We start from the raw sequence: 576,716 nt of genomic DNA on the forward strand, positions 1-576,716 counted from the left end.
AAGACTTAAGAGTCATGGGTTCAGTCCCTAGGTTGAGAAGATCCCATGCAGGAGAACATGGCAACCCACTCCAGTATTCTTTCCTGGAGAATCTCATGGACAAAGGAGGCTGGTGGGCTCCTTTAGAGGGTTGCAAAGAGTCAGACATGACTGACCTAGCACAGCACACATGCAAGGGATATGCAAGATATTTCAATATATGAAAATCAACGGATATATTCTATTGCACATAAATAGATGCAGAAAAAGCATTAGTCAAAATCTCACATTCATTACAAAAACTCTCGGCAACCTAGAAATAGAGAGTAACTCCTGAAACTTGATGAAGAAAATCTAATAAAAAAAAATTCTACAATTAAAATACTTTTCAAAGGATCCCATCTAGTAATATCATGAATATATAGAACAGGACTGAACATTCAATGAAATAAATTAGCTAGAGGGTATCCAATTAGAGCCTTCAGTTCAGTTCAGTTCAGTCACTCGGTCGTGTCCAACTCTTTGCGACCCCATGAATCACAGTGCACCAGGCCTCCCTGTCCTTCACCAACTCCTGGAGTTCACTCAAACTCATCTCCATCGAGTCAGTGATGCCATCCAGCCATCGCATGATCTGTCTTCCCCTTCTCCTCCCGCCCCCAATCCCTCCCAGCATCAGAGTATTTTCCAGGGAGTCAACTCTTTGCATGAGGTGGCCAAAGTATTGGAGTTTCAGCTTTAGCATCAGTCCTTCCAATGAACACCCAGGGTTGATCTCCTTTAGAATGGACTGGTTGGATCTCCTTCCAGTCAAAGGGACTCTCAAGAGCCTTCTCCAGCATCACAGTTCAAAAGGCGATCAGCTTTCTTCACAGTCCAACTCTCACATCCATACATGACCACGGGAAAAACCATAGCCTTGACTAGATGGACCTTGGTTGGCAAAGTAATGTCTCTGCTTTTTAATATACTATCTAGGTTGGTCATAACTTTCCTTCCAAGGAGTAAGCGTTTTTTAATTTCATGGCTGCAATCAACATCCACAGTGATTTTGGAGCCTGAAAAAATAAAGTCTGACACTGTTTACACTGTTTCCCTGTCTATTTCCCATGAAGTGATGGGACCAGATGCCATGATCTTTGTTTTCTGAATGTTGAGCTTCAAGCCAACCTTTTCACTCTCCTCTTTCACTTTCATCAAGAGGCTTTTGAGTTCCTCTTCACTTTCTGCCATAAGGGTGGTGTCATCTGCATACCTGAGGTTATTGATATTTCTCCCGGCAATCTTGATTCCAGCCTGTGCTTCTTCCAGCCCAGTGTTCCTCATGATGTACTCTGCATATAAGTTAAATAAGCAAGGTGACAATATACAACCTTGATGTACTCCTTTTCCTATTTGGAATCAGTCTGTTGTTCCATGTCCAGTTCTGACTTTTGCTTCCTGACCTGCATACAGGTTTCTCAAGAGGCAGGTCAGGTGGTCTGGTATTCCCATCTCTTTCAGAATGTTCCACAGTTTATTGTGATCCACACAGTCAAAGGCTTTGGCATAGTCAATGAAGCAGAAATAGATGTTTTTCTGGAACTCTCTTGCTTTTTCCATGATCCAGTGGATGTTGGCAATTTGATCTCTGGTGCCTCTGCCTTTTCTAAAACCTGCTTGAACATCTTGGAGTTCACAGTTCACATATTGCTGAAGCCTGGCTTGGAGAATTTTGAGCATGACTTTACTAGCGTGTGAGATGAGTGCAATCGTGCGATAGTTTGAGCATTCTTTGGCATTGCCTTTCTTTGGGATTGGAATGAAGACTGACCTTTTCCAGTCCTGTGGCCACTGCTGAGTTTTCCAAATTTGCTGGGATATTGAGTGCAGCACTTTCACAGCATCATCTTTCAGGATTTTAAATAGCTCAACTGGAATTCCATCACCTCCACTAGCTTTGTTCATAGTGGTGCTCTCTAACACCCACTTGACTTCACATTCCAAGATGTCTGGCTCCAGGTGAGTGATCACACCATCATGATTATCTTGTCATGAAGATCTTTTTTGTACAGTTCTTCTGTGTATTCTTGCCACCTCTTCTTAATATCTTCTGCTTCTGTTAGGATCATACCATTTCTGTCCTTTATTGAGCCCATCTTTGCATGAAATATTCCCTTGATATCTCTAATTTTCTTGAAGAGATCTCTTGTTTTTCCTATTCTTCATAGGAACCTGGAATGTTAGGTCCATGAATCAAGGCAAACTGGAAGTGGTCAAACAGGAGATGACAAGAATGAACATAGACATTCTAGGAATCAGTGAAGTAAAATGGACTGGAATGGGTGAATTTAACTCAGATGAGTTATAGTATATCTACTACTGTGGGCAGGAATATATTATATCTAACCATTATATCTGCTACTATGGGCAGGAATCCCTTAGAAGAAATGGAGTAGCCATCATGGTCAACAAAAGAGTCGTAAATGCAGTACTTGGATGCAATCTTTAAAATGACAGAATGATTTCTGTTCGTTTCCAAGGCAAACCATATTACAGTAATCCAAGTCTATGCTCCAACCAGTAATGCTGAAGAAGCTGCAGTTGAACAGTTCTATGAAGACCTACAAGACCTTTTAGAACTAACACCCAAAAAAGATGTCCTTTTCATTATAGGGGACTGTAATGCAAAAGTAGGAAGTCAAGAAACACCTGGAGTAACAGGCAAATTTGGCCTTGGAGCACGGAATGAAGCAGGGCAAAGGTTAATAGAGTTTTGCCAAGAGAACGCACTGGTCATAGCAAACACCCTCTTCCAACAACACAAGAGAAGACTCTACACATGGACATCACCAGATGGTCAACACCAAAATCAGATTGATTATATCCTTTGCAGTCAAAGATGGAGAAGCTCTATACAGTTAGCAAAAACAAGACCGGGAGCTGACTGTGGCTCAGATCATAAACTCCTCATTGCCAAATTCAGACTTAAATTGAAGAAAGTAGGGAAAACCACTAGACCATTCAGATATGACCTAAATCAAATCCCTTATGATTATACAGTGGAAGTAAGAAATAGATTTAAGGGACTAGATCTGATAGATAGAGTGCCTGATGAACTATGGACGGAGGTTTGTGACATTGTACAGGAGACAGGGACCAAGACCATCCCCATGGAAAAGAAATGCAAAAAAGCAAAATGGCTGTCTGAGGAGACATTACAAATAGCTGTGAAAAGAAGAGAGGTGAAAAGCAAAAGAGAAAAGGAAAGATATAAGCATCTGAATGCAGAGTTCCAAAGAATAGCAAGGAGAGATAAGAAAGCCTTCCTCAGCGATCAATTAGAGCCCTAGAGAGCAGAAATTCCCCAAGGTAACCCAGAAGTACTAGACACAGGTAATTGGCCACAAGCAAACATTATAAATAATCATACAAGTCAGATCAGCATCTTGGGCAAGCTGTCTACTTCTGACATCGTCTTCTTCTCATCCAAGTGTAGTACAGTTTCCTCTGTTTGAGCATTGTTTTAAGGTGAGATTGAAGTCAGCAGGCCTCTCTAGAAACCAGTCCAGCTTAGGGGCCTTTGGAAGTGGGAGTTAACCCAAGAGTCAATTTCCCTTCAATTTCACTGGGTATGAGCTAGTTAAGAGTACCTGATATAAAGGATCTTCCCATGGAATTTTCCAGGTAAGAATAATGGAGTGAGTTATCAATCCCTCTTCCAGGCAATTTTCCTGATCCAGGGATCGAACCCACGTCTCCTGCATCTCCTGAATTTCCAGGAGGATTCTTTACCACTGTGACACCTGGGAAGCCCCATGAATGGGATCAGTGCCCTTACAAAAGAGATTCTGGAGAGCTCCTTCACTCTTTCCGTTCATGTAGGATACAAAGAGTAGTTGGGGGTCTTCCCAACCGAGGGATCACACCAGGTCTCCTGCATTGCAGGTTGATTCTTTACCGTCTGAGTCACCAGGGAAATCCACAAAGAGAAGCTGGCGATCTGTAACCCAGAAGAGAATTTTCACCAGAACCCAATCATGCAGGTACCCTGATCTCAGACTTCAAGCCTTCTGGACTATGACAGAGAAATTTCTGTTGATTATAAACCATTCAGTTTATGGTATTTTGTTGTAGCAGTACTAACGTGGGAAAATAGGATATCAAAGAAGTTTCCTCATTATTGATTAATATTGCAATGATAAACTAGAATGTACTTATAAAACTTAAGAATTTCTTTTTAAAATAAACAAGAAGGAGAATAAGAATAAAGAACATGATGTAATATAAAAAAATAAAAAATAAAGGTGATGGTTAGTTGCAACTTCCCAAGAAATAATTTATATCTCTGTGGTACTTTATATAAATAAATTAAATCACTCCTAAAAAAGAAGAAAAAAAAAAGATCTTCTATCCAGGTTGGAGACAGTTCCTTAAATTACGTCTTCTTCCAGTCTTGGTTGGAGGTCTTGGGTGAAGCATCTGATCTTCATCCAAAGAGAGATTACTGGGATAAGCTTCAGAAACAACCCTAGAGTGTCCTTAAATAATTCAATTAAATTTTACATTAATATACCCTAACAGCAAAGAGAGCTTCCCTGGTAGCTCAGATGGTAAAGCATCTGCCTGCGATGTGGGAGACCTGGATTTGATCCCTGGGTTGGGAAGATCCCCTGGAGAAGGAAATGGCAACTGACTCCAGTATTCTTGCCTGGAAAATTCCATGGATGGAGGAGCCTGGTAGGCTACAGTCCATGGGATCACAAAGAGTTGGATACAACTGAGCAACTTCACTGGTTAACAGCAAAGAACTATCCAGGAAATGAGTCTTAGTAGGTACAGACCTGCATTAATAAACTGGGATTTAACAAACATTGAAACATCTTTTTTTCTCTAAAATCATATTTTTACCAAATATAAACAAATTAAGACTTATTTGTATTATAAGTCTGGTCCCAATAGACTTGGCCTGATGACTAATATAATGAAAATTGATCACAGTTCTTTTTGCTTTGCTGAAACTTTCATAAAGTCTCAGACTGAACCTTTAAAATAAAACCTTTAGGGCTAGAAAAGTCATGCCAAAGGCTTATCACAGATTTTGCCTAGCAGATCTAAGTGAATTCCTCCCTTCTCAAGGTTTCCAAAATTCCTTGAGATTTCTGTACCTGTTAGTGAGATAATCTCCCAACTTATATAATTATAAAATATAATTTCACCAAATTACTATCATAATTAGCTTTAGGGGAAGGTTTTTCTTACACCCAGAAAACACAGATTCAAATCAGTAATTTTTCAGGTAGAAACCTTAAAAGTTACAAACATATTCACCAGTTCATTCAGTCCTTTTGTTAACCTTGGTGAAGTCATCAGGTTTTTCTTTAGAATCTTTATTCAGTACAGAAACTTGTATTTATTCAAAAGTCCTTTCTATAAATTTTTTTGAAGAGGAAGCATTTTTGCGAAACTTGATAAATGCTATGACAATATTTTAAGATAGTAACTAGAATTATAACTGATAACATTTTACCCAAAAAGATCAGAATTTTAGGAACTCCATATAGTTTCTACAATATCTATATTAGTAACATTTACCATACAATATTTTGGAGCCCAAAAATCACTGCAGATGGTGATTACAGCCATGAAATTAAAAGACGCTTACTCCTTGGAAGGAAAGTTATGACCAACCTAGACAGCATATTAAAAAGCAGAGATATTACTTTGCCAACAAAAGTCCGTCTAATCAAGGCTGTGGTTTTTCCAGTAGTCATGTTATGGATGTGAGAGTTGGACTATAAGGAAAGCTGAGCACAGAAGAACTGATGCTTTTGAACTGTGGTGTTGGAGAAGACTCTTGAGAGTCCCTTGGACTTCAAGGAGATCCAACCAGTCAGTTCTAAAGGAAATCAGTCCTGAATATTCATTGGAAGGACTAATTCTGAAGCTGAAACTCCAATAGTTTGGCTACCTGATGTGGAGAGCTGACTCATTTGAAAAGACCCTGATGCTGGGAAAGATTGAGGGCAGGAGGAGAAGGGGACAACAGAGGATGAGATAGTTGTATGGCTTCACTGACTCAATGGACATGAGTTTGGGTATCTTCGGGAGTTGGTGTTGGACAAGGAGGCCTGGCGTGCTGCAGCACATGGGGTCGCAAAGAGTCAGACATGACTGAGCAACTAAGCTGAACTGAACTGACCATACAATATAACCCGGGACTTATTACTCACTTGACAATACTGTCCATGCAATTCTGTATACAAAATGAACCTAATTAGTGTAATCTCTCTCTTTGGGATGTTTCAGGGGCCCTCTGATGCTTCCCAAAGTTAGCTAGAAATCTTCTTCATTAAAATGATTTAGGAAGTTTTGTCAAAAAATATCAAAAAAGTTTAGAACACTCAGTCAGATAGGATTATAGGTCATTGTGAAACAATAGCTATTCACTTAGCCAAAGTAACAAAAGGATTTCAGAACAGATCACTTAAGAGATAAAGAAACTTAAATCTATTATCAAGGTAGTTCAATATCTGAAGAAAAGATGTCCTCTTAACAGAGAGAAAATCTGAATTCAAGTTTTTATACCAGCTTACTTTATTTAAAAGGTAAACTTAATTAACGTTATTTTAAACTTAGTCTTCAGTTCAGTTCAGTTCAGTCGCTCAGTCGTGTCCAACTCTTTGCGACCCCATGAATCACAGCATGCCAGGCCTCCCTGTCCATCACCAACTCCCGGAGTACACTCAAACTCATGTCCATCGAGTCGGTGATGCCATCCAGCCATCTCATTCTCTGTCGTCCCCTTCACCTCCTGCCCTCAATCTTTCCCAGCATCAGAATCTTTTCCCGTGAGTCAACTCTTTGCATGAGGTGGCCAAAGTATTGAAGTTTCAGCTTTAGCATCAGTCCTTCCAATGAACACCCAGGACTGATCTCCTTCAGAATGGACTGGTTGGATCTCCTTACAGTCCAAGGGACTCTCAAGAGTCTTCTCTAGCACCACAGTTCAGAAGCATCAATTCTTCAGCGATCAGCTTTCTTCACAGTCCAACTCTCACATCCATACATAACCACTGGAAAAACCATAGCCTTGACTAGACGGACCTTTGCTGGCAAAGTAATGTCTCTGCTTTTTAATATACTATCTAGGTTGGTCATTACTTTCCTTCCAAGGAGTAACCGTCTTTTAATTTCATGGCTGCAATCAGCATCCGCAGTGATTTTGGCAAGCCAACCTTTTCACTCTACTCTTTCACTATCATCAAGAGGCTTTTGAGTTCCTCTTCACTTTCTGCTATGAGGGTGGTGTCATCTGCATATCTGAGGTTATTGATATTTCTCCCAGCAATTTTAATCATGTACAAAACTCTTCCCTCGTGTTTCACTTTTCACAAACCTTATCACTTTCTGTACCCATTACTGTGTTCTTCCATCCTTGAAAGCCACCTGTTAGTCAGGCTGACTACCTTTTCCCTCCACAAATACGCAATTACATTCCTCATACCAAAAACACTTCCTACTTCCCTTAAGCAACCAAGAAATGACTTTTGTAATAGCATTTTATAGGTTGGTGAGTATTAATACCAGTGATAATTTCTAAAACATTTGCTTTCTTAGAGAGAACACCAAATATCATTCATTTTTAATCCCAAATCTCTAGTTTTTCTGTAAGAGGAAATTAGTGCTCAGTAGTAAATGGTTCAAAATCTTATTTTATTTGGAAATAACCTAGCTATTCAATAGACTTCCAACACTTAGAAACAACCCTTAGAAATTCAAGTTACCCTAATCTGGAGAGACTATTTTAGACAGACATTCCTAAAGCATAATTATTCTTAACAGAGTGTATCTAAAGGTTCATATTTCATTTACAGTTTTTAGAAGTTTCTTCACTAGAGGTAATTTCCTTGCTGATAAACATATTACAGATATAATAATATTTATCTTATATTAAACCTATGTAAAATGAAAATCTTTAGTGTTAATTATTCTTAGACATGTCTACACTAGTTAGATCAACAAACAAACATTAATATCAGGTATTTAATATTGAATATTTCCCAGTTCACATGAACCTGAAATTCAATTAGGTTAATTTCTCTGGTATTTAGAATTATTTGATTTGTAAGCACTTACTTTTTTTTTTTAAGCCAATTAGATTAGAGCTAATTTACAAACTGAACTCAGCAATCAACAATATTATCCAAAAAACAAAGACACACAGTGAGATATATAAATATCCAAACAGACACAACAAGAGATCCTATAGCTTTGTTTTGCAAACTTAGTTATGAGTCAGATATCACAATATGAAGCTCACTAGTTGTAAACAAGATTTTAAAAGGCTTTGTTCCCCACCTTTTTCCTTTTTTTTTTCAGGAATTAGAGATGGTCTAGATAAGGGGAAAAGGTCAGTCTTCATCCCAATCCCAAAGAAAGGCAATGCCAAAGAATGCTCAAACTACCGCACAATTACACTCATCTCACATGCTAGTAAAGTCATGCTCAAAATTCTCCAAGCCAGGCTTCAGCAATATGTGAACCGTGAACTTCCAGATGTTCAAGCAGGTTTTAGAAAAGGCAGAGGCAAGGTAAGTATGGCCAGCCTTCTCTAATTGTGCGTGCAAAAATATCAATTTTGGAATATCAAAAGAACCCCCATTTGGCCATTTTAGGTTGAGGTCTCTTTTAGGATAATTTCTTCAATTAACTGTGTACTTGCAAGTATGAGCTCCGAATGAATTATATGTGAATCTGGCTGGAGTGTTAGTCAGAGTCTGGCTTTCTGACACCCCTTCGTTTCTGTTTTTGAGAGATTCTGTTTCCCATTTTAAGCTGAATTTGTCAGGGATAAAAATCACTAGTGAACTTGGGTAGTGGGCCCATCTGCTGCTTGTCAGCTTAACTCCTTCAGAAGTTGCCCAGAATCGTTTCAGCTTGTCTTATGTGTCTCTCGGATTCTGCCTCTGGCAATCTAAGACCACTGTGGCTGCTCAGGTCACCGAATGGCCAGTTCTTATGTGCGACCTCTGGAAGATAAAGTATTTTAATTAATGAGTGTGTTTCCCTATGGGACCATTGCACAGTATAGGACTAGGCCTCCACCACTCCCGTAAATTTCTCAGTCACCTGAGAAAACCGAAACCGGCCAGAAGGAGTCTTGTCACTTTTTTCAGAGCAAAGCTCTCATGTATTTTCCTCACTTTTATCCTGACAAATTCTATAATGGCAGTCAAATCGAGGAAAAGTGTGAGATCAGCCTCTTATCCACTCAGCCAAGACCATCAAGTCCCATACAACGGATCAACCTTGTCATCCTTCAGCTGAGCCCTGGGTATTCCTTGATATTTTTCATAATTGAGCCCCACTACCCAGTACCTTTCCACTGGGTGGGCAATTCTCCTGGCATCTTTCAGCCAGCCTCCCACCCAGTATCTTTTGACTGAGTGGGAATTTCTCAGTATCTTTCAACTTAGCCCTACTAAGTGTTTAGACCATGAGTGAGTATGCCCCGGATTTTTCAACCGCCCCCCCCCCCCAGTATCTTTCCTACTTAGAGGGAGCAGGTAACCTGCTCCACCACCAAATAAAACTCATAATCTCAACCAATATGGGAGATTCAAGAACCAGGAGAGACTTACCCAAATTTGTCTGAACTCCCTGAGGAGGCGGATGGGCACAAGGGGCCACTGCTAGTACCAAAGCTCCGGTTCCTTGTGGAGTCCAGCTGAAGAAAGGTAGTACACTCTGAGTTGCTTTGGCGGTCACAATAACTGTCGACTAAAAAAAGATGTACAACTTGAGAGTTGTGAGTTAAGTTTTATTTGGGGCAAAATGAGGACTGCAGAGCGGGAGGCAGCATCTCAGATAGCTAAAGCAGTATGGGGTTAAATCTCTGTAGAGGCAGATGGGAAATGCTTTTGTTATTCAGTTGCTGGCAAGACTCTTGGTAAGTGCCAATTTCTAGTTGACATATCTCAAGAGGTCAGAAAAAAAAAAGTTTGATAAAACCCTATGCTAATACAAAGAAATAGAGGAAAAGAATAGAATGGGAAAGACTAGAGATTTCTTCAAGAAAATTAGAGATACCAAGGGAATATTTCATGTAAAGATGGGCACGATAAAGGACAGAAATGGTATGGACCTAACAGAAGCAGAAGATATTAAGAAGAGGTGGCAAGAATACACAGGAGAACTGTACAAAAAAGAGCTTCATGACCCAAATAATCACGATGGTGTGATCACTCACCTAGAACCAGACATCCAGGAATGTGAAGTCAAGTGGGCCTTAGAAAGCATCACTACGAACAAACCTAGTGGAGGCGATGGAATTCCAGTTGAGCTACTTCAAGTCCTGAAAGATGATGCTGTGAAAGTGCTGCACTCAATATTCCAGCAAATTTGGAAAACTCAGCAGTGGCCACAGGACTGGACAAGGTCAGTCTTCATTCCAATCCCAAAGAAAGGCAATGCCAAAGAATGCTCAAACTACCACACAAATGTACTCATCTCACATGCTAGTAAAGTCATGCTCAAAATTCTCCAAGCCAGGCTTTAGCAATACGTGAACCGTGAATTTCCAGATGTTCAAGCAGGTTTTAGAAAAGGCAGAGGCACCAGAGATCAAATTGCCAACATCTGCTGGACCATGGAAAAAGCAAGAGTTCCAGAAACTATGCCAAAGCCTTTGACTGTGAGGATCACAATAAACTGTGGAAAATTCTGAAAGAGATGGGAATACCAGACCACCTGACCTGCTTCTTGAGAAACCTATATAAAGGTTGGGAAGCAACAGTTAGAACTGGAATGGAACAACAGACTGGTTCCAAATAGGAAAAGGAGTATGTCAAGGTTGTATATTGTCACCCTGCTTATTTAACTTATACACAGAGTACATCATGAGAAATGCTGGGCTGGAAGAAGCACTGGCTGGAATCAAGATTGCCGGGAGAAATATCAATAACCTCAGATGTGCAGATGACACCACCCTTATGGCAGAAAGTGAAGAGGAACTAAAAAGTCTTTTGATGAAAGTGAAAGAGGAGAGTGAAAAAGTTAGCTTGAAGTTCAACATTCAGAAAACAAAGATCATGGCATCTGGTCCCATCACTTCATGGGAAATAGATGGGGAAACAGTGGAAACAGTGTCAGACTTTATTTTTTAGGCTCCAAAATCACTGCAGATGCTGATTGCAGCCATGAAATTAAAAGACGCTTACTCCTTGGAAGGAAAGTTATGACCAACCTAGATAGCATATTAAAAAGCAGAGACATTACTTTGCCTACCAGGGTCCATCTAGTCAAGGCTATGGTTTTTCCCATGGTCATGTATGGATGTGAGATTTGGACTGTGAAGAAAGCTGATCGCTGAAGAATTGATGCTTTTGAACTGTGGTGCTGGAGAAGACTCTTGAGAGTCCCTTGGACTGCAAGGAGATCCAACCAGTCCATTCTAGAAGAGATCAATCCTGGGTGTTCATTGGAAGGACTGATGCTAAAGCTGAAACTCCAATACTTTGGCCACCTCATGCAAAGAGTTGACTCATTGGAAAAGACCCTGATGCTGGGAGGGATTGGGGGAAGAAGGTGAAGGGGACGATAGAGGATGAGATGGCTGGATGGCATCACCAACTCGATGGACATGAGTTTGTGTGAACTCCGGGAGCTGGTGATGGACAGGGAGGCCTGGCATGCTGCAATTCATGGGGTCGCAAAGGTTCAGACACCTGTGAGCGACTGAACTGAACTGAATGTCTAAGCAAACTAGATATAGTGACAAATATCCTGAAACAAATAGAGTATCTACAAAAAGTGTACACTTAACATTATGCTGTTATTGTTGTTTAGTTGCTAAGTCATGTCTGACTGTTTGTTACCCCATAGACTGTCACCCGCCAGGCTTCTTTGCCCACGGGATTTCCCACACAGGAATACTGGAGTGGGTTGCCATTTCCTTCTCCGGCGAATCTTCCCAACCCAGGGATTGAGCCCAGGAACATTCGTCTCCTGCACTACATGTGGATTCTTAACTGCTGAGCAAGCAGAGAAGCCCTCTTAACAATATATTTCACGTTAAAAACCTGAATGTATTTACACTTACATTGAGAACAAGTCACTCTCTCCACTTCTTGTTCTAGTCAGTGCAAGTAGGAAAATAAATTTAAAATATCCAATTTGAAAAAGAAAAGTTGAAATTCTATTTGTAGATGACACGGTCATTTATGTATTAATAGAAAAATTCTATAGAATCACAAAAAGGCATATAAACAAATAAATGTCTTTATCATGATTGCAAGATACAAGATGAGTATATGAAATTTTTAATTATATTTTTTTATATACTAGTAATAACCATTTGGGTCTCAACATAAAAAATACTACCCAAAAGAGTGCTAAAAATATGACAGTCTTGGAATAAATTTCCTGAAGACATAAACCCTGTGAGCTTAAAATCTAGAAACCTTGCTGAAAGATAATAAATATGACCTCAGTAAATGAGACTATATTCACAGATCAGAAAATTTAATATATTAATGTATCAATTTTCTCTAAATTGATCTAAAGTTTCAATACAATGATACTCATTATCTCAGGACAGTTTTGTAGACTGACAAAATCCACATGGTAATGAAAGTAGCATACAATGGCCAATACGAATGTAACAATAACAAAGTTGGAGGAAATATATTACCTGACTTTAAGACTTACTATAAAACTACATTAGTCAAGAGAGTGTGGGACTGGTAAAGAGTAATACATAGACCAGTGGAAAAGAGTGGAGACTCTAGAAACAGCTCTACAAGGAAACATTCATTTTTTTAAAAGATGTTAATTCAGTTCAGTGGAGAAAGGATAGTATTTTCAATAACAACGAAAAGGATAAATTGGACTTTATCAAAATTAGAATGTTTGTGTTTTGAATGACATTCTTAAAGAAATAGATAAATCATAGACTGGGAGAAAATACTTGCAAATCATAAGTGATTAAGATCTTGCAGGAACAATATATTAAAATCTCTCAAACCTCAATAATAAGACCACCAACCATTCAATTAAGAAATGTGGGAAAGTCCTGTATAGTATAGACACTGTATCACAGAAGATGCTCAAAATATAGGTCTTTGAGGAAATGCAAAGTAAGACCACAATGAGAGAACACTGCACAAGTATTAGATTAAAATTAAAACAGAGATTATACCAAATGTTAGTGAGGGTTTGCAGGAACTGGAACTCTTATATATTACTGGTGGGAATATAAAATGATACAACTATTTTGGAAAATAGCTTGGCAGTGCCTTAAAATACAAAGCATATACCTATGATTACATCATTCTAGAATTTACCCATGAGAAATGAAAGCATATTCCACAAAAAAGACTTTCATAAGAATGTGCTGCTTTATTTAAAATAGGCTAACACTAGAAATAATACAAGTACTCATCAACAAGTCAACGGTAAAACAAAGTGGTACATTGACAAATGTCATAAATGCCTACTTAGCAGTAGACATTAACTATTAATATGCACATGAAACAACATGGGTAACATGCAAAATAGTTACGGTGAGTGAAAGAACCCCCTTTCTCTAGAAGTACATGCTATTTTATTTAATTATATAAAATTTAAAAAATGAAATTTAAAAAATGAAAAAATGAAAATTATATAAAATTTAAAAATTTAAAAAATCTGGTTACAAAATCAGATCAATGGTTGGGTAAGAATTGGGAGAGGTGAAAGAAAGGGGCATGAGGAAACTTGAAGAGTGTTGGATATGTTAATTAAATTCACTGTTTTTGTGGTTTCAGAGATGTTTACATATGTATGATGTTGTAATTTATCGTAAGACATATATATTTGGTCTTGGTCCCTGTTTCAGGCACAAAGCTCCTAACACACTCGGAATTTCCTTAGTGTTGAGAGTGATAAAGTTGTCTTTTGTTATGTTAACAAAGTGACATTTGTATAGCACCTAGTTGATGGAGGATGTGATTAGAGAGTTGGAACCTTCAGTTCTATTCTTTGAACTCCATGTGGGCTTCCCATGTGGCACTAGTGGTAAAGAACCTGCCTGCCAATGCCACAGACTTAAGAGAAGCGGGTCCAATTGCTGGGTTGGAAAGATCCCCGGAGAAGAGCATGACAACTGTAGGTTGCCAGTATTCTTGCCTGGGGAATCCCACGGATAGAGGAGCCTGGTAGGCTACAGTCCATAGGGTTGCTGCTGCTGCTGCTAAGCCGCTTCAGTCGTGTCCGACTCTGTGCGACCCCATAGACGGCAGCTCACCAGGCTCTCCCGTCCCTGGGATTCTCCAGGCAAGAACACTGGAGTGGGGTGCCATTGCATCTCCATAGGGGTGCTGAGTCAGACAAAACTGAAGAGACTTAGCACACAAATAGCAAGCCTGCACATGATTAGAGGGTTGGAACTTTCTGGTCCATTCCCTGACCTCCAGGGATAGAGATGTCATTGCCAGTGGCCAATGATTCAACCACTCATGCCTTTGTCATGAAATCTCCATAAAAACCCCAAAGGATGTGGTTTGGAAAGCTTCTGGGTTGATGAACATGTGTTTGTTTGGGAAGACTGGCATCTGGAAAGGACAGGGAAGCTCCAGACTCCTTCACTATGCCTTACCTGTACACCTCTTCCCTCGTGCTATGTCTGAGTTACATAATTTTATTACAAACTAGTGATCTAGTGAGTAAAATGCTTCTCTGAGTTCTGTGTTCCACTCTAGCAATTTTTTTTTTTTCACTCTAGCAAATTAATAAAAACCTAAGGGGAAGACTGTGGGAACCTCTGATTTATAGCCAGTTGGTCAGAAGCACGGGTATAACAACTGGGGTCTCAAGAGTGTGTTTAGGGGTCAGGGATGCAATCTTGTAGGACTGAGCCCCTAACTCGTAGAATCTAATACCAAATCTGGGGAGATGGAATTGAGTTGAAATCCCAAATATCCTGATGGTGTCTGAGTGTTGCAGAAACCAGCAATTGAGAAGTCAAGCAGCACTCAGAGAGTTGGAAAACTCAGGTTTATTGTGCTGGCAGGCCCAGAGGAGTTAACACTCCAAGCTCTGAGCTCTGTACAGAGGGGTTACAAAGTTTTTATAGAGAGTGTATGACATCAGACTATAGTGGATGATGCTGATCGTTAATAGGTTGGTTTAAACTAGGGGTTTCACATGCAGGTGGTTAGGACAGGGCAGGTGAATGCCTGACCTTTATACAGACAAGCATGTTTAAGCAGGATTACAGGGGCTGGGCAATTGAAAAAGCAGGGCAAGGGCAAGGGAGATAAGCTTCAGTTCTTAGCATTGTTGTAAGTCTCCATTTTCCGGAGGTTACATGACTTACGTGACTTTGCAAGGAGCAAGCTGAGTTACAGAAGCAGAACGAGCATGAAGTTATTGTAAGTTTTAACTTTTTCTCTTCATGAAAACTGCTTGGAGGTGTGTGAGAAGCCCTGGCTCCTCATCCCCAACAAACACATTGGAATTGGGCCCAGGAAACTAATATGTTGAATCTTATCATACTGTTCATTTAAAATGCATGCAGTTTGTTGTATGAAGCTGCCAAGAGATCACTATAATGCCTCAGAAATATAAATAAAATATAAACCTTGAAATTATCTACTTCTGCATCATTCATTGATTTGATAATATTGACTCACATAAAAGTACATAAGATCACTTTGATAGCACTAGAAGTTAATCATGAGTTATGTTTTGTATAGTCGTACCGAGAGTCAATTAAAATGGAAAGAGCACGAAGCTGGTGCAAGCTGGTAAGCACCAGAAAGTTGACTGGGTATATAACCATGAATTTAGTATTTCTAAACACTTTGGTAGTTTGTCATAGAAAGTTAAAAAGCAATGCAGAGCCAAATTCATGTCTTCAAGGAACCAATCAATCTGGGCAGATAGAAATAAAGTGTTCAAAGCACTTAGAGAAAATTAGGGGACAGCTGTGTGACAAGAATGACTTGTATACCAGGATTTCCAAAAGGGTAGACAAAGGGTAGACAAACTAGATCACAGAAAAGACAAAACAGATAAAAGAAGAGATGATGTATTAGTTGAAATATAAATTGAGGGACTTCCCTGGTAGTCCAGGGGTTAAGAATCCGCTTTGTGAAGCAGGGTGCACAAGTTTGATTCCCAGTTGGCAAGCTAAGATCCCACATGCCACAGAACAGTGAAGCCCCTGCACCCCACTACTGAGCTTGTGGCCACAACTAAGACCAGACACAGCAAAATAAATACATTTGTTGTTCGGTTGCTCAGTCATGTCCGCTCTTTGTGACCCCGTGGACGGCAACACACCAGGATTCCCTGTCTTTCAACATCTCCTGGAGCTTGCTCTAACTCATGTCCTTGGAGTCAGCGATGCCATCCAACCATCTCATCCTCTGTCATCCCCTTCTCCTCCCACCCCCAACCTTTCCCAGCATCAGAGTCTTTTCCAGTGAGTCAACTCGTCGCATGAGGTGGCCAAAGTATTGCAGTTTCAGCTTTAGCATCAGTCCTTCCAATGAACACCCAGGATTGATCTCCTTTAGAATGGACTGGTTGGATCTCCTTGCAGTACAAGGGACTCTCAAGAGTCTTCTCCAGCAACACAGTTCAAAAGCATCAGTTCTTTGGCGATCAGCTTTCTTCACAGTCCAACTCTCACAACCATACACAACCACGGGAAAAACCATAGCCTTGACTAGACGGACCTTGGTTGGCAAAGTAATGTCTCTGCTTTTTAATATACTATCAAGGTTGGTCATAACTTTCCTTCCAAGGAGTAAGCGTCTTTTAATTTCATGGCTGCAATCAGCATCTGCAGTGATTTTGGAGCCCAGAAAAATAGTCTGACACTGTTTCCACTGTTTTTCCATCTATTTCCCATGAAGTGATGGGACCAGATGCCATGATCTTTGTTTTCTGAATGTTGAGTTTCAAGCCAACCTTTTCACTCTCCTCTTTCACTTTCATCAAGAGGCTTTTGAGTTCCTCTTCACTTTCTGCCATAAGTGTGGTGTCATCTGCACATCTGAGGTTATTGATATTTCTCCTGGCAATCTTGATTCCAGCTTGTGCTTCTTCCAGCCCAGTGTTCCTCATGATGTACTCTGCATATAAGTTAAATAAGCAGGGTGACAATATACAGCCTTGACGTACTCCTTTTCCTATTTGGAACCAGTCTGTTGTTCCATGTATAGTTCTGACTGTTGCTTCCTGACCTGCTTACAGGTTCCTCAAGAGGCAGGTCAGGTGGTTTGGTATTCCCATCTCTTTCAGAATTTTCCACAGTTTATTGTGATCCACACTGTCAAAGACTTTGGCATAGTCAATGAAGCAGAAATAGATGTGATCACATTATCGTGACTATCTTGGTCGTGAAGATCTTTTTTGTACAGTTCTTCTGTGTATTCTTGCCACCTCTTCTTAATATCTTCTGCTTCTGTTAGGTCCATACCATTTCTGCCCTTTATTGAGCCCATCTTTGCATGAAATGTTCCCTTGGAATCTCTAATTTTCTTGAAGAGATCTCTTGTTTTTCCTATTCTGTTGTTTTCCTCTATTTCTTTGCATTGATCACTGAGGAAGGCTTTCTTATCTCTCCTTGCTATTCTTTGGAACACTGCATTCATTAAACAGGTAGATCTTATTCAATACTATGACAATAAAGGATGGAGTTTAAATGCAAGTCCACTAAAATAAAAGGCAGGAGGATTTTTAAGCACTGGCAAATGTGGCGAACATATACTGGAGACTTTTGGGGGAAAGTTGGTCCATGTATTAGGAATCTGTGTTTGCTAATTGTAACTTTTCAATATTGGGCTCTTACCCTCTCAAAGAGATGGAAAATAGGAGTGTGGTCCCCTTTGATGATGCCATTTCCAAAAGATGGTTCTCAAGTCCTTGAGAAAGGCATTTCTCAGCTATAAAATAAATAGGGTGGGAGAAGATTCACATCTCAAAAGGACAGAGAAAGAATTTATAAGTTTTCTAAATGAAATGCTCTAAAAAAAAGGTCAGGGGCCTATAGACAGGAAAGAATTTGTCTCAAGTTTAGTCAAGCTGGGGGAACATTAAAGCCTTCTTGATCATGAGCTGAAACATTTGCATCCACTTATTTCTCTTTACAAAGATAAATGTCTTGTACATATTTAGTGCACAGTAAATATTTAATAAAACCACAAACTGTTAAAGATGGAAAAGATTTTGTGACACATCCAATCCAATCCTCCACATTAATACATTTTTATTATATGTATTATATATAGCATAATATATAATACATAAAACACACACATGAATTATAAATTACCAGAGATAATTATATATATACTACAAAAGCTAGATGTGATAATTTCTAAGCTATGCTATTGTGTTAAGAAAAGTCTGTTTCAGATATTTAAGAGTAGTTTAAAAAGTCAGAACACAGGCTTTGATCCTACTGGTTTTTCCTTAGATCTTGAAAGACACAGTAGTTACTAAAAGTTTAAATCAGCTTGAAAGATAAACATCTTGAAGGGTATGGCTCATCAAGTGCTATCCCCAAGCTTATTGCACTTTATAACACAAAAATTCTTTCTTCTTTCTTAAATTCTGTTTTCATTCAGAAATGATATTTTCAGGAAGTTACATCTAAAACAAATCAGTCTATCCCTTTTAAGAGTAGGGAAACTGCAACAAGCTGTTTGAACAAAGGACTATATAATATTGTCAAATGAAAATATCTCCTGCCATATTAATAAACAAGAAATGTGACAGCCATCAGTGATTTCTGGCCTTCAAATGTGAATGTGTGAATGTAGGCTCCCAAAATTGTGAGCCAGCTGATGCTGCCAACCCCCAGGGTAACTGCAGAGGAGCTGGGAGAATGCAGGAAACAAGGTGAACAAGGAAACAAGATTGGCCCCAGATAGCTGCGGTGCATATGAAAGAAATGAATTCAGAGAGCCCAGAGGCTTGATCTTCCCATATATAGAATGCTAAATTCCTTAACTTGATACTGACCTTTGATGTTCAGACTGGCTGCTCCCTTAGTTGCAAAGTTAATAGTTGCCTGACTTCCCCTCCTGTCTCCTTGGAGCAGTTTCCTCAGCACTCCTGACATTCTGTCTCCCAGGCTCAGAGTCCTAAACATTGCCACCAAATAAAATAACTCTCTACTTTCAGGTTGTGACTATGTTTTTTAGTTGATAATATCCCTATTTCTGTTTTCCAAATGGCACAACTTCCTTCAATCTGGGAATTCTAACCATTAAAATGTCTTGCCCTATGAATGTAAACCAATCCTAAAGGAAATCAACCCTGAATATTTAATGAAAGGACTGATGCTGAAGCTGAAGCTCCATTACTTTGGCCACTTGATGCAAAGAGCCTGACGCTGGGAAGGACTGAGGGCAGGAGGAGAAGGGGGCAAGAGAGGATGAGATGGTTCAGTTCAGTTCGGTTCAGTTCGGTTGCTCAGTCCTGTCTGACTCTTCGTGACCCCACGGACTGCAGCACGCCAGGCTTCCCTGTCTATTACCAACTGCCAGAACTTGCTCAAACTTATGTCTATTGAGCCGGTGATGCCATCCAACCATCTTATTCTCTGTTGTCCCCTTCTCCTCCTGCCTTCAATCTTTTCCAGCATCAGGGTCTTTTCAAATGAGTCAGTTCTTCACATCAGGTGGCCAAAGTATTGGAGTTTCAGCTTCACCATCAGTCCTTCCAATGAATATTCAGGACTGATTTCCTTTTGGATGGACTGGTTGGATCTCCCTGAAGTCCAAGGGACTCTCAAGAGTCTTCTCCAACACCACAATTCAAATGCATCAATTCTTCAGCGCTCAGCTTTCTTTATAGTACAACTCTCACATCCATACATGACTACTGGAAAAACCAAAGCTTTGACTAGACAGACCTTTGTTGGCAAAGTAATATGCAGTCTAGGTTGGTCATAACTTTTCTTCCAAGGAGCAAGTGTCTTTTAATTTCATGGCTGCTTTCACCATCTGCAGTGATTTTGGAGCCCCACAAAATAAATTCTGCCACTGTTTCCACTGTTTCCCCATCTATTTGCCATGAAGTGATGGGACCAGATGCCATGATCTTAGTTTTCTGAATGCTGGGTTTTAAACCAACTTTTTCACTCCTTCTTTCACTTTCATCAAGAGGCTCTTTAGTTCTTCTTTGAAGAAGTGTGGTGTCATCTGCATAAATGAGGTTATTGATATTTCTTCCGGCAATCTTGATTCCAGCTTGTGCTTCATCCAGTCCAGCATTTCTCATGATGTACTCTGCATATAAGTTAAATAAGCAGGGTGACAATATGAAATCTTGACATACTCCTTTCCCAATCTGGAACCAATCTGTCGTTCCACATCTAGTTCTAACTATTGCTTCTTGACCTGCATACAGATTTCTCAGGAGACAGCTCAGGTGGACTGGTATTCCCATCTCTTTAAGAATTTTCCACAGTTTGTTGTATGAGATGGTTAGATGACATCACTGGCACAATGGTCATGAGTTTGAGCAAACTCTAGGAAATAGTGAAGGACAGGGAAGTCTGGCATGCTGCAGTCCATGGGGTCGCAGAGTCAGACACAGCTTAGCGACTGAACAACAACAAAAAATCTAAAAATTGAGTGTTAAAAATTATTTCCAAATCTATACAACTCCTTCTGAGCTATTCTGTTTATTTTTTAATGTGTATTCTATGTATTTTTTCATGTGAAAAATAAGCCAATATTATTTAAAAGACCAAATTTATGGAAGCCTTAAAAAAATTCCCCACCCTTATGATTTACATAAAAAATGAATCATGCAAACTAACTCAAGTTTTCAATATTTGTAACACAAAGATTTCTGTCAAAAAAACAGTTGGAAATAACATGCTGTTTGCAATGTAATTGTTACTATTCACTAAAGCAGAAAAGGGAAATGTGGAGAGCTAAAAGGCTGACAGCCTAGTCATTTAAAACTACAGGTTGTCTCAGGAATGACAATGGTTTTGAAATTCAGCTCAACCCATGCCGAGAAGTTGCTAGCTCTAGATATTGGAGAATATTTAACACTTTACTTGAATAAGTTTTTCCTCTTTTTCTCCTCAGAAAATTTCAACTAACCAAGGAAATCTTAGCCTTTGTATTTTAAACTATATTAAATATTCAAATGGGCACTGGTCTTCTCTTCAGAAAGCTTTGGGAGTCTGAATTTTTAATGAGGACATTTGTTTAAACGTGAGTGATCAACAGAGCTGCAAAGACCACCAATGGTTTGTTTTTTTCTCCTAGGAAAAAAAAGAAAAAACAGAAAGCACAGGCTAGGTTTGTTGTGTGTAACTCTTTTTTTTTTAATTTATTTTTTATTTTTACTTATTCATTTATTTACTTTATTATTTTTGTTGCCATGTAGTGTGGCATGCAGGATCTTAGTTCTCCAACCCTGTATTGGGAATGTGAAATCTAGCTACTAGACAATAGAGAAGTCCCATGTGTAACTTATTATAGACCCACATATTTGCTTACATTTTTTGTTTGCTTATTTTTAATTCTTAAAGCTATTTCGATCTGAAGTTGCACTTTCCCTCACCGGGGTGTCTGACCTGAGCGATTCTCAGGCTCCTTGGGTCCTGTGTGTGCATTGCTTGTCCCTGAAAAGGACTCTCTCCTGGACCAAGTGTTAGTCAATTTCCACTGAACCTTTTCACCAGGAGGCCTTGACCTTAGCTCCCATCCTTGCGAAGCCTGCAAATCTCAGTTACAGCAAGAATCCTCTTAAGTTACTCTAGGGGAAATTCCCTACCCTTAACATCTGCTCACCTCTGTTATGCCATCTACACAGCAGCACTTGCCATCTACTTTTACAAGGATTAAATTATGAGCCTCAGCAGCTGCTGACAGTCAACACCCCCTGAAAAGAGTTCAGCATGGAGAGCAGAATAAGGCACTCTGTGTTCTGGGGGTGGGGGGGGAGGTTAGAAAACAAAACTGGCAGAACAGATCTTCAGATATTTATTTTCAGGAGAAGTCTTTATGAGCCCAATTCTTGCATCTCCTCAAATCTAGAAAATTGCTAAAATCCTTTATGGTGATGTCTGCTTCTTGTGACTAGCAGTAACCTTCACAACACTAACAGAAACCTTTTGAAAAAATATGTGCTTATTACATGTACTCCCTCTTCACGAAAATCACATTTATACTGATCTTCTCCCCATCTCTTTGGAGCAGTTTGACAGAACTACCTGAAGTGCTATCTGCTGGACTAGAGTTCTCACTCTGCCCCTCGTGTTGGTTTGTTTTTTCCAGTCAACAGTTTGGTGATCAAACGTACCCCAGATGATATCTGATCACCCCAGTGTGCCTTCAGCAGAAAACCTGTTAGGTCAGTTCAGCAAGAGTTCCCCTACCTTTGAGGTCCCCTCTTAGGAATTCCCCATTCACTGATCCCCTCACTCTGTTTCTTTGCTATATATCCTCACTTGTACCTGCATTTGGAGTCAAGCCCAGTTCTACACTGGAGTGTCCTCCCCCCTACTCAATACTTCCTGGATGAAACCTGATTTTGCCACACTAATTACTATCTGTTTGGCTTTCTCTAACACCCCGACTTGTCCCATTATCTTGAGTGAGTCTGGCTTCTCTGATGCCCTGATTCATTTTGCAGCTCCCACATGATTCCTCCTCACAAGAGAAAAAGTTTGAGTGGTTGGCCGCCAGCCCTGTGCTCCTTGATTTTTGACTTTGTGGTCTTCTGATTGCACACAAGGAAAAGACCAAGGCAGGATAGTGCCATCTTTGTTTAACCCCTTTTGGTGGCTCTTTTTTCCTTTCTAAATTTTAGTTCACAGCTACTAAATAAGCAGAGAGATAATACCTACCAAATACTACCTTCCCCAATAAAATTATACTAGCCTGAATTGAAAGGTATTTTAGACATCCTCCAATCCACCACCATTTTACAATCAAGGAAACGGAGGCTCAAGACTCTGTATTTCTACTTAACAGCAAACTTAGGATTGGAGATCAGCTCCTTCTCACTTAAATTCATGGTCCTTTTTAATAGAACACATTGCCTTATACAATCGACATTTTTTTGTCAATGTACTCTTTTTTGTTCTGTTGACATTTTATCTATTGCCAATATACTGAATTGTCTTCAACAACATTACATTTCTCATGCGTGGTATTCCTTTTTCAGAGAGGCTAAAATAGGAGTTATATTATTAGGCGCTTGTGACTTCAAAACCTGCCCTCCTTCTCACATGGGATCTCTCACCCACTACATTTGAAATATGTAAAAGACATGTTGAAGATACTAATGGAACAGCATTTATTTACCATCACAAGCTATAAATGTGGTATTGTAATATTCTTGCATGAGTTACAGAAATCTTCCAATAAATTGATTTGTATTTTTAACTACAGACCTTATCAAAATACCTATAACACAAATTAAAAAGAAAAAAACAAATCTATATACTTTGGAGATGACAGAGACCCTGAACAGCCCAACCTGCTCCTTTGCTGATTGCTCCTAGGAGAATCAACTTCCTGTGATTAGATTTGTGAGTGTTGGAATTCAAAGCTAACAGAACAAGTCACTGGCAATTTCTGTAACACAGAAAAGTCTCAGCATGTCACTTACCAGATCAAAGACAATGCAAGTGGACTTTATCCTTGTTTTTTTTTTATACATACAATAGTTTTATAGAGAACTGAATTTTGATCCATATCTAAGATAGGGTATTTTTGGATTTTGTAGTGACAGATTGTATTATATGATGAATTTTGTTACCTTTTTTTCCAGGAAAACCTATCTTCAACATTCAAAACGATTCATGGTATTTTACAGATAGTAAATGAGTAACTACTACCCTATGGAATTTATTTGAAATGGAGAGTTTCTCTCTTATTGCAAGCGCTGTTATTTATTCCTTTTTTTTGTTGTTTTGTATACATCTTGTTGCCTTCAGCTAGGATTCCTCCTTTGAAATACCATGGAAACAAGCAAATATGCCTCATTAAACTTTCCTTGCAAGAAAAAAATTGAAAGAATTTTAAAATTGTAGAGTAGATAAAAATAAAACACATTTCCTGTAGGAGTGATTAGACTGTCCTTTAAAATTCTTTGAGGAAAGGTATCAGAGTTGGCAGGAAAAAAAAATCGGTGTCTTTGTATTTGTGTAATTGTAACAATTTAAGAAAAGCGATAGCGTATTGTTTTTCTTTAATAAATACTGAAAATAAACCTTCTCAATTATTTTTCATATTTAGTACTAAATAACATTTCAGATATATTATAAAAGTAACAATTTCTAATAATGCATAAACATAATTAAGGGTGGCATTAGTTCAGTAGAGAACTTCTCAATTAACAAACATAGCTTCTCTTGTGGGTCAGATGGTAAAGAATCTGCTTGAAATGCAGGAGACCCAGGTTTGATCCCTGGGTTGGAAAGATCCCCTGGAGTAGGAAGTGGCAACCCACTCCAGTGTTCTTGCCTGGAGAATTCCACGGACAGAGGAGCTCAATGGGCTACAGTACATAGGATCACAAAGAATCGGACATGACTGAGAGATTAATACTTTCTTTCTTCTTTCTATTTGCATTAACGCTTTTGGTTAAGGAGAAGGACTTTAGAGAGAAAACAAAAAACACCGTTTTAAATTTAGCTCTATAGTAACTTATGAGTTACTGTACTATGATGGACATGTTTCTTCAACAGATGAGACCAACCAGGTAGAGTCTTAAGCTGTTTCATAATATAAGTAAAGCTTCTAGTGAGATAGGAGCTTTTAAATGATCTGGTCTTTTAATGGCCAAGTAATAAAGAAAATCCTTTGTTTAAATATATTCTAGCTTCCCCTACAAAATTGAAACTAAAATTGACACATTTATATCATATGAAGTGTTAATACTATCATCACATAGCTTGGACCTTGGGACTTGATGAAAATGTTGTTTTTAGTAATGTTAGCTTTATCCTTCCCTATTAGAATAAGTCTAATAAATAGATCTCAGAATGCACAAACATCACCATTAGTCAGAATCTCCCCCTCTTTATTCTGCCATCTTGTATCGTATTGTGTATTCTAAACTAAGGCAGCAACTATTAGGAACGTGTCCTGAATTAAACATCCCCCTTTTGAATAAAACTGAATGATGTTTTTAAAAGCACACTGGGAAGTGAAAGGAGTTATTGATTTTCGTTGAGTTAGCATTTTGTACATTGAAATCCACTTTAACAACAGAAATCAATATATAACTCTTTAAAATCACTGTTTTGGAATTGTTACTGTTGTGTTTTTGTTTTGTTTTTCCCCCCTCTCTCCTAAACCATGGATGTAATTCATTCAGTAACATGTTAATTTCCTATCCATCTGGATTGAAAGGTTTCTAAGTTAGTGATGTGTTAATTGAGCTACCTAGAGGGTAGCATGGAGTCTCTAACACATTAAGCAAACAGTGCTTTGAGTTATAACATGGCAGGCCCAAAATATGATTTGTGCACAGCAATTAATCATCTCAATCTAGACAACATTGTCTTGCTTCAGCAACTGGTGGTTATTTCCTGACTGTAAGGGATCTGAGTTTTATTCTATTTCTTCTAAAAAGAACATGAGGAGGAGGGAGTCATTATTAGACTTCACAGATTTCAGGTATCAGATGACAATCGTCCCAGTCCACATAGATTGCATAATTTAGTCAAAATCAGTCCCTGATGTTGGGTAAGACTGAAGACAGGAGGAGAAGGGGATGACAGAGGATGAGATGGTTGGATGGCATTACCGACTTGATGGACATGCATTTGAGCAAGCTCTGGGAATTGGTGATGGACAGGGAAGCCTGGTGTGCTGCAGACCATGGGATCGCAGAGTCAGACATGACTGAGCAACTGAACTGAACTGAGTCTCAACTGAGTCTCAATGACTGGTATAAATAAGTCATTCCAGTAATATCCAGATTTTTTTTTCCCTCTTATCTAGTTTTCTTGATTGCCTTGTTTACTCATAGACTGTTCACTTGAGCTCTAAAATCCGTTTGCTTGGTTAGAGTTTTGCTTACTACGTGGCCATATAATGTTATCATTATTAGAAAGATTATGTATATCATTCAGTTCAGTTCAGTCGCTCAGTCGTGTCCGACTCTCCGCGACCCCATGAATCACAGCATGCCAGGCCTCCCTGTCCATCACCAACTCCTGGAATTCACTCAAACTCATGTCCACAGAGTTGGTGATGCCATCCAGCCATCTCATTCTCGGTCGTCCCCTTCTCCTCCCAGCATCAGAGTCTTTTCCAGTGAGTCAACTCGTCGCATGAGGTGACCAAAGTATTGCAGTTTCAGCTTTAGCATCAGTCCTTCCAATGAATGATGAATATATTTTCATCGCTTATAATAAATCCATATTGCTTTTCTTTATTTTTTGTTTAAAATTTAGGAACAGAGTTAAGTTCACTTAAGTCACTCAGTCGTGTCCGACTCTTTGTGACCCCATGAACTGCAGCATGCCAGGCCTCCCTGTCCAACACCAACTTCTGGAGTCCACCCAAACCTATGTCCATTGAGTCAGTGATGCCATCCAACTACCTCGTCCTCTGTTGTTCCCTTCTCCTCCTGCCCTCAATCTTTCCCAGCATTGGGGTCTTTTCAAATAAGTCAGCTCTTCACATGAAGTGGCCAAAGTATTGGAGTTTCAGCTTCAACATCAGTCCTACCAATGAACACTCAGGACTGATCTCCTATAGGATGGACTGGTTGGATCTTCTTGCAGTCCAAGCGACTCTTGAGAGTCTTCTCCAACACTACAATTCAAAAGCATCAGTTCTTTGGTGCTCAGCTTTCTTTATAGTCCAACTCTCACATCCATCCATGACCACTGGAAAAACCAAAGCCTTGACTATACGGACCTTGGTTGGCAAAGTAATGTCTCTGCTTTTTAATATGCTATCTAGGTTGGTCATAACTTTCCTTCCAAAGCGTAAGCGTCTTTTAATTTCATGGCTGCAATCACCATCTGCAGTGATTTTGTAGCCCAGAAAATAAAGTCAGGCACTGTTGCCACTGTTTCCCCATCTATTTCCCATGAAGTGATGGGACCAGATGCCATGATCTTAGTTTTCTGAAAGGTGAGCTTTAAGCCAACCTTTTCACTCTCCTCTTTCACTTTCATCAAGAGGCTCTTTAGTTCCTCTTCACTTTCTGCCATAAGAGCAGTGTCATCTGCATATCTGAGGTTATTGATATTTCTCCCGGCAATTTTGATTCCAGCTTGTGCTTCTTCCAGCCAAGCTTTTCTCCTGATGTACTCTGCATATAAGTTGCATTAGCAGGGTGACAACATACAGCCTTGACGTACTCCTTTTCCTATTTGGAACCAGTCTGTTGTTCCATGTCCAGTTCTAACTGTTGCTTCCTGACCTGCATATAGGTTTCTCAAGAGGCAGGTCAGGTGGTCTGGTATTCCCACCTCTTTTAGAATATTCCACAGTTTATTGTGATAAAGGATTTGGCACAGTCAATAAAGCAGAAATAGATTTTTTCTGGAACTCTCTTGCTTTTTGATGATTCAGTGGATGTTGGCAATTTGATCTCTGGTTCCTCTGCCTTTTCTTCAACATCTGGAACATCTTGAACATCTGCCTCTGATTGAACATCTGGAAGTTCACAGTTCACGTATTTCTGAAGCCTGGCTTGGAGAATTTTGAGCATTACTTTACTAGCATGTGAGATGAGTGCAATTGTGCAGTAGTTTGAGCATTCTTTGGCATTGCCTTTCTTTGGGATTAGAATGAAGACTAACCTTTTCCAGTCCTGTGGCCACTGCTGAGTTTTCCAAATTTGCTGGCATATTGAGAGTGCAGCACTTTCACAGCATCATCTTTCAGGATTTTAAATAGCTCAACTGGAATTCCATTGCCTCCACTAGTTTTGTTCATAGTGAGCTTCCTAAGGCCCACTTGATTTCACATTCCAGGATGTCTGGCTCTAGGTGAGTGATCACACCATCGTGATAATCTGGGTCATGAAGATCTTTTTTGTACAGTTATTCCGTGTAAGTATTCTTGCCACCTCTTCTTAAAATCTTCTGTTTCTGTTAGGTCCATACCATTTCTGTCCTTTATCGAGCCCATCTTTGCCTGAAATGTTCCCTTGGTATCTCTAATTTTCTTGAAGAGATCTCTAGTCTTTCCCATTCTATTGTTTTCTTCTATTTCTTTGCATTAATTGCTGAGGAAGGCTTTCTTATCTCTCCTTGCTGTTCTTTGGAACTCTGCATTCAGATGCTTGTATCTTTCCTTTTCTCCTTTGCTTTTGGCATCTCTTCTTTTCACAGCTATTTGTAAGGCCTCCTCAGACAGCCATTTTGCTTTTTTGCATTTTTTTTCTTTTGGGGATGGTCTTGATTCCTGTCCCCTGTACAATGTCACGAACCTCCGTCCAGAGTTCATCAGGCACTCTGTCTATCAGATGTAGTCTCTTAAATCTATTTCTCACTTCCACTGTATAATCATAAGGGATTTGACTTAGGTCATACCTGAACGGTCTAGTTGTTTTCTCCACTTTCTTCGATTTCAGTCTGAATTTGGCAATAAGGAGTTCATGATTTGAGCCACAATCAGCTCTCGGTCTTGTTCACTTCTTTCGAATTCTTGATTATGTGAACAACAGAGTTCACTTCTGAATTCTTGATAATGTCAGAAAAAAAATTTGCTGACTCTGCTTGTTACTTATTTTAAACTTGTTAGACATTTTCATCCTCAATTCTGCACTCTAGCATCTGTGAGAGAACAGTATTTTTGAAATTATTGTGCTTGATATTGCAAATCTATAAGTTTTACCTCATCCATTTACTTTCTTTTTCTTTTTGACATTTGTATATATAACATGCAGAGAAGGCAATGGCAAGCCACTCCAGTGCTCTTGCCTAGAAAACCCCATGGATGGAGGAGCCTGGTAGGCTGCAGTCCGTGGGGTCGCTAAGGGTCGGACACGACTGAGCGACTTCACTTTCACTTTTCACTTTCACACATTGGAGAAGGAAACGGCAACCCACTCCAGGTTTCTTGCCTAGAGAATCCCAGGGATGGGGGAGCCTGGTGGGCTTCTGTCTATGGGGTCACACAGAGTCGGACACGACTGAAATGACTTAGCAGCAGCAGCATATATAACATGAGGAAGAGACATTAGCAGTCTGCCAGGATTCCTAAAGAGGAATCTTCCCATCTATGTGAAATAATCACAGTCTATGTGAAACAATCTTCACATCTATGTGTGTATATCAAGGAAATGAAACTTTACATGGGGTAGGAAATGTCAGCGCACTCCAGTGTTCTTGCCTGGAAAATTTCATGGACAGAGGAACCTTGAGGGCTACAGTCCATACGGTCGCAAAGAGTCAGACTCAAGTAACCGAAAAAACACACACACTTGATCTACAAGCAGGAGGATGGGCAATTAGGTGGTGAATAACATAGTTTCTGTACTAATTTTGACATGACCTTATTTGCATAATTAGCACCCGTTTTACAGAATTATTTAGGTTTTTTCATTCATCTTTCACTTTCCATATTTATTCATTGAAACTCACATGCACAAACTGCATGGGAAGTTTGTTGTTGTTGCTGTTCAGTTGCTAAGGCATGTCTGACTCTTTGCGACAGCATAGACTGCAATCTCCCTTTCCTGTCTTTCACTATCTCCCAGAGTTTGCTCAAACTCACGTCCATTGAGTCGATGATGCCATTCAGCTATCTCATCCTTTCTTGGCCACTTCTTCTCTTGCTCTCAATCTTTCCCAGCATCAGGGTCTTTTCCAGTGAGTCAGCTATTCACATCAGGCGACCAAAGTATTGGAGCTTCACTTTCAGCATCAGTCCTTCCAACGGATATTCAGGGTTGATTTTCTTTAGGATTGACTGGTTTAAATGCAAAGTATAGTTCATTTCTATTATCAATGTTTTACTGACTTTATAAGAGTCAATGTCTTTAACCCATTTTGAATCTGGATCTCAAACAGCAGAATAACCTCTATGGGAAAAGAAGAATGAGGAGTTAAAAGGGCTCAGAGAGAGTTAATGGGGAGCAGGAAAGATTTACAAAGTAGTTGGTCCCCTAGCTAAGGGTAACAGGAAGAATTAGCCAAGCAAATAGGAAGAAAGAAGGACTGAGGGGAGGATGGAGGAATATATTAAGTGCAGAGAAACCAATTGGTTCAAAGATGACAACCTGCCAGAGGGTAAAGGTTGGGGATTGATTATAGATGCAATAGCAGGATTGACAGGTGAGATTGGAAAAGCAATTATAAGGAGTTTAGATTCAGAGCACAGCCTCATCTTAGAAGTTCCAACACCACTTTTCTATCTAATATTCACTCATATTTTAGCAACTGACAGCATGGTCATATCTTTTGCAGTCCTTTGGACTTAAAATCCATCCTCTGAGTTTCTGTATTTTGGGGTTCATACTTCCAGTGTAACGTAACAGAAAAAAATTTTCACCCAGAATATGTTGAATCTGACCTATTATTGATTAAATGACTTGCCCTTAAGATCTTTTCATGTCTCTAAGTCTAGAAATACTTCACTCCTTAAAGTTCCTGCATAGTTTTTCATAATGTATGTTCATTTCCACAAAACTTCACTTACTTTGCATTTTTGCAAATATTTGTTTACAACTCAATATTTTTAAAATTTTTTCTTGCATTTCCTTACTAAGTAGTTAGGTTGAAAATTATTTGGGGACATTTTATTACCTCATCTGTTTTTTTTTGCCTTTATATATATTTACCATATTTTGTACTGTCAATGTTTATTAACTGGTATACCTTTTACATTTAATTAAACAATATACATTTATTAATTTATTTATCTACAATATTTTACCTCTGTTTTATATGTTGTAATATTTTCTCCCATCCTGTTCTTTGCATTTTATTGTACTATGGCATATTTTGTGTCAAAGCTGTTCATATCTGATACCATCAAAACTATCAAATTGATTAGAGATGACTAAAAATGAAAAAACTTTATTTTTCCTTATGAATTTCAAGTTGTAGATGCCCCATATTTTATTCATAATGATTTCATAGTTCTCTTTTTCTTCTTTAGTTTTACATTTAGGTGTAACTGAAATTTATCTTAAAAGAAGCATACAATTATAACTTTATCACCCACTGAATGGAAGAGGGAATGCATATGGATCATTCTGTTGCTTGAAGAAATTCAGCTCTGCAGAAACTCTTTGGTTCTTGTGATGATAGGAAGAGAGACCGAAAAGACTAATACTAAAAGAGGGACAAAACTAACAATCCCAAAGGAAGGGTTTATGTAAGAAAAAGAAACAAAGCTACTTCCACAATTTCATTTAATGGCCTAACTTGCTAGAGAACAAAATATCCAATTTTTGTGACCCATGGCACAGTGAAAACCCAGACTTTACAGGAGTTGAGCAAACATTTTACCCCATGGGCACAAGAAATTGGAGTAAAAAGTGACCACCACTGGGGCCAGCACTCTGTCAAGAGAACATGCTCTGAGTCAAATTCCTTAAGAAGTTATTTTTCCAAAACAACTGGAAAGTTAATAATACTTTATATGAAATTTGACTTTAGAATCCTCCCAGGAAAATGAACTGCTTAACTGGAGACAAAAGATAAGTACCTAGTTTCTTAACACTAAAAAACTTATAAATATTGTGTTTTCTATTCCAAGTGTAAGTCTGACTACTAAGCAGATAATTCAAAAAAGGAATTTTTTTTTTTTTGGTTTCTGGCCCAACTGAAAATTAACAGGACAAAGTACTCTGGCAGAAAGGGCATGGAATTTTGATCTAATTTTACACAGGTTTGGCATAATTACTTGGATATTTTGTAACTCCCTTCACTTCTGTGTCCTTTTTCTTAGCTACAACATCCATTAGGATGGCTACTATAAGGAAAAAAAACAAAAAACCCACTTACATCAGTGAACAGATAATACAGACAGAAAATCAACAAACCAATAGTGGTCTTAAATGACACAACAGACCAGTTAGATATCTCCTGGGTCAGGAAGATGCCCTGGAGAAGGAAATGGCAACACACTCCAGTATTCTTGCCTGGGAAATCCCATGTGAAGGAAAGTTGCTGCTGCTGCTGCTGCTGAGTCACTTCAGTCGTGTCAGACTAAAGGGCTCAAAATAGCCTGCAGTTATAACTCCCCTCTGGGTCCTCCCTACCATTCTATGCAAAACAAAGAACTCTCTCACCTGAAGAAAAAAAATGGACATTAAGGTTGATATTGCCCAGCTCCCAGCTGGTCCCAGCCTCTGGACGATCTCCAGAAATCCTTGCCCCAGCCATTTAAGAGATAATTAATCTGAACAACCTTCGAGAAGAACAGGCCCCGTTAAGAGAGTAGATTTCCACATACGTGCTTATATATACTTACTCTTTTCTTGGGTTAGTGCAGCAGCTCACTAATTTGACTGCTTCCCCTTCTCGACTCATTAAAGGTGATCGGTTACTGTAAAGTGCGGGTTTCATTCTTTTTCCAAGCCTTACCTTCTCTAACTCCCTCACCCTACACCATGGACACAGCAGCCAGGTGGGCGATGGTGGGCAATGGAATCACAGAACAGTCAGACTAAACAACGACAATGAACTTTCCATCCAAAAAGAGCAGAACACACACTCTTTTCAAGTTCACATGGAACTTTCCTCAGCATGAATCATGTGCTGGGCCACAAAACAAGTCCTAACAAAATTAAGAAAATAGAAATTATCTGAAGCATTTTTTTCCCAACCACCACGGTATGAAACTAGAAAATCAATTACAGAAAGAAAAATGGGAAGAACAATAACACATGGAGACCAAACAACATGCTGCTGCTGCTGCGTCACTTCAGTCGTGTCCGACTCTGCGTGACCCCATAGACGGAAGCCCACCAGGCTCCCCCATCCCTGGGATTCTCCAGGCAAGAACACTGGAGTGGGTTGCCATTTCCTTCTCCAATGTGTGAAAGTGAAAAGTGAAAGTGAAGTCACTCAGTCGTGTCCGACCCTTAGCGACCCCATGGACTGCAGCCCACCAGGCTCCTCCATCCATGGGATTTTCTAGGCAATAGTACTGGAGTGGCTTGCCATTGCCTTCTCCGAACAACATGCTACTAAAACAAAATGGGTCAATGAAGAAATCAAAGAGGAAATCAGAAAATACATCAAGACAAATGAAACTAGTGAGATAACATTCCAAATCTGTGGAACGCAGCAAAAGCAGTTCTGAGTGGGAAGTGTGCAGGGATACAGGTTACAGGAAAAACCTCAAACACCCTAACCTAACCATCTAAAGAAATTAGGAAAAAAGAAAAAAGAACAAGCTAAGCCAAAAGCCAGCAGAAAGAAGAACATAATAAATATCGGAATTTTAAAAAGAGGCAACAAATTAGAATAGATCAATAAAACTAAGAGCTGATTTTTTAAAAAGATAAGCAAAATGGATAAACTTTTAGTTAGGCTCATCAAGCAAAAAAGCAAGGGGACCTCAAGAAAACAATGGAGAGTTTCCTCAGAAAACTAAGTATAGAACTGCCATATGATGTAGCAGTTTCACTCCTGGATAGTTCAGTGAAATAAGTCAGACAGAGAAGGACAAATATTGTTTTTTATTACTTATATGTGAAATCAAAAGCATAAAACAAATAAATATACATTCCAAAATAGACTTAAAGATGTAGAAAATTAGGTTCCATTGGCAAGGGAAGGAGAAGGGAGGGGTGCGGCAAGTTAGAGGCACAGGTTAAAAAGATACAAACTACCATATATAAAATTGGATAAGGACCAAGGACATATTGTACAGTACAGGGAAATATAGCCATTATTTGTAATAACTGTAAATGGAGTATAATCTGTTAAAAATACTGAATCACTATGCTGTACAGCTGAAACTAATACTGAAAATCTACTCTCATTTAAAAAATAAACAGAAAATAACAAGTGTTGATGAGGATTTGAAAAAGTATAATGTTGGCACACTGTTCATAGGATGGTTGTAAAATAGTACTGCTGATGTATAAAACAGAATGGCAGTTCCTCAAAAAATTAAACATAAAATTACCATGCGATCCAGCAATCCCATTTCTGACTATATATTCAAAATAATTAAAAACAAGGTGTCAAAGAGATATTTACACTCCCATGGTAAAAACGGCATGATTCACAATAGCTAAATTGTGGAAACAACACAAGTATCTGTCACTGGATGACTGGATAAAGAAAATGTGCTATAAACATACAGTGGAATATTCAGTTCAGTTCAGTTGCTTAGTCATGCCCGATTCTTTGCGACTCCATGGACTGCAGCATGCCAGACTTCCCTGTTTATCACCAATTCCTGGAGCTTGCTCAAACTCATGTCCATTGAGCTGGTGATGCCATCCAACCATCTCATCCTCTGTCGTCCCTTTCTCCTCCTGTGTTCAATCTTTCCCAGCATCAGGGTTTTTACAAATGAGTCAGTTCTTCACATCAGGTGGTCAAAGTATTGGAGTTTCAGCTTCACCATCAGTCCTTCCAATGAATATTCAGGACTGATTTCCTTTTTTTTTTAATTTATAAAATTTAATAAATGGTACAAAGCACAATGCCATAAACATTAACAGTTAAAATATCACCAAATGAAAAAAATACGATAGAATACACAGTTGCAAAAAGCTACATTAAGTTATTTTACAACTGCCTCAAGCTGCAAAAAGAAAAAAAAAACAAAACCCAATGCCTTACCCAAGTTATCCCTCTCTCAAAATAATGCCATTTATATTATAAACCACGAACTCCCCATCAAAACACGGGAACTGCTTTTGTTAATTCATATATATATATATATATATGACTGTATCACTTTGCTATACACCTGAAACAAACACAACACTATAAATAAAATATAGTACAATATAAAATTAAAATAAGTAACAGATCTTTGGGGCTTTACACTGAGTTAGAGTTCCTATCAGAGGGATAACAGCACCACAGCCGCACTGAATCCTCATAAAGGAGGATTTCCTTTTGGATGGACTGGTTGGATCTCCTTGAAGTCCAAGGGACTCTCAAGAGTCTTCTCCAACACCACAGTTCAAAAGCATCAATTCTTCTGTGCTCAGCTTTCTTTATAGTCCAACTCTCACATCCATACATGACTACTGGAAAAACCATAGCTTTAACTAGATGGATGTTCAATGTCTCTGCTTTTTAATATGCTGTGTAGGTTGGTCATAGCTTTTCTTCCAAGGAGCGAATGTCTTTAATTTCATGGCTGCAGTCACCAGTTACAGAGATTTTGGAGCCCAAAAAAATAAAGTCTCTCACTGTTTCCATTGTTTCCCATCTATTTGCAATGAAGTCATGGGACCAGATGCCATGATCTTCATTTTTTGAATATTGGATTTTAAGCCAACTTTTTCACGCTCCTCTTTCACTTTCATGAGGAGGTTCTTTAGTTTCTCTTTGCTTTCTGTCATAAGGATGCTGTCATCTGTGTATCTGAGGTTACTCATATTTCTCACAGAATAATTTTCCCAGAACAGTGGAATATTACTCACTCTTGAAAGGAAATTCTGTAGTATGCTACATGGATGAATGTTGAGGTCATAATGACAGCTGAAAGAAGCCAGTCACAAAAAGACAAATACTGTATTCTTTCATTTATATGAGGTACTTGCAGTAGTCAAATTCATAGAGACAGAAAATAGAATGGTGGCTCTTATGGAGTAAGAGAAGGGGAAATGGGAAATTATTGGTAAATAAGTATAGAGTTTCAGTTTTACAAGATGAAAATAGTTATGGAGATGGAAGGTGATGGTTACACAAAATTATGAATGTATTAATACCACTGAACTGTGCACATAAAAATAGTAAAGATGGTAAACTTTGTTATGGTTTAGTATACCACAATAAAAACAACTGTTACAAAAATTGTTACACTGTAGTGTGACTAATAAGAAGATCAAGTGATAGGTGTTTGAAGAGTATTTAGCAGGGCATTTTAATCAAAATGGAGAAGTAGGATGGAGTTGATCATTGGCCTTGAAGAATTCCAGAGAGAGGAGCTGATGTCCTAGACCCCTCTGTAGGCTAAGTCTGAGAAGGCTTACCTTTGGTGTGTTTTATGAAATACTACATCACGATTATTATTGTGGACTTTAGGAGGATTGTCAGAGAATATGTTTATAATCTTTACTTCATTAAGCAAAGATGTCTGCAACTGCAGAGAATTATGAGGTCATATCACATGTGCCTTGCTCCACAGCCTTCATTGGGGGAAGGAACTCTTCAAGGAAAGGAAGAGTTGGAAGAAATCTCAGTGATCATTTGGCCTTACTCCCTCACTTCACAGAGGAAGTAATGAGCCCAGGAAAATTAATTGACTTAGCCAAGGTCACATGTGCTACCTGACAGCTGGATGTGTAAGGCGGATCCTGTAGCCCCAGCCCTGTTCAGATTATACATATATGGCCCTCACAGCAGACATATATTTACAGCACATTGACAGGCAGCAAGATACTGCTTTTCATCACAAGCTCTTCTTCTAGATTATACTTGAGAGCAAATTTTGATGATATATGTGACTCTGCCATCGATATTTCTGGTAAGTATAAAATTAATGGGTCAAATCAAAAGTAAAATGTTGATCTTGAAGCAGTAATATTAAATAAGTGTAAGGGTTAAGTTAGTGTGGTGAAAAATAAGGGTTTTCTGAATGTGACTTAGGCCATTGACAGTGCACGTGAAAACCAATTTCTCTACTCACTAGGCCATAGGTAGCCTCTCAGTCTATCACTGAATGATACGCTCCACTTTCTGATTTCATCTACTTCTCAAAATGTCCCTGACATTTTATAAGTACAAAGTAAGCGCCTACATTTCACCAGGGACCTCTACAAAAACTATTCAGTCTTATTCACATGTGAGCAAATATTCTATTCTTCTGGAGGAGTCAAGTCATTTAAAAATCTTAAGTAGATTCTGCTATAAAAATCAGAATTGCTGCTTTGGGATATATGAGTCTGTGATATTATTACTCATGTAGGAAATGTATTTTTCATAAAATATCATAGAATAGAGCTGGTTTTCATCTATCCCTGGAATAACATAGAGCATATGAGTTACGGCTGACTTAACAGTGACATGTATTAATATGTGAGTATACGGTGCACTGTAATATGCTTGATCAAACTTTAACCACCAATTCTTTAAAAGCCTGATCCAAGCAATTTGGAAGTAGGAATAAGGTAGAGAACAGAATAAGAGAGGAAATAAATCTACGAAAAACATTGCTTCTGGATGATTCTAACAGTTATTAAATATAGGAAAAACAATACTTTTCCCTTTATTTCTGTTTCATCTCTTCCTTAATTCTCTATGTGATTTCTATAACTTATACATCCTGCTACCGCTGTATTCAGGGATAGCATATATTTGAATAATGTAGGCTTGAGGACTAAAGGAAGACATTGGTAAAAGCCCAAGGGCAGATTTGGGCAGAGCATACAAGTAGGATGAATGGAATGGATTTGGTAGGAGAAGTGAAGAGAACAAGAGAATGATGAAAAGGAGGGGCAGAAAAAGAGAGAGTAGAGAATATTGTTGTTAATATTTATCTTCTGCAACCTAATCCCCAAAATAAGTCTTAGAAGTGGGATAATCTTAATTACCAGAAACCAAGATGTATGAAGGAGAAGGACATGGCACCCTACTCCAGTACTCTTGCCTGGAAAGTCCCATGGACGGAGGAGCCTGGTAGGCTGCGGTCCATGGGGTTGCTAGGAGTCAGACACGACTGAGCGACTTTACTTTCACTTTTCTGCATTGGAGAAGGAAGTGGCAACCTACTCCAGTGTTCTTGCCTGGAGAATCCAAGGGACAGGGGAGCCTGGTGGGCTGCTGTCTATGGGGTCGCACAAAGTCAGACACGACTGATGCACTTAGCAGCAGCAGCAGCAGCAGCAAGATGTATGAAAGATGTTGAAAATGCATGCCTCTGGGACACTGACACCATCTTAAGTTATTTACTTTGTAACCCCTTTTAATTTAAATAATAACTGAATTTACAAGCTGAACAAAGATTCCAATTCCATGAGAGAGGCTAATGTATAGCAATCAGTTTACAGTCACTTTGTACCTGAAAAAAAAAAAAAATAGCATTCATCATTTCTGTGATTTCAGGAGCAAAAGAACTGCTATAAGTTTTGAGAAATGCCAGAAATACACTAAACTGTATTTGTGTTTTATGTTTATGCAATACTTTTTACAGTGTAGTAAAACATGTTGTAATACAAAATTTGAACATTTAAAATCTTCAGTGTCAATCTAAAACTCATTAAAACAGAGATGCATTTCCTAGTCATTTTAGCTTCAAGTCTACCATTTTTAATAGTCATTAATTCATTTATTCAATACATATATATTTACCTATAATTTTTCTACTATCTACCACATATTTTTCTGTATCGGCACAGAGTAGATTTCAAGGCACACACTGTTCTTACCCCCACAGAGTTTATAGTATAGGAAGATGAAGGCCATCTAGGTGCCTACTATATACAATATATCCTGTTTGGTACACTAATTAAAAAAAATAGAAACATAAAATCATATAATATAGATTTTAATAGTCCTATCTTTAAACTTTCCAATGGAAAGGAAAGGAGGATTGAAAATTATCCTTTGCAAATGACTATCCTGTTTCTGCTTAAATATATTAATTAATACGTACTTCACTAGTTTGTAGCTGACCTATTGTTTCTTATTCAGTTCTATTTATGAATTTGGGAAGAATCATCATCTTTATGCTATAGAGTCTTTCCATCCTTGAACATATGTTTTGGGTTTTTTCCACAGACATCTGGAACATTTAGATTAGATTTATGCTTTAGGGTTTTTTGTTGTGATTGGTAAGAAGTTTTCTTAAATTCCTTGTTTAAATTGGTGGTTCCGCTATATTAGACATAAATCTTGTTTGCATTCTCAGAATTGCTTGACCTTTCATTTCTTCCTGTCTCAACTGCCCACTGGGAAACTTTTCCCCATCAGTTTTCTTTTTTTTAAAACGGGGATAATACACTCTCCCACGGAGTATGAAATATAGCTTCCTGAAAAGTGGCTGAGGGGTTGGAGATGTAACCCAGATACACAGGAGACTTAACATCCTATGCTGTGAGCATTGACCAATGAACCAGTGGGACAAGGGAAGCAGAAGGCGGATATATTTTCTCACTGTCTTCTCTCCTCTGGGGGTTCACTGGTGGCTCAGATGGTAAAGAATCTGCCTGCAAAGCAGGTTTGATCCCTGGATTGGGAAGATCCCGTGGAGAAGGGAATAGCAACCCACTCAATATTCTTGCCTGGAGAATTCCATGGACAGAGAAGCCTTGTGGGCTATAGTCCACGGGGTCACAAAGAATCAGACACAACTGAGTGACTAACACTTCACTTTCTCTCCTCTGGATAGCGCTAAGGTAATACAAGTTCAACCTTGCCAAGGGAGCCTGGAGGGAGCTGTGCCTTGGAAGTTCATTTGGAAGCAGCATTATAATACTGCTGGAATGGTAATGCATTATATAGCCTTGCTTAACATCTTTTCTTACCTCACTTTCATTTTTTCCTTACCCTACTCATCGAGGCGTGCATTTTTGCAAATAAAGTGTCAGTCCCTCATTTTGAGTGTGCTTTCTAGACAGCATTGACTAAAACGTTATTAAAATTGTTACAATATAGCATTTTAAGAATATACAATTCAATAAATGAAAGTGGATCCTTACTTGACAGCAAACAGAAAGAATGTTTTTAATGGTTTAGAGACATAATTGTGAAAAGCAAGCATTTAAACTCTGCAGAATAAAATACAGGAAAATATATTTTATTAAATCAGATATTAAGGAATATATATTGAATAAGCCACAAAAGGCAAGGCTTAAAGGTAAATAGAGACACATTTGAATTCATTACGATTGTATATGTAAATGCAGATTGAGAGCTAAAAATCTTTGATTAACTGTATCAAGCAAAGAATTGTTATTACATGAGATATATAGAGATATTCTCTAAATTAAGAAAAAATAAGTGCCTGTCTAGCACATCAGCATTGGAAATAGTGAGAAGAGGCCAAATTCTGATGTGTCTTAAAACAAGGTTTGTGTTGTAAAATAAAGAGAAAATCAAACCTAAGAGCGAGATTTTTGGCTTGAGTCACTAAAAAAATGTAGTTAATGGCAATTGATTCAGAAGGCTCTTCATGGAGCAAATGTGTGGGAGATCAAGATGGCAAGTTTGGACGTGTCAAAGCATAGATGCTCATAAAACATCTAAGGGGAGATGTCACATATCTTTTTGGATATATGAGTAGGAACAATGTGAAAAGTGTGAGCTGTACTATCCATCTGACTGTTGTTAAATGATTTGTATTTAGAAGCATGCGAGGGATGAGTTCATCAAACATTTGAGTGTTTACAGAGAGGAAAAGAGGGACAATGAAAAGTATTGACTGTTATGATGCTCCAATGCCAAGGGGCTGGGACTAAAAGGAAAAAAGAGGAAAGGAGATTGAAGAAAAATGGGACAGTTTGGTAGGAGAAACATAGAGAAAGGTGTCCTAGAAGCTAAATTGCAAAGCTATATCAAGGAGGAAGTGATCTGCTATGTCAAATGCTGCTGATTTATCAAGGAAAAAGAATGAGAAATGATTCTTGGATACAGCAGTGTGGAAATCATTGATGGTCTTGACAAAAGCATTTTCAGATAAGCGATTGGCATGAAAGTTTGACCAGAGTGGATTGAAGAGTCAGAGAACGGAAACTGAGATAGTAAGAATAGACAACCCTTTCAGGAATTCTGCATCAAATGAGAGGCAAGAAATTGGAGGAGGTAGATGCAGATGAAAGAGGAGAGTGAAAAATCTGGCTTAAAGCTCAACATTCAAAAAATGAAGATCACATAGTATCCAGTTCCATCACTTCATGTCAAATAGATGGGGAAACAACGGAAACAGTGACAGACTTTATTTTCTTGGGCTCCAAAATCACTACAGATGGTTACTGCAGCCATGAAATTAAAAGACCCTTGCTCCTTGGAAGAAAAGCTATGACAAAACTAGACAGCGTATTAAGAAGCAGAGACATTACTTTGCCAACAAAGATTCATCTAGTCAAAGCTATGATTTTTCCTGTAGTCATGTGAGAGTTGGACAATAAAGAAGGCTGAGTGCCAAAAAATTGAGGCTTTTGAATTGTGGTGTTGGAGAAGGCTCTTGAGAGTCCCTTGGATGGCAAGGAGATCAAACCAGTTAATCCTTCAGGAAATCAATTCTGAATATTCATTGAAAGGACTGAAGTTCTAATACTTTGGACACCTGATATGCAGAGCTGACCCATTAGAAAAGACTGACGATGGGAAAGATTAACAGCAGGAGGAGAAGGGGATGACAGAGGACAAGATGGTTAGATCGTATCACCGACTCAATGGAGATGAGTTTGAGCAAGCTCCAGGATATACTGAAGGACAGGGAAGCCTGGCTTGCTGCAGTCCGTGTGGTCACAAACAGTCATACACGACTGAGTGACTGAACAACAAAGATGAAGACAAACATGGACAAAAAATTTAACATGAGGAGATAATAGCATGGTTACAAGTATTAGGGTTCTCCAGAGAAAGGAGGATTTATTAATGTGGCTTATTTTTTATGTGAAGAGACAAATGAATAATTTTTTAAAAATATTCATATCCAGTTTTTGTAGGATGATTTGTTGACAAGACTCCCCTTGCTGCACTGAATTGCTGTATCCTTTGTCAAAAAATGAATTTAATCCATCTGTAGGCATATTTCTGGACTCAATTCTGTTTCATGGATCTACTTGTCAATCTTTATGCCTAGAATACAGAATATTAGACTGCATCTTCTTTTTCAAAGTGTTTCAGCTATTTTAGGTTTCTGGCACTTTTCATTTTAATATTAGAATAAGATTATCAATTTGCATTTTTACTGGAATTGTATTGAATTTGTAGACAAACTTTGGCGTAATTGACATCTACATAATATTGAATATTTGAATCAATTAACATCATATATTGGTTAATTATGTCTTCCTTAATTTCCTTAAACGATGCTTTATAATGCTTTACAATTTTCTATGTATTGATATTGCTATGTTTTTGCCAATTTTTTCTCAAAATATGTCAAATTTTTGAGGCTAATGTAAGTGATTTTTGATGCAATGTGAATTTTACTTTCAAAATGAATCCCTATCACTTGAAAAAGTATATAGATCTATTTTTTTAATACAAAAGGAAGACTACATCCATTTAAAATAGCTTTCAAGAAGTACATTAGTCATTTTAAAAAAAAATATAAGAATACTTGAGATCTACTCTTACACAACTGTTGTTTAGTCGCTAAGTTGTGTCTGACTCTTTGCGACCCCGTGAGCTTCAGCATGCCAGACTTCCCTGTCCTTCACTCTTTCCTGGAGTTTGCTCAGACTTACATATGATAATGTTTTCAATTCAATTTCTAGTTGTTCATTAATAGTATATAGTAATACAATTAGATTTTGTATATTGGTCTTAAATCTTGCATATGTTCTAAGCTCACTAATTAGTTCTATTTTTCACTAATTCAGTTCAGTTCAGTCGCTCAGTCGTGTCCGACTCTCCGCGACCCCATGAATCACAGCACGCCAGGCCTCCCTGTCCATCACCAACTCCTGGAGTTCACTCAAACTCATGTCCACAGAGTCAGTGATGTCATCCAGCCATCTCATTCTTGGTGGTCCACTTCTCCTCCCACCCCCAACCTTTCCCAGCATCAGAGTCTTTTCCAGTGAGTCAGCTCGTCGCATGAGGTGGCCAAAGTATTGGAGCTTCAGCTTTAGCATCAGTCCTTCCAATGAACACCCAGGATTGATCTCCTTTAGAATGGACTGGTTGGATCTCCTTGCAGTACAAGGGACTCTCAAGAGTCTACTCCAACACCACAGTTCAAAAGCATCAATTCTTCGGCGCTCAGCTTTCTTCACAGTTCAACTCTCACATCCATACATGACCACGGGAAAAACCATAGCCTTGACTAGACAGACCTTTGTTGGCAAAGTAATGTCTCTGCTTTTTAATATACTATCAAGGTTGGTCATAACTTTCCTTCCAAGGAGTAAGCGTCTTTTAATTTCATGGCTGCAATCAGCATCTGCAGTGATTTTGGAGCCCCAAAAAATAAAGTCTGACACTGTTTCCACTGTTTTTCCATCTATTCCCCATGAAGTGATGGGACCAGATGCCATGATCTTTGTTTTCTGAATGTTGAGCTTCAAGCCAACCTTTTCACTCTCCTCTTTCACTTTCATCAAGAGGCTTTTGAGTTCCTCTTCACTTTCTGCCATAAGGGTGGTGTCATCTGCATATCTGAGGTTATTGATATTTCTCCCAGCAATCTTGATTCCAGCTTGTGCTTCTTCCAGCCCAGCGTTCCTCATGATGTACTCTGCATATAAGTTAAATAAGCAAGGTGACAATATACAGCCTTGACGTACTCCTTTTCCTATTTGGAACCAGTCTGTTGTTCCATGTACAGTTCTGACTGTTGCTAATTAGGAACTATTTTTCTAAGAGATTACATAGGATATTCTACACAGTCATATGTCTCTAGAAAAAACTTTCCAACCTGAATACCTTTAATTTCTTCTTCTTGCTTTACTGCACATGCTAGAAGCGTACTACAATGTAGAAAGAAGTGGTGAATACAGGTGTCCATACCTTTACCTTGATACTCATTCTAGGAGGAAGGCACTCTGTCTTGACCATTAAGCATATTCTTAGTTACAGGTTTCTTCAAAGTATCTTTTATTGAATTAAGAAAGTTCCCATCTATTTCCAGTTTGCCGATATTTTATCATAAATTAAGGTTGAATTTTATCAAAGGTTGTAAACTGCCTCCTTTGAGGGCTCATATATATTTTTTTTCTTAATCTTTTTTCAGTTTGGTCACTCAGATGTATACTTGATTACATTGATTTTTAAATGTTAAATAAAACTTGTACTTCTAGGATAAAATACAGTTACTCTCAGTGTATTATTTTTAAATGTATTCTTGGATTCTATTTGCTAAGATTTTAAGAATTTTTCTATTTTCCCAAGGGATAGTAACCTGAAGTTTTCTAATAATGTCTTTGTCTCATTTTAGTTCCAGAATAACATGGAATTCATAAAGTGATTGCGGAAAGATTTTCTCCTAAATTTTCTGCAATAATTTGTGTAGAACAGACATAATTTCTTCCTTATAAGTTTATTAGAATTTACCACTGATGCCCTCTGGCCTAGAGATTTTGCTGTGAGATTTTTAAAAACAAATTCAATTTCTTATATAATAAAAGAAGGGTTAATCAGGTTAGCTACTTTTTCCTTTAGCAAAGAGTTCACATCTTTCAAGGAATTTGCTCATTTTATCTAATTTGTGAGTTTATTGGAAAATGCTATTCATAATATTGTTCATTATCCTTTTAATATCTGTAAAAGCTTTTGTCATGTTACCTAATTCTTACTATTAATAATCTGTATTTTCACCTTGATTTTCTTGATTAGTCTGTCAAGAGGTTCATCAATTTTTACTTTTTCAGAGAATCAACTTTTTGTTTCATTTTCCATTCATTTATTTCTCTCTGATCTTCATGATTTCTCTTCTTCTGATCGTCATGGGGCTCATTTGCTACACTGTTTTTTCTTCTAATTTTAAGTTGGAAACGGAAGTCATTTGAGACCTTTCATTTTTTTTATAAAATAGGTTGTTAAAGTGATGCATTTCCCTCTAAGTACTTCGATAGCTGCATCCTACAAATTTTATACTTTGCTTTAATTTTATTTCAGTTTACAATAATTCCTAATTTCCTTTTGAGTTTTTTGATTTAGGAGTTATTTAGAAATGTGTTATTTAGTTTTTGTGTTATTTGGGGATTTTATAAATATTTTCGTAAGTTATTTATAATTTATTTGTACTGTAGTCATAGAACATACATTTTATGACCTGACTCCTCTTAAGCTTGAGATTTGTGTAATGGTCTAGAAAATGGTTGGTCATTATAAATTTTCCTTGTGCCCTTAAAAAATGTGTGTACTGTGATGTAAGTTGAAGTCTTCTATGCGTGTCAATTAGGTTGAGTTGATTGATAGTGTTGTTCAAGTCTTCTATATCCTTGCTGACTTATTGTTGGCTCATTCTATAAAATACTGAAAGAAGAGTGCAAATTTATCTGTTTACCCTTGATGCTCTATCTTTTCTTTTTTTTTCATGGAATTTTAAGCTTTAATATCAAGTTCATGCAAGTTTAGGATTATTATTTCTCCTTGGTGAATTAAACTTCTATCACTATCAAATGATCCTTCTTTGTTCTGAAATCGGATACTATAGTCATTTCCACTTTTTTTTGGAACAGAGTGAGCTTAGTATATTTTTTATTATCCTGTCTTTTTAATCTATTTGTGTCTTTAATTTTAAGTGAATTTCTTATAGGCAAAATCTAGTTGGGTCTGGCTTAAAAAAATCCAGTCTCCCAATGTCTGGCTTTAATTGGGGTATTTAAAATTTATTTGGGATTTTTAATTGGGATATTTAACTACTTACATTTAATATGATTGTTGATCTAATTGGGTTAAATGTTCCATCTTACTCTACCATTTCTATTTTCCCATCAGTTCTTTGTTCTTTTTTTTTCCTTTTTTATTCTTTTATATCATATAATTTGGGTATTGTTCTTGCCTGGAGAATCCCAGGGACAGGGGAGCCTGGTGGGCTGCCATCTATGGAGTCGCACAGGGCTGGACACGACTGAAGCAACTTAGCAGCAGCAGCAGCAGCAGCAGCAGCAGCAGTACTTTTTAAAATCTCCTTTGCTATCTTATCAACAACTCTTCATTTTGTGTTATATTAGTAGCTTCTATAAGGTACATAATGAGCATCTTTAACTTATGAATGTCCACTGCAGTGATATTATACAACTTCACATCTAGTAAAGAACCCTTCAGACACATGTTTTTCTCTGTACTTATCCTTTGTGTTATAGTTGTCCTATATTTTACTTGTATGCATTTTTAAACCCCACAGCATATTGTTATTATTTCTGTTTTAAGCAGTCAACTTTTCCTTTAAAGCATTTACTTAATAACAAAAAGCATTATTCATATTTACCTTTGAATTTACCATTCTGATTCTTTACATTACTTTATGTGGATTATGTTTCCTTCTGGTATCTGGCCTAAAGAAATTTCTTTACTATTTCTTATAATGCAGGTGCTGGTAATTAATTCTTTCAACTCTTCTATATCTGAGAAATTTTATATTTTATCACCATTTCAAAAAAATTTTTTTGCTGGATATAGAATTCTAGACTTTTAAAAATTATTTTCAAAGATGTTGTTCTACTTTTTCCTATTTGCATTATCTCCCAGGAGAAGTCTGCTTTCATCTTTTTCTTTGCCTTTTGTACATATTGTGTACGCTTTTTCTTGCTACTTCTAGGGCTTTCTTTTTACCACTGGCTGTAAGTTATTTGATTATGATGTATCTTGCTGTGGTTTTCTTCAAGCATTAAGTGCTTGAGGTTTATTGAGCTTTTGACCAGTTATCTTCTAATTTTCTTTCTTTTCTTTTTTCCGTTCTACTTTAATTTTAAGTAAACTTATTTCATATACAGCATCAGAATTAAAATACAATAAAACTACTTCAATATTTCTTTCCTTTAGGTACTCAATCCCTCTAACTATCTACTGTATATTTGGCTGCTTTTACACAAAATGATTCCCTTGAATAATAATTAATCCTCAGTCCCACCCTTTTTTCCTCTCCTCATATCAAAATTTACAATATTCTGAACTTATACGTCCCAGGACAGATACAGTGATGCTCTTGCTAGTAATATCATTTCATGCAAACTTCTGTTGTTTAGGTGAAGATAGTTTTATCCATTATGCCTGTTAGCAACATTTATAAATTATCATGGGACTCCTAGTTACACAATGAAAACCTAACATTCATAGGAGAATCCTAAGAATAGGATCATCTGGCAGAAAACACAGCTGATAGATGATATGGACAATGACAGAAAAACTTTTGTAACACATGTGAATACCGAGGTCCACATATAAGACTGACCTTATATAACATAACTGAATTATTCAAAAGTTTTCATTTATCAGGACATATTTCTGAAAGCAAGAAGTGGAAAACTCTTTAGATATTACCTGTTTAAGTCTTTGTGATTTCTTTTTTTTTTTTTTTTTTTGGTGAATGGATGTTGGAATGGAATAGGGTATAAGAATGCCTAGCAATGGTCTGTAGAAAAGGGTTCAATGAACCTATCTTTATGTTTAATGAAATTGCCTTGAGGGCTCAGTAATAGTCTTTTAAGTTCTCACTCCCTGAAAGAAGTGCCCATTTCATTCTCTTTATTCTTTTTTCTTCTTCTCCTTTATGACCTCATTAGCAATGAGACTTAATTGAACACACCTTCTCTTAAAATGATAAGCATTCCCAAGTCTATTACATTATCTTTAAGACTGACAGCCCAAAAGGATTCAGTGGAATGTACTGCTCACTTTAGTGAACAAAAACTAAAGTTCAGTGATATTTTCTCCTACTGAAAAGGAATATGCTGTCATTGCTCACTCATATTTTAAAAATACCTATGCAAATCTCAGATGATAATTCTATGCTTTTTTTCCCTCAGGCTTGTAATAACGGGTCTATAAAATGTAGCCTTTTGGCTCACATATGTACTTAGAGGTTAAATTATATCATCATCACACTGTAATAAAGCCTTATAAGCAGTCCTTGTGGGATGCTAGACTGAACTCTTAGGTCAGAGCTTTAAAGATGCTGAATAATTATCTCATGTATTTAGATAGTAGAATCAGTATTTAAGCATCAAATTCATAGGAAATAACATTATTAACTGTGCCTTTTCCATGTCTTGTATCATGGAATTCTTTGTTAAATTTCTTTTAATTTAGTTCTTTTGCCCTTCAAATGATCAGTGATTTTTGCTATATGATAGCCCTGAATATAATTCAAGGTGACAGAGAGTTTTGATATGTTTTCTGTCTTATTCTCTCAGTTCTTCTAATTGCTCACTTTTGGCTTCATTTAAATATATGATTAACCTCAAAATAGTGGATTCTACCAGATTCAGCAAAATGTGCCTGCAATATAGTAATGTTCTGACTGGAATATCTGAGAATGATTCTGATTCTAGTTATTATTTTAATTATTATTATTACCATTTACTCAGCAATAACTGTGTATCTGATAAGGTGATATGCACTTCATAGTACTACCTCATTTAATTCTCAATAGAACATCAGTCAGATACTATTAACCCACATAAGAAATTCAAGAAAACTGAAGGGTTTAACACTTTAGTAATTTCTCTAGGCCTTAGATTTAAATCATGGCCCTCAAAAATATACTGTATTGTTTCTCGTCAAATTTGTTTCCATAAAATCTACTTTAGAATGATATGTAAAATATAATCTAGGAGGAAGAAATTTCTATATATTTGGTAGTTTCTATCAACATGTGGAGCCATACATTCAGAGGGATATGCTGTCTTCTGAATCTGGGTTAACTTTTCAGGCCACTTATGAAGTAAACCTGTTTAAATTTTTTCTCTTCTAAGACTCATAAGCAGTGTTGAGCCTACACATAAGCACAATTATATAAGGAGGGGAAAAACTTTAGAGGATCTTTTCTTAATCTTAATTGATTAAGACATGATTCATTTTGGGCTTACTTGGTTTCCAAACATGGGCAAACTTTCTGGAAGCTAGCAAAAGAATTTAATATCAAAGGATGAACTAAACAGGTATGGGGGAGATAAAGAGAAAAGGATTATTAATAATAAAATGCTGAAATGAGTAAAATAGATATATAAGCTACTATCTTCCTTATAGGGGTGGAAGACAAGTGAAAATGAATTAGGATAGGCTTTACAATAGTGACTTTATGCAGAATTCATAATAGAGAGCAAAGTCTTTGACACTATATCCACCTGCTTGTCTCATAAGATTGATCTCTCCCTTCCCACCTCCCTATCCCTGTCCCCACCCCTACCACACATAACACAGAACCATTCCCAAGGAAAATAAATCTCAACTTATAGTTATAAAAATGATAGAAATTTCTTTTGCATATGTGCAATCAAAATTAACACTTTTGAGAAAAGGTGGTGGAAAAACAAAAAGAGAAAATGTTAGCTGATGGGGAAGAGAGTGGAAAAACATTTAAATTTGAGTATAATCATTGACAAAAACAAGTAGCTGCCATCCAGAACACTATGCATAAATCTTCCAACTAGTTGCAGAGAATGAAGAATAGTTGCTTCTGGATCAATGCACAGTCATTTAGTGGGCCTATCAAGCTGACAGTGAGAATACCAGACCTGACACACATGAATGCCCAGAAAGAGTGTCTCTGGATGTCAGCCCTGTGTATGTCAATGAAACAAGAGTACAGGAGTATCAAAGCACACTAACAAACCACTGGTAAGCTTGTTTTTGCTACAAATACAAAACCAAAGGCTAACTGTGATCTAATCTTTGAAACTTGCTGTAGTATTCGTGGCCTTTAAAGCACTGGGTATACCCACACATACTGCGTATAATAGGGAAAAATAACAGGCTGAGAGTTGAACAGGAGTCTACATTGCATCTGAAAAAGCAAGCTCATTTGAATGGTCACAGTTATCTAATTTTTGGCTTATTTTTGGGGGTGTTTCTGTTCCTTATAAGCACTAATGTATTTGTTATGATGGCCATTCTGGACTTAAATAACCAAAGTTTCAGAGCATTTTGTGACATTTAATCATCTTTACAGTGATGTCCCTCAAAAGATTGCCATCTTATATAGTGCTGATTTTTATAGGCATGAGCTTTAGGTTCACTACTTTACCCTGGAATTAAACTTGGAATACTTATTTTATGAAATCTTTTAGTTCAGAGAAAACAATTCTTTTGTATCTTAGTTTAAAAAGAAATATTAACTGATAAAACCAGTTCTGCTAGGAAAGTAGTTTATATGTTGTGACTATAGAACCAAAAGGGTTTCATTTCCATATTTGTTAGATAATCTGTATCTAAAATATTACTGTTTACATTATAGATCAAATGTAGTATTATATTATCCTATAAAATTTAAATATATATACTTATTCTAAAGATTAAATATATTTATTCATTCTAAAGATTAAAAATATATATCTATTCACTCTAAATATATCTATTCATTCTAAAGATTAAATATATTTATTCATTCAAAGATCAATTGCTGATATAAAATAGTCTGCTGTAACATGGTCCACCTGCAAGATGACATTGTCCCTATCTCTAATGCTGGTATTGAGTATAATTACCAATACTAACATATTGTTTGTATATCTGAACTTTCAATCAACAAATATTTAAACAATTTGCCAATAGTCTCATTAGTATTAGGAAGATACTGTTAGTGTCCACTGCCCCACTCACTCAAAAAAAAAAACAAACTTATGTAAATTTAACCTAGGCTGTGGTGAATCTTAGAAATTTATATGGATTTTCCTGTTAAAGTCACATTTGTTACTGAATAGTGGCTGAACTATTTGAACTGAATTACACTGAATACGACCTTCCCTGTGACTCAGATGGTAAAGCATCTGCCCGCAATGTGGGAGATCCAGGTTCGATCCCTTGGTTGGGAAGATCTCTTCGAGATGGAAACGGCAACCCACTCCAGTATTCTTGCCTGGAGAATCCCACGGATGGAGGAGCCTGGTAGGCTATAGTCCATGGGGTTGCAAAGAGTCGGACACGACTGAGCAACTTCACTTTCACTCACTAGCTGCATACACCAGTGATTTGAGTGGAAATACCTCCCTCATTAGTAAATACATAATCTTTACTTTCCCCCCACTATATACAGCACTTGATTGTTCTTTGCCTCTTTAGTTGACAAATATATGAAAGAACAGACTTTTGGACACAGTGGGGGAAGGAGAGGGTGGGATGATTTGAGAGAGTCGCACTGAAACACATACACTACCATATATAAAAGATAGCCAGTGGAATTTGCTGTATGATGCAGGAAACCCAAATTTGGTGCTGTGTGACAGCCTAGAGGGGTGGGATGGGGAGGGAGGTGGGAAGGAATTCCAAGAGAGAGGGGACATATGTATACCTATGGCTGATTCATATTGGGGTTTGACAGAAAACAGCAAATTCTGTAAAGCAATTATCTTTCAATAAAATTTAAATTAAAAAAAAAAAAAGAATGTTGCCTGCAATGCCAGAGATGTAGGTTTGATCCCTGCATCGAGAAGATCCTGGAGAAGGGAATGGATACCCACTCCAGTATTTTTGCCTGGAGAACCCCATGAATGGAGAAGCCTGAAGAGCCACAGTCTAGGGGGTTGCAAAGAGTTGGACACAACTTAGTGACTGAATAGCAACAATATATACTCCCTTTAGGAGAAGGCAATGGCAACCCACTCCAGTACTCTTGCCTGGAAAATCCCATGGGTGGAGGAGCCTGGTAGGCTGTAGTCCATGGGGTCGTGAAGAGTCGGATACGACTGAGCGACTTCACTTTCACTTTTCACTTTCATGCATTGGAGAAGGAAATGGCAGCCCACTCCAGTGTTCTTGCCTGGAGAATCCCAGGGACAGCGGAGCCTGGTGGGCTACTGTCTATGGGGTTGCACAGAGTCGGACACGACTGAAGTGCCTTAGCAGCAGCATACTCCCTTTAATTGTAACATGCTGGCATCCAACAATAGAATTTATGTAGAAAGCACTATTGGTATTAACTCAAATAGAATAGCGGCAAGGTAATAAGCTAGCCATTTTCTGCCCTGACTTTTGTTCAGTATCCACTGTAAACACACAAGTGACATCTCTCACTTTGAAGAAGCACATGGTTTCAAAGGTTAGTTATGCAGGAAAAACAATGTCTAAGCTTGAGATGCTTCCAAGAGATGCCAATAAATTTCCACACTGCCCTTTTATCTCAATTGTACCTAGAAACATTGTCCTAATTAATTAAGAACAAATCAAATTAGCTTAGAATGCAATTTAAGAACAAGCCTATAAATTTTAATTAAAACTGCAGGCTCTTGGTAAAAATTTTTCAAAATATTTAAGTAGGGTGAATTTCAAAATGATGTATGTTTTTACAGAAGACTGATAGAAGAAAATTTATTCAAATGATGGATTTTAAAATAGTATTTAATTAGCCCTTTAGTCACAGTGATTTAGAATTATAGATAAGAAAATGATATTTACTCACTGTATATGATTAATAGGAGATTTTATATTGTATATCTCCATGGCCAATTATTATTATTTTTCCAATAAACTGATTCATTAACAAAAATGAAATACAAATTAATGAAGAATTAAAGACTTTTAAAACTTGCTAATGACACTATTTCACAAACTCCTATGAGGCTACTGTTGATACTGTTAATGTTACTCTAAAATTTTTCTCAGTCCCAATATTTTGTATTCACAAATAGCACTTTGATGTTAAAATTTCTCCAGCTTGAATTTCTATGTATGTATAGCACAGAAGCTTATTTAAATGTATTTATTAATTATAAATCAAATTAATGACTTTATTCTCTCTAGTCAGTTGTCATTATTAAGTAAATGCCTTGTTAATCAAATGAAACCTGGAAAAATATCCTATTTTTTTTTCTTAAAAACAAGCAATATGATTCCAAAAGGTGAGAGTATTTTTTAAAAACATCTGGAGTGTAAAACTGATAGTTTGAGTTGCATGAACCAAATTGGATTCTTTCAACAATATGGTACTCTAAATGGATCAGATTTTTTGACTGATCTCTTCATTCTTTAGAACTATTAATAGAATGAACATTCAAGACATTTAGGCTACTAGTAGAACTGAACACTTAAAAAATATTTCTCTTATAAAAACTGTTCTTTCTTCTGTCTTTACTGAATCTCTATTTTTTTTGCCACACAAATCTACTTTTTTTCTTTTTTGTCCTATATCAACATCCTTAAGAAGAGATGAAGATCAGCATACTCAACTTACACTTGAAGGAATTTATTAAGTCATCCCTCAGATTTTCTTTCCTCAGTTAAGATTTCTTAACTTTTAAAAGATAAGTGAGAAGATTTCTAAGATGCTGAATGTGGTAAAATTCAGTTGAAATCACTGAAACTAATTTTGTTCATTTGCTTTGTCATTACAAGGAATATAGTTCTCTTTAATTTGGTAGTTTCCATTAGAATTATTAATATTAGTTTGTTTGTAGATAATATTGTTTTTATTATTATTGTATATAGTACAAATTACATGTTCCATTCAAAGAACCTGAAAGAATTAATGGAAAGAGAGTTTTTAAAAAGTAAATAAAAGAAAAAAAGCAAACTGGTAAACATTTGGACATGATATGATAAGGTAAGAAAGTAAAGTTATGCTTGGGATCAATTAGATTCTTACTATTTAAATATAAAAATGTTAAATACTATATGTTGAATAAAAGAATTCTGGGGAAGAAATCAAAATGAAGCAAAGAAAATATGACTGTATTATAGAAAAAAAACAAGAATTATTAAAGAACAACTATTTCTTTTAAAAGATAGTTCCCATATGGTAAAGGAGGATGTGCATGCGTGCTAAGTTGCTTCAGTTGTGTCCAACTCTTTGCAACCCTGTGGACTGTAGCCACCAGGCTCCTCTGTCCATGGGATTCTACAGGCAAGAATACTGGAGTGGGTTCATTTCCTACTCCAGGGGATATCCTCTACCCAGATATCAAACCTGTGTCTCATTATGTCTCCTGCACTGGCAGGCGGGTTCTTTACTACTAGGTCCACCTGGGAAGACCAAGGCAAAGAAGTAGTCCACTGTAATTCATAGCCTCAAGAAGCTAGAGTAAAGAGCGTGCAGTATAAGTCAGCAAGAAGAAATGTTATTGAATCCTCATAGCCTATTTTTCGGGGCTGTTTTAGTTTCACAGAAAAATTGAAAGGCAAGTGTAGAGTTTTCATATAATGCCTTCCCCAACACATGCATACCTTCCTCCATTATCAACACCCCCTACCAGATGGTACATTTGTTAGAACTGATGAAACTACACTGACACACCATCATCATCACATGGAGTCACAGTTGATATCAGGGCTCACTCCTGGTGTACATTCTATGGGTTTGGGTGAAAGTATCATGCCATACATTCACCATTATAATATCACACAGAATAGATTTCACTGCCCTAAAATTTCTCTGTGTTCTATCTATCCATCCCTGTAACCTCCTTAATCATGTGCTGTGCTGTGCTTAGTCACTCAGTCGTGTCTGACTCTTTGCGACCCTATGGATTGTAGCCTGCCAGGCTCCTCTGTCCGTGGCAATTCTTCAGGCAAGAATACTGGAGTGGGTTGCCATGTCCTCCTCCAGGGGATCTTCCTAACCCAGGGATCAAATCCAGATCTCCCGCATTGCAGGCAGATTCTTTACCGTCGGAGACACCAGGGAAGCCTATAGTCTTTTTCTAATTCCTGATTAATTGAGCTGAATTAGCTGTGTCCTCTGATGGCTCAGTCAGTATAGAATCTGCCTGCAATGCAGGAGACACAGGTTCAATCCCTGGCTCAGGAAGAAAGCTTGGAATGGGAAATGGCTGCCCACACCAGTACTCTTGCCTGGAGAACGCCATGAACAGAGGAGCCTGGCGGGCTTACATTTAGTTCATGGGGTTGCAAAGAATCAGACACAACTGAAGCAACTGAGCACGCCTGCATGCATGCTTGTCGAGACATCATATCGGACACCAGAGACTCCTTTACATAGTTACAGAGAATCTCCCTTTAATAAGTACCCTTTAAACTTCTCCTATAATTGCTGAATCTCTCCCCACCTCTGTTACTCTAACTAAAACTCCAATGGTTATTTTCTACTGTAGGAATATTTCTGTTTGGAATTATTTTGAAGGTTTTCCTAACTCATAATATTCAAGGTTATTTTGTATCTGCTGTGATAGACACATGCCTAGTTAGTTTATGGCTTAACATTTCTTTTTAAGAACATGCTAGAATGGGAGCTGTAGCTACTTTCTGCCAGATGTACATACTGAATTTAATGAGAAGATATTCCTTTTCAGAAAAAAACAAGTTGAAACAAATACACGACAAATATATGTAAACAAACAAGATATATCTAAAAAATATAAACTGAGAACACAGCTATTATACTTTATATAAAGGATGGAACATTCTGTTGAATAAAATCATGGTATGGTATAAAAATTTTATGCATCTCAGTATGACCAAAGGGTGAGTTATGAAGTGCGGAGGTGGGCAAATGATAGAAAGGCTACCCATGGCCAAATGGCCCTCTAAAAGATTATGTCACTTAAATAAGCTGCATATCAGGTAAGCCAATTTCCTGTTCATTCTTTGTTCATACTATCTCCCCTACTTATTTATATACTTAATAGGTGCTTCATGTCTTCGAGAAAATCATACCTTGATACCTTATCCCAAATCACCCCTAGTGTTCCTTGTACTATTTATTTTTAAATTTATCAATATTGCTTAGTTTTGTTTGGATTTGTTATTTATTCTCATATATGAGCCTATTATACACATATATTAATACATTTTTTAAAAAACATTACATGCAGCACTTGACTACACTAATTTTGCCTGTCTGGAGTAGATGTTCCCTCTTCTGATAATAGCATATATTTATTTGGGAAATTATCCAAAAATCTGCATTATTTTAGAAAAAAAATAGTTCTTTATGAAAGGATAATATGCATACTTCCACTGTATAATCATAAGGGATTTGATTTAGGTCATATCTGAATGGTCTAGTGGTTTTTCCCTACTTTCTTCAATTTAAGTCTGAATTTGGCAATAAGGAGCTCATGATCTGAGCCACAGTCAGCTCCTGGTCTTGTTTTTGCTAACTGTATACAGCTTCAGAAATGGTATGGACCTAACAGAAGCAGAAGATATTAAGAAGAGGTGGCAAGAATACACAGAAGAACTGTACAAAAAAGATCTTCATGACCAAGATAATCACAATAACGTGATCACTGACCTAGAGTCAGACATCTTGGAATGTGAAGTCAAGTGGGCCTTAGAAAGCATCACTACAAACAAAGCTAGTGGAGGTGATGGAATTCCAGTTGAGCTATTTCAAATCTTGAAAGATGATGCTGTGAAAGTGCTGCACTCTCACTATGCCAGCAGATTTGGAAAACTCAGCAGTGGCCACAGGACTGGAAAAGGTCAGTATTCATTCCAATCCCAAAGGAAGGCAATGCCAAAGAATGCTCAAACTACCTCACAATTGTACTCATCTCACATGCTAGTAAAGTCATGCTCAAAATTCTCCAAGCCAGGCTTCAGCAATATGTGAACCGTGAACTCCCAGATGTTCAAGCTGGTTTTAGAAAAGGCAGAGGCATCAGAGATGAAATTGCCAACACCGCTGGATCATGGAGAAAGCAAGAGAGTTCCAGAAAAACATCTATTTCTGCTTCATTGACTATGCCAAAGCCTTTGACTGTGTGGACCACAATAAACTGTGGAACATTCTGAAAGAGATGGGAATACCAGACCACCTGACCTGCCTCTTGAGAAACCTGTATGCAGGTAAGGAAGCAAAAGTCAGAACTGGACATGGAACAACAGAATGGTTCTAATTAGGAAAAGGTGTACGTCAAGGTTGTATATTGTCACCCTGCTTATTTAACTTATATGCAGAGTACATCATGGGGAACGCTGGGCTGGAAGAAGCACAGGCTAGAATCAAGATTGCCAGGAGAAATATCAGTAACCTCAGATATGCAGATGACACCACCCTTATGGCAGAAAGTGAAGAGGAACTCAAAAGCCTCTTTTTTTTTTTTATTTTTATTTTTGGAGGCAAATTATTTTACAATATTATATTGGTTGGTTTTGCCATACATTGACATGAATTCGCCCCGGGTTTACATAAGTTCCCCCTCCTGAACCCCCCTCCCACCTCCCTCCTCCCTTTATCCTCCCTCTGGGTCATCCCCGCATGCCAGCCCCGAGCATCCTATAACATGCATTGACCCTGAACTAGTGATTCATTTCACATATGACAACATACGTGTTTCAATGACATTCTCCCAAATCATCCCACCCTCACCCTCTCCCACAGAGTCCCAAAGACTGATCTATACATCTGTGTCTCTTTTGCTGTCTCATATACAGGGTTATCATTTGCATCTTTCTAAATTCCATATATATGCGTTAGTATGCTGTATTGGTGTTTTTCTTTCTGGCTTACTTCACTATGTATAGTAGGCTCCAGTTTCATCCACCTCATTAGAACTGATTCAAATGTATTCTTTTTAATGGCTGAATAATACTCCATTGTGTATATGTACCAAAGCTTTCTTATCCATTCGTCTGCAGATGGACATCTAGGTTGCTTCCATGTCCTGGCTATTATAAACAGTGCTGCAATGAACATTGGAGTACATGTGTCTTTTTCAATTCTGGTTTCCTCGGTGTGTATGCTCAGGAGGGCGATTGCTAGATCATATGGAAGTTCTATTTCCAGTTTTTTGAGGAATCTCCACACTGTTCTCCATAGTGGCTGTACTAATTTGCATTCCCACCAACAGTGTAAGAGGGTTCCTTTCTCTCCACATCCTCTCCAGCATTTATTGCATGTAGACTTTTGGATAGCAGCCATTCTGACAGGTGTGAAATGGTATAAAACTCCTGGAGGAGAATGTAGGCAAAACAGTCTCCGACAAAAGCCTCTTGATGAAAGTGAAAGAGGAGAGTGAAAAGGTTGGCTTGAAGCTCAACATTCAGAAAACAAAGATCATGGCATCTGGTCCCATCACTTCATGGGAAATAGATGGAGAAACAGTGGAAACAGTATCAGACTTTATTTTTTGGGCTCCAAAATCACTGAGGATGCTGACTGCAGCCATGAAATTAAAAGACACTTACTCCTTGGAAGGAAAGTTATGATCAACCTAGACAGCATATTAAAAAGCAGAGACATTACTTTGCCAACAAAGGTCCGTCTAGTCAAGGCTATGGTTTTTCCCATGGTCATATATGGATGTGAGAGTTGGACTGTGAAGAAAGTTGAGTGCTGAAGAATTGATGCTTTTGAATTGTGGTGCTGGAGAAGACTCTTGAAGGTCCCTTGGACTGTAAGGAGATCCAACCAGTCCATTCTAAAGGAGATCAGTCCTGGGTGTTCATTGGAAGGACTGATGCTAAAGCTGAAACTCCAATACTTTGGCCACCTCATGAGATGAGTTGACTCACTGGAAAAGACTCTGATGCTGGGAGGGATTGGGGGCAGGAGGAGCAGGGGACGACAGAGAATGAGATGGCTGGATGGCATCACCGACTCGATGGACATGAATTTGAGTGAACTCCAGGAGTTGGTGAAGGACAGGGAGGCCTGGCGTGCTGTGATTCATGGGGTCTCAGAGAGTCGGACACGACTGAGCGACTGAACTGAACTGAATATGCATATAAAACGTTCACAAGTGGTGAGTATATAGTTGAATGAATTAAACCCAAATATGAAACCAGAATCCAAAGTAGGAAATAAAACATTGCCAGCACTTTACATGACCTGCCTTTCTCTCAACTATAAACACTATTCTGATTTCTGGACCACGTGCAGTTTTCCCTATTTTTTTGAACTTTATATGAACAGAGTCAACCACACAGTATGTACATTTTTGTGTATGGGGCCTCTTTCATTCTACCTTATACTTACGAACTTCATTCATACTATTGCTCCTAGCAATATTAATACGGTGTTCTAACTAATGAACACAGTCAATCCTAGAGGGAATCAACCCTGAATATTCATTGGAAGGACTGATGCTGAAGCTGAAGGTCCAATACATTGGCTACCTGATGCGAAGAACTGACATATTGGAAAAGACCCTGATGCTGGGGAAGACTGATGGTAAAAGAAGGGGGAGGCAGAAGAGATGGTTAGATCACTGACTCAATGGACACGAGTTTGAGCACACTCTAAGAGACAGTGAAGGACAGTGAAGCCTCACATGCTGTAGTCCAGGAGGTCACAAAAAGTTGGACATGACTTAGGGACTAAACAAAAACAAAGACATTTTCTGTCTTAATCCTTGGAGGCTGTGAATAGGTTAAGTTGCACAAAAAAAGGGATCTTCCCCACCCAGAAATTGAACATGAATCTCTTGATTCTCCTGCATTGGCAGGCAGATTCTTTACTACTAGTACCATATGGGAAGCCCCTTTAGAGGGTAGTGTCAAATAGATTTCCAAACTTCTCTGACAAATTTACATCTGTCCAAATAACTTAACTGGAGAAGGAAATGGTATCCCACTCCAGTATTCTTCCTGGAGAATCCCATGGATAGAGGAGCCTGGTGGGCTACTGTTCATGGGGTCACAAAGAATTGGACATGACTGAATGACGAAGCACAGATAATTTAGGAAAGATCAAACTTTCCAAACACTTCTTATTTGAGTTGAAAGTGAAAATAAAAGTCACTGAGTCGTGTCCATCTCTTTGCGACTCAATTGATTATACAGTCCATGGAATTCTCCAGGCCAAAATCCTGGAGTGGGTAACCTTTCCCTCCCAGGCGATCTTCCCAACTCAGGGATTGAACCCAGGTCTTCCTCATTTCAGATGGATTCTTTCCCAACTGAGCTATCAGAGAAGCCCTGTTATTTTAGTTAATTTGAATTATTCTCTCATCTGTAATGATTCCTCACTGTGATTTTAACTTGTATTTCCACGATGTCTAGTAAAACAACATCTTTTCATATTAGATAATTCATTTGATCTGGATAACTTCATTTTTGTGAAGTAACTGCTCACGTCTTTTGCTCATTTAAGAAATTATTTTCATGTTCTGATTGATTTTTATGAGGTTTTTGCATCAGTTCAGTTCAGTCACTCAAACGTGTCCGACTCTTTGCAACCCTATGAATCGCAGCACGCCATGCCTCCCTGTCCATCACCAACTCCTGGAGTTCACTCAAACTCATGTCTATCGAGTTGGTGATGCCATCCAGCCATCTCATCCTCTGTTATCCCCTTCTCTTCCTGCCCCCAATCCCTCCCAGGATCAGGGTCTTTTCCAATGAGTCAACTCGTCGCATGAGGTGGCCAAAGTATTGGAGTTTCAGTTTTAGCATCAGTCCTTCCAATGAACACCCAGGACTGATCTCCTTTAGGATGGACTAGTTGGACCTCCTTGCAGTCCAAGGGACTCTCAAGAGTCTTCTCCAGCACCACAGTTCAAAAGCATCAATTCTTTGGCAATCAGCTTTCTTCACAGTCTAACTCTCACATCCATACATGACCACTGGAAAAACCATAGCCTTGACTAGACAGACCTTTGTTGGCAAAGTAATGTCTCTGCTTTTTAAAATGCTGTCTAGGTTGGTCATGACTTTCCTTCCAAGGAGTAAGCGTCTTTTAATTTCATGGCTGCAATCAGCATCTGCAGTGATTTTGGAGCCCCAAAAAATAAAGTCTAACACTGTTTCCACTATTTCCCCATCTATTTCCCATGAAGTGATGGGCCCAGATGCCATGATCTTAGTTTTCTGAATGCTGAGCTCTACGCCAACTTTTTCACTCTCCTCTTAGATCTCTTCAAGGAAATTAGAGATACCAAGGGAACATTTCATGAAAAGATGGGCTCAATAAAGAACAGAAATGGTATGGACCTAATAGAAGCAGAAGATATTAAGAAGAGGTGGCAAGAATACACAGGAGAACTGTACAAAAAATGAGCTTCAGTATCCAGATAATCACGATGGTGTGATCACTCACCTAGAGCCAGACATCCTGGAATGTGAAGCCAAGTGGGCCTTAGAAAGCATCACTACGAACAAAGCTAGTGGAGGTGATGGAATTCCAGTTGAGCTACTTCAAATCCTGAAAGATGATGCTGTGAAAGTGCATCACTCAATATGCCAGCAAATTTGGAAAACTCAGCAGTGGCCACAGGACTGGAAAAGGTCAGGTTTCATACCAATCGTAAAGAAAGGCAACAGCAAAGAATGCTCAAACTACTGCACGATTGCACTCATCTCACACGCTAGCAAAGTAATGCTCAAAATTATCCACACCAGGTTTCAATGGTACGTGAACTGTGAAATTCCAGATGTTCAAGCTGGATTTAGGAAAGGCAGAGGAACCAGAGATCAAATTGCCCACATCTGTTGGATCATTAAAAAAGTGAGAGAATTCCAGAATAACATCTACTTCTGCTTTATTGACTATGCCAAAGCCTTTGACTGTGTGGATCATAACAAACTCTGGAAAACTCTTAAAGTTATGGGAATACCAGACCACCTGACCTGCTTCTTGAGAAACCTGTATGCAGGTCAGGAAGAAATAGTTAGATCTGGACATGGAACAGCAGACTGGTTCCAAATCGGGAAAGGAGTACCTCACGGCCGTATATTGTCACCATGCTTATTTAACTTATATGCAGAGTACATCATGAGAAATGCTGGGCTGGATGAAGCACAATCTGGAATCAAGATTGCTGGGAGAAATATCAATAACCTCAGATATGCAGATGACACCACCCTTATGGCAGAAAGCGAAGAGGAACTAAAGAGCCTCTTTATGAAAGTGAAAGAAGAGAGTGAAAAAGTGGCTTTATAACTGAACATTCAGAAAAGTAAGATCATGGTATCTGGTCCCATCACTTCATGGCAAATAGATGGGGAAACAGCGGAAACAGTGGCAGAATTTATTTTGTGGGGCTCCAAAATCACTGCAGATGGTGACTGCAGCCATGAAATTAAAAGATGCTTGCTTCTTGGAAGAAAAGTTATGACCAACCTGGACAGCATGTTAAAAAGCAGAGACATTACTTTGCCAATAAAAGTCCATCTATTCAAAGCTGTGATTTTTCCAGTAGTCATCTATGATGTGAGAGTTGGACTATAAAGAAAGCTGAGCACCAACGAATTGATGCTTTTAAACTGCGGTGTTGGAGAAGACACTTGAGAGTTAGACTGCAAGGAGATCCAACCAGTCCATCCTAAAGGAAATCAGTCTTGAATATTCATTGGATGGACTGATGCTGAAGCTGAAACTCCAATACTTTGGCTACCTGATGTGAAGAACTGTCTCATTTCCAAAGACCCTGATGCTGGGAAAGACTGAAGATTGCAGGAGAAGGGGATGACAGAATGAGATGGTTGGATGGCATTCCCGACTCAGTGGACATTGAGTTTGAGTAAACTCTGGGAGTTGGTGATGGACAGGGAGGCCTGGAGTGCTGCAGTCCTTGGGGTGGCAGAGTCGGACACAACTGAGTGACTGAACCAAACTGTTCTGAACTGACCTGGGTAATTATCCCAGTGGGGCTGGGATGCTGTGATAGAGGCATTTGAAATATATGAAGCAAAGTGTACAAATAAAGTGGTTAAGTAGTTCCTGCCAAATTGTGGTCACTCCCTATAGAAGGATGATGAGAGACCCGGGGCTGTTAACAAACAGCCGTTAATGGCTAAGTGTGAGAGTCAAAGAGCCTCCGTGGTACATATAAAGGGTCCTTATCACCTGTGCTGGAAGGGCAGACACAGATGAATAGCAGTTTGAAGACTTAATTGTGAAAGCATAACTCCAGAGATGCTTGAATTCTCAGCTAAGGCAGGTCTGGTATGTGAAGGTCAGGAACTGGTAGAGGAAACTTTGGACCCTGAAAACTTAGATGAGGTCCCTGGGACAACTATCCCTGAGAGTATTGACTCTACCATCCTCCTGGACATTTGGGGTATGCAGAGGCACCTTACCCTCCTCCAGCATTTGTTAGCATTTACAGCATTGTGGAAGTCCCTTTTCACGAAAGCAACATATGTCCCCTCAGGAGCTGCCCTAACTTCTGTCCCACAGGTCAGACTGATACCAAATTTCAAATTCTGGCATAAACAGCCCCTAAGGCCCTATGACCAATGCTTGGCCTGTAAAGAGAAGATATTAAGAAATATAAGAATTAGGTGACATGTACTACAGAAGCTATGGAGGTATTCCCAGGGTTGTATTTGAGGGTGCATCATTAAGAAGGCTGCAATTTAAGGATGAATGAGCAAGAATTTATTGACTTAGAAGTTCTTCCTCAGGACGCACAATTCAATACCCTACAAACCATGAGGGAATGTGGCAAATTTGCTGCTGGGCTGGCTCTTAGATGTCTGGAAGAAATGATGGCCAACTCTCAGCAAAGCAAAAATGCCTGAATTACCCTGGAAGATGCAAAGGAAAGAATAAAGAACTTAAGGGAAGTGAATGTGATGGTTAATTTTTTGTATCAAACTTGACAATTTTATGTATCCACTTGACTGTCAACTTGACTGCATGCCCAGATATTTGGTTGAATGTTGTTTCTTGGTATATGTGAGGGTGTCTCTTGCTCACACTAATATTTAAGTCAACAGGCTAAATTAAGCAGATGGTCCTTCCTAATACGGGTGGCCTTAGTCAAACCTTTGAAGGCCTGAATAGAGGAAAAGGCTGAGTAAGAATTCTCCCTCTCTGGGTACATGCATATGTCTGGTTGAGTCCCTTTGCTGTCCACCTGAAACTATCACAACATTGTTAATCAGTTATACTCCAATACAAAATAAAAGGTTTAATTAAAAAAAATTCTCTCTCTCTCTCTGACTCTGAGAGTTAGACATCAGTCTATGAAGGCTTGGACTCAGACTGGGACTATAACATCAACTCTCTTTTCAGATAAAAGAAAAACCAACCAAACAAAAAGCATTATTTAATTTTTTCCCTCTAGGAGCAATTTTCGCTGAGATGTTTTTTAGGGCCACACTACCACTGCAAGACTTAGTGTTGAAGTTGTCCACTTTTGAAAAGACCGGAATATTGTTCAGAACTGTCTATAAGACTGCATTTGTCTTCTGCAGTCAGTTGCCATGGGAATTAGAACCACTTGTTCATGCTACCTACTTGCGCTTTTAGGATGTGCTCAAACAAAAACTTCTAAATAGGAGTTTCATTTGATGATGAAGGGCTACTGCCCACGCCCCAAATTATGGTTCAGACAACTCAGTTCATAGTAGTCAACTTGTGTTGCATGGCTCATTGAAAGCTCATGGGAAGACATTCAGTCTTCACTAAGGCCCAGGAGCAAGCTGGCAGTTGGTTTTCAAATAGGTATCTGAAAAAGACAGAATAGCTTTTCCCCTGAAATCTCAGGGTTTTTAGTGATTCATCTTCAGAACCCTATAGGTTCCATAACATATCACTCTCTTCCACAGACACTTCAAGTAACATTTGATATGCTTAGTCTTATGGCCTATTTGACAAAGTAGCTTTTGTGGCACAACTCTTTTGGAGCTGCCTTTTTATTTTCAGAGGTCCACTAAAAACTGGCAACTGTGTATGACTTAGAATACCTCACAGAAGTATATAATCTATCAAAAATTCAGAGCCCTACTAGACACTGTGCTTCCTCTATAGTGATGATATGCTAAATAAACTTATTTGTCCTTTATCTTGGAGAAGACATTTGACATATCGTGGGCCACTGAACCTCTAGAAATTTTACCAAAGTGACAGGATCCTGAATTTTTGTTGTTTTACTTTATCCCTCAGAACCAACATTTCTTCACAAATTATCTAGCATATTCCCTAGTTTTTGACCAACACATATCATTATGATATCAACAATCATCACTGTGATATCATCAATGTCATGGACCAGGCTAATTTCCTATAGAATAGTTGGAAATCTAGTATTATGCAGACTAATCTGTGATAAAGTGTTGTGATACTGGTGAGTAAGACTGTGAAGGTATATCATTGTCCTTTCCAGGTGAAACCAAGAGGCTTTTAACATATATATAGGGTGGAAAAAAACAGATAAATGCCTGCATACCAGGTAGCTATATGATGTTTTGCATCCACAAACAAACTGCAATTGCAATAGTAGTTGCATCTCTGCAACCCTTCCAAGAATGTTGTATTGCTTTTGATTTTCTATTTTGGTAGACAGAGGCATTTCTAGGTGCCTAAACTTGATATTTCCTACCACAATTATCCATATTTCATATGGGAGGGAACCAATATGGAGAATTTACCAGTTGCAGAGTATGTCTATTTCAACTGTATTTCAGAAATGGGTAAATGATCATCGGGTTTGTTCTGGTATCTATCAGGCCTGCTGTGAGATAGACCAAAATAAAAACTCAATTAATTACCTAAACCTGAAAGCTCCCACTCTTACTGATAGATCACAATCACTTTTTGTTTGGTGAGGATTTAGCAACAGTTCAGAGTTAGTGTTCAATAATGCCCTCAAAGCCTTCGTATTTTCCTTTCTCTAATACTATAGCTATTAGTCCCTTTGAGGCAAGTCTAAAGGGAAGGTTTACAGTATAAAGTTTAGGCATTGGTGTAGGGTGCTTCCTCAAGGGGATCTCAGTTTTCATTATAGATTCTTTTCATTCAAGAGATTCTGGGACTGTGAATTTACTAAAGTTAGGGAAACAGGGCGAGAACCATTATTCTAAATAATGATCATTTGTGTCAGACAATCATGGAATCTAACAAATTCACTATAAATGTATACTTACATGTACAAGATCATGAGAATACAAAGACAGAAAATGTGATTTCTTTTTCTATAACACATTTCTGATGCTCAAATATTATTTTTACTAGATGTGTATCGAATCAAATTCAATTTTATATTTCAGAGCCCCAGATTAAAGTAGCTAATATTAATAAAGTATTGTATCATCAAAAGTAAGTCTAAGCTGAAATTCACATAATCTTATAAACCATGAAAGTGAAACAACAAAGCAAAAGCATTGACTGAATGTGCTCACTTGTGGACATGGTTATGAGTCATTCTAAAACACTGCCTTTCTGATACTAGTAGTTAGATTCAATCATAATATGAAGAATACACTAGTCAGCGTGTATTCAAAATTTCATTTTTATGAAAAAGCATGAATAAAACAGGGAAAACAGAATGACCACTTTTACTTTAAGAATTAGTAGGAACTTGGAATTTAAAGTTTGTTTCTAATGCTGTGTTTATTTCATGCACAAAGAACTAGAATAGACCTCTGAAATAAAAGTAGAGATTTCTATAAACATAATGGGCTGTATTAAACCAGCCATTATGTTGGATACGATTTTCATTAATGTCAGAAATTGGCTTTTGAAAATGGCACTCTAAAAATCAAAGTGTTCAATTTTTGCAGCTTCTAAATTGATTAAAGTTGAAAAGAAGTAAGTGTTAAAGAAACATTCTGAGAATATAGTCATTCAAATCTTATTTCTTTTTGGGGGGGGCGGGCAGGTAGTGCTTTGTTTTTATTACATCAAAAAAGGAAAAGGCGACTGAGACCAGCAATAAAAGATAAGTATGTCAAGGAGAGTAAAGTCTTCACATCAGAACTCTCTAGCCCTTCACTATTAGAATATAAATGCTACACCTTGAAATAAACCAGAAAATGAAGGAATATATCTTTCTCTTTAAAGTGCCAGATCAGAAGAGGTGAGCTTTTCTCTGAGAATCAGGAAAGCTGCCTTCTAAGATTTCTGTGATCAAAAATGGGGAAAGCACTGATGTAGAAAGACTGAATCTCACACAACTGGTTCTTAGCACCAGTTGTGTTAATAGAAAAAATACCAGAGACTCCAATACTGTCTCATCCATTCACAGGATGAATGGGCAGTTGGGGAAATCTAATTCCAAACTTACATAGAAAAATCATTCAGTAATATTTCAGTACATGAATATGCTTTATTCGTATAATTTCTTGTTTTATTAAAGCAATAAGAAAGCACTGTTACTTATAGCAAAATAGAGGTAGAAAAGAAAGAACACTTTGTATCTCTAAATTAGCTCAGTTTATTTGTGGGGAGATTTTCCTCCACTGGCATTAGCATTACATTATCTCTTTGTTTTTGTTTTTACTTTTGTTATTTTTTAAAAATAGCATACACCCTTATCTCTTAAAGAGAACATCTCAGTGGTATGAACTCAGCTTTATTCCAGTAAGTCACTGAAAATAAAGAAAAAGAAAAGAGGGATTAGGAACACAGATCTTGGGCAAAAAAATTAGCAAAGCCTTTCCCATTAAGTTCCAGCCCAGGTTTGACATATCTGTGGTACTTTTTCATAAGTGATTTCATCTGAACTGTGTCTGTTCAGATAACTTACAGAATTTTATTCAAACTCCTTTAGTCTCTGATTCATACTTTTCATTTAAGAAATCCTTAGTGACTAGTGCTTAGCATAAATTTCATGCTCAATAAATATTTATTAAATAACCATTCTAGTCCAAATCTGTTGGAATTCCAATACAGTGGCATAAATTAGGACTAGTTCCACAGTTTTACCGATCAATTAGAAACATCATTTACTGGTTATATGACCTTTACATTGAGCAATTCACTTAAGTTCTCTTAATTTCAGTTTTATCTTCTATAAAACTGTATGAGATTATTCGGCAAATTATGTCACATCTATGAAGAGCCTTCCACAGACTCTAACGCATCAGTTAGGTTGTTATTATTTTTAATGTCATTATCAACATTTGAAAATGGCAGATGATTTTTCATCTCTGAGATCTGTGACACTACTTTTTCTTTTCATTCAATATCTTAAAATCGATCATATATAGGAAGGCACATTTTCAAAGTCCCAGATCATCATGGGTCAATTACAAATGGCACTTTCTTTCTTATTTGTTTCTTTCAGGACACACACACAGCAGTTTTATAGAGTTTCCCATAATTCCTGTTAAAGATGCTACTCTTTCTCCTGTCACCTGTTTGTCATAAAATTCTGAGGATAGAGACCTGATTTTCAAACTGTTTTTTTATTCACTAGAGCTCCTATTCACCCTCCTTGTATGGGGAACTCAAGTGCTCAAGAGAAGACTCTGAATGTCATACTGGTGGTAGCTGTTGTTTTACTTCTTCCAGGAACTGTCAAGAGGGGTTATTCAAGAGCACATTTATTTATTTTTATTTATACCATTTTTGATGCAGCCACGAAATAGAACAGGCAGTTTGAGACTCAAGAAACAGAAAAGGCAAGGCATCCCTGTTGAATATGCGCATAAGGGCAGCACTGCACTCAGTTTTGGATGATAAACTATTTGTTCAACAGAAAATACTGTGGCTGCAAGATGCTCCTGCTGCAGTGAGAAGAGCACTGCACATATTCAGCCCATAAATGCAACAGTGGTTGCTTTCATCCATGAGGCAGAGTGAACAGGTAGTTGCTCTAAACCACATTGTACGCAGGAGTGGAAATGACTTACCAGGTCACAAAGTGAGGCCAGCACTGCTCCTGAATGAACAAAAGTCAGAACTTCAAATTTGATCTTCAAATAATAGCTGTCACTAGTCTCTCCAACCTTTATCATTATGATCACTTATTAAATTAAGTTACATTTATAGAAGATTTATGTTAAATTGGGAACACCATGAAGTCTCACTTCTCTCTTACTCCCCAGTTTTAGACATCTGCCCCATGCTGTGCAGGCTTTCCTGGTGGCAGAAAAGACTCCTGCAATGCAGGAGTCCTGGGTTCGATCCCTGGGTTGGGATGATCTCCTGGAGAAGGGACTAGCTCCCCACTCTAGTATTCTTGTGTGGAGAATTCCATGGACAGAGGAGCCTGGTGGCCTCAGTCGTGGGGCTAACACTTCACTTTCACTTCCCATCCGGTGATCTCTACCTACAAGACCCCTCGTGTCTGTTTACTACATCAGGACTGGCCTCCTACCTGCCCTTGCTTCTGATTCTGTTTCACGCCACTCCACTCTTTGAAATCCTGAGTGAACATTCTAAACTAAAGGGCTTTTTTTTTTTTTTTCTTTTTCACTTTCCTGTTAAAATCCTTCAACTTTCTCCTATTTCTTTTGGGAAGATACTCAGATTTATTTTCCCAGACTCTCACAAGTCCCCACTGTAATATTTGTTTCTCTTTCAGAGAATAAATGACATCAATAAATCACAACTTTCACTTTGAAAGCAAGATAAGCCATAGAGTTTGCACATCAGTACCGAGGAGAAGGAATTTTCAGGGTCTGAAGGCCTGAACATCCTCCACTAAAAGTTTTTTAACCATTAACACTAATGTGTTGAAAGGTTCTTTGCCAATATCTCTCTTCACTTTGAAGTTATGCCTGTTTTGTTTTCTAATGAGATACACATACACACACACATTAAATACACATATTTCATTCACATTTCAGGTTTCACTCACACTAGACTTAGGCATCCTTTTGTTGAACATAAACAATTTCAGAGCGACATCAGACTGGGCTACTACGTTACCAAAATCAAGACGCCTTCACATTTGTGTTTAATCACAGATATTAGCAAACTTCCTGTACATACAGCAAAACACTGACCATTCCCCAACTGCTGGTTAATATGAGTGATTGTTGCTTCTTTAACAACTACGCATTCAGCCTCTTTCAGGTCTGCCTCTTTTTCTAGGTAAGATTTATCAACATATCCAGTCACAGAATTATGCCATTTCCTGATATCACCCAATGCAGAGAAAATGCCTACTTCCTTGAATCGTCATCAGATCACCAAACTAAAGCCCAGATTCTTTAAGAAGCCCTTTCTCACATCCTCGTACTGAGATGCCCCACAACTTCTCTCTTTGTATGGTCTCCCCAGTTGCAGCAAAGAATGAAACCCAATTTATTCACCGCTGTGAGTGTGTTCCTACTAGTCTTTGATTAGTGGCCCATGCATACCCTCTGATTGGGAAAGTATCCATCTTCAGGCTGAGGAATCATAAACTCCTTTGCTCTTATGTTTCTTTGTTTACTTGTTCAAGCACAAATGCAACCTGTAAGTATTTTCTTCGTTTGTTTATTTTTGTGCTTTTTCCCACTTCCACCACAAAAGACTGATACTCCATTAGGAGAAGTGACTATAAAGCCTTTTCTATTTTTGATGCCCATTGCCTGACATATGGCAGGTGTTCAATAAACTTCTGCTGAATGACTGAACTAAAAACTATATCAGCAATAATTATTTAGGAAAAAAATCTATTGGATCCTTTGAAATTTATTTTACTGTGCACTAAGTTATTGATCAAACTTCTCAAGATTCTAAACACTAATACAGTTTGAAGGAGAATTTACATATTTATAATTTTGTCTTCTGGTTCTAGAAATGTTTTAACTTTTCATTATTTTGATTTAATTTTGTTTTTATGTTCTTCAGTTTATTTTGATCAATTTCTCCTTTTAAACTTTGGATTTTATCTTGCTGGTTTACTCCTGAATATATCATAGAATCTGTAATTTATGAAATAATATTCTGAATGCAATTTCTCAATATGGTGAAAAGATTACCACCATTTTAATATGCTATGGCAACAATCAAAGGACACAGAAGCTTCCTTTTACTTATAAAGATGTTATTTGTATGTTGAAAGTGAAATGGCACTTTGAGTGTCTGAAGAATCTCCCTCGAAAATCCTAAGGACTCCATGGAAACTTTCACTGTTATGATGTAAGAAAAATAGTTTGCAATTGAAAAATAGCTTTTATCTATTTAGAGTCCAGTGGGACATTCATTATTTGTATTTCTTCTTTGATTATGTGATTATGAGGTTTGACCTTCCACTTAGAGATGAAAAAATCTAATCATGAGTTTATAACCCTTCATATTTCTACTAGTCAGAGTACTGCCTGAAGAGGGACATGTAAGTATGTTCAAAATGATGAAAAATGACCTTTTTAAATTTGCAGTGGTTGAAAGTTGAGGCTGTACCTGCCTACTCAATATTCAAAGTGCTGCTTTGGGGATAAATAGATCTGGCTCTTCTGTGTCCATCTCCATTAATTGGGATTGGTTGAGTTTTCTTGCAATAATAAAGGACTCTAAAATCTCTAGACCTGAAAACAATGGTTGTTAATTACCGATATAGTCACAGGGTGCTATGGGCTGAGGCCACCCTCTAGGACACATGTTCTCCAGATGCCTAACCTTGAATCTGCATGTCACCATCGGTGTTCACAATAGACATGGCAAGAGGAAATGAGAAGGGGAGAGCTGTGTAACAGCAACGAAATGCCTTTGCTCAAAATAACACACTTCATTGCCATGCACACTTTTTGAACAAAGATCATCCCATAGCTACACCTCACGTGAAGTGCAGGATACAAGAGGGAATGCAAAAGTAGAAACCTGCATATAATAGACCAGGAAGAAGTAAAGCAGGGGTGAATGGCTGTAATGTTTGCTCTGCTACACAGTTGTGATGGCCAAAACCCAGAAATATGCATCACTGGTAATTAAAAATAGGACACCTGAATTCAATGTTTGTATTCTATAGAAGAGGGGCATCTAAATCACACAGGTGCACTTTCATGTGTTAACGTATCTAACTGAGATGGAGACAAATAGAAACACACAACATACAAGCATGCTACATGATCTTCTACATGAAAATATTACTGAGACTTTTTCCCCCATGAAAAACACAGAAAAGACTGGAAAAGATGACTATTCCCTTCAATCGCTTAGTAAAAATAAAAGCACTGATTTTGGAGAGAGACAAACCTGAGCTTTAGTTCTAGCCTTTTGGAGTGACAGGTAGTTTTCCTACAGAATATATTGAAAATGTTCCCATTTAATTGATGGAGAAATTGAAGGACCAAAATAAGGACTTACAATGAGAGGGACAAAGGTAGAAATTAGAGCATATACTGTTTATCACCTTTAATTGAGGCTCATCATTGTTTTTGAAACAGTGATTTAAATTAATATCTCATCCTGTGATAAATAATCCATGTAAAAATATATGTTAATAATAACATTCTATAAAACACACTGTAAAAGTAGGAAACATGGACAATTCCATATTTTTTAGAAAATAAAATATTTTATGCGATAAAAGTGTATATCATAAATTTATCACAGCATACAAGTTATACTCCAATATTATGAGGTATATGGACACAACTGAATATGAGTTTCCATTACCTAATAAATAATTAAATTACTTGATTTCACAGACAAAGCACCATCCACCTTTGTGATTCTGAACAAAACAATTTTTCCACTGCCAACTTTTCTTCATAAGTGGTTAAATATTTTATGTTTTGCGAAGTGGTGACATAGTCAAAAGCTGTTCTCCTACCCAAAGATTCACAGATTAGAAAAAAAGATTTCACTTGTGTTAAGGGTTTTAGACATGGACTTTTTCTGAGCCTATTCTGCGCTGTATACACAAGTTACATGTATTAGCCTGTCTGTTATTTCCCATGAAATTGTTTTACCTATTAAGTTTTTAAACTCTGAGTCATGACATACTCTGCAGCGGTACAGATTTGTTCTCATGTCTTATTCCCTGAGGCTAAAATTATTTTGGTGAATGAAATACCAATAGATTTAAAAGTCTGCCTTGGTGAAAGTGTTAGTTGCTCAGTCATGGCCAACACTTTGCGACCCCATGGACTGTTGCCCCCCAGGTTCCTCTGTCCATGGAATTCTCCAGGCAAGAATACTAGATTGGGTAGCCATCCCCTTCTCCAGGGGATCTTCCTGACCCAGGGATTGAATCCAGGTCTCTTGCATTGCAGGCAGATTCCTTACCGTCTGAGTTACCAGGGAAGCTCCAAAAAGTCAAATTGTTTACAATACAGATGAAAATCTTCACATTTTATTTCTATGCTAGAGTTATCAATAATTTTTTAAAATAATAATTTAGAAAATGTTTATAAGTCCTAAGGATCATTCACCTTTGAAGAAGAGTGAAAAAAATGTGAAAGTTGCTCAGTCCTGTCCAATTCTGTGCGACCCCATGGAAATACAGTCCATGGAATTCTTCAGGCCAGAATACTGGAGTGGGTAGCTGTTCCCTTCTCCAGGGGATCTTCTCAGTCCAGGGATTGAACCCAAGTTTCCCACATTGCAGGTGGATTCTTCACCAACTAAGCCACCAGGAAAGCCCATTCACCTTTGGAGGTACTTAAGCTAGGATGAAAAGAGACAAAGAAAAAGTAGTTCATATTTATTGAGCTTCTAGTTTGTATTCAGTTTCAAATATTTCTTGGTGTTTTGTAAGCATTTCCCAGCATGTTTCCAGCAAATGTTTAAACATACATACAGGAAAAATTAATATTTAGGCTCATTCCTCTTCAAAATCTATGTTCTTTCCAGTGCCTTCAGCAGTGAAAGGGAATAACATACTTGTAATACCAGAATTAATACAACCATGGCTACCACCATTTCAACCACAATGATATAAACATTAGAATTAAGTTTATTTCTTCTTACAATATTTCAGGCAATAATTATAAACATGGATTATTTCATTTAATCCTCATGAATATATGAGCTGGGTACCACCATCACTTTAACCATTTACAGATGAGAAAATAGTGATTTTTGAGAGTTTAGAGTGACTTGCCCAAAGTTACATGGCAAGTAACTAAGTTAACGGTGGATCAGGAATCAAATCCTAAGTTTGTTGGACATCAAAGCTAAAATTCTAAACCACTTCTTACCAAAACTCAGAATTATAACTGACAAGAGGTCTTCATTTCTTCACTTTGAAGAGAAAAGAATTGTGATTGAACAAAAATATTGTCTAATTGAACTGGCAATTATTATGCAGGCATCTGTGATCAGAAAGAAGGTGCAGCCCTACATGTTGACAATCCGAACTAGAAGTAGAAATTTCCAATCATTGAAAATGATCAATATTTAAAGGGAAAAAGAATGTCAGGCTCATTTGCAAGCAGTTTCAGGATATATTTTATGGCTCATTAGCTTTTCTTGTCCTTTTGTTATCTGTTCGACTTCTGTGTGAACATTTGTTCACAACTGATCAAGCTGTCTATCCACTGGCAAGGTCAGGGAGCATGCCTGGGTCAACACACACCACCAGCTCTACCATTAAAAATGATCAAATGCTCTTGTCTTACAGCAGAGAGGGTCTGGAGAATTTCTGCTATACAGAAAGGTTGGTGCCTTGCATTTCAGCCAGAGGACAGTTGGCCCAATTCCATCTTATCAAATCCACACTCTCCTGCACCTTTTTTTTTTTTAAAATTGAAATATGATCATTCATTGGAAGGACTGATGATGAAGCTGAAACTCCAACACTTTGGCCACCTGATGCGAGGAGCCGACTCCTTGGAAAAGATCCCAATGCTGGGAAAGACTGAAGGCATAAGGAGATGTGGGTGGCAGAGGATGAGATGGTTAGGTAGCATCACGGACTCAATGAACATGAATTTGAGCAAACGCTGGGAGATAGTGGAGGACAGAGGAGCCTGGTGTTCACAGTCCATGGGCTCCCGAAGAGTCCAACATGACTTAGCAACTGAACAACAACAACAGTTGATTTACAATGTTTCAGTTGTACAGAAAAGTAATTCAGTTATTCATATATATGTATATATTTCAGATTATTTTCCATTATAGGTTATTACAAAATATTGAGCATAGCTCTCTGTGCTATACAGCAGGTCCTTGATGTCTATGTATTTTATATATAGAAGTGAGTATCTGTCAATCACATCTGGCTGCTCACTGTGCTAATGACATCCACCATCTACTGCACACTCCCGCAGATGTTGGCTGTGACCCCTTTCCCATACTGCGAGCTCCTACCAAGTCAGTGTCTTCTGGCTGATGACAGACTATAGCACCTGGAAACTTTTGCCTGAGTAACTTATTTCCATTAGTACAGATCCTTTTGCCCTCATATGCACTGTATTCCTGGAGAAGGCACTGGCAAGCCACTCCAGTACTCTTGCCTAGAAAATCCCATGGATGGAGGAGCCTGGTAGGCTGCAGTCTGTGGGGTCGCTAAGGGTCGGACACGACTGAGTGACTTCACTTTCACTTTTCACTTTCACACATTGGAGAAGGGAATGGCAACCCACTCCAGTGTTCTTGCCTGGAGAATCCCAGGGACAGGGGAGCCTGGTGGGCTTCCGTCTATGGGGTCACACAGAGTCGGACACGACTGAAGTGACTTAGCAGCAGCAGCAGCAGCACTGTATTCCTTTTCCACTCCTGCAGGGTCTGCACCAGGGGCTTCCCAAAGGGAAATAAAAAAAGTAGCAGCAGTACTGACATGGTGTCAGCACCATCAGAGTCACTGAGCATGTAACCATGATTAAGATCAGTTCAGTTCAGTTCAGTCGCTCAGTCGTGTCCGACTCTCCGCGACCCCATGAATCACAGCACGCCAGGCCTCCCTGTCCATCACCAACTCCCGGAGTACACTCAAACTCATGTCCACAGAATCGGTGATGCCATCCAGCCATCTCATTCTCCATCGTCCCCTTCTCCTCCCGCCCCCAACCTTTCCCAGCATTAGAGTCTTTTCCAGTGAGTCAACTCGTCGCATGAGGTGGCCAAAGTATTGCAGTTTCAGCTTTAGCATCAGTCCCTCCAATGAACATTCAGGATTGATCTCCTTTAGAATGGACTGGTTGGATCTCCTTGCAGTATAAGGGACTCTCAAGAGTCTTCTCCAACACCACAGTTCAAAAGCATCGATTCTTCGGCAATCAGCCTTCTTCACAGTCCAACTCTCACATCCATACATGACCATGGGAAAAACCATTGCCTTGACTAGACGGACCTTGGTTGGCAAAGTAATGTCTCTGCTTTTTAATATACTATCAAGGTTGGTCATAACTTTCCTTCCAAGGAGCAAGCGTCTTTTAATTTCATGGCTGCAATCAGCATCTGCAGTGATTTATACACTCCCCTAATTCAGAGGACTTCCCAGAAAGGAGGAAAGGTTGCTCAGTTGCTAAGTTGTGTCCGACCCTTTGCGACCCCATAGACTGCAGCACAGCAGGCTTCCTTGTCATTCTCTGTCTCCAGAGTTTGCTCAAATTCATGTCCATTGACTTGGTGATGCTATCTATCCATCCCATCCTCTGTCACCGCTTCTCCTCCTGCCCTCAATCTTTCCCACCATTAGGGTCAGTTCCAATGACTCGACTCTTAGCATCAGGTGGCCAAAGTATTGGAGCTTCAGCTTCAGCATCAGTCCTTCCAATGACTATTCAGGGTCAATGTTTAGGATTGACTGGTTTGATTTCCTTGCTGTCCAAGAAACTCTCAAGAGTCTTCTCCAGCCCCACAGTTTGAAAGCATCAATTCTTCAGTGTTCAGCTTTCTTTATGGTCCAACTCTCACATCCCTACATGGCTACTGGAAAAATACTAGTTTTGATTGCATGGATCTTTATCAGCAAAGTGATACCTCTGCTTTTTAATATGCTGTCTAGGTTTGTCATAGCTTTTCTTCCAAGGAGCACGCATCTTTTAATTTTGTGGCTGCAGTCACTGTCTGTGGAGATTTTGGACCCCAAGAGTCAGATGCAAAAATATGGTGGGAAAACATGGAGCATTTGATGGAAGAGGCACTCCAGGCAAGGGGAAAGCATGGACAAAGGCATGGTGATTTAATAGAGCAGGCTTCATGAAAGGACTGGTTTCTGACTCTCAGCTTTCAACTCCAACGTATTCCTCATTCTGCTGAAGAATTAATTTTCTTAAGTAACACACTGGTCAAAGAAGGAGAAATTGAGACAAAAGAGGCTTGAAGGATAAAAGTGAGATGTGACAAATTATTAAAGCATTTCTTGGACATTCACCAGAGATTTAACTCAAGAGCTTCTTTGATCTTGAAATTCACACAATTAACTATAGCATATATCATTCTCAGCTACTAAATAGAAACAATAACACTTATCTTCCTGAGTTTTGACAAAAATCAACTGAGCCCTTGGAAGCTCTTTTGAGGTGAAAATGCTGAGAGATCCATTTCGCTACCAAAGCCTACTTAATTGTGATGAAAATAAATACCTTATAAAAAAATCCCAATTTACTATGGGCCATGGACCTTGGGGGTTGCTCCTGAAAATTGTAAACATAGAATAGTACATACTAACATTTTAATGTCATCTTTCTTTTATTGTGGGCAACCTTGAGATATTCATTCATCTCTCATTCTCAGTTTCTCCAAATGTGATAATATAGAAAAGATATCAGTCAAGTCTCTGTTTACTACAGATTTTTGGATCTTTCTGAACTCTGGTAAAAAGTTTCTGATACAAAATAAAAATGCAACCTACTAAAAAGGAGAAAATATCTGAGAAAGGCTTGATATCCACAATGTGTAAAGAACTCACACAACTTAATAGTAATCCTCCAAAAAAATCTGATTAAAAAATGGGCTTAGGATCTGCCTAGACATTTTTCCAAAGAAGACATATAGGTATATCATTAAAACCTCTTAATGATATGAAAATATGTTTTTTAAGATAAAAGTCACACATCATAAAATAGACAACCTTCAATCAATAAACAGATACTGTTTTTTATTGCATCATATGATTTGACGTCTATCTATATTTAAAATATTGGATAATAACCAATATTAAAATGGGTTCTAGTTTCTCTAACTAACAGAAGGAAGGCCAGATAACAATTAAAAGATTGCAATACAAGTCTGTCCAAATTTAAGTTAGTATAACACTAACTTTAAAATTTAAAATCTTTAAAATTATTTAAAATATTTAAAGTTTTCTAGAAAGTTTATGAAAATTAATAAATTCTCCGTGTTTACAATTTTATGTATCTCTTAGAGAATGTGTGATTTTAGTCTGATTATATACTCTTAAGTGACACATCATGGTTTTAATGTTATGTATTTTAGTACATTGGAGGAGAGTATGGTAACCCACTCCAGTAGTCTTGCCTAGAGAATCCCATGGACAGAGGAGCCTGGTGGGCTACAGCCTATAGGGTTGTAAATAGTAGGACACAACTGAAGCAACTTAGCTCATAGCTCATGTTAGTACAAGTCACTGAATAAAATTGTTAGGAACGCACAATTTATACATTCACTGTTAAAAATGAGTTATTGGCTTTAGTTGTTTCAACAGTTCTATTAGGGTAATTTTATATTTAAGGAGTGGAATTATTTAAAATCATCAAAAATGTTTTCCAAGAACAAGTATGTTTTTGTACAACTTAAATGGGATTGGACAATGGAATGATTCAAAGCAAATTTCTAAAATAAATGCTTTCATTTAAAATTTTAATTTCTGTGTGTGGTAGATTCTCAGCTTCTTGAAGTATGTACTTTCAGATGACCCTGCTTATATGTATATACTTAATATGTATATCAGTTATAATTTTATATGTGTACATTAAAACAGTATGATTTTTAAAATGTATTTAAATATTCAGTAAAGAGGAAAGTCTGTGTGACCCCAAAGACTGCAGCCCACCAGGATATCCTCTGTCCATGGAATTCTCCAGGCAAGAATAGTAGAGTGATTAGCCATTCTCTTCTCTAGGAGATCTTCCTAACCCAGGTATTGAACTCGGGTCTCCTGCACTGTAGGCAGATTCTTACCATCTGAGCCACCAGGGAAGCCCAAAACGTGTCAAATATTTAGTAAAGAGAAAAATCTGTGCAGTTTTTACTAATGTATGATTTTTTCCATTATTCAAATAATGATAAAAATAATTCATATCTGTGGGTTTAAAAAACTGAAAAGTGTGCCAGCAAAGAGATATGACTTTTCGAGTAATATTTAAATGGTTACTACCTGAGAAATCGCATGATATTTACATGGTCTAATACTGAAAATAAAGAATCCATTTCATTTCTTATCCAGGAAAAATTTAAGTTTTACTATTGACCAGAAGGGCAGAATTTTTTCAAGATAACTTGACACATGAAAATATCCTCTTTACTGATAACATGTTAGTGACTGAAAAGGTAAAGCTGTTTACTTAATTAGTGGGAGAAACAGAGGTTCAGACATAAGTCTAAAAAAGTTAAGCCTGAGAAATCATATCATTTTGAGGGAAAAATCAAAGAATGAGAAATCTAGTTTGCAAATGAGTAAACAACGAAAAGAATAAAATACTTAGGAATATATCTACTTAAAGAAACAAAAGACCTGTACATAGAGAACTATAAAACACTGGTGAAAGAAATCAGAGAGGACACTAATAGATGGAGAAACATACCGTGTTCGTGGATTGGAAGAATAAATATTGTGAAAATGAGTATACTACCCAAAGTAATTTATACATTCAATGCAATCCCTATCAAGCTACCAACGATATTTTTCACAGAGCTAGAACAAATAATCTCACAATTTGTATGGAATTACGAAAAACCTCGAATAGCCAAAGCAATCTTGAGGAAGAAGAATGGAACTGGGGGAATCAACCTGCCAGACTTCAGGCTCTACTACAAAGCCACAGTCATCAAGACAGTATGGTACTGGCATAAAGACAGAAATATAGATCAATGGAACAAAATAGAAAGCCCAGAGATAACTCCACGCACCTATGGACACCTTATCTTTGACAAAGGAGGCAAGAATATAAAATGGGGAAAAGACAGTCTCTTTAACAAGTGGTGCTAGGAAAACTGGTCAGTCACTTGTAAAAGAATGAAACTAGAACACTTCCTAACACCATACACAAAAACAAACTCAAAATGGATTAAAGATCTAAATGTAAGACCAGAAACTATAAAACTCCTAGAGGAGAACATAGGCAAAACACTCTCTGACATAAATCACAGTAGGATCCTCCATGACCCACCTCCCAGAATATTGGAAATAAAAGCAAAATTAAACAAATGGGACCTAAATAAAATTAAAAGCTTCTGCACACCAAAGGAAACTATAAGCAAGGTGAAAAGACAGCCTTCAGAATGGGAGAAAATAATAGCAAATGAAACAACTGACAAAGAATTAATCTCCAAAACATACAAGCAGCTCCTGCAGCTCAATTCCAGAAAAATAAACAACAGAATCAAAAAATGGGCCAAAGAACTAAACAGACATTTCTCCAAAGAAGACATACAGATGGCTAACAAACACATGAAAAAATGCTCAACATCCCTCATAATCAGAGAAATGCAAATCAAAACCACAATGAGATACCATTACACACCAGTCAGAATGGCTGCTATCCAAAAGTCTACATGCAAGAAATGCTGGAGAGGGTGTGGGGAGAAAGGAACCCTCTTACACTGTTGGTGGGAATGCAAACTAGTACAGCCACTATGGAGAACAGTGTGGAGATTCCTCAAAAAACTGGAAATAGAACTTCCATACAACCCAGCAATTCCACTGCTGGGTATACACACCGAGGAAACCAGAATTGAAAGAGACACATGTACTCCAATGTTCATCGCAGCACTGTTTATAATAGCAAGGACATGGAAGCAACCTAGATGTCCATCTGCAGACGAATGGATAAGAAAGCTTTGGTACATATACACAATGGAGTATTACTCAGCCATTAAAAAGAATGCATTTGAATCAGTTCTAATGAGGTGGATGAAACTGGAGCCTACTATACATAGTGAAGTAAGCCAGAAAGAAAAACACCAATACAGTATACTAATGCATATATATGGAATTTAGAAAGATGGAAATGATAACCCTGTATACAAGACAGCAAAAGAGACACAGATGTATAGAACAGTCTTTGGGACTCTGTGGGAGAGGGTGAGGGTGGGATGATTTGGGAGAAAGGCATTGAAACATGTATATTATCACATGTGAAACGAATCACCAGTTCAGGGTCAATGCATGATACAGGATGCTCGGTGCTGATGTGCGGGGATGACCCAGAGGGAGGATAAGGAGAGGACGGAGGTGGGAGGGGGTTTCAGAAAGAGGAACTTACATACACCAGGGGCAGATTCATGTCAATGTATGGCAAAACCAACCAATATAATATTGTAAAATAATTAGCCTTCAATAAAATAAAAAAGTGGGAAAATGGTAGAACTTGATGAAAATAGTAAAGAAATCCAAAAAAAGAAAAAGAAAGGCTAAGATGCTACAAAGAACCTGACCCCAATTTCCTGTCAAATTACTGAATTGTATCATTTCTGCAGCTCTGGATGACATACTCACTAGGTTGTTAAGGAATTACCTAATGAAGTTACAGGAACATTGGCAATTATTTTTGAAAAGTCTTCTAGAATTGGGAAAGTGATAAATTGAAGGACTCCAAAAAAAAAAAGAAGAAGCAATATTGTTTCTGGTGTTCAGGAAGCACAAGAGCAATAATCCATAAATTCATTGGCCAGTTAGTCCAACTTCAATTTTATATAAAAGTGAAAAAAAGAAAAACCTTCCACTATGTATATTATTCTGCAATTTAGAAAAGAAAAAATTTTCTGACAGTAACCTGGGTTCATGCAGGGACTTTTTGTTTACAAGTGAAAAGTTAAAAGATAATAACTTAATGATGTCATGGTAGAGTTATGGGGAGGGATACGGAGTAGATAATATTTTATTATTATAGTTTAAGGAGGGTCTGGTATCTTGATATTACTGAAGTAAAGTTCACATTTATTTAGGTATGAGCATTGCTTTATGTGTCTAAAGTTGGCAAAGCACTTAGGATAAAGAAACATTATAAATGACATGACATCAAGTCGGGGGGGGGGACTAGAGGGACTATAAATATTGGTGTAAGGTTTATTTGAATATGATGTCTTCTCAAATGATCCAAGCCAAATATTAAAAACAGTTAGAGATAATACATAAGAGGGAGGTGTTATAAACCCCAGTCAGGACTAAGGTAAATTAATAATCCTTTTAAGGACTACAGAGAATTGGAAAATAGGCAGGACATAACAAATGAGATCCAACTTGAAAAATGTGAGCTGATATATCAGGGGGAAAACATTCTGAAAAAGATACCAGCAGGAAGAAGTCAGTGTTGAGCTATAGAAAGGTATTTCCTCTAAAGAACATTTAAAAAGGGTCATACCTTCAAAGATGGCTTCTAGTTAGGCCAGCAGAAAAATCCCACTTTGGGTAGAGCCCATCTTACTCAAAACTTAATATTTTCAGTTATCTCCAGAAGAGTTGGAAAGAGGTCAATCTTCATATTACGGGTGAAGGCACTGTGCACAAATAATTGAACTGGTTGTGTTGGCATTTGACCCCTTTCTCTATTACCCTGAAAGATGTTCTATGCTGTTAAAATCAATACATAATTAAAGAATGAATGAAGCAACCCACTCAACACATAGTTAATTGAGTACATGTTATATGATACCTACCATTCTTGTTGCTGAAAACAGTAGATTACAACATGCTCCCTAACTTTAACAGCTAAACCATCTACCAGTATGTAGCCGGAGCAGGGATGGAGGGTAGAGGGCAGATATCAGAGACAACCTGTAGCATCTCTTTGCCAACTCATGGCTGAATCTTCAATTTAGATCATGAATATGAAAGATCCTTACTGTATAGATGCATGGGTTAATTTTTTCAATCTGTGAGCATGAAATTAACCAAATATAAAATCCATATTTAAACCATAGTGGACAGTTCTATGTAATGATAAAGTAAGTTAGGGTGAGTATCTGTAGATCATTCAAGGTAAAAAAAAAAAAGTTCTTTAAACCCCAACTCCAAGTGCCTTTGCGGAGAAGGCAATGGCAAGCCACTCCAGTACTATTGCCTAGAAAATCCCATGGATGGAGGAGCCTGGTAGGCTGTAGTCCATGGGGTCGCTAAGGGTCGGACACGACTGAGCGACTTCACTCTCAATTTTTACTTTCACACATTGGAGAAGGAAATGGCAACCCACTCCAGTGTTCTTTCCTGGAGAATCCCAGGGACGGGGGAGCCTGGTGGGCTTCCGTCTATGGGGTCACACAGAGTCGGACATGACTGAAGTGACTTAGCAGCAACCAAGTGCCCTAGCAGCAACCAAGTGCCCTTGATGTTTCTACTTATGATCAAGAATACCTTGGAAAGAAATATTGTATACAATTTTCTCAACATAGATTAAATGAAGAGTAAGCATTCAAAGCTTCTTCCTACTTCTAGATAAGTTGTTGAGTGGTAAAAAGACACACAGACTCCATCAGAACCTTGTATTTGATGTTAAGAGGTTCTCTCTGCAAAAGGAAGTCACTTGTGTTCATTTTTCCAGGCTCATGATCTTTCCGCTGCAAATATGGGAATTTCCTGGAGGCAAAATCACAGAGTCTGGAAATCTGGCATTATCTAAACTAGAGCAGTTAAAAGGGGCATCCTTTATTTTGCCAGAAAACTCCCCTTCTTCCTCAGTTCTGTTGAAGCATATATTTAGTTGGTGAATTTTTGCTTTTATTACATTAACTTCTGACGATTTGGAAGTCAAGTTCAGATGATTCAATGGAGCAATCAGGCATTTCCCAGCGGTCAACTGGCAACATTTCATTTTATGGCCTCAGTCAAGCATGGAATGGATTTTGTATGTGTAAATGTCCCTTGATTTCTGTATTATTAAGAGAAGACATTGTGGGGAAACAGGTGTGAAGTGAATTAACCCTTGGAGTTGCGTAGAGTCATTATAATATGCTGTGTATGAAGTCAGAATGGTTAAGACTGAAGTTATGTGCCAATACTAGCCAAGGTATATACAGTTTTCATGGCTGTCAACAATTTGACCATTTTGACATATGGTTAATTAACAATTTGGGTACTACACAAAATGACCATGACTTTTTCATTTAATATGGAACAATTCTGAAACAAGGAGAGGGAACTAAGGATAGTTAAGCCTTCACTACAAGTTTAAACTGGAAGTGTCCTAAAAAAATTGGGACATAAGGTAATTAAAAAAAAAAGTTTATATATTATGTCCCTGAAATGTCCCAAGGTGGAGGAACATTACTGGGACTGTGAACTCCGACACTCATTCTCTCACGATTCATTGGCCCACTTGAAAAATGGTCACATTATCCTCTTACAACAAATCAACCATAATACTGTTTTATTTAAAAATCTTTCAATAGTTTCTAATTATCCTAGTAGTTTACATGGTTACGAGGTCCCTCTAGAAATCCTAGGATTCATCATCATCATTGTTTAGTTTTCATTGCCCATAACCTAACATACTCTACTCGTCACACTAAATAGCCTTAATTTCTACAACCTTTATTCTCCTCTTTAACTCTTAGTGTTTTTCATGTTTTTTTCCATCTACTTGGGACTCATAATTTCATCTTATTTACTTGGTCAATTTATTATCCATCAAATCTCATGTTAAACATCCTTTCTGACAGACACTGTTTCTAGATCCTCATGCAAACTATTCATTACCTTGTCAATAATCCCTCCCTCTGAGCACTGCATGTCTTCTCTCAGACAACCCAGCACTCTTTATTGATATTGCATATTCAATATTTTGTCTTTTTCTTCACCACAAAGAAAACTTGATTAAGTAAAGTTTGTTTCTCCAACATCAGATATAAGAAGGAGGCTAGTGACAGACTAATTATGTAGATGAAACATACATTATCTGAATATTACTGTGTCAGGCAGTTAATCCTCCAATTGGCTCAATAAAAGATGTACTCTTATTATACCTATTTTAGAAGTGATAAATTTAAAGGCAGAAGTAATTAAAAAAATTTAAGTCCATCCAAAGGGAAATCAGTCCTGAATATTCACTGGAAGGAGTGATGTTGAAGCTGAAACTCCAATACTTTGGCCACCTGATGTGAAGAGCTGACTCTTTTGAAAAGACCCTGATGCTGGGAAAGATTGAAGGCGGGAGGAGAAGGGGACAACAGAGGATGAGATGGTTGGATTGCATCATTGAGTCAATGGTAACTCAATGAGTAAACTGCAGGAGTTGGTGATGAATGAATAGGGAGGCCTGGCGTGGTGCAGTCCATGGGGTTGCAAAGAGTTGGATACGACTGAGAAACTGAACTGAACTTAAAAAAACTAACCATCTTCACACAGGTAGTACTCAGAGAAGCCAAAATCAAACCCCAGAATGTCTTCAAACATTTGAGGGTTTCTGTGTGCTAATGTATGTATTGACTTTAATTGTGCTTGAAGAGTTTTAATTAGAACTCTAACACATAACCAGTTTGGTGTGAGGCATAAGTAAAACTAGTTCATTATAAAGTAAAATCTTCAAAATGCTGATTGAAAAAGATTACATGCCTTGCAAAGTAGTGAACTCCCCATCATTTGGAAGAGTTTAAACAAAGACCTGTTAGCCTTTGTCAGAGGTATTTAGAAGACTTCTCTTATGGCTCAGCAGTAAAGAATCTGCCTGCAATGCAGGAGACACAGGTTCGATTCCCTGGGTCAGTAAGATCCCCTGGAGAAGGAAATGGCAACCCACTCCACTAATTTTGCCTGGGAAATCCTGTGGACAGAGGAACCTGACAGGCTACAGTTCGTGGGGTCACAAGAGTCGGACATGACATAGTCACTAAACCACCACCATCTGGAATTTGCTAGAAAAACAGCAGGTTGACCTGGTAGGACTCTAAGAGTCCATGAAAATAATTGTGTGACACTTAAAGGGCAATTGAATGGCTTCTCAACTCAGAGATGAAGCCATCTCAGAGATAACCTGCAATTTTAGCACTTATCAAGAAATCTTCAGTCTCTGTAAATCCTACCCAATTGGCTGGCATCATGGACCTTCTTTCCAGTTAGTTTTGCCGACATCCCAACATAATTGGACCCTAAATGTTTTCCCTGTAGAGCTCTTATCTTGTGAACCAACTGCTTAATCTATTTTGGCAGATCCAGGATTCATAGCTCTTCTGGGAGCTGTAAAATATCTTTTTTAAAAAAGTCAGCCTAGTCCAGTGGGATAGCCAAGTGACAGACTTCATTTTCTATTCTGAAGTTTTCCTCTTGCATGTTTATTATATTATTGTGCAATACTTTTCTAATATCTCTCAGTTTTAATGCCATTTTATGGTGTTTGAACACTCAGGATATTTTTGTAATAGACATTTAATTAGTCTGATCAAAAAGGAGAGTATTAATGCTTCTTAATTATACAATATAATACAACAGTAGCATTTTTTTGGAATGTATTAATGCTTCTTATTATACAATATAATACAACAGTAGTATTTTTTTTTTTTTGAATGAGATAAAAAATGTTGAGTCTTCAGCCATGTGGGCTAATGGTAGAATTTCAAAGTGAGAAAAAGACTTTCCTTAAATCTCACTTCCTGTCACAGATTGATTGGCTGGAAAGAAATTCTTGGCAGCCCAAAGACTCTCGACTCTTCAGTGTGCCAGGACTGATTTTTACTAGAAATAACTTATTGCTCATCTGATAATATTTCTGCTTAGATTTAGTACTTTTTGTAAAGGGAAAGAGTTATTTTTATTATTCTTTGAGTCATGACTTTGGGATAGAAAACATATTCTTCTCTCCAGGAACCCATATCTATAGGGAGATTACCATTCAGAGTTGAGTGGCTTTCTCTTTCAGAAAGAAGCCACAAGAAGTTAAAAAAAGTTCAAACCACAAGAAGTTAAAAAATGTTAAGAAGTATGAAAAGAAATGAGAATTTGACACAAAGCAAACTAAACAGGATGAATTTTTTAAAGGTCAGAAATTGTACATATTTGTCTTGTTTTATTTATAAAAGCACTCATAAATTAGGAGTGTGGCATTAACAGATACAAACTATTATATCCAAATAAATAAGCAACAAGGATTTACCACATAGCACAGGAAAATATGGGCTTCCCAGGTGGTATTAGTGGTAAAGAAACTGCCTGCTAATACAGGAGATATAATAGAAGTGGGTTCAATCCCCAGGTTGGGACGATCCCCTGAATGGCAACTGACTCCAGTATTCTTGGCTGAAGAACGCCATGGACAGAGGAGTCTGGCGGTACAATCCATTACAAAGAGTTGGACACTACTGTATTGACTTAGCACACACACAGGGAATTATATCCAACATTTTAACCTATAATCAAAAAGAATCTGAAAAAATGTATATATAACTGAATTACTTTGCTATACACTTGAAACTAACACAGTATTATAAATCAAATATACTTCAATAAATAAATAAATATTTTTTATAAAATATCTTCATGATATGACTAAATGTGTGGTATGGATAGATAGTATAAACTATATCTGAAATGTTACAGCCAAATTATGACATAATCTACATTAAATAGTTTTAATTAATCCTAAATTGGATCATACTTTATTATTTACTAGTAGTTTGGAGATAACTGGTGAATCAAAATGATTGTTCTCTGTACTAAACATCAGCCCCTTTGCTTTCATCAGCATCTCAGATTTTAAAGACAGTCGTGCTTAAGCATAACATAAATGTATCCCATAAAACAAAATATATGCAATGTTTATAAAATTTAATGGTCAGGTACATTTTCCAAAATAATTCCTTTGTTCTTTCTATTAGCATTGCTTATAAGAATAAATTATAATGAACAATATCTAAATATGAGGGAAAAGCAGAATAAAAGTCAAACCAAGCATATTCTTACTATAATTATTAGTTAAAAAGAAAAACAGAGAAAAGTAATTAATCTGGACTCAGTGGTTTGTTCCTCCTAGCATCCCCCCAAAAATGTGCTATTTGAATTCTGGGAGAAAAGTTCTTACATTTATTTATTTTCTCTCATTCTCCAAAACCTCATGTCTGCTAAAGAATCACTCTGTTGGAGAGAACCACAGATGTGGGATTTAGGGAGGGTTCATAAAATCCCATCCTTAAGGGAAAACAAGATAATCAGAGTGTTCAAAATTTCAGTCAGGATAAAATATTTTGAAATCTAGAGACCACTGAGAGGGAATAATAAAAAAGTAACTAGGATTTATAGTATCCCACAGCTCATGTCTGATTCTTTCCCGTAAATGCTATGGACTGACTATCTTTTCTTACCCAAACTGGAGTTTTATACATGCGCATTGGAAATAATTCCCTCACTGCAGAGCCATTTTTAAATGTAATAAATCCTTTTGTTTGTGCAATCAGCCAATAGCAGGTTGACAATTTTTAGTGCTCTGTGAAGAAAGCTGATTGCCGAAGAATTGATGCTTTTGAACTGTGGTGCTGGAGAAGACTCTTGAGAGTCCTTTGTACCGCAAGGAGATCCAACCAGTCCATTCTAAGGGAGATCAATCCTGGGTGTTCATTGGAAGGACTGATGCTAAAGCTGAAACTGCAATACTTTGGCCACCTCATGCGAAGGGTTGACTCACTGGAAAAGACTCTGATGCTGGGAAGGATTGGGGGCGGGAGGAGAAGGGGACGACAGAGAATGAGATGGCTGGATGGCATCACCGCCTCCATGGACATGAGTTTGAGTGAACTCCGGGAGTTGGTGATAGACAGGGAGGCCTGGCGTGCTGTGATTCATGGGGTTGCGGAGAGTCGGACACGACTGAGTGACTGAACTGAACTGAACTGAACCTCTACATATCTCTGTTAGGCAATTTATTGCTGTGTAATGAAAATAAATAGTGATTCGGCTAAAATTAAAAGGAAAAAACTTCTTTAATTAGTATAAAAGAAACAGACTCTTTTACATACTTCATTTTGGGTTTTAATGTAATGAACACATGTTGCAAATACCTCCAGATCTTAAAATGGTTCAATTTTAAAATAATTGGTTGTAGTTATTCTTCAATCATCATGCAATGCATGCTTTTATTTTCTGTGAACTTTGTGTTGCCTTAGAGCAAAGTCATAGAAATTAAGAGAACTATTTGCTTAATTATTGGAAGAGTTTAAAAGATGGAAGTTCTTGCTTTCAATGTCATTTATTATTTTTGTGTATTTGTTGGGCTCAATATGGATGCCAATGATTACAGGAGCAGGCAACCTCCTTAAAAACACTTATGGGTAGAATGATTACTTTACAGCTCATAAAATGAATTGCACAATTCTTAAAGTGAATACTATAATTATCACAGCAATGACTCTAAAGGCCTACATACTTATTATGATGTACTTTTACTTTTTCCCAGTAGATCTTCACTATAATACATATATATATATGATGTATAATATTTATATCTATATAGTAGCAAAATTACAGGGATGAAAAGAATGAAAGGAAGAGAGGGCAGGAACAAATGAGTTCATGTAATTAATATAGACCTATTTCTAAAGGAAATCAACCCTGAATATTCATTGGAAGGATGGTTGCTAAAGCTGAAGTTCCCATAGTTTGGCCACTGGATACAAAGAGCCGACTCATTGGAAAAGACCCTGATGCTGGGAAAGACTGAAGGCAAAAGGAGAAGGGGGTGGCAGAGGATGAGATGATTAGGTAGCATCACTGACTCAATGAACGTGAATTTGAGCAAACTCCGGGAGATAGTGGAGGACAGAGAAGCCTAATGTGCTGCAGTCCATGAGGTCACAAAGAGTCAGACACGACTGAAATGACTGAACAAGAACATTTTTAATGGATTCATTATCTGAGATGTTTAAAAAGTTTGAATATATTGTAGCTTGTCTCCTGTGACGTGGTCCTCAGCTTGGGTGATTCAGATACTCCTTAAATTTGTGGAGTAGATGAAATAAGCCTGGTTTGCCTACTGTCTCCGGTGCCCAGGTCCTCTCCACTTATGCCCTTCCCAGATATGAGAACAATTCTGAACACACAAAAGCCCACCTCCCTCTTTTCCTACAGTTATATGTGTGAAATATGTAAGCCATGGTTTTTCTGTATTTTTATGAGATGCAACTTCTAGGGGATTCTTTTTCTCCCAGTTTGACAAGAAACAGCATAGGTTGGAGGAGGGAAATGGCACAAGAGAGGGGCCCTAATTTTGGTCCTTCCCCAACTCATCTGTGGAAGAATTCATGCAGGATCAGTTTTTTCCCCATTATTATCAGAAATAGATAATACCAGGAAAGAACCAAGAGGCCTACAGTCTGATTTCTGGCATATTTTAATGACCTCCAGATCTGACGGTTCCAGATTTCACCACTCCGGGCCACACTACTGTTGGTGGGATGCTCTCAGGGGTGGACCATAAACAGAGGATTTGGGAATTCCCTGGTAGTCCAGTGGTTAGGACTCCATGCTTCCACTACAGGGGATACGGGTTCGATCCCTGGTTGGGGAAATAAGATCCCATATGCTGTGTAGCATGGCCAAAGAAACCCAAAATCCCTACTATTGTTGGGAATAAAACAGTGTGTCCGATGTGCAGTCCATTGCATTTCAAAAAAGAACTAAAGTTGCCTTAAAGGCTGATGGAGGTGGAGGAGGTGGGAGGAACTGAAACACTTTTTTTTTTTTTTTTTAGAAAGCAACTAGGGACCAGGAACCTGTGACATAGAATAGGTGAATTTCATGCAAATTCTATGTAAATCCATGTAAATATCTTCACAGAAGCCCTGAATCATCTACTCATGGTACCAAATAGCAAAAACAAAATAGCAAAAACATAATACTGCTTCCCATGTTGCTTGCCTAACCTAATTAGTCATAGTGCTCAAAGATCTGCCATCAATGAATCATCGACTGGATTTTTAAAATTTTTAATTGGAGGAAAATTGATTTACAATGTTGTGTTGGTTTCTGCTGTACCACAATGCAAATAAGCCATAATTATGCAGACATCACATCCCTCTTGAGTTTCCCTCCTATCCCTCTATCCCACCCATCTAGGTCGTCACAGAACATGAAACTGAGCTCCCTTTGCTATACAGCAGTTTCCCACTAGCTATCTATTTTACATATGGTAGTATATACGTTTCTTCTCAATTCCACAGCTCTTAGAACCAAATCCAGGTTTCCACTGAGCAGACTCCCTGCCCTCTGAAGCCACCCATGGCCTTGAAACATGGATGGACAAAGCCCAGCACTGGCTTGAAACCCAGACAAGCCAGTCCACCACCCACTGTCAATGCTACTTTCTCTTGAAAGACAAAAAAGGAACCATGACAGTGTATATAAATTGTAGTCATTTACATCCCAACCTGTTTTGCAGACTGTGATTAGTAAACTAAGGTTTAATGAGACAGAATGATACATTTATCTTCGAAGGAACAGGAAGACACTTATAGGGTAGAATTGATAGAAATGGCTGTTGAACGTGTGGGATGATAAAGAGAGAGATGTCAAATATCTTTCCTAAGTCAGGCATTTGGGTGAATGGTGACTGTACATGGGAGATAACAGTGATATGCTAACTTCAAAAATATAGTAAGAGCTTCAAGCCTTCCTGAGGCTAGTCAGTTTTTACCTGGTTCTCCTGTCACAAAAGTTAGCCATAGTTGAGACACTTTATCACCTACCAGAAAGAAACTTTCCAAAATGTTAAGGAACACCCTGAGCATCTCTTTCAGCGACTAGAAATCACTCCTTAGTAATGACCTTTCACTGTATGCTGAGTGACCTTTTTCCTTACGGCCAATGTTATGGGCACGCTTTGGTACAAAATGCCAGCCAGTCCTACTGCTTACTACCTGAGCTGTCACAGTTCTCACTGTGCCCAGCAAAAGAATATCACTCATTAAGACTAAGCAGGTAAAGAATCTGCCTTCAGTGAGGAGATGCAGGAGATGCGGGTTTAATCCCTGGGTTGGGAAGATTCCCTGAAAGAGGGCATGACAACCCACTCCAATATTCTTGCCTGGAAAATCCCATGGACAGAGAAGTCTGGTAGGCTAAAGTTCATGAAGTCACAAAGAGTCAGAAACAACTGAAGTGACTGAGCATGCAAGACTAAATCCCAAAGAACAGGAACAATGAGATGCTATCGTCTAAGTTAACCAAGAATTTCCAGTAGTGTCTTTGTAGTTATGCTTCTATTATATACACTGATAATACTTCAGTTGGGGGACTAAAATCTGTGAGGTATAACTTGGGATTATGGTACCGTATATTCAGCCTGGAAATCTTGTTTGCTGCTGCTGCTGCTAAGTCACTTCAGTTGTGTCCGACTCTGTGCGACCCCATAGATGGCAGCCCACCAGGCTCCCCTGTCCCTGGGATTCTCCAGGCAAGAACACTGGAGTGGGTTACCATTTCCTTCTCCAAAGGAAATCTTGTTTAGTTGCTCACAATTGTCCAAATACTTCTTGAGAACGTTAATCAAGGCAATGTACTCAGTGTCTGCAATGTTAGCCACTAGTTCACATTTGCTGAAGGAATTTAACTGCTGTCTTTCCATTTATTGTATGCAATTTTATAAACCTCCAAAACCTCTTTGTGGGGTTAAAAAAAGTATATAAGTAAATGTATATAAATTAGCACTTACTTTTGTCTTTGAGATCAAATCCCAGAGCTAGAAACATAGTGAATATCTTTATTTTCACAATAAAATTTTTGTTTTCATTTTAATTTGAGTCCTCATGCAAAAATTTTATGCCAAAAAAAAAAAAAGATGCCAAAACATCTGGAGTCACTAGTTCTACTGGAAGATTTGATATTTGAAAGCCTCCCTATCCTAACCTACTACAGTAGGTGATTCCATCTCAATGTTGGAATTGTTATGAAGACTAGACCCAGGTGGCTCAGTCGTAAAGAATGTGCCTGCCAAGTAGGAGCCGTGGGTTTGATACCTGGGTTGGGAAGATCCCCTGGAGAAGGAAATGGCAACCCACTCCATTATTCTTGCCTGAAAAATCCCATGGAGTTGCAAGGAGTTGGACTTGCCTTAGTGACTAAATAGAAACAAAGACTAGGATTACAAAGGAAATGCAGAATATGTTTCCAGTCAAGATTTGTTTGATATAAATTCCTGTACATTCTGTCAATGTGTCATTTGTTCATGAAGAATACAGTTTTAGGAGAAATTATATTGTCATTATAGAAGACAAAAATTATATCCATTTGCCATACTATACAGAACATATCTGGAAATGTCTACATGAAAACATTAACTTGATGCTTTCACATGTGAATATTTGGAATATATTAGGTAAATAAGTGCATACAGAGGAATATTAAATTAACCCATCTATTTAGCATAAACTTCTAAAGTTCACTAATTTTCAACAGGAAGACTTGAAAAACAACATATTTCAGAATAACTCCAAAAGGTTATTTTAGTTGTTTTCTTCTAAAATTCCTAAATGATTCATTAAATGATCCTTGATACATTAATCCATTCAAAAATTACACTCCTGTGTCAGTTGTGAAAAATTAAATGGCAGTTATTTTTATGAGAATGTATCTGTATTTACTTAAGTTTTAAAAATTTGTATGAAAAAACACCTTATCTAAGCTTACACATAGTCACAAATAGCCAATTTGAAATGGCAATAGAGCTTATCAAAGATAAATATCAGTCACCTCTGTAGAAAATTAGACTATCTATATTTCTTATTACAATCCATAATTCTCACCTAAACACAGGAATCAGGGCCTCTGTATTATGCAATGCCCATAAATATCATTTATTCTTCAGTCTTAATGAATGGCATTCCCAGAAGTTGTGCAGTTCACACCCTGAACAACCATACAGGGCAGTTCTGAAAGGAATCACTGCTGATAATGAGATCTCAGGTCTTTTCTCAAACATGCCTCTTCAATGTGTCTATATATTTTGCTATAATAATTGTAAAAATACAAAATCTATTTATTATATACTTTTGGTCAATTGTACCTTAAGTTCAGTTCAGTTCAGTTGCTCAGTCATGTCCGACTCTTTGCGACCCCATGAATCACAGCATGCCTGTCCATCACCAACTCCCGGAGTTCACTCAAACTCACCTCCATTGAGTCGGTGATGCCATCCAGCCATCTCATTCTCTGTCGTCCCCATCTCCTCCTGCCCTCAATCCCTCCCAGCATCAGAGCCTTTTCCAGTGAGTCAGCTCTTCGCATGAGGTGGCCAAAGTATTGGAGTTTCAGCTTTAGCATCAGACCTTCCAATGAACACCCAGGACTGATCTCCTTTAGAATGGACCGGTTGGATCTCCTTGCAGTCCAAGGGACTCTCAAGAGTCTTCTCCAACACCACAGTTCAAAAGCATCAATTCTTTGGCGATCAGCTTTCAATTGGACCTTAGAAGTCTGCTAAAATGACAAAATTAAACTATTATGGATTCTTGGGTTTTGGGGATCTGCATACAGAAGGACCAGTCAGGTATGATCCAACTGACTAGGTGTCTCCTGCTTATGGGGCTTCCCAGGTTGTACTAGTTGTAAAAAATAACAATTAAAAAAAACCCCTCTTGCCAATGCAGGAGATGTAAGAGACATGGGTTTGATCCCTGGGTTGGGAAGATTCCCTTGAGAGGGCACGGCAACCCACTCCAGTATTATTGCCTGGGGAATCCCATGGACAGAGGAATCTGGTGGGCTACAGTCCATGGGGTTGCAAAGAGTTGAACATGACAGAGGTGACTAAGTATGAATGCTCACTGTAACAGGGAGCAAAATCAACAAAAATATGAAAAAAAATCCACTTCCTTATAGTTATTTAGCATATACTCCTTTGACGGTACTGTCTGAAGTCATAACAGAGATATAAAGTGAAGAAAGCAGTAATTCTGCGCTGGTCATTCTTCGAGAGGAGTCACCTGGCAGGGCTAATATAATGGTTTTCAAATTGTATGTTTCAAAGAAATTTCCTGATAACACCGATGTTGTCAGTCTGCAGACCACACTTTGAGAATGACTGCTCGAGGATATTATAGAAATCACCTAACCAATGAGAATCCTTATGGACTGAAACTTCTAGAACAACATCCAGGTTAAATGAAGACAACACAGGATAAAAGTTTTATGCATGTTATATTCCTCAATTCGTAATAAAGCGAACATTGCTGATGGAATAAAGATTTTTTTGAATGCATAACCTTGTTAACTTTATGATGGTCAACATAGGGTTCCAAAAAACATGTCCCCAACACAAATAGCCTTCAGCACAAGACACACCTCAGAACCACCTGATAAAATGCCCAAATGACAGTGCTCACAAACGGTCCTCAAAGTCAGACACACGTCAGAACCAACGGACAAAAAAGCCCAAACAGTACTTTGTGCTCAAAAGAGATGTTTGCCCTGCCACACACTGGTGCCCTTACTCAGTCTTGGAGCTGCTCAGCTCATCCAGATGCATGTTTCTGTTCCATGGAGCAGTACACATCAGTTGGCAGTCAGTGCCAGGCAGGGGAGAAACAGGAAGAATCCCCAAAACAAACGATTTCATCTGCTGCCGGGAACTTTCCCTGCAAAGCCCCTCTGAGGGCGAGATAGTCAGGAGCAGTGGCCTCCTCACAGCCCTCCCAGTGCGCCTTCCATCATGGCCGCTGCTCTGCAGGTGGTGGGAGGGTGATGGTAGAAGCCCCGGACAGCCAGATGTCGCGAGACTACAGCAGCCTCACAGTTCAGTTCAGGTCAGGTCAGTTCAGTTCAGTCGCTCAGTCATGTCCGACTCTCTGCGACCCCATGATTCACAGCACGCCAGGCCTCCCTGTCTATCACCAACTCCCTGAGTTCACTCAAACTCATGTCCATCGAGGCGGTGATGCCATCCAGCCGTCTCAAACTCGGTTGTCCCCTTCTCCTCCCACCCCAATTCCTCCCATCATCAGAGTCTTTTCCAGTGAGTCAACCCTTCGCATGAGGTGGCCAAAGTATTGCAGTTTCAGCTTTAGCATCAGTCCTTCCAAAGAACACCCAGGATTGATCTCCTTTAGAATGGACTGGTTGGATCTCCTTGCAGTCCAAGGGACTCTCAAGAGTCTTCTCCAGCACCACAGTTCAAAAGCATCAATTCTTCGGCGATCAGCTTTCTTCACAGTCCAAATCTCACATCCATACATGACCACGGGAAAAACCATTGCCTTGACTAGACGGACCTTGGTTGGCAAAGTAATGTCTCTGCTTTTTAACATACTATCTAGGTTGGTCATAACTTTCCTTCCAAGGAGTAAGCGTCTTTTAATTTCATGGCTGCAATCAGCATCTGCAGTGATTTTGGAGCCCAGAAAAATAAAGTCTGACACTGTTTCCACTGTTTTTCCATCTATTTCCCATGAAGTGATGGGACCATATGCCATGATCTTAGTTCTCTGAATGTTGAGCTTCAACCCAACACTTTCACTTTCCTCTTTCACTTTCATCAAGAGGCCTTTGAGTTCCTCTTCACTTTCTGCCATAAGGGTAGTGTCATCTGCATATCTGAGGTTATTGATATTTCTCCCAGCAATCTTGATTCCAGCTTGTGCTTCTTCCAGCCCAGCGTTCCTCATGATATACTCTGCATATAAGTTAAATAAGCAAGGTGACAATATATACCATTGACGTACACCTTTTCCTATTTGGAACCAGTCTGTGGTTCCATATACAGTTCTGACTGTTGCTTCCTGACCTGCATACAGGTTTCTCAAGAGGCAGGTCAGGTGGTCTGGGATTCCCATCTCTTTCAGAATGTTCCACAGTTTATTGTGATCCACACAGTCAAAGGCTTTGGCATAGTCAATGAAGCAGAAATAGATGTTTTTCTGGAACTCTCTTGCTTTCTCCATGATCCAGCGGATGTTGTCAATTTGATCTCTGGTGCCTCTGCCTTTTCTAAAACCTGCTTGAACATCTGGGAGTTCACGGTTCACATGTTGCTGAAGCCTGGCTTGGAGAATTTTGAGCATGACTTTACTAGCATGTGAGATGAGTGCAATTGTGCGGTAGTTTGAGCATTCTTTGGCATTGCCTTTTTTGGGATTGGAATGAAGACTGACCTTTTCCAGTCCTGTGGCTACTGTTGAGTTTTCCAAATTTGCTGGCATATTGAGTGCAGCACTTTCACAGCATCATCTTTCAAGATTTGAAATAGCTCAACTGGAATTCCATCACCTCCACTAGCTTTGTTCGTAGTGATGCTTTCTAAGGCCCACTTGACTTCACATTCCAAGATGTCTGGCTCTAGGTCAGTGATCATGTTATCGTGACTATCTTGGTCATGAAGATCTTTTTTGTACAGTTTTTCTGTGTATTCTTGCCACCTCTTCTTAATATCTTCTGCTTCTGTTAGGTCCCTACCATTTCTGTCCTTTATCGAGTCCATCTTTGCATGAAATGTTCCCTTGGAATCTCTAAACTTCTTGAAGAGATCTCTTGTTTTTCCTATTCTGTTGTTTTCGTCTATTTCTTTGCATTGATCGCTGAGGAAGGCTTTCTTATCTCTCCTTGCTATTCTTTGGAACTCTGCATTCAGATGTTTATGTCTTTCCTTTTCTCCTTTGCTTTTCGCTTTTCTTCTTTTCACAGCTATTTGTAAGGCCTCCTCCGACAGCCATTTTGCTTTTTTGCATTTCTTTTCCATGGGGATGGTTTTGGTCCCTGTCTCCTGTACAATGTCATGAACCTCCGTCCATAGTTCATCAGGCACTCTATATATCAGATCTAGTCCCTTAAATCTATTTCTCACTTCCACTGTATAATCATAAGGGATTTGATTTAGGTCATATCTGAATGGTCTAGTGGTTTTCCCTACTGTCTTCAATTTAAGTCTGAATTTGGCAATAAGGAGTTCATGATCTGAACCACAGTCAGCACCTGGTCTTGTTTTTGCTAACTGTATAGAGCTTCTCCATCTTTGGCTGCAAAGAATATAATCAATCTGCTTTCGGTGTTGACCATTGGTGCTATCCATGTGTAGAGTCTTCTCTTGAGTTGTTGGAAGAGGGTGTTTGCTATGATCAGTGTGTTCTCTTGACAAAACTCTATTAGTCTTTGCCCTGCTTCATTCCGGGCTCCAAGGCCAAATTTGCCTGTTACTCCAGGTGTTTCTTGACTTCCTACTTTTGCATTCCAGTCCCCTAGAATGAAAAGGACATCTTTTTTGGGTGTTAGTTCTAAAAGGTCTTGTAGGTCTTCATAGAACTGTTCAACTTCGGCTTCTTCAGCGTTACTGGTTGGGGCATAGGCCTGGATTACTCTAATATTGAATGGTTTGCCTTGGAAACGAACAGAAATCATTCTGTCTTTTTTAAGATTGCATCCAAGTACTGCATTTCAGACTCTTTTGTTGACCATGATGGCTACTCCATTTCTTCTGAGGGATTCCTGCCCACAGTAGTAGATATAATGGTCATCTGAGTTAAATTCACCCATTTCAGTCCATTTTAATTTACTGATTTCTAGAATGTCTATGTTCACTCTTGCCATCTCCTGTTTGACCACTTCCAATTTGCCTTGATTCATGGACCTAACATTCCAGGTTCCTATGCAATATTTCTCTTTACAGCACCGGACTGGATGCCAAAAAACCTGACCAAAAGTAGGGGTCTGCCTGCCTGCCGCTCTAAGTCCAATAAAGAGGCAAGTTTGGTGAAAGGAAAGTTTGCTTTGTTTTGGGAGCTGGAAACCTGGAGTGTGTGGGGGTGGCGGGGAATGGGAAGGCTCCTGTTCAAAGGCTGAATCTTGCCCCACCCAGCCCCCAGCAATCAGTAGGCAGGAGCTTTCAGAGGTGAAGAGGGGCGGGGAGACTACATGCAGAAACAGCACAGTCAGCTCTTCCTGGCCTCTTGAAATTGACTGTGGGTCGTCTAATCAACATCTTCTTGACTGTTACAAGTACAGTTAGTCTTCAGTTCCAGGATCGCTTTGTTCCCATTTCTTTGAGGCTGGTTCTTGGAATTGCCACAATTTATGTCATGGCTACATCTGATCATCACCTAATTAACTTTTTCCACCTCATGGGCATTTCAGTATCTATTAGACAGCTCACAGGTTGTGGCTCAGCGTATCATCTACAACCCTTAAGGAGTAACTAGAGGTCCTTGGCTTTGGTTGATCACTAAGCTATTATTGTTTTGTCCAATTTTTTTCTTTGTTTCTGTTTTGTCTCACCTGTCTGATTAAACTTATTCTTTGGCTAAAGTTTCTCCACAGACAAAAGACAAGGCAGGAGACTAGGGGGGAAAGACCTGAGAGTTTTGCTCTGTTTTAATACTTTTCAGTCAGCTGCAGCTGCAAGCTAGTTCTGTCCTGTCTCTAGAGTTTCATCCTTGTGCACAGCCTTGTTGACTCATTATTCCCTACAGGCATTTTGAGGTATTCTAACTCATGGCTCTGGTCCTTATCACATCCTGCCATGACACAATCTCCTTTTTGTCATCCCCATCCACAAATATTATCCAGCTTCAATACATACTGAAAAATAAAGCCATTTATAACAACCTAGCCAGAAGCACTTGAAAGATTTCTTCCTCCAAATTTCACATGAAACCTGTTATGTGAAATATTTTTCAAATGGTTTACCCCTTTGAGGAACCAAAATATTCATTACAGTTTAATTTTTTTTAAGGTATTTTGCACCATTCAGAATTGCTTGTTCCTTATACTTACTTTGGTCACAAAACAATCATTGTCATTTCATACATTTGCTTGTCCCTTAAGTCATTCTCCCCTTTGGGGTGGCTCCCAGAAAGAGGAGTTGATAGTTTCCTGTCTAGTTTGGGAGACATTATGCAGAATGATTTGAGACAAGAGGCCCCTTTAATCTTTCCATTATTTTCTAAGGCTGTCCCTAATTGTGCATGTTTACAGAACTGGGAACAGCATGTATATTATTACAATAAATTAAAAAAAAAATCACATTTATTATACATCATAGGAGTCAGCTAAAACCATACAACCTAACTATAATGGGTCTTTAGGTCTGAGGATAAGAGCACAGATGCACCAGAAGAGGTACTTACAAGGGTCTTCTTTACAGAGAAAAATATGAAATAACAAAAATAGGAAAAATGTCTTCACCACAATTCTATCACACTATGTACTGGCGTCTTCATAGTCCTTCCTCTCAGTGTATAATCTCCTAGAGATCTAACTCATGTCAGGGTCTTCAAAAAATTGCGAGTGGAACCCTTTGCTCAAATACCCAAAATGGAGAGATGTTGAAAATCAAAATGTTCAAAGAGTCTTCATGGATTGACTAGGACAGCCCAAAGAAGAAAACTGACAATATTCTATTCTGCTAAAATTTGAGTCCATTCAGAGCACCCTGGATTGAGAATGGGTTCTGTCTACTTTGTTGGGTCTTCATATAGTGTAAAGGTAGAGAATGTGCATCACTGCTTTCCTGTAATGTCAACAAGTTTTTATGTTGGGTAATAGAAAGGAAAAATACAACAACATCTCTGTTCTCACATTTATAATTAATATGATCACATGGGGCTAAAAACAAGAACACTTTTCTGCTATTGCCCTGATGCTGCTACTCCCTACTTAAATGACTTAAGCTCTCCATTTCTTGTGTTCCTAAAATTAATGAGTTTCAAAGACTGGTGGCTTCCAAATCTGGCTAATGACTGGAGACACTTAACAAACTTTTGGAAAATACACTTTCCTGCCTTCATCCATGGATATTTTTATTCAATATGTTAAGGTATCTGTATAAGACATTTATAAGAGACATATGAAAATTAGATTTGAGAGAGTCACTGGTTCATATAATTTCTCGAGCCCTTTCAAAAATCTAAAAAATCTATTTTTGTGTCTCTATCCCTTCCATTTCCCATCCGTAATGAAACCTACATTGTATGCACAAAGATGCTTATAGTACCTTCATGCATAATTGCCAAAACTTGGAAGTAACCAAGGTATTTTCCAGTAAGTGAGAGGATAAACTGGTACATCCAGGCAATGGAATGTTATTCAGCACCAAATATAAATGTTATCAAGCCATCAAAAGTCATGGGTGAAACTTAAATGCATATTCCTAAGTGAAAGAAGCCAATCTCAAAGGGCTGTGTATTCTATGATTCCAAGAATATGACATGCTGGGAAAGGTAAGGATGGCAACAGTACAGACCAGTGGTTGTCAGAGGCTCGGAGGGAGGAAGAGACAAATAGCTGGAGCACAGACCACTTGTGTGTATAATAACATATCATGTGTAAATGTCCAAACCCACAGAATGTATAATACCAAGAGTGAACCCTACTGTAAACTGTGGACCATGGGTGATAATAATGTGGCAGTGTTGGTTCATCATTTTTAACAAGTATACCACTGTTGTGGGGCTTGCTGATAATAGGAGTGGTGTGCATATGTAGGAGATGGGGGCTAGGGAGAAATCTCTTCACCTTCTGGTAAATTTTGTTGTAAACCTGAAACTGCTCCAAAAACTAAGGTCTATTAAAAATGCATTGTAGGATACAATAGTAGTCAATGAATAGCCATTAATATTTCATTTTTAAGGAAGAGATAAAAATGATATTACTTTTAGTTTATTGTTTTACTTTGGTTTTTATTTTTTTCTATCATTGGTGTCAAAGTTAGGTCCTTTCCTTGTGTTAGAGAGAATAAAGGCAGGGTTAAGGCAATTGACTATTTCCATCCTCTTCAGTATAATGAAATCATTCCTTAATATTGTAAAATAATCAGCACACACTTTAAGGAGAGCTTTCAGTAGCTCAGACAATATACCTGTAAGAAAGAGGAAGAATAGAGCTCCTTTTTCTTGAGTCAGTTTGTTTGCAACTGTAAAATTTAGGTGAAAGATGCTCCCTGAGTCTTCCCCTATTCTCAATCGAAAGCACACACATTATTCTTAATCAATATGTGCAGAGAAAACACATCCCCCAAACTATGATATTTAAATTGTTCTTTTCTTAAAATAATGCTTTTTCAGTCACCTTGGAAAGATGTGTAAATGCAAATCTAAATCCCACAGGCAGTAATGATTTGGTTGAAACAAATACTACTCCCTCAAGCTATGTTGGTTTGGGGGAAAAAATTACTCTTCTAATGGGAAGATTGCAATGGCTCTGTTCCTAAGGCAAAGAGAGAGAATAAAAAAAAGCCATACAGATAAGATGCTCTTATTTATAACTTATAACAAGATATGTAGCAAGACACAAGCATCTTTCTGATGACTTATCCTGCTGATCAGAGTACAAGAGAGTTTATTTTTATAATTACAACAGATGGAAAACAATAAAATTATACTTTAGGCTAATGCACTCTCACCCTTATTATCCTTTTTTTTGCATGTGTGTCTCCCCTGAAGCTATTTTATAACAATATAAAAATTTCAGAAATATGGCACCGCAGAAGCCTGACCAGATTTCCTAATTATCTGTCATGACTCAAGACTGCAGTGAGAAATTAGCTCTCCTGGGAAAGACAGAAATTTGATGGAACTTAAAATAATAGAAAGAAGCTTATGATGTCTTGCCTCAACAAGTTGAAAAAGAAATCTATCCATTTTTAGTAGGATTGCCCTAACTAACTTTCTCATTTCTTTCATACATATTTCTTAAAACATAATGTGTTGTCATGGAAAGATTCACTCTTGTTTCATTAATCAAATTTTATTCACCCCCATTTATGATCCATCCTTATCTTAATTAATATACATAATACAAATTAATGTAAAAAGGATAAGAAATATGCACTTGGAGGATATATCTATATATATATCTATGTATACTTAGTCCTTAGTCTTGTTCAATTCTTTGCAACCCCATAGACTGTAGCCTGACAGGATTCTTTGTTCATGGAATTCTCCAGGCAAGAATACTGGAGCACGTTGCCATTTTCTTCTTCAGGAGATTTTCCTGACCCAGGGATCAAGCCTGCATCTCCTGCTTTGCAGGCAGTTTCCTGCATTGAAGGCAGATTCTCTACTGCTGAGCCACCAGGGAAGCCCATATCTGTATAGTTATCTATGTGTGTGTGTGTGCTAGTTGCTCAGTCATGTCCGACTCTTTGCCACCCCATGGATTATAGCCCACCATCTTTTCTGTCATTGGAATTCTTTGGGCAAGAATACTGGAGTGGGTTGCCATTTCCTTCTCCAGGGGATCTTTCTGTCCCAGGGATCAAACCTGGCTCTCCTGCATTGGCAGGCAGATTCTTTACCATCTGAGCCACCATGGAATCCCTATAGTTATCTATGCTACTGCTGCTACTGCTAAGTCACTTCAGTTGTGTCCGACTCTGTGTGACCCCATAGATGGAAGCCCACCAGGCTCCCCCATCCCTGGGATTCTCCAGGCAAGAACACTGGAGTGAGTTGCCATTTCCTTCTCCAATAGTTATCTATAACAACATCTATATCTAGATATATAATAGTGTCTATCTATCTATCTATATTATCTATAACTGTGGTTCAGACAGTAAAGGATCTGCCTGTATGTGGGAGATCTGGGTTCGATCCCCGAGTTGCATGGACAGAGGAACCTGACAAGCTACAGTCCATGAGGTCTGTAAACAGTCAGATGCGACTGAGTGACTAACACTTGACTTTATAACTGTGTCTACATTTATATTTATCAACATACTCTCTTCCTTTACCTCAGGATTTCCCAGTCTCCCTTATACTTAGATGTACCCAGTGAGTGAATTCTGGCCAATAGAATGCAGGCAGAAGTAATAAGCAGTCCCCAAACAGCTTCCATGTATTATTTTTCTCTCTCTTTTGTCCTTTGGATGAATAACAACACATGTGTGATTAAAGAAGCCACACTTTGACTGTGACAAAACCTTCATCAGATTTGGTCCTTCAGTGACTATATGGATCTTAAAACTCATCCCCCAATATATATATCAATGGTTATAGCCTTACCGTTCAGTTCAGTTCAGTTGCTCAGTCATGTCCGACTCTTTGCGACCCCATGGACTACAGCATGCCAGGCTTCCCTGTCAATCACCAACTCCCTGACCTTGCTCAAACTCATGTCCATCGAGTTGGTAATGCCATCTGACCATCTCATCCTCTGTGGTTCCCTTCTTCTCCTGCCCTCAATCTTTCCCAGCATCAGGGTCTTTTGCAATGAGTCAGTTCTTCACATCAGGTGGCCAACATATTGGAGCTTCAGCTTCAGCATCAGTCCTTCCAATGAATATTCAGGACTGATTTCCTTTAGGCTTGACTGGTTGAATCTCCTTGTAATCCAAGGAACTCTCAAGAGTCTTCTCCAACACCATAGTTCAAAAGCATCAATTCTTCGATGCTCAGCTTTCTTTACAGTCCAACTCTCACACCAATGCATGACTACTGGAAAAACCATAGCTTTGACTAGATGGACATTGTTGGCAAAGTAATGTCTCTGCTTTTTAATATGCCATCTAGGTTGGCTATAGCTTTTCTTCCAACGAACAAGCATCTTTTAATTTTTTAAAAATTTCATGGCTATAGTCAGCATCTGCAGTGATTCTGGAACCCAAGAAAATACAGTCTTTCACTGTTTCCATTGTTTCCCCACCTATTTGCCATGAAGTAATGGGACCAGATTCCATGATCTTAGTTTTTTGAATGTTGAGTTTTAAGCCAACTTTTTCACTCTCCTCTTTCAATTTCAAGAGGCTCTTTAGTTCTTCACTTTTTGCCATAAGGGTGATGTCATCTGCATATCTGAAGTTATTGATATTTCTCCCAGCAATCTTGATTCCAGCTTTTGCTTCATCTAGCCCAGCATTTCGCACTATATACCCTTATGGGAGTTAGGAAAACACTTCTAGTTTAAGTCCCTGGAATTGTAAAGTTTATCTGTATTCCACTGATGTCGTAATTTATTTCACTATAAGAAACCATCTTCAGAGATTCATTTCTTTCCCATGTGGCCCATTCTTAAAGTCTTTATTGAATTTGTTACAGTATCGCTTCTGTTTTATGATTTGGGATTTTGGCCACAAGGAATGTGGGATCTTAACTCCCTGACCAGGAATTAAACCTGTTCCCCTGCGTTGAAAGGTAATGTCTTAACCACTAGACTGCCAGGGAAGTCCCTTCCTGTGATCTTTAGGCTGTCGAATCTTTCCATCAGTACTTGTCTTTTGTAATTCAAAGTGTGTAGAAAGCCAGTCTACAGAGAAGACAGTAATGTGCCAAGTGATTTTTTCCTCTAACCCTGGCTAACAGTGACAGGGTTTAATGCTGGACTTCTAGGGCAGCTAGAAATATGTTTACCATTTGAACATCAACTCCACTGTCAGAGCATGGAACCTGCTCTAATAACTGAAGTCCAACCACCTTACCCAAAAAATTGTGTCAGGGTGGTGATCTCATGTGTCTTGAGTACACTGAAGGTTCTTATGTAAAAACATTTGACAAGTACTTGTCAAGTCAGATTAAATGGTACCTTGTTTCTTGCAAAAACAAAACAAAAACCATCTCTAATAAAAAAATATGCCCTCTATCAAACTAAATCACATAGGTTTCTGTCAGAGAACAGAAAACCTACCCTAAACATTTATTGTGCCTGAGGACTTCTAGATAGTTTAGGAATGCACAGAAATACTGGGCATGGTGGTATGAGGGTTCTCTATGAGTTGGGCTGATCAGGTATTTAAACATTTTTAATAGACATTATGTTTTAGAGCGGTTTTCAGTTCAGTTCAGTTCAGTTCAGTCGCTCAGTCGTGTCCGACTCTCTGCGACCCCATGAATCAAGTTTACATAAAAATTGAGCAGAAAGCACTGAGGTTTGAAGAAATTAAGCAATTGCAAATATTCATAAGTAACCTATGCATTAATAGGTTTAGTGAGTTTTATTCCTCAGAAAATGAACTGATATGTGAATTTTTCCTCCTGGTTCATTGTACCTGGTATCTTATTTACTTAATTTTTCCTTTTCCACCAAAACTGACAAACATTTTCACCTCATCAGTAACTGCTATAAGGATAATGTTTCTGGGAGTTATCCCTCCCTTAAATAATTACAAAGAATCCAGCATTCTGTGCAGTTACCTACTTTCATTACAACACTAAGCTATCCTCTCTTGATGGAGTCAGTGCTATTAGAACTCATTTCCCTGAGGTCTATTTCTCATTTTTACTTTTTCAGGATACTCTTAGTCTCCCTTTCTAATTTAGATTATAAACTCAGGGGAAGGGACTTTGTCTTACCTTATATCCACTAGGTGTTCAATAAATATTATTAATTATCAGTATTAAAATTCATAATGATGTCAGGCTTGGTCTAATCAATTTTAATTCAGCTTAATCTAGTTCAATTAAGTTTAATATAGGAGGTGCTGCCCTGACATTTTTTTAACCTAAATTTGCAATTTAGCTCTGCCATAGGCGCCTCATTAATTTTTTTTTGGCCTCATAAATTTCTTCTATAGGCAAAAAGTTTTCTTTGTGCTACTGCTAAGGTGCACTTTATCTGATAAATGTTTTTTAAAATATTCTAACTTTCTTGCTCATTCAGAAATATTACCCACAGTTTTTCATGTTAAAGCTGATTTCTCTCCCAGTGATTTCAAAGAAGATAACCAAACAAACTCACCTCTGGGAGTCACAGTGAATATTAGGAAAGTTCTAGAAAGCTCTCCAGTAGCAGACTAGAAGACAGATTGAGCTGCACAAGAATGAAGACATCAAGATGCATTAGGAGACTATTGAAGTTCTCCAGGTTAGTGATGACTGGGGACTAAGCTCTGACAGTAAAGACAGCAATTAGGGTGCAGACAGACACTGAGAGGGGTAAGCAAAAGAGAGTTTGCTGATGGGCAGGAAGTGGATCGGAAGTTGAGAGAGGAATTAAGGGTGACCAGGATGCACTTGGTTGCATTAGGTGATATGGGAGGAGCAGCAAGTCTGGGGTGTGTGGTGGTGTGAGCAGAGAGTATGATCAATTTAAGGAAATGAAGGTTTGCAAAGCTGGAAGCCACCTCTCCTTAGGAAAGGATTTGTTATTGTTTGGTCACTAAGTCATGTCTGACCCTGTGATCCCATCAACAGCAGTGTGCCAGGCTTCCTTGTCCTTCACTATCTCTGGGGTTTGCCCAAACTCCAAACTCCAACAATGGACTCATGTCTATTGAGTTGGTGATGCCATCCAACCATCTCATTCTCTGTTACCCACTTCCCCTCCTGCCCTCAATCTTTCCTAGCATCAGGGTCTTTTCCAGTGAAGGAAGGATGGAAAGGATGGTAGCCCTGAAAAGAAGGAGGGTGAGTAAAATACAAAGTAAAGAGGGTAGAAATTGGGAATATACAGAGTGCCAATACTTGTGGAGACAAATAAATACAAATCAAAGAAGTATGCTGAGCACGAGTGAACAGAAAAGCAGGACAATGAGGAAAACGTCAGATTAGATAAACCATCTGTTATTTCATCATCAGAGGCTCTTGAAAAGGAGACCAGCACATGACTTTGAACCTCTAACGTTCTCTCTCTGAAGAATGAGACTAACTTACAAGACACTGTAAGCAGAGGTGATATGAACAACTGAGGGGGTTTATTTTTTTATGGTAGGCATTGGTACATGTCTATGGAAATTGGAAGGTAGCATTTTTTCTGATACATGAGCCTGTATAGTGTTAAACACTTAGAATATCACCTAAAGTGACTTTCTCTGCTTCCTCCTATCTGCCCTGCATTGAGTATTTCATTGTTCCCTCCTTCATCCATTTCAGCTGTTGTCTTCTTCCTCTTTAGGCAAATATATAGTGAAGGCTCAAATGATGAAGTGTTGAAATAAACATCTGTTCAAACACATCCTGTTGAAATACAGACTAAAGCCTCAAGCATTTTTAGCTGACAAGTTCTCTGTACATATGCAACACTTTACACTTACCAAGAAGAATTCTATGTGCTAAAAGCAGGCAAAAACGAGATCTTTAACACTACAATGTATGAAGATTTTTCTTTGGGTTCTGTAATTTCCATGATATTATAATCATGTTTGGCTACAATGTCATCATCTAAGTTATAAGATTTTGATCTTCACATGAGGGTCAAAATGAAGTTATTTAGATTTATTTTGCATACAACAAATAATACAAATTTGTGATTTCCTGAAGCAATAGATCTTCAATTGGAAATGGAGTGGGTGAAAAAACTCGTAAAAAAAAAAAATTGAAACTAAGGATTCCACCAGGCTCATCTACAACAGAGGTAATGAGAGGGTGCAGGTGGTAGAGAAGAGACAACTCACTTGATGTTGAGGGTCACGGTGCTTTATTCCTGACTCAGGAGTAAAAATGTGAATTAATCATGCTCTTGACTCTACTATCAATATCTCTAAAGTGTGGATGCTTGATATAAGAGCTCTAAAACCTAAAAGGAAGTCACCTAGAAATACATGGGCCATAAAAGTAGCTAACAAATTCTAGTTGCCCTTCTCAAATCACAATCTTAACATACTGTGATTTTAGAGCTGTTCAGTGAACTTAAGTTCAGTCGTTCAGTTGTGTCCAATTCCTTGTGACCCCATCAGCACGCCAGGCCTCCCTGTCCATCACGAACTTCTGGAGTCCACCCAAACTTATGTCCATCAAGTCAGTGATGCCATCCAGCCATCTCATCCTCTGTCGTCCCCTTCTCCTCCTGCCCCCAATCCTTCCCAGCATCAGGGTCTTTTCCAATGAGTCAACTCTTCGCATGAGGTGGCCAAAGTATTGCAGTTTCAGCTTCAGCATCAGTCCTTCCAATGAACACCCAGGATTGATCTCCTTTAGGATGAACTGGTTGGGTCTCCTTGCAGTCCAAGGGACTCTCAAGAATCTTCTCCAACACCACAGTTCAAAAGCATCTTTCTTCGGCGCTCAGCTTTCTTCACCGTCCAACTCTCACATCCATACATGACTCCTGAAAAAACCATAGCCTTGACTAGATGGACCTTTGTTGGCAAAGTAATGTCTCTGCCTTTAAATATGCTATCTAGGTTGGTCATAACTTTCTTTCCAAGGAAAGAAAGGTGGCTATAATCACTATCTGCAGTGATTTTGGAGCCCAAAAAATAGTCTGACACTGTTTCCACTGTTTCCCCATCTATTTCCCATGAAGTGATGGGACCAGATACCATGATCTTGGTTTTCTGAATGTTGAGCTTTAAGTCAACTTATTCACTTTCCTCCTTCACTTTCATCAAGAGGCTTTTTAGTTCCTCTTCACTTTCTGCCATAAGGGTAGTGTCATATGCATATCTGAGGTTATTGATATTTCTCCCGGCAATCTTGATTCCAGCTTGTGCTTCCGGCCCAGCATTTCTGATTATGTATTCTGCATATAAGTTAAATAAACAGGGTGATAATATACAGCCTTGACGTATTCCTTTTCCTATTTGGAACCAGTCTGTGGTTCCATGTACAGTTCTGACTGTTGCTTCCTGACCTGCATACAGGTTTCTTAAGAGACAGGTCAGATGGTCTGGTATTCCCATCTCTTTCAGAATGTTCCACAGTTTATTGTGGTCCACGCAGTCAAAGGCTTTGGCATAGTCAATGAAGCAGAAATAGATGTTTTTCTGGAAATCTCTTTATTAATGATCTAGCAGATGTTGGCAATTTAATCTCTGGTGATTTTGCCTTTTCTAAAACCAGCTTGAACATCTGTAAGTTCATGGTTCACGTATTGCTAAAACCTGGCTTGGAGAATTTTGAGCATGACTTTACTAGCGTGTGAGATGAGTGCAATTGTGCGATAGTTCGAGCATTCTTCGGCATTGCCTTTCTTTGGGATTGGAATGAAAACTGACTTTTTCCAGTCCTGTGGCCACTGCTGAGTTTTCCAAATTTGCTGGGATATTGAGTGCAGTACTTTCACAGCATCATCTTTCAGGATTTGAAATAGCTCAACTGGAATTCCATCACCTCCACTAGCCGTGTTTGTAGTGATGCTTTCTAAGGCCCACTTGACTTCACATTCCAGGATGTCTGGCTCTAGGTGAGTGATCACACTCTTTTGATTATCTTGGTCATTAAGATCCTTTTGTGCAGTTCTTCTGTGTATTCTTGCCACCTCTTCTTAATATCTTCTGCTTCTGTTAGGTCCATACCATTTCTGTCCTTTATCCAGCCCATCTTTGTATGAAATGTTGTCTTGGTATCTCTAATTTTCTTGAAGAGATCTCTAGTCTTTCCCATTCTGTTGTTTTTCTGTATTTATTTGCATCGATCACTGAGGCAGGCTTTTTTATCTCTCCTTGCTATTCTTTGGAACCCTGCATTCAGATGGGGATATCTTTCCTTTTCTCCTTTGCTTTTTGCTTCTCTTCTTTTCACAACTATTTGTAAGGCCTCCTCAGACAGCCCTTTTGGTTTTTTGCATTTATTTTCCATGGGGATGGTCTTAATCCCTGTTTCCTGTACAATGAGCTGTTAGAGCTGTTAGTAACAAGCAAATGTGTTTTGGTCAATTGTACTAAAACGCCTTTAAATAGCAACTTCGTAGTAAATTAAAAGTCAGCTTTTTACCCTCATTTCTTATCTAATGTCTTTCATGGTAATAACTTTTTTTTTTTATAGTTGTTGTATAGATGCGAAGAGCTGACTCATTGCAAAAGACCCTGATGCTGGGAAAGATTGAGGGCAGGAGGAGAAGGGGATGACAGAGAATGAGATGGTTGCGTGACATCACTGACTCAATGGACATGGGTTTGGGTGGACTCTGGGAGTTGGTGATGGACAGGGAGGCCTGGCGTGCTGTGATTCATGGGGTCGCAAAGAGTCGGACACAACTGAGTGACTGAACTGAACTGAATTGCTTTACACTGTCACAGTAGTTTCTGCTGTACAACAACGTGAACCAGCTATATGTATACACTTCGTCCCTTCCTCTTGAGCCTCCCTCCCTCCCCCAATCCCACCCCTCTCTGTCATCACAAAGCAGCAGGTGCTGAGCTCCCTGTGCTGTACAGCAGCTTCCCACTTAGCTGGATTTTACATATGGTAGTATATATATATATATGTCAGTCCTACTCTCCCAATTTCTTCTCACCATCCCCTTCCTGCCCTGTATCTACATGTTCATGGTAATAACTTTGAATGTAACACTTTAACAATGAAGGGAAATGATCAGATTAATGAAAGGCAGGTTAAGCTTTTTTCTCCCTATAACTTTGTCAGAAATGACACTGTAGATGGTCTCATAGTTTGCCTATTGCAACCCCTAAAAACTTTAGGTCCATTATTAAATACAGTAAAATTTAAAGTAAAAAAATTCCAAAAACACACCCATACATCCATTTACATTTATGTTATGGGAACACATACTGTGTAAGTTTTTGAATAAGACATCAGCTAGACATAGAGTTTTAAAATGGCCTTCAAACAATGGCTAGCACAGGGCTTTTTGTATGGCATAAACATCTATTGAATTGGTTGAGATCAATTGAAATCAGAGAACCAAGTTCTAGTCCTACAGGAAGTAAAAGGTTTGGGTTGATGAGACCATTACACCTTTAAAGTTCAAAGAGAGATTATGGGTGAAAGTGTTAAGGTTGATTGGTGGAGCAAAGCTGCATGTTAGTAAACAAAGAAGAAAGAAAAGTTAATAACAACTGAAAAGTAAAATCAAAGGTAATGCCTTGACCTGAGCTTACAGAGGCTGGGAGACTCAGCAGTGATGTCTTTCACTTCATCCATAACACATGCTGTTCTTCTCTGGTCCTGAAAATAGCATGTGACCTATGAAGCATCCTATTAGCTGTTGCAGAAAAGCACATTTTCTCCTGAAAAGAAATCAGTTTAAGAATCAAAGAAACAAGTACAAACACAAAGCCAACACACTGGGGTCCATGTTGGGCACTCATTCAAAATGTCATGTCATTCGAACATGTCTCCCATTTTTAATGGTGCTTCACTTGGGTCTAATCACATTCAGACCCTGCTGGGTTGCATGCCATTAGATTCTTTAAAAATGTATAGCCAAGACACAACTAAAATAAAAAACCCACACAAGCTAGCAGCCGAAGCACAGAAAGAAGAGGCCTCTGGGACTTTATTTCATCCAGAGCAACCGACTTACAAGGTCATCTCCGACTTCTTACCCACCTGTGCTCCTTTCCCCCATTGTTAAAATAAGAGTGATCATTAGAAATGATTGAGGGCCTCATATTTATTTTCTTTACATTTAGAAGCCAGTCTCAGGAAAAGAGGCCAATAGTTCTTATTGTCTTCTTTCCTTTTCTATTACAACATGAACACCACTGGGAAGATATTCCCAAACATATGCCTGTGTATCTGCTAAGTTTCTTCAGTTATGTCCAACTCTGAGACCTCATGGACCATAGTCCACCAGGCTCCTCTGTTCATGGGAGTGTCTTCAGGCAAGAATACTGGAGAGGGTTGCCATGCCCTCCACCAGGGTATCTTCCTGACCCAGGGCTCGAACCTGTGTCTCTTACATCTTCTGCATTGGTAGGCAGGTTTTTTTTAATCACTAGCGCCATCTGGGAAGCCCTCCCAAACATACACTTCTACCAAAATGTAAGCCACGCTATTTCTGTATTTTCCCAGAAAGCCATTGTTCAGAAAAGTTTCACATGAAAAGATGATACAAAACTTTTTCCCCAAATATTTCAAATGGTGAATTTTCTTGTTCTGATCATTTTAGCTTTGTAGAAGGTCATATTAAATTGTATGTGCACATCAAATGGTATTATGTATCTTTAGGCAAGTACATAGGAATAACTGGTCCTTTGATTATTTTCCCCTGAAGTTTGAACATTTGCTCATGAAGACTTTGCTATGTTTTAATTTTTTGTTGTTGACATTCAAATGGAATTGAACCAAGAGTTTTCTGGTCGGAAGATGGATAAAGATAAAACTGATAGAAGCCAAAGGAGCTTGTGACAGTGTGTGACAATCTTCCAGTGTGGCTGCCTCCTCATCCCAGCTGTCTGGGTGATGTAATCAGAAACAAAGTGCATGTTATGAAAAACGACTTGGGGTAAATGTAGCTCACAAGGGAGATTACACTTTTCTTCTCTTTTGCTTTCTCAAAAAATACTTTTGTCTTGAATTGCCTTAATTATTAGCTGACTCTCAGAAGTAAAAAAGAAACACAGACACACCTCTACTCATCAAGTTTGGTTGACAGAACTAAGAGGTGGCCACATTACGTTTGATTTGCCTAATCCCAGAACAACTACACATTAACATGCTTTACCCTGAATAACTGTATGTGACACGATATATGAAAGAACATATTGGAGATGCAGGCTGCTGCTGCTGCTAAGTCACTTCAGTCGTGTCCGACTCTGTGCGACCCCATAGACAGAAGCCCACCAGGCTCCCCCGTCCCTGGGATTCTCCAGGCAAGAACACTGGAGTGGGTTGCCATTTCCTTCTCCAATGTGTGAAAGTAAAAAGTGAAAGTGAAGTCGCTCATTCGTGTCCGACCCTTAGCGACCCCATGGACTGCAGCCCACCAGGCTCCTCCATCCATGGGAGTTTCTAGGCAAGAGTACTGGAGTGGCTTGCCATTGCCTTCTCCGGAGATGCAGGCAGTTCTTCCTAAAGTAAATTCAAATGGCAGCAGTTTCAAAAACACTCTTGGAGGAGGCTGCTTTTCATCCCCAAGTTGATCTGTGCCATGGACACAATCAACAGATGTCAAGAACAGAACTGTGGCCCTGAGAATGAGCATAAACCTTAGTTAATTGCCACGTCTGTAGTATTAGCAGTGTAGGATGGGAAGCCGAGGTACTGGCCTTAGTTGAAGGGTTTTCACCTGGAGTTGGCATCAGAATCACCTGGAGGGCGTCTGAAAGGTCAGTGCTGGCTCCATTCAGGCCATGTCTGAGTTTGTACATCTGGGTGGGGCCAGAGCATGTGTATTTCTCACAAATCCCAGGTAATGTTGATGCCTCTGTCTTATAAGATCATCATTCAGACTACAGTTGTCTCCTGTACTCCTCTATTAGGTAAAAATAACATTCTAGAGCTGAGAAGGTTGTAGAAAATAGGTAGTTCAAACATCTCCTTTTAGAGGAAACTAGGTCCCAAAAAGGTTAAAGGGTGTGACTAACACCACAACCCAGGGTGCCTGACGTCCAGTTCAGAGAGGCTTTCATGGTATTGTCCTCATGGCCTTTAATGTTTCAATGAACTTTAATCCTGCCCTGTTCTTCTAAATTTATATTGGTTACATAAAACATTATGAGAGGCTTTAAAAACAATATGATTCCCTCCATGCTAAGCACCAAATTAAGGATCAAACTCTCATTTATAATGATCATCTTTAATTTTTGAAGAGACATTCTTCATTTTTATATGAATTGGACTATTCTTGAGTATTTGCATTTGTCGCTCAGTTGTGTCTGACTCTTTGTGACCCCAAGGACAGCAACCAACCCGGCTCCTCTGTCCATGGAATTCTCCAGGCAAGAACACTGGAGTGAGTAGCCAGTCCTTTCTCCAGGGGATCTTCCCAACCCAGGGAAAGAACCCGGGTTTCCTGCATTGCAGGCAGATTCTTAACCATCTGAGCCATCAGGGAAGCCCTTTGAGTATTTAGCAGAGACCAAAACCTTTGAATTTGTTGGGTCTGCTGGAATAAGGTTTATAATTTTGTTTGTTTTTTGGTCAGTAGCCTGTATGTTCAATTTCAACACGACAAAAGCTAGTACCTTTCTGAATAAAACTCTGACACAACACATTTATCTCTCCCATTGTTGAAGTTCAAGTATATTTTTGTGACATCTCTGAGTCATTCTGTGTGTGTGCGAGACTGTGTGTGTGCCTGTGCTTGCATTTGTGCTGGTGGAGGTCGTAGAGGAGCCAGAGGGATACAGCAATGCTGTCTCTTTTGTGGCATCATTTTCATTTTGCAGTTGACTATTCCTGACAGACATTATTTCAAAGCTATTTCAATTTTTCCAAGACAGAGATTATTCTTTGGTTGTATTTGCAAACAGAATTTGAGCAAGATGTGGTACTGAACAATGGATCACTTATAGTTACGAACTCTAATTGCACAGAAAAATGTCTAATGACCATCACTGACCTGAAACCAAGGTACAAATAGGGACAGTCTTCCATGTGTCGTATTCCAGATGACTGAGAAAGACTTCCAGGGAGCTGTTCTTGGGAAGATATGGGTTTTCAAGGAAAAACCTTGAAATCATGAATTTTTGTTTGGTTTTACTGTTTTGGGCTTTGTTATTCTCATTGCCAATCCTCTAAAGATGGATCTGTCCCCACGATAACAGAGCGACAGGACACCAGCATCTTGTCATGCAAGGTGAACACCTGAGACAGGAGATGTGAGACACGCAGGCAGCAGGAGCTCTTCAGAAAACACCTCCCCTGGAATGGCGGCAGGTGTTTCGTCCAGGATCTTAATACTTCCTTAGAGTTGCCAATTATTTTCAGTCCATCCAAACCACTAGCATCCTTATATACCTAGCAACTGTGAATAATATTCCTTGGAGGTTGCCTGCAGTTACAGGGACTCAGATGCTAACTCCTGAAGCTGCCTCTCTTACACAAAATTTTTTTTAAAAAGCAGTATGTGGACTTTACATGCTTTGTGATGCTACAGATTTTTAAATTTGGGCTTCTAAGAGACAGAGGGCTGTGAATATTCTTTACAGTGGAACTTCAGTGTGCAATTCACTCTGAACGACCTTGACCGCCAAAGACAAAATCTAGAGTCAGTTAGATTTCACATCTCTGAAATTGTTGGTGGGAACGCAGCTCTGGAATAATGGAAAGAACCTTGAGATACCATCTGGTTACAGACACCTTAGCTTATGAAAATGGTATTTAAATAATCTGGGGCAAATGTCCATTTTCCTTTTAAAAGATTATAAAAAGAATCGGTTCTGAGTTAGCTCTCTTTTAATAACTAACAAAATTAATATATTAGATGCACGTTGACCCTTGCCCCAGGAAGCTTATCATTTAGAAGGAGAATCAGCCATGTAAGTAACTATTAAGTACTGATAATAATTTAAATAAATAGACTAGCAAAAATAAAGTAAAAATGCTGTGGAAGAACAGAGGTAAGGGGGATTAAATTTACCTAGGCACCACTGGAGGAAGTTGTTAAAAGAAAGGTAGCATTTAAGCTGAATCTTTAAGGATGAAACTTCCTTTGGTAGTGTTGTAGCCATGCGTTCCGGGAAACAAACTCACTCAGAAGGACAGTGCAGATAGTGGAGTGCAGTTTATTACACCGGTGGGCCCAAGGCAGAGTCTCCTCTTAGCCAAGGACCCCGACCACCGTTTGTGAAAATCTTTTATACCCTATGTGTACGTCGAACCCACCACCCCAATTTTGTTGAGACTTACGTAAAACAAAGGAAGGGTAAATACAATCACAATAACCCCATCATTCATGTGTTAGGTGTTCAAACAGTTTTCATCAATAAGTCTGTGATTACATTCCAATAGACATGGTAAGAATTTAAGACCTGTCCGGAGGCAGGGGTGATTAGAGTATGTTTTCTCTTAGGTGATGAGTAACCTGGATATGCTCTTCAACATTCCCCGGTCCAGAGGGGGTCTTATCTTTCTATTGTAGTTTCCATAGGCACTAAGCACAGAGTTCAGAGTCCATTGGAGAGGTGGCCGAGCATGAGCAGCATGAACAGGCCTAAGGTGGAGTCCAGGCCTTATGAATTCCTTCTTCGGTAGGTAAGGAGAGTTCTGGTATCGTCACCAAGAGCTCGGACGGTGCACAGATATGTCTGGGAAAATGGTGAATGTAAGCAGAAAGAAGAACTAGGGAGGGTGAAGAAGTGAGACTAAATGTATTGGAAAGTCCAGACGGAACAAGACTTTGAATTCTATGATAAAGAATCTAAAATATATTCTTCAGGCAATTTCAGCCCATTGAAGGTTTTGGGCAGAGGTGCACCTATGCTTTGCGTGCTACATTGCTCCAGTCATTTCTGACTCTTTGTGACCCTATCAACTGTAGCCTGCCAGGCTTCTCTGTCCATCAAATTCCCCAGGCAAGAATACTGGAGTGGGTTCCCTCCTCCAGAGCATCTTTCCAACCCAGGGATCGAACCCACATCTCTTATATCTCCTGCATTGGCAGGCAGCTTCTTTACCAGCAGCGCCACAGGGAGTTCGGTGCTAAGGGGCTCCCTGAACCCACCTCTTTCTACTGGCTCTCTTTGACTATCCTTCCGTGTGCCTCCCCTCTGTTCCATGAGTCCACCAAACCTGCTCCAACCTCTGGGTCTTTGAATTTGCTGTTCCTCCTTTCCGGACATCTCTTTTCCCAGGTATTCACACAACCTCCTTCTTATTCTGTCCCATCTTTCATTTCTCTGTGCAAACGTCACTTGGTCAGTCAAGCTTCCCTTTTTGAGTCTGACAGAGAGAATCACCTCACTCGGATTCCCAGCTTTCCTCTTTGCTACATTTCTTTATAGGACATGTCACCGTGGAGCACACATTACATGGCACCTCCCTCCTCCACTCAACGAGAGGGCAGGATTCTTGTTTCACTTCCTGCTTTATTTACTGTCTAGCACACAGCTTGGAGCACACAGGAGGCTCAAGAAATACTTGTTAAGTGAGTGGAGAAAAGACAGAGAGGGATCATGGCTTAGTCTGCTTCATATTTGTCAGCTGCCACAACAAATACTAAAGACCAAGCAGCTGGAAAAACAGAAATGAATTTCCTCAGGGGGTCTGAGATGTGGGTGCCCACCTCCGCAGGCTACGGTGAGAGCTCTCCACCAGGCTGTCCTCTCGTAGTCTCTTCATGGGACAGGGAGACAGAGAGAGGAAAAAGCACTCTCATGTCGCCTACAAGGACCCTAATCCTACTCTCATGACCCCCTGTTAAGTGTAAATCGAGTTTTTCTGAGGGTCCCGCCTCCAAATACCATCACCTGGGTGTTGGGGCTTCAGTGTATGAATCTGGTGGGGAAACAAGCATTCAGTCCACAACAGAGCAATTAGAGAATAAAGAGGGGAAATGAATGGGATGCTTTCTGATTCGAGGAAATACTTCTTGGCAGGGATTAGCTGCCCCTCCCCGCCCCACCTCAGCTCCCAACAATCCCTGCAACTGACAGTCCCAGAGGGAAAGTGGGAATGACTACAACAAAAGGATGATTGTAACAGGTCAGAAATTAAAATGCCTTTTAGATGGAGTAAAGATGGGAATGTAATGAAGGCGGCATAGAGGGCAAACGGGAAATAAATAGAGGTCACAGAGACAAAGGGCTTCCCTGGTGTGGCTCAGTGGTAAAGAATCTGCCTGCTAATGTAGCAGATGGGGGTTTGATCTCTGGGTCGGGAAGATCCCCTGGAGAAGGAAACGGCAACAAAGTCCTATATTCTTGCCTGGGAAATTCCAGGGACAGAGAAGCCTTGTGGCCTACAGTCCATGGGGTCAGAGAGAGTCAGACATGACTTAGTGACTAAACAGCAACAATGGAGACAAAATCTCTGCACTGTTCAAACACCACTGCTTTGAAAGGATGAGAGACAGGAAGATAAAGAAGAGAAGAAACTCTGTGTGGGAACACACTGCTGCAAGGCCTGGACAGGCTTCCTTCACCACTGTGAACTAGATGGAGAGCATAGCCCTTGGCATGATTCCTGGTGTGGGAGCGGACGCTGCAGGCAGGGGGTCTGTAGGATGTCCCTCAGGACCAGGTGAGGACCTGTACAAAGGTCAGAAATGAATGTACAGACTAGAGGGAATTCTTTTTCTCAGAAGCATCCATATTGAACAAAAACTAGCCCAGCTGTGCTTCCCACTTCATGGAAAATCATGGAAAAATGGTAAAAACCTATAAAACTATGTAACTTTATAAGTATAAAAAGGCAACTGGGTCAAAATAAAGGGGCTGTCTATCTGTTAATAAACAAGAGGAATTCAGTTCTCTGAAAGAGATATACTGAATAGAGCAGAAAATATAGATTAATTCAGAGGCAAGTTCTGAAGAAAATTGCAAAAATATATCAATTCCACTACTTTGTTATCTTAAGAAAAAAATATATTTAAGATTTGGAAGAGAAGACAAACAAGATGGTGAAACTGTGAAATGGAAGAGATACCACCACAGAAAAAAAAGATAGATGGAAGAAATGAATATGGATGCAGATGATACCAAGAATTCACAAGAAAAAGATAGTGTGTGAGAGACATGGGAAATAAAACAGATCCAATCTGTGTGAAAAAGAATTTGTGGAACTACAAAAATGTCATTTTTAAAAGAATGCAAGGAATAAAATAAATAACTAAAGAGATGCATATGCATACACAGTAGAGATGAATTGCATCGGTTCCTAGGGGACCATGACACAGCCCCTCCACATACCCACACCCCAGCACCCCAACTGCCACCATATTGCCTTTTGACCTCCTCTTTCTTGGAAGACTTTCTCTAGGCACTCATCTCAGAGTCTCTAACTCCTCATTCCTTTTTCTCCAGGAACTGTATTTTATTCATGGGATGTTCAAATATGCATAGAATCTCTGATGAAATAAGACAGAAGATATGTAATGTTTTATTACCTTAGATTTATTACTTACATGTTAAATTAAAAATTAAGAGCTCTAGGTGGGCTTGTTTTATCAAAAAAATATATAACCAATGCTAGCATTCATTCAATGTTTAGAATACTGATCCTGACTTTATACAGAACTAGAAACCTTCTCTTTGTCTAATGAAAATGACTTGGAGACATTTAATGGGACTCCATTTCCTTCAGCCTTCAGGAAGACTAGGGAAGCTTCATGATGGTGTTCAAACTATTTCTGTACTTGATCACTTTTATTTTCTCTTTTAAGTTTCACTTTGAGCCACCTGTTTTACTTGAGTAACTTTTAGACTTTGAAAAATGATATCATGATCCTTGGAGAAGAAACCATGACAGAAACTAGAGCAACTGGTAATTCTCAAATTCACAAGGAAGGTAATGTTTCAGGGTCATCCTGGACTTTGAGCACAGACGTCGCCTTGACCTCTGATAGCTAGCCACAGCCCCTCACCCAGCTTGGAGAAGACCTGTAGAATCCAGCTGCTGCCTGTCGCTGTGATAATGCTGGGATGGTCTGGAGCCACTAACGCCATCACCTTGTCTGCATTCCTTGTTTATCAAATGACTTGTATCAAGGGCCTAGATAGTTTATATTTATGGATCCTGTTGGAGAAGGAAATAGCAAACCACTCCAATATTCTTGCCTAGAGAATCCTGTGGACAGAGGAGCCTGGTGGGCTGCTGTCTATAGGGTCTCACAGAGTTGGACATGACTGCAGTGACTTAGCATGCATGCATCCATTGGAGAAGAAAATGGCAACCCACTCCAGTATTCTTGTCTGGAGGATCCCAGGGACAGATGAGCCTGGTGGGCTGTCATCTATGCGGTCACACAGAGTCGGACACAACTAGGGTGACTTAGCAGCAGCAGCAGCATGGATCCTCTTATAACAGTTGTAAGTCTCTGATAAAACAAAGCCATGATGGACAACAGACAACATTCAGACGTACACCTGAGTGCATGATGTGCAGAAGGACCCCTCCCTCAGCACTTCCTGGAATGGCTCATGCAGCCCAGCACAGCCCAGCACAGCACGGCACTGCAAACTGAGCCCAGCATAGCTGCTTTCTGTTGAACTCCACTCTACTCTGAGCACAGGCAGTCTTCTGTAACATACAAAGGGAGTCCCGTGGGCACCCAGTCACTTCTTCATTAAGAGAGATTCATGTTGAGGTAAATATATTTATATTTACTTCACACTCTCTGAAAAAATGTTTATGCAATTTTAGTATAATAGTCTGTGGTTTTGTTTTTCTCATATTTTCTCTTTTTGGTTGCTTTTTGTCGCTAAGTCATGTCTGACTCTTTTGTGACCCAGTGGACTGCAGCCCTCCAGGCTCCTCTGTCCATGGAATTTCCCAGGCAAGGATACTGGAGTGGGTTGCTGATTCCTTCTCCAGGGGATATTCCCAACCCAGGAATCGAACTCTCATCCCATGCATTGCAGGCAGATTCTTTAACAGACAGCCACCTAGGAAGCCTATTTTCCCCTTTATATCCTGCACAAAAGAGAAGTGGATCAATGCAGTGAACTTTTCCTAAGATTCCCAAGCTGTGCATATCCAAGGGAAAGCGAAGTGGAAGTCTCCACCCAGGAAATGCTAAGTCTTGACAGAATCTATTACACGGTAAAAGTATATGCTGAGTCAGGGAACAGGTGAAGTGCATGGGGTCAGAGGAATCATACTGACACCATGTCCTTCTATATAGCTTCATTACAAAAACATAAATATGCTTAACAGGTGCTTTTCTCTTTGGACATCATTGCAGTGTTATCACTGAGAAGTAGCACCCATTGTATTTCCAACATATCCCTTTCAGTTCAGTTCAGTTCAGTTCATTCGCTCAGTCGTGTCCGACCCTTTGTGACCCCATGAATCACAGCACGTCAGGCCTCCCTGTCCATCACCAACTCAGGTTTCTAAAATAGTCAAGGGCATTAATTGCTTGACCTCCATGGACTGGAGCCCACCAGGCTCTTCTGTTGTGGGATTTTCCAGTCAAGAATACTGGAGTGGGTGGCTGCTTCCTTCTCCAGGGGATATTCCCAACCCTGATATCAAACCCACATCTCTGGTGTCTTCTATTAGGCAGACGGATTCTTTACCACTGAGCCACCTGGGAAGGCCATAACTACAGGGATTTCCTCCTAAATTAGTTAAAAAATTTGAAGAACTGTTTTATCCAAACAAAATAAAAAACACTTAAGAATATCCCTCCCGTCTCCTGCCAACAAAAGATGATAAAGACAAAGACAAGGATAGAAGAAACTAAACAGAACAAAGGAAAAATTGCTTTTCCATTTTCATCTAGGGTAATATATCTTTTGACCTCTGATTTCCTGGAAGATACAGGTGAAATCAAACAGCTGTCAGGATTGAATCCTTTTAACATTTCCTATGATTGCCGAAGAATCGATGCTTTTGAACTGTGGTGTTGGAGAAGACTCTTGAGAGTCCCTTATACTGCAAGGAGATCCAACCAGTCCATTCTAAAGGAGATCAATCCTGGGTGTACATTGGAGGGACTGATGCTAAAGCTGAAACTGCAATACTTTGACCACCTCATGCGACGAGTTGACTCACTGGAAAAGACTCTGATGCTGGGAAAGGTTGGGGGCGGGAGGAGAAGGGGACGACCGAGAATGACATGGCTGGATGGCATCACCGACTCTGTGGACATGAGTTTGAGTGAACTCCGGGAGTTGGTGATGGACAGGGAGGCCTGGCGTGCTGTGATTCATGGGGTCGCGGAGAGTCGGACATGACTGAGCAACTGAACTGAACTGAACTGAACTGAAACTTTATGCTGTAGAACCAAAATGCATCTTGAAACATTAATAGGTATGTTGTGAGAAAGGATGTTCCATGTCCCAGTACATTTTGAAATACTTTGTGCTATTTCTTCTCTTGGAGACAGTTCAGTTCAGTTCAGTCACTCTGTTGTGTTTGACTCTTTGCAACCCCATGGACTGCAGCACACCAGGCCTCCCTGTCCATCACCAACTCCCGGAGCTTACTCAAACGCATGTCCATTGAGTCAGTGATGCCATCCAACCATCTCATCCTCTATCATCCCTTTCTCCTCCTGCCCTCAATCTTTCCCAGCACCAGAGACTTTTCTAATAAGTCAGTTCTTCACATCAAGTGGCCAATGTATTGGAGCTTCAGCTTCAGTATCAGTCCTTCCAATGAATATTCAGGACTGATTTCCTTTAGGATTGACTGGTTGGATCTCCTTGCAGTCCATGGAACTCTCAAGAGTCTTCTCCAACACCATAGTTCAAAAGCATCAACTTTTTGGCTCTCAGCTTTCTTTATAATCCAACTCTCACATTCATTCATGACTACTGGAAAAACTATAGCCTTGACTAGACAGACCTTGGTTTCAAAGTAATGTCTCTGCTTTTTAATATGCTGTCTAATTTGGTCATAGCTTTTCTTCCAAGGAGCAAGCATCTTTTAATTTCACCAGCTGCAGTGATTTTGGAGCACAAGAAAATAAAGTCTCTCACTGTTTCCATTGTTTCCCCATCTATTTGCATGAAGTGATGGGACCAGATGCCATGATCTTGGTTTTCTGAATGTTGAATTTTAAGTCAACTTTTTCACTCTTCTCTTTCACTTTCATCAAGAAACGCTTTAGTTCCTCTTTGCTTTCTGCCATAAGGGTGGTATCATCTGCGTATCTGAGGTTATTGATATTTCTCCTGGCAATCTTGATTCCAGCTTGTGCTTTATCCAGCTTGACATTTCGCATGATGTACTCTGCATATAAGTTAAATAAGCAGGGTGACAATATACATCCTTGACATACTCCTTTCCTGATTTGGAACCAGCTTATTGTTTCATGTACAGTTCTAACTGTTGCTTCTTGACCTGCATACTGATTTCTCAGGAGGCAGGTCAGGTGGCCTGGTATTGCCATCTCTTGAAGAATTTTCCACATTTTTTTGTGATCCACACAGTCAAAGGCTTTGGCATAGTCAATAAAGCAAAAGTAGATGTTATTCTGGAACTCTTTCACTTTTTTGATGACCCAACGGATGTTGGCAATTTTATCTCTGGTTCCTCTGCCTTTTCTAAATCCAACTTGAATATCTGGAAGTTCATGGTTCACGGACTGTTGAAGCCTGGCTTGGAGAATTTTGAACATTACTTTGCTAGTGTGTGAGATGAGAGCAACTGTTTGATAATTTGAACATTCTTTGGCATTGCCTTTCTTTGGGATTGAAATGAAAACTGACCTTTTCCAGTCCTGTGGCCACTTCGGAGTTTTCCAGATTTGCTGGCATATTGAGTGTAGCACTTTCACACCATCATCTTTTAGGATTTGAAATAGCTCAACTGGAATTCCATCTGAGAAGTCCTAGAGAAACGTTTTCGTCTGTTGAACTCAGATTTACCAACTTGTATTTTACCATGGAAACACACTCTCTCTTTATATAGAAGGTCTAGCTTACATGAATCAGTACAAATCTGATTGAAAGGGGGTAACTTAGATTTCTTTAAACCATTGCTTATTATTTCTACATGTCTTAAAATTGACGACTAGATAATAAAACAACCACACACGACCAATTCCCTTACACTAGGAATGTTCTTTATCTGCTTATTTATGTCAAACTCAGTGCCGAAGTAATGATTTCATGACAGTCAACTTTTTTGTGCTGCAGTGCTGCTAAAGTTTAAAGACAAGTATTTTTTTTTTTCTAATAATGTCTCTAGTGGCATTTTTATATTTCCTGTGTTTCCCTGGTTCCCAGAATATGACCTTCATCTCTTTCTGTGTTTTGATGATTATGGGCATAAAGAGACTTAGTTAAGGAGGGGAAAAGAAAATTGTCCCAGGCCACAGAAATAAGGAGTGACTAAGTGTATAGAGGTGTATATAAGTGCTAAAGCTGAAACTGCAATACTTTGGCCACTGCATGCGATGAGCTGACTCACTGGAAAAGACTCTGATGCTGGGAAAGGTTGGGGGCAGGAGGAGAAGGGGACGACAGAGAATGAGATGGCTGGATGGCATCACTGACTCTGTGGACATGAGTTTGAGTGAACTCCAGGAGTTGGTGATGGACAGGGAGGCCTGGCGTGCTGTGATTCATGGGGTCGCGGAGAGTCGGACATGACTGAGCGACTGAACTGAACTGAACTGAAGTGTATAGAGAAGATTATACATCTTGAAATCTAGTTTCCCCTGGTGCAATCATGACTGCTGCCATGACCACCCCATGAGGTAAGGCAGCTCTCTGATTCCTGAAACTAGTTAATAACAAAACAAAGCTCAAAGAAAAAAATTAAAAATAACCCTATCCCTCCCATATTACTCTATTCCTGGCTAAATATATTTGACACTATCAATTTGCATTCATTATATTTGATTTTTCTACCTGCACCCAATCATGCAGATGTTGCCTACTTAAAACTTTGTCTATGCCCATAGCAGCACTGTAGCCTGGGGTGACTTGTGTTCTGAAAATGTCAACACACCTAAAATCACATTGACTGTATTATGCACAAATACCACACAGCCATAATACCAAAAGAGAGAAATATCTTGAGAATGGTTGATAATTTTTGCTTATTTCTTGTTTGTTCATGTATGTTTATGTTTTGTTTCAAATATAAGATTGTGTTGGAAGAAGAAGTCTGTACTTTTCCAAGCTCAACATTTAAGGAGATTAGATATTGGGGGATGCTTTTTGTTTCCTTGTGAGGAAAACTGAATATTTCCAACTTCTATTACTTAATAAATATTTCTCTGGCACATGATTGTTCTTTCTTTAAAAAAAAAATTAGTGTAAATAAGTTAGCAAATACCCTATGAGGTGCTGTCCAAGCAAAAGCTGGAGATTCTTCACATTAAATATTATGGAGGATGTAAATTGAGACTGGTTGGCTAAGAGAGGTGAGAGTTTTCAGCGTAGTGGAGTTCTTTTCCTCTGAGTGAAAGCAATGTAGGTTTTGAGGATATTTGCCTTAAGGCTTCCCAATCTCTCCTCTTATTCATGATCTACACTGGAAGTGTGTCCCCTTTTCAGGAAATCATGATTCCTACGTTTTCCCTACATTTCTGCTTCAGTCCTACCCAGAAGTGGCTCTTGGCTGGTTTATCAATGGTCATTTATTTGCTTGTAAGAACTAGTGACCTCATAGCCCATGCCTCTCAGGCAAAATTTTTTTCTTGTTTTGCTGGCTTTTGCTCTGGGAGATTGGGTCTTCTGAAGCTCTTACTGAGTTTTCTGGTTTTCCCAGATTACTGCTAACTAAACCTGTAGACCTGGGCTTTCCTGGTGGTTCAGTGGTAAAAAAAAATCTGCCTGCCAATGCAGGAGATGCAAAAGATGTTGGTTCGATACCTGGGTCAGGATGAACCCCTGGGGTAGGAAATGGTATCCCACTCCACTATTTCTTGGAAAATTCTATGGACAGAGGAGCCTGGAGGGCTACAGTCGATGGGTTGCAAAGAGTCAGACATGACTGAGCATGCAAATCTATGTACCTAGTCCAGGGAAAGTTGAGCACCTTCAAGAGATGAACACAAATACTTTTAGTTAGCCTGGAGAGTAAGAGGCTTATCAGTCATCTTGAATGTTAGGAATCTAGTCCAGCCTCCAATTCTAGGAAAACCTAGAAAAACAGAAATAAAAACAAACAAAAATAAGCCTGAATACTTGGATTCATTGGCACAGTGTCTGGCATTGAGAAAAGAGTTGTGAACAAAATGAAAAATGCACAAACTTTAAAACTGCTCCAAATCTTTCAAAATAGTTTCTTTGAGAAAATAGATGTGGCACTCACATAAACATATGCACGGCACTTCAAAACAACTGAGTCAGATTCACCATAATGAAGTAAAATGGCCCTCCTAGACTATTTCCAATAAAGAAAATTCCATTTATTTTGATGTGCTACTTTTTAGATACTTACCTTTAAAAGAAATAACCCTATTTAGTTGCCATGTGTATGACATTAATTATCTACCCCTTATGTAGAAATTCTGCTTATTTATAGCTCTCCCAAATAGTACCCCTTGGACTGTTGGATGCCATTTTCCCTGTCCTTCACCATCTCTGAGAATTTGCTCAAACTCATGTCCATTGAGTCAATGATGCCATCCAACTATTTCATCCTCTGTCATCCCCTTCTCCTCCTGCCTTCAATCTGTTCTAGCATCGGGGTCTTTTCCAATGAGTCAGCTCTTCACATCAGGTGGCCAAAGTATGTGAGATTCAGCTTCAGCATAAGTCCCTGAATATTCAGGTTTGATCTCCTTTAGGAATGACTTGGAAAAGGTAACGACAACGCACTCCAGTGTTCTTGCCTGGAGAATCCCATGGACGGAGGAGCCTGGTAGGCTGCAGTCCATGGGGTCGCGAAGAGTCGGACACGACTGAGCGACTTCACTTTCACTTTTCACTTTCATGTATTGGAGAAGGAAATGGCAACCCAATCCAGTGTTCTTGCCTGGAGAATCCCAGGGACAGAGGAGCCTGTTGGGCTGCCATCTATGGGGTTGCATAGAGTCAGACATAACTGACGTGACTTAGCAGCAGCAGGAATGACTGATTTGATCTCTTTGCTGTCTGAGGGACCCTCAAGAGTTTTCTCCAGCACCACGATTTGAAAGCATCAATTAATTATTCAGTGCTCTGCCTTCTTTATGGTCCAAACTTCACATCTGTACATGACTACTGGAAAAACAATAGCTTTGACTATATGGACCTTTGGCTGCAAAGTGATTTCTATAATGGCCATACTTTTATATCCTTTAAGGAAAGAAGAACAAGAAAAAGGTCTGAAAGGTGAAATTCTAGATTATACCATGTCTTGAGGAGAAAGAAATCAACTAGTCATTTCCAAATCAGTGAGATGAGAATGGTCTTAAGAACAGCAGTATAAATCTCTGGATTAGTTTCCAGGTTCTTGTGGTTGGAATCTCTAAAAGCAGCAAGGGGAACTGAAAGATAATTGATCAAAAGGAAGGAATGAGAGCTCAGTTCCCTAGGTGGCTGGGTTCGTAAATATGTAGAAGCATCAGGCTGAAGTGTATTATATGTGGAAGTATCAGGCTGAAGTGTATTATATGTGCAAGTATCAGGCTGAAGTGAATTCTTGTGTTTTCTGTACTTAGTCAATTGTGAATCCCCAGCACCTGACACCTGGAAATGAGGAGGAAAACAAAGACTCGTGAAATGCCCAAGTCAGTCCTGAAATGACATGCTGCCCTTGGAGCTGCTCATGAACCCTTCTAGACAGAAAAGCCAATCATTTAAAAGAGCATTACTTTATACTGGAGTCTGTTCAACCCTCCGCAGCAGGGTAAAGAACACAATATTAGTGCCATATCATTTTTTCCCATTGTCTATGAAACATTTGAAGTGGAAATGGCTTCTTTCAACACCAAGAGACCATGTGGGAACTGACCTGCTCAGCAGATGAGTTGACAGGCACGGTGGGGAATTTCATTACACCTTAGTATTTGAGTGGCAGGAACAGCTCACTCTAGGCCCTCCCCAACCTCTCTGGCAAGAGCTTGGAATTGAGATTGTAAATGTTAATCAATATTTCAGGCCTATTAAGTAAAGAAAGGTATTGTGAAAATCAAAGGACTAATGGCCAGTCGGGCTCTGTGAAGGTCTGTTCATCTGTCAAAAGCATAATATCCAGCAAGATAGAATATACTTTAACAAAATTCTTTCAAATTTAAAACATAATGTCTTTGTTCTACCAAAATACGTATGTCAGTGCCTTAGAATATTCAAACAAGTAAAATGGGAATATATGCATCTTTCCAAAAACAGTGGAAACTAATATCTTTTAAGCATAAAATACTGTCTAGAGGTAACTTTTTAATCATTTAAAATTTTAGTAAATAAGTCATAGCATAATATTCGTATTGTACTGCTGCCTCCCAAAACAACAACATCATTCAGGCATATGTGAGAGAGTTAAATGTAAAACACAAAAGCATTAAAGGAATATATATCCCTGAAGTTGGGGATGCTTTCTTAATGCATATAAATTTGAATCCATGAAGAAAGAACAAATTGTGAATAAATAAAAATCAAAAGAAATTTCTGAAAAAAGAAGTTGTCATAAAGCTAAAATTATGCATTATTAAAAGAAAATATTTATAAAATTTGGGACACATTAAACCTAAAGATATATAAGCAGTTCTAATAAATCAAAAAGAAATAAAATTACCTTTAAATTAAAAAAAAGGCAAAGAAGTAAGCAATTAGGTCATATGGAGAAATAAATATATGCACATAAGAAATTACCTATTCAGACGCGGGCGATGCCGGCCCGGTGCAACCGACCACGCAAAGAGGCGTGGCGGTGAGGAGCTACCCCACGTCCAATAGGCGGTGGCTGCGCGGGTGCAGGAGGGCCGAGAGGAGCTACTCCACGTTCAAGGTCAGGAGGGGCGGCCTTGAGGAGATACCCCTCATCCAAGGTAAGGTGCAGCGGCTGCACTTTCTGGGGGCAGCTGTGAAGAGATATCCCACGCCCAAGGTAAGAGAAACCCAAATAAGACGGTAGGTATTGTGAGGGGGCATCAGAGGGCAGACACACTGAAATCATAATCACAGGAAACTAGTCGATCTGATCACATGGACCACAGCCGAATGTGGTCTACTGGAGAAGGGAATGGCAAACCCCTTCAGTATACTTGCCTTGAGAACCCCATGAACAGTATCAAAGGGCAAAATGATAGGATACTGAATGAGGAATTCCCCAGGTCGGTAGGTGCCCAGTATGCTACTGGAGCTCAGTGGAGAAGTAACTCTAGAAGGAATGAAGGGATGGAGCAAAAGCAAAACCAATACCCAGTTGTGGATGTGACCAGTGATAGAAGCAAGGTCCGGTGCTGTAAAGAGCAATATTGCATAGGAACCTGGAATGATAGCTCCATGAATCAAGGCAAATTGGAAGTGGTCAAACAGGAGATGAGAAGAGTGAACGTCGACATTCTAGGAATCAGTGAATTAAAATGGACTGGAATGGGTGAATTTAACTCAGATGACCATTATATCTACTACTGTGGGCAGGAATCCCTTAGAAGAATTGGAGTAGCCATCATGGTCAACAAAAAAGTCCGAAATGCAGTACTTGGATGCAATCTTAAAAATGACAGAATGATTTCTGTTTGTTTCCAAGGCAAACCATTCAATATTACAGTAATCCAGGCCTATGCCCCAACCAGTAACTCTGAAGAAGCCAAAGTTGAACGGTTCTATGAAGACCTACAAGACCTTTTAGAACTAACAGCCATAAAAGGTGTCCTTTTCATTATAGGGGACTGGAATGCAAAAGAAGGAAGTCAAGGAACACCTGGAGTAACAGGCAAATTTGGCCTTGGAGCACGGAATGAAGCAGGGCAAAGGCTAATAGAGTTTTGTCAAGAGAATGCACTGGTCATAGCAAACACCCTGTTCCAACAACACAAGAGAAGACTCTACACATGGACATCACCAGATGGTCAACACCGAAAGCAGATTGATTATATTCTTTGCAGCCAAAGATGGAGAAGCTCTATACAGTTAGTAAAAACAAGACCAGGAGCTGACTGTGGCTCAGATCATGAACTCCTTATTGTCAAATTCAGACTGAAATTGAAGAAAGTAGGGAAAACCACAAGACCATTCAGATATGACCTAAATCAAATCCCTTATGATTATACAGTGGAAGTGACAAATAGATTTAAGGGACTAGATCTGATAGATAGAGTGCCTGATGATCTCTGGACGGAGGTTCGTGACATTGTACAGGAGACAGGGACCAAGACCATCCCCATGGAAAAGAAATGCAAAAAAGCAAAATGGCTGTCTGAGGAGGCCTTACAAAGCTGTGAAAAGAAGAGAAGCGAAAAGCAAAGGAGAAAAGGAAAGATATAAGCATCTGGATGCAGAGTTCCAAAGAATAGCAAGGAGAGATAAGAAAGCCTTCCTCAGCGATCAATGCAAAGAAATAGACAAAAACAACAGAATAGGAAAAACAAGAGATCTCTTCAAGAAGATTAGAGATTCCAAGGGAACATTTCATGCAAAGATGGACTCGATAAAGGACAGAAATGGTAGGGACCTAACAGAAGCAGAAGATATTAAGAAGAGGTGGCAAGAATACACAGAAGAACTGTACAAAAAAGATTTTCATGACCAAGATAGTCACGATAACGTGATCACTGACCTAGAGCCAGACATCTTGGAATGTGAAGTCAAGTGGGCCTTAGAAAGCATCACTACGAACAAAGCTAGTGGAGGTGATGGAATTCCAGTTGAGCTATTTCAAATCTTGAAAGATGATGCTGTGAAAGTGCTGCACTCAATATGCCAGCAGATTTGGAAAACTCAGCAGTGGCCACAGGACTGGAAAAGGTCAGTCTTCATTCCAATCCCAAAAAAGGCAATGCCAAAGAATGCTCAAACTACCACACAATTGCACTCATCTCACACGCTAGTAAAGTGATGCTCATAATTCTCCAAGCCAGGCTTCAGCAGTATGTAAACCGTGAACTCCCAGATGTTCAAGCAGGTTTTAGAAAAGGCAGAGGCATCAGAGATCAAATTGCCAACATCCGCTGGATCATGGAGAAAGCAAGAGAGTTCCAGAAAAACATCTATTTCTGCTTCATTGACTGACAAAGCCTTTGACTGTGTGGATCACAATAAACTGTGGAAAATTCTGAGAGATGGGAATCCCAGACCACCTGACCTGCCTCTTGAGAAACCTATATGCAGGTCAGGAAGCAACAGTCAGAACTGGACATGAAACAACAGACTGGTTCCAAATAGGAAAAGGAGTACGTCAAGGTTGTATATTGTCACCTTGTTTATTTAACTTATATGAGGAGTACATCAGGAGAAATGCTGGGCTGGAAGAAGCACAAGCTGGAATCAAGATTGCTGGGAGAAATATCAATAACCTCAGATATGCCGATGACAGTACCCTTATGGCAAAAAGTGAAGAGGAACTCAAAAGCCTCTTGATGAAAGTGAAAGAGGAGAGTGAAAAGGTTGGCTTGAAGCTCAACATTCAGAAAACAAAGATCATGGCATCTGGTCCCATCACTTCATGGGAAATAGATGGAAAAACAGTGGAAACAGTGTCAGACTTTGTTTATTTGGGCTCCAAAATCACTGCAGATGCCGATTGCGGCCAGGAAATTAAAAGACGCTTACTCCTTGGAAGGAAAGTTATGACCAACCTTGATAGTATATTAAAAAGCAGAGACATTACTTTGCCAACCAAGGTCCGTCTAGTCAAGGCTATGGTTTTTCCCGTGGTCATGTATGGATGTGAGAGTTGGACTGTGAAGAAAGCTGATCGCCGAAGAATTGATGCTTTTGAACTGTGGTGTTGGAGAAGACTCTTGAAAGTTCCTTGGACTGCAAGGAGATCCAACCAGTCCATTCTAAAGGAGATCAATCCTGGGTGTTCATTGGAAGGACTAATGCTAAAGCTGAAACTGCAATACTTTGGCCACCTCATGTGACGAGTTGACCCACTGGAAAAGAGTCTGATGCTGGGAAGAGTTGGAGGCGGGAGGAGAAGAGGACGACAGAGAATGAGATGGCTGGATGGCATCACCTACTCTGTGGACATGAGTTTGAGTGAACTCCGGGTGTTGGTGATGGACAGGGAGGCCTGGCGTGCTGTGATTCATGGGGTTGCGCAGAGTTGGACACTACTGAGCGACTGAACTGAGTGAACTGAACTGAAATAATTAGAAATTTATTTTAACAAAGAATATCACTTATATTAATTTAAAAAACATAGATAATTGGTAATATCCATTATTGGCAAGGATATGAAGAAATAAATACTCATAAATATTGATGCACTGACCTGGAGGACCACTGGAATTTAAAATGGCCATAATTTTCCTATTAACATTTTCACTCCTAGGAATCAATCTGCATACAAATTAACAAAATTTAAAGAAATTAAAGAAATATTTATTGAATGGAAACTATGTGCTAGGCACATTTTTAAAGAAGATGGATACTGAAAAGATATAGCAGAAATAAAACAGAAAACAATCTCTGTCACTGCCTAGGTTGAGTAGGCAGTAAACAAGGAAAATAAGATGTTAGTATGTATGGCTCAGAGGTTAAAGCGTCTGCCTCCAATGGAGACCCGGGTTCGATCCCTGGGTCAGGAAGATCCCCTGGAGAAGTAAGCGGTAACCCACTCCAGTATTCTTGCCTGGAGAATCCCATGGACGGAGAAGCCTGGTAGGCTACAGTCCACGGGGTCGCAAAGAGTCGGACACGACTGAGCGACGGAATGGAACGGATGTACATTAGTATGTGCATTAGTGTTACAGACAATACATAAAGTAGTAAGTGCTCAGGACAAAAATAGGGATTCGGGTGCTGATGTTACACATGATTGGGCATGTGTGTCACAGTTTTGGGGAGGATGGCCAAAGAAGACATCACTATGACACCATTTGAGAAAAGCTTCCAGAAGAAGAGGAAAAAAAGCTATGTAGAGAACAGATGACTGAGCATTCCAGATGGAAAGCCTGAAGGGTAAAGATGCTGAGGCTGGAACATGTCTGCAGTGATGAGTGAACATCAAAAACACCAGTGCAGCTGAGTGAGAAGGAAAGCGGAAGTGAGGTCAGAGAGAAAACAAAAGTTCAGACAATGCAGGGACTGCCAGCTACCCTCTGAGTGACATGGCAAGTCCACGCTTAAAGAAGACTCTTGCAAAGTAATCCGACTACTGCATTACAGAGGCCTGGCGGGGCAAGGGCAGGCTTGGGGAGACCAGTCAGGAAGAGTATACAGTATCTGCATATCTATTGAAACACTGTAGCAGAGAAAGGGAAAAAAAAATCTAGACTCATCATTACTCTCTTATAGACTTAGCTGAATTATATTTCTATAGAATATTATATAGCCATTAAAAAGAATGAGGTAAGCTTACTGAATCCCCAAGACACATTATTGAACAACAAAAAAAATACATTTCCATTGATCTCATTTATGCAAAACAATACAAAAAGACCCGAAGTATAAAAAGCAACTGTGTCAATCTGCACATGTTAGGAAAAACTTCCTAGTTACCTATAAAACCAAAGAGTGGGGTGGGGGTGCAGGGTGGTAAGAAAGTGGCCTTTTACACAGTCATAATTCCTGGATCTTATACAAGCATTTATTTATTATTATTGTGTAATTTTAAATATCATACCTTTTGAAGACGGGAATAAAGGAAATCGTGAATGCAACATATCTTTCCAAGTATGACTGTTCAGTTCAGTTCAGTTCAGTCACTCAGTTGTGTCCGACTCTTTGCGACCCCATGAACCACAGCACACCAGGCCTCCCTGTCCATCACCAACTCCCGGATTCCACCCAAACCCACGTCCATCGAGTCGATGATGCCATCCAACCATCTCATCCTCTGTTGTCTCCTTCTCCTCCTGCCCTCAATCTTTCCCAGCATGACTGTTACAAATGTGCTATTTGTACTGTACCCTTGAAATAATCTATTTGTCCCATGACAGGGGAAATATTCTTTAAAACTTGTTCTGTTTATATATATATATATAATTTGGCTACTAAAAAGCTATGCTAAAGGAAAAAAAGTAATCTCTAAAGGGACCAAAATTCTAAATGTAATGAATTTTGTGTACCATTGTATATGTTCTAAATTGCTAATAGATAACCAGAACAGAAAGAGAATATTTCAGGCAGCATGTTTCTTTAAACAGATGGGCAACTACAATCTAGGTCAACTTTCTAGGTGTGTGTGTATCTGTGTGTGTTTAAAAGGAAATAATTTTAGTACTTTAACTTGGCTAAGAGAAAAAAAAAAGTGAAGGAATATGAAGGCTGCACATTAAGAGTCAACTTCTCTTGAGTGGGAAATTCCAAAAGCATAAGTACATTCTCCACTTGAACAGAGGAAAATCCAAAGTGACAATTCAGCTCAGCATTTGGCATCACCTTTTAGACATTTCAAATTCAAGTTTGAAATCACTTAGTATTTGAAAACTGGTTACGCATTCGGGGGGAAAAAATTATGTTTCTGTCTCACACTTTGGAAGAATAAATAGAAGCTGGATTCAAAATTCAAAAGATAAAAATAGCATATTAAAATTATTAGGATAAGGATGTATGTGAATATTTAGGTAATTTCCATGTGGGAAAAATGTTTCTTAGCTTGGCACCAAAATCAGAGGCTTAAAAAGGACAATATGGATAGCCTTGATTAAATGACATTTTAGAATTCATACAATATAAACAGTAAATGATAAAAAGTTTTTTAAAAGTAATATAAATAAATAAAAAACAAGTAGCTTATATATGTATAACGTGTTGTCACAAAACAATAAGAAAAAATGAGTTCTCCAGTAGAAAAAAAATATACTAAGGGCATAAGTTGGCAGCTCATATGCCAAAAAAGTAATGCAAATGGGTAATGCTACATTAAAAAGATTTAACTAAATGAGCAACAAAATGCCACTTCAGTTGAGGTGTACTTTGTCATCATAATTACTGTGTATGTTCGCATGGGTGCGAGAGAGACAGGGAGAGGGGGGAGACAAAGAGAAACCCAGAGAGACAGAATGTAAGATCTCGTGGGATCCACTGACCTTAACCCTCCCTCTGAATGGGCTCGACTTGCTTACTTCTCCAAAATGCATGAATGAATGAATGAATCTCCCTCCCTGCTACTCTCCTATTTTCTCCGTCATTTGATATACTTCTTGAAAAGTCTTCACCTTACTGGCACTCTTCTTCCCTTGACTTTTCAGATAGCACGCACTCCTGTGTTTTCCCACATCTCTGGCAATGTGTCCTGTCTCCTTTGTTGGCTTCATCACCGCTGCTGCTGCTAAGTCACTTCAGTCGTGTCCGACTCTGTGTGACCCCATAGACGGAAGCCCACCAGGCTCCCCCGTCCCCGGGATTCTCCAGGCAAGAACACTGGAGTGGGTTGCCATTTCCTTCTCCAGTGTGTGAAAGTGAAAAGTGAAAGTGAAGTCGCTCAGTCATGTCCGACCCTTAGCGACCCCATGGACTGCAGCCCACCAGGCTCCTCCATCCATGGGATTTTCTAGGCAAGAGTAGTGGAGTGGCTTGCCATTGCCTTCTCCGCTACTTGGCTGCAAAATGTGGGAATTTATTTAGGCTCAAGCCTGAGTCCTTTTTCTCTTCATACTTTAAATTCTATCTCTAGGCCAATTCTGTTTCACGGCAACCAAGTTCCAGGTGACTCTAAATGTACACATTCATTCTCTGAACATTCAGAACTCTTGACTGGTAAATCAAAACTGCATGCTAAATATCTGTATCTGAACATCTCAAAGACCTCAATCAAAACTAAATTTCACTATTACCTGTTTCAGTGCATGACACCTCCAACCATCCACTTAGGAGAGCCAGAGATACAGGAATCATCCTTGTTTTCTGTCTTCTTTTTACCATCCATCACAAAGTCCTATGGTTAAAGGATGAGTCACAAAACCTAATATTTACTTTTCTATCTTCCTCAGTATGACCATAATCCAAGCTACCTTTCAGCCCTTACTGAGAGCATTACAACAGCTTTCTGATTTCCAGTACTTCCATTCATTAACCAAGCATCACATCAACCTCCAGCTCAAAACACATTAGTACTTCCCATTGCTTTTGTTTGTTTATTTTTGGCTGTGTCATGCAGCACGTGGGATCTTAGTTCCCTCTCTTAGGGATCGAATCCATACCCCTTTCATCAGAAGTGCCAAGTGTTTACTAGCAGGCAGCCAGGGAAGTCCTTCTCCCACTGCTTTAAAATTAAGAACTGATTTCTGAATATATTCACTGAAGCTTTAAATGGTCTGGTTCCTATTAAACATCATGCCACACTATGTTTTCTCTACACCAATCGCTACCTAAGTATAATTTCTAGACCAGCAGCATAGTTTATCACTTGGGAACTTGTTAGAATACAAATTATCAATCTCCACCCTGAATCTACTAAATCAGAAAATCTGGTAGAGGCGGGGTCTTCCTAGACTCTGTGCTCCCAACACACAACACATGAGGCCTGAGTTCAACCCCTGGTCAGGGAACTAGACCCCACATGCTGAAACTAGACCCGGTGCAGCCAAATATATAAATAAGATTTTTCTTAAGGAAACTCTGGTGGAGGAGTTGGGAGATCAACAGTGTGTATGTGTGTAATTTTATTTAAAACATTTTAACCAACACAATATTGTAAAGAAAATTTCCCTCAATTAAAAATAAATTAAAAAAATTTTTATTGGAGTAAAGTTGTTTACAATGTTGTGTTCATTTCTACTGTACAGCAAAGTGAATCAGCTATATGTATATATATATATGCCCTCTTTTTGTTGGATTTCCTTCCCAACACTGTGTATTTAAACCAGCTCTCCAGGAAATTCTGATGCAAGGTAGTTTGACAACCACCACTTCAGATGCCTATGTTCCTCCCACAGTGGACTTTTTTTCCCTCCTCGAATTGGCCATGCTCTCTTGTACCCCCATTTTTCACATGGTCTCTCCTCTGACAGTCTTTTTTCTCTGCCCTGTACAATAGCCATCTCCTGTTCTTACAGATCACAGCACTTTTATCCTTCCTCACCAGTCAAATGCTCCTTTTTTACTATTTCATAGCATTTGTCTCTTTTGCATGACATTCATGACACTTTTAATGTTAGGTATATTTTTAGGTGATTGTGTGGTTATTTTCTGTCTCTCCCAACAGAATGTGAACTAGTGATAGCCAGAGAGGGTTTGCTCACTATTGTGCCCAGAGCATTTGCTACATCACTTGACACAAACTGAAAAATTAACAAATACTTTAAATGAATGAATGCTGGTGTATTGATTGACATGCCTATGAACTTACGTGTTCTTGGTTCTTGTTATTCTCCAGATGATTGGGTTATTATCTTTATTTATTGCTGTTCAGTTGTTCAGTTGCTCAGTTGTGTCTGACTCTTTGCAGCCCCACGGACTGCAGCATTCCAGTTTTTCCTGTCCTTCACCATCTCCTGGAGCTCATTCAAACTCAAGTCCATTGAGTTACTGATGCCATCCAAGCATCTCATCCTCTGTCATCCCCTTCACCTCCTTCCTTCCATCCTTCCTAGTGTCAGGGTCTTTTCCAATGAGTCGGCTCTTTGCAGCAGGTGGTCAAAGTATTGGAGCTTCACTTCAGCATTAGTCCTTTCAATGAATATTCACAATTTATTTCCTTTAGGATTGACTGGTTTGATCTCATTGCAGTCCAAGGGACTCTCATGTGAATGTGAAAGTCACTCAATCATGTCCGACTCTTTGCGACCCCATGGACTATATACTCCATGGAATTCTCCAGGTCAGAATAGTGGAGTGGGTAGCCTTTCCCTTCTCCAGGGGATCTTTCCAGCCCAGGGATCGGACCCAGGTCTTTCACACTGTGGGAATCAATTCTTTGGTGCTCAGCTTTTTTTACGGTCCAACTCTCACATCTGACAGGACTACTGGACTCACATGACTACTGGAGAAACCATCGCTTTGACAAGAAGACTTTTGTTGGTAAAGTAGTATCTCTGCTTTTTAATACGCTGTCTAGGTATGTCACTGCTTTTCTTCCAAGGAGCAAGCGTCTTTTAATTTCCTGGCGGACACCCTGCCTCCAACTTGCACATAGTGGATTGTGGGATTTCTCATTCTCTAGAATCATGTGATCCAATTCCTTATAATACATTTCATTCTATAGTACACATATCTTATTGGTTTTATTTCTTTGGAGAATCCTAACTCCCTCCACAGTTTGCATTTAATTTTTATGAAATGATTATCAGCTACATATTTTTCAACTGAAGTCATTGTCTTCTCAGTGGTCATTAAGAGTTAAATGATTTAATAATACTTTATAAAACTTTATTTATATATATATATGTAATTAAGAATATATAATTAGGATTATATATTAAGACTTCCCAGGTAGCTCAGTGGTAAAGAACCCTCTTGCTTAGGCAGGAGATACAAGAGATGTGGGTTTGATCCCTGGGTTGGGAACGATCCCCTGGAGTAGGAAATGGCAACCCACTCCTGGAAAATCCCATGGACAGGAGAGCCTAGGAGGCTAGAGTCCATGGGGTTGCAAAGAGTTGAACATGACTGCATGACTGACCAATGCATGTCTGCTATTGTTGGGCATTCTGGAAGCTTCTCATTAGGACCTACGAACACTAGTGTTTCCTTGAATAGTCTGCATGTTTTGAATATCTGAACTTATTTCTGCTGTGTACATCTCTAGGATTGGAACTACAGAGTCATAACATATACATATTCTAGCAGACCCCATCTAACAATTTAGCAGAATTATTTTACCAGTTTACACCCTCAGGCTCACCAGAAATTTGAGCCTTGGCTATTTGACATCTTTGCCAACATTTGTATTTTCCAATTTTTAAATTTTGGCCACTGTTGAATTAGTGCAGTGTAGTTTTAATTAGAGTTCGACTAATAAAGCCAACTATCTTTTCAAAATTTAAGAGGCTTTTTAAACACTAAATTTATTTTTCCAGGGTCAATTTTGCAAGGGAAAACAATTTACTATGAATAATACTAATTCCTTAAATCTTTTAAAAATAACAACAAATTAATTCCTTAAATGTGCATATACTGGAAGAATAGCTAATCTGAATACTTGTGTGTACATATGCATACATAAATACATATAAGCACACATATATTTAAGTGCATTTGAAAATTTTTAAAGCCAAGACCCCTTGATTCACTATTTCATTATTTCCAATAGTGTCAAGATAGCATAATTACTTCCAACACTGAAATTCTCAATCATTTTGGCAATGACACTATCAGAAAAGACAGTATCTATTCATTTGAAAAATTCCCACAGAGAAGGAAAATCACTGCTGTCTTCTTCTTGTAATTCTGGGAAGTCTCAGGTAGAGGTTCCCTCTCTTTTAGCCTTTTTCAGACACCTCATCTTTTATGGCCTCTAGGCAAGCTCCAAGATTTCTTTTCTATTAGGCTACCAGAATTAAACTCATATTGTAGGTTGGGATCATTTTCAAAATTATAATGGAAACTAGTAAACCAAAGAGTACCTCATATTGAGAAAAACTAGCGCAAAACTATGTTTATATGACGCTAAGAACATTAGATTGGGGCTATAATTCATTCTGACTGGTTTCTTGGTTGTCATTAAAATCTGCTTGGAGAATTATATACAGATGGACTAGTTTTTCTAATGTCTCCATGAGAAAGTCAGAGCTTTAAGTATTCTACCTATTAAACTCAGAGCTACAAATCTTCATGGAAAAAATTTTTCCCAACTGTATGGACTTAGAGAATTCAGTCTGCTTTACCACCATTCCAGTTAGAGCCCTTACTCTTCTGGAAAAGATGCAGGAGCTTTCTAATAGGTCTCCTCATTTCTGGTCACTCACAAGTCACATTTGCCCTACATGTGCCTGCAAGGTAAATTTTCTAGATCCACAATCCCTGTTTACCCTCCCAGAGGAAATTTCCATATATTGCAAAATCAATATCTGTCTAGACTCTAAATATGACATCAACTGACTTTCACTAATACTCTCAATTTTTCATTTTTCTGTTGGAAGATATTCTCAGTATCACTTTGGTAGTCAAGTTTGTCTTCTTTTAAGGCCACTCTCTTAATGCTACATGTCTAATGAAACTTGCTGGACACTTCCAAATGACCATCTCTCACGATTTAAATTTAAATAGCATTGTGTATATTCCTCATGAAGTCTATCATGATTTACTTAATGTCATAGTTATTTTCTAGAATCTTCCAGCTTCCTTAAAGCTTGTATATTTCTCCCACCTTTTTATTGGTTCAATGCGTTCTAATAATCTACAACATTCTCATCAAGAATCTAGTACATTTCAAGATATTTCACAGACTTCCTACTCATTCTCAGTATAAATTCTTAGTTCATATCCTGTTGCTTATTAAAATACTGGCCTTAATATTTGTACATACAAAGGAATATAAAGAAGTCATAAAGCTACAGCAGTAAAATGAGCACCCATAAACTTATGACAGCTTAAAAATTAGAATATTACCAATATCTTGCTTTTTCCTATGTGATTCGCTCATCTTATAACCTGATTTTCTCCCAAAGGCAAATATCCTGACTTCTGTAAAAATAATAAATAAAAAAGTCATTATTTTATTCTTATTTTCAATTTCTTAATTATGAATCTATGCTTAAATAATATGATATTTAGTCTTGGCACTTTCTGAGTTTAATGAGAATAGAATTGACTATATATTCTTCTGCAAAATGCGTGAACCACTTCTGGTTCATTGTTTCATTATTTCACTCTTTGGACTTTGGGGTCATTCCTAGTTTTCTGAAACTATGATTGATGCTAGTATGAGCCTTCATTCTTGAATTTCTCTTGATATACACACATAAAACTATCTCTAGGATATACATATACACATAGGAGTAGAATTACTGAGTTAGGGAGTAATGAGTGTCCAAATGCATAAGATAATGCAAAATTTTATTCTTGACCTGCTGTGTATATGAGTTCACACTGATCCATGTCCTCCCTAAAATATATTATTTACTCTCTTAATTTTAGAGTCCCGTGGACTACAAGGAGCTCAAGCCAGTCTGAAAGAAATCAATCCTGAATATTCATTGGAAGGACATTCATTGATGCTGAAGCTCCAATACTTTGGCCACCTGATATGAAGAGCACACTCATTGGAAAAGACCCTGATGCTGGGAAGATTAAAGGCAGATGAAGAAGGGGTGGCTAAGGTTGAGATAGTTAGATTGCATCACTGACTCAGTGGACATGAATCTTAGCAAACTCTGGGGGATAGAGAATCACAGGGGAGTCTGGCGTGCTACAGTCTATGGGGTCACAAAGAGTTGGACATAACTTAGTGACTGAACAACAACACAACACAAATTTTTGCCAATTTAGTGGTATGTCCTTATGGTTTATATTTGCTTTTACAAGATTGCTTCAAATATTGCTTTGACTTTATTCTGTCTCTGATATCTAACATCTATGTTTGTTAATTGCTATTTTTAGGCAAAGAAAGCAAGATTTGTGGTCTAAGTCCCATGCTTTAGGGAGCTTAAAATTTTCTTTCTGGCAGTGCCAACTGGGTAGGATGCCTAAGCCTAGACTGAGACTTGTGTGGACCCTGGTCCTTATTTCTTCCATATGAACATTTGAAGGCCTCTCTGACCCTTTGCGCCAGGGGTCCCAACCTCTGGGATCTAATGCTTGATGATTTGTGGTGGAGCTGATGTAATAATAGAAATAAAGTGCACCATAAATGTAATGTGCCTGAATCATCCCCAAACCATCCCTCCTTCCAGTCTCTGGAAAAACTGTCTTCCATGAATCCAGCCCCTGGTGCCAAAAATGTTGAGGACCCTTGCTTTATACTGCGAGTGGGTCAATCAAACCCCCAAGTAGCTCCAGAATTTCTGTTCATAGAGTCTTCCTGGGACCTTAGGCCTGGATTGCAATTTCAGCAGGACAGCCCAGTGAACAGATGGTTCCTTCTGGCTGGGGCAGTATTTCTTTTATGGGATCATGCCATATGGGGCTGCCAGAATGGTACTGACATAACTTGAGTGATTTTGATTCACACTGGACACAGTACAGGTTCAGTTTCCAGTGGTTCACTGCCTGTGGATGTGGTTGAGAGCATGAGCCCACACCTACCCATGGCCTAACTGGGCGGCAACTTCTGATCCACAGCCCCCGAGGCCAGAAGGAGTGTCAGCAGGCTTCCTTTACCCCATGTACAGGATCCCACCATTTCTACAGAGGTCACCCACCTCGTCCACAGGCTCTGTGGGAGGTCCAGGCAGTCCTCTGGAGATGGCTGTTTCTATCTTCTCTGAGGACTTTGAAGACCATTACACCGCAAAACAAGTGGGCCCTCCTGAGGCTGCTCTCTCTTGCCCTGATACTTGTAGTGATATTGTACTTTCCTTTGTCTCTGTTTAAGCCATTCTGGTATATGTGTGTCTCTGTGTGTGTGATGTCATGTCTTTGTGACATGTCATTCTTTGTGACCTGCGGAAAGTTGCCCGCCAGGCTCCTCTGTCCATAGGATTCTCCAGGCAAGAATACTGGAGTGGGTTGCCATGTCCTCCTCCAGGGCATCTTCCCGACCCTAAGATGGAACCTGGGTCTCTGACATTGGCAGGTAGGTTCTTTAACACTTGTGCCACTTGGGCAGCCCCAAGCCATTCTGGATAAGGAATGCATGTTCCTTTGTGAATAAAGAACTCTTCCTGCTTTGTGCATCGGCCCCTTGCTGATTGTTTCCTGGGGCACTGTGTGGAAGACTGGGGAGCAAGCAGTATCTAAGGAAGGAATTTCTTGATAGTGGCCTTTATTTTTGTCATAAAATTCTAAACAGTAAATTTAACATAGCATAAAACAAATGACTGCTAACATTTCCTTCATATGAGTAAGGACATTTCCTTCAAGTGGGTGAGACTTGAGTTTGTGGTCATCGTCAAAGAAGCACAGTACTAATTATGAGAGAGGGAGAGTGAAAAAGCGTTTACGGGAGGCATGATGGATAAGCAGCAGTATAAGTGTGAGGCAACCAGCTTTTAGTAATCGGGACTGAAGAACTTCAGCGGCAAGAACATCTGGACTGACTCAATACAATTTCCAAGGAGCCAGGACAGAGTCAGTGTTACTAACTTTTCTCATGAAAGAAGTGAATGATATTAACTTTTCTCATTAAAGTGTTAGTTGTTCAGCTATGTCTGACTCTTTGCAGGCCCATGGATTGGAGCTCACCAGGCTCCTCTATCCATGGAATTTTCCAGGCAAGAAAACTGGTAGACATTCCCCTCTCCAGGAGATCTTCACAATCCAGGGATTGAACCCATATCTCCTCCATTGCAGGCAGACTCTCATAGTGGGTGATATAAAGTTAGCCAAGAACCACTCATTTGGTTAAAACAAACATTAGATAGGGTTCCCAGACCTGAATAGGAAGAGAAAATCTTGAATTCTGTAAAACAACTTCATCTACAATGACTGGATGATAAACAAGTATGTAAGTGCCTCTTCTTTACCAGTTATTCTAAATAGGCATAAGTAACTCACTATGATTCTTTTGAACTGTGGTGTTGGAGAAGACTCTTGAGAGTCCCTTGGACTGCAAGGAGACCCAAGCAGTCCATCCTAAAGGAGATCAGTCCTGGGTGTTCATTGGAAGGACTGATGTTGAAGCTGAAACTCCAATACTTTGGCCACCTAATGCGAAGAACTGACTCACTGGAAAAGACCCTGATGCTGGGAAAGATTGAAGGCAAGAGGAGAAGGGGACAACAGAGGATGAGATGGTTGGATGGTATCACCGACTTAATGGACATGGGTTTGGGTAGACCCCGGTAGTTGGTGATGGACAGGGAAGCCTGGTGTGCAGCATTCCATGGGGTCACAAAGAGTTGGACATGACTGAGCAACTGAACTGACTGACTGAACTCACTATGGACTCATCAGGGCTTCCCTGGTGGCTCAGGAGAAGCAGGTTTGATCCCTGGATCAGGAAGATCCCCTGGAGTATGGCAATCCACTCCAATAATCTTGTCTGAGAAATCCCATGGACTGAGGAGCCTGGTGGGCTACAGTCCATGGGGTTGCAAAAGAGTCAGAGAGGACTTAGTGACTAAACAATAACAACAAGGGACTCATCAATGCTTTATTAAAATTTAATCAAATTGCTCATACAAACAGAGGCCTCACAAACATAATCTAAGTAAGGCCTTATTTAAATTATAATTTTTTGCTCTCATGTTTTTGCTGTGTTTTTGTATCCCACATCTCTTATTCTTCATTTTCCCTTTTTGTTTCTCACGTGATTCATTGTTATTTTCTTGTGACTTTGTTTCCAGATTGAGAATTCTCTTTTCCATGTAAAAGCTTTTTTTTGTTATTCTAAGTTGGGTTATTTCATTTTTCAGTTCAAGCATAACTGTTCATTATTTTTAGGAATCTTCCATGTCATTTTATTTATGATATGAGTTTTTCTAAGATTCTCAATTTGTCTTTTTTTTTGCTCTCAAGCACAGCAGGCATATTTTTTTTATGAATGATTATATCTGATAAATACATAGTCTGGACTTGTGTTTGTGCTATTTCTAGTTCATGATTCACTTTGGTCATTTTTTCACACACTTAGCTACTTTTCTCGTTTTGACAGAACTCTTTACTTGAAACGTTCACCTGTAGATATAATTTAAGTATAAGATTGGTAGATTTAGATTTATTACTCTCAGATGCTTATGGTCACCAACAATTAGGGGATACTGTCTCCACTTTTAGTATTGAACATTTCGGAAATTGAGTTGCAGTACCTATTTCCAGTTTATGTTTTTACCTATGGTTCAACTGTAAGTGTCCTAACACATAGGTCGTGAGATTTATTATAACTTAAACAATGACTTAAGGCTTCCCAGGTGGTGCTAGTGGTAAAGAACCCACCTGCTGATGCAGGAGACTTAAGAGACAGGGGTTCGATCCCTGGGTCAAGACGATCCCCTGGAAAAGAGCATGGCAACCCACTCCAGTAGTCTTGCTTGGAGAATCCCATGAACGGAGGAGCCTGGTGGGCTACAGTCCAAGGAGCCACAAAAGAGTGGGACATTACTGAAGTGCTTTAGCAGGTACACAAACACAATGACTAGCTCTGTATCCACAGTTTCACTCTCAAAGCACTGAGAATAAGTAAAAACAAAACTTCTTAGGTGCTCAGAAACTTACTGAAAATTTTGATTGGTTAACATCCCCCCTGGTGGGGGGGGAATCCCCAAATGTCAGACTCACTTCTCTTAATCTCAAATGTCTCCCAGATCTTGGCTTGAAAAACGTGCCATAGGTTTCTTTAGTAGGAGAATTGGTCCAAATTATGGCCCACCATTATAGAAAATAGAAATCATTATTTACTTTCCAGTAAAAAGTTTGGGAAGTTGGTGTTATTCTCCCCAGCATAATCAATCAAAAACTGAAATTCAGAATTTTTAAGATACTTGCCTGAGGTCACCCAGTGGTAAGTGGCAAAGCCATGACTCAGACTAAGTTTTCAGATATTTATTTTGTGTGCTTTTCTCTAAACCTGACTTATCCCCACAGTTCTTTGGTTGCTCCTTCCTTCAATTGTATATGTACAATTCTACCCCAAGACTTTTCTTGGCTTTCTAAATTGTAGTTACTCTATTACACATCTTTACTTCACATCTTATTTACTTTGTTGCTAATTTGTTTATCCATTTTTTTACTGGGTGCCCATTTTGAGGCTGTTAATGTACAAATACAGCATCTAATAAAGTGATAGAGCCAAAGAAAAGCCTATAAATATTTGTTGAATGAATATGTTAATAAATATAAGAGATACAGTATGTTAAGATTATTATTTTAGGGAATTAATTTGATTTTATGGATGGTTTCCCCATCTGTATTGATTAATTTGGGGAAATCAGTTAGGCAAGAGGGAGGACCGGCCAGGAGGCACAATAATTAAATCAATGTATTTTAATTTCTTGGGTTTCCCAGGTGGGGCTAGTGGTAAAGAACCCACCTGCCAAAGTGGAGATGCAAGAGATGCAGGTTCAATCCCTGCCTGGGGAAGATCCCCTGGAGGAGGAAATGGCAACCCACTCCAGCATTGCCTGGAGAATTCCATGGACAGAGGCGACTGGTTGGCTACAGTCCATGGGGCTGCAAAGAGCCGGTCATGACTGTGCACAGCACAGCACATATTAATTTCTTAATTTGGGAAATGACAAATTATAATGTAATACTTATTCCCATAGGTCTTATAAAGGATCAGAAAATTTAAAAACTGGTATGACTAGATTAAATATTCATAAATTGTGTCAAATGATGTCAAAGTGGTTGATTTCTTCAGCTCTTTCAACACAATGTAGACCTCATAATACTTTTATTTATTTATTTTTGACATTATTTTCAGCACCTGCTTTGTGCCTATGTGTTCAGAGCTGCAAGCCCTAGTTAATATCATAACAGTGTATCCAATTTAAAATACTGGATATTTAAAATACATGTAGAACACAAATTTTTTAAAAATTCAACTTTCACTAAATTTTACCCTCTGTAAGATAAAACATATGGGAAAAAATACGTTTAAGCCAGACTTTGGTCATTAGACTCTTCCTTAGGTTTTTTTTCGGATGAATTTTAATTCTTTTTCCCTCAAGGCACTTCAGAGGAATGTGTACATATGAGCAAAGTCTCTTCAGTCGTGTCCAACTCTTTGTGACCCCATGGACTGTAGCCTGCCAGGCTCCTCTGTCCATGGGCTTCAGGTAAGAATATTGGAATGAGTTGCCATTCCTTTCTCCAGGGAATCTTCCTGACCCAGCGATGGAACCCCTGTTTCCTGAGGCTCCTGCATTGCAGGTGGATGCTTTACTGCTGAGTCACAAAGGAAGTGTGTTAAAAATCGAGCTCTAATTGCAGATTTGTTGTTGCTGTTGCTTACATTATTTCAGTTGATGTTGATTTCTGTTCCACGCTTGTCTCTTACTTGTTTTTTAAATCACACATTTCTCCTTCTAAGATTTACATGCCAACACATCACTGCTTAATTCTTTATGAATGTTCTTTGCTGTTTAATTGGACATTTGCAGTAGTAATTTCTTTGTAAACCAAAACTCAGAAATCCAGAAAACTCTAAGAAAGAATTTAAAATGTCTTGGAGATAGCCATTCTCTTCTCCAGGGGTCCTTCCCAACCCAGAGATCGAACCCAGGTCTCCTACATTGTAGGCAGATTCTTTACCCTCTGAGCCATCAGGGAAGCCCTATATGAGAGGTAGCAGCTTGTATACAGAGGTAAGGAATTTCTCAACTAAGGGTTACTCTATTTTTCAGTTCAGTTCAGTCGCTCAGTCGTGTCCGACTCTTTGCGACCCCATGAATCACAGCACGCCAGGCCTCCCTGTCCATCACCAACTCCCAGAGTTCACTCAAACTCATGTCCATCGAGTCGGTGATGCCATCCAGCCATCTCATTCTCTGTCATCCCCTTCTCCTCCTGCCCCCAATCCCTCCCAGCATCAGAGTCTTTTCCAGTGAGTCAGCTCTTCGCATGAGGTGGCCAAAGTATTGGAGTTTCAGCTTTAGCATCAGTCCTTCCAATGAACACCCAGGACTGATCTCCTTTAGAATGGACTGGTTGGATCTCCTTGCAGTCCAAGGGACTCTCAAGAGTCTTCTCCAGCACCACAGTTCAAAAGCATCAATTCTTTGGCGATCAGCTTTCTTCACCGTCCAACTCTCACATCCATACATGACCACGGGAAAAACCATAGCCTTGACTAGACGGACCTTGGTTGACAAAGTAATGTCTCTGCTTTTTAACATGCTATCTAGGTTGGTCATAACTGTCCTTCCAAGGAGTAAGCGTCTTTTAATTTCCTGGCTGCAATCAGCATCTGCAGTGATTTTGGAGCCCCAAAAAATAAAGTCTGACACTGTTTCCACTATTTCCGCATTTATTTCCCATGAGGGACTTCTAAAAATAGGAATAATTCATTTGGAAAATACATCTTGGTTTTATGCTAAATTTAGGCAAACTGTGAATGACCCAGATTTATCTGACTTCTTATTTATCCATCTTTCCCACATTACTCAGTGAAGATATTCAAAGTGTAGGGTGTTCATGCTGGTGTGCATACAAGGTGAGTCATTGGTGTGCAGAAGGCAAACATGAGAACATCCTTTCATATTTTTATCTTTTATCTTATCCTTTTAACTTTTGTATTTTCTCTATATTGAATACCAGAGAGTACTGCATCTTTGTTCAATAGATTAAATACCCCAAATATCATGAAAACCATTACACTTGGGTAACCTTCAGAATGTAGGGGCTGTTGTAGAATATTAATATATTTGGTGAAATTGTTTAAGCACTGCAAGAGGTTTTGTGCCTATGTAGAAAGATTATTATTATTATTTTTTACTTCAAAAAGCTGTCAGTGGAACTCTGATAATGACACTTACTGTCAAACTTATCATGCCTCAATTATGTTAACACCTTCTTTTGAAGTTTCCTTTTTAACATGAAAAACACAATTTATTATAAAAGATCTCTGCATAAGCTGAGAGAATTCAAAGGCCTCCAATAGGCTGCTCTTGAGAGAACTGTAGGCAGGGAAAACTTTATATTCATACTGTGAGCAACTTAGTTTCACTTTGCTGTGAGAATAAATCACAAGAAAAAGTGCACCTTGAAGTAGGGGCAGCCATCATGTAAGATGTTATAGCATTGGAGCAAATGTTTCTGAGGCTCCCTGAGAGTCCTTTCAGAGTCTCCAATGGAAGATTCTCCCAGCTACGCATGCATGGCGACGCCATACTTCCTTGTCCAGTTGTTGTTTCACTTGTGCCTTCTGTTTCACACATTCCTCATCTTTGCTTTGCTATCTATTTTCACATACCATTTGCTTTTTTTCTTCTCTAAGTGATTTGCCAGATGCTGATGAACACAGACTCTTATCATTGCTGGATTTTAGTTTCTTTCTCCAAGAGGCTGAGATTATTGATTCCATTTAGGTCAGTACATTTTCTGTGAATTATGTTCATCTGTGTCCATTAATTACCCACAAACCATATTTTGTTCACCTATCACTGCTGCTCACTTTATGTACCTATTTGGTATGGAGTGATTTATGTATGTGTGTGCACACTGTGTTAGCTTTTTTCTCAGTGGAACCCTGCTGAACAAGAAGATTGCATGCTCTGCCTTCTATGCCTTTGCCCTGCTTCCCACCCCCAACCATGCTCCTACTTCTGTTTCCTTAGATCACATTTATTATCATGATGTTTCTTCCCTATAAATCCTGTTTTCAATTTCTCTGGCAATTCTGTATTGTCTCCTTTGTTATCTGACTTAAGAAGAATGCAGATATATTCACTACAAGGAGATATTCCTCAATCAAAGACTGTTATCCTCCTCCTATTCTCCAAGTTTAGGGAACGAATATTGACAAAGAACATGGCATTATATATAACTGTGTTTATACTACAGATCATGGAAATGATATGTTTTGGCATCCTGGTCCAGTGTTTTGTGATATTTTAATTTTGATTTGGGCATAAGTGAAAGTATGCTACTCTTCAAATTCAGCTAAAGAGGATCACACTTTACAAATCTTCCTTTGCCAGACCAAAATAATTAAAATTTCTGATACTTCAATAAATGAGCATTTATGAAACATTTTCCTGTTAGACTATCTATTCTTTCAGTTGGCTAACTCCATTAACTTCCTGCAATTGATAACTTATTTTTTCTATATGCCTAATTCAGTTATTATTCTTACAGAAGTAAAACAACTCTTAGCACAGTTATCCTTATTTCTATTATAGATATGAATGAATCATGCTACTCTTTCATATTAGCAAAGATAGGTCTACAACACAATCTTACTGAAGCTATGATCTATTTATGAGAGTGGTATGTAATTTATTTTAAAAATATTTATTTGGCTTCACTGAGTCTTAGCTGCATCATGCAGTATGCTTCTTTATTGTGCATGGGCTCAGTAGTTATGGTTTACAGGCTAAGTTGCCCCCCAGCATGTAGGTTCTTAGTTCTCTGACCAAGGATCGAACCTCCATCTCCTGCATTGGAAGGTGGATTCTTAACCACCATTCTTAGTTAGGGAAGTTAGTCAAGGGAAGTCCCAAGAGTGGTATGGAACTTAGAATGTATTTGACATCTTTGTCATAGACAGTATATTTTCCAAAAATGGATATCCTAAAATATATATTTACTAAATGATAAAATAATATTTCTATATCTAGGCAAAGCCAACTTATACACCGTTATTAAGACTTTTACTCATTTTATGTTTTTGAAAATGTGTTGTATATTCTATTGTAAATAAGTAGAAAAGAGGAACCAAGAACACAGCCTGGGTTTTTCACTTTGTGTCCGGTTAGTCTGAAAAGATGCAAGATTTTTTAAAACAGATTTTACAACAGCAATTAGACCAGGGAGTGGACCAAGCCCAATTATCATTTTAATTCATGCAATTACAAATAGAAAAGGAGTAAGAAGAGCATTAGGTCTTTCCTTCTCAGGGCTCTCATTTCCTATTCCTTTCTCTTTTTCATGTAATCATTAGAAAACAACAAAACTTTAAAAATAATTTGACAATCAGAAGTGAGTTAATGGTGACAAATGTGAATGTTGAGTCAATTCTTTTTTCCATAGTAGGTGCATTTACTTTAGGTTGTACAGCTAAGACACTTAAAATACAGGAACATCTGATAGAAAAGGGTTACCACTGTGTCATCTGGGACACGCTTTTATTTCAGCTTTCAGGATAAATTATAAGTTAGAGGAGACTAGAGAAATCCTTTAACTTCTGGTTTTCTCTTTTAGTGAGAGCAATCATGGAGAAAATTATGATCATTATCGAGGACACTCATTTAGATAACACAACTGCAGGAAGAAGCTCCTTGGCACATATTTTGCCTGAGAAACAAAGGTCCAGGAATACCTACCATGCAACACTTTATTCTCTTCCAAGGAAAAACACAGACAATCAAAAAGATTTTCTCAAGAAATTAAAGAATCAGGGTCAGACTGCCCCCAGAGGCCTTCAATGTTTCTGAGGCTTGAAGTGTGGTGGTAATTTTTCCCCCCTTTGAGATCTTCAAAATGGAAAAATGGGAGAGATTTTGTTATGAATAAGTCACCTAAGAACCATGATTACAAGCATAAACTATCAGAAAGCACAGCTGATTTTCACCTTGATGTTGTGTTTTATTGCTTTGCAACTTAATTGTACTTGGTGGTGTTTGCAGCTTAGAAGGTACACAGTTATGCTTGTCACTGTCTTTGGGAGACCATTCTTGAGCCCCAATATCCTGAAAATGATCTTCCAGTTGGAATTTGATGGTGGTCTGTATTAGTTTCCTGTTCAGTTCGGTTCAGTTGCTCAGTCGTGTCTGACTCTTTGCGACCCATGAATCACAGCAAGCCAGGCCTCCCTGTCCATCACCAACTCCCAGAGTTCACACAAACTCATGTGCATCGAGTTGGTGATGCCATCCAGCCATCTCATTCTCTGTCATCCCCTTCTCCTCCTGCCCCCAATCCCTCCCAGCATCAGGGTTTTTCCAATGAGTCAACTCTTCGCATGAGGTGGCCAAAGTATTGGAGTTTCAGCCTCAGCATCAGTCCTTCCAATGAACACCCAGGACTGGTCTCTTTTTGGATGGACTGGTTGGATCTCCTTGCAGTCCAAGGGACTCTCAAGAGTCTTCTCCAACACCACACTTCAAAAGCATAAATTCTTCAGCGATCAGCTTTCTTCACCGTCCAACTCTCACATCCATGAATGACTACTGGAAAAACCATAACCTTGACTAGATGGACCTTTGTTGCCAAGTAATATCTCTGCTTTTTAATATGCTATCTAGGTTGGTCATAACCGTCCATCCAAGCAGTAAGTGTCCTTTTATTTCATGGCTGCAATCAGCATCTGCAGTGATTTTGGAGCCCAAAAAAATAAAGTCTGACACTGTTTCCACTGTTTCTCCATCTGTTTGCCATGAAGTGATGGGACCGGATGCCATGATCTTAGTTTTCTGAATGTTGACCTTTAAGCCATCTTTTTCACTCTCCTCTTTCACTTTCATCAAGAAGCTCTTTAGTTCCTCTTCACTTTCAGCCATAAGGGTGGTATCATCTGCATATCTGAGGTTATTGATATTTCTCCCGGCAATCTTGATTCCAGCTTGTGCTTCTTCCAGTCCAGCGTTCCTCATGATGTACTCTGCATAGAAGTTAAATAAGCAGGGTGACAATATACAGCCTTGACGTACTCCTTTTCCTATTTGGAACCAGTCTGTTGTTCCATGTCCAGTTCTAACTGTTGCTTCCTGACCTGCATATAGGTTTCTCAAAAGGCAGAACAGGTGGTCTGGTATTCCCATCTCTTTCAGAATTTTCCACAGTTTATTGTGATCCACACAGTCAAAGGCTTTGGCACAGTCAATAAAGCAGAAATAGATGTTTTTATGGAACTCTCTTGCCTTCTCGATGATCCAGCAGATGTTGGCAATTTGATCTCTGGTGCCTCTGCCTTTTCTAAAACCAGCTTGAACATCTGGAATTTCACGGTTCACGTATTACTGAAGCCTGGCTTGCAGAATGTGTCCACTGGAGAAGGGAATGGAAAACCACTTCAGTATTCTTGCCTTGAGAACCCCATGAACAGTATGAAAAGGCAAAATGATAGGATACTGAAAGAGGAACTCCCCAGGTCGGTAGCTGCCCAATATGCTACTGGAGATCAGTGGAGAAATAACTCCAGAAAGAATGAGGGGATGGAGCCAAGCAAAAACAATACCCAGTTGTGGATGTGACTGGGGATAGAAGCAAAGTCCAATGCTGTAAACAACAATATTGCATAGGAACCTGGAATGTCAGGTCCATGAATCAAGGCAAATTGGAAGTGGTCAAACAGGAGAGGGCAAGAGTGAACATCAACATTTTAGGAATCAGTGAACTAAAATGGACTGGAATGAATGGGTGAATTTAACTCAGATGACCATTATATCTACTACTATGGGCAGGAATACCTTAGAAGAAATGGAAGAGCCATTATGGTCAACAAAAGAGTCTGAAAAGTACTTGGATGCAATCTCAAAAATGACAGAATGATTTCTGTTCATTTCCAAGGCAAACCATTCAATATTACAGTAATCCAAGTCTATGCCCCAACCAGTAACGCTGAAGAAGCTGAAGTTGAACGGTTCTATGAAGACCTACAAGACCTTTTAGAACTAATACCCAAAAAAGATGTCCTTTTCATTATAGGGGACTGGAATGCAAAAGTAGGAAGTCAAGAAACACCTGGAGTAACAGGCAAATTTGGCCTTGGAATACGGAATGAAGCAGGGCAAAGGCTAATAGAGTTTTGTCAAGAGAATGCACTGGTCATAGCAAACACCCTCTTCCAACAACACAAGAGAAGTTTCCTGTTCAGTTCAGTTCAGTTCAGTCGTTCAGTCGTGTCCAACTCTTTGCGACTCCATGAATCACAGCACACCAGGCCTCCCTGTCCATCACTAACTCCCGGAGTTCACTCAAACTCATGTCCATCGAGTCAGTGATGCCATCCAGCTGTCTCATTCTCTGTCGTCCCCTTCTCCTCCTACCCCCAATCCCTCCCAGCATCAGACTCTTTTCCAGTGAGTCAACTCGTCGCATGAGGTGGCCAAAGTATTGGAATTTCAGAAAGTTTCCTGTTAGTACATAACAAATAACCCCAAACTTAGAGGCTTCAGGCAACATTTTTTCTTCTTCTTATGATTCTGTGGGTTAGAATTTGGGCAGAGGTCATCTTTGCACTGCTTATGCCTTAGCTGGTGTTAGCTGTGATCAGTTACTCTAATATTTGCTTCCCGGAAATCTCTTTCACCAGATTCTTATGTTCCTTGGGGACGTTTTCTGTAATTTTCATCTACTGTGTTACTGCAGGGGTATGTCTTTTCTCTAACCTCCAAGACCAATTTCCTCACTGTATTCCAAATTCCACTAGCAATCTCCTCACTAGTCCTCAGGCTTCAACCCTCCTTCGTACAAAGGCATTAGCACCTATTTTAGGGTTTTGTTACAGTGACAACCTATTTCTGGTATTTATTTTTGTTTCAGTTATCTAATTCTGGATAATAAACAACCCCCAAACTTAGTGGTTTAAACATCACAACAATGTTTTTTTTTTTTTAATTTCTTATGACTCTTTGGGTTAGGAACTCAGGGAGAGTCTGCTGGGTATTTCTGCAGCTCCACTCGGCAATTGCTGAGGGCGCTGCATCAGCTGGGTTTAGATGCTGGTTGATCTGGGCTGGAAGATCCAAGATGGCTTTATTCACATGTCTGAGGCCTCAGTGCTTCTCCATTGGGGTTCTCCCTGTGTCTGCTTCCATCTCCTCATATAACAGTCTAGCTCAAACTCCTTTACATCATGCAGCCCACATTACCAGGAGTGCAAAAGCAGGAATTGCCACATCACTCAAAAGCAAGGCACAATGTCAAAACAGGTCACAGTTCCAGCGGATGGAGATTTGCTTATTCGCTGATGGGAAGAAAGGCAGGCACATACAAACAGGGAAGGGAGGAATTGTTAAGCCATATTTAGAATCTATCTATGGCTAGATCAAATTTGTAAATTCCACATAAGTGAGTCTAATTTTATACCTTTTCAACTGAGAGAGTAAATCCCTATTAATTTACCCTATCAAAGAAAGGGAAAATCTTTGAAAACCAAGATAGCACATTTTCTGGCATCTAAATATTTCCATAGGTCTGGGTTTTTTATGTGCAGAATAATACTTGCACATTGTATATACATTATATAAAAATATGTGTGTGTGTATATACATGTAAAGTGTATTACTTCAAAGAATATCTTATTTTACAATCCCATTTCTTACAAAAGAGTTTGGCTTATATCCCATTCTGAGTCAGTTTAATTTCAAGCCACACTATTCTAGTTTCAATGATAGCTTTAAACTCTATGCCCAGAATTCTTTTATTTAACTATTGGTCACTAACTCAAATTCTTGGGACACTGCCATTCTCTTTTTAGTATTCCAAAGTAACATTAATACCAGACTTCTAGAGAAGGCTTAGGAAAAAAACAGCAGATGAAGATACTGGTAATTTGATTCCGACCTTACTGATGCTACAAATACACCTGTTACTTGTTGCCACAGGAAATTTCTCATTAGCCACATCCCATTTTTAAGGGAGAACTTTTAGACCTATTATTAATGAACATACTTCCTCTTCACAGAAACCCTACATTTTTTCTCAGATTTACTACACTGTATACCTAAGTCCTGCTACTCTTTCTTCTTTGCAATAAAAATCTGTGTAGCACAGGGCACCCAGTCTGGCACTCTGTGATGACCTGGAGGGATGGGGTGTATGTATAATTCTGTCTGACTTGTGCTGTTGTATGGCAGAAATATTATAATGCTGTAACATAATATTGTAAAAATTAAAAATATATATTTGAATAAATGAAAAAAATCATACTTTAAAATTTTTCTACAAAGAGGAAAATGTTGTAGGACTAATGCTCTGTTTAAATAGATCAATTTAGTCTTCTTTTCTCATTTCCTTCATCTATGTTTGCCAAGGGTCTCCTACATTAAAAAAAAAAAATCCATAAAGGGGTTTTCTGAAATAAGAATGACACTCTTCCACAGTGGTTGCTTTTAGTATTTATTTTAAATGGTGAAAAATTCCCTTCCCCATAAAGATATGGGAGAGATATGGATTAGACGGATTTTTAGAAGGATTAAAAGTGATCTCAACTTGGGATAGGGTAGGAAGAGCATATTAAATTCTCCAACAAAAACCCCCAGCCTTACCCTTAACTTCCAGGCTTGGAGAGAGAGAGGGCTGTGGGTTCATATTTCCCACAGCTTAAGGACCACTCTGCTAGTGACCCTGCTAGTGCTGGGTGTTCTTTTTTATGACATAAGAATGTCTGGGTCGAAGAGTTTGAGTTCAGTGTATCCTACATATGAACTTGTGTATAATTCAGAACCCAAAAGAACTATTAATTTTTTATTAGTTATAATCTTTATTAATCATAAGCATCATTGCATTGTTCTTTTACTGATGAAAAAACTGTGGTAGTTTAGGCCATATGAACTGACCAGTGCATATATTAATATCTTTGAGGCAATGAGCAAAGATTTGAACCCAGGTCTTTCTGATTTCAAAGCTCATGTTCTTTCCGTAACAGCATGTTTTCTCTTAAAATATGTGCTCCTGTCCACTGTTTTCCTGTGATGAGCTAGGGAAGAGTGCTAAGGAACTACTGTTTCAGTTTCTAGAATTGGGGAGCCTTCTCTTTAAGGGGCAAGAGGAGGGTTATGACCAGCACTTTGTGACGGAGGTTTATGAAGACTAAAGCCAGAATAGAAAGTGTAAGATAAGGTCCACTGAGGCAGGTTCCATCTGCTTCAGAGGCTGTTGGGAAGTTGCCACAGAGAAAAGAAGGGTCAGAAGAAAACTGGATTTGAGGTCCTCTGTTCAGTCTAAGATGAAAAACAAAACATTAGCTTTGCAACCAATGTATTCCAGTAAGCAGTTACCATCTTGGCAATAAACAGTGTTCCCTCTCTTCTTTCCTTTTTTATAAAATAGTTTTATTAAGATACTGTTTTTAGTGTATTCACTGCATGACACAACCATCACCACAATTGAACTGTAAAACATTTTCATCTCCCCCCAGAAAACCTCACACCCATTAGGTGCCCCTCCCTATTCCCTACCCCAACCCTAAGCAATGAACACATATTCTCTTTATATATAGATTTGCACATTCTAGATATTTTATACAAATGGGTCATATAGTATGTGATAGATTCTCTCTTTTAACATGTGGATTTTTTTAGTTTGTTTTGGTTCTGCTTTTTCTGTAGTATCCTTTTATTTTTTAACTGGAGTATCTCGTTAGTGTGTGTGCTCAGTCATGTCTCACTCTTTGCAACTCCATGGATGAAGCCCACCAGACTCCTCTGTCCATAGAATTTCCCAGGCAAGAATATTGCCAAGTTGGTGGCCATTTTCTATTCCAAGGGATCTTCCTGACCCAGAGATTGAACCCGCATCTCTTGTGCCTCTTGCATTGCAGGCAGATTCTTTACTGCTGAGCCACTAAGGAATTCCAATTGGAGCATAGTTGCTTAACAACGTTGTGTTAATTTCTGCCATGCAACAAAGTGAATCAGCTATATGTATACATGTATTGCCTTCCTCCAGGACCTCCCATCACCACAACCTATCATCCACAGAGCACCAAGCTGAGTTTCTGCACTCTACAGAGCTTCCCACTGTCTGTCTGTTTTACACATGTCAGGAGATTGGGATTAATGTTTTTAAGGTTCATCCATATGATAGCATAATTGAGGACTTCATTTATTTTTTATTGCTAAGTAGTATTCCATTGTATAGATATACACTATTTTATTTTTATTTTCATCAGTTGATGGACACGGGTTATTTTCACTTTTCAGCATTATGAATAACATTCCTGTAAACTTTCATTTATAAGTTTTTGTAAGAACATATATTATTAGCTCCCTTGGGTAAATACCTAGGAGTGGAATTGCTAAGTCTACATTTTTGGGCTTTATGAACAATGTTGCTATGTTTACATATATTTGTAAGAACATGTTTTCTTTTTTGTAGAGTATGTACCTAGCAGTGTGACTGATAAATCATGTGGTAACTCTACACTGAAATTTTTGAAGATCTGCCAAGCTAGTCTCCACAGCAGCTGCATCAACTTCCGTGCCTGCCAGCAATGTATGAAGGGTTCAAATTTATCCACATCTTTGCCGAAACTTGTTATTCATTGCTTGCTAATATCCATTCTAGTGGCTTCCCATGTGGCTCAGCGGGTAAAGAATCCGCCTGCAATGCAGGAGGCACAGGAGACATGAGTTTGATCCTTGGATGAGAAGATCCCCCGCAGGAGGAAATGGCAATCCATTCCAGTATTCTTGTCTGAAAAATCCCATGGGCAGAGGAGCCTGACAGGCTACAGTCCATGGGGTCACACAGAGTCGGACAAGACTGAGTGACTAAGCACGCACACGCATCCTAGTGGGTTAATGATGCATTTTATATTAATTTTTTTCTTTTGTCAAAAAATGAATGAGATAGTTATCAGTATGGTTCAAGTAACTTCTATAAGAACTCAAAATTACTTTGGCTTAACAAAATAAAGGCTTATTTCTCACTCATATCAGAGTGTAATATGGGTAGAATGGCAGGGTGAGCAAGAAATGGGGTTTCAATTACCCAGGAAACCTCCTTTATATTACTGGCCTTCCCATCCTTTCTGCAGAAAGGTCTGCAGCCAGCATGAAGAGTTACTTTAGAGGCATTAGTTAATAGCCTGTAAACAGCATGCATGACCCACCATTTTTCATTTCTCGGAGTTCAGTCATCCGTCTCTCATCTCACTGCAAGGCAAGTTTGGAAATACAATCTTTCTGAGTACCCAAAAGGTAAAGAAAATAAAGTTGAAGATCGTATTAGATTTTCTCTGCCACCACACACGTCATTAACAAGGATTGAACAATTTTACTTAAACATGATAATAGGAACTTTGGTTTTAATACTGACAGAAATTCATTATATCATCTTGGGATAGGTGTTAAAAATTTCTGATGACGATTCTTTACCGTTCAGTTAGCTCTGGTATTCACATAACTTACATTTTCAATTTTATTTTTTACTGCCTTTTGGTGTAAAAGAACCTTTAAAATTCACATTATTTTAATGAAATTTAATGGCCACTGGAATTATTTAAAAATCCATTGCACATGTTTTAAAAAGCAAAATCTTCTGTGATATGTTTATGTCTTTTAAAACTCCCTCAATCTGCTATTCAAACTATCATTATAATGGAAAGTAAGATTATGTGCCCACATTTAAAGTTTATTGGTTATTTCATACTGAATTGCTATTTGCAATACAGATTGTAACCTGATTGTGTCCATAAGTATTTTTTATCAAGCCTTTAAACTGGTCTTATTGGCTTCATAAATACTGAAATCTTACACGGCCTTATAACATTCTGTGGTGTAAATCTTGTATATTCAAAGTTTATATGCATATTTATTGTATAGATCATAACATTACTACCAGTACCATAGGCAGTAACTGCTGGGCATAAATTTTGTTCTTTATATAAAAATTCAGATTTTAATCCTTGAAATTTAGGAAGCTTTTTATTTGCATATATGCAAATGAAAATTTTTTAAAAATATTCATACCCACACATAGTCTCAGAAGTGTATTGCACTTTTATTTTTTAAAGATATATATTTTTATTTCTGTTAGATGGCCAGAAATTTGTTTGCCCACCCTTTTTGATTTCCATTTTTATTTCCTTATTACCTAGCATATTTGCTTAAATTTTCATTACCTTTTCTTTTTACCTTGTTTCCTCAATTCTACTTTTTCATCTGAGATTATACTCGAAGAATTTAAACAGTTTGTTGAATAGTGACTGATACAAATGTTGATAAATTATGCAGAATATAACATAACGTGATCAAAGACAAAAAAATAAAGAGGAATGTTGAGTTACTCTGGTAACAGAAGTATCTGCTCCTGAATTACATATAACCTAGTCTAAATAAGCACAGGAAATAACACTGAACTGCAAGATGGCCTAGTGTAAAGTTTATTGGACACAAAGTACTAAGCATTATTGTTCACAATTCTGTGGTTCTACAACAGATCTCACACTTATGCATCACATGAAGAAAGGGAAACTGGGTGGGAATTTGGCTGTGACTTACTTAATTTGCCATCTGTGCATTGATAACATACTTTGCCATATTTTGATTGTTTCACTGAGTTTAGTGAGGCAAACCTGAACACCAAGTGTCATTCAATAAAATTTTGCTTATTTTTTGTTAACTGATGTTCTGGTAGTTTATAATAATGTAACATGGCTTGCATATTGCTTTAATAATTTTATTTATTTTGGGCTGTGCTGGGTCTTCATTGCTGCAAGGGCTTTTCTCTAGTTGTGGTGAAAGAAACTGAAAGTCGCTCAGTCGTGTCTGACTCTTTGCGACCTCATGGACTATACAGTCCATGGAATTTTCCAGGCCAGAATACTGGAGTGGGTAGCTGTTCTCTTCTCTAGGGGATCTTCCCGACCCAGAAATCGAGCCGGGGTTTCCTGCATTGCAGGTGGACTCTTTACCAGCTGAGCTACCAAGGAAGCCCCTGGTAGTTGTGGTGAGTGAGGGCTAGTTGTGGGGAGGGCAACTCTCTAGCTGTGGTCCATGGGTTTCTCATTGTGGTGGCTTGTCTTGTTGCAGAGGCTCTAGGGTGCACGGCCTTCAGTAGCTGTGGCATGTGGGCTCTAGAGCACAGGCTCAATCACTGTGGCACACAGGCTTAGTTGCTCTGTGGCATGTGGGTTCTTCCCCAATCTAGGACCGAACCCATGTCTCCTGCAATGGTAAGCTGATTCTTTACCACTGAGCCACCAAGGATGTCCCTGGTTTGCACTTTTTTTTTTTTTTTCATTTATGATGATGAATACTCAGCAGAACTTGGGAACCCAGGAGTATATACCTATTCGTTCTGAGAATATGGAGGGCATTATTTCTTTAAGGGGGCTTCTCTGGTGGCTCAGACATTAAAGAATCCACCTGCAATGCAGGAGACCTGGGTTCAATCCATGGGTTGGGAAGATGCCCTGGAGAATGGAATGGCAACCCACTCCACTCCAGTATTCTGACCTGGACAGTTTCGTGGACAGAGGAGACTGGCAGGCTATAGTCCTTGGAGTCACAAAGAGTTGGACATGACTGAGGGACTAACACACACACACCCACACCCACACACACATGTACACATGCACACACTTCTTTAAGGATTCTTTCTCCTCTATTTTCCACATGGTATCTTTCTAGAATTCCTACTAATGATCTATGATTTTTTATCCTTTTCTTCTTCTTATCTATCTTTTTCTTTCCTACTTCCAAGAACCCTCCTTAGAGTTGTGTTACTAATCTTTTTCTTAAAAGTAAGGACATTATTTCTCTTAAATTTTATTTTGAAATATTTATACACTCATAGAAGTTGCAAAGATAGTAGAGGTACCATTAACCTTGCTTCTCCCAATAATTGCATTCTACCTAATTAAAATACAATATCAAAACTAGGAATTCAGCAGTGATACGATATGTGTATATAGTTCTATATCATTTCATTACTTGGGTAAATTTGTGTTAACTACAACCTCCATCAAGATACAGAATTATCCCACCATCATAAAGATTCCTCTTATAATAACCACTTACAGCTATACTTCCCCTTCTCCCCAAACACCCTCATGCTCTTGCATCCTACCATCCCTATGCCTGGCAACCATTCCTCTGTTTTCCATCTGTATAATTTTGTCATTTTGAGAAGCTTATATAAATAGAAGTATGTAACATTTCAAAATGGTCAATTTTTGCTCAGCATGACAACCATCTAAGCTGTTGAATGTATCAGTAATTTATTCCTTTTTGTAATTGCTGAACAACATTCGATGGTATACGACCATTAGTTTAACCATATTCCTATTAAAATACATTTTAATCATACCCAGTTTATTTTTGATTTCCCTATGGTTGGAGAGCAAACTCTGTATGCTTTCAGTGTTTTTGCTGGCTAATGTTTGTTTAATGATCCAGGGAATGGTCTACATTGTTATAAGTTCCATGGTTACTTGAAAAATATTTTTTTACATTGTTGAGTGGAATGTGGTATACATGTTGATTACATTCTGTTGACTGAAGGTGATGTTAAATTATTCTGTAACTACTCTTTTCTGTCTAATTGTTCTACCAGTTGTTAAGAGGAGGGTATTGGAGTCTCCAACCATAATTTGGAAAGTTTTTTTTTTTTCTTAATCAATTTTTGCTTCACATGTATTGCAACTCTCTTGTTGGGTGTATCCACACTGAGGATTTTTATACTTCTTAGATGGTTGATCCTTTTTACCACTATGTAATGTTCTCTTCTGTCCCTGATAATTTTCTCTGATATGGTACCTACTTTATCTGACATTAACATATCTTCCCTGTGGCTCAGCTGCTAAAGAATCTGCCTGCAATGCAGGAGACCTGGGTTCAATCCCTAAGTCGGGAAGATCCCCTGGAGAAGGGAAAGGCTACTCACTCCAGTATTCTGGCCTGGAGAATTCCATGGACTGTAAAGCCCATGGGGTCCCAAAAAGTCAGACACGACTGAGCGACTTTCACTTCACTTCAACATAGCTACAGTTGCTTCCCTTTGCTTAATGTTTGATTATATATTTTTCTGATTTTTTACCATTAACATACGTATACCATTATATTTAACTGTTGACAGCATATAGGTGTTTTTTAATCTCTTCTGTGAATGTATTTTAATCTATTTAGACCATTGACATTTAATGTAGTCTTTGATTTGTATGCATGCATGCTCATTCAGTCATGTCTAACTCTTTGTGACCCCAGGCACTATAGTCCACCAGGCTCCTCTGTCCATGTAATTTTCCAGGCAAAAATACTGGAGCAGGTTGCCACTTCTTACTCCAGAGGATCTTCCTGACCAGGGATCAAAACAAGCAGATTCTTTACCTCTGGGCCACCTAAGAAGCCCAATTATTGGGTTAGGGTTTAAATTTGTTTTCTGTTCACTCTGATTTTTTGTTTCTCTATTTCCTTTTCCCTGCCTTATAATTAATTAGTTAAACACTAAAAATAATTCCATGTTGATATACCTATAATGTTTTTGAATATATCTCTTTACGCAGCTTTATAAAAGGTGTTATAGATATTATACCATGTATTCATAACTTATCAAAGTCTTCTGATGTTGACATTTTACTCACTCAAATGAAGCATGGAAACCTGACTTCCTTTGATTTCTCTTTACCTTCCCCCATATATAGTATAGTTTTCTTAAATATCACTTCTACATATTTTGAGAAACACATTTGACACTCTAAGTTTTGCTTCCGTCATCAACCAAAATTTAGAAAACTCAAGTGGATCAGGGAAATCTATTGTATTTACCCATAATTTTGTTCTTTCTATATTTAATCTTTCTTCCTGATGTTCCAAGATTTCTGATTTTTTCATTTACTTTTTATTTAGAGAACTTCCTTTTCCATTCTCTTAGAATAGAATTGTGGGGTAAAGATTAGCTTAGCTTTCCTTCATCTGAGACTGTCTTGATTTCCCCTTCATTCCTAAAGGAGGTTTTCACTATGTATCAAATTCTTGGTTGAAAGTTCTTTTTGTTCAGCTCTTGGGAAATATCTCAGTGCTTCCTTTTGGAAATCATGGTTTCTGATGAGAAACCCACTGTCATTGGGATGATCTTTCCTTTACAGATAAAGCATTATTTCTCTGACTTTTTAAAAGAGTTTTTCCTTTTTAGGAGTTTCACTGCAAAGTGATTTGGCACAGATTTTCTTTGAGTTTATTCTCTCTGCAGATTACTCAGCTTTTTCCCCCCCAAAATATACTTTATTTTTTAAATTAATTTATTTATTTCAATTGGAGGCTAATTACTTTACAATATTGTGGTGGTTTTTGCCATACATTGACATGAATCAGCCACAGGTGTACATGTGTCTCTGTAGGTTTATACTTTTTGCCAAATTGGAGATGTTTTATGTCATTATTTCTTTAAATATTTTTCAACTTCATGCATTTTACCCTTTCCTCTGGGACTCCAATGACACAAATCATTAAAAAAAAAAATAGTCCCACAGTTTCCTGAGACTTCTTTTGTTTTTATTTTGTTTGGTCTAATTTTTCCATTTTTTAGATTGGTAGATTCTATTGTTCTAAGATCACAGATTCTTTCTTCTTTCCTCTTCTTTCTGCTGTTGAGTCCATCAATTCAGTTTTTTAATTTTTTAAAAAAATTCTCATTTGGTTCTTCTTTATACTTCTATATATTCTTCTGCCACTTCATTTTTTTTTTTTTTTTTGCTAAGACTTTCTATTTTTTCATTTGTCCAGTTACATCTGTAAATATTCATTGAAACATTTTTATTATGGCTGCTTTAAAAACTTTGTCAGATATTTCTAACATCTTGCTATTATCAGTGTTCTCTTAGTATTGGAACATGTTCATAGTCTTTTCTCAATCAATTTTAAATCTTGATTCTTTTCCTTGCTCCTGCTGAGGGGTGGTGAAAGTCCTACCTCTCCCCTACCCTTTCTCTGACACCACTCCAGCAGGGAAGAGGAGAGTACCACCTTACCTTTGAATGGAGGCAGGGTTGGGGGTGGAGGTCCAATCTCCCGGTGATCCCAACTGACACTACAGAGGGCCAGAGTACTTTGTTACAGCTCAACACGGGTGGACATCTAGGCTCCTTTGATGGCAGAGGTGGGATTAGGATAACATCTGTCTTTTGCTGGCAGAAGTGGAATTAGGATAACATTAATTTTGTTGGTGTTTCAGAAAACTAAGATCATGGCATCTGGTCCCATCACTTCATGGGAAATAGATGGGAGAAACAGTGGAAACAGTGTCAGACTTTATTTTTTGGGGCTCCAAAATCACTGCAGATGCTGATTGCAGCCATGAAATTAAAAGACACTTACTCCTTGGAAGGAAAGTTATGACCAACCTAGATAGCATATTAAAAAACAGAGACATTACTTTGCCAACAAAGGTCCATCTAGTCAGGCTATGGTTTTTCCAGTGGTCATGTATGGATGTGAGAGTTGGACTGTGAAGAAAGCTGATCGCCAAAGAATTGATGCTTTTGAACTGTGGTGTTGGAGAAGACTCTTGAGAGTCCCTTGTACTGCAAGGAGATCCAACCAGTCCATTCTAAAGGAGATCAATCCTGGGTGTTCATTGGAAGGACTGATGCTAAAGCTGAAACTGCAATACTTTGGCCACCTCATGTGAAGAGTTGACTCATTGGAAACGACTCTGATGCTGGGAGGGATTGGGGGCAGGAGGAGAAGGGGACGACAGAGAATGAGATGGCTAGATGGCATCATGAGTTTGAATGAACTCCAGGAGTTGGTGATGGACAGGGAGGCCTGGTGTGCTGTGATTCATGGGGTCGCAGAGAGTCGGACACGACTGAGCGACTGAACTGAACTGAACTGTCTGGAGTAGTATAGTTATTATCTAAAAGTTTTGTTTTGTTAGGCACCCTCTTTCCCATCCTTTGGCTAAAAATAAAAAGGTTTTCTTGGTGCTTTTTTCCTTCTGCACCTGTTGACATTTCCCTGATGCCAATTTCTCAAGCACCTAGTCTGTGATATCTGAGACAAAACAAAATAAAACAAAACCTGGAGTCTCATCAGTGTGTTGTTTTTTGGGTTCCAAGTTATCTAGCCAGTCTGCCTTCTTTCTCCATCTTTCAGAGTCTTCTTTCATTTGTTTAATATACAATGTCCAGGATATTGAGTTGTACTTAGGAGAGGAACAAGAAAAAGTACATCTATTACATCATCCTGGATCCAGAACACGCAAGCAAATTACCAAGAGTTCATTTTTGTCCTCTATATGTTTTTTTTTTTTTTATTCAGAGCATCTTATCTCATATTTTGCCTTTCTAATGCCAACAATTATAGCTGACTATTTTTTGGAAAGTTTTCCTTCTTCCCACCATATAGTCTATTTATTCTTCTTTTAGAATTTATCCTTCTGTTTTCCCTACACTAAAAAAAAAATCTGAAATACTTTGTTTCATAATTTTTTTCACATTATATCATAAGAACTTTCCATGTTACTGCATTGTTGTTTTCAGTCGCTATGTTATGTCCCGTTCTTTGTGACCGCATGGACTGCGGCACACTAGGCCTCCCTGTCCTTCACTATCTCTCAGAGTTTGCTCAAGTTCATGTCCACTGAGTCAGTGTTGCTATCCAACCATCTCATCTTCTGTTGCCCCCTTCTCCTTTTGTCCTCAATCTTTCCCAGCATCAGGGTCTTTTCCAATGAGTCAGCTCTTGGCACCAGGTGGCCAAAGTATTGGAGCTTCAGCTTCAGTATCAGTCCTTCCAATGAATATTCAGGGTTGATTTCCTTTAATGTTACTGTATACATTTTATAATTATAATTTTAATGCAAATTCTACTTGTTCATTGTTCATCCCCATGAATATTTTAAAGCTTACAGAATTCTTTAATTTAAAAAAAATACTTAATTTTTTAGAGCAGTTTTAGATTCACAGAAAAACGGAAAGAAAGGTACATGGATTTCCCATATCTCCCCTGTCCCCACACACATCTCCTCTCATTATGAACAATACTCACCTGTGTGGTACTTTGCTACCAAGGATGAACCTACATTGATATAATCACTCAAAGTCTAAAATTTACATTAGGATTCACTTTTGGCATTGTACATTCTATGGGTTTGGACAAATGGAAAGTGACATATTTTCATCACTATAATATACAGAGTATTTTTACTGCCCTAAAATCCTTCTATGATCTGCCTATTCATCCCTCCCCATCTCCCTAAACCCTAGAAACAGATCTTTTCATTTCCTTCAAAATTTTGCCCCTTCTAGAATGTCATATAATTGGGATCATTCAGCATGTAGCCTTTTCAGTTGGCTTCTTTCACTTAGTAATATGACTTTAAGATTCCTCCATGTCTTTTCACACCTTGAAAGTTCATTTATTTTTAGCACTGAATGATATTCTGTTGTCTACATGCAGTGCAGATTATTTATTCATTTACCTACTGACGGACATATTAGTTGCTACCAAGTTTTACAATTATGAAAAAAGTTTCTATAAATATCTGTGTGCAGGTTTTTGTATGAATATAGTTTTTAGTTCCTTTGTAAAAATACACCAAGGAGCATGATCTTTATATCATATGGGAGAGTATGCTTAGTTGTTTTTGTTTTTTTTTCCTGTGCGATCTAAGTTGTGGCTTGTAGGATCCAGTTCCCTGATCTGGGCCCCCTGCATTGGGAGCCTGGAGTTTTAACCACTGGACCACCAGGGAAGTTTAGTGTTTTTAAGAAATTGCCAAGCTGTCTTGCAAAGTGGCTGCATCATTTTGCATTATCATTAGCAATGAATAAGAATTCCCATTGCTTCACATCCTCCAAGGGAGACTGGCATGCTGCAGTCCATGGGGTTGCAAAGAATCAGACACAACTTAATGACTGAACAAAAATGAGCACATTCTCACCAGCATTTAATGTTGTCAATGTTTCCAGATTTTGGCTGTTCTAATAGGTGTGTGCTCAGTCACTCAGTCATGTCCAACTCTTTGCAACTTCGTGGACTGTAGCCCTCCAGGATCTTCTGTCCATGGAATTTTAAAGGCAAGAATACTGGAGTGGGGTAACATTTCCTTCTCTAAGGGATCTTCCTGACCCAGGGATCAAGCCTGTATCTTCTGCATTGGCAGGCACATTCTTTACCACTGAGCCACCGGGGAAGCCCAACAGGGATGTGATTATAAGCTTGTTATTTAAAATTTGCATTTCCCCAAAACATATGTTGTGGATCATCTTTTTCATATGTTTATTTGCCATCTGTATTTATATCTTCTTTGGTGTGGTGTTTGGTAAGGTCTTTTGTGCATTTTTAGTTGAAATGTTTGTTTTTTTATTGTTGAACTTTAAGGCTTCTTTGTCTATTGTGAATAACTGTGCTTTATCAGATGGCTTTTTTTGCAAGTATTTTGTCCCAGTCATCCTATCTTCTAAATCACTTGAAGTTGTTTTTTCACGGAGCAGTTGTTTATTTGTATTTGTCTTGAACAAATCATTATCAGTGTTTTCTTTCATGCACCTTGTCTTTGCTGATGTATCTAAAAAGGTATCACCATACCTAAGGCCATACAGGTTTTTTTCTATGTCATCTTCTAGGGGTTTTATAAGGGGAATTTTTTTTTTAAGAGTGAGACATTATAAATTTGACTGGAATTTCTGTGTGTGGTCAAGGCTAATTGATTATTGGGTTTACTGTAGTATGACAAATGTGATCAGCTTTTAAAAATGAGGATAAGACCTAATTATTATCTATAAAAGTCTTTTTCTCTGGGGTGATTTAGTTTCTCTAGTCTTCAGATGCTATGCCCTAGTTAAGATGAGGTATAATTCCAGCCGTTTCCATTCCAGAAGTCAATAGAGTGAAAGCTGGGTGTCCAACTCTGTTTATTAATAGATTGTCACTTAATTTTCATTTTCAACCCTTATCATCTCATCCCCATGTTTTCTCCTACGTTTCTTCTGTATCCTGTCATATCACCAAAGTCCCAGAGTTTATTTGCTCAGCTTTTCCAATTTCCCACTAACAGAAGGGCTAGCTCTCTAATCATTCCATATTCATATTTTTAACCAGTTCCCATGTTTTCAGTTTAGCACCTGACCTGAGATAAATTGGGTCTCTCCATTTCCTAACCATTTGGAGATGATCTTATAGGAACAAGTAAATTTGCTTCTTATTGACATAAACCTTGGCAGTCACCTATGTTATAACTTTCTCCTCCAATCAAGCATCTTATTTACATCCTGAAAACTATTAAAATTACTTGTCTGATGTAATCTTTTCTCTTTGCCCTTGAGAATATATGCCCTTATCATTATCTTACTGTCATTTTAATGACATTTAAAGAAGAGGAAATAAACATGTACAATCAGTATTAAAAAGTCTTACATTGTCACCATTTGCATCTATAAGATTCACACTATTAAAGTTGTTGCTAACGATTACTATTGGGTCACTAAATAGTTCTTATTATAGGCTAAAGGAGGTTGATTAGCTGTGGGGTTTTTTTTTCCACTTATCTGAACACCTCAGTATATTTTCAGTATATTTTCTTAATAGTCCGTGCTTAAAACCATTGTACTTTAATAAAACATTAAACTATGTATGCGAAGCCTCATAAATCACATAATGTAATCACTGACAAATACATTTTCCCTTCAAAGAACTAAGTGAACTTCAAATAGACACTGGTAGGATAGGACCATAAGTTCACTTAAAAATACATTTATTAAAATAACGAAAGGAAAACCATGACTTACTAAGCAATTTAAAAATTTTCTTGGTTGTCATAAGATACAGCGAGGCATCACTAAAACTTTTTAAGAATTTCATTTTTCATTACTAGTTTTACAGTAAGTCAAACTAGTAACACAGAAGGTGTCTAAGCGTAGTCATTTTAAATGATAATTCATTGACTTGCCCATAACACTATTTTTCTTAGCTTTCAGTAGCCTATGGATTCAAATGGAGCCTATTTTAATTTTAAAACCCACATCTTGCTATTTTATTTCCCCTACTTATCCACTCAGGACTGAAGCCCTCTTGAAGCTACCTTTTCCTATCCCTTCACACACTGCTGGACTGTTTCAGAGCAGAACCACCTGTCCTTACTATCAGTGTGAATGGCTTCTCCTATAAATCACCCCTTCTGATCTAAGCTCAGCTTGGAAACACGGCTCACTTTGATCACTGCAAGATCTGACCAGCTAGTGTTATTTCCAACATGGCCTTAGAAATGCAGCTTTGGGCACCTTGTGTCTTCATGCCTGCATGCTGTATCACCGTGTCATGTCAGCGCTTGGTCCTGTGGCTTCTGACTCACTGCTGCTGCTGACCACCGCTGTAAGTGGTCCAGGGTCTTCCCTGTCCATCCCTGCCTTCTGCTGTCTTGACAACCCTCCTCTGCTGCCCACTGTGCCCACTGGAACTGCCAGTTGTCAGGCAAAGTGAAAGGACACTACAGTGTTTAATAAACAGTTTTCTTATTTCACTCATAGGCCTTTTCTCTCTGTGACTAGAACGGAGCTTGCGTATGACAGTTTCACAGTGGAATCCGGACCTAGAGCCACCATCTCCTTTTGATCCTGTCACAGAGCAGTGCTTTTCACCTGGTGACTTTTGCCTTCTGGGGGATATTCATCAATGTCGGGACACACTTTCAGTTGTGACGGCTAAGCAACTACTAGTGGTGATGAGTGGATTGAGGCCGAGGAGACTTCTAACTCTCTACAAAGCACAGGATAACTCAGCTCTCCATGACAAGGAATTTTCCATCTCTCTCAAATGCCACTGTACCGGGGCTGAGGAAGCCTGTAACAGAGGAACGGAAGGGAAGGGGCGGGTGCACCACAGACATGACAAGGAAATCTTGAGAATTCTAAACTGTGTGTGGATGACACAGATTACTTCTCTGCAGAAATGAAATCTTGTGCAAATGGTCCAAGACGAACTCACTGTATACCTCACTCTGCTTTAAACAAAGAACAGGATAACAGTTTTCCCACGTGATAACAGCTGCAGAATTTGTAGAATGACATGAGAAAATACATGTAGAATGACATGTGTGGACATGTATAATGACATGAGGGAACACAATGCTCCAAATATTTACTTTTTAGTTGATCTTATTTCATGTAGATATCTGCCACAAACAGAAAAATTTTCCCTGGATTTATAATGGCTGAGTAATATTCCATTGCATATATGTACTACATCTCCTTTATCCTTTCCTTTCTCGATGGACATTATTCCATGTCTTGGCTCTTGTAAATAATAGTTCTGCTATGAAAATTGGGGTACACGTATCCTTTTGGATCTTGTTTTTCTCTGGATTTAAAAAGTAAATTCAATAAAATAATAACCAATAAAATAAACTCTCTTCAGCTTTCCATGAGAGTGTGCATTTTTTTTAAGGGATGAAAGTGTATAAGAGTGCTAGGAACAAAGGCTAACAGGAGACCTCATGGTAGCATATGAAAGAATGTCTGCTAATTGGGAGTGGATTGAATTTGAAAGCAACAGCAGCTGCTATAGAAGATCCTGGCTGGTGGGGAATGGCTTAAATAAGCCTCTGGCTTTCTTTTATTGTTTGGCATAATTTTGGAGCATAATGGCTACACTAAACAGAAATCCAAGATTCCCATTCCACATCTGTCCATCTCCGCGATGTGAGAAGCAAACTGTGAAACAGCCAGAAATCTGTCTCCTTTCGACACTCTCATCTTCACCTACTTCAGCCTTTTTCACTTCCTTACTTTCTGTCCATAACTTTCATCACGAAGTATTAGAAGAGGAAGGCATGGGTATAGCCCTGTGCATCCTGGAATGTATATACAACCATGCAAAACATCAAAGATAGAGGCAGACCTACAGGGTGAGTTCTACAAGCAATGCATGCTTCTAAGTCTACCATATATTACACTCAGATGAAGTAGTACAGTAGGCTGCCTCCCTGGCATAGAATTTGACCATTCAAACCTTCAGTTCAGTTCAGTTCAGTCACTCAGTCATGTCCGACTCTTTGTGACCCCATGAATCAACTGAAGCTTTTGAACTGTGGTGCTGGAGAAGACTCTTGAGAGTCCCTTGGACTGCAAGGAGATCCAACCAGTCCATTCTGGGGGAAATCAATCCTGGGTCTTCATGGAAAGGACTGATGCTAAAGCTGAAACTCCAATACTTTGGCCACCTCATGCGATGAGTTGACTCACTGGAAAAGACTCTGATGCTGGGAAGGATTGGGGGCAGGAGGAGAAGGGGACGGCAGAGAATGAGATGGCTGGATGGCATCACCGACTCGATGGACATGAGTTTGAGTGAACTCCAGGAGTTGGTGATGGACAGGGAGATTCAAACCTTAGTAGACTTAAATCTGCTCAAAAGTAGCACACTGAATTCCTGCTCGGTCACACAAACTATATTCAGGGTTGTGAAGAGCAATCTTCCACCTGTCTTAAATATTTGAATAAAAATCATGAGACCTCTGAGTGCCAGCGAGAAAGGCTGAGGACACTAAATCTACTGATGTACCCTGGAATAGGGTAGAATGCTTGTGTGAGTTTCCTACTGCTTCTTACCACAAATGTAGTGGCTGGAAAAAAAAAAAAAAAAAACACAGTATCATGCAACCTTGAGAACAGATAGGTAAAATGGGTTTCACTTCGCTAATGTCAGGTTTGGCAGAACTGTCTTCCTTGTGGGGTCTTCAATGTGTGTGTTCAGTCATGTCTGACTCTTTGCAATCTCATAGGCTGTAGTCCCCAAGGATTGTAGCCCATCAGGCTCCTCTGTCCTTGGGATTTCCCAAGCAAAAATAGTGGAGTGGGTTGCCATTTACTTCTCCAAGGGGTCTTCCCAACCCAGGGATGAAACTGGGTGTCCTTCACTTCCTTCATTGGCAGGAAGATTCTTTACCACTGAGCTGCCTGGAAAGCCAGTCCAACTGGTAATCTGAACAATCTTTCAAGATTATTAACCAAACCACATCTACAAAATGCTTTTTGCCATGTGGGATAACACATTCACATGGCATTAGGGCACAAACATTTCTAGGGGCCATTAAATGTCAGCTATATACATTTTAGACAAAGGCCAGTTCAAAAACTTAAATTGAAAGAAAGTAGGGAAACCCACTAGACCATTCAGGTATGACCTAAATCAAATCCCTTATGATTATACAGTGGAAGTGACAAATAGATTCAAGGGATTAGATCTGATAGAGTGCCTGAAGAACTATGGACAAAGATTTGTGACATTGTACAGGAGACACCGATCAAGACCATCCCCAAAAAAGAAATGCAAAGGCTGTCTGAGGAGGTCTTACAAATAGCTGTGAAAAGAAGAGAAGCAAAAGGCAAAGGAGAAAAGGAAAGATATACCCATTTGAATGCAGAGTTCCAAAGAATAGCAAGGAGAGATAAGAAAGCCTTCCTCAGTTATCAGTGCAAAGATATAGAGGAAAACAACAGAATTGGAAAGACTAGAGATTTTTCAAGAAAATTAGAGATTTCAAGAGAACATTTCATGCAAAGATGGGCACAATAAAGGACAGAAATGGTACAGACCTAACAGAAGCAGAAGACATTAAGAAGAGGTGGCAAGAATACACAGAACTATACAAAAAAAACCTTCATGACCCAGATAACCACAATGGTGTGATCACTCACCTAGAGCCAGATCCTGGAAGGAAAAGTCAAGTGGGCCTTAGGAAGCAACACTATGCACAAAGCTAGTGGAGGTGCTGGAATTCCAGTTGAGCTATTTCAAATCCTAAAAGACGATGCTGTGAAAGTGCTGCACTCAATATGCCAGCAAATTTGGAAAACTCAACAGTGGCCACAGGACTGGAAAATGTCAGTTTTCATTCCAATCCCAAAGAAAGGCAATGTCAAAGAATGCACAAACTACTGTAAAATTGCACTCATCTCACATGCTAGCAAAGTAGTACTGAAAATTCTCCAAGCCAGGTTTCAACAGTATGTGAACCATGAACTTCCAGATGTTCAACCTGGATTTAGAAAAGGCAGAGGAACCAGAGAGCCAATTGCCAACATCTGTTTGATCACCATAGAAAAAGTGAGAGACTTCCAGAAAAACATCTACTTCTGCTTATTTAACTTATATGCAGAGTACATCATGAGAAATGCTGCACTGGAGGAAGCACAGGCTGGAATCAAGATTGCTGGGAGAAATATCAATAACCTCAGATATGCAGATGACACCACCCTTATGGCAGAAAGTGAAGAGGAACTAAAGAGCCTCTTGATGAAAGTCAAAGAGGAGAGTGAAAAAGTTGGCTTAAAGCTCAACATTCAGAAAACTAAGATCATGGCATCTTGATGGCAAATAGATGGGGAAACAGTGGAAACATGGCTGATTTTATTTTTCTGGGCTCCAAAATCACTGCTGATGGTGACTGCAGCCATGAAATTAAAAGATGCTTACTCCTTGGAAAGATTTATGACCAAGCTAAACAGCATATTAAAAAGCAGAGACATTACGTTCCCAACAATTGATGCTTTTGAACTGTGGTATTGGAGAAGACTCTTGAGAGTCCCTTGGACTGCAAGGAGATCCAACCAGTCAATCCTAAAGGAGATCAGTCCTGGGTGTTCATTGAAAGGACTGATGTTAAAGCTGAAGCTCCCATACTTTGGCCACCTGATGTGAAGAGCTGACTCACTGGAAAAGACCCTGATGCTGGGAAAGATTGAAGGCTGAGAGGAGAAGGGGATGACAGAGGATACGATGGTTGGATGGCATCACTGACTCAATGGACATGAGTTTGAGTAAGCTCCAGGGGTTGGTGATGGACATGGAAGCCTGGCATGCTGCAGTCCATGGGGTCGCCAAGAGTCGGACATGACTGAGAGACTGAATTGAACTGTGTTCAAAAACAGAAAACCTGTAATTTGTGGCCTCTCAATTAATGTACTGGAAGGAACATGCCTTGAGGAGAATTAAAGATGAATTCCTATTTCTCCCTGTTCTGGAAAGTTAGGTACATTTTCCCTGGTGCTCACACTGTTCTTATATGTTCTCTATGATTGCTAGAGCAGACAGTTATTACAGTAAAGGATGACCTTCTCATAGAACATTCAGAAACAGTCATTTTTGGCTCAGACTATGAACAATAAGACTCAGCAGAAGTACTTCACCTGTACTGTCTCCAGGTGTCATTGTTCTCCCCCTTGACTTTGGTTTCTCTGACCAAGATGCTTTCCCAGCTTATCTTGTTAGCTCTTGTTCCTTTAAAAAAAAAATTGCAACTTTCTTTTGAGAAACTATTGGGCTAAGTACTCCTCCAAATATTATTTTGTACATCATCTGATGTAAACCTCTTAAAACAGTGGCAAAGAACCTGCCTGCCAATGTTGAAGACATAAGAGATGTGGTTTGATCCCTGAGTCAGGAAGGCCCCTGGAGGAGGGCATGGTAACCCACTCCAGTACCGTTGCCTGGAAAATCCCATGGACAGAGGAGCCCGGCGGGCTACAGTCTCTTGGGTTGCACAGAGACACGACAGGCACACATGTGTGAGCGTACTATGCCATTTCAGTTGTGTCCGACTCTTGTATACTTGCAAAAATAATATAAGGTAAGCATTCTTAACAGACACAGATAATACACTGTACTTCCCACTATGTCATCCCCTGAGAATTAGCCTAGCAGAAGACTGCATTTTCCTGGTTTGTGTCTAACAGGGAAGAGCAGTGTCAGACACCAGGCGCAGTGCTAAACAAATTGAATGGGACACTAATGCTCTATTTTGTCCCTGATAAGACTGGGAGGGTGAGGCCGAGTTGACTATCTCTCTTTCAGTTCACATTCTTATCAGTCTGAAATCCTATCAGTGGATGCCATTTAATCAGAAGTGAAAAAATTTGTAACTACTCTTTAAGTATCATCATGAAGCTTATGTTTTTATCTGTCGCTTTAATTGGAATTTGTCAGTATATACTAGAGAAGGAAATGGCAACCCACTCCAGTATTCTTGCCTGGAGAACTCCATGGACAGAGGAGCCTGGTGGACTACAGTCCATGGGGTCACAAAGAGTCGGACACAGCTGAACGACTGAGCAGGCACATCAGTGTGTACAAACACAAACCTACGAGTATTTGGAAGCCCAAGCAGAACATGGAAGGTCATAGCAAGAGGAGGAAAAAAAAGTTTCTTGTTCTAGGAAAAGAAACCATTTTTTTTTCTTTTTGGTATTCTTTTTGCCCATCTATCCTACTTCTATTGCCTTCCTGGTCTTTGGATTCTAGTTGTCTACCTATACTCCTGGTATGCATCTGAAGAAATGCAGACCAAAACAGACTTCAGCACTAAACAAACCTGGGTTCAAGTCTTGCACTTGCCATATCCTGAGTATACCTCTGATTTCATGCAAGGAACTTTTTTCTACACATCAGTTTACACATTTTTAAAATGGAAAGAAACTTCCTATCTTGAGGGGTGATTTTTGAAGTTCAGTTTTGTTACAGAACAGATAGTTAATAAATGTTAAATCCTTTTGCTGATATTATTTTAATATTTTTATTATGTCAATATTCAGCTCTGAGGAGTTGAATGTAAATGTTCAGTTTTTGGAATAATGCCAAGCCAAAAAAAAAATTCCATATAAATGTTAGCTATTTGTATATTTAAAGTAATTATTATTTTATTAATACCAGCTTACCTTTGATTCATGGATTCTGCCTGTTTTGTTTTTCTTTTAACTGAAGTTTTCCCATTTCTTTTCTAAGAAAGTATCCAGATTTAATATTCAATCTCCCTGTTTTGTGGTACTGGACTGCTTGTTCTGATAATATTTGAAACCCTTGACCTGATCAATTCTAAGCTCACAATATCTAAAAGCACACTTCCACCTAAATAGCCTCCTGGAATTAGCTTGGCCTCTGCTGGCTCTCCTTTGTTCCACTGCAGTGAGCACCCTGGAGGACAACACCCTGGGTCCCGTTGATATTATGAAATCATAAAGCCAAGATGTTTCTTGATAACTTGTCACTCTGTGAACTAAAATACTTCCCTGCATCTGAATCTCAGTCCTGGCGTTCTAAAGCTGAGCATGGCCAATCTTTTCTGTGAAGGACCAGATAATGAATATTTCAGGTTTTGTGGGCGAGACAGTCTCTGCAACAACTATTCAGCCCTGCAGATACAGCCCAGAAACAGCTAGATGAAAGGGCATGGTTATGTGCCAATAAAATCATTTATAAAAATAAGTGATAGTCTGGGCTTCCCAGGTGGTGCAATGGTAAAGAATCCACCTGCCAATGCAGGAGATGTGGATTTGATCCCTGGGTTGGGAAGATTCCCTGGAGAAGGAAATGGCAACCACTCCAGTATTCTTGCTTGGAAAATTTCATGGACAGAAGAGCCTGGTGGGCTACAGTCCATGGGATTGCAAAAGAGTCAGACCTGACTTAGCACAGACACAAACAGACACACACATACACAAAAATGATAGGCTAGATTTGACCCTCAAAACATACTTTGTTTACCCTTGTCTTAAAGCATACAATTGTCACCCCCAAGGAATTGTAAATTAGATCTTGGGGGGAGATTGAAAAAAAATCTTACTCTCTGTGCAAAGCCCAGATAAAGTACAGAAACAGATTGTTCTAAGTTGAATCGTCTCCAAAAATTGATGTCTACCCAGAAGCAAACAATGTGACTTATCTGGAAATAGTGCCTTTGCAGGTATAATCAAGTGAAGATTGGGTCACACTGGATTTGGGGTGGGTCCAAATCCAATGACTGGTGTCTTTAGAAGAAGAGGGAAGTCTGGCCACAGAGATGTGCACAGAGGTTTCCCTGGAAAGATACACAGGAAAGTGCCACGTGATCGGAGGTGTGCTTCTACCAGCCAAAGTAAGGTTGCCAGTAACAAGGGTAAATGAGAAAGAAGCAAGGAAGTGTCCTTGCTATAGCCTCTAGAGAAAGCATGACCTACCAGCATCTTTTTTTCAGTTAATTTTTTTTAATTGGAGGATAATTGCTTTACAATGTTGTGTTGGTTTCTGCTATACAATATCATGAATTAGTCATAACTATATATACATGTATATTTACATATGTCTCTCTCTCTCTCTCTCTCTCTATATATATATATATATATATATATATACCCCCTCCCTTTAGAGCCTTCCTCCCACCTACCTTCATCCTGCCCCTGGAGATTGTCTCAAAGCATCAGGCTTATTCCCTATGTTAGAAGCTTCCTACTGACTATCTATTTTACACATGGTATATGTCAATCCTACTTTCTCAGTTCATTCTACCCTCTCCTTCCCTTTCCATGTCCACAAGTCTGTTTCTACATCTGTGTCTCAATTCCTTCCCTGCAAATAGGTTCATTGGTACTGTTTTCCTTGATTTCATATATATGCTTTTATCATATGATACTTGTTTTTCTCTTTCTTACTTCACTCTGTATAAATGCTCTAGGTTCATCTACCTCACTATAACTGACTCAAAGGTGTTCCTTTTTATGGGTGAGTAATATTCCATTGCATGTACGTACCACAACTTCTTTCATCTATTGGTGGACCTCTAGCTTGCATCCGTGTCCTGGCTATTTGTAAATTGTGCTGCAGTGAACATTGATGTACATGGGATAAACTTACAATGAACAATCAGAAAGAAAAATTAAGGAAACAATCCCATTCACTGTTGCAACAAAAATAATAAAATACCTAGGAATAAACTCACCTAAAGAGACAAAAGATCCATATGCAGAAAACTATAAGATACTGCCAGCATATTAATATCAGACTTCTAGCCTCTAGAATTATGAGACAATAAGTTTCTGTTGCTTTCAGCTACACAGCTTGTGGTAATTTGTTATGGAGGACTAGGAAATCAATACACAGGTACCTAACATATCTGTGGTATTATACTTTTATAAGATGATTATGATTATGGAAAAATATTTTTAAAGTCTCCAAGGAGGAGGTCATATATTTTTTAAAGATGCTGAGAATCACTGCTCTAGATATGTCATTTTACTGATTAGCTTGACAAGGTGTCAGACAAGAACCAACATTTATTTTGAAAATATTTTCCACTTTTCTAAACCCGGCCATCCCTTCAAACACTAGTGATTGTGTTTCACCCCCAACCTTACTATAGAGTTGTTCCAATTCTTAGAAATGGTGACTTTATACTTAGATGAACTTGACCTTTGCCCTAATAACTTTATCTTCAGGGATGAAGATAAGGAACAATCATAATTGAGCTGCAGACCTAACATCCAAGCAGCTTTCTATCGTCAAAATACACCAAAGAATTGTATTGTTCCAACTCTAACTTTCAACAGTAGGTAGACTCTGAGTTAAAAGAACTAAAACCGCCTCCAAACTCCAGAGCATGAATAAACTTGCATTTTTCTTGTGGACCACATTATGGTCTAATAATTGTGAGCTCAATATTTTCAAATCTGACTTAAAGAGAACAAAACCAAAGCTTAGAAATCCTAAGAAGCATCAACCTAGGGTGTCAGGAGTGAGGCATTTCCCAATTATGTGTGAAATAATTCAGTTGTTTCCTGGCTGATAATACAGGACAATTTCTGGTTAAGAAAGCTCTGTTGCTCATCCTCTAAGGATTATCCATTCTGGTCCAAGCATCTAATTAAAACCTCTGATTGCAGATTTTTGTGGGACTCCCCTAGATCTGCGCTTATGGAGGTCTCAGATACAAAATAACACACTGTGAAGAATACGAATCAAAGAAAAGAGAGATGAGAATCTATTCTTATGGAGTTAACAGTACAGTCAGAGTGGAATAAACCAACAAAAATTAAAGAAGTAAGTAAAATAAATGGTATACCATATACTGGTACTAACGTAAGTGGTTAAGAGCACAGAACAGGCTGCATGGCTCTCTCCCACACGCAAAGTGTGACCTGTAAAATGAAAAGAATGACAGAGCCTGTCACACAGGATTATTGGAAGGTCTGATGGATAGAGAGCACTTAAATCTAAGCACTTAGCTAACACATATATTACTCTGTTCAGTTCAGTCACTCAGTCACATCTGACTCTTTGCAACCCCATGAAATGCAATATGCCAGGCCTCCCTGTCCATCACCAACTCTCAGAGTTTACTCAAACTCATGTCCATTGAGTTGGCAATGCCATCCAACCATCTTATCCTGTCATTCCCTTCTCCTCCCACCTTCAATGTTTCCCAGCATCGGGGTCTTTTCAGATGAGTCAGCTCTTCACATGAGGTGGCCAAATTATTGGAGTTTCAGCTTCAGCATTGGTCCTTCCAATGAACAGCCAGGATTGGTCTCCTTTAGGATGGACTGGTTGGATCTCCTTGCAGACCAAGGGATTCTCAAGAGTCTTCTCCAAAACCACAGTTCAAAAGCATCAGTTCTTCAGTGCTCAGTTTTCTTCATAGTCCAACTCTCACATCCACATGTGACTACTGGAAAAAACATAGCTTTGACTAGACAGACCTTTGTTGGCAAAGTGATGTCTCTGCTTTTTAATATGCCGTCTAGGTTGGTCATAACTTTTATTCCAAGGAACAATTGTCTTTTAATTTCATGGCTGCAGTGATGAAATTAATCACCATCTGCAGTGATTTTGGAGCCCTCCAAAGTAGTCTCTCACTGTTTCCACTGTTTCCCCATTTATTTGCCATGAAGTAATGGCTGTGAGAGTTGGACTGGACTGTGAAGAAAGCTGATCGCTGAAGAATTGATGCTTTTGAACTGTGATGCTGGAGAAGACTCTTGAGAGTCCCTTGGACTGAAAGGAGATCCAACCAGTCCATTCTAAAGGAGATCAGTCCTGGGTGTTCATTGGAAGGACTGATGCTAAAGCTGAAACTCCAATACTTTGGCCACTTCATGCGATGAGTTGACTCACTGGAAAAGAGTCTGATGCTAGGAGGAATTGGGGGTAGGAGGAGATGGGGACGACAGAGAATGAGATGGCTGGATGGCATCACCGACTCGATGGACACGAGTTTGAGTGAACTCCGGGAGTTGGTGATGGACAGGGAAACCTGGCATGCTGTGGTTCATGGGGTCGCAAAGAGTTGGACACGACTAAGCGACTGAACTGAACTGAACTGAACTGAATGAGACCAGATGCCATGATCTTAGTTTTCTGAATGTTGAGTTTTAAGCCAATTTTTTCACTCTCCTCTTTCACTTTCATAAAGAGGCTTTTTATTTCTTCTTCACTTTCTGCCATAAGGGTGGTGTCATCTGCCTATCTGAGGTTATTGATATTTCTCCCGGCAATCTTGATTCCAGCTTGTGCTTCTTCCAGTCCAGCATTTCTCATGATGTACTCTTCATATAAGTTAAATAAACAGGGTGATAATATATAGTCTTGATGAACTCCTTTTCCTATTTGGAGCCAGTCTGTTGTTCCATGCCCAGTTCTAACTGTTGCTTCTTGACTTGCATACAGATTTCTCAGGAGGCAGGTCAGGTGGTTTGGTATTCTCATCTCTTTAAGAATTTTCCAGCTTGTTGTGATCCACACAGTCAAAGGCTTTGGCATAGTCAATGAAGCAGAAGTAGACAGACATTGTTAGCTCTTATTAAAGATAGAAGTGAAGCTAAAGAGGGAAGCTGGTAACTGTGGAGATGAATGAAGACAATAAGACTTAGACTTTTGAAAACTATGGTTTTGAATCTTGGCTCTGCCACTTAGTCTGTTATCTTGAAAAAAGTATGTAAACTCTCTGGGATTCTGAGTTTTTGGTTTTGTTAGGCTGTAAAGTTGAATAACCCTACTAACCATGTCAGTTTGAGACAGAATAATTTGGATAGAATGAAATAGCTTTGGTAAAGCTCACAGTGGTTCTAGACAGAGAATATGTAACTCATGACTGTTTGTTCTTAATCCCTAAACCATGTTTAAGAGAGAGACCTTTCCCAACCTCCTAAATGAGAATACATTGCCCTGCCCCTCCTTATCCATGGGTCTTTGTTCCAAGACCCCCAGGGGATGCCTGAAACCACAAGCAGTACCGAATCCTATGGTTTTTCCATATACATATATACCCATGATAAAGTTTATACATTAGGCACAGTAAGAGGATATACAGATTGCCAGAGTCACTACTTTTGTACTTTGGGGACATTATTAAGTAAAATAAGGGTTATTTGAACACAAGCACTGTGATGCTGTGAGAGTCAATCTGATAAGATAGCAAATACAGCATGCACAAAGGGAAGATTCGGTCCTGGGCAGAACAGCGCAGAAAGGCAGCAGATTTTATCTGGCTTCCATGAACAGTGTACAATTTAAAACTTATGAGTTGTTTATGTCTGGAACCTTCCATTTAATATTTTTGCACCACGGTTGACCACAGGTATCTGAAGTCACAGAAAGTGACACCACGGATCAGGAGGGACCACTGTATTGAGAAGGCTTCGGGCACTCCCCTGTGGCCCAAGTCTCCCCAAGGATGTGTTGAGGGAGTTGATATCAGCACCAGTGTTTTACTTTTGTTATTAAATAGAGGTCTTCTCCTCAAATAAGTCTCTCTCAGGGGACTGATTAGTGTCTCTTCCTGTGGGTAATTCAGATCTTGCCATATGTTTCAGTCAGGTCAGCCTACTCTAAGACCACAGAGTAAGTGGCTTAAACAAGAAACACTTCTTGCTCACAGTTCTGTGGTTGAAAAGTCCAAGATCAAGGTTCTGGCAGATCAGTGTCTGGTAAGAGTACTCTGCCTAAGATAACCATCTTCTCTTTTTATCCCCGCATGATGGAAAGAGGGAGGGAAGCAAGCCCTCCCCTGTCTCTTCATTTAGGAGCACTAATCCCACCAGGGGGCTTCCCTGGTGGCTCAGAGGTTAAAGCGTCTGCCCCCAATACGGGAGACCGCGGTTCGATCCCTGGGTCCGGAAGATCCCCTGGAGAAGGAAATGGTAACCCACTCCAGTATTCTTGCCTGGAGAATCCCATGGACGGAGAAGCCTGGTAGGCTACAGTCCAGGGGGTCACAAAGAGTCGGACACGACTGAGTGACAGAATGGAATGGAATGGAATGGAATCCCACCAGGAGGGTTCCAATGTCATGACTAATTACTTCCCAAGGACCCTATCTCCAAATATCATCACACTGAAGATTGTGGCATCAGTATACGAATTTTGGAGGGACGCATACATTCAGTCCAAAGCATATATCTCCGTGAATTCTGGCTCTGCATTCACAACCACAGGCTATAACCTCTATACATTCATAACCTTAAAACTAAGTAACATGACTACATGATCCAACACCAGAGATTGGGAAGACCTCCATGATACTATTACTCCAGGGTAGTATCAGTGGTTTCACCCACAAGGAATTGCCAAAATCCCATTGATCTTCTTCTTTTTTTTTTTTTTTAATAAGTCAGCATCTAAGACAATATCCTTAAGTGCCTATTTCCTGAGCCAGTAATTTTCTTACCAAAATAAGATACTTTGGCATAATTATTTCTTGTTAGGTCTAAAATTTAAAAAAAAATTAGGCAATTCTCCCTCTTTATACATAAGTGAAGAAGAACTAAAGAGCCTCTTGATGAACGTGAAAGAGGAGAGTGAAAAAGTTGGCTTAAAGCTCAACATTCAGAAAACTAAGATCATGGCTTCCAGTCCCATCACTTCATGACAAATAGATGGGGAAAAAGTGGAAACAGTGGCTGATTTTATTTGGGGGGGGGGCTCCAAAATCACTGCAGATGGTGATTACAGTATCTGGTGAAATTAAAAGATGCTTACTCCTTGGAAGGAAAATTATGACCAACCTAGATAGCATATTAGAAAGCAGAGACATTACTTTGCCAACCAAGGTCCGTCTAGTCAAGGCTATGGTTTGTCCAGTAGTCATGTATGGATGTGAGAGTTGGACTATAAAGAAAGCTGAGTGCCAATGAATTGATGCTTTTGAATTGTGGTGTTGGAGAACACTCTTGAGAGTCCCTTGGACTGCAAGGAGATACAACCAGTCCATCCTAAAGGAGATCAGTCCTGGGTGTTCATTGGAAGGACTGATGCTGAAGCTGAAACTCCAATCCTTTGGCTACCTGATGTGAAGAGCTGACTCATTTGAAAAGACCCTGATGCTGGGAAATATTGAGGGCAGGAGGGGAAGGGGACGACAGAGGATGAGATGGTTAGATGGTATCACCAACTCAATGGACATGGGTCTGGGTAGACTCTGGCAGTTGGTGATGGATAGGAAGGTTTGGTGTGCTGCAGTCCATGGTGTCGCAAAGAGTCAGACACGACTAAGCAACTGAACTGACTGACTGACTGATACATAAGTGGAGTAAAGTTATATGTTTAAATAAATAATAATGACAAAACACATAATTTAACAATACCCAAAAGCCCTGTAAGTGGTACTATTATTATCCCCCTTTAAAGATGAAAAAAGCAAGCCAAGAGATTAACTAACTGGCACAAAGTCATAACAACAGAATTCTTTGGAGAAAGAATTTGAACCAGACAACATAGCTCTTGTTCAATACATTATGCTGCCTATTATGTATCTGTCACATCATAGTCATTCAATAAATACTTGTGTAAATGAACGCATCAAAGCTAGATTACTACATGAATTTAAGTGCAGTCCATGTCATTACAGAGGTGGATGCATAGTGAGAGAATGGGGGAAGCCATCCACACCAGTTTGAAATACAATTTTGGGCTTCAGAACCAAAAATAATTTCCAGTGGCCAAAATGCCTTTTGATTCCTTTCTTTGATGATCTGAAATATTGACAATTGGCCTTTAGAAACAACAGAATTTACAACCAGACACAGTAAAAACCAAATCTCATAATCAAAGACCTTGCAATATGTAGATGCCCAATAGTTTCATTTATTCATGGGATCCTCCAATATATTTATTTAGGACTCACAATACTCCAATTATTATGTAAGGAAGAGGAATAATAGAGCTAAAGTATTATTCTTTCTGATAAAGCAAAAGAAGGGAATATGAAGCCAAAGAAGAGCGTTAAGTAAAGCAAAAATGTGAGTAATCAAAACATTCATAAAAATGCAAGAATTTTGAAATGAAGTTGGAAACACGGATGTCACTCTTAGCATTCAGATTAATTCCTAGGGACCAGTTTCCATGGATCTGTCTTCAGTTTAAGCAACTCCAGTTCTTCAGTTATTTTCTCCATTCTGTTCTCAAAGAGAGAAACTGTCAGAGGCACAGGGCTTGCCATATTTCCTCCAGCCCTTAATGTAAACATTCATCCTTCCTAAGCAGAGAAACACAGGACCCAGTATTCATGTCAGAAACATATTATATAGTAACAATCAGTTCTTGGCTTTCTGCAACAGCCTTTTAGCCCATCATCAATGCTTATGGTACAAATTTAAATAGAGATTATGCAAATACCTACAAGGATGCCAACATAAAATCCATGGTGTTTCTCAAAGCAAAGCAGTACCAGAAAAGACATGGCTTTCAATTTAATGGCATTAAAATTGGTCTCTTTAGGCATGTCTTCTTGGAAATGAAAGGGAAATAAAATTGCATTGTCTCCGTGTGTGTATGTTTGCAGAATTGCATGGTTTATAGAAACAACTCACCACTCATGAAAAAAGGCCTAAACTGATTTCAAAATGTTTAATAGATATTAAATATCAGAGCTTGAATCTAAATTCCATTAAATGATCGGTGAAGAATACACAGAAGAACATAGAATTATCACTTATATTGGTTAGAGAATGAGTCTTGAATGTGTGTTGATGACAAAAGCATTTTGTTCTTTAGAAACATATAAAGGATAACTAGTCAGTATCTACTGAGCACTGTTAAATTTTTCTCTTTAAGTATGTCTATCTCAGGAGATAGCTTTTAAATATACAATAGTTTACTAGTTATACCTTAGCACCCAAAGACAGTCAAGCACGGAGACTTCCCAGTATGCATCAAAATGACATTTCAATTCTTATTTCTTAGGGTCTCTTTCTGCAATAAAACATAAGTGCATTCTTCATCTGTCTTTAGTAAAGCATTTAGCAATAAAGGTCCAGACTCAGCAAGGAATTTCAGAATACAATGATAAAAATACCAAAATATAAGAACCTAGTTTTTCATAATACTCTCAGAAAGATTTTCTTCATCTAAAAAATATCATCTCATAAAGAAAGCAAGTGCAGTGGCTCAAGCAATAGGTTATGCTCTTGTATCTCTTTCAAAATATGAGGAACTGGCAGACAAATGTAGTGGCAATAATTTATTTTGAAGCATTAATAACGTGATTTTCTTAATTTTTTTCTGAAAGAAAAAAAAATAAGTCTGCCTAGATTTCAGGACATAAAATTGAAAGATTCATCTCCTGTTGGATATATAAAGTAGAAATTGAGACAGACCTATACTAACTAGGATATATTCTACCCCTTAGTAGAAAGTTTCCTTCCTATACAAGGTCAGATGGTAAAATGCAAGTACCTATCTCTCTGTCTTTCACACACACACACACACACACACACACACACACCTTTTGCCAATGCTTACCAAAGTTGGCTGTTTACTTATTTCATAAAAATGCCTGATTCATCCTCTTTCTGAAGGGTAAAGTGCCCCTTATGGTTGAATGACTTCAATTTGTGTCGATTCATTCAGCAGAGAGTTAAATAAAACTTTACTCACATGATGCCATTGACTTAAAAATCCATTTTCTAATCCTTAAAATTTCATTGAGAAGCATTCTTTCTGTTGTATACTGTCAGAGAAACCTTGCTGCAGTTGGTTACATTTCTAATGCATGGTGCTGCTTCAGTGACAGGGTCTTGCTAATGGAGACATTCTAACTGGACTGGAAGGAAAGGCCACTCAGCCTCTGTGCTCATTTGCTTGGTGACCTCCTCACTGAAGGGTAATAAATTGCCTTTTAATGTTTCTCAGAAACAGGATGACTACCATGAGCTTTCAGGAGATTATTTTAAGTTTAATTTAAAATCATCATCAGTGGTAAATGAAGATGAGTTTTACTTAACTATCTTCATTGATGGTGTACCAGCATGGATGATCTCTCCAGCTGGAGAATTAACGTATGTGTACACAAAACATACACACACATAACTTTGCTTTAGTAATACTTCACAGTGCTGCTTCAGAGAGGAACAAACATAATGGAGACAATAATTTTGTGGCAATTCTTTTCAACTGGTAGCACAGGTAATTTATTTTAGGAGCAGTTTATCACATCCACTATATTGTACATCCCGACTACAATTAAAGCCCCAAATGATTATGCAGCTTAGACAAATATCAGACACTGTACTGTTTTGTTTACCATTGTAACAGCAGCATCTATAACAGCAACTAGAGCAGAGTTATGATATGTTGAATCAATGATGTCACAATTACTTCAACAGATTGCAAAATCCTCTATTAAATTATTTAGGCATTTTTTTTGGTATTATTCGATTTATTTTTCTTATGATGACTTTAGCATGTACAAGGTGAATTTCTCATGGCCAGTTATGACCTTGAAAAATACTGCTCTCTCTTCTGGTTTTCTGATTATTATAGACATTTGTATTAAAACATATACATATTTTAAGAATAAGATATAAAATTCATAAACAAGTTTGTACCTTATATAGGAGCACTTAAATATTTAAATTAACTGTTAACAGATATAAAGAGAAAAACTGACAGTGACACAATGCAGTATTACTATGTATATACACACATATATATCAATGAAAAGACACAAAGGAAAACCGTAACCTTAAACAAAACATTAGAACAAATGAACTTAACTGGTATCTACGGAACATTTATTCCAAAAACCACAGAATGCACATTTCTTTCAAATATATATGGGATTTTCTCCATGTAGATTACAAACGAGGCCACAAAACAAATCTTAAAAATTTAAAAAGATTGCTATCATATCAAGCATCTTTTCTGCCAACAATGATGCTGCTGCTGCTGCTGCTAAGTCACTTCAGTCGTGTCCGACTCTGTGTGACCCCATAGACGGAAGCCCACCAGGCTCCCCCGTCCCTGGGATTCTCCAGGCAAGAACACTGGAGTGGGTTGCCATTTCCTTCTCCAATGTGTGAAAGTGAAAATTGAAAGTGAAGTCGCTCAGTGGTGTCCAACCCTTAGCGACCCCATGGACTACAGCCTACCAGGCTCCTCTGTCCATGGGATTTTCTAGGCAATAGTACTGGAGTGGCTTGCCATTGCCTTCTCCGGCCAACAATGATAGGAAACTAGAAATCAACTGTGGGGAGAAAACTGAAAAAAATAAAACCAACTAATATGTGGATATTAAACAACATTCTACTAAGAAACTAATGGGTCAATGAAGAAATCAAAGAGGAAGTCAAAAAACACTTTGAGATGAAACAAAAAAAAACACAAATTTCCAAAATTTACAGGGCATAGCAAATGCAATTCTAAGGGGGAAGTTTATAGCATTAGAGGCCTATATATGAATTAGAGGCCAATAAATATGAAAACTGTCAAATACACTACCTAACTTTCCACAACAAACTGTGGAAAATTCTGAAAGAGATGGGAATACAAGACCACCTGACCTGCCTCTTGAGAAATCTGTATGCAGGTCAGGAAGCAACAGTTAGAACTGGACATGGAACAACAGACTGGCTCCAAATAGGAAAAGGAGTACGTCAAGACTGTATATTGTCACCCTGCTTATTTAACTTATATGCAGAGTACATCATGAGGAACTCTGGGCTGGAGGAAGCACAAACTGGAATCAAGATTGCTGGGAGAAATATCAGTAACCTCAGACATGCAGATGACACTACCCTTATGGCAGAAAGTGAAGAGGAACTCAAAAGCCTCTTGATGAAAGTGAAAGAGGAGAGTGAAAAATTTGGCTTGAAGCTCAACGTTCAGAAAACTAAGATCATGGCATCTGGTCCCATCACTTCATGGGAAATAGATGGGGAAACAGTGGAAACAGTGTCAGACTTTATTTTTGGGGCTCCAAAATCACTGCAGATGCTGATTGCAGCCATGAAATCAAAAGACGCTTACTCCTGGGAAGGAAAATTATGACCAACCTAGATAGCATATTAAAAAGCAGAGACATTACTTCCCCAACAATTGATGCTTTTGAACTGTGGTGTTGGAGAAGACTCTTGAGAGTCCCTTGGACTGCAAGGAGATCCAAACTGTCCATCCTAAAGGAGACCAATCCTGGGTGTTCATTGGAAGGACTGATGCTAAAGCTGAAACTCCAATACTTTGGCCACCTCATGCAACGAGTTGACTCACTGGAAAAGACTCTGATGCTGGGAGGGATTGGGGGCGGGAGGAGAAGGGGACGACAGAATGAGATGGCTGGATGGCATCACTGACTTGATGGACATGAGTTTGGGTGAACTCCGGGAGTTGGTGATGGACAGGGAGGCCTGGTGTGCTGTGATTCATGGGGTCGCAAAGAGTCAGACACGACTGAGCGACTGAACTGAACTGAACTGAACTGAACTTTCCACCTATAGGAATTAGAAAAAGAACAACAAACAAAATGCAAACTCAGCTAAAGGCTCACCGATCTATGATTTACTGAATCTGTGAATGAAGAAAGGTAGGTTGGAAGGACTGACTATAAAGTGGGTATGCAGATTTCTGAATGTATGAGGGTCAGCAAACTTCAAGACTTGCATTGTTGAAGGGTCAGGTGTATTTTACCAAATTATTCTTCCTGGATACTGTTTTGTCCTTCCTCTTAGAAAAAGTATATTAGTGCATATGTACTAGTTTCCATTTAAGGATTTCTCTTAATATTTTCATTTAAGGATTTTTGTTAATATATTAAGAGAAAAATAACTTACTATTAAATTTATATAGTTAATCTGAAAGAGAAAGCAAGTAACAGTAGCTGGAAAATCATTTAAAAAGAAGAGAAATGATGAACTAGAGCTCTAATAATTATTAAAAATATATGCATTCTCTATCATTTTAAAAGTTTGATCCATCAACAGATGAATGGAAAAAAAGATGTGGCATATATACACAATGAAATAATACTGACCAATAAAAAAATAATGAAACTTTGCCACTTGCAAAACATGAATGAACCTGGAGAGCATCATACAAAGTGAAATAAGTTAGACAAAGAAAGACAAACACTGTATGATATCACTTACATGTGGAATCTAAAAAATACAACAAACTAGTGATATAACAAAAAAGAAGCAGACTCACAGATGCAGAAAACAAACTAGGGGTTACCAGTAGGGAGAGGGTAGTGAGGAAGGGTGAAATAGGAATGGGGCTTAAGTGGTACAGATTATTATGTGCAAAGATATATAAGGATCTGTTATACAACATAGGAAATATGGTCAATATTTTACAATAACTATAAATGGAGTATAACCTTTTTAAAATTGTGAATCACTATAATGTACAGCTGTACCTTATTTTGTACATCAAGTATACTTCAATAAAAAATTTTAATTAAAAAATGCATAAATAAAGTTTGAGTTTGACACATGAATATTCAAACAGATCTCTTTGTAAGCAATACCCTTAAAGATGCTCTTAAAGATGAACATAGAATATACTTTTTTCCAAACGTACATTATTTTTTAAGTTGCTAAGTTGTTTTATTTACACATGCATATAAGAATGAACGTAGCAATATTAAATTGCCAAAATCTAGGAAGGCCCCAAATAAACATTTTAATAAAAATGTTTAATTTTTATATAATTTTACATAGCAGAGGAAGTGAATGAGCAAATATTCAGAAAAGGAATAAAACAAAATCTTAAAAAATAATTCAAGCAATATTGAATAAAAATATAAACGCATAAGGCTATGATGGCATGATATCAGTTTTATAACACTGAAAACAGCAAAATCAACTTTATAATATTTAAAGTTGGGCAATGTTTAAAAAAATAACTTGTGTTTTAAAATAGCTGGGAAATATAATATTCACAACAGTGCTTACCTTAAGGAGTTGCAAGGATCAGAACAAAATATACTAATGGTTACATTGGCAAAGATGATTTACTTACCAAATTCCATGGTGGGTTTACCAGTGAGTTCTGTTATTTGGCTTCATAATTTTTACATACATTGTATAATAGGCATTGCTAATGCTTTGCCCGTTTCTTTTCAGGTACCACTTACTGTTTCTTTATGCTTCTGTTTAGACTTTGTATCTTATTGATTATAAAAGCTCTTAACTGTACTGCTTATGATAACTGCCATTAGCCTAATATAATTAGTTTAGCTAAACGCACAGAGAACCAGAAGTACCCGAGAGTTCCTTTCTTCCTGGGATGACCCTCAGCCAATAGAGAAAAGTCAATGAAAAGAGAAACTGGTTCTACTGGACATTTCTCCTCTCTCTCCTTTTCTGGTTCTAAGACCTCCAATCTTAGAATAGATTAGATTCTCAGTCTTTGGTCTTCTTTCCTTAGTTATCAACATCCAGTACTCGGATGAACTCATAGACTATCATGCTGGTGTGACCATGATTCTCAAAATTATATGTTTTGCTTTATTAAAACTCCATACAGACTCAAGACCTGTATATTTAGCTACTTAATTAACATCTATTGGATATTCAATAGGCTCTTCAAATTTAACGAATCTCAAGGTTGGAACCTAGTATTTCTCCTAAACTAACAATGTTCATGTATCAGTACATTCTCCCAGCTTCTTTGACCAAAACACCATAAAATTTCAGTGCTCCTGTAGGAAAGGGTTAGCTCATTAAAACAGGGTTCCTCAAACTCTACACCTTTCAAAGAAGGGCTTGTCTTTAGGACTGGCCCTTAACTGGCTCCTTTGAAATAAGCTCTGAACTCTTGAAATATTCTGCAGGATGACATAATTTCTATATGCCTCTGACTTTGGGCTGTACTGAATCCATCTGACAAGATAAGTTTGTCCTAAAAGTGACTCAGGGTTCTCTAGAGAAGAAGAATCAATAGGACATATAGAGAGGTGTATAAGAGAAGAGTTATTAAAATTTTCTCACCCAGTTAATAGAAGCAGAGAAGTTCTATAATCTGCAAGCTGGAGAACCAGGAAAGACAGTGGTATAATTCAGTGCAAGTTCAAAGGACTGAAAATTAGGGAACTGATGTTTTAAGTCCTGATCTCAGTCCCAAATCTCAAGAACAAGGAGCACCAATTCATGAAGGCAGAAGAAGATGGATGCTTCAGCTCAAGCAGAGAGAGTTTATTTCTCCCCCTTTCTGCCTTATTGGGGCCCTCAACAGATTGGACAATGCCTACTGTCATTTGTGAAGGCAATCTTTTCTACGTGGTCTACTAATTTATCCCAATCTCTCCCATAGACTCACAGACAGATTCAGAATGTTTATCAGGAATACATCATGGATTGAAAGGATGAGTATTATAAAACATAGACCAATTAGAGGTGAATCGATATTCACCTCTAATTGATCTATGTGATAAATGCAATCTCAGTCAAAATCAAATACCAACAAGAGCCAAGATAATCTTGAAGAAGAAAAAGAAAAATGGAAGATAATTTTATAAAGCTACAGGAGGACAGACACAGAAAAATGAAATAGATGTTCAACAGAGACTCACATGTATATGCATATAGCAGAAAAATGATGGTATGTTCAATAAATGTTGATGTCATTTAGAAAAATGTATGTTCCCCTATACCTCCCACTATACACTGAAATCAATTCCAGATGGGTGATACAAATATTATGAGAAAAAGCAACGGCGATCTTCTTCAAGGTATCTCAGGAGTAAAGCTTCATGATTTTAAGGTAGGCAGACGCGAGAGACGCCGGCCCTGGCGGCGCAGATGCGAGAGACGCCAGCGCAACCGACCAGGCAAAGAGCTTTTCCCAGGGAACACACTGGTCATAGCAAACACCCTCTTCCAACAACACAAGAGAAGACTTTACACATGGACATCACCAGATGGTCAACACCGAAATCAGATTGATTATATTCTTTGTAGCCAAAGATGGGGAAGCTGTATACAGTTAGCAAAAACAAGACCAGGAGCTGACTGTGGCTCAGATCATGAACTCCTTATTGCCAAATTCAGACTTAAATTGAAGAAAGTAGGGAAAACCACTAGACCATTCAGATATGACCAAAATCAAATCCCTTATGATTATACAGTGGAAGTGAGGAATAGATTTAAGGGACTAGATCTGATAGATAGAGTGCCTGATGAACTCTGGACGGAGGTTCGTGACATTGTAAAGGAGACAGGGACCAAGACCTTCCCCATGGAAAAGAAATGCAAAAAAGCAAAATGGCTATCTGAGGAGGCCTTACAAATAGCTGTGAAAAGAAGAGAAGCGAAAAGCAAAGGAGAAAAGGAAAGATATAAGCATCTGAATGCAGAGTTCCAAAGAATAGCAAGGAGAGATAAGAAAGCCTTCCTCAGTGATCAATGCAAAGAAATAGAGGAAAACAACAGAATAGGAAAAACAAGAGATCTCTTCAAGAAAATTAGAGATTCCAAGGGAACATTTCATGCAAAGATGGGCTCGATAAAGGACAGAAATGGTATGGACCTAACAGAAGCAGAAGATATTAAGAAGAGGTGGCAAGAATACACAGAAGAACTGTACAAAAAAGATCTTCACGACCAAGATAGTCACGATAACGAGATCACTGACCTAGAGCCAGACGTCTTGGAATGTGAAGTCAAGTGGGCCTTAGAAAGCATCACTACGAACAAAGCTAGTGGAGGTGATGGATTTCCAGTTGAACTATTTCAAATCTTGAAAGATGATGCTGTGAAAGTGCTGCACTCAATATGCCAGCAAATTTGGAAAATTCAGCAGTGGCCACAGGACTGGAAAAGGTCAGTCTTCATTCCAATTCCAAAGAAAGGGAATGCCAAAGAATGCTCAAACTACTGCACAATTGCACTCATCTCACACGCTAGTAAAGTCATGCTCAAAATTCTCCAAGCCAGGCTTCAGCAATATGTGAACCGTGAACTCCCAGATGTTCAAGCAGGTTTTAGAAAAGGCAGAGGCACCAGAGATCAAATTGCCAACATCCGCTGGATCATGGAGAACGCAAGAGAGCTCTAGAAGAGCATCTATTTCTGCTTCATTGACTATGCCAAAGCCTTTGACTGTGTGGATCACAATAAACTGTGGGAAATTCTGAAAGAGATGGTAATACCAGACCACCTGACCTGCCTCTTGAGAAACCTGGATGCAGGTCAGGAAGCAACAGTTAGAACTGGACATGGAACAACAGACTGGTTCCAAATAGGAAAAGGAGTGCGTCAAGGCTGTATATTATCACCTTGCTTATTTAACTTATATGCAGAGTACATCATGAGGAATGCTGGGCTGGAAGAAGCACAAGCTGGAATCAAGATTGCTGGGAGAAATATCAATAATCTCAGATATGCAGATGACACCACCCTTATGGCAGAAAGTGAAGAGGAACTCAAAAGCCTCTTGATGAAAGTGAAAGAGGAGAGTGAAAAGGTTGGCTTGAAGCTCAACATTCAGAAAACAAAGATCATGGCATCTGGTCCCATCACTTCATGGGAAATAGATGGAAAAACAGTGGAAACGGTGTCAGACTATTTTTTTGGGCTCCAAAATCACTGCAGATGCTGATTGCAGCCAGGAAATTAAAAGACGCTTACTCCTTGGAAAGAAAGTTATGACCAACCTTGATAATATATTAAAAAGCAGAGACATTACTTTGCCAACAAAGGTCCGTCTAGTCAAGTCTATGGTTTTTCCCGTGGTCATGTATGGATGTGAGAGTTGGACTGTGAAGAAAGCTGATCGCCGAAGAATTGATGCTTTTGAAGTGTGGTGTTGGAGAAGACTCTTGAGAGTCCCTTGGACTGCAAGGAGATCCAACCAGTCTATTCTAAGGGACATCGATCCTGGGTGTTCATTGGAAGGACTGATGCTAAAGCTGAAACTGCAATACTTTGGCCACCTCATGTGACGAGTTGACTCACTGGAAAAGACTCTGATGCTGGGAAAGTTTGGGGGCGGGAGGAGAAGGGGACGACAGAGAATGAGATGGCTGGATGGCATCACCGACTCTGTGGACATGAGTTTGAGTGAACTCCGGGAGTTGGTGATGGACAGGGAGGCCTGGCGTGCTGTGATTCATGGGGTCGTGGAGTGTCGGCCAAGACTGAGCGACTGAATTGAACTGAACTGAACTGAACTGAAATTTGTCTTAACCAAGAAACTATTGTTAATTGGAAATAAATTAAAGTTAAGAATGCTTGTCCGTTGAAAATACCATTCATAGCTTGAAAAGGCAAAGTTAACAGAAAGATGGGTCAGGGACTTGAACAGAGGATATTCAAATGGGCACAAAACACAGAGTTTGGAAAACATATGGAATCGATCCATTCACGTATCACAGGTGAGAAGGTAAATTGCTTCTGTGATTTGAAAACTGTTTGGCAGTATCTTCTAAAGAGCTGAACATATACCTATTCTATGCCCTAGCTAGTGACATTTTCAGCACAGGAAACTTTGAGTCCAAAGACTTTAAGACAACTGAATATCTGGTGCTCTCAAGCAACAACAAAGTCACTGGTGTGTTTACATTTTTTTTTTCTCCCACCTCCCTCCCATTTTAATGTAAAAGACTCACAGGGAAATCCCATCAGTCTTTTTCACTGAGGACTCCTAGCAGTTAGGTTTGTTGTAAAGTGAGTAATATGAAAGTTCACCGAATGTCTAAGAGATGAGTGAAGGAAGGAATGAAGAGTGATATCTTCAGCTTCCTGGCTTTTTATTAGCACGTGTCTGTTCTTTTATTAAAAGCATAAATGTTTATAATGATCCAAATAATAAAGAGATGGAAGCTTCTGCCCTAGGTTCAGATTCCTTACAGGGTTTTTTGATGGAATGTTGGTTCTACAAATGCTCACCAAAAAAATAATCCCATATCCATATATGGAAATGTTGCTTACTGTGTCTCCAGCTTAGAAAATCACACTGTACTTTAGCATATTAAAACAATTTGAAAGCATATAAAAATCTAAAAGCATAAAAACATAAAATATAACAGTTGCAGAATTGAAAAACTCTTGCAATTAAAAACTACTCCTGTTACAACTTTTCAAATATTTTCCAGACAGAGTTGATCCTGGAACCATTTTTATTTAATGTTTCTTAACATCCTGAGGAAGCTAGTGGTCCACCATAAACTTGGAGAAATTAGGAGAGCACTGAGAAACAAGCTTTGCTCTGAAGAGTTCTGCTGAGGTGATGCAGAGTAAAGATCGGAGATGAAGCTAAGAAGATGTAATGTGATGAGTCCAGAGAACTTCTCTCCTCTCCCTTCTCCTTTGACAAGGTTTTAGGTAGAGTCATGTGGCTTAAAAAGGGGAAAATGGATATGAGCAGCGCAGAACAAACAAGTAAATTAAACATAGTGGCAGGATTCCCACAGAGACAGTTCTAAAAGCCTGCTTGTTTTCAGTGGCCATAAAAATGTCTAAATTCAAAATTGAGACAGCATCAACTGCTTGCTATCTTATCCTGGAATCCTTGCCTAATACACCAAGAAGGCAGTCTTTATATATATAGCTATATATATATAGCTAGACTGCAACAGACATGTAAGGACAAAAGGCACGGGAGAATCACTAGTGATTCTGTGATTTCGAGTATTTGCTGTGTGGCTGAAAGAGCATTTGGTGACAAATGCCTCTATATTTCCCCTTTTCTCATAATGTGGCTTCAAAATTGGTCCCACGTTTCACAAGTGTTCCCCATATATTTTTTAAGTTCAATATTGCCTTTTCTGAAATGTGACTCTGGTTACGGTTCAGGATGCAGACTTCCCTATAAGATGAAGCATTCTTAATAGTGTACTTTGCTACCAGGAAAAAAAAATCTATTTTACTCAGCGTTATATAAACAAGTCATATCTAATTCTCTGAAGTGAAAATGCCATAAAAGATATATACATATACATTCCTTCAGTTAAATTGGTGCCATGAAGCTGTATTGCAAATGTGAATAATGCTTTTCTGCAGTGATGTTTAGGGCTATATAAATACAGTTTAGAGATATTTTGGTTTCTTATACCTTCGCAGGATAAAACATTAGAAGAAATCATTACTATATTTTATTGAAGTTAAAATTGTTACATTATAGTATTTTTAATATGGTGAATCTAAGGCCAAATATTGAAGCTACCGTTTATTTTATTGCTTTTGACATGTCTTGTTTGAAGGCTTTCAGAAATGAAAAACTCCAATGAAAGCCATATTGAAGTTTATTGATATAATCTCTATAAAGTAAAATCTTCATAAAAACTTATTTCACCCCATTTAATGAGAAGACAGGAAATGGAATTATTCTTGGAGACATTTTTAAATGGTCAATCAGGTACAATTTAACTATAGCCTGGATATCTTTATACTATTGGAAATTACAGGAAGTGTTTTCTGAAGTGTTTGGTTGATGTCTTTTTATTCTACAGAGAACTTAATGGCATTTATTACAACATGCCACACTACACTGATTGTACTAAAACAATTCAATAATGTACAGTTAAAATGTTACCTAGGATCTATGAGGAATATAGAAATTCTCCTTCTATCTTTCTATGGTTCAAAGGTCTTGGTATGTTAAAACACATATGTAGAAGGAAAATTGACATCTTATTAAAAAGTACTATAAATAGCTATTGGTATAACCCTACTAAACGTTGAACATATATTATGTTTAACTGTATTAAAAACTGTTAGGATATACAAACAAGGAACTTCCACAGTTTGCCTCCCGTCAAACTTTTATTGCACATTTATCTATCAAATAGGTAACTTATTTTTGGCTAATAACTGGCCACTTTTGCCTGTTAAGGAGAACTTCTCTTATGTATCTGACCTATGATATCAATGTCTCAAGGATCTGTGTTCTCTTCTTTCTATGCGTGTTCTTTCTGGCCAATCTTATTCACCATTTTGACTGAAAATGCCTTCAACGTTTCCTAATTAGATTTTTATCATGAAATCTAAATACTACTAGTCTAAATTCACTGGACCACTCCCCTTGCTTGTCCTATAAGCACATCAAATTCAATTTTTTTGCAACTAAATGTATTAAGGCAATTGCTGGGCTCGGATGTCAGAGTGTATTCATTGGTCAGATAAAGGATGATATATGGAGAGTTACTTGTCCTGTCTTCTAAGGAGAAGGTGGACCCTTTTCTCTCCCAACTGGGGTCATTAGAATGTCTTCATGTTAAAAGTATCAGCATCTAGGTTTAGGTTACCAGATTCAGGGGACACAGAATTCCCAGTTAATTGTTGATTTGGGATAAATTAAAATATGTATTCACTTTCTATGTCTCATAATATTATTTGGAAAATACTTAAAAATATTTATTATCTGACATTAAAAATGACCTGGGCATCCTTTATTTTACCTGGCAATTCTAACTCTAGAGACAAGCAGCATATATGCTCTTGGGTTGGTCTCTAGGTAAAGCAGAAATGAAAAATGAAGACATTTGTCTCCATAGTTTGGGCTACAAATAGTATTGCCTACATTTCAAGTCCTTTCTATAGGATTTGAACTCTTTATAACTAAACTTTCCCTAAGTTTTACTGGTTGTTTTGATAGTAGTTTAGATAATGGTTACAAAATATTTTCCATCTTGAGATTATATTTCATTATTTATGGAAAATTTTATTTCTCAAATTTATTCAAGTTCATCCAGAAACCAGAATGTAGAAGCATTCCCAGCATATTTAACAATCAGTTTAACCCCATCACATTGGTTATTTCCAAGGAACCAAAACTTTTTGAAAAAAGTCTCAATTCTGACACTTAATTCCCTATAACTTTAAATTTAAAAAAATGAATATGCCTAGAATAAATTCAGCATCTGCTCTAGTTTCTTTTTGTTCTCCACATATTATACTGCTCCCATTTTTATAACTTTTAACATTTTAATCATTATGCTTCCAATTTAGTACAGCCTACATACTCCAGTATTTGCATAATTACCCCACCCCAATGACACACACTTCTGTAAAAAGTTCCCAAAATCCAGCCTCTAATAACTCTCTTCAGCTCTGAGTGATTACTGTACCTCTAATATCAACCACCTGCATTGACATTTAAATCTGTCATCATTGATTTTTAGTTGCTTTCTCTGTGGAATCTTACTTGTACAACTAGTTTACAAGATCACTTTGACTTTTGACACAACACCACACACAGCAAAATGTCATCCCCCCAAATTCTCAAAGAATGAGCTACCTTTTCACTTCTTTTGAAATAACAATAAAAAAACAATTAGAGCAGGTAGTTAGGAGTTATATTTGCTTTGAGATTCCTTGTGCTTCAGCTGCTAAAGAATCTGCCTGTGATGCAGAAGACCTGGGTTTGATCCCTGGGTTGGGAAGATCCCCTGGAGAAGGGAAAGGCAACCCACTCCAGTATTCTGGCCTAGAGAATTCCATGGACTATAGAGTCCATGGGGTCACAGAGTCGGGCACACCTGAGCAACTTTCACTTATGTTTACAAACATGTGATAGGCACAAATGAAACAGAAATGCACTTAAACTGCCCCTGCCTTTTTAGTAATTCTATCATGTTGCTCAAGGAAATCATGATATACCCTGATTTTAGAAAAATTTTGAATAAAAATATAAGAAAAAAACACTTATAAATCTATTTTCCCACTCTATTCCATGTGAAATAATTGATCAATTTCTCCTCTGAATATGCCATATTAAGACAAACATTTACATAAATGTTTTAATATTTTTCACATGAAAGTATATTATGAGCATGTTTCCATTTTATTATTTGGATACATGGGGCCAAATAAGCTGTGTAGTGATCTTTAATAAACAGAAATAACTATTACCTAAATAATTTTTGAGTATGCAGCTATGATTAGGTGTACATGCATGCATGCTAAGTCACTTCAGTCATGTCCAACTCTTGCAAATCTATGGACCACAGCCCGCCAGGGTCCTCTGTCCATTGGATTCTCCAGGCAAGAATACTGGAATGGGTTGCCATTCCCTTTTCCAGGGGATCTTCCTGACACAGAAATCAAACCAGAAGTAGCATTGACAGGCAGGTTCATTACCACCAGCGCCACCTGGGAAGTTTCAGCTTTGACTATAATTCTGAATAATTCCTTATCATAAATATAAATACCTGCTAAAAAGTTATTCTTCACTTAAATCTTCAGATGCATATTTATAAAATTATTTTTAGAAGGCTTGTGGTAATTGCATTCTAACCAATTGTCTATTTTAATGTCTGATAATATTTTTGTCTGCTGCTGCTGCTGCTGCTGCTGCTGCTGCTGCTAAGTCACTTCAGTCGTGTCCGACTCTGTGCGACCCCATGGACGGCAGCCCACTAGGCTCCGCCATCCCTGGGATTCTCCAGGCAAGAACACTGGAGTGGGTTGCCATTTCCTTCTCCAACGTGTGAAAGTGAAAAGTGAAAGTGAAGTTGCTCAGTCTTGTCCGACTAGTAGCGACCCCATGGACTGTAGCCCACCAGGCTCCTCTGTCCATGGGATTTTCTAGGCAAGAGTACTGGAGTGGCTTGCCATTGCCTTCTCCAAATATTTTTGTCTAGTGTTTATCAATTTTTATGTGAAATAATATATTATTTAAACTAGAATTACTTTGATTATATTGGAATGTAAATGTCTAGTCACACGTTTTAGTCACTATTTTTTTTTCTTGAGTTGCTTTTTCTTTGAATTATTATTAATTCCTAAGATACACATGAAATTTGGAATATTATTTTACTTTTATTTCAATGTAAGAGGTCTTCATATAAAAACTGGCTGGTGTTAGTATTGTAAATAATTTTTATATTTGGCATTCACATTTCTTTACAGAGCTTTGAAAGGGTTTACAAGCATGATGTAACAACATGACTACAAAAATCACTTGCATATGTAAGTTGATTTTTTTGTTTCTCCATCTGTAAAAGGAACATAATACTAACACCAATTCCATAAGGTTTTATTAAAAGAGCAAGTCAGTCATATCCATACTTATGGCTGATTCGTATTGTTGTATGGCAGAAACAAACACAGCACTGTAAAGCAATTATCCTCCAATTAAAAATAAGTAAATATTAAATTGGAAGTGGTCAAACAGGAGATGGCAAGAGTGAATGTCGACATTCTAGGAATCAGTGAACTAAAATGGACTGGAATGGGTGAATTTAACTCGGATGACCATTATATCTACTACTGTGGGCAGGAATCCCTTAGAAGAAATGGAGTAGCCATCATGGTAAACAAAAGAGTCCGAAATGCAGTACTTGGATGCAATCTTAAAAATGACAGGATGATTTCTGTTCGTTTCCAAGGCAAACCATTCAATATTACAGTAATCCAGGCCTATGCCCCAACCAGTAATGCTGAAGAAGCCGAAGTTAATCGGTTCTATGAAGACCTACAAGACCTTTTAGAAATAACACCCAAAAAAGATGTCCTTTTCATTATAGGGGACTGGAATGCAAAAGTAGGAAGTCAAGAAACACCTGGAGTAACTGGCAAATTTGGCCTTGGAGCACGGAATGAAGCAGGGCAAAGGCTAATAGAGTTTTGTCAAGAGAATGCACTGGTCATAGCAAACACCCTCTTCCAACAACACAAGAGAAGACTCTACACATGGACATCACCAGATGGTCAACACCGAAATCAGATTGATTATATTCTTTGCAACCAAAGATGGAGAAGCTGTATACAGTTAGCGAAAACAAGACCAGGAGCTGACTGTGGCTCAGATCATGAACTCCTTATTGCGAAGTTCAGACTTAAATTGAAGAAAGTAGGGAAAACCACTAGACCATTCAGATATGACCTCAATCAAATCCCTTATGATTATGCAGTGGAAGTGAGAAATAGATTTAAGGGACTAGATCTGATTGATAGAGTGCCTGATGAACTCTGGACGGAGGTTCGTGACATTGTACAGGAGACAGGGACCAAGACCATCCCCATGGAAAAGAAATGCAAAAGAGCGAAATGGCTGTCTGAGGAGGCCTTACAAATAGCTGTAAAAAGAAGAGAGGCGAAAAGCAAAGGAGAAAAGGAAAGATATAAGCATCTGAATGCAGAGTTCCAAAGAATAGCAAGGAGAGATAAGAAAGCCTTCCTCAGTGATCAATGCAAAGAAATAGAGGAAAGCAACAGAATAGGAAAAACAAGAGACCTCTTCAAGAAAATTAGAGATTCCAAGGGAACTTTTCATGAAAAGATGGGCTCGATAAAGGACAGAAATGGTATGGACCTAACAGAAGCAGAAGATATTAAGAAGAGGTGGCAGGAATACACAGAAGAACTGTACAAAAAAGATCTTCACGACCAAGATAGTCACGATAATGTGATCACTGACCTAGAGCCAGACATCTTGGAATGTGAAGTCAAGTGGGCCTTAGAAAGCATCACTACGAACAAAGCTAGTGGTGGTGATGGAATTCCAGTTGAGCTATTTCAAGTCTTGAAAGATGATGCTGTGAAAGTGCTGCACTCAATATGCCAGCAGATTTGGAAAACTCAGCAGTGGCCACAGGACTGGAAGAGGTCAGTCTTCATTCCAATCCCAAAGAAAGGCAATGCCAAAGAATGCTCAAACTACCGCACAATTGCACTCATCTCACACGCTAGTAAAGTCATGCTCAAAATTCTCCAAGCCAGGCTTCAGCAGTATATAAACCGTGAACTCCCAGATGTTCAAGCAGGTTTTAGAAAAGGCAGAGGCACCAGAGATCAAATTGCCAACATCCGCTGGATCATGGAGAAAGCAAGAGAGTTTCAGAAAAACATCTATTTCTGCTTCATTGACTATGCCAAAGCCTTTGACTGTGTGGATCACAATAAACTGTGGAACATTCTGAAAGAGATGGGAATCCCAGACCACCTGACCTGCCTCTTGAGAAACCTGTATGCAGGTCAGGAAGCAACAGTTAGAACCGGTCATGGAACAACAGACTGGTTCCAAATAGGAAAAGGAGTGCGTCAAGGTTGTATATTGTCACCTTGCTTATTTAACTTATATGCAGAGTACATCATGAGGAACGCTGGGCTGGAAGAAGCACAAGCTGGAATCAAGATTGCTGGGAGAAATATCAATAACCTCAGATATGCAGATGACACTACCCTTATGGCAGAAAGTGAAGAGGAACTCAAAAGCCTCTTGATGAAAGTGAAAGAGGAGAGTGAAAAGGTTGGCTTGAAGCTCAACATTCAGAAAACAAAGATCATGGCATCTGGTCCCATCACTTCATGGGAAATAGATGGAAAAACAGTGGAAACAGTGTCAGACTTTGTTTTTTTGGGCTCCAAAATCACTGCAGATGCTGATTGCAGCCATGAAATTAAAAGACGCTTGCTCCTTGGAAGGAAAGTTATGACCAACCTTGATAGTATATTAAAAAGCAGAGACATTACTTTGCCGACCAAGGTCCGTCTAGTCAAGGCAATGGTTTTTCCCGTGGTCATGTATGGATGTGAGAGTTGGACTGTGAAGAAAGCTGATCGCCGAAGAATCGATGCTTTTGAACTGTGGTGTTGGAGAAGACTCTTGAGAGTCCCTTATACTGCAAGGAGATCCAACCAGTCCATTCTAAAGGAGATCAATCCTGGATGTTCATTGGAGGGACTGATGCTAAAGCTGAAACTCCAATACTTTGGCCACCTCATGAGACGAGTTGACTCACTGGAAAAGACTCTGATGCTGGGAAAGGTTGGGGGCGGGAGGAGAAGGGGACGACGGAGAATGAGATGGCTGGATGGCATCACCGACTCTGTGGACATGAGTTTGAGTGTACTCCGGGAGTTGGTGATGGACAGGGAGGCCTGGCGTGCTGTGATTCATGGGGTCGCGGAGAGTCGGACACGACTGAGCGACTGAACTGAACTGAACTGAACTGAAATATTAAAAAAACGTGTCAGTGCATACATATAATATTTTAGAATTATGCTTTGTCATACTCTCTAATAACTTCTGTTTATAAAATATGATTCAGTTCAGTTCAGTTCAGTCGCTCAGTGGTGTCCGACTCTTTGCAATCCCATGAATCACAGCACACCAGGCCTCCCTGTCCATCACCAACTCCCGGAGTTCACTCAAACTCAGGTCCATCGAGTCGGTGATGCCATCCAGCCACCTCATTCTCTGTTGTCCCCGTCTCCTCCCACCCCCAATCCCTCCCAGCATCAGAGTCTTTTCCAGTGAGTCAACTCTTCGCATGAGGTGGCCAAAGTATTGGGAGTTTCAGCTTTAGCATCAGTCCTTCCAATGAACACCCAGGATTGACCTCCTTTAGAATGGACTTGTTGGATCTCAAGAATACAATTTTAAAAGCTTTATTGACAGATAATTCACATATCAAACACATTTAAAATGACTTTTCACATATCAAACTCATTGGAAATGTGCAAAAAACAATGACTTTTTGTATATAAACAGGTGATGCAAACATTGCCATGATCAATTAAAGAGCATTTTCCTCATTTCCAAAGAAACCTTGCAACTCTTAGCCATTATTCCCTGACTGTCCAGCTCTACTTTTCATCTCTAGAGACTTGCTTATTAATGGAAGTTCATTTAAATGGAACCACACAATATGTGATCCTTTGTGTCTGATTTCTTTCACTTAGTATGGGTTTTTAAGGTTTATTCCTATTATAATATGTATCAGTACTTAGTTTCCTTTTACAGTTGAGAGATATTTCATTTTATTGCTGTAACATATTTTTATTTAGTCATAATATAATGGACATTTAATTGTTTTCCACTTTTTTTGTTATTATGAACAATGCTTCATTGAATATTCATGTGCAGGTTTTTCTGCAGACACTTTTAGTCACTCAGTTATATCCAGCTCTTTGTGACCCCATGAACTTTAGCCCACCAGGCTCCTCTGTCCATGGAATTCTCCAAGCAAGAATACTGGAGTGGGTTGCAATTCCCTTCTCCAGAAGATCTTCCCGACCCAGGGATTGAACCCAGGTCTCCTATTCATTACCACGTCAGCCTGGAGTTATATTGCTGGGACATATGATAGTTCTGGAGAAGGCAATGGCAACCCACTCCAGTACTCTTGCCTGGAAAATCCCATGGATGGAGGGGCCGGGTAGGCTGCAGTCCATGGGGTCGCTAAGAGTCAGCTGAGCGGCTTCACTTTCACTTTCCACTTTCGTGAATTGGAGAAGGAAACTGCAACCCACTCCAGTGTTCTTGCCTGGAGAATCCCAGGGACGGGGGAGCCTGGTGGGCTGCCGTCTATGGGGTCGCACAGAGTCGGACACAACTGAAGTGACCTAGCAGCAGCAGCAGCATGATAGTTCTAAAGTTTAACCTTTGAGGAACTTTCAGACTGTTTACTAGAGGCATTATGCCATTTTTTCCATTCCTGATAGCAATGGTTGAGGGTTCTAATTTACCCTCATTCTTGTGGCCATTTTTTTTTTTAAACCAATCCTAGTGGGTTCAACGGAGAAGGCAATGGCAAGCCACTCTAGTACTCTTGCCTGGAAAATCCCATGGATGGAGGAGCCTGGTAGGCTTCAGTCCGTGGGGTCGCTAAGGGTCAGACACGACTGAGCGACTTCACTTTCACTTTCACACATTGGAGAAGGAAATGGCAGCCCACTCCAGTGTTCTTGCCTGGAGACTCCCAGGGACGGGGGAGCCTGGTGGTCTTCCGTCTGTGGGGTCACACAGAGTCGGACACGACTGAAGTGACTTAGCAGCAGCAGCAGCAGTGGGTTCAAAGACGTGTGACTTTAATTTGCATTCTCCTCATGGCTCCTAATGTTGACCATCTTTTCTCATGATTTTTGTCAAATATATTTTTATATTAATAAAGCATCAATTCAGATCCTTTGCCCAGTTTTTGATTGAATTATCTTTTCATTAGTGAGTTTTAAATATTCTTTATATATTCTAGATACAAGTCTGTTATAAAATATATGATTTGAAAATATCTTCTCTCATCCTGTAAGTGACAAACTGGTATCCCTCATTGTTTGATGACTACTTCAAAGAAACCAATGTTCATTTCCCTCAAGGTACATATTGAACATTGTATATAGCACAGCATTTAAAAGACCAAAAGCTGACAACAATTCAAATGATAGCAGTAGCATAACCGGCAATCATACAAGAGAATATTTTACATTTTACAACAGTAAAAATATACCATAGTTACACATTTTATGATGTAAAAGGAAAAATACAGCCACAGAAAAAATATATGTATATATATATATATATGTACATGTCTGTATATATATATATTATATATATATATATATATAGTAATTCCATTCTTATCTGGGTGACAAATGAGCAAAACTAAACAAAAATTCATCAAATTAATTTTTATGGAGAATTATTAACTCAAAATCGAGATGTTAATTACTTGCAGAAAGACTGGGATCCAATCCAAAAGATGCCTACGGGGAATTTCCAACACTATTGACAGTATTCTATTTATTCAGCTAGACACAATGCATACACATGTATTTCTTGATTAGTATTCTTCACACTGCACAAATATGTTGTATCTATAGGCCAGAATAAAGCATGATAATCATTTTTTTAAATGAGGTATGCCCTTTCTTTACAAAGATAATATAAATGTATATTCTCATAAAGTAATATACTTACTGTTTTTTGGGATATTTATTGCTCAGAATGAAACATTTTGGAGAGTTTGTTTAAATTACCATAAGATAGATGTTTTGAATAAGCTGGAAGAGTATCTTAAAGGGAAGTGAGTAGATTTTTTTGCTAGAGGACCTTTACATTTTTGTGCTTTTAGGAAGTTCCTGCCCTCATTCTATGTCAAGAATCTGCCAACCCTTATAATAATTCCCTTCTAAAATACCTATGTAGTTACTGTTTAATACTACTGATAATACCTTTATTTTATGAAGACCCCAGCCTCAAACACAGTGATCTACTGATGTTACTTAGTCATCAGGTTAGCAATTCCTACACTGAATTATGACGTTGTTTTGCCCTAAAGAAGCAAACCAAGCCAGAGGAGAAATCAAATACACTGTGAATCAAGAGACAAAACACGGCTAATCACTTTGGATAGATATTTCACTGCTTGCACAGCTGGGCATGGTGTGCTCATTTTGTAAATATGCTTTGCTATTTTCTTGGTATTAGTCAGTTTGCTCGAATGGATTAGAAATTTGAAAGCGGCTTTGTCTAATGTTATGGTAAATTTGTATCCTGATAGAAGAATGCTTATGTCCTGATAAGGATTGTTGTTTTCCCCAGCTTGCCTCCACTGGTATTGGAAGCCAAGGGGTGAAATGCCACACAAAGTCTTAAACTCAAGATTCTTAAGTTCCTGTAGCAGCTTGGAAATTGTTAAAACTGCATTTCATCCCCCGAATTAAGTTTAATATTCAAGATGTTGGCATAGTGTAGCTCCATAAGAGAAGAGAGAGTCAGAAACAGTATATTCTTTCTCCTCCTTACACAGGTTTTACCTACATGCAATTTCCCCATCACCATTAGTACCAGGGGTATCATCAGGTATAAACCCCAAATTTCTTTAGACTTCAGGATCAGATCATACAAATATTCTGAGAACTATATCCCTGTTTGAGTAAAAGATATTTAAAAGGCATTTTTGGTGGCTGGGGTTGGCGGAGAGGATAGACTAGACTGTTCAGAGGGTAGGCACTGGAAACCACCTTTACCAAACATCTAAATAGGCTTCGTAGTAACAATCACCTCAGTGATAACAGAGAATGTGTGGCAGACTGTTTTTCTCCTTGAAGTCCATAATAGTATCTACTACCCCACATGCTCTTCCTGATCTTGCCACTTTTCCAGCAAGAGGTGGAGTCTAAGTTTCCTCCCCTTTGAAACTGCAGAGATGATTGTGACTGCCTGCACTAAAGATACAGTGAAAGTCTCACTGGGTGTCTCTAGAAGCTGGATCACAAAAGGTAACACAACTTCCCACCTGGCTCTGTCTGGGGACGCTCACCTTTGGAATCCAAGAAGCCCAAGCCACATGAAGTCTCACATCAAGGAGAATAGAGGACGCAGTCTTCAGCACTATCTGACTCCCAGACAATAGCCAGTAAGGAGCAACCTGTGGCTGAGTGAGCCAAATTGGAAGCAGACTCTCCAGCCCTCAGCTGAAGCTACCTTAAGAGAAGCTGAGTCTCTCCTACCATATCTGCCCATTTTGAAAATTTGGGGACAAAATAAGTAACTGTTGTTACTTTACTCAATTTGGGGATGGTTTATTGGGCAGCAATATATAACTGGAAAAAAAGTCCACAACTAATGGCTGGATCAGTTCAGTTCAGTCGCTCAGTCGTGTCCGACTCTCTGCGACCCCATGAATCACAGCATGCCAGGCCTCCCTGTCCATCACCAACTCCCGGAGTTCACTCAAACTCATGCCCACAGAGTCAGTGATGCCATCCAGCCATCTCATTCTCGGTCGTCCCCTTCTCCTCCTGCCCCCAACCTTTCCCAGCATCAGAGTCTTTTCCAGTGAGTCAACTCGTCGCATGAGATGGCCAAAGTATTTCAGTTTCAGCTTTAGCATCAGTCCCTCCAATGAACACCCAGGATTGATCTCCTCTAGAATGGACTGGTTGGATCTCCTTGCAGTCCAAGCAACTCTCAAGAGTCTTCTCCAACACCACAGTTCAAAAGCATCAATTCTTTGGTGATCAGCCTTCTTCATAGTCCAACTCTCACATCCATACATGACCATGGGAAAAACCATAGCCTTGACTAGACGGACCTTGGTTTGCAAAGTAATGTCTCTGCTTTTTAATATTAGCCAATAAAAACTGTGCTCAGAAAAAAGAGAGAGAAAAGAAAAACTTTTGATGGGTTTTGAAGGAACTCTACAATCAAAGTTGAAGTTCTTCAAAGAAAACATTTTGTGGGACCAAAGAGGTTATTCAAAGTAAGCTTTGAATTAAAAAAAAAAAGTAATTGAGAAAATAATTAGATTATTTCATTCATGCTTTAATGGGGTTTCTTTGGATGAATTGCTATCCTAAATCCTCCTTTGAAGTTGGGATCAGCAGTGCAGATAAAGTCTTCTAGAACTTCTTGGCAAGGAAGATGTCAACAGTTATAGAGGCCATAATAAATTCCTCTTAACTTTTGGAGGGTTGAAATTGTGGAACTGCTGAACATAATGTGTAAATTATTATTTTGCAAAGGTCTTATGCTATACACATTAGTAATATATAGGGTTTAGATTTTTTAAAAAATGTGAATGGAAGTCAAGTAAAACTCTCTACTTAGTAAAATTTACTTCCTTAAAAGTAGATTATTGAGTCTGGAATGAGTTTTAAGACTGTTGACCACTTAGGCACATACAAACTGAAGGTAAAATCTGCAGGGGATATAATCCCTGAATATTAAAAAAAAATGTATAATATTCTTTTTTAAAAACACTTTATAATATCTCACCGTTCCGTTCCATTGCTCAGTTGTGTCCGACTCTTTGCGACCTCGTGGACTGTAGCCTACCAGGCTTCTCCGTCCATGGGATTCTCCAGGCAAGAGTACCAGAGTGGGTTACCGTTTCCTTCTCCAGGGGATCTTCCCGACCCAGGGATCGAACCCAGGTCTCCCGCATTGGAGGCAGACGCTTTAACCTCTGAGCCACCAGGGAAGCCCCTATAATATCTCACAGCATACATTATTTGTCTGCTTTCATAGAGCCTTTTGGATTCTATGGATTCTAAGTTGCCTCCTGTAAGTACACCTCCCTAAAAGCTTCTTTGCTTATATTGATGCAGCTTTAAGACTATAGTTTCTCTCTGTGACTCACCCCACTGCTCGAGTGTGGGCCAGTAACTCAGAGGCATTTCAGGAAAGATGATGCTGAATAGTTTAGGGATACCTGGAGGACCTTCTGTTCTATGTGATTCAAGGCAGGATAATACATCAAGGATAGAATGAAGTTGTTCTACTTATCAGTCAGTCAGTTCAGTTGCTCAGTCGTGTCTGACTCTTTGCGACCCCATGAACCACAGCACGCCAGGCCTCCCTGTCCATCACCAACTCCCGGAGTTCACTCAAACTCGTGTCCATCGAGTCGGTGATGCCATCCACGGCCGTCCCCATCTCCTCCTACCCCCAATCCCTCCTAGCATCAGACTCTTTTCCAGTGAGTCAACTCGTCGCATGAGGTGGTCAAAGTATTGGAGTTTCAGCTTTAGCATAAGTCCTTCCAATGAACACCCAGGATTGATCTCCTTTAGAATGGACTGGTTGGATTTCCTTGCAGTCCAAGGGACTCTCAAGAGTCTTCTCCAGCACCACAGTTCAAAAGCATCAATTCTTCGGCGCTCAACTTTCTTCACAGTCCAACTCTCAAGTTTCAAATGTAAAAGATCTGAGAAATAAAGGAATGTGAGAACAGGATAAAAGTTAGCCACTGAGTCGTGTCCAACTTTTTGTGACCCCATGGCCTGTAGTCCACCAGGCTCCTCTGTCCATGGAATTCTCCAGGCAAGAATACTGGAGTGGGTTGCCATTTCCTATTAAGTAGATCAATTACACGGGCACAAAATCAAAGTCCTGCTGCTTACACTCTGAGGGTTTTTTGTTTTATTTAGGTTTGGTTAATCATGATGGTATGATCATTTTGGATAATCACAGTGGTGTGATCACTCACCTAAAGCCAGACATCCTGGAATGTGAAGTCAAATGGACCTTAGGAAGCATCACTACGAACAAATCTAGTGGAGGTGATGGAATTCCAGTTGAGCTATTTCAAATCCTGAAAGATGATGCTGTGAAAGTGCTGCATTCAATATGCCAGCAAATTTGGAAAACTCAACAGTGGGCACAGGACTGGAAAAGTTCAGTTTTCATTCCAACCCCAAAGAAAGGCAGTGCCAAAGACTGCTTAAACTACCACACACATGCACTCATCTCACACGATAGTAAAGTAATGCTTAAGATTCTTCAAGCCAGGCTTCAGCAATACATGAACCATGGACTTCCAGATGTTCAAGCTGGTTTTAGAAAAGGCAGAGGAACCAGAGATCAAATTGCCAACATCTGCTGAATCATCAAAAAAGCAAGAGAGTTCCAGAAAAACATCTATTTCTGCTTTATTGACTATGCCAAAACCTTAGACTGTGTGGATCACAATAAACTGTGGAAATTCTGCAAGAGATGGAAATACCAGACCACCTGACCTGCCTCTTGAGAAACCTGTATGCAGGTCAGGAAGCAACAGTTAGAACTGGACAGGGAACAACAGATTGGTTCCAAATAGGAAAAGGAGTACATCCAGGTTGTATATTGTCACCCTGCTTATTTAACTTATATGCAGAGTACATCATGAGGAACGCTGGGCTGGAGGAAACACAGCGGGAATCAAGATTGCCGGGAGAAATATCAATAACCTCAGATATGCAGATAACACTACCCTTATGGCAGAAAGTGAAGAGGAACTCAAAAGCCTCTTGATGAAAGTTAAAGAGGAGAGAGAAAAAGTTGGTTTAAAACTCAACATTCAGAAAACTAAGATCATGACATCCGGTCCCATCACTTCATGGGAAATAGATGGGGAAACAGTGTCAGACTTTATTTTTCTGGGCTCCAAAATCACTGCAGATGGTGACTTCAGCTATGAAATTAAAAGACTCTTCCTCCTTGGAAGGAAAGTTATGACCAACCTAGACAACATATTGAAAAGCAGAGACATTACTTTGTCAACAAAGGTCTGCCTAGTCAAGGCTATGGTTTCTCCAGTGGTCATGTATGGATGTGACAGTTGGACTATAAAGAAAGCTGATCACCGAAGAATTGATGCTTTTGAACTGTGGTGTTGGAGAAGACTCTTGAAGAGTCCCTGGACTGCAAGGAGATCCAAGCAGTCCATCCTAAAGGAAATCAGTCCTGAACATTCATTGGAAGGACTGATGCTAAATCTGAAACTCCAATACTTTGGCCACCTAATGCAAAGAGCTGACTCATCTGAAAAGACCCTGATGCTAGGAAACATTGAGGGCAGGAGGAGAAGGGGACGACAGAGGATGAGATGGTAGGATGGCATCACCAACTCAATGGACATGGGTTTTGGGTGAACTCCAGGAGTTGGTGATGGACAGGGAGGCCTGGCGTGTTGTGGTTCATGGGGTCGCAAAGAGTCAGACATGACTGAGTGACTGAACTGAACTTAGGTTCGGTTAGGTTTGCACAATTTTGATCATCGTGGATTTAGACTGCTTCATTCTTGTTTTTCTGGCCATGTGATGTTCATTGGAGGGACTGATGCTAAAGCTGAAACTCCAATACTTTGGCCACCTCATGCGACGAGTTGACTCACTGGAAAAGACTGTGATGGTGGGAAAGGTTGGGGGCGGGAGGAGAAGGGGACGACGGAGAATGAGATGGCTGGATGGCATCACCGACTCTGTGGACATGAGTTTGAGTGTACTCCGGGGGTTGGTGATGGACAGGGAGGCCTGGCGTGCTGTGATTCATGGGGTCGCGGAGAGTCAGACATGACTGAGCGACTGAACTGAACTGAACTGAATGTTATGAGATGAGTTATTTTGGTGGCAGAGTCTACTTCTATAGCACAGAATGGGTAAAATTGGTCTTCATGGGTGCAAGTTCTTAACCTCAAAATCAAATGTTAATTAAATTAAAAATATTAAAATCAAAATTAAAAAATTAGCATGGAATTTTTGCAAACTGTACATATGTAGGATTTTGGAAGGATGCCCGATAGAGTCAAATCCATGGTACAATACATTGTCTTATTATAAAGTGTTACAATACTTTATAAAAAATCAAAGTATGTCAAGGCTATATATTGTCACCCTACTTATTTAACTTCTATGCAGATCACATCATGTGAAATGCTGGGTTGGATGAAGAATAAGCTGGAATCAAGATTGCTGGGAGAAATATAAATAAACTTAGATATGCAGATGACCTGGAGAAGCAAATGGCAACCCACTCCAGTGTTCTTGCATGAGAATTCCATGGACAGAGGAGCCTGGTGGCTACTGTCCAAGGGGTCACAAAGAGTCGAACATGACTAAGCGACTAACACATATGCAGATGATTCCACTCTTAGAGCAGAAAGCAAAAAGGAATTAAAGAACCTCTTGAAGAAGGTGAAAGAGGAGATTGAAAAAGCTAGCTTAAAACTCAACATTCAAAAAATGAAGATCATGGCATCTGGTCCTATCACTTCATGGCAAATAGACGGGAAAAGAGTGGAAACAGCAATAGACTTTACTTTCTTGGGCTCCAATATCACCGCAGATGGTGACTGAAGCCATGAAATTAAAAGACACTTGCTCCTTGGTAGAAAAGCTATGACAAACCTAGACAGTGTATTCAAAAGCAGAGACATTACTTTGCTGACAAAGGTCTGTCTAGTCAAAGCTATGGTGTTTCCAGTAGTCATGTATGGATGTGAGGTGGACCACAAGGAAGGTTGAGCATCAAAGAATTGATGCTTTTAAACTCTGGTGTTGAAGAAGACTCTTGAGAGTCCCTTGGACTGAAAGAAGATTAAGCCATCAATCCAAAATTTAATCAATCCTGAATATTCATGGGAAGGACTGATGCTGAAGCTCCAATACTTTGGCCACCTGATGCAAAGAACTGACTAACTGGAAAGGACCCTGATGCTGGGAGGGACTGGGAACAGGAGGAGAAGGGGACAACAGAGGGGATGGTTGGATGGCATCACTGACTCAATGGACATGAGTTTGAGCAAGCTCTGGGTATTGGTGATGGACAGGGAGGCCTGGCGTGCTGCAGTCCATGGGGCTGCAAAGAGCTGGATTTGACTGAGTGACTGAACAACAACAAATACCTAAATCTATCTATTCAGCTATTTATTATCTATATTTTCTCCATGCTAATGAACAGAAACTGATGAAAAATTACCTTTCTTGATAAAGCCATTCCACATCCTTCAAGTAAGAATTAACATGTTGGCACATTTCCCAAATTAATGTAATTTGAATGAGCTAAGGCATTTTGGAAAAGGATGTTAGTAAACAATTAGTAAACTATATAGCATTTACATATGGGACATATAATTTAATCCATAGAGTAAGAAGATTTAAAATGGATGTATTCCTTTTTTTGAAAAAAAAATTCAGGAGATATCTACCTTGAAAGTTATCTACTGGTTTAGTGTAAGAGAGGCAATACAAAAATTTTAAATTTTGAGATAAATGCATATTCACACAAAACAAGATATAAACAACACATGGAACAAAGTATTAGACACAGTCTGCTCACAATTGCATTTTTCTTTTAAAAGTTTGGCTAACTGAAGTTAATAAAAGCTCAATTATCTGTAAATATTGTTTATTTTCCAAAGCAAATGTGCTAAAGAGTACATCTTTATGCATTTTCAAAAAGCTTCAGCTAGCAGGTTTATTTATGAAATTTGAAGGGACACAGATAAATCCCCAAAGTGATGCTAATTTTTAAATTAAACATACATAAATTAATCCACATAACTCTGGGAGCAAAATAATTCGTCAAAATGCATGGAATTCATTATGAGCCATTAAAGAGGCATTCAGTAATTACTAGCAGTGAGAACAATTTATAAAATAAACTTACACTTTTTTTCTATCTTGTAATAATGTAGTACTTACTTAGAGACTCTAATCGCTGCTTGTATTTTCTTCAAAGAATAATTTTAAATTTTCTGTCCTTGTAGGAAAAAAATATTGTACTAAAGTTTCAAGATATAGAGCTTTGAATAGAGAACTTTTGACATGAGTATCATTAAAGCTGAAGTAACCTTATAATCTCAGTCTTTTGTTACTTAAATAATTCACTCTGTCTCATGGACTTGCCTAGAGCATATTGCATGAGTGAGCTTAAACATTAATTTGCTTGCCTCCATCATAGCAATAGCTACATTTAATGTCTGTAACAGGCTACATCCTCTCATAGGTATGTTACTTACATTCTCCCGGTTGCCCTGAGTTACATCAAAGCTATGATCTAAGCTTTGGTGCTTCCACATGTAGATGAGAAGAGAGGAATTTGCCCTTCATTGGAGGCTGACAAGTATGGCCAGTGGTCCAAACATGCCCAACCACCTGTTTTTGTAATTGGAGTTGCATTGGGATATAGTCATAAGCATCATTTACTTACTCTCAACGGCTGATCTCTCACAACAATGTAAGGATTGAGTATTTGCAGTAGAGACCATAGGCTTCCCAGGAGATGCAGGTTCAATTCCTGGGTCAGGAAGATCCTCTAGAGTAGGAAACAGCAACCACTCCAGTATTCCTGCCTGGAAAATCCCATGGGCAGAGGAGCCTGGTGGGCTACAGTCCATGTGGTCACAAAGAGTCAGACCTGACTGAGCTCACTCAATAGAGACCATAGACGTACAAAACCACAGATATTTATTATCTAGGCCTTTATAGAAAAAATTGCTGATCCTTGCTCTATGTCACTCAGTGAGAATGGCCTTTCAAATACAGGGTTTTCTGATGCCATTGCCAGTGCTTTTTCACCTGTATTATGATACATGCCACAGGCGAGAAAAAGTTAAAGGCAGAGGGGGTGGAAGGAATAATTATTGATTTTTTAAAAACTATTAGCCTTGATGATCTATAAAATGAGGGTTTTGGATATAAATTCTGTCTCAGAAATGTATCACCGTTGTGAATCTAGACCAAGGCATGTAAATATTCATGGACTCAGACACCTTGTTTAAAAAATGGGAATGATGATACCAGATTTCCCTACATTCAAGGGTCTAGGATGGGTGGGCACTTTCTAACTCCATAACCTACTTTTCTGTAATTTTGATCCCCATGCCAGACCTATGGTATGTCTGATTCACTTAACTGGAAATGATCTAAAATAGTTTGAAATACAGTTTTTAATCTACAGTGCAGATGAAGTCTGCCCAAACATACAAAATAATAGATTTATTACATTTTTATGATCCATAGTGGTTCATTCAGTGGAATACAAAAATTATTTTTTGAGGATTTTCCTGTCATTTTGAAAAGTCCTCCAGGGGGTCATAGAATATTTGTATAGCTACTGATTTAATGTTTGAGTCAATTTTACATATATTGCTGCTTTTGAATTACCCATATACACAAACACACACCATATACAAACAAGCATGGCCTACTTAATCTAATTAAAATTTAATAAGCAGTTATAATGTATAAATTATTATGCTAGACACTAGGCATCAAATGTTTATGTTCTTGAAACAAAGGCAGAGAATGAAACATCCTTTTTAAAATAATATCACACACAATTGTATAAAGGTAATTGTACAAAGGTAATCAGGACACTATGACAGATCCATTAAAGAAACTGAGAGTGGATTTGAACAGGGAAAGAGTAGAAGTGTGTCAGTTCAGAGCAAAGATTTCTCAACCTTGGTCTCTCAGCACCACCGACATTTTGACCTGGCTAATCCTTTTTGTGTTCTCCTGTGCAGTATAGGATGATTAGCAGCTTCGCTGGCTTCTACCATCTAAATACCATAGTAGCTCTATGCTCCCAATTGTGATAGCAAAAAAATATCTCCAGACATCATCAAATGTTTCCTAGGGGGCAAGTCATTCCTGGTGCAGGACCACAGTGTAAGAAATGGATGGGAATGAGCAAGCTCAAAAATGAATGTAGGAAATGAAACTAGATTAAATGGCTATTTTAGTCACCCAGATGAGAAATGAACAGAAGAAGGAAGGTTAAAGGTGCATTTTCATGGTAGCATATATAGGACTTGATGGACTGAAAGTGGATTGTAAAGCAGTTTCAAACTCTAGTGGGGAAAAGTATCATTAGGGGGAACTGTTATAAAGTCCAAGTTAATGGCAATTCTGATTTCATTTGGTTATAAGAAGGGGCCCAGGAATATAGATTTTGACAAACATCACATTTTGAGGAAAAAAATCAGATGTAAATATTGGAATGCTACTAGAAAACAGGGCCAAAAGTAATGAGAGACTAGGCCAGTTGGAGGCAAACCATAAGTAGAATAATTGACCAAGTAATTGTAGTAAGGTAGAATACACTGGGAAAGATGGAGGGCAAAAATAGAGAAGATGGCAGAGGATGAGATGGTTAGATAGCATTACTGACTCAACAGGCATGAATTTGAGCAAACTCTGGGAGAAGGTGGACAGAGGAACCTGATATGCTGCAGTCCATGGGGTCTCAAAGAGTTGGAAACAACTTAGCGACTGAACAACAAGCATATACCCATTTGACCAATGAATTAGGGTACTTGCTTCTTTCTTGGAAGTAAATGTCTAGAGGCAATGACTCATGAGATGTGTCTTCCTGCAAATCTGTAAAGTTATGCCATCTTTAAATTTGAGCCAAGGATTCTCCAGGTCTGGTTTACCTGGGTTACTATGCTGGTTTTACGCATTCCAGGAAAAAATATTATACTTATATGTGTGTGTGTGTGTATAACCTATAGTTATAAAAAATGGTTGTGTCCTAAGAACATTCTAATATATATGACATAAAGTTATTTGGGGGAGAATCTTGTGTTCATGATTTCTAGGGTTTGAAGTTCCGGTTTCTGAACCACAAGGAAGAGAAGTGTGCTGTACAGATCTGGAGGGCAGAACAGGGCTCCACCAGGCACTGTCATCTCTGCTGAAAGCATGGGAAGCTATTGAAGTCTTTAGTTCCTGTCACAAACTGCAGTGCCTCTCAGTACTTTGTATGGTTTATTTTATGTGACTTATGGTTCAAAAGCCCAGCGGTTGATGTTAATAAAATGAGATGACTTTGAAGACGTACAAGAATGATAAAAATCATCTTGGAAATCCTGTGTTCTGCTTTGGTGACCTCAATTCTTGATTTAAGATCTCACTAAGACATCTATGATATTAGGTCTTTTATTTAGTATTTATTTATGCTAAATATATTTGTTCATTTATGTTCTACATTCTAGGTATTATAAAATATGTATTTTGTAATATATATGTGTATATATATTTATATATGCTAAAATAATACTTATAACAAAAAAAGAGGGTCAAATTATTCTTCTAAAGTATTGACTGCAGCTTTAAGAAAAAGTCAATGAGAAATGTTTTTAAGCATTTTGTTCAACATTCGCTAGTATTTAGTGAATTAGAGAACAAAGCTACTGAGTGTGACATATTTACCAGTCACGCATCTCTCTCCATTTTGCTAGAGAAAAGATATGGATCAAATTATATATCCCCTGTACTGTCTGTAATTTTCTTTACAATTCTTCCACATCAATAGCATGCAATTTGTTTTTAAATTATAACCTAGTAGAATTTAGTTAACATATATTCTAATTGGATACACACATGTCAAGGCTGCTGCTGCTGCTGCTGCTAAGTCACTTCAGTCGTGTCCGACTCTGTGTGACCCCATGGAATTCCATTAGCATACTGGATGTTAGAGATGATTCTTTTTTACTGTTGGAATTTAGTGATATAAAGATATGTGGTTGGGTTAGAAACCATATCCTTTATCAAATTGGAGGTTCTCTGCATAGAATGTATACGTTTCTGGAACAAGAGAAAGAAACCTGCTGAAGGACCAGTCTGTGGTTGATGGATTCTTCCCAGCCCCTGCTTCCTGCCTTTCCCATTTGCTCACAGGCTGATTGGCTTCCACCATGAAAGGTCACAAGAAACAGAAGGAGCCGTCTGCTCTCAGCAAAGGGGTGAAAGGGCATAGCTATTGGTTTTCACCAATGCAAGCAGAGATTCACAATTTAAGAAGTTGAGTGTCTCACTCACCTAAGGAGATGTAGAAATTTACTGTGAAGAAAATAAGAACTCCAGATGTAAACACAGAGATCAAGCTCAAAGGAATAAAGAATGTTACTTATTTATTGATGGTATTAACGCTTCCCAACCAAAGGCCACAAGGAATACCTTAGCAGTCTCATAAAAGTCAGAGCTATTTGTTTGCTACAACAAGGAGAACACACTCAAGGGGAACCAGAGAAGGGTTTCATTAGGAGAGAGATGGGAAGGGCTCCTTCTAGGGTGTGGGGGGCCTGGATTTGTGCTAGATGATTCTGGAGGACTGGGGAAACAGGGTCCTAGTCAGGATGGGATGCAGGCCAGAAGCAGGAACAATTTAGTAATGTAATACTGTGATAATTTTTGTCCCTGAGGTGAAAATATTAAAGTGTTGCTGTTGTTCAGTTGCTAAGTCATACCTGACTCTTTGCAACTCCATGAACCTCAGCACACCATGCTTCCCTGTCCTTCACCATCTCCTGGAGTTTGTTTAGACTCATGACCATTGAGTCAATGATGCCATTCAGCCATCTCATCCTCTGTCATCCCCTTCTCCTCCTGCCTTCAATCTTTCCCACCATCAATCAGGGTCTTTTCCAATGAGTCAGCTCTTTGCATCAGGGGCAAGAGTTATAAATGATAAGGAAGTGGTGATATTTTAAATTTATTTTTAATTTGAGGATAATTGCTTTACATCGTGCTGGTTTCTGCCATACAACAATGTGAATCAGCCATACGTATACACATGTCCCCTCCTTCTGGAACCTGCCTCCCACCCACCCCCACCCCACCCCTCTGTGTTGGTACAGAGCACTGAGCTGAGCTCTGCAGTGGTATTTTAAAACAGGTGTGCTAGTCATTTGGAGGATTACGCTCTGGCCTGGTCTATCTTCTACCAGTCTTGTCGGACACACTGTTATATTAGGAACACTGCAGCCTGACTACTAGCTGAGCGGACTTTGATTTCCTCAGTAGGACTGACCAGAAAACATAATGAGGTTGAAGATTTAGCAAAGAGCTGTAAACACTGCTTACTTATTAACTGTCAACACTTACAAAACAAATAAATGGTCAATGGGAATGAAAACAGCCTGGTTATCCTAATACTGCTATCAAACTGCAATAATTAAACAAGCATATGAACCTGAGTGGATCACACTGCATCACAGTGTGACGTGACTAGAGTCATCACAACCTGAGGAGAAGAAAGACCACTGAAGTTTCCCTGAGGTAGGCAGCCTTCATCATGAGAGCTCTGAGAGCAAGACAAGACTGAAGGAGAGATTTGGTGGCTTAAAAATAATATCTGACACTGATTTAATGTTAGATACCTAGTTATGTTTCCTATGATTCTGTAAATATAAATGGATGGTGTACTTATCACTTGCTTTGAATGACAAGCATTTCTACGTATTACCCAGACAAAAATTAAATGTTCATAAAATCCTTGCTTTGGATTTTATAAACTGAGACCTCAAGAGAGACCGAAGTGGAAAAAAATCTAGACACCAGAATGTGAATCACATATTTCACAGAGGCAATCTTGGAAAAAGAACTTAAACTTTCTGAGTTCATATTTCCTCACTGTAAAACAGAGATGGTTAATATTATACACTTTTATAACATACAAGGCATTTTGTGAGTATGAGTAAAAACAAACATTTATATGCAGTTTTTCTGGGCACCCAGGAGACAGGCAGAGATGGAGAATTGGAAATTAACAAAGCTGTTAGCAACTCTCCCTGTACTTTCTCCATTTCATGATTTTGCTTCCTGTCCAGTACTCTCGCCTGGAAAATCTCATGGACGGAAGAGCCTGGTAGGCTGCAGTCCATGGGGTCGCTGGGAGTCGGACACGACTGAGCGACTTCACTTTCACTTTTCACTTTCATGCATTGGAGAAGGAAATGGCAACCCACTCCAGTGTTCTTGCCTGGAGAATCCCAGGGACGGGGGAGCTTGGTGGGCTGGCGTCTATGGGGTCACACAGAGTCGGACACGACTGAAGTGGCTTAGCAGCAGCAGCATCATGCTTCTTTCTTTATCTCTCTTTGCAACTCAAGATTTCTCAATGCTTCATATCCATGTCTGCCCAACAATTAAAAGGTTGCATATTCCCTAGTCAGAAGAACATCCCAACTGTATTGCTGTCACTCAGGTCAGCCCCTCAGGGGAGATTATCTGACTGCAGATAGTGAGGCAGACTATGAGACATATGCAGAGCAGCTGGAGGCTCAGACATGGGGACGAGCAACTGTGGGTTGTTACTGAATAAAGAATGTCAAAGGTCACTGTAAGTTGGGGAGATAGGAGCAGATATTTACCATGAATATCTAATAATAAATATTATTTTTCTGGATCATGGTGGCAAGAGTAGAATTTAAATTTTGTTCTTATTTGAAGATTAATTTGACTAAAATAATGATAGCGATTATTTATAAGTCCTTCTGATCTAGGCAAGCATTTTTTCAGGTATTATCTCATTAATCTCCACAAACTCATGGGTAAGTGCTTTCATTTTCTTCAATTAGTGATGAGGACATTTAGGCTAAGAAAGGGTATTCAGATATGCATGCTTTTAGGGTCTATAATTGAGAGTAATGACTCCAAACCTGTTAAAGAGTCCAGAGTAGATTTGAGGCCTCAATATCAGGAACATGCTAATAAGAATCTGAAGGAAAATGGAAGGCATTTTCTATGGATGTTAGACTCATTTAATGTTAAGATAAGGAAAGTGAGAGAAAATTATCTGTCTTTACAATAATGGATGTTTCAAAAGTAAGAGTAAAAATGCTTCATTTTAATGACTGTGATCAACCTTAAAATAGGAAAAGCAACACAGAAATTTCAACCTATGATTTCAAACAATCTCTTTATTTTACAATATTTGCTTAAGTTTTAAGATATACAATTTAAAGTACAACTTTAGATAACACAAAGACATAAGATAATGTCCAGTGGTACAAATTCATAATAAACTATAGCAGTTTAGCCAAGGCAACTCAAGAGCAAATTTGTCAGGTAAGTATCAACCAAACTTAGAAAATCGTTCAACTAAGAGCCAAATCTAATTCTGTATTTAAAAAAAAAGTGAAATTAAAAATTATCTTTCAAAAGGATAAAAATGACATGAAATAGGATATAGAGCAAGGAGAAAGGTGACGGGGCAAAGTAAAAAACAGTAATTATGTCCTCTTATGGGAGAGCTCATTTGGAGAGTTAAAACTTGTCTTACAATTTAATGAACATGGAATATTAACCTGATATAAAGGGAAGCAGCACGTCAACTTGTACTTTACAATTCAAACACACAGATTCTCAGCAAATATGTCTTCATACAGAAAATAAAAGAGCCCAGTTTTATATAGGTTGCAGTTCCTGAGCCAATGTTCTATAAATAACCCACTGATGTCAAGTGAATTACAGCCTTCTCTAGCTAAAGAAGCTGCAAGCAAACCCAGAAGCCTATTAAGAAGGAAATGACAAGCTTCAGGCACCTAATTGCATTAGCCCATCACCAGTAAGACACCAGAAGTCTCCATCTCGTCTGACTGGGGACTGACTGGAATTGAAGCTACCCTAGGGTGTGCTGTCCTCCCTTAACAGCCTTGTATATTTAAAGAGAAAAAATATGTTTACTAGTTTAACAAAGGCAATTTTATTTTCTTAAGTCAATGAGATACATTTCTATGTATGGTTATTTTCACTGAGTGTTTAAAGAATATAAAACTATTTTTTGAAAGAAAACAAGGTATGTATTCATTCTTCACTGATGAGTCACTTTCGAAATTCATAGATGATAACTTGATATCAGTAGACACTTACTCCACTGTAAAGACCTCTCTCCTCACCTTTACTCTGTTAAAACTCTTTCCTGTCCTCTCTGTTGTCCACAATGGGTACCTGTGGTAATTAAAAAACTATTGTCATTCCCCAAAGTGAATATAACCCAAATGTCCACCAGCTGATAAGTGGATAATAAAACCTGGTCTATCTATGCAATGGAATATCATCAGGCAATCAAAAGAAATGAAATAGTGATACGTGCTACAACATATATGAATCTCAAAGACATAATGCTAAGTGGAATTAGCCAGTCAAAAAAGACCATCATATATCACATGATTCCACTGATCTGAAATATCCAGAATAGTCAAATCCATTGAGACAGAAAGCAGTTAATGGTCGCCTAGAGTTCGGAGAAGGCAATGGCAACCCACTCTAGTACTCTTGCCTGGAAAATCCCATGGATGGAGGAGCCTGGTGGACTGCAGTCCATGGGGTTGCTGGGAGTTATACACGACTGAGCGACTTCACTTTCACTTTTCACTTTCATGCACTGGAGAAGGAAATGGCAACCCACTCCAGTGTTCTTGCCTGGAGAATCCCAGGGACGGAGGAGCCTGGTGGGCTGCCATCTATGGGGTTGCACAGAGTCGGACACAACTGAAGTGACTTAGCAGCAGCAGCAGCAGCTGAGTTCAGGGTGGGGGTGACTGCAAATGGGTACTGGGTTTCTTCTTGGGGTGAAAAACGTTCTCAAATTAAAAGACTGCTGTTAGTACATTTTAAATGGATGAATTATATGGTATGTAAATTACACCAGAATAAACCTATTAAAACAAAAGAGAAAAAAGAAATATTGTCATAGTATCAGATAAAATCCACATCATACCCAAATGTTTTTGGAATCTTATTTATTCTGTAAGCTTCTGTTTGGTGCCTCTGTTCCTTGACTTCTAATAGCCTACCCCTGAAGCTCTTTTAGGAGTGTTGATTCAGATTCAAGACCATGCAATTGAGTTCTGACCAAATCAGTGTAGGTGGAAATGATGTAAATGGTTTTGAGAGCTGGTTATTTAAAAGTAGTTAAATGTTGCCTTTTGGTAATGCATGATAGAAGGAGCTCAGAATTCTGAGTCACTGAGAAAACTATCCCCAACTTATAAACAATCTCTGTAACCCAGAAATAAGTCTCTATTTATTGAAGTCACTGAGATTTTAATGTTTTTTTTTTTTGTTACCTAATGGACTGGTTAGTCTAGTTCATTTTGACTAACGCAGCATCCAAACTTTGCTAATATACAATTTGTCAATCAACAGATTTGACTTAATATTTGTTGTATAATACACATTATTTGCATTATAAAATTCACAAAATATAAAAGACAAATTAAGAGCTTTAAAAAAGTAGACTTTCCTCCTACATAGGCTTTTGAAAGCCTCAAGAGAATACCACTGCCAATATAGCAGATAGTCAGGCATATAAATGACAAAACCATATTTTTAACACATCAGAGATCTAAGCATGTAAAGACACCAGTGATCTAAAATTTAGAAAACAAAAAGTCCTTTGTAGGAGAGAAGGTACCATGGCTGTCATCACCCATGGTCAAACACTGAAGACAAGAAGCAGCCACCATAGATGTGGGTGAGGATAAAACAGCTAGGCTTTTAATGAAGTTTAAAGGTCAAGGATGAACTTGATAGTTTATGGGTTTTTGGACCTTCACAGACAAAGAGAATTAGAAGTAAAATGGCAAATATTCTCCGTAGGTCTTCACTAAATACTTCCAATTATGCTTGGAGACAATGGGACAAGGCAGAAAAGCTGAGAAACACCCAACCCCCACCCCCCAACCTGAAGTTCAGGGCCATGGTGCCCACTGAATTCTGAGGGTGGGAAGAAGAAATCAGAGAAACACTTTAAGACATTCTGGTTTTCAAACTGCATAGGATAGAGCGGTGGTCCAAACTCAGAAACAAAAGAGAGGAGAAGCATGAAACACAGAAATGATCATTCAAGATATAAAATACAGTATCAAAAGGTCTATTGCATTTCTCAGTGGCTTTCCTGGCATCTCAGCTGGTAAAGAATCCGCCTGCAATATAGGAGACCCTGGTTTGATTCCTGAGTTGGGAAGGTCCCCTGGAAAAGGGATAGGCTACCCACTCCAGTATTCTTGGGCTTCCCTGGTAGCTCAGTCAGTAAAGAATCCCCCTGCAATGCAGAGGACTGAGTTTGATCCCTGGGTTGGGAAGTTCCCCTGGAGAAGGGAATGGCAACCCACTCCCCTACGCTTGCCTGGAGAATCCATGGACAGGGGAACCTGATGGGCTACAGTCCATGGAGTTGCAAAGAGTCAGACATGACTGAACAACTAACACTTGCAGGAAAAAAAGGTGGACATTGGGGTAGAACAAAAAATACTTGAAGAGAGACCGGCCAATATACATTTTTTAAATTGACAAAACATATTAACCAAAAAACCCACAAGAATTTCAGCAAATACAAAAGCAAGAAAGCTGCACCCAGCTGGTAGTTGGTGTTGAAAACCAGACATGGGTTTGTGCGGGGCATATTGTTCTTGAGGAGCAGCAAAAATATGATGGCTGTCTTCTCATCAGAATCAACACAGGTCAGAAGGATAATGAAACCACATACATAAAGAAAAAAAAGGCAAGCTGATTTAGAATTCTAAAACTAGAAAAAAAATCCTACAAAAATGAAGGCAAGATATAGACATTTTCAAACAGACAAAAAACTGAAGAAATTTATCTCCTGCAGACTTCAGTTACAGAAAGGCTAATGGAACTTCTTTAAGCCGCAGAAAAATAATAGCAAACAGGTTTTGTTGGAAAGAACGGAAATACAATAAAGTGTTAATATGGTGGAAAATAGAAGGAACTCAAACATTTCTTTGTTTTTTATACAGAATCTTTGTATATCTTTAAAGAGCTATTTGCTTAAGTTTTTAAAATAATAAAATATATCGTGCGACTTATCTGTAGAAGTGAGGTATATGGTAACAAGTGTATAAATATTGGAAGATTGGTAACTGGAAACATACTGTTGTAAGATTTTTGTATTTTTACCTAAGCAACAGAATATGCTTTGAAGCTTGACTGTGATAAAGTGCATATTATAATCTTCAGTGTAACAACTAAAAATAACAAGAAAGGCATAACTAAAAAGTTAATAGAGTGATTTCCCGTTCTGGTGGAGTGGATACAGCCCCCTTCCACAGGTTTATTCCAAGTTACTCTCTCTCACAACTAGAACACTGGAGCCATAAGTAGGGAACACTGGCAGACACTGAACTGAAAATGGAAACAAGAAGGCACAGCGGCTAGGAACCCTGTGGCCTCAGGAGCAACACAAGATATCCCAGAGAGGGCACTAGAGAAAACGTGTGACCTGCAACCACCACCACCAAAGCCCCAAGGGAAGCTTGCTCCTTGGGGCCAAAGAAGTGGAATGCAGGTGGTTTACACGCATGCATGCTCAGTTGCTTCAGTCATGTCAGACTCTTTGCGACTCTATGGACCATAACCCACCAGGCTCCTCTGTCCATGGGATTCTCCAGGCAAGAATATTGGAGTGGGAAGCCGTGCCTTTCACCAGATCTTCTCAACCTTCCAAATTCATGTCTCTTGCATTGCAGGAGGATTCTTTACTACTGAGCCACCAGGGTCGTTAAGCAGAATAGAAAACCATTTTGGTGACACCCATCCTGCTCTAACTAAACACGAAAGTGAGACCTGCCCAGCCCTGTGGTGTCTCTGTGGCTGAATGGGGTGCTGGGCTTCCAGCTTCACCTGGTTGTAGCAAGTGGTGGACTCAGCGCTCCTCCTTCCCTGGGATGGTGTCATTGGGGGCCACCGGAAAGAGGAAATTCTCCTCCACCCCAGGAGCACTGAGGTGATATAGTCACTGCTTCACCACCCCTCCTAAATGAGGATGTGGCCCAACAGCTAACTGAACTTCGTCACTCATGGCAGCAATGAGTGGACGAGGCAGCGCCTGGTGATACTGAAGGCACTGTTGCCTTCAACCCCAGGGAGGCAGTGGAGTCCAGGGGCTTCACCCTCACCCAGCAGCGACTACTTGGAAGAAGCCAAGTAAGCCTCTGTTAGCTGGCATTTTTGCCTCTGTTCACCCCCACTGGTGTCACGCTGGGAAACGGGACTGCGCTTCTTCTCACATTTGAAGGCAAAAGAGTAAGAACAAGACAGAGGAAGTTATAGAGTCAGTGGCTTGCTTTGTCCCTGTTGGTGTCAGAAGGACCCAGGATGGAGCAGAAATTTCACTCTTGCAAAGCAATGGGGAAGCAGAATGAGGGGAGGCAAGGCAAAACTGGTGGAAACTTCCTTCTAGTCCCACCTCTGGGGGCACAGTTTGGAGAATTCCTGTCCCCACAAGGCAGAATGAGATTGGGCACTGAGTGCTCTGCATTTGCTGGGCTGGTTTCAGCAGGGACCAGTGGGCACCTAAACCTTGACCCCAATCTAGCCACGTACACCTCACCTAAACAGGATGACTGACTCCAAAAAGAGAGGTGTGAATATGATCTGGAGTCTTACACCATAATTCCTAAAATATCTGGTAAGGACCTGAAAATCACTCATCATCCTAAGAACCAGGAAAATCCAAACATGTATTAGGAAAGTCCATCAGCAGAAGCAATGCAGAGAAGACTCACGTTGGAATTCTTTGTGAAGAACTTTCAAGAAGCCATGATATATACATTAGTGGGCCATTACAAAGATGCTTTAAAAAATGAAAAAAAAAAAAAGAATTCATAGCAAAGAAACAGAAGATATCGAGAAGGACCAAATGGAATGTTAGAAACTGAAAAATACAAAAGGAAAGCTCATTATTTGGGTTCAGTAGCAAAATGAAGATAACACAGGAATCAGTGAGTTGTTATATTTTATATAAGACAAAACATATTTATGTACAAGAGAGATGAAGAATACAGTAGTGGTTGCCAGGGATTAGGGATATGGCGGGCAGGGGCTGTCACTATGGATTGCACTGATAGCCATTGTCTGGTTTTGATATTGTACTCCCATTATACGAGAGGTCCTCGCTGGGAAAAATCACATTATGGTTACATGGGACCTATCTATTCATTATTCAACTTCCTGTGGCTCTATGACGGAGAAGGCAATGGCAAGCCACTCCAGTACTCTTGCCTAGAAAATCCCATGGATGGAGGAGCCTGGTAGGCTGCAGTCCGTGGGGTCGCTAAGGGTCAGACACGACTGAGCGACTTCACTTTCACTTTTCACTTTCACACATTGGAGAAGGAAATGGCAACCCACTCCAGTGTTCTTGCCTGGAGAGTCCCAGGGACAGGGGAGCCTGGTGGGCTTCCGTCTATGGGGTCACACAGAGTCGGACACGACTGAAGTGACTTAGCAGTAGCAGCAGTGGCTCTATGATGGTTTCAAATTTTTAAAAAGTCAAAAGAGAACTTAAGGTAGAATACAAAACGTTAATTCATCCATGGGAAGACAAGAGAAAACAGAGGCACAAAAAGCCAAAGGGACTAACCAAAAACAAATAACAAAATGATAGGTTAAAATACAAATATTTTACCATCACGACATACTATGGTATTCTATTAAGCAACAGAAGGAACAAATATTGATACACACAACAGCAGCAATGAATCTCAAAAGAATGATATTGTGTGGGGGAAAAATAAGAAAGACAAAAATGCAGAGTCTACAGTTCTATTTGTTTGAGGTTTGAATCTAAATAAAGCTAATTATGGTAACAGAAGTCAGAAAACGGTGGCCTGGAGGGAGGCCTGTTTGGAAATGGGCAGGAGAGAGCTCTGCAGGTGATGGAAATATTCAACACCTTGGAAGGTGTGTGGGTTTTACAAGTATATGCATTTGTCAAAACTAATCAAATTGTACACTTAATATGAGTGCATTTCTATGGCTGCAAATTATACCTCAATTTTAATGTGCTCTTTAAAAAGAACTTCAAAATCTTTTCCCACACCCATATGAATCATCTAGTTCACTTCCTGGGAAGCCCACGCTCTATTTGGATACCTTGGAAGTCAAGCAGTAACATGATATGGTACTTGGAGATGTTTTGGAACTTAAATCTCAAGGGCTGGACATCTGCTTTTCTATGACTACATACTAGCCAGATGATATTCAAATACCCCAACTTATTTTTACTTCCCGAGATGACAATATGAGGAAGCTCCAAAGTGTTTTCAGCTGAAGAATCTCAAGTTTTATGTCAGTTTGGAAAAACACTGTAAGGAGAGTGCATGCAACTTATCCATTTCTTAAGAGATGAAATAAAAGAGGCTTGATTAGGTTATAGGGAACACTTCAATAATCTATAAGGATATAACCATGCATCTATGAAAGCAAGCAAATGTAAGATACACAAAATCCATATTATAAAACTACAAATTGAAGGTGAAAGCTAGCCTGTGAAGATGCCACCTTTAACTCCTTAAGAATTTTATCTACCATCATTTAAAAAAATTGGTGCTGTATAACTTCTAGCCTTATATTCTTTTACTGTGAGCTGTCCTTAGAGATTGATCTTTATGACAAACATTGGTTAAATGCCCTATCCCTTTCCTCCAATATGTTTTTATACAATCTGACTTAAAAGACTAGAAAAAAGTTCCACCGTACAATGAAGCAGGCACAGTATAAGGTCACTGGAGGTATTTATAGGACTATTATGAAAAGGGTATCATTTTCTGAGAATATTTAAAAATCAATAAATATGGAAAATGTAGCAAAATAACAGGCCCAGAGATGTTCTGCCAGCTGATCTAGAACCAATAACTATACGAAGGAACATTTCAAATCAAGCTAAAAATAAAATATTCTGAGATAACAGAAATATGGCAATTAAGCTGTGTGTCACAATACCTGTAAAGGTTTTGCACACTCCATGCCTGTTAAAGTGTCATTATTCCATTGCTGCTATGTCCTTTATCTCATAAATAAGTAATTAGTGTTTTAATCAGTGTTTTACTTTTTCCTCCTAAGCATTTTAAGATGCCACTCTCAGTACTGGGGCCTGTCTCTGTTCTATGACAGCAAATAAATAAGCGAGCCTATTTATTAAGCAGACATGAGTAGAACCCAGGAAATACTCTCTGCTGAGAAATCTAAAATGAAAACACTGGCCCCTGCCTTCATGGAGATTAGCACATTGTAGGAGTTCTGAAATATCTGTTGAAAAAAATCACTGAAAAAGTTTCAGGTGTCCAAAGTGGGGAAGGTGGATGAGAACTTCTATTTATGGTTCATCCACAATTCCTGCGCTCTGTGCTAAGTCTTCTACATATCAGCTCATTTAACACTCAACCCTACCTTGGCTCTTTTTAGAAATGAATGAAGGACACTCAGAAGACTCCAGTCAGCTGTTCAAAGGCACATAACTGAAGAGCAAAACTGTAATTCAAAGATATGCTCAACATTGCTAATTATTGGAGAAATGCAGATCAAAACTACAATGAGGTATCACCTCACACTGGTCACAATGGCTATCTTTAAAAAGTCTACAAATAACAAATGCTAACAAATGCTAGAGAAAGGAACTCTCCACTGCTGCTGGGAATGTAAATTGGTACAGCCACTGTGGGAAATAGCATGAAGGTTTCTCTGAAAACAAAATGGAGTTGCCATACAATCCTGCAACCCCACTCATGGGCATATATCCAGAAATAACTGGAAAATATACATGCACCTCTGTGTTCACAGCAGCAGTATTCACAACAGCCAAGACATGGGAACAGTCTAAATGTCCATCGACAGAAGAATGGATAAAGAAGAGGTGGTACATATGTGTAATGAAGCACTACTCAGCCTTCAAAAAAGAGTGAAATAATGCCATTTTCAGTAACATGGATGGACTCTAGAATTTATCATACTAAGTAAAGTAAGTCTGAAAGAGAAAAGACAAATATCATATGATATCATGTATAGGTGGCATCTAAAATGTGACACAAATGAACCTCTCTATGAAACAGAAACAGACTCACAGACATAAAGAACAGACCTGTGGCTACCAAGGGAGAGAGATGGAGTGGGAGGCTGGGGTTAGCGGATGCAAACTTTTATCTATAGAATTGAGGGCAACAAGATCCTAATCCATAGCATGGAAAACTATGATATACCCTAATAGAATACCATCATAATACACCTGTGATAAACCATAATAGAAAAGAACTTGAGAGAGACTGTATGTATACATGGAAAAGTGAATGACTCTGCAGTACAATGGAATTTAACACAACATTATAAATCAGCTATACTTCAATAAAATGCATTTAAAAAAACTGATGGAGCAAAGTTAGGAGAGAGAAACTGCCTCCTGATGAAATAAGGAAAAGTCTCTGGCTCTTGGCCCTTGAGGGTCCAGCAACCTGGCCTAGCTCCTTGGCAAGGCTGTCATAGTCACTGTGAAACACCTCTAAAGACATGGATCCTTAGGAGTTCCAGGCTCACTAGAGAGTTTTATGTCCTAGAAGAGCATAGCAGTTAAAGTAATATGTCAGTTAAAGTAACATGTCTGTCTAGCTTCAAGAGGCCATCCTAGGCTTAGACTGTGAAGATGCTTTGTCAATGAATCACTTGACTTTTCAATATCTTCTTCCCCACCCCACCAAAAACATTTCCTGGATACTTTCAACCTTGCCATTAGTTCAGGAACAATTATGAAACTCCAGGAGTTGTCCTTAAATTTCTCCTTTTCTTCATCCTGCCAATCCTGTCCCAGTCAACCACAAAGTGAGTTCTGATATTTCTACCTCTCAAATTCATCATCTTCCCACTTTCATCATCCACAGCGACTACTCCCTACACTAACCACTCTATATTCTCTGCTATAGCTTCCTAACTTCTGACATGCTGGCCTTCCTTCCCTCTACAACCCTGGTTTAATCAATTAATGAAATTAGATTATGTCATTCTCCTTCCAAAACCTCTAAAATCTTCCTCTTACTTCAAATGAAAACATAGTTATTACCTAAAGTCCCTGCACGATGTGGCCCTCAGGTTTGCTGTGTTCTCTTCTCTATAACTCACACAATTTCCAGGAGATCTTTCTACCCAAGGGAACTTCTCCTCATTTGGTTTCTAGTGTCATTCAACATCTTCAATGAAGCTTTTCCTGACCTTCCCAGGAAGTCGAGTCCCCACTTCTCTTGGCAAGGAATGTGTACATCTGCCCACAGGAGTAACTTTTATTAAGTTCCACCATGTACCATTTGGGTTATCTGAACTAAAGTTGAGAAGATGGCAGATTAAATAACTCTCCCAAGGGTATCCAGTTATTTTGCACTTTAGATTCAAAGTCTAGAATAATTTGTACTTTTAAGCTCTATGCTAATGTATTCTAAAATTATCTGTTGAAAGGGTGGAGAAATGAATGTCAGCAAAAGCATGGAGAACTGGAAATGTTACCCATTCCTCATTTCTGGGTTCCATATTGGTTTCTTAGAACCTAACCTTTTGTAGGAAGAGGAAGCCACAACATAAGTAAGCCACAAGTAAGAATGGATGTCCTTGAAATCTCGGGGGATTAGATGTCAGAGTCAAATACACTTTATGTTAAAGTAAATGAAACGAGTAATTTATTTCTTCTTTTAAAAAGATGAGTATATACACTGAGACTTCAATCCTTTAATAGTGGATTTTGGGTTCTATTATTTCACATTATCAGCTTTGGGATTCCAAAACTGCATCCAAGCTAACATTCTTCATCCACCTCCCAACTTTGTGTCTATATTTTTGTCATTGTTTTAGACACATAACAGACAGTTTAAGCATGTCTAACCAAGGACATTGCTAAACAACAACAATAACAACAAAAGATGTTTGAAAAATACTGTAAGTCAAACATTTCAGAATCCTGAGAAATTTGGTAAAGAAGACCTACACAGAATCAAGTGAGTGGCCTGCAAGTGCTAATTCAATGCTTTTTAGTTTTCTAGAATCTTCTTTGAAGTGGTGCTTTAGGTATCATAAATAACTTCCACTGTCCCTGTGAAGGAGAGGATCAAGGTCCCATTATTATGAGGAAATGAAAGCTTAGGCAGTTGCAGCAAATTATTTGAGGCTTTGGCCAAGTGGCAGTGAAAATTACCTTCTCCGCTTATAGTGTGTGTTGGGCATGAATATAATTGGGAATGGCTAAAAGTACCCAGCAGCAGGGCAAAATTTCTTTCTAGGAAACTAATTCAACTCTCAATCTACGTTGTATTCTCAAAGAGCCTCTCTTTTTCCAGTTACAATCAGATTCTTATCCTCACAAATGAACACATTGCTCTGGAAATCCATTTCATTAGCCTCATTTCTGCTTGTAGCACAGTTATGATGTTATGATGTTAGGAAAGTGGTGTACTTTGGTATTCTGGATACTTTCTGATGTCACTGACATGTTCTATTTTCTGATCTGACTTCCACACATCAATGCAAATTTTATTATACAAAGCTTTCATGTCTTTTCCCCTTTATTTTTATCCCCCACTATTTCACTTGAGAAATAATCAGAGTAGCATGGAGCACATGCAGGAAAATTAGCTCACACTGCAATTAATGTTCAAGTATAAAGTCAACAATTTTCTTCTTGATTCAGGTTGAATTGATTCACGTTCTCATTTTGAGTCTTTTTAAAAAAGGGATGCTGCTCATTTGGGGAGGGGTTATGGGTGGTGGTAGTACTGGAGTCATTGTCAAAAGCTCTTTTTATGTTTTACTTGGGCCCCGACAAGTACATGTAACTTGTTCATTGGAGTTTTCCACTGCTTTGTTTACTTCTGATTTCCCTCTGTCAAGCACACATATCTTGCAAAACGAACTGTCCCATCAACATTTTTGAATATTTTACAATCAACATTGTGGCACTTATAAACTGAGGAATTAGACTGCTGATCAGGAAATTATCATCCAATCAGCCTCTGATATGAAGCTTTGATTACCACCATTTCTTCCCAGGGAGACAACATCACCATTTTGTGGTTTTCTCTATCCAACACATGTTTCTGTCTCTTCTCCATTTTTGCTTTTGTAAATTTACACATCTGTAGTTTGCTATTATCTTCATTCAAAGGAACAAGAATTACTGTCACAATAGTTGTTGAAAGGCACTTTTTAAAATTCACAGTAATTCTTAATTTTAAGAAGACATAGCATATAGGAATAAAATGAAGTGACCTTAAAATTATCCCTTAAAAGATTATCAAAAGCAATCAGTATAGAATATATTTACTGATATAATCATTTTATTCACAGTCAGGAATAAGACATTTAGATATACTTAATGCTACCAATTACTTTTCTGGTTGTTTTAAGCATTGGATTTTTAAACACTGGAAGGAAAAAGGGCAAATTTGCTATTATTTTCAAATGATGTAGCCTGATACTGGGAACATGTAACAAATCTCCCAAAAAACATGAAGAAAGTATAAAGTTTTGAAGGATGATGGAATTGCTCACAAGATAAATGAGGAAAGATTAATAATTTGTATATATTAACACAACAACCAGTAGTAAAATGTAAAGCAAAGATAACATATTTACAGAAGAAAACCTAATTTGGAATTTCAAAAATTCCAGAATCCAGCAGGAGCCAATTCTCCATCCTTTTTCACCATTTTTTCATGAGCAACTTTTCTTAGTTTGACACCGCTTCAGATATTGTTGGTTTCCTGGTGGCTCAGATGGTAAAGTGTTTGTCTACAATGTGGGAAACCCAGGTTCAATCCCTGGGTAGGGAAGATTGGAGAAGGAAATGGCAACCCACTCCAGTATTCTTGCCTGGAAAATCCCATGGATGGAGGAGCCTGGTAGGCTACAGTCCATGGACTCGCAAAGAGTCTGACATGACTGAGCGACTTCACTTTCACTTTCATATTTTGTTAATTATACTCAAAGTATGGGCTCTGCACCTGCATCATTCATAGCTCACCCACATAGTGTTTTGACATTTTATTTGTTTCACCAGCTATTAATGATTTTAGCAAAGTTAATGGGTTACAATAGACAAGCATAGGCAGTTGACAAAGATAGATTCCTACAAGACCACCCATTTTATACATATAGGCATGTATGTACTGAAAGCCATGTCACCCTTACAATTTCTTATATCTCCTTAGTGAATATACACTTCTCTGTGCAGTTCTTTGAGTTTCTTTCTTGTAAATTAACTTTGGATACATACTTCTTTGAAACATAAAGACTTATTGGAACAAATTTCAAAAGCAGCCATATGTGACATGCCAGAGACATGGAGCCTGATTAGAATGGGACTTGGAATCTTTTTATGGTGCTGAGTATAATTTAAGACACCATGTTGTTGCTTAGGGGGAAGCCTTATTCATAACAGCAGTACCATGCTCCTAACAGATGCCACTGCAAAAGGAAACTATGATGAAATTAATTTGACCTTTCTCAAGCCTGCAGAACGTAAATCAGATATATTTAATAAAGATCAAGTTTGCAAGAAATAGCTTTGACTTCAGACGTGTAAATGCTTCAATGAAAGAAATGAAGGCAACATTTTGTTCAGTTATGAAAATAGTTTAAATTAGCCCATAAGTGATGAAAAATGTAGTTTGGAGATGTGCAACTTTTCCTCATTAGATGTATGTGGCATACTGAGTAGTTCAGTCATCTCACTGCATTTTTCAGGCCATTAAGCGCAGTACAGGTATCAATCTCTTGTGTATGTAGCAAAAATTTAATTTCTGATGCCTAACTAGGATAACTGCATTAAGGAGTATTTTGGTATTTATTTGGGAATGATTTTGTCGTCAAATCCCTTTTAAAGTCTATGATCTAATTTTTAATGAGATCCTAGAGGTTTCAAAATCTTTACACATGAAAAATGATAGCACAAATCTTTCTCAAAGGAAAAACAAAATTATTGAAGTTTCTCTGGCTAGAAAAGAGAGCAAAAGTTTTATTCTGAAGACAGAGATTTAAAGATTAAAGTCAGGTTTGGCAGGATGTCTCCTTTATTTAAATGAAAGAATGGACAAAGTCCAAACTCATTACTATTGGAATATATAATGACTCCTAAGCATATAAGTAAAAGTAAGAAGTTACCATATGCATTTTGGCATATCAAGACCAAGATAGAAATGAACCAAGTTCATTCACTTACTCTATCATTCATTCATAGAGCAATCCCTCTAGGTACTGACTCTGGGAAAGTAAAATGTTTAAGAAACAGGTTCTGCTTTCAAAGTACTCTCTCCAGTCAATTGCAGCCAGATACTTGCAAAACCTCTCTTTCAAATGGCTAATGCTGCAATCACATAACATGTAAGACTCCAAGGAGTCCAATTCTGTCTGTGGAGTACCGAGAGTAGCTCTTTTCAGTGGACCTGACCTAAGCCTCTGAATACAGACAGGAATTCATAAAGCTAGGGAGGTGAGAATACATGTTCCAGGTGAAGGAAAAAGAGTGTGCAAAAGCACAGAATCTAGAGTGAGTATGAAGGGTCTTGGATATTATGCAATGGAAGCTAAATTCTATCATAAAAGCAGAAAATAGTTTAAAAAATGAATTAATTCAGAGAAGTTAGATGGCTACATTTTCACTGTGGAAAGACCTCTCTGACTGCAAAGTAATTCTGAGGATGGGATGGAGACGAGCAAGAGTGAAGGCTACTGTTATGATCAGGAAGGGATGAGGGTATCTGCATTAGCAGAGGTGATGTTAGTGAAGAAGGGGAAGACAGAGTCAAATGACATTGAGGAGGTGTGATTAATAGGATTCCTGTCTCATTAGACAGATGGAAAATCAAGACAATTTATATTAAAACACTTGGGTTTGGGAAGCCTGAAGGAAATCTAGTAAAATCCAGGAGGTTGTAGAAATAAATGACTGACTCAGAAATACTTGGTCCAGAGACATCATTTTAGAAATGATTGACACAACAGACTCTTTGAAAACCTAACAGTAGATGGGATGGCCCAAAAAATGGACACAATGAAGGAAAAGAAAGATAAAGATGAAATAAGGGAAAATATAAACAATTGGTTGGAGGGGCAGGTAAGTGTGGGTAGAAGGGAAGGCTAGTGTGCCAGTGGAAGAAGAAACTCAAATAAGAGAACAAACATTGGGACACCTCTCTTAAGCCAGGCATAGGGCCAAGTGTTCTATACATGATTATTTCCGGAATTCAGAATGATATTATGTAAAGTATTGATATCATCATTTTATGAATTCATTTGAAAAGTAAATTCCATAATATTTAAAAATCAAGACCTCCATAATGTCAAGCTTAATCGTCAGCTATGCTTGTATTTGGGGTTCCACTTCAGTCAGTAAACTGAAATTTAGTAACATACACTGTTAGTAGCTTGTGAAAAATCCCATTGTTACAAATTCTGAGTGATTTCTGTGCTGTTACATGAATCTCTCTCATTATAATTTAGAATATTTTTGATGTCCTATAAAAATGTCTCCCAAACATGGGTTAAGTGGTGAACCTTGTGCTGAAAGACAAGCTGGAAATCAACAAGGCTGGAACATAAATTAGATGCAGTAAAAACATTAAGGAAACGGTTAAACCGCTTTCCGTGAAACATTAGAAATTTGAGAAAGTCGGCAATAATTGAGCATGTAAAGCTTTCGGAGAAGGCAATGGCAAGCCACTCCAGTACTCTTGCCTGGAAAATCCCATGGATGGAGGAGCCTGGTAGGCTGCAGTCCATGGGGTCGCTACGAGTCAGACATGACTGAGCAACTTCACTCTCACTTTTCACTTTCACACATTGGAGAAGGAAATGGCAACCCACTCCAGTGTTCTCGCCTGGAGAATCCCAGGGACGGGGGAGCCTGGTGGGCTGCCGTCTATGGGGTCACACAGAGTTGGACACGACTGAAGTGACTTAGCAGCAGCAAAGCTTTACGTTTGCAAAAATGATCACATAACAAGCAGAGATAATGAAAATGGTAAAAAGATAAATCTTGGCAAGTATAACACAGCAGAAATATGATCCTAAAGTGTTAAAATTGCTAGATTAATATGCTCCTAAAACACTTTAGCTACATTCCCCTTCTTCATAAACTCACATTTACTCTCTAAAATTGGCCTTAAATTAAGTGATTTTGCATGACCTAAAATGCTTGTATTTTGTTTTATGTTTGTATTATGATTGTCCTATAATACAATCCATGGGGCTAGGAACACAATATTGCTGAGCCTGATGAAGATGACTTTAAAACTTTATGTTTGGAAAGGAAGTTCTAACCAAAAGCAATGTTGAAAGAGGAGAGCAAGTAGTTTTGTTGAGAAGTGAAGGCAAATGAGGGGTGCCAGAAGGCAGTACCCCTGAGCATTGCTCACCTGTGACCCCCCACTTCAGGTAACCTGCCTGCCACATCCTCATAGAACCACAGATTCTCTAGGAAATTTTAAGGAGCAGTGGTCTGCAGCTGCTTCTCTGTAGCCTCCCTGAATGGTCCTTACATTAGTGTCTTGGGAGGAAGCCATTCCCTCTAAAATGTTTGTTTCTAATGCTGGGACTTGAAGGGTTAGAGAGGTCTTGATCCCCACTCAAACATTCCCCCAAGTGCTGGGGAAACTAAAACCACTGCTTAATAATCCAAACCCACCTGCATACAGGTCTCAACTCTTAACTGTCAACAGTCACTAATTTTGGATTTGGTGAATGAGAAATGAAATATCTCCTGCCATTATCAGTACACAAAGATGTCATAGTCATCAGCAATTGTAGTCCTCCAATGAGAAGCTGGTGAACCCTAAGGGTACTCAGGAAGGAGAAGAATACCTATAATCTAGGAGCCATTAGACGGCAGGCACTCTCCCTGGTAAACCCCAAGGAAGCTCAGGATGTGAAAAAAAAAAAAAACCCACAGGACCCTGGCCCAGGATATCTGAGATGCATATGAAAGAAATGATTTCAGTGAGCCCAGACTCTTGAATCTTCCCGTACATAAAAACATGCTAGATCACTTAACTTCAGATATCTAGTCTTCTTTAATTAACAACAGTCATTTAAGTTATTTAACTTATATGCAGAGTACATCATGTGAAATGCTGGGCTGGATGAATCACAAACTGGAGTCAGGATTGCCAGGAGAAATATCAACAACATCAGATATGCAGATGATATCACTCTAAAGGCAGAAAGTGTAAAGGAACTAGAACCTCTTGAGGAGGGTGGAAAGAGGTGAATGAAAAAGCTGGCTTAAAACTCAACATTCAAAAAACTAAGATCATGGCATTTGGTCCCAGTACTTCATGGCAAATAGAAGGGGAAAAGCAGAAACAATGACAGATTTTATTTTCTCGGACTCCAAAATCACTGTGGATGGTGACTGCAGCCACCACATTAAATTAAATTAAAAGATGCTTGCTCCTTGGAAGGAAAACTATGACCACCCTAGACAGTGTATTAAAAAGCAGAGGCAGTCATTTTCACAATATTGATTCTTCCAGTCCAAGAACATGGTATATCTTTCCATCTGTGGTGGGACTAATCAAGTGAGTAGTATGGAAACACATAATTACCATATGCAAAATAGATAGCCAGTGAGAATTTGTTGGGTGACACAGGGAACTCAACCTGGTGCTTGTGACAACCTACAGGGATGGGATAGGTGGGAAATGGAAGGGCGGTTTGAGAGGGAGGAGACGTGCACCATGATTGATTCATGGTGATATATGGGAGAAACCAGCACAATTCTGTGAAGCAATTATACTCCAATAAAAACTAAAAAAAAAAAAATACTCGCTTAAAATATAAAAAAAAATAAAGCACAGACATCACTTTCCTGACAAATATCCAGATAGCCAAAACTGTAGTTTTCCAGTAGCTATGTACGGATGTGATAGTTGGACCATAAAGAAGGCTGAAAGCCAAAGAATTGATGCTTTCGAACTGTGGTGTTGGAAAAGACTCTTGAGAGTCCCTTAAACTGCAAGGAGATCAAACCAGTCAATTCAAAAGGAAATCAACCCTGAATATTCATTGGAAGGGCTGAAGTTGAAGCTCCAATACTTTGACCACCTGATGCAAAAAGCTGACTCACTGGAAAGACCCTGATGCTGGGAAAGTCTGAGGGCAGGAGGAGAAGGGGACGACAAAGGATGAGATGGTTGGATGGCATCACCAACTCAATGGACATGAGTTTGAGCAAACTCCAGGAGATGGTGAAGGACAGGAAAGCCTGGTATGATGCAGTCCATGGAGTTACAAAGAGTCAGACATGACTTAGCAACTGAACAACAATAAAAACAAAGTGTTTTGATCTTAAGGTTACCTGCCCTTTGTTGCAAAACTTCTATTAACCTGGCTCTTCCCCTCACCTCCTCGGAACAATTCTCTTCAGGTCACTTGAAATGCTGTCTCCTGAGCTTGAAGTCCTAAAATTCCCACTGAATAAAATATAGCTCTAAACAACACAGACTCCAATTTCAGGTTGTGAATATTTTTAAGTTGACAAGAACAAGTCAAGAAAGTTTGGACACGTTCAAATGTGAACAGAGATTAGTCTATGATTCAGATTTCTTCAACATTGTGTGTGTTAAAAAGCAAGTACTTGGCTCTGCCTGACCTGAGAGTATCCGAGTAATACTCGTCTGAGGCTGAAAAGTTCTATTCATGTCACCTTAACACTACTGTATTATCTCTTAGGTCTTACAGGTTGTGATAATGACACTGAACTGGATATCCTCACAAACCTGGAAGAGCTTCTTCTTCATGCAGTTTACAAATACTACATTGCTTTTCAAATATCTCAAGTCTATATACCCCACTTGGTGAGATAGAAATTTATTATAAATCTGCCTCCTAGAAGAGATCTGGTATTCTATTTTCAAAAAGAACCATCTGGACATGCCTGTGTTTCCTATTAGAGCTGCCTCAAAAATAAGCAAAATGAAACTTAATTTTTACTGGGGCTTAACCTGATGTTTTTCCATAACCAAGCATCTTTTAGAGTGTGTCCTATTATACAGGTACCAAAATGACAAAGAAGCTAAAATATTTGTATCTATAACAGTGCAATCAATTTCTCAAACACTGCATATCAAAAATCAATTATTCTAGCCATGATTACTGGGAACTGTTGATGACAATGCCAAATATCACAATTTAAAAATATATATAAAGTATGCAGCACCTCTTCCATCTCTATTTATTTTTTTCAATATCTTAATCATTTTGAAAGGATCATGCTTTGAACAAGCAGCAGATGTTAATACAGAAATATAGAACATCTCAATTTTCTCACTGCTAACTCAGCTTACTGAGCCAATTTCACAATTCTCACATTCCTGAGTCCTGGGAGAAAATGCTAATTTAGATTGTTAAAATTGACACGGGTTAGGGTATAAAGGGTAATTAGCATAAAATCCTACACAAAGTGTTCTTAGCAGCATTAATCAACACCCACCTAGGCATACACATTTTTAGTCAGAGCTGATGTTTAACGAAGCTGAAAAATATCTAAAATATTCTCTTCTAGTTAGGTAATAAAAAATGCAGAGTTTGTCCTCAAATCTGGTTTGAGGGTTTTTAAGCAAAATACCTCATGTGCAAGTTCAAGCATCACTTTTATTTTACACTTAAGAATTATTTAAAGCGTATGAAGTACTCTCTTGAGGAAAACACCTTTCAAACACTGGTGCTTCTGACATATTCGTGTCAGTGCTGTTCTCTACATGTGTTGTTATTGCTGAAAAGACTGATCTGTTTTCTTCTGGCAAAGGCTGTTGCATTTGGCGCCGTTGTTTTTATTATCAGGGCAAGGTGCTGCTGTTTCTGCCTCTTGCATTTACCAGACTTTTAAACCCCAAACAAGTCACTCAGGTCTGAATCTGCTCATCAGGACAGAGATGTTCTTAGTTCCTCAAGTTTTGCAAGCCTGCTCTATTAACTAATGCTCTTTTTTTCTCTTCTTGCTAATGATGTGATCTAAAGAACTTTCTTCCACTTAGATAAATGATTTGAAGTCAGTTAACTTTTTTGCTCCTTAGTTGCCTCATTTGTAAGAGAGAAAAATGGCAAAAAAAAAAAAAAACCCCCACACACACCAGACTTGACAAGTATAACCAAAAGTATTTAAATTTAAGGAGCACAAAGGATATATATCCCTGGGAGCTGGTTCAACTATGCCCCCTGGGGACATCATAAGACTCATCCTGAGCAATTCTATCTGGGAGGTTCCAGAGAAGGAATCAAGACTGCAAACCTGTTCTGTTACCCAGGAGGCCATTTATTCTGCATGAGATAATGGTGCTTGATATCAGACAATGGTTAGGTGCAGGGAAGAGAAGGCAACAGAACAGTCTTAGGAGAGACATTGTTTTTAAAACCTCAAAAAATTGGAAATAGAACTGCCATATGATCCAGCAATCGCACTCCTGGGCATACACACCGAGGAAACCAGAATTGAAAGAGACACGTGTACTCCAATGTTCATTGCAGCACTGTTTATAATAGCCAGGACATGGAAGCAACCTAGATGTCCATCTGCAGACGAATGGATAAGAAAGCTTTGGTACATATACACAATGGAGTATTATTCAGCCATTAAAAAGAATACATTTGAATCAGTTCTAATGAGGTGGATGAAACTGGAGCCTATTATACAGAGTGAAGTAAGCCAGAAAGAAAAACACCAATACAGCATACTAACACATATATATGGAATTTAGAAAGATGCAAATGATAACCCTGTATACGAGACAGCAAAAGAGACACAGATGTATAGAACAGTCTTTGGGACTCTATGGGAGAGGGTGAGGGTAGGATGATTTGGGAGAATGGCATTGAAACACGTATGTTGTCATATGTGAAACGAATCACTAGTTCAGGGTCGATGCATGTTATAGGATGCTCGGGGCTGGCATGCGGGGATGACCCAGAGGGAGGATAAAGGGAGGAGGGAGGTGGGAGGGGGGTTCAGGAGGGGGAACTTATGTAAACCCGGGGCGAATTCATGTCAATGTATGGCAAAACCAACCAATATAATATTGTAAAATAATTTGCCTCCAATAAAAAATTAATTAAAAAAAAAAATAAAACCTCTAGAACCGCAAGATAAGCACCCTGATGAATGCCTGGGATTAGAAGCTGCCACAAAGGCACCGAATTAAACCTAGGGCAAAGGACTAAGAAGAAGGATGCAGGCGCCTGGCTCAGGTGAGGAAGAAAGTGAAGAGAATATTCCTGACATTGCGGAGAGTATATGTGAGGGTCAGGAAGAAAGAAAGGAAGAAAGCATGGTGCATTCTAGGAGCTGATACTCTGGAGCACTTTAAGCAGATGGTGCTCAGCAGAAGGGGCCCAAAATGAGGCCAGAGTGTTAGGTGAGATAGGGTGAAGGAGCTGGATTGCAGCTGAAAGCAATGGGAAGTCAATGAAGTCAAGGAAGGCATTAAGGATGTGGTGAAGTGCGCACACAGCCCTGTAATTCAGAAAGATCTCTCTGACTGCAGCGTGGGGAACAGAAGGGATTCTGGAGCAGACATGGGACAAGAGGTCATTGGAGAAGCTTCTGAAGTGATCCTCGTGAGAAATGCCTGTGGATGGAGGCCAGGGGTGGGCCAGGTGAGAGAGAGGGACCAAAGATAAGAAGAGCTCAAAGTTGGGAGTATTCATCACTGCACTTGAGTATTTATTACCCAGTGCTTTCCCCATATAGTCTCATCAAATTGTTACACACACACTTATAATACAGGTGATATTTGCCTAGTCATGTCCGACTCTTTGAGACCTCATGGGCTGTAGCCCGCCAGGCTCCTCTGTCATGGAATTCTCCAGTGGGTAGCCATTCCCTTCTCTAGAGGATCTTCCCAATCCAGGGATCAAACTAGGGTCTCCTGCATTGGCAGGCAGATTCTTTACCATCTGACACACCAGGATAGCATAGGTACCATTTTTCTATTTGAAGAGGAGGAAATTCAAGTCCAAAGAGAAAATTGGCTCAAACTTCCCCAAAGACTAAAGCTGGTTTGAAGCCAGGAAGCCTGGCTTTACAGTTCTTTCACTTGCCCTCCAGATGAATTTACGAGGAAAAACTAGCAGTGTTCAGTGACAGACTGGCAGAGGTGGGTAAGTGAACAGGGAGAAGAAGGTCACAGGTGAGCACATGTGCTTTTGGCGAGGGAGATAGTTCACTTGGATGCTGAATTCTCAGAGTTTCATGGTTGGTGAAGGGTGGGAGGGCAGATGGAACTTGAGTAGTGAGCATCTTGAGTGTGAGGTGCCTGCAAGTTATTAAAATGGGTAGCTGGAAGAGTGGGTCCATCAGGTAAGAGAGACTCAGACTGGATACATGAGTTTTATTTTTATTTTTTTTTACTTTATTTTAATTGGCGGCTAATTACTTTACATTATTGTATTTGGTTTTGCCATAAATTGACATGAATCTGCCCCGGGTATACATGTATTCCCCATCTGGAACCACCCTCCCACCTCCCTCCCCATCCCATCCCTCTAGTTCATCCCAGTACACCAGCCCCGATTATCCTGTATCATGCATCGAACCTGGACTGGCAATTCATTTCACATATGATAATATACATGTTTCAATGCCATTCTCCCAAATCACCCCACCCTCACCCTCTCCCACAGAGTCCAAAAGACTGTTCTATACATCTGTGTCTCTTTTGCTGTCTCGTATACAGGGTTATCGTTATCACCTTTCTAATTCCATATATATGTGTTAATATACAGTATTGGTGTTTTTCTTTCTGGCTGACTTCACACTGTATAATAGGCTCCAGTTTCATCCACCTCATTAGAACTGATTCAAATGTATTCTTTTTAATGGCTGAGTAATACTCCATTGTGTATATGTACCAATTATTTTTTCTCTCTTTTATTTTTTTTTGGACGCTTACTCCTTGGAAGGAAAGTTATGAACAAACTTGATAGTATATTAAAAAGCAGAGACATTACTTTGCCAACAAAGGTCTGTCTAGTCAAGGCTATGGTTTTTCTTGTGGTCATGTATGGATGTGAGAGTTGTACTGTGAAGAAAGCTGACCGCTGAAGAATTGATGCTTTTGAACTGTGGTGCTGGAGAAGACTCTTGAGAGTCCCTTGGACTGCAAGGAGATCCAACCAGTCCATTCTAAAGGAGATCAGTCCTGGGTGTTCATTGGAAGGACTGATGCTAAAGCTGAAACTCCAATACTTTGGCCACCTCATGTGATGAGTTGACTCACTGGAAAAGACTCTAATGCTAGGAAATGTTGGGGGTGGGAGGACAAGGGGACAACAGATAGTGACATGGCTGGATGGTATCACCGACTCTGTGGACATGAGTTTGAGTGAACTCCGGGTGTTGGTGATGGACAGGGAGGCCTGGCGTGCTGTGATTCATGGGGTCACGGAGAGTCAGACATGACTGAGCGACTGAACTGAAATAAACTGAATTATTTTACAATATTATATTGGTTGGTTTTGCCATACATTGACATGAACCTGCCCCAGGTGTACATGAGTTCCCCTTCCTGAACCCCCCTACCACCTCCCTCCTCCCTTTATCCTCCCTCTGGGTCATCCCCGCACACCAGCCCTGAGCATCCTATAACATGCATCGACCCTGAACTGGTGATTTGTTTCACATATGACAACATACATGTTTCAATGCCATTCTCCCAAATCATCCCACCCTCACCCTCTCCCACAGACTCCCAAAGACTGTTCAATACATCTGTGTCTCTTTTGCTGTCTTGTATACAGGGTTATCATTTTTCTAAATTCCATATGTATGCGTTAGTATACTGTATTGGTGTTTTTCTTTCTGACTTACTTCACTCTGTATAATAGGCTCCAGTTTCATCCACCTCATTAGAACTGATTCAAATGCATTCTTTTTAATGGCTGAGTAATACTCCATTGTGTATATGTACCAAAGCTTTCTTATCCATTCGTCTGCAGATGGACATCTAGGTTGCTTCCATGTCCTGGCTATTATAAACAGTGCTGCAATGAACATTGGAGTACATGTGTTTCTTTCAATTCTGGTTTCCTCGGTGTGTATGCCCAGGAATGCGATTGCTGGGCAGTTCGATTTCCAGTTTTTTAAGGAATATCCACACTGTTCGCCATAGTAGTTGTATTAGTTTGCATTCCCACCAACAGTGTAAGAGGGTTCCCTTTTCTCCACATCCTCTCCAGCATTTATTGCTTGTAGACTTTTGCATAGCAGTCATTCTGACTGGCATGAAATGGCACCTTATTGTGGTTTTGATTTGCATTTCTCTGATTATGAGGGATTTTGAGCATTTTTTCAAGTGTTTGTTAGCCATCTGTATGTCTTATTTGGAGAAATGTCTGTTTAGTTCTTTGGCCCATTATTTGATTGGGTCGCTTATTTTTCTGGAATTGAGCTGAAGGAGTTGCTTGTATATTTTTGAGATTAATCCTTTGTCAGTTGCTTCATTTGCTATTATTTTCTCCCATTCGGATGTCTGTCTTTTCACCTTGCTTACAGTTTCCTTTGCTGTGCAGAAGCTTTTAATTTTAATTAGGTCCCATTTGTTTATTTTTGCTTTTATTTCCAATATTCTGGGAGGTCGGTCTTGGAGGATCCTGCTGTGATATATATCGGAGAGTGTTTTTCCTATGTTCTCCTCTAGGAGTTTTATAGTTTCTGGTCTTACATTTAGATCTTTAATCCATTTTGAGTTTATTTTTGTGTATGGTGTTAGGGATACAAGTGGTTGACCAGTTTTCCCAGCACCACTTGTTAAAGAGATCGTCTTTTCTCCATTGAATATTCTTGCCTCCCTTATCAAAGATAAGGTGTCCATAGGTGCATGGATTTATCTCTGGGCTTTCTATTTTATTCCATTGATCTATATTTCTGTCTTTATGCCAGTACCATACTGTCTTGATGACTGTGGCTTTGTAGTAAAGCCTGAAGTCCTGCAGGCTGATTCCCCCAGTTCCATTATTTTTTCTCAAGACTGCTTTGGCTATTTGAGGTTTTTTTGTATTTCCATACAAATTGTGTTGTGAAATTATTTGTTCTAGATCTGTGAAAAATACCATTGCTAGCTTGATAGGGATTGCATTGATCCTATAAATTACTTTTGGTAATATATTCATTTTCACAATATTTATTCTTCCAATCCATGAACACGGTATATTTCTCCATCTATTAGTATCCTCTCTGATTTATTTCATCAGTGTTTTATAGTTTTCTATATACAGGTCTTTTGTTTCTTTAGGTAGATATATTCCTAAGTATTTTATTCTTTTCGTTGCAATGGTGAATGGAATTGTTTCCTTAATTTCTCTTTCTATTTTCTCATTATTAGTGTATAGGAATGCAAGGGACTTTTGTGTGTTGACTTTATATCCTGCAACTTACCATATTCATTGATTAGCTCTAGTAATTTTCTGGTAGAGTCTTTAGGGTTTTCTATGTAGAGGATCATGTCCTCTGCAAAGAGTGAGAGTTTTACTTCTTCTTTTCCAATTTGGATTCCTTTTATGTCTTTTTCTGCTCTGATTGCTGTGGCCAAAACTTCCAAAACTATATTGAATAGTAGTGGTGAGAGTGGGCACCCTTTTCTTGTTCCTGACTTTAGCGGAAACACTTTCAATTTTTCACCATTGAGAATAATGTTTGCTGTGGGTTTGTCATATATAGCTTTTATTATGTTGAGGAATGTTCCTTCTAATACACCACATTAACAAAATGAAAAATAAGAACCATATGATTATCTCAATAGATGCAGAGAAAGCCTTTGATAAAATTCAACATTTATGATACATGAGTTTTAAAGTTATCAGCAGCATTCTCTGTGGTCATGGGGTTGCAGAGGAAGAGTGTGTGGAGTTAGAGGGTTAAGGAGCCCGAGAAGGAGCTGTTCTGTAGAATTAAGAGGAAAATCAGGAGATGGTCCAAGGAAAGTGATGCTCTGTTATCAGGCATCAGTGACTAAAAGCATCAAACACTTTGGAGAGGTTAATGCAACATGGAAAGACAAAGGAGCCCTCTGATTTTGTAACAGGAGGGCTTTTTCCTGAAGATGCAAGACACGGTGGACACACAGCATAGTGACCACAAGGGGCCTTTACTGCTACTGCCCTTCAGATGACACAATTACATAGTATTCATGTATGGATGCAATAGTTAGACTATAAAGAAGGCTGAGCACTGAAGAACTGATGCTTTCAAAGTCTGGTGCTGGAAAGACTCTAGAGAGTCCCTTGGACTGCAAGGAGATCAAACCATTCAATTTTAAAGGAAATAAACCCCTGACTATTCATTGGAAGGACTGATGTTGAAGCTGAAGCTCCAATATTTGGCCATATGATGTGAAGAGCTGACTCATTAGAAAAGACCCTGATGCTGGGAAAGATTGAGGGCAGGAGGAGAAGGGGATAACATAGGATGAGATGGTTGGATGTCATCATTGACTCAATGGACACAATTTGAGCAATCTCCAGGAAATAGTGAAGGACAGGGTAGCCTGGCATGCTGCAGTGCATGGGGTCTCAAGGAGTTGGATATGACTGAACAACTGGACAACACCAACAACAGATTACATGGTGCAGAGAAGAGGGTGCTGCTGAGCCATCTAATGACTCCTGTAACTCCAATGTCCTGTTCACTGGTACTTATCACTTGAAAGTACAAGTCCCTTGATAATTACTAAAGCTGATCACTAAGGCTGCTGCTGCTAAGTCACTTCAGTTGTGTCCGACTCTGTGTGACCCCATAGATGGCAGCCCACCAGGCTCCCCCATCCCTGGGATTGTCCAGGCAAGAACACTGGAGTGGGTTGCCATTTCCTTCTCCAGTGTGCGAAAGTGAAAAGTGAAAGTGAAGTCGCTCAGTCATGTCTGACTTGTAGTGACCCCATGGACTGCAGCCTACCAGGCTCCTCCGTCCATGGGATTTTCTAGGCAAGAGTACTGGAGTGGCTTGCCATTGCCTTCTCTGCACAAAGCTAGATATTTATAAAAATGATATCCCCTATCCAATCTGAAAGGATGATTTTCTGAAGAAATACTGTGGCAAAACACTTTTAGTTTTTAAGCAGGAAGGGGTTTAATGTAAAGAATCAAAATAATAATCAAAAAATTGAATGAGTTGGCTCTAAGTTAGACCTTCAAGAACAACTCCCAGAATAATAAAAATAACAATTAGGGAGACAATTCTATTTACAACAGCATCAGAAAGAATAAAAGAGATAGAAATCAATTTAACAAAAGAGGTATAGAATTTAAATTTGGCCAAGAAATCCCTTCAATTGACCTGAATTTCCTGAAAACATAGAATGAGTTGCCTGCAATAAGACAGTCTAGAGCATACTTATAAAATATGTAAAACTCCATTTTTAGACATTTGATCTTGTAGGCCATTGGAACTGTGTCATTACATTAGTCTATATGCTTTGAATTTCTGCAGACACAAAAACTGTGCCTCATATTCCGAACACAGTAACTTAAATGAATTCAACCCACTGACTTAAAAAAAAAAGTACTGTTAGAAAAGCTAATATATGGAAGACACTTCTTTCAATGGAGAACCTCTCCCAAGATGACTAATTTTATTTCTAAAAGCAATTATTAGCTTTTTTCTAGTAATTATACCAACTCAAGAATTTATATTAAGTAATATTAAGATAGTTCTTTATTTGTGGGCACTTTATATTTTTCATAGCACTTTCACACTGATATGTTCCTCTAGGATGGTTTGCAAGGGGAGGATAAGCTGTCAGGGGAGAGGAGAGGAAGCAAAAAGTTTATGGTGTGTATACAATATACTATGAAAGAGCCTATGATTCTAATTCTTGATTTTTTCAAAACTGTATGTAAAAGAAATGTAATTTTAAACTACTCTTCACACACAAGGCTCTCAACAAATTAACAACTTAAACAAACCCCTGTGAGACTCTGTAAAATACTCATTTACTAAAGGGAAATCATGCATTTATATTCTTACTTCAGGTCACTTAAAATGTCAGTAACACAGCAGAGAAGGAAATCAGAAGGAATATGTTCCCAGACACTGAATTATAATTTCTCTAAGTCTGAATCTTTCAATTCAACTCTTGTTATGCAGAGGATTAACAAATTTAGTTTTCTCAGAAGAGGGAAAAATAAGACTCATGGTATTTCTGCTCTGTTTGAAATTCTGAAACCAAATTCAGTTCACAGAATATTGTTTGGAAGAAAACCAAGTTCATTCGCTAAGTAAGGAAGTCTCTGCTGGTAAATGTTTACAAGACAAATGTACAGATGAAAGACAAGTAATTTATCTTTATTTCATACTGAGAATGGCAATTTAAAAGACAGTGAATCTGTCCTTTGAAGGAAATGTTAAATATAGGTCAGATACCTTTATAACTTTATCAATATATGAATAAGTAATATGAACAGTAAGCTGATTTTGAGCTACGGGACAAGTATAGTAACGACACATATCCTCATCATGTTAGCATCAGTAGATGAGATACGCATAAGAGTCAGAAACTACATCCCAGTTTCTGTTACTCTATGAGTAACCCCTGGAATACCATGCCGTTGCAAGTCAGGCAAGCCTTACTAGCTCGAAATGAGACATGGACAGACAGAAATTCTACCTTTGGAAATATACACCACACTTTAAAAATCCTAATTGTGTAAAAGTGGGTGGCTCAGAGGTTAAAGCGTCTGCCTCCAATGCTGGAGTCCCGGGTTCGATCCCTGGGTCGGGAAGATCCCCTGGAGAAGGAAACGGTAACCCACTCCAGTATTCTTGCCTGGAGAATCCCATGGACGGAGAAGCCTGGTAGGCTACAGTCCACGGGGTCGCAAAGAGTCGGACACGACTGAGCAACGGAACGGTACTTAAAAAAATAAAGCGTGTCAAGAGATGAAAATAAGAATCATATTTTCAAGCTGGAAGGGATCTTAGAAAACATCTAACCAAAATCTTCATCACATAAAAGTTAAACAAACAAAAAGTTCTCAAATAGTAGGTCCCCATATTAACTATGGATCCTAAGTGCCAAGTGTAAATTCCAATAGAGGAAAGCAGGGACGTACACTTAATCAAACCAAGTAACCAACATGGAAACATGACACAATTAAAGTAACCTGATTAATTGAGGATGATAAGAAAAAGATACAGCAGTCTCCAGAGTGCTCATGACTTTCTAATGTGATGTCTGTCTGTATGTATATATCCATCTATGAACTATCTAACTACCCACTTACCTATCTTGATTTCTCTGTCTCTATTCATCCATCCATACATATATCTTTCTTTTTTCTGTATCCATCATCTATTTATCCATCAACTTAAAAAAGACTTCCTTCCTGCCATATAGTAAGTGGTAACAAAATGTTAATGATTGTTTTTTGGAAGTAAAGTTTTATACTGTGGTTCAACTTAAACTAATCTCAGAGACATGTACAGAGACATATCAAATGTGGATAATCAATGAAAAAAAATACTTTGATTTTACTTCATTCCCCAGAGAAAAGACATCAGGAGATTATGCAGCCTTAGCCTCCGAGTGGTTTGGTAATAACATTCTAGTGATTATGTAACCCTGTATTTAGAAACTAGAACAACTTTTAACCTAGCAATTACACTTCTGGAAATGTAGCCCAAGGACATAATTATATTCATAAAGACACAGCTACAAGGGTGCTCATTATAGGGTTGTTTATAGTGGCAAAAAAGTTAGAATCAAACTAAATGGCCAACAACATGAAATGCATTGAATAAACTATGGTAGAACTCTGCTGCTGCTGCTGCTGCTGCTGCTGCTAAGTCACTTGAGTTGTGTCCGACTCTGTGCGACCCCATAGATGGCAGCCCACCAGGCTCCCCCGTCCCTGGGATTCTCCAGGCAAGAACACTGGAGTGGGTTGCCATTTCCTTCTCCAATGCATGAAAGTGAAAAGTGAAAGTGAAGTCGCTCAGTCGTGTCCAATTCTTAGCGACCCCATGGACTGCAGCCCACCAAGCTCCTCCATCCATGGGATTTTCCAGGTGAGATTAGTGGAGTGGGCTGCCATTGCCTTCTCCTAGAAGAAGGTTAACACTGTGGAAATACCTTCACAAGCCTATTATGAAATGGGAAAAGATGCTATAAAACATTAAGAACACATGATATTGAATAAACATGTATCTAATCCTGCCTTCTTCACCTTTCCCAATGTTCCTTCCACATGTAATATCACTCCATTCAGCAGGCAGTCTTTCATCCTCAGCTGACCTGATTCCATAGTAGTGACTCTATGAACTTTCTTAAAAACACTCTTTTATGTTGGCCATATAACCCAACACTTTCCTTTTTAGTCTCTCACAATTTCTAAAATTATGATTATTAAGGCTTTATTTTTTGGAGAATTTTCAATTTCACAGCAAAACTGAGGGGAAGATACAGAGATAGCTCCTATACCCGCTGCTCTCCCCACACACTGCCTTCTCCGTCAGCATCCCCACCAGAGTGGTACACCTGTTACCACTGATGAATCTATACTGACACATCACCACCACCTGAAATCCACTGTTTACGTTCTGGTTCTCTCTGTGTGTCTTCTGAGGTTTTGAGCGCCAAAGAACACATGCTTTTGAATTGTGGTATTGATGAAGACTCTTGAGAGTCCCTTGGACTGTAAGGAGATCAAACCAGTCAATCCTAAAAGAAATTAGTCCTGAATATTCATTGGAAGGAGTGGTGTTGAAGCTGAAGCTCCAAATACGTTGGCCACCTGATGGGAAGAACTGAATCATTGGAAAAGACCCTGATGTTGGAAAACATTCAAGGCAAACAGAGAAGGGGATGGCAGAGGATGAGGTAGATATCATCATGACTCAATGGACATGAATGTGAGCAAACTCCAGCAGACAGTGGATGACAGGGAAACTTGGTGTGCTGCAGTCCGTGGGGTTGCAAATAGTCAGACCCAACTGAGCAACTGAAAACAACAAAATATTTTGACCACTGATTCCCCATGCCTTTGTCAAATCTTATCTTTACCCCTTAACATGAAATATTTGTCTCCCTCCAGCCAGAGTACTGGGCCTTCTCATCTATTTTTATTTTCCATCTCTCTCTTATACACCCATGGTTTTAATTACTGTCTGCTCACAGATATCTCACATATTTATCATCTTCATCTAAGTTTAGACTATCTGCCCAACAATGCAGTTGTAGTACTCTTGATTACTTAAAAAGCATTTCAGACGCAACATATCTAAAGTGAGAGACACTGTTACTCCCTGAATCACCCACTTCAAACTGGTCACAAGCGATTCTCTTTCAGAGATCCCTATCTCGGAAAGAAACTGCTATCCATTTAATAAGGCAACAGACAATAATTAATGCTATTGATAGCACATTTACCCCCAATAACAAATACAGTTGACTTTGGGGTTTGTGGATCCAGCCTCCACTTGGTCAAAACTCCAGGCGGCCCTCTTTATCTATGGTTCCATACCTACCAACTCAACCAACCACAGACCCTGTAGAATTATTAGTATGTATTTAGTGGAGAAGGAAATGGCAACCCACTCCAGTGTTCTTGCCTGGAGAATCCCAGGGACGGGGGAGCCTGGTGGGCCACCGTCTATGGGGTCGCACAGAGTTGGACACGACTGAAGCGACTTAGCAGCAGCAGCAGCAGTGAAGTCCTCATAACTTTAACCAGTATATCTTTAGGTCTCCTTGATAAGCAGCTATCAATAGTATGTGGCTTTCTTTTTGGCCACAGACCAAAACAATTTATAGTTCAAGTTCCCATGCTATAGAAGGGGTTCAATCAGTGTCTTAAATGATCCTGAACTAAGCAGATTTATATAGCAAGTAGTGTCATAGGAGCCAATTAATCCCTCCAAGTGTAAGGCAAAGATGAGTCTCAGAAAATGAAAGTTTATACAGTACTCACTATAATAACTAATTTGTTTGATTGCTTTCTTAAGCACTCAGCAATCCTCTGAGGTTTTAGGTATAATTGTACTCACGGGAACAGAGACATTAACTGTCCAAGGTCAAAATTAGTTCAGTTTAGTAACTCAGTCGTGTCTGACTCTTTGTGACCCCATGGACTGCAGCATGCCAGGCTTCCCTGTCCATCATCAACTCCTGGAACTTGCTCAAATTCATGTCCCTCAAGTTGGTGATGCCATCCAACCATCTCATCCTCTGTTATCCCCTTCACCTCCTGCCTTCAATCTTTCCCAGCATCAGGATCTTTTCCAATGAGTCAGTTCTTTGCATCAGGTAGCCAACATATCGAAGCTTCAGCTTCAGCCTCAGTCCTTCCAGTGAATATTCAGCACTGATTTCCTTTAGGATTGACTGGTTTGATCTTTCAAGAGTCTTCTCCAACACCACAGTTCAAAAGCATCAATTCCTCAGCACTCAGCTTTCTTTATGGTCCAAGATAACAATTCAGTTCAGTTCAGTTCAGTCGCTCAGTCGTGTCCGACTCTTTGCGACCCCATGAGTCACAGCACGCCAGGCCTCCCTGTCCATCACCAACTCCCGGAGTTCACTCAAACTCATGTCCATCGAGTCGGTGATGCCATCCAGCCATCTCATTCTCTGTGGTCCCCTTCTCCTCCTGCCCCCAATCCTTCCCAGAATCAGAGTATTTTCCAGTGAGTCAACTCGTCGCATGAGGTGGCCAAAGTATTGGAGCTTCAGCTTTAACATCAGTCCTTCCAATGAACACCCAGGATTGATCTCCTTTAAAATGGACTGGGTGGATCTTCTTGCAGTCCAAGGGACTCTCAAGAGTCTTCTCCAGCACCACAGTTCAAAAGCATCAATTCTTCGGTGATCAGCTTTCTTCACAGTCCAACTCTCACATCCATACATGATCACGGGAAAAACCACAGCCTTGACTAGACCGGACCTTGGTTAGCAAAGTAATGTCTCTGCTTTTTAATATACTATCAAGGTTGGTCATAACTTTCCTTCCAAGGAGTAAGCGTCTTTTAATTTCATGGCTGCAATCAGCATCTGCAGTGATTTTGGAGCCCCCAAAAATAAAGTCTGACACTGTTTCCACTGTTTCCCCATCTATTTCCCATGAAGTGATGGGACCAGATGCCATGATCTTCGTTTTCTGAATGTTGAGCTTTAAGCCAAACTTTTCACTCTCCTCTTTCACTTTCACCAAGATGCCTTTGAGTTCCTCTTCACTTTCTGCCATAAGGGTGGTGTCATCTGCATATCTGAGGTTATTGATATTTCTCCCGGCAATCTTGATTCCAGCCTGTGATTCTTCCAGCCCACCGTTCCTCATGATGTACTCTGCATATAAGTTAAATAAGCAGGGTGACAATATACAACCTTGATGTACTCGGAATAGCTACCATTCTAGTCTTGACCTGCTTGACTCTGTCTTCCACACCACAACCTAATTACAGCAGAGACCCTGGGAGGAAGTGGTCCTGCAGGTACTATGTACTACCCACCACACGCACACACTACTCAAACATCATTCTGTTCCACTGGGCTAATTTTCCATGAGCTCTCAATTGTTAGACATAAGAAATGTGGACTCTCCCACATCCCAAGGATCAACTTCAGTTTTTCTGATAAGAAATTTCCTCCAAGGTCTCCTCCAGGTGATCCCAGTCCTGGAAATCTGTTTTTCAGTGCTCTCCGGATCTAATGAAAATAAATAACTTGTCAAAGGGAGATATTAGTAATAACTTATAAATGGAGAATGTGGTAAGCAGTCTATTTTCTTAATTTTCTATTAAGGAACACATTTAAGTTAACATTAGGACTAGAATGCATTGCGGAGAAGGCAATGGCAAGCCACTCCAGTACTCTTGCCTAGAAAATCCCATGGATGGAGGAGCCTGGTAGGCTGCAGTCCATGGGGTCGCTAAGGGTCAGACATGACTGAGGGACTTTTCTTTCACTTTTCACTTTCACACATTGGAGAAGGAAATGGCAACCCACTCCAGTGTTCTTGCCTGGAGAATCCCAGGGAAGGGGGAGCCTGGTGGGCTTCCGTCTATGGGGTCACACAGAGTCGGACACGACTGAAGTGGCTTAGCATCTTAGCAGAATGGATTGAATTTGGGGAAAAATAAAAATCATTCTTTTTTTTAGACATTTGAGGTTTAAAATAGATCAAAAGCTATTTATATAAGAATTTTTTTAAACAGAATACTGAGCTAAGGGCTTGGAGCCATGTTCTCAAGGGCTGATGTGTACCCTGATGACAGATCATGTTGAATTTTTCTCTGGCTTGCCATGAAATGACCAGAAAAAATTAGCATACCAATAAAACAGTTCAGAAAATAGTAGTTTTTCATAAGACAACTTGGAAAGGGACATCTAGGAAGCAGAGAAAGGAAAAGTAGAAGAGATTAGGAAAAGGGTGTGAAAGACATCTGACAATGGAGAAAGAACTGCTTACTCATGTCTGAGATGATGACACTTTAGCAATAAAAATAACTGTATTTCATTATTCCAAAGAGCATGGCCTATTGGAGCACAGAGAACCAGCATTGCAACCACTAATGTGCTGTGCTGTGTGCTTAGTTGCTCAGTCGTGTCTGACTCTTTGTGACCCCATGGACTGTAGCCCGCCAGGCTCCTCTGTCCATGGGGATTCTTCAGGCAAGAATATTGGAGTGGGTTGCCATACCCTCCTCCAGGGGATCTTCCCGATCTGGAGATCGACCCCAGGTCTCCCATATTGAAGGTGGATTCTTTACTCTTTGAGTCACCAGGGATACAGAATACTAGAATAGACTTCTGCTATGTGAGCGCTCTTTCCAGAAGCTATTCCAGGACCAGCTCCCAGTTTTGTGAGCACCACCAGTTAACTCTCCAAATTTGTGCTTCTTATTGCTTCAGAAGCCATGCTTACTCTCTTTTGTTCTTGTACTGCAAACTCTTCCTTCTATTTTTCTTTATTATATTTGGTGGTTACCTAATATTATCAATACATCTAAAGCTGTATCAGTACTGTCAAAAAGATTGGATGAAGAGCTTAAACTTTAGGCATTCCCAAGAGTTGATGCAGAAATGTTTCATTTCATTCTTCTAAGGCATCAAGGTAAAGAAAAGCATTACTATTACACATTGAAGTTTCTAATTCCACCCAGATTAACAATTTTTTTTAAAATTGAGAGCAGTATACTATACATGTAACTTACTAATAATTTTCTTTGTTTTGTTTTAGTCATTCCATCTTTATTAGCCATGAGGCAAACACCATGAACACTGCTGGGTGCAGAAATTAAAGGGTGGGTAGAGCACAGTCAGTGAACCTAGGTCAAAACGTTAAAGAGGCAAGAAAACAGTATAACCTTGTAATATAAAGACTGGAAACAGGCATGCTCAATAGATACATAAAGTGTAAGGTAGACTTAAAGGATATATAGGAGGTACTCAGGCAAAGGGAGAAAGGGCTGCTGATAAAGGATGGATTCTAAGCAGAGAAAAGACCATATACAAAGGTACAGACATGTGGGAAACCCAGAGTGTTATAAGAACTCCACGTGTTTCTATGGGGATATTCTTATGTATGGGAATATTTCTATGTATAGGAGGTGAATAGACAAGAGTGTACATTTTTTGGCACCCCTGAAGCCTTGCTAAGTAACTTGACCATCTTGTAGTGATGATGGAGAATCAAACAACATGATCACTAATATGCTTTAGAAATATCTCCTCTATACCACAAACAGGGATTGAATAATTTCAAAAGTCATAGCAAACTTTCTGTCAGGAGCTATATGAAAATTAAAGTACATGTTCAGGACTCCTCAGAATTAATATAAAGGATACATTGTATATATAGAGAGGAGCTTCCCTGATAGCACACCTCAGTTGGAAAAGAATCTGCCTCCAATGCAGGAGACCCTGGTTTGATTCCTGGGTCAGGAAGATCCAATGGAGAATGGATAGGCTACCCACTCCAGTATTCTTGGGCTTCCCTTGTGGCTCAACTGGTAAAGAATCCGCTTGCAATGTGGGAGACCTGGGTTCGATCCCTGGGTTGTAAAGATCCCCTGGAGAAGGGAAAGGCTACCTACTCTAGTATTCTGGCCTGGAGAATTCCATGGACTCTATAGTCCATGGGGTTGCAAAGAGTTGGACACAACTGAGCAACTTTCACTAAGCAATTGAGCAACTTTTCACTGTGCAAAATATGTTAGCAGCTGATTAAGGAAAAGAGTGGTGAAGACCAAAGCTTTGAAGTCAGGAAAAACAAGGTTTGTTAAAATCTTGATCCAGATAGTAAAAGCTATATAATCTTTGTATATTCAATTATTTTTGAATTTCCGTTTCCTTTTCCTCAAAACAATGCTACATCAGGGTTTGACTATGAAGATCAAATAAAACATCTATCAAGTTGAAAGTGCCTAGCAAATAGTACACACTTAATAATTATTTTTAAATAATCAAATATTCTTTTGAAATGATTGTTATGAACCCTATCAATGTGGATATATGTATTCATTTCACATACTTTTATTAGAAATCTAAAAAAATTTGATATCATATTAGGGAAAGCTTTTGGCTTTTAAGACAGACCATTTCTTATAATATAAAATAACAGTATCTGGTCATCCTGTACTATTAATTTTACGTGGGCCAAGAGACTTAATTTGGTTGTCAGAAATCTTTGAAATAGTAGAGTGTTGTGAAGAAAGTGGGACACCCCCAAAAAGCTAAACTAGTTCAATTACAAATGTTCCCTAAAGATCAAGTTGATTATTAGATCATAAATTCAGATTGAAAGAAAATAATGACAAGATCAATCATATTGCCAGCCTGCTCAAAAACTGAAGGCATTCAGAATACCAGTACATAAGGTTGGATGAGGATGAGGAATTGTGCCAAGTGTCACATGAATGAGATTCCCAGAGGGACAAAGAAGTAAATCCAAACAGCAATGTGCCATGAGGCTGACATTTCACATACTGGTTTCTCTAGCTCCTTTTCCCCATCCTTGCTGTGTAGAAAGGAGCAGAAATGTCCTCTGACAGATGTCCACATAAGTAGAGATGGACTCTCTCCCAGTTGAGTTGGGAGCACCAGATTCTGCCATCTTGGTTTGACTAAGTGGATGCCAACCATATGCATACAATTGGAAAGGGTATCACAGAAAGACATTTGGAGAAGCAGCAGAAATAACTCAGTACAATTCAGTCTCTTTGAACAAAGAATGGGGTATAAAATACTCTCACATCCCTAGTACTCTGCTTTATTTATTCACTTTTTAACATTCAGATTTATGAATGGTTCTCACTCAACTTTAACTTATTTTTGTCCTTTTACAAGTGAATACCCCTCCCCTAAAATAACCAACACATTTCTCAGTGACTCCCTGACAACAATTTTCTTCTCTCTCAACTTTTTGGGACATTTTCTTTTTCCTTTCCTTTCACTGGGACCACTGTTAGGTAGAGACTTTGCCCTATTCCCCAATCTCATTATCCCAAACCCATCTCATTATCCCAAACCACAGTGACTAGACCAGTGAGGCAATTTGGGTGGCAAAAGGGAAAATCAATACCAATGAAATTAATACCTAATATTATCTCTCCCTTGATCACAGTAAATTTCCTATTCACCCTGATTTCTAATCCTTTGCCAACATGCAGTCTAATGCAAGTGAATCTGATATCACTCTTTTGATTTGCCAAACAGCCACATTTAGTGGGAACAAACATTCCTTTTTACTTGGGACTGTCCAGCACAATTACTTAGTGTCCCATTTTTACTATCCAAAAGTGTCCTGTATGTGAAGACAAGTTATATGGACATTGTGCTTACAGTATCTAAATGTAAAAAGAGGATGGGGAGAGATGACCATTAAAAAAATATCATTTTATCTCTTGTCTATTTCACTTTGATGGCAGAGAAACAACTTGATCATTTAAAAAGACAGTAATTAAGAATAGGGGAGGAAAAGACTGAAGTAAGCAACTGATCAACCACAACAATAGTAACACTGCACCACACACACACTCACATAAGCAATACAGGGGGCTAGGTCCTATGTGTGCATCCAGAGAAGGAAGGAACTCCAGATCAGAAGCACCCGTGTGGCAGAAGACAGGAAGCTGCTGGCTGGTTAAATTCTACCTGATGGAGGAGAATGAATCAGGAACATGACAGGTACTGTTCGGGGTCCTGAAGCTTCCTAACAGCTGGAAGGCAGGACGGTGCCTTTGGTGAGAGGTTGGAGGATGAGCAGCATGAGACTCCTTGTCTGGGCTGCAGGCAGTGATCTTGTTTTCTATTCTCCTCCCTCCCCATTACAATCTGGAGCCTGTTTTAGCAGGAACATTGTTATACATGGTGATTAAGTTCTATAATTCCATTAGCAGAGTACTAAGCTTCGGATACATTGGACTTAATTAGACTTTTATGGAAAGGCCTGGGGAATTAACCACAATGTAAAACATTGTTCATTTGAGAAAATGTATTCCCAAATGCAAACAAATGCTCACCAAACTTCTGGAATACAATTCCTTTGAAAGTGATAGATTAAAAAAGGGTGTGATCAATTTCTCTCGACTCAGGCTGCCTGTTTTGAACTATAGAGAGCTTTTAAATTCAAACTATTTCCAGGGCACCACACCAAGAGATTCTAATTTAATTGGCCTGGGATGAAGCATGGAAATAAATATATTTTAAAAAGCTTCTTGCAGCTGGGCTGAGAACCACTGGGCTAGTAAATGCTTCTTGGATCTATATTTGAGTAAGTGGCTCGGGAGGGTTGGTTATCATTACAGAGTGTCTTTTCTTCACAATAGGATTCATCTCCAGCTTTATTTTTCAACTGTTACTCAACCTAAAAAAACCTCTTCAGCGTTGCCTTTTCTAAAAAGACATGCACCTGTAGTATAAAAATAAATACACCTCCTTGCCAAACAGTCATTACTGAGTTTTTAAAATCTCATTGGTGTTGTTCAGTTGTTAAGTCATGTCCGACTCTGTGACCACATGGACTGCAGCACGCCCGGCTTCCCTGTCCTTCATCAGCTCCCCAAGTTACTCAAACCCATGTCCACTGAGTCAGTGATGCCATCCAGTCATCTCATCCTCTGTCGTCCCCTTTTCCTCTTGTCTTCAGTCTTTCCCAGGATCACAATCAGTTCTGGTGAGTCAACTCTTCACATCAGATGGTCAAAGTATGGGAGCTTCAGCATCAGTCCTTCCAATGAATATCTAGGACTGATTTCCTTTAGAATTGGTATATTCTAAAGTAAATGACAAAGGAAAGATCAAATGACTGGTTTGATCTCCCTGCCGTCTAAGGGACTCTCGAGAATCTTCTCCACCACCATAGTTTGAAAACATCAGGTCTTTGGCACTCAACCTTCTTTATGGTCCAACTCTCACATCTGTATGCGTGATTAAAAAGGAAGTAACAAAACCCAACACACTGGCAATGAAAAAATGTAATGAAATTAATAGATTTCACTCCTTCTCAGTCTCCTCCATCAGGAACCTGGCAACATTTTAGGATAAGATTGAACCATGAATTGCTTCCTAGAGGTCCTTTGAGCAAGGTTTTGCTGTTCCAGCAAGGATCAGGGTTATGGAGATAAGATGTGTTAAGCCTGCAAACTACTCTAAGTTCCAGATGAAAGGCTAATTATGCGTCAGCCTTTACATAAGATGGAGTTTATAATTTTACCTCCATTGGTAACATTCAGGCAATTCAAACAGGCCCAGGAGTCTTCCCCAAATACCGTTTCTGTCATGATCAAGGTGCTGGGAGTTCTTGTTAGAGATTCTGGGACAGGACAGGTCACCAAGTCCTGTCCATGAACCTCCTTACTCTCATTCTATTGTCTAGCAATCTTCCTCTGTTTTCCTGTATAGCTCACTTTCTCCTTACCTAACAAAAGGATTTGGATATCTTCTGGAAATTTTACTTTAAAAAATTCCCTGCATAGAACCCTATCCCTTGTCATTGGCTTCCATTCAGTAATTGCAAAGTATGTATGCAAGTTTTTTTAAAGCTCTGAGATAAACTGTGAATGCTAAAAAGAAGTGAAGCTGCTCTATCAGATTTCTTTACACACATCAGATGTCTATGAGCCATGTTCAGGGGTCTCAGGCAAAGTGCTAGGAATGAGTGAATGCACTCACTCTCCCTGTGTGGATACAGACCTCCATGCCCAGTTCATATATCATTATGAAATTCACCTTTACATTTGCAAATTTCATTTTAACCAGGTTCCAATAAAATACTTTCATTTGTTCAGTGCTCCTTATTTTGAGTTCATTCTTAATCTGACTGTATGTTATACATGTTGCTTTGTGCATTTGATGCTATTTCGAAAAAACATAGTAAAGTGAAATGTATGTGTTTTGGGTGAAATTTACTCGGTTTCAGCTCTAACATGTGGCTACCTGATGCAAAGAGCCAACTCATTGGAAAAGACCCCATGCTGGGAAAGACTGAGGGCAGAAGGAGAAGGGGGCAACAGAGGATGAGACGGTTGGATCGCGTCTCTGACTCAGGGACGTGAGTTTGGCGCAAACTCCGGGAGAGAGTGAGGGACAGGGAAGCCTGGGGTGCTGTAGCCCATGGGGTTGCAGAGAGTGAACATGAATTAGCGACTAAACAACAACAAAGGCAGATTAGGAATAAGAATGATTTTTTTGTTGAAAGCTTTCTACTGAACAACTACCATGTGCCAGGCAAGATTCTACGCACCAAGGACAGACCAGGAAACCATGAGTCAAAATTTTTGCCTTCACGGAACTCACATTCTAGTGGGAATTTACAATCTTGAAATATATAATGATGCTCTTGGGAAACTAGGTTCAAAATTTGTTTCTTTAACTAAACTACAATGCTCACCCAAATTCAAGGTGTCTGCTTTCTTTTTTAAATATTGGAAAGAATAAGTCACAGAATAAATGATTCAGTTAATGAAAATAGAGAATTTCATAGGATTAGGAGGCTAGGGGCGATAGAAAATCAATGGGCTAAGAAATCATTCTTACTCTATGAAATTCTCTAATCCCAAGAGGTACAGGATCAGAGTTGACTGCTCAAAACTAAGAATAGTGAAAGGCCACCAATTTTTTTTAAAGTGCATTTACTCAGTGTTGATCCACATACCATCTGGTCCCATCACTTCATGGGAAATAGATGGAAAAACAGTGGAAACAGTGTCAGACTTTATTTTTTGGGGCTCCAAAATCACTGCAGATGCTGATTGCAGCCAGGAAATTAAAAGACGCTTACTCCTTGGAAGGAAAGTTATGACCAACCTTGATAATATATTAAAAAGCAGAGACATTACTTTGCCAACAAAGGTCCGTCTAGTCAAGGATATGGTTTTTCCCGTGGTCATGTATGGATGTGAGAGTTGGACTGTGAAGAAAGCTGATCGCCGAAGAATTGATGCTTTTGAACTCTGGTGTTGGAGAAGACTCTTGAGAGTCCCTTGTACTGAAAGGAGATCCAACCAGTCCATTCTAAAGGAGATCAATCCTGGGTGTTCATTGGAAGGACTGATGCTAAAGCTGAAACTGCAATACTTTGGCCACCTCATGCAACGAGTTGACTCACTGGAAAAGACTTTGATGTTGGGAAAGGTTGAGGGCGGGAGGAGAAGGGGATGACAGAGAATGAGATGGCTGGATGGCATCACCGACTCTGTGGACATGAGTTTGAGGGAACTCCGGGAGTTGGTGATGGGCAGGGAGGCCTGGCGTGCTGTGATTCATGGGGTCGCAGAGAGTCAGACACGACTAAGCGAATGAAATGAGCTGAACTGAACTGATCCACATACGCACTTTGAAGAGGTCTATAGTAAAAGTCACAGCGCTACTCTCTGCCTTGCTCACTATGTCATGATCATAATAGGGTGGGGGAAATACCTCTTCCCAAATTGATAGCCAAGTATAGCCTTAAACAGTGAGGATAAAGAAGTCTTTGAAGGGTAAATAAATGGAAAATTAGGTGAGAAGGAGCATGCAGAGAGAAAAGAGTACAATCAGAGGCTAACTGGAAAAAAAAAAAAAACTGATTAATAACAAGAAGGCTAAGAGTGAAAAACTGGCAAGGGGCAGGCCAAGATGCAGGTGATGCTGGGCAGGACAGAAAATGCCAGAGTCATCAAGCTGAAGAGAACACAAAGGACTCATGCGATTCTGAGGGAGGAAGGGAGGAAGGCTGTGACCGTGAAATGCAAATCCTAATGAGAGTTCCCAATATGATCCTATTTCAGTATTTCAAATTTTCTTCTACTTACAAATATCATCTTTTAAGACAATAACCAACGGGTCAAGAGAAAACCCCACTCTTTCTTTGCAAGCCATTTCTGATTTACCACTCCTTATGTTAACACAATGCCTGGAGAGGGCCGTCAGTAAATTTTCTATATAAAATAGACTCTTGAGTTTCCTGGGGAGAATGGAAGTGATACATGCATTTTCTTGTTTTTCTGCAGATTAGGAAGGTTTTAGTCTAAATATTTATGTGCTTATAAGTGGGATGTTCAGTACAGTGAGAAAAACTGTTCACATTCTTAGCGACAAACACCTTTTTCTTAAATGCATATTATTACAGCAACCAATATTTTGCTAATAATGAGGAAAAATGCATTCAGACACTACACTAATCAATCTTTTCTATGATTGGAACATAGATATGAATGGGAATTATATATGTCAAGTCTTATAGATATTTTTATAATGTGTAGAGGAAAACTCTATTCAACAGAGAGATTTAAATGCTTTACTATTCCAATAGTTTCATTAATTTGATTTAAAGCTGCAATAAATTTTTCTCTTAAAAAATTAAGGTTCAAAACCTTAAACACTGTAATGAATTTCAAAGACCTCTACAGAATAAAATACAAAACCTCATTTAAAACTATAACAAATTACACAGAACAAGTAAAATATAGGAAAAGAAACACTTGCTATTTTGGATAATTAAATAAGCATGTTTCTATATTAATAAAGGTATTTTATTAGCAGTTTTTAATTCTACAATAGGCCTCCCTTAGTACAACCCATTATAAGATTTATCTTACGACTTTTTAAAGTATTTTAATTAAAGTATAATGGGCTCAATGGACATGAATTTGAGTAAACTCCAGGAGTTGGCGATGGACAGGGAGACCTGGTGTGCTGCAGTCCATGGGGTCGCAAAGAGTTGGACACAATTGAGCAACCGAACTGAACTGAACTGACTGATAAACCAACCAAAACAATATTGTAAAATAATTCAGTCAGTTCAGTTCAGTCGCTCAGTCGTGTCCGACTCTCCGCGACCCCATGAATCACAGCACGCCAGGCCTCCCTGTCCATCACCAACTCCCGGAGTACACTCAAACTCATGTCCACAGAGTCGGTGATGCCATCCAGCCATCTCATTCTCCGTTGTCCCCTTCTCCTCCCGCCCCCAACCTTTCCCAGCATCACAGTCTTTTCCAGTGAGTCAACTCGTCGCATGAGGTGGCCAAAGTATTGCAGTTTCAGCTTTAGCATCAGTCCCTCCGATGAACATCCAGGATTGATCTCCTTTAGAATGGACTGGTTGGATCTCCTTGCAGTATAAGGGACTCTCAAGAGTCTTCCTCAACACCATTAGCCTCCAATAAAAAAAAAACAAAAAAGAAAAAAAACAAAAAAGAAAAAAACCAAATGCAGAAAAAATAATGTTTTTGTAATTAATACAAATAACACTCAGAGATTTTAAAATTTTCTATCAGATGTTTCATTTCTATTCCTTGATGCCAAGAACTCATTCTTTATGTATCTGAACTATCACTATACATTTTCCATGGTGTAAATGTTTCCAAAATATAAGATGAGACACATCCTCTTGTGTCTGTAATGGTCCAGTCCTGCTGTAATTATTAATTTCTTCCCCTTTCTCAAATAGCAGAGTTGCATGAAAAATTATGTGATCACTCAAACCAAATAGCACTGAGCTTTGGGATATTTATAAATTTTTACAGAAGAAATTAGAATTATGACTTATGTTTCTCAGTCTGGAAAACATCAATGATATGTTTATACTAACTATTCTGATGAGCTAATATTTACTGAGTGAATCCATTCTTCCTATTCCTTCATCTCCACAATGTGTTTCCTGCTTCTCATCTTTGCAGTTGTCCTTCTTAAGTGTACACAGCTGGGTAAGTCCAGGCACTACAACCTTTAAATTGCTGCTCCATGATACTAACTACTTCCCCCTATTTGTAATGTTAACTGAGTTCCAGATACTGATCTAAGAAAAGGACCTAAATACACTATCTCATTCGTTTTAACTCCACATTCTCTGCCTTCTTTAACTCCACATTCTCTGCCTCCACATTCTCTGCCTTCTTAGCAGAGAATGTACCTAAACCACTAATATAAATACCCTGCCTGCCTAACTTTTACTTACTATATCAAAAAGAAATATAATGTTTAATTCAGTTCTTGGTTTGGGCAATTGCTATAGTTTCTTTAGGTTTTGATTACCAATTCAAAGTCCATTATTCTAACAGTTACATATATATGTGCTCAGTCGCTCAATCATATCTGACTCTGCAAATCCACAGACTGTAGCCACCAAGCTCCTCTGTCCATAGGATTTTCCAAGCAAGAATACAGGAGTGAGTTGCCATTTCCTCCTCCAGGGCATCTTCCCGAGCCAGGGATCAAACCAGTGTCTTTTATGTCTCCTGCATTTGCAGGTGGATTCTTTACCACTGAACCACCTGGGAAGCCCTATTCTAATGATTGTTTATATTGCCAGTCAATGGAACACATGCTTATTAAAGTAAATCATGGTCAGCAAACTGTGTTTGGGATTAGGAGGTAATACTGATACTTCACACTCCCAGAGAGAAAGTCCTGTGTCTAAATTTGTAACAGACTCAGAATGTCCACACAGGTGGGTACCTCTTTCGTGCTACTTGACAAGTGAAAAGATTGCCATCCCAAACCTGAAGTGCAACTATGGCAGGACAGGAAATCTCACTTCAGCAATTGCAGCTGTTCTTTACTTATCATAAAGAAAGGCACTAGAAATTCAAGCCAACCGTTCAACATTCTTCTCAACAAAGAATTGATGGGAAAAATATTTCCATACATCAGGTGAAAAAAAAAAGAAAGAAAGATTTGTGGAGTTTTCTCAAAGATATGTCAGTTGCAGTGTTAGAAAAATTTCCTCAAAAGTTCATGACCCGCCATCAATATGATTTCTTTACTCTGTATCACAAGATGCTCCAATTTGTGTTACACATTATTTTTATAACCCTTATCTCATTACATATGGCTCCTTGAGAGCAGGGTCAGCCAAAGGATTCAGCCAGGAAGTCTTGGATTTACTTCCCAGTTACTATCTTTGTACCCATAGGCAAGGTTTTTCAAACTCTCAAAGGCTCACTTTCCCCATTTGGAAAATGGGGATAATAGTCGCTACTATCATGTTGTTACGGGCATTAACTGAATTTGGCATGTGAAGTACTCAATAGGCTTTAGGGATAATATCAACAACAACACTAATAATACTCATTATTCCTACTGATAGTCCCAGTACTTGTAACAATATCTTACATAGTATAGCAATCTCTCACGAATCATTTGATTTGAGACTAAGCATTATATTATTACATGTAGCCCAGTTTATTAATTAAAAACAAAATAAGGATAAAATATTAAAACAATGTTTCAATTTATAGGACGTTTCACCATTTTTGGAAAGCAAGCACCTACAAAACATTGATTTCTAATGAGTCTTCACTTAATGCTTCCTTCATTGTTTTAAAACTGAGGCAGAAAATAAATGAAATGGTGGCAGTTTAAGTAACCTACAAGTTTCCTGTTACCTATGAAAAACTTAGGATGGGTATTTTAATAAAATTATACATCAGTAACCAGGTCCTTGGTTGATTTATTTTCATTCTGGTCATAGATTTCTATTGAGACCTTCCACAAACTAGCTCATTTCTTTTCTATCCCTGTTTTTCATAAATCAATGGCTAGCTTAAACTTAGCTAACTCACTGTGTTTTTTGATAGTAAACATATAGAGTAAAAGCATTTTGAATGAATCCAAGGCTAAAATTATATTGCATCACTCTACTAGAACTGCAAATCAAACTACAAATGAAAACATAATTAAGCACATCAAAATCTACTTTAAAGTTTATGGTGCATCATTTTTTTTTTTGTAAAAAATAGAATCTTGTTTATATTCAGTTAAACAAGATGTCTATATTAACTTAAAACCGGACTTTCTTAAACTAATTTTGACCTCTCAGAGTCTTTGAAATCCCTGATTTGGATGTGAATAAAGCATAAATGAATAGTCAAAAGGAACATCTTTTTTCTTATTTTTCTTTTCTAGCACATATTAGAACTATTTCCAACTGAGTTGCTTATTACAAAATTTTGAGGCAGTTTATTTTCTCAAACTTTGTAGCTTGTTACTCCCCCAAATTAGACCCTTTATTAATCATCTCTGCACGTACTATAGTTTTAAAAAGTATTCTTTAACATTCTATTTTCCATAATAGTATGTGGGGTTGTGTGCCCTCTAATATGTCAAATGTATGTCAAACCACATCTCCTTCCTGAGGGCAGGGAGGTATACTAACTTACTTTGATGATGAGGAAATTGCAACATAACTTTTCAGCATATAATAATTTTGGGAAACAGAGCATTTGAAGATTAGTACTTTTACAGAGCTAAATTTCCTCAAGCCAGACAGCAAAAATTATATACTACCAACACTGATGGAAGTACCTTTGCTGTATATGCTCACTGACTGTGATTCTATTGTTTAAAAGGATGACATCATTTACATTATTATAATTAAAGTATCAGTACGAGTTCAGTTCAGTTCAGTTCAGTCGCTCAGTCGTGTCCGACTCTTTGAGACCCCATGAATCACAGCATGCCAGGCCTCCCTGTCCATCACCAACTCCCGGAGTTCCCTCAAACTCATGTCCATCGAGTCGGTGATGCCATCCAGCCATCTCATTCTCTGTCGTCCCCGTCTCCTCCCACCATCAGAGTCTTTTCCAGTGAGTCAACTCGTCACATGAGGTGGCCAAAGTATTGCAGTTTCAGCTTTAGCATCAGTCCTTCCAATGAACACCCAGGATTGATCTCCTTTAGAATGGACTGGTTGGATCTCCTTTCAGTACAAGGGACTCTCAAGTCTTCCCCAACACCACAGTTCAAAAGCATCAATTCTTCGGCGATCAGCTTTCTTCACAGTCCAACTCTCACATCCATACATGACCACGGGAAAAGCCATAGCCTTGACTAGACGGACCTTGGTTGGCAAAGTAATGTCTCTGCTTTTTAATATACTATCAAGGTTGGTCATAACCTTCCTTCCAAGAAGTAAGCATCTTTTAATTTCCTGGCTGCAATCAGCATCTGCAGTGATTTTGGAGCCCCAAAAAATAAAGTCTGACACTCTTTCCACTGTTTCCCCATCTATTTCCCATGAAGTGATGGGACCAGATGCCATGATCTTCGTTTTCTGAATGTTGAGCTTCAAGCCAAACTTTTGACTCTCCTCTTTCACCCTCACCAATCACAAACACTTAGATTTTAATTTTTATCCTCCTGGCAAATCATGTCACATTATTCACATCTTTTTTTTTTTCAGTGATATTAATGCATGGAAATACCACAAGGTTCTCCCCCATCCACACAAGACTTATTTAGTGATGGCTAAGTTTTTGAAAGACAGGCTGCTTACAGAGTAGAGGTGGTATTGACAAATATAGGCTGCATTCTAGTTTAACAATGAACTAGGAAGAAAAAGGAATTTTATGTATGAAAGGCTATCTGCCTTGCGGTTCTCTTAATTGGGCCAATCCTTCTTCCCAACACTCCAAGGAAAAGATATCTCCGGGTCACCAAATAATAATACTTAACTAGAGTTCCTTGTGATCAGATAATAAAAAATGCAAAATAACCTGAAGTCCTTATAACCTGATCAAGAAGAATGTATGGTTTCAGCGCTGTCAGTTTCAAGACTCTGTTCATGGGCTAATTTCTCTGAGGTGTTAATGTAGTTCTTTTCTCTTGTAAGAACGTATAGCATGATAACCAAGCTGTACCCTGACCATATGTTCAGATTCACACAAAAGTCAAATCAGCTTTCTTTTTCTAAATTACTTCCTCCCTTGATGTATGGACCTTATTTATAACCTCCCTTTGTGCAGCCATAACACTATCACATTGAGCTTAGTTTCTAAAAACCATAGCAATTGCCTGAAAATTGATTTGATGTCTTTTGCCCATCCCTCCCTTCAGTCCCTGAAGACATTTTAATATGAGCCATGACATTATGATGGATGAAATCTGGCAATTTACTGTAGCAAAGCTACTCCCATGTGGAAAATAACAGCTTGCTCAAAAGCTGGTCTTCCAGCCAGAGTTAGGATATACAGTCAGGCACATTTCCAATCTTTCCCCTTTCCTGTCCTTTTAAAATAGCCTTCCCAAACTTCTTTGTGTTATCAAATTTTCCACATATCACAGGTTGAAGCTAATTTGGGTCATGTAATGATAGTGATAAATATGTCACCAGAAAACTGGGTTAATTGTGAGTAGGAAGCAATCCAGATTTTGAACACAGAATAAAATAATTTTCCGATACAAATTCTGCTCTGCAAAAACATGACATTGCTGCTGATTTGTGAAGCAATTGTACGTTTTTAAGAGATATTGTAAGGCAACTCCCTAATGCCAGCAGACTGAAAAAAAAATCATTGTGCTTATCTTTTCATAAACCATATGTTCTTACTTGCAAATTGCAACTTTTTTTCTGACTTTATATTAACTACCACAGTCAACTCTTAAAGCTAGTAAATACAAATGTATTTATAAATTTCCCAGTCCAAAGGGGGAGAAAAGATATTTAAGATTCCACTAGTGTCTGTAATTAATATCACTTATGTTTAATTGCTGGTGTATCATGGGCTTTGGTGTTTAAAATATACCAGGTAGGGGCTTCCATGGTGGTTTGGTGGATTGAACATGGGTTCAATCCCTGGTCTGGGAAGATTCCATGTGCTGTGGAACAACTAAGGCTGTTTGCCACAACCACTGAGCCTGTGCTCTTGAGCCCAGGAGCTGCAACTACTGAAGCTCCCACTACTGAGCTCCTATAGCCGGTGCTCTGCAAGAGACATCACTTGAATGAGAAGCCCGTGTACTCCCAAGGAGAGAGTAACCCCCACTTGCCACAATGAGGGAAAAGCTTGCGAGCAATGAAGACCCAGCAAAGGCAAACTATAAAAATAAAATTCCAGTTCCATCACTTTGGAAACAATGGAAACTGTGACAGACTTTATATTCTTGGGCCCCAGATTCACTGCAGATGGTGACTTCAGCCATGAAATTAAAAGATGCTTGCTCCTTGGAAGAAAAGCTATGACAAACCTAGACAGTATATTAAAAAGCAGACATTACTTTGCTGACAAAAGTCAAAGCTATGGTTTTTCCAGTAGTCAAGTATGGATGTGAGAGTTGGACTCTAAAGAAAGCTGAGTGCTGAAGAATTGATGCTTTTGAACTGTGGTGTTGGCGAAGACCCTTGAGAGTCCCTTGGACTGCAAGGAGATCCAATCAGTCAATCTTAAAGAAAATCAGTCCTGAATATTCATTGGAAGGACAGATGCTGAAGCTGAAACTCCAATACTTTGGCCACCTAATGGTAAAAGCTGACTCATTTGAAAAGACCCTGATGCTGGGAAAGATTGAAGGCGGGAGGAGAAGGGGACAACAAAGGATGGTTGGATGGTTGGATGGTTGATGGTTGGATGACGTCACTGACTCAATGGACATGAGTTTGAGTAAACTCCGGGAGTTGGTGATGGACAGGGAGGCTTGCATGCTGCAGTCCATGGGGTCACAAAGAGTCAGACATGACTGACTGACTAAACTGAACTGAACAGAACTCAATACTTATTCAAATGCCTGTAGCAAGGAGATGATTAATGATTACCGTAAGGATAGTACTGATCAGTGTATGTAGAATTCAGGGGACCTGACTCCCGAAGCATGGCCCCACAACTTCTGATCTATTCCAGCTCATTAGAGAAGAGAATAGCGTTTATATTTCCTACACTCTTTGTTCATATTTAAATGATAAAATGAGGCCATCACTGTTGATAAATATATATCCTGTGAATTATTTTGCTATATTCATAATTTTAATGTTTCTGGGAGATTGAGCGGAAAGTACAAACCTAGCTCATGACACTGACATTTTTTACTGGTCCAGTTTCCTTTGTGTGCATTAGTTTGACTTAATTTACTTTTCAGTTTCACTTTTATTTTGTTCACTTTCTGTAGCTACCTCCTTCAAATTCCTTTGACAACCTGAGAATGTCTTGCAGCTGAACGTAATATTAATTACATTTCAAAGCAAACCTTTTTTTTCATTTGGGGACAATCTGTGAAACAGAAATCTGTGACTGAAGCTGCTGCCAAGCCAATTATGGCAAAATAACTCAAATATGTCTCGACAGATTGCATTTTTCCTATTGTTAGATTGTTTATTCCGTAGATCAAAAGGCTACATTTGCTTTAATTAAAATGAACTAACTCACATAGTTAAATATATCAGCCATTCCTAGAGACTATATATGGATTTATGTATAGACAGAGTGTGCTAATGAAAATCCCTGGGTTTTTTTCTAGCTGTGTAATTCTAGTTGTTTCTAGATGTTTCCAGGCTTTATGTCAAGGCAGCCTTTGTATGAACAAGCCAAAGAAGAAAGAACTAATCAGCACTAAAGACCAGAGTGCAAAGAAATTATTCAGTTGTACAAAGAAATTCACCCTTGTCACACATCACAGTGCATCGCACATGCAGATGAGATCAGTAAATTGCAACTGGTTCAGTGAAAAAAGCACTTGACATTCAGATTCTTATCTAAACTTTATCTGAACAATCCAGATTTCTTGGTTCTTCAATATAAGGCTAGGGACTCCTCTCTGAAGATGCTGAACACTGCTGTACAAAGTTTTAGACTGAAATGACATCAATCAATATATTGTTCTACAGATGAATACATTAAAAAATCTTAACAATTGTCAGATATGTATATTTAATGAACCATCATCTTTTTTTTGCAAATTTGCCATTCAAAATCAAATAGGTGCTTCAGAGTCCCTAACATTATCATTTTTTTCTAAGACTATATTTAGCTTTAAACTCATGTGTTAGTTGCTCAGTCATGTCCGACTCTCTGCAACCCCATGGACTGTAGCCCACCAGGCTCCTCCGTCCAGGCAAGAATACTGGAGTGGGTTGCCATGCCCTCCTCCAGGGGATGTTCTCAACCTAGGCATTTAATGCAGTTTTCCTGCATTGCAGGCAGGTTCTTTACAATCTGAGCCACCAGGAAGCCTTTTACATCCATGAAGGGTGTGCAAACTGAAAATACTATATGCTAAAAGGCTCCCTCTGCCTTTAAGAATATCTAATATGATTATTTTGTCTTTCACTTTAAGGGATTCTGATAATCTTGAAGGGGAAATCTAAGCAGTTCACTTTGGCAGGAGAAAGAACCACCATGCTCTGGGAAGTTTGAGTTTTAAACACAGGCGGCACCAGCGAGGGGAAGAACAACAAAGAGAGAATGTGGAAAACAAACTGGGCAAGGAAAACATCAGCTAAGGATTTCCTCCCTCCAGTGTGCTTCCTGGAACCATGCTTCTTTCCCAGGTTCTTCTATTTGCTAGGAGAGTGGGTGGAAAAAGGAAGATATTCCCAACGTTGCCTGGGCTTTCGGCCCATGGATTAATGCTGTCCAGAAGCTCCCTGGCTGCAGTAAATGTCAATGATCCACACTTACTCTCTACATTGTTCCCCTTCCATTGCTGAAGTTGGTGGCAGAGTCCTTGGTCAAGACAGGGCTGGCATTCAGTTCATTGTTCTGCTCTGGGCTTCTTACCTCTCCTGGCATCCTATCACTCAGGAAGCTTCTGCATCTCTGTGTTGCAGGCGACCATGTGAGTCACCCCAAAACAGAACTGGCTGATTCATCTTTCTCTCCTCCACTTCTCTGATAAAGGGCTGTTTTAGCTCAGCTGCCACTGCAAAATACCACAGATGGAATGGTTTAAAAAACAAGGTGACAGCATGGTTGGCTTCTGATGAGAACTCTCTTCTTAGCACTCAAACAGCTGCTTTCTTGGTGTGTCCTCACATGGGAGAGAGACAGCCAACTCCTCTTTCTTCCTCTTCACATAAGGACTCTATTCTCAACTTGGGGGTCCCACCCTCCTGACTTCATCCAAACCTAACCACCTCCCAAAGGCCCCACTTCCAAATTCCTTCACATTAGAAATTAGGGCTTCAACACAGGAATTGGGAGCGTTAACAATCCATCTGTAACAGGGACTGTTTTGGGTCGGCTTCCTCCTGACCACTCATCTGGAGTGGTCTATTGGCCTATTTTAGTCCCAACAGTAGTCACATTTATCTGCTGGATCAAAACCCTGCCCTTTCTCTTTGTTTGGACCTAGAGGATTGAAGGGGGCTTTAAATTACAAGTAAACCTCTTGGAGTTCTTAAACCTAACCTAAGCTTTTCTGAGAATAGGCATCAACCACATTACTTTGTGTTTCTAATAGTTGAGACTATTAGTGATACTGAACAATACAAAATAAGATTCCAGGGATAATCCATTCCCCTGGCAAAGAAAACGATGGAACTATCAGCCAACTTGGAAACATAACAATGTTTTAAATATAATCATCTCTATCCTATACACATGGCTCAAGTATGTGAAATATTTGGGGCAATACATAACTTCTCCCTTCAAAATGCATCTCTCTCTTTGAAAATCCATTGAAAAGTTATAGAATCCTTGGGAAGGGATAAAAAGTTGGGAAGGTCATAAATAATCAATGTTAGGTTCAGAAAGACCGAAGAATGACTAATCTAGTAGAAATTAGTATATGTATGCGTGTGGCGGCCTTGGACTTGCCCTACTCGGATCTCCTCCACTTACAGAGTCTGCTGTAAGGGGAGGAGTTGGCTGACAGCTTCAGGATCCATCAGAGTCAAGGCCAAGGTGTCTCTGTCTCCCCAGGCTGTTTTCTTAGCTAATGACCGGGCTTGGTAGGAATCTTGGGGTCAGCCAAGCAGAAAGCTTCCAGTGGGCAATCTTTTCTCTGCAGCTACCATCAGCCTGGCTAAGAATGTCTCTGAGTTGACACAGAGTCCAAGGCTCCTCTTTCTCCTTTCTCCATCCTTCCTCTCTTTTCTCACAGACATCAGACCAACACTGGCTCTTGAAGGTTCTCCCTGGTCCACTCCAGGTCCTTCTCTCCTTTATGGTTCACAAATGCTTACTCCAGAGAATTTCTCACAGTATTAATCCCATTGTGACATAGGTTTCCCAGAGGACTAGAATGAATGTAATAACTGTGTGTATTTACACGCATATATCAACACGTGGATACAAACACAAACACACGTATTAGCACACACATATGCATTACCGACAGATGTGCACACATATACATACACACACACACATTTGTTTAACCAGCAACCTACATTTCAAAAGCTGAACTGACCTTCTTACACAGACATGTTAAGAGTACATTAAAGACAGTATGATTTATTTCTTACTATCTTGATAAAAATTCTGATAGGCAAGAAAACATCTTTATATATGTGTTAGAGAGTATAGCATGACATTTATCATTGGCACAATTAATTATATTCAGAAAGGCAGATATTTTAATCTACTATATTATAAAAAAGCCTGGGTTTTGTTCTGGTAGGTTGTAATTCATTGAATATATTTATTTTTTCAGTTTATAACTGGTATCCATTGGTGCTATAAGAATTCAATCTTTTATGAATAATCTTTTAAAAGGATGTTACCAAGGACTAAAACCTACTTTACAATAAGAATGACATTTATGTTCAACCAGAAATTTACCCCATTATCAAATGACTTTTAAAATGTTTCAATGCATTTGCCTTGAGCATTGATAGATTTCAGGCTAGTCATGACATTTTCAGTAAATTCTATCTGATGGCTTGTTGACGACTATCTACTCTTTGATTAAAAAGTCCATGATTATAAAACTATATTATGTTGAAATTTCTGAAACCAGTTTCAACATAGAGCTCCAAATGAGATATTTGGGGAGGGTCTTTAGATATAACATAATTCCATATGATATTAATTTCTGTATTTTAGAGTAAAATTTACTTTAAGCCTAATTTAAAATATTTCTCTGACTTGATAAGAAATGTGAGAATGATAAATTTAAAAGTACATTTTTCTATAAATGTGATGATTCAATATATCTCCCTAAATACATACCAAATCTTGTCATTCTTCTTTCAAAACGTACTGTTTACCTTTTCCTCTTTAACTTGTTGCATGAAAGTCCAGTCAAATTTTCAGCATTAAAGCAATTTTTATAAAGTTTTATTTTGCAATGAAAGACTACATGAGGCAGAAACGGTCTTTTGAAAACTGAATTTCTCAAGGTTTTTCTAGCACTCTTGATTCAATAGGCATGCTTTGAGCCTGAGAAATTCTATTAGTCTTAATCAGAAAAAAATGTAGCCCATATGTTGATTAAGAAATATACTTTCTGAACACTGTACTTTTTTTTAAAAACAGGAAGAAAAACATATTTTGTGTTACTTAACACCTTTTAAATGCCAAAAGACCTAGAAAGGACAGGATACTCTTTCAATCCCTGCTGGAGCATAAGTTAGAGATTTTATTATAGTGCCCAGATAAAAGTAAATTTTATCTTCATACATTTTACTGCTGCTACTAGGAGAGAGAGAAAAAAAAAATTGCCTGTGTTTTTCTTCGTCCTATTGCATTCTATTAACAATTAGGTACTATATGTTAGCACATGTTAGCAAATGATAAATTAAGTTTTATGGAGTTAAAGAGGAAAAAAGCATGAGGTAAAGAATAATATAATGAAAGCAGTCTCCTTTTTTTCCCATTCCTGTCACTGACCTTACGGATTCCAACTTGCTCTTAACTTGCTCTGTGAAGCAACGCTGTTCAAGTTGGTCGTTTAAGGGATCAAGATGAGTTAGATCGTAAAGCATTTGCATTTTTTTTAGAGACAGGAAGAGAGAAAGAGCATATTTTAAAAGCTGATAAAATCCTAAAATGTCCTCTCATCCCAGACTTCAAACAGTTCAGGAATTAAAATGCAAAGAATGTCTAAAAGAAATATAGTGGTATCATTTCCCTTAAATTTCTGTTTTTTGAAGTTATTGATGAATAATTATGAGAGACAATCTCGGGATAAATATTTGAAAGGTTTGGGGAAAAAAGTGATCGTCCCACTTTCCTTATCTATGCTTGGAGCTTATCACCTGCGTAGCTAAAGATACTTTGAAAATTGGGCTGCTAGTCAGATGTACTCTCTGGAATGCAATGGATTAGAAAGCAACAATAAGCTAAAAAGTATTTGAACAGTGTAAATACAACAGCCCAGGCACAGGCTCCAAAGACAGCCATTTCATTCTCATAAGTTCCAGAATCCCTCTAACACTACAGTGATTTGGAAAATTATCTCATGAAGGTCTAAGAGGCCAAATCAGAGCATATTAGGCAAAACTATCTAGAAATCTCTGCCCCTAATCAATATTTACATGTCTAGAGTTCTTTATCAAATGTTATTTAAACACTGTCATGAACTGAACATTTATGTACCTCCCTAATTCTAAAGGAGATCAATTCTGGGTGTTCATTGGAAGGACTGATGCTAAAGCTGAAACTCCAATACTTTGGCCACCTCATGCGACGAGTTGACTCACTAGAAAAGAGTCTGATGCTGGGAGGGATTGGGGGTGGGAGGAGACGGGGACTACAGAGAATGAGATGGCTGGATGGCATCACCGACTCGATGGACATGAGTTTGAGTGAACTCCGGGAGTTGGTGATGGACAGGGAGGCCTGGTGTGCTGTGATTCATGGGGTCGCAAAGAGTTGGACACGACTGAGCGACTGAACTGAACTGAACTGAATCTATGTGTTGGAATTCTAACACCCACTCTGATGACATTTGGAAATAGGCCTTTGAGATATTATTAGGGTTGGGTGAGGTCATAAATGGAGAAGGCAATGGCAACCCACTCCAGTACTCTTGCCTGGAAAATTCATGGATGGAGGAGCCTGGTAGGCTGCAGTCCATGGGGTTGCTACGAGTCGGACATGACTGAGCAACTTCACTTTCACTTTTCCTTCCATGCATTGGAGAAGGAAATGGCAACGCACTCCAGTGTTCTTGCCTGCAGGATCCCCGGGACAGGGGAGCCTGGTGGCCTGCTCTCTATGGGGTCGCACAGAGTCGGACACGACTGAAGCGACTTAGCAGCAGCAGCAGAGGTCATGAGAGTAGGGTCTTCAGGATGGCATTGGTGGCCTTCTCTTTTGCTCTCTCCCACATGTGAGAACACAGTTAGAAGGCAGCCATATGCAAGCTAGAGAGTTCTTGCCAAAAACCTAATTGACTGGCACCTTGATCGTGGATTTCTAGTCTCCAGAACTGAGAGAATTAAATTTCTCTTGTTCAAGCTGCCAAGTCTATGTCATGTTGTTACAGCAGCTAAAGCCAACATATACAAACATTCTTTTTACTTTTTGTTCACCAGTGTAGTTTTTTTATGTTATTTATATTAAAGAAGACTATATATTTTTCCTTAACAATTTACTAAGCCAAATAAGTTCAAGCTTTCTTTTATGAAGGTTTTTATCACAAATCAAACTTATTCAATATTTACAGCAGTGCCCAGATTTTCTATTCCTTCTTTAGCAATTTTAATAAGTTGTATTTTCCAGGAATCTTACCATTACATTTAGCTTTTAAGTATATGGGCAAAATTTTTACATCGTATACATTTATATTGTTTTAATTTCTTTGTAACCTAGCGGGTAGACCTTTTCATCCTCTTTTGCTATAATCTCTCATATTTTATATATAAAAATATATGAATTATAGAGAGTTAATTTTATCAAACTTTTCTATAAATTTTAAATTTGCTAATTTTCCTTATTTTGTTTAAATTTCATTCATTTCTGCATTTTAAATTAACACTTGTACAATCTGACTTTGTTTCTACCTTTTGAATTACATTTTCAAATAAAGTTTAGCCTGCCTTATTTTCTTAATGTATACATTTAAAGCTACAAATTTTCCTCACAGGAAAGCTTTAGCTGCACTAAGGAATTTTAATATCATTTATATTACCATTAATTTTAGAAATATTTGATTAGTTCTATTTTATTTTTTCATTGAATCATGAATAGCATAGATGTAATTTTATTTTTGAATTTCCAAATATATGGAGATTTTTAAAAGCTATCTTTTGCATTTAAATTTCAGCCTAACCATGCTATGGTTAGAGGCATACTGTGAATGTTTTAATTAATATAAAATTCGTAAATTTTGCTTTGGGACTAACCATAGGGTTATTATCTAAAAATCCTTATGTGCACTTGAATATGATGAATATATCATGGTTATTGGATTAAGGGTTTCAGTTCAGTCACTCAGTCGAGTCCGACTCTTTGCAATCCCATGAATCGCAGCACGCCAGGCTTCTCGTCTATCAACAACTCCCAGAGATCACCCAAACCCATGTCCATCAAGTCGGTGATGCCATCCAGCCATCTCATCCTCTGTCATTCCCTTCTCCTCCTGTCCTCAATCTTTCCTGCATCACGGTGTTTTCAAATGAGTCTGCTCTTCACATCAGTTGACAGAAGTATTGGAGTTTCAGCTTCAATATCAGTCCCACCAATGAACACCCAGGACTGATCTTGTTTAGGATGGACTGGTTGGATCTCCTTGCAGTCCAAGGAACTTTAAAGAGTCTTCTCCAATACCAAAGTTCAAAAGCATCAATTCTTTGTCACTCGGCTTTCTTTATAGTCCAACTCTCACATCCATACATGACCACGGGAAAAACCATAGCCTTGACTAGATGGAGCTCTGTTGACAAAGTAATGTCTCTGCTTTTCAATATGCTGTCTAGCTTGGTCATATCTTTTATTCCAAGGAGTAAGCATCTTTTAATTTCATGGCTACATCTTCAGTGATTTTGGAGCCCAGAAAAATAAAGTCAGCCACTGTTTCCACTGTTTCCCCATCTATTTGCCTTGCAGTGATGGGACCAGATGCCATGATCTTAGTTTTCTGAATGTTGAGCTTTAAGGCAATATTTTCACTCTCCTCTTTCACTTTCATCAAGAGGCTTTTGAGTTCCTCTTCACTTTTTGCCAGAAGGGTAGTGTCATCTGCATATCTGAGGTTATTGATATTTCTCCCAGCAATCTTGATTCCAGCTTGTGCTTCTTCCAGCCCAGCGTTCCTCATGATGAACTCTGCATATAAGTTAAATAAGCAGGGTGACAATATACAGCCTTGACATACTCCTTTTCCTATTTGGAACCAGTCTGTTGTTCCCTGTCCAGTTCTAACTGTTACTTCCTGACCTGCAAACAGATTTGTCAAGAGGCAGGTCAGGTGGTCTGGTATTCCCATCTCTTTCAAAATTTCCCACAGTTTATTGTGACCCACATGGGCAAAGGCTTTTGGCCTTCCATAAACCAGAAATAGATGTTTTTCTAGAAGTCTCTTGCTTTTACAATGATCCAGCAGAAGCATTATTTTACTAGCATGTGAGATGAGTGCAATTGTGCAGTAGTTTGAGCATTCTTTGGCATTGCTTTTTGGGGGGATTGGAATGAAAACTGACCTTTTCCAGTCCTATGGCCACTGCTGAGCTTTCCAGATTTGCTGGCATATTGAGTGCAGCACTTTCACAGCATCATCTTTAGGATTTGAAATAGCTCAACTGGAATTCCATCACCTCCACTAGCTTTGTTGGTAGTGATGCCTCCAAAGGCCCACTTGACTTCACATTCCAGGATATCTGGCTCTAGGTGAGTGATCATACCATCTTGATTTTCTTGGTTGTGAAGATCTTTTTTTTGTATATTTTTTCTGTGTATTCTTGCTACTTCTTAATATCTTCTGCTTCTGTTAGGTCCATACCATTTCTGTTCTTTATTGAGCCCATTTTTGTATGGGCTCAATAAAATTTTCTGGAAGAGATCTCTAGTCTTTCCCATTCTATTTTTTCTTCTATTTCTTTGTGTTGATCACTGGAGGAAGGCTTTCTTATCCCTCCTTGCTATTCTTTGAAACTCTGCATTCAAATGGGAATATCTTTCCTTTTCTCCTTTGCGTTTAGCTATTTGTAAGCAAAATGGCTGAGGAGGCCTTACAAATAGCTGCGAAAAGAAGAGAAGCGAAAAGCAAAGGAGAAAAGCAAAGATATAAGCATCTGAATGCAGAGTTCCAAAGAATAGCAAGGAGAGATAAGAAAGCCTTCCTCAGTGATCAATGCAAAGAAATAGAGGAAAACAAGAGAATAGGAAAAACAAGGGATCTCTTCAAGAAGATTAGAGATTCCAAGGGAACATTTCATGCAAAGATGGGCTCGATAAAGGACAGAAATGGTATGGACCTAAGAAAAGCAGAAGATATTAAGAAGAGGTGGCAAGAATACACAGAAGAACTGTACAAAAAAGATCTTCACGACCAAGATAGTCACGATAACGTGGTCACTGACCTAGAGCCAGACATCTTGGAATGTGAAGTCAAGTGGGCCTTAGAAAGCATCACTACGAACAAAGCTAGTGGAGGTGATGGAATTCCAGTTGAGCTATTTCAAATCTTGAAAGATGATGCTGTGAAAGTGCTGCACTCAATATGTCAGCAAATTTGGAAAACTCAGCAGTGGCCACAGGACTGGAAAAGGTCAGTATTAATTCCAATCCCAAAGAAAGGGAATGCCAAAGAATGGTCAAACTACCGCACAATTGCACTCATCTCACACGCTAGTAAAGTCATGCTCAAAATTCTCCAAGCCAGGCTTCAGCAATATGTGAACCGTGAACTCCCAGATGTTCAAGCAGGTTTTAGAAAAGGCAGAGGCACCAGAGATCAAATTGCCAACATCCGCTGGATCATGGAGAAAGCAAGAGAGTTCCAGAAAAACATCTATTTCTGCTTCATTGACTATGCCAAAGCCTTTGACTGTGTGGATCACAGTAAGCTGTGGAACATTCTGAAAGAGATGGGAATCCCAGACCACCTGACCTGCCTCTTGAGAAACCTGTAAGCAGGTCAGGAAGCAACAGTCAGAACTGGACATGGAACAACAGACTGGTTCCAAATAGGAAAAGGAGTACATCAAGGCTGTATATTGTCACCTTGCTTATTTAACTTATATGCAGAGTACATCATGAGGAATGCTGGGCTGGAAGAAGCACAAGCTGGAATCAAGATTGCTGGGAGAAATATCAATAACCTCAGATATGCAGATGACACTACCCTTCTGGCAGAAAGTGAAGAGGAACTCAAAAGCCTCTTGATGAAAGTGAAAGAGGAGAGTGAAAAGGTTGGCTTGAAGCTCAACATTCAGAAAACAAAGATCATGGCATCTGATCCCATCACTTCATGGGAAATAGATGGAAAAACAGTGGAAACAGTGTCAGACTTTATTTTTTGGGCTCCAAAATCACTGCAGATGCTGATTGCAGCCATGAAATAAAAAGACACTTACTCCGTGGAAGGAAAGTTATGACCAACCCAGATAGCATATTAAAAAGCAGAGACACTACTTTGCCAACCAAGGTCTGTCTAGTCAAGGCTATGGTTTTTCCCGTGGTCATGTATGGGTGTGAGAGTTGGACTGTGACGAAAGCTGATCGCCGAAGAATTGATGTTTTTGAACTGTGGTGCTGGAGAAGACTCTTGAGAGTCCCTTGGACTGCAAGGAGATCCAACCAGTCCATTCTAAAGGAGATCAACCCTGGGTGTTCATTGGAAGGACTAATGCTAAAGCTGAAACTGCAATACTTTGGCTACCTCATGCGATGAGTTGACTCACTGGAAAAAACTCTGATGCTGGGAAAGGTTGGGGGCGGGAGGAGAAGGGGACGACAGAGAATGAGATGGCTGGATGGCATCACCGACTCTGTGGACATGAGTTTGAGTGAGCTCCAGGAGTTGGTGATATATAGGGAGGCCTGGCGTGCTGTGATTCATGGGGTCGCAAAGAGTCGCACACAACTGAGCGACTGAACTGAACTGAAGGCCTCCTGAGATCACTATTTTGCCTTTTTGCACATGTTTTTCATGGGGATTTTGTTGATCCCTGCCTCCTCTACATGTCATGAACCTCCGTCCACAGCTCTTCAGGCACTCTATCAGATCTAATACCTTGAATCTATTTCTCACTTCCACTGTATAATTATAAGGGATTGATTTAGGTAATACCTGAAAGGTCTAGTGGTTTTCCCTACATTCTTCAATTTAAGTCTGAATTTGGCAATAAGAAGTTCATGATCTGAGCCACAGTCATCTCCCGGTCTTGTTTTTGCTAACTGTATAGAGCTTCTCCATCTTTGGCTACAAAGAATATAATCAATCTGATTTCAGTATTGACCATCTGGTGATGTCCATGTGTAGAGTGTTCTCTTGTGTTGATAGAAGAGGGTGTTTGCTATGACCAGTGCATTCCTTTGGCAAAACTCTATTAGCCTTTGCCCTGCTTCATTCCGTGCTCCAAGGCCAGATTTGCCTGTTACTCCAGGTGTCTCTTGACTTCCTACTTTCGCATTCCAGTCCCCTGTAATGAAAAGGACATCTTTTTTGGTTGTGAGTTCTAGAAAGTCTTGTCTATCTTTATAGAACCATTCAAATTCAACTTCTTCAGTGTTACTGGTCAGGGCGTAGACTTTCGTGATATTAAATGGTTTGCCTTGGAAATTAACAGAGATCATTCTGTCATTTTTGAGATTGCATCCAAGTACTGCATTTCAGACTCTTTTGTTGACTATGATGGCTACTGCATTTCTTCTAAAGGATTCTTCCCACAGTAGTAGATATAATGGTCATCTGAGTTAAATTCACACATTTTTTTCCATTTTAGTTCTCTGATTCCTAAAATGTCGATGTTCACTCTTGCCATCTCCTGTTTGATCACTTGCAACTTGCATTCATTCATGGATCTAACATTCCAGGTTCCTATGCAATATTTCTCTTTATAGCATCAGACTTTACTTTCATCAACAGTCTCTTCTACAACTTTGTGTTCTTATTGCTTCGGGTTTGTCTCTTCAGTCTTTCTGGAGTAATTTCTTCACTGATCTCCAGTAGCATATTGGGCACCTACAATCTGGGGAGCTCATCTTTCAATGTCCTATCTTTTTGCCTTTACATACTGTTCATGGGGTTCTCAAGGCAAAAATACTGACGTGGTTTGCCATTCCCTTCTCCAGTGGACCACGTTTTGTCAGAACTCTCCATCATGCCCTGTCCATCTTGGGTGGCCCAACATGTCATGGCTCATAATTTCATTGAGTTAGCCAAGGTTGAGTGTGGTTCATGTGATCAGATTGCTTAGTTTGCTGTGATTATGGTTTTCAGTCTGTCTGTCCTCTGATGGAGAAGGATGAGATGTTTATGGAAGCTTCCTGATGGGAAAGACTGAGTGAGGGGGAAACTGGCTCTTGTTCTGATGGGCGGGGCCATGCTCAGTAAATCTTTAATCCAATTTTCTGTTGATGGATGGGGCTGTGCTCCCTGTTATTTACCTGGGGCCAAACTACCTGGAGGTAATGAAGATAATGTTGCCCTCCTTCAAAAGGTCCCATGCAGGCCCTGCTACACTCTGTGCCCCCAACCCTGCAGCAGGCTACCACCAACCCACGCCTCTGCTGGAGACTCCTGGACACTCACAGGCAAGTCTGGGTCAGTCTCTTGTGGGGTCACTGCTCCTTTCTCCTGGGTCCTGGTGTGCATAAAGTTCTGTTTGTGCCCTCCAAGAGTCTGTTTCCCCAGTCCTGTGTAAGGTCTGGCAGCTCTATGGCAGAGTTAATGGTGACCTCTTCTAAGAGGGTTTATGCCATACCCAAGTCTGCTGCACCCAGAGCCCCTGCCCCTGTGGCAGGCCACTGCTGACCTGTATCCCCACAGGAGACGTTCAAAAGCAGTTCTGTTTCAGTCTCTGTGGGATCTGTGGGTCCCCGTGTGCATGTCTCTGGCAGGTATGGAGTTTGACTCTCAGTGTGGTTTTGCCCCTCCTACTGTCTTGCTGGCGCTTCTCCTTTGCCCTTCGATGTGGGGTATCTCCTCACAGTCGCTCCAGTGCAGTGCAGCCATAAGAGTAATTCCCATCTTACTCTCTCCATATATCTCACCCCTCCCTCAACTCCTCCCCCCACATTCATAGGTCTGTTCCCTACCTCTGTTTCTCCACTGCTGCCCTGAAAATTAATTCATCAGTACCGTCTTTTTATATCCCATATATATGCATCATACACGATATTTGTATTTCACTTTCTGACTTATTGCACTCTGTATAAAAGGCTCTAGGTTCATCCACCTCATTGGAACTGACTGAAATGTGTTCCTTTTTATGGCTGAGAAGTATTCCATTGTATATGTGTTTCTTATGAGTTTTATGCTATAGTTTTAGTCATGTAAAAAAGTTGAAATTTTTATACATTGTTGGCAAAATGAAACTTCCATGCTTATGAAAGTCCATGTCTATTTTAAGTATGACATTTGTCCCTCAATTCTTCTTCATCTGGAAACAACAGAGTTAAACAAATGTCCTTGGTTAATGTTTACAAAGTATAATTTTCTATATCTTCACATTATTTCTGAGATTTTAGTTTTTGATGCCTTTCTTCCAAGAAACACACGGATTTTGATTTTTTTATGCAGCCTGACAAACTTTGGCTTATATTTCAGGACAAAATTTCATTTAGATAATATATTTAATAATATATTTGGATTTAAATCCATCATCTCACTACTTGATTTCTATTTGTCCTATCCTATATTCTTTTCTCTCTTTTTTCTTTCATTCCTACTGATCAATTGAATATTACTTTTTTAATATACAGTATTAGGTTGGTAAATTTATATTTTAATTTTATTTTAGCAGCTAAACTAAAGGAATAAGTATTCATCATTGACTTATCAAAGTCTGATATAAACTAGTTATTTTGTCTCTTGTCAAGTAATGCACAAATAGAACAATATAACTACATATTTGAACACCAACAAATTATGTGCTGTTAGTTTTTCTGTTTTAATTCAGTGTTATCGTATATCCCTAAAACATCTCTATTATTGCTTAATAGAATCAATATACATTCTTTATTTCTTCTTAAATATTTAAACTTCTATCTGGAATCATTTCTTTCTCTTTGATATTTCTCTTAGTATATGTTGGCTGGTTGTTTGTCTAAATAGTTATTTTCATTTATGTTTGGATACCTTAAAGTTACATACAATTCTTCTTGGGTAGTTATTTCCTTTCAGGGTTATTATCCTGCTGTCTTTTTAAAAAAATTTTATTTAAACATTTACAATTGTGTTTCAGGCTTGGTGCTTTTTAAAAAACTTTTAATTTAGTATTGGAGTAGAGCTGATTATCAATGTGTGATAACTTCAGGTGGACAGCAAAGGGACTCAGCCGTACATATATATGTCCTTTGATTCTGGTTTCTACTATGAAATATTAGTCATTGGTGTTTATTGTGCTCTTTGAAGGAAATATATCTTCATATTCCTGACTGTGCTAAGATTGTCCTTTAATCTCATTTCCAGTGGTTAAGTAGCATCCATAGAATCTTTAAAATCTTAATTGCTATTTGTAGGCATGTCTTGAGTTTGTGACTTGATAGCATTCATCATTTTGAAGAAAACAAAAACATTACTTCTTTACATACTACTTTTGCCTTTGGGAATTAGGAGTTACAATTATACTCTTCCTTTGGGAATTACAAATATACAATTATCAGATATTCTCTGCCCCTGTATCTTTGATCCTTATTTCTTTGTTTTCAATCCTAACTTTCTCTATAAATTGCTTTCAGATGTTTCATTCTGACTTTTCTTTCATTATTGTCTATTTAGTTGTTTCTAAATGCTACTAAATCCACTCCTTACATTCTTGATTTTGGTTATTGCATTTTTCCAGCTTTATTGTGATGTAATTAACATATAACACTGTGTAAGTTTAAGGTGTACAATATGTTAACTTGATTTACACTTATGTGTATTGCAAAATGATTACTACCATAGTAACTAACTTAGCTAACACATACTTAACTCATAACTAACAACCCCATCATATAATATAGTTACCCTTTCCTTTTTGTGGTGAGAACATTTAAGATCAACACTTTTAACAACTTTACGCAGATAACACAGTATTAACTCTAATATCCATGCTGTACTGTAGACACTTGGGACATATTCATCTCACAACCATAAGTCTGTATTCTCTGACCAACATGGCCCTATTTCCCCATTCCCCAGCAACCACCATTCTGCTCTTGAAGAGTCTGGCTCTTTTATATTTCACATGTTTCAAAATTTACATTCTGTTATTTTTCCCTAGTTTCTAGTTCTCTGCCGAAAGTTTAACTGTATGCCTCACTTTTTTGAATATGCATCATATAATGATTTCAAAGTATTGTCCCCTTTGGAACTGCTCTTGTGGTTAGTTTCTCTTGGTTTTCAGCCATGTTATAGTTTCATATACATTATTAGTTTTCATTAGGCATTGGACATGACAGACAAATAACTGAAAAAAATATTCCAGGTCTGAGGCAGATAAATTTTTCTGAAGAGAAATGCATATTTATAACAGGCATTTGAGGACACTGGCTATCCTATACCAACTTCATTCAGTATAGGGACTAATGTGATTCAAAGGCTTCAGTATCTCTCAGGGTGTGTATATTTCTGGATCATTTTTGTTCTTATTATATAACCTTTTGGTATTCCAGTCCAGGTCTCAGCAGCCTCTGAACTCATATTTTTGTTCCTCTATTGCTATGTTTACTCAGGTGGTCTTCTCCTGTTACAGCAGCAGTGATTTTTTTCACGGGACTTCTATTTATAGTGTCGTGGGAGATGATCCGGGTTACATAGTCTTTAAACCCATTCTCTTGTCTAAGATCATACATGCTACCAAGTATCATTAATGAATTATTTCCCAACTTATATTTGCCAGAAGTGACTATTATGGCTGTAACCACAAAACCTGATTGAAATCAAAACATATAATCATCTCTTAAGGAGAATCTCCATTTACTACCATTCATTTTCACAAATTTACTCTATGAAATAAATTCCTACTCATATTCTCCCTTGTGGACTTGAAAGTCATTCCATTCAATTAAACCACAATTTAGGATTCTGACTGAAATTGTTAATTTGTGTATGATTAGCATTTTTAATGATATTGGTTCTTTCCAGAAAGATGGTATAAATATTTCTCTCTAATCACTCCGCTATGTTTTACTTTTCAATAAAGTCTAGTGATTATATTCATATTATATTCCACACTTTTCTTTTCTTCTATTTATTATGATTTTTTGGTTTTGATGTTATTGAGTGAAGGTCTCCTTTAATCCCCCTATTTCCATTTCAAAGTGTTTATTGTTAACACAGTCTATAGACTTTTACATATTTATTATGGCTATGTAGGTGCTTTATCAAAGTCTTAGTAATTCTAAAAAGTGACTGTTTGTTAGTCTTTAATTATGTGTCTTGAATTTTCTGTGTTTATAATCATATGTAGTTTTCTATTTCTCATTACTAACTGGAACAGAAATAGTGGAGTATTTGAAATTTCATATGGTATTTCAGACATTTCTAGAACATATCTTTATAACCAGATAGGTTATCTCTTCCTAATTTACTTAAAAAACATATTAAGAAAGAAAACTGTACTATAGGACATATCTAGTATTTTGAACTTACATGTTTTATGTTTTAACTTCTTAATGTACTAAGTTAATAAATTATTAAATGTTAACATAAAAATCTATGGCTTCTTAATGTTTAAACATTATCCCATATCTCTAATACTCTACTTGATCATAGCATAATGCTATATTTATTGAACTTGGCTTCTTCTAAATTTATTTATAATTTTCACCTTTATAATACTAATGAAAATAAATACTTCTGTGTATCTTTAACTTGACTAGAATTTAGAGATTACGAGTTTAAAGATGAATTGGGAAATCCATGATATTTTTTCACAGAACTAGAATAATCCTAAAATTTATATGTAATCATAAAGACATAGAATTTACAAAGCAATACTGAAGGAAAAGAACAAAGAGGATGCATAATCCTCCCAAACTTCAGATAATACTACAAAACTACAGCAGTCAAGATAGTATGGTATTGACATAAAAACAGACATATGGATCAACAGAACAGAACAGAGAGCCCAGAAATGAACCACACACCTATGGTCAATTAATCTTTGACAAAGGAAGCAAAAATATACAATGGGAAAAAGACAGTCTCTTTAGCAAGTGATGTTAGGAAAACTGGACGGTCACATGCAAATTGGTGAATTTAGAACATATCCTCTCACCATGTACAAAAATAAATTCAAACTAGCTTAAAGACTTAACATAAGACATGCTACCATAAAACTCCTAGAAGTGATCACAGGCAAAACATTTTCTGACATAAATTGTACCAATGTTTTCTTAGGTCAGTCTTGCAAGGCAATAGAAATAAACAAAAATAAAGAATTGGAACCTAATTGATACTCTAAGCATTTGCACAGCAAAGGAAAATATTACAAATGAAAAGATAACCTACAGAATGGGGGGAAATATTTGCAAATAATATGACTGATGAGGGCTTAATTTCAAAAATACACAAACAGCTAATATAAACAATAAAAAAACCCAAACAACCCAATCAAAAATTGGCAGAAGACCTAAACAGACAGTTCTCCAAAGAAGAAATACAAATACCAATAGTCACATTAAAAGATGCTCAAAGTCACTAACTACTAGAAAAATGCAAATCAAAACTTCAACGAGGTACCACCTCACATGGTTAAAATGGTCATCATCATAAAGTCTACACATAAAAAACAATGGAGTGGATGTGGAGAAAAGGGAACTCTTCTTCATTGTTGGTGGGAATGTAAATTGGTACAGCCCCTGTGGATAAGTGTGGGGGTTACTCAGAAAACTAAAAATAAGATTAATATATGATAAAGCAATCTCATCCTGGGCATGTTACCAAGTCTAAGCTTGTAATGCTCATCACATGAAAGGCCAATAATCTAAAGATGAGTTGATGGGGCAAAGAGTAACAAAAAACTTTATTTGGAAAGCCAGAAAACGGAGAAGATGGTAGGCTCATGTGTCAGGGACCATCTTGCCCGAGTTAAAGTTCAGGCTCCTTTCTAAAGGAGGATGCAGAGGGGAATGCAGAGTAAAGTCAAACACTTCCTGCTTCCCATCACCCTTTGGAGGAGATGTGTTAATTTCTTCCCCCCTGTAGCCATTCACAGGTGAGTTCAGTCAGGATGTTTCTTGTGAGCTAAACAAAGGCATTTTAGCTTAATGCTCATTACCTGGTAGGCAGGGTTCCCAAAGATGTGCCATTATATATAATTTAAGCATATAGGAAACATCCCTTTAGTGATTAAATTGTAATAGAATATCAAAGTTTCTTCCCTATTATAGGCATATACCCAGACAAAGCTCTAATCCAAACAGATACATGCACTTCTATGTTCATAGCAATACTATTTACAATAGCCAAGACATAGGAACAATCTAAATATCTATTGACATATGAATTGATAAAAAAGATGTGGTACATATATACAATGGAATATTACTCAGCCATCAAAAGAATGACATAATGCCAACCACGAGAATGTGGATGCAACTAGAGGTTATATAACTAAGGGAAGTAAGTCAGAGAGAGAAAGACAAATACCATATGTTATCACTAATATGTTGAATCTAAAATATGACACAAATGAACCTATCTATGAAACAGAAATAATATTACAGATATAGAGAATGAACCAGTGGTTGCCAAGGGGGAGAGGATTGGGGGAGAGGATGGGGCCAGAAGATATAAGCTTTTATACATAGAATGAGTAAATAATAAGGTTCTACTTTACAGTGCAGATATCCTATGATAAACTATAATGGAAAAGAGTATAAAAAAGAATGCATATATACATATGTATAATTGAATCACTTTGCTGTACAGAAATAATTAACAGAATATTGTAAATCAAATATATTTCAATTTAAAAAAAGTTAAAAAATGAGTTGGGAAGTCATATTTCTTGGATGTCTTCCAACAGTTTAAAACATATATAGTTGCTAAAGTTAAAACAGAAATCAACTCACAAGTCTGACTCTTCTACCTTACTATTTTTATTAGATTTGTATTAATCTTCTCAATTTCTACTATAATTGGTCAGGTTTTCTCACTTTTGGGGTCAGTTTTACTAATTAAATTTTACCGAAAAAATTGCATTTCCTCTAGATTTTCAAACTTACCTCCATCAAATTGCACATAATATTCTTTACTACATATTTACAATTTTATGGTATGTTTAACCCTTTCTATATCTGTGATAATGTATCAGTTTGCATATTCAACCTGTATATTTTGGCTTATTTTAGCTTTATCAGGTTATCAGGTTGTCTAAGTGTATTAAAATTTTATTTTTAAAAAGCTAAATTTTATTTTTATTTGGTCTTTTACTACTTTTTCTTTATCCATCTTTATTTTATCTGATATTTATATCTATTTATTTTTAACAACAATGTGTCATTGATGTTCCTTTTCACACGGCTTTACTTTTTTTCCAATGTATTTTGATACTGTTTATGTTTTTAGTAAACTTTTGAATGATTTCTTCATTTTTGTTTTCAGTTTGAGACAAGAGTTATTTAGGGGGTAAAGCTGCTGGTGGTTTTCTGATCATGTTAAAGCCACCAAAGTTACTACTTCTTTAAGACTTGTTTTAGTAAGTCCACTGAAACATGTTGTCAAAATTGAAGTCACCCCTTCAATTTTGGCTCCCAAAAGTCAGGGCTTCCTGGTATATAGGGGTGGGAATAGACTTCTTTCAGAGGGCTGTCAGTACATCCTTGTTCTGAGAATACTGGTGCCAGCCTTTTCAAGCAGCCTCCCTGTTCTCTAACAGGCTTCCCAGGCCGAAATAAAATAAAAGCCAAAAAATGTTTCCTTTCTCTGTAGGTAATTTAAGGTCTCAGAAATCCTCTGATTTATGTCTGGGTCTAACATTAGGTTTATTTTATTCCTCACATTGTTCTAGCATGGAGTTGGGAGGGGAAAGTTGTCATGAGATACATTCAGTGTGCTTTCTGCAGTAATATATATTTTCTTACTGAAATATTTTCAGAAACCCTGCTAATTATTACCCCTTCCACTGCTGTTGTTTTAACTGGAAACCTTACTAGTTCCATCTTGAACTGCTTCAATTATTTCTCAGCAGAGTGTCTCCTGCTTGTATCCACCTAAAACCAAGCTGTCATCATTTCAGACTTAATCTATATATTTATTCCAATTCTGGAGTTTTCCCGGTGGCTCAGATGGTGAAGAATCTGCTTGCAATGCACGAGACCTGGGTTCGATCCCTGGGACAGGAAGATCCCCCAGAGAAGGGAAGGGCAACTCACTCTGATATTCTTGCTGGAGAATTCCATGGACAGAGGAGCCTGGTGGGCTACAGTCCATGGAGTTGCAAAGAGTCGGACACAACTAGGCAACTAACACTTTTGTGAGTGTGCTAAGTCACTTCAGTCATGTCTGACTCTTTGCGACCCTATGGACCATAGTCTGCCAGGCTCCACTGTCCATGGGATTCTCCAGGCAAGAATACTGGAGTGGGTTGCCATTTCTTTCTCCAGGGAATTTTCCCCACCCAGGGATTGAACCACTGTCTTTTATGTCTCCTGCATTGGCAGGCAGGTTCTTTTACTTTTAACATTACTCTAATTCTTCTTCCTTGGCAGCTCAGTCAGTAAAGAATCTGTCTGCAGGGGAGGAGACCTGGGTTTGATCCCTGGGTCACAGAGATCCCTTGGAGAAGGAAATGGCAACCCAGTCCAGTATTCTTGTCCAGGAAATTCCATGAACAGGGGAACCTGGTGGGCTATAGTCCATGGGGTCCCAAGAGTTAGACATGACTTAGAGACTAAACCACTACATTCCAATTCTAGGATCAGTTATGACAATTAGATATTTTAGATAATGCTTACTGTTCTGTTCTGTTCCGTCGCTCAGTCATGTCCAACTCTGCGACCCCGTGGACTGTAGCCTACCAGGCTTCTCCGTCCATGGGATTCTCCAGGCAAGAATACTGGAGTGGGTTACTGTTTCCTTCTCCAGGGGATCTTACATTATTTAAAAACTGACCTGGATGATATTTAATGTCAAAGATTATGTCTATTCTATATACCAAAAAGAATATGAGGATTTAGATACATAAATGAACTTAGAATAAATTAGTTACAAATACTGATTTTTATGTTACACATACATTTTTCTAAAATTTTCAAATTTTAGTTCTTCAATTTATTACTTCCTAAGAGTGGCTGGAAAAGTGCTTAAGAGTGTTGGAGAAGACTTTTGATAGTCCTGTTACTACAAGGGGATCAAACCAGTCAATCCTAAAGGACATCAGCCCTGAATATTCATTGGAAGGGCTGAAGCTGAAGGTCCAATACTTTGGCTATCTAATGCAAAGAGCCAATTTGTTGGAAAAGACCCTGATGCTGGGAAAGATTGAAGGCAGGAGGAGAAGAGACGACAGAGGATGAGATGGTTGGATGGCATCACCAACTTGATGGACATGAGTTTGAACAAACTCTGGGAGACAGTGGAGAAGAGGGAACCCTGGTGTGCTGCAGTCCATGGGGTCACAAAGAGTTGGACAGGACTGAGTAACTGAAGAACAACAAAAGAGTAGAAGAAATTTAGGGGAGTAAGTACCATAAACTATAGGCCAGAGTATAAAATCAATGGAGAGTCAGGATTAGTCAATGAGATAAATCATTTAAATTAAAATCACTCTGCAAGAAGCCCATCATCACAAATAATCAGAAGTGATAATCAGCCATTTAACATGTAACTGGCACAAAGAAAAATGTGTGGCTGTGAGAAAACCTAGCAAGTAGGCCTAGTAAAAAGCTTCACTGGCTACTAGCCAAGAAATTAGGCACTTATTTCCATATTGCTCCTGTTGGGAAAAAGATAAATGCAAGAGCCCAGAATCTGTGCCTTGGTGTTGCCAAGAACATCTACTGAGTGGCCATTCTCTTGACTTAAATAATAAACATATTGAAAAGGGGCACAAAAGTAGACAAACTCCTGCACTGCCAGCAGGAGAAAAGGTGTGGGCCAAACCTGGGTCACACTCAGTGTAACAGCCAGTTAGTTGTGTAACTGCATTTTGCTAATAAGAAGGCAACCCTGTACTTGAAATACTGCAAATTCCATGCATCTCTACAGTATATTTCAATTTGAGGTAAAGGTGAAAATATCACCTTTTTGTCATTAGTTTTATTAATTGATGACGTTAGAAGACCACTTAAACAGGTAGAACAAACTATTATGATTAGTTTTGGTACAAGTGGACCAAATACAATAGTAAAGAACTGTCTTCAATCAATGGCGCCTTAGGATGTTAGGGGAGAGATGATCTTGTGACTCTGTTTAAGCAAAACCTATTGCCTTGGTTGCAAGGAAGAAGGGAGGATCTTTTACATGAAATAATATTTACTGCTTGTAGAATACATAAGTACCCAGGATAAGGTAATATACAGAAGACACTAGCTTTATTTTTTGAATGAAATTACCTTCATCTGTCTTATTTTACTCAAAAATCATCAAGGCAAATGAGTGGGGAGAAAAACGATGGTGGATGACAAGAAGCATAATAACTGGGACTCAATTAAAAGAATAAATAATCTACATTTTGAGCAGATTGGCACTATAAGGTGAGAAATGATGTGAAAATTTGTGTAAAACTTAGAGAAAAACTTGTGAAATCAGGCACAATGAAAGAATCTTATTTTTAAGACAATATGGCTTGTAAGATATACGATCTATAGCTTGTTAACAGACTTTTTCCTAAGGTCATGGTATCTAAAGTGTGGTCCATAAAACACTAGCTCACAGGATGTTAATACACCCATGAATAAAGGGTCCTCTGCCCAAATAGGATAGACAGAATAGAATTATTAGTGTAATACACTGCAGAATCTTAAACAGGGAACTATTTCAGAGAGATTGAGGAAGTAGAATTTCCCAAATTTATTTGACCATAAATTTACTCCATGAGCTTCTTACAGGGCTGATCATCCATGAAACAAATTTTAGAAAACATAGTACTGACATATGTTTATGGGTCTACATTGCTGAACTATTTTCAGCAATTTCATACATTCAATTGCTTTATGAGGATCTGTTTGTTTTTCAAGGAAAATCTAGACCCTAAACAAGTCATTAAAGAGGAATTATCAGTTTTGGCTGTTTGAAAAGTATTAGTAAATACATAGTTTTTAAGCAACTAATACCTTTTTGCTCAATCTGTAGCCATTACTTCCAGTTTGTATAAATTTTAAAAAGAAAAACAGGACTTTGTATTTTCAGCATCAGTTTTAAAATTAACATGAAAGTTGATTTGGTGTCTTTTAATAAGGTTCAAAATATTTGATTTCAACAGCTGACTTCTCTCATCAAACACCATACAGCCTAGAAGGCAGTTGAAAAGCATATTTAAATTGTTCAGAGAAAACAGCTGTCAACTAAGAATCCTATATCTATCAAAGCTATGTTTCTAAAGTAAAGACAAAATAAAGACATTCTTAGATAAACAAAACTGAAATAATATGTTACTAGCAGATATCCCTTTAATAAAATTCTTAAGACAGTTCTTAGGCTGAAAACAAGTGACCTCAGATGGTAATTCTAACCCACATAAAAAACCAGAGCACAGGTAACGGTAATTATGTGATTACAAATTATAGTATTAATGCATATTTCTTCACCTTTCTGAACTGATTAAAACAATTGTTTAATAAAAACATCACCACAGTTATTTTTTAAAATCCCTCGTTCCTAGTGTGTCTTACATGTCTAGGGTTATCTGCCTTCTCAGGTGACTTTCACCAATGATCTCTTCTTTCTCTTCTATGTGTAACTTCCTCTCATTCCGATAATTTCATGGAATAGATTAACTTAGTCAAGTTTATCCCCCTTTTAAAAATCAAACCAGGAAACCCCTCGCGATTCCATATTTCTACTACTTACTCCTCGGACTTCCTTCGCAGAGGCTGGAGTTAGTACAAAGTTTTAACTCTTCTCGCTTTATCAACCCCACTCACCTCTCAATCCGCTTTGGTCATCTTTGGCTCACGAGTCTGCACGGCTCCTCAGTCATGTCTGAGTCTTTGCCACCCTTTGGACTATAGCCTGCCAGGCTCCGCTGTTCATTGGATTCTCCAGGCAAGAATACTGGAATGGGTTGCCATTTCCTTCTCCAGAGAATCTTTCCCACCCAGGGAATCTAACCTGCATCTCCCGCATCTGCAGGTGGATTCTTTACTATTGAAAGTTTCCCTGACATCACCACCAACAGAGCTCTTTTTTAAAGTTGCCAGGGATAGGGTGGCATGCGCAGAGCACCAGGGAACCTTTGGAGAAAGAATCACCCGCAGGCACTGGAGCGAGACTACAGGTCCCAGGAAGCAGGGTCTCGCGGGACCTCGAGAGATGCACGCGCCTGGCAATGGAGTCCTAGGATGAAGAACAGGTGGGTACCGCCATGTGAAGACCCCCTCCCTCCAGGCTCCTAAGGGGTTTCACTTGCACCACCTGTCCTGCAATGCCTGGGGCTCGTGAACTCCTCGTCGCCCTAATCAGAGCCCCCAAGGCTCCTGCAGATGACCTTTTGGTCTTTTTCACAAGCTGAGCCCCCGGGAGGGACCACCCCGAGGCGAGTTCAGGAGTAAAATGCGCATGCGCCGCCCGGAACAGCAGCCCCCAAAGATTGCCACAGCCTAGTGGTTCCTGCTGCTCAAGCGGGTGTCTGCTGCTGTGCAAGCCCTCAGTGAAGCTCAAAGACCCGGTCCATTCTGAAATCAGAAAATAAGCTGTGTCGTGCCTGCAGAGAGCCTGAGTGGGAGCTGGCCTGATGTCAGCAGGCGCTGTCTTCTTCACCTGTCGGGTCCGCAGCCACCCTCTGCCTCCTCTTCCTGCAAGCGTGAGTACAGTGCCCTCTGATGCCCTGTTGCTTCTGCATCCACACAAACCACAGAGTGTACCCTGTAGTTGCCTAGGACCTTGGATCGCCAACGGAGCGGGACACCCCAGTTCTGCCACTGCCTGGGGACACACAGGTCAGGGCCGACAGGGATACGCTGGAGAAGGGCTCCCGAATCTGACCTGTGCAGTGCTTAGGGCACCTGCCTGTCGCCAGGAAACAGCAACCCTCCAAACAAGGACCATTTGCCGCGGACCGTGGCGGAGTGAATGGTCCCTTAACTATACAGGGGTAAGTGTTACATTGAATGAAATGGCCTTCTCTGTGCACGTTGAGCCAAGGTGCTGGGCGGGGGATGAGGAGCGGGGAACGACCCTTACTCCAGAAACCCAAGGTATCCTGAAGAGTTCACAGTCTATGGCTGGTCCTAAGGCACCCTGGACTCCCTAAGTTGGACACTGATCTCCAGAATGAGTAGGAGACCATGATGAGTGCTCTTCATGCAGCAGGAGGAATTTTTAAAAAGGCATGAAAAAACATGCAAACACATACATATAAACATGCGCACACATAAAAACATGCAAACACACCCACTCACTCAGAAATACATAAATCAGAAAACCCCAGGCACTCACACACATCCTGGGACCAGTTCTTCCCTGCAAAGTGGAGGTTTTACATATATATATATATTTATAAATATATTATATATATATACAATATATATATTTAAAAAGCCTAAAGACTGTTTTTCACTCTTCATGTAACTTGACTTTTCAGCAGCATTTAACAATGTTGAACATTGTATTTTCAAATGTTATTTCCCATCATTTAAAAATTTGACACGAAGTCTCCTGCTCTGTTTTCTCTTAACACTGTGGTTTCTCTTTCCCAGTTTTCATTGGACTGTTTGCCTCAACTGTCAAGAATCCATTTCCTCAAGACCCTACCCAGTCACTCTCTCCTCTCTCCCATGTAGCATCATGGTTTCAATGTGCTGAAGACCCTCCACTATACATATCAGACCTCACTTGAGTCCCAGGATCATACAATCACTGCCCTGGTTGTCATTTCCACTTGGATGTCATGTCAAGCATTATGTTATTGCCTCTTAGCTCTAAATTCATTCTTCTCACTTTACTTTGTGATGCTCTGATTGGGAACCTGAAAACGACACTTCTTCCTGGGCATTCCTCTTAGCCTCTGCCAGTAGGAGCATCAGGGGAAGACTGGAGGCTGGAAGAATCAGTCTTTTTATCTTTCTTGTGTGTGTGTGTGTGTGTGTGTGTAAGGGGCTGGTGATGCGCTTGCTTCAGATGGGCAACATCTTGCTTGAGGTTTCTCTCAGTGCTGTGGCTTCCTCCCTCCTGCAACAGCCATTCTTTCCTGAAACAGCAGCTGAATGCAGTTTACTTATTTTCCAACACTTGCGTAAAGAGCCTTAACTCAGGTATCAGAACCAGCTGCCAGTTCCTGCATCTCAGAGCTGTGTGTCCTGGACCCACAGGAGTGTTGGTGCGGGGGTGGGGTGGGGGGACAGTTTTGAGTTCCTAGACCCTCAATCCAGTTCAGTCAAGGTATTACCTCCTCGAATATCTTTCAGATTTGTTAAGACTCTCCTCTAAGATCCTGCATTTGTCTTGGTATTCCTCTTATGCCCTCAACTAGAAGGATGCTATTTGTTCCTGCAGTTTACACATCTGTGGCATCTGTTTTTCTCTTTATTCTTTCATTAGTTAGTAATTTTATACCTAGTTTAATTTTATATTAAATTCTCTGTGTTAAAACTGCTGGTAAGGTTTCTGTCTCCTGAATGGACTTTGCTGCAATACTTACAGCCTTTCAATCCCAATCTTTCTAATGCATGATCTGTCTTCAAAAGCCTGACTCTCTTTCAGCGTTCTTAAGAACAGTTTCACTGATCATTCAGTTGTGCAAGCGTGGATGTAGGATTCACCCCTGACGTTCTCCCTTTTCCTCATCACATCCTTATAGTCCATCAGCAAGTCCTTCCAATGTTTCCATCTACTTTTGAATTTGCCCCTCTTTGCCATCTCCCCAGCTACCTCTATATCTGAAGCTATCATCATTTCTCACTGGACTGCAACAGCAGTTTGCTTCCTACTTTCTGATCCCTTTGAAGCCTGTATCTGACTTAACCTGTTCAATGGCTTCTCTTTGCTCTGAGAATGGCACAGAATCCCCCGAATGAGTCCAGGACTCGTGTGGCTCTGCTCCTCTCTTCCCTCCTCTGTCCCCTTCCCATGGTTCTCTGTGCCCAGCTATGGGGGGTTTCTTTCTAACTCTTCTCAAATTCACTATGGTCTCTCCCCACCTAGTCTCTCTCTCTCTCTCTCTCTTTTTTTTTTTTTTTAACCAAGGCAAGTTTTATTTATTTTTTCCACATTTAAAAAAAATTTTACAATATTATATTGGTTGGTTTTGCCATACATTGACATAAATCGGCCCTGGGTGTACATGAGTTCCCCTTCCTGAACCCCCCTCCCACCTCCCTCCTCCCTTTATCCTCCCTCTGGGTCATCCCCACACACCAGCCCCGAGCATCCTATAACATGCATTGACCCTGAACTAGTGATTCGTTTCACATATGACAACATACATGTTTCAATGCCATTCTCCCAAATCATCCCACCCTCACCCTCTCCCACAGAGTCCCAAAGACTGTTCTATACATCTGTGTCTCTTTTGCTGTCTCGTATACAGGGTTATCATTTGCATCTTTCTAAATTCCAAATATATGCGTTAGTATACTGTATTGGTGGAGAAGGCAATGGCAAGCCACTCCAGTACTCTTGCCTAGAAAATCCCATGGATGGAGGAGCCTGGTAGGCTGCAGTCCGTGGGGTCGCTAAGGGTCGACACAACTGAGCGACTTCACTTTCCCTTTTCACTTTCATGCATTGGAGAAGGAAATGGCAACTGACTCCAGTGTTCTTGCCTGGAGAATCCCAGGGACAGGGAAGCCTGGTGGGCTTCCATCTGTGGGGTCACACAGAGTCGGACACGACTGAAGTGACTTAGTAGCAGCAGCAGCAGCATACTGTATTGGTGTTTTACTTTCTGGCTTACTTCAATCTATATAATAGGCTCCAGTTTCATCCACCTCATTAGAACTGATTCAAATGCATTCTTTTTAATAGCTGAGTAATACTCCATTGTGTATATGTACCAAAACTTTCTTATCCATTCGTCTGCAGATGGACATCTAGGTTGCTTCCATGTCCTCGCTATTATAAACAGTGCTGCGATGAACATTGGAGTACATGTATCTCTTTCAATTCTGGTTTCCTTGGTGTGTACGCCCAGGAGTGCGATTGCTGGATCATATGGCAGTTCTATTTCCAGTTTTTTAAGGAATCTCCACACTGTACTCCATAGTGGCTGTACTAGTTTGCATTCCCACCAACAGTGTAAGAGGGTTCCCTTCTCTCCACACCCTCTCTAGCATTTATTGCATGTAGACTTTTGGATAGCAGCCATTCTGACTGGTGTGAAATGGTATCTCATTGTGGTTTTGATTTGCATTTCTCTGATTATGAGGGATGTTGAGCATTTTTTCATGTGTTTGTTAGCCATCTGTATGTCTTCTTTGGAGAAATGTCTGTTTAGTTCTTTGGCCCATTTTTTGATTGGGTCATTTATTTTTCTGGAATTGAGCTGCAGGAGCTGCTTGTACATTTTAGAGATTAATCCTTTATCCGTTGCTTCATTTGCTATTATTTTCTCCCATTCTGAAGGCTGTATTTTCACCTTGCTTATAGTTTCTTTTGCTGTGCAGAAGCTTTTAATTTTAATTAGGTCCCGTTTATTTATTTTTGCTTTTATTTCCAATATTCTGGGAGGTGGGTCTTGGAGGATCCTGCTGTGATTTATGTCAGAGTGTGTTTTTCCTATGTTCTCCTCTAGGAGTTTTATAGTTTCTGGTCTTACATTTAGATCTTTAATCCATTTTGAGTTTATTTTGGTGTATGGTGTTAGGAAGTGTTCGAGTTTCATTCTTTTACAAGTGGCTGACCAGTTTTCCCAGCACCACTTATTAAAGATACTGTCTTTTCTCCATTTTATATTCTTGCCTCCTTTGTCAAAGATAAGGTGTCCATAGGTGCGTGGATTTATCTCTGGGCTTTCTATTTTGTTCCATTGGTTCTATATTTCTGTCTTTATGCCAGTACCATATTGTCTTGATGACTGTGGCTTTGTAGTAGAGTCTGAAATCTGGCAGGTTGATTCCCCCAGTTCCATTCTTCTTCCTCAAGATTGTTTTGGCTATTCGAGGTTTTTTGTATTTCCATACAAATTGTGAGATTATTTGTTTTAGTTCTGTGAAAAATATCATTGGTAGCTTGATAGGCATTGCATTGAATGTATAAATTACTTTGGGTAGTATACTCATTTTCACAATATTTATTCTTCCAATCCATGAACACGGTATATTTCTCAATCTATTAGTGTCCTCTCTGATTTCTTTCACCAGTGTTTTATATTTCTCTATGTACAGGTCTTTTGTTTCTTTAGGTAGATATATTCCTATGTATTTTATTCTTTTCGTTGCAACAGTGAATGGAATAGTTTCCTTAATTTCTCTTTCTATTTTCTCATTATTAGTGTATAGGAATGCAAGGGATTTCTGTGTGTTGATTTCATATCCTGCCACTTTACTGTATTCATTCATTAGCTCTAGTAATTTTCTGGTAGAGTCTTTAGAGTTTTCTGTGTAGAGGATCATGTCATCTGCAAAGAGTGAGAGTTTTACTTCTTCTTTTCCAATTTGGATTCCTTTTATGTCTTTTTCTGCTCTGATTGCTGTAGCCAAAACTTCCAGAACTATGTTGAATAGTAGTGGTGAGAGTGGGCACCCTTGTCTTGTTCCTGACTTTAGGGGAAGTGCTTTCAGTTTTTCACCATTGAGGATGTTTGCTGTCGGTTTGTCATATATAGCTTTTATTATGTTGAGGTATGTTCCTTCTATTCCCACCTTTTGGAGGGTTTTGATCATAAATGGATGTTGAATTTTGTCAAAGGTTTTCTCTGCATCTATTGAGATAATCAGATGATTTTTATTTTTCAGTTTGTTAATGTGGTGTATTATGTTGATTGATTTGCGGATATTGAAGAATCCTTGCATTCCTAGGATAAAGCCCACTTGGTCATGATGTATGATCTTAGTGTGTTGTTGGATTCTGATTGCTGGAATTTTGTTAAGGATTTTTGCATCTATGTTCATCAGTGATATTGGCCTGTAGTTTTCTTCTTTTGTGGGATCTTTACCAGGTTTTGGGATTAGGGTGATGGTGACCTCATAGAATGAGTTTGGAAGTTTCCCTTCCTCAGCAATTTTCTGGAAGAGTTTGAGTAGAATAGGTGTTAGCTCTTCTCTAAATTTTTGGTAGAATTCAGCTGTGAAGCCATCTGCACCTGGGCTTTTGTTTGCTGGAATATTTTTGATTACAACTTCTAGGTCCGTGCTTGTGTTGGGTCTATTAAGATTTTCTATTTCTTCCTGGTTCAGTTTTGGAAAGTTGTACTTTTCTAAGAATTTGTCCATTTCTTCCAAGTTGTCCATTTTATTGCCATATAATCCCATCTAGTCTCTTTAACCTTGTTCCACTTCCATCTGAAATGCAATCTCCTTTTTCCTTTTAACAGTTGCACATAGTTCAGAGCTCAGGTTGGATTTTTTTCTTCCGTCGCCTGACCCTAATCTAGTTTGTTTTGTTGTAAAATCTCAAAGCATCACCACCTTCTCTGGTGGCACATAACTCACAAAGTAATATGATCTCTGATGAATGGATTCTTGTCTGTCTCATGCAATAGATTGTAAGTGCCGTGAAACACAGCACTGATAATCATTACACTAACAGCACCAAGCACCATGGCTACAAAGTGATAGGTTTATATCAGATATTAATGTTTATTAAATAAAAGAATATGTGAATTTTTGAATATGTGTATTGTGAAAGCAGGCGTACTTCACAGATGGAAATCTGCACATTTGAGGCAAGAAACATTATTGCTCCCTTATCATGTTCCAAGTTGACGTTGTTTATTTTTGTGGATGCGTTTTCTAATTTGAAAACCAGTTTTTCTCTTTGAGATTCTAATAAGTAATGTTTTCAATAAGTGGTTTATTTTCAGATAGTATGCTGTTAGTATAGATATATTTTTATTGGTAAAATTATAGTAGATGGTCAATTTTCTAGAGATTCTATGAGAAAAACGTGGATGTAAAAACTCAATGTCTAGTTAATAAGAAATATATTACAACAACTCCCTCTGTACCTGAACATCTTGCCTACATCTTGACATGTCATTTACAGATGGGAAAGTGAGACCAAATGTACCATCATTCTAAAATCCCACCATGGTTATTAAGTCACATCTGTTTATTTGTCTTCTGAAATATTAATGTCTATTAGATTAAAAAGTCAAGAATGTGTCTCAGAGTTAATAAGGGAGATACAATTTCAAAGATAGTCCAGATTTTTTTCATATTGGAAACAAATATTTGAATAAAATTATGATAGTTCATTGTTTTCTTTTTCTTATTTTCATTATCTGAACTGTCATGAAGTTTTTATATATATTTATGAGCATACACAAATATAATACATGCTATTCTGTTGGCCAGTATCTTGTAGTTTGAATTCAAATTTAGTGAATAATTGAATTTGTCTTATATTTTAATGATAATCTACAGTGTTAGAAATACTTTATTTTTTTTTTTAGTAGCAGAAAAGACCAAACACATCTCAGATAAAAAGAGGCAAGAAGCGAAACTGTTAGTAATGTTATTATTTTTCATGAAGAAATATCACATACACAGATTTTACAAAGAATTAAAAAGATACTGAATCATTAGGTTTATGCCCTACAGGCAAGTTTCAAAAAATGCCTTTCTATAGTCCCCTTTCAATCTTTAAAAAGTGAGAGAGAGAGAGGGACAAAAATATATTTTTCAGATTTTCTTCTTCTTCTAAGTCACTTCAGTTGTGTCCGACTCTGTGTGACCCCATAGACGGAAGCCCACCAGGCTCCCCTGTCCCTGGGACTCTCCAGGCAAGAATACTGGAGTGGGTTGCCGATAGGTAAGCATTAAATAGTAAAAAATCTCAGAGAATCTCACTATGGCTTAAAACTACTTGGAAATGAAAAAAAAATAGTATTTCTAAGAGTTTGTCTTAGAATTTAAATAATATATAGTGCCATTTGGAGAAAATATTGAGACATGGTATAATAATACTTTTAGTGAGATATTTATTTTTTACAGTTATTTTGCAATTCTATTGTGATTTGGAATATTTAAACCTATTTTCTGAAAGCTAAGGAAATATATGTTTTAATAGTCTTCCCCATGTGGTGCATAGTAAATCAGACACAGGTACTATTTTATATCTTTTTACAGAAAATATTTGACTTTTTTCTCTTTATCCATTCATTTCTCTATTATCCTTAGGGAGCATTTCAGATATTATGAAAAGAGGCAACTGTATAGCTTAGAGATTTACATAGTAACATGGGCCAACCAGACTTTTGTAATTCATGAATAAGATTAGAAATAGTCCAAGTTTTTTAAAATATTTGCACCAGAATAGCTCTTGGATGGCCTGCTGAAAAATGAATCCCATAGAGAAGAGGAGAAAAATTGAACTGGGGCAGTGCAGGAACTTTGGTAGGTCTGAAAAAAAAAAGTCTATTTAAAGAGGCTTGCAAAAGGTCTTGAGTATTGTTACTGTTGTTTAGTTGCTGCTGTTGCTGCTAAGTTGCTTCAGTCGTGTCCGACTCTGTGCGACCCCATAGTTGGCACCCCACCAGGCTCTGCCGTCTTTTGGATTCTCCAGGCAAGAACACTGGAGTGGGCTGCCATTTCCTTCTCCAATGCATGAGAGGGAAAAGTGAAAGTGAAGTCACTCAGTTGTGTCCAACTCTTCGCGATCACATGAACTGCAGCCGGCTCCTCCTTCCATAGGATTTTCCAGGCAAGAGTACTGGAGTGGGTTGCCATTGCTTTCTCCGCTTTAGCTGCTAAGTTCTGCCAAGTCTTTTGCAACCCCATGGACTGTAGCCAGCCAGTCAAGCTCCTCTGTCCATGGGATTTCCCAGGCAAGAATACTGGAGCGGGTTACCATTCCCTTCACCAGAGGATCTTCCCTACCTACGGATCGAACCCGAGTCTCCTGCATTTCAGGCAGATTCTTTACCTTCTGAGCCACAAGGGAAGCCTATACTAAACTGCTCCCCTTTCCAAACTGTTTCATAAACTTTAAAGTCCTTAAGCTTTCTTCTTTTTTTTTTTCTTGCCTGGGATGTGGCTTGCTGGTTGCAGTTCCAGTAGCCACCTTGAGTATGAAGGTAGAGCAGGAAAGTTGAAAGAACCTGGTCTCAGAAAAGCCATACCAGCCCCAAACTACCCTGTCAGCTTCTAGACTTCAAGTTTGGCAGGGGCATAGGGGAGAATATGTGTGTGTGCGTATATATTAGTTTTCTAGGATTCCTACTAAGGGCTGAATGTTTGTGTCCCACTAAAATTCATATGTGGAATCCTAACCCCCAGTGTGATGGCATTAGGAGGTGGGTCCTTGGGGAGGTGATTAAATTGTGATGCAGGTGCCTTTATGGTGAGATTAGTACCCTTATAAGAAGAGACCTGAGAAAACTTGCAGAGAACTTGATTTCTCCCCCTCTGCCCACCATGTGAGGCTACAACAAGATGTTCTTCAAATCAGGGAGAGGCTTCTCACCAGGGGCTGAGTCAATGCCAAGTTTGATCTTGGACTTCCAGTCTCCATAACTGTGAGAAATGAATGTCTGTTACTTAATTCATCCTATCTATGGGCATTTGTATGTTGGTAGTAGAATTAACATAGCTACCATAAAAATACCACAGAGTGGGGGGCTGAAACAACAGACATTTATTTGCTCATGGTTTTGGAGGCTGGATGGTTATGGTCATGGTGTCAGCAGACTTTTCTCCTCCTGAAGCCCCTCTCCCTGGCTTGCAGATAACCATCTTCTTGCTCTCTCTTTATGGAATCTTTCCTCTGTGTCCATGCATTCTTGGCATCTCTCTGTATTTTCTCATCTCTTCTTATAAGGACACAGGTCACATTGAACTAGGGCCCATCCTAACAGTCTCAATTAACTTAATCACCTCTTTACAGGCCATGTCTCCAGATATGGTCACATTCTGAAATAATGAGCATTAGGGAGAAGGCAATGGCACCCCACTCCAGTACTCTTGCCTGGAGAATCCCATGGATGGAGGAGCCTGGTGAGCTGCAGTCCATGGGTCGCTAAGAGTCATACATGACTTCACTTTCACTTTTCACTTTCATGCATTGGAGAAGGAAATGGAAACCCACTCCAGTGTTCTTGCCTGGAGAATCCCAGGGACGGGGGAGCCTGGTGGGCTGACATCTGTGGGGTCGCACAGAGTCGGACATGACTGAAGTGGCTTAGCAGCAGCAGTAGCAGGGCTTGAATAGGTATATATTGAGGATTGCACAGTGTAGTCTGTAACAATGCACAAACCTCTGATTTGTTCATGCTACTGTTACTTGGGAGTTTCATTCTTAGCATCCAAGCATAATCACTTACTAATGTGTAGAGTGCATGTTAGCATATTGTTCATAGATGGGTAGACTGTAACCCCCTGGAAACCTTAAAGTTTAACCGGAAATAACAAAGCACTTTCTTCTGGGGGACTAAACTATATTATAAGCCTCCTGTTTGTTCTTGAACAGCATCTGGGATATGGTAGGTGCTCAGTAACTATCTGTTGAATAAATAAATGCCTGAGACAGTTGCCACTAGTTGAAACTGAGAAAGTGGGTATTTTTGAAGGAAAGATAAGACATATGTAGGGAAATGGAAAAAACTAGAGGCTGATACTTTGGAGAGTTCTAAAAAGAGGGAAACTGAAGAGGTTGCCTCTATAGGGGATGTCTGAAGGGAAAGCAGGAGGAGAAGATGCCTCAGGAGAGTAACATGAAGGGTCAGGTACCCAGGTCAGGAGCATGGTATTAATATACAACATACCTCAGTCATTTAGCATTCCTACTAGAAACCCTAAGAAACAGTTTCTGGTTCAAGAGAGATGTATGGGGCACATTTTAGCCTAGATTTAAAAGAAGTTATCCTAATTGCAGATTTGTAGAAATTATAACCAGATAGATAGTAATTTCATTTAATGCTGCTTTATACCTAATCTAAAGCTATTATTACCTGCCTCCTGAGAAATCTGTATGCAGGTCAAGAAGCAACAGTTAGAATTGGACATGGAGCAACAGACTAGTTCCAAATTGGGAAAGGAGTATGTCAAGGCTGTATATTGTCACCCTGCTTATTTAACTTATATGCAGAGTACATCATGAAAAACACTGGGCTGGATGAAGCACAAGCTAGAATCAAGATTGCCGGGAGAAATATCAATAACCTCAGATACACAGATGACCTCACCCTTATGAAAGAAAGCAAAGAAGAACTAAAGTGCTTCTTGATGAAAGTGAAAGAGAAAAGTGAAAAAGTTAGCTTAAAACTCAACATTCAGAAAACTGAGATCATGGCATCTGTTCCCATCACTTCATGGCAAATAGATGGGGAACAATGGAAACAGTGACAGACTTTGGGCTCCAAAGTCTTCTTTGGACCCAGACCTCTTGGGCTCCAAAATCACTGCAGATGGTGACTGCAGCCATGAAATTAAAAGACACTTGCTCCTTGGAAGAAAAGCTATGACCAACCTAGACAGCATATTAAAAAGCAGAGACATTACTTTGCTAACAAAGGTTTGTCTAGTCAAAGCTATGTTTTTTCCAGTATGTATGTATGTGAGAGTTGGACTACAAAGAAAACTGAGTACTGAAAAATGGATGCTTTTGAACTGTGGTGATGGAGAAGACTCTTGAGAATCCCTTGGACTGCAAGGAGATCAAACCAGCCAATCGTAAAGGAAATCTGTCATGAAGATTCAGTTGAAGGACTGATGCTAAAGCTGAAGCCCCAACATTTTGGCCACCTGATGTGAAGAACTGACTCATTGGAAAAGACCCTGATGCTTGGAAAAGTTGAAGGCAGGAGGAGAAGGGGACAACAGAGGATGAGATGGTTGGATGGCATCACTGCCTTGATGGACATGAGTTTGATCAAGCTCCAGAAGTTGATGATGGACAGGGAAGCCCTGGGTGCTGCAGTCCATGGGTTCGCAAAGAGTCAGACCTGACCAAGTGACTGAACTAAAGCTATTAAACACATTCAAAAACTGCATATGCTCACACATGAATGGAGTTCAGATATGTGAAGAAAAACAGCTCTCCTCAAATAATTCAGTCCTCCTCTAGCAAAAAGCCGTTTATCCTACTCATGAGGATGTGTTTCAAACCAGCAGATAGGTGGAACACTTTTCTCAAAAAAGAAAGAATATTCTAATAACTAGAGCTGATTATCAGTTATGCAATCTTTAAACAGAGCCTGAATATTATTTTGAATGGCCAGAAGAGTCTATGCAGTCTCTTTCAATATAACACATTTCTGTAATGCAAAATAGGATGGTAAGTGCAAGATTCCCGTTCACCCAGGAGGGGAATGGTGGTCATTGTAACATGAAAGTTGCATTAGTGTGATTGTCCTAAGGATGTTAATGGTTTCTACTGTTAACCGAGTAAAACAAAGTGAACTGAGGCAGTAAACACGTAGAGCATGAAAGAAAACAACGTTGAAAAGTTGCTCATTTCCTCCTCTGCCACCTTTGCTTTTGAATTTCGTCTTTGAAGAGATCAATGCACAGCACTTTGTACGTTTTTCCCCTGGTTTCCATAACTCAGCAGACTCAGCCTTTCTTAGGGTTGGAGCAGACTGCCTCTAACACATTTTCCCCTAACACTATTTTAAAGCATGCTTTTGCAGAACATCAGGTTTCCTTGAGAAACACATCTATCAATTATAGCATTTGGAAGGAAATTGAAGAGATGGACCCTAGAGTTCTCTCGAATTTGGTGGTTCCATGATTGAAGAGGTGCCCACCTAACCAGATTGAATAACAATGAAGATAGAAGAAATCAGAATGATTGATCTTAATTGTTTTTCATTTTCTAAGAACTGAAAGTTAATTTTAATATTTAAGCATAAACTAATTTGAAACTTGATAAATTTTGTTACTGAGACCATTTGTGAAAGAATGTGTCAGCTTCCTTTAAAAAAAAAAAACAAAAACAAAACTACCAAACAATCTAGACTCACCTCTATGCTTTTAGGCTGGCAAACAGCTATTAGCCCTTCTAGAAATGGTCTCAAATATTTGGGTTGCCCTATAAGACATCAAGAATAGTTCTGATAGTTCTCTGGGGGAAAAAAAAAGGAAACTGGTGAGTTTATTGAGGGAATGTGATGGGAACAGAAAGAGCATACTTCATCTTTAAGAATCTATTTATTTGAAGGATGTTAGTGATTGCATTTTAAGTCCTTCCAATAAAACAGTCTTGTACAAATTCATCAGTCTGAAAACTTTGCTTTCACCTGTAATGTTATTCTTATGAGACCTAATTGTAAGTCAGATTCTCCAGAGTAGCATTCAGGTACTACTTTACTAGTAGAATGTAACAGTTGATTTGTTTTGTGAGCCATGAGCTAGGAGCATTCCTCATCTGGTGATACTGCAAATGTTGACAGCCAGTAGAACTAAATGACTTCATTGTAGACTAAAGAATTACCTATATTTCTTTGGGACATAGAAATATGCCTGTTTTTCTACCTTCAAACAGCACAGTAAATTTCTATCCTGCTCCCATGATTTCCTCTAAAACCCCTTGGGGAGTAATTTCCTACTTGTGGAACCCCTTCCTGATGGGGAATAATGACGCTGGTGAACAGAAAAAGGACCATCAAAAAGACTTAGACAACAGCAGATCAACATTTGGTAAAGTGGAAAGAACATGAGATGAGGAGTTGGAGCCTGTTCCTAGCCTCAACTTTTCCTCTTTACTGAATCGGTTCACTTTGTCTCTCTGGGTTTCTGTTTGTTCACATGTAAAGTGAAATGAAACTAAATTTTTCATTTTAAACTGAGATGGCATCAAAATCAGCTGTGCAGCTTTCAAAAAGTGGATGAGTAGGAAGCCTCAGCTTTAGGGTCAGATTCTTAAGTGGTGGGAGCCAGTCATATTTATTTTATAAAGTGTTGAGGTTTTGCCAATATGTGCTGGTAGCTAAGAAATCTTATCATTTTCAAAGGATTTTTCCACCATTAAAATTTTATGATCCTATATATTGCACATTAGCATTAGAATAATAAAGAAGGTGTCCAGTGAATATAACAATGAGCTATAACAGATGTACCAGGCTTTTAAAAGCTAGTTGTGTCTCAGTAATATGTTTTCAACAATACAATAAATATCAGTTACCAGAACAAATGTAGCATAGATCCTTCAGCCAGGTAAAAAATACAAAAGGGAATTGAAGTGTGGAAAGGGGAGAAAAATTGTGCAGACTTCTTTTTCATTGAAGTGTAGTTGATTTAAAATGTTGTTAGATTCTGGTGTACAGGAAAGTGACTCAGTTTATATATATATAATATATATTTTATATAATCATATATAAATATATATTTCCAATTATATATATAATATTCCTTTATATATATATTGTTTTCCATTAAGCTCAGCATTCAAAAAACTAAGATCATGGCATCCAGTTCCATCATTTCATGGCAAGTAGATTGGGAAACAATGAAAACAGTGACAGAATTTATTTTCTTGGGTTCCAAAATCACTGCAGATGGTGACTGCAGCCATTAAATTAAAAGATGCTTGCTCCTTAGAAGAAAAGCTCTAACCAGCCTAGACAGTATATTAAAAAGCAGAGACACTATTTTACCTAGATAGATCCATCTAGTCAAAGCTACGGTTTTTCCAGTAGTCATGTATGGATATGAGTGTTGGGCCATAAAGCTGAGCCCTTAAAGACTGATGATTTTGAACTGTTGTGTTGGAGAAGACTCTTGAGAATCCCTTGGACAGCAAGGAGATCAAACCAGTCCATCCTAAAGGAAATCCGTCCTGAATATTCATCGGAAGGACTGATGCGAAGAACTGATTTATTGCAAAAGACCCTGATGCTGGGAAAGATCGAAGGCAGGAGGAGAAGGAGACAGAGGATGAAATGGTTGGATGGCATCACCGACTCAATGGACATGAGTTTGAGCAAGCTTCAGGAGTTGGAGATGGACAGGGAAGCCTGGGGTGCTGCAGTCCTTCAGATCACAAAGAGTCGGTCATGACTGAGTGACTGAACTGAACTAATAGGTTATTACAAGATATTCCTGTGCTGTGCAGTAGGAGTGTGTTGTTTATTTTTTTTAAAATATAGAAGTGTGTGTCTGTTAATCCCAAACTCCTAATTTATCCCTCCATTTGTTTCACCTGGGTGATGATAAGTTTGTTTTCTATGTCTGTGATTCTGTTTCTGTTTTGTAAATAAGTTAATTTGTATCATATTTTAGATTCCACAGTAAATGATCACATACATTATTTATTTTTCTCTAACTTAGTATGATAATCTTCTAGGTCCATTCATGTTGCTGCAAATGGTAGTATTTCATTCTTTTTTTATGGCTGATATTCCGTTGTGTATATATACCACATCTTCCTTATCCATTCTGCTGTTGATGGACATTTATGTTGCTTCCATGTCTTGGCTGCTTATTATGGGAAATATTACAAAATATTTTAAATAATATAAATGGCATATAAATGATCAGTTTTCTCCCAAAGTAATATCTAGATATGTATAATACTGTGAAAGGTGTTGCATCTGTGTTTATCATTTATTTGGTGGTGTCTTTCAGTCATTCAGTGTGTCTGGCTCTATGCAGCCCTATGGACTGTGGCATGCCAGGTTCCTCTGTCCTCCACTGTCTCCCAGAGTTTGCACCAATTCATGTCCCTGAGTCGGTCCTCTGTCACCCCTTCTCCTTTTGCCTTCAGTCTTTCCCAGCATCAGGGTCTCTTCCAGTGAGTTGGCTCTTTGCTTCAGGTGGCCAAAGTATTAGAGCTTCATCGTCAGTCCTTCCAATGAATATTCAGGATTGATGTTCCTTAGGATTTACTAGTTTGATCTCCTTGCTGTCTAAAGGACTCTCTAGAGTCTTCTCCAGCACCATAGTTCAAAAGCATCAAATCATCATTTATTTATGTATCTATGTATCCATCTTTCTATTTTAGATTATTCTGAACTGCTTATAATTGCAAAATAGTTCTCAGTCACTGTATGTAACCAACTATTGCAAATGCAGCTTTGATCTATGAATACTTCTAGAACCATCAGTTGGGATATAAGGCAAGAAAATGGACATTTATCATCACTAGAAAGTAAGACCTCATTATGTAAAAGCCTGTTGTGTTAATAATTTCTTCAGAAGGATTTGACAAATTGATTTTTGTTTTCCTCTTACTGATGAGGAAAGGGTTAGGTGACTAACCAGTTAATTTCTCTCCCATTTTCAGAGTTGCAGTAGACTGCGAGGTAGAGAAGGCAAGTGACCCAAATAAAATCTCCAATAAACATGATAATAACAGCATTCTGGCAAACAAACTAATACTACTAGTATTTGCTAGTAGGGGAGCCCTTGTCTATGAAATGCTTTCAGCCGGGTGATCCTAATCTATGTGATTAGTTCATTTATTCAAGCATTTCTACTGTTTAAATATTCCAAGAATCTCACCCACTATCTGCCTCTGACATCAGCAGTGACACAGCTCTTAAATCTTCCTGGCATTGAGAGACAGTATTCTTTTGTTTCAAGAACATGGGACAAGAGATTTAGATACGTGTTTTATTGTATCCTGGATGATATACCAGAGTGGATGTTTAGAATTATAGATCCTGCTTTGCCAGCCCTAAACATAAGGCTCCAAAGTGACAGAGGCACTTGTAATTTCTTGAATGAATGTTTTAGTGTAAGAATGGGTTAGCATAAGAATGGCCATCTTAGAAGCCGGAAAAACCATTTTTACTGAGTATGTGACTTGAGGGAAGAAGAACTAGATAAAACCTGGGAGACAAGTTAATCTTAAGTACCAAGAATGTGGGCTGCTGCGACACTGAAAATTAGGTAAACAGGTCTGATAAGTTTATCTCGTTAAGACACCAGGATAGAGATAGGCACAGCTGTGTGTGTGTATGTGAAAAATTACTGTGAGTTAGGTAATTTAGAAATATCATGATTTGAAATGCTATATAACCCCTTGGCTCTGAGTGCTCGGGGTCCTTGTTGAAACCCGCTGCGTCGGGCAGACACTTGGACCCCAGCTAGCTGGAAATAAACCTCGCTGTGTGTCTTGCATTATCGTGAGTGTCCTCTGTTCCTTTGAGGGAAGGGCAACTCCGGACCCTAACATTAGTTAGTATTTTTTGTGATAAGTAAAGCATGGGACACTGGGCAGTGGTCCCAGACCTCTCAGGGGCCTGAATCTAAAGGTAGTGCTAGGAAAGAAGTCCTAACTTTGAATGAAGGTTGAAGTGTTTGTTAATGGCTTGATTGATCTTATTCTAGTTAATAGATCAAGTTATATTTTGTGACATAGAATTACCGTATGATATATATTTAATAGTAAACAGAAAAACTAAGGATTTTGCCCACTTTTGCATTCCAAGGCAAAAGAAGTTGTTGACAAAGTCTAAATGTAAAAGGAGTAGTGGGAGGAATAGGTATTTAAATTGTGGTTCATTATATTCCACAGGTTATACACTCAACATACCAGTTATAAAGACATAGTGTTTTCCCATTAAGAGTTTATTATCTAAGACAAGAGGGCATTTACTGATGGATGAATCACCAATTCAAAGGCTGATTGCATTGAAAGCACAGTACTTTATGGGGCTCAGCAGCATTCCCACACCCAAAACATCCTTATGCAACGGGCAGAATAATGTTTAAGAATATTTCAAGATTTATGATCTAGACCCTGATGCTGGGAAAGCCTGAAAGCAAAAGGAAAAGAGGGCAGCAGAGAATGAGATGGTTACATAGCATCACCAATTCAATAGATGTGAATATTAGCAAACTCCAGAAGATAGTGAAGGACAGGAAAGCCTGGCTAAATCTGAAGCCAGAAATAAGCTCATCTTCATGTGAAACCTGACGTCCTGGTTAACATTAAATGAGAATCATGTTTTCACCTCCTTGTATTCATTGTGAAAAGATTTGTCCAAATACATGAGATGAAATTTATTTAAGGCTCATTTTATAGATGGATTTTTTTTTCTTTTTTTAACCTTTTCAGTGCTTCAGAATTCAGTTCAGTTCAGTTCAGTCGCTCAGTCGTGTCCGACTCTCCGCGACCCCATGAATCACAGCACGCCAGGCCTCCCTGTCCATCACCAACTCCCGGAGTACACTCAAACTCATGTCCAGAGAGTCGGTGATGCCATCCAGCCATCTCATTCTCCGTCGTCCCCTTCTCCTCCCGCCCCCAACCTTTCCCAGCATCAGAGTCTTTTCCAGTGAGTCAACTCGTCGCATGAGGTGGCCAAAGTATTGCAGTTTCAGCTTTAGCATCAGTCCCTCCAATGAACATCCAGGATTGATCTCCTTTAGAATGGACTGGTTGGATCTCCTTGCAGTATAAGGGACTCTCAAGAGTCTTCTCCAACACCACAGTTCAAAAGCATCGATTCTTCGGCGATCAGCCTTCTTCACAGTCCAACTCTCACATCCATACATGACCACGGGGAAAACCATTGCCTTGACTAGACAGACCTTGGTTGGCAAAGTAATGTCTCTGCTTTTTAATATACTATCAAGGTTGGTCATAACTTTCCTTCCAAGGAGCAAGCGTCTTTTAATTTCATGGCTGCAGTCAGCATCTGCAGTGATTTTGGAGCCCAAAAAAACAAAGTCTGACACTGTTTCCACTGTTTTTCCATCTATTTCCCATGAAGTGATGGGACCAGATGCCATGATCTTTGTTTCCTGAATGTTGAGCTTCAAGCCAACCCTTTCACTCTCCTCTTTCACTTTAATCAAGAGGCTTTTGAGTTCCTCTTCACTTTCTGCCATAAGGGTGGTGTCATCTGCATATCTGAGGTTATTGATATTTCTCCCGGCAATCTTGATTCCAGCTTGTGCTTCTTCCAGCCCAGCGTTCCTCATGATGTACTCTGCATATAAGTTAAATAAGCAAGGTGACAATATACAACCTTGACGTACACCTTTTCCTATTTGGAACCAGTCTGTTGTTCCATGTCCAGTTCTAACAGTTGCTTCCTGACCTGCATACAGGTTTCTCAAGAGGCAGGTCAGGTGGTCTGGGATTCCCATCTCTTTCAGAATGTTCCACAGTTTATTGTGATCGACACAGTCAAAGGCTTTGGCATAGTCAATGAAGCAGAAATAGATGTTTTTCTGGAACTCTCTTGCTTTCTCCATGATCCAGCGGATGTTGGCAATTTGATCTCTGGTGCCTCTGCCTTTTCTAAAACCTGCTTGAACATCTGGGAGTTCACGGTTTACATACTGCTGAAGCCTGGCTTGGAGAATTTTGAGCATGACTTTACTAGCGTGTGAGATGAGTGCAATTGTGCGGTAGTTTGAGCATTCTTTGGCATTCCCTTTCTTTGGGTTTGGAATGAAGACTGACCTTTTCCAGTCCTGTGGCCACTGCTGAGTTTTCCAAATGTGCTGGCATATTGAGTGCAGCACTTTCACAGCATCATCTTTCAAGACTTGAAATAGCTCAACTGGAATTCCATCACCTCCACTAGCTTTGTTAGTAGTGATGCTTAAGAGCGAAATGGCTGTCTGAGGAGGCCTTACAAATAGCTGTGAAAAGAAGAGAGGCGAAAAGCAAAGGAGAAAAGGAAAGATATAAGCATCTGAATGCAGAGTTCCAAAGAATAGCAAGGAGAGATAAAGAAAGCCTTCCTCAGTGATCAATGCAAAGAAATAGAGGAAAACAACAGAATAGGAAAAACAAGAGAGCTCTTCAAGAAAATTAGAGATTCCAAGGGAACATTTCATGCAAAGATGGGCTCGATAAAGGACAGAAATGGTATGGACCTAACAGAAGCAGAAGATATTAAGAAGAGGTGGCAGGAATACACAGAAGAACTGTACAGAAAAGATCTTCACGACCAAGATAGTCACGATAATGTGATCACTGACCTAGAGCCAGACATCTTGGAATGTGAAGTCAAGTGGGCCTTAGAAAGCATCACTAGAAAGCTTCAGAATTCGATACATTTAAATATTGCCACAGAGCTATGATTATGTCTAAAACCTCCTTCACCATTGTAGAAGTTGATTAAGGAGTAAGCTTGCTGAAATGAAAAATAGCCAATGCATTTCTGGCCAGATCAGTGGGAAGCAGTAGCAGCTGGTGAGCAGATCACATTCAGGGGCCCAGGTTTTCTGGGAGATATGGAAAAGGGTTCTGAGGGTGGTGGTGGCATGCCTTTCCTGAAGGCCTTTACAAATCAGATGGACACCCTTCTGTCTGCATTGAGAAGGCTACCCTTCTGCCTGACGGATAGAAGATAGTGATGAGGCATTCTTGCCAGTCAGTGAAATTTGTGGAGAATCTGCTATGTGCCAGCTCTTGGAGACACCAAATGGACAGAAAAGAAACGACTGTTGCTGTTCTGGGTCCTGAAATGCTTATGGTGCTCTGAAACGGATAATCGGTAATGAATTGGTGTTTGGTCCTAAGGATATTCCTCAGTCAGATGATGCTCCTTATTTTTCTGAGTAGTGGAGTGCCAAGTGTAGCTTGTGGTCTTTTGTTTTCCTCTCTGAATTTCCTAAATCAAATCTCAGAAGTAATGAAGCTTGTTAACATATGAAGAACCCCTTAAGAAAACCATTTTGATGTAGACTTGGTTCTCAGTTAAGGGTGTTGTGGGAGAAGTCTTACTCCATTAAGTTGCAAATCTTAAACTGTTATAAATCTTTCTATTGAAGGAATATGCCTAGGGCCGTACATATTTTTTTTCTGGATATAAAGAGATTTGCTACACAGTGTTAAATGAACCTCACAGGGAACCAATGGTACAGCAAATATCTTTCTGGCAGGGAGAATGCAATCTCACAGCATCCTTGCTGGACTCTCACAGTGAATTTTTTTAATGCTTTTGTTATGTGTTGCTTTGTTACGTTTTGTTTAAAGAACCATATTTTTAGGAGCAATGGAAACTAGAACCAGAGTGAAAACTAGTATGTGTAGTCATTAATCCTGCTTCTATTGGGGATGAAGCAGGATTACCAGATAGTCTCTGCCTCTCTCCCACTCAGGAGGGTTTAAGAATGCCTGCACCACTGACTCCAGTTTACATTTTAAAAGGCAACACATTGAAGATAGTGCAGGTCTGCTGTGAATCATTTCAGGCTCTAAACTGCAACTCAAGTTGCCTAATATTTCTTTAGCTCCCAACAACTAGGAAGTTCCCAATTTATTCACTCAGGGGTAAGATAAAAATCATCCCAGATTTCAAGTTATTGCTAAGTAAAGCTTTAAAATCTAACATGTGACACTTTTATAATATAACCAAGCATCCAAGAAGACAATGTGAACAAAAACAACAGCAAAATACAAAATAGAATTTTCTGAGTTCTAGATAATGAAATTATAGTCTTAGGCTTAAAATTGTTATAATGTTTAAAATGTTAAAAGACATGACAGGTTTTTTTTTTCCACAGGAAAAATAAAAATGCTTAAAAATAACTAGAAAAAGATGAGGAAAATTGGCATAAAAATAGAGCATATTAAAAAGCAGAGACATAATTTTGCCATCAAAGGTCCATATAGTCATAGTTTGGTTTTTCCTGTACCTATCCATGGATGTGAAAGTTGGACTATAAAGAAAGCTGAGCACTGAAGAACTGATGTTTTCAAACTAGGGTGCTGGAGAAGACTCCTGAGATTCCCTTAGACATCAAGGAAATGAAAGCACTCAACCCTAAAGGAAATTAACCCTGATATTTATTTGAAGGACTGATGCTGAAGCTGAAACTCTAATACTTTGACCACCTGATGCAAGGATCCAACTCATTGGAAAAGACCCTAATCGGGTGGAGAAGGGGGCAACAGATAATGAGCTGGTTGGATGGCATCACTTACTCAGTGGACATGAGTCTGATCAAATTCTGTGAGATTATGAATGACACGGAAGCCTGGCATGCTGCAGTCCATGGGGTCGCAAATTGTTGGACATGATTTAGTGATTAAACAACAACAACTGAGAATAAAGACTATCAACTTTCCAAAACTGATGAGAGAAAACATGTTACAAATTTAAGATCTCCTTTGATCACCAAGGTTATAAAAGGAAGGAAGTAGGAAAGAAGGAGGAAGAAAGGGAAGAAGAAAGATCAAACTTTTCAGTTCAGTTCAGTTCAGTCGCTCAGTCGTGTCCGACTCTCCACGACCCCATGAATCACAGCACGCCAGGCCTCCCTGTCCATCACCAACTCCCGGAGTACACTCAAACTCATGTCCACAGAGTCGGTGATGCCATCCAGCCATCTCATTCTCCATCATCCCCTTCTCCTCCTGCCCCCAACCTTTCCCAGCATCAGAGTCTTTTCCAGTGAGTCAACTCGTCGCATGAGGTGGCCAAAGTATTGCAGTTTCAGCTTTAGCATCAGTCCCTCCAATGAACATCCAGGATTGATCTCCCTTAGAATGGACTGGAAAATGAAGACAAGGAAAATACATTAAAAATAGCCAGAAAAGGATATATTGCTTTCAAAATGAATAACAATTTCTTGTAACAGTTGACTTCCCAGCAAAGATAATGAAAGGCATAATAATAGACATAAAGCAAATTAATTATAAATATAAGTAATATAAAATATAAATAATTTATGTTTGTTCATAGTAGTGTCTTATGATCCTTTATATTTCTGTGGTATCAGATGTAATATCTCCTTCATTTCTCATTTTATTTGTGTCTTTTTTTTTTCTCTTCAGTCTGCCTAAATGTCAGTTTTATTTTCTTAAAAAAAAAAAAAAACACTTAAAAAAAACTTTTCTATTATTTTTCTCATCTCCATTTAATTTATTTCTGCTCAGATCTTTTGTTATTTTCCGCCATATACTAACTCTGGGCTTGATTTATTCCTCTTCTAGTTTCTGTGCAAAGTTAGGTTGTTGTTTGAGACTTTATAATGTAGGCATTTTTGCTATCTACTTCCCTCTTAGAACTGCTTTTGCTGCATCCCATAGGTTTTTTGTATGTTGTGTCTCCTTTTTCATTTGTTTCAAGGTCTTTTTTGATTTCCCTTTTGATTTCTTCTTTGACTTGCTGGTTGTTCAGAAGTGTGTTGCTTAATTTCTACCTATTCGTGAATTTTCCAGTTTCCTCCTGTTACTCATTTCTACTTTATACCGCTGTGATTGGGAGAGATACTTGATATGCAGTCTCCTTAAATCTGTTAAGACTTATTTTGTGACCTATTGCATGATCTATCCTGAAGTATTTTCTTCATGCCTTTGGGAGAAAAATGTGAATTTTGCTGCTATTTGATGGACTCACTTCCTTTTAGTTCTCTGCATCAAGCAGCACCACATCCAGACCTGACATGGGAATTAGCTGACATATAGAGATCCTGACCTTTAAATTCAAAGTAGGGACTGTTTGGAACCTTTGAATTGTCTCCATTGCAGTGAGTATGAATGTGTTCTGATTATGTAAGTTTGAAATAAACCGTATTTGCAGAAATCAAGGACAGCGTCTGGTAGACTGTGTTACTCTTCTCCAGTATCCAGTTCAACTGTTTTCTGGAAGATTTCATTTTCCTTACCCTTAGAAGTCATACAAGGCTTTGTACCATTTTTTGGTCAGTGAAATGACATTAGGGTGGCGCGTGTCTTTCCAAATAGAAGCTTTTAGAGCTGATGTGAGCTTTACCAGTTTCCTCTCCACTCCTCACCACTGCTGCACCAGGCAGCGCTCTAGTTAGTAGCTACTCTGTCAGGGTGTATCTTGGAGTAAGGATGATGACTCAGATTGTATGTCACCAGCCAATCTACAGTGGACATGAAGCAATGAGTAAGAAATAACACTTTGTTCATTGAGCCAATTGAGATCTGGGGAATTTTGTTACTTGGCATAATCCAGCCAGTCTTGGTTGCCACAAATCCAAAGATATGTCATTGATAAAAAAAGACAACTAAACCAGGCTATATTCATACACTAGAATATTACACGTGACGTGAAATGATCAGAAAAATTATTTCCTTAAGCATAATATCAAGCCATATTGTAGATTATCTTCTATATAATTCAATTTTTGTGAAGTTTTAAATATACAAAACTAGAGTTTAATGTTTTTGCCTGTACATTGACATAGTTAAGACTATAAAGAAGATTTAAGGAGTGATTCACATGGTGGTTATTTTTAAATAGCAGGGAACTTTACATAACTGGGAAGAAGTGTGAAAGTGATTGCTGGGATTCTATTTCTTGATGTAAATGTTGGTATTAAGTGTTTTTATTTAGTAAGGATTTGTTGAGCAGTGCATTTAAAAGTAATTTGAAAAGTGATTATATAGACACAGAAGGTAAAGTTATTATATTAGATACCTGTATTTTAACACCTCATCATTGTAATAAGTCCTGTTGACACAAAGAAGACCAAAGATATAGGTTAATCACAAGCATTAATTTATAGATACAGAAATAAAGAGATGCCAAGCATCTCGTCTGATTTTAAAATTACCAGTGATTTTCAAATATTTTGACCCTTTAATAATAGCTTCAAAACTCTGAAATAGAGACGCTAAGTAAGATTAATATAGAGCCACACTCCCAGTCAGTTTCTTTTAGTTTACAACCAACAATTTTGAGCTATTAAATGAAGAAAAGGTCACCATTTGTTTTACTCTGTTGACTAGAGGAAATCGATAATGTGAATTATTATTTTTTTTTTTTTGCAAACAACCAGTTTTCCCCAGCAAAACTCTGAAGATTATTTGTATCATGTGATCATTTATATCCATTAGTTAATGAAAAACTTTGTCATGTAGGATTGTCAGCAGGTTTCTGTTAAATTAACCATAAAGAAATGTTTTCCAGTACACTAAAATAAAATGAACAAACTCTGATAACACCTTTGTCAGGCCCTGTTACAGAATGAAAGTCAACTTCATAAATGATCCCCTGCTCAGAAATGAGTTCTGTCACTTTCCCTTACATTCAAAGCTCTAACCCAAGCTCTGAACACAACAAATATCTCTCTTTTTAGCTTATAACACTAAACAGCATACTCTGTTTATCCAATAAGACTTATTTCAGAATGGACTCACAGACCTACTCCACAGATTCACCCTATGTGTTCCTATTACTGTATCTTTTATGTATGCATCATTTAAAAGGACGTATCCATTTTTTCTTGAGAAAAGTATTTCCCCTCATTAATATTAAAAACTGGATTACCCATTGCATATTAAATGATGATTTTATCTTCAATAATATTTATAAAAACTATTTGAAATGTGATTACAGTAGAGGGTGGTGGATAGTGGTTGGATTGAATCCTGAGTATAACTGACTTAAAAAAAATAAATCAAGATTAGCTCCAAGTTTGTTTGCCAATTATTAGAAGTATTATGTTGGAATGAAGACAAAAATAGATGTTTGGAGAGTAGAATGCTTGAAAATTGAGGTTACAAAAAATTGCATAGTTTCACAATTTAAAAAAATTCAAGGTTCATGGCATCCAGTTCAATCATTTCATGGCAAATAGATGGGGAAACTGTAGAAGCAGTGACAGATTTTATTTGCTTGGGTTCCAAAAATCACTGTGGATGGTGAATGCAACCGTGAAGTAAAAAAAAAAAAAAACACTTGCTCCTTGGAAGGAAATCTATGACAAACCTAGATAGTTCATTAAAAAGCAGATGCATTACTTTGCTGACAAAGGTCTGTCTAGTCAAAGTTATGGTTTTCCAGTAGGCATATATGGATGTGAGAGCTGGACTATGAAAAGGACTGAGCACTGAAGGATTGATACTTTTGAACTGTGGTTTTGGAGAAGACTCTTGAGAGACCCTTGAACTGCAAAGAGATCAAACCACTCAATTCTAAAGGAAATCAACCTTAAATATTTATTTGAAGGACTGATGCTGAAGCTGAAGCTCCAATACTTTGGTCACTTAATGCAAAAAGCTAACTCATTGGAAAAGACCCTGATGCTAAGAAATGCTGAAGGCAACAGGAGAAGAGGTCAGGAGAGGAGATGGTTAGATATCATTGCCAACACAATGGACATGAATTTGAGGAAACTCCAGGAGATAATGAAGGACAGAGAAGCCTAGCATGCTGCAGTCTATGGGGTCCCAAAGAGTTGGACATGACTAAGGGACTGGACAACAACAGCAGCAACACAATTATAGGGTTAACATATGATCTCACTATTCCTAGTTGGGAATTTCTAGTTGGGATAGTGAACTATGTTATTGAAGGAAAGTAGGTTAAGGAGCTAAAGGATTGGTTATTAGAAGGAAAATGTACATTAAGATTGAAAGTATCAAGAATTAGGAAATGTTATTTATCATAGCTGAGATATGGAAGCAAACTAAGTATCCATCAACAGATGAATAGATAAAGAAGATGAAGTGTATACACATACATACATGCACAATGGACTATTAGCCATAAATAAGAATGAAATTTTGCCTCTTACAACATCATGGATTGATTTGGAGGGCATACTGTATGATACCGCGTATATGTGGAAAAAAATACGACAAACTGGTGAATATAACAAGAAACAGACTCAGATACAGAGAACAAATAAGTGGCTACCAGTGTAGGGAGGCAGAGAAGGCAATGGCAAGCCACTCCAGTACTCTTGCCTAAAAAATCCCATGGACGGAGGAGCCTGGTAGGCTGCAGTCCATGGGGTTGCTAAGGGTCGGACATGACTGAGTGACTTCACTTTCACTTTTCACTTTAAAATATTGGAGAAGGAAATGGCAACCCACTCTAGTGTTCTTGCCTGGAGAATCCCAGGGATGGGGGAGCTTGGTGGGCTTCCGTCTATGGGGTCACACAGAGTCGGACACGACTGAAGTGACTTAGCAGCAGCAGCAGCAGTGTGGGGAGGAAAGGGGAATGGGGCAATAAAGTGTTAGGAGAGTAAGAAGTACAAACTACTATGTATAAAATAAGCTACAAAGATAAATTGTATGATATAGGGAATATAGTCAATGTTTTATAATAACTATAAATGGAATATAATCTTTAAAAGTTGAGAACCACCTTATTGCACACCTGTAACATATAATATTATACAACAACTGTTCAGTTCAGTTCAGCCGCTCAGTCGTGTCCAACACTTTGCGACCCCATGAATCACAGCACACCAGGCCTCCCTGTCTATCACCAACTCCCGGAGTTCACTCAAACTCATGTCCATCGAGTCACTGATGCCATCCAGCCATCTCATTCTCTGTCATCCCCGTCTCCTCCCGCCCCGAATCCCTCCCAGCATCAGAGTCTTTTCCAGTGAGTCAACTCGTCGCATGAGGTGGTCAAAGTTTTGCAGTTTCAGCTTTAGCATCAGTCCTTCCAATGAACACCCAGGATTGATCTCCTTTAGAATGGACTGGTTGGATCTCCTTGCAGTCCAAGGGACTCTCAAGAGTCTTCTCCAGCACCACAGTTCAAAAGCATCAATTCTTCAGCGATCAGCTTTCTTCACAGTCCAACTCTCACATCCATACATGACCACGGGAAAATCCATAGCCTTGACTAGACGGACCTTTGTTGGCAAAGTAATGTCTCTGCTTTTTAATATACTATCAAGGTTGGTCATAACTTTCCTTCCAAGGAGTAAGCGTCTTTTAATTTCATGGCTGCAATCAATATCTGCAGTGATTTTGGAGCCCCAAAAAATACAGTCTGAAACTGTTTCCACTGTTTCCCCATCTATTTCCCATGAAGTGATGGGACCAAATGCCATGATCTTTGTTTTCTGAATGTTGAACTTCAAGCCAACCTTTTCACTCTCCTCTTTCACTTTCCTCAAGAGGCTTTTGAGTTCCTCTTCACTTTCTGCCATAAGGGTGGTGTCATCTGCATATCTGAGGTTACTGATATTTCTCCTGGCAATCTTGATTCCAGCTTGTGCTTCTTCCAGCCCAGCGTTCCTCATGATGTACTCTGCATATAAGTTAAATAAGCAGGGTGACAATATGCAACCTTGACGTACTCCTTTTCCTATTTGGAACCAGTCTGTTGTTCCATGTCCAGTTCTGACTGTTGCTTCCTGACCTGCATACAGGTTCCTCAAGAGGCAGGTCAGGTGGCTGGTATTCCCATCTCTTTCAGAATGTTCCACAGTTTATTGTGATCCACACAGTGAAAGGCTTTGGCATAGTCAATGAAGCAGAAATAGATGTTTTTCTGGAACTCTCTTGCTTTCTCCATGATCCAGCGGATGTTGACAATTTGATCTCTGGTGCTTCTGCCTTTTCTAAATCCAGCTTGAACATCTGGGAGTTCACGGTTCACATTTTGCTGAAGCCTGGCTTGGAGAATTTTGAGCATGACTTTACTAGCATGTGAGATGAGTGCAATTGTGCGGTAGTTTGAACATTCCTTGGCATTGCCTTTCTTTGGGATTGGAATGAAGACTGACCTTTTCCAGTCCTGTGGCCACTGCTGAGTTTTCCAAATTTGCTGACATATTGAGTGCAGCACTTTCACAGCATCATGTTTCAGGATTTGAAATAGCTCAACTGGAATTCCATCACCTCCACTAGCTTTGTTGGTAGTGATGCTTTCTAAGGTCCACTTGACTTCACATTCCAAGATGTCTGACTCTAGGTGAGTGATCACACCATCATGATTATCTTGGTCATGAAGATCTTATTTGTACTTCATTAAAATAAAGAAGTATGAAAGGAGTAATGTTAGAGTGGCCGTTCACTAGGAGCTAAATTCTTTAAAGGAGAAGAAATTCCTTCAAGTCTGGATGACCATAGCAACAAGGTGGCACAATGTATAATGTAATAAGATTCAAAATTAAAAGCTGGATTATTATTTTTTTCCCTGTGTAATGCCTTTTGTAAAAAATTTATTTGTTTTAATTGGAGGCTAATTAGTTTACATTATTGTATTGTTTTTGCCATACATTGACATGAATCTGCCCCAGGTGTACATATGTTCCCCATCTTGAACCCCCCTCCCACCTCCCTCCCCATCCCATCCCTCTGGTTCATCCCAGTACACTAGCCCCGAGCATCTTGTATCATGCATCGAACTTGGACTGGTGATTCATTTCACATATGATAATATACGTGTTTCAGTGCCATTCTCCCAAATCATCCCACCCTCATCCTCTCCCACAAAGTAAGCCAGAAAGAAAAACACCAATATAGTATACTAACACATATATATGGAATTTAGAAAGATGATAATGATAACCCTGTATACGAGACAGCAAAAGAGACACAGATGTATAGAACAGTCTTTTGGACTCTGTGGGAAAAGCTGGATTATTGAAGAAGGCAGATCCAAGGCGAAATGGTGGCTGGCGGACATCCAGTCCCCTTCAGTTCTGAGGTGAGAGGGGTGTCCTAAAGAGAAAATACTCACAGCAAGGCCGTGAGAAAGTGCTCGAGGCGAGTGAAGTACTGGAGAAAGTGAAGGGATTTCAGAGAAGAGGCTAGGGCAGTTTGCATTTGGCTGATCACTGGCCATGAGGTCCAGAGGGCGCAGTGGAGGAGTGTCAGAAGCTCTGGAGGATGACGTCAGCAAAGTTTTGAAGCTGTTCCTGGGGAGGCAAGTTCTACCTGCCTGCTACAACAGACCAGCATTTTCAATGGAACTTGAATATAAATTTTGGACATAGAATGATGAGAGATGCTCGGTAGACAGTGGCTTCTTGGAGTGACTGTGCTGAGATGTTTGAATGGCCTCTTAGAGTATAACTGTCTGAGGCTGTGTGTTTTCAGGGGATGGGAGGTGGGAGGTCTTGTCAGTTGCACACACTGCTGTGGCTCTCCCATCTGACTTCTGCTGGGTTTTCCGTGTTGATAATGCATGCTAAGGCACTTCAGTCGTGTCCAACTCTTTGCGACCCCATGGACAGTAGCTCACCAGGCTCCTCTGTCCATGGGATTTCCCAGGCAAGAATACTAGAGTGGATTGTCATGTCCTCTCCCAGGGGATCTTCCCAACCCATAAGCAAACCCATGTCTCTTATGTCTTCTGTATTGATAGGCGGGTTCTTTATCACTGAGCCACCAGGGAATCCAACTCTCATAATCCAATACAGGTTCCCTGTTCACTTCTAGCCATGGAATATCAGCCAGACTAACAAATCCATTTACTTATTTCACAAAAGTTGTTTTTGTTTTGTTTTTCTGTTTTTTTTGTGTGTGTGGTAAGGGTAGAGTGGTAAGCAAATTTAAAAATTTCCTGGTATTAATTAAGAAATTTACATTTTAGCCTGGGTAGTGGTGATGCTATTAATAATAGTGAAGATAAACACTCAAATAAAAAGAAAATATCAGATAAGGAAGGATAAGCAAAAAGCTAAAAAAAGATAAGTAATAGACTATCAGGGAGGTGCTATTTTAGATGAAGCATGAAAGAAGGCCTTTCTGGAGAGGTGACTTTGTAATAGAAAGTACAATATGAAATCTAAAATAAGATCATTGTAGCAGAAGAAATAGTGCAAAACATAGGAATATGCTTGGCATGTTTGAAAACATGACTATGAAATGAATGACAAGTGGCTAGGGTGGGTGACATTGGATGGACAACGTAATGGACTATGAGTCAGAGAGGAGTCAAGTTCTGTAGTTCAGAATTTCCCAATGTCAGCGCATGGACGTTGGGCGTTGTCCGCGCATGGACGTTGGGCGTTGTCCTGTGCACTGTAGGGTGTTTAGCCACTAGATGCTAGCAGTACTCTATCCTCCAGTTGGGCCAACTGATGGTGTCTCCAGACATTATGAAATACCCTTAGGAAGGAAGTCGGGGGATCAAAATTGCCTCCCCTCTCAAGGTGAGAACCAGTGCTTTAGTGCATTATAAACTATGCCATAGAGTTTAATGGGAAACCATTGATGGGTTTTGTACAGAGAAAGAAAAAATCTGATGTACATTTTTAAAAGATAACTCTAATGCTGTATGGGAAATGAATCATACAGGTAAGCAGTGGAAATAAATATAACATTTAAGAGAGTGTTTTTTTTTTTTTTTGCTTTTCTAATCCAGATGGATGAAATGACACATGGACCAGCATGGTGTTGAGTGGCACTGAAGTGATGGTTAGGGGTGCAACCTTGAGAAATGAGACGGCTGAAGTGAGCAGGTCTTTTGAAGTTCTGGCCAGCAAGGCTTCTGACGTCTTTGCATGTGAGTACTCAGACATCATGCCTCTGAGGTTTTTAACCTTAACAGCTGAGTATCATTTTCCAAGATGTAAATAACTCGGGTGGGGAAAGGTTGGGGTAGGAGAAATCAAGAAATCAATTTAAGATGCTGGTGAGAAACCTAAGAATATAACTACATATACATTTCCCGGAAGTAATGGAGCTAGAGATATGAAATGTTGGTAGATCTTTTCAGATCAAATCTATGTTTGTTTTCTAGGTCAGCCAGGATACAGCTGACCCTTGAACGATACGAGTTTGAGCTTCATGAGTCCACTTATATGTGGATATTTCCCAATAAATAAAGTACCTGCATTGTCATTTTTGCAGATCTTTAAGTGTAGGGAAAAGTTTGCGTTTATTTAGAGAGCACAATATGTGCCTCTGCCCCTTGGATGAGTCACTTATCAGTTCCTGTATTTTTGAGGCAGAGATAACAGTACACGAATTTTCAGCTGAGAGAGTTTTTGTCTCAACCCCCATGTTGTTCAAGGGTCAGTTGTACTAAAAGCTGAGTGGTTTGAACAATAGAAGTTCATTGTCTTCTACTTGGAAGATAGAAGTCCAGAATCAGTGTGTTATAGGCAGGGTTGGTTCCTTCTGAGAATTGGAAAGAACCTGATTTATGCTTCCTCCTTCACTTCTGGTGCTTTGCTGGCAATCTTTGCCTTCCTTTGACTTGTAGAAACAACTCCCAAATCTCTGCTTTCACCTTCACCTGATTTTCTCCAGGTTCATATTTGTGTCTAAATTTCCCCTCGTTATAAGGACACCAGTGTTTGGATTAAGGGCTCAGCCTACACCAGTATGGTCCCATTGCAACTTAATTACACCTGTAATGACCCTGCAAAGTTAATTAACATTTAAAAGCAATTTGTATCTCCATAAAATTATGAACTCTCTTGAGGGGGGAGGGGTGCTAAAATTATATCCAGATAAAATCACATTCTGGCCTCCAGAACTGACAATGTATTTCTGTGGTCTAAGCCAGCTAGTATGTGGCAGACCTAGGAGACAAATGCAGATTCGACTTGAGATGACATATTTCAAAATGTAAATCTAGGGTGACAAAATTCAACCCATAATGACATAGGACGCTAATGAGAAATACATCGAGGCATTGGAACTTGATAAGTTATCCAGATAATGGTATAAAATATGGCAGAGATGGGTTTGAGAAAGAAGCCATTGGGTGGACCATGATATGTAGTTCAGGTGGGAGAATCAGAAATAGACAAACCAGCATGAAATTCATTTAAAAGAAACCACCACAAAATTAGAAGGAAGACAAAGGAGAGTGCTGGTCTAGAAACCAACTGAATAGAGTATTTCCAGGACAAGGGGGTGATCAATTGTAAGAAATACTAAATGAATAAGATGGGGATTGAGAATCGCCTGTTGGATTTACCAGGATTGGGGGTTTTGATGAGCTAGATAAAAGCATTTAAGGTGAAAGTCTGGTTATAAAGAGTTTGGGAGAGAAAAAGAGATGCTGAAAGAAGTAAATATAGAAAAATTCTTTGGATGACTTTTTTTTGAGATAAGCAGGAATCAGTTGATTATAAGTTCTTTGTAAATAATACCTCTATGGCCCTACCAGGCTTCCCTGGTGGCTCAGTGGTAAATAATCCACCTGCCAATGCAGGAGATGTGAGTTTGATCCCTGGGTCAAGAAGGTTCCCTGGAGAAGGAAATGGCATTTCAGTATTCTTGCCTGGGAAATCCCATGGACAGAGGAGCCTGGCAGGCTTACAGTCCACAGGCTCGAAAAGAGGTGACCACAACTGAGCAACTAAACGACAACACAACATGACTACCAATTATGTCTCCAAATCAGATGATTTCATTTTTATTTTTTATTCTAGGTCATTAAATATTTTATGTTCCTATATATTCACCCAAATTCCTATTCGTCTGAAAGATACATTTCAAGTTAGTAATGTATTATCTGTTATGGTAATTTGGTATAATAAATTGTAATATGTGAAGAATAATTACATAACTTTAAGAAGTAGCTTCAGATTATAGGTCTGAATCTTGTTATATCCTTAACAATTTCAAATTTATTCAGCTAATCTACATTAAGCACTTCATATGAGTCAGCCAGATTAAAATGTTGAAAGTTTTCTCCCTACACATAAAATTTTTAAAGTATATGAAAAAAATACAATTTTAAGTAATCAACTAGCCATATTATCAAATATTTTAAAATGATTTTATAGGACTTATATTTGCATTTTAATCTGGGGATGTATGAGAGCCTCATAAAATTAGCAACAGTTTGGAGGGGGCAGAAGATTAGTTTCCATGTCTTATATTCATCAGCCCAAGAAAAAGCTGGCTTCTGTCTGCAAATTCTTAATATCTTATATTTCAACTTATTTCTAACATCATTAGAATTAGACCCAGAGATCATTTTGCTTCTCTAACTCACACCTGTCTCCTGAACATTAATGCAACTGAAAAAGTTATGCTCTGATATTTTCTTCTCTAATTGAAAAAAGATACACTTGGGGCATCTTGATGCCAAGTTAATAAATCCTGAGGAAAGGACTTAATATCGGAAACATGAATATAAACTTGAAATGGACTGAATTGGCTCCACTCTAATGAACTGTGACATTTAATTCATAATGGCAGAAATTGCAGCTTAAATCCACGTTAATCAGAATGGAAGTAAATCACAAATCACTAATCATGGCTTTCTCCTCATTCCCAAAAAGAGTTTTGAAAAAGAATGCAAAGAAACTCACAGTAGGGCACACTGGTTTGACACATCTTCCATGCATTTATTTAGCAGGAAAGGGAAGAAAAGAAGAAAAATTAATTCCAAGTGAACTTTAAGCCTCTATTCTTACATAAGTGGCACTTGACTTTTTTGTGTGTGTGTGCATGTATGGGAGTGTGAGTAATCAATGCTTTTTAAAAGACTCTGTCAAAGAAACTGTTCTCTAGCATGAAGTAAGTACATTCTGAGGAAACTACACAACCTCGTGGAAACTGTTGTTTCCCACTTTTCTCCTGGTTCCTACTCATTGATCCAGCATTGTGAGATTGCTAAGTCTTCCAACAGAGAAGAGGATGGCGTCTCAAATACACAGACATTTGCTTGAGACTAAAGTAGCAGGCACTGAATAGGAGCCTTCTTTCTGCAGCACTTAGTCATCACACTGATGGTTACAAAAGACAAGCTCTAAAACTGAGTTTACTGCTCTCTCCCAATCAGGAAAGCAGGATGCTCCAACCTTGTGCCCAATTCAAGACTTTCTTCTCAAGTTACTGCATTTCTCTCATGGCCTTGTAAGGGTGTTAATGATTTCACATTTTTCTGAATCAACTAAGGCAGAGTTACCAGTGAGCTAGGAAAGGATAGTTGCAAAACAGTCCTAAAGTTCCATTATATAAAATACTCCCAAATGAGGCCAAATATGCTCTAAACGTATAGAGGCCAGATCAGTGATTGTCAAGTCTGGGATAGTGAGGGTAGGGGTCGGCTGCACACAAGTTCAAGGAAGATGTTTGTGCTCATTGAAAAGTTCTAAATGTGACTGTGATAAAGTTTCACAATTCTGTACATTTACTAAAAAACACTGCATGGTTCCCTGGTGGTGGTGGCAGTTTATGGTATGTATAGTGCAGCTCAATATGTAAAATATATATATATATATGTATATATATATGTGTGTTTGCATGGTTGTAGATTTCTTCAGTTTGTTAAAATTGTGTATATTTAAATGTTTATCATTTCAAATTGTTTAAAAATATTCCTTGTGTATTTGATAAGGTATTTTCATTTTTTATTGAAATACAGTTGATTTAAAATGTTAGTGTTAGTTTCTGGTATATAGCAAAGTGATTCAGTTTTTTTAATATGTGTATTATTTTTCATATACTTTTTCATTATGGTTTGTTATAGGATATTGACGATATCCCCTGTGCTCTACAGTAGGACCTTGTTGTTTATCTATTTAATATATAGTAGTTTGTGTATGTTAATTCCAAACACCTAATTTATCCCTTCCCTATCCCGTGACCCCTTTGGTAGCCATAAGTTTCTTTTCTATGATAAAACTGTTTTTTACTGGTGGGTACAAGTAGCACTAATATACAACCTAGAATGAAAAATATTTTTCCAAATAGTATTAATCTCCTTCATTCAGAAATTATATAAATAGTGTGTGTGTGTGTGTGTGTATAGTTTTCAGTGCTTGAGTGAAAATAAAGCTCAGTGGAAGACATGTTTTAGGGTACTCGTTTGGCTTCATGCCAGATTGAAATAAATATTGAAATATATATATATATGGTTATAGTTATCCAATGGCCAAAACCAATGAAAAATGCAAAAATAACATGCTCATGCTTTAGAGCATAATATAGCCAGCTATGGGTTAAAACATAGGCATATTATGCTGTCCTGAATATTCTTCTTATAAGCATTTCCTACCTAATACCATTTTATATCAAGTATAGGCAAATGTCAAATTTCATCTCTACCTTCCCATAGTCACAAGCCTGTGCTTTTGCTACAGTACTTATCAGTGCATTCATAGTCACTTATTTACCTGTTTCTTCACTTGTTTATATGGTTCTTAGGCAGGACTTATACCTTATGTTTATGTTTGTTTCCCTAGTTTCTTACATAGTATCGGACACAAAGTAGGTAAGGAATAAATGCTCATTCTATGTATGTTTTTACTAATAATGGGTTTTTTTTCTCAGTAGTACTGAAAGGAATTGCATTGCTATATAAATTATTATCCTTCTTCCAGTTTTCTGTGCTTGAGAGAAAGTAAAACTCATTGGAAGACATCTCTTGGGGTACTCGTTTGGCTTCATACCAGATTGAAATAAATACTGAAATAAAGGTTAAACTAGTACTTTGCTAATATTAAACCACAAGGCACACATAGCTCTTATAACATATGTGGCTGGTGAGTACCATACTGGAGAACATAGATACAGACTCTTTCCATCATCACAGAAAGTTCAGTTGGACAGTCTGTCTAGATCATCATCTATATTGTGAAACTGATATGTACTTAAATTAACTGGCTTGAAACCGTACGGGACTATCAGCACAAGACATTCTGGAATATACTCCATTGACTCAGGACAACAGAAAATTGTTCAACAGATGGCAGTTCTATCATCTTTCATACTCTTGGCTCTCCCTCTTTGCACTATCCAAAAAGGTACAAAAACTATCGGATACCTCTAAAATTATTAACCACGTTCCAAAGTTTTTAAGAAAGTTGATTCTTATCCCGAAGAAGTAAAGAAATGTAGTCAGATTAAATATTCTTTATGTTTAGCTACTTTTGAAAAAATATTTTAAATTGTTGCCCATACATGTGTAGATAGAATAAGCATGATGAAAGTACATTTAAGAACTCATCCATTCTTCTCCTGGATACATGTTTTGAAAACAAGAAAAACTGACAAAAGAAACACCTCAAGAGTCATTGAGGTTTTAAAACCCTTGAGACCACTTTAATTGAAAAGACTTTTAAAAAATTTAGGAGACCTAGGTTCAAGCCCTCAGAGAAGGCAATGGCACCCCACTCCAGTACTCTTGCCTGGAAAATCCCACGGACGGAGGAGCCTGGTAGGCTGCAGTCCATGGGGTTGCTAAGAGTCGGACATGACTGAACATCTTCACTTTCACTTTCCTGCATCGGAGAAGGAAATGGCAACCCACTCCAGTGTTCTTGCCTGGAGAATCCCAGGGACGGGGGAGCTTGGTGGGCTGCCGTCTATGGGGTCACACAGAGTTGGACACGACTGAAGTGACTTAGCAGCAGCAGCAGGTTTGATCCCTGGGTTGGGAAGATCCCCTGAGGAAGGAAAAGGCTACCCACTCCTCTATTCTGGCCCTGAGAATTCCATGAAATGTAAAGTCCGTGGGGTGGCAAAGAGTCGGACACGACTGAGCAACTTTTACTTTCACTTTAAAAAATTCAGTAATTATATGGCTACTTGCATTTCGTAGTTATACTTGCTGAAACTATCAAGAAGGGCAATCAGATCCTAGGCTTACAGTCACAGGCTGATTGTCTACAGAGGGAACAGAGAATGTGCTTGCTTTCTCTGTTCTCATTTTCTCTGGCCAGAGTCATTACATATTTCTCTGTACCTGAATAGAGTCATCAGGTCATGACCATTCTCAGCTTCAGAGTACAAAGCGTTAATGGAGTGCCATATGTTTACTCCTTACACTCAAGGAGTACATTTGGTGCCCAAATCCTGAACTAACTCCTTGAAAGATTAAGGTGTATATGGCATGTTTCAATTCTAAATTAGCTAGATTCTGACCTAAGTACTGTAAGTCATTTATCACTTGTCTTCTTAACCACACTGAACATTTTACCACGTCCGTTTTGTAGGTGAGTCAAACTAAGGATAAGGGAGGATTGAGTTGGGAAGGACCAGAGGGACTGGAATTTAGGTCTATCCATTTCGAAAGTCAGGTCTCTGCCTGTCTACCCCTTGTAGAAAGTTAAGAAGCGTGCAGACATTTCCATGCAGGGATGAGGATGTTGTTCAAAACAGTTTGCAATGGTTGCCACGTGACTGTAAGAAACCAGAGACATTCATTCACAGGAGGCTGATTGTGGATTGAGCTAGTACACCGTTTAGAACTGCCGCCTGCCTCCTGCTGGGGTTTCTCTGAGTCCTCCAGAGACTTAGAGCCAGACAGGAGGGATGTGGTAAAGATGACCATGTCCTCGACACCCATCTCTAAATATTAATCTCATGCACTCTGATTGAGTGGGGCTTTGGGCCATCCTTCTATTTATTCATTCACTCTTTTACAAAAATATAGCCCATGTGTATTGTGTGCTGGCCTTCCCTGGTGGCTCAGATGGTAAAGAATTAGCCTGCAGTGCGAGCAACCCGGGATTGATCCCTGGGTCGGGAAGATTCCCCCAGAGAAGGGAATGGCAACCCACCCTAGTATTCTTGCCTAGAGAATTTTATGGACAGAGGAGCCTGGTGTGCTACAGTCCATGGGGTCGCAAAGAGGCAGACTCAACTAAGTACTAACACTACTACTACATACTGTGTGCCAGACGCTGTTAGGGACTAGAGACAAGACAGTCAAAAATTAAAAAAAAATATCATCCTTCCCCTCAGACTGGCTCAGGCCCCAGCCAAGGCAAGGCCAGATGTCCAACCAAAGAAATCACGGAGAAGTCTAAGCAGTGATCTGTAAGGGGATTTGTTCTCTTGAAATGAAGATCAGCTTAGAATATTTATTGTAACAAAAGGCCTGCTTAGAGTTTCGTATTAGTTTGGCCTCTCTTACATGTCATAGGAGACCAGAAAACCAACATTCTTACTAAACTGTGTTAATTGAACTGTACCCGTTAGGTTTGATTCTCAGAAACGTCAGGAAATTAAACACCACAGTCCCCATAGCAGCTCTCCAAGAAGACACGTTGCTTGGGAGAGAAGTCAAAGTACAATTAAGAACCGTCCCTTCTCATTAACGTCTCTTATTCTACTCACATCCACTCCTTTCAGACTTTCCACATTCCTGTAAGCTTCTTTGAGAGACTTCTGGCAGTGTCCCCAACTGAGTTGGGAGAAACAATATAGGAAAACAAAAGGGATAATATCATCTTGCCTTTGCAGGCCCATAAATTTATATAAATAAATTTTCCCCTGAATTGAAAAACACATTTGGCCTGTGTCCTGTAAGTTTCCCTACCTCCTCCATGACTCCCCATCAAGTCCCTTTACATTTTAAATTTATCTGATAAGGAGCTTGGAGTATTGGACTCAACTAGAGCTCAGCAGAGGAGAGAAAAGGACTCAAAGATTAGTCCTTCCTTATCCTGAACCTAGGACAGTGCCTACATCATGGATGACTGAGGCAAATGTTGGCATCTGAGGAAAGGATAAATTTGAGATAGTTGTTTTTTCAGATAGACTAACTTACCGCCTGACAACATGTTTGCTCTTTTACAGTCGCATATCCAGTGACTCAGTGAAAGCTGATGTTCAGACATAAAGAATGCAGAGTTCTGCAATCCCCACATGAAAGGATAACAGTTCTTCACGGTTCTGCAAAGTCAAGTCACACACAAAGAAGTATGCCTTCTGTTTTAATGACTGAATGTAAATATTGCAGCAACAAACAGTGGTTAAACCTCACAATGCACTTAGGGGTGTGGTGTGAATCACAGCATGGTAGAGCTGACTAAAAAAGTTTGGTCAAGTTTTACATTGATGCTTATGAGAAAATTTTGATCGTTATCTGGGAGTGTAGAATAAATGAGGAAGTTGGGTGAAAGGATGGAAGGGATCCAGGCATAATGGTATAAAAAATATCCAATTCTCTTTTAGACACTGAATAAATGTTCGTTTTTACACAAATGATTGGGCTTTTACGAGAGCCTGTGTTTCCCATGGTGTAAGTGAACTATAAGTCAAGTACATTCTTAATTCCTATCACTGACTTTTAACTCAAAACTGACATTTTCTTTCCTCCCAACCCTAAAATTGTATATAACTTTTTATACTTGGTTATATATATATTTCCGAAAGTTTTCTCAAAGAATGGAAAATATGTGAGATTTTAAATGAATGTAGGAAATTTCAGAAGCTGGAGATGGTATGAGTGTGGGTGACGTGTCCTACAAGAGCAAGTGGATTTCATAGCATCAGGTTTGAAAATAAGCAGATTACATTTGACAGGGATATGGAAATAAATGTATGAGTATTTATAAAACACATTCATCTGTAGAAGGAAACAATTCAGTACTTTAGTGTAGTGCATGAGTCTGGAAAGGGGAGTTTCAGAAAAGATGAGGAAATAGAATATGCTTGAAGAAGTGTCGAAGGCTAGATCCTGGATTTCACATACTTCTGTTATATGTGAGGAGACTAGAATTCTTGAGCTAGTACCTCATTCAAGTACATCAGTTCTTACATGTCAAGATAATTCTGGGACATAATTTACAAGTGGTACAGGAGGATGTTACATTGCTTTTCAGCTCCACTGTATACAACTGATTTAAGACGGTTGACTAAGAACTCCATGTGTTTTCCTTCCTTTTATTGTAACCAACCCTGCTCCCATAGCAGAGACAGTGTCTATATGAGGATATGGTTAAAAGGTGGATAAGAAAGAAGAAAAAGATATTAGAGAAACAGCTATCCTGAAAACTTTCTGGAAAACAGAGGCACATTAGATTACAGTGATGAAAAAATACAAAGAAATAGACACCATAGAAATGAAACCATGACTCAGAACAAACACGGAAAAGCTATAGTTGAAGCAGGAAGCATTCTCCTAAGAGACAGAACCATAGAGAGGCTGTGAATCTGAAGTTCTTGGCTATAAAAAACAAGCATCAGGAAAGAGGAGCACATTGGAAATCGATGTTATTAGTCTGTGTACTCTAAATGAATGACAGAATGGCTCAACCTCATCAACCCTTTGTCTCCATCCCTCAGTGTGCAACCAGAGTGTTTACCTTCAGATTAAAACTGAATGATTATAATCTAAAATCAAATTATCTTTCTGGAAATTTTACTTGGTTTGTTGGCACTTCACAATAAGGTCTTCCTTGAATTTTACAGTGGAGGGTTTTATGTGTTTGGGGGCAGAGAGAAAAGGATCAACAAGTCTTCATGTTTGTTGTCTGTTAACACAATAAGGACTTCTTTGGGTCTCAGTGATAAAGAATCTGCCTGCCAAGCAGGAGATGCAGACTCAAGCCCTGGATCAGGAAGGTTCCCAGGAGAAGGAAATGACAGCCCATTCCAGTGTTCTTGCCTGGAGAATCCCACGGACAGAGTAGTCTGGTGGCCTACAGTTCATGGGGTTGCAAAAGAGTTGGACACAACTTAGCAGCTAAACAACACAAATTAGATAATATGGTGTTCATGACTTCTAATATAAAGAGAGCTATAAATCAGCCAGTTGAGAGACCTAGATATAAAAAAAAAGAACTTCACAGAGCAAAGGCAAGTCATACAAAGAACCTACTATAAGCAGCCTAAGCCAGCACTATCAATTTGATTGTGTACATCCTGCTTGTTTGGAGACCCCATCCTCAAACGGAAGTAGTATGTATGCAGTCAGGTATTAAAAGCATACATCAGACTTTTACTTTTACCAGTAAGCGGCTCACATACTCAGAGCTCCTACTTCTGCTCCATTCCCTCCTCTGAATCTGCACCTTATGTCCCAAAGAAAGTTTTTCAGGATCAGATGACTGCGGAACAAGTAATATGGGCCTGGTTTACGGATGATTCTGCATGTAATCCTGGCACTGTCTGAAAGTAAATGTTACCCTCACCTTAGAGTGACCATATAGTCAAAGCTATGGTTTTTCCAGGAGTCATGTACAGATGTGAGAGTTGGACCATAAAGTAGGCTGAGTGCTGAAGAACTGACGTTTTTTAATTGTAGTGCTGGAGAAGACTCTTGAGAGTCTCTTGGACTGCAAGGAGATCAAATCAGTCAATCCTATAGAAAATCGAACCTGAATATTCATTGGAAAGACTGATGCTGATGCTGAAGCTCCAGTACTTTGGCCACCTAATACAAAGAGCCAACTCACTGGGAAAGAACCTGATGCTGGGAAAGACTGAAGGCAAAAGGAGAAGAGGGTGCCAGAGGATGAGATGGTTAGATAACATCACCAACTCAGTGGACATGAATTTGTGCAAACTCTGGGAAATAGTGAAAGACAGGCAAGTGGGGTGTGCTACAGTCCGTGGGGTGGCAAAGAGTTGGAGATGATTTAGCAACTAAACAGCAACAAAAGATTGTCCATGAAGGAGAGTGTGAAGGGAAAATTATCCTAACCAGTGGAATTTCTAAAAGTACATTTTGAAATTCATTTTGTTAATTTTATCTCCTTTTTGAGAGTAGAAGAAAAGTTGAATCATTGCTATGTATGTTCCACAGTGCTCTAAGCATGTTCATTTTGCATTTAAAATTATTTTTGTTCATTTATAAAAGAAAAATAATAAAGATTCAATGCAGAGATATACTCCTGTTTCAGTACTAACTAATTTTATAATAGTAACCATCAGTCTGAGCCAAATTTCACTCTAAAACTTTCTGAAAGTAAAGAAATATAATACCAACTCTTGATAACCTGCATTTCCCTCTGTTTTATGGGGTTTTTTTTCTGGATGTCCATAGCTCTTTCCCTTATAGGGTCACTGTGAGGCTAACTGCAAAAACTGTGCTTTAGAATTCCATGAACACCTTGGGCGAGGGCAAAGGAGATCGTCATTACTTAACTTCAAGGTATTACTGATATTAAAACTCATATATCTTGTGCCGTGCTAGAGGATAGTACCTAAAAATACAGTTGATAGCATTATCTAGGCAGCAATTAAATTCTGAAGAGCACAAAGTGAGCATTTTCATTTTAAACCCAATTGTATTTGCCATTGTTAGTATCCCCTAGTTCCACACTTGAATTACCTGCTCCTTTATTATACACCATAGGGATGTTCTAGTCCCTAGTAGACTCTGTTGGTGTACTATAGAGAACATATTAAGCATTAATGTGTGACTATGGATCAGCTTTATAGGAATATTTAATTCCACAAATGGAAGAACATTTCGAAATGAGCAGTACAAGAAATTATCAGTGGCTGAAGATAACCAATTACAAGGAAACTGATAGTTTTCCTATTTGGCAGGTGTTTTTCTTTATGCATTTTGTAATATGTTTCATGACATATGGTCATGTGCATTTCAGACCTTTAATTTGGAGAGAAGCATGATGGCTGCTCAATATAAAGGAATCTTAAATATCTTTCAAATTCCCTGGCCTGTAGCCATGTACTATGTAGAACAGAATTCTGGTTCATCATGTGCCTCTTTAGGCACTGCTGGCATTATTTTTTCTACATGTACAATCTCATGCTAAGGATAGTCATAAATACTTCAATAATATGCATATTGGATCATCTCCTTCCATTTCAAATAACTGCTCATCAAAGGTTGAACTCACTAGAGTTGCTCAGTTCTTGATCTCCCAATTTCTTTTCTAAAATATTCTATTTTCTGTGTTAACAAAGGAGACAACAGAAACAGAATTTTTTAGGTAAGGATTAGAATAAAGCATAGTTCACAATGGATTCCCCGGTGGCTCAGCTGGTAGAGAATCCACCTGCAATGCAAGAGACCTAGGTTCGATCCCTGGGTTGGGAAGTTTCCCTGGAGAAGGGAATGGCTACCCACTCCAATATTCTTGCCTGGAGAATTCCATGGACAGAGGAGCCTGGCAGGCTACAGTCAATGGGGTCACAAAGAGTTGGACTACCACTGAGCAACTGACAGCTCACTATACTTTTTTAATATTATCTTCCAGATCAATCACAAGTAGAGACATAAGTAGAAAGAATACTACTTGTGAGTGACAATGTTTCCCTTCTACCAACTCAATAAGCAAAAGTTCATTAGCATTAATCAAAATGTAGAGTGTTAGCTTGTACTTTTTGCAGATTTACTTTAAATAGTAAATATTGATCATGCAGATTATTAAAAGATGATTTAGCTTATAGAATGTTATCAGGGTAGCGTGGAATGTGCAGTGTTCTCTCTTTCCTGAAGCCCATCATCCATAATGACCAGATTCAACCCAACTTCCTGGACTGATACAAATCATCTGTGCAGAAACCGATGAGAATAGGAGGAGCTGTATTCATGCCAATAAAGAAAAAAAAAATAAGAAAAATCCCTTTGCCCTGACACATGCGAATAGCTGCAGCCTTAGCTCCCTAGACTATCTCTAGAAACGTGAGTGCCAGGATATTATTCTCTAATCTTCCTAAGGTCTTTATTTTGTTCTGATTCTGTCAGACTTCCTATTCATTTGAATAAAACCCTTATCTACTTCCTTCTGATGATTTTCCACAATAAATTCATTTTCTCATATGACATTCGTGTATTGTTGTACTTCTTTAAAATATAGATTTCTTGTTTTTCAAAAGGATTACGCTCCTTTATGATACGATTTTGAGTATATCTATTGTATGTTCCACATTTTTCAGAGCAGAAATATTCAGAGAAAACAGTTGGTATTTTTATCTTGAGTCATATCAAGTATACGTAAAGCAAAGCATTTACCTGTGTGAATTTGTAATATATTGCTCTTAGTGAGATAGATTTATTTTTCAAATATACCTTATATTTACAAATTAAAACTGATGACACAAACATCTGTACAAATAAAAGCCTAGAATATCAATAGTACATATTTCTGATCACCAATCTAATGACCATGAGCTTTCCATGAAAATTATTCTCACTAGTATGTTTCCTTTATGTCTTTGAGAATGGTGCATTTTTCTATAAGCTTTCAATCTGACTTATCTACTTCCAATTTTTATTAATCATGGATTTTAACCTAACTCATATTTTACTGTATTTGACCCGGCTAGTGGCACTATATATGCTTTTATATTTTTAAGTTTGAGACAAAATTAGGACAATAGCATATCAGTCAGTCAGTTCAGTCGCTCAGTCGTGTCTGACTTTTGCGACCCCATGAATCACAGCACGCCAGGCCTCCCTGTCCATCACCAACTCCCAGAGTTCATAGCATATGACTGTATTTTATTCCCACTTAGAAGTCTGTGTTTTCTTTTTCTGCATATTGATATTGTATAAGGTTTGAAGAATAAAAGCTGTGTCTTCATAGTTGTAAATATATTAGATTTTTTTCCTTATGTTTTCATCCTTTAACTTAAAAAAAAATAACCAACAAACATGAAAGTCCCCAGTGTCTCATAACATAACCATTTTGCTAATCAGCACATCTTATTGAAAATGAGACTCAATTAAAACAATTTCTTGCTTATCCACAATCCAAAGATCAATAGCATTTACTCTGTGCATTCCAGATAATCATCTTAATTATGTAGTTTTGTTCAACTAGTGCCAATCTACATATTGCAGTGAACTAGAAAATTTTATCAAAGGGTCAATTTCTTAACCATATTGTGCTAAAATTTTAGAGTTTTTTCCTTCCATGGTTTAGGAGAATTGCTCACCCCTTACCGATTTCTCCAGGAAATTGAATGCTGCCTCTTAACTTGTCCTGTACACCCTGATACTACCTGTGCTGTGCTTAATTGCTCAGTCATGTCCGACTCTTTGCTACCTCAGGAACTATAGCCCACCAGGCTTCTCTGACCATGGGGATTCTCTAGGCAAGAATACTGGAGTGGGTTGCCATGCCCTCCTGACCCGATCTTCCCAACCTGGGGCTGACACTACCTACCTGCTCTAATACTATGCTGTTTTATGGGGTAATGTTTTACATTATCCTGTATTATTCTCATCAAGATGTTTGGTTTCCAGCACCACACACCTTCTTATCACATAGAACATAACTTTGATACAGCCTACCCTCTGTGGTCCTATAGCACCATTTGTTTACCTGTAAACAGATAGGCGAAAATATTACACTGAAATTGTCTGTTTCTGTAAATGTCTCTACTTCTTGAAAGTAATGCTCAAAATTCTCCAAGCCAGGCTTCAGATACGTGAGCTGTGAACTTCCAGATGTTCAAGCTGGTTTTAGAAAAGGCAGAGGAACCACAGATCAAATTGCCAACATCTGCTGGATCATTGAAAAAGCAAGAGAGTTCCAGAAAAATATCTATTTCTGCTTTATTGACTACACCAAAGCCTTTGACTGTGTGGGTCACAATGAACTGGAAAACTCTGAAAGAGATGGGAATACCAAACCACCTGATCTGCCTCTTGAGAAACCTGTATGCAGGTCAGGAAGCAACAGTTAGAACTGGACATGGAACAACAGACTGGTTCCAAATAGGAAAAGGAGTACGTCAAGGCTGTATATTGTCACCCTGCTTATTTAACTTATACGAAGAGTATGTCGTGAGAAATGCTGAGCTGGAAGAAGCACAAGCTGGAATCAAGATTGCCAGGTGAAATATCAGTAACCTCAGATATGCAGATGACACCACCCTTATGGCAGAAAATGAAGAAGAACTAAAGAGCCTCTTGATGAAAGTGAAAAAGGACAGTGAAAAAGCTTGGTTAAAGCTCAACATTCAGAAAGCTAAGATCATGGCATCTGGTCCCATCACTTCATGGCAAATAGATGGGGAAACAGTGGAAACAGTGTCAGACTTTATTTTTCTGGGCTCCAAAATCACTGCAGATGCTGATTGCAGCCATGAAATTAAAAGACGCTTACTCCTTGGAAGGAAAGTTATGACCAACCTAGATTGCATATTAAAAAGCAGAGACATTACTTTGCCAACAAAGGTCCATCTAATCAAGGCTATGATTTTTCCAGTAGTCATGTATGGATGTAAGAGTTGGACTATAAAGAAAGCTGACTTTAAATGGATTATAATCAATAAAAATATAGAATCACAAAAAAAAAAAAAAAAGAAAGCTGAGTGCTGAAGAATTGATGCTTTTGAACTGTGGTGTTACAGAAGATTCCGGAGAGTCCCTTGGACTGCAAGGATATCCAACCAGTCAATCCTAAAGAAAATCAGTCCTGGGTGTTCATTAGAAAGACTGATGCTGAAGCTGAAACTCCAATACTTTGGCCACCTCATGCGAAGAGCTGACTCATTTGAAAAGACTCTGATGCTGGGAAAGATTGAGGGCAGGAGGAAAAGGGGACAACATAGGATGAGATAGCTGGATGGCGTCACCGACTCAATGGACATGAGTTTGGGTAAACTCTGGGAGTTGGTGATGGACAGGGAGGGCTGGTGTGCTGTGGTTCATGGGGTCACAAAGAGTCAGACACGACTGAGCGACTGAACTCAATTGAATAGGGAATGGATTTATTAAACTATACTGCTATCACTTAACAGCTAAAGAGTTGTTCAAATATATGCTTAAGTGAATATATGTTATAGAAAAGCATGGAAACCCACTCCAGTATTCTTGCCTGGAGAATTCCATGGACAGAGGAGCCTGGCAGGTTATAATCCATGGAGTTGCAAAGAGTCAGACACAACTAAGTAGCTAATGCTTTCACTTTTCACTTTCATACTAACCTTGCCTTTAGATGGAGTGAAACTTAAATAAAACATCACTTAGAGTATGGAGGAGTTTAAAATGTATGACAATTCAGGGTGATAATATGTCCCTAAAGTGCTAAAGATTATTTGAAACAAGAAGCACATGGAACTCATAATTCCTTCTGAAGAAACATTTTACAGATAATTGCATCTGCCTTTAAATTCATTCTTGATTAAATGACACAATGTTCATACATTGTTATCTCTGAGAAATGAGAACTAAACAAGGTGAGCACTTGAGCCCAGTGACTGCTGTAACTTACTACCCAAAAAGGTTACCTGCTTTTTGTGTCTTCAGATGGAGAGGAAGAGCTCTCATTTCTCTCTTTTTCTTCCTTTCAGTTCATTTCAATCACTCAGTCATGTCCGACTCTCCGCGACCCCATGAATCACAGCACGCCAGGCCTCCCTATCCATCACCAACTCCCTGAGTTCATTCAAAATCATGTCCACAGAGTCAGTGATGCCATCCAGCCATCTCATTCTCGGTCATCCACTTCTCCTCCCACCCCCAACCTTTCCTAGCATCAGAGTCTTTTCCAGTGAGTCAACTCATCGCATGAGGTGGCCAAAGTATTGAAGCTTCAGCTTTAGCATCAGTCCTTCCAATGAACACCCAGGAGTGATCTCCTTTAGAATGAACTGGTTGGATCTCCTTGCAGTCCAAGGGACTCTCAAGAGTCTTCTCCAACACCACAGTTCAAAAGCATCAATTCTTCGGCAATCAGCTTTCTTCACAGTCCAACTCTCACATCCATACATGACCACGGGAAAACCCATAGCCTTGACTAGACGGATCTTTGTTGACAAAGTAATGTCCCTGCTTTTTAATATACTATCAAGGTTGGTCATAACTTTCCCTCCAAGGAGTAAGCGTCTTTTAATTTCCTGGCTGCAATCAGCATCTGCAGTGATTTTGGAGCCCCAAAAAATAAAGTCTGACACTGTTTCCACTGTTTTTCCATCTATTTCCCATGAAGTGATGGGACCAGGTGCCATGATCTTTGTTTTCTGAATGTTGAGCTTCAAGCCAACCTTTTCACTCTCCTCTTTCACTTTCCTCAAGAGGCTTTTGAGTTCCTCTTCACTTTCTGCCATAAGGGTAGTGTCATCTGCATATCTGAGGTTATTGATATTTCTCCCAGCAATCTTGATTCCAGCTTGTGCTTCTTCCAGCCCAGTGTTTTTCCTTTAAGGACACTAATCTTATTACAGACTACTCACTGAATGGCAAACCATTCAATATCACTGCCCTGACCAGTAATGCTTGAGAAGTTGAGGGTTGAACTGTTTTAAGAAGACCTACAAGACCTTCTAGAACTAACACTGAAAAGAGATGTCCTTTTCATTAGGGGACTGGAATGCAAAAGGAGGAAGTCAAGAAATAGCTGTAGTAACAGGCAAATTTGGCCTTGCAGTACAGAATGAAGCAGGGCAAAGTCTAATAGAGTTTTGCCAAGAGAACACGCTGGTCATAGCAAACACCCTCTTCCAACAACACAAGAGAAGACTCTACACGTGGACATCACTAGATGGTCAATACTGAAATCAGATGACACCACCCTTATGGCAGAAAACAAAGAAGAACTAAAGAGCCTCTTGATGAAAGTGAAAGAGGAGAATGAATAGTTGGTTTAAAACTCAACATTTAGAAAACTAAGATCATGACTCTGGTCCCATCAATTCATGGCAAATATATGGGGGAACAGTGGAAACGGTGAGAGACTTTATTTTTTTGAGCTCCAAAATCAATGCAGATGGTGACTGCATCCATGAAATTAAAAGATGCTTGCTCCTTGGAAGAAAAGCTATGGCCAACATAGACAGCATATTAAAAAGCAGAGACATTCCTTTACCAACAAAGGTCTGTCTAGTCAAGGCTATGGTTTTTCCAGTGGTCATGTATGGATGTGAGAGTTGGACTATAAAGAAAGCTGGGCACTGAAGAACTGATTCTTTTGAACTGTGGTGTCGGAGAAGACTCTGGAGAGTCCTTTGGATGACAAGGAGATCCATCCAGTCCATCCTAAAAGAGATCAGTACTGAATATTCATTGGAAGGACTGATGCTGAAGTTGAAACTCCAATACTTTGGCCACCTCATGCAAAGAGCTGACTCATTTGAAAAGACCCTGATGCTGGGAAAGATTGAAGGCAGGAGGAGAAGCGGATGACAGAGGATGAGATGATTGGATGGCATCACCAACTCAATGGACATGAGTTTGAGCAAGCTCTGGGAGTTGGTGATGGACAGGGAAGCCTAGCATGTAGCAGTCCATGGGGTTGCAAAGAGTCAGACAGGACTGAGTGATTGAACTGAACTTAACTGAATCTCATTACAGGGGCTCTACCCTCTGGATTTCGTCTAAACCTAATCACCTCACAATGGCCACACCTGAGTACCATCACTTTGGATGGTTAAGGGTTCAACATACGAACTTTGGAAAGACTCATATCACAATACAGTTGATAAAGAGAAAGTTTCAAAGGCAGCCAGGGAGAAAATAAGCATAACTCACAAATGGACAAACAGAAAAGTGACAGGAGCTTTTTCATCAAAACCAGTGAGATACCATTACACACCAGTCAGAATGGCTGCTATCCAAAAGTCTACATGCAATAAATGCTGGAGAGGTTGTAGAGAAAAGGGAACCCTCTTACAATGTTGGTGGGAATGCAAACTAGTACAGCCACTATGGAGAACAGTTTGGAGATTCCTTAAAAAACTGGAAATAGAACTGCCATACGATCCAGCAATTGCACTCCTGGGCATACACACCAAGGAAACCAGAATTGAAAGAGACACATGTACTCCAATGTTCATTGCAGCACTGTTTATAATGGCAAGGACATGGAAGCAACCTAGATGTCCATCTGCAGAAGAATGGATAAGAAAGCTTTGGTACATATATAGAATGGAGTATTCAGTTCAGTTCAGTTGCTCAGTCGTGTCCAACTCTTTGCGACCCCATGAATCACAAAACGTCAGGCCTCCCTGTCCATCACCAAATCCCGAGGTTCACTCAAACTCATGTCCATCAAGTTGGTGATGCCATCTAGCCATCTCATTCTCTTACTCAGCCATTAAAAAGAATACATTTGAATCAGTTCTAATGAGGTGAATGAAAATGGAGCCTATTATACAGTGAGAAGTAAGCCAGAAAGAAAAACACCAATACAGTATACTAATGCATATATATGGAATTTAGAAAGATGATAACGATGACCCTGTATTCAGTTCAGTTCAGTTCAGTCGCTCAGTCGTGTCCGACTCTCCGTGACCCCATGAATCACAGCACGCCAGGCCTCCCTGTCCATCACCAACTCCCGGAGTTCACTCAAACTCATGTCCACAGAGTCAGTGATGCCATCCAGACATCTCATTCTCTGTCGCCCCCTTCTCCTCCTGCCCCCAACCTTTCCTAGCATCAGAGTCTTTTCCAGTGAGTCAACTCGTCGCATGAGGTGGTCAAAGTTTTGCAGTTTCAGCTTTAGCATCAGTCCTTCCAATGAACACCCAGGATTGATCTCCTTTAGAATGGACTGTTTGGATCTCCTTGCAGTCCAAGGGACTCTCAAGAGTCTTCTCCAGCACCACAGTTCAAAAGCTTCGTTTCTTCGGCAATCAGCTTTCTTCACAGTCCAACTCTCACATCCATACATGACCACGGGAAAAACCATAGCCTTGACTAGATGGACCTTGGTAGGCAAAGTAATAACTTTCCTTCCAAAGAGTAAGTGTCTTTTAATTTCATGGCTGCAATCAGCATCTGAAATGATTTTGGAGCCCCCAAAAATAAAGTCTGACACTGTTTCCACTGTTTTTCCATCTATTTCCCATGAGGTGATGGGACCAGATGCCATGATCTTTGTTTTCTGAATGTTGAGCTTCAAGCCAACCTTTTCACTCTCCTCTCTCACTTTCCTCAAGAGGCTTTTGAGTTCCTCTTCACTTTCTGCCATAAGGGTAGTGTCATCTGCATATCTGAGGTTATTGATATTTCTCCCAGCAATCTTGATTCCAGCTTGTGCTTCTTCCAGCCCAGCGTTCCTCATGATGTACTCTGCATAGAAGTTAAATAAGCAAGGTGACAATATACAGCCTTGATGTACTCCTTTTCCTATTTGGAACCAGTCTGTTGTTCCATGTACAGTTCTGACTGTTGCTTCCTGACCTGCATACAGGTTTCTCAAGAGGCAGGTCAGGTGGTCTGGGATTCCCATCTGTTTCAGAATGTTCCACAGTTTATTGTAACCCACACAGTCAAAGGCTTTGGCATAGTCAATGAAGCAGAAATAGATGTTTTTCTGGAACTCTCTTGCTTTCTCCATGATCCAGCGGATGTTGGCAATTTGATCTCTGGTGCCTCTGCCTTTTCTAAAACCTGCTTGAACATCTGGGAATTCACGGTTCACATATTGCTGAAGCCTGGCTTGGAGAATTTTGAGCATGACTTTACTAGCATGTGAGATGACTGCAATTGTGCGGTAGTTTGAGCATTCTTTGGCATTGCCTTTCTTTGGGATTGGAATGAAGACTGACCTTTTCCAGTCCTGTGGCCACTGCTGAGTTTTCCAAATTTGCTGGCATATTGAGTGCAGCCCTTTCACAGCATCATCTTTCAAGATTTGAAATAGCTCAACTGGAATTCCATCACCACCACTAGCTTTGTTCGTAGTGATGCTTTCTAAGGCCCACTTGACTTCACATTCCAAGATTTCTGGCTCTAGGTCAATGATCACGTTATCATGACAATATTGGTCGTGAAGATATTTTTGGACAGTTCTTCTGTGTATTCTTGCCACGTCTTCTTAATATCTTCTGCTTCTGTTAGGTCCATACCATTTCTGTCCTTTATCGAGCCCATCTTTGCATGAAATGTTCCCTTGGAATCTCTAATTTTCTTGAAGTGATATCTTGTTTTTCCTATTCTGTTGTTTTCCTCTATTTCTTTGCATTGATCACTGAGGAAGGCTTTCTTATCTCTCCTTGCTATTCTTTGGAACTCTGCATTCAGATGCTTATATCTTTCCTTTTCTCCTTTGCTTTTCGCTTCTCTTCTTTTCACAGCTATTTGTAAGGCCTCCTCCAACAGCCATTTTGCTTTTTTGCATTTCTTTTCCATGGGGATGGTTTTGGTCCCTGTCTCCTGTACAATGTCACAAACCTCCGTCCAGAGTTCATCAGGTACTCTATCTATCAGATCTAGTCCCTTAAATCTATTTTTCACCTCCACTGTATAATCATAAGGGGTTTGATTTAGGTCATACTGAATGGTCTAGTGGTTTTCCCTACCTTCTTCAATTTCAGTCTGAATTTGGCAATAAGGAGTTCATGATCTGAGCCACAGTCAGCTCCTGGTCTTGTTTTTTGCTAACTGTATACAGCTTCTCCATCTCTGGCTGCAAAGAATATAATCAATCTGATTTCGGTGTTGACCATCTGGTGATGTCCATGTGTAGAGTCTTCTCTTGTGTTGTTGGAAGAGGGTGTTTGCTATGACCAGTGCGTTCTCTTGACAAAACTCTATTACGTTTTGCCCTGCTTCATTCCGTGCTCCAAGGCCAAATTTGCCTGTTACTCCAGGTGTTTCTTGACTTCCTACTTTTGCATTCCAGTCCCCTAAAATGAAAAGGACATCTTTTTTGGGTGTTAGTTCTAAAAGGTCTTGTAGGTCTTCATAGAACCGTTCAACTTCGGCTTCTTCAGCATTACTGCTTGGGGCATAGGCCTGGATTACTGTAATATTGAATGGTTTGCCTTGGAAATGAACAGAGATCATTCTGTCGTTTTTGAGATTGCATCCAAGTACTGCATTTCGGACTCTTTTGTTGACCATGATGGCTACTCCATTTCTTCTAAGGGATTCCTGCCCACGGTAGTAGATATAATGGTCATCTGAGTTAAATTCACCCATTCCAGTCCATTTTAATTCACTGATTTCTAGAATGTCGACGTTCACTCTTGCTATCTCCTGTTTGACCACTTCCAATTTGCCTTGATTCATGGACCTAACATTCCAGGTTCCTATGCAATATTGCACTTTACAGCACCGGATCTTGCCTCTATCACCGGTCACATCCACAACTGGGTATTGGTTTTGCTTTTGCTCCATCCCTTTATTCCTTCTATAGTTATTTCTCCACTGAGCTCCAGTAGCATACTGGGCACCTACCGACCTGGGGAATTCCTCATTCAGTATCCTATCATTTTGCCCTTTGATACTGTTCATGGGGTTCTCAAGGCAAGTATACTGAAGTGGTTTGCCATTCCCTTCTCCAGTGGCCCACATTCAGCTGTGGTCCATGTGATCAGATGGACTAGTTTCCTGTGATTATGATTTCAGTGTGTCTGCCCTCTGATGCCCCCTAGCAATACCTACCGTCTTATTTGGGTTTCTCTTACCTTGGGCGTGGGATATCTCTTCACAGCAGCTTCAAGAAAGCGCAGCCGCTGCACCTTAACTTGGATGAGGGGTATATCCTCAAGGCCGCCCCTCCTGACCTTGAAAGTGGAGTAGCTCCTCTCGGCCCTCCTGCGCCCACGCAGCCACCGCCTATTGGACTTGGGGTAGCTCCTCTTGGCTGCTGGCACTGGCCTCAGGCGTGGGGTATCTCCTCTCGGCCGCGCCTCTTTGCGTGGTCATAGGAGATAGCAAAAGAGACACAGGTGTATAGAACAGTCTTTTGGACTCTGTGGGAGAGGGTGAGGGTGGAATGGTTTGGGAAAATGGCATTGAAACATGTATATTATCATATGTGAAACGAATCGCCAGTCCAGGTTTGATGCATGATACAGGATGCTCCAGGCTGGTGCACGGGGATGACCTGGAGGGAGGATAAGGAGAGGAGGGAGGTGGGAAGGGGTTTCGGGAAGGGGAACACATGTCAATGTATGGCAAAACCAATATAATACTGTAAAGTAATTAGCCTCCAATTTAAAAAAAATGCAGTTTATAATGCAATAAAGCCACATCTTTTAACGAACTTAAACAAAAACAAAAAATACTAGCTTAATATTCTATACTGTACAAAAATATCTTTCAACAACAAAGGCAAAAGAGATGTTTTCAGATACAAAAGGCTAAAAGAAGTAAGCACCAATATGCCTGCATCAAAAGAAATGCTAAAGGAATTCCTGTGTATGGAAGGAAAGCGACACCAGATAGAAATGTGTGTATACACAAAGGGAGAATTGCATAGGAAATGGTAAGTATATGAGTAAATATGAAAATGTTATCTTAAAAGACTCTTTAAAAGTTATTTTTAAATATACATAATATACTGTGATCTATAAAAGAGGTGGAAGTAAATTTTATGATAATATCACAAAGCCCAGGAGGGCAACAAGGACATGTGATTTTGCATGATTCTTGTGTTATGTGTGAAGCGGTGTGATGTGACTTGATAAATTAAAAATGTATGCTGTAACCCCCAAAGTAGCCACTAAAAATAGGCAACAACATGTATTAACTAATAAATCAAGAAAGAAAGTAAAATGAAATCATGACAAATTCTCAGTTCAAACGTAAGAAAGGAAAAAAAAGAACAGATGGGACAAAAAAAAATAAAGAGCAAGATGAAAGTTTTAAATGCAGCCTTCAGTTCAGTTCAGTCGCTCAGTCATGTCTGACTCTTTATGACCCCATGAATCGCAGCACGCCAGGCCTCCCTGTCCATCACCATTCCCAGAGTTCACCCAAACTCATATGCATCGAGTCGGTGATGCCATCCAGCCATCTCATCCTCTGTTGTCCCCTTCTCCACCTGCCCCCAATCTCTCCCAGCATCAGGGTCTTTTCCAGTGAGTCAACTCTTCGCACGAGGTGGCCAGAGTATTGGAGTTTCAGCTTTAGCCACAAGTCCTTCCAATGAACACCCAGGACTGATCTCCTCTAGGATGGACTGGTTGGATCTCCTTGAAGTCCAAGGGACTCTCAAGAGTCTTCTCCAATGCCACAGTTCAAAAGCATCAATTCTTTGGCGCTCAGCTTTCTTCACAGTCCAACTCTCACATCCATACATAACCACTGGAAAAACCATAGCCTTGACTAGATGGACCTTTGTTGGCAAAGTAATGTCTTTGCTTTTTAATATGCTGTCTAGGTTGGTCATAACTTTCCTTCCAAGGAGCAAGCGTCTTTTAATTTCCTGGCTGCAATCACCATCTGCAGTGATTTTGGAGCCCAAAAAATTAGTGTGACACTGTTTCCACTGTTTCCCCATCTATTTCCCATGAAGTGATGGGACCAGATGCCATAACCTTAGTTTTCTGAATGTTGAACTTTAAGCCAACTTTTTCACTCTCCTCTTTCACTTTCACCAAGAGACTTTTTAGTTCCTCTTCACTTTCTGCCATAAGGTTGGTGTCATCTGCATATCTGAGGTTATTGATATTTCTCCTGGTAATCTTGATTCCAGCTTGTGCTTCTTCCAGCCCAGTGTTTCTCATGATGTACTCTGCATATTGCTTATAAATGGAATGGACATTTGGTTACAAAAGAGATTTTCAGATGGATAAAAATGGAGATTCAATTATTGGCTGCTATAAGAAACGACTTTTATTATGAAGACACAAGTTTAAAGTGAACAGATATAGAAGGATATACCATAAATTTGGAGTCAGTGTTTTGATATGAAATGAAGTAAATTTCAGAGAGTATCGTGTCCTGAATACCTATACTTCAAATAGCAAGGCCTCAGAGCACAGAAAGTATAAACTACTTAAAGTGCAAGAAGAACTAGACAAATCTACAGTTGTGGTTGAAATTTTCAACCTCTCTCCTTAAGGTATTGATAGAACAAGTAGACAGAAAATCAGTAAGTAAATAGAACACTTGAACAACACTGTCAACCAACTTGACCTAAATGCCATTTTGAATACTCTTCCTAAAGTGAAATAATATGTTTTTTCCAATTATACGCAGATATTTTAAATAGATATATGTGACATATAACATGACTTAATATGTTCAAACTAATTTAAATCTTACAAAGTAGTTTCCTTATAATGGACTTAAATTGAAAAGCATTAACAAAAATAAATCTGAGAAATCTTCAAATATTTGATGCAAAGTATTTTCTAAATAATTTCTAGGTGGAAGAAGAAATATGAATGGCGTGAGGTATTTCAAAGTGAATCAAATAAAATGCAGCTTATTAAGATGTGTAGGTTGCAGTTAAGCAGTAAATTTGTAGCAATAAAATGCTCATATTAGAAAAGAATAGACTTGAATTAAAGATCAGCTTCCAATTGAAGAAACTAAAAAGAAAGAGAAAATTAAAAAAATAGAGAAAAGGAAGTAATATTCACAAGAGCATAAATAGAAAAGAGAAAATGAGTGAAAATAAAAGCTGATTCTTTTTCTTTGAGGAGCTCAGCATAATTGGTTGCTCTTAAGACTGACTGATCAAGAAAAATGAAAAGACACTAAGTACCAAGGGATGGCACTACAGATTTTACAGATGCAGGTAAGTAAATGTTATGTCCAGCTTTGTGCCACTGAGTTCAAACAACTTATATGACATGGTCAGATTGCTCGAAAGACATGCCGTACCAGTGCTCACTTAGGAAGAGACCACCTAGGGGGTCCATGTCTATTAAATAGTATGAATTCATACTTAAATACCTTCCACAAAGAAAACTCCAGATACTCATGGCTATCATGTTGAATTCTACCAGACTGTTCAAGGAAGAAATAGTAGCAAGTCCACATAAACCCAAAACATTGAGGAGAAATTACTTCCTAAGACTCTTTCTATGAGAACAGTCTTAGTTTATCTAAAACAGATAAAAATGCTATAAGACAACTGAAAAAAAATAGTAATATGATTCTCATGAAGAATAGCCATATTTTGGGTCTGGCATATGTATCTTACCTAACAAATGAGCAAGAAGAGGCCCCAAAGCATAAGAGAATTTAAGAGATAGGAATCCATAACTGAAGAAAATTTCTAATTGATTAAGTTACATCTTCTCTGAAAGTCAGGAATAGACTTCCAGACTGCTCTTTGCAAATGAGTCTGTTTTAAAGACAACTACTCTAACCAAACACTTTTCTGATTCATTTTCTAAAAGAAGAATGATAAACTCCAGAGAAATTATAATATTACTAGAGAAGATCAGACTTCTAAAGAATCAGATTTTTTCAAAGTTGCAAAGAAAAAAAGGTTTTGTTTCATGGTTTAGATTTCTGGAATAGTGTGTTTAAGAAGAGAACACTGAAAAGAATATATCTGACTCTTTGAGACCTCATGGGCTATAGCCCTCCAGGCCCCTCTGTCCATGGAATTCTCCAGGCAAGAATACTGGAGTGGGAAGCCATTCCCTTCTCCAGGAGATCTTCCTGTCCCAGGGATCAAACCCAAGTTTTCTGCATTGCAGGCGGATTCTTTACCATCCGAGCCACAAGAGAAGCCAAAAAGAATATATTCTTATTACAAAGTCACAAATAAACCCCATGAAGCGTAAGTGATTTGTGGAAAAATTAATCTATAACACTGAGATTAAACTTAAAAAAAAGATTAAGAATTAAACTAAAAAAAATGGTAGCAAAAATGAATAAAACAGAAGTTCTGGTAAGTAATAAGAAAAGAGTCCATATACCTAAAGGCAAATTGACTTACTAAAAATCTGAAAGTAGAAATGATTTTATTTATTTCAGGTGTAGAAGATGAATAAAATCGAGGAAGTGATAGGCTTGCCACTCAGGGAGGCAGAGGGTAAAGTTAAAGAATAACAAACACGTTCATACTTAATCGCCTCCTCATCACTCCTAGAGAAAGAGGCCAACTTGACTTTCTGTGTAATGTTTTAACTGTATCTCCTGCCTTGTTCTTTCCCACAAGACTTCTAGCTTCACTGACCCTTCCATTCCCTGAGTGGAGGATACTACCTCTCAGCCCAGCCCCTCAGCAAACCATGTTCCCTCAACCTACTCTGCCCTTCTCATTTCTGAGTCACTTCTTGCACCTCCTTCTTCTCCCAGTCTAAAAGTGACTTGCTGCATGAGGACAGCGGACCCTTGATTCATAATCTTGTTTAATTGTGACTTTCTTTTATAGCACTTATATTGCTATGTAATATCTGTAATTGGGGCTTCCTGGGTAACTCAGTTGGTAAAGAATCTGCCTGCCATGCAGGAAATCCCAGTTAGATTCCTATGGAGAAGGGACAGGCTACCCACTCCAGTATCCTTGGGCTTCCCTGGTAACTCAGTTGGTAAAGAATCCACCGGCAATGAGGGAGATCTGGGTTTTATCCCTGGATTGGGAAGATCCTCTGGAGGAGGACATGGCAACCCACTCCAGTATGCTTGCCAGGAGAATTCCCACGGACAGAGGAGACTGGGGAGCTACAGTCCATGGGGTCGCAAAGAATTGGACATGACTGAGTAACTTTCACTCACGAATGCCTGTAATGATAAATTATAAGTATTTCATTCATGTCTGCCTCCCTTTCTAAACTGTAACGTCCTTGAATGCAAGATTGTCTCTACTCTTGAGCTTAGCCTGTGGCACAACATGGGAATTAAAAAAAAAAAAAATATATATATATATATATATATATATATATCAACAACAAAGATAAGGAGGAATCAGACTCAAAATATAATTATCAAAGAAGAATAAATAAAATAAGCACGAAAATGAAACACTGAAGCTCAAGGTAGACTGAGGCTGTAAGAATATATGTAGATGTCTGGTCCTCCTGCTTGAATGGCTTCCTGACCTATTGAGGGAGTTCTCAGAGAGGCAATGTCATGGGGTGAAAAGATGCACATAACTGGAACACCTTGGCCTGACTCTATTTGTCTGCTGCATACTACTGTTATTTACTCTTTTCTTTTTCAATGTCCTTTTCCTTCACCTTCACCCAGCTAAGATATGGCTTGCAGACATTCAATATAAGATAACATCATGAATAAATCAGTGAACAGCAGTGGTAGATCTCATAATGGCTCTCAGTCTAAGAAAGTTTTACATTAGTGGTGCCATCAGGATCTACAGTGCTCCAGAAATCTAAAGCATGACCCTGGACTTCCGTTGACATCAGTTATTCTACTTAATGGCATTTTCGTGCCTTTCTGCTGGCAAAGATATTTAGCCAAAGGGGTGGGTAAAACTACTGGCTTCGAAAACATCTAGCTAGTTATAATAAGAGATCAAAGTCCCTAACCAAGTCATTTTGTTAGTCACAGGGCACACAAATGATGTCACATTGCTGCTTGAATGGTCTTTAGCTTTCTTTGTTGTTTGTTTAAGTTGGGGAAAGTATACAAACCCTTAGTTCTTTTTTGTCACCTCTCTCATGTAGTTTTATTAGCTTATAACCATTGTTACCTTTCTGATGTAATTTTATTAGGTAATAACCATTGTCACCCAGGGAATCACATTTATACTAGCCAAGTCACAGACTATATCTTTATACATAATTTTAACTTATTTTCAACTTTATTATACTGATATAAATTGGTTAAAAAGAAAAATGGACTCCATTTCCTATTTGTATTCTAGAGTCAATAGTGCTTCAGGGAGAATTTACAATTATAGATTCATAGAAACCATGTAATATGAAGAAAGGGTAAATTTTTATTTAACATATTATGCATTTCAGAAAGTGTCTGGGCTTCTATTATATACAGGTCCACTTTTATTCAGCCATTTCTTCCTTATTATTAGAAAGTCCGCATTTTCAAATGCTGCTCTTTGTTTTCTTGGCTAAATAATGGATCATCTTAAACATCAGTGCAACTGATACAAAGACCCCATGATATGTTTATGTTTCATGGGTGAATGAAATAACCTTCCTTTGGCTTTTATATTAGTTGACAGCATGCCTGGGATGATAAGTTCTATGTAGAGATAAGATAGTGTGGGACAAAGATACTTTTGATTTCTTGCATTTTCTGTATCTTACTATATCTTAAGAACCCAAAGTAAAATCTTCATGGAAATACCAACAACTCAAGTGGTCATAGATCACAATGACTTATATAAAAGCTTGTGCATAGATGAACTGCTCGTGAAAGCAGAAGACTGATTTCAGTCCTGGGCAGTCAGTATGGGGATTCTATCTGTGATAATAATGACATGAGGCAGACAGAAGCTATTTTTAAAAGAACTGCCTGGAGGCCAGAGGGTTTCTCCCAAGGGGAGAAAAAAAAATCAGCCTGTCCATCTTCACTTCTGAGTGTGGAGCTCTGACTTTGCCTGCCTGTAAAGAGGAAAAGCTGAACCTATGAGGGTTAGTAAAATAGGCTGCAGAGAATAAGAAGAAAAATGCTGACAAGATTCTGCATCGTGCCTCATCTGTAAACCTGTGGTTAGTATCTGAGCAGCTTCACGTGGCAGAAAGAAAACTCAATACATAGAAAGTCTGGGCTTGTAATTCATTATCCTCAGCCTATTGCACTGTTTCCAGTTATTGCCCCCAAACAATACATGCCCATAACAACTATCCAAGCCATACATAATGCATACTAGATTGGCAACTGATGCCCACACTGGTCATATTAAATACACCACTCAAAACATAAACCTTTTGCTTAGTCTCATCTCTCTACATTTAGTAACCAGATTCTAATTTTATTCATTTATTTGCAAATGTGGACTTATCTCTTGGTTGATACTCTTCAAAAATGAAGATGATATCTCCAAACAATAAGAACACACCAAAAGAAAAGTCGAAAACAACAACAACAAAAAGCACTTTAGCCTGAATTAAACTGCTCTTTTTCCAAATAAGTTTAATTTGAAATATTCAAATTATTCTGTAAATGATCCTTCTGTTCATTAAGTGAAGTCGCTCAGTCGTGTCTGACTCTGCGACCTCATGGACTATAGCTCGCCAGGCTCCTCTATCCATGGGATTTTCCAGGCAAGAATACTGGAGGGGGTTGCCATTTCTCTCTCCATGAGGATCTTCCCAACTCTGGGATCGAACCTCGGTCTCCCACATTACAGGCATTCCTTACCATCTGGGCCACCAGGGAAGTCTGTTTCTCAAAGCTCACATCAAATTGCCAGAAACATCTGTGAACAGAGAAGAGGCTAGTCAAGGATCTAGGAAGAATTTCATAAACACAGAACAACATTCAGTCTGTGCTTCTGGACTGTTCCTGCAATGAAGTAATATACTTTCTTCAGCGCCATCCTTTCCACTTTTTGACTGAAAAATCATTGATTTAAAAAATGCTGAGGTATGTCCCTTCAGTTTTAATGAGGTGGATGAAATTTGAGCCAATTATACAGAGTGAAGTAAGCCAGAAAGAAGAACATCAATACCGTATATTAACGCATATATATGGAATTTAGAAAAATGGTAACCTAAACCCTGTATAAGAGACTGCAAAAGAGACATAGGCATTTAGAACAGTCTTTGGGACTCTGTGGGAGAGGGTGAAGGTGGAATGATTGGAGAGAATGGAATTGTAGCATGTATATTATCATAAGTGACCAGTCCAGGTTCGACGCATAAATTTTCCTCTGTTCATTTCTTTGCATTTGTGCTTTTTTAATAAAATTCTTTTTTAGAAATAAAAAAAATAAAAAAATAAAATAAAATAAAAAATGCTTAGTCTCAGAGAGAAGTAAGTTGAAATAGAGATATTTAAGCTAGCATCAAAATTAAAAACAAAGATTGATAATGCTTGTCAGAAAAATGAAGCATGTAAAAGCCAAGGCTTAAAGTGAGTTAGTTTGTATATGATTCTGTTGTTCTAGGGGGAAGTGTGTAGTTAGATGAGCAATATCACACGTTCCTTCTAAATCTTCTGCAGTTTAGTTTTCTATGCTCTGTTTCACTTTTTAAAAATTGGAAAAGACCTTTTGCTTTGTTTAAATTAGAGCATGTAATAACAGTATTTATTGAGTACTTACTTTTCAACTTTAATGGTAAAGCTGAAACTCCAATACTTTGGCCACCTCATGAGACGAGCTGACTCATTGGAAAAGACTCTGATGCTGGGAGGGATTGGGGGCTGGAGGAGACGGGGACGGCAGAGAATGAGGTGGCTGGATGGCATCAATGGACATGAGTTTGAGTGAACTCCGTGAGTTGGTGATGGACAGGGAGGCCTGGCGTGCTGTGATTCATGGGGTCGCAGAGAGTTGGACACAACTGAGCGACTGAACTGAACTGAACTGAACTGAGACAAGCACGCATCAAACCTATGATTATTTGCTTTAAAAATCATCTTATCTGCTCTTCGCTGTCCTGTTTTGGTCATCATTCCCTTTACAGATAGACTCCTGGAAAGAATGTTTCCTTTCATTGTCTTCAGTGACTTCTTTCCTAGTCATCTTTAGTCTACTACCATTGAGCTTCTTTGTCCTAAACTCAAGTCCAATGATTAGCTTGTGAAATACAGTTGATAATTTTAAGATCCTATTTTGTAAAAATTCACACAAGTGGCTCAGACAGTAAAGAATCTGCCTGCAATGCAGGAGACCTGGTCCCTGGGTCGGGAAGATCTTCTAGAGAAGAGAATGGCAACCCACTCTACTTTCCCTTTTACTTTTTCACTTCTACTATGGGACTCAGGAAAGTGTTCCCTTTATACCTTACTCCTCTTACCACTCTGAGTTAGTCACTGTCAGTCATTTCGTGCCTGTCTTTCTGTTCCCCTGTCTGTGCGTTTATACATGCATATATTTAATGTGGGGCTTCCCTGGTGGCTCAGAGGTTAAAGCGTCTGCCTGCAATGCGGGAGACCTGGGTTCGATTGCTGGGTCAGGAAGATCCCCTGCAGAAGGAAATGGTAACCCACTCCAGTATTCTTGCTGGAGAATCCCATGGACAGAGGAGCCTGGTGGGCTACAGTCCACGGGGTCACAAAGAGTCGGACACAACTGAGCGACTTCACATATTTAATGTAGGCTGGTTAAACTGCTTTCCAGTCTTTACCTTCTAATCCCTTAATAGATCCTGCAGTTCTCTGAGTCCCGCAGGGTAGGTAGGTGGGGCTGCGTCTTCCTTTCTAATGGCTGTGTTGTGGGTGCACCATGAGGTATGTAACCTCTGGATTGCTGATGGACAGTTAAATTGTGAAACACTTATTCTTTAACATTTCAGTGTATACGTTTGAATGGGGTTCGTGAGTCATTAGTTAGTGCACTTAAGAAAATTACACTCACTGCCAAAGTGAAAAGTGTTAGTCGCTCAGTCGTGTCTGACTCTTTGTGACCCCATGGACTGTAGCCTGTCAGGCTCCTCTGTCCATGGGATTCTGCAGCCCAGAATACTGGCGTGGGTTGCCATTCCCAGGTCTCCTACATTGCAGGTGGATTCTTTACCATCTGAGCCACCAGGGAAACCCACAGATAATGCCAAGTCTCCACCAAAATCTTTCGACAACTTCTCTCACCAACAGCAAATAAAAACGCACATCCATGTCCCTACTTGTGAAATACACTTCTTTGTTACGTCTCATGATGAAAAACATCTTATTCCACTGGCCATTAGTGAGGGTCATCATCTTTTTGTGTGTTTACTCATTGTATGCCACCATTGCTTTCTAGTTTATAATCTTCTACATTTTTTATTGCATGGTTGAGATTAATATTGGAGGTTTTAACTTGAAGGATATTAACCTTTTATGTTTTATATATTGCACATATTACTTACAATATGCTGTTGAATTTTGAACATTTTAATGTTATAATGTGTTATACAGGAGTTTTTGATGCTATAAAATATGTCAATCCTTCCCTTTATGATATTTGGATTATATGACTTGCTTCTGATGGTCATAAAATACTACTTTACACTTTATCCTATTAGTCTTCTAGTTCTCTAATCCATCAGGAAATTTCCTGTTCTCTCTTTTGCCATATGCATATTTCTAAAACATTTATTGAATTTATAATTGCTGGGTGATTTTAACATTACCTTATATAAAAAATGGCACATTTCATAGGTATGTCTATGAAATCTCCATTTTTTGTGCTGACTACATGTTAATGTTTGCATGAATAGCTCATTATTTCAGTTTTTCTTTTTAATAATTCATTTTTATAATTAATAGGGCGTGTGATGTGTGAAAGTCGCTCAGTCGTGTCCATCTTTCTGTGACCCCATGGTCACTATGGAATGTTATTCAGCCATGAGTAATCAGGAAATTCTGCCATTGGAAACGACATGGATGGACCTTGAGGACATTATGTTAATAATGTTAATATGGCAAATAAGTCAGACAGGGGAAGACAAATAGTGCATAATCCCACATATATATGAATCTTAAAAAGTTATACTCATGGAAACAGAGTAGAATGGTTATCACAAGGGTCTGGGTTGGGGGGTTGGGGGGAACTTGGAGATGTTGGTAAGAGGGTGCAAACTTCCCATTGCAAGAGGAATAATTCTAGGGATCTGATGTACAGCATGATGATAATAGTTAATAATAGTTTACTAAATACTTGAAAGTTTTTGAGAGAGTAGATCTTAAATATTCTCACCACACAAAAGGTGGTAATTATGTGACATAATTTAGGTGTAGCTAAAGTTATGTTTGTGATCATTTTGCAATATATGTGTATCTAAGCATTACATTTTTATAGGAAAAGGAGTGCGTCAAGGTTGTATATTGTCACCTTGCTTATTTAACTTATATGCAGAGTACATCATGAGGAACGCTGGGCTGGAAGAAGCACAAGCTGGAATCAAGATTGCTGGGAGAAATATCAATAACCTCAGATATGCAGATGACACTACCCTTATGGCAGAAAGTGAAGAGGAACTCAAAAGCCTCTTGATGAAAGTGAAAGAGGAGAGTGAAAAGGTTGGCTTGAAGCTCAACATTCAGAAAACAAAGATCATGGCATCTGGTCCCATCACTTCATGGGAAATAGATGGAAAAACAGTGGAAACAGTGTCAGACTTTGTTTTTTTGGGCTCCAAAATCACTGCAGATGCTGATTGCAGCCATGAAATTAAAAGACGCTTGCTCCTTGGAAGGAAAGTTATGACCAACCTTGATAGTATATTAAAAAGCAGAGACATTACTTTGCCGACCAAGGTCCGTCTAGTCAAGGCAATGGTTTTTCCCGTGGTCATGTATGGATGTGAGAGTTGGACTGTGAAGAAAGCTGATCGCCGAAGAATCGATGCTTTTGAACTGTGGTGTTGGAGAAGACTCTTGAGAGTCCCTTATACTGCAAGGAGATCCAACCAGTCCATTCTAAAGGAGATCAATCCTGGATGTTCATTGGAGGGACTGATGCTAAAGCTGAAACTCCAATACTTTGGCCACCTCATGAGACGAGTTGACTCACTGGAAAAGACTCTGATGCTGGGAAAGGTTGGGGGCAGGAGGAGAAGGGGACGACGGAGAATGACATGGCTGGATGGCATCACCGACTCTGTGGACATGAGTTTGAGTGTACTCCGGGAGTTGGTGATGGACAGGGAGGCCTGGCGTGCTGTGATTCATGGGGTCGCGGAGAGTCGGACACGACTGAGCGACTGAACTGAACTGAACTGAACTGAAGCATTACATTTTACACCTTAAACTTCTACAAGAGAGTATGTCAACTATATTTTAATAAAGCTGGGGAAAAGGAAAAAAATAACTCAACTCCCCCCAAAAGAACCATAAACGCAGCTTTCTGTGGATTTCTTCTCTCAGTTTGGAAGACTGTGTACTTACTAACTGGATCTGAGATCTTGCTCAGGATATAAGATATGTTTTTGTTCCCATACTGTATTCCTCAGTTCAGCTTATCAACAAGGAATGCCAATTCAAAGCTCAGAACTTACTGGGCCTGGAGAATACATTAGATCTATAGAATGTACAGATTGAAACTGAAAAAAAAGTCAGAAAAATCAATGCAAGAGATAAATTAAGGATAAATATACATCTTTGAAGTACAGAATAAAAAAATGTTAATTGCATTTATAAAGAATTTTTTGCATTATTTTGTTAAACTATAATGTTAATTTGATGGCATTGTAGCATGTATATTATCATATGTGAAATGAATCACCAGTCCAGGTTTGAAGCATGATACAGGATGCTTGGGGCTGGTGCACGGGGATGACCTGGAGGGAGGATATGGGGAAGGGGGAAGAGGGAGGTGGGAGCGGGGTTCAAGAGGGGGAACACATGTACACCCGGGGCAGATTTGTGTCAATGTATGGCAAAACCAACTAATATATTAATGTAAGGTAATTTGCCTCCAATAAAATTAAAAAAAAAAAACACGTTAATTTGTCTTCAGTTCAGTTCAGTCGCTCAGTCAATTCCGACTCTTTGCAACCCCATGAATCACAGCGTGCCAGGTCTCCCTGTCCATCACCAACTCCTGGAGTTTACTCAAACTCATGTCCATCGAGTGGGTGATGCCATCCAGCCATCTCAGCCTCTGTCATCCCCTTCTCCTCTTGCCCCCAATCCCTCCCAGCATCAGGGTCTTACTATATATTATTTAATTTAATAGTTTATCCTTCTGTTATTTGTCAAAGGAATAGAGTACTTCTGTCTACTTAGTGGGAAGGTTCTGGAAATTTGGAATAGATGCTCCTGTCCACTTTTTTCTTTACCAATTTCCCAGTTTCTGTTGAAGTATGTTGAAGTGTTCAGTCACTCAGTTGTGTCCAACTCTTTGCGAACCCATGGACTGTAGCCCACCAGGTTCCTCTGTCCATGGAATTCTGCAGGCAAGAATACTGGAGTGGGTAACCATTTCCTTCTCCATGGGATCTTCCTGACACAGGGATGGAACCCAGGTCTCCTACATTGCAGGTGGATTCTTTACCATCTGAGCCACTAGGGAGGCCCTCCCGTTTCTAGGTGCCTTTTAGGATGGCCTTAACTTCTATTTCAGCAATGCTTGTGACTCCCTCATTTAAATATATTTGTTTTCCTTTCTCTTCCTTATTTTTTGGAAGAAATATACACTTCTGTAGGTGAAGCATGATCTCCATATCAGACCCATGAAGCTTTTACTGCCAGTTGACTAAGATGCTGAGTCAAATGCATGCCAGCCAAGACTCACGGTGTTCTAAGTGGAGTTTGCTGTCCCATGCTTTTAGAGCTCTCCTTGAGGGGATGAACTTGATGAAGCAGCAAAGTTTCTGTGAATCTGAGGGCTACCCTTGCCTTGAAAAGTATGGTCAGATAATTACTAGAATAAATATCGATGGAAGCTGTGATATTTCCTGCAAGAGGAGTTGCTCTGTCAGCTTTTATGCTCATAATATCACTGGCTACCGGATTCAGGCTTAAAGGCTTACACAGTCCTTCAGGTTTGGAAGTTTTCCCCAAGTACTGTTTAGCTCTTTCCCATATCTGCATTTGTAGGGAATAAACAGTTCATTGTCTTCTGCTTCAGTTTCCTATCTAACCTGCCTGCATCCACCCCAAATAACCATGACCAGATTTGGTAAATGGTTGAAGAATGCTTCTAGAAGGATTTTCCAAAGTATCAGGTGAAAACATTTAAAAGCCAACAGACTCTATAAACAGGAATCTCAGTTCCTCTGACACCCCAGGGGATTCACAGCCCTGAAGAAATTTGTAAATGTAAAGCAGAAGTCCAAAGAGCATGTAGTGCAATGTCAGAAACTGTCATTATCCTCACCCCAAACCTGAATGATGAAGTCAAAGCTATGTGCCCTGATCCACACACAGAGCAAGTGGTATTGCCAAGTAGAGAATGACAGAAGGCTATTCTGTGATTTCATTACCTTATTTTTCTCATGATTCCCTACCCTGAGTGTTTTATAGAAAAAGAAGCAATGTGTTGAGAGAATGGGGATGGTGATAAACATCAGAACCTCAAGGGCTATAATACTGGCTTTTGAATGTTATTTCTCCCTCTACTTTCCCAATTCCACTTAAAAAAGAGGTCTCAGGAGGTGAGTGATCTCTGGCTCTGAGAAGAAATTAGTCAGACTTAGCTCCTTTCTCCTCACACTGTGCACTAATTCTGCAGAATTAGAGAACAAAACAAGCTCAGCACTGACGGTCTGTAGGCAGCCTGAACTATTCAAGTGGAGGAACAAACAGACAAGTCCCAAGAGGGATTATTTCTTCTTTCATCCACAGGATGAGAAAGATTTATCACAAGGTTGAAATAAAATGTTGAAAATGCTATTTCTTAAGCAGTCTATGGTGATCTTTGTCAATCTGACTTCTGCCTGCACAAGATTGCAGAATTTCTGTACAGAACTGACTGTTAATAGACAAAACAAAACTTTAAAAAAATTCTTTAGTTTCACCTTCTGTTTTAAAAATGCAGTTGCATTACTCGTCTATAAGGATTGAGCAAATAAACCAACAGTTTCCTTCCACAGACTTGTTGGAAAGAGTTTTGATAGAGTTTAGCTTTCTAGTATGTCACTAATGAAAATTAACTCTTTGGGAATTCTTTAGAAAAAAGTAATCTTTTAGAGGTATTGCTGCATGTTAGGATTTGTTTATTTTGGTCTTAAATCTCTGTAAAACAGCACTCTTAGAAAATGTCAGTATATTGATCATCTTCCTAAAATGATACCATCCTCTTTTATTTGACCATGTCTATGAGGGAATGAAAATTTATCTTATCTTAGGTGACATTCAGAAAAGAAGTCTAGAAAACTTGGAGAAAAAAAAAAAATCCAAGAGCTATTTAAAGCAATGCTGCATGACCTTAATAAATCACTTACGTAAGTATTGCAACTGTACAGATATATACTGGTCCTAAACTTTTGGTTTAGTTAGTAAAATCCCTGAAATTAGGTTAAGAGTAGCTATTATATCATGTTCCTATACTAACTGGTAGATTTAGAAATCTTTATTTAAAAAACAACAATCACCAAACTAAAAAAACAAAAAAAAAACTTGTCTGTGATTTTCTGATGCAGAGTTGGATTGGAGAAGCTCACTCAAGGGAAACCATATCAAGAGAATTTGTCAAGTGTTAAATTCCACCATTGTGTTCTAGTTTCATGTTGAAGTGAAGTGAAAGTTGCTTAGTCATGTCCGACTCTTTGTGACTCCATGGACTATACGGTCCATGGGATTTTCCAGCCGAGAATACTGGAGTGGGTAGCCTTTCCCTTTTCCAGGGGATCTTCCCAACCCAGGGATTGAACCCAGATCTCCTGCATTGCAGGCGGATTCTTGGTAAGTTTCACTTTAAGCTACCATAATAATAGTATTTCTTGGGAAAATGCATTTTGAACGTCAAGTTGCATTTTCAGGAAAGAAATACATTTCCACCCCTCCTTCATGTCTTCTTTCACTCGCTCACTTCATATCCCCTACTTCCTTCTTTAAAATTCTCTCCTCCTTCTCTTCCTCTCTTTATTTATTGAGAATGAACTATGCGTTAGGCCCTATAATAGGCTCTGGGGGTATAGAAATAAGACAGGCTACTTTTACCTTGGGCTTCCCAGCTGACACCTGCCAATGCAGGTGGGTTCTTCACCTACAAACTTATTTAACTCCCCAACTGTAGAACTCTTCCGAAAAGTGTCATCAAATTCCACTTCCCACACTTCTTTGGTGGATGGCTCAGCGGGTAAAGAACCCACCTGCCAATGCAGGAGATGCGGGTTTGATCCTTGCCTTGGGAAGATCCCCTGGAGGAGGAAATGGCAACCCACTCTAATATTCTAGCTGGAGAATCCCATGGACAGAGAAGTCAGATGGGCTACAGTCCAGGGGTCACAAAGAGTCAGACACAACTGAAGTGACTTAGCATGCACACACACCTTTCCTTTAAAGAGATCACAGCAGCGAGCCAGGCAAATAATTATATAAGCAAGTAAGTAATAAGTAAATAAATAACTGCAATAGAAGGCAAGGAACAAAGTGACAGAGAAAGATGCACAAAAAAGAGGAGGGAAACTCATGCTCGTGCTGTAAAACTTTGCAAAGCACGATAATGCCCTTGCTTAATTCAGATGAGCAGGGTTTTTGTTTGTGTGTGGGGACTGTTTGTTTGTTTCATATGGGGAGATAGTGAAATGACATTGTGGAGGAGCATGGTGAAGAGGTGATGATAACAGTAGAGGATGGTGTCTCTGGGAAATGCGAATGTCTCATCATAGGAACTGGCACGCTTGGTGAAGAGTGTGAGACAAGCTTCAGAGACAAATGAACAAGTTCAAGTAATTTGGGCTGCAAGGCTAAGATTTCTGGACTTGATCCTGTTGGTGAAAAGCATCAATGGAGTGGTTTTTGCAGGAGTGGCAGTATCTAAAATGGTGTGTGTGTGTGTGCGTGCGTGCGCACATGCATGCCTGCATGCTCAGTCATGTTAACATTCTTTGTGACCTCATGGATGTAGCCTGCAAGCCTCCTCTGTCTGTGGAATTTTCCAGGCAAGAATCGTAGAGTGGGTTGCCATTCCCTTCTCCAGGGATATTCCGAGCCCAGGCATTGAACCCAGGTCTCCTGCATTGGCAGGTAGGTTCTTTGCCATCTGAGCCACCAAAGACATGTGGGAAATGGAATTTGATGACAATACTAGGATGAGTTATACAGTGGGGAGCTAGATAAGTTTGAAGGCAAAGATGCCAGGTAGAAAACTTTCCAGAGTTACAGTTAAGAAATTGTAAAAGGACCCTGGCAGTTGTCTTCTATGAAGACTGGTTGGTAATCTGACACTGAGAAATAGTTATCAGTCATGAATCGTGTCCTTGTCCTCCACTCTAACTTGGCATGCTGAGTGGATAATGAAGCCTTTATTCAAGATATGAACCTCAGAGAAACAGCAAGAACCACTCTTGGGTTCATTGAATTTTCAGTACTTTTAGAAGAGTATAATTGGTGTGTGCATGGTTTTGATTTTAGGTGTGTGTGTGTGTTGATTGCAGGAAGTTTATTTTGCCCTGCATAATTTTTTCTCAGTTGTTTTAGCTGTGTCCAGCATAGCCTGTAGCCGGGTTTCTGTGCCTCTGTGTAACTGTTGCCATTTTGAAAGAGTGATATAAAAGGTGTTTGGTGTGCTTTATGTGACACTCAGCATTCTACTTAGCGCAAAGAAATCTGTGATACCTCTGGGTGAAGACTTTATCATGAGTCAGCCTGAAGTTGTCCATAAATGGACAATGACATATTTTTCAGCAAGTTGTCACCTGTCTTCCTTCTGCTTTCTCACTATCATCGAGCATAGCACCTCTGACTTTCAAGTGTTTTACAAATGGTACTAACTTATCTTCACACCCTTCCTGTGAAATACAATTGCAATGAGAAAACCTGCTATATTTTGAGAGGCAGGTGAGGAGAAAGAAAACACAGACAGTTGTTTCTCTCTTCAGTAAGGATCAGGGTAGAGGATTATTGCAAGACGCTTGGTTACAGATTGAATTATTTGAGATCCTTGCCTGTCCACTTAATTTTAATGCCTTGAAGTCATTCTTTGCCTAATATGGTCCCTAAATCACCTCAATTTCATCAATAAAAAAGTAACCCTTGCAGTTAATGGCAGAAGAAGGAAAAGTTCTAAATATCATAACAATATTGCTTCTGTTCTGTCTCAAACAAAGCAACAGAAGCTGTACTTTATTGAAACTATGGTGAAGCATCTCAAGACCTATTCTAAGAAATCAGCACAACTTTATGAAATAGGGTTTTAAGGAAAGCAGTAGTAAGATAAAATTTCTAAAATAATTAATTTTCAAATTACTGGAGACATACATAAATGGCCTGAGCTTTTTCCATTTCTCTCATCTATGTAGAATCTGAGCTCTGATGGGCTCATCTGTCTTTGAGTCTGAGAGTGCCTCATTCTTAATGTTCTTATTTCAACAATTTCTGCTGTTCAAAGCGCTGATTATCTCAGAGACAGGAGAATTTTCTCAGTTCTTGTACACTAGGGAAACACAGGCTAATTAAGCAGAGTTTAGATTTTCAGATGCTCATGTCACTTGATTGTACTGGCACACCGTAGTCATTATTTTAGGAATGACTTAAAAAAAAAGACATCGTGCTCCACATTAAAGCATTAAACCTCAGATATTCACTAACACTGACTCACTTAGCAGCCAGAAGGTGGCTGGGAAGCTGTCCGATTGAATAAGACAGAAGACTGGGAAATTTGTCATCAGAAGCAATAGCTCCTATAGCTGCATAGTTGAGCTCAAGCTGGCTTGGATGACTGGGCATGCTCAGTACCTTAAAGAAGCTCTTAATTTCAGTTCCATTTCTACCTCTTTGTGTGTAGCTTTGGGTTTCAATTAACCTCTTTGATACTCTGCTTCCCCCAATGCAAATATTAAATATTTGGGTCAGCAAATGGTTTCAACAAAAGTGTTCGTTTGCCAGGGTCTGTTTTAGCTGTGTGTGAAAAGAGAAAACTTCTGCTCTAGTTGACTTCTTAGCCATGCCTTTCTCTATACATATGCCAGCCTCCTGATTTAGTATTGAGTGTGGTCAGTGTGCCTGCATGCAAATTGTTTCTTACAGATTGCACAGGCATGGGTTTTAAGTTTTCACATATCATTTAATTGTGAGCCGTAAAAACATTGATGAAGATTGTACTTATGAAATAAATTATCCTCAAAATAGACCAATTAGTAAGACCTTATTAACTAGGAGGTCAATTGCATCATTCTTTCTTGTCATAGGTGAGGGCTGAGGTTTTGACTTGTGGCGTGTTTATGTATTAGTAAACATTTATATACACCCAGAGGTCCTTGTTCTCATCTCTTCTTGTCTCTCTTGCTATAGGGGGGTATTGCAGGGTTTGAACTAAACTGCTTCCCTCCCAACCAAGACCAAAAAACGAAACAAACAGTTCACTGAATACTTAGTAAGCAGTTTGCTAGGGCTTCCCTGGTGGTTTAGATGGTAAAGAGTTTGCCTGTAATGCAGGAGACGTGAGTTGGGTTTGGAAGATTCTCTGGAGAAAGGAACGGCAACTCACTCCAGTATTCTTGTTTGGAGAATTCCATGGACAGAGAAGCTTGGCAGGCTAAAGTTCATGGGGTGGCAAAGAGTTAGACACAACTAAGCTACTAACACTGCTATTGCCAAAAGCATGAAAAAGTACTGTTTTAACTAGGACAGAAATACTGGAGGTGCATAATTGTAATAGATGATGAACTGAGACAAAGATCACGTAAGCTAAGTTGACCCGAATAACTAGATCTGACTCTGTGTCCTGAGAACTAGTGTACCCAGGGCTCAGAAATCAGAAGGAACACGATATTTAGAAGTAAACATACCACATAAAGACCTTAGAGACCATTAGCAAGTCTGGTTCAGATATTTTCTCAGGCAGTTAATAATTGTAAGATGTTAAGGTAACAAGTATCGATTGCTCTATATTGCCAGGATTTGTGCAGGCCAGAAGAAAAGACAACTGGAAGATATATTAGAAAAAAAAATTCAACAGAACTGGCCTTTAAAAAAAACCTGTTGAAATTTCTTTTTCCAACTATTAAAGCTATTTCTGCCTTTATTTTAAGAAAAAGAATGTTTAATAAACCAGCCCCAGTCATACGTTGGGGCTTCCTAAGTGATGCTAGTGGTAACGAATCCACCTGCTAATGCAAGAGATGCAAGAGACGTGGCTTCAATCCCTGGATCAGGAAGATCGCCTGGAGAAGGGATGCAACCCACTCCAGTGTTCTTGCCTTGAAAATATCATGCACAGAGGAGCCTGGTACCTTACAGTCCATGGGGTCACAAAGAGTCAGACATGAATCATACCTTGCTTTACCATATTTCCTCCGTGGTCTCCAAAGTTGTTTTTACCACATAAAAGTGGAGAATTAAAGACATAGTCTGTCCTATGAAATTAATTTGTTTTTTATTCTTAATTATTTTAAGAAAACTATTAAGAACATAGTCTATTTCTCAAAGCAAACTCGCCATATGATTTTATCATCAGTTCAGTTCAGTTCAGTCGCTCAGTCGTGTCCGACTCTCCACGACCCCATGAATCACAGCACGCCAGGCCTCCCTGTCTATCACCAGCTCCCAGAGTTCACTCAAAATCATGTCCATCGAGTTGGTGATGCCATCCAGCCATCTCATTCTCTGTCGTCCCCGTCTCCTCCCGCCCCCAATCCCTCCCAGCATCAGAGTCTTTTCAAGTGAGTCAACTCATCGCATGAGGTGGCCAAAGTATTGGAGTTTCAGTTTTAGCCTCAGTCCTTCCAATGAACACCCAGGATTGATCTCCTCTAGAATGGACTGGTTGGATTTCCTTGCAGTCCAAGGGACTCTCAAGAGTCTTCTCCAACACCACAGTTCAAAAGCATCAATTCTTCGGCGATCAGCTTTCTTCACAGTCCAACTCTCACATCCATACTTGACCACGGGAAAAACCATAGCCTTGACTAGATGGACCTTTGTTGGCAAAGTAATGTCTCTGCTTTTTAATATGCAATCTAGGTTGGTCATAACTTTCCTTCCAAGGAGTAAGCGTCTTTTAATTTCCTGGCTGCAATCACCATCTGCAGTGATTTTGGAGCCCCCAAAAATAAAGCTTGACACTGCTTCCACTGTTTCCCCATCTATTTCCCATGAAGTGATGGGACCAGGTGCCATGATCCTTGTTTTCTGAATGTTGAGCTTCAAGCCAACCTTTTCACTCTCCTCTTTCACTTTCATCAAGAGGCTTTTGAGTTCCTCTTCACTTTCTGCCATAAGGGTAGTGTCATCTGCATATCTGAGGTTATTGATATTTCTCCCAGCAGTCTTGATTCCAGCTTGTGCTTCTTCCAGCCCAGCATTCCTCATGAGTACTCTGCATATAAGTTAAATAAGCAGGGTGACAATATACAATCTTGACATACTCCTTTACCTATTTGGAACCAGTCTGTTGTTCCATGTCCAGTTTTAACTGTTGCTTCCTGACCCGCATACAGGTTTCTCAAGAGGCAGGTCAGGTGGTCTGGGATTCCCATCTCTTTCAGAATGTTCCACAGTTGATTGTGATCCACACAGTCAAAGGCTTTGGCATAGTCAATGAAGCAGAAATAGATGTTTTTCTGGAACTCTCTTGTTTTCTCCATGATCCAGCAGATGTTGGCAATTTGATCTCTGGTTCCTCTGCCTTTTCTAAAACCTGCTTGAACATCTGGAAGTTCACGGTTCACATATTGCTGAAGCCTGGCTTGGAGAATTTTGCGCATGACTTTACTAGCATGTGAGATGAGTGCTTTCTAAGGCCCTCTTGACTTCACATTCCAAGATGTCTGGCTCTAGGTCAGTGACCACGTTATCATGACTATCTTGGTCATGAAGATCTTTTTTGTACAGTTCTTCTGTGTATTCTTGCCACCTCTTCTTAATATCTTCTGCTTCTGTTAGGTCCATACCATTTCTGTCCTTTATCGAGCCCATTTTTGCATGAAATGTTCCCTTGATATCTCTAAGTTTCTTGAAGAGATCTCTTGTTTTCCCTATTCTGTTGTTTTCCTCTATTTCTTTGCATTGATCACTGAGGAAGGCTTTCTTATCTCTCCTTGCTATTCTTTGGAACTCTGCATTCAGATGCCTATATCTTTCCTTTTCTCCTTTGCTTTTCTGTTCTCTTCTTTTCACAGCTATTTGTAAGGCCTCCTTAGACAGCCATTTTGCTTTTTTGCATTTCTTTTCCATGGGGATGGTCTTGGTCCCTGTCTCCTTTACAATGTCACGAACCTCCATCCAGAGTTCATCAGGCACTCTGTCAATCAGATCTAGTCCCTTAAATCTATTTCTCACTTCCACTGCATAATCATAAGGGATTTGATTTAGGTCATATCTGAATGGTCTAGTGGTTTTCCCTACTTTCTTCAATTTCAGTCTGAATTTGGCAATAAGGAGTTCATAATCTGAGCCACAGTCAGCTCCTGGTCTTGTGTTTGCTAACTGTATAGAGCTTCTCCATCTTTGGCTGCAAAGAATATAATCAATCTGATTTCGGTGTTGACCATCTGGTGATGTCCATGTGTAGAGTCTTCTCTTGTATTGTTGGAAGAGGGTGTTTGCTATGACCAGTGCGTTCTCTTGGCAAAACTCTATTACGTTTTGCCCTGCTTCATTCCGTGCTCCAAGGCCAAATTTGCCTGTTACTCCAGGTGTTTCTTGACTTCCTACTTTTGCATTCCAGTCCCCTGTAATGAAAATGATATTGAAATGTAAATAAACATCAGGTTTGCAGCATCCCTCCTCATTTTATAGACTCTAATCAAAGATTCTGGAGAAGGCAATGGCAACCCACTCCAGTACCTTTGCCTGGAAAATCCCATGGATGGAGGATCCTGGTAGGTTACCATCCATGGGGTCGCTAAGAGTCAGACACGACTAAGTGACTTCACTTTCACTTTTTACTTTCATGCATTGCAGAAGGAAATGGCAACCCACTCCAGTGTTCTTGCCTGGAGAATCCCAGGGACAGGGGAGCTTGGTGGGCTGCCATCTATGGGGTCGCAGAGAGTCGGACACGACTGAAGCGACTTAGCAAATCAAAGATTCAAAAATTAAATTGATTACAATAAAGACCATTAAACTTTCTAAATTACTCTCAACTCTGCGAAGTAAACTGGTCCAGAGCAACTGGGACTCTCATATATTTCTAGGGAAAATGCAAAATGGTGCAGTCATTGTAAAAAACATTTTGACACATTCTTATAAAGTTAAACATACAGTTAATTACTATAAGACCAAGCCCTCCTGCTCCTAGATATTTTCCCAGTAGAAAAGAAAACTTTTGGTCATACAAAATACTCGTTTACAAATGTTCATAACGATTTTATTCACAGTCACAAAAAACTGGAAACAACCAAGATAAACTTCAAGTAGGGAATGGATAAACAAACTGTTGTTCATGTGTAAAACAGAATCCTGCTGAGTAATTAAAAAACAGTTGATTTGTGTAAAGATATAATTAATCTTACATGCATGTTTTTCAGAGAAAGGAGGCAGAGACAATGGTCTGTATGGGAAACTGCGGGATGGAGAGCAATAGGATGCATCAGTTGTTTCCAAGTTTTGGAAGGAAGAGAGGCATTTACTCGAAAGAGATAGCACAAAAGTATTTATTGGATTGGTTGAACTGTTCTGTATCACAGTTGTGGTAGTGGAGACACAATTCTATATATTTGCTGAAACCAGTGGAACCATATACCAGAACGAGTAAATTTTACTGTGTGTAAATGAAAAAAAAATCAGGATATGAAAAACCCAAAACAGAATACAAATTATGCCAAGTGAACTAACTGTGCTACAAATAAATAACAATTATGCAATGAAGGTGAACATAGAAGAAAAGTAAAAAAGAAAGAACCCTTGGAAAACACTTTAATTTGTGTAATGTAAGTCTAAAGTCAGGAAGCACTGAAAACAATTCCCTATTCACGTCAGAAATAGATTCTTAATGAAGTATGAGTTAGAAACTCTAAAACTTTTATTGGGGACAGTAGTGTTCAGCAACTAAGTAAATTTACCATAGAAATTAGAGCCAGAATTCTTGGCTGTTGGAGAAAGAAGTGAAATAAAATAAACAAAATAAGGCTAGAATGAACACTTTACATTAGATTTGAATTGGCGGCATCACAATTAACTCACTGTTTTTAATAGTAGATAGAGTTATAGACATGCATGCATCCAAAATTGAGTACAGATGTGTATGAGTTAGTAAATACAGAGATATTTCCTAAATTTTGTCAACAAAGAAGGCCTGGTAGCAATGGCACCTCAGTAGCAATGAGCATATCATGGTGTCAGATCTTGATTTCTAAGTCTCATTTGTCAGTGAAAGAAACCTGGAAGCAGTGGTATATTTCAGACCTAGGGCAGGAAAAATTGGCAGATGAGCCTGGAGTATCCTGTGATGGCAAACAGTATCATACACACACACAAATAATAAACGAAAGCAAAGAGACACAGGAGCCAAACTGAAAGGTCTCCCAGTGCCACAGACTGGAGCACTTTGGGACACAGGAATAGTAGGAGTAATAGGATTTCAACCCATACGTGGAATAAATATAATTCCATACTGAAACAAATGGGGAATAAGAGGAATGTCACCTCTTACAAAAGATTCCAACTAATCATGCAGGAACAGAGAAATAGAAAATCACTATTGGAATGCCAGTATAATAACTATTTCAGGTCAGATCCACTAATGGAATCAAAATTAGTGATCAAAAGTTTGAGGAGAGACAGGATACTTGCATAGTCTTAAATCATTTGTGTTTTACAATGGGAAAAACATAGTGATTTTTTTCAGTGGAGTAACTCAGCCAAAGACACCTTAATAAGATGATCATGGTCAACTTCACCACTAGTATAACATATTGACATCAGTTCAGTTCAGTCGCTCAGTCATGTCCGACTCTCTGTACATCCAAATAAGATGTGCTGAGCAGAGCACACCATTTCTGTGATATTCTTGTTAAAATAAATACACAGCCTCAATAGAATAATTAAGTGACATGGTGTTTTCAAGTGTTAGAATAGTATCTGGCACCCAGTAGCCCTGATAAAGATGTAAAATGGAATGAGTGAAAAAGAGACAAGCAAGTAGAGTCTTAGAAACTGAGAATTAGTTTTGGGTAGATAGCACACATATAGACATGGCTTTAAAACACTTTACCAAGTAATATACAAACAAGAGCAAATTAGCTTTGGCATGAAGAATAAATGCCTGAAATGCAGAGGGAACGAGTGATCTGAGTCAAGTGGCATTAATCAGGGAATGCTAAAGACAGACTATTTTTTTCATAAATATTGTGTATTTGAAAAGTCTGTCCTCAAGGGCACTTCATCATTTTTAATAAAGACAAATTATATTCCATTTGTGAATGGTTAGTACATTTCAATACCAACAGCAAGTGCAAGCAACTGCTTCATGTGACAGTGTATTTGAACCAGCCACGTTTGTAAGCTGTATAACTTTGGCAGTTGTATGCTCCCACCCAGTTGCAATTATCACCTCTTTTGGTAACTTAACCTCAATTCCTGATCTTTCTCCCAACACATAGTGCAGCATTTCTACCTAGGGAACCTGCCAAATGCCATAGCTCTACAGATTTAAAATTAAGATTCCTCCTATTTTCCTTAAAATCATCCTTTCCACTTCAATTTTTTTTTTTTTAATTACTAGATGTATAACATCACAGGGACTTCCTTGGTGGCTCAGTGGAACAGAATCTGCCTGCCAATACAGGAGACGTGGGTTCAATCCCTGAGTTGGAAAGATCCCTTGGAGTGGGAAATGGCAATCTATTCCAATATTCTTGCCTGGAAAATTCCTTGGACAGAGGAGCCTGGCGGGTTACAGTCCATGAGGTTGCAAAGAATCAGACATGACTTAGTAAGTAAACAACAGCAATATAACATCACAATCATTTTGGAAACATTTCCTAATGAACTCAGTTGAGGAATGATTCTTAATAGTTCTGCATTGATTGTGTGTTGTGCTCAGTCGTGTCCGACTCTTTGTGACCCTGTGGACTGGAGCCTGCCAGACTCCTCTGTCTGTGGGATTTTCCAACAGGAATACTGGAGTGGATTGCCGTTTCTTTCTCCAGTAGGTCTTCCCAACCCAGGGATCAAATCAGAGGCCCTTGCATCTCCTGCATTGGCAGGCAGATTCTTTACCACTGAACCACCTTCACTAGTTGATGAAAATATATATATACATATATGGAACACTGACTAGTGCCAGGCATTTGGCTAAATACTAGGGATTGATTCAGCAGGGAGCAAGACACAAGGAAGTGTCTGGACACAAGGAAGTACAGTGTAGATGGATGTTTACTAAACTTTCAATCCTTTTCTCACATTTACCAGCTCACTTGCTTCTAGGTAGGGCCATGAGACTAGTCCTGGGCAGTGGACTCTAAGGAGAAATGCTGCTTGTGCCATCTTGAGCTGAGACAGTGAAAATCCCTTATGTGTCTCTCCATGTGTCATGGTGACTAAGAAAGAGGTTTTCAACAGATTCTGATCTATTGATTTGCCTAAAGGAGGTTCATTTTGTGGATTCCATAGGATTTTCTATAGAAACAATTGTGTTATTGGTGAATAAACATAGTTCCTTCCTAGATATTTATATTGCTTCATTGTCCTAGTTAAAACCTCCAGGAATAAAATAAAACCTTTGTTTAGCAGAAATGGTAAAAGCAAGCATAATTATATTATTCCCCATCTTAAAGGCCTTTAAAAATTAAGTTTAATTTTAGCTGAAGGTGTTTTCATTGTGGTCCTTTATCAGGTTGAAAAAAATTCCCTTTAATTTTTATGTGCAGAGGATTTCTTCAAACTATCAGAAAATATATTAGATCTTTCTGTGTCTGTTTCAGTCGGTCTCTCTCTCTCACACACACATACACAGAACTTCTTCACTGAAGAAAAACTTTCTCAGAGATAGTAACATTCAAACCCACAAGAATAAATGTACTTTTTCAAACTACTCAGTGTTTTACTATTTACGGGGCAACTGCTCTCCAATGGAGAATGATGTTATACACTAAGCTGTTAGTTCCTTTCCTCCTTTCTGCCCTTGAAACTTTTATAATTGGGCCACGTGGGTGCCCAGGAGAATGATCTCCTGAACTGAACAGTATTTCTCTTAATGGAAACTCTTGGCTGCACATTCAGGGCCCTCTGTAAGGATTTACTCATATCCTTAGCCAAAGGCTAGTCTTATTCCAAGTATTTGTTTGGAAGAAGGAGAGAGAATTACTTTTTTTAGTTATAAGAAGAAAGAATTCATTTGCATTTAGGGTTATAGGAAGCCGATTTGAGCACAGATGGCTGATGTTTTTTCTGTTAAGTAAATTTGAGGGCTTTGGCTAAAAGTATTCTGAGAGATGCTGAGTAGATGGTGTTGGGGAGAGTGCTGGACATTTGAATGAGTCACTGTGGGGTCTGAGAGAGGGAGCGAATAAGGTTAAACACGTTTTGAGTGGTCCTGGGGCGGTCCAGCTGCAGACTGAGACTACGGCTGCTCCTGATGGTAGTCTTCTCGGTCTTGGCCTGATTCAGGAATGGAAAAATACAGGTGGCCAGGCTCTAAAACTTAGAGTTTGCAGGGGGGGTGGGTCACAGACCCCAAAGGAGCAGAGGGATGAATTTGCAACTCTAGGAGTGACCGAGAAGCTGGATGTAGAGTGTCTTTCTTAGTGAAAGGGAAAGTCACATGTGTTTTACAGACTCCTTTAGTCCCCTTGTGAGTAGCTAGGGCTTCCCAGGTGGCACTAGTGGTAAAGAACCTGCCTGCAATGCAGGAAAAGTAATAGATGCAGGTTCAATCCCTGGGTCAGGAAGATCCCCTAGAGGAGAGCATGGCAACCCACTCCAGTATCCTTGCCTGGAGAATGCCGTGGACAGAGGAGCCAGGCAGGCTGCAGTCTATAAGGCTGCAAAGAGTCGGACACAACTGAAGGGACCTTGCGCACATGCACGTGTGAGTAACTAAGTCCCGTTGACAGTTCTTCCTGGAAGCATTCACTGTGACTTGCAGTCCACCACCTCCTAAACATATGTGTTAATGATGACACACTATGTTTCATCATCGTATTTCAGCTTTCTAATTAGGGATCAGTTCAGTTCAGTTCAGTTGCTCAGTCGTGTCCGAATGTTTGTGACCCCATGAATCACAGCACACCAGGCCTCCCTGTCCATCACCAACTCCTGGAGTTCACTCAAACTCATGTCCATCGAGTCGGTGATGCCATCCAGCCATCTTATCCTCTGCAGTCCCTGTCTCCTCCTGCCCCCAATCCCTCCCAGCATCAGTCTTTTCCAGTGAGTCAACGCTTCTCATGAATTGGCAAAAGTATTGGAGTTTCAGCATTAGCATCAGTCCTTCCAGTGAACACCCAGGACTGATCTCCTTTAGAATGGACTGGTTGGATCTCCTTGCAGTCCAAGGGACTCTCAAGAGTCTTCTCCGACACCACATTAATTTGGGATAACCCTGAGCAGAAAAGTTTAATATCTTCTTTTGGTTTTTCAAGATACTGCATTCACCTTTTTTGCAGCTCAATATTCTCATATGGACTGTATTTCTCAGTGGACTAATCCAGCTTAAAGTATGATCAACTCATTTAAACCTATCACTTTAAATAAAATAAGGTAGTTAATCCTGAATCTTCAGAGGGAATAATCCTGTTGATACTGACTCCATATTTCTGATTTATTGGAGGAAATGTAGAATGGGAGAGACTGATGGATGAAGAAGATGGGCTTTAGGAGAATAGAATGTCACACCCTGGCCCTAAACTGGGGGTTTGTGGTTGGTGCTGAAATCGTCTCCCATGACGAGTACCTGAGACCTAAGCTAAATTTTCAGCCCCTCCCCTAATGCTCAGGTGGAAAAATGCAGATCATGACCCACAAGTACCTTAGAAGTGTTTTACCTGTTAGGTCACACCCATCTAAAGATAAAGCACATATTCTTTCTATTTCTCTCCAGGGCTGAAAATGTTGCCTTGGAGGTTATTGTCATTTATATCTGTTTTATATACATAATTAATCAGGATTTCTTTCTTTCTTATGATTTTTAACAAGTCACAGTGTTAGAGAACTCTTAATTTAGAAGAACCATGCTAGTGGGCAAAGGGAATTGAAATGTCCTATAAATTATTGAAATGGGCCTGTGGAAACCATAATTCATTAAGTTCCTTTGCCCTCTGGAAAAATCTCTATACTTTCTGCCTCCTCTCCCTTTGGAATCTTACCTACTCTTCCAGGACCAGCTTTAAAGTGACTTTTCTGCATAAATTTTTCCCATCCAAACACATTCCCTTCCTCCTTCCAACTCTAGTGATATTTTGTGGTTTGTGCAGGTAATACATTTTATGTTGTGAAATATTTCTTTTTCTAGATACCATATCTCTCCTAATGCAAAATCATTCAGTAGCTTATGGTGACACTTGTAAACATTTAAGTAAAATCAATACCATTATTATTTTGTTTTTTAATAAAATTATTATGCCTTTTCTACCTTAATCCTTGCTATGACCCTGTGTGTAAGCATTATTTGGAAGATTTATGGATGTGAGATTTGGACTGTGAAGAAAGCTGAGCACCGAAGAATTGATGCTTTTAAACTGTGGCACTGGAGAAGACTCTTGAGAGCCCCTTGGACTGCAAGGAGATCCAACCAGTCCATCCTAAAGGAGATCAGTCCTTGGTGTTCATTGGAAGGACTGATGCTTAAGCTGAAACTCCAATACTTTGGCCACCTCATGCGAAGAGGTGACTCACTGGAAAAGACTCTGATGCTAGGAGGGATTGGGGGCAGGAGGAGAAGGGGATGACAGAGAATGAGATGGCTGGATGGCATCACCGACTTGATGGGGGTGGGTTTGAGTGAACTCCGGGAATTGGTGATGGACAGGGAGGCCTGGCGTGCTGTGATTCATGGTGTCGCAAAGAGTCGGTCACGACTGAGTGACTGAACTGAACTGAATTATTATGCATTATTTGTCTTGTAAATTTAGAGTAAAATACTCTTGGACTGTATTCCTGGATCCAACTTACTAGGTTTGTGACATTAGGTAGTTGCTTAATTTCCATGAGTCTTACTTTCCCCATCTGTAAAAGCAGAATAGTATTTATATTTTAAAAATTGTATATCAGTTCAGTTCAGTTCAGTTCAGTCGCTCAGTTGTGTCCGACTCTTTGCGACCCCATGAATCACAGCACGCCAGACCTCCCTGTCCATCACCAACTCCCAGAGTTCACTCAAACTCATGTCCACAGAGTCGTGATGCCATCCAGCCATCTCATTCTCTGTCGTCCCCGTCTCCTCCCGCCCCCAATCCCTCCCAGCATCAGAGTCTTTTCCAGTGAGTAAACCCGTCACATGAGGTGGCCAAAGTATTGGAGTTTCAGCTTTATGTATTTCTTTAATTTATCATTGCTGTAAGAAATGAAATAATGTTTGTATATAAAGTAACATAAAACATGTAGTTTTAAGATGGCTCTTTCACTCTCCTCCTTCACCATTATCAAGAGGTTCTTTAGTTCCTCTTCACTTTCTGCCATTAGGGTGGTATCATCCACATATCTGAGGTTGTTGATGTTTCTCCCACTCTCTTGATTCCAGCTTGTAACTCCTCCAGCCTGGCATGTCTCATTATGTGCTTAGTGTTTAGGTTGAAAAAACAGGGTGACAGCAAAGAGCCTTGTCGTACTCTTTTCTCAAGCTTGAAGCCTGGTGTGATGCAGTCCATGGGGTCACAAAGAGTCAGAAATGACTGGACAACTGAACAATAAAAACATATAAAATGCCTACAAATGAGGTATTTATATAATTTCTAGGGGCTTGTGTGTCTACTACTGTGGGCAGGAATCCCTTAGAAGAAATGGAGTAGCCATCATGGTCAACAAAAGAGTCTGAAATGCAGTACTTGGATGCAATCTTAAAAACGACAGAATGATTTCTGTTCGTTTCCAAGGCAAACCATTCAATATTACAGTAATCCAGGCCTATGCCCCAACCAGTAACGCTGAAGAAGCCAAAGTTGAACGGTTCTATGAAAACCTACAAGACCTTTTAGAACTAACACCCAGAAAAGATGTCCTTTTCATTATAGGGGACTGGAATGCAAAAGTAGGAAGTCAAGAAACACCTGGCGTAACAGGCACATTTGGCTGTGGAGCACGGAATGAAGCAGGGCAAAGGCTAATAGAGTTTTGCCAAGAGAACACACTGGTCATAGCAAACACCCTCTTCCAACAACACAAGAGAAGACTCTACACATGGACATCACGAGATGGTCAACACCGAAATCAGATTGGTTATATTCTTTGCAGCCAAAGATGGAGAAGCTGTATACAGTTAGCCAAAACAAGACCAGGAGCTGACTGTGGCTCAGATCATGAACTCCTTATTGCCAAATTCAGACTTAAATTGAAGAAAGTAGGGAAAACCACTAGACCATTCAGATATGACCTAAATCAAATATCTTATGATTATACAGTGGAAGTGAGGAATAGATTTAAGGGACTAGATCTGATCGAGTGCTGATGAACTCTGGACGGAGGTTCGTGACATTGTAAAGGAGACAGGGACCAAGACCATCCCCATGGAAAAGCAATGCAAAAAAGCAAAATGGCTGTCTGGGGAGGCCTTACAAATAGCTGTGAAAAGAAGAGAAGTGAAAAGCAAAGGAGAAAAGGAAAGATATAAGCGTCTGAAGGCAGAGTTCCAAAGAATAGCAAGGAGAGATAAGAAAGCCTTCCTCAGTGGTCAGTGCAAAGAAACAGAGGAAAACGACAGAATAGGAAAAACAAGAGATCTCTTCAAGAAGATTAGAGATTCCAAGGGAACATTTCATGCAAAGATGGGCTCGATAAAGGACAGAAATGGTATGGACCTAACAGAAGCAGAAGATATTAAGAAGAGGTGGCAAGAATACACAGAAGAACTGTACAAAAAAGATCTTCATGACCAAGATAGTCACGATAACGTGATCACTGACCTGGAGCCAGACATCTTGGAATGTGAAGTCAAGTGGGCCTTAGAAAGCATCATTACGAACAAAGCTAGTGGAGGTGATGGAATTCCAGTTGAGCTATTTCAAATCCTGAAAGATGATGCTGTGAAAGTGCTGCACTCAATATGCCAGTAAATTTGGAAAACTCAGCAGGGGCCACAGGACTGGAAAAGGTCAGTCTTCATTCCAATCCCAAAGAAAGGCAAGCCAAAGAATGCTCAAACTACTGCACGATTGCACTCATCTCACACGCTAGTAAAGTCATGCTCAAAATTCTCCAAGCCAGGCTTCAGCAATATGTGAACCATGAACTCCCAGATGTTCAAGCAGGTTTTAGAAAAGGCAGAGGCACCAGAGATCAAATTGCCAACATCCGCTGGATCATGGAGAAAGCAAGAGAGTTCCAGAAGAGCATCTATTTCTGCTTCATTGACTATGCCAAAGCCTTTGACTGTGTGGATCACAATAAACTGTGGAACATTCTGAAAGAGATGGGAATCCCAGACCACCTGACCTGCCTCTTGAGAAACCTGTATGCAGGTCAGGAAGCAACAGTCAGAACTGGACATGGAACAACAGACTGGTTCCAAATAGGAAAAGGAGTACGTCAAGGCTGTATATTGTCACCTTGCTTATTTAACTTCTATGCAGAGTACATCATGAGGAACGCTGGGCTGGAAGAAGCACAAGCTGGAATCAAGATTGCTGGGAGAAATATCAATAACCTCAGAAATGCAGATGACACTACCCTTATGGCAGAAAGTGAAGAGGAACTCAAAAGCCTCTTGATGAAAGTGAAAGAGGAGAGTGAAAAGGTTGGCTTGAAGCTCAACATTCAGAAAACAAAGATCATGGCATCTGGTCCCATCACTTCATGGGAAATAGATGGAAAAACAGTGGAAACAGTGTCAGACTTTATTTTTGGGGGCTCCAAAATCACTGCAGATGCTGATTGCAGCCATGAAATTAAAAGACGCTTGCTCCTTGGAAGGAAAGTTATGACCAACCTTGATAGTATATTAAAAAGCAGAGACATTACTTTGCCAACAAAGGTCCGCCTAGTCAAGGCTATGGTTTTTCCCATGGTCATGTATGGATGTTAGAGTTGGACTGTGAAGAAAGCTGATCGCCGAAGAATTGATGCTTTTGAACTGTGGTGTTGGAGAAGACTCTTGAGAGTCCCTTGGACTGCAAGGAGATCCAACCAGTCCATTCTAAAGGAGATCAATCCTGGGTGTTCATTGGAAGGACTGATGCTAAAGTTGAAACTCCAATACTTTGGCCACCTCATGCAACGAGTTGACTCAATGTAAAAGACTCTGATGCTGGGAAAGGTTGGGGGCAGGAGGAGAAGGGGACGACGGAGAATGAGATGGCTGGATGGCATCACCGACTCTGTGGACATGAGTTTGAGTGAACTCCGGGAGTTGGTGATGGACAGGGAGGCCTGGCGTGCTGTGATTAATGGGGTCCTGGAGAGTCGGACACGACTGAGTGACTGAACTGAACTGAACTGAACTGTGGGGCACAATTTGAAGCATTTTTAGTATAAATATTGGAAACTCCCCAGCTTTCAAAGTAATGCCCTCTTGTCCTTGACTATTAGAAGATCGGACATAAGCCAAAATAAAGTGTACACTGCAGGCAGTTTATCCCTTTCTTTTTGTGAGGAAGAGCAGTCTTAGTCGTCACCAGATGGGCATGTAAACAGGTTATCACGTGTGTAGCTGTACGTAACTTGGCTCGGTACTCTAAGTAGGTAGGAATGAATGAATCGCATTATGAATCACAAGGGAGATGTCAATCATGAAGGAAATGTCAATGTGAAAGACATTATTAAAAAAATCCATATTAACGTTCATTAACATAACAGAAAAGATATTTTTAGGCAATTGTTAAGACAAAGCAGCCAGTGACCTGTCCAGATCCTTCTCAGCACCAAAGAGAATGAGAAAAATAATTACACGCTTTATACAAATAGTACTTACTTGTAAGGGATGGTGCATCTCTCACCCTGGTTGTTTGAACCTCTTTAATCATCTGCTGCAGGAAGAAGAAAGTGTCAAGGTGCAAGGCTGGGGCCTCTAGTTAAACACCATTGATATGACTGATAAGCCATGTTTTGGCATCTTTTGAATATGAGACTCATTTAAAGTCATTTGCAAGAGTGAAAAGAATGCTGTTTTACTTAGAGTGATGAAAACACATGATACTGGCAGTTTGACAGAGGGTGGCTAGTAAGATAGATTTCATCTAGGTTAGCTTATTTCAGAGAGCAGCAGGCCACGACTGACATTGATTAAGACGGACACTCCATATCATGATGACCTATATAATTTCTTAAGATGAAACTGTTTTATTTGATAGGTTGGGCATTCCTCTGGCCTAAAATCACAAAATGGATAGTAATTTTATGAAGGATGGCAAAAACCAGTGTTGCCACAATCCCTAAATTATTGCAAAACGGAGTTATCTTTGGGAAATTAAGTATTCTCTAAAATATTTTGAAGTCAACATGAACCAGAACATAATAATTAGAAACATGTTGGGATTTTGTTAAGCAAAATAATAGTTTGGTTCCTAAATGTTATATTTACGAAATCCTCTAATGGAAGACATAGAAATAGAGAAAAAGAACAGGATTTTGACCTGGGTAGAACTTGCTCCTAGACCTGCCACTTTTGAGCTGTTACCTTCATAACACATGTTGATAAAGATATGTTTCTGGTTGCTCTTTTATAAAATGGGTGCAGAATTACTTTTCTGATTTAATTGTTGAGAAAGAGACTCCTTTATATGGTTAACATGGTACCTAATACATAATAAATGGTAGATTTTTACTACTAATTTTACTATGATGATTGACAATAATCCAAAACTTAAAAAATCCATTGTGAGTTCACATTACCTTTCTGGCTTTTGATACTAAAATTAAACATTACCTTAATAATACCATGAGGATCAGTGTCAGAACACATGGTTTCCAAATATACTGTATAATATTTTCATTTGGGATTAGGAGAGGTATGTTCCTGCCCTCCTTTAATTCTGTGAACCTCAGTGATTTGATAATCACTTTTGGATGAGCTGAGAGGTCCTTCTCTGTCCACTTGGAAAACAGAAAACAGTTTAAGTATCCAATTGTAGTTTTAGATAACAAGGTTATATTATTAGAAATTACGGATAGCTTTAAGAGATAACTGGGACTTCTACATAGTTACTGTTAGAAATGACTATTTTAAATGAAGTATCCCAAGGTCAAAATAATTTTTGGTAAGAGTCCTTCAGCTTTTGGTTAACAGCTCTACAGGATAGCTCAGTCTGTTCAATTGCCTAGAGGACTTTTTGTAACCTGTTTCTTTTAAAGGATTCAACCTGGATGGTGCATTATTTAAAGTTACGTGTTCTCTGAGTGCGTCATTCAAAGTTTGAATTTATTAGCGCTTTAACATTTTTCAGGTTAACGTTATTGCAACCTTGCCTAAAGAGAGAAAAATGAAACAACAACACAGAGACTTTAATTGTCCATTTGTCAGTTTGTTGGTGTGAACCTGGATTTTCTGAAAAAATGTTGGCTCTGGTCGCCCACACTGCTTCAACAATTCCTCCAAGCTTCAATAAGTTGTTCAGGCATTTTTGATCCTTATTTGGCTGTTTATAAAATCAGGCATCTATCTTCTTAATTGACAGCACAGACTTTATTCCAACTACTATACAATATTTTTCAGTAATGTTCATGGAAGACCATTTATCAGATAATTTGTTTTTTTAGATACCCTACATTTTATCATTTGTTGAAATCAGTCTATTATAAATATATTACATGTATACTTTTAGGGCTTCCCCAGTGACTCAGGTGGTAAAGAATCTGCCTGCAATGAAGGAGACCCAGGTTCAGTCCCTGGGTTGGGAAGATCCCCTGGAGAAGGCAATGGCAACCCACTCCAGTTTTCTTGCCTGGAGAATTCCATGGACAAAGGAACCTGGCAGGCAACTGTCCATGGAATTGCAAATAGGACACAAATGAACAACTAACGCTTTCATATTTTACTGAACAGACATCCAGATTTATGATATCAGGCATGTTATACTTGTCACTCCTGATGTCTTTTGAAGATTATTAGCTAGGAGCCTGGTGGGCTGCCGTCTATGGGGTCGCACAGAGTCAGACACGACTGAAGTGACTTAGCAGCTGCAGCAGCATCTATAGCTAATAATGTCCATTTTAGGATTGTATCTCCCATCTCAGTTTTAGATATAGTTTTAATTCTTCTGAACAACTTACAGATATTTGTTTGTTGACCAAACTAAATTATATAACTGATTATACTTCCTTATTTATTTTGGTTCTTAAAAATCTCAGAACAAATTTTGTGACCTACAAGTCTTTATGAGATATTTTTGCCGATTAATCTTATCTCCAGCTTCATCTTATTTTTCTTAACTCTATAAATCTTTTTATGTCTTTGAATCAGGTGAATTTTTGGTAAGCAGGATGTCATGGTGGCTCTGGAAATGCATGGCATAGAAATCATTTCTAAGAGAAAAAAGAATCAGCTGCGCAGGCGTGGTTAATTGATATCCTGTGGATCTGCTGTCATTCATGTGGAGACAAGCTTTATTCCCTGGGCAAACTTCAGGAGAAAATGACTAAGTGTGATGGAGGCACCAGTGCTGGCCCATTACTGGGCGCAGGACACCCACAGATGGCACCTTTGGCTCAAGACCCCCAAACTTATTCCTGGCCCACGCTTGTTTCAGGGCATGCTCTAGTGTGAAACTCCTCCTGCTCCATCTTCCTCTGCTCTGTGCCTCCTGCCCGCCCCGTGTTCTTTTTGGTGTCTGCTTGGATGACCTGAATTAATACAGACAATACCAAGAGTGTCTGAGCAGACAGGCAGTAAATTGGTGCTTGAGAATTAGTTCACTCACTTCCCAGGTAGCAAAGAGAATACCGTTTCAAGTATTATATTGAAATAAGAGGAAGATTGCTGATTGCTAAAGATTTCATGAGCCATAACGTGGGAGAACAAGCTAAATGCTCTTGAAAGTGGAATGACTCAGGTTGGATGATTCAGGTATTTGACAGACATGGGGTAAACAAGCCCATAAGAACTGCAATATTGGACGATTTTTGCCAAATGGTATTGGCACTGCAGAGGAACAATGAAGAGTTAAAGGCTGTGAACAAATATTTTGAAGCTAACTCGAAAGTCAAAAGGGGCTTTTAATAGTTTAAAAAGAGACTTTATATCCTTCAGGTGAAGAGAAGACAGATGAGACATAGAGTATTAAAGAAAAAGAGGGTCACCCTTTCAGAGACCTATTTTGTTAAAGTCGAGGTCCTGGTAGGAGAAACCTGAAACCCTGAACATGGAATGAGGTCATCTAGATGGATGTGCTTGGGGATTTTGAGTTTTTCAGTAATGATAAACATCTTTATGATAGGAGACATCACTCTCCCCCTGGGCATTGATAAGAAAGAGGTCTGTCCCTATAAGGTCTCAAGTGTCTCTCTAGACCCGCCTCCTTGCTATGGACTGAGATATGTCCCCTCAAATCTCATATGTTGAAGCTCTAACTCTCAGTGTGACTGTATTTAGAGATGGGGATATTTATTTATTTTTATTTTCTAAATTTAATAATTGGTACAAAGCACAATGCAATAAACATTAACAGTTAAAATATCACCAAATGAAAAAAATACTATAGAATACACAGTTGCAAAAAGCTACATTAAGTTATTTTACAACTGCTTCAAGCTGCAAAAGAGATGGGGATATTTAAAGAGACAGTTAAGGTTAAACAAGACCCTAAGGGTGGGGCCTAATCTGATAGGACTAATGTCCTTATAAGAATGGAAAAAGATTTCAGGGATGTGCATGTACAGAGACAAGGCCACGAGAAGACAGAACAAGAAGGTAGTCATCCACAGCTCAGGGAGAGAGGTTTCAGGAGAAAGCAAAGCTGCTGAAGGTTCACATGCCTCTCTAGAATTTACTGATACACTGAGCATCTTGTATCTAACTATTCCTCACCTTATCAGGCAAAAGGGCTATGTGCCTTAATTTAAACTGAGGATACTTATGAAAACAGAGATTCTTTTATGTACACAATAGGTTCTTACAGTTCTTAACACAGAACTATAATCTCATGTGATTTACCTTAGTCTGGTAAATATATCACATCAATAATGTAGTGATGAGGCTATTAATAAAGTTTCTATCACATTTCATTTTCATATTTCTATTTTTTTTTTCAGACCTATTCTGGAATTTGCTGATAGCACTCTCTATAGGGGATTGGTGGTAGTATTTCTATGTTGATGAAAATATGTAGTAAAGGAGTACTCTTGGGATATTCTTTGGTTGAAATGGGACAAAAATGTTCTGAATATGTTTAGAGGATATGTATTAAATATCCATTTCTTTGTTCATATTAATAAGTATAGTAAAAAGACATGTAGTTATCTATTATAGGGCATGAGAATACTGTTACCTATAGTCTGAAAAATAAAGAATGAGAGTTAGTAAAACGTACTGAACACTTATTATATGCCAGTTTCCACTTGTTTTCTTTACTGTATCACATTACATTTTCACAACCAGTCTGGAAGGATAGCACTTTTATCTCAAGTATACATATTATTTTATTAACTGTAGACACTGTGCTTTTACATTGGCTCCTCAGACCTTATTCATCTTACAGTTGAAAGTTTGTACCTACCAGTCTAAATTTTAGACACATATACAGAGAAAGAGAGAGAGAGAGAGAACACTTAAGAAAATTGCTTACCAGTAGCCTGAGAGTAGGATTGTCTTTAACTTAAATTTGAATTTGTTACTGTTTGACTAACTGCTGTAATCTCTCTACTGCAATCAGGTTAACTAAAATAGCTTTCAGTGTGACATAAGTGAATCTGTGCATGTCTTTAATTTACCTTACATTTTAGAGGATAGTTTCACTGGAGATAGGATTCTTCATTGACAGATTATTTTTCCCTGAAACTCTTCAACTATTTCATTAACCTCTTTCCTTCTTCCCTTGCTTCTGATGGGAATATCTTGTTTTTCTCTGGGTTCTCTCTTTGTTGTTGTCTTTTATCATTTGACTAGTGTCTAGGTATTGCTCTCTTTGTATTTATCCTCCTGGGAGTTCTGTTAGTAACTTGGATCTGCCAATTAATGTTTTCCATAGAATTTGAGAACATTATAGTCATTCTTCTTTCAAATATTTTTTTGTCCATTAGTTTTTACTTTCATTTTGGAATTCCCATTGCAAATATCTTAGAATACTTGACTACCACATTAGTCTTTGAGATTCTGTTCACTTTCTCTTAATGTTGTTTCTTATTATTCTTTAGACTGAATAATTGCTTTTGATTCATCTTAATGCTCATCAGTTTCTCCTGCTATCTAAAAATTTCTTGTTAAACTAATCTGCAGCAATTTTTCATATCAGTTACTTCATGATTACCTCCATTTCAAATGTTTTGTAGTTACAACTGTATTACTGTAATTTCCAATTTGCTAAATTGTTAGACTGTTTTTACTTATTTGAACATATATTCCTTTACTTCTTCAATATTGTTGTATTAGCTGCTTTTAAATATTATCATTTTCTAAATGCAGGGCTCACTCAAGGTCAATTTTTACATTGATGAATTTTTAGCAGAGTATGAGTCACATTTTAATTTATTTAGTAATCTCTGGTTGAAAACTGGACATTTTGTATCACATTTATAGCAACTCTGAATTCTGTGTTTTGTTTTCCTTTGACATTGTTGGGGTTTTGCTTTGTTTTGGTAACATAGGCCCAAAACTATAAATTCTGTTTTCTTCATGACATGCAATTGCTCATGCTTCCTTTGAGTTTGTTTGAATTTTTGTTTTTTTAGGCTATATACCTAGGTATCTTCCTTGTGAATTTTAGTGAATACCCAATAATTTGGGAAGGAATTGTGCTCAAATACTTGCAGGTGGTCCTAGCAGTAAAGAATCTGCCTGCCAATGCAGGGAACAATAGAGACACAGATTCGATCCCTAGGTAGGGAAGAGCCCCTGGAAGAGGTCATGGCAACCCACTCCAGCATTCTTGCCTGGAGAATCACATGGACAGGGGAGCCTGGTGGGCTGCAGTTCATGGAGTTTCAAAAGAGTTGGATATGGCTGAAGTGACTTAGCAGGCAAGTCTTGACTTCCAGGGTCAAGACTTACCTTGACCCTGTTAGACTTTCAATCTCTGCCAAGCAAACTATGTGTGGACTGAGGAATCAATTTGAGGTTGAAGCCAATTCTTGTTTTCCTTTGCTGACATCTCTTACATCTCCCTGGCACATGCATAATTTAGCCCTTCTATAATTTCCCAGGGAAGTTCCTTGCTGTTCCACTGTCCATCCTGAAGCAGGACCACAAACTTGGTCTTATTAAACTGTGGGTTTTCATTCTTAATAAACTGAAAGAGCATTGAGAGTGAAATACACCACTTTTAGTAATTAAGCCTGAACAGTGAGAAAAACTGAAACTTTATTGGTTGAAGAGGATGAATAGTTACTGCTTAGAGGTATTTTATAATAGAGGAGCAAAACCCAGAGTTCTTGGTCTCCTTAACATTTTTAAGTTAAACTCAGGAAACTTGAGAATCTTAGCATAAAAGTGCCTTAAACTGTTCACTAAAAAATACATTTTTTATCATTGACTTTTTGGAGCTCTTTTCATTTTTGAACCCATGTACTTTAGATCTTCCTACTTCTGGTTTTATTAATTACATTTTTAGAAATATTTTTATTGTGTTTCTGACTTAAACTGAACTTAAGTAAGTAAAACTTGTACTTGTTTGAAGTATATATTGGTTGAGGGATGTTTCTGTAATATTATATGTGATGCAAATTTTATCTCAATAGTTTTAGTTCTTACCAATTAAATTTCAGTTTAAAAAATTATCTTATAGCCCTTTGGTGTGTATTTTATTTTGAGAAATGTAGATTTATTCCCTCAGAAGTATTTCTGATAGGAGTCTGTGTTTGGAATGATCTTTTATAGACTGTATTATCTCTGTAGCTTCTGAAGCAGTATAATCTGATTCCCCTCAGAAATCTCACAGCTTAAAGTTACTGCATACATTAATTCACTGATACAAGATTTTTTTTTTTTTTTGACGTGGACCATTTTCAAAGTCTTTACCGAATTTTTTACAATATTGCTTCTGTAGTTTATATTTAGGTTATTTGACCATGAAGTATGGGGGATCTTAGTTCCCAGACCAGGGATTGAACCCACACTCCTTACTCTGGAAGGTGAAGTCTTGACCACTGGACCATCAGGAAAGTCCCTAATTCACCGATTTAGGAGGGAAACAAAATAGTAATGGCAGTCTTCCGTCTTATAGAAATATTCTCATTCCATGTCTACCTTCTAAATTTATTTTTGTTAGTGAAGTTCCCTTGCCTATAAGAGGAAGGAAAGGTAATAACTTTAAACAAACCAAACAAAATCCTCCCTATGACTACTGTTGTGTGCTTCCAAATTTTTATCTATTAAGGAGTAAAGAGATTATTGTAGCCTGTCAATCTGGTAATTTGTTTTATTTAATATGATGTATTATTTATAGGACATACGAGGACATCTGGTCTACCACACAGTGTTTTTTTTTTTTTTTTTTTTTTAGGAGGAAAGTTTATTTGAAGTCTGAAAACAACCATTGGCAAATTTCATCCCAATCTCTGTTATATAAATAAATAATAATACTTTAAAAACTCCAACTGTGGCATTGTTTATATTGGTCAAAATTGTATTTTTTTGCTTTTTTTTATAAGCATAGAAAAATATATAAACTTTACCCTCTGGTTAGGCCATAGAAATAAAAATTAAATTGAACTGTCTTACAGCACTATTACTTGATATTTGGGACTACTGTAACAGCTGATATATGTCAGTGTTCAATTACTTTAATCATTTTCCAAACTATTAACGCAGCTGAAAATTCTGCTACCATTTTAAATGTACTTTACATGCTCAGTCACTTAGTTTTGTCTGACTCTTTGTGACCCCATTCAGTGTAGCCTGCCAGGTTCCTCCATCCATGTGATTTTGCAGGCAAGAATACTGGAGGGGGTCGCCATTTACTCCTCCAGAGGATCTTCCCAACCCAGGAATTGAACTTCTGTGTTTCTGCATTGACAGGTGGATTCTTTACCACTGAGCCATGTGGGAAACCCATATAAAGATACTTTAATGGCATCAAAAATATGTTTTATGGGAAGTCTTTAAAGTCGAACATGTAGCAGTTTCCTAAATCTAGTCTATTCTACTTTTAAAACAACTCCAAATGGAAATCAGTTGCAAAAAGTGTCTCAAGGGAAATATAATGGCAAGCTTGTGTGTTTTTATGAGTCCAGCCCTCATCTGCCTTTTACATGCACATCTTCCACATTACAATGTCACATTTTTAATAGAAGAATAACTTTTAAAAATTAGTCATTTGATTCAAAGGCATGCTATGATTAAACATTTATACATCTCATGTAGTACTAAATATTATGGTAGTACTTAAAAATTTAAATTATAGGAGTAACTTTTGAGTGCAAACACAAATACAGGATATCTCTTGTATATTTCATTTTCAGCTGTGAAAAATAAGATGTGAACATCTGTTTCCAGTGTGCAACAACTTGAATTTAATTTTGGTTTACATGTTTAAGAACTATGATGTTCCCAGACTCTAAGGAAAACACCTTCATACCATTACCATCCCTTCCAAATATTATATCACACCTCCTTAAACATGAGCTGTGACCTACTTTGTTCCTTAGGTTTTTATCGTCTTTATTAATAATGATTCAAATTTGGTTTCTATGCTTTACTTGTAAATCAAAAGTCTGCCATATAATCAGCTACTATAGACTCTGAAGGATTAACAGCAGAGATTAATAAGTCAGAAATTATTACAGCATGAAATGTGAATCTTAATGTATGCACACTTTTGAAAAATGTAATTTGCGATTCAATTCACCCCCAAAAGAATACAATTATAGATGTGTGTATAGACATGGGTTAGCAGGTACACATGTCTTCCCTTCCTCTCTCAGCAAGAGAGGGCCTAAAACCAGTAACATTCCAATAGCTACAAGTGTACCCAGTATACATATCTTGATGTCTAATACACTTCTCTAGTAAAAGGGAAGTAGGACTCCTTGAAGAATTGGCTAAGTCTGGGTAGGAAATATACAAGATAACCCGTACTATCTTGTAGGCCAGAAGGTAAAGTGCTCGTAACAAAGAAACCTCATATGGATGGAGTCATGTCAAAATGGCACAGGAACCAACCAGAAAGCTCCTAAAGGCCAAAGTTGAAACAATTTGAGCAAGAAAATAAGCAAAGCAGTGATGGACAATAGCACATAGTATAAAATAAATATCCACCAGTCCACAAATTTTCCGAACATCAGAATAGGTAGGAGAAGCATGAGACCACATCTTTAGAGTGATCTGTGCAGAGAGATTTCCTTCCAAAGAGGACAATGTAGAAAGGAAAAAGAGAAAACTGATCAACTCTACCATCATCAGACAATAATGGTGAGTTTCCACAGTAATAATTCATGTTTGGGGGCTATATTCAGGCATTAATTTTCTCAAATGATTTTTTTATACTTTATTGCCTCTCTATGCTTCTGGATTTAAATTATGTTAGACCATTTGATATTGTATTATTGTATTTTAGGCTGTCAAGTCTCAGTTTGACTTCTCTGTTGTGCAGATTGAAAAAACAGACTGAATTATCTTAAAGTTTATTGATCCTTTTTTCTTTTTCAATCTGTGATTAAAACTTACTTGTATATATGTACATAATAGGTATTAGATTATATTTTTTACATCAACAATTTTCATTTTCCCATTAAAAAAATTGATCTCTCTGTTGAGAAATACATTTGTTCATTTTTTCCCTTTAATAGTGGCTGCTTTGACTTTTAACTCTTACTTTCAACATCACTGTTGTCTTAGGGTCTATTTCTATAGGTTACAATTTTCCCCTAATCTTGAGTCACATTTTCCTTTTTGCATCTTTAGCTAATTCTAGTTGATATACCGGAGAAGGCAATGACAACCTACTCCAGTATTCTTGCCTGGAGAATCCCATGGATGGAGGAGCCTGGAGGGCTGCAGTCTATGGGGTCGCGAAGCATTGGACACGACTGAGTGACTTCTTGAAAAGATCTCTTGTTTTTCCTATTCTGTTGTTTCCCTCTATTTCTTTGCATTGATCGCTGAGGAAGGCTTTCTTATCTCTCCTTGCTATTCTTTGGAACTCTGCATTCAGATGCTTATATCTTTCCTTTCCTCCTTTGCTTTTCGCTTCTCTTCTTTTCACAGCTATTTGTAAGGCCTCCTCAGACAGCCATTTTGCTTTTTTGCATTTCTTTTCCATGGGGATGGTCTTGGTCCCTGTCTCCTGTACAATGTCACGAACCTCCGTCCAGAGTTCATCAGGCACTCTATCTATCAGATCTAGTCCCTTAAATCTATTTCTTACTTCCACTGTATAATCATAAGATATTTGATTTAGTTCATATCTGAATGGTCTAGTGGTTTTCCCTACTTTCTTCAATTTCAGTCTGAATTTGGCAATAAGGAGTTCATGATCTGAGCCACAGTCAGCTCCTGGTCTTGTTTTTGCTAATTGTATAGAGCTTCTCCATCTTTGGCTGCAAAGAATATAATCAATCTGATTTTGGTGTTGACCATCTGGTGATGTCCATGTGTAGAGTCTTCTCTTGTGTTGTTGGAAGAGGGTATTTGCTATGACCAGTGCATTCTCTTGGCAAAACTCTATTACGTTTTGCCCTGCTTCATTCCGTGCTCCAAGGCCAAATTTGCCTGTTACTCCAGGTGTTTCTTGACTTCCTACTTTTGCATTCCAGTCCCCTATGATGAAAAGGACATCTTTTTTGGGTCTTAGTTCTAAAAGGTCTTGTAGGTCTTCATAGCACTGTTCATTTCAGCTTTTTCAGCATTACTGGTTGGGGCATAGACTTGGATTACTGTAATATTGAATGGTTTGCCTTGGAAACGAACAGAAATCATTCTGTCGTTTTTGAGATTGCATCCAAGTACTGCATTTTGGACTCTTTTTTTGACCATGATGGCTACTCCATTTCTTCTAAGGGATTCCTGCCCACAGTAGTAGATATAATGGTCATCTGAGTTAAATTCACCCATTGCAGTCCATTTTAGTTCACTGATTCCTAGAATGTCGACGTTCACTCTTGCCATCTCCTGTTTGACCTCTTCCAATTTACCTTGATTCGTGGACCTAACATTCCAGGTTCCTATGCAATATTGCTTTTTACAGCACCGGACCTTGCTTCTATCAACATTCACATCCACAACTGGGTATTTGTTTCGCTTTGGCTCCATCCCTTCATACTGGGCAACTACCGACCTGGGGAATTCCTCATTCAGTATCCTATCATTTTGCCTTTTGATACTGTTCATGGGGTTCTTAAGGCAAGTATACTGAAGTGGTTTGCCATTCCCTTCTCCAGTGGACCACATTCTGTCAGACCTCTCCGCCATGACCCGTCCATCTTGGGTGGCCCCACACGGCATGGCTTAGTTTCATTGAGTTAGACAGGGCTGTGGTCCATATGATCAGATCAACTAGTTTTTTGTGATTATGATTTCAGTGTGTCTGCCCTCTAATACCGGAGAAGGCAATGGCAAGCCACTCCAGTACTATTGCCTAGAAAATCCCATGGATGGAGGAGCCTGGTAGGCTGCAGTCCATGGGGTCGCTAAGGGTCGGACACGACTGAGCAACTTCACTTTCACTTTTCACTTTCACACATTGGAGAAGGAAATGGCAACCCACTCCAGTGTTCTTGCCTGGAGAATCCCAGGGATGGGGGAGCCTGGTGGGCTTCCGTCTATGGGGTCACACAGAGTCGGACACGACTGAAGTGACTTAGCAGCAGCAGCAGCCCTCTAATACCTACTGTCGCTGGGCTGTAAGAAGCACAAGCTGGAATCAAGATTGCTGGGAGAAATATCAATAACCTCAGATATGCAGATGACACCACCCTTATGGCAGAAAGTGAAGAGGAACTCAAAGGCCTTTTGATGAAAGTGAAAGAGGAGAGTGAAAAAGTTGGCTTGAAGCTCAACATTCAGAAAACGAAGATCATGGCATCTGCTCCCATCACTTCATGGGAAATAGATGGGGAAACAGTGTCAGATTTATTTTTTGGGGCTCCAAAATCACTACGGATGCTGATTGCAGCCATGAAATTAAAAGACGCTTGCTCCTTGGAAGGAAAGTTATGTCCAGCCTAGATAGCATATTAAAAAGCAGAGACATTACTTTGCCAACCAAGGTCCGTCTAGTCAAGGCTATGGTTTTTCCCGTGGTCATGTATGGATGTAAGAGTTGGACTCTGAAGAAAGCTGATCACCGAAGAATTGATGCTTTTGAACTGTGGTGCTGGAGAAGACTCTTGAGAGTCCCTTGGACTGCTAGGAAATCCAACCAGTCCATTCTAAAAGAGATCAATCCTGGGTGTTCATTGGAAGGACTGATGCTAAAGCTGAAACTGCAATACTTTGGCCACCTCATGCGACGAGTTGACTCACTGGAAAAGAATCTGATGCTAGGAGGGATTGGGGGTAGGAGGAGACAGGGACGGCAGAGAATGAGATGGCTGGATGGCATCACCGACTCGATGGACATGAGTTTGAGTGAACCCCGGGAGTTGGTGATGGACAGGGAGGCTGGCGTGCTGTGGTTCATGGGGTCGCAAAAAGTCGGACACGACTGAGCGACTGAACTGAACTGAACTGAACTGAGTGACTTCACTTTCACTTTTCACTTTCATGCATTGGAGAAGAAAATGACAACCCACTCCAGTGTTCTTGCCTGGAGAATCCCAGGGACGGGCTGCCGTCTATGGGGTTGCACAGAGTCGGACACAACTGAGGCAACTTAGCAGCAGCAGCAGCCGCAGTTGATATACTAGATTCTGTGGAAGATACCTGGTGAAAAGTATAGATTAAGTTTATATTTTATGAAGAGTATTATTCTCCTAACAGACACTTAAATTACTGGACTCACACTCTGAAAAGTCAGGATCACTTTGTCTTCTTCCATAGTTCTTACTTCTAAGGCATGATACTTTGGAGACTTTAAAGGAAAGTCCAAGGTGTTTACTGCACCCCTCTGCCAAGTCGCTTCAGTTGTGTCTGACTCTGTGTGTTGCTGTAGGAAGTAATTTTGGGCTTCCCAGGTGGTACTAGCGATAGGGAACCTGCCTGCCAATGCAAGAGATGCCAAAGACAAAGGTTCAATCCCTGGGTCAGGAAGATCTCTTGGAGGAGGGCATGGCATCCCACTCCAGTATCCTGCCTGGAGAATCCCATGGACAGAGGAGCCTGGTGGGCTACAGTCCATGGGGTCACAGAGTTGGACATGACTGAAGCAACTTAGCATGCAGGTACACCCTCTGCATAGAAGTTAAATAAACGGAGCAACAATATACAGCCTTGTCATACTCCTTTTCCAGTTCTGCACCAGTCAGTTGTTCCATGTAAGGTTCTAATTGTTGTTTCTTGACCCTCATACAGGTTTTCAGGACATAGGTAAGGTGATCTGGTATTCCCATCTCTTTAAGAATTTTCCACAGTTTGTTGTGATCCACACAGTCAAAGGCTTTAATGTAGTCAAGGAAGCAGAAGTAGATGTTTTGCTGAAATTCACTTGCTTTCTCTATGATCCAGAACAGTAGAGATAAGACAAACACTGTACTTCATAAGGCTTACTGTCTGATATATAATAGCTGTTAATAACTACACAAAGGAGGATCTGAATATAATTGTGGTAGATCTAATAAAGGGAAGATACAGGGAGATAAAAGAACTTAAGTGAATAAGGAAGGAAAGTACCATTTAAGCGGAGGTGTGCCCACCTGATAAGAAGTTAGTTGATGGAACTAACATCAACTAAGTTAAGATAACAATTTATACAAAAAACCAAACAACAACAACAACAACAACAAAAACCCACAAAGAACAATATATGTAAAGCAGAAACATCTCTTTGCCAACAAACATCCATATAGTCAAAGCTATGATTTTTTCAGTAGTCATGTACGAATGTGAGAGTTGGACCATAAAGCTGGCTGAGGGCTGAAGAATTGATGCTTCTGAATTGTGATTCTGGAGAAGACTCTTGAAAGTCTCTTGGATTGCAAGGAGATCAAACCAGTCAATCCTAAAGGGAAATCAACCCTGAATATTCATTGGAAGGACTGATGCTGAAGATGAAGCTCCAATACTTTGGGCACCTGAGATTCCAGCCAGCTCACTGGAAAAGACCCGATGCTGGGAAAGACTGAAGGCTAAAGGAGAAGGGGGCAGCACAGATTAGCTGGTTAGGTAGTATCACCGACTCAGTGGACATGAATTTGAGCAAACCCTGATAGAGTGTAGAGAACAGGGGAGCCTGGCACACTGCACTCCATGGGGTCACAAAGAGTAGGACATGGCTTAGCGACTGAACAACAATATGTAAAGATATTGACTTTGGCAGAAACAAGTTTAAGTTATTAAGTTAACAGGTCTAAGATACTGAAATATGGGAAAAGTGGTGGGAAACGAGAATAAAAAGATATCAATAGATAAGAGCTAGGTCATGGACTTGCTGTTCCAATAGATCTTAATTAACCTTTAACCTTCATCCATATAATCATTTATTCAATCAGTCAATAATTCAATTCAATTACTGACTTAGTAATATAGACTTATCAGCGCCATATAAAGTGTTAGATTTCACTTTAAAAATGAAAACAGAGAGTCTTTGCCATTAGAAGGATGAGAATTGACGGAGGAAAGCTAGACTCTCTATGTGTAAACAAATATGATCCATTTAGTCACCACTGTCCTTCTGGTCCATTTTGTCTACCAGAATACTAATTTTAGGGAAATGCTTTTACTACAAAATGTTGGTAGCTGTTGACTTACTCCATAAATACAGGATTACGTGTGATAGGACCACAATGTCTGTTTATCCAGTACAGTTCTACTAGTAGTTAGTGACTGGCCTCATTTCTGACTTGCTTATACTTATGCCATCCTGGTTGTTACATTTTGGAGAACATCATGTTCTCACTGCAAAGTGAATGTTGTATTTTAGTAACTTTATAAAAGTCAGTTACAGTGGTCTACAGGAGAGATCCTGGAGTTTGGGTTAGAATATTGGTTACAGATGCGTAAGAGATGGGCAGACTTCAGCACTTATTTAGGAGGGAGAATTGATGGAATTTGATATTAGTAACAGGTTAAATATAAAGTCATTGTGAAATATAGGTAATGTAGGCATGCTTTAGGTTAACATCTGTTTTTTGGTCTATACATACTTAGTGGCACTAAGTTACAGAACATTGAAAACACAGTGTTTTGGTGAGAAGTTGTATTGTTTTGGATATTTTTTTGAAGTGCTTATATTACATCCATTGAGGTCAAGTGATCCTACACTGATATTTCAGTATTTCTTAGCTATTTGCTTATGCATAAAAGAATATGAAGTGACTTCTTTAAAGAAAAACATTGTTAGATTTTATAATTAAAAATTATATCCTAGAAAGGTTTGTATGAATTTGGGGTTTATGAAGATTTCCAGATTTTTCTCATACAAAGGCCAAATATGGACATGGTAATTAATCATACTTAAGGAAAATGCATGGTAAAAATAGTAAAAAAATACAAATCAAAATGATCTGTTTCCTAGGAAGGCATGATGATAGCTAGATGTGTTTTTAGTCAATGTTAATGAAGATACCTTTTTTTAATTTTATTTTTTTAAGGCAGACTCTTGCTAATAAAATCACCAGCTTCTCTGAATCAACAGAAGTGATAACAGAGATACTAACACCTTTTTTAAAAAAATTTTTAACCTACAACACTCACAGCATGGAGCAGTGGAAAATACCATGCAGCAGTAGCTATGGTTAGCAAGAAGTTTAATGAGAATTCTATTTAAGATTATTTAAAAAAAAACCCACAAAAACAAGTCTTATATGAAGAATACCTTCTTCTTATTGCTTCTTACTATTTTCTAGTTAAACAGTACCTAATACCCTCTTATATACTTCTTATTGCCTAATTATTTACCATATTTTTAATGCATAGAAGAAATGTATGTGTTATTATACCTAAAGTGTGTTAATCAATCATGTCTGACCCTTCACGACTCCATGGACTGTAGTCTGCCAGGCTCCTCTGTCCATGCAGTTATCCAAGAATACTGGATTGGGTAACCAATCCCTTCTCTAGGGGATCTTTCCAAACCAGGGATTGAAGCTGGATCTCCTGCATTGCAGGTGGATTCTTTACTGTCTGAGCCACCAGAGAAGCCCCTAAACGCTTTATTAAAAACGTATTATTTACAGTGTTGGTGAACATCACAAATTGACTATAATTTTTTTCTCCCTTCAGTTAATTTATTTTCAAATCTTTCTAAATATTTTTCCTTTATGTTTCCTCCTGTAGAATGACAATAGTAGTATAGATCCTAGCCTAGAGCACAGTAATGATGGTAAATAGGATGGATTGTTACATCAAGTTGAGACAATAGAGCAGTATTTTTATAAAATTGGGTTTCATCAAATGTTTGGAGCAAAATTGACTGAAAAGATACCACAGTAATAACAGATGGCTTGAGCATTTAATTATCTCCCATATGAATGGATATCGCCAAGACTGACCATAATTTAAATTGTTAGTAGGTCAGGAAGTCACAATGGTCAGCAGAAAATGGTGTCCTGAGGTATATCCTTAGAAGAGGAAGAGCAGGCCAAGGTTCCCCGCTGAATGCTGCATCACTAAGGGGACGACAAGCACATGACACCCTACCAAGCACTGTGTTGGTTTTGGCAAGTTTGAAGCTTAGTGGAAAAGGGAGGTGCTCTAAAATTCCTGTGATTTCACTAATAGGAGTGCTTGGAGAGAGAGAGAGGGAAACGGAACCTTTGATCGTACCAACAAAACAGTAATTAAGTGTTTCCATATTTTCTGCCTCAGCATGTGAAGATCCATTGCCAGACCTAAGAAAGCACAAAGTTCTTCTGTGCAGAGAGAGGGTATTGCTGCTGTTCTTGGCTTTTTCTCCGATAGAGATTTGGGTTTCACTCTGAAAGTTACTTTCCTTATCTCATTCAATTTCTGTCTTTTTGAGGCCATATTGCAACGGGTCAGTTAGTCAACACCAAAAGCATCCTTTTTGTAGCTGTCTTAAAATATATTTCAGGAGACTCTCAGAAGTTCAAAAGTAGTGCAAACAAGTCTCAAGAAAAAGCAGGCACAAAGTACCTCACTGGACAATCTTCCTCTGCCAAAAGATGAGACCCGAAACTGCAAAAAGAAGTGGCTAACCTAACTTTCCTAGTTTCAAAAATTGCCATCAGATTTGTGCCGATACTGGGCAAGAACGATGTGACAACCTCAGATATTCTGTGGCCTCCCTTTGCTTTTGCCAGTGGAAAATGGAGCAGAGAGTTAAACAGAAGAGGATTTGGGTAGAATAAAGGGCTCTTCACTGTTGCTTGAAGTCCCAACATATTTGCCATTAATAACAATGAGTCATTAAAGAGAATTCTTGTATGGTGTGTCAGGAAAGGTTAAGAGCTGCTGAATTACTTCCAATTCTGTAACTCCTTTAAAAATGTAGCATGTTATTGAAAGTGAAGTCACTCAGTTGTGTCCAACTTTTTACAACCACAGGGACTATACCCTACCATGGTCCTCCGTCCATGGGATTTTCCAGACAAAAGTACTGGAATGGGTTGCCATTTCCTTCTCCAGAGGATCTTCCTGACCCAGTGGTCAAACCCAGGTCTCCTGCATTGTAGGCAGATGCTCTACCACCTGAGCCACCAGGGAAGCTGTTGCCAACTGAGTACAGTCAGGTAAACAGCGTATGCATGTGGGAGAGAGGAGGAAGGATGAGGAATATACATAGTGAGTAATATGTAATAGTTTACTTTTCCCCTTTAGCTGGAGAACAGTGGCAGAGTAACCCTCTGCCTCTTTTTAAGCCACAGGCTTTTAAAATGTAAAGGCAGCTATTCAGATCAAAGTCATGAGAAGAAGGTAATAATAATCAGAAGGTGGGAAGACTACCTTATCAGCAGGGAGTAGGACAAGGTGTTTATTATATTCATGAGTGTATGTGATGACCTGTGCTTTTTCAGCCTTATATCACAGAGTCAGACAGGCTTGACTTTAAATTCCAGCTCAGATACATGATAGCTGTGTGACCTTTCGCAAGTTCACTAAACACTCTGAGCTCGGTTTCCTCATCGGTATATGGTTCTAATAATAATGTACACCTCACAGCATTCTTGTAGGATTAAGTGCAATGAAGTGCATAAAGCAATCAGCCCAGTTTTTACTATAGTAGACAGTTGATGGGCTGCTGATATATTAGTAATCTGTTTAATTTTTGTAAAATGAACAATCTAGGGTTCAGTAAACATTGGGGAAACGCATATCTGTTCTCTTTAAGGAATACATGTTTAACTGGTTAATCCTAAGGATACATGAGAAGATCATGCTTTGATCAACAAATTTCATAACAATCAGTAAACAGTCTAGAGAAGTGTAGATAGTTTGGCAGTTCTGGATCTTTGTCCTTGTTTTATCAGTTGCTTAGCTACATGGACTGAGGAGACTCATTTGAATTCCTTGAGACAGAGGTTTGTCACCTGTACCCTTAACTGTAGAGCTTAACTTACCGTAAGTTAGTAGTGTACAAGGAAGTCAAGAAATTCAAATTGTTGCTATCATGTAAGCCAACAATAAAGAAATAGTCTTAGTGATGTCTTCTGGGTGTATTAACCTGGGGAGCCTGGTGGGCTTCCGTCTATGGGGTCACACAGAGTCGGACACGACTGAAGTGACTTAGCAGCAGCAGCAGCATATAAACAGGTACTAAAAGACTCTGATGCTGGGAAAGATTGGGGGCGGGAGGAGAAGGGGACGACGGAGAATGAGATGGCTGGATGGCATCACCGACTCTGTGGACATGAGTTTGAGTGAACTCCGGGAGTTGGTGATGGACAGGGAGGCCTGGCATGCTGTGATTCATGGGGTCGCGGAGAGTCAGACATGACTGAGCGACTGAACTGAACTGAAAAATACCACAATATTGGAATATTTTGAATCTATAATTGTAATAGTTATAATTCTACAAATTTCTTTATAATAGATAAGGTAGTCATAAAGACTTTTTGAACAACCCACTTTGACTGAGAAGTAATCCTCTTTGATGAACCCCATATGCAGAACAATATTGTTACATATGTAAGATTATATATGGTAATTTGTCCTGCTGACTAGTTACTGTCTGGCTACAAATATTAGTAGTTACTGGAAAAGGCAACCCACTCCAGTGTTCTTGCCTGGAGAATCCCAGGGATGGTGGAGCCTGGTCGGCTGCCGTCTATGGGGTCGCACAGAGTCGGACATGACTGAAGCGACTTAGCAGCAGCAGACCAGTTAATAATGCTGAGTCATGAGCTACTAATGGTCATAGAGTTTTTACCTTTGGCTACTTTCTTTAAAGCAATTGATCCGTTTTCTTAACATTCTTTTTTTCTCATCAGTTCAGTTCAGTTCAGTCTCACTAAAACTAAAATTCTCAGGTTAAATGCTGGGACAGAGACATAATATTCATCTTTAGGCTGAATTATTAGGCCCACACAGGGGTCTGACATAAGACTTTGGCTTTTTGGTACCATCTAAAATCTAACCTGGGAAAGGTTGGGGGCGGGAGGAGAAGGGGACGACAGAGAATGAGATGGCTGGATGGCATCACCGACTCTGTGGACATGAGTTTGAGTGTACTCCGGGAGTTGGTGATGGATAGGGAGGCCTGGCGTGCTGTGATTCATGGGGTCGCGGAGAGTCGGACACGACTGAGCAACTGAACTGAACTGAAAATCTAACCTGACCAGACTTGTAAATATAAGAGAGAAAAAAATGTTCTTTTCTTGTTCTTTTCCTTGACAGGCTGCGCAGCCTTCTGGACCAAAGAATAACAATGTCTTGTCTATTTCACTATAATGATTAATTGCTAGAAAATCTCAAGTGTTGAGTAAAATTATTTGTAGTTTTGGTCTGAGCACAGACCTCTTTAAAAAATACTTTTCCCTCAAATATCGACTTAATTCCTTGAGGCTGACTTTCCTGTGAATGATCATTTCACTCAAAGCAGTTAGATCCAGTTTCATTTGTAAACTTAAATGTATTCCCCAAAGCAAAATGAATGAACGGGCTTTCTGTAGGTAAAAGTGAGCAGCCACTTAGAGACAGAACTAATGCAAAAGGTCAGTGCAAGAAGGTGGCTCCTATGTGAAAAGAATTGCACACATGATTAGGAGGGCTTCCCTGGTGGCTCATGGAAAAGAATCTATCTATTTGCCAATGAGGCGATATGGGTTCCATCCCTGGGTCAGGAAGATCCCTTGGCGAAGGAAATGGCAACCCACTCTAGTATTCCTGCCTGGGAACTCCCATGGACCGAGGAGCCTCGCAGTCTACAGTCCATGGGGTTGCAAAGAGTGGGACACGACTTAGAGACTAAACAACAACATGGTTGGGAGGGTTCTCAGCCTGGCTGAACTGAGAGCACACTGCTCTTCTCCAGGATTTAACGAAGCAAACACTTTCCTGTCAAGTCCATTAGGAAGGTCTTTGAAAACATCTTTCTGACAAATCTTCACATACTTGAGTGAATTTAAATCTTCATAAAACAGATCAGCAGCACTTAATTTAATACCGCAGACCAGTAAAAATGAATGTTGTTATAGTTTGCAGCGCATTATTTTGCTACTGTTCTCATCACACATGAGGTATTTTCCATTGTCTGTAACATTAAAAATGCTATTTCTAGAATTACTAGCTATATTTTAATTTGTTGCAGATGTTTTAAAATGATTTATTTTCCCCCTGGAAAACTCTGTTTTTGAAATAAGTAATTACTTGTCCTGGACTTCACATTCAAGTTTAAAGAGGCCCGCTTTTCACCTGCCTCCTTCCCCAACTCTGGAGTTGGGAGGGAGGGAAGTACTGGGTCATTGCTGTTGGGCAGAGATGGAAATTAGCCTCCCTTGACATTAGCACCACACCAGGGAAGATGAGCCAGGTGGCCACACGGATTTCCCTCTCCGTGGTGTTTGGCTGGAGTAAGGCACCATGTGTTAGAAAGTCTCTGCCTGTTTAGCTATCCTTTCCCAGTCCTCTGGTTAAGAAACACAAGCATTTCTTTAGGCTTTTTTCCTCTCCACCCACTGGAGACTCTACATTGTTGGCCTCTCCTGTGTCCAGCAAGATAAATGAAAGGAAAAGGAAAACCGAGAGAAGTCACTGCTGTTTTATCCCTTGAGTCACAAAGCCCCTAACAAGTCTGCCTTCATCTTCCCAGTTTTTCAGAGTTTCTCTGTGCTTGTTTTATGTATTATATCCAGGACTTCTCTCTGTATTTCATGGAAAAATAAGGAGGGATGTGGCTATTTCTTCTGGACCATAACAGGAGTTCCAAAAATTGCATTTATAACATACATACTGGTAATTAGAGAAAAGCTAATTGAACAACAGGATGCTATTTTATGCCTATAGTGTTTTTGAAATGACATGGAAAAATAGTAGCTCACAGATATACCAGTAAATGTCTAAATTGGTTCAGATATTTTGTAAAGCAATTTAATCATATATCTGAAAGGCCTTAATAATTTTCATAACTTTGGATTCAAGATTTCCACATCTTAGAACTTGACCTAAATAGTCAGAAAGATTGGTGATATTTGCATCTACAATAACTAATGATAAATGAAAAATGACATAGAACTATACATATTCAGTTCAATTAAGTTCAGTTGCTCAGTCGTGTCCAACTCTTTGCGACCCCATGGACTACAACAAGCTAGGCCTCCCTGTCCATCACCAACTCCCAGAGTTTACCCAAACTCATATCCATTGAGTCGGTGATGCCATCCAACCATCTCATCCTCTGTCATCCCCTTCTCCTCCTGCCCCCAATCCTTCCCAGCATCAGACTCTTTTCAAGTGAGTCAACTCTTTGCATGAGGTGGCCAGAGTATTGCAGTTTCAGCTTCAACATCAGTCCTTCCAATGAACACTCAGGACTGATCTCCTTTAGATTGAACTATACATATGCACACATACATAAAGTAAAAATTGTATGTAATGCTGGTGGTATCTGAATAAGTCTGTGGGTTGTACCAATGCCAATCTCCTGGCTTGATATTGCACTACAGTCATTGCAGAATGCTAGCACAGGTGGCACTGGGGGAAGGGTGCAGGAGACGTCTTTGTGATATTCTCCACAGCTTCCTTCTAATCTATAATTAATTTAAAATAAAAAGATATGTACAGAAAAAGCCTTTGTTGAAAACTGTGTTCCAGTTTTGAGGCAGAAAATAAGACTACCACATCTTTTGTCTGTTCTTTCAAACTTCACATTTTAATTTTAAGGTGCTTCCTGTCCTGTTCACCCACCAATCTTCCTCTTCCCCACAGGCTCCATGTTAAGAATTTCTCTTCCAATTAAGTACTGCCTTCCTGTACTTTCTTCCTCAGGCCCATTTCTGTACTGGTAGTTTTAATAGCTTGGTAACTTAGTCAATCAAACCATATTAAGTTTTCTTTGTAAGACGGCCTATTATGTGTGTGTGTGTTCAGTTGTGTCAGACTCTGCGACCCCATGGACTGTAGCCTGCCAGGCTCCTCTATCCATGGGACTCTTCAGGCAAGAATACTAGAGTGAGTTGCATTTCCTACTCCTTTTAGGTGGAATTACACAGTAAACATTTTACTTTCTCATTATTTAGAATGAATATACTTTATCAATTTCAAAATGAGGGCCCATTATGGAGAAGTCTGTTTTTTGTAATCCACATAGAATCTACTTGACACAGTGGTTGAACATGTAGTGCTTGGTAACTGCTTGTGGTTTTTAAAAGCTTCTAGAAAATCAACTTGGAAGCAGAAGATTAAGAAACACAGAAAAACTGGTGATTTGAAATCTTTATAAAAATCCTTCTCCAAAATTTTAAAAAGACTAAAATTACAATCAAGCAAATATAGTCTTTTTAGCAAATGTGGAACAACTGAACATCCATATGCAAATTATGAATCTTACATCCTTCACAAAAATGAACTCAAAATGGAGCACTGACCTAAATGTTAAATGCAAAAACTATAAAACTCCTAAAAGGTAGTGCTCACACATACACACACACAAACAAATGCTTGGGTACCTTTTAGATACAATAACAAAGAAACAATCCTTGAAATAATTAACTATAGATAAAGTGGACTTCATTCCAATGGAAAACTTCTGCTCTGTGAAGGGCAATGTTAAAAGAGAATGAAAAGATAAACTGCAGACTGGGAGAAAATATTTGCAAATGACACTTCAAATTAAAGACTGCTATCAAAAATAGTCAAAGAACTCTTAAAATTCAATGATATCCTGGATAAAACATGAACAAAGGATCTGAATAGACACTTCACCAAAGAAGGTGTATATGTGCTGTGCTGTGCTCTGCTCTGCTTAGTCACTCAGTTGTGTTCGACTCTGCGACACTATGGACTGTAGCCTGCCAGTCTCCTCCTTCCATGAGATTCTCCAGATAAGAATGCTGGAGTGGGTTGCTATTTCTTACTCCAGAGGATCTTCCTGACCCAGGGATCAAACCTGCATGTCTTATGTCTTCTGCATTGGCAGGCAGGTTCTTTACCACTAGTGCCACCTGGGAAGCCCATATATATATTGCTGTTGTTCAGTCACTCAGTCATGTCCAACTCTTTGAGACCCCATAGACTGTAGCATGCCAGGATTCCCAGTCCATCACCATATCTTGGAGCATGCTCAAACTCATGTCCATTGAGTTGGTGATGCCATCCAACTATCTTGTCCTCTGTCATCCCTTTCTCTTCCTACCCTCAATCTTTCCCAGCGTCAGGGTCTTTTCTAAAGAGTCAGCTCTTCGTATCAGGTGGCCGAAGTATTGGAGCTTCAGCATCAGTCCTTTCAGTGAATTTTTACTACATATATATAGCAAATATATAGCATTATATATATTTAGCAAATATATATATATATGTAGCAAATAAGCATATGAAAAGTACTCCACATCATTAGTCATCAGAGAAAAGCAAATTAAAGCAATGATGGGGTTCCACTACACACCTATTAGACTGGTCAAAATGCTGACAACACACATGGTCAGGAATGTGGAGCAACAGGGCTTCTCATGCATTGCTGGATGAAATGCAGAAAGGGCAGTCACACTGGAAAACAATTTGGTGATGTCTTACAAAACTGAGCTACTCTTACCATCAGTTCAATTCAGTCGCTCAGTTGTGTCTGACTCTTTGCGACCCCAGTATGCAGTATGCCAGGCCTCCCTGTCTATCACCAACCCCCTGAGTCTACTCAAACACATGTCCATAGATTTGGTGATGCCATCCAGCCATCTTAAACTCTGTCATCCCCTTCTCCTCCTGCCCCCAATCCCTCCCAGCATCAGGGTCTTGGGTCTTTTCAAGTGAGTCAACTCTTCACATGAGGTGGCCAAAGTATTGGAGTTTCAGCTTTAGCATCAGTCCTTCCAATGAACACCCAGGACTAATCTCCTTTAGGATGGACAGATAGGACCTCCTTGCAGTCCAAGGGACTCTCAAGAGTCTTCTCCAGCACCACAGTTCAAAAGCATCAATTGTTCAGCGATCAGCTTTCTTCACAGTCCAACTCTCACATCCATACATGACCACGGGAAAAACCATAGCCTTGACTAGACGGACCTTGGTTGGCAAAGTAATGTCTCTGCTTTTTAATATACTATCTAGGTTGGTCATGACTTTCCTTCCAAGGAGTAAGCGTCTTTTAATTTCATGGCTGCAATCACCATCCACAGTGATTCTGGAGCCCCAAACAATAAAGTCTGATATGTTTCCACTGTTTCTCCATCTATTTGCCATGAAGTGATGGGACCAGATGCCATGATCTTAGTTTTTTGAATGTTGAGCTTCAAGCCAACTTTTTCACTTTTCTCTTTCACTTTCATCAAGAGGCCTTTTAGTTCCTCTTCACTTTCTGCCATAAGGGTGGTGTCATCTGCATATCTGAGGTTATTGATATTTCTCCCAGCAATCTTGATTCCAGCCTGTGTTTCTTCCAGCCCAGTGTTTCTCATGATGTACGCTGCATATAAGTTAAATAAGCAGGGTGACAATATACAGCCTTGACGTACTCCTTTTCCTAAATGGAACCAGTCTGTTGTTCCATGTCTAGTTCTAACTGTTGCTTCCTGACATGCATACATGTTTCTCAAGAGGCAGGTCAGGTGGTCTGGGATTCCCATCTCTTTCAGAATTTTCCACAGTTTATTGTGATCCACACAGTCAAAGGCTTTGGCATAGTCAATGAAGTAGAAATAGATGTTTTTCTGGAACTCTCTTGCTTTCTCCATGATCCAGCGGATGTTGGCAATTTGATCTCTGGTTCCTCTGCCTTTTCTAAAACCTGCTTGAACATCTGGGAGTTCACGGTTCACATATTGCTGAAGCCTGGCTTGAAGAATTTTGAGCATGACTTTACTAGCATGTGAGATGAGTGCAATTGTGTGGTAGTTTGAGCATTCTTTGGCATTGCCTTTCTTTGGGATTGGAATGAAGACTGACCTTTTCCAGTCCTGTGGCCACTGCTGAGTTTTCCAAATTTGCTGGCATATTTAGTGCAGCACTTTCACAGCATCATCTTTCAGGATTTGAAATAGCTCAACTGGAATTCCATCACCTCCACTAGCTTTGTTCATAGTGATGCTCTTACCATACAATCCAGTAATTGTGCTTCTTGGTATTTACCCAAAAGAACTGAAAAATTATGTCCACATGAAAACTTGCTCATGGACATATACAGCAGCTTTATTCATTATTGCAAACATTTGGAACCAATCAAGATATCCTTCAACGGGTGAATGAATAAATGGTGTTACATACAGTCGGTACAGTATTTTTCATTGCTCAAATGAAGAGCTCTCAAGCCATCAAAAGATATGGAGGAACCTTAAATACCTGTTACGAGGAGAAAGATGCCAATCTGAAAATGCTACATCTTGTGATGCTGCCATGTGTCATTGTAGAAAAGGCAAAACTATAGAAACAGTAGGAGCATCTGAGGGTTAGGAGAGGTAAGAATAAATAGTTGGATCAAGAGGACTTGGGGGCAGAAAACTATTCTGTTTGATACCATAATGGCAGTCCACGTCATTATACATTTGACTAAAACCATAGAATTTGTAACACCAAGAGTGAACCGTAATGTAAATTATGGACTTAGAGTATTAAATATGTGTCTGTGCAGGTTCATAGATTATAACAAATCACTCTGTTGGGAGCTATTAAAAATGGGAAAGGCTATGCATGTGTGAGGGCAGGGTTTTATGGAAACTTTGCTGTGAATGTAAAATCTCTAAAATGAAAATTTAATAATTTTTTAAAAAAAGAATAAAGACATAAATATCCCTCTTTTAAAGTCTTTAGCTGCAAGGGATTTATTAAAAGCTCTAATGATTGGATAATATTAAGGTAAAGTTTTTAGGCAGAATTTTATTTAATTAAGTTTCTATTGTATTTATAAAATATCAGTGCACACTACTATGTGAAATTTTTATCTATACTTAAACATTGGAGAAGAACTCTTAATAGATGATTACTTATGAAAATCTAATTATTGTAATCAGAGTATTTGGTTTAATCCTATTTTCATCAATTAGGGAAGTAAAAACCCAATGTGTGAGTCTAAAATTGTCCACCTAAGCTTTGAAAATACCTATTTTTAAGGTTTTTAAAGTAGAATAAAAGAAAAGTGCAGTCACTTATTTTTTTTCATTTTTTTCTATTTTAAAGCTATCAATTAAAGTTTTAAATTGTTATCACTTAGAACAAAGTAATTTGTTTCCTTGATGTTTTAGAGCAATTCTGAAATTCAAACTCACAAAGTTTTATTGAGATAACACAAATTTGCCATGAGGTTAATAACCCCCAAACCCTTTTCAATCAAGGCACTTTGTCAGTGAATAAAATTACCCATTTGATATTCTTCTGAATAATGTGAAATCAAGATATAACAACAGAAATAAAAAACTTAGTCATGAATTTCCTGTGAGATAATTGCAATCCAGGAATATTTCAGAAATATCTCATGAAAGAATTACTGAAAAAATTGAGAGAATCCTTAACCAGAGTTTTCACAAATCTACAGACTCAATTATTTAAACACTCGTTCATCTCAAGGGAAAAATGATTTATCAAAGACATGTAAGCCAAACAGATCTGAAAAAATCTGTTCCCAAATTTCAAAGACAAGTACCTGAATTTTCATGTAATAGTTTGATTCAAACTGACCCATACCTAGAGGAATAGTGTCATAAGAAACATTTTTCTCTCATTTATGATATGTGTTCCTAGGATAACCTGATATTCCTAAGGTCTTTTAACTAAGCAAAAAATAAGATAAATTAATACACAGAGAGATACAAATGCATAAAAACCCAAAACACTTGACACCAAATTTTTACTTAAAATATTTTTCAAAATATCAACTTATTTATTTTAAAGTTCTTATAGATAAATAACAAAATGCAGGAGTAATGAGAAAAATTCTGCAAAAGAAGAGCAGTGTGTACATGATGTCACCAGTTATAAAAGACTGTCATAGGGCTTCCCTGGCGGTTCAGATGGTAAAGAATCCACCTTGACGTGGGCTTGATCCCTGGGTCATAAAGATCCCCTGGAGGAGGGCATGGCAACCCACTCCAATATTCTTGCCTGGAGAATTCCATGGACAGAGGAGCCTGGAAGGCTGTAAGTCCATGGGGTCACAAAGAGTTGGACATGATTGAGCGACTAACACACACACACACATTTTAAACATACAGTTAGAACAGTGTGGTTGGTATTGGTGGATAAATAGCCAGCCAATCCAGTCCAGCACAATTAAAAGTTCAGCAATAAACCCAAGTGCATATGGAAATTTAGAATATAACAAAGGTGGCATGTAAAATTAGTAGAGAAAAGATAAACTCCTTAATAAATGGTTATGTCTTATAATATTTTTAAAGAAAAGAATCATGCATTATTTCATACTCTAGTATAAACTCAAAAGAGATCAGAGTGTAGATCTAGTATAGATTCAAAAGAGACTTAAATATAGGAAATGAAACTATTCAAACTGAAATTAATGTAGGTGATGTCATTCATAACATGGAGGTGGGGAAAAATCTTCCTAACTGGAATGAACATACCATTAAGCATAACGTTAACTGTAGAGATTTTGTAGATATGCACTCTTTTGTTGAGAACTGTCTGTTTTTGATCACGAATGATTATTGAAATTTGTGAAATGCTTTTTTTGAGACTGTTTCTTCGATTTTTCTTTGTTAAGGTTCATATTGTGAGTGCATTGACTGATTTTCCCATGCTGTAACAATCTTGCATTTGGGGGAGAATATCGTGCTCGATCATGATGAAGTATATTTAAAAAAGATTTTTGTATTAAATTTGCTGAAATTGTGGTTAGAATGATTTCATGTACTTTCATGAGAGGAATTTTTCAGATAGTATTTCTGTGTGAATGTTTTTGTCCAGTTTAGATATCAACTTAGGCAATAGTCCCTTTTCTTCACTTTTCTGAATGAGATGGTGAAGAATTTTAAAATTTTATCCTTAAATGACAAGTAGAATTCTACAGGGCGGTCATCTGGACCTGAAGTTTAAGTTACCTGTTTATAAAGAGAGTTTTGGTAATTGCATTTTCCAAGAAATTCATAACTTTAAGTTCTCCAGTTTTTTTTTTATAATTTTTTAAAATTTATTTATTTTAATTGTAGGCTAATTACTTTACATTATTGTATTGGCAGATTCATGTCAAAGCTCTCCAGTTTATTGGCATAGTTTTGTTTATAATGTTGCTTCATTATACTTTTAATATCTCTGGAACTGGTAGTAATTTCATACCTGTCATTCCTGATATTGACATTTCGTACCTTTTCTTCTTTTGTTCATTGTTCATAGTCATGATCTAGAGGTTTGTCTGTTTTATTGATCTCTCAAAGAACCAACTTTTTCTTGTATTGATTTCTCTATTGTTTTTCTTGTTCTTTTTCTTTGATTTCCACTGTGAAGTGTGATAGTCCCTTCCTTCTACTTACTTTGGTTTTAATATGCTATCTTTTCTTGCTTTTTAAGGTAGAAGAAGAAGCTTTAATTTAAAAGTTTTTTCTAATATCTATATTTTACCTATAAATTTCTTCCTAAATACCACTTTTTCAGCATCCCTAAATTCTAATATATTGTGCTTTAAATTTTATTGAACTCAAAACACTTCAAAATTTCTCTTTCGATTTATTTTTTGACCCATGTGTTATTTAGAAGTCTATTATTGATAATCTATATTGGATCATTTGCCAGAAATCTATTTTTGTTTTAATTCTACTCTGGATAGAGAGCATACTGGCTTTAAGTTTATTGTGAATGCTTGCATTTTGTGATTCCAAATTTGGTCTCTTTTAGTAATGTTCTGTATGTACTTTAAAAAGATTACATATTTGGATTTGTTTGTTTGTGGCATGTTCTATAAATGCCAATTAGTTCATCCCTTTATGATTGAAAGATATGTTCACTGTTGCCAAATCTTTGCTGCTGCAAACATGTGTCCTGAGCCTTCTTGAAACTGTGTGCACATTTACAAAAGTATTGTTACCTTGCATACCTAGAAGTGAAATTACTAGATCTGATTATATGCATAGCTTTAATTTTACTATGTATTACCAAATTCTTCTCCCAAGTGTTTGCTCAATTTATATTTCCATGAAAAAACTCTTTCTTTCATGCTCTACCCAACAAAATATATGATCATATTTTAATTTTGTTAACCAAATGGATATGATTGTTTTATGTTTTTCTAAAAACTATAATAAATGTCAGTTATATGTTGGTTATTTGCATTTCTCAGTCATGAATTCTGTCTTCACAAATTTTCCCCTTTTTAAATTAGTTGATTTCTTGTTTTTGCTCAGCACTTTGTAGCTCACCACAAGGTCATGAAGAAATTGTCCTGTATTTTATTCATGAACTTTCACAGTTTTAGCCTTCACTTTTAGGTCTGTGATCCATCTCTATTTTCTTTTTTTAAAAATGCAAATAGTAGGAATTTTTGGTAGTAAGAGTAGATTAAAAAAAATTTATATAGATATACAATTTTTATAGCACCATTTATGGGAAAAAAACTTCACCTGTTAAACTGTAGGGGTACCTTTGGCAAAAACTTAAGTTATTATCTGTGGTTCTATTTATGAACTATCTTTTTCTGTGCTATTAGTCTAGATGTCTGTCATTACAGCAGGATCACCATACTGGTTACTGAGGTTTTTAAACTAAATAGCAGACTTGAATAGGACTCACTTGGAAATTCTCTTCCCTTTTCATAAGTTAGTTTCTTCACATTTTTTTCATAGCCACAGTTCTCCAATATCATCCAGTGTCCTTACCAAAAATTTAGTGGATCTATGTTGTTGTTATGGCATAAGCAGATTATCTTAAGAAGAAGTGGAATTTCAATTGAAGGTTTCTGAAACATGGCACAGAAATGCAAACTACAAATAAAAGTTTGATGAAAAAAAGAACTGTATTAAAACAAGGACTTATTTCATTAAAAGATCCTATTAAAAGGTGAGAAGATAAACTCATCTAATGAGAATGTTTTGCACATGAGCCCTGGGACATATGGAACTGAAAGTTTGTAGTAGCATTTTTTAAAACAGAAATTGGATTCCCTCCAGACACTATAGATAATAGAATGAAATATTAATTTTGGCGTATCTATACAGTGGAATAAAACTCACCATTGCTGCTGCTGCTGCTAAGTCACTTCAGTCGTGTCCGACTCTGTGTGACCTCATAGACGGAAGCCCACCAGGCTCCCCGTTCCCTGGGATTCTCCAGGCAAGAACACTGGAGTGGGTTGCCATTTCCTTCTCCAATGTGTGAAAGTGAAAAGTGAAAGTGAAGTCGCTCAGTCGCGTCCGACCCTTAGCGACCCCACGGACTGCAGCCCACCAGGCTCTTCCATCCATGGGATTTTCTAGGCAAGAATACCGGAGTGGCTTGCCATTGCCTTCTCCGAAACTCACCATTAGCAATAAGCTATACCCAACTAAATCAACATGGATAACTCTTAAAATATAGTGCTATTTTAAGTTAGGCGTACATAGAAATACTGTAGCTATATATTATTGTTATTTCATTTCAAAATGTTAAAACCAAGCAAAGCTATACAAAACACATGAATAGATATTTAGTGTTAATGTAAATTATTGTCAAGTGGGCCTTAGAAAGCATCACTATGAACAAAGCTAGTGGAGGTGATGGAATTCCAGTTGAGCTATTTCAAATCCTGAAAGATGATGCTGTGAAAGTGCTGCACTAAATATGCCAGCAAATTTGGAAAACTCAGCAGTGGCCACAGGACTGGAAAAGGTCAGTCTTCATTCCAATCCCAAAGAAAGGTAATGTCAAAGAATGCTCAAACTACTGCATAATTTCACTCATCTCACATGCTAGTAAAGTCATGCTCAAAATTCTCCAAGTCAGGCTACAGCAATATGTGAACCATGGAATTCCAGATGTCCAAGCAGGTTTTAGAAAAGGCAGAGGCACCAGAGATCAAATTGCCAACATCCGCTGGATCATGGAGAAAGCAAGAGAGTTCCAGAAAAGCATCTATTTCTGCTTCATTGACTATGCCAAAGCCTTTGACTGTGTGGATCACAATCAACTGTGGAACATTCTGAAAGAGATGGGAATCCCAGACCACCTGACCTGCCTCTTGAGAAACCTGTATACATGTCAGGAAGCAACAGTTAGAACTGGACATGGAACAACACACTGGTTCCAATTAGGAAAAGGAGTACGTCAAGGCTGTATATTGTCACCTTGCTTATTTAACTTATATGCAGAGTACATCATGAGGAACGCTGGGCTGGAAGAAACACAGGCTGGAATCAAGATTGCTGGGAGAAATATCAATAACCTCAGATATGCAGATGACACCACCCTTATGGCAGAAAGTGAAGAGGAATTCAAAAGCCTCTTGATGAAAGTGAAAGAGAAAAGTGAAAAAGTTGGCTTGAAGCTCAACATTCAGAAAACAAAGATCATGGCATCTGGTCCCATCACTTCATGGGAAATAGATGGGGAAACAGTGGAAACAGTGTCAGAATTTATTGTTTGGGGCTCCAAAATCACTGCGGATGCCGATTGCAGCCATGAAATTAAAAGATGCTTATTCCTTGGAAGGAAAGTTATGACCAACCTAGATAGTATATTAAAAAGCAGAGACATTACTTTGCCAACCAAGGTCCGTCTAGTCAAGGCTATGGTTATTCCCGTGGTCATGTATGGATGTGAGAGTTGGACTGTGAAGAAAGCTGATCGCTAAACAATTGATGCTTTTGAACTGTGGTGCTGGAGAAGACTCTTGAGAGTCCCTTGGACTGCAAGGAGATCCAATCAGTCCATCCTAAAGGAGATTAGTCCTGGGTGTTCATTGGAAGGACTGATGCTAAAGCTGAAACTCTAATACTTTGGCCACCTCAAACGAAGAGTTGACTCACTGGAAAAGACTCTGATGCTGGGAGGAGAGATTGGGGGCGGGAGGAGAAGGGACGACAGAAAATGAGATGGTTGGATGGCATCACTGACTCGATGGACATGAGTTTGAGTGAACTCCGGGAGTTGGTGATGGACAGGGAGGCCTGGCGTGCTGTGATTCATTGGGTCGCAAAGAGTCGGACACGACTGATTAACTGAACTGAACTGAATGTGTGAAGTGGGGCATTTCCCTAATGATCCAGTGGCTAAGACTCCTCATTATCAATGCAGAGGGTCCAGATTTGATCCCTAGTCAGGAAACTAGACCCCACATGCTGCAACTAAAGATCCTGCATGCCACAACTATGACTTGGCATAGCCAAATAAAAAAGTAAATATTTGAAATCATATGAGTAAAGGGCATGAGTAGGGCAAGCATGAGTAGATAATCAATACGTACATAAGATATTAAGTAGGTATGAATAGGGAGGAATTTTAAACAACATATTATTTTCATTGATGAAAGTAGGAGTTACTTAACAAGCCTATTCAACATGTAGACTGTCATTAGAATGGGAGAGATATAATGACCATAGTCTACTAGTTGAAGGATAATTTGGTAGAGGTTTTTTGAGAATAATTTGGCCATAGTGCCCAACCAATTTTTAGTAAAATATGTTTTTACTTTTTATTGCAAATTCTGCAGTTAATGTTATCTCTTAAAAATCATTCAGAGGTACATAAATGGGTTTATGTACAGGAAATTGCACTGTAGTTTTACTTAAAATGCCAATAAATAAAAGTATGTTCTATGTTCATCAATTTGTTTGGTGAACAGAACATGATTATATGATAGATTGTGCCACTGTTGAAACAAATGAAAGTGATGCACTATGATAGAAAATGTTGGTTGCTATTACTTCACAGAATCCAAACCAAATTCAGAAGATTTAAAGTTCTCTCGAATGAAAAAGTGTCAAACTTTTATTGTATAGTTCATTGCTGTAATTTTGCTTTTCTGAAGAACTGATACCAGCTGAGAATCTGCAACCTATTATGACATAGTCATAAATAAAGCTGCTATTCTGTATAATTAATTTCTGAACGTATGCTTTATTTCTCATCATTTAAATATATGGAGATATAATAACTTGGTCATTAGGTACACATATGTTTAACTTTATTAAAAACTGCCAAACAATGGGCCATCCATGTGGGAATGGCTATCCCAGTTGTGGAATCCCATTTAGGAAAGGAAGAAGACATGAATGGCTACATGGGTAAATTTAAAAACATGTTGAGTGAAAGAATTCAGACATAGCAGAGTATTTACTACAAGATTCCACTCATATTGGAGAAGGAAATGGCAACCCCCTCCAGTATTCTTGCCTGGAGAATTTCATGGACAGAAGAGCTTGGCAAGCCCCAGTCCATGGAGTCTCAAAGAGTCGGACATGACTGAGCAACTAACACTTCTACTTATATGCTGTTCTGAAATGGCCAAAACTATGTGGTAGAAATCAGATCATTTATTGGGTTGGATGAAAGGAGATTGACTAGGAAAGACCATAAAGGGTCTTTATGTGTTAATGAATACTGTCCACATCCTAAACAGGCCTAAAGTTATACGAGTGTATGAGCATTCCTGGTGGCTCAGATGGTAAACATTCCACCTGCAATGCAGGAGAGCCAGGTTTAATCCCTGGGTTGAGAAGATCTCCTGGAGAAGGAAATGACAGTCCACTCTAGTGTTCTTTCCTGGAGAATTCCATGGACAGAGGAGCCTTGTGGGCTACAGCTGCAGTCCATGGGGTCAAAAGAGTTGGGTACAACTGAGCACCTAACACTTTCATTCTTTTCACCACACAGGTATATGTATTGGTCAAAACTGATTGAACCGTAGGCTTTAGCAAAAAGAAAAATAAAGAGAAGTAAAACTATATAATACTAACCCTATTTGATTTACTTATCCTGGAGTCATGGAATCAATATTAAAATCATAACTCATCTCCTTTATATGTATTTTGTTTTCTCACTTTATTAATTTCAACTTAATAGTATTGCATAAATAAATTTTGATGATGAGCATTTTTGTATTATATTCTTAAATGAGAAAGGCATATACATTCTCTCAGTTACATTGAGGTGAAATTTATTACTAATATTATTGCTAGCTTGTATCTTGGATTATTTTTGTTTTTTCTTGGAACTTTGCTGTATTGTATAAACTGGTTGGAAAATATCAATTTTGAAATTGTGGGTAGGTGGTGAATGAAGAAATAATTAAAAGGGTGAGTTGTCAGCATTATTAAACTCAATATAGAACTCTTATTACATGTGCATATTTATTTTCTTTTGTGTGTTACATAAAAAGTTTGGACAAAATATTCTAGAATGGCAAATAATCTCTTCACTGTTCTGAAACAGAACCCCAAATTCCAGTCATTAGGATCTCATTCTTCTAGTATACAAAAAGATGTGGGAAATTCCTCAGATAATTGTATTTCTGGTACTAGGAAAGAGAGGTAGTTACATTCATTGTGACATAAAGGAAGTGGAGGAAATCTGTTTTTAGTGCCATTTGTCTGGCACATAATTATCTTGGCCTCCCGTAACCTTTTTGGGGGTGATTTATCAAACGTATAAAATGGAAAATAAAAACACTTTCTCATGTTTTCGCTAGTGAAAGTCTCTCAGTTATGTCTGAGTCTTTGTGACCCCGTGGACTATTCAGCCCATGGGATTCTCTAGGCCAGAAGACTGGAGTGGGTAGCCTTTCCTTTCTCCAGGGGATCTTCCCAACCCAGGGTTCAAACCCAGGTCTCCCGCATTGCAGGCAGATTCTTTACCAGCTGAGCCACAAGGGAAGCACATTTTTCCTGGGCACAAAAAAAATGTAGACTGGCTTTCAGTTTCTAGCCCAAGTTTCTAGTTACTGAGGCTGCTTTTCCCCACAAGAAAACTTGTAAGAGAGGTGTGGGGAAGTGACTTCAGTCACGGTAAATAAAGATCCAAGCAGTTCCTGGATACAACTTTATAACTTCAGTCACACTGTGAGATCTACCTAAGACACAGTTTAAATTGTCTCACTGAATATTTTGCATGAAGTGAAGTCATAATTCTGATTCATGAAGCCATACTTAATTATGAAGTCATCTGAGTTTGGCAAAATAAAAGATAATGGCATTGATACCTTTTCCACTCTTCTGACAATTACAGGAGTTGTCTCCTAGATGTCTCAAGGAGAGAAGTTCTGGAAATAATCAAAGTGAACTGGGATAGAATAAAAGTAGTACATAGCATGTATTTAAATGAGCAAGTATTGTGAGCCTATTATTTTTAATGCTTATTGGTGATGAGGGAAATGCATTATGCATATTGTAGTCTATTTTGAAGTTTACTTACATGAGTTGGAATGAGTAAGATGGTATTGTTGGCCACAAAATCATTTGCCTCAGGCTTTCATAGGAAGGAAACTATTCTAAGGGAATAGGCTACACAGTCTACATGCTCAGTAAATGCTTATGGCTCATTATGGCACTATCGGGTAAGGTAGCCTCAAAGCGTGAATGCAGCATCTGAAAGTACCTAGCTGTCTCCTTAGATACCAGAAGTAACTGGCTCAATAAAATTTAAGAAAAAGTGGTAATCAGAAGCAAAGCTCATACCTCGGGGTTTTATGAAAGTATGTCATCATTATCATTGAGGTTTAAATTGAGAACTCAGCAGAATAGATCTATTGCTTTCTTTGCAAGGTCTTATAGCTTTGCATGAGAGTATTTGAACATTACAGGAGTAAATGTTGGAAAACATGATCTTGTAGTGATGCTGACTGAGAAGAGACGTAAATGTTAAAGAAACGCTGATAAGTGGGATTACATGGTTTTAGAAATAAATGTGATAATGTATTTCATAAATAAATGTTTCACTTGATAGAATTATGCTTTTAAGTAGTTTGACTTCATTGCAAATGTTCCACTTTCTCTTTTAAAAATATTCTTTACCCTCCCCTTTTATTTCATTGGGTTTCCCCTGTGGTTTAGCTGATAAAGAATCTGCCTGCAATGCAGGAGACCTGGGTTCAATCCCTGGGGTGGAAAGATCCTGTATAGAAAGAAAAGGCTTAGAAGGGAGTGAGGAAGTGAAATAAAGGCTTTTATTTCACTAAAGAATAGAAGATGAAGTTTCTCCAACCCCTTTTATTCTTCTCAAGAAAAACTATTTGAGCAACATTTAATTGTAGATCTATAGTCCAAAATATAGTCTGAAATCCAACAGAATAAGGCTTTAAAATATTTGAAGAATATATTCAAAGTCATGAACTATGACTCATCAGAATTCCAAAAGTGAGAGATAACCTTCCTCTATTTCACACTTGTATCTTTGTGGCATGCTAGGGCAAGAGTACACACACCTGGGTGGCTAGAGACTAGGATTTGACATGGGAATTATAGGAAAAGAAGGCAGAATAAAAACTGGGCTGTAACTGCAAAGTGACTAAAATATCAGGCACTGAGAATAGGGAAGAACCATCATGTTTTTAAGCAGGTAGTAGAATTTCCAAGTGTATGTCATTTTTAGAGAGGTAACTTTGAACAGAAACTGAGAATAGAAAAGGAAAGAATAGAAAAAAAAAACCTATCCAGAAATATATTGAAATAATCTAAGAATTAAATATAAATTGTCATAAGTAGGATTAGGAAAAAAGAGAAACAGACTATTTGGATTTGAAAGTAGTAGAGGCAGATACAGCAGGGATTGCTCTTCTATTGAATGAAGAGGTGGAAGAGAAGTAATAATAAAAGTTGATCTGGAGATTTTTGCTTGGGTGAATGTATACATGGTGGTGGCATTACACCATATACAGGATACAGAAGGTGGGTGGGTTTTCAGAGAAAGATAACACATTTAATTTTAGGCTTACTCCTTGAATCAATTACAGAATTATTTAATATTTGTAATATTAAATATTATAGAATTGTAGAAGATTTAGTATTTAGGAAGAGTTAACCAAAGTGCATTTTATTTGGTTATAGAAATTCTATAGATTGAAAGTGTAGATTTGGGTGTCATTTGAATAGAGATTTTGTTGGAGATGGCAGTGGTGGAATCATAAAGCAGAAGCATGGAGAATTATGAGGTAAACATGCAGGTTGAGTGTTGAGCCTGGAGAATATCCACACTGGAGGAATGGGCATGTGAAAGAGACAAGAGAAAGCAACCAGTTAGGTGGGAGATAAATCTAAATAGCATCCTGAAACTTAAGGCAGAAGTATTGAGAAGGAAGCACAGGAAAACAGTACCGAAGTTTTCCAAGAGGTCATACAGGAGGAGGCTTGAGAATGGATCTTTAGAATAGAAATTTAGGAAATCACTCATAACACTGAAAATCAAGTTTCAGTGCAGTAGTGTAGCCAAGGGCAGTTTATATTCGGTGCAGCTGAAGAAGTAGATCAGTGCACAGAAATTACACTTCTGCTGAATTTGATGGTAAAGAGAAGGCAAGATAACTTGCAGTAACCTTCAGTGAGACAGCATCTAAAGATTTACTTGAAAGCTAAGGAAAAGTAATCATGAAAAGATAAAGATACAAGTGAGACAGTCAGGAGTGAAGCAGCAGGAGATCTGGCTGAAGCGTCAGAGATCAGTGTCATGTTGGAAATAAAGCTATCAAGAAAGCCAGAAGTTCGAGTTAATTTTCCACATGGCAGTTAGACACAAGGAGGGTCAAAACAGGGATTAAGAATGGTATAGCCTCATCTATATATTTGCATCTTACTCTGATTATAGAACCTCAACCATCCAATAAGACGCCTCCATTTTCTTTAATACACATTTGGTTGGTACAAACTCTGCAAGCAAGATGAGGCATTAGCTACTCTTCAGTTCAGAGATTTGGCAAGTCTATTAAAGACTGAACAGTTGGAATGTCCAGACGTTTGCATATAGACTTTCCCTTGGTTCTTCTTTTAGATTAGCTGTCAAAGTGGTTCTCAAGCTTTTGAGATATATAGGACTTATGAAAGAGCAAACAAGTGTACTGTACTTTATAAGAGATTGAAGAGATTTCCAAGGGTATTGATTAGCATACATGCATCTCAAATCGACTGATTCTTAAACTTAGTGCAGGTAAATGCATACTCCTTCATGTCCGACTCTCTGTGACTCTTTGGACTGTAGCACACTCTTTGGACTGTCCATGGGTGTTTTCAGGCAAGAATACTGGAATGGGTTGCCATTTTCTACTTCAGGGGATATTCCTGACCCAGGGATTGAACCCAGGTCTCCTGCTTCTCCTGCACTGCAGGTGGATTCTTTATCACTGAGCCATCAAGGAAGTCCTAGGACAGGTAGCATGCAATTAATTGCACAGTAAAGATACTGAACTAGCTCATGTTGTCTGAGCCCAGAAAAGTAAGAGAAGCAGCACAGATTATCTTCACAGACTAGAGACAAAAGGAAGAAGTGACACCATTGGGAATTTCGCAAACCTTTCATTAACTCAGAGGTCCATCCCAGTTTGCCAGGCTGACAACTCCCCAGTGGATTACAGCAACAAGACTTGTGTCCTCTGGCTCTTGCCGGTTCCCACATTCTCATTTCTTAGACTTATCTCCCTTAATAACTAGTTTCAGCCACTCTGGTCCTCCGGTGAGTATGCCCAAATCATCGCTCCCTCTAGAGCTTTAACATCAGCTGTCCCCTCAGATTTGAGCATTGCTTGCATCTTTAAATATTAACTTCATTAATTTAAATATTAAACCCTGAAAGCCAAGGTAACTCCACAGGTCTCTTCGTATTTTTATGTTTTATATTCTTTACTGAATTATCAGCATTCTATTCTTTTAAATTCAGTGCCTAGTTTTGCCTTGACCTCAGAAAGACAAACCCTGCATACCATTTATCATGTATTCCCAGTACCCTGCACAGATGGGTATGTAACATACCATATTTCATAACGTGTATTATACTATGCAAAACCTAAAATACATAATGCATAAGAACCACAAGAAGAAAAGAAATACTAATTATAAAACATGAGGCACAGTTTTATATGAGTTCCAGGAATTAAGAATAGAAAGCAGATGAAGCAGTGCATTCTCACCAAGTTCAGTGAGGATGCAATAGGAAATGATGAAATAAAAGATATACTTTGATCAGCTACAAACATCATCCTTAAATCGTGAGTGTTTAATAGAATATAAAATGAAACTTTAAGGATTTACAGAAGGAATGTTATGATGCTTAGTTATAGTTAACTGTCTTCCATTTTACCAGAGGGTCTACTCAACTCTACATAACATTGATGGGTTATTCTGGGGTTGCAGCACAGATTTCTAGCAACTTGTTCTATCAGGTAGAAAAATAAAACACATATCTGATAAAGCAATTAAGATTGAGCAGATGTGAGTTTGGTATACCAGGAACTCCACAGTTTATCACACTCTGACATTTGTATAATGTTTGTAAGGAATAAGCAATTCACTAAAAACAGGAAATGAATTAGGGTCCATAGAAATTTTTTTTTCTAAGTGTCACACATCCCATTTTACACTGTTATGTTTAATCACAGGCTTCATATCTAAGCTATAGAAAAGTGATAAAATGAGAACTAGGTCAGGTTTTGCACAATTTTATCATTATCTCTTCTGCATTTAAACTTGATAGAGTGTTTTCAGAATAGCACTTTGTAAAGCAGAATGTAAAAGCCACTCTGTTAGAAGCTATAATGATGTATCAGTATGGTATCAGCTACCTTGTGCTGAGGTTTTCTTTTTTATTATAATAGATATCAAACGTGTACTGTTTAAGATTTTTAAAGCAAACACCCGAGTATCCAATAGTCAGAGCAACTAATAGAACAATACAAGCACTCCAACAACCTCTTCTGCAGCCTCATTTTTTTACATTTCCTGTTTCTCTACTAGAAATAAATACTCTACAGACTTTTGTGATCTCTTTCTTAATTTTTAAAGAGAGTTTTAAATCTCTGTACATGGGCTTCCCAGGTGGCACAGTGGTAAAGAATCTGACTGCCAATGCACGAGACATAAAAGTCATGGGTTTGATTCCTGGTTTGAGAAGATCCCCTGGAGTAAGAAATGGCAACCCACTCCAGTATTCTTGCCTGGAAAGTTCCATGGACAGAGGAGCCTGGAGGGTTACAGTCTATGGGGTCACAAAGAGTCATATATGACTAAGCAATAGAACAGGCATACATGCATATGTCCTTAAATAATAAAAATTAGCATTACCACTTTGGGGTTTTATATAAATGGAAAAATTATTTTCATCATTTAAAAAATAATTTACTTTTAGTGTAGTTTTAGGTTCTTAGCAAATTAAAGAAGGTACAATATTTTCCATACACCTACTGAGCCCACACGTGCATGCATGCATGTATGTGTGCTCAGTCATGTCCGACTGTGATTCCCAGGGACTCTAGCCCACCAGTCTCCTCTGTCTGTGGGGTTATTCCATTAAGAATACTGGAGTGGGTTGCCATTTCCTCCTTCAGAGGAACTTCCCAGCCTAGGGATCGAACTCACATCTCTTGTGTCTCCTTCATTGGCAGGCATATTCTTACCATTGAGCCACTTGGGAAGCCCCCACACATGCATAAACTCCCTCTCTATCAGTATGCTCCACCAGAGTGATACATTTGTTACAATCGATGAACCTATATTGACACATCATTATCGCCCAAAGTCCATAGTATACATTGGGATTCACTTTTGGTGTTGTATATTCTATGGTTTGAACAAATATATAATGACATATATCAACCATTAAGGGCTTCCCTTGTAGCTCAGTTGGTAAAGAATCTTCCTGAAATGCAAGAGACACCAGTTTGATTTCTGGGTTGGCAAGTTCCCTTGGAGAAGGGATAGGTTACCCACTCCAGTATTCTTGGGCTTTCCTGGTGGCTCAGATGGTGAAGAATCAGCCTGCAATGTGGGAGACCTGGGTTTGATCACTGGGTCAGGAAGATCCCTTGGAGAAGTTAATGACAACACACTCCAGTATTCTTGCCTAGAGAATTCCATGGACAGAGGATATGGGCAGGCTACAGTCTATGGAGTTGCAGTCGGACATGACTGAGAGACTAACACACACGCACGCACATCAACCTTTAAAGTACCATGATGAGTATTTCACTGCCCTAAAAAGCTTCCATGCACTACCAATTTATCCCTTTCACCCACCCCCAACCACCACTGATCTATTTACTTTTTACATAGTTTTGCATTTTCCACAATGCCGTATAATGGAATCACATGCTATCTAACCTTTTCAGATTGGCTTCTTTTCCTCAGTAATATGCGTCTGAATTTCCTCCATGTCTTTTCATGGCTTGATAACTCATTTAGTTTTAGCATTTAATAATATTGTATTGTCTAGACTTATCCTTATGGCAGAAAGTGAAGAGGAACTCAAAAGCCTCTTGATGAAAGTGAAAGAGGAGAGTGAAAAGGTTGGCTTGAAGCTCAACATTCAGAAAACAAAGATCATGGCATCTGGTCCCATCACTTCATGGGAAATAGATGGAAAAACAGTGGAAACAGTGTCAGACTGTATTTTTTTGGGCTCCAAAATCGCTGCAGATGCTGGTTGCAGCCAGGAAATTAAAAGACGCTTACTCCTTGGAAGGAAAGTTATGACCAACCTTGATAGTATATTAAAAAGCAGAGACATTTCTTTGCCAACAAAGGTCCGTCGTCTAGTCAAGGCTATGTTTTTGCCCGTGGTCATGTATGGATGTGAGAGTTGGACTGTGAAGAAGGCTGATCGCCGAAGAATTGATGCTTTTGAACTGTGGTGCTGGAGAAGACTCTTGAGAGTCCCTTGGACTGCAAGGAGATCCAACCAGTCCATTCTAAAGGAGATCAATCCTGGGTGTTCATTGGAAGGACGGATGCTAAAGCTGAAACTGCAATACTTTGGCCACCTCATGCGACGAGTTCACTCACTGGAAAAGACTCTGATGCTGGGAAGGATTGGGGGCGGGAGGAGAAGGGGACGACAGAGAATGAGATGGCTGGATGGCATCACCGACTCTGTGGACATGAGTTTGAGTGAACTCCGGGAGTTGGTGATGGACAGAGAGGCCTGGCGTGCTGTGATTCATGGGGTCGCGGAGAGTCGGACACGACTGAGCAACTGAACTGAACTGAACTGAACTGAGACTTACCACGGTTTATTTATTTATTCAACTTCTAAAGGATGTCTTTATGGTTTGGTAGTTCTGGCAATTATGAATATAGCCGTTTTAAATATCTGTGAACAGGTTTTTGTGTGGATTTATATTTATATAAATTTATATTTAGAAGATGTCTGAATAAACACTAACAAGCACAATTGCTGGATAATATAGTATGATTCATTTCAGTCGCTCAGTCGTGTCGGAGTCTTTGTTACCCCATGAATCGCAGCATGCCTGGCCTCTATCACCAACTCCCGGAATTTACCAAAAGTCATGTGCATCGAGTGTGCATAAGGGTGGTGTCATCTGCACATCTGAGGTTATTGATATTTCTCCCGGCAATCTTGATTCCAGCTTGTGCTTCTTCCAGCCCAGTGTTCCTCATGATGTGCTCTGCATATAAGTTAAATAAGCAGGGTGACAATATACAGCCTTGACGTACTCCTTTTCCTATTTGGAACCATTCTGTTGTTCCAAGTCCAGTTCTAACTGTTGCTTAGTGATGTAAAAAAAGAAAGACACTAAGCTGTTTTCCAAAGTGGCTGCGCTACTTTGCATTCACACCAGCAATGAATCAATATTTTTATTGCTCTACATCTTTTGCCATATTTGTTGTAACCAACATTTTAGATTGTGGTTATTCTAATAGGTGTGTAGTGGTATTCCATTGTTGCTTTAATTTGCAGTTCTGTCAGGACTTCAGGATTGTCTCCTGACAGAAACTGCATATAAGTAAAATGTCCTCATGGGCTCTTGAGTATTTTCATGGATCCTGGCAAAGTATGCCCTGTGCAAAGGCTGGACTCGGGGTTTGCCCTGGCCAGCAGTGCTGACCTGAGCGCTTGCTGTCCCCATCTCCCCAGACAAGACTTTCTTAGATGCTTGAGCTATAAAAAGTGTAAACCAGCTTGTGTCTTCTCCCCAGTGGCACTGCGGAGGATGGCTTTTTCTTCATTCCAGCCCAGGACAGGAGGATGTTGAATAAGCGTGACCCGGAACCTATCCGGAGATCTGTCACCTGAGAAAAGGATTTGCTTTCAAGGCACTGCATGGCTTCCTATCCCAGCTTTTCCACCACCTTGTGGCCGGCAGTGTTAGTGCACCTGAGACATTTAGGCCACTCTTCCGGGAGTTGGTGATGGACAGGGAGGCCTGGCGTGCTGATTCATGGGGTCGCAGAGAGTTGGACACGACTGAGCGACTGAACTGAACTGAACTGAACTGAAGGGACCACAGAGAGGAACAGGTGTTCTGATGCGAATAGGCATTGAGACCTACACATGGGAGGTTTGCAGTTGGTCTCAGCCCACACTTGTCACTCTGAGGGCTTTGGTTTGATGCCAGTTAGGTGCCAAATGAGAACATTTGCTGAGATGAAAATAAAATGAGAATGTTTTGCTGAAACACACACACAAATTGCAATTCTGTGATAATAAATGATGTGGTGCATGTGTCTATATGCTTATTTGTCATATATATATATGTACATATCTTCTTTGATAGAGGTGTCTGACATTTTTGGCCCATTTTTAAATCAGGATGGTTACTTTCTATAAATATATCTAATTAACATGTTGCATACTTAGATTTACACAGTGTTATATGTTAAATTTGTTCCAATTATAAAGAAGAGACTATTCATGTTTCATGACTAGCCTTTGCTCCTTTGTCAACGATCAGTTGAGTTGACTATATTTATGTGGGTCTATTTCTAGAGTCTCTGTTCTGTTACACTGATCTGTCTATCCTTTCACCAGTACCATGCTGCCTTGATTACTATAGCTTACCCTGAGTCTTGGACTTGAATAATATCAGTTCTCCTTCCCTTTCCTTCAACATTGGGTTAGCTGTTCTGGGTCTTTTGCCTTTTCAGGTAAACTTTAAATCAACTTGTAGATACCCACAAAATAACTTGCTAGAATTTTGATTGGGATTCCATTGAATCTATGGATCTAGCTGAGGAAAACTGATATCCTGACATTATTGAAATTTCCTATCCATGAACATGGAATATTTCTCCATTTATTTAGATCTTCTTTATTTTTTCTCATCACAGAATTGTAGTTTCATCATATATATGTCTTGCAATTATTTGGTTAGATTTATAAGAGCTTCTCTGGTGACTCAGACAGTAAAGAATCTGCCTGCAATGCAGGAGAACCTGCAATGCAGGTTCAGTCGTAGGATGGAAAATACCATGGAAAAGGGAATGGCAACCAACTATAGTATTCTTGCCTGGAGAATTCCATGGACAGAGGAGCCTGGCAGGTCATAGTCCATGGGGTCACAAAGAGTCAGACCAATGCTTTCATTTTCATACCTAAGAATTTCATTTAATTTCATTCTAATGTAAATTCAATTCAGTTCAGTTCAGTCATTCAGTTGTGTCCAACTCTTTGCAACCCCATAGACTGCAGCACACCAGGCTTCCCTGTCCATCACCAACTCCCTGACCTTGCTCAAACTCATGTCCATTGAGTAAGGGATGCCATCCAAATATCTTATCCTCTGTCATCCCCTTCTCCTCCTGCCTTCAATCTTTCCCAGCATCAGGGTCTTTTCCAGTGAGTCAGTTCTTTGCATCAGGTGGCCAAAGTATTGGAGTTTCAGCATCAGCATCATTTCTACCAATGGATATTCAGGACTGATTTCCTTTAGGATCGACTGGTTTGATCTCCTTGTAGTCTAAGGGACACTCAAGGTTCTTCTCAAACACTGCAGTTCAAAAGCATCAATTTGTTGGTGCTCAGCTTTCTTTATAGTACAACTCTCATATCCATACATGACTATTGGAAAAACCGTAGCTTTGACTAGACAGAACTTTGTCAGCAAAGTAACATCTCTGCTTCTAATATGCTGTCTAGGTTGGTCATAGCTTTTCTTCCAAGGGGCAAGGATCTTTTAATTTCATGGCTGCAGTCACCATCTGCAGTGATTTTGGAGCCCAAGAAAATGAAGTCTGTCACTGTTTCCATTTTTCCCCATTTATTTGCCATGAAGTGATGGGACCAGATGCTATGATCTTAGTTTTTTGAATGTTGAGTCTTAAGCCAACTTTTTCAATTTCCTTTTACACTTTCATCAAGAGGCTCTTTAGTTCTTTGATTTCTGCCATAAGGGTGGTGTCATCTGAGTATCTGAGGTTATCGATATTTCTCCTGGCAATCTTGATTCCAGAGTGTGGTTCATCCATCCCAGCATTTTGCATGATTTATTCTGCATATTAGTTAAATAAACAGGGTGACAGTATACAGCCATGATGTACTCCTTTCCCAATTTGAAACCAGTCTGTTTTTCCATGTCCAGTTCTAACTGTTGCTTCTTGACCTGTATACAGATCAAGGTAAAGACATACAGAGAAGCTAAAGATAAAGGAGAAAATGAAAGATTTACTCATCTGAATGCAGAGTTCCAAAGAATAGCAAGGAGAGTTAAGAAAGCCTTCCTCAGTTATCAATGGAAAGAAATAGAGGAAAACAATAGAATGGGAAAGACTAGAGATCTCTTCAAGAAAATTAGAGATACCAAGAGAACATTTCCTGCAAAGATGGGCACAATAAAGGACAGAAATGGTATGGACCTAACAGAAGCAGAGGATATTAAGAAGAGGTGGCAAGAGTACACAGAGGAACTATACAAAAAGATCTTCATGACCCAGATAACCAGGATGGTGTGATCACTCACCTAGAGCCAGACATCCTGAAATGTGAAGTCAAGTGGGCCTTGCTGCTGCTGCTGCTGCTAAGTCACTTCAGTCGTGTCCGACTCTGTGTGACCCCATAGACGGAAGCCCACCAGGCTCCCCTGTCCCTGGGATTCTCCAGGCAGGAGCATTAATACAAACAAAGCTAGTGGAGGTGATAGAATTCCAGTTGAGCTATTTCAAATCCTAGAAGATGATGCTGTGAAAGTGCTGCACTCAATATGCCAGCAAATCTGGAAAACTTAGCAGTGGCCATAGGACTGGAAAAGGTCAGTTTTCATTCCAATCCCAAAGAAAGGCAATGTCAAAGAATGTTCACACTATTGAATGCACGACTGCACTCATCTCACACGATAGCAAAGTAATGCTCAAAATTCATCAAGCCAGGCTTCAACAGTTCATGAACCATGAACTTCTAGATGTTCAACCTGGCTTTAGAAAAGGTAGAGGAGCCAGAGTTCAAATTGCCAACATCTGTTGGATCATCGAAATCGCAGGAGAGTTCCAGGAAAACATCTACTTCTGCTTTATTGACTAATTTAATTACAGTATGTATTTAGCTTCAAATCCTCTTTTTTGTTGCTTGTATAGAGGAAAATGATTGACTTTTATATATTAATATCATATTCTGCTACCTTGTTATAATTGCTTCTTAATTCTTTCAGATTTTGTACATAGACAATTATGTGAAAAGAGAATGAAGAAAGTGAAAGTGAAGTCGTTCAGTCGTGTCTGACCTTTTGCAGCCCCATGGACTGTAGCCTACCAGGCTCCTCTGTCCATGGAATTTTCCAGGCAAGTGGCAACTGGAGTGGGTTGCCATTTCCTTCTCCAGGGGGTCTTCCCGACCCAGGGATTGACCCCGGGTCTCCCGCACTGTAAGCAGATGCTTTCCTGTCTGAGTCTGAAGATGGAGACATATAGAAGACAGTTCTATTTTTTATTCCCAATCTGACTACCATTTTTATTCTTTTCTTGTTGCATTCCCTTCAGTTCAGTTGCTCAGTCATGTCCGACTCTTTGCAACCCCATGGACTGCAGCACACCAGGCCTCCCTGTCCAGGACCAACTCTTGGAATTTACTCATACTCATGTCCATTGAGTCAGTGATGCCATCCAGCTATCTCATCCCCTTCTCCTCCTGCCCTCAATCTTTCCCAGCATCAGGGTCTTTTCTAATGAGTCAGCTGTTTGCTTTAGGTGGCCAAAGTATTGGAGCTTCAGCTTTAGCATGAATCCTTCACATGAATATTCAGGGTTGATTTCCTTTAGGATGGACTGTTTTGATCTTCTTCATGTCCAAAGGACTCTCAAGTCTTCTCTAGCACCACAGTTCAAAAGCATCGGTTCTTCAGTGCTCAGTCTTCTTTATGGTCCAACTCTCCCATCTGTACATGACTACTGGAAAAACTAGCTTTGACTATATAGACTTTGTCGGTAAAGTGGTATCTCTGCTTTTTAATATGCTGTCTAGGTCTGTCATGACTTTCCTTCCAAGGAACAAGTGACTTTTAATTTCACCATCCACAGTGATTTTGGAGCCCAATAAAACAAAATCTGTCACTGCTTCTTCTTTTTCCCCTTCTATTTGCTATTAAGTTATGGGACTGGATGCCATAATCTTAATTTTTTAATGTTGAGTTTTAAGCCAGCTCTTTCACTTAACAAAACATACACACACACACACACACACACACACATATCATATATACGTATGTATATGGCAGTCACTCACATAACCATGGGATAATAAATTATATGTCTTTAGTATTGTACATTAGTAGGAACTGGCTCATGCTATTGTCTAATCATAAAAAAACAGATTTCTAAAAATTCATAGATATTATTATAGTATTTTCTCTATTATTCTAAGTACTCTTCTAAACTCAAACATGATCAACACCTGCTGGTAATCCAGGTAAACTTCTCCCTTGAGGCCATTTCTAATTTTATTCTGTCTCACTTGAAGTTAATCCTATGAATCACTCATTTTCCTCCCATGATTTCTTGAACAAATTGTAGCTTAATGTTCTTATTCATTGTTAAATATTTATTTAGCCCCTATAATGTGTCAGAGCCTATTCTAAGTAATGATGACACATTGTCTGAATAAAAATAGAAAAGTCCACAAGCTAAGGAAATCTACATGGTAGTCAATAGACTATCAGATGGAGACAGGCAATAAGCAATAAAAGTAAATAAATTATATATTGGAAAATAATAAGAATTCAAGAGAAGATTAAAACATGAAATTTCTTTTCTTTTTACTTGTATTTTGACCTATGGAATTATAGGGCCTCCTCTTCACTTACTCAACCATAGTTTACCAAACTTTTCTTTATTCAACCTTCTACTTCCTTTCCAAGAAAAATATACCTTCACAAAGTTCAAAATTCTCAAAACATGTCTCTGAGGTAACAGTCAGCTGACCACAGCCTGCTTTGTGCCAGTGAATGATTTGTCTCAGATCATACTTATAAACAGTTGACTGTTTTTTTAAGTGAAACAGACCATGACGATGATATTTTTAAAAGTATTAGGGATAGATTTGGATTCACCAGAATGTGTTGCTCATTGACGATAATATACTTTGCATTTACTATGATGTATTAGGTGTTCATGTTCTTTATGCAAATTTCCAACATGCTCTGAATAAGATGAAGACCTTGAGATGGTCTTAACAGAGATGATTTTAGAGTTCAGTCTACGATTAAGTAGAGGAGGAATAGATATACCATATTAGATTATTATAATATAAAGAGGGTGTGGGTAGCGTATCTTAAAGCACATTAATAGAATACACAGTGTATTGGATGTGTTTCACCACTTTCATCCACATTTTGAATTTAAACTCTAGGATGGAAGTTCCAAAAGGCACCTCACTTGATTTTCTAGATCCTTGACTCACACAGAAAATAGAAATAGCAGCAATTTTATTTTCCCAAAATAGCAGCATTCAGTCAGAGTGCTCTAAGATGTTGATTCCCAAAACCTATTAAAAAAGTCTTCAGAGAATTAAATTATGTTTAAATTGAATGAATGTCGTTTTCTGTGTGCTCGCCTTGCCCTTCTAACCCTGGTGAAGCTGAATGCAATAACCTATGAGAGTTTTGGTCACGGGTTGAGTGCTGCACTAATGATCATGGGTCAGAGTTTTCATTTTCGTCCTAGATATACTTAAGCCTCTGGTATTTCCAGGCTTCAAAAGCTCTTAGCACAACAGGAGTTCTTAACCTTACATGATGTGTGTTTTATTTTTAATCCTTGTTTCTCCTTGTTTGACAGGCAAAAGGCCTGTGCCTGGGTCATTTTCTGAGACTTTTCTTGTTCTTCTTCCCTAATGCCCAGCAATTGGCAGATAATGTTTACCAGGTCACTCTGACGTCCACGTGCAAAGCAGCTTTTCTCTAGTGTAGGTGAGGGTATTGGCCCAAGGATGGTTGCTGAACCATCACCATGTTTTAAGCTGTGTAGGTAGGGAGATCAAAGCTGCACTGAGGTTCAACTTCATACTTAAGTTGAATTCAGATTTGACATAGTCTCTTGATATAATAGAATCTTCTCAGAGATATATTATGTATATGTATCTCAGAGATAAAAATATGCATTATTAAAAATCCCCATCTATGTTTTACATTAAAATTAATTTGCATAATGCATTACCTTGGATAATTATTAAAAGTAATGTGAAGAAAAATTGCAATGGCTAGACAGAAGACTAATTGGCATAGCAAGTATTGTTACTATTGTGTGGTAAAATTTTTCTTAGAGAATCAGAAGTAGGTAAACCAGAAGTGTTAGATATAAGTACCAAATATATGTGTGTGTGTATGTATTTATATATATACTTTTTTGCAATGGAAATGCTTTCAAAACTCAAGTCTATTAAATCATAGTCAGCAACACTCACCAATTTTTGACAGAAATATCCAGGGTCTTGCAATGAAAATGTTTCCATTGTGCATATACAATTAATGTCTATTTGTCCAGCCAGCATATAGTTATCCTTTTGTGGGAGTGAAATAACCTTGAACTTCCTTAAGATTATTTCTCAGGAGTCAAACTTCAGTGACTAAAGACTTTCACCCTGAAATACATTTTAAAAGCCCAAACTTGCAAAACAGAGATATTGACCTACAGAACAAACATATGGACAAAAAGGGGGAAAAGAGAGAAATGGAATGAATTGGGAGATTGGGTCCGGAGAAGGCAATGGTACCCCACTCCAGTACTCTTGCCTGGAGAGTCCCATTGAAGAGGAGCCGGGTAGTCTGCAGTCCATGGGGTCACTACAAGTCAGACATGACTGAGCGACTTAACTTTCACTTTTCACTTTCATACATTGGAGAAGGAAATGGAAACCCACTCCAGTGTTCTTGCCTGGAGAATCCCAGGGATGGGGGAGCCTGGTGGGCTGCCATCTATGGGGTCGCACAGAGTCGGACATGACTGAAGGGACTTAGCAACAGCAGCAGCAGGGAGATTGGGATTTGCATATATACACTATTGATACTGTGTATAAGTAGATAACTAATGAAAAACTACTGTTTAGCACAGGGAACTCTACTCAGTGATCTGTGGTGAAGTAAATGGGAAGTAAATCTCAGAAAGAGTGCATATATGTATATGTAAACAGTGTCAGACTTTATTTTTGGGGGCTCCAAAATCACTGCAGATGCTGATTGCAGCCATGAAATTAAAAGACGTTTACTCCTTGGAAGGAAAGTTATGACCAACCTAGATAGTATATTAAAAAGCAGAGACATTACTTTACCAACCAAGGTCCGTCTAGTCAAGGCTATCGGAGAAGGCAATGGCAAGCCACTCCCATACTCTTGCCTAGAAAATCCCATGGATGGAGGAGCCTGGTAGGCTGCAGTCCATGGGGTCGCTAAGGGTCGGACACGACTGAGCGACTTCACTTTCACTTTTCACTTTCACACATTGGAGAAGGAAATGGCAACCCACTCCAGTGTTCTTGCCTGGAGAATCCCAGGGACGGGGGAGCCTGGTGGGCTTCTGTCTATGGGGTCACACAGAGTCGGACACGACTGAAGTGACTTAGCAGCAGCAGCAGCAATCAAGGCTATGGTTTTTCCAGTGGTCATGTATGGATGTGAGAGTTGGACTCTGAAGAAAGCTGTTTGCTGAAGAATTGATGCTTTTGAACTGCGGTGTTGGAGAAGACTCTTGAGAGTCCCTTGGACTGCAAGGAGATCCAACCAGTCCATTCTAAAGGAGATCATTCCTGGGTGTTCATTGGAAGGACTGACGCTAAAGCTGAAGCTCCAATACTTTGGCCACCTCATGCGATGAGCTGACTCACTGGAAAAGAGTCTGATGCTGAGAAGGATTGGGGGCAGGAGGAGAAGGGGACAACAGAGAATGAGATGGCTGGATGGAATCACCAACTCGATGGACATGAGTTTGAGTGAACTCTGGGAGTTGGTGATGGACAGGGAGGCCTGGCATGCTGTGATTCATGGGGTCGCAAAGAGTCGGACAGGACTGAGTAACTGAACTGAACTGAACTAAACTGATGGGGCCTCCCAGGTGGCGTTAGTGATAAGGAACCGATGTGCCAATGCAGGAGATCTCAGAGACGTGGGTTTGATCCCTAGGTTGGGGAGATCCCCTGGAGAGAGACATGGCAACCCACTGCGGTGTTCTTGCCTGGAGAATCTCATGGACAGAGGAGCCTGGTGGGCTACAGTCCATAGGGTTGCAAAGAGTCGGACACGACCGAAGCGAGTTAACATGCATGCGTGTATTTGTATAGCTTATTCACTTTGCTGTACAGCAGAAAGTAATGCAACATTGTCAAGTGACTATACTCCAATAAAAATTAATTAATGAGACAAATAATCACCAAGTCTAATGTCTGGCACATAATAAAAACTAAAAAAGAAATGCTAAACTTTCTGTTTTTCTTAAAAAAAAAAAAAGACAAATATTACTGAGGGACTATCTCTCTCCAACGTCTTCTTTCATAGCTGTGGTGTTGTTTAGTGTGGCTCTGGAATCTTCCTTTTCTTCTTCTTCTCGTCAGGTTAAAATAAATTTAAAAAATAAATAAAAAGAAAAAGAAGCTTGGGGAATCTCTTCTCCTGAGTGGCCTTAGTTACTTATTCTGATTTTCATATCTACATTAAAGGAAACTGTCCCAGTTTACATGTAAACAGAACAAATATCTGTCTTTTCTATATAGGATAGAGTCTATTTTTAAGCACAAACCCCTTTGAAACCAATTAATACTAGGTATCTGACCTACATAATGGATTCTGAACTCCTTATTTTATTTTTCCTCCTTTTTGTTTTTAAAGCAACACAATGGTTCATACATTTTTGTATTGATTCCATGGGTAATTTGCTCTGCATGTATATATCACCTGAAACAGATTTACAACAAAGCTCTTTAACCAACATTTTTACACTACTAAATACTCTTAAGAAGTATTTCCCATACTGCTGGAGTCCATTTTTATATCTGAGCTGGCAATGTTAAATGTCTCCAGCCACAAGTGTTGATTCCACAGTAAAGCTGCCAAGCATATTCCCTCTTCAGAAAAGTTGTAAATAAGATAAAACAAAAAGGAGAAGAAAACAAAATGCGTTCCTTATTCCTCTGTACTCAGTCTCTGCCCTTTCTTGTTTGGTGGCCTCTCTCTCACAGAGAAGCATTCCTCTGTGATCTTGCTCTTGGGTGTTTCCCATTGTGATCACTGTGTGGATAAACAGTCCCCACATTTGGGTTTGTTCCACCCCTAGCTCTCTGCATTTTGCAAGAAAACCTTCTTCTGAAAGAAAGTTTCTAGAGCTACTCCTGAATAAAAAAAAAAAAAACAATCTCTAGAGGTGCAATTTTCAGCATCATGCTTACTGCTGGAAAACATAATTTTGTTAAGGAGAAAATGATTCAGGGACTTTAAAATTCAGATATGTGCATAAATACTCGCTATATTGTAAATAAAACACTTTTAAAGGATTGCAAATCTTTTGTAATTTTGTTGAATGCTTGGTAGAGCAGAAATTTTACTGAGTCACATTGATTATTACATGAGATTATTTAACCACAGACTTTTTAAAATCCCAGAATGATTTCTGGTATTTTTGTTTTCTTTGTAGAATCACATTTATGTAAAGAAGATTGACCCATGGGCTTTATGTCTTACTGTGTATCTTCTGTTTTTGTCTTTGTGTGCCTCCTTTATAATATTGATATACATTTAAGGGCAGAATGTGAGAGCTGGACCATAAAGAAGGCTAAGCTCTAAAGAACCGATGCTATCAAAATGTGATACTGAAGAAGACTCTTGATATTCCCTTGAACTGCAAGGAGATCAAAATAGTTATTCCTAAAGGAAATCAACCCTGAATAGTTATTGGAAGGACTGATGATGAAGCTGAAACTCTAATACTTTTTGGCCACCTGATGTGAACAGCCAACTCATTGTAAAAAAGATCCTGATGCTGGGAAAGATTGAAGGCAGGAGGAGGAGGGAACAACAGAGGACGAGATGTTTGGATGGCATCACCAACTCTATAAACATGAGTTTGAGCAAAACTTCAGGAGAAAGGGAAGGACAGGGAAGCCTGGTGTGCTGCAGTCCATGGGGTAATAAAGAGTTGAACATGACTGAGCAACTGAACAACAACAAATTACCATCCAACTATCGATTTAAGTTCTATATCTAGAATGCATCACTGGCACTCTTGCTTACATAATATCCCACATTTAACTAGATTTAAAGTCCTCTGGGATTTATTTCCCACATATAGTAATATGCTATAATGAATACCCATGCAACCCACACTGAGAAATGAAAACCATTACTATGAAATATCACCATGGGTGCTTCTTTTTTTAAATTGTATTTATTTCTGGTTGATGCTTGCTCCTTGAAAGAAAAGCTATGACCAACCTAGACAACATATTAAAAAGCAGAGACATTACTTTGCCAACAAAAGTCCGTCTAGTTAAAGCTATTGTTTTTCCAGTAGTCATGTATGGATGTGAACGTTAGAATATAAAGAAAGCTGAGCACTAAAGAATTGATGCTTTTCAACTGTGGTGTTGAAGAAGACTCTTGAGAGTCCCTTGGGCAGCAAGGAGATCAAACCAGTCAATGCTAAAGGAAATCAGTCCTGAATATTCATTGGAAGGACTGATGCTGAAGCTGAAGCTTCAATTCATTGGCCACCTGATGCAAAGAACTGACTCACTGGAAAAGACAGACCTAATTAAACTTAAAAGCTTTTGCACAACAAAGGAAACTGTAAGCAAAGTGAAAAGATAGCCTTCAGAATGGAAGAAAATAATAGAAAACAAAGCAACTGACAAAGAATTAATCTAAAAAGTATACAAGCAACTCCTGCAGCTCAATTCTAGAAAAATGACCCAATCAAAAAATGGGCCAAAGAACTAAATAGACATTTCTCCAAAGAAGACATACAGATGGCTAACAAACACAGGAAAAGATGCTCAACATCACTCATTATAAGAGAAATGCAAATCAAAACCACAGTGAGGTACCATCTCACGCTGATCAGAATGGCTGCTATCCAAAAATCTACAAACAATAAATGCTGGAGAGGGTGTGGAGAAAAGGGAACCCTCTTACACTCTTGGTAGGAATGGAAACTAGTACAGCCACTATGGAGAACAGTGGAGATTCCTTAAAAAACTGGAAATAGAACTGTCATATGACCCAGCAATCACACTCCTGGGCATACACACCGAGGAAACCAGAATTGAAAGAGACACATGTACTCCAATGTTCATCGCTGCACTGTTTATAATAGCCAGGACACGGAAGCAACCTAGATGTCCATCAGCAGATGATTGGATAAGAAAGCTATGGTACATATACAGAATGGAATATTACTCAGCAATTAAAAAGAATACATTTGAATCAGTTCTAATGAGGTGGATGAAACTGGAGCCTATTATACAGAGTGAAGTAAGCCAGAAAGAAAAACACCAATACAGTATACTAACACATATATATGGAATTTAGAAAGATGGTAATGATGACCCCGTATCAGTTCAGTTCAGTTGCTCAGTCATGTCCGACTCTCTGCAACCCCATGAATCACAGCACACCAGGCCTCCCTGTCCATCACCAACTCCCAGAGTTCATTCAAACTCATGTCCATTGAGTTGGTGATGCCATCCAGCCATCTCATTCTCTGTTGTCCCTGTCTCCTCCCGCCCCCATTCCCTCCCAGCATCAGAGTCTTTTCCAGTGAGTCAACTCATCTCATGAGGTGGCCAAAGTATACGAGCCAGCAAAAGAGACACAGATGTATAGAACAGTCTTTTGGACTCTGTGGGAAATGGTGAGGGTAGGATGATCTGAGAGAATGGCATTGAAACATGAACATTACCATATGTGAAACAGATCACCAGTCCAGATTTGATGCATGAGACAGAGTACTCAGGTCTGGTGCAATGCGATGACCCTGAGGGATGTGATAGGAAGCACATGTAAATCCATGGCTGATTCATGTCAATGTATGGCAAAAACCACTACAATATTGAAAAGTAACTAGCCTCCAATTAAAATAAATAAATTGAAATTAAAAAAAATTTTTAACAAGGAAAAGACCCTGATGCTGGGAAAGATTGAAGGCGGGAGGAGAAGGGGACGACAGAGGATGAGATGGTTGGATGGCATCACCAACGTGATGGACACGAGTTTGAGGAGGCTCTGGGAGTTGGTGATGGACAGGGAAGCCTGGTGTGCTGCAGTCCAAGGGGTCACAGAGTCGGACACGACTGAATGACTGAACTGAACTGAACTGGTTTCTGGCTGTGCAGGGTGTTTGATGCTGCGCAGGATATTCTCTAGTTGCAGAGAGCGGGGGTTGCTCTGCAGTTGTATTGCACAGGCTCAGTAATCATGGTTTCTGGGCTCTAGAGTACAGGCTCAGTAGTTGCCCTCAGGACTTAGTTGCCCTGTGGCGTGTGAGATCTTCCTGGGTCAGGGATCAAACCTGTGTCTCCTGCATTGGCAGGTGGATTCTTTACCTTGAAGTGATTCTTATATATTCCTGGGTGCTTCTTATATATTCCTTCACAGTTGCATATTTCTCCCTCCACCACCTCCAATGATAACGTCTTTCTTGAATTTCTTATTCTTTATTTCAACTGTATCTTTTTTTCTCTAAATATATGCATTCATATAAAATATATGCATACATATATAAATGTACTGCCTATGTATTATATATATAAACATTTAAATATTCTACATAAATAGAATTATGCTGTATTACAACTTGCTTTTTCCACTCAAAAATGTATTCATGCCAATTGGGATATTGTGTGCATGCATGCTAAGTTGCTTCTATTGTACCTGACTCTTTGTGACCCTCTGGACTATATCTTACCAGGTTCCTCTGTCCATGGGATTCCCCAGGCAAGAATACTGGAGTGGGTTGCCATGCCCTCTTCCAGAGGATATTCTTCACTCAGGGATCAAACACGCATCTCTTTGGTCTCCTGCATTGACAGATTCTTTGCCACTAGTACCATCTGGGAAGCCCAGTTGAAATGTTAAGCAGGTCTTATTTTCCTAAGTGACTGTGACCATCTTTCTCATCATGACTTTATGCTTTTCTTACCATGTGGCTTTGTGAGTTTTCCTAAGAGGTATATGGGGATTTGCTCCCCTTGAAACTTGGTGCCCAATAAATAGAATATAGCAGAAGCAATGCTATGTGACTTCTGAACTAGATGATGAGAAGAAGACAGCTTTCATTCTGCTCTCAGTTTTAAGATGTGTGATCATACTACGATAAGAGGAAACTGAAATGGTGTGGAGAGAATCTTGGAGAATACTAAGACAATTAGTGGCACCAGGTCTCAGTGGACTTGGGAATGAGCTTGCCTTAAGAGGATGCTGTTCCCCAGCCTCCCAGTCTATAACTGATGCCTCAGACAAGGTAGAAAAGGAGCAAACCATTGCCCCTATGTGTTGCTCACATTCTGGCCCATAAAAACCAAGAGCATTATAAATGATTGTTTTTCGTCACTAAGTATTGGAGAACAATACACTTAAACCATAGTAACTGGCACAACTTATATCTTTCTGGTCACTTATTATGATTACTGTACATTAAAATTATTTGAATATATCATAGTTTATTAGTTCATTCTTCGTTTGGTGGACACTCGGTTTGTGTCACGTTTTGCTACTATATATAAAGTTGCCAGTAACATTTGTAAACATGTCTCTAGCCTGCTGGTGCAGCAGTTTCTATGGTGCCATATAATTAACAGTAAAACTGATTGCTCAGTCGTGTCCGACTCTTTGCGACCCCATGGACTGTAGCCTACGAGGCTCCTCTGTCCATGGAATTTTCCAGGCAAGAGTACTGGAGTGGGTTGCCATATCCTTCTCCAGGGGATCTTCCCGACCCACGAATTGAACCCAGGTCTCCTGCATTGCAGGCAGATGCTTTGCCATCTGAGCCACCAGAAACGCCCCAAAATTGATTTGGCCTCCAATATGCATATATTTTTATCAGATATTACCAAATACATAATGATATTGTACTAATTTACACTTCCACCTGTGATATATGCTTTCATTATCCCATTACCTAATTTTCCAATAAAATTTTGATACCTGAATTTACCTATCTCTTGATTATGAAGTAGCATCATCTTTAGCCTAAAGTTCCCTAATTATTCTTGAGATTGAACATCATTTTATGTTTATATTGTGATGGATTTAATTTATATATATTTCAAAATAAACTAAATAATTCACTTGTTAAGCCATTTGTAGTCATATATTTTTCAATATATTTAGTTTCATGTTGGCTAACTTTTGCCTTGTTGATATTAAAATATTGATATCTATATCTTAAATTCGTACTTGAGAGTGGCCCCAATTTTTTGTTTTCTATGCCATAGTTATTTGCCTTTGACATCAAGTTTATATTAAAACTATAAGATGGATTGCCAAGGGATCTCATCTTTACTTTTCCTTCATTTTTAGTTCAACAGAATTCACTTTTGAAATTTTCTAGACTATATTTCATTGAATCTATGTTTAATTATAGATTTAAATACATTACCAATTACAGATCAATTTTCTTGAGACAGTTCAGTATATTATATCATGAATATTTCTCATAAAATGACAGCACGTTTCAACTTTTAAAAAATTGTTATGTTTTAAATGATAGTATGCTTTGTGTCTTGCTCATACATTAAGTGTACTCTTGTTGCCTGAAAAACTAAATATAATTATTAAGTTATCTATGTGTGTATCACTGAAGATACTTCAGAAATCTAATTTTGAATTTCATTTTTTATTCTTTCTTACATTAGTGATGGTTAGTTTTCTTTTGTGTGTTTTTTAATTTTGGATTTTGTACTTAATGCTTAGTGAAGCACTGTTTTTTTCTGTGAAAATATTGTGAAGACTGTGATGAGGTAAGAATCTGTAGAAAGAATTTGGAATTATTTCTTCCGTATAATAAAGTGCTACAGATAAGTGATTAATTTTGGCTTACTTCCATGTTTAAAGTGCCGTGGTTCATTCAAACAGTATGAAATAGATTCTTCAGCCCAGTAGGTATGGCCCCCAGTTATGAATTCTGACAACTGTAATGTTTATATACTCCCAGGGCCTACTATAGAAAAACTATCTAATCCTCTCTGTTGATAATAGGCTGATTTTTAATTTCTTTTCTCACCCAGACTATCATTTCAATGTGATGTTGTCAATCCAATATCCTTTTGTTATATGAAGTATCATTTTCAAATCCCCCTACCACCCCCCACAAAGACATGAGGCTTTATCTTCTCTTCCTCTCTTTCAACAGGTCATTAAAATCCAAACTGTAAGTTACAGAGGACAACAGCCCTCTCCAGGGAGCTACAGCCTCAATGTAAGTTTGGCACACTGATTTTCAATTCTCTTGTCATTTTTTAAAACCTAAGGTTTCTATTTCTTCCTGTAAGTTCTGGTATGTTTTATTCTCATGCTTACTTCGGAGGATGTTTACAATATGTAGTTCATCATGTTCCCATATATGGAGGTCTTAACTCAACCTACAGAGAATAGTCAAAGGAATTATTTCAAAACGAAAAGAAAATCAGATGCTCAAAATCTTTCTAATGCTTCTCCAATGATCCCTGGATTAAGACAAAGTTTTGAAAAAGGACTGACCTGGCCCTGTATGCATATTTCTGTGTAAACTGTAGCTGTGTTTGCACTGTAGTTTATTTGGCATTTTTGTTATCCAGGAATCACAGCCTTCCATCATAATTTCCAGTGCTACCAAAGGTCCTTTCTACATGTTCCTATATCTACCTTGAACGTTTGTCCCTCTTGCCTCCCTCAGTATCCACTTTCCTTTAAATCTGAGATCAAGCTTCACTTTCTCATGATGCTTACAATATTGTGATGGTTGACATATGACTATTCAAAACATTGACAACTTATTCATGCCAAGAAAGCCAGTGAGATGAGGTGCTCTTATAAACTCTGGACTCACTTGTAGCCACCAACTATGTGTTAATGAGCCATAGCTTAGCAAGTACTTTAAGCTCCATCAGATGGGCCAGGCAGAGTCTCCGAAGAAGTAAATTGTGGTCTTTGTTCAAGCAAACATCATCACCAGAAATACAGAATGTAGTTAATCAAAAAACAGGTAAGCAGATGAAAGTGATGGAGAATCTGTTTGTATGAAAAACAAGTATGGTTAAGAAGATCCCTAATTATATCCACAGTTCCATGTGCAGATAGCAGAATCCATCCACAGTCATCTGCCTCAGAGAGAGAGGGAATAGCAAAGCCAAGAAAGAGTTCAAGTTCAGATTCCTGGAAACATTTTCCTGGAACCAGAATTTGGAATAGTATTAATAATTCAAATAGTAAGTCTAGTGTTATAACTGGGCTTATCAAGGAGGGGAAAAGAAAGAAGCATACCCTGGATTGGAACTTGTATACAAATGCACCATATTTAGAAGAGAGACCCAGTAAGAGCGAGTTGGGGTTTGGAGATCAGCAGGTGCCTCCACAGGTTAGCACTATTGCACCAGAATGCAAGTCATCATTTTATGAAGAATGACTCTATTTTAAATCCTATGAGACTTTCAGTAGAATATTTTGGTCTCAATTTAATGCACAAGAAATCTTTATTTTCTCTTTCCTCCTTGCTTCACAAAGTTAATTCCCACCTTCCTTCAGATCTCAGTTCAAACTTTACTCTCTTAAAGCCTTTCCTGAATTCCTAAATTGGTCCCAATCCCTCCTCCCCTATGCTTGCATCAATTCATTTAGTAGGGTATTAGTATACTTATTTCTTGGCATACTTGTTAAAACACAGATATTAACGTGTGAGCTGGTGACACAGAAGTGGATAATATGTTGTCCTTGTCCTGGGGCTGTCTCTGTCTGGAACACTGACTGGGTGACTGTACAGACAGAAGGGAACTGTAAGCTTTGATCACATGTTTAATCGTCTCTAGGTGTTGGAGGGTCAGCTAGGGAAGACGAAAGACAACAGAAATGAGTTTAGGAAATGTTATTAGAAATAGCAGTTGCACAACCCTGAAACACAAAAATAACTTCCAGTCAATCCCTGAGGGTTATACCCCACAGGAAAAGCAAATGGTACTAGGAAAGCAAAGGGTAATAGACCCCCCCACAGGTGGGGTCTGCAGATCTGTTGACATACACTCACTTTTATTATTTTCCATTTAGAACCAGACCTTGAAAAACAGACCTATTAAAAATGGCACATTTTCTGTATTTCAGTAACAGCTTGAGTGGGAAATTTCTGACTCCTAGTATCTGAAGAAAAGACATGAATAAATTAGTTGCAGCAAGAGTCTGTATGAGCCATGTTTTAAAATCCTCCCCACCCCCTGCCATGGACATGAGATGAGGTTATCCTACAGAAATATGAGGCTCTTGCTAATTCTATAGCTATACTGGTAAATGTACAATTAGGCAAAACACTTTCCATCACAGAGCAGGCAAGAGGAGAAAGCACTGATTCAAAACTCAAAAGCCCTTCCTGCCCTGGTGTGGATCCTCCATCAGGAAAAAACAGGTTGGATCATGACAGATGCCTTTTTGCCAGAACCTGGATTCTCATAATGTGTGAGATGCTTTCTCCTCCTAATTACTGATAATGCTGCTGAGTGAACTGGAGACATGCTGCACAGTGAATTAGATACTACAACTCTCTATTGCAGGACCTGCAAGGCAGCAGCCCTTCCATTTACATCACACAGGCTTCAAGTGCAATTTTTGGATCAGGACACCGTGTTCTCATTTTCACTGTTATCCTTTCTCTCCTCATCTGCCCTGTGAAATATCCTTTGCACATCATCATGTCATCTGCACTGTTTAGAACTGTTTTATCAAAATCAATACTGCTACTGCATCTAAACTTTCCCTTCAGAACATTCATCATTTGCCCATTTTGAATAATGAAATAACTGCTTTATGTTTTTAGGCATTGCTTATTTTACCCCAGGAATGAGTTAATCCATCAAAAATGCTTGGTTGCTTGACATTTAACCTAGAAAAGCAGTTATGTTATGTATACGTCAGTTCAGGTTGCTATACAGAATAGCATAAGCTGGGTGGCTTAAACTGTGAATATCTATGTTGTGAAGTTTGGAAGTCAGAAAGTCCAAGTTTAAGATGCTAGCTGATTTGGTTCTTGGTGAGAACTGTCTTGGGATTGCCAGGTGGTGCATTGGTGAAGAATCCACATGCCAATGCAAGAGACAAGGGTTTGATCCCTGGGTCAGAAAGATACCCTGGAGTAGAAAATGGCAACCCACTCCAGTATTCTTGCCTGGAAAACTTCCTGGAGGGCCACAGTCCATGGGATCACAAAGAGTTGGACACAACTGAACGACTGAGCATGAATGCATACAAGAGCTGTCTTACTGGTTTGCAGATGGCTGCCTTCTTGTGGTGTCTTCACATGGTGGAGAGAGAGACAATAAGCTCTCTAGTCTCTTATCATAATGGCACTAATTCAATTATGGGGACTCCATCCTTATGACCTCATTAAAGTTAATTACCCTACAAAGAGCCCATCCTGGAATACCATCACAGTGGCTGCTGCTAAGTCGCTTCAGTTGTATCCAACTCTGTGAGACTCTATAGATGGCAGCCCACCAGGTTCCCCCATCCCTGGGATTCTCCAGGCAAGAATACTGGGGTGGGTTGCCATTTCCTTCTCCAATGCATGAAAGTGAAAAGTGAAAGTGAAGTCGCTCAGTCGTGTCTGACTCTTAGCGACCCCCTGGACTGCAGCCTACCAGGTTCCTCTGTCCATGGGATTTTCCAGGCAAGAGTACTGGAGTGGGCTGCCATTTCCTTTTCCCATCACAGTGGGGGTTAGGTTTTAACGTATGAATTTGAGAGGAACACAGTCCATAATGCAGAAGGACAGCAAACCATCACTACTCTGCTTCAGGTCAATCCAGACATTCAGAATCCTGTGATCAATTAAGTAATCACTGATACCCAGAGCCTGGAAGACCACCTCCTCTGGCAGATCACTTTTAGTTTGTGAAGTTTCAATATTTTTTTTCAAAGCCTTTCCTTGGATTCAGAAATAAATTTTATATGTATTATTCAGATTACTTCAAACATTTTTTGAAAGCTGTTAATTCTGCAAAGCTCCAAGTATGTCTTGTACAGTCAGCCCTTTCAGATCTCATTTAAGTGAACCTTCTTCTTACTTTGCAATCAGTTGTCTATTCCTTGTAACCAATACACTTTTGTTCTTCATCTTTTGTGGTCTGTTATTTCTATTTTTAACAGTTTGGCCCAGTTTCTCCCATCTAGCTAAACTGAAGCATTCAAGAGTTACTTTGGATTAACTCATTGAGGTTAAAAAGCTTGCCTGACCTTGCTTTGAAAGTTTTTTGAAGACTTATTGAATTGGGAAAGTAAATTGCTGTTCCCTCATTATCCAGATCTTCCCACTGAAAAGAACTGTGCTTAATTCTAACCTTGCATCCCCTGAAGTTTGAGTAGGTTCAAATCTCAGTGTATGTTCCCTTTTAATTCAAGTTGCCATGAAGAACTGACACCTCCAGGTGCTGTTAGCCTTTCTAAAATTACCACCAATCTCTTTAGCATTTGCAACTGTAGAAAGAAAAGTAACCAGGTGTCCTACTGAGATGAGATTGGGGTGAGGGAGTGAAAAACCTGTAAAAGCCTCGTGTCCATTTGCTCAGAATTAATGGAGGAATGTTTCCTAAAGTTAGATTTCAAAGTCTCTCTTCAGAACAGTTTGAATAAATTCAAGCAGCAAAACAAGGGGAGAATAGTGTATACTGATGTCACTTTTTAAAAGCCTCCTGAAAATTAAGGGAAATTTGTTTTGTGTTCTCCGATTGGTTTGTACAGAAGAAATCTGGAAGTTCTCACAATCTCTTTCAGTTTTTGTATTTGAATGAAAACAATATCAAAGAGAAAAATTAGGCTGTAAAAATACTGAAAAATGCTCTCATGTAGAGATTACTGAGTTACATAATAATTTTTCTTTAAATAGAATGCAAATACAATATCCACTGCTAGGGAAACAATAATGCAATGAAATAATGCATCAATATTACCACAAGAGAAAAATAATGGAAAATATTTCTGTTGTTTATTCTTATGAAAAATATTATCCTCAACTATGATCCTACTTTACACATTTTATAGAAAGATCGAGGTGCCTTAAAAAGTTGAAATCCTTCCTTGGGTTTATTTAACAAGAAGTTTTCTTTTTGAAGCTTCTTTTCAAAGGCAGATAAATGGAGACCTCCAGGTTAAGACAGGTGATTGAAGCCATATCATAGAATCTCTCTCTTACAATAGCCAACAAATACAGTCAAAATTCCAAAAATTCCAAAACAAAGAAAACAGAAATGAAGTCAAATCAACAAATCAAATTTTAAAAAAAATGAAAAAAAAAAACAATGAAATAAATGGAATATTCTTGGGCTGAAAAGATCCTTAACCATTTTCATATTTCCTGAGAGTAGTACTTATGAGTTAACAAATCCCCAAGCATGAGAAGAAGTCTGGGTACCCTCCCTTACCTTTCTTTCAATTGGGGAGTAAGGAAATTAATATTGGAAATGAGGTGAGGATAAATAAGAAAAGAAAAAGTAGATGTTCTGTTATGCAAATAATAATTTTAGGGTGACTCAGATTTTAGATGCTTGCTCCTTGGAAGGAAAGCTATGACAAACCTAGGCAGCATATTGAAAAGCAGAGACGTTACTTTGCTGGCAAAGTCCTGTGTGATTTTTCCAGTAGTCATGTACAGATATGGGAGTTGGACTATAAAAAAGGCTGAGCACTGAAGAACTGATGCTTTCAAAACTGTGGTGCTGGAGAAGACTCTTGAGAGTCCCTTGGACAGTGAGGAGATCAAACCAGTCACTTCTAAAGGAAATCAACCCTAAATATTCATTGGAAGGACTGATGCTGAATCTGCGACTCCAGTACTCTGGCCACCTGATGGAAAGAGCCAACTCATTGGAAAAGACCTTGATGCTGGGAAAGATTGAAGGTAAAAGGAGAAGGGGGCAGCAGAGGATGAGATGGTTAGATAGCATCAGCAACTCAATGGACATAAGTTTGAGCAGACTCCAGGAGACACTGAGTGACAGGGAAGCCTGTCCCACTGCAGTCTATAGCATTTACAAAGAGCTGGACACAACTTAGAGACTGAACAACAAATACACCATGTGTTAGATAAATCTGAAACTTGAAGCTATCCCTCCAGCTATGATATCTGCTGTCCAAGTATGTAGAGTGAATCTTGGTTACAGAATAGATTTAACTGTCTCATAAGTGAGAGCAGAAGCCACATAGTCTGACAACAACAAAAGACCATACCACTTCAGCTCTTATACCCACTGACCTTCTCCTAATTGAGAAGAGCTGAGTGTATAGAATAAAAGTAATCACCTTTAAGCCATAATTTAGGTGGAAAAACAAGTCTCAGATATAATTGTAAGTATTAAACATTTAAAATTTCACACTATTGTAGCAGAGCAAGCAGAAGCTTTTCAAAGAAATTCCCTAATCATTGGAAGATGAAGAGAAATGACATTACTCCTATGTAAATATAGGCAGGAAGAAAAGAAGGAAGGAGGTGGTGAGAGCATGATGAAAGAGTGTGTAGAAGAAAATAGACAAAGACTGCCTAGAAGAAAATATAACCCAATGAGAATATGAAATTCTTTTTTCTTTATTCCCTATTATGACATTTATTAAAATTGGTTTCAATCAAAATATTTCACAAAGGAAATAAATAAAAGATAAAATGTTATAAAAAGAGAAATTATGGATCTAACTACATAGATACAGGGCCAAAATAATTTCTTTGAAGAATAACATGACATTAGAATCATCAGAATCCATGGTAATTTTTTTCATTACAGGAAAAATCTTGAACAAATGTAGACAAAAAGGACAAACATGTTAAAATAAGTTTTAGAAAAAACTGTATGACATTGAAAATAAATGAAGCAAAAGTCATTGGTACCTTTGAAGTAGAGCACCCAATAAGTGAAAATCGTTTTTCCAAAAAATATAAGAGGAGCTTCTCCAGTGGTCCAGTGGTTAAGAACACACTGACCGATGTAGGGGACACAGGTTTGATCCCTGGTCTAGGAAGATTCCACATGCCTTGGAGCAGCTAAGCCTATGCACCACTACTGAGCTCTAGAGTCTGTGCTTCGAAAGAAGAGAACCCACCGCTATAAAAGCCTGTGCCCCGCAGCGAAGAGCAGCCCCTACTCGCTGCAACTAGAGAGAGCCTGAGCACAGCAGTGAAGGCCCAGCACAGCCAAAAATAAATACATAGTAACCAAGTCTTTAAAAAATAGTGTTTAAGAAGGGAGTTTTCCTGAAATAAAGATCTCAATTTGCTGCTTATAAAATCATGACAAATACCAGGAAAATTGTTTTAAGGCATTTACAAGAGGACAAGCCATCTATGAGAGAACCAGTAATCACACAGACCTCGGGCCTCCTCACGATAATTTTTATAGCTAGAAGACAGTAGAACAGAGTTTGCAGAGATCCTAAAATATTTTTAATAATGCATAGAAAAATTGATATATTATGCAAATTTACCATGAAATTTACTAATATTGGACCCAATTTTGAGCTTCTCTTATGTTATTCTTTTTTTGATTTCCCAGTATGGTTTATATCCTTGACAATATTTTCCTCCAGATCAAACTTGCAACATAACACTATGCCTAATATATCTAAGAATACAAAGAGGTGGTCTACGTCCAAAGACATTAGAGGTTGACAAGGTTGCTTTCATTTAGTGACCCAGCAAGCAGACAGGACTAAGGTACAAGACAAGAATGACAGTACGTGGACACAGCTTTAGAGCACCTCCCTAGGTCCGATGATCAATGCAGCCTGTGTGGACTAAGTATCATATTAGGTCAGAGGAACTAAAAGTTTGGTCTCACTGTCTAAAATGCCACTAGAGTGGGTATGGGGCTGAGGTGGGAAAGTAGCATCAGCACTTGACATAAAGACATCATCTCACTGTTCCATCTTCCTCTCTTTTGCTGTTTTTTATGCTTATTTTTGACCCCCCTCCATATTGAAGGACCCAGTTCTTGGTCCTCTTCTCTTCACTAATGATCCTTTCCAAATATCATGGTGTTTTCCATGATTCCATAATGTACTGAAAATATTCTCAGCGTAATGACAATGAACCTGTTACATAATGAACTGGGAGATGATGGCTAGCCACAAATTTGAACTAATGCTACCCTTTTATTAATATCAGGGCTTCCTTTGTAGCTCAGCTGGTAAAGAGTCCACCTGCAATGTGGGAGACCTGGGTTCAGTTTCTGGGTTGGGAAGTTCCCCTGGAGAAGGAAATGGCAATCTACTCCAGTATTCTTGCCTGGAGAATCCCATGAACATAGGAACCTGGCAGGTTACAGTTCATGGGATCACAAGAGTCAGACACAACTTAGCGCTATCTTTGTATATCTTTTATTAATATCAAGTGAAATAACTGAATGCTGACTATATTTTCTTGAGTAAGTTTTTGATCAATGACCCTTGTGTTACAGTGAGATGTCCAATGGCAGAAATATGAAGGCATTTAGAAAGAAAGAAAGTGAATGAGCGAATAAATAAATAAATAAATAAATAAAGTGTTCAAGGTAGATCAATGTCAGAATGGGAAGACTTTCAAGGAAATCAATCAGTCATCTTTTGAAAAACATAGGCCACAGTTTCCTTGGTTTATTAAGAAGCAGTTTATTCATTTACTCTTCCCTGACATAAGCTTAAGTATCACCTAAGACATGATTGCTGGAGAAGGCAATGGCAAGCCACTCCAGTACTCTTGCCTAGAAAATCCCATGGGTGGAGGAGCCTGGTAGGCTGCAGTCCGTGGGGTCGCTAAGGGTTGGACATGACTGAGCAACTTCACTTTCACTTTTCACTTTCACACATTGGAGAAGGAAATGGCAACCCACTCCAGTGTTCTTGCCTGGAGAATCCCAGGGACGGGGGAGCCTGGTGGGCTTCCGTCTATGGGGTCACACACAGTCGGACATGACTGAAGTAACTTAGCAGCAGCAGCAGCAAGACATGATTGCATTTTAGGAGAGGCGACAGAATGGTGGAGTTCAGATTATTTTGTAAATAATAGGGCAAACCCTCTGAAATGTTTTACTTCTTCCTTTTTTTTTTTTTTTTGTCCTTGAGGAAGCAGGTTAAAAGTTCAGTAGGTCTATCAGAAAAAAATTTTTTTTTTGGTGTATGACAGTTACTTTAAAATGGATTGTCTTCTTCTCAGGAGGGAAAATATCAATGTCATGTACTTTGGTTGCTATGGCAACTATACCATTATTATTATTATTATTTTGAATAACAGTTTGAACTGGCTCTTAAACCTGAGCAACACCCTGGCCTCCTGAAGAGTAATTGCTGCCTCACCAGAGCTCAGCACTTAATCCCACTCCCCTTCTTTTCATCTCCCATCTCCAGGCTTCTATTTGAAATTTATTCACAAATATTCTTACTCAATCCTCTGGTTAGGTATTAAATGCAATACAAAGTATAGTAATAAGGAAATACTAGTTAAATGTGAAGAAAAGGGTAAGTTTTCCAATTTACCTCCTTGGTAGAACAAATAGGAAGACTTATTTCTCATAAACCTATTACCTTGACTTCATGTATTATTCTTGACTTCATGTATCAGCTCTCCAGTTTTCCCACAGAATTCTCATTCAAAATATTTGACCACTCTTCTCTAATTCAATCTCCATAATGTCCATCTGAATACAAATGAGGGTCAAAATAGACTTGATTTCATTTAAATTTCTGTGTTATTAAAATGAAGCTGAGACCATCAAATCTCTAATGGGAAAAGTAAAGTACCCTTTGACCAACAGCATAAAATGGCAATAGAGAAATCTGATGACCTCTGTCTATTATTCTTTTTTAGCTGCATATGAAATAGATTATGAAGTATTTAACAATATTTTATCCCAGGATCATGGTCTTTAAGAAATGAACTTTGATTTGTTTCGTTGAGATGCATAGGCTTGTCAGTATTATAATAGATTTTATTTTAAAATTACTATCAAAGAAAGACACAGCGGAAATCTAAACACAACATAGCTAGCTCATTAATATACAGACTTGGATCTGAGTGTCCGTATGTCCTTCAGAACATAAATTGCATAAAGTAAACCTGAAGTTAATTTTTTAAACAGTAACAAGGGCTATGTGCTATTGTTAGGATGGGTTATACAATGTATGATATTGATATTCTCATAGTCAAATTACATTACAGAAAATATTATTAATATGTGCTCATAGTACTCTTGAAAATAATACTATTCCCCTGCATTTAAATATATAGAGAAAACTGATAAAATATTGACTGACCATATATTTATGATGTATATAAATATATTTATATGATATAAATGTATTATATACTAAAAATCTGGGATTTAAGTTTGGAAATGAATAGTAATTGTAAACAATGTTTATAAGGATAAACCAATATATTAATAAATTTTGTTGAGAAAAATCCCAAGGTATTCCTGTATTCCTCAAATTGATCATAGAATAAAGACTAACTCAAAATGAGTAGCGTACTGACAGGCAGCCTGAAATTCAGAATGCATTCAAGGGCTTCCTTCAACAAAGAAAGACTCTGTGTGTTCTTTCTGGCCAATCAGAGAGGTGCAATAAATCATATCCCCTGCATTATGCTGCCCCATTACCTCCTACTCTTGCCGAAGGCCCCATAGGACTCATGGCCTTCAGGGCAGTGAAGGGCCTATTGACTCCTGAGTGTGTAGCATGGTACCTCTCTCTCACCTAATATTAAATTTCAACAGACAGTGTCGAGTTGAAGAATGGAAAAAGTCCTTTCTGTGATGTTACATAATGTCCAGGATCTTAGGATTGTGCAGAGAAACAGATCCAATAAAACAGACAGATAAATAGGTATAGAGACATGTATCTCTATATCTTTATATATAGAGAGATTGATTTATTATAAGGATCTGGCTCATGTGATTATGGAGGCTGACAAGTCCCAAGATTTTCAGGGTGAGTTAGCAAGCTAGAGACCCAGGGAAGCCAATAGTTTAGTTCCAGTCTGAAAGCAATCAAGTTTAAGACCCACAAAGAGCTGCTGCTCCGGTTTAAAAGTCATTGAGCAGGGGGACTTATCTGGTGGTCCAGTGGCTGAGACTCCACACTCCCAATGTCAGGGGCCCAGGTTTGATCCCCGGTCAGGGAACTAGATCCCACATGCTGCAACTAATAGTTCTCATTCCAAACTTAAAGATCCTGTATGCTGCAACTAAGAACTGAGACCTGGCACAGCCAAATAAATAAAAATGAATACTAAAAAAAAACCTAACAAACATTGGGCAGGAAGAATTCCCTCTTGTTCAGAGGAATTCAGCCTTTTTGTTCTATTTTAGACTGTCAACTAATTTAACGAGGCCAGCCCACATTACAGAGGGAGTCTGTTTTATAGACTCTAACAATTTATACGTTAAGTTCATCCAAAGGACTCTGAATAATGTTTGACTAAATATGGGGACTCTCCATGGTCCAGTCAAATTGACATGTAATATTAACCATCACAAGCCATCACACCTAGTCCTCTTTTGGTTCTTCTTCTACAGAAAAACTAAATCTTATAGTAACTTGACCTCTCTGGAGTTTACTTAAGTATGTGAAAATAAACATTCAGTAAGATTGAAGTTAAAGATACTTATGAGTTCTTCAAAAGTATATTCTTATGCAGGAAGAGGTATTTTGATGATCTTCACTTAATATCTCATAAAATCAAATAAATTTGAATCAGTAGCATATGATCTACCAAAAAGATATCATTATATCAGAAATACAGATGCCTTGCTCTTTTATTGATCTTTAACTTTATTTTATATAGAACTTCCCTGGTGGCTCAGATGGTAAAGAATCTGCCTGCAATGCAGGAGACTAGGTTCGAACCCTGGGTCAGGAACATCCCCTGAAGAATGGAATGGCTACCCACTCTAGTATTCTTGTCTGGAGAATTCCATGAACACAGGAGCCTGGCAGGCTACAGTCCATGGGGTCATGAAGAGTCAGACACAATTGAACGACTAAGCACACATGTAATTTTATTTAATTTGTGTAATTTGAAGAAATACTTAAATAAATTATCACAAATAGGACCAGGGACACCTATGAGATTTTAGAGGTGGTATAAAAGAAAAAGTTCAGTAAGAATTAGAGAATGTGTATGCCCACAAATAATTTATATAGTGATTGAACTGCTGTTTACCTCCTTTATTCGTCTTGCATAGATCTTTTCAGTGGAAGTCCTAGGAATTGACACATTTGTAAAATATTGAGACACAGAAAACTTGCAAATTAGAGGTATAAATGTTGTGATAATAACCACCAAAAAAAGTTCTTGAGGTAGTACATGAGATAATGACCACCACACACTCAACTCACATCTGTACCAGTTATATGTCTGCAAATGTGCATATGTAAATGAGAAAATGATCCCCAAAATCCCTGGGAATATGGTGATGACTACATATTCACACAATGTTTGCTCAGAGCACAAACTTAGGAATAATTTACAGCAGTTTCTAAGTTCTTTCTTTTGTTTTCCACATCAGTAAACTTTTGGAATATGTCTTCCAGATATATATATATATATATGTATATAAATATATGTAAATGCATAGTATGTAATAGAAGAAGAATCGGAATATATCTAAAGAGAATGATATCAGTATAAATCATATTTTTACTTTCAGCACTTTCTTCTTACCACTTATGGAACATTTTTCTCGGAGATAGGACCTTTGGGAAGCAAGATGGGGGTGAGCAATACTTGGGAAAGTGATGAAAATCCAGAAAGAGTTCTTTGAACACTTTATTTAAAAACAGCACCTTCAATTAGGTAAGAGTATGTTTACACCTGGAGGACCAAAAAAGTAATCCGGGAAGAAGTCCTTAAGATCATGGCTAAATGCTTTACCATAGGAAGAAGAAAAATATGTTATGTATATATGGGGGTTGGGAAGATTCCCTGGAGAAGGACATGGCATCCCACTTCAGTATTCTTGCCTGGAGAATCCCATTGACAGAGAAGCCTGGTAGGGTACAGTGCATGGGGTCGCACAGAGTCAGACATGACTGAGTATGTATGCATGCAAACTCACTATATATATACATTAATAGTATATATATTATATGTATATATTTTTATGTAAATAGTATATATATTATAATATATAATTTATAACATATTATATATATATTAAAGAAAATGGTTAAGATTTCACTTTGACAAATTCACATACTCATTTCGGGGGGAGGTGGAAGGAGGAAAAAAAGAATCTTTGCAAACATTTCATGTATAAACAATCCTTGTGAAACCATATAGCACTCCACAGCTCGGCCGTTTTGTCACATTTAGATTCTGTGAGGTCACATTTGAGGCCGTAGCATTTTTTCACCTTGCTAAGAATCCCACTTCAAAAATTTACAACAAAATTAAGAAATGCTTGCTCACTGGAGTCTAAGCATCAGATAGGTGTTAATCTTTAAGCAACTCCACTCTCTCAGAAGACTTCACTAATCAAATCACAGCTCAAACCACAGACAGTGGGGTGGCCTCAAATAGCAGAGGAAGGAAAGGAGAAAGTTTGGCTTCTGTGCTTTTCTTCTTGGTTCAGAACTACTGAATTGGTTGTGGGATAATTGCTTAATTAGGTCTAATGTATCTTTATTGTGTTAACTCCCCAGTAAGAGCTATATATAAATTTCATAATTCATACCATCAGGAATATAATACAGACTGCAGTATTCAATAGCATACCAGATGACTAGCCCCCAAAATACAGAGACCAGTACTATTTTACCTTCCACATGTCCAAAATAAAAAAGAAAGGAAAAACAGTGAGTTTATTAAAACCTTGAAAACCTTCTATAATAATTTAAATTTGATCTTTTTTAATAAACAGATATCCAAAGAAATGTACTGTAATAAAAGAGGAAAGAAATTCTTTTGGAATCAGAGCTCATAACCAAACAAGGACACCTGATTCCATGCTAAGCATTTCTACTGGGGAAACTTTGTGGCACAGGTTGCCGGAGATTAAATGTCACAGCTCAATTCTCTCCTATAATTTATTAATTATGCTAATGTAGAGAGATTTTTAAAAAGAAGACTGTTAGGATACAAAGTCATGAAACCTTTATAGCTCTATTAACCCTTCAATGAGAAAATGTCCAGTGGAAAGTTCATGGATGCTTGTTATTTTTCTTTATATGCATTTCCATAAAATCACATCATTTTACTATGTATACTAAAAATATAGAAACAAAATTCCTTCCGGTTTTATACATTTAAAATGGTTTACAGATCTTAAGTCTATTGTCAGTTTTAGAATATAAACTGATACTTGCCTAGTGATTTTGCAGTTTGAGGTACCTGACAATTATGATAGGCTCTGGAAATGTGTCTCAGATGGTAAAGAAACTGTCTGCAATTCAGGAGACCCAGGTTCAATCCCTGAGTTGGGAAGATCCCCTGGAGAAGAAAATGGCAACCCATTCCAGTATTCTTGCCTGGAAAACCCCATGGACAGAGAAGCCTGGCAGGCCACAGTCCATGGCGTCACAGAGTCGGACACAACTGGGCAACTAACACTTTCACTTTCACTGGAAATATTAAGATATAGTGAAGAACTGGTTAATATTGCATTTCCTGTATATTACTTTTAATTTGCTGGTGGCACGTGCTAAAATGTGTTTTTAAAAAGTACCACAGTGGTTATCTGTGATGGAGATAGATAACTGAAAAGAAGGGTTTAGGTTTCTGAAGTGATGTATTTTGTGTAGTTGTTCTTTTGTTTTTCTGTAGATATTGTATTGTATTTTAATATCACTAAATGGTCTTTAATATACCAATTTTATTAAGTTCCTATTACTTCATCTTCTATTGAAACAAAGTTGTTTTAAATTCTTCTATTTTGAACAAGCTGAATATATATGATTTTTTTTGCTTTTTTAATCAGTCTTGGAATGCACATCTTTGTACACAGTATTCAGACTATAGTCTCACCAACCTTTGTAAAGTTTATGGATAATACTATTTGCTGATGGGAGCTGGATGGCTGTCAATTGCACTTCTCACGTCTCTGAAAACTCCCACGACCTAAAGAAATTGGTTTGGGTGCTCCCTGCATGCTAAGGTAACCTCACTCCATCCTCCTGGACAAGCATGCCCACCTGGCATAAGGTGTGAGGACTGCAAAGTGAAAGAACCTCAGAATGAGCCCTGGACAGTTTTTTTTTTTTTTTTTAATAAACTGTCAATATTTTTCTGGTTTTTGTGTTCCCAAGGGTTCCCAAAGGGGGAAAAAAAACACAGGAACCTGAACATAAGGACCACTGGATTATTTTTACAATGACTCTTCTTGAATTTAAAAAAAATTAAATCAATTCGTTAGAGCAGTGATGAGCTGCCAACCACTTAATGTGCATGAATAAATGCATGTACATATGTTGCATCTATAATGCTTCTTAAAAACGCTAGTCCTCTGGTAGTACAGGAGCAACAAACGAGTTGCTACTTGGCCTTCATTAGCTTTTGTCATTGCGAAAAAGTATTATATGAAAGTCTGTGCATGAGTTGTAGGAGTTGATGAGTATGCAACTCTATGCATCTCTTATTGTCACAGAACTTCTACTTGTCAGTTGCTGGGTAGACTGATTAGGTACTGGGAGAAACAAAATCCCATAAATTCAGAATCACCAGTACTTCTACCCTCTCCACTGTTTTCCTACAACCTACATACTAGCATTTGGTCGTTCTTCAAACTGATTTATTGGAGAGCAGTAGCATGGTGGGAGCTTCCCTGATAGCTCAGCTGGTAAAGAATCCACCTGCAATGCAGGAGGCCCTGGTTCGATTCCTGGGTCGGGAAAACCCCTGGAGAAAGAATAGGCTACCCACTCCAATATTCTTGCCTGGAGAATCCCCAAGGACAGAAGAACCTGGCAGGCTACAGTCTACAGGGCTGCAAAGGGTCAGACATGACTGAGGGACAGCACAGCCCAGACTGGTGTACCTATCAGGTATAGTTCAACTCTTTCACTTACTAATGAAGAATTATATCAAAAGAAGTCAGGTGCATAGCAAACAACAACAACAACAGCAAAAACCCAAACAAAAGAACCAAGGTGAATGACTGAACCAAGAATGTGATCTTGTGGTTCCTGAGGCTGTAAAATTTGCTCCATAAATCTTAAAGAACATTTTTTTTTTTTCCACTGTCAACAAAGTATAGCAGATAGGGAAGCATGTTTTGGATCTCAGTAATTCTCACATTTTAATTGTTTGTAAACCACCTGGTGGGCTTTGAGATTTGGCATTATAAACCTCCAGGTAATTCCAGTACTTCTGATGTGGACCAAGTTTTGAGTAACATGAGCTGGGACAAAACTGTCTATGCCTTTGCCTGTAATACATTTACTCATAATAGGATACTTTTTGTGGATATGAAAATGTGCATTCCAAAGGAAATATAAATAACATCTCAAGTAAGCTTAAAGTAAGAATCCTTAACCTGCTACATTTTAAAGATTCTTAAATTAATTTTAACTTTTATATCTCACAGAATGAAGTACCGTCTTATTTAATTGTAGAGTAGGAAGAATCACTGTAAATACACCATGGATGCCTTACAAAGCATCACAGGAAGTTCTAATATTTACTTAAAATTTAGCAGCTGTTTTGTTTGTTTATTTTACTTTATCTAGCAAACTTAAGTAAGATAAGAGGTGAGACATACCAACAGAACAAGGACCAATTCAACGCCTTCAGCTTCACCTATTAAAGTTTCTATAGACATGATGCTAGAAAGCATTCCAACCATCAGAGAGGAGGTGTGATGTCTAAAAATAATTTCTGTGTTATCTGACCCAGATCCAAAGGCAAAAGACGTAGCTTGTTAAAAAAAAAAAAAAAAAAACACACACAGTTTGACTTTAAAACAAGAAAGCTAACTTCTAATGTTCCTTGTGATCTAGAACAGCAGGTCCTGAGCAACTCTGAATCAATACCCTCAAATTCACGACATCCTCTTTTTCTACTACCCCGTGCTGTTCTTTCAACATGCCTTTGCCTCAACACTTCTCATGAAACTGACAAAAGAACCTGGTTAGCTCCTTCTCACTGTGTCTTTCTAGGGTCTGCATATAGATTCCCTCCTGGGAAAGTTGCATCTAGCTACACCCTATGATTACCTGGGGGAGCTTTGAAAAAAAACCTGACATCTAGACTCCTCCCCTGCAAGGAGATCAAACCAGTCAATCCCAAAGAAAATCAACCCTGAATATTCATTGGAAGGACTGATACTGAAGCTGAAGCTCCAATACTTTGGCCATTTAATACGAAGAGCTGACCCGTTGGAAAAGACTCTGATGTTGGGAAAGATTGAAAGCAACAGGAGAAGGGGGCAGCAGAGAATGAGATTGTTAGATAGCATCTCAATAGACATGAATTTGAGCAAACTCTGAGAGACAGTGGAGGACAGGGGAGCTTGGTGTGCTGCAGTCCATGGGGTTGCAAAGAGTCAGACACGGCTTAGCGACTGAACAACAAGACTCCCCCCTCCCAAATCAATTAAATCAGAATGTCTAGGGTCAGTTCTGGGCACTGTTATTTTCAGAAACTCTCCAGGCGATGGAAATGTTCAATTAAGGTTTATAATCATGTTAAAAGAAGACAAAGAGAAAAGACAGGAGTGGCACCTTAATGGAAATTAGTTTTCAATAAGATGTGCTGTGGACCAATTGGTGGTCAGAGTACCACCATCTGACCACAGATCTGACCACCATCTGACCACAATTGGTTGCTCAGAGACTAATGCAGAAGCCCTCTCAGAAATAGTGGTGTAGCCTGAGTATGACTATATAGAATAGATGCATGTACACTATATATTTATCATCCTTAGCTCATGATGGGTTATCAGTGTACAAGAGATATTTGTGTTAGGGAGGTAGGCTTCCCCGGTGGTTCAGTGGTAAGGAATCCGCCTGCCAAGCAGGAGACTTGAGTTCGGTCCTTGGGTCGAGAAGATCCCCTGGAGTGGGAAATGACAACTCACCCCTGTATTCTTGCCTGGAAAATTCCATGGACAGAGGAGCCTGGCAGGCTACAGTCCATGAGGTCACCAAGGAGTCGGGCATGAGTTAGCAACTTACAACAAACAACAGTCACAAAGCCTTCTAACTATAGTGCGCAGGCTGACCACAAAGGAAGGGAAATTGGTACACGCTGAGATGCTCTTATTAATCCCCTGTACGCTCACCTCTTGTTAGCACTTCATCTCCATACCCCACCACAAAGAAAATTACCCAGCTTGGTTTGCCTCTCTTGGTGTTTTCTCCTTCCCTGTACCTCCTTCCCAGTGTTAATTCTAACCCCATGGCAAAGGTAGTTAACCAAATGGAAGACATCAGCATCAGCATCATTGCCTTGGCCTAGAAACAGTCCCCCACCCCTTGGGCAGAACACCCAAAGTGTTCTGCCCAAGGAACTGTCTGGACTTCTCATTCTTAATGCACTAGTACAGATGTTTCTACCATAGACCTAAAATCACTGAGTACAGCTTCAGAGATCATAGTTATTGTAAAATATCATTCAAAGTCTGAGTCATGTTTTGATAGTGTATAATCTCCTAAATGCCTCATAGCACTCTAATTGCCTGAATATTCCAGGCAAGAACATTCAGCCTTCTACAATAGTCCCTTCTCCCTTATTTATAACATTTCCAAAGCACTGGATATATATTACTGTAAAGTTGTTATGTGTTTACTTATGTATGTATTTATTTAGGCTCAGCAGGAGCAAAATATTCCGTCCTGTCATTGCATTTACCTAATATATCTTGATTTGCTTTTATTATTTGTTCTTAGCCACAAAATTTACCTTACATTAGTTTATATTTGTTCAGTGTTCAAAATTCATTGGATTCTACTTTTTTTACTATCCTGGTTTCAGTTTCTTTGAAAAGCCTCTGTGAATTAATGCTATTTGTAGGTCTGATTTCTTATATGTTTCATCAAACCAATGTTATAAACAGTTTTGACTTTTTAACAGAGTAGAGGAAAAGGGTGGCTTGAGAAATGAGCTAGTACAAATAATACATATAATAAAAATTCATAATATTTATTATTATTACTTTTATTGCTGGTTTATTAGATAATGCCTAAATTGCTTTGTATCCTATTTTTAACTCTCATAATAATGATATAAGTACTAACCTAATATATATTTAATTGACGAATAAAATATCTCCACATATACTATAAAATGTTATACATTTTACTATACATATAAACATATACATATAAGCATATATTTTGTCAGTAAAACTATTCTATCAAATATTTAAGAAAAAATATGCCAACCCTATTTAAACTCTTTTAGAAAATAGAGGAAGATGAAACATTTCTTTTATGAGAACAGTAATGCCCTTATCATAAAGACTAGATTAAAAAAAAAAAAACACAGTCCAGTAACTTTCATTAACAAAGGCTTCCCCGGTGGCTCAGAAGTTAAAGTGTCTGCCTCCAATGTGGGAGACCTGGGTTCGATCCCTGGGTCAGGAAGATCCCCTGGAGAAGGAAATGGTAACCCGCTCCAGTATTCTTGCCTAGAGAATCCCATGGATGGAGAAGCCTGGTAGGCTACAGTCCACAGTGTCACAAAGAGTTGGACATTACTGAGCAACTTCACTTTCAAATTTCCTTGAATAAATATGAGGAAATTAAAGTCAGTCATATAAAGAAAAGAATGATACATGATGACTAAGTAGAAGTTATGGTAGGAATGAATAGTATGGTTTGACTTTTAAAAACCAATCAATGTAATTCTTCACATTAACAAAATATGGGATAAAAATCATGAGATTATCTCAATAGTACAAAAAATCATTTGACAGAGTTCAATGTTTATTTCTTTTTTATTGAGTTACAATTGGCCTACAATGGTGTACTGATTTCAAATGTTCAATATAGTGATTTAATATTTTTGTGCATTATGAAATGATCACCAGGATAAGTTACCATGTCACCATAAAAATTTATTCTAACATACTTAATATATTCTCTGTACTGTACATTACATCTCTGTGACCGAACTACTTTTTAACTGAAAGTTTGTACTTCTCGCAGAAGGCAATGGCAACCCACTCTAGTACTCTTGACTGGAAAATCCCATGGATGGAGGAGTCTGGTAGGCCGCAGTCTATGGTATCCCTAGAAGTCGGACATGACTGAGCAACTTTACTTTCACTTTTCACTTTCATGCATTGGAGAAGGAAATGGCAACCCACTCCAGTGTTCTTGCCTGGAGAATCCCAGGGACAGGGGAGCCTGGTGGGCTGCTGTCTATGGGGTCGCACAGAGTCGGACACGACTGACGCGACTTAGCAGCAGCAGCAGCAGCAGCAGTTGTACTTCTAAACCCCTTCAAATTTTTCTCCTTTCCCCAACCCTCCTCCCGTCTAGCAACTACCAATTTGTTCTCTGTATCTACAAATCTATTGTTTGGTTTGTTCGTTTAGTTTTTTAGATTTCGCATATAAGAGAACTCATACAGTATTTGTCTCACTTAATTCATTTAACATAATACCCATTGGATTCATCCATGTTGTAGCAAATAGCAAGATTTCATTTTTCATGGATTAGTATTCCACTGTATGCTTATGCATATGTACGCACACAGATACACACACATAGACACACACACACAAGTTCTATGTGATTGCTCTTTCCTTATTCCTGCACATTTCTGAGAGAATAAGTCTATGCTAACTTGATTCTAATAAATTCAACATATCAAATGTAGAACAATGTTTTCTTTGATCATGTCTGTTTAACAGATCGAATCATGAAATTATATGGAACCTGAAAATAAATTGTTCTCCAGTGGCTGTGGGAGTGAGTTATAAGGAAAATTACATGAAGGAGTATTTGGTTTGGTGATAGTAGTTCTTAGAATTTTTGGATAATATGTTGAAAAATATGATATACCATTTTAAATGTAATTCCAGGGATGTATGGATTTTTATGGAACCCACTCCTGGATCCAATTTCAGTTAAGTACATTTGCTATAACTTAATTCTATTTTATAATTTTTGTCATGCTATTCAATCATACCAATGATTATACTTCACTGCTCTCACTGGTATTAGAATTTTAATGTTTTTAAAATACAGTTAAAAGCCACACTGAATTAATATTTACTCAAAAAGTCAATAATCTAAAACTCATTCAAATTAATAAGCCATTCAATAAGCATAGCCTCTTACAATAGAAGTGCATCTCAGGTGGCACTAGTGGTAAAGAACCTGCCGACCAATGCAGGAGACCTAAGAGATACAAGTTTGATCTCGGGTCACTGGAGGAGGGTGTGGCAACCCACTCCAGTATTCTTGCCTGGAGAATCCCATGGACAGAAGAGCCAGGTGGGCTATAGTCCAGAGCATTGCAGAGTTGGACATGCCTAAAGCGACCTAGCACCCACAGTAGATCCAAGAATCACCAGGAAAATTAAGCAACCTCAACTGTGGGATGAAGTCAGAGAAATTCCTCATTTTAGTTCAAAAGGTGTTACACAAAGGCAAGTCTGGAAAATGTTTTATTTCATTCAGTTCAGTTCAGTTCAGTCGCTAGTCGTGTCCGACTCTTTGCGACCCCATGAATCACAGCACGCCAGGCCTCCCTGTCCATCACCAACTCCCGGAGTTCACTCAAACTCATGTCCATCGAGTCGGTGATGCCATCCAACCATCTCATTCTCTGTCGTCCCCGTCTCCTCCCACCCCCAATCCCTCCTAGCATCAGACTCTTTTCCAGTGAGTCAACTCGTCGCATGAGGTGGCCAAAGTATTGGAGTTTCAGTTTTAGCATCAGTCCTTCCAATGAACACCCAGGATTGATCTCCTTTAGAATGGACTGGTTGGATCTCCTTGCAGTCCAAGGGACTCTCAAGAGTCTTCTCCAGCACCACAGTTCAAAAGCATCAATTCTTCAGCGATCAGCTTTCTTCACAGTCCAACTCTCACATCCATACATGACCACGGGAAAAACCATAGCCTTGATTACTTATGATAATCATGTCTCATCGAAACTGAATTATTTTAATTCCATGGGGATTTTTTGATACATGTGTTTTACTATTGCTATAAAGATAGAGTTTAAATCCATTTGTTTTATTGAGAATTTGTCATTCAGTTGATAACTGTGTTAGGCCTGAATATCAAGATGAATGAAACACAAAATTAAAGTCCCAGTTCTCAAAAACATTTGCAGTAACTGGAGCAAAATACACCCTGAGCTGAAGAAATGATGCAGTATTAATGGAAGAAAACTGGAGCACTGAGGATAGATTTTCTTCAGGAGTGAATGCCAAAAGTGGGCTATGCAGAAGGAAGTAGATTGTCTTTTCCTTAAAGAAAATTTTGGTAAAAGCATCTGAGACTGAAGTAATTATTTGTTGGAAAAAAAAAAAATGGCAGAGTTCCTACCCATTCTTTTATTTTTATTTATTTTTTTTTTAGGTAATTATTTTTTATTGGAGGCAAATTATTTTACAATATTATATTGGTTGGTTTTGCCATACATTGATATGAATTTGCCCCGGGTTTACATAAGTTCCCCCTCCTGAACCCCCCTCCCACCTCCCTCCTCCCTTTATCCTCCCTCTGGGTCATCCCCGCATGCCAGCCCCGAGCATCCTATAACATGCATTGACCCTAAACTAGTGATTCGTTTCACATATGACAACATACGTGTTTCAATGCCATTCTCCCAAATCATCCCACCCTCACCCTCTCCCATAGAGTCCCAAAGACTGTTCTATACATCTGTGTCTCTTTTGCTGTCTCGTATACAGGCTTATCATTTGCATCTTTCTAAATTCCATATATATGTGTTAGTATACTGTATTGGTGTTTTTCTTTCTGGCTTACTTCACTCTGTATAATAGGCTCCAGTTTCATCCACCTCATTAGAACTGATTCAAATGTATTCTTTTTAATGGCTGAATAATACTCCATTGTGTATATGTACCAAAGCTTTCTTATCCATTCGTCTGCAGATGGACATCTAGGTTGCTTCCATGTCCTGGCTATTATAAACAGTGCTGCAATGAACATTGGAGTACACGTGTCTCTTTCAATTCTGGTTTCCTCGGTGTGTATGCCCAGGAGTGCGATTGCTGGATCATATGGCAGTTCTATTTCCAATATTTTGAGGAATCTCCACACTGTTCTCCATAGTGGCTGTACTAGTTTGCATTCCCACCAACAGTGTAAGAGGGTTCCTTTCTCTCCACATCCTCTCCAGCATTTATTGCATGTAGACTTTTGGATAGCAGCCATTCTGACTGGTGTGAAATGGTATCTCATTGTGGTTTTGATTTGCATCTCTCTGATTATGAGGGATGTTGAGCATTTTTTCATGTGTTTGTTAGCCATCTGTATGTCTTCTTTGGAGAAATGTCTGTTTAGTTCTTTTAAACTGGAAACTGGCACAAAGAAGTTACTGTCACGTCATTATAAAGCTTATTGCCATGAATTAATTAACTCATTTGCATCATACAGCCTTCTATGTAACAGAGAAAGTTTGTTCTTAAAGTACAAGCTGATTAAGTGTAGGCTAGAAGTGTTACAAAAAGCCTTAAAGGTGTAAATCATTTTATTGTTCCAGTGGGAGCCATTATATAAAGAAAAGATTGAATCCTAAATGAAAGGTAGATAATGGAAGGTTGCAACCTTTTTCCTTTTCTTTTCGTTTTTCTCCCCTTTTCTGTAATACCTATTCCCTCTGTAAGGAGAGACCCAAATCAAATTGTGAGCATGCAGATATTCTTGAAGCAATTAGGAAATTGACAATGAATCCATGTGCCATTCTCCCAGTAGCCTGGTCTGTTGATAAGAACCATCATTCAAGATGCCAACCGCCATGTAAACTCAAGATACCTTTGTGAATAGTTTAAAGACAGCAAACAATAGATTGCAACCAATAAAACCTTGATGTTTCTAAGCCATGAATCAAGGACTTTGTGTCCTACAGAGACAGCACTGACCTTCACCTTCTAAATGCTTGACACAAAAAAATAAGTCTAAGTAGTGTGACTGATGTGGGTCACACAGGACGGTTATAAAATTAAACTGTATTTTCTGCCAAGTCACAAAGAAGCACTTTTCAGTAGATTATCGGATCTAAGAAAAATCAATGCTTCTGCATCTGAGTTAAGCATTTAAAATATTTGCGGACTTCCAAACATTTTGTACTTCAGACCATCTCTTCCTTTTATTAAAGAAGGAGAGGGGAATGAAATTGGGGTCAGCCAAACCACTGGAAACCTTTATATTATCATTGAGTGAAATATTTTAAGTTGCATTTCAAGTGGTTGTTTGAAATAAAAATGAAAGCTGTGACAATGTGGAAATGTCTAAAATTAAAATGAGAAACTATCAAGCAGCTTTCTCATTCTTAGTATTGCTTGTGCCTTGTTGTTTTAATGAGAGTGATGAGACAAAATCGAGCACAGGGAAATCTAAGCAGAATCTTAAGAACAATTATGTAGTAGTGAGATCTGTTATGTGCATGAATCTCCATGGGGAGCTTCTCTACCTGAGTTATTTAAATTCAAATTGGACAGAGTACACAAAGTACACGTTGTAGATATGATTCTGTCTTACAACTAGACATCGTAGATAACCTAGTAGCGCTTGGTTTCCTACTGTTTTTTAAATATATGAGTTTGATCACCAAAACTTCTTTAGGTTTGTAGGATATGTATAATTCCCAAATATAAGTTATATGTAGGTGAGAAGAATCTTCTGTGTAGGGTGTGAAAGAGCTTGAGTTAATTGACTGACCTATTACTGGCCAGTTATTATGTTAGGTGTTTTCCTAATAAACAGATAGATAAGTATATTGTAGTAGTGGCTCAGCAGTAAAGAATCTGCCTGTAATGCCGGAGACGTGGGTTCGATCCCTGGGTCAGGAAGAACCCCTGGAGAAGAAAATGGCAACCCATTCCAGTATTCTTGCCTGGGAAATCTCATGGACAGAGGATCCTGGCAGGAGCAGTCCATGGGGTTGCAAAGGAGTCAGACACAACTTAGCAACTAAACAACAACAAGTGACAGAACTATTATTGCAGTATTTCACATGAGGATGCCTATTGTCAGAGAGTTTAAGGCAACATAGCCTAGTAACCAAATAAAGAAAACGTGATGATGAAGAAATTAATGAGTGAGTGCAAACTGGTATTGGATGAAGGACTGACACCAATATCATCTTTTCCCATTGCAGGTTATTATATTACCTACAATGAAACTGCATTGTGAATACAAGTACCCCACTGCTTTCCACAAGTTTGAATTAACTGAAAGAAGTTTGAAGAGAATTTTGGCTTTTATGGAAAAATAGCTGTTATCATCCTAATGTTGGTTCTTTTTGAAAAGCAAAGTGGTGTAATGTTAACTTTCAGAAAAGGAGTGATACTCTGTTTTACCTCATTTCAGTTTATGAGAGGTTTCATAGGAATACACCACTTCCATATACTGGGGGAAACCTCTGTTTTTAAATATTGTGAAATATAAATTGATAAGAATCAACCCAAAGGACGACTACCAGATGTCACCCAGCTGGCCAGTGTACTGTTCTGTGTTCCATAAATTCCCAAATCACATTTAACTGTCATCAATATTTCTGTGATGATAACTGATTTAGGATGAGTCTTACTCATGAGATAATATGGTGACGATAGAAAAGTAGGAAAAATTAAAGCATTCACGGATTAATGAGAAATTAGTATTGCTATCATATTCTTTCTCATTCAAATACTTTAGATTAAGAAATCACCATTCCTAGCCTTTGTAGCAGAGAAAGCAATGGCACCCCACTCCATTACTCTTGCCTGGGAAATCCCATGGATGGTGGAGCTTGGTAGGTTGCAGTCCATGGGGTCATGAAGAGTCGGACATGACTGAGCGACTTCACTGTCACTTTTCACTTTTATGCAGTGGAGAAGGAAATGGCAACCCACTCCAGTATTTTTGCCTGGAGAATCCCAGGGATGGGAGTCTGGTGGGCTGCTGTCTATGGGGTCGCACAGAGTCGGACACACCTGATGTGACTTAGCAGCTTAGCAGCAGCCTTTGTAAAGAAGCCATGGCTGCCTCCTATGAGAGGAGAGAAAAGCAAATGGTAATCTAAGAGTTCTTACACATATGTGCAATGAAGCCTCATGTGTTTGACTCTAAAACGCACAAGTTTTGTTAGGAACAAAATGAGATATAAGTAAAAACAGTGATTTTTAAAAATATATATTAATAAGAATGAATTTTTCTGACAATTTTTAGTGGGTTTTCTTAGTATGTTTTAGTGGATTTTTTAAAATTTTATTTTTACTTATTTTTTTAACACCAAAAATATGTTGTATTGGGATATAGCCGATTAATAATGTTGTAGGCAAACAGTGAAAGGATTCAGTCATACATATACATGTATCCATTCTCCCCGCAACCCTCCTCACATCCAGTCTGGTACATAGTATTGAGCAGAGTTCCATGTGCTGTACAATAGGTCTTTGTTGGTTATTCATTTTAAATGTAGCAGTGTGTACTGACATTCCCAAAGTCCCTAACTATCCCTTCCCCCTGGCAACCATAATTTTGTTTTCTAAGCCTGTGAGTCTTTCTGTTTTGTATGTACATTCATTTGTATCATTTCTTTTTAAATTCCACATATAAGGGATGTCATGCAATATTTCTCCTACTCTGACTTAATTCTAGTACAGTTAAAATGGAAAAAGATCAGAGGGTAGCTACTTCTGCCATGGATTAGTAAATCAGTTCAGTTCAGTCGCACAGTCATGTCTGACTCTTTGAGACCCCATGAATCACAGCACGCCAGGCCTCCCTGTCTATCACCAACTCCTGGAGTTCACTCAAACTCACCTCCATCAAGTCGGTGATGCCATCCAGCCATCTCATTCTCTGTCGTCCCCTTCTACTCCTGCCCCCAATCCCTCCCAGCATCAGAGTCTTTTTCAGTGAATCAACTCTTCGCATGAGGTGCCCAAGTATTGGAGTTTCAGCTTTAGCATCAGCCCTTCCAATGAACACCCAGGACTGATCTCCTTTAGAATGGACTGGTTGGATCTCCTTGCAGTTCAAGGGACTCTCAAGAGTCTTCTTCAGCACCACAGTTCAAAAGCATCAATTCATCGGCGATCAGCTTTCTTCACAGTCCAACTCTCACATCCGTACATGAGGTAATTAAATCTAACAGTATACAAATATTTTATCCACTGCTGTAAATAAGTAGGAAGCTAAAAAGAAAAAATAGCAAACAATTATTTTCAGAAATTAAATAGCAGGCTGTACAAGATTGGTGGTGGTGGTGGGTTAGTCGCTAAGTCATGTCCGACTCTTTGCGACACTATGGACTGTAGCCTGCCAGGGTCCTCTGTCCACGGGATTCTCCAGGCAAGGATCCTGGAGTGGGTTGCCATTTCTTCCTCCAGGGGATCTTCCCAACCCAGGGACTGAACCCACGCCTTCTGTGTCTCCTCATTGCCAGCAGATTCTTTACTGCTGAGCCACCAGAGAAGACCACAAGATTACTATCCTATAGAAAAGGCAAACAAATAAAGCAAGCCCCAGGATAAGGCTTTCTACCTGGGCTGTTTCTGGAAACTGCAGTGCCAGGAAAACTGAGTCTGGCAGTCTTGCTGTATAGAAGAGATAGATGTCAGATACTGAAGGGACTAGAATAGACTGGGTAGAATATTGGGAAGGAGCAAGTGGTGCAGAGACACTGTTCCAAAATTCTTTATTGCATTTTCTTGATTCTTCTGTAGACTGTCAGTCTGCACATAGAGATTTCTGGATATTTTTCTTTCAGTGCTTTAAAGATGTTATTCCGTTGTCTCCTGACTTGCATGGTTTCTGATGATATGTGAGTCTGTTTCTGTTTCATAGATAGGTTTATTTGTGTCATAGTTTAGATTCCACATTTAAGTGATACCACATAGTATTTGTCTTTCCCTTTCTGACTTACTTCACTTAATATGATAATCTCTAGATCCATCTATGTTGATGCAAATGGCATTATTTCATTCTTTTTTACAGCTGAATAGTATTCCATTGTGTATATCAACATGTACTGCATCTTCTATATTCATTCATCTGTTGATGCACACAGGTAGTTTCCAAGTCTTGGCTATTGCAAGTCGTACTGCTATGAACACACTGGTGTGTATATCTTTTTGAATTATCTTGTACAGAGAGATGTCCAGGAGTGTGGTTAGTGTCATCCAGCAATTTTACTTCTAGGTATATATGCCCAAACAAAATGAAAGCAGGGACTCAGATATTTGCTTTCCAAAGTTCGTAGCAGGATGACTTACAATAGCCACAAGATAGAAACAACCCAAATGTCCACTGACAAATAAACATATATATAATGTGACCTCTAAATACAATACAGTATTATTTAGACTTAAAAAGGAGTGAAATTCTGATACATGCTGCAATATGGATGCATAATGATGACATTATTCTAAATTTTAAAAAGCCAGGTACAAAAGGATAAATTTCATATCAGATACCTAGAATAGTAGAATTCAAAGAGGCAGAAAGCATATTGGCAATTTCCAGGGACTAGAGGAGGAATAGAATGGATCGTTATTACTTAATATTATGGAGTGTCAGTTTGAAAGATGAAAAATTTCTCGAAATGGATGATGATAATGGTTATACAACAATGTGTATGTACTCAGTGCAAATGAATTTTGTATTTAAACATGATTGATATAGTAAGTTTATGTTATACATACTTTACAAAACTAGGAAACACTTATATTCAGGTGTAATTATGAACAAAACTTTATTTGTTGTTACTACTATATTATCACTGGAATGTCACATGAAAACTATTATTCACTAAATAAGAAAGCTAACCCACAATAACCAACTGTAATAACACTAACTGTAATTTTCTTCCAAGTACCAATAGTTCTCCTCTATCACCACAGAGAAAAATAGTGACATTTTGTTTTATTTATTTTTGCTTTAAAAAGAGATTTTGATTAGATATGTGAGGGGAAAAATAGCCTACTAGCATAAAAGCAAATAATTCTTTCTTAAATTTGACATTTAAAATCATAAAGATGAGAGAAAATGCATTAAGTAGCCAGGTAGGAAAAATTTACGATGCTGAGAACTTATGAAAAATCTTAAATATAATTTGAACATAGCTTTGCAATTATGCAAATTCTTATATTCTTAAATGACTAGGTTGCATATTAAATCTAATGTATACATTGCAGGAGTAAATTATTGTCTAAAATCTGCTAAACACTTTAAACTGTGAACATTACCTTAATTAATTGTGTATTACATTCTTGCAGGTTTTTTTCTCTTCTTGATAAAACCTGCTTTTTAAAGGATTTGTTTGAAGAAGATAGTTACTGTGTTTCATTTACAAAGAATATCCTTGGTCCGATATTCAAGTTCCCCACTTCCATTACTATTTTTTCAATATAGATGTTATCCTTGAAGAACTGGTTAATTTTATATCTATCTAATTAAAATTTAAAACTATTACAATTTACAATCGTAATGTTTCATAGTAATAACTGAGATTTTAAGGTGGGGAGCATAGGAAATTGAGAATAAAATTTAAGAATAGTGGCTCGACCCTAAAACAAATGTCAGAAAAATCCTGTAAATGCTGAATATCTTTATCCTTTTGCTGAAACTCTGCTTGCCTTTTCTGATTCCATCAGTATCTTGGTCCATTTAGCAGTAGCATTCATTTGGAAATGGCAACCCACTCCAGTATTCTTGCCTGGATAATCTCATGGATGGAGGAGCCTGGTGGGCTACAGTCTACAGGGTCACAAAGGGTTGGACACATCTGAGTGAGTTCACTTCACTTCATTTCCAGAGCATACTCAGAGTATGCAGGTAGTAGTGCCCATCAAGCAAATGCTGTACTTGGAATGGCCTGGCTTCTCTGTCGGCTAGACTTGGGGTGGGGAGAGGCAGAGACACGGAGCAACTGCAAGAAGAAAGCAACGGAGTGTACCTATGTATGTGTATCGCTCTGTCTTTACGTACTCCATTGCACCGCTCCAACAATACAGTTTCTCCTGTTCACTACTATTATTACTATGATTGTATCTGCTTAGGAACAGAGACACAGCGAGTTGATTATAAATAATTGGGAATTCCCATCCAGCTGATAGGAAAGCAAGTAAAAATTGGAAATTACCTCATCAATAACACAGCCAGAATTCAATGCTTAATTGGAGTCATTATCATTCAACAATCAGCTGACAAGATTAGTGATGCAAGAGGCGCTTTTGCAAACCTGTTCATCTAGTGCCTCTTTTCCCACCATGAATAGAGATTCTCTCACTCTAGCAATTCAGCCATTATCTCTTTGTCTCCATTCCCTTTTCTACTTTTGTAACGTATCCTACTGAACCATCTGCTTCTAAATATTTCTCTTTGCTTTAAATTCAGGGCTCTTGGGCAAAATAAATGACTGCTAGCAACATCTAAAATGGATCATCTGTACTGAATATGATTCTTTCATGGCATCGTTTACATATCCTTCCACAAGTGTATCTAATTTTGCAATATTCTGTTCATCCTGGATGTTAATAATATTTATGACAATAGAAGTTTATAAGTAAATATTTGCCAGAGACTATTTTAAGAATTTTAAATGTATTATTCAATTTAATCTGTACCATGATGCTCTCAGGTGGCGGCTGTTAATGGCTCTAGGTCTCAGAGGCAGAGGGAGTCTAAATAAATGACCCATGGTTGCATGCCTAATAAGTGTCAAACCTGGGATTTTAACCCAGCATTTTGGACCCAGGGTTGTAGCTTTAAATGGTGAATACTGCTTCTGTAGGACTGTTTTTGTAAAAGAGTCAGTAAAATAAGGATTTTTAAGATTCTGTTCTGTTTTTGCATGTTACTCTTCATATTATACAAAATATCATACCTTAGGCACTATGGACCATTTTCATGGACTTTACTGTCTTCTACAAGGAGCATATAATAGACCGAAGGATGTCTCAATGTCCTAATGTTCAGGTCTCTGTTCTTGATTCTCTTTTCCATCTAAATTGTTTCATTAACAGATCACATCCAGAACCATGGCTTTTAAATATTGTGGATAAACTGAATTATTTCAACAAGACATGTAGAGTATGGCTGTTAGGTGTGTGAGTCAGATCATGCTGAGTCTTTGCCTCAGAAGTATTTCATTCAGAGTAACAGTGAAGTCTTCATGTGGACTGACTCTCGTCCCCACCATGTCTCTGATCTTGTGTATGATTTCTTCCCTTTCTGCTATGAACACACTGGCTGGGTAAGCTCCTGCCTTAGGGCATTTGCACCCGCCAGTTCCTCCTTTTGTGCATGGAATACTATTCCCACAAGTGTCCACATAATTCTGATGATCTTCAGGTTTTGCTCAATTTCACCTTGTTAAAGGGCTTCCCTGGTGGCTCAGACAGCAAAGAATCTACCTGCAATGCGGGAGACCTGGGTTCGGTCCCTGGGTCAGGAAGATCTGCTGGAGAAGGGAATGGCAACCCACTTCAGTATTCTTGCCTGGAGAACCCCATGGACAGAGGAGCCTGGTGGCCTACACTCCATGGCATTGCATAGAGTCAGACACAACTGAGCAACTAACACTTTCACTACTAGACTCACCTTAGTAAAATCACATTGCTTTTGGAACTCCTATACCCATTTGCCCTGATATTTTCCTTCCATAACACTTAGCTGTCCCTATTACACTGTATAACATAATTGCATTTATTTTTTCAAATATGTTTTAAATGTATTGTCTCCCCTTAGTATGAGCCATGGACTCTTTGCATTTTTGTATGTTGCCCTGTTTTATGTTGGAGTTTGGGACAGAGAAGGCTATGGCAGTACTATGCAAGAAGAGTTGGCTCAAACTTTAAAAAGCTCCCCCAAAGGTTTTCACCAAAGCACTTTTTGGGGGTGGGGGGTGGCACATGGCACAGCATGTTGGATCCTAGTTCCCTGACCAGGTATTGAACCAGCACCCGCTGCATTGAAAGAGTATAGTCTTAACCACTGGACCACCAAAGGCAATGCCAAAGAATGCTCAAACTACCGCACAATTGCACTCATCTCACACGCTAGTAAAGTCATGCTCAAAATTCTCCAAGCCAGGCTTCAGCAATATGTGAACCGTGAACTTCCAGATGTTCAAGCTGGTTTTAGAAAAGGCAGAGGAACCAGAGATCAAATTGCCAACATCCGCTGGATCATGGAGAAAGCAAGAGAGTTCCAGAAAAGCATCTATTTCTGCCTCATTGACTATGCCAAAGCCTTTGACTGTGTGGATCACAAAAAACTGTGGAAAATTCTGAAAGAGATGGGAATCGCAGACCACCTGACCTGCCTCTTGAGAAACCTGTATGCAGGTCAGGAAGCACCAGTTAGAACTGGACATGGAACAACAGACTGGTTCCAAACAGGAAAAGGAGTACATCCAGGTTGTATATTGTCACCCTGCTTATTTAACTTATATGCAGAGTACATCATGAGGAACGCTGGGCTGGAAGAAGCACAAGCTGGAATCAAGATTGCCGGGAGGAATATCAATAACCTCAGATATGCAGATGACACCACCCTTATGGCAGAAAGTGAAGAGGAACTCAAAAGCTTCTTGATAAAAGTGAAAGTGGAGAGTGAAAAAGTTGGTTTGAAGCTCAACATTCAGAAAACTAAGATATGGCATCTGGTCCCATCACTTCTTGGGAAATAGATGGGGAAACAGTGGAAGCAGTGTCAGACTTTATTTTTGGGGGGCTTTAAAATCACTGCAGATGCTGATTGCAGCCATGAAATTGAAAGACGCTTACTCCTTGGAAGGAAAGTTATGACCAACCTAGATAGCATATTAAAAAGCAGAGACACTACTTTGCCAACCAAGGTCCGTCTAGTCAAGGCTATGGTTTTTCCAGTGGTCATGTATGGATGTGAGAGTTGGACTGTGAAGAAAGCTGATTGCCGAAGAATTAATGCTTTTGAATTGTGGTGTTGGAGAACACTCTTGAGAGTCCCTTGGACTGCAAGGAGGTGCAACCAGTTCATTCTAGAGGAGATCAATCCTGAGTGTTCATTGGAAGGACTGATGCTAAAGCTGAAACTCCAATACTTTGGCCACCTCATGCGAAGAGTTGATTCACTGGAAAAGACTCTGATGCTGGGAGGGATTGGGGGCAGGAGGAGAAGGGACGACAGAGAATGAGATGGCTGGATGGCATCACAGACTCGATGGACGTGAGTTTGAGTGAACTCCGGGAGTTGGTGATGGACAGGGAGGCCTGGTGTGCTGTGATTCATGGGGTCGCAAAGAGTCGGACATGACTGAGCGACTGAACTGAATTGAACTGAACTGTTTTATGTAATCAAATACCTATAACACTCCCTTACTGGATATAAAAGAGTCTCATAATGTATAGATTGAATGAATGGATAAAGTTTATCTAGTCCAGACTTTTTTCTGTGTACATATCTCAATTTAACACTGTCCTCTGAATGCATAGTTGGATCCTTAAAGTAATATGAGTAAAACAGAGTTCTTTGCTTTCCTTACCTGATTTTCCTACTTTTAAGGTAATTAACTGATATCGCCATAAACCTAGTTGTTCAGGAAAATTAAAAGCAAAAACATAAAAAAAAAAATCCCCCAAATGGAAGTATCACCTTTGATTCTACTTTGATACAATCATCATATCAAGTTCAATAGTGAAGACTGGCTTCACCTACAGCTGTGTTTTGCCATCTTTACTTCTATTTTATTTATTTATTTTTTCAATAGTGAAAGATCTTTATCAATTTTCATAATCAATAGCCAAATGATAAAATAATAAAAGATAATTACAATTGAAAATCATAATGGGAATATGATTAACCAAACAGTATAAAATAATTGCATACAATTTGTGGGAGGGTGAAGCAGAGTGATGTGGTAAGTTGAAGTACATTCATGCACATGTTTTCATCTGCTCAGCCAGTCTGTGTTTCTTGGTTGGTGCATTTAATCCATTTACATTTAAGGTAATCATCAATATATATGACCCTATTACAGTTTTCTTAATTGTTTTGGGTTTATTTTCTCTAGGTAGGGCTTTTCCTTCTCTTGTTTTCTGTCTAGACAAGTTCTTTTAGCATTTATTATAAAGCTGATTTGCTGGTGCTGAATTCTCTTAATTTTTGCTTGTCTGGAAAAGTTTGATTTCTCCATCAAATCTGAAGGAGAATCTTGCTGGGTAGAGTATTCTTGGTTGTAGGTTCTTCCCTTTCATCACTTTAAATATGTCATGTCATTCCCTTCTAGCTTGTAGAGCTTCTGTTGAGAAATCAGCTGATAGCCTGATGAGAGTTCCCTTATATGTTATTTGTAATTTTTCACTTGTTGCTTTTAATACTTCATCTTAGTCTTTTTTTTTGTCAGTTTGATTACTATGTGTCTCGGTGTGTTCCTCCTTGGGTTTATCCTGCAAAGGAGGTTTATCTGTGCTTCCCAGACTTTGTTGATTATTTCCTTTCCCATAGGAAAGTTAGGAAATTTTTCAGCTATTATCTCTTCAAGTATTTTCTCAGGTCCTTTTTCTCTCTCTTTGTCTGGGACCCCTATAATGAGAATGTTTGTGTGTTTAATGTTGTCCCAGAGGTCTCTTAGGCTGTTTTCATTTCTTTTCATTTTTTTTTCTATATTCTGTCCTGTGGTAGTGATTTCCACCATTCTGCCCTTTAGGTCATTTATCCGTTCTTCTGCCTCAGTTATTATGTTATGGATTCCTTCTAAGGTATTATTCATTTCTGTTTGTTCTTTAGTTCTTATAGATCTTTGGTAAGTATTCTTGAATCTTCTCAATCTATGCTTCCATTCTTTTTCCACGATTCTGAATCATATTCACTATGATCATTCTGAATTCTTTTTTCTGGAAGGTTGTCTATCTCCACTTCATTTAGTTGTTTTTCTCGGGTTTTATCTCGTCACTCCATGTGGGATGTAACTTTCTGCTTTTTCATGCTAATTAAAATTCTGCAATGTGGTTTTGTTTTAGTTACTGTGGGATTGTTGTTCTTCTTGCTTCCTCTGCCTGCCCTCTGATGGAGGAGGCTATGAGGCTTGTACAGCTTCCTTGTGGGAGGGACTGGTGGTGGGAAAAACTGGTTCTTGCTCTGGTGGGCAGGGCCTTGGTCACTAAAGCTTAAATCCAATTATCTGCTGATGGGTGGGCTTGCACTCCCTCCCCGGTAGTTTTTTGACCTGAGGTGACCCAACCCTCGGGTATATGGGCTGTATGGTCAGGTCAGTGGCAACCTCCAAGAGAGCTGACACCAACGATGACCTGTCCCTGTGTACCCATGCCTCCACAGGAGACCCTCTGACACTAGAAGGTAGTTTTGGTTTGGTTTCCTGTTGAGTCACTGCTCCTTTCCTCTGAGTCTTGGTATACACAAGGTTTTGTTTGTGTCCTCCAAGACTAGAGTCTCTGTTTCCCCCAGTCCTGTGGAAGTCATGTAATCAAATCCCACTGACCTAAATTCCTTAGGGATTTCTAGTTCTTTGTTGGGTCTCCAGGCTGGGAAGCCTGATGTGGGGTTCCACACGTTCACAACAGTGGGAGAACTTCTTTGGTAATATTGTTCTCCAGTTGTGGATCACCTGCCCAGTGGGTATGGGATTTGATTTTACAGTGATTGTGCCCTTCCAACCATCTCAATGTGGCTTCTTGACTTTGGACATGAGGTTTCTTTTTTTGGGTAAGTTCCAGCATCCTCTTGTCAACAGTGGTTCACCAGTTAGCTGTGATTTTGGTGTTTTCGCAAGAGGACATGAGCACACATCCTTTGAGTCTGCCATATTGAGTTAAAGATCCCATCTTTACTTGTAAAACCTTGCTTTCCATCACCATCTCTCATTTGAAGCGTACCAATAGCTTCCTCTCATAACTCTGTTTCTTCTCCTACTTTCAACAGAGAAGCCAGAGAATTCTTTTAAAGTCTAAACTGTATATTACTACCCTGATTTTTAAAATTGCAGTGATTTATCAATCTATTGAGAAAGCAATTTTTACCATCACCTTCCAAGTGCTTCTGGGCTTCCCTGGTGGCTCAGAGGGTAAAGAATCCACCTGCCAATGAAAAAGACACAAGAGACATGGGTTCAATCCCTGGGTTGGGAAGCTCCCCTTGAGTAGGAATGGGTAACCTACTCCAGTATTTTTGCACAGAATACTCAATGGGCTGAGGAGCCTGATGAACTACAGTCCAGAGGTTACAAAGAGCTGGACACAACTTAGTGATGGAGCATGCAGCACAGCAGGTTCTACAGCACTCGACCACAGTGTCTTTATTTGAGCTCACGTCTCTCAACTGTCTTCTTCATTTTAAAAGCTCTGGGCACACCAGCTGCCTTTATATCTCTGAACACATTATGTCTTATTCCTGTACTTCCTAATGCTTTTGCTTGTGATGGTTTTCTCCCAGTTCCAAGTCTACATAGCTCTTTCTCATCTTTTATGTCTTGATTCTATATTACCTCCTCAGAGCAGTTATGTTGAATAAAAGTAGTACACCTCATCTTTTAGATAACCCATCCCCATATAATTCCATTTTAACTTCTTTGTAACAATTACAAGTCCATGATATTATTTTCTATTTGTCTACATCGTGTCTTTCTTCCCCACTAAGTTATTAGCTTCTTGGGGGCAACGTATCTTCAGCACCTACAATGGGACCAGTCAAAAAAATAGGTGCTCAGTTAATACTGGTTGACTGACTAATCCTATGAGATTAGCACAAAGAGTATATCAAAGATGAAATAATAGAGGAAAATTAAGCTTTGGTTGGCTTATGAAGTCTAAAAGCTGTGATGAGAATTTGAATTTTAGCTTGTACAAAAATTGGGGTTTTTTTTTTATTACATTTTAAGAAAATGGATTATATAGACAAGAGCATTTATGTTAAGAAGAGACATATAAGAGCCAGCATGTCTGTCTCCCTGGCAACCCTAACCCTTCTTTGGGTGATAAGACCCCCTTCCTTCTGTTGGATACTGTGAACTTCCCACATTAGTTAGGTAGTTCTTGTGGAGGCTGCCAATAAAAATACTGCACTATCTAGGACATGGTTATTGATCCATTGATTGGCATGGCACCCAAACAAGACATATAAACATATATCCTGCCTTTATTTCTAACTAGATGTTGGAGCATTTTCTTTCTTTTATAAGCAGAGGGCAGTTTTGGCATTAGCTTGGACATGTTTTAAGAGATTTCACTCTTATGAAGACAGGAGGTCTAAGCAAATCCCACCTACATTCTGAGAAGAAAGGAGACTAGAAAGACAGAACTGTTGACAGGATGAATCCCTGGTTCCACTCATCTGTAAGGCCACCTCTACTCCTGTAACATGGATTTTTAATTACATGAACCAATCATTTTTTGTTGTTATTTATGCAATGATTTTCTTGATCTTATAACCAAAAACTCTGCTTAGTATAATACATCCATGAAACTCCTCCCTGAAAATAGCAATTGAGTAGGTTTCCTTGTTCTTCATAAGTTTTCCCCTATAAAAACTCACACTTTTCATATAATTTATTATTTTCAGACCTTCAGAAAGTGTGATAAAAGGACTTAACAGTAAAGCCAGTGATTTTTGTTTAAATACCATTAAAGAAATTCACAAGTTTTGTAAAATGGAAAGCAGAAAATAAATGGTAAACTCCCTATATGGCTACTTTAAAGAACCCTAGAGTGATGTAATAACACTGTAGATAAAAATAAGAAAGAAAGTTTATCTTTAAATATTCTGGGCTTTGTTGTTCAGCTCCAAGCAAGACAAAATATGTTATTTACCTAATGGATTGGAACACTTTCCTCATAAGAGATGGGTTTTTTGTAGAAATGCAGCTACATTCTTAGTCACTAGCACTAACTTAATAACATCTCTATTGCCACAAAACCTCACACTGAGGGCTTGTGATCTCAAAATATTCTAGGCAAGAATCTTGTTCGCTTCTTAGTAAAGAAAGAATTAACAAGTCTGGGAAATATGCCATTCCTATTAATTAGTCCTTTTATCCTCTTTTTGTCTAAAATCTTCAGATTATAAGGGTAACATTAAGATTATTTCAGCCGTATTTACCCAGTGATAAGATTAGAGTATCCATAAGTGTTCTCCATACAGTTATGCTTATTTCACATGCTAGCAAGATTATGCTCAAAATCTTTCAAGTTAGACCGGCAGTAAGTGAACCTAGAACTTCCAGATATACAAGCTGGGTTTTTAAGAAGCAGAGTAACCAGAGATCAAACTGCCAGCATCTATTGAATGATGGGAAAAAGCAACACAATTCCAGAAAATCATCTGCTTCTGCTTCATTGACTATGCTAAAGCCTTTGTGTGGATCACAACAAACTGGAAAATTCTTAAAGAGATGGGAATACCAGACCACCTTACCTGCCTCCTGATGAAACCTGTATGCAGGTCAAGAAGCAACAGTTAGCAACAGACAGGGAATAACTAACTAGTTCAAAATTGGGAAAGGAGTACAATAAGACTACATATTGTCACCCTGCTTGTTTAATTGCATTTGTAGAGTTTATCATGCCAAATGTCAGGCTGGATTCCAAGCCAGAATCAAGATTGTCAGAAGAAATATCCACAACCTCAGATGTGTAGATGATACCATTCTAATAGCCTAAAGTGAAGAGAAACTAAAGAATCTCTTGATGAGGGTGAAAGAGGAGAATGAAAAAGCTGGCTTGAAACTCAGTATTTTAAAAACTAAGATCATGGCATCTGGTCTCATTACTTCATGCCAAATAGAAGGGGATAATAGTGGAAGCAATGACAGGTTTTATTTTCTTAGGCTCTAAAGTCACTGCAGACAGTGACTGCAGTCACAAAATGAAAAGCTCGTTGCTCCTTGGAAGGAAAGCTATGACAAACCTAGACAGTGTATTAAAGGTCAGAGATATCAGTTTGCTGACAAAAGTTTGTATAGTCAAAGCTATGGTTTTTCCACTGGTCATGTATGGATGTGAGAGTTGAACCATAAATAGGACTGAATGCCAAAGAATTGGTGCTTTCAAGCTGTGGTGCTGGAGAAGACTCTTGAGAGTCCTTTGGACAGCAAGGAGATCAAACTAGTCCATCCTAGAGGAAATCAACCCTGAATATTCATTAGAAGGACTGATGCTGAAGCTCCAATAATTTGGCCACCTGATGCAAAGAGCTGACTCACTGGAAAAGACCCTGATATTGGGTATGATTGAGGGCAGGAGGAGAAGGTGATGGCAGAGAATGAGATGGTTAGATAAAATCATTGACTCAACAGACATGAATCTGATCAAACTCCAGGAGATAGTAAAGGACAGGGAAGCCTAGCTTGCACCAGTTCTAGGGTTCACAAAGAGTTGTACACCACTTAGTGACTGAAGAACAGCAGCAGGTTCAGTTCAGTCACTCAGTCATGTATGACTCTTTGTGACCCCATGGACTGCAGCATGCCAGTGCTTCCCTGTCCATCACCAACTAGTGGAGCCTGCTCAGATTCATGTCCATTTTGTTGGTGATACCATCCAACCATCTCATCCTCTGTCATTCCCTTCTCCTCTCACCTTCAATCTTTCCCAGCATCAGGGTCTTTTCCAATGAGTTGGTTCTTGGTATCAGGTGGCCAAAGTATTGGAGTTCAGCTTCAGCAACAGACCTTACAATAAATATTCAGGACTAATTTCCTTTAGGATTGACTGCTTGGATCTCTTTGCAGTCCAAGGGATTCTCAGGGGTATTCTCTAACACCACAGTTCAAAAGCATCAATTCTTAGGCACTCAGCTTTCTTTATTTTCCAACTCTCACATCTGTACATGACTACTGGAAAAACCATAGCTTTGACTAGATTAACCTTTGTTATCAAAGTAATGTCTCCATTTTTTAATATGCAGTCTAGGTTGTTCATAGCTTTTTTTTTCCCCAGGAGCAAGCATCTTTTAATTTCATGGTTGCAGTCACCATCTACAGTGATTTTGGAGCCCCCCCCAAATAAAGCCTCTCACTCTTCCATTGTTTCCCCATCTATTTGTCAGGAAGTGATGGGAACAGATGCCATGATCTTAGTTTTCTGAATGTTGAGTTTTAAGCCAACTTTTTCACTCTCCTCTTTCACTTTCATCAAGAGGCTCTTTAGTTCTTCTTCGATTTCTGCCATAAGGGTAGTGTCACCTGCATAGCTGAGGTTATTAATATATCTCCAAGAAATCTTGATTCCAGCTTGTGCTTCATCCAGCCTGGCATTTCACATGATATACTCTGCATATAAGTTAAATAATGTACAGCCTTGATGTATTCCTTTCCTGATTTGGAACCAGTCTGTTGTTCCATGTCAAGTTCTAACTGGTGCTTCTTGACCTGCGTATAGATTTCTAAGGAGGCAGGTCAGGTGGTCTGCTATTCCCATCTCTTTAAGAATTTTCCACAGTTTGTTGTGGTCCACACAGTCAAAGGCTTTGACATGGTCAATAAAGCAGAAGTGGATGTTTTTCTGGAAGTCTTTTGCTTTTTCGATGATCCAACAAATGTGGCAATTTGACCTCTGGTTCCTATGCCTTTTCTAAGTCCAGCTTGACCATCTGCAAGTTAGTTCATGTACTGTTGAAGCCTGGCTTGGAGAATTTTGAGCATTACCTGCTAGCATGTGAGATGAGTACAATTGTGTGGTAGTTTGAGCATTCTTTGGCATTGCCTTTCTTTGGGATTGGAATGAAAACTGACCTTTTCAAGTCCTGTGGCAACTGGTGTGCAAATTTGCTGGCATGTTATGTGCAGCACTTTCACAGCATCATCTTTTAGGATTTGAAGTAGCTCAACTGGAATTCCATCACCTCCACTAACTTTCCTCCTAGTGATCCTTCTTAAGGCCCACTTGACTTAGCATTCCAGGATGGCTGGTTCTAGATGAGTGATCACACCATCGTGGTTATCTGGGTCATGAAGATCTTTTTTGTATAATTCTTTTGTGTATTCTTGCCACCTCTTCATAATGTTTTCTGCTTCTGTTAGGTCCATACCATTTCTGTCTTTTATTGAGCCTATCTATGCATGAAATGTTCCCTTGGTATCTCTACTTTTCTTGAAGAGATCTCTTGTCTTTCCCATTCTATTGTTTTCCTCTATTTGTTTGCATTGATCAGCGAGGAAGGCTTTCTTATCTCTCCTTGCCATTCTTTGGAACTCTGCATTCAAATGGATATATCTTTTCCTTTCACCTTTGCCTTGAGTTTCTCTTCTTCTCTCAGCCATTTTTAAGGCCTCCTCAGACAACTGTTTTGCCGTTTTGCATTTCTTTTTCTTGGGGGTGATCTTGATCACTGCCTCCTGTACAATGTCATGAACCTTCATTCATAATTCTTCAGGCACTCTGTCTATCAGATCTAATCCCTTCAATCTTTTTGTCGCTTACACTGTATAGTCGTAAGGGATTTGATTTAGGTCATACTGAAGGCCAGGTGTGCTGTGATTCATGGGGTCGCAAAGAGTTGGTCACGACTGAGCGACTAAACTGAACTGAATGGTCTAGTGGTTTTCCCTACTTTCTTCAATTTATGTCTGGATTTGGCAATAAGCAGTTCATGATCTGAACCACAGTCAGCTCCCGTCTTGGTTTTTCTGACTGTATAGAGCTCAATCTTTGGCTGCAAAGGATATAGTTAATGTGATTTTGGTATTGACCAAGAATGACAGCAAAGTATTTTCCTAATTGTTACTTCTCTGTTACTTTTAACCTAAGTTCATATCTTTTCTTGTTAACTGGGAGGCTTTTGTCATTTGATAACAATTATAGCAAGCCTACTGATTGGCATCATTTTTTTTTCTCTTTAAGATTACTGCGGAATTTATGCTGATATGATAAAAACACTACTTTCAGACTCAGGTAATGATGATTAGGTAGGGGAAAGGTGGATTCAAAACTAAATGAAGTAGCTATCAATTTTAAATATGTCAAATTGCAAAAGTTTACATACGATTGAACATTAGTAAACCAATTGATATGCCAAGTTGATTCATTATTTTCAAAGGTTCTGTTTTCTACATTACTGATCTGTTTCTTCTACTAGTTATTAAGAAATACAAGTTGAAGTCTCTGCTATTTTAAAAATTAATAATGTATTATTTTAAATAATGTATTATTTATTTATATAGATTGAAAAGATAGACTTGAAAATTCAGCATTATGTTCCATAACATTTTAAGCATTATGGCAACCCACTCCAGTATTCTTGCCTGGAAAATCCTATGGATGTAGGAGCCTGGTAGGCTACAGCCCATGGGGTCGCAGAGTCAGACATGACTAAGCGACCTCTCTCTCTCTCCTTAAGTATAAAATTTTAAGGAATACAACCTCCAAGCCCTTCCAACTTCCTAAAAAGCCTTCCTTTAAACTCTTATTAATGATAATTTGACAGAAAGCAAAAAAAATATAACTAACTTTGTAGTAATAATGGTAGACTATGACTCATCTCATGAGAACTAATAGAAGACGCAGACCAACAAAGTAGAACACAGATCCTTGGAAAATAATGTCGACTTGGTAATTAACATAGGTAGAATCACGTGCAAAAACAGTGACACAATTCATATGTTTTCAAGTGCGCATAAAACATTAACCAAAACTGACCACAGGGAAATAAAGGATAAAGTCAGTAAAGCTGATTTAAAAAGAAAAACACATGATTTAAATTTTAGTTTTCCTGCCTTGTAGCCATAGAGCCTTAAGGAGCTTCCCTATCCTCTCTGAAACCTGCACATATAACAGTTAATCTACTCACTGGGTTATTGTGGGTTAACATACACAAACCGCAAACACCTGGCATGTGTCAAGAATATAAACAGCTATTACATATTTGGTGACTTCAATATTTCCTGAGAGTTGTCGAGAAAAAAACCTACATTAGATACAGTCCAGCTATTGGATTTTTGGAGAGCTCATATTAAAAAGAGTCAATAGAATTGGTGTAAGTAGCAATGGAGGGCAAAACTAGTGGGAAATTAAAGGAAAGGATAGTTTGACACAAGATAAGTAATAAAAAGACTGACTTGCCCCTGACCAGAGTGGGTGGCCTCATTAAGTAGTGATTTCACTGGCACAGTTGGTGTCATCAGAGAACAGTAGCTTTTCAGTTGTGTTCTGCAGGAGCTGGAGAGGCTTGCACATGTGTGGAGGAGGTTGTGGGAAAGGAATATTTTAGTTGTTCACCCCAATTCCAGACAAAGAATTCAGTATTTCTCTATTCATCCTACAGTTTTTATAAGGAGGAGTTTTCTGAAGGAAATGTTCTTCTATTAAGAGAAACATGCAAGAATTATTGCTACAGGTGGTGTTACTATTCTCCAAGGTTAAACAAATTAACTTCTAGCTTACCTCTTAATTTAAGATACTGCATCAATGGCTTATTTTCCCCCCATAGACCAGAATGGAATATAGTCACCATAGAGTGAAAATGTAGAGCTGAGAGGATACATAGATTATACGAAATACAACATTCTTAAATGTCTTTTCTTAAGTTCTCACTGCACCTGTCAAGTAGAAGCAGTTCTACCTTTTGTAACTTTGAATTCCACCTTCACAGTGGATCCATAGTGCTGCATTTGGTCTTCCGTTTTAGCTTCTGGAGGCTTTATTCAATCACTCAACAGCTTATTGAGGTACAATCCTGTCATCTAAAAGCAAAAGTGAAGAACTCTAGGCTATTTTTCAAAGTGCTGCTCCATGTTAATGGAAGGACTTTGAAATGCCACAAGGAAAGTTGTCAGAAAGAAAAAGAAGGCACCAGATTAACCTACCCTGGACATTTTTTTAAAGAGAGTGATTTTAAATTCTTTCCAAATTCTTCACATGCAACCAACTTTATTTAACAATTCATTAACTATAGTGCATTAGTATTTTCATAGCTTAAATAAATTAGGACTGCAGAGATGTATACAGGTACACAAACTTTTACAGAGATGGAAAATAACATCACAGTCATAAATGTTATGGAATTTGTAGTCGTACATTTTTTCCTGGAGAACTCATTAGTTTATAAATCTGAGTACTTGATAAAGAATACATCACTCTACCAACCCATAAGCTTGTTCCTAGTAAAAATATTACCTGTTTTACATTAAGTTATTAATTCATTTAGGCATTGATCTGGGAAGAATTAGTGGTAATACAAGCTCATAATTTTTAGTCTGAATTACTTCTCAATATGACACTACATTCATTTTTAGATTTTAAGGACTGTGTGAATAAAGATTATACACTTAAGCAAACTTAGAATATTTCAATAGCTTTAAAATTATCTTTCTAACAGGTAACACTTTCTAACTCTAAATTTAGTTGAAAATCATTTGTTTGACTGGTTCACTGTATTAGGTGACAATTTCCCAGATATTGCACAGCAGTGGGAATCTATCGAAGCAGACAGTTTGGCATGGTAAATTTTACTTAACCTTAACTTTAACAAGATTTTATGGCAATCTGGACACAGTATGTCCGTGTCCAGTAATTGCCATCAAAGGCAGATATCACATACCTCTGTAAGACATTTCTCAAGATTCTTTAGGACTTTCTTCATTACCTCCTGATCAAGTTCATGTATTTGGCCAAAATTTTTGAGTTAGCTTAAAGTAGTTTCTAGTTAATAAGCAGCTATATAAAAATAGGCAAGGGTAGTCAATATCAAACCCTTAGCAAAGAGAAGAGCTCTTTCTTTGACATTAAGATTCTTCATTTTTGGTGATTCTGTAATAAGGAACTATATGACAAAGCACTAAAACCCTTGACCTTTTAGCATTCTGAGAGTAAAAGTGTCAAAAAAATTAAACTCTTTCAATGGATGATACATAGGCATATTTTGAATAGAAAATAATATAGACTAATATTTCTTAGTGATTTCATCTCAGATTTTATTGATTCTTTCAGTACAGTGAAACATTATTGTGTTTTGAATATCACTATAGATGTTATGCTTAGGCAGTTACTTGGCCTTTTATTGTTTTAACTCTTTTGGATTGTCAAGTAATGAACTGGAGTCCAAAAGGGCTGGTTTGTCATTTACTGAAAGAAAACAAGTGAAACCTCAAAGAACTTTGCACTCTTGACATTAGAGAATGTGTTCTAGGACTTGCAGGATAAATTTACAGTTAAGGACATGGACAAAGCCAGGGAAGTAGACATGTGGGCTGTATCGATTCAGGGTTTTTAGTTCCTTTTACCATATTTGCATGTTTTATAGATTCGTGATATATTTACTCAAAATTTTCTCAATTTTTATTGGGTCTTAACACCTGTGATAGATTCTACAGGTAGGGAAAGGAACACACTAGGTGGTTATGTCTTTGTTTTTAAAGATTTTGTTGTCTTGTGGAAGAGGAAAACATCTTGCTGCTGCTGCTGCTAAGTCATTTCAGTCGTGTCCGACTCTGTGACCCCATAGACGGAAGCCCACCAGGCTCCCCTGTCCCTGGGATTCTCCAGGCAAAAACACTGGAGTGGGTCGCCATTTCCTTCTCCAATTAGTAGTATACAATTACCTGTGTTTGATTTCTCGCATAACCAATATACTCTTAACACTTTAGCCCTAAAATTTCTTTCTGTTTTTCTTTACAAGTCTCTGTGAAATGAAGGAATTTTAAGTCTGGGAAGTACATTTACAAATCAGTCCATTCCTCTGGACATCTTTCGTGTCCTAAGGTCCTCATCATAATCAGGATTTACCGGCCACTGATCTAGAAAGGAAGAGACTATATAAATTACCCAGTGAAAGAATTAGCCAGGAATCTAATTTCTACTAATTTTCCTTTGTAAATCATGTCATGGTTCATTAGAACCTCCTCCAGAAGGTGTCTTGGAAGGGGAGACAAAACAAAACAAAATCAAAACCATTGTTATTTAACAGAACTTTTAGAAATAATGTAAATTATTAAGATCCAAGTAGTTGAAAGTAAAAGCCACAGTATAGGTTGAACTTTTAACTCTCCTGGCTATTTCTATGCCTTAATGATACCTGTTTTACAATTAAGACCATTTTATTATTTTATGAGCATAATTCATTTTATTATTCTACATCTTTGCTAGTTCCTGTGACTTTTAAGCTAAAGAAACACTAAGTACGTGGAAATGGATATTTTTGTGTTAGCATGTGCTAGCAATTCTCAAACCAAACTGATAAAACAGTACTCTGTAAATAGAAATGCAACCTGGGCATTAGAAAAATAACTGCAATGGAAGAAATGATTTGGTAACTGAGGTTCTTTCCAAATTAAGCCCTAGTTAATCCATCTCAGTCTCCATCTCAACTGTCAGTTTTCTATGTGACAACTTATTTGACATACATAATTTTTATAAATTCCCATATTTAATACCCTATGTTTTAAGTATTTTGATTTGACTAATATAATAATGACATGAAGTGATAACAGGTGCTCTTACTATATTCGGGGTACAATGCGCAATTGTTAACACCTGTTTTGTCACAATTTTCACATTTAAAATAATTTGTTTTAGTGAATATCTATTATGTTGATCGTACAGGCCTTCAATCTACAAAGGATCTCATCCACAGCCTAACCAAACGCCTCTTTTAAAAATTAATCTAGATTTACCTAAAACTCATCCTGAAGACAGTTCTCTACTTCCAAACTTCTACTGATGAAATTAGAATTTATGGGGTGAGGACGGAAGCTCATTTGCAGTTGAGTCCATGCTTTATGGCACACGCTGAGCTATGATGTCTTCCTTAACATCATACGAGCTGTGTGCAAATGTTCACATCACACAGGGAAAAATCTGAGATGCTGAGTAGAAGGACAAATCCAAAGTCACAGAAATGAGGTGCTTTACACGGTGTTGCATTGTCATAACAACTATCAAAGATGCAAGTAGTACTCATACTTACAGTCTCAGTAGACTACATTTTTAATTGGAAAGTGATGTGATTGGATTTTTATTAATAAAAATCCTGCATATTGCATTCAAATATTGAGTTTGAGTTTCAGTCCATTCACTTAGTAGGCCTGTGACATTTGAGTATTTACTTAATATTTATGAGTCTCAATTTCTCCCATTCATAATAGAGGTTAATAAAACTCTCTGTCTCAGAGTATTATGAGAAATAAGTTATATTAGGCATTAGAATTATTAATAATGCAGTGAATACATGCTAATCTCTTTGTCTTCCTAACTGAAATATAAATATTTTAATGGTAGGAATGTGACAAGTAATTTCCCCCAGGACACAGTTTTTCAGTTAGCAAACTTAATATGTATATTATTATATTATTTGGCATGTGTTAATCACTGATTAATGTTATATGATATATTAGATGTATTCTATACTATGTATGTATATTTCTTATGTATTTTCTAATATATTTTAATACATTTTCTAAATTTCAAAGTCAAATAATTTGCAGTTTTAAGTCACTTTTTCTTATTAACTCAAATTTAAGATCCATATTTTTATCATAGAGAATCAGAGGAAATATTTTGAGCAGGTTATAAGGTTAACTTTTGCAGGATAACATTTGAGAATTAACTACTACAGACTTTCTATACTTTCAGGTCACAAAGATCACCCTTAAATCCTAAAAAAATACAAAAATTGCTTTCTAGGGGATATAACTAAATCTGGCACTTGCTTGAACATCTTGCCTTCACCAACTACTCAGACAAATAATATATTTAGTTATATATATATATATATATATATATATTTAGTTTTCAATGTCAACTTGCCACTTGACTATTTGAAGAGAGATCCTCAGTCTATCATAAAATATATTATACTGAAAGATAAAATATATATATAAAATCAGTCATTGTTCCCTCAAATATTTATAGCCATGAAGGTTGTTTGTCATCATAGCCTGTCTTTAAATCTGAGCTTATTTTCTCATAAGCTAGTATTTGCTCCTAGTTTTATCCTGCTGTGAACACAGTGCTATACTAGCAAATTCTTTGGACTATTGTGAACTCACTTCAGAATTTTACCTTAGAATATAAAGGGGAGATAAATCTTTAATTGAGGCAGTCCATATCTTCGGACAGTAAATTAAGCAAGTCCTTTTGGCTACCAAATTTTATCTGGAAGATGTATGCAATTTCTCAAATCAATACTTGCTCTCATTTTTGCTTTTTTTAAAAGAATATGCGGTAATAAATGAGCGACCTTCCACAAGTCATGTCTTAGTTCAGTTTATGTTTCTGTAAAATGGATATAAAATAGTTGATAGGACCACTGTAACCAAAGTATTGCAGGCTGAATGTCTTAAGCAACAGAAATTTTTGTGGTCTCACAGTTCTGGAAGCTAGAACAAGATCAGAGCATCAGAAAAGAAGGGTCTTGCTGAGTCTTTCTTCCTGGCTTCTAGACAGCTGTCTTCTCTCTGTGTCTTTGCAAAGCCATCCTTTTGTATAAGTCTGTGTTCAGATTTGCTTTGCAGGTGGCTCAGTGGTAAAGAATCCACCTGTAGTGCAGGAGACATGAGTTTGATCCCTCAGTCGGGAAGATTCCCTGGAGGAGGAAATGGCATCCCACGCCAGTATTCTTGCCTGGGAGATCCCATGGACAGAGAAGCCTGGTGGGTTACAGTTCATGGGATTGCAAAAGTCAGACATGACTGAAGCAACGTAGCACACAGCACAAACAGCATGAACAGGTTAAGTCAGATTTAGGTAATAACTTACACCTGTACATTTTCCAGTTTATTATGTGCTATACTGAGCACTCACAATAATCATGGGATGGATGTCCAACGAAAAATTAATCTTCCCATTAACTGATGCAGAAACTAAAGCGTTGGGAAATCACAGGAGTATATAGGGGACAACCCAGTAAGTCTAATTTTTTTTTTTTTGAGCCCAAAGGAAGGTTATTTTCTATATACTTTGGATATTTTTCATAATGATATTGATATTTGTGTGGTGTCAGTTTTCCAATGTGCATTTGGTAAAGAAAAGGTTTGTGGCACCTAAATGTAAGAAAAGGAGTACGTCAAAGTTGTATATTGTCACCTTGCTTATTTAACTTATATGCAGAATGCATCATGAGGAACGCTGGGCTGGAAGAAGCACAAGCTGAAACCAAGATTGCCAGGAGAAATATCAATAACCTGAGATATGCAGATGACACCACCCTTATGGCAGAAAGTGAAGAGGAACTAAAAAGCCTCTTGATGAAAGTGAAAGAGGAGAGTGAAAAGGTTGGCTTGAAGCTCAACATTCAGAAAACTAAGGTCATAGCACTGGTCCCATCACTTCATGGAAAATAGATGGAGAAACAGTGGAAACAGTGTCAGACTTTATTTTTTTGGGTTCCAAGGTACTGCGGATGCTGATTGCAGCCATGAAATTAAAAGACGCTTACTCCTTGGAAGGAAAGTTATGACCAACCTAGATAGCATATTAAAAAGCAGAGACATTACTTTGCCAACTAAGGTCCATCTAGTCAAGGCTATGGTTTTTCCAGTAGTCATGTATGGATGTGAAAGTTGGACTGTGAAGAAAGCTGATCGCCGAAGAATTGATGCTTTTGAACTGTGGTGCTGGAGAAGACTCTTCAGAGTCCCTTGGACTGCAAGGAGATCCAACCAGTCCATTTTAAGGGAGACCGATCCTGGGTGTTCATTGGAGGGACTGATGCTAAAGCTGAAATTCCAATACTTTGGCCACCTCATGCGATGAGTTGACTCACTGGAAAAGACTCTGATGCTAGGAAAGGTTGGGGGCGGGAGGAGAAGGGGGCGACAGAGAATAAGATGGCTGGATGGCATCACTGACTTGATGGACATGAGTTTGAGTGGACTCTGGGAGTTGTTGGTGGACAGAGAGGCCTGGCGTGTTGTGATTCATGGGGTCGCAAAGAGTCGGATATGACTGAGCGACTGAACTGAACTGAACTGAAATGTAAGAAAGCTGAGTTAAACACAAACAGAGCCCCTTACATAATAATATCCATCATGAAACTAAAGGAAAGAGGAATAAGTTAAGGGTTTCTCAAATAACTTGTACAAGAAATTTCTTTTTTCCTAGATGATCCCATGAATAAATTTTCTGAGTAATGCCTTTTTGCAAACATTGCCCTAAGATAGTTATTTGAAACCATTAATGGGTTTCTTCCTTTAATTGCAACCTTCTTTCCACTTCAGTATCTTGGGTTTGAAGTAATAAGTCTGTGTTTAGGGTTCTTCCATTTCTTCTTCCAATTTCCCTCTCCCATTCTCCTGTGCTTAGCTCCCCATTTATTAGTATAGACCATATTTTTTATTTTATTCTCATCAGTTTTTACTTTCCATCACTCAAAATATTTGTTGATTTTCAGAAATTAACCTTAGGTGTTAAATCTCCTATCATATCTGCATTTTAATAGAGAATTATTTGGAGAGTGAAAATAATTCAACCTACAAGGTATGAATTCTAATGTGGCATTTCAGGCACCAAATCAAATGGTAGAGAAAATGCTTTTAAATTGAAAACTCTGTATATGCCTATGAAGCCACAGTATTTTGGGCAAAATTTTAAGGCTACCTGGTGATAAGGTTAAGTTGGTGATTCAAATTAATGCCCATCAGAGTTCAGGGATGTTGCAGAGTCTGCATACACTCAGGAAGGAAAATCAGATCAGGGTTGTAATGAGTTAGATAAAATTTCAGAGGCCATGAACTTCTAGACTGGATGACTGAGTGATGGGACAGCTGTGACATCCTAGTACCTACGTGGTGGCTCAGTGGTAAAGAATCTACCTGCCAGTGCAAGAGATGTGGTCCAGTCAGTAGGGAAGCACCTCTGGGGAAGGAAATGGCAACTCACTCCAGTATTCTTGCCTGGGAAAAACCATGGACAGAGAAGCCTGGCAGGTTACAGTCCATGGTGTCAAAAAAGAGTTGAACACGACTAAAATATTAAACAACAGCAGTGAAAATTACATCTATTCTCAATCAATTTTGTGATAGCATGGGATGGAGGCAGCAAGTTGTAATTGTTTTTTGTTTGTTTGCCTGTGTGTCTTTTGGTAATCAATTTTCTGTTCTCAGGAGTAAAATTAACAATAGCCTCCACCCACAGTTTAAATTCAATAATTGTTGAAATTTTCTATAGCATATTTTTCTTTCTAAAAATTTTATACTGTAGAAATGATTATGATGTTATTAGAGGAGGTATTCGGAGAAGGCAATGGCAAGCCACTCCAGTACTATTGCCTAGAAAATCCCATGGATGGAGGAGCCTGGTAGGCTGCAGTCCACGGGGTCGCTAAGGGTCGGACACGACTGGGCGACTTCACTTTCACTCTTCACTTTCACACATTGGAGAAGGAAATGGCAACCCACTCCAGTGTTCTTGCCTGGAGAATCCCAGGGACGGGGGAACCTGGTGGGCTTCCGTCTATGGGGTCACACAGAGTCGGACACGACTGAAGTGACTCAGCAGCAGCAGCAGCAGCAGAGGAGGTATTATGCAGAGCTCACACTTTACAAATTTAAAGATGACCTTCATTTAGAAAAGATTCTAACCAGAGAAATAAGAGTACTTCACATATACCTTTCACCCAAGAATTGCAAGAAAATTCCCCAAACAATCGCTAGCCAGTAAGCAAAGTGTTAACTGTATTTTCAGAAAGATAAATCAGTGGCTGAGAAAGTTTGATGAACTTGTACAGGCACACGAAAAGCTCAGAATGTTCTTCTGATCAGTTGGGAGTTAGAATGATGAAACAGATCAGGGAAAAAATTCATATGTAGTCTATTTTTCTCTTGATCTAAGATATGACAGCGATGAGAGCTTTAAAAATAATAATACCTGGCTGTACCCCCACAAGTCTGATGTTGAATTTACTCTAAATCATACCATTGTTCAAACGTTATGTCCTGAAGGACCTTCTGCTTTAGTCCATCGTGGTGTTTGAGATTCTGTGCACTCTTCTTTAACATGTGACTGCATTCATTTCCTTAGCTCTAGCTTCAATAAATAGAACCTGATACCCCAGCAAGTCTCTATGTGGTATCTCTAATTCATTTCCAGTTTTCAGCTACAGTCATTTCATCATTTCCCCTCATTTCTCTTTTCTTTCAAAGAGTTTAAATCTATAATAACCTCATGGGACCACATATCCCACCTTGATCCAGTCAAGTAGTTCTCATTGACTTCAGTGAAATTCCATGAGAGGATTGAGGGCAATGTTAGCCCTAAGGAAAACTCTACGTGGGCTAGACTGTCCATAAGGGTTAAAAGCATCATCAGAAGCTGTGATAGAGACATTAGTGAAGACAGACGGGAGGGAGCCTAAGAGGGATTCTCTTTCTTTAGATGTGACTAAAACAAGAACTGAACCAAACTGCTTATTTCTTGCTTAGGGAACTTTAGCAGCAGAATGGGAAAGACTTGAAAGAATTTCTCAACTGCAAAATTTCACTCTAGGGACTATCTCTTTGAGTAGGTTCTGGCTACTTAAATTGAAAATGAAATTAAGCATTTTCAGAGATTTTTTAGTGCCTCCCCTGGCAGCATTTCCCAGATTCCCCACGCTAGCAATGAAGCTCTTGGTATAATACGACCATGAAAGGACCTCCCCTACTACTCCCTCAAATGTGTCTTTAGTAGCTCAGCCATGTCTGACTCTTTGTGACCCCCTGGACTGTAGCCCACCAGGCTTCTCTGTCCAGGGGAATTCTCCAGGCAAGAACATGGAGTGGGTTGCCATGCCCTCCTTTGGGGTATCTTCCCAACCCATGGATCAAAGCCAGGTCTCCTGCACTGCAGACAAATTCTTTACCGTCTGAGCCATCAGGGAATCTCCTCAAATAGTAGTGGGTGATGTTTGTCACATTTCACTCAAGGCTGTCTTACACACTTTCTCTCCTGTGATATAATTTAGACGTTTGTTGTTGTTGTTCAGTGGCTATTTTTTTTTTAATACCTTAAAATTGAACTGATAAAACAGTGATTCATCAGAAATTCCTAACAATTTCAGATAAAATGTAAGTGATAAGATAAATCAACAAGGGACTTCTGAGGGGTTTGTCATTGGTTACAAACAATATTTACAATCACATATTAATGTGCCCTCACGCTTGCTTAGTTGCTAAGTTGTGTCTGACTCTGCGACCCCATGGATTCCTCTGTCCATGGGATTCTCCAGGTAAGAATACAGGAGAGGGTTGCCATTTCCAACTCCAGGGGATTTTCTGCTCCAACAGATCCAACGTGATTTCCTGCATCTTCTGTATTGGCAGGTGGATTCTTTACCCTTTAGTCTCCCCTCAGTTCAGTTCAGTCTCTCAGTCATGTCCCACTATTTGCGACCCCATGGACTGCAGTACGCCAGGATTACCTGTCCCTCAACAACACCTGGAGCCTACTCAGACTCTCATCCATCACGTTAGTGATGCCATCCAACCATCTCATCCTCTGTCATCCCCTTCCTCTCGTGCCTTCAATCTTTCCCTGCATCAGGGTCTTTTCAAATGAGTCAGTTCTTTGCATCAGATGGCCAAAGTATTGGAGCTTCAGCTTCACCATCAGTCCTTCCAATGGACTGATTTAGGACTGATCTCCTTCAGGATGGATTGGTTGGATCTCCTTGCAGTCCAAGGGACTCTCAAGAGTCTTCTTCAACACCACAGTTCAAAAGCTTCAATTCTTTGGCCCTCAGCTTTCTTTATAGTTCAACTCTCATATCCATATATGACTGCTGGAAAAACCATAGCTTTGACTAGGCAGATCTATGTTGGCAAAATAATATCTCTGCTTTTTAATATGCTGTCTAGGTTGGTCATAGTTTTTCTTCCAAGGAGCAAGGATCATTTAATTTCATGGCTTCAGTCCCCATCTGCAGTGATTTTGGAGCTCAAGAAAAGAAAGACTGTCGCTGTTTCCATTGTTTCCCCATCTATTTGCCATAAAGTGATGGGACCGGATGCCATCATCTTCATTTTTTGAATGAAGAGTTTTAAGCCAACTTTTTCAACTCTCCTCTTTCACTTTCATCAAGAGGCTCTTTAGCTTCACTTTCTGCCATTAGGGTGGTGTCATCTCCATACCTGAGGTTATTGTTCCTCCCAGCAATCTTGATTCCAACTTGTGTTTTATCCAGCCCAGCATTTCTCATGATGTACTCTGCATATAAGTAAAATAAACAGGGTGACAATATACAACCTTGACATTCTCCTTTCCTGATTTAGAACCAGTCTGTTGTTCTATGTCCAGTTCTAACGGTTGCTTCTTGACCTCCATAGAGATTTCTTGCGAGGGAGGTCAGGTATTTCCATCTCTTGAATTTTCCACAGTTTGTTGTGATCCACACAGTCAAAGGCTTTGGCACAGAAGTAGATGTTTTTCTGGAACTCTCTTGTTTTTTCAATGAGCCAATGGATGTTGACAATTGGACCTCTGGTTCCTCTGCCTTTTCTAAATCCAGTTTGAACATCTGGAAGTTCACAGTTCATGCACTGTTGAAGCCTGGCTTGGAGAATTTTGAGCATTACTGGGATGAGTGCAATTGTGCAGTAGTTTGAGCATTCTTTTGAATTGCTTTTCACTGGGATTGGAATAAAAGGGGACCTTTTCCAGTCCTGTGGCCACTGCTGATTTTCCAAATTTGCTGGCATATTGAGTGCAGCACTTTCACAGCATCATCTTTTAGGATTTGAAATAGCTCAACTGGAATTCCATCACCTCCACTGGCTTTGTTCATAGTGATCCTTCCTAAGGCCCACTTGACTTCACATTCCAGGATGTCTGGCTCTAGTTGAGTGATCACACTATCGTGTTTATCTGGGTCGTGAAGATCTTTTTTGTACAGTTCTTCTGTGTATTCTTGCCACCTCTTCTTAATATCTTCTGCTTCTGTTAGGTCCATAGCATTTCTGTCCTTTATTGTGCCCATCTATGCATGAAATGTTCCCTTGGTATCTCTAATTTTCTTAAAGAGATCTCTAGTCTTTCCCATTCTATTGTTTTCCTCTATTTCTTTGCATTGATCACTGAGGAAGGCTTTTTTATCTCTCCTTGCTATTCTCTGGAACTCTGCATTCAAATGGGTATATCTTTCCTCTACTCCTTTGCCTTTACCATCTTTTTTTTCTCAGCTATTTGTAAGACTTCCGCAAACAACCATTTTGCCTCTTAGCGTTTCTTTTTCTTGGGGATGGTCTGGATCACTGCCTCCTACACAATGTCATGAACCTCCGTCCATAGTTCTTCAGGCACTCTGTCTATCAGATAATCCCTTGAATCTATTTGTCACTTCCACTGTATAATTGTAAGGGATTTGATTTAGGTCATACCTGAATGGTCTAGTGGTTTTCCCTACTTTCTTCAATTTAAGTCTGAATATGGTGATAAGGAGTTCATGATCTGAGCCACAGTCAGCTCCCAGTCTTGTTTTTATTGACTTTACACTGCTTCTCCATCTTTGGCTGCAAAGAATATAATAAATCTGTTTTCAGTATTGACCATCTGGTGATGTCCATGTCTAGTCTTCTCTTGTGTTGTTGGAAGAAGGTGTTTGCTATGACCAGCGTGTTCTCTTTTCAAAACTCTATTAGCCTTTCCTTGCTTCATTTTGTACTCCAAAGCCTGTTACTCCAGGTATATTTTGACTTCCTACTTTTGCATTCCAGTCCCCTATAATGAAACAGAGCCTCCCCTAGTTTCCATCTAATTGTGTTTTAAGACAAGGGTCTTATTTTAAGAATTTGTCCAGACTCTTTCATAGTTCTCTAATAATCTCTGGTTGCTTAAGAGCTGAAGAGTTGACTCCTGAGGCATTTAGCATAAATCTACATAAAATACATTTTAAGAGATGTAAATCGTTTCCTCTTTTCTATTCTCAAAAAGTAAGATAAAAATCAGCAAGCAAATGGCCTTCATCTACAAGATATAAATTTCTGTGGGCAAGTTGTGGTTTTCACAATCGTTTTCCATTGTATTTCAAATAAAATCCAAATACATTACCATATTCTAAAGGAACTGTCTTAGGTTAAGTGATTCCTGGCAACCTTCCCCTACTTTTTCTGTGCTGAGTCAACAAGAGTTATGCTAACCAACTTTCTTGCTGTTCCTCAAATATGCCAAGCAAGTTCCTGACATGGCCCTTATGGCTCCATTCACTTTATTTTGGATCCTACTCAGTCAAATATTATTTCACCAGAGGCTTTTTCTCTATCCATGTGGTCTCAAGATTATTTTTACCAACATTTTACCGTCAAATATTTCAAAGTAAACTGTTAAATGTTGATAAGATATGACTTTCTTATAAAGCTCTATGTCTAGATCATAATTGGCACATACTAGATGAAGCAGAGACATTGCTTTGTCAACAAAGGTCCGACTAGTCAAGGCTTTGGTTTTTCCAGTGGTCATGTATGGATGTGAGAGTTGGACTGTGAAGAAAGCTGATCGCTGAAGAATTGATGCTTTTGAACTGTGGGGCTGGAGAAGACTCTTGAAAGTCCCTTGGACTGCACGGAGATCCAACCAGTCCCTCCTAAAGGAAATCAGTCCTGAATATTCATTGGAAGGACTGATGGTGAAGCTGAAATTCCAATACTTTGGCCACCTGATGCGAAGAGCTGACTCATTTGAAAAAACCCTGATGCTGGGAGAATTGAGGGCAGGAGAAGGGGATGACAGAGGATGAGGTGGTTGTATGGCATCACCAACTCAATGGACATGGGTTTGGGTGAACTCTGGGAGTTGGTGATGGACAGGGAGGCCTGGTGTACTGTGGTTCATGGCATTGCAAAGAGTTGGACACGACTGAGCGACTGAACCGGAACTGGAGATGCTCAATAAATAATTGTAGAATGAATACATCAATGAACTGGTGTAGTCCTCATTCCACTGTTTCAAAATCCAGATTTGTTAATGGTTTTCTGTGCTTAAACATTTTTGGGCAATTAATATATCAGTGACATATGTTTTCTATCACGTCACACCAGAAGACATATCAGTTTCTCTCAATAATTATCAAAGTGGGAACTGAGAATGATTATGCAAAAAGTTCTCTATTGTCTTTGTTATCAACAAGTACATAGGTAATCAAGCTACATTCTGATACTGAATATTTTGTTGCTCAATATTTCTTCATCCAAAAAGTTCATTATCCTTTGGTAGGCCTTTCCCCAATCAATGATATTCATGATAGCAAAAGACTGTTCCATTTAATTCTACAAGTACTTCTTCTAAACGCATTAGCTAACATTTTTGTGTAAAGAAGATCTCGTTTTCTCCATCTTGCTTTCTTCTTTTTTCCATTTTCTTTATATTTTTTGAGTATTGCTATGGACTTATGGGTTCTTTATATTCTATGTATTGTAAACCTTTATAAGGGTTTTTTCATTGCTCTTATTGTCTAAATTTGGCCAGTGTAAGTTTCTTGTTTGACTTGTGCAAGCAACTTATTCTTTCCTTTTTATTTTTCCCTCTTTCTATCATTTCAAGACATTACAGGCTCAACTTGTGCTTTCTTTGGCTCTGTCCTAGACTTGGCCATTTGTCCTTAGGACTCAATTTTGTTTTTTATAAAGAATGGATCAATATTGGAACCCAAGATCTGAAAACTGATTTCTTGTTTTACTGAAGTCTTATGCTTCTAGGCAATTTAAATGAATAGAGCTAGGAATTATATAAAATTATAAGATTATATGACAATCTCACATCCAAATACCACTCTACAGAATTTTCTCCTCCTCTTCCTAATTCCTTCCACATTCATATATATTCACATCCTGGCTCTGAACTGTCAGTGTGTTTACTCATTTGTTCAGTCCCACAATTCACACAAGTATGCTGTGCTGTGTTTAGTTGCTCAGTTGTGTCCAACTCGTTGCAACCTTATGGACTGTAACCCAATAGGCTCCTCTGTCTTTGAGATTCTCCAGGCAAGAATGCTGAAGTGGGTTGCCCTGCCCTCCTCCAGGGGATCTTCCCAAACTGGGGATTGAACCCAGGTCTCCCACAATACAGGCGGATTCTTTACTATCTGAGCCACCAGGGAAGCCCAAGAATACTGGAGTGGGTAGCCTATCCCTTCTCCAGGGGATCTTCCTGACCCAGGAATCGAATTGGGGATTATACAAGTATATATAATTACTACTGACAGAAAACCTATTAAGGAAAATTCAAATTTTTAAATTTATTTTTGCCTTAGAATATATCCTACTAAACTTGTACAATTAGTGTACTTTGCTGAAAAATTATACATAATTCCTCTAGGTTTATATTTTATTAAAAAACAGTGTTTCTTCATTATTGTTCATGCTCATATTCAGAGTTTGCATTTTCATTTCTTAATTTAATTTTTTAATATATAAAACCTGGTTCACAAGCCAACATTTTATAATATGGACATGTTTACTTGTTTCCTCAGAGAAGTCTTACTCTGAATCCCCTCTCCTTCCATCATTACCGACTCCCCACACTGCAGTGTTAAAAATGATTAAAGAAGACTGAGAGGCTTCAAACTTAACACATCCTGAAACAGTCTTCATTCAGAGAACTTCAAAATGAGTAGAAGGAAAGAAGCTTTTGCAGTATAAAGAAAGAAGAACAAGGAAGAGAAATAAATAAAATGTCTGGTTGACTAGGGCCACATAGGCAACCTTATTTGGGATCAAAGACGAAAACTTGGCTTGGAGTGTGAGACTAGGTTGATTGAATATAATGTATATATGACCAAGTCAGGGATTCATTTGGGCTTCCCTGGTGGCTCAGTGGTAAATCTGCTTGCAATGTGAAAGACGCAAGAGACACAGGTTCTATTCCTGTGTCTGAAAGATCCCTTGAACCAGGAAATAGCAACCCACTCCAGTATTCTTGCCTGGAAAATCCCACAGACAGAAGAGCTTGGTAAGCTACAGTTCATGGGCTTTCAAAGAGTCAGAAATGAGTTATCAACTAAGCATACATGCACACAAGCTTTAATTTACATGGACATCAAAGTTATCTAAGTTTTGGTTTACTGATGTGGCACAATGGGGAAGGGTCAGTACAATCTTGGGAAGAAAGTTATTTTGGCAAGTTACTACTAGAAATATAAATAATCTAAAATTTTAAATAGTTGTTAAACCGGTGTTCTAATAAAAGACCTATCCAATGCATGGAGATAACTGTTGATTCAGTGTGTGTCTATGACCACTGCTCCAAGCTCGTTATTGTAAGCAGTGGTTAAATCATGGCAGACTGTCATCAGCTAGGATTTCATTATTATATGATCTTATCTTTTCTGTTACAATCCAATGGAACAACTAAGAAGTGTAGATGAAACTGTCTAAGGAGATGGATGTCAGAAATGTGTTGAGCCCTGGTTTCTGAGACCTTAAGGAAGTGTGAAAGCACCACTGCCTAACAGGTTGTTAGCCTACCCTGGAATTCAGTGCTGCATTGTAACACATTCCGTTAGCTTCCAGATGTGTATGCCCAGATTTCTTGATTGTGGGCCTCACCGTTTTACTCTTTATCATTCAGATGCAGAAGTAATTCTTTGGCAGAGTGTATTTTGCTACACACGTCTTCTTGGTCATTTTTGACAAAGGTGTTAGGAATGTTGTATGCTTCTAAGAGAGAGTAAAGTGTTAGTTGCTCAGTCATGTCTGACTCTTTGAGACCCACAGGAGTGTAGCCTACCAGGCTCCTATGTCCATGGAATTCTCCAGGCCAGATTACTGGAGTGGGTAGCCATTCCCTTCTCCAGGTGATCTTCCCAACCCAGGGATTGAACTCAGGTCTCCTGCACTACAGGAGTATTCTTTACCATCTGAGCCATCATGGAAGCCCACATGCTTCTAGTGGATATTTTTTCTCATTTTCAAGTTTATCTTCAAATCCTGATTCTACAAATAGTTCATGATTATTACCATATATTTATAATTATGGTAAAAAATACACTGATTTATATACCAAAATAACAAGGATTTTTATTGAGTTCCTGTGTTGTAGGAGAAAATATTCATTGGTAGATGATTTAAAAAATTTTGTCTAGTAAATGAAATTTTCTGAAATCTGCCTGAGTTCATTTATCCTCTTTCCAATATAGCTCAAAAAAAAAAAAAAAAGCAAATTTTAAATGAAAGATGACATACAGTTTGCTTCTCATGTTATTGGAAAAATCTTAGAAGTAAATGATGGTAGTTTTAGAACAACCTTTTTAACTATGAAATTCCAGATACTCTGCCATCATAGGAAATGGTTAAAAGAAAGGGAAAGACTTTTGTCAACAAAAGATCACTCTCATATATTTTTCACAGAGTATGAAATGTTATAACAATAAATGTTATAACATTTATTTGTAATAAATAACAAAACACCATACACATTTATCCATTCAGCCCAGAATAAAATTTGTAGCCATTTATATTGAAGATAAATATTCAGTAATATAAAACTATATATGTACAAGTTTTTTATTACAGTAATTTTATAATGATATGTTTGGAAAATAACCTCAGTATTCAACTGTAAGATGAATTGAATAAAATATAAGTGCATGCAATGGAGTAATAAGCAGCTAAAAGATTGAGGGATATATCTATGACAGGATGTAAATGGATTTATTTTAAGAAAGCAGAGCAGAATGCAAAACTTTAAATGTAATAATGAGATCAGACTGTATTTAAGAGCTTGACTTTTTTAAAAAAATAAACTTAGGAGGTAAAACAGAAGCTATTAAAAATATTATCTGGTGTTGAAGTAACTTACTAGACCCAACAACCCAAATGGAGCCAGTCCTGTCCAGGGTGCCATGTCAGCAAATCAAAATGTGGATAAGTTGCATATTATGTAAATGCTCTGCTTGACCACAAGCTCATGGCATTTAGTGAGTCAGCCCCCAAATATCAAGCCAATTCTGGACCATCTCACCCCAAACACAGTTGACTCTATGATCTCAGCCAATCATTTATGTTCTTGTCATTTATCTTCATGCTCTAAAAGCTTCCTACCTTCTGTCCCATTTTGAAGTTCTCCAAATGAGACTGTCCACTTAATAAAATGTTTTGTTTTTTATATTGAAGTATAATTGATATATAATTATATATTAGTTTTAGGTGTGCAACATAGTGACCCAGTATATTAACAGAAAATATTGAATCAGTATAAAAAATTGCAGAAGATTTGTGGAGAAAGAATCTTGAGAAAGGAATTTTATGTGTGATCATGCTGACTAAGATCATAAAGGCTTTAAGTTTTCTTGTCTTTTTTTTTAAAACAAGTTTTTTTAAAAATACATTAGTGCAAAATGAGAATTTGATTTTCTTTTTGTTAAAAGGACAAAGACTTTTTAGATTACTGGTCTCCTCCTAATAAGAATTTTTTTTTCTTACTTTTTATGTGATCTACCTCAAAAACAAAGAATTTTGTATCTCACCAAGATAATATACTTTGCTTCATATTGTCTTTATCAATAAGTCAATAAGACTTATTAAAAGACTCAATAAGTCTTTGAGAACTTATGAAAACCTAGTTTTCTCAATATTAAAAGAACTAAGTTTGCATGCTGCTGCTGCTGCTAAGTCACTTCAGTCTTGTCTGACTCTGTGCAACCCCATAGACGGCAGCCCAACAGGCTCCCCTGTCCCTGGGATTCTCCAGGCAAGAACACTGGAGTAGGTTGCCATTTCCTTCTCCAATGCATGAAAGTGAAAAGTGAAAGTGAAGTCGCTCAGTTGTGTCTGACTCTTTGCGACCCCATGGACTGCAGCCTACCAGGCTCCTCTGCCCATGGGATTTTCCAGGCAAGAGTACTGGAGTGGGGTGCCATCGCCTTCTCCGAAGTTTGCATACAACCATTTAATTTTTCTGTATTTGCCTCTGAAGTCTTTGTCACTTTGGGTTAAATGGCTATTTTTGACAAACTTCCTAAAAGTCAAATTCTAAATGAAGTCTTTTGATCTCAGACTAACTGGGATTTTTGAGAGGGTCCCTGGAACATCTCAAAAAATTAGTTTTCTCTCCTTTTAAAAAGAAAATTGCTAAGTTAATTCAGCTTATTTGATATGATAAATTGCATGGGAAGCATTGTTAAATAAGTGATGTTTGGTGATGGACAGGGAGGCCTGGCATGCTGTGATTCATGGGGTCGCAAAGAGTCGGACACGACTGAGCAACTGAACTGAACTGAACTGAAACATTCTTTAGGTTATATTTGTACCAGCAAACTGAAATATAGACAATTTTTGTGTCCCTGTGTATGCTTCACTTTTCCAGAAATGCAGTATAAATAGCCACGCTAATCCCAAATGCTATGCCATCTCTGGGCTTTCTCACCCCAAACAACGTTGACTAGTGGCCCCAGCCAATCAGATATTTTCCACTGTTCTCTTCCCTGTTCTTTATTCTTATACTATAGAAGCTTTTCTGCCTTCCGACTGATTTTGCAGTTTTCAGAATGGAGGCTTTTTGCTTCCTGAAGTGTTAAAAAAAATTTGTTTGTAGCACCTCAATTGTCTTCTTTAATCATTTTTTAACAATGTTAATCCACTTTACAATTCTCATTCAAATACTAATTGACAGTGCATGTTCTTAGGTAATGCTATCATTCATGTTGGTTTAATTCACAACTAACCAGGTGGTGCAAATTCAGATTATATGTTCAATTACTTTAGTGTGCTGTTTGTCTTCAGTACCTGTCATCAACCAAATGTTTCTCCATTTTTATATGTGTAATGAATTTTTGTGGCAATTATGTTGTCATGAATCACTGTGATATTGACCTTACCAAATATGTCTTGCCTATATCATATCACCTGCATTATTAAATTGTAACTTTAGGGTAAAATGAAACTACTATGAAAGTAAATACCTTAAGACCAATTTAAATTTTCTCCTCAATACGTGTACAACCTAAAACAGTAATAGGACAAAGTTTGCCATTTTAAATAAATCCCTGAGTCATTATTGTGGGAAGAACATACAGTGAAAGCAACAAAGTATAAATTACATCACCCTTCATCCTCTTAAAAATATTCTTGTTTTAGATAGTAAAAGGCCCATTTTTTTTAATGAAAATCTTTAAAATAAACAATTATAATTTTCTGTTACACTTTCCTTCCAAACATATGGACTTCAATTATATTTTGTCTCAGATTCTATCAATTCATGCTTTGGAAATAAAGTTTCAAAAATAGTACATTTCAGTGTAAAATTTCACTGTATATTTTCTGATTGATTTGCTATACCTTTGCCAACAGCTCCCTCTATGTTCCATAGCATAGATACTTGTTGTTCATGCTATGAAAAACAGTGGATGTATTGTTTTATGACAAACACCCTCCTAGAGGTTACTTGTTGTTATGCAATAGAACACTTGGAACATAGGATTTTGGTTGCCTCTGTTGTCAAAAACATGTTTTAATAATTAAGATAGGTGCTTATTACTGTCTTTTAGGAATGATTCATTAAACTCCTATTTTAGTTGCACTGTAATCATATTAATGTAGAAAAAAATCGGGATCATGTAGGCCAATATAATGTAGTAACATATTACTCTAGTTTCTTGTTTCTTGAAGTCATGTATATTCTCTATTCATATTTGTTTTTTGTTATTAGGGTAAAATTAATCTGGCCTAGACTTTGAAATGAAATACGGTGGGGGGGACATTTTTGTTAATAAACAAAGCATGTGTATCAGAAAGTAAAAAACATTCAACTCCAGTGGCCACTTCTAATCTAAGAAATTGTAAAATGCTTGCTTTTTCATGGGGTAAACAATAGAGATGGTGATACATGAAATAAAGTTTCACAGTTATTTTTGTTTATGTTCAAGGGTGGCACCTTCAAAACAACAGAGCTACTAAGTCCTTTTCATGTAGTGGCATTAAGGAACCTCTGCTCTAGTCCCTCATGAGCTAAGATGTGACTTCACAGTCCTTCCCAGCACAAACCATCTGACAGTCACAATCTGATTTAAGATGAAAGGTACTTTTCATTTCTGTTAATACTTACCGTTGGAAATTTTTTAATTTTGCTGAAGCAACGAGGCTAAATTATTGATATAATAGTTCAACAGTTAAAAGTACAATTATCACAACTTTTATAAAAGAATGTTAAGTTAGAAGTGTATTTCTAAAATTACAGCTTAAAGTTAATCTGAAGGTATTTCATTCCCTTATATAAAAATTCTATTGTGATCTCTAATAAGGGACTTATTCTAAAATTACGCAGTTATGTCAAAATGTAAATATAGAAACAGATTGCACCTAAGTGGGATAAAAATTATAGAAAGCTGGTCATTTTAAAGCAAATTGTACCCAGATACAAAGTACATTGATACATCTTGTTTTCTTGTTTAAAATATTTTTCACAACAACCCAAATGGAAAGGTATTACTCTTTACATTTTTACAAATGGTAAATTGAGGCTCAGAAAATACAAGTAATTTACTTACCTCATACAGCTAATTTATTGCAAATTTGAGATGCTCCCCAGATTTGCTTGACTTCCAAGATGGTATTAACTTACCCATGGTTCAGTTCAGTTCTGTTCAGTCACTCAGTCATGTCTGACCCCATGGACTGCAGCACGCCAGGCTTCCCTGTCTATCACCAACTCCTGGAGCTTGCTCAAACTCATATCCATCAAGTCAGTGATGTCATCCAACCATCTCATCCTCTGTTGTCCCCTTCTCCTTCTGCCTTCAATCTTTCCCAGCATCAGGGTCTTTTCCAATGAGTTCATTCTTCATATCAGTTGGCCAGACGACCGGAGCTTCAGCTTCAGCATCAATCCTTCCAATGAATATTCTGGACTGAATTCTTTTAGGATTGACTGAATTGATCTTCTTGCAGTCCAAGGGACTTTCAAGTGTCTTCTCCAATACACAGTTCAAAAGCATCAATTCTTCAGTGATCAGCTTTCTTTATAGTCCAACTCTCACATCCATACATGACTACTGGAAAAACCATAGCATTGACTAGACAGACTTTGTTGGCAAGTAATATCTCTGCTTTTTAATATGCTCTCTAGGTTGGTCATAACTTTTCTTCCAAGGAGCATGCATCTTTTAATTTCATGACTACAGTCACAATCTGCAGTGATTTTGGACCCCAAGAAAATAAATTCTCTTACTATTTCCATTGTTTTCCCAACTATTTGCCATGAAGTCATGGGACCAGATGCCATGGTCTTAGTTTTTTGAATGCTGAGTTTTAAACCAGCTAGGCTAAATTTTTCCCATGGTAATTTCTCCTTTTCAAGTTGGCCTATATACATATACCAGTTTTTATGGGTGGGGATATAGCATACAATTGCATGTAAAATACATGGCATATAGACATAATTTAACAATTATACAAGTAAACATGGTTCAAACTAGAGATCTGAACAAATTCAACACGAGCTTATAAGTTAATTAAGAAGACATAAGACCCCATCATAGTAAACAAAAGAGTCCAAAATGAGTACTTGGATGCAATCTCAATAACAACAGAATGATCTCTGTTCATTTCCAAGGCAAACCATTCAATATCACAGTAATCCAAGTCTAAGTCCTGATCAGTAATGCTGAAGAAGCTGAAGTTGAATGGTTCTATGAAGACCTACAAGACCTTCTAGAACTAACACCCCAAAAAGATGTCCTTTTCATCACAGAGGATTAGAAGGCAAAAGTAGGAGGCCAAAGAGATACCTGGAGTAACAGGCAAATTTGTCCTTGGAGTACAAATTGAAGCAGGGCAAAGCCTAATATAGTTTTGCCAAGAGAACACACTGGTCATAGCAACCCTCTTCCAAGAACACAAGGGATGACTCTACACATGGACATCACCAGATGGTCAACACCGAGATCAGATTGATTATATTATTTTCAGCCAAAGATGGAGAAGCACCTTACGGTCAGCAAAAACAAGACGGGGAGCTGACTGTGGCTCAGATCACGAACTCCTTATTGCCAAATTCAGACTTAAATTGAAGTATGGAAAACCACTAGACCATTCAGGTATAACCTAAATCAAATCCCTTACAATTATATGGTGGAAGTGACAAATAAAAGCAAGGGATTAGATCTGATAGACAGAGTGCCTGAAGAACTATGAATGGAGGTTCATGACATTGTGTAGGAGGCAGTGATCCAGACCATCCCCAAGAAAAAGAAATGCAAAGAGGCAAAATAGTTGTCTGAGAAGGCCTTACAAATAGCTGAGAAAAGAAGAGAAGCTAAAGGCAAAGGAGAAAAGGAAAGATATACCCATTTGAATGCAGAGTTCCAAAGGAAACCAAGGAGAAATAAGAAAGCCTTCCTCAGTGATCAATGCAAAGAAATAGAGGAAAACAATAGAATGGGAAAGTCTAGAGATCTCTTCAAGAAAATTAGATACCAAGGGAATATTTCATGCATAGATGGGCACAATAAAGGACAGAAATGGTATGGACCTAACAGAAGCAGAAGATATTAAGAAGAGGTGGCAAGAATACACAGAAGAACTGTACAAAAAAGATCTTCACAACCCAGATAAACATGATGCTGTGATCACCCACTCAGAGGCAGCCATCCTGGAATGTGAAGTCAAGGGGGCCTTAGGAAGCATCACTAGAAACAAAGCTAGTGGAGGTGATGGAGTTCCAGTTGAGCTATTTTAAATCCTAAAAGAAGATGCTGTGAAAGTGATGCACTCAATATGCCAGCAAATTTGGAAAATCATCTGTGGCCACAGGACTGGAAAAGGTCAGTTTTCATTCCAATCCCAAAGAAAGGCAATGCCAAGGAATGTACAAACTACCATACAATTGCACTCATCTCACACGCTAGCAAAGTAATGCTCAAAATTCTCAAGCCAGGCTTCAGAAATACATGAACCATGAACTTCCAGATGTTCAAACTGGATTTATAAAAGGCAGAGGAGCCAGAGGTCAAATTGCCAACATCAGTTGGATCATCGAAAAATCAAGAGAGTTCCAGAAAAGCATCTCCTTCTGCTTTATTGACTATGCCAAAGCCTTTGACTGTGTGGATCACAACAAACTGTGGAAAATTCTTAAAGTGATGGGAATACCAGCCACCTTACCTGCCTCCTTAGATATCTGTATGCAGGTCAAGAAGCAACGGTTAGAACTGAACATGGAACAACAGACTTGTTCCAAGTTGCAAAAGGAATACTTCAAGGCTGTATATTGTCACCCTGCTTATTTAACTTATATGCAGAGTACATCATGAGAAATACTGGGCTGGATGAAACACAAGCTGGAATCAAGATTGCCGGGAGAAATATCAATAACCTCAGATATGCAGATGACACCTGTCTTATGGCTAAAAGTGAAAACCTTGAAGAAAGTGAAGGAAGAGAGTGAAGAAGCTGGCTTAAACCTCAACATTCAAAAAGTGAAGATGATGGCATCCAGTCCCATCACTTCATGGCAAATAAATGGGCAGACAATTGAAGCAGTGAGAGACTTTTTCTCTGGGCTTCAAAATTACTGCAGATTGTGCTCACAACCTTGCAATTAAAAGACACTTTCTCCTTGGAAGCAAAGCTATGCCCAACCTAAACAGTCTACTAAAAAGCAGAGATATTACTTTGCCAACAAAGGAACATCTAGTCAAAACTATGGTTTTTCCTGTAGTCATGTCTGTATGTGAGAGTTGGACCATAAAGAAAGCTGAGCACCAAAGAATTGATGCTTTGAACTGTGATGTTGGAGAAGACTCTTGACAGTCCCTTGGACTACAAGGAAATTAAACCAGTCCATCCTAAAGGATTTCAGTCCTGAATATTCATTGAAAGGACTGATGCTGAACCTGAAACTCCAATACTTTGGCCACCTGATGTTAAGAACTGATTCATTGGAAAGGACCCTGATGCTGGGAAAGATTAAAGATGGGAGGAGAAGGGGATGATAGAAATGGTTGGATGGCATCACTGACTCGATAGACATGAGTTTGAGCAAGGTCCAGGAGTTGGTGATGGACAGGGAATCCTGGTGTGCTGCACTCCATGGGGTTGCTAAGAGTCAGACATGACTGAGTGACTGAAGTGCACTGATTAGAAAATAATAGAAATATCAAATTTGCATTTCTACATTAGTGCCTATTACTTTTACTTCTCCGTGGTGAGCAATATCTAGGAATTTTTTCTGTCAAATTTTACTTTTGATTTATGTGTTAGATACCTTATTTCAATGCCACACTGATTCCTTCAAATGCGGCAGTTTGTATAACAATCCTGATTATGGTAAATAAATTATCTTTTGTACGTTGTAAAATTATTTTAAACCCTCAACTTTCTCCTTTATGAAATAGGGTGGTTGGCCTCAGATTTGTAAAGATAATCACTATGATTTTTAAATATAAGTCATTTACATAACAATCTTTGTGGAAAGCTGACCGGTGGGCCATGTCAATATCAGACACTGGAGTAAGTAAGGCCTGAACCAAAAGAATCCAACTGAGAAATGTGTTATGTAGAGGTCTAGAATGAGAGCTCTTTACGCAAGGGAAAATTGCCTGTTCCAAACAATTATATCCCTTTTTTTAGAGATTCATTCTGTAATGTATTGGATAAATTTAATATAACCAGAGAGAGGAAAGGGGCCAGAGATTCAGACTAGCTGACACTGAGGCAGTGGAACTGTGGAATGCCAGAAGCCAGAGGTAAGCAGAGCTTTAAACAGATGGAGCCATAAAATGGAGCCAAAGAAAAACCCAAGTTGGTCTCTGTGGATTAAAGAATAGAAAAAGATATTAACTATTATAGCTGAGCCATAAATAAGAAGTAATAATGCTTGTATCTGGAAAAAAACAAAAGCAAAAAACTAGTGTTTCTTTTGATCCCTTAATCTGTCCCACATTACACTAGGATCAATTCTTCCTCATCCGTAGTATTCCAGATCTATAAGGCCTTCCTATGAAGCCAATTTTATCTCCTTTTTTCTTTAATAAAAATCACAGAAATTCATATAATCTAAGTAACATGTGCAACCATTTGGCAAACTGAAATGATGTAAAAAAATAGATTGTCTCTAATTTCTTCTCTAAGATCCTGGCATCTGGTCCTATCACTCCATGGCAAATAGAAGGGGAAAAACTGGAAGTGGTGACACATTTTTTTTTTTTTTTGTGGGTTCCAAATCACTGTGGACAGTGACTGCAGCCATGAAATTAATGCCAATGATCTTGAACCACAACAAACCAGTCAACTTAAAGGAAATCAACCATTCATTAGAAGGACTGTGGCTGAAGCTTCAGTGCTTTGACCACCTAATGCAAAGAGCTGACTGATTGGAAAAGACACTGATGCTGGGAAAGATTGAGCGCAAGAGGGGAAGGGGTCGACAGAGGATGAGATGGTTATATTCCATCACTGACTCAACGGACATGAGTTTGAGTAAACTCCAGGAGCTAGTGGAGGACAAAGGAGCCCAGCAGGCCTAGTCCATGGGGGTTTCAAAGAGTGAGACATGACTTAGTAACTGAACAGCAACAAGTTTATTCTCATTCAAATGATGGCTAGAAGAATTTCATCAGCTCATCCCCAAAGAATAAACAGGAGTTTGGCATAAACAATTGATATAACGGTTACAATGGAGCAAGCCTGAATGTCCAGAAGTGGGAGAATATATGGGACACTGAGATGATGAAAGTAGCACAGAATCTGAAAGCTCGGTGGGGATGTAACTGGGGTTGAGGAGACAGCAAGGTCCATGTAAGAAGGGATCATATGTGTTAACCTGTAGAATTTAGTTTTCTTTTTTTAATTTTTAGCTATATTTGACATAATATTATATATCAGTTTAAGATTTTATCCTGCAAACAAAGTGGAGACGGAGTTTATTCAGTAGCAAGCATGATAATTTTCCATTTTATGAAGATAACTTTGGTAGCCATGTATAAGACAAGATTACTGAGTCTTAGTTGATAAGTAGATGACAGTTAATCTGTTGCTATGATTGAGTTGAGAAGTGACACAACCTTGAACGAAGGTGATGACAATGAGCATGAAAAACAGAAAAGTTACTAAAGGGGAATAGCAGGAGTTGGTGGAGAGAGGGATAAATTAAGAGTTTTGGATTAAAATATATCCCCCACTGTAAATTAGATAATGAAGGACCTACTGTACAGCACAGGGAACTATACTCATTAGCTTCTAATAACTTATAATGGAAAAGAATCTAAAAAACAATATTGTATATATCTGAATCACTTTTCTGTACACCTGAAACTAACATATTTAAATCAAATATATTTCAATATAAACTAGAAAAAAGTGAAACAGAATTAAAAGGGGGGGTCTATCCCAGTGACTCAGTGGTAAAGAATCCACCTGCAATGCAGGAGCCGCAGGAGACCTGGGTTCGATCCCTAGGTCAGGAAAATCCCCTGGAGGAAGGCACAGCAACCCGCTCCAGTATTCCTGCCTGGAGAATCTCTTGGACAAAGGAGCCTGGTGGGCCGTACAGTCCATAGGATTGCAAAGAGTCGGCCACAACTGAAGTGATTTAGTATGCATGCACAATTCAAAAAAAGTAATTGCTATTAGTACTGCTAGATTTGGGGGATACATAAAGAAGTCATATTACTGCTAGAAACTAGCACGTAAACAGGCAAGATAGAGTGAGAAATATTAAGTAGATTTTTTTCATAGAACTACACAGGCAGGAAAAGTAACAGACTAGAGCAAGCAGCATGTTCAAAGACACTGGACTGAGAAAGCAAAGATTTATTTTATGTTCTTGTTCTTATCTGCCCATTCTCTCATTTTGTAGGCAATGTGTTCTCTGTGTTTCAAAATGTGCCCTTTCTCTCTCATTTATTTTCATTAGTAGAAAAACCAGCTCTGTTCTACAGTCTCCAAGAGGATTTTTCTGCAGTTTTCCTTCTCTGAGCTCTGTGTGTCTCATATGCACCGTGGGGTTTAATATGTACTCAGTATTGGCTATCTATGTGAGCTTTCTCTTCACTATTAAACTCTAAGGGTTTTTAGTAAAGGGGGCATACATTTTATTATTTCCTTGGGAGTTAGCACCTCATTGGTTATTTTGTCTGTAATAAATATATTTGCAAATGAGTGAATGGAGAAGTAGGCTTCCTAGGTGGCACTAGCCATAAAGAACACACCTGCTAATGCAGGAGATGTAAGAGATGCAGATCACAGGTTCTATCCCTGGGTCAGGTAGATCCCCTGCAAGAGGGTATGACAACTCACTCCAGTATTCCTGCCTGGAGAATCCCATGGACAGAGGAGCCTGGCAGGCTACAGTTCATGGGGTTGCACAGAGTCTGACACGACTGAAGAAACTTAGCATGCATGCAAGAATGGAGAAATGGATGGGTGTAGGGGAGGAGCTTCTGGGTTAGCCCTACACCTAGTGTGAAGTATCACTGATGCATATTGAATAAAGGAAGAAAACATGTTATAATAATGTGATCGTCATCAAAATGAGGAGATAAAGCAGATTCTCAAAAGTGTATGAACACTTTTCAGCACATACTTTCTTTTCCTGTAAAACCCAATCAGTTGTTGAAAAGGTTACTATACTGTTTTAGGAAATGCATCCCTGCAGGCTCAGTTCATACACAAATTCTAACATATTTGCTGAAGAAGTCTTATTGTCCTAAAAGCCCTGTGGGTCTCTAATATATCCATGCAGCATTCTCTCTCAGAATCTTTACATCACAATATCCTTTATTCTTTCATTGTGAGACTATTTGTAACATCCCTAATTTGGTGCTGTGTCCTTTAATCTATTGTTCTCAGTATTTTCACATTGCAATTTTCTATCTCTTTCCTCCTTTTTGTATTAGTTGACCTCCTCATATTGGTGGATTAGAATCATTATGCGTGTGAGATTCATAGCAATTACTGCTTTGAGTGTTAATAAGTATTTATTCTGATTTTATTAGGAATAATGTTATGATGATGTGGAATTATAGAAATGTGTGAATGGGTTGTGGGCCTTGCAAAACAAAGCCTTTGAAACTATTGCCAAAAGCAAAAGTAAACATAGCTAGCTTCTTTAAAAATCCCTTGCTAAAATAAACATACCAAGGTTGTTAAATAAAAGTGCTAAAGCAAGTTTTCACCTACACTGATGGAGATAGAAGGATAAAGAAATGTGATATTCAGTCTACCGTTTCTGGGTGAAAACTGTTTGAAGAGTCCCTAAACATAACTTTTATTGTATTTGCTTTTCTTTAAAAAATGTTCCACAGTTCTAGCTTAGAATAACTATGATTCTTTTTCTTCCCCCTAGGGAGACTAGATAAATGGCTATAACAGACAGATACAGTTTGTTCCATGACCTAAGATCATGTTCAGAAACATGGGTTACTGAAAAGGTCATACCTAGATCCAGATACAGGACTCTAAGTCGTGTATGTGAATAACAATTGGTCTCAAAAATCAATAAAATGCGAGGCTAGTGACAGAGGTGATGGGACTTAGGTATAATAACATGATGACTGGTCTTAGACCAAGTGAGTTGTTGTGTGTGAGAATTTTCCTTCAAATGAAGTGTTTGATTAGGTCGTCTAGTTAGATCTCAGTGGCAAACAGGATGCCAAGATATCAGTCAATAAGCCTGCACATTGCCAATTTCTGAGGATTCTGTGATAAAAGAGACTTATAATACTTTTCCAATGACTGAGATAGATCCTAGTTTTTAAAATGTGAGCTAAGAAATGAAAATTTGGGTGAATTCTGTTTTGCCTGATTTGCCAGATTTTGTCTGCTATCAACTACTGTGAGGTATTAAAGCATTTTAACCTCATTGCATGTTGGTTTCTTAATGTGTATGATGAAAATCATAATGTTGAACAATTTCTGAGGGCATGGCAATTATCTAGCATTTATAAAACACTTTAAAGAGAGGTGCCATGTGAGAGCAAATTATTTAATGTAAACCAATAGATGGCTTATGAGCATACCATCTGACTGAGATCTCTGTATCCGCTGATCTAGCTGGGTGTAATCAGAGAGACAACTGGAATTTGACAACAAAATTCAAAAGTCTGGCTATTCTTCCAGAATTCTCCGGACTTACAGACAGCTGATTATATGACTTTGCTCTGTAGAGTACGTTTTAACATGCTGTAAGTTTTAATCATTCTTTTCAGACGTTTGATTTCCACCCACCTAAGAAAGAGAAACTTAAGAAAATTGGTTGCAATAACCACCATATTCCTCAAAGTGGTTAAAAAATATGTAATATATATGTGAAAAATATGAGCATATTAGGTAGAACAAAAGAGAAACAGTGATCTGAAAAATAAATAAGAAACATATCAAAAAGAAGAGATAAATGACTTCCTGTTTGAGATGAAAACCAAAGGTGATGTGCAGAGGGTGATTAAACTGACAGCCATGCTTAGTTACTAGTCTGTTAGTTACTCAGTCAGGTCAGACTCTTTGCAGCCCCATGGACTGTAACTCACCAGGCTCTTCTGTCCATTGAATTCTCCAAGCAAGAATACTGGAGTGGGTAACCGTTCCCCTCTCCAGGGGATCTTCCCAATCCAGGGATTGAATCTGGGTCTCCCGCATTACAGGCAGATTCTTTATCATCTGAGCCACCAGGGAAGTCCCTAGTAACACATACACACACACACACACAAACTGGACTCATGTTAAGTCAGTAGGTTGGTGCAAACCGGCTGAGGAAAATTGTTCTGTGCGAACCCTGTCACTCTCTCACATCACCTTGAACAGATGGCTGTCTGTTGTGTTGCCATCAGGAAGGAGAGCAGCAGCACAGCCTAAAAGTCCAGGAGCGACCCCAGGGCAACACCATCCAGGGCTGGATGGAGTGGGGAGTTTACAGCAATAAGCACGATGCTCAATGCCCTGAGTGTCCCCTCCAGGAATCTTCCTCAGTTCTGACTTGGCAGACTGGTTCCAGTGGATGGTGCCAAGAGTCAGACGGAAGAGCTGAGTCCTGGGAAGAGGCATGAGAGCCATTGCTTGTTTGAGGAAGGTAGCCCAACCACTAAGCTAGCAGAAATTTATTTACAACAGGAAAGTCTGCCTTGAGGCATACTCAGCTCCACCACTTGCGTCCTCTAAACGCGAGTGGAGAATGACCACTAGGGGAGCCCATGAGCCTAAGAGAATAAAAGTTGCTGAAGATAGTTCATAGTGTAAGTGTAGGACCCCGTACTATGAAACAAAGATCACAATGGACTTGCCAATGCCAATGTAACTGGAATAAATGGAAAAACAAAAGAAAATCTAAAATAGCATGATAAATACTCTCAGAATAGATATTACAAGCTTTAAGCAGTACCAGATTTAAATACGTTAGAGTGAAATGGATATAAAAGGCATAAATGTAAAAAAAAAAAGGAAATAAATACACAACAATGTGTTTTATAACAGAGAACCTTCATAAAGAAATTTCTGGCAATAGGAATATGTGGGAGCAGCTGATTAGGGAATGAGAAGGCCTGGTAAAAGGAAATCATCTTTCAAAGGAGACATCATCACAATTTCTTCATGGGGGCCAGTCCATTACAGCAGAGATAAATATTATTGTTTTATAAATACCATTATGGTTATCAATTATTTGGTTTATTTAAGAATGAATCAGATTTTATTTTATTTTTTTAAGGACAGCGAAGCCTGGAGTGCTACAGTCCATGGGGTTGCAGAGAGTCAGAAATGACTTAGCAACTGAACAACAACAAAGCTTACAGATTGGCTGCTCAAAATACTTTTCCAACACCTATAACCCCAACCCTGACTATTCTGTTATACTATCCAAGAAAAGAAAATGTCACTACCTGAATTCTTTGGTAAACTATTTCATAATAAGATAACAAAAATAAAGCCCTTCCATGTTATATATGTACAATAATTTGAAAAGTAGAATAATTTTAAAGTGATTTTATATCAGCAATAGGGCACTATTAAAATGAAAAAAATCTTAAATTATATTGTAAAGATTTAGTATTCCAGAAAAATGTCACTTCAAAATAAACTAACAGTTAATTATCAGTGATATTTAACTTGTACAAAAATTAAATATCAACATATAATCCTGTGATCGTTTTATTGCTTCTGTAGACATTTCAATATTTTAAGGGTTTTCAAGTAACAATGAGAAAGCCTTGCCCTGAGCCCCGTTCTTAGTTTTGTATGAAAAACCATATGACATTCTTGTTCCTTGTTTTACAAATATACCTTCACAAAACATGAGAAAAATAGTACATTGTTACCAAGAAATAAGTATCTAATTATAGTGTATAACTTGTTAAAATCCCAAGAATTAGCTTCTTCCCTGGTGGCTCAGAGGTTAAAGCGTCTGCCTCCAATGCGGGAGACCCGGGTTCGATCCCTGGGTCAGGAAGATCCCCTGGAGAAGGAAAGGGTAACCCACTCCAGTATTCTTGCCTGGAGAATCCCGTGGATGGAGAAGCCTGGTAGGCTACAGTCCACGGGGTCGCATAGAGTCAGACACGACTGAGCGACAGAACGGAACGGAACGGAAATATGAAATATAATACCAACTCAAAAAATAGTGTTTAACTGTTTTCTGTTAAAGTTAGTCATGATCTTAAAAGACTGTAGGAACTGATAACTTCTATTTCAGTATTTAAAGTTTACTTGCTGTCCAAGAGTCTTCTCCAGCACCACAGTTTGAAAGCATCAATTCTTAGGCACTCGGCCTTCTTTATGGTTCAACTCTCACATCCATACATGACTACTGGAAAACCCATAGCTTTGACTAGACGGACCTTTGTCGACAAAGTGATGTCTATGCTTTTTAATACACTGTCTAGGTTTGTCATAGCTTTTCTTCCAAGGAGCAAGCATCTTTTAATTTCATGGCTATAGTCACCATCTGCAGTGATTTTGGAGTCCAAGAAAATGAAATCTGTCATTATTTCCATTTTCCCCCCATCTATTTGCCATGAAGGGATGGGACTGCATGCCGTGATCTTCATTTTTTGATTGTTGAGTTTTTTTTTTTGCCAATTTTAAATAGAGTTTTATTGAAGACATTGCATTTTTCCACTTACAATACAGTGCTTGTAAAGTGCAATGTTTTTCCATGTGCACACATTCCATGTTCAAGTATCAAGAATGCCCAGTTATTTACTATAGCAGCTCAACTTCGTTAACTGCCACGGGATTTGCTGCAAATTTAGGTCCTTCCATGTTTTGTGTGGAACAATGCTAAATCTATACTAGGCTGGCTTAATCAACCTCTTCAATGGTGGGTCCAGAGGAGGCACCACCTGATGGAGGAGCTCCACCACCAGGGAAGCCCCCAGGCATTTCTCCTGGCATTCCCCCAGGCATGCCTCCTGCGCTCTGGTACAGCTTGGTAATGATGGGGTTGCAGACTTTTTCCAGCTCCTTCTGCTGATGTTCAAATTCTTCCTTCTCTGCAGTCTGGTTCTTATCCAGCCAGTTGATAATTTCGTTACACTTGTCAAGAATCTTCTGTTTGTCTTCATCATTAATCTTGCCCTGAAGTTTCTCATCCTCAACAGTAGCTTTCATGTTGAAGGCATAGGATTCAAGCGAATTCTTTGAAGACACCTTATCCCACTGCTTCTCATCTTCAGCTTTGTACTTTTCTGCTTCTTGAACCATGCGTTCAATGTCTTCCTTGCTCAAGCGGCCCTTGTCATTAGTGATGGTAATCTTGTTCTCTTTTCCTGTGCTCTTATCCACAGCAGAAACATTGAGAATGCCATTGGCATCAATATCAAAAGTGACTTCAATCTGAGGAACACCACGGGGAGCAGGAGATATGCCTGTGAGTTCAAACTTGCCAAGCAGATTGTTATCCTTGGTCATGGCACGCTCACCTTCATAAACCTGAATGAGCACACCGGGCTGGTTGTCAGAGTAGGTGGTGAAAGTCTGCGTCTGCTTGGTAGGAATGGTGGTATTGCGCTTAATGAGGACAGTCATGACTCCACCAGCAGTTTCAATTCCAAGGGAAAGAGGAGTGACATTCAACAGCAGCAAGTCTTGAACATTTTCAGATTTGTCTCCAGACAAAATGGCTGCCTGGAGAGCTGCACCGTACGCAACAGCCTCATCAGGGTTGATGCTCTTATTTAGTTCTTTCCCGTTGAAGAAATCCTGGAGAAGTTTCTGAATCTTGGGAATGCGGGTTAAGCCACCAACCAAGACAATATCGTGGATCTGAGACTTGTCCAGCTTGGCATCCCAAAGGGCTTTCTCCACAGGGTCCAGGGTGCCACGGAACAAGTCAGCATTCAATTCTTCAAATTGGGCACGGGTAATAGAGGTATAAAAGTCGATTCCTTCATAGAGGGAATCAATCTCAATACTGGCCTGGGTGCTGGAAGAGAGTGTGCGCTTAGCACGCTCACAAGCAGTACGGAAGCGACGGATAGCCCTCTTGTTCTCACTGATATCCTTCTTGTGTTTGCGCTTGAACTCGGCAATAAAATGGTTGGCCATGCGGTTGTCAAAGTCTTCTCCACCCAAGTGAGTATCTCCAGCTGTAGATTTGACTTCAAAGATTCCATCCTAAATAGTGAGGATTGACACATCAAAAGTGCCACCACCTAAATCAAAGATCAGCACATTTCTTTCTGCTCCAACCGTTTTGTCTAAGCCATAGGCAATAGCAGCAGCAGTTGGCTCATTGATGATTCGAAGTACATTGAGACCAGCAATAGTTCCAGCATCTTTGGTAGCCTGACGCTGAGAGTCGTTAAAATAGGCAGGTACTGTGACAACAGCGTTGGTAACAGTCTTCCCAAGGTAGGCTTCTGCGATTTCCTTCATCTTTGTCAGGACCATGGATGACACCTCCTCTGGATAAAAACTTTTTGTCTCTCCCTTGTATTCTACTTGAACCTTAGGCCTGCCAGCATCATTCACCACCATGAAGGGCCAATGTTTCATATCAGACTGGACAACAGCATCATCAAATCTTCGTCCAATAAGTCGTTTGGCATCAAAAACCGTGTTGGTGGGATTCATTGCGACTTGGTTCTTTGCAGCATCACCGATCAATCGTTCGGTATCAGTAAAGGCGACATAGCTTGGGGTGGTTCGGTTCCCCTGATCATTGGCAATTATTTCCACCTTTCCATGCTGGAAGACACCCACACAAGAATAGGTGGTGCCAAGATCAATGCCAACTGCAGGTCCCTTAGACATGGTTGCAAAAACGTAGGCCCAGCTCTGCTGGAACAGAAGTCAGCAACCTAGAATGCTGCTGGTGCGTCCAATGAGACCGATTGTTGAGTTTTAAACCAGCTTTTTCACTCTTCTCTTTCAACTTCATTAAGAGGCTTTTTAGTCCCTCTTCACTTTCTGCCATGAGGGTGGTGTCACCTACTAGAAAAAAAGAAAACATGGTTGTCATAATGGACAGCAGAACTAAACTGGTCATCAGAATGGTTTGATTTTTGGTACTGGCTAATTTGCTGTGATCTCCTTTGGACTGAAATAAATAGGCATCCTAATAAAGTCTTACTTGGTTTGTATACACAAACAAGCTCTAGGTCTAGAGTCAAAAATTGTGATTTGTGTCCCAGTAACAGTGCTGGGTCCCTGACTTATTCCTAGACTTGATTCAGTCCAGGCTGAGTAGATACAGAGCCCCTTAAATTAAGGGGAAGCAGCTCTCCTTAACGGAGAAGGCAACGGCAAGCCACTCCAGTACTATTGCCTAGAAAATCCCATGGATGGAGGAGCCTGGTAGGCTGGTAGGCTGGTAGGCAGTCCTGGTAGGCTGCAGTCCGCTAAGGGTTGGACATGACTGAGCGACTTCACTTTCACTTTTCACTTTCACACATTGGAGAAGAAAATGGCAAGCCACTCCAGTGTTCTTGCCTGGAGAATCCCAGGGACAGGGGAGCCTGGTGGGCTTCCGTCTATGGGGTCACACAGAGTCGGACACGACTGAAGTGACTTAGCAGTAGCAGCAGCAACAGCAGTCGCATGATTTATAGATGAAGTGATAAATACTATAATTCTTACCCTTACATATATGATACAAAGGTTATAGTATATAAATGAAAATATAAAAACTTTTATTGAGACAAGTATAAGATTCAGTTCAGTTCAGTCACTCAGTCATGTCCCATTCTTTGCGACCCCATGGACTGCAGCACGCCAGGCCTCCTTGTCCATCACCAACTCCCAGAGTTTACTCAAACTCATGTCCATTGAGTTGGTGATGCCATCCAGCAATCTCATCCTCTGTTGTCCGCTTCTCCTCACACCTTCAATCTTTCCCAAAATCAGGGTTTTTTTGTTTTTTTTTCCAGTGAGTCAGTTCTTCGCAAAAGGTAGCCGAAGTATTGGAATTTCAGTTTTAACATCAGTCCTTCCAAAGACTATTCAGGACTGATTTCCTTTAGGATGGGCTGTTTGAATCTTCTTGCAGTCCAAGGGACTCTCAAGAGTCTTCTCCAACATCACAGCTCAAAAGCATCAGTTCTTTAGCACTCAGCTTTCTTTATAGTCCAACTTTCACATCCATACATGACCACTGGAAAAACCATAGCCTTGACTAGACAGACAGTTGTTGGCAAAGTAATGTCTCTGCTTTTTAATATGCTGTCTAGGTTGGTCATAGATTTTCTTCCAAGGGGTGGTTCAGTTCAGTTCAGTTGCTCAGTCGTGTCCCACTGTTTGCGACCCCATGAATCACAGGATACCAGGCCTCCTTGTCCATCACCGACTCCTGGAGTTTACCCAAACTCATGTCCATTGAGTCAGTGATGCCATCCAACCATCTCATTCTCTATCGTCCCCTTCTCCTCCTGCCCTCAATCTTTCCAGCATTAGGGTCTTTTCAAATGAATCAACTCTTTGCATCAGGTGGCCAAAGTACTGGAGTTTCAGCTTCAACATCAGTCCTTCCAGTGAACACCCAGGACTGATCTCCTTTAGGATGGACTGGTTGGATATCCAAGGTGCAAGCATCTTTTAATTTCAAGGCTGCAGTCACCATCTGCAGTGATTTTGGGGCCCCCCAAAATAAAATCATTTTTTCCGCATCTATTTGCCATGAAGTGATGGGACCAGACACCATGATCTTAGTTTTCTGAATGTTGAGTTTTAAGCCATCATTTTCACTCTCCTCTTTCACTTTCATCAAGAGGCTCTTTTGTTCTTTGCTTTCTGCCATAAGGGTGGTGTCATCTGTATATCTGAGGTAAAAGATAAATACTTTTTATTGGTTTGAATACTTAGTAGCAATTTGAATCCTAGCCAGACTTAAATAAAATAGTAAAGACCTATTTTATTATATGCATTCCTGCTAGTGGAGTAATATCACCAGAACTTAGATTTCCCAAAGTCTCATCCTTGTCAACTTTTCATAAAAGCTGTGATTTCTGATTGGGTACATTCATGGTAAATGAAGTAGTTAACACTATTGTTTGTTCATAGACATGAAATATATTTAATAGAAAATATGAATTTAGGGGTATAAAGTCTAGATGTCCCTCACTGAAACCCCCTACTTTGCTTACTGATGCCTGGAGGCATATTACTAGATATCTATGTCCCATGCTGTGTAGCTTTGAACACCAACAGTCAAAGATTATAGTATATAAGTTAAGTATATACAGCCAATTGTGTTGTTATTATTTTAAAAAGGATGTTCTGCCACAGTGTGTAGATTATGTAAAAGTCACTTGGTTGTATCCAACTTTTTGTGACACCATGGCCTTCAGGCTCCTCTGTCCAAGAAAATCTCCAGGCAAGTATACTGGAGTGAGTTGCCATTCCCTTCTCCCGGGGATCTTCCCAAACCAGAGATCAAACCCAGGTCTCTTGTATTGAAAGGCAGATTCTTTACCATCTGAGCCACCTGGGAAACATAAGTCTAAGTGTTTGTGCTCAAAAAGTTCCTTTTAATTTAATTATATCAAACTTTGATAAGTAATACTGTATAATGAGCTTTGCTGTAAATTCCACACATTCCAGCCCCAAACTTCATCACGGATGAATGACAGTTGTAATAAAGTGGTTTTGGTTCAGCAGTACTGAGAAAATATTTTATGTGAGTATATTAGTGTTCATGAGTACTTCAAGATAACAGTTTTGTGTTTATTTAGAACATATAGAAAAGAATTTAAGTTGATTTTTAGAATGCTTAAGATGGGTAAAATGGGTATTGACTAAAAAAAAAAAAATCCCAATGTTAAAGTTAAGTTTAAACCTATAGATGTATCCAGAGAAATTTTTTCTGTAGTTCTAGGTAATAATCACATATCAATGTGTCCAGAATTTAGGGAGGTAGGAAAAACAGTTCAGTAAGACAACTGAGAAGTGCAGAACTACTACAATTATAAGCTGAGAACAAAATTTGAAATATTCTCAGTCTTTTACTACTATGATTGAGCTACAACTGATCCTCAACAGCTTTGACAAGGCTTTGAGAGTTGGAAAAAATCTTTATAATAATGTAACTTCATGTTCGGGGTATGTGAATACCTATAGCACAACAGAATAGGAAAAACAAGAGATCTTTTCAAGAAAATTAGAGATATCAAGGGAACATTTCATGCAAAGATGGGCTCGACAAAGGACAGAAATGGTATGGACCTAACAGAAGCAGAAGATATTAAGAAAAGGTGGCAAGAATACACAGAAGAACTGTACAAAAAAGATCTTCACGATGAAGATAATCACGATGGCGTGATCACTCACCTGGAGCCAGACATCTTGGAATGTGAAGTCAAAGCATCACTTACGAACAAAGCTAGTGAAGGTGATGGAATCCCAGTTGAGCTCTTTCAAATCCTGAAAGATGTGCTGTGAAAGTGCTGCACTCAATATGCCAGCAAATTTGGAATACTCAGCAGTGGCCACAGGACTGGAAAAGGTCAGTCTTCATTCCAATCCCAAAGAAAGGCAATGCCAAAGAAAGCTCAAACTACCGCACAATTGCACTCATCTCACACGCTAGTAAAGTCATGCTCAAAATTCTCCAAGCCAGGCTTCAGCAATATGTGAACCGTGAACTTCCAGATGTTCAAGCAGGTTTTAGAAAAGGCAGAGGAACCAGAGATCAAATTGCCAAGATCTGGATGGGGAGAAGGCAATGGCAAGCCACTCCAATACTCTTGCGTAGAAAATCCCATAGATGGAGGAGCCTGATAGGCTGCAGTCCGTGGGGTCGTTATGGGTCAGACACAACTGAGCGACTTCACTTTCACTTTTCACTTTCAAACATTGGAGAAGGAAATGGCAACCCACTCCAGTGTTCTTGCCTGGAGAATCCCAGGGATGGGGGAGCCTGGTGGGCTTCCGTCTATGGGGCCACACAGAGTCAGACACGACTGAAGTGACTTAGCAGCAGCAGCAGCAGCTGGATCATGGAGAAAGCAGAAGAGTTCCAGAAAAACATCTATTTCTACTTCATTGACTATGCCAAAGCCTTTGAGTGTGTGGATCACAATAAACTGTGGAATATTCGGAAAGAGATGGGAATCCCAGACCACCTGACCTGCCTCTTGAGAAACCTGTATGCAGGTCAGGAAGCAACAGTCAGAACTGGACATGGAACAACAGGCTGGTTCCAAAAATAAAAAGGAGTACGTCAAGGTTGTATATTGTCACCGTGCTTATTTAACTTATATGCAGAGTACATCATGAGGAACGTTGGGCTGGAAGAAGCACAAGCTGGAAGCCAGATTGCTGGGAGAAATATCAATAACCTCAGATATGCAGATGACACCACCCTTATGGCAGAAAGTGAAGAGGAACTCAAAAGCCTCTTGATGAAAGTGAAAGAGGAGAGTGAAAAGGTTGGCTTGTAGCTCAACATTCAGAAAACAAAGATCATGGCATCTGGTCCCATCACTTCATGGAAAATAGATGGGGACACAGTGGAAACAGTGTCAGACTTTATTTTTCCAATATCCAAAATCACTGCAGATGCTGATTGCAGCCATGAAATTAAAAGACACTTACTCCTTGGAAGGAAATTTATGACCAACCTAGATAGCATATTAAAAAGCAGAGACATTACTTTGCCAACCAAGGTCCGTCCAGTCAAGGCTATGGTTTTTTCCGTGGTCATGTATGGATGTGAGAGTTGGACTATGAAGAAAGCTGATCACTGAAGAGTTGATGCTTTTGAACTGTGGTGCTGGAGAAGACTCTTGAGAGTCCCTTGGACTGCAAGGAGATCCAACCAGTCCATTCTAAAGGAGATCAATCCTGGGTATTCATTGGAAGGACTGATGCTAAAGCTGAAACTGCAATACTTTGGGCACCTCATGTGACTAGTTGACTCACTGGAAAATACTCTGATGCTGGGAAAGGTTGGGGGTGAGAGGAGAAGGGGACGACAGAGAATGAGATAGCTGGATGGCATCACCGACTCGATGGACATGAGTTTGAGTGAACTCCGGGAGTTGGTGATGGACAGGGAGGCCTGGCATGCTGTGATTCATGGGGTCGCAGAGAGTCGGACACGACTGAGTGACTGAACTGAACTGATAGCACCACAGAGATCCCCGTCCTTTGCTAAAAGTCAAGGAGTAAAGCCAAGTATGGGAATACTGCTGCTGCTGCTGCTAAGTCACTTCAGTCGTGTCTGACTCTGTGTGACCCCATAGACGGAAGCCCACCAGGCTCCCCCGTCCCTGGGATTCTCCAGGCAAGAACACTGGAGTGGGTTGCCATTTCCTTCTCCAATGTGTGGAAGTGGAAAGTGAAAAGTGAAAGTGAAGTCGCTCAGTCATGTCCGACCCTTAGCGACCCCACGGACTGCAGCCTACCAGGCTCCTCCATCCATGGGATTTTCTAGGCAATAGTACTGGAGTGGCTTGCCATTGCCTTCTCCGATGGGAATACTAAAAGATTCTTATCTTTTTACCTTTCTGTTTCCATGTTCTTCTTGTATTCTGGGTCAAAGGACAAGAAGAGATGGGTGTGTTAGATCATAATAAGAAATCATATGTGGACACTGGTGTTTCTTTACATTTGTTTTTCTATCTAGTATACAGGAAGTATTAAGGCACGGTCAAGGAATAGTTGAGGTCATCGCTATTGAAATTGAAATCTTTAACTCAGTTCTGTTAGTGACCCTCCCGTGTTGGCCCCCAGCAAGGGCCTAACCTGATCTCCTTGGAACCAATAAAAGGAGACTCAGTGAAGTTCAGATGCAAAGGGAAGCTTTTTCTTTAAACAGAAAAGGGAGCAATGGAGAGGTGTCAGCTTTTGCTCTACAGTACAGCTGTCCCTGACAGGCCGAGAGGGTGGGACTATGAAATCAGGTTCTCCTCAGAGGGAAGTGTGTGGAGTTCCCACAGGTGAGAGGCAGCCACTGCCCTGCTCTATGTACTCACTTCAGATTGAAGTGCCTGAAGCAGCATTCCCTCTCACCAGCGCCATCTTGAATTTCAGTGTCAGGTACAGCACTTCTACACAGGGTACCCACCTCCATCTTGAATTGAGGTGTCCTGTGCAGCATCTCTGCACTTGGTCTTCTGCCACCATCTTGAAATTGCAGCATTGTGCCTGGGGCCACTGCCATCTTGAATTATAGTGCTGTGTTTGGGGTGTCTCCTCACAGCCCATCAGTTGAGGCCTGGGCACAGCCATTTTGTGCCTGAAATTCTGATCTGAAGTGTCAGGTGAGAGGCCTTTATCCTAGGTCTCCTGGGAGGCAGCAAAGCAGACTAAGCTCAAAGGAAAAGAAAAGGTTAGATTTTATTTTCTTACCTGGATTCTTTTTATTCCCCAGGACTTGCTAATGGATTTTACCTGTGTCATTAACTTTCTGATAGACTTTGAGTTTTACATTATTTCATTTGTATTCAAGATAGATAAATACATGGAAATATGAAGCAAATAATTTAGTAAATATCTACTACATGTAGGACTGTTCAGATACATATAGCCAGAGAGTGAGGGGAAAATAAGTTGTTTTTATGAAAGGAGATTTTGAAGAACATTTTATTGTCCATTTTTTTTTGTCTTTGTATTATGTGAAATTTCTCTATGAAGATATACATTATTTAGACATTTTGTTATTTTTTCTTTTTATGGTTTTTATTAAAATTTGTTTTTTAATTGGAGTATCATCTCAGCTACTGGTATACATACATCGCCTCCCTCCCACATCTGGTTTTTCTTTTAACTTGCCAAGATAATAGAGGAAGAGTTCTTCATAATAATATGTGTTACCTGTGTACAGATATTAGCTTTATAAATAAGAAAAACCAAGTGCTATGTATACATTTTTATTGTCTTTCTCTACCATCAAGTGCAGAGAATTTCTTGTTATGCATACATGTTATATATAATATATAGTGTGTTTAGATTTGTCTCATTTTTCTAAATCATCATCTAAAAGCCTGTAGAACTCTGGAATTGGAAGAGTTCTTGAAGTTGTAAAATAAATTTTACTGCATGAAGATTATCTTTTAAAATATGCCACAGACCATTAACATATTGATGTTCAGTTGTTCATCAGTTGTCTGGCAATACTGCTTTCAGGTTCCCCCTGTATCATTTTAACATGTCTATTAATTTTTAGGTATTTCCTTGCTTTTTAGCACAAGTGGACTGTAGAGGCTCATTGCATGATATATCCACATCAGCACTAGAATCAGATATACCTCTCCAGGGAGTCCTGATTTTTTTCGTGGAGAATGGTTTTGAAAATCAAAACCTTATCATGAATTTTTGGAGCTAGTGTCACTGTTTGGGGAGTTTATTGTGTTAGATAGAATTAGGAAATATATATTATAGATGTATATTATACATTGCGTTTTCAGTGTTGTACTTAAACTTACGTACTTGCAAGCCCACACATGTGGACGTTATTTATCATTAATTCATAGTGATAATTCTAGTTCCAATCTATCCTTCTAGCTCAAAGTGTTCTTATGCTGTTATCCATCCCATACATTTATCTCTCTTCTCCTGTGTGAGAACAACCCCGATATTCAACGGAATCGTAATATTTGCACATCTCCATTCTTCAATAATCATATTGTCATTACCAACAATTATCAACAGTAATGCACAAAGTAAAATAAAAGTATATTTTGCAGTTTTTAAATTTTTGTCTTAAAGAATGTATTGTCTGGGTTAACAATATAAAAGATTTGTTTTCTTTTCCTCCTTTGTCAGTGTGCACTTCATTTTGAAACATAGAATAATAGTATTCAGTTCAGTTCAGTCGCTCAGTTGTGTTTGACTCTCCGCGACCCCATGAATCACAGCACGCCAGGCCTCCCTGTCCACCATAATAGTATTAAAGGCTATTAATTCAAACAGGTAAAACTCAGTTGGTTAAAAAGAGGAATAAGTGTTATAATATGGAATTAAGGACATGACAGAAAACTAAAAGTGTAAATGAATATTTATACACAATTTAAGATCTTTCCACAGTTAAATTATGTAGTGGGATAAGAATACTGATCAATCTGAGTAAAATAAAAACAATGTAATTTACAGAGTAATTATTAAATGATACAATAAAGTTAAAATTATCAGACAGATGTACAAATGTGATTGGATTTAACTGACCCATGAAAAGAAAAATGATTTCGAGTTGGTTCAGAAAAACAATATCCATGTTATGTGGTATATAAGAAATAAACCAAGCAAACCAAAACAACCATTCAGAAAGGTTAAAGAAAGAAAGAAAAGGGCCAAAACATACTAGAGAAATGACAACCTAAGAAGAAGGGTTTACAAGCTCACAAACACAGAGCAGACTAGGAAGTTGCTAGGGGTGGCAGGTGGAGGGTGGGCAAAATGAGTGAATGGGATCAAGAGAACAGATTTCTATCTATAAAACAAGTCATGGAGATGTAATGTATAGAATGGTGACTATGGTTAATAATACTGTATTGTATATATGAAAGTTGCTAAGATAATCTCATAGTTTTCATCACAAGGAAAGAAAAATTCTGGTACAATGCATGGTTGCAGATGTTACCTAGACCTATTGTCATCATCATTTTTGCAATGTATATAATGTGTGTTAAATTATTATGTTGTACACCTGTATCTAATGTTATACTGTATGTCAATTACACCTCAAATTAAATAGGAGAATTAACTATTCTGATAATGACAAAAGTAATAGCAAAAAGAAATAAGCTGGAAAAAAATGACCTTTCATAATATTATTGTAATATTATTGCACATAATATGATTCAATAAATAAATGACATTATACAATTCAAAATTAACATAAAATTTTTAAGAATATCTGTACAACAAATAACACGGCAACTTCATGATAAAATATGAGCTCTTCACTAACAATAATTTCAATATTATAATATTCTCTGTTTCCTGGTCATGCTAAAAGCATAGGTAATATGTGGATTTATTTGCTCTTTTCTCTGATCTTTATATGTTTTTGGAGGAAACATTAGGTGTATTTTTGCCTAATATTAATAGAGAGACATCTCTAAGCAGATGCATTTATTTCGTTTATAGTTTCATAAACCTAGTATAATAGGTATGATTATTTTTCATTTAAAGATAAAATAATTTCCCTGAGCTCTAAAGATTATTTATGGTTCCTCTACAAATGTCAAAGACATCTTAAAATATTTTCAGAGTCCCAACTTTGTGACAATATCAAAGTTCTTAAAAAAAATCGTTGAATATATGTAAAAGATTTGACATCTCATTACCAAAGGGCATGGTCTTTTTGCTGTGATGATATAAAATAATTTGATGAGGAATGGAAAGTACAGAATAATCAGAGTAACCTTGCTTATTTTGGGATATATATCTGATAAAGCTTTAGAAGCAAAAATAAAGAAAATTCAAAGAATTTTCAGTTCAGCTCAGTTCAGTCGCTAGTCGTGTCCGACTCTTTGCGACCCCATGAATCACAGCATGCCAGGCCTCCCTGTCCATCAGCAACTCCTGGAGTTCACTCAAACTCATGTCCACAGAGTCGGTGTTGCCATCCAACCATCTCATTCTCTGTCGTCCCCTTCTCCTCCCACCCCCAATCCCTCCTAGCATCAGAGTCTTTTCCAGTGAGTCAACTGGTCGCATGAGGTGGCCAAAGTATTGGAGTTTCAGCTTTAGCATCAGTCCTTCCAATGAACACTCAGGATTGATCTCCTCCAGAATGGACTGGTTGGATGTCCTTGCAGTACAAGGGACTCTCAAGAGTCTTCTCCAGCACCACAGTTCAAAAGCATCAATTCTTCGGCAATCAGCTTTCTTCAGAGTACAACTCTCACATCCATACATGACCACGGGAAAAACCATAGCCTTGACTAGACAGACCTTGGTTGGCAAAGTAATGTCTCTGCTTTTTAATATGCTATCTAGGTTGATCATAACTTTCCTTCCAAGGAGTAAGCGTCTTTTAATTTCATGGCTGCAATCAGCATCCACAGTGATTTTGGAGCCCAAAAAAATAAAGTCTCACACTGTTTCCACTGTTTCCCCATCTATTTGCCATGAAGTGATGGGACCAGATGCCATGATCTTCGTTTTCTGAATGTTGATCTACAAGCCAACCTTTTCACTCTCCTCTTTCTCTTTCATCAAGAGGCTTTTGAGTTCCTCTTCACTTTCTGCCATAAGGGTGGTGTCATCTGCATATCTGAGGTTACTGATATTTCTCCCAGCAATCTTGATACCAGCTTGTGCTTCTTTCAGCCCAGCGTTCCTCATGATGTACTCTGCATAGAAGTTAAACAAGCATGGTGACAATACACAACCTTGACGTACTCCTTTTCCTATTTGGAACCAGCCTGTTGTTCCATGTCCAGTTCTAACTGTTGCTTCCTGACCTGCATACAGGTTTCTCAAGAGGCAGGTCAGGTGGTCTGGGATTCTCATCTCTTTCAGAATGTTCCACAGTTTATTGTGATCCACACAGTCAAAGGCTTTGGCATAGTCAATGAAGCAGAAATAGATGTTTTTTTAGAACTCTCCTGCTTTCTCCATGATCCAGCGGATGTTGGCAATTTGATCTCTGGTTCCTCTGTCTTTTCTAAAACCAGCTTGAACATCTGGAATTTCATGGTTCACATATTGTTGAAGCCTGGCTTGGAGAATTTTGAGCATGACTTTACTAGAGTGTGAGATGAGTGCAATTGTGTGGTAGTTTGAGCATTGCCTTTCTTTGGGATTGGAATGAAGACTGACCTTTTCTAGTCCTGTGGCCACTGCTGAGTTTTCCAAATTTGCTGGCATATTGAGTGCAGCACTTTCACAGCATCATTTTTCAGGATTTGAAAGAGCTCAATTAGAATTCCATCACCTCCACTAGATTTGTTCATAGTGATGCTCTCTAAGGCCCACTTGACTTCACATTCCAAGATGTCTGGTTCCAGGTGAGTGAGTGATCACGCCATCGTGAGTATCTTCATCGTGAAGATCTTTTTGTACAGTTTTTTTGTGTATTCTTGCCACGTCTTCTTAATATCTTCTGCTTCTGTGAGGTCCATACCACTTCTGTCCTTTATCGAGCCCATCTTTGCATGAAATGTTCCCTTGATATCTTTAATTTTCTTGAAAAGATCTCTTATTTTTCCTATTCTGTTGTTTTCCTCTATTTCTTTGCATTGATCGCTGAGGAAGTCTTTCTTATCTCTCCTTGCTATTCTTTGGAATTTTAATTTTGTATTATTATATATGTTTGATGCTTTATTTTATAATTATCCTATATTGTGTTTGCATTCTTTTGAGACTAAGGGTTCAGTTCAGTTCAGTTCAGTTCAGTCGCTCAGTCATGTCCGACTCTCCTCAACCCCATGAATCACAGCACGCCAGGCCTCCCTGTTCATCACCAACTCCCGGAGTTCACCCAAACTCATGTCCACAGAGTCGGTGATGCCATCCAGCCATCTCATTCTTGGTCATCCCCTTCTCCTCCCGCCCCCAACCTTTCCCAGCATCAGAGTCTTTTCCAGTGAATCAACTGGTCGCATGAGGTGTGTTAAAGTAACAATGTAGCATAAAATATTAATATTTTCAAAAGAATTTATTATTTATACCTTTTGCATTATGAAATTTACTTCAGACTTTTCAAGTTTTATAAGCCAATTTTCTTTTCCACATTATCCATTCAACTCAGAAATCACTTTATCCACCTTAAATTCCCTACTATTTATCTTTGTCTCTTTTTTCTCATTTCCTATTGTAGTATAATTAAAGAAATAGTATAATGAATATTTCTTTTATAAGATGCTTGGTCAACATTTCAGGTTCGTTTGAGAATTTCTGTCTGATTTCTAACTTATGTTCCCTCAACTGTAGACTCTAGAAACATATATTGCTCTATATTCTCAAAAAATTAAATATTGAGAAGTGACTGCTTCTAAGAAAGACTTTTTGAAGTTTCTTCTAAAAATTGAAATCTTACATAAAAGTATATACGTGCATAACACCTACAAGAATTAATAAATAACAGGAAGAAATAGCTATAATTTCTGCATAGGGAAAAAAAAAGCATAGAGGTACAAAGAGAGATAATTCCAATGCATTTTTACTCATCGCCATTTCCTCTTCTCCTTCCTTTTATTTCTACTTTAACAATTACATGTGCTTCCCTAAATAATATGGCTTAGTTTTGCCTATTTTTGAACTTTATGTAGTTGGAATCATATGTATATTTTATTGTATATTTTTTTACTTAAAATTTGGTGTGAAAGATTTATCTATGCTGTAATTTTCCATTTTTATTTTTGTGAAATATTCAGTCTTTTGACATGTATTTATCTAGATACTGTGAAGAACAATCAGCTGGGTTCCAGTGGAACAGTTGTAGATAAGGCTCTTTTAATTTAATTGCCTTAGTGATAAGTGAATGCAGTGTTCTATGGTATATACTTATGAATGGGAATCCTATTCATAGCTCATTTGCATATTCAAGTGTGCTAGATAGTATTAAAAGGTTTTATTTAGTGGTTTTATCCAGTTAAATTCCCACTAAAATTGTGTAATCTTTGGGTTTCTTGTGTACACTTACCTACATGTCAAGCAATTCTGTTTTTAAAATGTTTTCCTCTTCTTTATGTGACATTTTCCTGGAAAAGAAAAAATGGCAACCTGCTCCAGTAGTCTTGCCTGGAAAATTCCATGGACAGAGGAGCCTGCTGGGCCCCAGTCTGTGGAGCTACAAAGAGTTGGACACGACTGAGTGACTGAACATATATGGCATTTGAAATTTATATTTCCAATAAGATAGAGCATTTTTTATGTTTTATTGACTATCCCTATTAGCCTATTTTATACTTCCCATTTTTATTGACATTTCCAGCTGTTCCTACTCAGCACTTCTTAGAACCTATTTCTGTTTTGCATTAAATGATGAGTTCTCAATGATGTGAGAATTGTGCATGAAGGAAGCTCACTTAGTTTTGAGACTTCTACCACTAACCCGGTACCCAACAATGCCTCATAATTTAAAATTTATTTATAATACACGATTTAGACAGACTGATCATATCCTTCTAAATGTCTTTTTTTTTAAAAAAAGATAATGACTCAGATCTTTCTCCTGATAAATATTAAACCATGAAGATGAGGAGACTGGTTGAGATTAATCATTCCTTAGGGAATACTGGAGTATAGCGGGGCTAAGTCACAGACCTGCTATTAAGCCTTTCCTTTCCTGTGAAATATTAATGCCAAGGGTTGGAAATACACTCATGACATAGGCATATTCAATGCTCTGATAAGGTTGTGTGTTTCTGCATACAAACTTTCATGCAGGACAGAAAAATGGCCAAAGGATTTAACTTTATAGATATTAAGTTAATTTTCAGAAATAACTCTAATACATTGTTTTTCATTGTTTTGAACTGGAGGATTAATCCAAATAAATAACCTGACATATCATTAGAGGAAACCAGAATGCAGGAGCATGAAGAATGTGACTCGACCTGAAGCAAAGGACACTGACGACAACCTTCTTTCCAAATCCAAATTCGTAACAAGGGAAAAAATGTCAGAAATAAAAAATGTAATTGTCCTAACTGTCCATGGGTGTATACAATACAGTTCTGCTTTATCTTTTGTTTCTTTAATCTTTTGTGAGTTATATTTGTTTCTGGTGAGATTAAATCAATATTGGGGATTAGGTATTTTGAGATGCTGCCTCTGAGATCACATTCTTTATTAAAGTGAGGCACATCTGCATAGTGAATTAACATCTTATAATAAAATTTATGTTTGACTAAAGAAAAATACGGCTAGAATGGAGAAAAATGTATCAGGCATCCACAAGATTAACATCAACAACAGACTAATAGTTCTCATCTCCACATAAACATGTAAACAGTATATTTAAAAAGTAGCCAAAAAAATGTCAACGCCGAAGGAGAAAGATATACTTCTTTTCCTCTCATTTTGCTTATAACTCAGATTGGAAACTACAAACCCCTATGCTGTACCGCCAGACTATTCTCTCTGCTGTTGTGTGTGCCTACTCCATCATTTTTTGAACAGCTTCTCTTCTTCCTGGAATTCCACAGCTGTACATGCTCCAGACTGAAGCGAGCCTCAGGAAACCCAGCCCTCTACATTAGCCTTCCAACTCCTGGTAATGAAGTTTTCCGACAGGAATTAATTATGACAAGGAAATGCAGCTGCAGCATATTCACTCTTGCTGAGATAAAATTTGAAAATAGTGTTGGTTTCTTCCATTTATTGAAATCCTTTCATCCCACAAGACAAGGATGGCTTATTTCCAAGCTGTGAGGTGGGGAAACATATTAATGATCAAAACCAAAGCAAAGCAAAATAAACAAATATAAAAGCCCATAGATTCAGAAATTATATGTCCTTATGAACAACATGAAAATACGTTTTTAAATGTCTTTGGTACACATGTCTTTTTTTCTCTTTTTGCCCTCTTTTTCAAAATAGGCTTATTTTTTCCCACTCAATAATATTTCAAGTTAACTCTCTTTTCCTTTCTCAAGAGTAGTATTGATATTTTTAATTCTCAAATATAAAATGTGTAACCCCATGTGATAGTTAATATTATTAGCCATTATATTAGAATGTTACATTTTAAATTAAATTTGGCATATTGCTTTGTTTTTAGTGGTTTCAATGTAGGAGAGTATATTGTGGTATGTACCATCGGTGAAACAATTTCAGTAGTGAAGTTGTTTTTGAAGTGAATTTAATAAAGAGACTATTAAGTGAGAAATTATTAGGTAAAAGAATAACTTACTACTGGACAATTTTCTGCAAGTTAACTTCCAGAATTCAGTGATTTTTGCCCTTTCTTTCCCTTCCATTGCCTATATATTGAATTCCTTTCTCAGTTTCTAGCAATTCTTTCTGTACTAAATATTTGGAGTTTTCAAATGAAATATATCTAAACATGAATTTTTTAATGGAAAAACCTCTGATGGTTTTATCATTAATAGTTGTTTGTAGATGAAAGAATGCAGTCAGATAAGAATTTCACATTCTTTTGCAGAAAAACTTCATTTCCTTTGAATACATTTTCACAACAGCTAATTGATATTCCCAGTATTATATTTATAAAACCTATGGTTTCCTGGTAGCTCAGCGGTAAAGAATCCTCCTGCAAATGCAGAAAATGCAGGTTCAATTCCTGGGTCAGGAAGATCACCTGGAGTAGGAAATGGCAAACCATTTGCAAAACCAAATGGTTTGGACAGTCCACCAAATGGGATCACAAAGAGTCAGACACAACTTGGTGACTGAGAATGCATGCATGCACATGCTTGAATAGAGTGCTTTTACATGCTATAGAAGTTGGACTTAACAGGATAATCGTCATTTGCATCTTCTAAAACATCACTTCTCTCCTCTGTAGAGTCTTCTTAGGTTTATAATAACAGGGGTTAAGGACTTCTCTTCCAAAATATATACAACCTGACTTTTGCATATGGGCTTCCTACGTGGTTCAGTGGTAAGGAATCGGTCTGCCAATGCAGGAGATGGGTTCAATACCTAGGTGGGGAAGATTCTGTGGAGGAGGAAATGGCAACCCACTCCAGTATTCTTGCCTGGAGAATCCCGTGGACAGAGGAGCCTGGTGAGCTACAGTCCATAAGGTCACAAAAAGAGTCAGACACCACTTAGCACACAAGCACACACATTCAATATTTACATAGGATTTTATGGTTTTCACAGTGATTTAATATATATTCTTGAATCTCCTCAACAGTTCTATAGGTGGGAAGAGCAGGTATTATATTCCTCAATTTGCTAAGTAATACCCTAAGAGTAATGACAGTGATTTTATAGTGTAATATCGCAAATATGTTAGAACTATGAAAACTATGTACTCAGTTTTTCCACAGCTTGGTATAACTTAAAAAAAAATGAGATTATTCTCCTGTACTTGATTCAGTCTCCACCTCTATTGTATATAATCAGATACTTTATAAATACTTTATAAATTTATCAATTCTAGACTTCTATGGCATTTATTAAGATAACTTTATGTTCATATGTATCATGTTCATATTGCTGAATATCTACCTACTCTATTTTTCAAATATGTACATTTTTAGATACCAGATTGTGCTTAAATTTGTCACTGCAGAAAGTGATATGTTTTATAATACAGGGAGAATATCTAGGATGGAGAATCACAGCATGACATAGTTTTAGTAGAAGAGGTGTTTGTGGTTTTTATACATCCAGGTTTGTACTCATATGTATTACCTTTTAGATGACTGCACGTTGTCAGCCTGTGTAGTTCAGTTTGATCCCCTACCCAGTTATAGAAGCTAATATATGACCTAATGCTGGCCAGTTTGAGTCCCTTACCTGTCTGGCTCTAACTCTTGTTTCAGGATGACTGTGTGAACTATGAGAGCTTATTCATCTTTTGTCTGAAACCTTTGCCAAAACTCTTGACAAGAAGGTCATATTAGTGAGGATTTTCTAGAGAAGCAGAACCAACAGGACATGGGGATATATGGTAAGGAATAACCCTGACCCTGGTTATAAACTGTTTCCAGAAAGTAGGAAGTTTATTTAAACCAGCATATGAGGATTATGAGGTTTAGGGACTGGGAAAAGTTGAGTGTGAAAGCAAAGAAACAGACAGCCTTTGATTCTAATAAGGAAACCCATGGATTATGTAGACTATACAAAGATGCCTTCCTGGATTATATACTAGACTCATGAGAAACGTTTCCTGTCCATGCCAATGTAGAAAGAATACAATTTTATACATTTGATAGCGATAAATACTTTCCTAGAAGACTAGAGATGTAGAAGCAGATGGGAAGATTCTCATGCCTCCAACTGTTAAACTTATACCTGATATGATGATGTCCTCCTATGTGTTCATGAAAGAGGAAAACTCAGATTTACTAAGGCTTATCATACAGAATTAAGTAAAAACATTAATCCTCAAAACACTTTGAAGGGAGAAATCTAAAGAGGATACCAGTGGGAAATCTGAAAGTTCAGATACCAATGATTTGATTGCTCCTGAAGATCTGGTTCCAACTTACATCTTCCATTTCTTCTTATCCACGGCCCACCGTCTCTGTTCATTTCAACTTTCCTAAAGTCCTTTTGGAAAAAACCTTTACTCTCCTCTACCTTAGGGTGTTACCTTGTGTTCCTGTGTAGAACACTCCTCCTACCACTAAGACAAGCTAGTTTCTACTTATAATTTACAGAATAATTGGAGTTCCTCTGAAAGTATCACTGATTATTGTAGAATTAAGGTCGGTCCTCTTTTTTAATGTTTTTTTTTTTTTTTATTGGAGCACAGTTGCTTTACAATATTGTGATGATTCCCACCGGCTATTGCACAGATGGTAAGGTATGTTCCCACACTGCTCTCTTGGTTTGTCCCACCCTCTCCTTCCCCTCACAGTGTCCACAAGTCTGTCCTCTACGTCTGTGTCTCCACTGCTGCGCTGCAGACAGATTCATCAGCACCCTCTCTCTAGATTCCACGAGCATGCCTTAATATACAGCATTTCTCTTTCTGACTTTCTTCACTCTGTATAGTAGGCCCTCTTTTTTTGTATGTTCTCTAAATGCTGTGTATTCTGCCTTCCCACTGGTGTCCACATTTCTGAGTATTAATTTTTTTCCCTGTCATCCCTTCATGTCTATAAGCCACAGAAAATTAGGCACCATGTCTTTTTTTTTAAAATCTCTTTATCTCGAACTTTTGGCACAGTACCTAGAACAGAGCCAGCACTCAGAAATAATAGTTGACTGATGAACTCTGGCCAACAGAGAGGTTTCATGGACCTAAAGATTATTGTTTCCAAAATTTATATCACTTATGTAGGTGTAGATAAAGTAAAACATGGGACTTCTACAACCAGTTATGGCAGAGTAAGTGTTGTCAGTCTAACCTATCTTTCAGTTCAGTTCAGTCGCTCAGTCGTGTCTGACTCTTGTGACCCCATGAATCGCAGTGCGCCAGGCCTCCCTGTCTATCACCAACTCCTAGAGTTCACCCAAACTCTTGTGCATCGAGTTGGTGATGCCATCCAGCCATCTAATCCTCTGTCGTCCCCTTCTCCTCCTGCCCCCAATCCCTCCCAGCATCAGGATCTTTTCTGAGTCAGCTCTTCGCATGAGGTTACCAAAGTATTGGCGTTTCAGCCTCAGCATCAGTCCTTCCAATGAACACCCAGGATTGGTCTCCTTTAGAATGGACTGGTTGGATCTCCTTGCAAAACATCAATTCTTTGGCGCTCAGCTTTCTTCACAGTCCAACTCTCACATCCATACATGACCACTGGAAAAACCATAGCCTTGACTAGGCAGACCTTTGTTGGCAAAGTATGCTGCTGCTGCTGCTAAGTCACTTCAGTCGTGTCCGACTCTGTGTGACCCCATAGACGGAAGCCCACCAGCCTCCCCCTTCCCTGGGATTCTCCAGGCAAGAACACTGGAGTGGGTTGCCATTTCCTTCTCCAATGTGTGAAAGTGAAAAGTGAAAGTGAGGTCAGTCAGTCACGTCTGACCCTTAGCGACCCCACAGACTGCAGCCTACCAGGCTCCTCCATCCATGGGATTTTCTAGGCAAGAGCACTGGAGTGGCTTGCCATTGCCTTCTCCGTGGCAAAGTATAAACAAGCATAAAATGGGACAAAACATACAAAACAGCTACCTGCAACACTAGACAGTCATCCATGTAAGAATATGTTTTCTGAAAGAAGGAAAGCACATGAGGTCAGTCCCATGATTGCCCTGGCTTTTTGATCAGGAAATTTTCCTGACAATAAGGCATCGAGCTAGAGTCCAAGCTGTATGCAGTGTTCTGAATGTGTTCAGGAGGCTGAGATCAGGGTTTAGGGTAACTAAATATTTGGACTCAGCAGAGCAAGGAATGATAATAGAGGGAGCTTCAAAAAGGGAGTCCTATGAGTACTTGGCTCAAGGATGGACTGTCCATATGCAAGCTAGCTACCCAAGGCTAACCAATGGGATTGCTGCTGCTGCTGCTGCTGCTGCGTCACTTCAGTCGTGTCCGACTCTGTGTGACCCCATAGACGGAAGCCCACCAGGGTCCCCCGTCCCTGGGATTCTCCAGGCAAGAACACTAGTACTGCTTAAGACCTTGATTTTCTAACCCGACCAGAATGGAGAAGCTACCTTAAAACCTCTTGAGCACCTTGAGCATCTAGTTGAATATCACAAAGTCTGAGTTAGTAGAAAGGACCATGCTATAGAGGAAGAATTACTCTAGTTCTTTGCTAAATCAAAAGCCAAACTCTCACTAGCTTGACTTCAGCATAAATCTTGGGAGACAACTGGAGATTTTTGCAGATCACCCATCAAAGCACAAAATCAAGCATATATAAGTGGCTGTTTTAGAAATATATGTTAATCCACACCTAGACACATGGATTTTATGGTATCAACTACCAACCCCAGTAGAAGTATTCATTGCCAGACTCTGATGAAACCAAAGAAAAAGAAAGAAAATCTTAAAAGCAGAAAGAGAACTATATTACATACCAGAGAACAAAGTGAAAAATGATGTCTGACCTCTCATCATAAATAACAGAGACCAAAAGACAACGTAATGAACTTTTAAAGGCTGAAAAAAAGAAAAGAAACAACAACTAAAAACCCAGCATTCTATATTCAGCAATCATATAATGCAGAAACAATACTGAAAAAAATTACATTTTGAGATGGACAAATGCTGAGAGAATTAATTGCTAACAGAAATGCACTACAAGAAATGCTAAAGGATATTCTTCAAGCTGAAAGCAAATGTTAACAGATGGAGAGCTGTATTATAAGGAATAATGAGGAAGACAAGCAAATGTGAAAGAACATGCATTATTATTTTTCTAACTTATCAGCTTTGCTGAAAGACAACAAGCTATCTAAAATCAAAGTCATAAAAATAAGAGTTGGCTTGTATAATATCTACATATATTAATATAGGAATACCTTGTGTTATTGTGCTTTGTAATTATTACATTTTTCCCACATTGAATGTGTGTGGCAACCCTGCACTGAGCGGGTATGGATGCCAACTTTCCAACAGCGTTTGCTCACTTCATGCCTGTGTCACATTTTGGTAATTCTTACAATATTTCAGGTATTTTGATTATTAAATTTCATTTGTTATTGTGGCCTGTGATCAGTGACCTTTGATGTTATTGTTATGACTTGCTGAAGGTCCAGGTGATGGCTAGCAGTTTTTATCAATAAAAATATTTTTAAATTAAGGTGTGTCCTTTTTTATTTTTAGATTCCACATATATCAATTATATCAGACAGGATTTGTATTTCTCTTTCTGACTTATTTAGATAAACACCTTCCAGTTCCATCCACATTGTTGCAAAAGACAAAATTTTATTCATTTTTATGGTTGAGTTATATTCCATTGGAGATATATGCCACGTTTTCTTCATCCATTCATCTGCTGATGGACACTCAGACTGCATCCATATCTTAGCAATTGTGTATACCGCTCCTGTGAACATTGGGGTGCATGCATCTTTTTGATTTAGTGTTTTCAGGATTTTTTTTTCCCCAATATATACCCAAGAGTGGAACTGCTGGGTTATGTGGTAGTTCTGTTTTTAGTTTTTTGACAAACCTACATAATGTTTTCTACAGGGGTTGCATCAATTTACATTCTCACCAACAGTGTACAAAGGTTCCTTTTTGTCACGTCCTTGCCGGCATTTGCTGTTTGTGTTCTTTTTAATGATCGCCATCCTGACAGGTGTGAGGTGATGTCTTATTATGGTTTTGATTTGCATTTCCCTGAGGATCAGCAGTGTTGAGCATTTTTTCATGTGCCTGTTGGCCATCTGTGTTTCCTACATCACTTTTTTTAGACCTAATACTATTGCACATTTAATAGACAATGTGCAATACGTTATACTATACTATACTGTACTCTACTAAACTATACTATAAAACACAGTAGTATAGTATAACAGAGAAGGCAATGGCACCCCACTCCAGTACTCTTGCCTGGAGAATCCCAGGGATGGGGGAGCCTGGTGGGCTGCCGTCTATGGGGTCTCACAGAGTCGGACATGACTGAAGTGACTTAGCAGCAGCAGCAGTATAGTATAAACATAACTTTCATACGCACTGGAAACCAAAAAATTGTGTGACTCACTTGATTGTGGGGATCTGGAACTGGACCCTCAGTTTCTCCAAGTGTGTCTGTATATGTCAAAGTCACAAAAGGATGGAGAGGGACAAGTAGACATACTGCAGTTTGTTTGTTGTATTTGTGATGGGGTTTAAAGTTCCAAGTGGGAAATGTCAAATGGATTGTAAAAAGTATAAAATGTGAAATAAAATGTGATGGTGTCTTGGGTGGGATGTGAAGTGGAAAACCACTGACTCTAGGGAGACTCTGATTGGTTAAGGATAAACATTGTGAGCCTTGAAGCAAACAGTAAAACTATCCTCCAAAAAGTACAATTAGGAAGTCTATAGAGAATGTAAAATAAAATGTTAAAAATACATTCCTGACTTCTGAAGAGCTGACAGAATTGTTTGCTTTGTAACTCTGTACTTCCATGCATGAGAAAAAAATCACTGACAAAAAGGATAGATACTTTACAGAAAACAGCATCCTTGGTGTAAATTGCAGACAGAGCATGGAAAAGAGTCAAAATGTCTGCTAATAAAAAATGGGGAAAAATTACTGAACCCCACAAACACTTTCTCACATACTTTCTGAAAGCCCTGTGGCAAGCAAGTGCTGTCTAAGGAAAGTTGTAGGGAAGAGAGAAAGAGGGAACCAGCATCTGGGCTAGTATTGCTCTGTAATTACCACAAAGATAAATTTTATACCAGTTGGTAAGAAATGTACTCTTGAAAATAAGACTACTGGGGCTGGACTTCAAATTATGCTTGATTCCAGTACTAGTTTTTGAAAGGGGCAGCTAAAGGAGAATTGATGCTTTTGAACTGTGGTGCTGGAGAAGACTCTTGAGAGTCCCTTGGACTGCAAGGAGATCCAACCGGTCCATTCTAAAGGAGATCAGTCCTGGGTGTTCACTGGAAGGACTGATGCCAAAGCTGAAACTCCAATACTTTGGCCACCTCATGCGAAGAGTTGACTCACTGGAAAAGACTCTGTTGCTGGGAGGGATTGGGGGCGGGAGGAGAAGGCGATGACAGAGAGTGAGATGGCTGGATGGCATCACCGACTTGATGGACATGACTTTGAGTGGACTCTGGGAGTTGGTGATGGACAGGGAGGCCTGGCATGCCGTGATTCATGGGGTCACAAAGAGTCGGACACGACTGAGTGACTGAACTGAACTGAACTGAACTGAAAGGAGAATAGGGGCTTCCCAGGTGGTGTTAGTGGTAAGAATCCTGCCAATGAAGGAGAAGCAAAGAGATGCAGATTCTATCCCTGGCTTGGGAAGAGCCCCTCCCGTAGGAAACAGCAACCTGCTCCAGTATTCTTCCTGAAAAATCCCATGAGCAGAGGAGTCTAGTAGGATACTGTCCATGGGGTCGCAATGAGTCAGACATGACTGAGTGACTGAGCACACGTGAGCACAAAGGAGAATAGTTAAAGAAAAAGAACAAGTCCCCTTATCAGTTATATGTGATGAAGCTGGAAAGCACAGCAAAGGGGGGAAATTTGGAATCCTGTGAGATAACTGAGAACCAAGATATTGGTGGACAATGAACACTTCCTCTCACCACAAAATAATAAAAAGCAAAGGAACTTTACTTTTAGAAAAAGAATAATTCAGTAAGCAAGAGTTCTTATAAATTACTCGAAGTTCAGAAAATGTGATTATAGTTTTGTACGTAACCTATCCATTAAAAAAAGAGAGAGATTCAACTTAACCTACAAAACAACTGTATGTTATAGACAGAGATATACCTAAACAAAGTATTTGAGTAAGGCTAAAAATAAATATTCAGAGAAAGAGTGTTCTAGACAATGGAATAGATAAAAAAAAGTAGGTATTATAATCGTGAAATTAAAGTACCAATCAGTCCTATAAGCATTAAACATGATAAAGAATTTTATAGTGCTAAAAAGCCATGATTCACAATGAAGTGAATATCTGTATAGCAAATATTAGTGACTATCTTTTGAAACAAAACATAGAAGACAAAACATAGGTTGAAGTACATTAATAATAATTTACTTTAACTTTTTAGTCTCAAATCAACAAATATTAGGTGAGCAAAAATAAGTTAGAATATAGAAAATTTATCAGTGTAATCAGTGTGGATGTTTTCTTATTCACCCAAAGTATAAGGATCACTCACTCAATTTCTGGATTCATTTCAGAGAGAACTTCTCCACACGTATGTGTGCATTCAGTGTGTCCATGGGAGATGGTGAGTTAAGAGCCTCCCATGTCATCATCTTGGACTGAACCTCAGCACTTAATTTCTTTATATATAGTTTTTAAAAATAGACTAGGAGATCATGAAAAAATAAAGGTGTTTAGAGAGTGAGGCCCAATATATTGTAATTTTTATTTCACAACTTTGCCTCTTTGTAAGACTTTATTTCATAACTTTGCCTCTTTGTAAGACTCAGGAAACTTTGTACCATATAAATGGTCTTAAATACGGTCTTTGTACCGTATAAATGGTCTTAAAAATCAAATTCTTCCGCTGTATCATTTCCCAAGTAACTTTACATCATAGACAGATAGATAGACAAATAGATGTGATGTATGGATGGTTGGATAGGGTAGGTAGGTAGATAGGTATAGATAAATAGATATAGGTGTTTCCATCTTTAAAACAGGTTTAATACTGTGCTTCGGAGAAGGCAATGGCAAGCCACTCCAGTACTCTCGCCTAGAAAATCGCATGGACAGAGGAGCCTGCTGGGCTGCAGTCCATGGGGTCGCTACTAGTCGGACGCGACTGAGGGACTTCACTTTCACTTTTCACTTTCACACATTGGAGAAGGTAATGGCAACCCACTCCAGTGTTCTTGCCTGGAGAATCCCCGGGGACGGCAGAGACTGGTCGGCTGCCGTCTATGGGGTCGCACACGACTGAAGTGACTTAGCAGCAGTAATACTGTGCTTAATGCCCCCATTTGATTGTTGCAGTAGCCCAAGGAAATGATTGTAGTCCTCTTTGTAAAATATAAAATATTGCACAAACATGAAGAGTATAAAATGGAAAAAAAGAAAGCATAATTGAAGTACAAAGTATGATACAAATATTTACTATTTCAGGAACCTAGTCATTCCTGAAACAGGCATTCAGAGGTAAAAAAAAAAAAAAAAAAATTCGAATAAGTATCCTGTGCTGGGAAACATCCCCTTTGTGTCCCACTGGGTTGCCTAGAGGCATAAAATATGCTGTCTCTTATCTTAACATGGAAAACTACACCTGCTGTGATTGTTTCTTAATGAATCATCCCTTTAAAAATTTAGCCCTGTTGACTCAAAGTTGACTAGGAACTGGAAGGAGAATAGCCCCTCTAATTTTCTCTAAATTTAACAGCCACTAATTGCATTGAAAGACCCCCTTCCTTTGCTGATTACCTTAAGTGCTCCATGAGATAAGGTGCTAATGAGATTTCTTTCTTTCTTTCCTTTTTTTCAAACAGCATGGTTAATGCTGGTGTATTGTGCAAGATTTACTCTTCTAACTATAGCCCAGTCTGTGGTTCTTTTCACATATATATAGCAGGTGATTTTGTTTTATGGAAGATGAGGATTAATCCTCAAGTGAAGATGCTTTATTTCTATCATTAATGAACAAATTGCTATTTTACAAGGCTTGGCTGTAAGAGATTAGCTGTTCCTTTCTGGTTATTTAGAGGCCCTTCAGGCTTTCTTTGGGGATCTCATTACTTTCTTCGGTGCTTCAAAAAGAGATTAAGTAGTCCTGAAGGATGCTAACATACACATAAAATGGAATATGTTATTCTTCTTAGAAAAAGACTGGGGGAAAAGTAACTGGAGGTATGTTGCTGGGAACCATATAAAAACCTAAAATATTTTCTCTATCTGAGGGTTGTGGCATCTGACTTCATTATTAAATACTCATGAGTAATTTTATTTATTGAACTTTAAAAAGTTAGTAGAACATAAATAGTGAATGTTATAGCAATTTTTTGTAATTTTTGTTTATTCGCAAATGATTGCGTACCTAGACTCAATTTATCATCATCAGAATTGCTATCATCATTATCATAACAGTTAACGCTTACTGAACAATAGATACTCCACCCTTTGCACTATGCTGTAACTTACGTCCTTCATCTCATTTAGTTCACTGAATAATTCCGTGGGTTTATTAACGCTGTCATGCGCACTCATAAATGAGAGGACTGGCAGTCAGATAGTGAGTGAAGAGTGAAGATATACGTGGAAACCAGATTAGTCCAGCTGGAATCCACCACCCAGCCACATCTAACCAATCTCATTTTCACAGACAAGGGTGGAAACTCAGAAGATTCCCTGCTAGATACACTGACTGAAAATAAATGCTGCCACTAAACCATCTATTTTGGTATTGCTTAGTCGAGGTCCATTTGGGGGCAATTTTATGACAACCAATTACTTATTTGGTTGAACAAACATAGGATTCGATTAAGCAGGAACTACATTTAATGTCTTGATTTTACTCAAACGTGTGATCCTCAGAACTTCCTATCTGAGAGGAGCTCTCCCTCTGTGTCTACCTGGAGGTCTCAGCCAGAGTCTTTGTTCTCAGGCTAGGTTTAAAAGAATACTCAAAAATATAACTTACTGGGAGTTTGTTATATACCACCTACTCTTCTACATGCTTTACATGTAAGATGAACTAGCATCCATATACTATTTAACTGCTGGCCATACTGGCCATATGATTTTCCAATGTTATAGATAACTGCTAGAGAGATGAAGATTCAGATGGCCTAATTACTATGTAAGTTTCTTGTCATTTACTCTATTGAACATTCCTATTTACTGTTTATGATTCTTCAGTTAAGTTCAGTCGCTCAGTCATGTCCGACACTTTTTGACCCCATGGACTGCATCACACCAGGCTTCCCTGTATAACACCAACTCCTGGAGCTTATTAAGACTCATGTCCATCAAGTCAGTGATGCTTGACTCATCTCATCCTTTATTGTCCCCTTCTCCTCCAACCTTCAATCTTTCCCAGCATCAGGGTCTTTTCCAATGAGTCAGTTCTTTGCTTACAGTGGCCAAAGTATTGGTGTTTCAGCTTCAGCATCCAATGAACATTCAGGACTGATTTCCTTTAGAATGGACTGGTTGGATCTCCTTGCAGTCCAAGGGACTCTCAAGAGTCTTCTCCAACACCACAGTTCAAAAGCATCAATTCTTCGGCACTCAGCTTTCTTTATAATCCAACACTCACATCCATATATGACTACTAGAAAAACCAAAGCTTTGACTAGATGGAGCTTTGTTGGTAGAGCAATGCCTCTGTTTTTTAATATGCTACCTAGGTTGGTCATAACTTTCCTTCCAAGGAGCAACTGTCTTTTAATTTCATGGCTGCAGTCACCATCTGCAGTGATTTTGGAGCCCCCCCAAAAATAAAGTCTGTCACTGTTTCCACTGTTTCCCCATCTGTTTGCCATGAAGTGATGGAACCAGATGCCATGATCTTAGTTTTCTGAATGTTGAGTTTTAAGCCAGCTTTTTCATTCTCTTCTTTCACTTTCATGAAGTTCTTTGCTTTCTGCCATAAAGGTGGTGTCATCTGCATATCTGAGGTTATTGATATTTCTCCCAGCAATCTTGATTCCAGTTTGGGCTTCATCCAGCCCAGCGTTTCTCATGATGTACTCTGCATATAAGTTATATAAGCATGGTGACAATATACAGCCTTGATGTACTCCTTTTCCTATTTGGACCCAGTCTGTTGTTCCATGTCCAATTCTAACTTTTGCTTCCTGACCTGCATACAGATTTCTCAAGAGGTAGGTCAGGTGGTCTGATATTCCCATCTTTTTAAGAATTTTCCACAGTTTGTTGTGATCCACACAGTCAAAGGCTTTGGTATAGTCAATAAAACAGAAGTTGATGTTTTTCTGGAACTCTCTTGCTTTTTTGGTGATCCAAGGGATGTTGGCAATTTGATCTCTGGTTCCTCTGCCTTTTCTAAATCCAGGTTGAACACCTGGAATTGAACATCTGCAATATCTTGAACATCTGGAGTTAGGATGGAACATTAGGATTCTTACAGGGTAGTATTTTGGTTATAATCTTAGCTTTCTGTTAGTGAAAGGGAAGATTCCCTGGAAGAGGAAATTACAACCCACTCTAGTATTTTGCTGAAGAATTCCCATGGACAGAAGAGCCTGGTGGGCTACAGTCCATGGGGTAGCAGGGAGTCGGACAGGACTGAAGTGACTTAGCATGCAGTCAAAGTGAGTCTTTGATTAAAACACATACACACATAAGAGAAACAGTAACAAGAAAGAGCAGCAAAAATGATTAGAAGAATTATTTCTTTAGTTTATTTAATGATTTATACCTTGTCTTGTCTTAGAGATACACTAAAACAAGCTTTCCATTTAGGAAGTCATTTCTAACCAAACTGAAATCATGGCAGGCCTGTACCATCTATTTAACTTATATGCAGAATACATCATGTGAAATGCTGGGCTGGATGAAGCACAAGCTGGAATTAAGATTGCAGGGAGAAATATCAATAACCTCAGATATGCAGATGATACCACCCTTGTGGCAGAAAGTGAAGAGGAACTAAAGAGCTTTGATGAAAGTGAAACAGGACAGTGAAGAAGCTGGCTTAAAACTCAACATCCAAAAAACAAAGATCTTGGCAACTGGTCCCATCACTCCATGGCACATAGATGGGGAAAAAATGGAAACAGTGACAGACCTTATTTTCCTGGACTCTAAAATCACTGCAGATGGTGACTGAGGCCATGAAATTAAAATATGCTCCTTGGAAGAAAAGATCTGACCAACCTAGATAGCCTTTGAAAAAGCAGAGACATTACTTTGCCGACAAAGATTCATATAATCAAAGCTGTGTTTTTTTCCAATAGTCATGTATGGATGTGACAGTTGGACCATAAAGAATGCTGAGCGCCGAAGAATTTATGCTTTTGAACTGTGCTGTCAGAGAAGACTCTGGAGAGTTCCTTGGACTGCAAGGAGATCAAACCAGTCAATCCTAAAGGAAATCAGTCCTGAATGTTCATTGGATGCTGAAGCTGAAACACCAATACTTTGGCCACCTGATGCAAAGAACTGACTGATTGAAAAAGACCCTGATGCTGGGAAAGATTGAAGGTAGGAGAAGAAGAGGGTGACAGGGGCTGAGGTGGTTTTACGGCATATCAGCAACTCGATGGACATGAGTTTTAGCAAGCTCCGGGAGCTGGAGAGGGAAGCCTGGCGTGCTGCAGTCCATGGGGTCGCAAAAAATCAGACATGACTGAGTGAACTGAACTGAACCATCTACTTTTGAAAGTCTGAATCCATTAGGTGATTTGTTCTTTATCCTATTCCTCCTTGGCCCAAAATAAAAAACGCTTGTGTATTGTATTACATGATACATAGCTACCCGCTCCAGTATTCTTGGGCTTCCCTTGTGGCTTAGCTCCTAAAGATTCTTCCTGCAATGCCGGAGATCTGGGTTCGATCCCTGGGTTGGGAAGATCCCTTGAAGAAGGAAAAGGCTACCCACTCCAGTATTCTGGTCTGGAGAATTCCATGGACTGTATATAGTCCATGGGGTCACAAAGAGTCAGACATGACTGAGTGATTTTCACTACATATTATGATACATAAGATACATAGCATATGCATAAATAAATAGATGTGAATTTTGAGAGAATATATATTTTACAACTATATATTTGCTACGATCAGTTACACATGAATACATGTACTTTGGGAAATTAAAAAATATATTCTATATAATTTTCTAGTATTTATTGCATTGTATGGAAAAATAATTATATTACTCACATTTCTTGTTAAAATATTTTAACAATTCTAAAATCTTGTTAAAATATTTTATTAATTCTAAAATGTTGCCAAATAATTCACTTATATTTTCAAACAGACAAAAATATCAAATGTGATTGACAATTTTGTTTCTTCCTTTAAAGTCTTCACTTTGTATTCATTTTCCTCAGACTTACTGAACAGTCCAATAGAATTAGTGATATTTGCCCTTTGTCTTGTGGCCACATTTAATCCAATGCCCACTAGAGGCATGTGACCTATCTGTTGAAATGAGACTATCTATCACCTAGTCATAAGGTTAGTTTTACCCACAGTGCTTCAACATACACAATATACAATTGAATATTTTCTTTTTTTTTTTTATCTTCTCCAAACCTAGTCCTAGAGTTTTCTATTTTCTCCATATAACTTTACCATTCTGTTTTAAATCAATTAGTAATGCAGTTTCAAAGTTACTAGAAAGAATTGTCTTTGGCTGTCTTCAATTTACAAGCAGTCTATGTGTAAAAATGTGTTTTATGTGGAATGAAGGTTATTCATTTTCTGAAGCTTTCAGATCTTTAGAGGAAAGAATTCAATTTCAATATGTTGTGTTTTTAACTTTGACAAAAATCTTGCACAAGAAGCCATAGATACAGAATTAACAAAATAATGAGATGCTACAGGATTATTATCTTAACTGTCTTGCATAAATTGCTTCTACAACATGTATTAATTTTCCAAGTGGCATTCTGCAGTGAATTTTTCATATCAAAGATGTTTTTATATAGAAACAAAGTTTGACCATTCTTGAATAAAGCAATTACCAATGATGATCCATATTCCAACCAATTTTCTGGCTCATAATACATTCCAAAAAGAGTTTTATTTTCAATTAGATGTCAGTAGGAGGTGAAACATACTACAGATACAGAAAATAAAAAATAAAAAAATAAAAAGCAAAATCATTGCAGTTCTTCTCTACCAGAAATATGACCTTCTCTTTGAAAGAATGAAAGATAAGCATTCTAATTGTATCTCTGAATCACAAGACTGTTGAAAATACATTTCAAGGATGAAAGGCAATTAAATGTTCCTGCTGAACCTGGTGTTTTTTTTTTTTTTTATTACAAACCATTTCTTTAGTTCGGATCGTTAAGAATAACATCATTATAGGAGACAGAGATGATAAAATGATAAAACGTATTAGGTCTTCTAGACGATGTAAAACTATTGTTTTTCATCATTGCTGTTGTTTTCCTCTTTCTGTATAGTTGGTTGTTAAAGAAATAGGACATTTATATTGTTCATTGAAGAATTCTCCATAATCTGAGGTTGTACCCTGACAACCTTTTAGGGTAAGTGTCTGCTCTGTTCAGGTGAGATAGTCATGCATCTAACCGTAAGGATGTCAGGATCCTTTTTCTTTCCTTATTCTCTCAGTTTGCAGTTTCCCTGATATGAAACACCTCATTAGAATAATCAGGAACTGTTGGCATGCTAGGAATCTTATGCATTTGTCATAAAAGAAGGCTCATAACGTGTGTTTGTATAGGGACAGAAATGAAATAAGCTGTGATGACACTAGATAAGTACTCTGAATTTTATTCTACTGCTTTATGTGCTGAAATATACAAGTTCACACTGCTTTAGTCTCCACCAAAGTTAACTTGATTACATTTTCCTATAGGATACTGTAAGCTATTTCCTACTTTTTTTTTTTAAATGCTTCTTGCCAGGAAAAGTTAACAGAGTGGATGAATTACAAATTTTTAAGGAATGAATGATTAAAATAATTAAGTGATTGCTGGTTGACCTTGGCTGGTTTCTTGGTATGTGTTTAAATTCTTGTTAAATATGTGCAAGTTTTCCGTTGTCTCCAGCTAACATACCTTTCATATGAAGCCCATATATTTTGATCCAGCCCAGGAATAAGTAGGTAGATGGCCAGTAAGTAGTTATCCATTGTTTCACTAATTATCCTAGCATCTAATACACCTAGCATCTAATACACCTGTAATACACATTGATTTGGGACCAATTTATGAAAAATCCAAAATTTTTCATTTTTATGCAAGTTTGAATATTTTTTAAAGTACCAGTAATAAATATTCTTGAAAGTCTTTTACAAATTGCTAAGCTATGAAACATTTTTTGTCCTCAATAAACATAGAGTGTTGTTGAAGAAACAAATCTTGTGCATCAGAAACGAAACAAATAGGCAAAACCACTGTAAGACCACTTAGCCCAAGGGTAAAATAAATGATATCACCAATTAATGCTATAGAGTTCAGTAGACAAAATTATTTAAGAAAATTGGGATAAAATAATTGTTAGAACTTTAAATAGGATTAGCAAATTGAAAGATAAAGTGCTATTTCACTTTTTTAACAGATGTTTTTATTTTAATTTTTTGGTCATGCCAAGCGTTATGTTGGATCTTAGTTTCCCAATCAAGGATTGAATTCATACCCCCTGCATTGGAAGCTTGGAGTCTTAACCACTCACTAGACCATCAGGGGAGTCCCTGTTTCACTTTTATAGCAATAAAATTAAGTATACGTTTAAACTTTACATATTGCAATTTTTCAACACAATATACATGCATACAAGCATATATGTTTGTTTTCCTAAATATCATATAGGGTCTAGAAAAGTAAATGAGCATTAGTAATAGAAATCAGACCTGAGTGAGCGAGTGAACAACAGTAGTTACCCTTAGGGCATGAGACTGTAAAAGGATTGTTACCTTTGACATTTTACTATATATTAGGATATATTGATTGATTTTGTATTAGAACATGAAATAGAATATTTGCAATTTTATAATAATGAAAATTTATACAACCAAAAAAATGAAATTTATTTTAATATGCTTGTAGTGTTCTAAGTTCATATTATGTATTTGGGAAATGTTACTTACTATATCATTTTCTAGAAGATTTACAATGTATACGGGCACATTTAAAGCACATTATAGTAACTGTGAATTACTGTGGTCTGAAATGTATTTAGTTTTTAAAACATAATCCTTGCCTATTTATTTGAATATGAAAATTATTTTTTCAGAATATGTCTTAAAAATATTCTGAAGAATTATGTTCTTTGTGTTGTTGTTAAGTCACTCAGTCATGTCTGACTGTTTGTGACCCCATGGACTACAGCATGCCAGGCTTCCCTCTTCACTATCTTCCGGTATTTGCTCGAACTTATGTCCATAGTGTCAATGATGGCATCCAACCATTTCATCCTCTGTCACCCCCTTCTCCTCCTGACTTCAATCTTTCCCAGCATCAGGATCTTTTCCAATGAGATGGATCTTCTCATCAGGTGGCCAAAGTACCAGAGCTTCAACTTCAGCTTCAGTCCTTACAATGAATATTCAGGACTGATTTCCTTTAGGATTGACTTCTTTGATTTCCTTGCTGTCCAAGAGACTCTCCAGAGTGTCTTCTCCAACACTGCAGTTCAAAAGCACCAATTCTTTGGTGCTCAGCCTTCTTAATGGTCCAACTCTCACATCCATACATGACTCCTGGAAAAACCATAGCTTTGACTAAATGGACTTTTGTTGGCAAAGTAATGTCTCTGCTTTTTAATATGCTATCTAGGTTTGTCATAGCTTTTCTTCCAAGGAGCAAGCATCTTTTAATTTCATGGCTCTAATCACCATCCACATAAATTTTGGAGCCCAAAAAAATAAAGTCTGACACTGTTTCTATTATTTCCCTATCTAGTTGTCATGAAATATTGGGACTGGATGACATGTTCTTACTTTTCTGAATGTTGAGTTTTAAGCCAGATTTTTCATGCTCCTCTTTCACCTTCATGAAGAGGCTCTTTAGTTCCTCTTTCTGCCATAAGGGTGGTGTCATCTGCATATCTGAGGTTATTGATATATCTCCCAACAGTCTTGATTCCAGCTTGTGATTCATCTAGCCTGGCATTTCACATGATGTACTCTGCATAGAAGTTAAATAAGCAGGGTGACAATATACAGGCTTGATGTACTCCTTTTCCAATTTGAGCCAGTCTGTTGTTCCATGTCCAGTTCTAATTGTTTCTTGACCTTCAAACAGGTTCCTCATGAGGCAGGTAAGATGCTCTGGTATTCCCATCTCTTTACGAATTTTCCATGGTTTGTTGTAATCCACATGGCCAAAGGCTTGCGTAGTCAATGAAGCAAATGTTTTTCTCGAATTCTCTTGCTTTTTCTATGATCCAGTGGATGTTGGCAATTTGAACTGGTTCCTCTGCTTTTTCTAAATCCAGCTTGTACATGTGGAATTTCTCAGTTCAAGTACTATTGAAGCCTAACTTGAAGGATTTTAAGCATTACTTTGCTAGTACATCAAATGAGCACAATTTTGAGGTAGTTTAAACATTCTTTGGCATTGCCCTTCTTTGGGATTGGAATGAAAACTGGCCTTTTCTAATCCTGTGGCCACGGCTGAGTTTTCCAAATTTTCTAGCATATTGAGTGCAGCTCTTTAACAGCATTCAGTAATTATTGTCCACAGACACCATGAAACAGTGTGCCATTAAGTTTCTGTATGTATATGTTACATGTCAGTAGAACACTCTTTTTTTGTTCATATTTATTTCTCTTTCAGAATTATTTCCTTATGGTGGTTTCTTTCAGTAATTCTAAACTCCCTCTGATGAAAATCATTTAGAAATTTGTATTTTTCATAAATTGAAACTGAAAGACTGACTCTCATTTGACCAGAAGTCTACTCAAAGCATGTTTGTATTTCTAGATTATTCAGTTAGCTATCACAATGCCTAGTTTCTCATTTCTGTCCATGTCGTTGGTAGCATCATCTGTTCAAATGCTGGAAACAGGATGAAAAGGATTTCACAGGCTATTAATATTGTTACACTAAAAATACTGCTTTGCAAATAACATCTTGATTTTAAAAAGCACTCATTGTATTAGTTTGTCACTATTATTAAATGCCAGAAAAATGGTGATTGGTGACATTCCTTGCTTGGCAATAAAAAGTGTGGGAAAGTAGGAAAAATATTTTCCCAAATGAATGCATTCTGTTCTCTATGGAAACTAAAACAGTTAGGCCAGGATATTTTGTTTGGCATAGATAACAATCAGAACAACCAACTCAAGAGTTTCAAATGTTCTCTTTTAACACTAATGGCTTTTTGTTAGAGTTGCATGCGGGTACCATGGAAACTTTCTACTTTGGTTGTTACCAGTTATATCTTGCTGATGTAAATTCAAAATGGAGAAGATGGCATATTGACTTTTAAAATTTGTAAACAGAATAATTAATTAAACATGTTTTAGGAAAGTAATTATCCTATTAATTATCTTCTTTTAAAGTTAGCAATATTTTCTTAAAATATATCCTACACCCAGTATGTCAGGACTGTTAGGTAGCAATGACTTTGCTAGTATGTCTATGGCAGTTAGACCCTAGTGAGTTTTTAAATTTTATTTGTTTATTTTTGGCTGTGCTGGGTCTTCGTTGCTGTGTGGACTTCTCTCTGGTTGCAGCCATCAGGGGCTACCCTTTAGTTGTGGTGCTCAGGTTTCTCATTGTGGTGGCTTCTTTTGTTGCAGAACATGAGCTCTAGAATGCGAGGGCTTTAGGTGTTTCAGCTTCAGGTTCTAGAGAACAGGTTCAGTAGTTGCGGTGCATAGGCTTGGTTGCTCTGAGGCATGTGGAATTTTCTTGGACCGGGTGGATTTTTTACCACTGTGTTGGCAGGTGGATTTTTTACCACTGAGCCACCAGGGAAGTGCCTTGGTTGTGTTTTTTTTTTTTTTTCGGGGGTGGGGGTGTTCAATTAAATAACACAGCTACATTTTTTTTTCTTTACTACCTTGAATTCACATCATAATTTTAACATCGAATCAACTTTTTTAAAGTTCATAAGTCTCACAAATACTGGTCAGTATATAACTCTGAAACAAGTTTTGTACCTACTCCAGTTTCCAAAAAAAGTTATCTATGCAAAGTTGTAGGTTTTTGGTGTTGTGTATTGACCAGAAAACATTTAGAGGTAATATTGCTTTGACAATTGAATGATTCACTCTTTTATGCATTAGATAGTGACACCCCAAGTTGGTTTTTATAGCCTATACTAACTTTGGTAGAAAACACGTAGGCTTTTTTGGTCATTCCAAGGATAGATGGCCAGCAATTCGGAGAAGGCAATAGCAAGCCACTCCAGTACTCTTGCCTGGAAAATCCCATGGATGGAGGAGCCTGGTAGGCTGCAATCCATGGCGTTGCTAAGAGTCGGACACGACTGAGCGACTTCACTTTCACTTTTCACTTTCACACATTGGAGAAGGAAATGGCAACCCACTCCAGTGTTCTTGGCTGGAGAATCCCAGGGATGGGGGAGCCTGGTGGGTTGCCATCTATGGGGTCACACAGAGTCGGACACGACTGAAGTGACTTAGCAGCAGCAGCAGCAATTCGGTTTTAATTGACATCTTTCTATGTGGTTCATTGGCATACTAGTAAAATTGTTGAATGTTGTTTTCACATTTCACCCCTGATTTTATTTAAAGATGAAAAAGTAAAAACATTAGTTCTAGTGTTTGTTAACTAAATTTGTATTAAGATAAGCTCATTATGCACGGCTAAAGATGTAAACTTTTAGTGTTAATCAAATCCCATGGACAGAGGAGCCTGGTAGGCTGCAGTCCATGGGGTCACTAAGAGTCAGACATGACTGAACGACTTCACTTTCACTTTTCACTTTCATGGATTGGAGAAGGAAATGGCAACCCACTCCAGTGTTCTTGCCTGGAGAATCCCAGGGACGGGGGAGCCTGGTGGGCCATCTATGGGGTCTCACAGAGTCGGACACGACTGAAGTGACTTAGCAGCAGCAGCAAAGATTGTCTAAGATGTGTCAGACATAGTTCATTAACTATTGTACCTAAAACATGTTTTATTACTTGGCATCTTGCAATGTATTTTGCCTCTTAGAACATTTTGTCACTTCTGTGCACATGCCCAATTTATAATCTATAAGTTATTACATATCAAATTTTTCTACTTATGTAGAGGAAATAAATATTACTTTATATGGAGATGAGTATTACTTGTAGCAAACATTCTAAGAACTCTGCAAGCAGATTGTGTTTGATATCTGTTAATATATCCGTTTAATTCCCTTTCCTATTTTTGCTGACCTATTTCACTGTTGTAATTAATTTTAATGAATTAATCCTAAATATCATATTTTAGAAGGATATGCACATATTTGCATCAAATATTTTCAGGAAAGAGAATTCCCTGGCAGTCCAGTGGTTAGGATTTGATGTTTTCACTGCCTTGAATCCCTTATTGGAGAACTGAGATCCCGAAGTCACATGGCACAGCCAAGAAAAAAACAATTTTTTTTCAGGATGACTTGCCTGAGATTAAGCGTGCAATTTTCATAATTATGATAGTTCTCTTAACATTTAACTATAAATATGAATTATATCCAACTAGCAGATATCCTCTTTTCTCCATTGTTTTCATTAGTGTTAATTCATATAATTCTATATATTAATAGCACTTTTATGCAAATTAGAAACAGCACCCCTCACTTCGAGTGGGTGAAACCACATTCCAGAGCCAACACTTCAGTGAATGGTCAGTGGTTTGCATATGAGCTGCCTCTTGTCTCTTTAACTAAGTACCTTTATCCAGGGTGGTAATTGCACTCTTTTCCTTGATGCCCTACTCAATTACATTGCTTACAATTAAAGAAGGCTCAGATGAAGATAGATAAATTAGATAGCATGATTACTGAACTTCAATCTTGTTTATTTTCCTTGGAGCCAAACAGCTTTTCAATTCTACTAGCTACCCCCTAATCATGAAAAAGATCATGATGTCATTCTCAATTTAAAAAAATTGAAATATAATACATATACCATAAAATCTGTTCTTTTTCAGTGTGGAATTTAGTGGGTTCACCCCTTAGACCCTCCCTCTTCTACCCTCCACTGCCAGCTCCCAATCTACTTTTGTCTCTATTGATTTGCTTATCTGGGTATTTCATATAAATAGAATCATATAATGTTTCTTTTGTGTTTATCTTCTTTCAATTAGCATAATCTTTTCAAGGTTCATCTGTCTTATGGGCTGTATCCTAATTAGTTTTATGATTAAAACCAACATTGCATGGAGGTCCCAAGCTTTACACATTCTTGTCAGCATTTGCTATTATTCATCCTTTTAATTATAGCTATCCTGAAGTTTGTGAACTGGTATCTGTGCTGCTGCTCTTTACTTGCTGAGTCATATATGATTCTGTCCATGGGATTCTCCAGGCAAGAATATTGGAGTGGGTTGCCATTTCCTTCTCCAGGGGATCTTCCTGATCCAGTGATCAAACCCATGCCTCCTGCTTGGCAGGCAAATTCTTTACCACTGAGTCACCTGGAAAGCCTGATGTGGTATCTCACTGTGATTTTAATTTGTATTTCTCTAATGACTAATGCGGAGAAGGCAATGGCAAGCCACTCCAGTACTCTTGCCTAGAAAATCGATGTGCTTACTGGCTAGTTGCATAGGTACTGTGAGCATGAAATTCTCTGCTATCCTCAACATGCAGTTAAACAAGGCTTATGATTTCACTAAGAACAGAGAGAGAACAAACTCCCCCGTCCTCCACATTTTTGTTCTATTCAGGCCTTCAGTAGAGTAGATGATGTCCATCCACATTAGAAATGGCCATCTGCTTTCCTCAGTTCACCAATTCAAATGCTAATATCTTCCAGAAACACCCTCCCAGACACACTCAGAAATTCTGTTCAACCAGATTTCTGGGCAGTCAAATTGACCTACACAATTAATCATCACAAAGATGATATTTCTTAACATAGCACACTGCATTAATGATTGACTAGTATAAAACTTATGAAAATAACTTTGAAAATTGCATCTCTATATAGAAATGGTAATTACTAACATGAGTCATGCCAGCTAATTCTGTCTCATCTTGGTATGCCAACATTCTCCACTTTGCCTGAAACTCCTAACTGTCCACCCTCTGCAGTTTCATCCAAATCTGTGTGAGAACTTAACACAGGTTGCTGGGCCCTGTCATCAGTCTAATTCAGAGGGCCCAAGAGGCCATAGAATGTGCACTTCCAACAAATTCTCAGAGGGTCCTGATGCTAATATTGCTGGTCTGGGGACAATAATTTGAGAACTACTGATCTAATAGATGAAGTAAAGCAGATTTGTTTCTTAAAGAGGTGATAGCTGATTGGGAATGCCTTCTGACCACGTTTGCATGAATCTCTGCCCAAGAAATAGATGAGATGTTTACTCTCACCACATATTTCTTGTATGTTTTTGGTTATTTATTTTAGTCTTCAAAGAGCATCAGATTTGAAGAAGTAAAATAGTTCTTTTTATGCAGAAAGAAAAGATGGTTGTATTTTATATCATCAAAAAGACAAGATCCATGAAGCTAGTGATTTTTTAGCTGGTTTTATTCATTGTTTTGGGGCTTCCTGGTGGCGCTAATGGTTAAGAACCCACCTGTCAATGCAGTAAACACGAGATGCAGGTTCGAACTCTGGATCGGGAAGATCCCCTGGAGAAGGAAATGGCAACCCACTCCAGTATTCTTGCCTGGAGAATCCGAACACAGGAGACTTGTGAGCTACAGTCCATAGGGTCGCAAAGACATGGGCATGACTGAAGCAACTTAGCGTGCACGTTCTTGTTTTATTTAGCCAGCACCTAGGAGAGTGCCTAACATATAATAATTGTTAACTAGTTGGAGAAAGAATTGGTGAAGCATTACATTTAAAGTTAAAAATTGAGAAACTAATAAAATAATAATAATGAAAAGGTCATCTTAATGTTATTAATTTTTATTAATTTATTCATTTTTTCAATTTAACAACTTCATTAAGCTGATGTATTCTTAAAGAGGTATTTAACAGAAAAGAAAATGCAAGTAGCAATTTTGTGCAAGATAGTCATCTCTCTCAATTTGAAAATTATTTGAAGACTGTAGAAAACATTTGTAAACAATGAAAAATAGAAAACACTACAATTAAGAAATACAAATTATAGTAGCGAGTCAAGACCTCCAGATTTGATTGAAAAGAGGCACAGACATGTTGGTGGGTAAATGCAATACTTGAGTACAACCTCAAAAACGACAGAATAATCTCTGTTCATTTCCAAAGCACACCATTCAATATCACAGTAATCCAAGTCTATGCCCCAACCACTAAAGCCAAAGAAGCCAAAGTTAACCATTTCTATGAAGACCTACAAGACCTTCTAGGTGGTGGTTTAGTTGCTAAGTCATGTCTGACTCTTGTGACCCCATAGACTGTAGCCTTGCCAGGCTCCTCTGTCTATGGAACTCTTGCAGTAAGAATACTAGATTGGGTTGCCACTTCATTTTCCAGCAAGAATTCATAGAATTAACACCAAAATAAAAGATGTCCTTTTCATCATAGGGGACTGGAATGCAAAAATGGGAAGCCAAGAGATGTCTGGAGTAACAGAAAAGTTTGGCCTTAGAGTACAAAATGAAGCAGGGCAAAGCCTAATAGAGTTTTGCCAAGAGAATACACTGATCATAGCAAACACTTTCTTCCAACAACACAAGAGAAGACTGTATACATGGACATCATCAGATGGCCAATACCAAAATCAGATATTTATATTCTTTGTAGCCAAAGATGGAGAAGCTCTATACAGTCAGCAAAAACAAGACTGGGAGCTGACTGTGGCTCAGATCACAAACTCCTTATTGCCAAATTCAGACTTAAATTGAAGAAAGTAGGGAAAACCACTAGACCATTCAGGTATGACCAAAATCAAATCCCTTAAGATTATATGGTGGAAGTGACAAATAGATTCAAGGGATTAGATTTGATAGAGTGCCTGAAGAACTATGGAGGAAGGTTCATGACATTGTACAGGAGGCAGTGATCAAGACCATCCCCAAGAAAAGGAAATGCAAAAAGGCAAAATGGTTGTCTGAGGAGACCTTACAAATAGCTAAGAAAAGAAGAGAAGTGAAAGGCAAAGGAGCAAAGGAAAGATATACCCATATGAATGCAGAGTTCCAAAGAATAGCAAGGAGAGATAAGAAAGCCCGCCTAAGTTAACAATGCAACAACAAAAAAAAGAGTAAAACCATAGAATGGACATGTCTAGAGATTTCTTCAAGAAAATTAGAGATACCAAGGGAAAATATCATGAAAAGATTGGCACAGAAAAGGATAGAAATGCTATGGACCTAACAGAAGCAGAAGACATTAAAAAGAGGTGGCAGGAATACACAGAACTATACAAAAAAGATCTTAATGACTCAGATAACGATCGTGGTGTGGTCACTCACCTAGAGCCAGATATCTTGTAGTGTGAATTAAAGTGGGCCTTCGGAAGCATCACTATGAACAAACTAATGGAAGTGGTGGAATTCCAGCTGTGCTATTTCAAATATGATGCTGTCAAAGTGCATCATAAACCTTAGTATGCCAGCAAATTTGGAAAACTCAATAGTGGCCATAGGACTGGAAAACGTAATTTTTCATTCCAATCCCAAAGAAAGGCAATGCCAAAAAATGTTCAAACTACCACACAATTGCACTTATTTCACAAGTCAGCAAAGTAATGCTCAAAATTCTCCATGCCAGGCTTCAATGGTACATAAACCAAGAGCTTCCAATTGTACAAACTGGATTTAGAAAAGGCAGAAAATCCAGACATCAAATTGCTGTCTGCTGGACCATAGAAAAAGCAAGAGAATTCCAGGAAACAATATATTTCTGCTTCATTGACTACACTAAAGCCTTTGACTGTGTATATCACAACAAATTGTGGGAAATTCTTAAAGAGATGGTAGTACCAGACCACCTTACCTGCCTACTGAGGAACCTGTATGATGGTCAAGGCACAACAGTTAGAACCAGACGTGGAACAACAGACTGGTTCCAAATTGAGAAAGGAGTACAGCAAGGCTGTGTATTGTCACCGGCTTATTTAACTTATATGCAGAGTACATCGTGAGAAATGCCAACCTGGATGGATCACAATCTGGAATCAAAATTGACAGGAGATATATTAATAATCTCAGATATGCAGATGACACCACCCTATGGCAGAAAGTGAAGAAGAATTAAAGAGCCTCTTGATGAAGGTGAATGAGGAGAGTGAAAAATCTGGCTTAAAACTCAACATTAAAAAAACTAAGATCATGGCATTTGGTCCCATCACTTCATGGTAAATAGACAGGGAAACAGTGGAAACAGTGAGAGATTTTATTTTCTTGTGTTCCAAAATCACTGCAGATGGTGACTTCAGCCATGAAATTTAAAGTTGCTTGCTCCTTGGAAGAGAAGCTATGACCAACCTACACAGCATAGTAAAAAGCAGAGACATCACTTTGCCGACAAACGTCCATATAGTCAAAGCTATGGTTTTTCATTGGTTTTTCTCTGGTAGCTCAGATGGTGAAGCATCTGCCTACAATGCATAAGACTTGGGTTCGATCCTTAAATCAGGAAGATCCTCTGGAGAAGGACATGGCGACCCATTCTAATACTCTTGCCTGGAAAATCCTACGATGGAGGAGTCTGGTAGGCTACAGTCCATGTGGTCGCAAAGAGTCAAACATGACTGAGCGACTTCACTTTCTTTCTTTTCTTTTTTCTCATGTATGGATGTGGGAGTTGAACCATAAATAAAGCTGAGTGCCAAAAAATTGATGCCTTTGAACTGTGGTGTTGTAGAAGACTTTTGAGGGTTCCTTGGACTGCAAGACCAAGCCAGTCAATCCTAAATGAAATCAATCCTGAACATTCTTTGGAAGGACTGATGCTGAAGCTGAAGCTCCAATAATTTAGACACCTGATGCGAAGATCCAAATCAATGAAAAATACCCTGATGCTGGGAAACGTTGAGGGCAAGAGAAGGGGATGACAGGATGAGATGGTTGGATGGCATCACTAACTCACTGGACAAGAGTTTGAGCAAGCTCCGGGATATGGTAAGGACAGGGAATCCTGGCGTGCTTCAGTCCATGGGGTTGTGAAGAGTTGGACATGACTGAATGACCAACAGCAACAGAACAAGATAGTCAAGGGATTTAACTTTCCTCCCCAATAGGGAAAAAAGGCCACTCAATATGTTCAGGGACTAACACTCTTTTGGCAAAATAGGCTGTGATATTCCTAGTCTTTTAGGTAGCAAATCTGGTATTGAAATTTTCCTTAATCTTATGCTCTTGGAATGAACCCTCTTGTAGAATTGAAAATGGAGTGAGTAGAGGCAGTTAATTTTTACCTAGCCACTCAGTAGAATAAATTTAATCCAAAGCAAATAACTGTTCAGATATGTGGCAAATGTTAAAGAGGCTGCGTAGTCAGAACAAAGGAGCTTCCCCAGTGGCTCAGCAGTAAAGGAGCCGCCTGCAATGCAGGAGATCTAGGTTTGATCCCTGGGTCTGGAAGATCCCCTGGATGAGGGCGTGGGAACCCACTCCAGAATTCTTGCCTGGAGAATCCCATGGACAGAGAAGCCTGGCAGACTACAGTCCATAGGGTCAGAGAGTAGGACAGGACTAAAGCAACTGAGCACACACGCATTCTGAACAAAAAACAAGGAATGCATAATTTGGGAAAAGCCCTGGGCACCTTTCTGGAACAAGTGTCAAAGGTCAATTTCTCAGGAATGAAGAAGCACATATGTGATAACATTTCTTTTAAAATAGTCATATTGACTTATTGTTTCTATCATTCACAGAGTGTTCACTGAACATTTATTCATGCTGTGTTTTGAAGGGAGTAACAGCAACCACTACAAAATGCTCTCCAGATAATGATTTATAAAGTCACCAAGGGTGGGACTAATAAGTTAATGATCTTGATTTTTCTCCCTGTGTCTAGTACTGTGTACAAAGTAGGCATTCAACAGACATGTGCTGAATGCCTAAATAAATGAAACTTAATACTAAAAAATACAGTCTCGTAGGAATAGGCATACCTCCACAAACAGCTATGACATGAAATATATAGAAAACGTCAGAAGCTCAGAAATAGAAATCATTTGAGCTTTTAATGACACAGGTGAAATTTGAGCTATGCCTTGTTTAGGTTCATTCATCATTTATTTCTAAAGGTATTTATTCTTTGACATATCATTTTTTCTTACTTGGATCACCTTTATTCCTTCCAGAAACAGTATTTTTAACAAAGTTACATAGCTTTAGCTCACTTTTTTATTTGTACCTACACATATGACATTACTGCCATCACAAACATTATAATACAGTTCAACTGAGGTATGATATCAAAAATAGTCCCTATGTGATCTACATTCTCCTCAGTAATGTGGTGGTTAAAAAATGCTACCAAAGCCTTCTGATTTGTAAGTTGAGGTATTTTGATAATAACTCCTGATTCCCATTATTGATACTATTGCTGAAGGTTTGACTTCAGTTGGGGAATCAAATGAGCCAATGATTCCTTTGTACAGGTGAGCCGGGTTCAGTTGAATTGATCCTGTCCAATTTAACCACAAGTTTAAATAAGTTTAAATGAGTTTAAATGGTTGCTGCAGAGCTGTGCATTCTAGAACTAAAGCACTTTGTGAGTCTGAGTTGTCCAAAGAATTGCTAATGATAAATGGACTAAGAAAACTAAGACTGAAGAAAATTCACATGAACAAGGCAATTGAGCCTCTTAACAGTTAGTCTACTAGCTTGTTCAGATGAGCTTGTCTACCTTGTTTTAATAATTTAACATACTGCAACCAGAACAACTTGTTTATCAAGCCTGTCTGCCAGGAGATAGGTTTGGTGAGGGGGCACTTAATATGCTCTAAATTTGTACTGCTAAACTTACTCTTCACTTACATTTGACAGTTTTTATTACAAACTTGTGCTCAGCACCAATGTGATTACTAAACAAGTTAGACCCATACTGTCACAGATATGAAGCCAGTCTTGGCTCCTTGGGAACATAAATTCTTCCTAAATAAAGGGGCAAGGTGAAAAAAAGCTTTAAATAAAGGATATATCTGTAATCTCTTATGTTGGAAGGTTTAGCTACGAATTGTGTATATGTACATATATATATATAATATATATATATTATATATATATATATATGCGCACACATATACCTAGGGCTTCTCCAATGGCTTGGCAGATAAAGAATCCACCTGCAATGCAGGAGACATGAGCTGTGTGTTTGATCCCTGGGTTGGGAAGATCCTGTGAAGAAGAAATTGGCAGTCCACTCTGGTATTCTTGCCTGGGAAATCCCATGGACAGAGGAGCCTAGTGGGCTATAGTGCAGTGGATGCAAAGAGTTGAACACGACTGAGCAACTAAGCACAGCACAGCATATACAGATACATACACATACATATATACATAATGCATGAAATTCATGCTTAATCTTCCCAAAGTTTCAAACTCATGTTATTTGATGACACAGATATATGGGTCAACACTCCATCTGCAGGAGAAACATTTTTGCTAACTTTGTGAATGTGTGTTTCTGGGAAAAGGATATTAACTGTAAGTGTTTAATTAACTACCTGCAAACACCTGTATTTCAGAATGGTATCATTCACAGGAAAATATTTGACCTGAAAAGATTTCTACTGCTGACCTAGCCTTTTCAGAGACTCTGTATCCAGGTTTGTAAAGAAAGCATTTGACCTAATAGCTGGCACTGGGCAAATGTAGATTGACATCAATCTAAATGAACCACAATTTGTCTACATTTCACACACACATACAGGGAAAAAATAGGAAACAACCTTTTATCTAGAAGCTTTAAAAAGATTTAGCAGGCATTGTTACATTTCAAACTATTATTCAACAAGTCAAGGCATCAGTAATTTTTGATGTTTTGAAAAGATTATTTTTATTGCTGCTAAGGCTATGGTTTTTCCAGTGGTCATGTATGGATGTGAGAGTTGGACTGTGAAGAAAGCTGATCGCTGAAGAATTGATGCTTTTGAACTGTGGTGCCGGAGAAGACTCTTGAGAGTCCCTTGGACTGCAAGGAGATCCAACCAGTCCATTCTAGAGGAGATCAATCCTGGGTGTTCATTGGAAGGACTGATGCTAAAGCTGGAACTGCAATACTTTGGCCACCTCATGCGACGAGTTGACTCACTGGAAAAGACTCTGATGCTGGGAGTGATTGGGGGTGGTAGGAGACGGGGACGACAGAGAATGAGATGGCTGGATGGCATCATCGACTCAATGGACATGAGTTTGAGTGAACTCCGGGAGTTGGTGATGGACAGGGAGGCCTGGCGTGCTGTGATTCAGGGAGTCGCAGAGAGTCGGACACGACTGAACGACTAAACTGAACTGAATGGAAAAAGAGGTTAAGAACACATGGGAGACCACTGAGTCAAAGCATTAATAGCAGATCCAAAGAAAGAGGGCTAATTTCTACTCACCAGTATTCACATCTCTTACCTCACTGGAGACAGCTGAGAAGGATGCTCTTGTTCCATTGGTCACTGCCTGAACCTTCCAGATCTCTGCCACTACCTGGCAGTGATGGGTCTTCTGCGAGGAACTTAGAGGGTTAGGACATTTTTAGATCAACAAAAATGCTGACACACTCAGAAGGGGAACCAGGTATTATCCATAAACCATTATCCTTTATTGGGTCAGGTGCTTTTGCAGGAAAAATGGCTTTAAATTTATGCTGGTCTCATCAAATGCAACCTGAAAAATATTCCTTTCTCAGCAGTAGCATCCTGAACTATAAACCCATTGTTTAGCACGGTTACAAAATCTTCTATTTTCTGGCCATTTATAGACAGCAGCAAGCTGCACACAAGGCTTCATCCCCCACCGCCCTTTGAGCTTCAGTTGGCCTCATGCAGCTTTAACAAGATCCCCGAAGAAGCCGATTCAGAGAGATTAAAGGATGTGTGTACGCACATCTGTTTTATGAGCTGATGAGCATAAGAGTCAAGTGTTTTCTGGATATTTTAAGGGGATTTAAGCAATAGGTATCGTTTCATGCTGAATCTTTTGTGCAAAATGCAGGCATTTGGGGAATCTATGTATATGAAATTAATTATATAGTTGAGCTGTAAAATGTATCAAATCTTTCACCATAAAACCCAAACCATAAAATGTCTATGAAAAAATTGTTGACACTTTTCAAAAGAATCTCTTAATTATTTTTCCTATAAGTCATTTGCCAAAAAGAGGAAATTTACACTTTGCAAGTTTTGCTGTTTTTCATCCATCTAATTTGGCTATATCTTTAACCATCAAAGACTAAATTAACTATAAAAACATGAGTAGGATGAGCAGAAAAATATGAGTGGAAAAATTACACAAGTGGTGTCAACAATATATGGTTCACTCATTGTTTATGTCCCAGAAACGGTGGAAAACAAATTTAAGATACATGTATGATGAAAGGCACCAAGATTCATTCCCTTTTATGAATAATGTGATTATCAGGAGTATTTCATTTCTGACACAGTTATTATATGTTTGTAGAGAAAGTATGGCCTTGCGTAGAGATCTTTTCAGAGAAGAGAAATAAATGATTCTGGGCTGAACTGGCATGTATTCTGGGCTGAACTGAAGCTTGTCTAACAAGACAGACTTTCAGCAATGGTACCATATGTTACTGACCAGCTTTTATGAATGATGGCCAAGGAGGAAAATGTAAGAAGTTTCTGAGACTAGAGCTTTTCTCATGCCCAAAGTCATACTGGATTATCCAGAAGAAAGAGAGAAGCTCTGTGTGTGTGTGTGTGTGTGTGTGTGCCATGTTAGGGCTTTGGATAACTATTGGAAAGACTCTTATTAAACATTCCAAGAAAAGTTTCCAGATAAAATCTTTAATGAAACAGAAGGTAGACCAAGACTGAGGAAATCTTCCAGAAGTTTGATATGTAGAATAATCACCATCTTGGAGTGGAGCTTCTGGGGTGGCAATGGGGGTCACATCTTTGGGCAGAGAAGAGGGTAGTCCACTTACTCGTGGGAACTCCCCAGCTTACATTCTGACATACCCACTGAGATGGGGCCAGGGAATGAGGGGACAGATCCATCTATATGTGTGATGAAAATATTTTGTTTAGTCTATGTTTGTTCTTTCCATGGGAGCTGTATTATCTGTCTGGGCTGCCAAACAAAATACCACAGACTGGGTGGTTTAAACCACAGACATTTATATTTGCACAACTCAGGAAGCTGAAAGTCCGTGACCTAGGTGCCGGCAAACTTGACTTCTGGTGAAGACCTTTCTGGACTTCCAGAGGGCCCCCTTTTCACTGGGCCCTCACATGGTCTGCCCTCTAAGCTTCAGCACCTCTGTTATCTCTTCCTTTCCTTAAAGGACATCAATCATGTTGGATTAAGGTTCGACTCTTCAGTTCAGTTCAGTTCAGTCGCTCAGTCGTGTCCGACTCTCTGCGACCCCATGAATCACAGCACGCCAGGCCTCCCTGTCCATCACCAACTCCCGGAGTTCACTCAAATTCATGTCCACAGAGTCGGTGATGCCATCCAGCCATCTCATTCTCTGTCATCCCCTTCTCCTCCCGCCCCCAAACTTTCCCAGTATCAGAGTCTTTTCCAGTGAGTCAACTCGTCGCATGAGGTGGCCAAAGTATTGCAGTTTCAGCTTTAGCATCAGTCCTTCCAATGAACACCCAGGATTGATCTCCTTCAGAATGGACTGGTTGGATCTCCTTGCAGTCCAAGGGACTCTCAAGAGTCTTCTCCAACACCACAGTTCAAAAGCATCAATTCTTCGGCGATCAGCTTTCTTCACCGTCCAACTCTCACATCCATACATGACCACGGGAAAAACCATAGCCTTGACTAGACGGACCTTGGTTCACAAAGTAATGTCTCTGCTTTTAAATATACTATCTAGGTTGGTCATAACTTTCCTTCCAAGGAGTAAGCGTCTTTTAATTTCATGGCTGCAATCAGCATCTGCAGTGATTTTGGAGCCCCCAAAAATAAAATCTGACACTGTTTCCACTGTTTTCCCATCTATTTCCCATGAAGTGATGGGACCAGATGCCATGATCTTTGTTTTCTGAATGTTGAGCTTCCAGCCAACCTCTTCACTCTCCTCTTTCACTTTCATCAAGAGGCTTTTGAGTTCCTCTTCACTTTCTGCCATAAGGGTGGTGTCATCTGCATAGCTGAGGTTATTGATATTTCTCCCGGCAATCTCGATTCCAGCTTGTGCTTCTTCCAGCCCAGCGTTCCTCATGATGTACTCTGCATAGAAGTTAAATAAGCAAGGTGACAATATACAGCCTCTTAGAACTCATTTAACCTTAATTATTTCCCTGAAGGTTCTTCCTCCAAATACTGTCACATAGGGGTCAGGGCTTCAATGTGTGAATTTGGGCAGGGGCTACATAATTCAGTGTAACAGGCTGTCACCCTTAACTATAGATTATTTAAGTATTCTCTTTTATCGCCATTTGGTAATTAATCTCTTCTAAAGTGGTTAATAATTCTTTATATTAAACTTTTATTGTTCAAATTATTGTGTGGTCTCTGCCTCCTGACTGGAGGTGCCTGATATAAGAGATAAGGGGGTGAACAGACCCTATATCCCATTCTCTTGTGATGGCTCTGTGTGTGTGTGTACGTGCATACTCAGTCGTGTCCAACTCTTTGAGACCCCCATGAACTGTAGCCCACAAGGCTCCTCTGTGCATGGGATTCTCCAGGCAAGAATACTGGAGTGGGTTGTCATTTCTCCAGAGAATGTTCCCAACCCAAGGATTGAACCCAGGTCTCCTGCATCGCAGGTGGATTCTTTACCACTGACCCACTGGGGAAGCCCGCGTGATGACTTGCTGTTGTTCAGTCACTAAGTTGTGTCTAATTCTTTGTAACTCCAGCATGCCTTCCCTGTCCCTCCCTATCTCCTTGAATTTGCTCAGATTCATGTCCATCGAGTCAGTGGTGCATATAACCATTTCTTCCTCTGCCACCGCCGTCTCCTTTTGCCTTCAATATTTCCCAGCATCAGGGTCTGTTCCGATGAGTTGGCTTTTTACATCAGATGCCAAAGTATAGGAGTTTCAGCTTCGGTTTCAGTCCTTCCAGTGAACTTTCAGGGTTGATTTCCTTGAGGATTCACTGGTTTTATCTCCTTAAAGTCTGAGGGACTGTGAAGAGTCTTCTCCAATACCACAGTTCCAAAGCATCAGTTCTTTGGCACTCAGCCTTCTTTAGGGACCAACTCTGACATCCATACATGATTACTGGAAAAGCCATAGTTTTAAGTATATGGACCTTTTCCAGCAAAGTGATATCTCTGCTTTTTAACATGCTGTCCAGGTTTATAACAGCTTTCCTTCCATGGAGCAAATGTCTTTTAATTTCATGGCTGCAGTCACCATCCACAATTGATTTTGGAGCCCAAGAAAATAAGATCTGTCACCAGTTTCACCATTTTGTGATGACTTCCGGTGGTCATGTATGGATATGAGGGTTGGACTATGAAGAAAGCTGGTCACCGAAGAATTGATGCTTTTGAACTGTGGTGTTGGAGAAGACTCTTGAGAGTCCCTTGGACTGAAAGGAGATCCAACCAGTCCATTCTAAAGGAGATCAGTCCTGGGTGTTCAGTCGGATACAACTGAGTGACTAAACTGAAGTATATAGAAATAAGCATTTACTTTGCTCCCATTTTGATATCCCAGTTGGTTATTCTAAGTGGCCTTGGTTTACATAGGTCTACAGACTTGATTTCACTTATATCTGTCTTTCTTCTGACTGGATTAGACCACATATGAATAGATACTTAACACTATTTTTTGTAAAGTTTTTTGACTTGAACCAATTTTAAAGTCTCTGTTAGATTTGTTACAATGTTGCTTCTGTTTTTTGTTTAATTTTTTGGCCATGAGAAATGTGGGATCTTAGTTCCCCGACCAGAGATTGAACCCGCATCCCCAGCATTGGGAGGCAAAGTCTTAACTACTGCACTACCAGGGAAGTCCTGACGACCCTAAACACTTTCTAATGAAGTCACTGCCTTGGTCTTCTCAGTCCCCTGCCCTCGAATTCTTTCATTTTTGAGATTGAGCCAAAGTAAATGCAGCGTGATGACCAGCCACCACAACATGGATTTCTAAATAGGATGACCGTGTAATCCGAAACCCTTTTTTGCCTTACTGATTGCTCAAAAATTCATTTAAGGAATTAGAAACAGTGTGTGTCTATCTCAGAAATTAGTAGTTATGCTAAGATTTTCTTCTCTGGTTAAATCACTGCAAAATTACTCAGCCCCTATGATTATATCTGACTCTGCTGTATGTTACCAAGTTATTTCTTGGCCAAGTCAATTAAGGGAGAGTCCTACGAGCTCATTTACTACCTGCTGGTTTGCCAGCTAAGCTTCTACCTTCAACTCTGAGTTAAAGGAGTTTACAAACTAGGTCATTTCTGTCTTATTAATGGCTTGCATTTCACTGATACAGGAAGTACAACCTGTGTGCCTCTCTCCACAACCCCAAGTCAAGTCCCCTGATTTATACTGAATAATTTATGCACTTCATGCACTGGTTTATCTGATGTAAATGTTGCCTACCCATATCAGAACATCAGATTTCTTTTTAAAGAAATATACATTAGAATCTTCAGATGAGAGTGGAGTCTGTTAAATAGAGCCCCACGTGAAGGCCCATGCGTGGAAATGCAAGCAAGGAGGAGTTGAGAGAGAATGAAATCCCTACCTGAGGAAATGGTATGCTTGGTTCAGTTCAGTTTAGTTACTCAGTCGTGTCTGACTCTTTGCACACTAGGCTTTCCTGTCCATCCTCAACACCCAGAGCTTGCTCAAACTCATGTCCATGGGGTCAGTGATGCCATCCAACCATCTCATCCTCTGTCATCCCATTCTCCTCCTGCCTTCAATCTTTCCCATAATCAGGGCCTTTTCCAGTGAGTCAGTTCTTCGCATCAGGTGGCCAAAGTATTGGAGTTTCAGCTTCAGCATCAGTCCTTCCAATGAATATTCAGGACTGATTTCCTTTAGGATGGACTGATTGGATCTCCTTAAAGTCCAAGAGACTCTCAAGTGTCTTCTCCAACACCACAGTTCAAAAGCATCAATTCTTTAGCACTCAGTTTTCTTTATGGTCCAACTCTCACATGCATACATGACTACTGGAAAAACCATAGCTTTGACTAGGCAGACCTTTGTTGTCAAGTTGCAGAAAGAGTAAGTTGGGAGAGAGAAAACAGGGGCTAGGATCTAAGGGCTCCACAGGTCAGTGGGATGAGGCAAGAGCTTAAAATGGAAGAAGAATAATGAGGCTTCTTGCCTCCATCATTTCAACCATGTCATTACCACCTTGAGAGAAGAAACACATCCAGTGAGGATTCTGAGTTAATTTGTTGAGGGAAGTGATTAAAAAAAATTTAAAAAAGACTCCCCTCCAGTTTGTCCTCTAAATCTTGAGCAATTTCTCTATTTCTCACTTGCGCTTTTAGAGCCACAGAGTCAATTTGGAACCATGTGTCCTGGCACTGAAATCTGCTCCAGGATGGGCATTGGATGGAAAAGGATTGCAATCAAGGGCAGTCTCCCTGCCCCCCACCTACCTCCACTCCATATCTGCAGTATAGGTTAGGGGTGGAGGCATGGGAATTGGATATACTCTGTCTAATATGCTCTTGATAGTTGAAAAGCAAGTGCATTAGTCCTCTGGGTCTGTTTCAGTTTTCTCTTTCATACTATCACCATCATCACCATCTCAGAGTTCTGAGAGTTGAATATCAGCACATATAGTCAAAACCAAACTGACACATCGTAAGTGGGCACCAAGTATACTATCTATTTTTAGTTTTGCAAACTTTCAAATGATAGCATTGTTTGACTCCAGTCATTAATCTCTTCCAATATATCTTGTTCTCTTTTTAAGAATGTTTTTTGATCTGACTGCCTTATACATAAGAGCTCTAAAGTGCAGAAATGCTGTTTCTAACTAATGAACCCAAATCTTTGTCTTCTGTTTAAGTCACTTAGAAATCTGATATAGACACAAGTTCATTTGTTTTTTTAATGAGCCTTCCTTCTGTCCCTAATATCTAGATACTTTGATAACTATTATAATATTATTAAATCAGATTGTGCTTCTTGGAAATTGCTGAGATGATTGTATTAGATGAAAATGTCAGTGAGATCTTAACTAGAAGGACCTACTTTTGCTAGATTTGGAAAACCTAATTTGGTAAAACCAACAGTGAGAAAATGCCAGCAAATTTGGAAAACTCAGCAGTGTTTTTCTGCTGCACAATTGCACTCATCTCACACGCTAGTAAAGTCATGCTCAAAATTCTCCAAGCCAGGCTTCAGCAGTACATGAACTATGAACTTCCAGATGTTCAAGTTAGTTTTAAAAAGGCAGAGGAACCAGAGATCAAATTGCCAACATCCACTGGATCATCGAAAAAGCAAGAGAGTTCCAGAAAAACATCTATTTCTGTTTTATTGACTATGCCAAAGACTTTGACTGTATGGATCACAATAAACTGTGGAAAATTCTGAAAGAGGTGGGAATAGCAGACCGCCTGACCTGCCTCTTGAGAAACCTATATGCAGGTCAGGAAGCAACAATTATAACTGGACATGATACAAGACTGGCTCCAAATCCGGAAAGGAGTACTTCAAGGGTGTATATTGTCACCGTGCTTATTTGACTTATATGCAGAGTACATCATGAGAAATGCTGGGTTGAATGAAGCACAAGCTAGGTTCAAGATTGCTGGGAGAAATATCAATAACCTCAGATATGCAGATAACACACCTTTATGGCAGAAAGTAAGGAAGAACTGAAGAGCCTCACAATGAAAGGGAAAGAGGAGAGTGAAAAAGTTGGTTTAATACTCAACTTTCAGAAAACTAAGATCATGGCATCTGGTCCCATCACTTCATGGCAAATAGATGGGGCAACAGTGACAGACTTTATTTTGGGGGGCTCCAAAATCACTGCAGATGGTGACTGCAGTGAAATTAAAAGACACTTACTCCTTGGAAGGAAAGTTATGACCACCTTAGACAGCATATTAAAAATCAGAGACATTACTTTGCCAACAAAGGTCTGTCTAGTCAAGGCTATGGGTTTTCCAGTGGTCATATATGGATGTGAGAGTTGGACCATAAAGAAAGCTGAGCACTGAAGAACTGATGTTTTTGAACTGTGGTGTTGGAGAAGATTCTTGAGAGTCCCTTGGACTGCAAAGAAATCCAACCAGTCCATCCTAAAGGTAAGTAGGCCTGAATATTCATTGGAAGGACTGATGCTGAAGCTAAAACTCCAGTACTTTGGCCACCTGATGCGAAAAACTGACTCTTTGGAAAAGGACCTGCTGATGGCAAAGACTGAAGGTGGGAGGAGAAGGGGACAACAGAGGATGAGATGGTTGGATGGCATCACCGACTCTGTGGACATGAGTTTGAGTAAACTCTGGGAGTTGGTGATGGACAGGGAAGCCTGGCGTGCTGCAGTCCATGGGGTCACAAAGAGTCAGACACGACTGACTGAACTGAACCAACAGTGAGAAACTCATCTTGTTAGGAAAGAGGATAGAAACTAATTCATGAGTACCTTGTAATGTTTACAGGAAATCTAATTTAATCTATTCCTCACAAGGGACAAATATTATCACAACTGCATACATGTGAGAAACCTTGGCTTTCCTGGTCTTAAAATTAGGCATCTAAGCACCTTACACATATCAGCTCTGGAGGTGGGTTGTTGGTTCTGCTGGACATTCTCCTTTGATTCTTTTTTTTTGGCTGTACTGAGTCTTCATTGCTCTGCACAGTCTTTCTTGAGTTGGCGTGTATGGGCTTCTCATTGCAATGCAGTGGCTTCTCTTGTTGCGGCACCCTGGTTTGGTTTCCCTGCAGCATGTGGGATCTTCCTGGACCAGGGATCCAACCCATACCGTTTGCATTGGCAGATAGATTCTTAACCACTGGATCACCAGGGAAGTCCATCTCCCTTGATTCTTTTTTCACATCTTGCTTGTTGCTCAAGCCCATCCACACAGCTCATAATCTTTTGCCTTTAGCTTCTAGTCTCAGGATTTCTTCCTCTAAATCTGGTAAGAGGCTTATCTTCTCTCCTTCCAACTCTTCCTGAATTATCTCCCGTTCAGGTATCAGCCTCTTTGAATGATGTTTTCGCTGTGTCTCCCTGGATTCCATTCAAGAAGTGATAGAAAACACATCAAAGATTATTTTTGAAATATTCATTATACAGTAATCTGCACTGATATTTTTAAGAAAGTCAAAATGGTGAGATTCTCTCTTTTACTCTATCATCGATTCCAAATATTTAAAAGTCTTGAAAGATGTGAATCAGAGGGCCTATCTATTTCATGTAGTAATATATAAATTACTTGAGGGCAGTTGCCAGTGTGTGTGACTAAATAATCAAATAACGTTAGAAAAATCATCTTATTTTCAGAAGCCCATCTAGGAAGAACGATTTTTAAAGTTGGAGATGTTGAAAGTCTTATTTTCAATGACCATTAAAACCAGAGGGAAAACGTAAAAGTGAAAAAACAAAGTCCCAGCTGCATATGATTTTATACCCTTGGTAAGGGAAACTTGTTACGAATATAAAAACATTTAATTTATCCTGATGATGGTGATATACTCTGCTTGAGCTCATGCTCTTCCATTCCTCTAAACTCAACAAATGGCACCACTGAATCCTTTCTTTTAAATTATTTTTCTAGCTATTGAGGTGTGGTAGTGCAGTTGGTAAAAAATCCACCTGCCAATGCAGGAAATTCAAGAGAGGCAGGTTTGATCCCTGGTTGGGGAGGATCCCCTGGAGTAGGAAATGGCAACCCACTCCAGTATTCTTGCCTGGAAAATCCCATGGACAGAGGAGCCCATCAGGCTACAGTCCATGGCGTTGCAAAGAATCAGACATGACTGAGCACACATGCATAGTTGGTTGACATATAGCATTGTGTAAGTTTAACCTGTACAATGTGATGATTTTATGCAGCTGTGGATAGTGAAATGATAATCACAATAAGGTTAATTGGCACAACTGACTCTGTATTCATGTCTGGAAAATTCCAAAGACAGAGGAACCTGGCCAGTCCATAGGGTTGCGAAGGGTCAGACACGACTGAGCAACTGAACATGCATGAGCACAGGCTTCATGTCACATAATTACCAGTTTGTAGTTACCGTTATGATGAGAACATTCAAGATCTACTCCATTAGCAATTTTTGAGGATGCAATATGGTATTTTTAACTATAGTCACTATGCTGGATATTAGTTCTCAAGACTTGTTCCTCTTATAGCTTCAAACAACATCTTATCCTTCAAACAATGTCTGCTCATTTTCCCCAACCCCCAGCCCCTGGCAACCACCATCCTACTCTCTATTTCTGAGTATAGCTTATTTAGATTCCCCACATAAGTGAGAGTATACAGTATTTGTCTTTATCTGTCTGTCATGTCATTTAGTATTGTGCCCATGAGGGCATCCTTCCTGTTGCCATGGCAGGATTTTCCTCTTTTTATGACTGAATAATATTCCATCATATCTATAGCTACATCTGTATCTATCTCACTTTCTTTCTTTTTATTGAAGTATAGTTGATTTATGTTTCAGGTGTATAACAATGTGATTGTTTAAATGTATGTATATATATGTTCTTTTCAGATTCTTTACATTATAGATTATTACAAAATCTTGAATACAGTTCCCTGTACTATACAACAGGCCCTTATTGTTTATTATTTTATATATAGTGGTAGTAGTAGCAGTGTTAGTAGCACAGTCGTGCCTGACTCTTTGCGACCCCATGGACTGTAGGGGGATCCTCTGTCCATGGGATTCTCCAGGCAAGAATACTGGAGTGGGTTGCCATTTCCTCCTCCAGGGGATCTTCCAGACCCAGGGATTGAACCTGAGTCTCCTGCATTTCAGGCAGATTCTCTGCCATCTGAGCCACCAGGGAAACCCATACATAATGGTGTGTATCTGTTAATCCTAAATTCCTAATGTATCTATCATCTGCCTTTCCCTTTTGGTAACCATAAGTTTGTTTTCTGTTTGTGAGTCTATTTGTGTTTTGTATCATTTTTATTTAGAGTCCACATATAAGTGATATCACATGATATTTGTCTTTGTCTGACTTAGTTCACTTAGTATGATAATCTCTAGGCATCACATTTTCTTTAACCACTCATCTGGCAGTGGACATTTAGGTTGTTTCCATATCTTGACTACTGTGAAAAATGCCACAGAGAAAATACAGATATCTGTTTAACTAGTGATTCAGTTTCTTTCAGTTGTATACCGAGAGATGCAGGAGACATGGGTTTGATCCCTGGGTCTGAAAGATCCCCCAGGAGAAGGAAGTGGAAACTCACTCCAGTATTCTTGCTGGAACAATCCCATGGACAAAGGAACCTGGCAGGCTATCATCCATCAGGCTGCAAAGAGTTGGACACGGCTGAGTGGGTAAAGAGGAACTGCAAGACAGGTAAATGCCATGGTGGAAATGATTATAGGATGCTGTGGGAGGTAGGGCACTGAGCCCTTTGCCAGGAGGTTTCTAGAACATGTCAAATGTGACTAGAAGTAGGTTCAAGGGGACAATCCATTGCAGACGCCAAATACAATAAACCTGTTTACTTGGCCAAGATGTGAAAAAGACTGATGCTTATCAGTCCATCAATAAAGAAAGTTTTTCCTCATAGCCTTACAGCACCAGAAATTGAGGAACTCTTGCCTGAGAGTGTCATCAAGGTGTACGTGCTGTTCTTTGT

At 38.8% G+C, this 576,716-nt stretch overlaps 1 pseudogene; it reads right to left on the bottom strand.

Moving 5' to 3' along the window:
• Positions 1–517,576: 517,576 nt before the first annotated feature.
• LOC129556947 (heat shock cognate 71 kDa protein pseudogene) lies at positions 517,577–519,834 on the bottom strand (annotated as a pseudogene).
• Between the last annotated feature and the right edge of the window lie 56,882 nt (positions 519,835–576,716).

Source organism: Moschus berezovskii, chromosome 15 (assembly GCF_049115385.1).
Source record: "Moschus berezovskii isolate FMDL1 chromosome 15, NW_MosBer_1.0, whole genome shotgun sequence".
NCBI lineage: Eukaryota > Metazoa > Chordata > Mammalia > Artiodactyla > Moschidae > Moschus > Moschus berezovskii.